The 576,716-nt window shown below is 41.6% G+C and overlaps 9 protein-coding genes, 3 long non-coding RNA genes and 1 pseudogene across 15 annotated transcripts; 6 read left to right on the top strand and 7 right to left on the bottom strand.

Annotated features, from left to right (window-relative positions):
- The first annotated feature begins 31,516 nt into the window (after positions 1-31,516).
- Positions 31,517-88,109, top strand: SLK (STE20 like kinase). 2 transcript variants are annotated; one of them, XM_030334120.2, is made up of 19 exons: positions 31,517-31,778; positions 51,075-51,239; positions 53,414-53,462; positions 53,813-53,962; positions 58,645-58,717; positions 58,882-59,076; positions 60,090-60,171; positions 61,432-61,560; positions 61,898-63,271; positions 65,240-65,370; positions 65,579-65,702; positions 67,608-67,787; positions 70,137-70,229; positions 76,756-76,885; positions 77,558-77,682; positions 78,448-78,636; positions 79,172-79,297; positions 80,210-80,323; positions 84,450-88,109. In XM_030334120.2, the coding sequence occupies exons 1-19, from the start codon at positions 31,629-31,631 to the stop codon at positions 84,594-84,596; spliced, it is 3,726 nt and encodes a 1,241-aa protein (XP_030189980.1). In that variant the 5' UTR covers positions 31,517-31,628; the 3' UTR covers positions 84,597-88,109. The 2 variants fall into 2 exon arrangements, with proteins under 2 accessions (XP_030189980.1, XP_030189981.1); XM_030334121.1 differs by lacking the exon at positions 70,137-70,229 and having other exon boundaries at positions 31,525-31,778.
- A 2,161-nt stretch (positions 88,110-90,270) lies between these two features.
- Positions 90,271-140,986, bottom strand: COL17A1 (collagen type XVII alpha 1 chain). The gene is made up of 57 exons (XM_030335229.2): positions 140,804-140,986; positions 135,933-135,995; positions 133,764-133,808; positions 132,268-132,372; positions 131,117-131,248; positions 128,638-128,685; positions 127,478-127,513; positions 126,311-126,358; positions 124,732-124,875; positions 122,468-122,626; positions 121,796-121,867; positions 120,589-120,660; positions 119,751-119,819; positions 118,327-118,488; positions 117,871-117,951; positions 116,501-116,545; positions 115,357-115,554; positions 114,497-114,718; positions 114,147-114,176; positions 113,769-113,795; positions 112,360-112,386; positions 112,196-112,258; positions 111,542-111,646; positions 110,715-110,777; positions 110,060-110,095; positions 109,177-109,230; positions 108,923-108,958; positions 108,402-108,437; positions 107,697-107,759; positions 106,537-106,572; positions 106,222-106,293; positions 105,388-105,414; positions 104,483-104,518; positions 102,457-102,492; positions 102,126-102,206; positions 100,782-100,817; positions 100,159-100,236; positions 99,215-99,268; positions 99,036-99,077; positions 98,825-98,878; positions 98,383-98,442; positions 98,022-98,048; positions 97,740-97,772; positions 97,589-97,654; positions 97,231-97,281; positions 96,620-96,745; positions 95,739-95,876; positions 95,186-95,251; positions 94,773-94,874; positions 94,214-94,303; positions 94,002-94,112; positions 93,413-93,559; positions 92,806-93,159; positions 92,089-92,226; positions 91,780-91,842; positions 91,544-91,624; positions 90,271-91,188 (listed from the first exon to the last, which is right to left on the bottom strand). The coding sequence occupies exons 2-57, from the start codon at positions 135,982-135,984 to the stop codon at positions 91,136-91,138; spliced, it is 4,488 nt and encodes a 1,495-aa protein (XP_030191089.1). The 5' UTR covers positions 135,985-135,995; positions 140,804-140,986; the 3' UTR covers positions 90,271-91,135.
- A 19,937-nt stretch (positions 140,987-160,923) lies between these two features.
- On the bottom strand, positions 160,924-177,767 carry LOC115527492. Its single transcript, XR_003972949.1, has 3 exons — positions 177,732-177,767; positions 166,892-166,960; positions 160,924-161,596 (listed from the first exon to the last, which is right to left on the bottom strand). It is a non-coding gene; the product is annotated as an uncharacterized LOC115527492 (long non-coding RNA).
- Positions 177,768-178,854: 1,087 nt separating this feature from the next.
- Positions 178,855-182,522, top strand: SFR1 (SWI5 dependent homologous recombination repair protein 1). Of its 2 annotated transcripts, none has more exons than XM_030335166.1 (4): positions 178,855-178,937; positions 179,688-179,809; positions 180,417-180,827; positions 181,879-182,522. In XM_030335166.1, exons 2-4 carry the CDS (start codon positions 179,714-179,716, stop codon positions 182,068-182,070), a joined length of 699 nt encoding a protein of 232 aa, XP_030191026.1. In that variant the 5' UTR covers positions 178,855-178,937; positions 179,688-179,713; the 3' UTR covers positions 182,071-182,522. The 2 variants fall into 2 exon arrangements, with proteins under 2 accessions (XP_030191026.1, XP_030191027.1); XM_030335167.1 differs by having other exon boundaries at positions 178,889-179,065.
- A 4,189-nt stretch (positions 182,523-186,711) lies between these two features.
- Positions 186,712-308,140, bottom strand: CFAP43 (cilia and flagella associated protein 43). 2 transcript variants are annotated; one of them, XM_030335032.1, is made up of 38 exons: positions 307,998-308,140; positions 306,740-306,993; positions 302,139-302,235; positions 296,590-296,757; positions 293,748-293,898; positions 287,354-287,513; positions 276,152-276,219; positions 274,045-274,176; positions 268,970-269,086; positions 265,755-265,835; positions 262,427-262,575; positions 259,904-260,007; positions 255,767-255,907; positions 254,646-254,818; positions 253,466-253,615; positions 251,078-251,208; positions 249,005-249,152; positions 246,521-246,622; positions 245,656-245,733; positions 228,014-228,139; positions 223,172-223,276; positions 221,839-221,955; positions 220,705-220,932; positions 218,394-218,600; positions 216,534-216,623; positions 216,157-216,237; positions 214,944-215,069; positions 207,977-208,096; positions 205,147-205,254; positions 203,546-203,632; positions 201,488-201,576; positions 199,442-199,655; positions 198,197-198,309; positions 197,049-197,208; positions 190,380-190,544; positions 188,304-188,384; positions 187,517-187,670; positions 186,712-187,327 (listed from the first exon to the last, which is right to left on the bottom strand). In XM_030335032.1, exons 1-38 carry the CDS (start codon positions 308,060-308,062, stop codon positions 187,161-187,163), a joined length of 5,007 nt encoding a protein of 1,668 aa, XP_030190892.1. In that variant the 5' UTR covers positions 308,063-308,140; the 3' UTR covers positions 186,712-187,160. The 2 variants fall into 2 exon arrangements, with proteins under 2 accessions (XP_030190892.1, XP_030190894.1); XM_030335034.1 differs by lacking the exon at positions 268,970-269,086.
- Positions 308,141-316,566: 8,426 nt separating this feature from the next.
- Positions 316,567-318,836, bottom strand: NDUFAF8 (NADH:ubiquinone oxidoreductase complex assembly factor 8). Its single transcript, XM_030334214.1, has 3 exons — positions 318,659-318,836; positions 318,251-318,488; positions 316,567-316,615 (listed from the first exon to the last, which is right to left on the bottom strand). Exons 1-3 carry the CDS (start codon positions 318,834-318,836, stop codon positions 316,567-316,569), a joined length of 465 nt encoding a protein of 154 aa, XP_030190074.1.
- A 3,471-nt stretch (positions 318,837-322,307) lies between these two features.
- GSTO1 (glutathione S-transferase omega 1) lies at positions 322,308-333,510 on the top strand. The gene is made up of 6 exons (XM_030335523.2): positions 322,308-322,486; positions 322,707-322,815; positions 326,353-326,575; positions 329,541-329,639; positions 332,407-332,513; positions 333,276-333,510. Exons 1-6 carry the CDS (start codon positions 322,453-322,455, stop codon positions 333,427-333,429), a joined length of 726 nt encoding a protein of 241 aa, XP_030191383.1. The 5' UTR covers positions 322,308-322,452; the 3' UTR covers positions 333,430-333,510.
- Positions 328,657-328,748, top strand: LOC115527846 (annotated as a pseudogene).
- A 978-nt stretch (positions 333,511-334,488) lies between the features above and the next one.
- LOC115527728 lies at positions 334,489-366,741 on the bottom strand. The gene is made up of 3 exons (XR_003972997.2): positions 365,261-366,741; positions 360,496-360,604; positions 334,489-335,387 (listed from the first exon to the last, which is right to left on the bottom strand). It is a non-coding gene; the product is annotated as an uncharacterized LOC115527728 (long non-coding RNA).
- GSTO2 (glutathione S-transferase omega 2) lies at positions 341,234-359,554 on the top strand. Its single transcript, XM_032595280.1, has 6 exons — positions 341,234-341,315; positions 341,585-341,693; positions 344,003-344,225; positions 345,172-345,273; positions 358,220-358,326; positions 359,333-359,554. The coding sequence occupies exons 1-6, from the start codon at positions 341,285-341,287 to the stop codon at positions 359,490-359,492; spliced, it is 732 nt and encodes a 243-aa protein (XP_032451171.1). The 5' UTR covers positions 341,234-341,284; the 3' UTR covers positions 359,493-359,554.
- A 1,694-nt stretch (positions 366,742-368,435) lies between the features above and the next one.
- On the bottom strand, positions 368,436-391,853 carry LOC115527725 (inositol 1,4,5-trisphosphate receptor interacting protein). Its single transcript, XM_030335519.2, has 2 exons — positions 391,644-391,853; positions 368,436-372,201 (listed from the first exon to the last, which is right to left on the bottom strand). Exon 2 carries the CDS (start codon positions 372,186-372,188, stop codon positions 370,530-370,532), a length of 1,659 nt encoding a protein of 552 aa, XP_030191379.1. The 5' UTR covers positions 372,189-372,201; positions 391,644-391,853; the 3' UTR covers positions 368,436-370,529.
- Positions 391,854-401,683: 9,830 nt separating this feature from the next.
- Positions 401,684-407,257, bottom strand: LOC115527731. The gene is made up of 3 exons (XR_004344247.1): positions 407,072-407,257; positions 404,164-405,583; positions 401,684-402,223 (listed from the first exon to the last, which is right to left on the bottom strand). It is a non-coding gene; the product is annotated as an uncharacterized LOC115527731 (long non-coding RNA).
- An 881-nt stretch (positions 407,258-408,138) lies between these two features.
- Positions 408,139-512,301, top strand: CFAP58 (cilia and flagella associated protein 58). The gene is made up of 18 exons (XM_030335515.1): positions 408,139-408,292; positions 413,892-414,173; positions 416,242-416,390; positions 419,077-419,233; positions 420,020-420,214; positions 422,311-422,448; positions 424,900-425,059; positions 429,208-429,290; positions 434,085-434,276; positions 444,382-444,543; positions 445,247-445,393; positions 455,074-455,214; positions 456,474-456,697; positions 459,402-459,513; positions 461,746-461,850; positions 505,036-505,155; positions 507,500-507,633; positions 511,821-512,301. The coding sequence occupies exons 1-18, from the start codon at positions 408,284-408,286 to the stop codon at positions 511,930-511,932; spliced, it is 2,622 nt and encodes an 873-aa protein (XP_030191375.1). The 5' UTR covers positions 408,139-408,283; the 3' UTR covers positions 511,933-512,301.
- Positions 512,302-576,716: the final 64,415 nt, after the last annotated feature.

The raw sequence follows: 576,716 nt of genomic DNA, 5'->3' as shown, positions 1-576,716 counted from the left end.
CTAATGCCACTGAACTGTATACTTAAAAATGATAACAATGGTAAATTTTATGTGATGTGTATTTTACCACAAAAAAAATTTTTTTAATGTTTATTTATTTTTGAGAGAGAATGAACAGGGAAGGGGGAGAGAGAGAGAGGAAGACACAGAATCCTAAGCAGGCTCCAGGCTCTGAGCGATCAGCATAGAGCATGATGCAGGGCTCGAACCCACAAACCGCAAGATCATGACCTGAGCTGAAGTTGGACGCTTAACTGACTGAGCCACCCAGGTGCCCCTAGCGTAATTTTAAAAACTGAAAGAAGGTCTGAATCTCAAGGCAATGTTGAGCATAGTGTGTGCTTAATGGTATGTAAACCTATGTGACAGTCACCTGTGCACTGTATTACACCTGATCTTTTAAGCCACAGATCCACATCATGTTTTGCCAAGTGGAGAGAGTCCCTTACTTACTGGATGGTTTATGAAATAGATGGACTGTATTCAATTGGACTCATGCTCATAATAAGGTGAATGGAAACAATCAAGCCTTGATTCTTCACCTCGAGACTTGGGTACACACCCACACTTCTGAGAAAGTCTCAGAGTATTGCTCTGACAGATGACAGATGTCCTTACATGGACAGCACTGGCGATACAACTACTTCCCTAATGGTCACCAGCTATCTGCCAGCACACCAGCTGGAAAATAAACTGTGTCTTATTCTTATATTTCTCCTCTTATTATAAAGATGCTGCAAAGACTGTAAGGCACTTGGAGCTATGGATTAAATTTTGGAGAAATGGGGTTAATAGTCATAATAACAGGCCAGGATAAGAGGATTAATAAAAATATCAAGAAGGAATTAGAGCTTTTCTTTTTACCCAGGACCTTTATAAAAGCTTGATCAAATAAATTGTGTACAGCTGTACCTACAATTTTAAGACTAATTAAAAGTGATGATGTGTTTTCTATTTTTTTAATGTTGGGCATATTTTGTCTATTTAATGACAAAAGTCATTTATTTTTTTAAGTTTATTTATTAAACTTAAATAGAGAGAGAGAGAGAGAGAGAGAGAGAGAGAGAGAGAGTGTATGTGCAAGAGGGGGAGGAGCAGAGAGAGAGAATCCCAAGCAGGCTCCACGCCATCAGCGTAGAGCCTGATGTGGGGCTCGAAATCATGAACCGTGAGATCATGACCTGAGCTGAAACCAAGAGTCAGATGTTTAACTGACTGAGCCACCCAGGCACCCCCATAACAAGAGTCATTTTAAAATTGCATCCCTTGAATTTCACAAATGTAACGTTGAAAGAAAAACCAGATACAAAAGGGAGTCTATACTGTATGATTGCCTTCATATAAAGTACAAAACCAGGCAAAACTATTCTGTGATGTTAGATGTATGGATAGTGGTTACCCTTTGAGTGGAGGTGGTGACTTTCCAGATGGGATCATGAAGGGGGCTTCTGGGGATACTGGTTATTTAATGTTTCTTGATGTGTATCTATATCATATTTCAATAAAATTTTTTTGAAGTTTTCATCCTTAGTATTTGAATTAGTTGCATTTAAAGCTGAGAGGAATTGGGGTGCCTGTGTGGCTCAGTCGGTTAAGCTTCTGACTTTGGCACAGTTCGTGAGTTTGAGCCCCGCATTGGGTTCTGTGCAGACAGTTCGGAGCCTGGAACCTGCTTCAGATCCTGCGTCTCCCTCTTCCTGTCCCTCCCCTTCTTGCACTCTGTGTCTCTCTTTCTCAAAAATCAATAAACATTAAAACAATTTTTTTTTAAGTCGAGAGGAATTAAAAAGTAAAAACTTATTAAATGTATAAGACCTCACATTTTGTGCTATTATCATGTGCAGAAGAAAACAGACCATTTTAAATGTTAATGTAATTCAAGAGATGAGCTATAGCATCATCTTGAATTTTTCCTAATTATTGGATATGTGCCTATAGGCTCTAGCAGCCATGACATTTCATAAGCATTAGCATAAAGCTGGCCATCTGAATAGAATTTTGTTTCTCTTATCATTTTATAATTCTCCCCAGGGCTACTTTCAATCAGGAAAAAATTGAACTCCCCAGTGATGTCAAAGACAGCATATTGCAGTGGTTAATTAACAAGTCACCCAGAGAAGATTGAATAGCCATTGTGCTGACACGTTCAAGGGCTAATCTGTTCTGATGATGTAATTTGCAATAGTGCTTGATGTATATTAGCCCGATGGGTGACAGCTGCTGTGAGCCCTGATGATTAAAGTGTGAAGCATTGGGGGCAGTGGGGGAAGGGGGCTTGCGGTGAGTACTTTCAAATGGAGAGAGACTTTTACAGAGCCAAGTGAATGCAATCTGGTCATGCTGGTTACCTTACCCAGAAAGCCTGCTCATCTCATCTTTATTTATACAGATTTTACCAGGCTTGACATAATCTCAGCTCTGGGCTCACTTCATCCAAGACCATTCCAGTCAAATTGACACTCCCTTCACTGGGCTCCGGAGTTCCTTACTGTCACCACTATACATTTTAGCACTTATTTCTTTACTAGTTATTTTGGGAATGTTTATTGTGTTCCCCGAATTTGACGATAAGCTACTTAAGGACATATTTTTTTTTCTGTATCTTTCACAGCACGGAACATAATGATAGGCACAAAAATTAAATAAAAAATAATGGGGGCAAAATGTTGGTAAGCGTCCGAGCAGAGTGATAGATATAGGTGGGTTTGTTCACTATTCATCTTACTTCTGTAGGTTTGAGAATTCCCTTGATAGCACTGTTGGCAGATTTAGCAAATAAAAATGCAGGATGCCCAGTTAAATTTGCATTTCAGATAAACACTGCATAATTTCCTATTATTCATAATTTCTATTTTATCATAATATCACCTGTAATATTCCATACCATTTAATTTAATCATATAACTTATAACAATATTATTCATATATACTATTTATTATAACATTATGTTTATGCTATATTTTTATATTATTTTATATGTCCCCATGGCACCTATTTATGCTAAAAAGTTATTGCTTATCTGAAATGCAAATTTAACCAGAAGTCCTGTATTTTACCTGACAACCTGACTTGCTAGAAACTTGAAAACGTAGTTGGTGATTAATCAATGGGCTGAAAGAAAGTGGATGGTAGAAATAGTATAGTGTCTCTTAAGTGTGATCTAGTGTCACTTGCATAGAAACCCCCTATGAAGCCCATTAAAAAGGCAGGTCCTTATGGCCAAATCAGCACTTCTGCTGGTAAGATTCTGCATTTGCAATATTAAGAACCCTGGGTGATTCTGATGCTATCGCAGCTGACATGATGACCAGATGTCTATGATGTTTGTAGTTTTTCTGATATGATCTTTTTAAAAACTTGTTTTTCAATGTTTATTTATTTTTTTGAGAGAGAGACAGAGACAGAGTGTGAGCAGAGCAAGGCCAGAGAGAGGGAGACAGAATCTGAAGCAGGCTCCAGGCTCTGAGCTGTCAGCACGAAGCCCGACGTGGGTCTCGAAACCGTGAACCATGAGATCATGCCCTGAGCCAAAGTCAGCTGCTTAACTGACTGAGCCACCCAGGCCCCCCCTGATATGATCTTTTATTTCCTTGTAGTGGCCTTATTTGAGCGACTTCTACTCTGTTTTTCTATCAGGGACCAAACATAAGAGACCTAGCTTTGACTGGGTCTTTGATGCAATATTCCTGTTCCATGATTGGCCCGCTGAAGATTATAAGTCAAACACTGTCACAAATATTCTAACAGTTTTGTTGAGTTAAGCCACCCTTGATTATTCATTCAATGGCCCAGCATCTTAACCACTGATGTCTATCCTACAAATATACATTTATTGTTATAGAGAAAATTGTAGCTGGCAAATTTGCAGCTTCTGTTAGTATTTTAAGGCCAGGGCTTCTAGGGCAGCCAAATGTCCTGGTTTGCTTAGGACTGGTCCAGTTTTAGCACTGATATTCCCATGTTCTGGGCTATCTCTTACTCCTGGTTGTCCCCAGTCATCCTAGCGGAAGCAGATGTCACAGTATACCACCCAGATTCCCACTTCAGAACCAAGACACTCATTCATCAGGTGCTGGTAGTGTTGGCTCAGTCTTGAGACCCTACTCAGGAAACTGCCTCACTCAAAATTATGCCCTGTCCTCAGGAGCAGTAACTCATCGATACAGCCCCAGTCCTCAATTTAGGACACCTCTGATTGGCCAGCCCAGCTCCAGAGCTGCCTGTGGGGTCAGCTGAGGCCTCTGCTCCAACTGCCCCACAACTCAACCTCTCTTTATACCCAGTCCTGCTTCCCTCTCTTCCTCAGAGAAGCAGCTTCTGAAAGCATCCCTAATACACCCCTACAGGCAAATCTCAGAGTCTGAGAGTGGGGAAGATACTGCCTTTCAATTGTTGGTACAGAGGTGGGGTGGTCTGCTTTAGAAGCAGATTCTAAAATAGGACTTTGGAGTTGGGTCACCTGCAGACTGGAGGGAGGTGTAATAACTTCTCATTGGTGGTAGGTGGAGTCCCTGATAAGGTAGCAGTGTCATTGTAAAACTTTTAGCAGTGGTGAACTGGACTGGAATGCCCGTGGAAGGGAACGGAGGGTGCAGCATCTGAGGCATCCAGAGGTTCAGGGAAAGTAGTGATCTAAGGACATGGAATACGATGGCTGTTACTGGCCACTATCAGTGCATCGAAGAGAGACAAGAAAGGCTGAGAGTGATTAATCATGAATTTAAGAGACCAGACCTTCTGAGACTATGATCCAGAACTTAATTTATAAGGCAGCCGAGCTCCAGAGAAAACCGAATTCTTAATCCTAGGAAGTCAGTTGTGCCAAAGTCATGACCTTAATTGAGAAGGAATGGGATCCTGAGATATGGGATGAGGACATATGGGTTGGTGTTCTTGTATCTTGACTCCCCAGATTTCCTCTGAATCCTCTGTGCTGCAGAAGGGGTCCACTCTCCAGGTTAAAAATTAGCACTCCTCACTTTTGAAGTTGGTACAGAGATTTTTGCTGTATGGGAAAACACCTTTCTCCCCCTCAAAGGATCTTAACCCACTCCACAAGCACTGTCCCACACCCCCAAACCAATAACAAGGGTTCAGTCACAACATTAATAATGGGCCTGCAAAAGGAGAAATGAGATGATGCCTCAAAGGATCAGCAGAAGTGGAAGAGTATGTATAGATCCTGAGTGTGCACAGTTAAGGAGGAGAGAACAGAAAGTCAAATAAGGAAGATTTCATTGGTAAGAGAGCATTCTCCTAAGATATAGGAGTTCACCCTGGCAAGGACCCCAGGAAATTGTGCCATCACATTGCTAGGATGACTCTTGGAAACTTGGAGAAAACATCACCTCAAATTGGTCTGCTATGTCACTGATACCATATTAATCACACTAGGTGATCCAGAGTGCCTAAATTGAAGGCCTTGGTAAGATACTTGTGCTGCAGTTGGTAAAGATCCAGGGCTCTGCCACATCAGTGAAATGTGTAGGGGTATAGAGGTTGGGCTATACTGAGATGTTCCTTCCAAGGTAAAGGACAGATTGTTGCATTTCATCCCTTCCATTACTAAGAAACAAGCATAGCTCCTGGTAGGCAGTTAGCGTTCTGTGCTCTGCGGGCACCATTTTCCACACTCATAAGTGCTGCTTCAGCCCTTTTGCTGGTGACTGAGAAGATTTCTAGCTTTGACTGGGTCTTTGATGCAAGTCCAGGATGTGGTGACAGCAGCCCTGCTACTTGGGTCTCGCTAACCAGCAACTCTGTACATCCGAAGTCATTTGCATTGCATGGAAACCACCCCCCCCAACACCCCACAATCACTCCTCTGGAGCCTTGAGTGAAGAGATGGCAAGGTTTCATGTCCAGGTTCCTGTGTGACAAAATACAGGTTCCAATAATGGAAGCATAAAGCCCCAGGCAATGGAGAATCTAAATACCCTGAAAATCTTAAAAAAAAAAAACAGGGAAATTGAGCCAGAGATGAAATGGGCAGGAAGGCCCCAGCAGACAAGGGGGTTGCACAACTAATTTATCATTCTACAAATTAGGAAGGTGGAGAGAGGTGGTTAAAATGAACCAAATAAAGGGTGCTTGGGTGGCTCAGTCAGTTAAACGTCTGACTCTTGGTTTCATCTCAGGTCATGATCTCACAGTTTCATGAGTTTGAGCCCCACATCTGGCTGTGCGTTGACAGCAGAGAGCCTGCTGGGTATTCTCTCTCTCTCCCTCTCTCTCTCTGCCTCTCCCCCACTGGCTCTGTCTCTCTCAAAATAAATAAATAAATATTTTTTTAAGGGGAGCCTGGGTGGCTCAGTTGGTTGAGCATTCGACCTTGGCTCAGGTCATGATCTCATGGCTAGTGAATTCGGGCCCTGTGTTGGGCTCTGTGCTGACAGCTCAGTGCCTGGAACCTGCTTCTGATTCTGTGTCTCCCTCTCTCTCTCTGTCCCTCCCCCACTCACACTCTGTCTCTCTCTCTCTCTCAAAAATAAATAAACATTAAACATTTTTTTAAAAAATGAGCCAAATGAGTTTTAAAAGGCACCAAAATATTAGTGCTTTTCACAGTTGTTCTTGAATAATTTGCCTAGAAAATATAAAGGTGCTTGCTAAAGTTTTAAGCCATGTTTCCTCGCTAGCCCAACAAGGGGATCAAACTGGGATCCCAATATGAAATCGTGTTTCTCTGGCTCTTCCCCCAGATACCAGGTGGCTTTACCATTCTCCTCCTCTGGCTCTGCTCCAGCTCCCCAGGATTCTGTCTGTGTCTGAGGCAGCAGACGATGCCTGGGCCAAAAGTTCCCGATGGGGCTCTCAGCACCCCACAGAGAGCCCAGCCAAACTGCCTTCATGGACTTGACCTCCCTCCATCACAGACTTTCCCCAGGGCAAGAGCTGGGCTGGGGGACACCCTGGGTACCCACACTCACTTGTACTCAGCAGTAGCATATCTAGTGACTTCATACCCAGAGGGGATCATTTTTAAGTATCCTTCTGTATGACAAAATTATTTTCAGTAATAATCATGAAACAGAATGAATAGTGACAATGGCCAGAAGTGAAAATTTCCTTCTTCTGAACTTTTATAATCATGCTGGTAAATAAATAAGAAAAGGGGAAAAGGACAGATTATAGTACAAAAAGAAAAAAATTAATAATATTTGTTTTTAATTATATGAACATTTCCCCCCAATATTTTATAGTGAGTTTTTTCAAACATATAGCAAAGTTAGTGAATACTTATAGCCCCAGCACCAAGATTTCATCAATACTGTTTTACTGTATTTGCTTTGTCACATAATTACTCATCTATCTGTTCCTCTATCCACCAACTAATCTCATTTTTTAATATTTAAACCCTTTATTTTATTTTATTTTATTTTATTTTATTTTATTTTATTTTATTAAAAGTTTGCTAATTTTGGTGTAGGGGGCTGGGGGGAGGAGACAGAGGGAGAGAGAGGAATTCCAAGCAGGCTCCACACTGCTAGCGTGGAACCCAAGTGGGGCTTGAACTCACTAACCGGGAGATCATGACCTGAGCTGAAATCAGGAGTCAGAAGTTTAATGGACTAAGCCACACAGATGCTCCTAAACTTTTTATTTTATTTTATTTTATTTTATTTTATTTTATTTTATTTTATTTTATTTTATTTTGTTTTATTTTATTTATTAAATGTTTTAACCTTTTTTTAAATGTTTATTTATTTTTGAGAGAGAGAGAGACAGAGTGTGAGTGGAGAGGGGAGAGAGAGAGGGAGACGCAGAATCCGAAGCAGGCTCCAGGCTCTGAGCTGTCAGCAGAGTCCGATGTGGGGCTGGAACTCACAAACTGTGACATCATGCCCTAAGCCAAAGTCAGATACTTAACCGACTGAGCCACCCAGGTGCCCCCTAAACTTTTTATTTTAAAATAGTGTTAGATTTATAGAACAGTTGCAAAGATAGTACATAATGTTGCCTCATACACTGCACTCAGTTTCCTCTATTACTCCCATCTTAGATTAGTAAATAAATAGAAATTTAAAATCCTTGAAGAATGTAAAATAACTGCAGAGACTAATTGGCAGGGTGAGATCCTTGTATCTCTCTTGATTTAGCATCATCCTAGCTGCTGGGGGTGGAGGGGGTGGGGGGGAGACAAGTGACAGCGCAGCAGCATGAAAGGTGGCCGATATCTTGGTGACTTCCCTGTCAGGGAAATATCTGCGACTGAGGATCAGACACCTATACAAGGAACACAACACATAGGTAAATATGGGTATTTTTGTAAAACTAGATGAGAAAGCATTCTAAGAGTTTGAGGGAAATATTTATATTGAGGATTGGGCCTGGGAGTCATCTTGGACCTCCGACTCCCTCCATCTACATATCTATGAATCACTAAAATCCTATCAATTTAGCCACCAGAAGATATCACAAATATCTAGACTTCCCTCTCCCAGGACCTTTTCCCAAGCCTCCACCAATCAATGTCCCAGACTGGCCTTCCCTAACCCATTCATGCTAAATTAGAATTCCTGGTTGTCTCTATTCTCTAGTCTCCTTCAGCAGTCCGTATTTTTCTTTTCATAATTCTTATCCATGTACGAGAATAGTTTCTGGTGTTTTTATTTTCCTAATTGTCATAGTTGACATACAGTGTTATATTAGTTTCACATGTACAGCATAATGATTCTACAATTCTATGTATTACCCTACGCTCACCACGGACAATATAGTTACCATCTGTGACCATATAGCATGACATTATTACAGTATTATTGATTCTATTTCCTATGCTGTACTGGTGTGCTTGTTTGATTAATGTCCACTTTCCTAGCTGGACTATATAAACTCCAGGAGGTCAAAGACCATGTCTATTTTGCCAATCCCCATATCTCCAGTTCAACTATTTCTGTCGAATGAGTGAATGAACTAGATTATGGAACCCATTGGACAAACATAGCTGTATATTTAATGGGAATATTTTTTTTTTAATTTTTTTACATTTATTTATTTCTGTCGAATGAGTGAATGAACTAGATTATGGAACCCATTGGACAAACATAGCTGTATATTTAATGGGAATATTTTTTTTTAATTTTTTTACATTTATTTATTTATTTTTGAGAGACAGAGAGAGACAGAGCACAAGCAGGGGAGGGGCAGAGAGAGGAGACACAGAATCCCAAACAGGCTCCCATGTGCTGAGCTGTCAGCACAGAACATGATGAGGGACTTGAACTCACAAACTGCGAGATCATGACCTGAGTTGAAGTCAGACGCTCAACCGACTGAACCACCCAGGCGCCGGTTTAATGGGAATATTATTAAACTACACTGAGGAGAATATAAGGAGATAAGTTTCCAGAAACAGCTGCATACTTGGTCATGGTGGGTGTTCTAGAAAACAGGCTAGGTCTTTTTGCTCTCTGACTTCCACAGGAGCCAGGCATTGAGAACTGTCAGTCCAGATGCTCCAAGGAGGCACAGGACTTCAACATTAGTAACTTGAACAATCCTCTTTTCCATTGGGAACTTGTCTCTGGTCTGCTTTTGTGTGGAAGACCAAAGAACTCACTTGAAGACACGAGGTCAAAGAAGACTGTATATATTATTCTAGCAGCTTTTCTCTAACAAGTCTCTGCAGGCTGAGTATGAATCGGGTGGAGTCCGTGGTGAAGTTTTACTTCAGGAATTTCCTGAAATAACTCTCCAGAAAAAATCGGCTCTCGTAACTAAAGATTACATTGACCTCAGGCACTGCTAGCACACAATTAAAAACTTTCTGGGAATCAAAACCATCATGAAGTGATTCAGTGATTGTGTTACCAGGTTATAATGGTCAGGAGCACTTTATACATGCATTTCTTCATGTTCCATTGTGATAATTGTAATGTATTCTAATAATTTGTTTATTATCTGCCTCTTTTAACTTTGGACTGTGCATTTTTCAAGGTCAAGAATATAATGGGAGCTCCATAAATATTTATTAAATAAATATGAATACAGTATCTGGATTTGATTCTTGAAAAAGTCTGTTAGAGTCAATTCTGACCAATTCACAACTTACTAGCTCTGTAACCCTAGACAGATTGTTTCATCTTTCTTCATGTTCTTCCTTTTAAAAAATTTAAAAAATGTAAACTTATAAATATGAATAATACAATTCACATCTATCTACCAGCAAATTTTATAAAATTTTAATACTTTTGTGAAATACAGTAGAGAGAATGCCATGTTTATCAAATTCTATTCCATTTTTTTCTTCTCAGGCACACAAAAGGATTTTGCATTTCCAGCCTCCTTTACAGTCAGATTGGTACCATGAGACTAGTTCTACCAATGGGCTCTAAGCAGACGTGGTGTGTGTTACTTCCAAGGTAAGCAGAGAAGAAGGATGACGATTCTTTGTTCTGTCTTCCCCTGCTGCAGGGGCCATGGAAGCCATGCTTTAAAATCAGTATCTGAAGACTGGAGGAGTCTCCATCAACCTATATCCCTCGGTTACTCTGTGGATCAATGTTTGAGAATCTCTCTTGCTCTATATCCTAGTCAACCCTGAGTGCTGTCTGCTTCCAAAGCTTTTTTGCCAGTTTGATGGTGTGGAATCATTGTTTTAATTTGCAATTTGCTGATTATGAATGATGTTGAGCATCTTTCCGAATGCTTGTTTGTCATTGAGTTCTTCTTTTGTGAGTGCCCGTTCTTACCCTCTGCCCACCATGGTCGTAGCGTTCACTATCCTGGTGTTTTGTAGGATTACTTTATACATTTTGGAAATGAATATTTTATCAGTTACATTTCCTGCAATACTTTCTCCAAACCTGTAGCTTATCTTTTTTTCTTTGTTTAAATTATCTTTGTTATATGGAAGTTTAAATTTGTCAGTTTTGTTTTTCTGCTTGGTGTAAAAGTTCTTTCCTATCTCAAGGTCATAATGATATTTTTCTATATTTCCTTTTGAAATATTTAAATTAAAAACATTTCAATGTTTAGTTATTTTCGAGAGAAGCAGAGACAGAGTGCAAGCGGGGGGGGGGGGGGGGGAGAGAGACGGAGACACAGAATCCGAAGCAGGCTCCAGGCTCTGAGCTGTCAGCACAGAGCCGGATATGGGGCTCAAACTCATGAACTGCAAGATCATGACCTGAACTGAAGTCAGATGCTTAACCATCTGAGCCACCCAGGCACCCCTCCTTTTGAAAGAATTTTTTTTAAAGACTTGCTTTTTACTTTTTAAGTTTTTAATCCACCCGTAATAATGTGTGTGTGTGTGTGTGTGTGTGATGTAAGAACATTTTTTTTTCCGTAAAAATAGCTGATTCCCCAAGACTGTTTATTGAGTGGTTCGTCTTTTCCATTCCATTGATGGTAATGCAATTTTGCCATGTAGCAAGTGTCCATTTATGCAGGGGTCTCTTTAATTGGTTTATTTGTCTGTCCCTGGGTCAAGGCCACACTGTCTTAACTACTATAATGTTATAAGTCTTGATATCTGATAGTGTGAGTATCCCTCCATCTTGATCTTCATTATTATCTTATCTATTGTTATCCCTTTGTATTTCAACATGAACTTTAGGTTGATCTTATCAAATTCTACAAATAACTAAACCGGGATTTTTGGTTGAAATTGCGTTTGCTTATCATTGTTTTTGTTATTGTGGTTGACAATGAGTTTTTTTACTACTACATATTCTGGTTAGTACCAATGATGCAGAGAAATACTATTGATTTTCGCATGCTGATTATGTACCCAGAAATACTCTTGTGCCCTCGTATTAATTGTGTCTGTAGAATCCTTGGAATTTGTAGACAATCTATATAATAAGCACGGCTTTGGTTCTTCCTTTCCAATTCTTATATTGCTCTTATATGGTACTGAATGGAAATAGCTAAGCTTATTCTTAATTTTAGTGAAAATGCCTTTAAAGACTCACCATTAGTATTTTGCTGTGTTTTTTTTCTATTTTTTAATGGATACATTTAAGCTAAAGAATTATATTCAATCTTTTTATGCTTTAGTCTCCTCTTTTGTAATATGTTGATATCACCATCTGTTTTACCTATTTTTCCAAGCTTTTGTGAAGACTAAATGAGATATCATCTTAAAAAAATCTGTGAAAATTGGGGTGCCTGGGTGGCTCAGTGGGTTGAATGTTCAACTTCGGCTCATGTCATGATCTCACAATTCGTGAATTCGAGCCCTGCATCAGGCTCTGTGCTGATAGCTCAGAGCCTGTAGCCTGCTTCAGAGTCTGCATCTCCCTCTCTCTCTGCTCCTCCCCCGCTCATGCTCCCTCTCTCTCAAAAATAAACATTTAAAAAAAATAAATTAAAAAATTTAAAAAATCTTTGAAAACAGTAAAATGATATATTCAAATGTGTGTGTGTGTGTGTGTGTGTGTGTGTGTGTTCACTGCTGTGTCCTCAGTACCTAGAATATTTCTGGAACAAAGTTGTTGCTCAATAAATACATGTTGATCTTGAAGAAAGAATATTAATATTAAACATGTTTCCATGTAAAGTAATATTTTCTTACATCTTAGCAGAGATAACAATGAGGCCTGGCCACTGCTGTTCCCTGGGGAGCCCGCCAGTGGCAGGAGTCACTAATGATCTCAGAACTCTCCTTTTGAACTCCGACACTCAACCTCAGAATCCATTTCAACTCAGTATTTTAGGCAGCCATTTCCAATCTGTTGTAATTGGCATCTGAGAAAGAACTTATTTAGCAATAGTGTCTTAAAATATAACCAAACCTCCAGCATTAAATCTTTACTTGATTGGGCATATCATAATGCTATGAAAGAGGAATTTAGGAATTGAAGGTCTCTTGTTTCCAAAGGTAAATACTCAATAGGAGGGCTGCATAACCAACAGAAAGGTCATTCTGTTTAATTGGTTTCTTCCACCAATGGTGAAAACGCTATGATATCTGCAAAGTAAAAAAGCTGCATTAGGCCTATACAAATTTCTCTTCTTTATTAGTAAATGCCTTGTTCATAAATTTATCTTTATTATTATATTGCTAGCTGGAAATGAGAACTGTGAGCACAATTTTAGTAATTGGATTAAAGGGCTTAATCTTAAAAAATCCGTCCAGCAAAGCATGCTGAATCTTTTATTTCTGATGGCTAGAAATTGAGGTGAATCATAACCAAGTCACCCTTCCACAAACAAGAACAAATAAGCACTAAACTTACAAAGTAATTGCAAAGTACTTCAGTGTATTTTGTATGCTTATATTGGTTCTTGTATTACATTTGCTATGTTCCCATCTTCTCATGTTATTAACCTACAATTTCATGTAAAAAGGGATCTTACTGTTTTTCTTCCCAAACCTTTCCACCTGCCACTTTCCTCCTACCTCCACAAATCCCTGCCAATTTTTGCCTGAAAATGTACAAACTTTGGATATTAAAGATGGAAATGTAAGGCACATGTCATTGGACATATTCATTTACTGAGCACTAGATGATCAATTTAGTATCTTGTATCAAAAAACAAACATCTTATCCCTGGAAAGATTTTTAGTTTCACTGTGGTCCTTGATGCCTGTCACTTCCCACTCTTCAACTCTTTGGAGGAATGGACATGCTCCAACTTTGCACTCCCGCTGTCGGGCTTTTAGGAAATGTGTCATAACATCAAAAAAAATTCAGATGCTATTTTCTCCACAAACCAACTTTGCCAAAATGGAGTCTTGAGGCTCTTATAAAAGATTAAAATTTCAAAGCTAGTGCCTTGCTGTGAAGGGCACACATCATTATTTTGTTCTAATCTGCAAGCACCTGACAGACTCAAGAAGCAATCATGGCCAGGAACCCAAATCTCAAATAATGTAAAGTCATTGTTGCTTTTCAATTTTGATTTAGTCCATTCAAAAGCTATCAAGTAAGGGTATTTGCATGTTGTAAAATTATATGAAAAAGGGAGTTTATAACACTATGGTTGATATATGTGTATATTCATGTATGTGTATACATGACATTAGGCAAGTTAGCTAACATCTCTAAGCCTCAATTTTCTCTTCTGTAAAATGGAAATAATGATAGTATCTATCTCATAGGATTATGGTGAATGTGAACTGAGATTACCTATGCAAACTACACAGCACAGTGCCTGGGAAGAAAGGGTACAATTGTAAATAGTTTAGGTAGCCTATATATTAATCCTAGTGTTTTGTAATAAGTCTGGATGGATATATACCTAAATCCTAACAGTGGTTATTTTGGTGGTGGTGGGATTATGGGTGATTGCTATTTCCTTTCCTTTGCTTTGACAAGATTTCTAAATTTTCTCCCATGAGTCTGTATTATTTTTTTAATTAAAAAAAAAACACGGAAGTTAGTCTCCCTTGACTAAAAATATTCAGGTGGTTCTCACTCCCTAGAATAATGGGGGGGTGTATAAATGGGATGAGCAACATTAATGAAGTGTATAGATCTGCCTGTTGGAGGTCATTGTAATGGCCCCTCGAGGAATCTCACCTCCTGACATCCATGCCCCTTTGCCATGTGACTTGGCTGCTCTTACCATCAATAAATGGAGTCTAATTTTCTACCACTTGAAACTGGGCTGGCTTTGTGACTTGCTTTGACTAACAGAATGTGACAGAAGCGATGCTGTGTGAATTTCACCACCTAGACCTTAAGAGACCTTGCAGCTTCTGCCTTTACCATCTTGAAATCCTGAGACGCTCTGCGCTGTGCAGAAGCCTGGTTTGGCCTACATGAAGGATGGCCATTGGGCCCCAACAGACAGCTAGCTCCAACTGCCAAACACGTGAGACCATCTTGCTCCAGACAAGGGGTCAGATGACTGCAGCCACATAAGTGACCCCAGCTGAGTCTGAAAAAGAGGACTCCCGATTGTCAACCCATAGGGTTGTGAGACATAATATAACATCGATATTTTAAGTTACCATTTTTGGGAATGGTTTGTTACTAGGAACAGATATCTGAAACGCTGTTCTTTATAGATGTTCTTCATAGAAGGCAGTTTCTTATGCTGCCCAGCTTTTACTTCGTAGAAGATGCAGAAAGAAGGGATTTGTCTCCAAACATGTTATCATCCTGTTAGTAGAGAGTAAAAAAATACTTTTATTTTTGCTTTGTGACCTACACTTAACCTCACACTATTGTAAAACTATACGATTGTCACTTGATAGGTATGGAATTGAGGATTTCCTCATCTGCCTACCCCAGGAGCACAAATGTTCATTGCTAGGAGTCCCGTATTTGAAACTTTTGAGAATCAACGTCTCACTCTCACTTCCTGTTGTATAACCCCCATTTTCTGGAGGTATGCTGGCTGGGATATCAAAGGATCAAATATTGATTTATTCATTTGTTTGTTAATCCATTCCTTAAATGTTTATTGAGCACATACTATGTATGAGGCTGGGCTAAGCAATGAAGGGGAAATAAAGACTTTAAGACAGTCACTGCTCTCCACAACAGGAAAATAAGATACGCAGATAATGTCAGTGGAAAGTAATCCATGCTCAAGTACTAAGTGAATTTACAGGCAACTCACAAACCATGGAGTTGAGAGGAAGGAGGTTTTCTAACTAGAAGGGCCATTATAGGAAACCTCGGGTTTTAGGAAACCTGCCATTTTATTTTAGTCTTAAAGACTGAATTAAGGGGGCACCTGGGTGGCTCAGTCGGTTGAGCGTCCCACTTTGGCTCAGATCATGATGTCACAGTTTGTGGGTTTGAGCCCCGCATCAGGTTCTGTGCTGACTGCTTGCTTGGAGCCTGCTTCAGATTCTGTGTCTCCTTCTCTCTCTGCCCATCCCCCGCTCACACTTTGTCTCACTGTTTCTCAAAAATAAATAAATGTTAAAAAAAATTTTTTTTGAAAAAGATTGAATTAAGAATTTAGTGGAGGTGAAATGGTGAGAGGCATTCTGGACAAGGGCATCTCCATGAGCAAAGGCCCCGAAAGAAACGAGACACACTTGAGAAGTGTCTAGGAGACAAATTTAACTGAAAAGGAGGGTTCATTTACTGATTTATTGATCTAACAAATACTGTCTGTTAGGTGTCGGGCACTCTGCTAGTCTCTGAAAATACCAAGATAAATCACAATTGGCCCATCTCTAAGGAATAATAGGGTGCAGGCAGCAAACAAACCATTGTATGAATAGGATGTTTGTAGCTATCAGGGAAGATAAATCTGGAAAAGTAGGTTAAAGCCAAACTATGGAAGACCTTGAAGGCCAGGATTTTCCCCCAACCCCATGGCTCAGGATAAGTTTCACTTAAAAAAAAAAAAAGGACACTTGTTTCATATTAAGTTTTATTTGGAATCACAGTATAAAAGACCTATTAAAGTGGAACTATTCTGGGGTGCCTGGGTGGCTCAGCTGGTTGAACATCTGACTCTTGATTTCAGCTCAGGTCATGATCTCACGGTCTGGGGGGATCGAGCCCTGCATTGGGTATGGCTCCTTGCTTATAGTGTGGAGCCTACTTAGGATTCTCTCTCTGTCCCTCCCCTGCTCTCTTGCTTGCTCTGTCTCTCTCTCAAGATAAATAAATAAACTTAAAAAAAACAAACAAGTGGAACTATTCTGATTGAAGGTTCTAGAAGCCTTCCTGGCCTTAGCTCTCTCACATTCCTTTTCCCTCTGGCAGCCCCTGGGTGCCTCTACACTTCTAAGGAACACTTCCAAAATAACATTATTGTGCTGGCCAAAGGGAATCACCGAAGTTCGTTAGGTTAAATCAGGAGAGTCATATAATGTACGTATGACACTCAGTCAACATAGCTCACAATTGTTGAACACTGATTAATCACCAGGTGCCATATTGAGTGCTTTTCATATACTGTATCATTTAATCTTTACCACAACCCCATCAGGGAGGTACTATTATTGTTACCCCCATTGTAGAGGTGAGGAGACTTAAGTTTCAGACAGGTGAAGCAAGTTGTCCAAGCTGCACCATTTGTAAGAGGCAGAGCAGAGGCCAGAATATAGTCAATGAGACCTCAGAATGTGTGCCACAGTTTAGGCACAGCTAGTGAGGGGGGGGGGGTCTCTAGGCTATACTGTCTTCTGAAATGTTCCCCATATAGTAGGCACTGGTATCTATTACCATTATCATTACTCCTAGTACTTTTAAAAGAGGACAAATATCTAGGAATTGCTTCGTACATTTGGGTATACAACTGTAGTTGGGGCAGATGAGCTAATGGCCTGGAATGACTAAATGTAAACACAGCTTGTTTCAATGCAGTATGTAAAATGCCAAATGATATTATCATGGACTATTCATCTGTGTTATTGGGGTATTACACAGATTCATGAGAATACCGCCTTACTGGATTTTCAGCTACTTGGAACAGCTCTTCATAAAGGAAAAATGAAAAACAAATGACCAATAAAAACACTGAGGGTTGTATGGGCTTGCCTCATAGTTAAAGAAATGCAATTTGAAACAATAAGTTTTCAGGGCTGCATGCACATTTGTTTGGTCTGAGCACTGTGCAAAGATGACTGGACAAGGAGGAGAGTGGGGTGAACATGAAATTCTGAATGCCAAATTCCAACTTTGGGCATGGCTTCTGTCTACCTAGAAGGTTGTGGGGAGGGGGGAAAGGTATTTTTAAAATTCATTCAACCGGTGGACACCTTTTTAAAGTTCACACAAAGGCATCTTATATGTTTATATTACTATGAAGTAATATTTCCTATCTATTGTTATTGGCAAAGATTAAAACATCTTGTTATGCCCACGGCTGATGAGGATGTGAGGAAAGAGGCATTCTTTTGCACTGATTTGAGGAATATTTGAAATTTAAATAGGGGTTGCTTTTTAGGGAAATGATTTGGCATATCTTAAAATTTTTTGTAATTCTCACAGCATTGGATCTAGGAATTAATTCTACTTCTACACATTTACACTATAGATATACCACATAAATGGGGAGAGATAACATTCAAGGATGTTCCTTGCAAATATTATCTGTGAAAGGGGAAAAACAAAAACTACCTACCTATTCATGCAGGAAAGTTTGTTTAAAAAATTATGGTTTATCTGTATAATATAATACAGAACCACTCTGAAGAAATGTATACTGATACGGTAAGATAAACAGAATATATTTAAATGAAACCAAGCCAGTAGCATAAACCTTACATATTATACTCTCATTCGTACAAAAAAGTGACATATATATGACATATATATGGTTGTAGACTTAGAGGACATTTCTGGAAGGACATACAAGCAATAGTTAACAGTGGTCCTTGTAGGAAACTAGGGGAGTAGGGGGGGTGTGGGATTTTAATCTTCCACTTTATATCCCGTTTTGTTGTTTATAATTTTAAAATAAGATGAAAATAAATAAAAGGGGCTTTGGCTCCCCTGTTCATTGCAGCATTATTCACAAGAGCCAAGATATGGAAACTACCTAAGTGTCTGTCAATGAATAAATGGATAAAGATGTGGCATTATATATATATACACACACACACAGACATATATATATATATACATACATATACATATAGTATATGTATACACATATAGTGTGTGTGGTATATATATGTGTGTGTATATATGCAATGGGATATTATTCAGCTGTGAGAAAGAAAAAGATTCTGTGTTTGCAAGAACATGGATGGAACTTGAAGGCTAAGTGAAATAAATCAGAGAGAGACAACTACTGTATGATATCACTTATATGTGGAGTCTAAAAGAGCTAAACCCATAGAAACAGACTAGAATGATGGCTACCAGGGGCTGCAGGCTAGGGGAAAAAGGGAGATGTTGGTCAAAGAATACAAGCTCTCGGGGGCACCTGGGTGGCTCAGTCAGTTGAGTGCCCAATTCTTGGTTTTGGCTCAGGTCGTGATCTCCCAGTTTCATGGGTTCGAGCCCTGTGTTGGGCTCTGTGCTGGTGGTGCTTTGGAGCCTGCTTGGGATTCTCTCTCTCTCCCTCTCTCATCCCCTCTCCCACTTGCACTGTCTCTGTCTCTCTCAAAATAAATAAATAAACTTAAAAACAAAACGAAACAATGATTTTTAAAAAAAGAATACAGGCTCCCAGATGAATAAGTCCTGGGGATCTAATGTGCAGCATTGTGATTATAGTTAATAGTACTGCATTATGCACTTGAAAGTTACTAAGAGAGTAGATCTAAAATGTTCTCGCCACAAAGAAGAAATGGTAATTATGTGATATGATGGAGGTGTTAGCTAAAGGCTATAATAGCAGTCATTTTGCAGTATATAAGTCAACACGTTGTACCCCTCAAAATCACACCATGTTATATGTCAGTTATGTCTCACTAAAAGCTGGGGGAGAAAGAGGGTTCTGGGGAAGCCAGCTCAGAGACAGAGATAAGTGTGCTATAAGTTTATTGCTTGGCAAACACTCTTGGGTTCAACACCTGTGGAAGGGAAGGAAGCAGGATCAGGTGGGAAGAAGGTAGACTGTAAAACAGTCTCAACAAAAGCCTCAGCTAAACCCATTGTGATCTCCAGGGTTGGGATGGCCCTTCAGAGCTGTCCTGCTGCGAGGTGGGAAGGCCAGGACTTGTGGCATCTGGCATTAAACAGTCAATGGCTGAGCTATCTCAGGAAGACCTTGTGGACTGGGGAAAGGAAACTTTTTGGAGGAGTCAATTCTGTAGAGAACTGACCCCCATTGCCTGAGGAAATAAACCCGTAGTCCTGAAAGAGGAAACTGGGTAACACATTCAGCACCACATCTGTAGCAAAGCCTGTTTTTTGCAGGTCCAATGACCCTTCAAATTTGTCAGTAAAACCCCATACTGTTAGCCCTTTCAAAGATAGCTGATACAGCTAAGGATAGCACCTGTCTTTGGCTTTTGGTCCTCAACTCTGGCTTCTCATATTAAAATATTGACCAGCATCATTTAACTGTGTGTCCTCTTGCACTCTTAACTCATGTTAAGCAAATTGTAAATGATGAAATGTCTTTTATATCAGAAACATTACTCTCTTTTCTTCTTCCCTTCCTTCCTTCTTTCCTTTCTTTCCTTCCTTCATTCCTTCCTTCCTTCCTACCTTCTTTCCTTTCTTCCAAACCCTAATTCCATCCTCTCATTGCTTGACACTGTTACTGAAACAGTGTTAAATCCTCTGGTTAACTTACTACCTGCTCTGGTTGAGAGAATAGTGAATTTTTACTTCTGTGTAGCACATAAAGAGTTATGCGTTGACTACGCAGAAGCGCTCATTATTTTATAAAAATGATGTTTCATTGAAGCTGAAGAAGCATATCACCTTACAGTGCTTTTATATTAATAATCCAGCTAGCTTGTTTTGCCAGCTCAATAAAGGGGTGAGTAATTTGAAAATAATTCAGTTGGCCTGGTTGACGGGAGTATACGACGTTGTAAATGAGTTTATCTGGAGAATCTGGATGCTATCAAAACATAATGGAACATAACCTCCCTTTGGGAAAGTAAATCATGAGACTTGAGAGGAAGACAAGGAAAGCACTCTGAAAGAGCTAGTGCTTCTCAGTTTGTGGGTTTAGCTAGATCGGTGGGGCTGGAGTTGGATGGCAGTAATACTTAGCTTCAAAGCAGTCTTTATCCTTTAATAATTCCCTAATCCTTGTTGTTATGTGAACCAGCAAACATTTGAAAGGCAAAGCTGTAGAACGGAATTAGGATGGTCTCCTGAGTGAGGCAGAAAGTTTCAATGGGAGCAAAGAACTTGCAGGTTTCCACTTGAAGCCTACATTTTGAGAAATTCAGTGAATACTGATTAGAAGCAAAATGTTCTACAAATCTCAGCATAATTATTGGTGCTAATCACAGGTATAAAACCCACCCAAGTGGCTTCTCTATTATAGGAAGGGTCACAAAAAGGGGGAAGTCTCTCCCAGTGGTGACCCAGAATTGTATGTGGTGATAGGGGGCTTATGGATAGTTTATTGATTTGGAACTGGAGGCTCGAGGACTTACTTCCAAGCTTTATTTACATAGCACTTTATATACCATTCAGAAAAACTGTGTCTATAAAATGTGTCCATTTCAAAGAATGGAAGGAATGGTTGTCAATGGGGATATTGGGGGTACCAAAGCCCACTCAGGTCATCCCTCCATTTGTCTTTCTATGAAAATGGATTTTCAATTTTCAATTAGAGTGAAGGGCCATTTCTTAATGTTTCACCTGGGGACTCTGAGTGTAAACTTTAGTTATGTGCATAGCCATAATGTAAACCTGGGTTTTTTATTATTATTAAGACAATATGAGTTGATTTTGAATAAGATACAAAGTCACACTAATTATTAATTGATTATAATTGTAATGATGCCTTGATTAGGTTATTATTTGATTAGATAGCATCATTAAAGTAAGTTTTTCAGTTTCATCAAGGTATAATTGGCACAATAAATTGTATGTTTAAACTGTACAATGTGGTAGGTTTTGACATATATATTCACCCGTGAATCTATCACCATAATCAAAATAAGGCACATATTTACTGCTCCCCTCCAAGTTTCCATATGACTGTGTAATTTCTCTCTCACCTGCCTCCAGACAACCATCGATATCTATCTTTCTATCACTATAGTTTAATTTGTATTTTAGTTTCCATTCACAGTACAAATGGAATGTACCCTTTTTTCACAGCTCCTTTCACTAGTACAATTTTTTCAGATTCATCCATTTCGTTGTATGCATCTAACAGTTCCAAGTAGTGTTATGTGGCATGGCGCCGTGTTAACTTTACGTATAAAGTCAACTGGGCTAAGTGACGCCGAGGTAGCTGGTAAAACCTTATTCCTGGGTGTGTCTGTGAGGGTGTTGTGGAAAGGCCAGCATCTAAATTGGCACAGTGAGCAAAGGAAGTCTGCCCTCGCCAAGGCAGGTGGACATCATTCACCTGCTGAGGGCCTGTATAGAGCAAAAAGGCGGAGGAAGAACGAATTAGCTCTCTGAGCTGGGACATCCATCTTCTCCTGTCCTCGGTGAGGTATTTACAACCTGTTACTATTATTTTAGATTTTTTCTCTGAAAAGAAAATGACCTGATTAAAAAGTGATCATAGTTTTCAACTATTTAAAAAAGTTGTAATAGATGTCAATGGATGTAATAGATGTCAATTTTAAAGGATTTGCCTTTAAATTTTTAATTGGGTGTTTGGGCATCTTTAAATAAGGTTGTTGTAAAAGGGGATGATGTCTGGGTGGGTCAGAAAGAGCTGAAAATTCTACTGTAGCAGGGCATTAGATTAGATGACAGCCTGCCGGCCAGAGGGACAGAGCACTGGGTCCATAAGAAGAGGCAAGATAGCAAGCACACAATACAGAATCATAGAACGTGAGGGCACAGAATTAGAAAGAACAGAATACAGAATCATAGAACGTGAGGGCACAGAATGTTTTACAAATCACTCAGTCAAATCTCTAATATTTAGTGGACATGTCTGATATAGTATAGAATGGGACAGAGCCTAAGGTAACAGAAAAGATAGGAAAAGAGAACATCCTGGCTGTTCAAATGACTACACGGAGACCTATGGTAGAAGCCAGCACAAACACTACTTTATAAATTAGCTTTGTTAAATCCAGAAAAAGATGTCCGTTTGGACTGACAGACTCACAGACACTCAGCCTAGTTAATAAAAGGTAGGCTGGATTTCAGCCTTCTCCTTCCCTTTTGGTAGTGTGCTTCTGTGTGGTGCACAAAAGCCAAACAAATGGTCTTTCTACAAGCCAAAGAGAAATCTAGAAACCAGAATTCCTAACTCAGTTGGTTTGGAAGTGAGGTGATTACTGTCAGCACAATTTGAACGTGAAGGTTCATACAGAAAATAACTTTTCCAGCAATCAGGCATAGATCAGGGTGGTTAAGACTTGGTAGTAAGGCTCTGGGATGGAAAGCAGGGCACTGTAGATCCAGGGTAAGCATGGAATAAAAGACTGAGTGGAGAACTCTACCTCCAGAGGTAAGGCTCCAGCAGAGCATTTGAAAGGTTAAAGGGGAATGATGGCAAGGGGCTCCTGAAAAACTGGTCAGCATCCTAGCCTTCACAATGCTATACTTTAACACTGTTTTTTTTTTTAAGTTATTTATTTATTTTGAGAGAGAGAGAGAGAAAGTATGAGCAAGGAAGGGCAAGAGAGAGAGGGGAGAGCGAGAATCCCAAGCAAGCTCCACACTGCCAGCACGGGTCTTGATCTAAGCTGAAGTTGGACAATTAACTGACTGAGCCACACAGGTGCCCCTAACATTGTGTTTTTATTCCAAAGTTCCCTCATGCTGAAATGAAATGCCCGAGCTGAGATATGGAGGAAATGGGGATTGGTCTTTGAGAAGAAAACAAAAAACACAACCTCCATTTAATTTTGGATGATGACAATGAAGAATAAACTTGAGCTCCACTAGCCATGAGCCGGATATATTTCCTCAATTTATCCATTTCCATCCAGTGTTGCTTTTTAAGGACTAGACAAACAGCCAAATTTCCAAAGGTATATTAGAAGTATGTTGTAGAGTTCAACTTAAGATCAAGTGAGAATTTAAAAAAACATGGAAAGCATTTTATAACATTCAGCATCAAGGTATACATTGCTACTATTATTTTCTAAGTAAAACATAATTCAGTGGCTTTTCTTTTTCAAATTTATGTAGCCATTGATTATGACCTCAGGGACTTTGAAATAACTGTTGGTATGTCATCTAATCTTTTAAACTACCATTACAACTTTTCAAATAATTAGATAATTTTTCATTAGGCAAATTTAAGATTATTTCACCTTATTATCAGAATTAACTGCATTACAGATGAATTTTCCAGTTAAACCTATGCTGATATTAACTCTGAATTACTGAAGGGTTAGCATAGTTTTCTTAAAGTCTGATCCATTGAGCCCCAGTCCTGCAAGATGATGCCTGAAAATATAGATTCTGGGGTTAAAAATGTTTGAGAAACACTGGCTACTCTTGTACAGAAACACAAAACACATTAGCCCATTAAAAGTTCTACAGTAAGACAGACTTTATTTGAGAGAGACAGTTTAGGCATACACACATGCAAGGGTGGGGCAGAGGGAGAGAGAATCCCAAGCATGGGGCTTGATCCCACGACTCTGGGATCATAACCTGAAGGAAATCAAGAGTCAGATGCTCAACCGACTGAGCCACCTGGGTGCCCCTACAGTAAGAAAGACTTTAAAACTGTATTTAACCAAGAATTTCCCAAAGCTATGTGGCTATAGTTCTCCTTTCTAAAGTAAAATTTTGATTTACTTAACATTGTTCTAGTTACAGACTGTTGCTTAACAAACTTCCCTAAAACTTAATGGCTTAAATTAACAGCCATTACTTATTTAGTTCATGAATCTGCAATTTGGGCAAGGCTCAGTGGGGGAGGCTTAGGTTTCTCCACTTGATGTCAGCTGAGGTAGTTTGAGTAGAGGCTGGAGGACCAAGTTCAGGATGGTTTACTCATATTGCTGGCAAGTTGATGCTGGCTGTCAGGTTGAAGGTCAATCAGTTTTGAGGGCCTGGGGGTATCTCCACAGGGGCCTCTCTATGGATTGTTTGGGCTTCTGAGGAGCATGGTGGTTGGTACCCAAGAGTAAGCATCCCAAGTGACAGGAAGTAGAAACTGTCAATTTCCTAAGGTCTGGATCTGGAAGCTGGCACAGACCCTGCTATATTACATTGGTTAAGCAGTCACAGATATAAGGTTACAGGGCAGGGGACATAGACCCCTCACTCTTGTTGGAAAGAGTTTCAAAGAATGTAGTGGCTATACACGTTAAATTATACCTATAGAAAACACACAAATCATAAGAACAGAGTTTAGTGGATTTTTGCATAATAAATCCACTCATGTAATCAGCATCCAGAAGCCTCCCCCACCTTAGGCCCTCTTCCAGCTACTACTCTCTTAAGGGTAACCAACATTCTGACTTCTAACATTAAAGATTAGTCCCAGGTTTCTCAATCTCAGCTGGATAGTTTTTTATTGGGGGTGGGGCTATTTTTATTGGGGGAGGGCTATCCCATACTGCTTATGTAGGATGTTTAGCAGCATTGCTGGCCTCTACTCACCAGATGTCAGTAGCACCCCTTCTCCCCAGTTGTGACAACCAAAACTGCCCTCAGAAATTGCCAAATTTCTGGGGGGACAGGTAAAAATCACCCCTAGTTGAGCACTGGACTAGAAGATAATATCTCTTATTATTACCCATCTACAATATAAATTCCAAGAGGTACAGATTTTTGTTAGTTTTTTTTTTTTTTTTTTTTTAATCTGTTTTGATTCTGATTCCCCAGTCGCTAGGATACGGCCTGGCATATAGCAGAAAATTGACACTGTTTGTTGAGGGAGGGAATGTATAAAAGGTGGCAATTCTAAATAGTTATTTGAAGAGTCAACTTTGGAATACATATTTTGTATTCAGCTGAACACTTAATCACAAATAATTGGTCTGTTTTTGTTAGAAATGGCTGTTTTATGAAGTTCACATGGATAAAAACTTGAGAATAAATATACTTCTAATAGGAGTCGATATTGGTTAATTTCCTCCTGTAGCAACATGCAAAACGAGCCACAGAAATAGAAAAGATTTGGTTTTCCAGACAAATGGCAGTGTCTCATGATTGTGTTAATAATATACTGCAATAAGCCACAAATTGCGGTTTGTAATTGCTGTGGCAGCTTTGTGAAACAGGAATGCGTAGTAACAAAGTTTTCATTAAAGACCTGGGTGAGGTGCCAGGTTCTGGAAGATTAGAAGAGGAAATGAGGAAGAGTAGGAGACAGTGGTAAGGAGTTGGGACGTTGTTTCTTAAGAGCAAAAACCTGAACATTTCTTCTGGAGGACAGGCGTTGACTTTACTCTGAAAATATCCCTCCCTCCCCTCACAATGCATATAGCTTTCCTTTCTCACTTGGTAAATTTCTTAAGGGTTATTTCAAGAATAATTTGCAGCGCAAACAGGATTCTCAGTGATTTTTTGATAGACATGCCCTTCTTTTTAAAATTCCAGCTGCATTTATTTACTCTTCAGTCACAATTATATCCTAAAAATGGACACAATTACTAATATATAACACAACTAAAGGTAGGGGCACAATGAAAACAGAATTTTATAGTTACAAGGGCTCTTAGAGATCATAAGATCATTTTAAAGAGGCAAATTACTACAATCTGAGCAGTTATCCTATTTTCTTGGTGATTCTGAATGGTTTCATTTCCCTGAAGCCACCTCTGTTAAAACTGAAACTCGTGCATAAGCCACAAAGTATTGAGTAGTGACTTGCCCACGGAGTCAGTTAATGACAGGACAAATAATTTTGAGCCAGTGCTCAGAAGTGTCACATCCAGCATATGTCTTATGAAACAAAGACAGAAGAAATATAATACATAACAGTATGAAGCAATAGAATAGCACAAAGGCTTTTATCAATCACAGAGGGTTCATTGCCTGGTGCTGTAGCTAGTTAATGTCTAAGTGAAATAAATTCAATATTGACCATCCAAGTCCTTAAAGTTCAAAAGATGTTAGTGTCTATCTGTACAGTTTTCATTTTTTATTTTCTCAAGATTTGAACATATTAAGACTTATCATTACACTGCCAAATGCTTATGATTCATTTCAGCAGAAGTAGCTAGGAATGAAGAGAGGGTGGGAGTGTGAGTGTAACGATTCTGTATGACGCAAAAAGGGAGATGAGGTAGAAAGGAGGATATTTTTAGAGTCCCCTTTTGAGACAAAAACAGCTTAAATCAGGTGATTTGTTTACTTTTAAAATAGGAAAAAAATAACCAAAAATCGGATTTGGAATTTCTGAATGACACACAATCCTATTTTAGGAGAATAATTGCTATAATTGCAGGTTACTTTCTTAAAAATACCTGAAAAAATGCTTCCTGAAAATAGAACTCCACAAGGAGAGAAAAATGTATTTACGCCACAGAGTACTTGTACACCAGAGGAATTTGCTATTTGCATGTAACCTACACAGTAGCATTTAAAGAATGTCCTAGTAAATTTGCTGCCTAAATTAGAAATAAGGAAGGGGAAAGAAATTGACATGTGATTTATTTTCAGTAGGTATAAAGTTTTTTCGGTTTCATTCATTATTCAACAAAAATTATGGAATTGGAAGGCATCAGGTTTGATCAGGGGATGTAAGGATGGGCAAGAACCAGTCCCTGTCCTCAAATTGCCCTAGCCTGGAGAAAGAAACATACACATATCCTCATATACATCCCACATATACACATTTTCACATACAAACATACCCACGCATACCCATATACACATATATTCACATACATATACACACACATTCGCACAATACATACACACATGATCATACACAAATATACATACACACATATATTCACATATAAACATTAGACATATACACATATACACACTCACATACATACACGTTTCGGAGCTAACAAAGTGGAGACAATGAGTGGAGTATGATTTCAAGTTAAGAAGGGCGGGAGAAAGAAATCTCAGTGGCAACAATCCTGTGAGATAGCTCAGTAAGGCTAAGGAGACAGGGGAGTTGCTAAATGCTAAGGAGTTTGGTTTACCAAGGTCTGGATTTAAGTTCAAATCTGCCATTTTTATCTCTGAGGCCATGACCATGCTATTTAACTGTCTCAGCTTTCCTTGCTTTTACATCAGGGTTACTACAACACCCACCTTGTAGGGTTGATGTGAGGTTTAAATGAGATGATGCATATAAACCACTGTGTTAATATGTCTGGCATGTAGGAAGCACTCAATACATATTCAATTTTTAATGATATCCTTATTGTTTTCAGTGAAGGTTAGTTATCTCATAAATTGTGAGACAATTATCCCCTCACCAACTTTAATTTTTTTTTTTTTTTTTTTTTTTTTTAGTACGAGAGAGAGATATCAAGCTGGGTAGCCAAAGAGGAAGAGGGAGAGAGAATCTTAAACAGGCTCCATGCTCAGTGCAGAGCCTGACTCGGGGCTTGATCTGAAGACCCTGAGATGATGACCCGAGCTGAAATCAAGAGTCAGTTGCTTAACCAACTGAACCACCCAGGTGCCCCTGTCTTAAATTATTTTTAAGGTGAGTGGAGTCCAAAATGAATGAATGAATGTACTAAGTGAATACATACATGGCCACTGGTTAAACTTCACTTTTAATGGTTGAAAAACTCAAGGAACCCATATTACAATTTGTAAATAACACAGACATCTAGATATCATGGTCATTACTGGGAAAATGTGAATCTGTCAAAATGACATCTCCTCTGGTATTATTAAATAATTTCTGTGGCTATAACCTCATGTAAAAAATGTATAAGCTATAATTAACCCCATGATCATCTCATCAAAATATGTGAGGCTTCATCACTTCATTGATACAATGCTAATAATATCATTTGATATTATTCATTGATATGATGAGTAAGAAATAAAAGTGGCTAATATACATATGGAAAGGTGTTACACCACTAGTAATCAGATAATTGTAAATTAGAGGTTATGTTGGGCTATCAAATTATTATATTTTTAATATGGGACAATACCTTGGTGCTATTGAAGGTGTGGTGAAATTGGCACTCTCATACATTGTTGGCAGGAGTACACATTGGCACAACCTTTCTAGAGGCCAATTTAGTAAACAAAAATTTTAATATTAATATAGTCTTTGACTCAGCAATTCTACTTGAATTTCATCATAAGGAAATGTAATCAGAAAAATACAAAGATGCTTGTATATGCATGGTCACTGTAGTGTTGTTTATGATGACAAAAAATCAGAAACTACCTAAATGCCTACCAATAAAGAAATGCTTAATAAACTATGGTAGAGCTGTACACTGGAACTCTATGCACCCACTAAAAAGGATTAGATAGATCTATTTGTGCTGTCATAGAAATATGTCCATGGTCCATATTGGATACCATTTTTATATTTAAAAAGCATATGCATAGAAAAAATATGGTTATATATCTTTATGGGTCTAACTTCTGAAAAGCAGCTTTACTGTGGTTTAATTTATATACCATAAAATTTCCCATTGTAAGTGTACAATCCAATGATTTTCAGTAAATGTATATTTTCAGTTGTGCAATCATCACCATAATCCAGCTTTAGAATTTTTTTTGTTATCTCCCCCAAATGTTTCCTCATGCTCATAGGCTTAACATTTCACAGTGTATAGGGTGGGGGTAAAGCTGGGAAGGGGGAAAGCAAGAGGAGAGAATGACAGCTTCCTTGTTTATTATTTTTGTATTATTTGAATTAATTTACAATAAGGACATACTGTCACTTAATTTGAGAAAACAGTAAGGTTTTTCTATTTTGAAAAGAGTCAAAAAAAAAAAAAAAAAGAAAAGAAAAGAAAAGGAAACAGATTTATATCCTTTGACCCAACTCTACTTCTGGTAATTTATTCCACGGAAATAATCAAACATGTGGAAAAGGATTTGTAAACAAAGGTATTTTTCAGTGTTTTATCTAAAACAGAGAAAAGTTGTAAGTAATCTAAATATCTCACGATGGAAGAAAATAATTACTAATCATACTGGAATATGAAAAGTACAGGATGTAAACCTTTATATGCAGTATAATTTTATCCCTGTAAAAAAAAGAAGTTAATGCACAGCCAAAAAAATCCTGTTTAGAAATACTGTATGTAAAATCTAACCAGTGGTTGTCTCTGGATGGTGGAAGTATAGTACTTTTTATTCTTTGTGCATTTCTTCATTTTCCATAATGAGTATGTTACCTTTACATCTAGTGCCACCTACATAAATGAATGGGTTATGGTATTTTCACAGGTGTATACATTTGTCAAAACACATAAAACTGTTGATTTAAAAATATGTACAACTTATTGTATACCAATTATACCTCCATACAACTATTAGAAAAACAAGGGGATCTTGAGAAAAAAAATCATCATAACCTTCTTACTGGAAGAGGGGTTTTGGTATGCCATTTTGGGGCTAGAGGCCCAAACGGTTAGGGAGGGGTATGTGATTATTTTATAGATAGTTAACACAACTTTCCTCCAGATAACCTTCCTTCCTTCCTTCCTTCAAGGGATCTGCCTTCTCATTATACGCCAGGAATGTTGCTAGGTTCTTGGATACCAAAACGAGCAACAAATCACTGTCCCGAAACAGCTCTCTTCTGCAGGAGGAGGGGAAGGTAGGTCATCAAGGGCGGATTCCAGCTAACGCCCACATCGCCACACTAGGCAGTCTGTCACTACTGTTGTCCAAGGGGGCCGGAACCAGGTCAGGAAGTGAAGTTCTTAGCTCAGATGGAGTCACGAAGGGTGGCACCAGGGTGGTTACGACTGTGGAAGTGGCCAGAAGGGAGTGTCCGTGGTCACAACTTGAGAAGCGGGTTTAAGCAATTTTTACGTATCTATGCCTCTCTTACCTGTACACTTGTACCAACAGCAAGAACTAAAAGTGAGCCCTTGCCTGTTCATGCAGAATGCTAAGGGCCTACATCTACCGCCTCATTTATTCCTCGCCACAAGTCCTCCAGGTAGAGACTATTAGGATCTCCATCTCACCATGAAGAAACTAAGGCTCGGAGAGGTTACCTCCCCAAGGTCACAGAGCTGGTAAGCTCTGGCTTCAGAGTTCCCAACCACAACACATAGTGCCCTCTCACAGTACTTTGGGACCCGTTAGAGAGAGAAAAGATCCACTTTCGGGCCCCAAGCGGCAGCTCGGCTTTCACTCTACAAATTTTCCAGCTCCAGAATGGGGGCAACATCCGCTAGCACAACCAAAAGGGTCGTGCCCACCGGGGAACTCCACCAGAGCGGTGGGCTGATAAGGACTTGGGGGCTTGCCGGGGCAAACCTAGAGCAACCGTCAAGGAGTGACGAGCACGGGCTCCCACATCACACCCCACTCCCGGCGCCAGCTAGCCCCTGCCGGCAGCCAGCTCACTGAGCTCAACGCGCGTGCGCGGGGCCAGAGGGGACGCCCCCGCGCGAGCGCGCAGTGAGCGGGGCGCGCGGCGGGAGCGCGGGCGCGCTGCGGCGTCGGCGTCTACGCGCGCTCCAGGCCGAGGCTGTGTGGGCTGGGGAGGGAGCCAGGCGGCGGCGGCGCCTCAGAACCGAAGGGACGCGCGGACCTCGCGCCGCAGGAGCAGACGGCTGTGGAGGAGACCTTGGGCTCGCGTCCGGAGGCGAGAGAGCTCGGCCTGTCGACTGCCCGCTTCAGGGGCCGCCGGCCGCGTCCCTCGCCCGGAGTGGCCGCCGCCCCAGGAGACTCGCCGTGACACGGGCCTAAGCCGCGGCGGCCGCGGACGTCCGGACCTCTCGGACCGGGTCGGGTCGCGGCGAGCGTCCGGGCAGGTGCCGCCCCCTGAGGGCCGGCCGGGCGCGCGGCGCCTACCCGCGCGGCCCGCGGGCAGGGCTCGGCAGAGGGGCCGCCCGCGCAGCACCCCCCACCCCCCCCTCCCGCCCGTGGGCCGGAGCCCGAGTAGCGCGCCCCGCCCTCCCCGGGCACGGCCCGGCCCGGCCGGAGCGGCGGGAGCCGGGAAAGCCCGCGCCCGCCGCCGCCCGCCGGGCTCGCGCGGCGAGGAGGGAGGAGAAACTTTGCTTTTTATTGTTGCTTTTCGTGCTTAAGTGCGAGGAACTCTGCCGGGAGGAAAAATGTCCTTCTTCAATTTCCGTAAGATCTTCAAGTTGGGGAGCGAGAAGAAGAAGAAGCAGTACGAACATGTGAAGAGGGACCTGAACCCCGAGGAGTTTTGGGAAATTATAGGAGAACTGGGCGACGGAGCCTTTGGGAAAGTGTACAAGGTAAGAAGGAGAAAACGGGAAGTTGCACTTACTTGTAAGACAAAACAGCCACCGGTGCGGAGTGGCACGAGGAGTTCTCGCTCCCCTTGTCCCTTCCCTGCCTCTTGCCCCTTCTTTTTCACTTCGTCAAGGTGCGTTAGAACTTTATTTGGGTTTATCATCCAAGGAGTAGCTAAGACAGTGGAGCGTAAGGTTGAACAAAATGGGGCCTGCATGTAGCTCAAAGAGAGATTGCTAAAGGGAGGCCGGGTTGCAGAGGCTCCTCTGTCAAACTTTAAAGGAAATGAGGTGTTCTTTAATTTAAAGGAGGGGTCTGCCGATAGCCCTCAAGTGTTTTAAAATCAGACACTCAGTGTGCTTTTCAGTGGATTTATGTTTGTTTACGAGCTGTTTGCGTTCGTTTAGGTATGCTTGTGCCGAAGCAGTTCCCTCTTTAGGATCCAGGGCTTGTATCTGGTTTTATCTGTCGCTAGTAAGTACATAACCCATCTTCTGAGATGAGAGCAAAGTGCTCCTTGCAGGCTCGTCTTCAGTGGGTTGCTTGACAACATGCTATAAAATGGAATGGAATTTCTGATAGAACAGAAATTTTCCAGAAAGAAACCTGCATCTGGTCCTGGTTTCTAAACATAATTACAGCAAGCGTGGAGTAGAAGTCACTACCAGCGCTTAAAAAATTTAAAAAATACGTACACACCCATCTTTATATATATATATATATATATTTCAATAGAAAGAGTTTTGATGTTGCAACGTGAAGGCATTAATGTTAACTGTTATTTCATAAGCAGTATATGAATGATGTCACTGGAATATTTTCATCCTGAAGGGTGAGGTTTTTATGAGACACAGTTCAGGAGGAAGGACCCACAGGGTTGCCTAGAAGTGAAGCCATAAATAACTGACGTTTACACAGGACTTTGTAGTTTTCAAGGCACTTTCTCATAATTCGGCCCCCGCCAAAGGCCTGTGAGGTAGGCAGGTCAGTGGTATCTACATTTCACAGATGCGGACACTGAAACTCAGAAATGTTTCTAAGTCACCCCAGTCAGTCTAGATTTGAACTCCCAAATTCTGGCCCTGTGTTTACTGCTGTTTCTCACTTTAATGTCCATTGGTAGAAATGATAGTATTTTTCTCCTTTGTAAGCACCATCATACTTTTGCCTTTGCCCTGCCTCACATGCATCTCACAGCTCCCAATCCTTCCCATTTTCCACTCAGGCTGAAATAGCCACTCCTCTCTCTGTGCTTTCAAAACACATTGTCACACGGCTGCTGTAGCATTTGTTACATATTATAGTTAATGATAAGAACAGGCCCAAGATTGTGATATACAGTTGGGTTCATCTGTTGCCGTAGCTCATAGTGCATCTCTCTGTATTAATTTGTTGAATTGAAAGAATGTATGTTACCTGCATGTGAGTTCTGTGGAAGCTTTCATACTCTGGGAAAATTGGCGAAATAAACGTGCGAGTTTGTGTGGAGGGTAGAATATGGGCTGCGGCAAGAGCTTACAGCACAGTGTAAGATACTTAGAGTACAATGTAAGAGCTTTTAGTGCTGTGGGAAGATCACTCTTGGGAGTCAGGAATTGGGTTGTAGTGCTGGCTGTCACAAACCAGCTTTGTGGTCTTGCACCTTCCTTTTCTTAGCTGGAGAATCATGGATATCCCTAAATGTTTGTTTAGCTTCCTTCACTTCGTTAACATTACTGTGAGTATGCAGTTACCTAAGGCAAAAATAAATCCTCAAGGCACCTGGAATGCAGTAGTTAGAACGTGGTAGGTGATTATGAACAGTTTTCGTGGTATAAATGTTTTATCAAATAGAAACAGTGTAGTATTGAGACCCTGGCTTTGGAGTTGGACTGTATCTGGGCTCTCTCAAGTAGCAGCCTGTGACCTTGGACAAGTTACTCAACTGTTCCATGTCTCACTTTTCTCATAAGACTTGCTCCTCAGTCTGTTGAGAATTAAAGGACTAAATGTAAGGCATATGGGAAGGGCTCAGCAAGTGGTAGGAATTACTATTATGTTTAGAACTCAGAAGCAAGATACTGTTTGGGACAGGAAAAGAGGCCTATGAAGATACTAAACCGTTTTCTTGTTTTCCCAGGGCACAGACAGATTGTGGGGACATACTCATAATGCTCAGTGATTTAATTCTTTAATGACACTTTCTGCAAAATGCAACACATCTTCCTATAATGAAACATCAATTGAAAATTTTCTGAAAAATAAGCAACTTACTCTATATAGTTGAACACTGTAAAATTGTGTCAAAGGTAATATTTGTGGGCTTGATGACTATTTTAGTGTGACATTTGAAGAACGTGAGTTCTTTGCATTTTACTTTTTCATTTCACAATTCTGTGCTTCTGAGGAATGAGCTCTGAGATTTTATTTTAAAAGAAGATTTAAAATTTAAACTTACCTGGCCTGTTGTGCAACTTTTTCCGAAAAACTTTTGTTTTCCAAGATCTCTAGAAATTCTGAATCTATATATTTCCTCTGTGTGGACGAATAAGCTATCAAAGCTTTATATCATACATACAGTAGTATGCGGTAGAAAACTTTCAAAAATTGATTCAAACTATCATTTGCTTGTAAAAATTAGTAACTGTCACCAAGATTAAATGGTAAATAGGTAATCATCTTGTGTATATAATTTAGTTTATTTGAAACATTTTTTTCTATCATATAGTTGTATTCCTTCCATTCAGTTCAGCACTATATAACTGTAATAGTTACTTTCTCGTCTGAAAAATCTTCACTATTTTAAACTTATTTTCGCTTTTTAATGTGGTATTGACATATAAACAAAGTTATGTAATATCACAATTTTTTATGTTTGGATTTTTGTTGCTTTTAACAGAAAAAAAAATGACATAAAGTTACGTATTAAATGGAAGCTGAATTACTGACCGTGTGCTGGATGAGTGATTCTTTTTATGGCTCTGATGGGCAAGTGCCTTTTTAAAAAAATAGTGAAATACATATGTGCTGTTCATTTTTATCGCTTAGACCTGTAGTTTATTTCCATTCTCAGAAATAGAAGTAGAATTGGGTTATAGAGTAGCATATCTTTAATTTCACTAGTGATACCAAACTATATCAATTTATGTTCCCACTAGGAACGTATAAGAAGTTTCTTTCTTTGTATTTTTGCCTACAGTTGGTGTTGTCAGAATTTTTAATTTTTGACAATCCAATGTTATGTTTTTCATTATTGTTTTAATTCATCTTTCACTATTAATAAGTAATTCTTTTCATAGGTTTATTGGTAATTTGGATTTCTTCTTTTGTGTTCAAGTTTTTTCATGTTCCTATCGGATATCCTTTTATTGTTTATTTGTAGTATATTCTGGATTTTAACCATTTGCTGGTTATAGTTATTGCAGATACATTCTTATTCTCTGGCTTGTCTTTTCAGTTTCTTTATGGTATCTTTTTATGAACAGGAAGTTCTTGATTTTAGTGTGGTGTAATTTGTCAATTTTTTTCTTTTCAGTTAATACTTTTTGTATTATGTTTAAGAAATTATTTCCTAACCTGAGATCATGAAGATAACCACTTGCATTATCTTCTAAAAGGTTTATAGTTTTGCCTTTGACAGTTAGGTATACAACCCACCTGGAGTAGGTTTTTGTAAATGGTTTGAGGTAGGGGTCCAATTTCATTTTTTTCCTCATCTGAATACCTAGTTATCCCACAACCCATTATTGGGGGCAAACTATCTTCTTACTGCTCTACAGGGTCCTGTCTATTATGTAATGTATCTGTCTCTATGATCTTGATTGTCTTCATTGATGTGTTTCTGTTCCCATACCAATATCTCACCATCTTAAGTAGGAAAGCATTAAAATAAATTTATGCTAGAGTACAGCTTCCTCATGTTCTTCATCAACAGTGTCTAGTATATTCTTGGCTCTTGGTGCTTGTATGGATATTGTAGAAATAGCTTAAGTTCCACAAAATTCTACTGTGGGTTTTTTTTTTTTTTTGAGGGATGATTTTGAAATCAATTTTGAAAAAATGAACATCTCTATGATATTGAGGCTTCCTATCTGTGCATATGTTTTCTCTCTAGGTCTTCTTCAGTATCTCTCAATAATAGGTTATAAATTTTCTCCCTAGAAGTCTTGGGAGCTCAAACTACTTCAAGAGTGTCTTAAATGTTTTGTTTTTCCTATTGGAGTTTCCTCCTTGATTTGGTTGTATACAATCATCAGTAAGTCTTCTGAGAAAGGATCCATGAAAGGTACATTTTTAACAATGTTGGCTGTTTGAATATATCTTTATTATAATGTCATACTTGATGTATAGTTTGGTTATAGAATTCTAGTTCAAAAATAAGGGTTTTTTAGAATTTTAAGGACTTTTTCCATTCATTCCCTCTTATCTTCAAGCGCTGATGTTAAAAGTCCCATACCATTTTGTTTAGTGATTCTTTGCGATCTTTTTCTTTTCATCGGTCTTAAGGTTCTCTTTTTATTCTGTTTATGGTGATGTACTTTGATATAGGTTCTTTTCCCCCTTTCATCTTGCTGGCCTCTTGGTTAGTTATTTCAATCCAAAAACCTGTATTCTTTGATCCTGTGACTTTTTTTTTAATGTTTATTTTTGAGAGAGAGAGAGACAGACAGACAGACAGAACACAAATGGAGGAGGGGCAGAGAGAGAGAGGGAGACACAGAATCCAAAGCAGGCTCCAGGCTCCAAGCTGTCAGCACAGAGCTGAACGCAGAGCTTGAACTCATGGACTGTGAGATCATGACCTGAGCTGAAGTCAGAGGCTTAACTGACTGAGCCACCCAAGCGCCCCAAGTCCTGTGACATTTTTATGTGTAATTTATTTGAACCACCCCTCTAGGTAGTGGTTCTTGCTATGGTCTCAGGATTTCCGTTGTTTCTAAATTCAGTAGGTACTTATATCATATTTGTATTCTCAGGGGCATTTGAGACAGTTGACCAATTCTTTATTTTTTATTTATTTATTTTTAATTATTCCTTTTTTTTTTTTTTAACGTTTATTTATTTTTGAGACAGAGACAGAGCATGAACGGGGGAGGGTCAGAGAGAGAGAGGGAGACACAGAATCTGAAACAGGCTCCAGGCTCCGAGCTGTCAGCACAGAGCCCGACGCGGGGCTCGAACTCACGAACCGTGAGATCATGACCTGAGCCGAAGTCGGCCGCTTAATCGACTGAGCCACCCAGGCGCCCCTTGACCAATTCTTTAAAAACCTCAACTTTTGGTTTTTAGATCACCACATTCTTGATATTTTTCCCACTTGTGTCTCTACTCCTCAGATGCTTTTGCTGGCTCTTCTTTCTCTTTCTGACTTTTAAGTGTTGGGATTTCACAGGACTTGGGTGTAGGTCCCCTTCTCTTTTTCTTTTCCTATGAGAATCCATCTTCTCCTATGGCTTCAGTTACCATCTAAATGCAATTTATGTCTCTACCCCAAGGCCTCCCTTTTGAACTCCTGACCCATGCAGCCAAGTATCTGTTAGAGATTTCCACTTAGATATCTCATAGTTTTCTTAAACAACAAGTCCAAAACATGAACTAATTGAACTCGTGATGTCAGCTCTGTATTTGCTTCTTTTATGTTTTCCATTCAGTAATTGGCATCTCTGTCTACCAGTTGCACAGACCAGAGACCTGAGGTCATTCTTAACACCTCCTTCTTCCTTACTACCAAACCCAATTAATCACCAAGGCTTGTTAATTCTATCTATTAAATATTTCTTGGGGCACCTGGGTGGCTCAGTCACTTCATGTGACTGACTCTTGTGTCTGACTCTTGATATTTGCTTAGGTCATGATTTCATGGTTATGAGATTGAGCCCCATGTCAGGCTAGTGCCTAGCATGGAACTGCTTGGAGTTCTCCCCCTCTCTCTCTACCCTAGCTGGCACGTGCTCTCTCTCTCAAAATAAATAAACTGAAAAAAAATTTTTTTAAATATTTCTTGAATCTGTCTCCTTTCTTCACTGTCATAATACTAGTCAAAACTGCCACTACCTAGACTTTTGCAAGTTATTGGTTTGTTTCAGGCTTCATATATATGTAATCATACATGTGTTCTCTTGTGTCTGGCTTCTTTTGCTCCACAGTTTCATTTTTTTTTTTTTTTTTGTATAGGTACCCATTTGTACCAGCACCATTTACTGAAAAGACCATCCTTTCCTTACTGCTTTGTGGTGCCTGCATCATATATCAAATGTTCATATATACATAGTATGTATTTCTATGATGTTTATTATTTCTTTAGGACAGATTCATAGAAGAATTGCTAGGGCAAAATAAATGATCATTTATCAATGGTTGCTGTGAAATTATCCTAGAAAGGTTGTGCAGATTTATTTTTCAATTAATTTTTAATCACACAAAGAATTTCTATTTATTGTAAAAATTAACTTATTAGAAATAAAGTTAGTTTTCTTTGACCATTACTCCAATTATTGTTCCTTCCATTATCTCCCTAGTTGTACCTATTATTATCTGTTTCATGTACATGTTTCCATATTTTTTTATGTACTTATGTAGATGTACATAGGTTCTACCTACTTAGACAACCCAACAGTTGGTCTTTTTCTGTGCCTTTGTTCCTTAACTTGAATTCAGTGTTAGCCCTTATCCTTTAAAAAAAAGTATTTACTTTTTCAGTAGGCAAAAGAGTATCAGTTTATTTCATTTTCCAATTTTTTTGATTTTACACATTTTAAAAATCTATCCATATTCTAATAGAGTTTGTTGATTTGTAAATATTTTTTATGTACTATGGAAATGAACACTTTATCATAGATGCTGCAGTGTATAGTTACCTTAGTTTATGGTACTTTTAAAAAATTTTTTTATATTTATTTATTTTTGAGAGTGCACGAGTGGGGAAAGCACACAGAAAGACAGACAGACTCAAGCAGGCTCCAAGCTCTGAGCTGTCAGAGCAGCACCCCATGCAGGGCTCAAACTCACGAACCATGAGATCATGACCTGAGCCAAAGTCGGATGCTAAACCAACTGAGCCACCCAGGCACCCCTTTTTGATATAAAGATGTATTCTTTTCCTTATTCTACAAAACCTGTGAATATGATACTTTTTTTTCTTTTTGCTTTCGTGCTTAGAAAAACCTTCCCTACCCAGAAATTAGATAAATGTTTATCTATATATTCTTCTAGACTTCTTGATAGTTCAGTTATAAGGAATTTTACTTTTTGTTTATCTGAAATTTAATTTTCTCTGTGGATTGATATGAGGCTCTCTTTCTACCCAAAAAAACTAATAATGTAATCATTTCCAGAAATTTAAATGCTATTATTTTGAAAATATAGCAAAGTATAAAAAATACATAAAAATAATTCTACCATCCAGATAACTTTTGTTAGCGATTTTTTAAAAACTCAAGAGGGCATTAATATGGTTAGATTTTTGAGCACTATAAAAAATGATAAAATTGAAAAATAAAAGACTTCCCACCAGTTCTTTTTCCCAAATGGGAAAGAATTGTCAAATGGGTTTGTTACTGGTAGTTATATTCATATTATAATTCTGGAACTACTTTTGTATATATCATAGGAATATTATAGGATAGAGCAAATGAGTTGTTATGTTGATTGTTTTGCAAATATTTATTTATTTTTGAAAGAGAGAGTGCAAGCAGGGGAGGAGCAGAGAGAAACAGAGGGGCAGAGAATCTGAGGCAGGCTTCAGGCCCTGAGCTCTGAAGCAGGCTCTGAGCTGTTAGTGCACGTGGGGCTTGAACTCATGAACCGTGAGATCATGACCTGAGCTGAAGTCAGATGCTTAACTGATCAAATCACCCAGGTGCCCCGGTATATTGATGTTTTAGAAATTAGGGTTGAAATTCTGGGAAAAAGGAGTTAGAAACTTGGAAAGGAGAAAAGATAAGAAAGAACCCTGTGATGTTGATTTTTGAATTGGAAGTTTCAGTTTGAACTTGAGATAGTACACACACACACACACACACACACACACACACACACGCACACATTCCTGTTTTCCCTGAAATGGCCTAGAAATAATTATATTATAACTAGCATTCCCAGCTCTTGGCTTCTAAATACCATTCCACAGTAAAAAGAACCAGGGCTCATTGAAATGGCTAATCCAGGTCTGGGGTAGGGAAGTACAGAAATAATTGAAAAGTGAAAGCTTTCCCACTAGTCCTTTTTTTCCCAAAGGAGCCTGGAATATCTTATACCAGAAAGCAAGGACATGCTCAAAAATTAACGGAGACATGCCAAATGTTCAGGGTAGTTTGAACAAATCTATCAATGATAAAATAACAACTTAATAGAATAATGGTAGTTAATATATAAAGATTGATAAGATTGGAAAAACCACTATTTTGCAACCACACTATAATAATTTAGGCAAAGATTATTGACAGATGCTAAGATCGTTGTGTGAAGAGTTTTGGGGGAGCAGGATTTATATACATGGTTTGAAATTATCACCCTTTAAAGGTACTTTTTACAGTAGAGAGATCTGATGGATACTGTCTTAAGTGATCAAATCTAAGGTTAATCACCAGTAATAGGACAAAGTGTCATTACGTGTCTTCTAATGTAATTTGATGAGAAATATATAATCACCTAATGCAGTATTCTTGTCAAAAATAGTTAACTTGAATCTAATATGAAGAATAATCAGACAAATCCAGATAGTGGGACATTCTACAAATAAATGGTTTGTGTTTTTTAAATGTAAGCAATGAAAGATTTTTCAAAGACATTTGAGGAAATTTAAATATGGAGTATATATTAGGTATATCAATATTAAATTCTTTTGGCATGATAATTGTAGTTATGTTGGAAAACATCTTTGTTCTTGGTGGACATATGCTGAAGTTTTGGGAAGTGGAATGTAGCTTACTTCCAGATGGTGTAAGTAAAAAAGGAATGCCTGTATGTGTGTGCTTGTGTGTACATATCTATATGTAAAATGTATGTGTATGTATGCTTTGTGTGAGAATGAGAGTACCAACTGTGACAAAATGTTAACAATTGGTGACTCTTGGTGAGGTGTATAGGTATATGAATGTTTACTGTTCAGTTCATTCATTTTCTCTGTAGGTTTGAATTTTTTAAAATAAAGTGAGGGGTCATATTTTATCGTTTAAAAATTTTTAATTGACATACAACATTATATTAGTTTCAGGTGTACAACACAATCACTCTATATGTGTAAATGTTGAAAGTAATCACAGTAAGTCTAGTTAAGATTTGTCACCTTACAGAGTTACAAAAAAAAATTTCTTGTGATGAGAACTTTAAAAATATTTTTGTCATGTTTATTTATTTTTTTAGAGAGAGAAAGGGAGGGAGGGAGGAAGGGGCAAAGAGAGAGAATCCCAACCAGGCTTGTGCTGTCAGTGAGGAGCCAATGCAGGGCTCAGATCCACAAACCATGAGATCATGACCCAAGCTGAAATCAAGAGTCAGACGTTCAACCAGCTGAGCCACCCAGGTGCCCCAATGGTGTATTACATGTTTAAAAGTTGTTCTGTGCTGACAGCTCAGAGCCTGAAACCTGCTTCACATTGTGTGTCTCCCTCTCTCTCTCTCTCTGCCCCTCCCCCTCCCTCCCTCCCTCCCTCCCTCTCTCTCTCTCTCTCTCTCTCTCTCTCCCTCTCCCCCTCTCTCTTCCCTTCAAAAAAAATTAATAAAAATGTTAAAAGTTGGTAAGAGACTAGATCTTAAAAGTTGTCATCACAGGGGTGCCTGGGTGGCTCAGTTGGTTGAGCATCCCGACTCTTGGTTTCAGCTCCTGTCACGATGTCATGGTTTATGAGTTTGAACCCCGTGTCTTCTCTTTGTTGACAGCACGAGCCTGCTTGGGATTTCCCTCCCTCCCCCCCTCCCTCCCTCCCTCTCTCTCTCTCTCTCTCTCTCTCTCTCTCTCCGCCCCTTTCCCACGGAATGTTCACTCTTTCTGTCTCTCTGAAAATAAATAAGTAAACTTACAATACAGCATTGTTAATTCTAGTCACCATGCTGTACATTATATCCATGTAACTTATTATTTTATAACTGGTAATTTGGTACTTTTGACCTCCTTCCCCCATTTCTCCTACCCTTACCCCCTGCCTCTGGCAACCACCTGTCTGTTGTCTGTATCTGTGAGCTTGGTTTTTTGTTTGTGTTTTTAGATTGCACATATCAGTGAGATCATATGGTATTTGTCTTTATCTATCTGACTTTTTTCACTTAGCATAATGCCTTCAAGTTCCAACCATGTTGTTACAAATGGACCCACATAACCTGGGTCATACTTTTAAATACTCTTCTGCACCATTACTTTATTACACTTAACAGTTTCCCTTTTCACATTTTCTTTCTCCCTCCATATATTCATTTTTTCTCTCTCTTTTTCTATGAAAGGAGAAAGTCTCCTTTCAGTCAAGTAATTATTTTTATATCATGCTGTTAAAGTTATTTGGCATTTATTAAATATTATGCTTTCTACTCAATACCACATGAAGTCTAAATTCCTAGCACATAGACATTTATGTTTTAAAGAGGTAACTGAGACTTAGGATTGTAAAAATAACTTTAACATGCTGGCTTTTCTTTTTTCTTTCCTTGTAAAATTCATGGTGAGTTCCTTACCTTAACACCATGCATTTTAGTCCTTTATAATTTTAGATTTCAGAATATTTGTGTGGAAATTATCATCCCTAATATATAAAAACCTTTATTTTTCTTGAAATAAGTGAGAAGACTGTGTGATCTGAGAAGTGGTGAAACATTTTGGAAAGTGCAGATTTAGCCAATGTTATCTTATTATTGACATCATTTTGTTGGTGGTTATCTTGACCGATCAAAGACTAAGTTTTGAATAAATAACCAGAACATGGGATGCTTGAGTGGCTCAGTCGGTTAAGCATCTGATTCTTGATTTCAGCTCAGGTCATGATCTCAAAGTTTGTGAGTTTGAGCCCCACATGGGGCTCTGTGCTGACACTGTGGAGTATCCTTGGTATCTCTCTCCCTTTCTCTCTGCCCCTCTCCTGCTTGCATGCATTTGCTTGCTCTCTCTCAAAATAAGTAAATTAACTTTAAACAAAAATAACCAGAACAATATAAGTAAAATGGTGTTTTGAAATATAAAGAGAATATAAGGTGTATTCCTTTCACTTTTGCAGAATTGAGAAAATGACATTAAAATGGTTTTTTGAGAAAGGATTTCTGTAATATTTTACAGAAATTATGGAAAGCGCATGTACAGTCAGTACTCATTATTTGCAGATTCTCTATTTGTGAATTTGTCTGTTGTTAAAATATATTTGTAGCCCCAAAGTCTGTACTCAGTGCTTTCAGTCATTTGCATGTATGTGCAGAGCTGCAGAGAGTGAGTGTGCACATTCCCAGCTGAGATGTAACAGAGTGACACTCTGCCTTCTTGTTTCAGCTCTCACACAGCTTTGACCGAAGATGAGAGACAGTAGAGGGCAGTGCAGTGTAGTGTAAGAAGTCTGGCTTTGGTCCCATTTGGATGGGATTTGAATTGTAACTGTACACCTATTTTGGGGCTGCCTCAAGCAAGGCACTTCTGAATCTTGTTTTCTCCTTTGTAAACTAAAGAGGATGGAATCTCCCAGGATGAATTATTTTTAGGATATAAGGTTATAATCTATATCAGGTATGTTTGTTTGTGTACATATTTCTCCTAGGAGCAATGGGTCAGTATTTGCTAACAGTGTTCATACCCATAACTACTTTATGTCTATAGCGACTTTAGAGAACATAACTACCACAAATAATGGAAATCAACTGGATGTCTTTACTAAGTGATGTTGAATAATTTTACTTATTTGACACTTGTTCCTATCAAAATCTTACCAGGACTCTGAAGAGATCACTAGAATTAGCCTATAATCGGAAACAGGTAGGAAACAGGTAGCAGTAGTATCAAAAGTCAAACCGTATGTTTTCTTCAGTGCTGTTTCCTCTCTTCTCACTTAACAGTTCTTTGGAACTCTAGATATTTATTACCTAGATACTTCATACTACTCTGTTCCTTCATTCTCTCGTCTGTCACCCTGATCAATTTTAGAAGGATTATGCCAACTATTAAATTATTGTTTTTCAGCTCCAAACACACCCTTCTCTGCCCTGCTTTGTAATACTATTGTGAGATTCTGCAGAACTCATTTCTACCTTGCCAGATGCTCACTTTTAAGTTTCACAAGTACAGGGTGCTAGAGGGAGGCTGCAAGGTGGAGGAGGAAGAAGGGACTCGCGCCTTTCTCTCTGTTTCTTGAGGGCTCCCTGTCTGCTTTTCTGTTAGTGTGACCACCATTCTGGTGGAGTTCTTCATCCTAGCAACAGCAGTTTCTCTAGATAGCAGCAGTTGAATCCAGTTAATAGTTTTTCCGGTACTCAAGAGCTGGCCTCATCATAACCCTTCATAACACCAGCTGCAGTTGGCTAGCCCCCCTTCCTCAAAAGGTACCCCAGTCCCATAGGACCCCTCTTCCAAAATCAGAGAGGTTGACACCAGCTGAGCAGCACTCTCCTCAGGGATCTGAGTTTCAGCTGTTTAGAACCTTCCCTGCAAGCCTCTGGGTTTTAATAATTCCAGTCTCTTACCTTGAATCTCTAGTCCTGTGGGTGGTAGCTTTTCCCTGTAGTTGTTACATCCCTCATTTTTCTCATTCTTTATCTTTTTAGTTGTCTACATATCAACATAGTTAATGATGACATTGTCTCTATTAAAATATATTGATTTCTTCCTGTGGTGGGGCCTTTTCTGATACAAAGATTAAATAAGTTAATAAGTGGAGAGTGCAGAGAGCAATGTTTGGTGCAAGGTAATTACTCAGGGAATAATATCATCTAAAGCTTAATGGATATTATTATATAGACTATCATACTTGGAAGAATTAGAGATTTTTATAACCTGTTTCTTTGCAAAACACTAAAATTTCCAGTTTAACTACATAGCTCAAAAAACATAATCATTGAATTTATTAATCTTGATATGCTTGTCATCTTCTCGTGAGGTCTAACTTAACTACCCTATTTAAGTTGTAACTTCTTCCCTGTGTACCTGCCCACTCAGCCATCTCCTCATCTTTCTTACTACCTTATTTTTTCCGTAGTATAATTACTAATATATTCTTTATTTCCCTATTGACTATCCTCTCCCCACAGTTATAAGTATCATGAGGGCAGAGAGATTTTTGTATATTCTTTATATTGTCCGTATCTGGAACAGTACCTGACACATAGAAGGCATTCAATAAGTATTTATTGAAAGAATGAATTGATTTTAGCAGATCAACTCTTGAGTACACTTTCAGTAGATCTTTATACTGTGTTTCTTTCCTACAACCATGTTTGTGGAATGTTGTGTTTGTGTTTCTACAGCTCTGGCTAGTGTCTTGTATGTAGTTGATGTTTATGAACTATGATTTTGATTGTTTGGTTTTTGTATTTTGTTGTGGTTGTGTATCTTTATACACTGGACAGTTAGGGTCTTACCTCTTGGTAGGAGGAGGAATAAATACCTTTGAACTCTCAGCCTTTAGACAAATCATCCAAATCAGTAAATCACTCTCAGTGATTACTGAAGTGATTGAATTAATTTCTCTCTCTTTTTATTTTTTGTCTTTTAGATTCTTTTTAATTAATTAACTTGTTCATTTTTATTTTTTGGTCTTCCCCTTTTGATTGACTAACACTTCTGTGTTACTAAAAAAGTCATCTATATTTTCTGTGCTGGTGTTTCAGTTGCCAGCTGAGAATTGTATTGAAATATATTTCTCATTATGTAAGTATGAAAGAGCTTTAGAAAATGTAGGAATATAGAAAGAAAATAAATGAAGGTTTAAAAATCACTTATATTCTTACCACCCAGGAAATAACCACTGTTAAAACCAGTGTAATATAAGAGGATATAGTTTTTACCCTGCTTCTTTTAGAACATGAAACCAGTTCAGGAAACTCATTGTTTTCCCTGCAGTCACTTACTTGTTTATATAATGTAGCCAGGCTTTATTCATGATCCATGAAAATAAAAACATACTGATTTTTAAGTGATCATGACTGATCTTTGAAAACTTTTTATCAGAAGTTATATCTTATTTATCTATTTATGAGAGAGGGGGGAGAGAGAGAGAGAGAGAGAGAGAGCGAGAGCGAGCCAGGGAGGGGCACAGAGAGAAGGAGAAAGAATCTCAAGGAGGATGTGGGGCTCAAACCCACGAACTGTGAGATCATGACCTGAGCTGAAATCAAGAGTTGGACACTTAACTGACCAAGCCACCCAGGCACCCCAGTTATATCTTCTTTAAATTAATATCTGGGTATTCATTATTCCACTATTAACATTTGTTTAGTTATTACATTAAATCTTTATATGAAGAATTTTTGTGCTTTTAGTTAGGTGAAGCTGTTTCTTTTTTTAACATTTTATTTGTTCAAAGTATAGTTTCACACATTTACCAGTATTTATTTCAATTTTGATTTTCTGAGTTCTCTAGAACCAGATCCTGATGAGTAATCAAGTTATTTCCAAGCAATAATGTAAGAGACACTATATTTTCTTAAGTTTATTTATTTTGAGGGTGGGGGAGGGACAGGGAGAGAGGGAGAGAGAACCCCAAGCAGGCTCAGCACTGACAGTGCCCCACTGTGGGGCTCAAACTCAGGAACCATGAGATCATGACCCAAGCTGAAGTCAAACTCTTAACTGAGTGAGCCACCGCAGGCACCCTGACACGCTTTATTTTCTAATGTTACTTTCATTTATTACTTATAGTAAACCAAGTGGTACCATTGTTGGCTTAATTTTATCCAGAGGAATGGAATAATGAAGTTTGTTACTATAAAGAAGTTTAGAGAGGCTCCTGGCTGGTTCAGTTGGAAGAACATGTGACCCTTGATCTTAGGATTGTGATTTCAAGCCCCATGTTAGGTATAGAGGTTACTTAAAACTTTAAAAAATTTTATTTCTTAAAAGAACTTTAAAGGTTATCTAGTGTTAATTATTTTTTCCATTCCATTTACAAGGCACATCTTTAAAATCTTAAAGGACATCAGTAGAAGTGTGCAGAAGCAGGATGACTTTTAACCCCACATGGTCTCCTAAGGGCTCATATATTATAGTGTTTCTGTTCAAGGACAGCTCCTCTGGTCTTTTTCCTCCCAAAGTATTACAGTAAAATAGTGAGAGAATGGCTTACCTCTCACTGGCTTGTTTCCTCTGGCTCAGAAGACGATGAATTCTAATTATCATTGGCTCCACTGTAGTCTCTTTCTTTGAGAGACAAACTTGATACCATGTTTCGCTAGTTGTGACAGACTTTTTTACTTTTTGACATCTTTGGAAGGGATATGTCTTTTATCCAAAGATGCCTTCGTATTTTTGTTGGCCAGGATGGAAGTCGTGCTCTCTTTGTCATTGCCTGTGCATTGTGAACTTAGTTGTATCCCTAGTGTCATGTAGTTGCAGCCCCTTGATGTTTCAATCAGTAAACTATTTAAGTGCCTTTGGAAGAAAGAATGTGAGGACTGATTGTTATCTAAAAATCTTGTAGCACCTGTGTTAAGATCAAGACAGTATCAGTATTATAATTGGAAAACAGGAGTCTATGGTTTCAAAGAAAATTTTGGTGACAGTAGTAGGGGAGCACTCTTAAGAAATGCTGCATCACCAAAGCTTTTAATGGCCAGAGAATGATGTCCTGTGGAAAAACACAGACATTAGATAACTGAGTGACAAAGTGTTTCAGAAGTGTTCAACTTAAATACCAAAAGGCGTTTAATTTCTTACGTATGCACAAGGAGAATGGATACATATTAACCATCTTTGTCTGAATGTGTCCAAAAGAGCTCTTTAAAAAGGTATAAGAATTCAAAATGATAAAATCTTGTCATAGTTTAATTGGCAGATTTTCTTCCTTAGTGGAACATAAGATAGTGGTGCATCTTAAAAGGCATCCTAGATTTGACAAAATGTGGTAGATCAGACTATTCTTGTAGAGCGGTAGTGATGACCAGTATAAAGTTCTCTTTTTATCCAAAACATATTTTCTGAACCCTGAGTCTTAGGGTTATTTAGTTATTTAAGTAGTAATTAGTATTACTTTTTACTTTTGTTTTTTCTTAAGTAAAACATAGCAACAATCTACTTAGGAAAATTACCATATACAGGCTGATACCTGCTTTATCTTTTCATCATCATTTCCAAGGTTAGATAATAGATCCCTAAGAAATCTCCCGTATACTGATACAATTTTTGGTACTTTATTGCATCTGTAAAAATAATCCATTCATTTAAAAAATTCAAACAGTATGAAAAATACAAAAAAAGTAAAAAATACTTGAAACTCCACCATTCTCACTGATGATGTCTCTCCAGATACTTCTTGTGCAGCTATTTGTATGTGAAAGTGGATGTATACTTTCTGTAAAATTGCTTACCTCTCATGTTTAGCAAGTTGCCTTTGTTCCATTCAGTGTTATATTATAGCTATTGTTACATCTGAAATATTAATTGATTAGTTATTGACTTTAATGGCTGCATAATTTTCCATTGTAGAACTGTGCTGAATTATTTAAGCAGGTTCCTGTTAATGGACATTTATGGTCATTCAGTTTTCTTTACTCTAAATAGTGTGTTGATGAATATTTTTGTGTATGCATATTTTTTATTTTATAAAATTATCTCCTTATGATAAATTCTTAAAAGTAGGATTTGGACATTATATATTGAAATTTTTATTAGTAGCTTTTAAAAGTTTGGTATTTTTTTATTTTTTTAAATTTTTTTTTTCAACGTTTTTAATTCATTTTTGGGACAGAGAGAGACAGACCATGAACGGGGGAGGGGCAGAGAGAGAGGGAGACACAGAATCGGAAACAGGCTCCAGGCTCCGAGCCATCAGCCCAGAGCCTGACGCGGGGCTCTAACTCACGGACCGCGAGATCGTGACCTGGCTGAAGTCGGACGCTTAACCGACTGCGCCACCCAGGCGCCCCAAAAGTTTGGTATTTTTTTAAAGGGTAATAATAGATGCAGTTTTGCTGAAGCAATGATAATATATAATATTGAAATGTCTTTTAAAAACCTACTTAGTATTTTAAGATCTGATTCCTAATTTTTAAACAAATGATCTTGGCTCCTGTAGCATACTTGGAAACCTTTCATTTATAATAAATGGAAGTGAAAAGTTATTCAACCAAAGAAAGAAAATGGAAGAGTTAAAGTACTAAGTACAAAGAAAAATATAGAAAATGGAAAGAAAAAGAAAGAAAGAAAGAAAGAAAGAAAGAAAGAGAAAAAATGGAAAAGTTAACGTACTAAGTATAAAGAAAAATAAACTGATGGAAAGATAGGAAAACTGGAAAGGGTAATAGAATGATTCAGATAAAGACAGGGCTTTGGAAACAGACCTAGATTTGAATCCTGATTTTGCCTCTTACTGCATGACCTTGGGGAAGCTTTTTGATTTCTCCAAGTTTGTATGTCCCCCTCTAAGGATAATAACATATCACATAGTTGGTGTGAGGATTAAATAATAGGAATAATTATAGCTAACATTATTGAATTCTTACTATCTGTGGCAGGCATTTTATTCAATGTTTATATGTATTTTTTCACTTGGCTAATACTTATCTTAATTTTCACAAACTTTACAAACTTGTGCGATGTTAATATGTTTTACTGATAAGGAAACTAAAACAGAGAGATTTTTTAAGTTGCCTCAGGCAACATAGTAAGTGGCAGAATCAGAATTTGAACTTTGACCAGTAGAGCCTGCAGTGTAAAACACTATTCTATGTGTATACAAAACACTTAGCACAGTGCATAGCATATGTGAGTTAATATACATGTTGAGGCTATCTTTTAAAAATAAGCATGTCAAGAGAATGAGAAGACAAGCCACTGACTGGGAGAAAATATTTGCAAAAACATATCTGATAAAGGATTGTTACTCAAAATATATAAATAACTCTTAAAACTGAGCAGTTAGAAAATCAACAGTTTCATTAAAAACTGAGCCAAATATGGGGTCCCTGGGTGGCTCAGTCGGTTAAGTGTCCGACTTTGGCTCAGGTCATGATCTCATAGTTCATGAGTTTGAGCCCGCATCATGCTACGTGCTGACAGCTAACACCTGGAGTCTGCTTCGGATTCTGTGTCTTCTTGTCTCTCTGTCCCTCCTTGCTCACTCTCTCTCTCTCTCTCTCTCGATCTCTCTCTCAAAAATAAATATTAAAAAAAATATTTTTTAAAAATGAGCCAAGTATCTGGACAGACACCTTACTAGAGAAGGTGGCCAGTAAGCATATGAAAGGATGCTTATATTATTATATATTAGGAAATTGCAAATTAAAAAAGGAGAAACCACTGCATACCTTTAGAATGACAAAAAATTCATACTGACAACACCAAGTGCAGGCGAGCATGTGTGGAGCAACAGGAACTCTTGTTCATTGCTGGTGGGAATGCAAAATGGTACAGTTTGGCAATTTCTTATAAAACTCAACAGTCTTACCATATGATCTAGAAATTGTGTTCCTTGGTGTTTACCCAAAGAAGTTGAAAACTTAGGTCCACACAAAAACCTGCACATGGATGTTTATAGCAGCTTTATTCATAATTGCTAACACTTGGAAATATCCAAGATGCTTTCAGTGGATGAATGGATAAACAAACTGGCACATCTATATGTAATGGACTATTTAGTCCTAAAAAGAAATGAACTATTAAACCATGATAAGACATGAAGGAAATTTAAATGCATGTTACTAAGTGAAGGAAGCCAATCTGAAAAGGCTACATACTGTATGATTCCAGTTATGTGATAATTCTAGAAAAGCTAAACTGTGGATGCAGTGAAATGATCACTGGTTGATAGTGGTTAGGAAAAAGGGAGGGATGAATAACCTGAGCATAGAGGTTATTTAGAGCAGTGAAACCATTCTGTATGATATAATGGTAGATACATATCATACATTTGTCAAAACGCATAGAGTACACACTAAGAGTGAATCCTAATGTAAACGTGGTCTTTGGGGATGATGTGTCAATGAAGGTTCATCAGTTGTAACAAATGTACTACTGTGGGGCAGGATGTTGATAATGGGAGAGGCTGTGCATTTGTAGGGGCTGGGACTACATGAGAACACTCCAGCTTTGCTGTGAACCCAAAACTACTCTAAAAAGATAAAGTTTATTTTAAAAAGAAAATAAAATTTAAAAAGTCAAGTATACATTATAAGTGTGACACTTGTGATGCTTTCATTTTTAGGCTCAGAATAAAGAGACCAATGTTTTAGCTGCTGCAAAGGTGATTGACACGAAATCTGAAGAAGAACTTGAAGATTACATGGTTGAGATTGATATATTAGCATCTTGTGATCATCCAAATATAGTCAAACTTCTAGATGCCTTCTATTATGAGAACAATCTTTGGGTAACTATTTTCTATTGATATTATTATAAGAGCCAAAATGAGTTAATTGTCTGAAAGAGATTTCTAAGTTGTGGTAGTCTATTTTATGTATTATCTCTTCTGTTTTATTACTTATGTTACTTGAATGGGAGTTGATCTGATGAGAGGGTCATTAACAACATAATTATCCTAGCTTCAGCAGATGTTCAGATGAATATTTCAAATGTTTATTTCTGAGAGAGACAGAGAGACAGAGCACGATCAGGGGAGGGGCAGGAGAAAGGGAGACACAGAATCCTAAGCAGGCTCCAGGCTCTGAGCTATCAGCACAGAGCCTGACGTGGGGCTGGAACCCATGAACTGTGAGGTCATGACCTGAGCCGAAGTTGGACGCTTAACCAGCTGAACCACCCAGGCGCCCCTCAAATGAATATTTCAAATTGTACAGTATTTCATGATTGTTTGACATTGGACCCAAACGGAGAAACTTGGTTAAGAATATTAAATTTTCTAAATTATGAAATTAAATGAGTTCTCTTGTTTGTAATTTAAATTTAGGCATTTAAATATTTTGGAAATTTGTTTTCTTAGAAATTGTTTTAAATTTCTTATCCTAAACTTTTTGTAAATCGTAATAAATTACAGAATACTTATTAGAAATATTAAATATTTATTTTCTATTCACCAGACTCATCTTTGAATAGTAGTAGCTAAGGCTGAATATATAAATTTTGTTCATTTTTAGAAAACATTAGGCACAAGTGCATATAGAAATAAAATATTTATTATAATAGCTGGTCAACCATTTGCTCCAAACTGACACTCATTTAATCAAGATGGCTTTCTGAAATGGAGTTTCTTTTCTCCTTGAAGGACAGTGTTATGAGAGAAATGCTAAGAGTATGTAGTAGAAGTAATATCTGATTGGAAATCAAAAGCCCTATATTTTTTGATCCTGGTGTTGCTATGTTGAATAAGTCAGTTAACCTTTGAGTGTATATACTCATCTATAAGATGAGTAATGACCTATTTTTCAAAATGATATAATGAATTTGAAAACCATCTGTAACTGGCAAACACCTGTAAAAAAAATATGAGTATTGTTATACAAAAGGGAAAAAGCAGGAAGCTACACAATTTGACAAGCTAAGTAATTAAAAAAACTATCTTAGGGGCGCCTGGGTGGCGCAGTCGGTTAAGCGTCCGACTTCAGCCAGGTCACGATCTCGCGGTCCGTGAGTTCGAGCCCCGCGTCGGGCTCTGGGCTGATGGCTCAGAGCCTGGAGCCTGTTTCCGATTCTGTGTCTCCCTCTCTCTCTGCCCCTCCCCCGTTCATGCTCTGTCTCTCTCTGTCCCAAAAATAAATAAACGTTGAAAAAAAAAAAAAAAAAAACTATCTTATAATTATCATCAGTGTGGTGTCCTCTAATATAGTTGTTCAGGGCTCTAGCAGAATGTTCCCGGAGATTCTAATGAAAATGAATTCCTAGATAATAACCAGATAAGATCTTTACCTGAGATTGTTGCAAAATAAAAAGTTGGACAACTGTGAGATATAGTCTAGTGGGAGAGATTAATATTAATTATCTATAATTAATAATTCAATGAATTATGATATATATAAAATTACAACTGTGATGGGATAAGAGAGAAATGTACATGGTGGTATATACCAGGGAGATCTGGGAAGGCCTCCCTCAGGATGTAATCATTGAACTATGATCTGAAGCTTTGTGTATGTCTGTGTGTGTGTGTGTATGTATGTGTGTCTGTGTGTATTTTAACTAAAAGAAGTCTCTTAAGTGTTTTTAGGATTTATTCCTATTAGTAAAGTTAAAAAATAGATTTGATCACTTAAAACACAGTAGTTACATTAAAAATGAGTATAATAAAATCTGTCGGTGGTAATGAGATGGATATATAATACTGTCCTGAATAAAAATTGTGTACCTAGTAATTTTAGAGAAGCAGGGACACTAAAAATGGTGATTTAAAAATGCACATATGTCTACAGTGTGTTCTGTTTGTGTTTTCTCAAAATGTATATCATTAAGACTCTTAACTCTTTAAACAAAAAAAACCCTTTATGGTCAGTGTAATATTGTTTCCATAACCTAGTTATTTATCTTTTTGCTAAATTGAAGAAAAAATACTCACTGTCATGTTAGACACATGCTTTTTTTGTTTGCCTGCAGATCCTCATTGAATTTTGTGCAGGTGGAGCAGTGGACGCTGTGATGCTTGGTAAGCATCTTTTTATTCTTTATTTTGTTTATTTTATATTTTAAGTTATTCTTAAAGGATTTAAAACATTTATACATATATATCTTATTGAGTGAAGTTCAATAAATTAAGAAATCAGCTTAATTACATTTTATACTTTTAAATAATCGTTACAAAATTTCTAAAATGAAATGTTAAATATATGAGGAAAAGTAATCTTTGCAGATATTTAGTTCTTCTAAAATGAATTCATTGTAAAAAAAATAAATTCACTGTGCAATCTTTGACAGTGATGGTAAAGACATATATATTATATTGCTGATGTGTTTTCACTAGATAACAATGCAGATTTGTTTACCCTTTCCTTACAGAACTTGAGAGACCATTAACTGAGTCCCAAATACAAGTAGTTTGTAAACAGACTCTAGAGGCTTTGAACTACTTACATGATAATAAAATCATCCACAGAGATCTGAAGGCTGGCAACATTCTTTTTACCTTAGATGGAGATATAAAGTTGGGTAAGTTTCTTCCCTTAAATAAAACATTTGAATTTGTGCTGAGACTTTGCTCTATATGTATGTGACTTAATACTGTTTAGTTATGGCTTAAATATGTAAAACATGGAGAATTACTCCATGTTAATTTTTTAAATACTTAAATATAAATAAATAGTGGATAAATAATTATTCATTAACTCCCATAGTATAGACAACTAATGTAAAGATGCTTCAAAAAGAAAGGATGGATTTCATTTTCAAAAAGACAAGCTTTAGGGGCGCCTGGGTGGCGCAGTCGGTTAAGCGTCCGACTTCAGCCAGGTCACGATCTCGCGGTCCGTGAGTTCGAGCCCCGCGTCGGGCTCTGGGCTGATGGCTCAGAGCCTGGAGCCTGTTTCCGATTCTGTGTCTCCCTCTCTCTCTGCCCCTCCCCCGTTCATGCTCTGTCTCTCTCTGTCCCAAAAATAAATAAACGTTGAAAAAAAAAAAAATTTTTAAAAAAATAAAAAAAAAAAGACAAGCTTTAAAAAGACTGGTTGGGGTGCCTGGGTGGCTCAGTTGGTTAAGCATCCAGCTCTTGATTTTGGCTCAGGTCTTGACCTTACCTTTCGTAGGATCTAGCCCTGCATCAGGCTCCAGGCTGACAATGTGGAGCCTGCTTGGGATTCTCTCTCTCTTTCTCTGCCTCTCCCCCACTCAATCTTGCTCTTTGTCTCTCTCTCAAAAAATAAATTAATTAAAAAAAAATAAAAAGACTGGTTAATTATTTTTTACCCTAAATTTTTGTATGTAGACTTAATACTTATAAATGTAATACATTTAGAATATGAGCAGATATGTCAGACTAATTTAGTTTTATCTTCATTTCCAAAACTCTAGTGGGTTTCTTTTCCCATGTTTAGTTTTATACTCTATTTTATAAATATGGAATCTTAGCTAAGCTAACAAAGTAGATCTGAAATGGATGCCTAAAATAAGTATTGAGGACTAGAATTTTTAATTTTGTTTTGTACACTGAGGAAATAAATAACTTCATAAGAAGAAATAGATGTAGATTTTAGATGGAAAACGGATTAATTTCGTATGTACACACATACAAATGGAAGATACAGCCCTCTTTAAGTGCCCCCAAGATATGACTTTTTAAAATATTGTTAATGTTTATTATTTTGAGAGGTAGAGAGACAGAGCACAGCAGGCGAGGGGCAGTGAGAGAGGGAGACACAGAGCACAAAGCAGTCTCCAGGCTCTGAGCTGTCAGTACAGAGCCCAACACAGGGCTCGAACTCACAAACCATGAGATCATGACCTGAGCCGAAGTCGGGTACTTAACCAACTGAGCCACCCAGGCACCTTGTAGATACAAATTAAAAAAAATATATATCTAGTGCTGAAGGGGCACCTGGGTGGCTCAGTTGGTTGAGCATCTGACTCTGGATCTCAGCTCAGGTTATGATTTCATAGTTTGTGAGTTCAAGCCCCATGTCTGGCTGTGTGCTGACAGTGCAGAGCCTGCTTGGAATTCTCTCACTCCCTTCTATCCTCCCTCTCTTTCTGCCCCTCCCTTGCTCATGCTCACTTGTTTGCTCTCTTTAAAAATAAATTAAAAAACTTAAAAAAGATAAGTAAAAATCTAGTGATGAAGTCTAAATTTGTGTAATTTGGAAGGACATGGAAAGGACAGAATATATTTAAAAGCCATCTTGATACCAGTGATCATAGTCATTTCACTTCACTTTTTTCATGACATCAAACAGGTATAATTTGATATACTAAATTTTAATCTTTTTATTATGAAATAAAGGTACAGAAAACCACAAGAAATTGTGTAGCTTAGTGATTCTGTAGCATTGTAGATGATAGCTTTGTAACCACAACCTAGGTCAAGAAATAAAACTTTATCAGGCACCCCAGCAGCTCTTCCATGTGTCCCATCTGAATCACTGTCCCTCTCTTCTCCACAGGTAACCTTTATCCTGACTTCTGTAGTAATTACTTCCTTGCCTTTCTCTATGGCTCTATCACCCAGTGCTCATCTCTCAAGTTTAGATGTGCTCATATTTGAAATCTGATTTTCTTTTTAAGTCTCTTAATTTATAGGTCTCCCCTACCGGCCATCTCTTTCTTTTCTGTACATTTTATTTATGGTGTGCATTCCCATGAGTGCCAAAATTGGTTCTTTGGGGGCAAAAAAGATCTTAGATATTACAGTGCTTAGTAACTCTGCAAAGGCCCACGCTACACAAACAGTATATCTGTGGCGTTAAAATTCCGTGGGGGGTAAGAGGATTAGGAAAAAAATGTCTAAAAAGGCTCCTTAGGAGCATGATGATGAAAAAAAGGTTGAGAAACACTGATCTATGAGACCTGAGTGTTGGACCTGTAGAGTTTCCCTCAACCTGCATTTTGCTAATTGCATATTCATGATCATTTGTAGTAAGTTCCTCTGTGTATTTCCTTCAGATTTGCAGATAAATAAGGCCTCATCAGTCTCAAGTTTGATTGTTTGGCAAGACTATATATAGGCGGTTTTGTATCCTTTCGTTGGGCGGCACATATGTTTTGCTTTTACTTTATTTTATTTTATTTTATTTTATTTTATTTTATTTTATTTATTAGCAGCTCTTGATGCATAATGCCTAGATCTGTTCTTTGAGTTGAAAAATGAATTGTCACTTTGTTTTCGTTTATTTTTTGATAATTTTGATAGAATTATTCACCAATTATTTCATTATTTTTATTTATCCTTATTATAAAATTAGGAATAATTATATGAAATGACACTTCCCTTCAACTGTTTGGTTATTCAGGAGTGTAGTTCATATGGAAAAGACAGGAAAAATGGTTGATTCCTTTTTATTTATGTAACTTGGAAGACCATGAATTAGTTCTCTCTCATCCTCAATTAGTGACCAGTATTTTTAAAAATATTAATTCATGAATTTAATTTTGTAGATTTCAAATCTATAATTTTTTTAATGTTTATTTATTAGAGAGAGAACATACATGTGTGCGTGTAAATTGGGCAGGGAGGGAGGGAGAGAGAAAATTCCAAGCAGGCTTCATGCTTAGCACATAGCCTGACTTGGGGCTCGATCTTGCCATCATGAGATCATTACCTGAGCCGATAACAAGAGTTGGGTGCCCCCAGATCTATAATTTTTATCCTTATTGAAGCTTAACATTGTACCATCTTTGGTCAATGGGAGCCTCTTCATGTTGGTATATTAATCTTTTTGATATGACTTTAGTAGCCTTTGATAGCTTCGTTATCAATATCGTGTAACAGTCTAACCTGTTAGGTTGAGATGTTTCAGGCTTGTCTTCTATATTTCTTGCCTCCAACCTGTAATTAGCCATTTCTTTAAGAAGTCCTGGTTTCTTTTAGTAGGATATGGTATTTCAAGATTATATCTGGGGTACTTGGGTGACTCAGTCAGTTAAGCATCCGACTTCGGCTCAGGTCATGATCTCACATCTCCTGAGTTCGAGCCCCACATCAGGCTCTTTGCTGATAGCTCGGAGCCTGGACCCTGCTTCCAGTTCTGTGTCTCCATCTCTCTCTCCCTCCCTCACTCCCTCCCTCTCTCTCTCTCTCTCCCTCCCTCCCTCCCCCCCTCCTCCCTCCCTCCCTCCTCTGCTCACACTCTCTGTTTCTCTCTCAAAAATAAACATTAAAAGAAAAAAAAGACTGCCTCTGAATGTTAGAGGTACTTAACAGTTTATGGATTGGTCATCATTCTGGGCCTTTCTAGAGGACAAAGCTAGGCTGTCATATGAGTTCCTACATATTTTCTGATCAAATTTAGGATAAGATGTGTTTTATTTTCTTTTTAACCTAACCACTTCTGTATTACATGTATATCTCCTTCTATCCTCAGAGTCCTGGTTCTTAAGGACATTGATGATAGATTTATAATATCCCATAATTACTCATTTTAGTCCTGTTTTCATACGTTTAATGCTCATCACTGGTCCTTAATGTTAGTATTCTCTGTGATCATGTTGGTTGTCTGAAGTTCATTCTCTGGTAGATAACTCTGGAAGGGCTCTCCAAGTTCTTATATAATAACAGTTCCACCCATATTTATACTTTGAAGGTCGGTTTTGCTGGATAGAAAATCCTTGGCTTACATTTTGTTCCTTGAATCTGAAATATCTTACTCTTATTTTTCTGTTCTAAGTGTTGTTGTTGGAAAGTCTGATGATAATCTGATTTTATGTCTTTTTCAAGTTGTATGCTCTTTTTGCCTAGATGCCAAAGAATTTTTTTCTTCAAGGACTAATAATTTGACTATACTTTTCTCTAAATATGCTCTTATAATATTTATGCTTTTCACACTGTAGGAAAAATGTTTATGTCAGTTAATTGTAGCATGTAGTACTAGTTGTTTTGAAGTGGGTAGACTGGTTTATTTTAAAGTTACTTTTTTTTTTTAATCAGTTGTGAAGTATTCATGATCTGAAGATGTATAAAGGAGGTAGTAGTTAGTATATTAATGATGGGATATTTTATTTGACAGTTATTTTGGAGGGGGTTTGTCAAAATTAGGATGGTAGAGAAGTTACTACTCTTTCTGTTTTGTTTACCCTTTAATAAGAGTGGCCTTGTTAAAGACTTGAAATGCTTTTCCCTGTGTTAAATACAGTGAGCTTTGCTAAAAAACTATCATTAATACTTTTGTATCATTGCTTATTTCAAGCGGATTTTGGAGTATCAGCTAAAAACACAAGGACAATTCAAAGAAGAGATTCCTTTATTGGCACACCGTATTGGTATGTATTCATCTTTATGGATGTACTACTGTATTAGTTATGTTAGAAGCTATTATCACTCATTAACTTATCTACATAATTGATTATACTGTCTATCTTTTATGTGGCTTGCAATCAATATTCTTAAGCTAAACATCTTAACTTTCAATTCTCTGTCTGTACAGGATGGCTCCTGAAGTAGTCATGTGTGAAACATCTAAGGACAGACCCTATGACTACAAAGCTGATGTTTGGTCCCTGGGTATCACTCTAATAGAAATGGCTGAGATAGAACCACCTCATCATGAATTAAATCCAATGCGAGTGCTACTAAAAATAGCAAAATCTGAGCCCCCTACATTAGCACAGCCATCAAAATGGTAAAATATTCTAAACAAAACCTTATACAAAGCAATACTTGATGTTTTATTCTTTGACCTTTTCAAGGGTAGATTTAGTTACATGGTACAAAGACTGTATGAGTAGAAAACTTGATTTTTGGTACTTTTTTTTAAGAGTTAAGGACCATAGTTGTGCCTGGGTGGCTCAGTTGGTTGAGCATCCAACTCTTGATTTCAGCTCAGGTCATGGTCTCACGATCATGGGATTGAGCCCTGCTAAGCATGGAGCCTGCTTGGAATTCTCTCTCCCTCTCCCTCTGCTCCTACCCCACTCATGTGCATGTACTCTCTCTCTCAAAATAAATAAATAATCATTTTTAAAAAAAAGAGTTGGGGCGCCTGGGTGGCGCAGTCGGTTAAGCGTCCGACTTCAGCCAGGTCACGATCTCGCGGTCCGGGAGTTCGAGCCCCGCATCAGGCTCTGGGCTGATGGCTCAGAGCCTGGAGCCTGCTTCCCATTCTGTGTCTCCCTCTCTCTCTGCCCCTCCCCCGTTCATGCTCTGTCTCTCTCTGTCCCAAAAATAAATAAACGTTGAAAAAAAAAAATTAAAAAAAAAAAATAAAAAAATAAAAAAAAGAGTTAACCATACAAACTCTTATAACTAACTCTTCTTATAAATTTGAAATCAGTGATTTGAGTTCTACACGAAACAACTGTATGTAGTACAGTATTTACTATGAGAAAGTGAGGCATATATGTGGTTGATTTATATTTGTGGAATTTAATAGAAGAGTTTTGTGATTTTTGGCATATATGACTATATCACAGTGGCTAAAACTATGACTCTACTTATATTTAATTTTGTATTTACAGATGATACTCTAGTATTTATCTTAATATTATTTTGAAATCTTGGTATTCTCATTAACTACTTATGTTGAATTAATACAATTACATACATCATAAAATACAAGCATAACTTATCAGAATTTTGTTTGATTTTAATAACAAAGTAAAATAGAATGTCATTGTCAAAAATTTCATTTTGAAGGTCTTCAAATTTTAAGGACTTTCTAAAGAAATGCTTGGAAAAGAATGTGGATTCCAGGTGGAATACATCTCAGCTACTGCAGGTAAGATCAGAGTAATATGACAACAGCAAACTGTGTAATTATTTTAATATCTCATTGAGAAGAGTACAATTTCAGATTCAGTGTATTCTCCTTTCACTGGAGTTTCCCTATGGAAACTCAGAATACATTGTAAAATATGTTGTACACATACAATGTGTACAACATACTTGAGTACAAGTAAACATTTCCTTTATAAACATATGCTGCCTTTACTAAAAGGCATTTAGCTTATAAGTCATTCCTTTTGTGTTTTTTTGATTTCAGTTTGTGTTTTTATTTTGTTAGTTATTCCACTTTGTTAGTTACTTGCAGTTTTTCTCTCCAGTTACTAGAAAGCAAGCCCCTTGGGCGCAGGGGTCATGAGCTAATTGGTTTTTTTAATATTTCTTACAGTGAGGATAATGTTCAGTAAATATTGCTGACTTTTTTAAAAAAAAGTGTTAAAGTGATTAGATAATTTTGTTTTATAGCAGGACCTATTTGTAATATTTGAAATAGGAATTTGTTACATAATATAGGTGGACAAACAAAATGACAAATCTTGAGGCACTTACTGTTAGGTTGAGTTACTGTATAATTCCTGCATTACAGTGTATTAAGTTGATCTGTTTATCTCAGGGGAAAAAAGCAGAAGAAATTGCCTTCTTCTATGCAACAGTACATCCCTAGAACACACTTTCTCTTATTATTTTTTTACCCTCACTTTAGAAGGTCTTAGTCTGTGACAGACACTGTTAAATGCTGCTGAGTATACAAAGGTGAATAAAATTTTTTCTTACTCTTAAGAGTGTTAGAACCATGTCAAGAAAGCAGTTATTTGCAAGACTCTAAACAAAACTCTAAGGCTTTTTGTAAACATTTTATTAAGGATTATACAGGATTTAAATATACTGTTGTTACTTTTAAAGAACTAAAAATGTACCAGTTTGAAACTTTTAAAATTTAATTTAAATTTAATTTAATTTAAAATTTCAAACATAAAGAAATGTACATGCACCTATTATCCAGATATGTGGTACCATTTTTGACCTATTTCCTTCAGATTCTTTAAAAAAGATGTATAGTTGTAGGCAGTCCCTATTATTCCTGCTCAATCCCCTTCTTCCTTGCCCAGATGTAACATCATCTGAAGTTTTTTATATTTTTCTTACTCATGTGTTCATATTTTTACCGCATAATAATGTGTATTTTTTGTGTTTGAAATTTTGTAAGCCAGCATTTCAGCTGTTAGTAAGTTTGTTCTTCTTAATGATCAAACAGCATCCTTTTGTTACGGTTGATTCCAACAAACCAATTCGAGAGCTGATTGCAGAGGCAAAGGCTGAAGTAACAGAAGAAGTTGAAGATGGCAAAGAGGAAGATGATGATGAGGAAACAGAAAATTCTTTGGTCAGTATTTAAAAAGGAAATGTCATTTAGGTAATATTGAGGGTTGGGTTTTGAGGTGTGATTGCACCTGTATGTAAGGATTAATTGTAATTGATAGCAGTACAAAAGTGTTAATTTTAGGGGCGAAGATTAACAAGTTTGCTCCTTGCTCACCATTTTTGTCCTATTTATTATGTGAAGATTTGTCAGTTCTTTATTTTTATAACTTCATCAAATTTTAATTGAGATACTAAATCATGTATGTATGTTTTAAATATTTATTTATATACAAAATATAGTTTTGGTCACTATCTTGAAGTTACGTTTTAACATTAAAAATGTACAAAATCTTTTTCAGCCAATACCTGCAAGTAAACGTGCCTCTTCTGACCTTAGTATTGCCAGCTCTGAAGAAGATAAACTTTCACAAAACGCTTGTATTTTGGAATCTGTCTCTGAAAAAACAGAACGTAATACTTCTGAAGATAAATTTAACAGCAAAGTTCTTAATGAAAAACTTACCACAGATGAACCTGAAAAAGCTGCAGAGGATATTAATGAACATATTAATGATGCTCACTTAGAAGCTATGGCTGAACTTGATAATAGGACAATAGTAATCAAGGAAAATGGCAGAGAGGAGAAGAGACCCAAGCTTGAAAGTCTGCCTGATACAGAAGACCAAGAAACAATGGACATTAATTCAGTCAATGAAGGAAAAGAGAATAATATAATAACTTTAGAAACAGATACTGAACAGAGTCTGAAACCTGAGGAAGAAAGGGATCAAGAAAAGCAACAGATATTTGAAAATAAGATTATAAGATCTGAAGAAATTAAAGATACTGCTATTCAAACAATGGACTTAGTTTCTCGAGAGACTGGAGAAAAAGAGGCAGACATTCAGGCAGTTGAAAATGAAGTTGCACTTACAAAGGAAGACACCCAAGAGAAATTGGGAAAGAATGACGAAACTCCAGAAGAAGTGATCAGCCATATAAGCGATGTCATAGGAACAAATGAGGCAGGAGACGTTGCCCAGAAGGCAGTTGAAAACAATGCTGAGGATGCTCAGAGTAATGATGGGAATGAAGTGGTTGAAGTAGACCAGAAATTAGTAAGTAAGCCCACAGAGGGTCCTGAGGCTGGTGGTTCTGAGGAAGTTCCTTTTAAAGACATAGTGGAAACTAAGGAGATAGATCAGAAGTCTTTGGAAGATAAAGATGAAGAACAGTCACTCAGCAGTTTAGAGAACATAGTGAAAACCAGTGAGGAATCTGGCACAAATGAAGGTGAGGAAATTACTGAGTCCAGTAGCACTGAAGAAATAGAGGTCAGACATGCAGTAATTTATACTGACCAAGAGGCTTTAGGAAATGAAATTCCAGATGCTCATGAAGCTACTGCTCAGATAGATACAGAGCAAAAAGCAATACCATGTGAAGTGCCAATTGAAAGAGAACCTCCCGTGACTTCCTCTTCACAGCCTAGTGAACCTCAGCCTGTTCCAATACCCAGTATTAATATCAACTCTGAAGATGCAGAAAATAAAGGGGAAATAGGTGCTTTATCAAAAACTGAAGCCATGTTGCTTCCAGAATCTGAGAATCAAAAGGAAAATGATACTGATTCAGGCACTGGTTCCACCGCTGATAATAGCAGCATTGACTTAAATTTATCCATCTCTAGCTTCCTAAGCAAAACTAAAGACAGCGGATCAATATCTTTACAAGTAAGTGTATGTGGGCCCTTCTTTGTCATTTTGGCAATTTGCAGTTTATGTGAAGTATGTTTTGAAAATAAAACAGCACTAAATCAGTGTAGTACTGACCCTATAAGATTCGTAAGGCCTATGAAGGCAATCAACTAAAAACCCAAGGAGAGAGATAGATACTGGATGTAATCATAAATTTTTTGGTAATATCTACCTGTTTTTGCCAACTTGATGTAAACGGTGTAAGTTACTTGGTGTGGTTGGATTTTTTTATTGAACATATTTAAATATATTTTAGCAAGAATCCATAATCTATGAAAAAATTGAGAAATTGAAAGAATGATCTCTTTAAGCACTTTTAGGATGTAAACAGCCCTCGATTTACCAGTGGTCCATGGGGTTTTGCCGTCTTGGTCATAGTCCTCACAGCTGCCATGAGAACCGATGTGGGAAAGCAAAAAAACAAAAAAAATCAAAAACTAAAATGCAAAAACACTTGGAGCTTTTAGAGCCATTCTCAAATCTTAATGTGTTTAAGAGTTACCAGGGGTATGTATGATTAGGGATGTTAACTAGACTTATGGTGATCATTTAGCAATATATGCAAATATTGAATCATTATGTTCTGTACTTGAAACTAACATACTATTATATATCAAGTATACCTCAACATGAATAAATTATTTAAAAACAGAGTTTTAGGGGGAGCTATGTAGAGGTCTAGGGTGGAACCCAAGAATCAGTATTTGTAACATAAGATTCCATGGATTTCTGATACAGGTGAGTCATGTATTACTTAGAGACTCTGGGTTGACAGCAGAAAAGAGTGGAACAACTTAGGAAACTGACCTTGGGAACAGGACTCCAGGGCATAATTGCAGCAAATTACTACACATATTGCATAGATTGTCTTCAGTTTTCAGTTTATTTTGTTTCACTGACTGGAATTCCATTAATCTGAAATTTATTCACTGACTTAATAGCCTTTTAAAAAAATCCGAATACTTTTTTGAGAATTAAGGTGATATTAATTGTGGATACTTTACTAAGAACTGAAGAAATAGAAAGTTTAGATTTTCAGTGTGGTAGATAATATTTTGGGAGCATGCCCACTTTAGATTTTAGGGGAAGCCTGGATAGGGTATCATAGTCCAGGGCTTAGGAAGAGAAGTGTGAGGATACTAGCAGCCTGGAGAGTAGAATAATAAGAGGTTGCAGAACCATGCTTGGAAAGTGCCAGAGACAAACTAAAATCTAATGCATTTTGAATTTAGTATTTTCACATTCCACTTTTGCTCCCTCTGCTTTTAAACCCCTTCCCCTATATCGAAACCAAGTAATTATCTGCTGTCAATACTTACATGTTTGCCAAACTGTGTTTTTTGGAGTGTCATACTTCTGTTATTTCTATTTGGATTTGAAAAGCATTTGGATGAGGAATGGAATTTGGTCTTGATAAAGAATTGTAGGCAATAGCTATCAGGCAGTAGACATTTTATCTTTCTAGTAACTCAAGAATCACACATTCATCTCTGTTCCTGAGATGGAGGAGGGCTGTTGATAATATTGTTGCTGATGAAATGGATTTTGATTCCCAGTCCAGGCAGTGTTTAAAAATTACCTGGGGAGCCTTTTCAAAATGCAAATTCTCAGCCACCCTCAGACTTATTGATTGAGATTCTTTTAGGGATGAGCCCCAGGCATTCCTTTAAGTGTTTTGTTAGTGGTTCTAAAACTGAAAAGCCAGAGGTATCTGAGAAGTTACAAGATCAAAAGAAGAAGAAAAATGATTAAAATGTAAAAGTTATACTAATTAGTCATTTATATGAATTGTTCTTTATGATTTGTGCCTAATTATGATGTGGTATGAAAATTATATGTGTACAGTTCTGTGTTTTGTTCTTTTTTTTTTTTTTTTAAGAAGAAAATGTTTTCTGTCTCCAGTATTTTCCATATAAAGCCTAACTAAAATAAAATCTCACTCAGGAAACAAGAAGACAAAAGAAAACATTGAAGAAGACCCGCAAATTTGTTGTTGATGGCGTAGAAGTGAGTGTAACCACGTCAAAGATAGTTACAGATAGTGATTCCAAAACTGAAGAGTTGAGGTTTCTTAGGTGAGTAGAGAACATAATTAAAATCGTTTTTGTGACGACTTTTCAGTTTTTGCAAAGTATAAGAATAGAAGCAAGAGTAAAGTCTTGGCTGATTATTCTTACTACTTTTCCATTTGAAAATAGTATTTTTTAAGTTTTTAAAAAAGTATTAGTTCAAAGGTGTAATTTTTTGCTGTCTTTCCCTGTTATTGATATTAAATTTTATCAGACGTCAGGAACTTCGGGAGTTAAGATTCCTTCAAAAAGAAGAGCAAAGAGCCCAACAGCAGCTCAATAGCAAACTGCAACAACAACGAGAACAAATTTTCCGGCGCTTTGAGCAAGAAATGATGGTAAAGTTTTAGATTTTGTATCCTTTTATTAACACTGAAATTTGATGCTTTAAAAAAATTCCACTAGCATGTTTTAGAACTTGTTCTTTGATTATTAGATTTTCTCTGGCTTTGTCAGTATTTCTGGCCTTTATTTCTTCAGTGTTCTAGATGCTGTTTTTTTCCTCCCTTTTGCCTGAAAGCATTTTCTATCTTAGGCTTCCTGTCACTGACTTATAGTGTGATAGGTGTCTTCCATTTTCCTTTGGTTAAAATTTGTTGTGAAAACCTGGAATCATGAAGCTGGTAGATGGTTTACAAAGTTCTTAGGTGGGCCTATTTCTGGATACTTTTTTAGTGTTATAATTTGACCTCTCAGATTTAGAATCCAAGAATTTTTTTCCAAATGTTTATTTTATTTTTGAGAGAGCGCACATGAGCAGGGGTGGGGCAGAGAGAGAGGGAGACAGAGGACCCGAAGCAGGCTCCACACTGACAGCAGAGAGCCTGATGTGGGGCTCGAACTCATGAACTGGGAGATCATGACTTAAGCCGAAGTCGGAAGCTTAATTGGCTGAGACACCCAAGCACCCCTAGAATCCAAGATTAATTTTTTTAAGTTTTGTTTTTGTTTTTTTTTTAACATTTATTTATTTTTGAGACAGAGAGAGCACAAGTAGGGGAGGGGCAGAGAGAGAGGGAGACACAGAATCTGAAGTAGGCTCCAGGTCCGAGCTGTTAGCACAGAGCCTGATGTAAGGGCTCGAACTCACATACTGCGAGATCTTGACCTGAGCTGAAGTCGGATGCTCACCTGACTGAGCTACCCAGGAACCCCTAGAATCCAAGATCTTAAGGCAGTCTAGAATAGTTGTCTTCAAACCTGGCTGAGTATTAGAAATACTTGGGGCTTTTTCAAAACACACTTCTCTGGCTCCTACAGGTAAGCTTCCACATCCCTATTCACAGCTGCTAGAGAAGTTGGTGCTGATTAGTCAAGGGTAATTGTCACTGAGTCTTTTAATTTTTACCTTGTGTCCAGAGTTGGAAAAGGAATCAGTAATGTGATAGAAAATTCCAGTAATTTATTTAAACATCTAGCTTACTGTAAGTTAGAAAACTGATTATTTCAAATGTTACTATATTCATGTTTTGAAAATAGTTCTTTTGCTGTTCTTGTAAGTGGTAAGAATTATTTTCTGTGAAGTGTGGTATTGTTGATTACATTTGTTGGATTGTAACAGAAAATTCTTAGGAAAATAATGAATTTTTGTTCTCACTGAGTATTTTTATAGTATTGAGCATTCTATTTTAAAGAACCTTATGAAAACTGCATCTCTTTCCCCAAAAAATATTTTCCAAAGTGTTTTGCTTTTTATTTTTTAAAATACCTTTTACATATATTTAACTCCACCTATATCCGAAATTATATTATACTCAAGTATTATGTAAGCAGGAATCTTTTGTTGAAAGATTTATAATTTCAAAAGGTTTGTTTCAATAAAAGGATGTTTAAGAATCTTAATGAGGAAAAGTAAATCTGAATATGACAAGCAATTGTACATTATTAAAATAGACTTTGGATAACACTTTTATCAAAAGTTTATTGGATAAATACTGAAGGTTTTCTTTAGTACTTTAGCACTTTTAGCACTTTTCTTTAGTACTTTAGTACTTTAGCAACTGGATATTCTTCTGGATGGTTTAAAAATTTTGAACATTCTATAATAGAAAAAAGTATTTTTTGTGTAGAAAAAAATGAAATGCTCATATTTTTGAAAAATTCCTTAATGTGTTTATAGCATTCCACTTGTGCAGTACTACAAAGGTTGTATGTCATATCACTACATTTAAATGCTGGTTATGTACTCTTCAATACGTGAGTGATAGACAAGTTAAATGATCCTGAGCCACATTATTTTACAGAGCAAAAAGCGTCAATATGATCAAGAGATTGAGAATCTAGAAAAACAGCAGAAACAGACTATTGAACGTCTAGAACAAGAACACACAAATCGCTTGCGAGATGAAGCCAAACGCATTAAAGGAGAACAAGAGAAAGAGTTGTCCAAATTTCAGAATATGTTAAAGAACCGAAAGAAGGAGGTAAGTGTAACTACTACTTTTAATTATTAAAGGTTGTTTTTTTTTAATGTACACTTAAGTCTAAAGAGTTAGGAATAATACTTGAGAGTTAAATAGCACCAATTTATTCTTTTTTTGTGGTCTTCCCAACAGTCATGTAGGGTAGTAGTAAGGTCAGGTGTTAATCTCATTTTACTACCAAGAAGACTGTAATAGAAGAGCTTTTTAATGGTCCCTTCAAGTTTACAGACTGTCATTAAATGTCCAGCTAAGCCTTGAACCAAGTTTTCAAACTAAGTCTAACCCATTTTCCTTCCAATCTATCATTTTCCTTTATTAACAACAGTTAAAGCCTCTGTAGAATTTTCTTCTTTCATGAAAGCTTACCATGTTGTGTTTGTAGGTGGCAACAATAATTCATCTATTTATTTGTAATATTTAATTCATGCTTAAAATTTTTTTTCTTGGTTAGCTTGATTTCCTTTCATGAATGTTGTATTAAAACAAAAGCTCAGTACCCTGAAATTGGAAATAATATCTGTAAGTTCAACAAGTTGAGAGCTACTTTGAAGAATCATGTGTGAAAAATACCTGTGTAAAGTCATTTGATTACAATGAATTTTTAAATTTTCCCTAAAACTGTTCCATATTGTTATAGGATCTGTGCTATTACTTACTATGAAAGATTGTCATTGATTCAGAAAGAGGATTTATATATTGTAATAGTGTCTTATTTGCCCCCAAATTAAGACAAAAGAGTCTTACATATTAGCAGAAGTGGTTTTATGATTTATTCTATACTTTTAGTGTAGGGGGAGAATTTACTTTTTCGTGATACGAAAGACCCCAGGGATAATCATTATGATTAGTTCTATTAGGATTAGAATAAAAATCTCAACCAAACTAGTAAATGCATTTTCACTTTAGTTATACATCTAAAGCACCCAAGTTAATTGACTTTAGCATTTAAATTGTGTATAAAACTGAACATCATATTGCTGAACTTGAGGATCTACTTTAAAAAGCATAGAATCGAACATTAATATAGTACATTCTATAATTTCTTTAAGTAAATAATGAAATGGTCTATAATTTTATTTGATGTGACTACCATTTCTAAAAATTAGTTTTGTTACTGTTTAATATTTCACATAGTGTTGCTCTGTTTACCATGATATATGATGTTACTGAGGCTCCATATCAGTTTTCTTGAAACTAGGGGAAGTTTTTATTGAGAGCTTATTTTTTAATATCAGGTTAAATTTTTAAAAATTTACAGATAAATATATGATTTAATCTTAAATATATAAAAGTTTGTAGTTATTTTTACGGTTTTTGAGCTTGGAGAGTTTTAGCTAGTAGACATATTTGAGATCGCAATATGCATATTTTAAATAACTATATTATGTATTTTTTTTTCCTTATTGCTAAATTTCTTGCATTTGGGGAGCCTCTTCCTTTTAATGGTGATTTGGTTTCATGAGGGATTACTGATGGGGAATTTTAAATACACTCTCTTCAATCAAAATCAGTCTCTTTCACAGACCATCAATAGCATGTGGTGATTTGGAATCTGATTGCTTTTGGTGCTTCTACTTGTGAACACATGATTGTTTTTCATAGTTGGATTACAGATCTATTGTTAGGTGGAATACATATCTAGGATTTTGAAATAATTAAAAGAAGGAGCTCCAAATTATACTTCATTTTATAATATACTTTATTTGGTATAATAAATCATAGCATACTACACTGTTACTTTATGAGTACTTTATAATATTGATTTTAAAGTTGACAAGTTTGGCTTACATTGTCAGCAAAGGAGAATGTTATTCTAATGCAACACAAAATCATCAGACATGTTTTTATCACACCGTATATAAAATGGTGTGTTTGATGAAAAAAGAAAACATAGTATCCATTTATTTCTCCTTTTGTTTTATTTTGGTCTCATTAAATGAACTTAATTTAGACTTATTTCTTTGGTTTTATCAAGCCAGTTACGAAATTTTGTACTTTTATAAATGGCATTGACTTTCCTTATTTTCAGCATTTCAAACAATGTCAGTAGATGTGTTCAGTGCTGCTAGTAATCCTTTACTGATTGTCTTTGGATCTTTAAGAGAGAATAATATATAGGGATAATTAGGCATCTGATTAACCTTTATATGGTGTGATGTCCCTTTCTGCACCGAGATTCAGCATGTTCTATCCTTTCATTCTTTTTCACCAAACTAACACCTATACTATTGCATGTTGAAAGGAACTTTGTATCAGCTTTAATCTTTGACTTGTAGCTTGTCTGCTACATAAATGCTTGCTGTGGAGAAAGTATTATTTCCCCACCTCCTGCATGCTTATACACTGTAGGTTATAAATGAAGTGGAGAAAGCACCCAAAGAGCTGAGAAAAGAGCTCATGAAACGCAGGAAAGAGGAGCTTGCACAAAGCCAGCATGCTCAGGTAACAGCAGCAGCTTAATGCTACTAAAAACAGAAAGCAGCATTATTCTCGCAGCTCAGTAAACCATGGTGGACAGGGTAAACTCCTACTGTAGTTATTATATGATGTTGAATTCTCCTAATACAAAGGTTCCCAGGGCATTCTTTATGTAGAACTAAATTCACATGAGATGGTGACATTTCAGTTGCAAATATGAAATTAAGTGGAATGTTTGGAAAGCTGACTCCGGATGCAATAAACAAGGATGTTGATGTATAATTCACTGTATTCTCATTATAATCATGAGGGAAACTTATATACTTATGTAGTAATGTCACTGTTTGATAGAAGACTTTTATGACAAAATATAGAGGTTGAGTGTGTAGGCTTTGTACACGTGAAAAGAATGACTATTTAAAAGACCATTGTTGGGGCACCTGGGTGGCTCAGTTGGTTAAGCACCCAACTCTTGATTTCAGCTCAGGTCATGATCTCTCGGTTTGTGGGTTTGAGGCCTGTGTCAGACTCAATGCTCTCAGCGTGGAGCCTGCTTGGTAGTCTCTCTCTCCCTCTTTGCCTCCCCCTCCTTGGCTCATGCTTGCTTGCTCTCTCTCTCAAAAAAACTTAAAAAAAAAATAAGGCCATTGTTTTTATAAAGTTGGGAGTTAAAAGAAAAACCATAAACGGTAATGTTAAATAGTAGATCAAACATTTATTTTACTATTAAACTCAATAACATAAGCAACTTAAAATCAGATTTTAAATACTAACTACATTGTTTTTCTTTTTGATTCAGAATCCAGCAGTTTAAAAAAATATTGCCTGTATAAACTTGATTCTAGGTTATGATAAGGATGAGCCAATTAAGATGGGTGAATTCTTTACAAAACTAGACAAGCTAGTACTTTAAACAGATTTTTTTTTAGAATTATCTGATGACTGTATGAGGTCTTTTTACTAGGAATCATTTTTCTTTTAATTAAGTTTGCATTCAATTTAGAAGCAGGTGAGCTCAGTTTGTAGTTATATATGTCAATTAAAGGAAGAAGAGACATGGATTATATGTTAACGGTTGCTTTAAATTACCAATTTAATGTGGTTTTATGTGATATAAAAAGTGGTTCCCAAACTTTTACAGACCCATGTGAAAACATGGAAGAAACAAAAACCACTGGGGACCGACAAATGGAATGACATTTAAATTTTTTTTATTTTTGTTCAGAAGGATATTGTAAACTGCTGTTTAAAAATTTAAAGGAAAGAATATCTTAACACCATGAAAAATAAGGGAAGTATTTTGGAATTTAAAATTTAACAAAACTAGCCTATCTGAATAAATTTCATGTTTTTGGGGGGGGGGGTTTGGTTTGAGGCAGTGAAAAATTTTGTCTTGGCCTAGTGTGGGGATTATTAAAGTGTTAAAGCAGACACAGCATTTACTGTGTGTCAAGTGCTGTTCTAAATGTTTCTCCTGCATGAACTCATTTAAACTCACAACATGTGAAGTACTCTTATTACCTCTATTCTACAGGGGAGGAAATGAAAGCACCTCTGAACTACCACACCGTACTGCCTCTCATGTTTAAACTGTTATTTCTGTGCTTAATCTGAACTCTTATCAGCTTAGTCCAGTGGTTATTGGTCATGTTGTTAATAGGTGAAGAGGAAGTCCTTGCTTCACACATCTAATTTTGGATAATTTGGATTTCAAACAAGATAAGACCAATATGGTTTTTCCTTGTACAGGAATGTAGGCTTTTTAGATTCTAAAAGGTAATACATATTTCAGATGCTAGAGCTGACATTGAGAATTTAGTGTTGAAGGAGTTAAGTGATCCCATGCTTTAATAAAATTTTGTTGGTGATTTTTCATAAAATTTTGGGGGCTAGCCTGTATTTTCAACTAAAGCTGAAAGCAACAGTAAATTTCTTTCTGTAAATTTAATGAAAATTTAGTAATCTAACAAATTTAAAAGTATTTCTCTTTAGCTACTGCTTTACATGAAGGTGCTAAAATGATAACTTGGTACTGCGTCTATTTTAAACATTTTGAGAATTTGTGAATAATAGTTATATAGTCATGGAGCCAGAAGTATTTGATTGTCTAGTCCAGTGGTTTTTAAACTGTACTCCCAGGAGCTGTGGAGTCTGGAAGAAGCACCTCAGGGATCCTTCAAAAAGAGAGGACTGGGGGTTCTGGGTCCCTGCTCAGACTTTAAAGCAGCACTACTTTTCATCTGTTTCATACATTTTGTGGTAAATTTTTTGAAAGAGGGTTTGACTGGTTTAAAAAACAACAGCATAAACTAGAGTTTGGAAACCACTGATCTCATTCAAAACCTTTTTACAGATGAGAAAGAGGCCTCTCTGTTAGGTAACTTGTTCGAGGCCTCCCGAAACTCAACATTTGTATAATTATTCTTTCCATTTACAAAAAGTCATCAGCTGTATTCTCACCTGGGAGGTGCACTGTACTCTGACCCGCAGGGTGTTGCTCAGGCCATGATCCAGTCTTTTCAGTTGTCCTCTTGCGCAGTCTCCAGTGCCCAGCTGCAGGATGTAAGTCCCACGCATCTGTGGGAGGATGCCTTCTCCCGTTTTATCTGCCTTTTCTTCAGCTCACATGTGCCTTTTCATTGTTTGCTTTATTTGTTAAAGCCTAGAAGATTGATAGATGATAATGTCAGTAATGACAGTAATAATCTGAAATGAACTTTATAGTATAGTATTCTTCAAAGCGTTTTCACATTTGATTCTTACTGCCTCCACCCTAATATAGGGATGGAGTGTATCCATTTTATAGATAAGGAAATCGCAGCACAGAAGACTAAGGCGGTCCACTTGAAGTCACAAACGATATTAATGGTAGAACTGGGATTAGAACACTCCGAACAGTGTTCTTTTTTTCTACCTCACCACAAATTTTGAGATTTTCATTTCCAAGAAGTAGCTTCCCAGGAGTATTTTATAAACTTTGCACATGTGAGAAATTGAATGCTGTGATTAGATTTTTATCTTTGTGTGAAGTGACATTTTGATTTTATATGTTATATATATGTTTTAATTATGGATATGGTCAGAAAAGGCATATTAAATGTGATCATAGTTCCATTTAACTTTAGTTTTCACTATTCAAATTGTATAAGGAATAGTGAGTTGTTCTTCCCCTTGCTGTAGTTTTAAATTAAGTCTGGAATTCCAGGCTGCATTCTTTCTCACAGTTTCTATGGGGAAGTGACTAGCTCACTTAATGCTATAATTTTTGTTTTTGATGTTTGATATACACAACTGGAGTAGATAGAATACAACTTGATTTCACCCATTCCTTTCCCCTCTCCTGAAATTAGACTTATTTTTTTTATTATTATTGGCAGCTGTTGGACTCTGTAGTTTTCTAAAGAGTAAGCAAAACAATTTTTTTTTAATGAGAGGGAGAAATTATGAATTAAGATCACTTTTCTGATCATTACCATGTTTATCCTTTGAATTAGAAATAAATTCTGTACAAATAGCCCAATATAACATAACCCTTTCTTATAGTTTTCTAGAATCCGAAGTTGTGTTTTTAATATTTATAGTTGTCTGATTAATATGACAAAATTCCTTATCAGCATTTAAACTTACACTTTTAAAGGGTGCATTTTATAGTTTCTGTGTTGATTTAAATTGTTACTTTTATTGATCAAATCCATCTTTTTTTTTTTGGGTAAATTTGTTCAGTCTTTTTGGAATGTAAGATCACTTTTCTTTCAGATCTTAAGAATAATTTCCAATTACAAATTCCAATGTGAATGTGTTATACTTGGCTTTTGTAGTTAGGAAATTTAAAGAAAGCTCACTAATATCAAAATTTTATTTCTTTTGAAGTAACAAAATATATGAATTAGTATGTGAGGGACCTGGACCTTTCAGGTAATTTTTACCTTTAATATGGAAGATTATTTGAGGTGCCTGGCTTGCTCAGTTGGGAGAGCATATGACTCTTGATGTTGCAGTTGTGAGTTCCAGCCCCAGTTTGGGGAAGGGATAAATAAATAAAAATAAATATAGAGATTAAAATAAATGAAGGAAGGAAGAAAAGAAGTAAAGAAAATTGTTTGCATAGTATTCTTGACTATGTAATTATCCAGACTTTGCTTAATTATTTAAGTCCTTGGCTCTGTAAGACAACTGGTGTCTTTGCTAATTCTCATTGTTGAAGGCACTTGCATACACAGCCTACCTTGACTCTTACCTGTCAACTCTTATTTTACTTTCTGGAGCAGCACAATGGTAGTTCTGCCTCCTTCTGTATAACAGTCTTAGCTCTTATTTTCCCCTGATGGATTAGCTGCTTCAGGACAGGCTTCTGTAATTCTTTCCATTATTCATTGTGTGGCATGGTTTCTAGACCCTGTATTCACAGCTTTCTGTTTTCTGTGGTTTACTTTTGAACTTCTGAAAATGTGATACTAAGGGAAGAGACCCACTATTCTTTATGTGGGCATACAGAAACCAGTTTGGGATCACTAGAATGGAAGGTCCTTAAAGGCAGTACTGTCTTTTCTTAATTTTAGTAGCCCCTTTAGTGGTACAGTGCCTAGCATTAGTAAATACTTAATAAAGATTTTCTTTGAACTGAACTGTCATCTTGCTTAATCTAGACAAATATAGTAATATGACCAAGAATTAAACTCACAAGAAATTCCATTTACTTTTTTAGTGGCACTGGCATGTATTTACTCTTCTTAATTTTCACATAAATATTTATTCACCCTCATCTTGTACTTTTGCATTTACTTGAGTCTAAATGTAGTATTTATATTTATGGTAGTTAATTTGGGCCCATTGTTTCTGTCTACAGAGATATTTTTTAAAAGTCCTTTATACAAGTTAATGGTACAGATGTGAAAACCTTTTGCTATATCTGCAGGTTATATTAAGTTATAGATTATATATTAAGTATTGTACAAGTTTGTACATAGAAATTTTACTATGAAATTAGAGAAACAATTTAGTTTTTATTATGTGATATTTACTGTAGGAAAATGACCAGCTTGAACAACTTTCTTTGTTATAATTGCCTAAAAAATAGGCATGGAGATTTCATATCTCTTTAAATAAAACTCAAAAGGCCTTATTCTAGATAGTTGAAATTAAATATTCATTGTGGCCTTTTTTCTGTGATAAAAACTTGGCTGTGGTGAAGCTCACAATTGTATTTTACAGAGGCAATTCATTAGTCTTTCTGCTAGTGTGTAATTGTATTTATGCTGAAGTACAAATTATGACACAGATGAGACAGCAGTATCTATAACTCCAGATTACTTTAACAGGGCGTCATGAATGGTAAGACCTAATTCTCACCTCCAGACACATAGTAAGGCATGCACCTTAAGGAACATGGCTACACTCACTCTCAGTGCATTGAAGACCAGGCTGGTAGTGATCCAGATCCTGTCAGACTCTGTCAAAGGCACAAAGAGTAGATCCAAAACGGACCTTGAGGTTTTATCTTCTCTTGGATGTGCAAGAGGAGGGATTATAGGTGGAGTGGCACTTCAATCTTAAATTTCTAAATCCACACTCAAATTGATCAGAATATCCCTTGAGCTAATCATATATAGACTGCTGTAACTGCCAAAAGAGGGATGGAGAGCCGAACATTTACTGGCAAAATTTACATTTCTTCAATTTGGATATTGTTCCTTTTCTTCTGTGAATGTGCAATCTAGCATAAAGACCATAAGTCACTTTAACATTTCCTTTTCTTACACAGTTATGGAAGGATTTTTTTTAAAGCATAAATTTTTGCATTTGGGCAAATAGTATGTACTCAGTAAATATTTGTTGAATGAATGAGTGAATCCCAAACATGTTGGCAGAAGTTTTTGACTATCAGGAATTTGTGTGTGTGTGTGTGTGTGTGTGTGTGTGTGTGTGTGTGTATGTATGTATTTATTTATTTATAAAATGTAACTCACTTTATGAGTCCTAGATCACATTTCTCTAGCAATGCACTATTTCTCATTAAGTCCATAAACTGTTGTTCTTTTTAGGCACATGCTAGAGATACAGAAACTATTTCTCTGTTAGTGTTGCCATGGTATTACTTCCTAAGTCTTTATTTCTTGGAAAAATAGAGATGTTAAATATTCTGATATGTGTTTTACTTATTTGCTCTTTATTCTCTTTTTCATAAAAGGCATTTTGTTTTTTCTTGTTTTATCCACACCATAGTGTAATGAATGATCAGTTTTAGAAGCTCTAAATTTATTATTTTCCTAAAGATGTTCATATCATAGGGCATTCTGAGTGGGTGACTTCTTTCATGTGTATTATTTTTAATACTGAGTTTAGAGTATTATGTATCCTAGTACTTTTTTCTGGGCTTGAATTGAGTGACTAATACATTTATATATTGCTATATAATTGGTGATTTTTAAATCCAGTTAACTTTAGAAACTTGGTTTAGAAATCTTGATAGCTACTAATGTATATAGTCATATAGATAAATGGATGTTTCACTCAGTAGATGCTTATTAACTCATGGTTAACTGTCTAATAGGAACAGGAATTTGTTCAGAAGCAACAACAAGAATTAGATGGCTCTCTGAAAAAGATCATCCAACAGCAGAAGGCAGAACTGGCCAATATTGAAAGAGAGTGCCTGAATAACAAACAGCAGCTCATGAGAGGTATGTGAAATTACACAGCATATGTGTATATATAAAATGGTATCTGAAGACCATTGCTAAGATATATGTGTATATCTAGTATCCATAATACCGAATAATTGGAAATTATGTGAATGCTTTCCTTTGCTAAAGTGGTAGAGAGATAAAGTTGAAGTTAATAAGAGGAAAAGCTTTATGTAAAATTTTAAGCATTTAAATTTTTAAAATTCTTTATAAAGTTAAATACTGTAAGACATAGAATGAATGCCTTCGTGACAGAAGTGAACATAAACATACAATCCTTAAAACATCTTATTGTGCAGATGATGCTAAAGCCTTACCTGAATAGTTTTGTATACTCATTATGCCTTACAATTGTTGGTATACTTAATGGCATCATGACAGAATGGGATTTTAACAAAAAGCTTAGATTTTTTTTTATTTTTCATTAAGATGATTAAAAGGAATTTTGGTATTGTGGGTGGGGCATTTTCTGTTTATAGAGCATCAGAACAGAATGGTAAATAGTGGTAGATATTATCTGTCCATTGGTAATATTTCATTTATAGTTCACAATGTCAGTGTGCGTATAAGTTACTGTATGTAGAACACATTTATGTAAATATTAAAATGAACTCCAAAGTACATTAGTAAAAAGAACAAAGTGACATTTTGAAAATTGCTTTCTTCTAGCTCGAGAAGCTGCAATTTGGGAGCTTGAAGAACGACACTTACAAGAAAAACACCAGCTGCTCAAACAGCAACTTAAAGATCAGTATTTCATGCAAAGACATCAGCTACTTAAGCGCCATGAGAAGGTTAATGAAAGGAAAATTGGTTTACTTTTTGTTCATTTGAAGTTTGCAGAGTTATTCATTTTTGAAACTTCTATTTCGTAGAGAATGAATTTTAGATTTCCTTTCTATTTTTTTAATCCTAAAATTTCTTTGGTGAAGTTTGGAGTAATTAATTGTATCTTGATCATGATTGCAAACTTCTTTTCTATGAGTTTCATGGAAGGTGACTGATTTCAATGCTTAAGTCCTCTTCTACATTATAATCTTCATGCTGTCTCAAAGGTAGCTATTGTGGCCCCATTTATGGTTCAGATACCTTAAAAAATGTGGACTTTCTGACTTAGTAATGAGAATTTCAATATAAGACTCTTATATAAAGCTTACTAATAGCTTTATTTTTGTTATAAATTATATTTTGACTAAAAGTTTGCTGGTTGATAATACAACAAGGGAGGGAGTGATTTTGGGAAACAACACAAGAACATGTTTGAGCATACATGTGGGTACTGAGTATTAAATTATATTTAGGGGCACCTGCATGGTTTAGTCAGCTGAACATCCAGCTATGGCTCAGGTCATAATTTCATGGTTTGTGGGTTCAAGCCTCACATTGGGCTCTGTGCTGATAGCTCAGAGCCTGGAGCCTGCTTTGGATTCTGTGTGTCCCTCTCTCTCTGCCTCTCCCTCGCATGCACTCTGTTTCTCTCTCTAAAATAAAAAAATAAATAAAAAATTAAAATTTTAAATTATATCTACATCACAAGATTGTGTTTGATACTTTCTTAGGAAACAGAACAAATGCAGCGTTATAATCAACGACTTATTGAGGAATTGAAAAACAGACAGACTCAAGAAAGAGCAAGACTGCCTAAGATTCAGCGCAGTGAAGCCAAGACTCGAATGGCCATGTTTAAGAAAAGCTTGAGAATTAACTCAACGGCCACACCAGATCAGGACCGTGACAAAATTAAGCAGGTAAATAAGCCAATTATTCTCTTCTTTTTTAAGTTTAAAAAACTGGAATGTCCTTTAGAAGTGTCAGATAATTATGTCGTAAACATTTCGAGCCCCTTTGGGCTTGTTGGTATTTTCTTTGGCTCTGTGGACTGGGCTGGTTATGTGGCATATACCACCTTAGTATTCCTAGGGTGGTGGCCACAGAGGGTCCCAGGCCCCACACCAGCTCTTGGGCCCTAAAACCAACCTTGGGAATTAGGTGACTTGCACAGCTTTTGAAGTTAAAATGTAGGGGCCTCACTGTGCTTCTGCAGTCTCAGGTACCCCACATAAATGAACTGTGGTCACTGATCAGGTAGGAGGAACAAGGTACCAGAAGTCCACCCCCCGTCCAAAGCCGTAATGTCGACTCCAGCTTGAGTCACAGTACGTTATTCGTGCTTGCAGCTTTAGTTTATTGTACTTTAAGATTTGTTAAGTTCCTTAATTATTCCTTTAGAAGATGCAGAAATTACATTGCTTGTTAACAGTATTTTCTTTTTCTTATTTATAGTTTGCTGCTCAAGAAGAAAAGAGGCAGAAAAATGAGAGAATGGCTCAGCATCAGAAACATGAAAATCAAATGCGGGATCTTCAGTTGCAGTGTGAAGCCAACGTCCGAGAGCTGCATCAGCTGCAGGTCAGATAGAGAAGCATGAGAACTGAGCTGGTGGGAGCAGGGCAGCACAAGTGGTGGTTTGGAGAAAACAGTAGCTAACTGGGATAAACTGTACTGTACTCATGGAAATGCTGGGATTGAGAGATTTGTTTTCTGTACAGACTCGAGTAAAGATCAGGTTAGTATCATAGGCACTTGTTGAGAGTTTATATAACCATGATTAATATAAACATGAAGCTAAATTGTAAACCTAAGAAGTTGAGTCTTTCAAAAGCAGTATTGAGTTATTTGTAGTCTCTTCTGCAAAGAAGATGACAAAGTTTTCAAAATGAGGTAGGTGGTTTTGTTGGCAGATTCTGCATTCAAAATTTCATTTAGGGAGAAATAGTTCATTTTCTTCTAGGTTTTTGAAAAAAGTGATGGACTAAATATATGAGAATTTTTCTCAAGACATTTAAAGGTTACCCTAGGGGGACTGTTTTGGGACCTTACCTGGAGTGTGCAGCCCACCCAGTATATAGTCTAAAATGTTTAAGATTTCAGAATAGTGTATACTTTATGGATACTCTTCATATTCTCTTAATTTACTAAAGTAGAATAGTCCTGATCCCACATTCTGGCACCAATGGTAAATGCATAAGAAGATGCCCTTTGAAGTGTCAGTTTTATGAGCAAACCTTCTTAGAAAGGAAAAGTAGGATCAAACTAATTCTATTTTAGTTCATTTCATATGGTAACAGTTCTAACTTCTAAACTTGCAAAAATGAAGCTATGACTCATTTCATAGTTCTTGGCCCTGGGTTTTTAGAGGAGAATCTGAACCTCAGTAATAGTTTGATGTTTGATGAGTACTTTATTATTTTGAAAGGTAATTATATTTGTGAAAATTTGCTTAGTTGATTGGAAATTTTTTAACCCAAACTTTATTTTCAGAATGAAAAATGCCACCTATTGGTAGAACATGAAACTCAGAAACTCAAGGAATTAGATGAGGAACACAGCCAAGAATTAAAGGAATGGAGAGAGAAATTGAGACCTAGGAAAAAGGTAATTTTAAAAGCTTTAGTTAAAATATGTTTATGTTCATCCATTCATCCACCCAGTTATTGGCTGTTTACATAATATATATCAGGTACAGTGTCAGGGACAGGAGATACAGAGATGAAGAGACAAAGCCCCTGTCCCTCAAATGTTCAGAATGTAGTGACACACGATTACAGATGAGTAGGATCATTGCTCTGAAGGAGGTAAGTATAGGAGATGGGACGGGAACATAGTGTTCAGGCCAAAGCAGAAGAGTGCTTCAGTCTGGGAAGTTGGGGAGGCTTTACAGAGAAGATGCATTGTAAGCCAAGTGAGACTCAGGATGGGTAAGATCTTGCTAGGCATACAAACAGATTGGGGTGTGATGGGCAGTCTAAGTACAGCGATGAGAATGGGTGAAAAGGGTGTGTACAGGAATCGTAAGTAGCTCCCTGTCATTGGGGCGCTGGGGGAGTGTGCCTTTGTGTCGGCATTAAGGAGGGAGAGAAAGAAGGAAGTGATGACAACTCAATCTGGACAAGTTGGCTGGAGCCAGATTACAAGGCCCTCATACGACAGTAAATTGACAATCTAGTAAAATATGGAAGGCTTCCCTCCTGCCATCTAGCTCTCAGCCATCTTCCTTTTTTGTACTTGCTTTTTGATTCCCTGCTGGCCTGGTCCAATTGGTCAACCATTTCAACTCATATTTTTTTCTGTCACTATGTGATCCTCTCCCTTTGCTAACTCTCAAACCTTTATTTTCTCTTGGGCTTCCTGCCTGCTACACCTTTTGACCATTCCTTTCTTCCATTTATCCAGTTAGTCAATTAAATATATGTAAGTAGCACCTACTATGTGCTAAATGTTTCTAGAAAAAGTGAAATGACCAAGTCAGTTAATAGTATGGCTTTTTTTTTTAATATTTAAATTTTTTTGTAGAGAGATCACAAGTAGAGGAGAGGGGCAGAGAAGGGGAGAGAAAGAGTGAGGGAGTGTCTCAAGCAGGCTCCACGCTGAGCTGACATGGGGCTCCATCCCATGACCTGAGCCAAAATCAACAGTTGGACACACAACCAACTGAGCCACCTAGGTGCCCCAGATAATCAGTATGGCTTTTTATTTATTTATTTATTTATTTATTTATTTTTTTTTTTTTTTTATGAAATTTATTGACAAATTGGTTTCCATACAACACCCAGTGCTCATCCCAAAAGGTGCCCTCCTCAATACCCATCATAGTATGGCTTTTTAATTTAAACTTTATTTATTGTTAAATTTTTGAATAGGTAATACATTCATGTGGATTGAAATTATAAAAGTAGGGAAGGACCTTTCTCCAGTTTCTTTAACTCTTTGCATCCTAGCTTTCACCTCAGACTCCCCAGTTGAACTCATTGACTGTGGTCATAAGTGAGTTGCTAACAGCCAAATCCTATGGTGTTATTGAACTGTTGTTAAAAATCTTCTTTCTTAAAATTCTCTTCTCATCTGACTTTTGTGACTCTCTTCTTTCTCTGTGCTCTTTATCACTTTTTCTCTGTCTTCTAGTTATCTGAAACATAGACATCTCCCATCTTTACACCCTTGATGATCCTGTGCCTAGTCATGGCTTCATCTATCGCATATTTAAGGACAATTCCTGGGGCACCTGGGTGGCTCAGTCAGTTAAGTGTCTGACTGGCTCAGGTCATGATCTTACTGGTCATGGGTTCAAGCCCTCGTCAGGCTGTATGCTGACAGCTCAGAGCCTGGAGCCTGCTTTGGATTCTCTTGTCTCCCTCTCTCTCTGCCCTCCCCTACTCACATTCTGTCTCTCTCTCTCAAAAATAAAATAAATGTTAAAAAAAAATAAGGATGATTCCAGAACTTGGAGGGGTTCTAAAGTCCTGCAGATCCGGGTTCAAGGCTTAGTGCTGTCATGATTAATTCTGTCACTTAACATTCCTAAGCCTAGTTTTACTCATTAGTAAAACAAAGATGACACTACATACCTAATTGGGGTTGTTAAGACAGTTGAAAGAAGTGATGTTCTTTCAAAGACAACACTTCCTAGTACCTGAGCTGTAGTTAGGGTTCAGTGAATGTCTGCTGTTGCTATTATTTAATTTATTTTTAGAGAGAGAGTGTGCACATATGTGTGTTAGGGGCAGAGAGAGAATCTGAAGCACGCTCTGTGCTATCAGCTTGGAGCCTGATGCAGGGCTCAATCTCATGAACTGTGAGGTCAAGACCTGAGACAAAATCAGGAGTCAGACACCTGACTGACTGAGCCACCCAAGTGTCCCTGCTATTGCTATTGTTTATTGTCTTATTATTGGTTCATGTCCTAAGCACCCATTTTCCACCTGGATGTCCATTCCTTCTTATATCATTCAGGCCTCTGTTCCAACATCTCGTCGAAGGTTTCTCTTTCTGATGACCATATATAAAATAGCCCCCATGCTCCCCTCAGACATTCCCTGTCCCCTCACCTTTGTTTTCCTTCATAACATTCTTCACCAGCAGACAGACACTTGTTTATTGTTTGTCTTCTCCCACAAGAATGTATGCTCCTTGAAAGCAGGGACATTATCTCTTTGTTCACTGATACATATCTGCTTCTAGCACAGTTCCTGGCAAATTGTAATGATCAATACATACCTGTTGAGTGTTTACTGAAGATTGTGAACTCGGAGAAGATCAAACTGAACTCAGCAGCCTTTCTCCTTCATCTCCACCTCACTTTTCCCACGTTCAGTCCCACCCACCAATAGTGTTCTTTCCGATACCCCGTCTTCTTAATTACATCTAGTCTAGCAATGCGAATTATCTTTCATTTCCATCACATCCCATTTCAATGAGATGACAAATAACTTTGACTCTCTCTTTATAATATTTCTCCTTCCCATTGCTATCATTCTGCTTGCTTAAAATTGGCCTTCTGATCTCGAGTTCCTTTTCGTTTCTTCCTACTTGCCCGCTATCACCAGAGTATACTCAAGAATGTCTCTGACACTGGCATTGTGGTATTGATAAATCTACAGTTCCATCAGAATAAAATAGAAATGCTTCATTTTAACTTGGAAGCTGTCATAGTGCCATACATTGGCCGCAGTCAATTTTTTTCTTCTTTTTTTAATGTTTATTTTTGAGAGAGAGAGAGACAGAGAGTGTGAGTGAGGGAGGGACAGAGAGAGAGGGTGACACAGAATTTGAAGCAGGCTCCAGGCTCTGAGCTGTCAGCACAGAGCCAGATCCGGGGCTCAAATCCATGAACTGTGAGCTCATGACCTGAGCCAAAGTCAGACGCTCTACCAACTGAGCCATCCAGGTGCTGCGGCCACAGTCAGACTTTCTAACTGCATCTTCCACAGGCCACTTTCTGCCTGTGCATATTCTGGTATTGAGTCTAATCACCATTACTCACACCAAGTCTGTGGTTTCCTGTCTGTGTGCATTGTTTCAGTCCCCTCTGTCTGGCATGCCTTCCACATCCTGTCTATCAAATTTTTATCTTTCCTTCAAGGCTGAGCTCCTGTTTCACCTCTGAAAAACCTTCCTGTTTCTTTCCATTTTCTCCTAAACTTTGTGCCTCTACAGCAGCACTTATCCCTGAGTCATTTGTCCACAAAGTCATCGATACCTAGAGTATTTGTCAAGTACTTACTACATTTGCTCTGTATTGTGTAAAGATGAATCTGCTTTAGGGCTTACCTTCAAACAGCTTATTATCTAGTGTGGAAGAAAAGACCTGCACACCAAAAATCAAAATAAAAAACAGAAAACGGAAAGTGCCATGTGGGAGAGACAGGTAATAGTTAATAATAGATGCCATCTTTTGAGTGCCTAGTATGTTTCACATTTAATCCTCACATAGCAACCCATTGAGGTAGGTGATATAGTGATATAGTCCCTATTTTACAACAGAAGAATAAAATGCATCTGTAATAGGGAGAAGGTAAGTAATTGACCCACGTTATATACATTCACATGGCTGAGCCAGAGGCTTGAGTCTAGGGCTGTTCACAGCCTATTCTAAATGTTGAGCACTCTGGTCTTCCTTAGGATAGCATACAGAGAGAGTGTTTTGAGCAAATAGTTTTATTCTTGGCTGTCAGAGTAAATTCTATTTGTAATACCATAATTTCTTTTTCCCTTCCTTTTTAAGACACTGGAAGAAGAGTTTGCCAGGAAACTGCAGGAACAGGAGGTGTTCTTTAAAATGACTGGGGAGTCTGAATGCCTTAACCCATCAGCACAGAGCCGGATTTCCAAGTTTTATCCTATCCCTAGCTTGCATTCCACAGGGTCGTAACAGTAGGAAGCAGTCTGTGGTTCGGTTTGGCTTTTTAAATATGTCATTCTGTTCTCTTCATCTTCTGCCACAATCTATATCAGAGAGCTTATGAAGACAATCACCTGCCTCACCTTCTAGGTGTTTTTTGTTTATTTGTTTGTTTGTTTGTTTAGCAAAGATGAAGGGAAAGGAACCGTGACAGATGCTAGGCCATGTTGGCGAAGTGGCATCTTGCAGTAATTCCCTAAGGTGATTTTGTATATTAATCTTAAAAATTGTGTTCTTTAGACACTGTTAGGTGAAATACTTTAGAAATAAAATGTTTGAGGTGTTTTTTTTTTAAAGCTGTTAGGTCACTGAGTATTAGTGAATATCTTTTTACCTGACCTAACTTCTCAGTGATGCCTAAATTCTGTAGTTGCAACTCTGCTGTAGAGAGTTGGAATAATTTTATTTTGGTGAATCTGCTCTCATGAAAAAGCTATGAGTTGCTCAAAATACCATATTGGTTGAGTAAATAAATCTATTTTATCTTTAAATAGCAACAAACTTTTTAAAAAGAAACATTATTTCAATAGCTTGTCTCAAATAATTACTTTCAGTCATGAGCTAAAAATTAAGGGTGCTAGTTTTATTAAAATAGTGCCTAAAACACTAAATTTCATTGGAGTCTAAAGTAGGATTTTCTCTTGATTCAACAGGGACAAACATCCTTAGCATTAAACATTATTGTATTTTAAGTCTTGCTCCTGTTACCATTTGATGAAATTTCCATCCTAAAATCTATGTTTTGCAAGGTTGGAAAGATGTAAAAAAAAAAAAAAAGTAGCTTTTATATACTGAAATTCGGCATGTAACACTCACCAAATTAAAAGTATAGACTTAGCATTCCAGCTCATTTCCTAAAATAGTCTGTGAGCTGGGCAAGGGACCTCTTCCATCCTAGCACACTTCGTCCATTGAAGGCTCTGCAGGCTCTGCGTTAAATGTACTTTTTGAAATTAATCTTAAAAGAGGCATTTGTTCAGAATACTTTTTCAGAAAGCATTTAAATAAAATACTTAGGCAACGTCAGAAATGACTGTGTTGTTGAGAGAAAGTCATTTGTATTTTGGTTTTATTTAGTTCCATGTTTAAATTATTTGATTTGAATGGGAAAAGCCTGACACCTTTACCATCTGGTTGCTGATATGTGTAATTATTAATGAAATGTTCACTCTTGGTCCCTCTTGCGGCTTAGAATTCCAAGCCCGCGTCAGGTCAAGCAATATTATGAAATGTACTTGGGTCGGTGAGACGGCACATTTGTAAATCATGCTTGCTGCTTGCCACTTCCAGCCTGTTCTCTTCGAAGAGTACCAGGTTCCAAGTTGTGGAAGTTTCATTTTTTAGTTACGTTACGTTTGAGGCTGGTGAAAAATTCAAGTGTAATTTTGTGGGAACACTGATTCATATTAAGAAAATGTAAATATGTGTAGTAGCACTTTCTTGCAGTTAATTTGAAAACTTTGCTGAACCTTATTTTGTCAGTGGTTTAGATGATTTAAAAATGCATGTGTGATTTTAATTTTGTAATTGTTTTGACAAGCATAATTTCTTGGACAACTTTGTAGGTAGCCTTAACTTCTGGCCAAGTTTGTTTTTTATAGAAGTATATATACATATATATATATATATACATATATATATATTATGTATGGTTGTAAATTCATACACTTATCACATTGAATGTGTTGCTGTATACAAAACTCTTTTAATGCTTTATTCTCAAATGCTGGGTTGAAAAATGTTTTGAAAGCCTTTTAAAGTATATATCTTTATAAAGTAATATTCAGGATGATGATGGAAATTGTTTATATTATTATGATAAAAATGACATTATAATGTTACCCAACGTATTTAATGATTTATTTGCAGAGGGAGAGAGGAGGAAGGTTCTTACTACTCTCTCCTTTGAAATTTTCAGTTTATTGGCTTTATAAAAAGAATTCAGGTAGTGGACATTTTTTCAGTATCTTTTAAAGGATATCCTGTGTGCTAAATAGCTTGTGGCACATAATCAATTTAGTCTGAATATTTGATTCTTTTTATTCTTTTCAACTTGTCGTGAGAGTATTGAATAAAGAAAAGAGGCTCAGAGTAGAATGGTTGATACTCTGGTAAATTTATTAGCAAATCTTGTAAAACCCTTAAAACTGCCCTTTGGATTCAGTGTCCTTGCTGGAGTTCTCTTTCATATGTAACCATACTCATGTGGGTGCAGGACTGCAAAATGATACATACGTAGAGATGAACAATTCATTTTAACGCTTAAGTTACATATATCTTTGCAAAAAGCATTTTGTTACAGAATATGCTGTTTTTACCCATCCCCGCTCACTTCTTGTTAAGCCCTATATTCAAATAGATAATAGTGGTCATTTGTTCTTGCATGAAGTGTAGGTGGAGAACTGGGGACGGGCACAGACTTCTTTGAAGTCAAAGGGTACAGTCAGACCCATTCCGTTTTTGGTGGTGGTGTTGCTCTGGCAGGATGTGCTATGAAACACATCAAAGAAAGTCTGTGTGTGCCCCGACGCCGGCCTCCCTCTTCTCCCTGCGTGCTCTGAACACACCGCACGCCACACTTCTGCAGGCCTGGCTCCAGAGCCAGTTGCACCGGGTTGCCTTTCCTAGTCCTGTCCGTCTGTAGTTGAGTGTGAACTGCTGAGTTAGCTGCTATTCTTTATGGAGTCACAATTAAGCTTTTCTTACCCTTTCCAGTGGGCAGTCTGTGGGGAGCGGGGGGTAAAGAGGAAATTGAGAGTGCTTATACTTTGTTGAAAATGTTAGAACTTTCCTGTGACAGGACATGGCAAATTGTAATTAAATATAAACCGAACCAGAGCTACCTCTAAGTAGTGTTTCCTCAAGCACAAAGCTCTCAGGCATATGAGACCCGCTGTAATGGAGGGTCTCTGATTTCTTGAGCATCAGCGAGTTCAGAAGTGACTGTCTTTTGTACTCTGTTAGTTCCCTGGTGACTACACACTTTCTCCCATTCCACACTGTGCTTAAATGACAAAGACTCTTCTGAGAAGCCAAATTCTGTCCGAGATTAGCTATAGATATTGATTACAGGAGAGCTTAGAACTGGCGTGGAAGAGGAGTTACTTTAGCTCCAGTTCTGAGAATCTTCTGATGAAATACATCACTTCTTTTCAAGGAGACGATCTTTTATAGGAAATGGGATATTTTAAATGCTTTTCTTGAAGGCTCAACAGTTAATGTCTCTATTGTTGCTAGTCTGTGGCTGACATGGTTTTGACATGGCTTTAAAATTTCTGCTAAGCTTGAGTAGAATGTTACACCAGTTTTAAATGTTGGCTGCAGCTTTTGGTGATCCTTTGCTGATTTTTTACAGTGTAATAACCTCATAAGCTGTTTTCAAAATGAGTTTTGTTTCTGATTATGCCTCTTGTCTATTTGGGAGCAACATGTCTTTTCAATCATGGGATTGACAACTGAAAAATAAAGTTATTTCTTAATCTACTCTGGCAAGTGGTCTTTTATTAAGAATCTTTGATACTGGGTTGTCCTGCATGAAAACGTTTGGCAGCATTTTTTGGTCCTAGTTACATCTTAAACCTTCACAGTCCTCCAAGCAGCTGAACCCTTCCAGACTTGCTAGTGTTCCCACCCGACTCATCACCACACACAAGAATGTAGTTTTTACTGCTAACTTGGAAAGGGGGTGTCTTTTAGGATATAACCCCCTCCTTTGGGTGGTGCCTAAAATAGTTCCATCGACATACATATATACATGTATGTATGTACACATATATATTCCCCCCCCCTCCCAGGATGGATCTTTTTTCTCACCAAATACTTCACTAACCGTATGACCTCATTTCTGCTAAAAATAACCTCTTTTCCATCATTGATAAGTTCGTGCAAGATTCAGTAGACACTAGGCAGCATCACTTGGCAGGTTTTTAGCTTGGCTGGAGGGAGGCATAGCATGTCATTTTCTAATCCAGGAGCATCACACATGTTTGAGCTCATTCTTTTTTTGTTTTTTTGTTTTTTTTTTAAGTGAAAACAGGCTCAGATCCATTGCCATCCAGCCGAAGATTTATCTCGTTATCTGTCCTTCCCTTTCTGGTTCAGAGAAAGTAGCAGGTTTGGACCTTTATCCTGTTTCGCTTGAGCATAGGACTCTATGAAGATTCTGGATAGCTTGGAAAGGTAAATCGAGTAAGGAAACACTCCAATCAAATCTGATTAATAAAGGTAAGAACGATCAAAGGGGGTGTAACACTTGAGCCTGTTAACTTGATTCAGCCTTTAAGCCTTAAGCTATTAAAAAGGTGTGATGTGGTAATTCATTAAACAGTTGTCATTACATAGCAAAAAGTTTGAAATTCCGAGGGCCTTATGAACTCATTTTTTGGAATTCCTATGATGATTCCTAGCAGGTAGCTGTCAGACTGTGATAAAGGAGGCTGGCAGACCACGTAGAATGTGGCCTGTGTGTTGCCGCTAGTTCAATACAGAACTAAAGGGTCCGTCTTCCCAGGACAGTATGTGAGGTACTCAGAAGAGACCACATAGAAAGTAAACTATCCAGACTTTTTTAGAAGGTGGAGGTAGAGAAGTAGATTTATTTTAATCCCATTTTTAATCTGGCAATTGAGAGTCATGGCTTGTAACATTTCACAAGTTGGCCAAGTGTAGCCTCTTCTGAAGTTGAGTGATTCTACTGTGCATTTCTGTGGGACATTTGATATTTGTGCAGTTTTCCTGTTAGTTTCGGTCTTCTGCATCTTGTGTGTGCCATACAATCCTAACTCCTTTGTGCTGGGATAAGTTATTGCATTAATTGCAGATAATCTTGTCATCTGTTGCATAGGTGTTCATTTCAAATAATTTATGTTCAGGGAAAACCTTTAGATGCTTTGTAACCTGTCCACATTAATAGTTGTAGATCGAGGTCTGCCTATAAAAATCTCCATGATTAAACAAAATGCCAGAGGCTGTGTTCCAAGTACACCTAGTTTTGTTTTCTTGTGTTTATAGTAGTGTTATTAGCATAGGGCTTTTTTTTTTTTTTACCTTTCTCTCCCCTTTTCTCTTTTCATCTCTCTCCCCTACTTTTTCATTCTATTTCCTTGCATCTCTTTCTCCCTCTCCCTCTCTTCCCATCTGTTTTTCTCTTCCTCTTTTTATCTCTCTTCCCTCTCTCTCTTGCTTTGTCTCTTTCCTCTTTCCCTTTTTCATGTTTTTTTTTTTTTTAACGTTTATTTTTGAGACCGAGAGAGACAGAGCATGAACAGGGGAGGGGCAGAGAGAGAGGGAGACACAGAATCTGAAACGGGCTCCAGGCTCTGAGCTGTCAGCACAGAGCCCGACGCGGGGCTCGAACTCACGGATCGTGAGATCGTGACCTGAGCTGAAGTCGGCCGCTTAACCGACTGAGCCACCCAGGCGCCCCTTTCCCTTTTTCATTTTTATTCCCTCTCTTTCCTGTTCTTTCTTGTCTCTATTTCCCTCTTTGTCTCCCCACCTGGCCCCCAGTTTTTCTCTCCCCATTTCTCTTCCCTGCTTTGTCTCCCTCTCTCCCCAACCGCGTATCACCACCTTCCCTCTTCCCTTCTCTTTTTCATTCTGTTGCTTTCTCTCACTTTGATTAGATGGATCACAGTAAACATAGTATTTAGAAAAACTCTTTAATTGGAAATTTTGTATCTGAAATGACTTTTCATCTAACAGACCACATACATATTTTAGGTACTGAAAAGTGCTTAAAAACCAACCATGCCCAGTGCCCCATGCCATTTCCCATGTGCAGAACAGAATGACATCTTTCCTAGCATCGAGTTTCCTATTTTCCCTCCTTCCCCGCTGCCCTTCTCCTCCCCCTTACTGTGATCAAGTTCAGTAGAACCCATCTCTAAAGGCCAGCATGGTGCCGCGGAAACCACAGCTACAATCAATCAGACCATCTAAGCAAGTGGGAACGAGGTCTGTGGCCAGAAAGGACTATTAGAAACCCTGTCACCATCTTCAGCAGAAGTGAGTTTCTTAATTTTTTCAGTTACAAGAGTTGCTTCTTAGCCAAGTCTTTTCTATGACTAGAGAATGCGAAATGAACGGAGGAAGGAGCAGACGGTGCAGCCTTGCAGTGACAGAACCAGAACACTCCCCATTCCCGTCTTCCCTTTTCTGGTCATTCTCAGGCAAAGCTCAAGGACTCCTGAGCCCGCAAGTATGCACCTGGCTTTCCTGGGTTGCAGCTACATCTAAGAGCTAAGGAAACCAAGGAGCTCAGGTTGAGCCAGTAGCCAGTCTCGCTCGCCAGCGGAGCGGGTTCAGGTTGGGGGCCTTTGGATACTATATCTATATAGAGAGATGTAGATCTATATAGAGACTGTTCCAGACTAAAACAGGGGTTCTATTTGGCTGTGCTGGCTCGGTAGGAAGTGAGCCTCCAGCTTCTGCCCTCTGGAGAGAGTTTGACAGGAGCGTCATAAGCCATTGCACGAACTGGTGCCAGGGGCTGTTCCGCCAAGGGGAGCTCACGGCTTGATGGCGATGCTTCTCTTTCTCCGCCTGCCATAGACTTGGTCACCTAGAAGTTAGAGGAGGAAGTTAAACCTCCTGTGGCCTGTGGGCCTTTAGGTCAGCCAATTATAGCGACTGTTACAACTGCAGAATGGGCTTGTGAGATAAAGTCGCTTGTAAGACTCAGTTTCTTGACATGGTTTACCCTATTTCATCAGAGCGGTCCTCTTGTTCTCCACACATGGGCAGTCTTTCTCCCTAGCGGCTCATTGCACTGCCATGCCAACGGTGGTTGGGGCAGCATCTGCCTTCAGTAATTGGCATTCGCCTTCAGTTTTCAGGGTTGCCCCGGAACAAATCCCCTACTTCTCTGAGCATCAGCCAGCCTCCCAGCCCTGCCTGAACTGGCAGCCACGGCTTACCTGTGTCTCCTTTCTCTCCCTTGTGCCCTTGAGGGCCGGGTGGCCCAGGCCGACCTGGTGGTCCTGCAGGGCCCCTCTCACCTGGGAGGACAGAGCGGGGTGTGCTCAGTCAAGTGGGAGCGCAGGACCCGGAGGAGCCACACGGGTCCCTGGATAGCACTGTCAAGGGGTGGCTTCCCAGCCAGAGTGGGTGGTCACAACGGGATCCCAGGAGCTGTCTCCCTGCCACCACTTACCTTTGGGTCCTGGGGTGCCCACCTCTCCTTTCTGCCCTGGGGGACCTGGAATGGTTCCATAAGCTGCGGGGAGACAAGAGTGGTCTCAGACAAGAGGTCACCCTGGAGTTTGGGAGGTAAAGGGCTTTGTTCAGAGAAGCACAGAAGGGAGAGGTACAGCTGGGACCCACAAGAAGAAAACGGACTTAAGAGTTTATCAGATTTGCAGCCTTTCAAGGGTTAATAACTGAAGTTTTTCAGGAGACTTTCTCCCACTTGAGACCAGGCCGCAAGGTAAGTGTTGGGAAAGCGATCACAGGCTGCCCTTACTTCGGAAAAAGTCCATGAGGTCCTCGGTCACATTGCTGTAGGCAGAGAAGACCTTGCTGATGCCGGGGGGACCCTGCGGCCCTGGCCGGCCTGGTGGGCCCTGGATGGTGTAGGCCATCCCCTGCAGCAGACCCTGACCTGTGAAGCAACAGATTGTGGGCACAGGAAGCAGGGTCTCTCAGCCCCTCTTTGCAGGACAAGAGCCCTCGGGTTGCTGAACTCCCGTGCCGTTAACCTAGATGAGGCAGCAGCAAGGGAGAAACCCTGCTGGCTTCCTGTGTCCCTCCCTGCGGACTGGCCCAGGCCTCTGCTCCCGTGGCCTTTCCTCAGAGGCTTTCTGGCGGCAGAGCTGTGCTAGTAGCTACCGGGAGAAAGGACTTCTTAACCAACCTCCCCTCCCCCCCCACCAGTAACCATCGTCATCATCAAAACTTCTGACAAGACCAGGTAGCAGGAGTAGCAAAAGTCCAAAGACCAACACGCCCTGCTCCCGGCCACACTGATCCCGTTCTGACTGGGGCTTCTGAACTAAGCTGGCTGAGAGAACTCGCCCTGGACCACCTGCCTTCTGTCCCCCCACCGCCATCTGATGCCCGAAGTGCCATCCCCGTAGCCTGGGTGCTCCGTAAATGAGAGGGGGAGTTTCTGGAGCTTGAAATTCAAGCTGCACAAGGGCTCCCACCCAACCTCCCGGCTGCGCTAAGGGTCATGACTTACGCTGCAAGCTCTCAGACACCCGAACAGCCAGCTCGTTGTAGTCCAGACTTCCGGCAAAGCCAGCCCCGAATGGTCCACCTTCGCCACCATACGTGCCACCTTCTGCCCCGTAGCCTCGGCCCAGGCCCATGTCCATACCGAAGGCCCCCCCTTCACCCAGGGAGCCTCCGCTGGCTCCTCCTACACCCATGGAAGAGCTGTAGGAGGTGCCCCGACTGACTGACGAGCTGTGAGAGGAGGAGCCGCTGCTCCGACTGTAGGAGCCGTCCATGGACACCAGGCGGCTGTCCCCCGGTGGCCCTTGTGGCCCTGGAGGGCCCGGTGGGCCCACAATGAAGCTGCGTACATCCGGGCCTGTGGGGAGGAGGCCACGTTAGGTGGGGCTCAGGTTTGGGGGTGAGAGAAAGGGAGTCTTGAGGCCTCTCCCAGGGTCTCACGGCCCCAAAGCAGAACGCAAATGCCAAGGCACTTGCACGGGAGCAGGCGTGCCGGCTGGGAAGAAGCTGGGCTCTCCTCGCTGGAGCTCACACATTTGGCCTCCCGGTGCCTTCCAAGCACCAGCTGCCCTCTCACAGGGAGGAGCAAGTTCTGGAAAAGGGGCACCTACTGGTGAGGTAGCTGATCAGTTCACTCCGGAAGCTGTCGCTGTTTTCGGCGGCATAAGTTGCCAGGGCTCCGGAGACACCTGGGGGCCCTCGAGGGCCTGGGGGACCAGGAGGGCCTGGAGGGCCAGGGATAGATGACAGGCCGGCAGCTGGAGGGGAAGCCAGAGAGAGGTCAGGGATTGCCCTGCTGGCGCACTGAATTCCCAGCCTGCGCTCAGGGGTGCGGTTCCTGGGAAGGAGGGGGGTAGGGGAGGAGGGGATACTGGGAGCCCAGCTCCTGCCATCACTCCAGAGCCACTGCTCTCCCTGCCCTCACTCGGCCCAAATCCTGTCCCTTCCCCTGCACCCTCCTGCCACATGATCATGCACTGCTTGTGAACTTCTCTAAGGGCTGCACTTGGGATCACCGTCTCTCCCACCAGTCCCCCCGTCACGGCTGAAAGCACCTCAAAAGCAAGCGTGTTCCTCTCCAGGCTCAGCCCGGTGTGTGCATCGGGAGGACTGCGTTTAACTCTCCATGGCTGCCCTTGCTAAACCATGGGGGCCCCGGAGGCCAGGCTCTGGTCCCCTGCTCTCCTCCCTGAGCCTTACTGTGCAGGTAAGAGGAGAGGTCCTCCACGCTGATGCTGGACCACGCATTGCCTGGGATCCCTGGGGGCCCAGGGGGACCTGGGGGCCCAACGATGCCTCTGTATTCAGACCCTGAGACAGCAAAGGAGCACGGAGTCAGTGGAGGGACCTGGGCCAAGGCCTCTGCCTTCCACCCCAGGCCACGTGGACCAGTGGCCCCTGTCCAGCCTTACCTTGGAGCAAGGAGAGGAGTTCCTCATAGGATGTTCCTGGCAAGCCGGGAGGCCCCGGGGGGCCAGGAAGCCCAATGCTGATTCCAGAGCCTGAGGAACAAAAGCCCAAGTTGTGATGGATTCTGATCAGACAGGGCAAAGCAGGGGGAAATGCCTTGTCAGAGAGGAAGCCAGACACAGGAGTGATTTGGACAGAAGTGGGATCCCAGCAGGGGAAGAGGGGCAGCAGGAAGAAACAGGCCGAAAGAGGAACTCAGACTACAGTTGCCATCGACACTGAGAAGCTAGGGCCGTAGGTCCTGGGACGAGTGCAGGTCAGCGTGCAGGGGTGTGTCGGAGGTTTGCATGGGCACAAGTGGGGTGTGTGCAAACTGCCTGTGGGACGGCATCCCAGATACTCCTGGCTTCCCGGGCCAGGCTCGGGGCCTGCTCTTTCCCACAGACCAGGCCCTCTGGACTTGGTCTCTGGACTCTGGACACAGCTCAGCGCCCACCTCCTCCCTGGACCACCCCACTGACCGCCTGCCACAGGGGACAAGCCGGAAGGGTGGGCACTCACTGGACATGTAGCTGAGGATACGAGTGCTCAGTTCGGTGTAGTCCAGAGACTGCAGGGACCAATCCGTCAGGTACTGCCGCAGGGACTGTCTCACATCCTCCCCTGGAAGGACAGGCTGCGCTGGCGTGGGCCCCACCCCGGGCTCCTGCACACCCACAGGCTGGCCCTGAGCTGTGGGTTCTCAGTCCCCCGGGAAGCGGCAAGCCTGCAGGTCCCCAACAAGGCACCCGCGCGGTTACCCGGCACTGGGGACCCTGAGACTTGCGGCCCCCTCCCCAGTCAGTGCTGACCCACGGAGGCTCAGAGGCTGGGAGCGAGGAGGATCAGCACCCCGCCCGCAGCTCTCTCGGCGCTCAGGTGGGAGCGAGCTGGGCCGCAGAGCTCCCGCCCTCCTGCCCGGGGCGGCCACTCACGCTGCAGGGCCGCCAGGATGTCCGCAGAGGAGACGGAGGCCGAGGAGCTGATGCCGGCCCCCGAGGCTGTCGGGAAGGAAACCTCAGGTTACCTGCTTCCTAGCAAAACCGAAGCAACACCCTCGTTGCTCCAGAACCCCGAAGACCCGGCCAGCTAGCTGTTCCGTTTGGGGAAAATGAACGAACGGCGGCATTAGGAGGCTGTTGTGAATGCACGCAAAAGTCAACAGGGGGGCTGTGTTTGTGTTCGTTCGGTAAGAAATGTGGTTTGTTTTCCAGAGTAGGCTTTAGCCTCACTCCTCCCAGATCCTGCCAGTCTCGATCCCTCTTCACATACTCAGGACACCTCTGTCAACCGCAAGAAGGCTTGCTACACGTGGCTGTGCACGTGGCCTCTGTTCTCAAAGCCGGATCCCAGTGGCAGAGAGCCCCGAGTTCCGAACTGAACTTCACATCCCGAAGGGCGAAGCAAACAGCAAAGTAAGCGAGGAGGCTCTGGAGCAAAGTGACCACGGGAGGAGGGGGGTCATTGTGGGGGTGGGGACAGGCTTACTCTGTAAGTAGCTCCCGACACGGCTTGCCAGCTCCGAGTAGTCGAAAGTCTCTCCGGCAATGGTGGTGACAGGCCCTGGGGGACCAGGTGGGCCTGGGGGACCCTGAACTCCAGACAGGTAAGACCTAATGCTGTCGCCTGCCGACAAAGAAAGCAAAGTCGTGCCTGTCCCCAAGAGGGCGTGACCTCCCCCCAGAGACGGCCGGAAGCACCTCATCCCATCCATGGCCCAAGGTGGGGCCAGCAGGGAGCCTAGACTCTTGGTTACAGAGAAAAGTTGAGGCCAAGGCCTGTGCTGGATTAGATGCTACTTGAAGACTGAGGACCGACGAGGCTCCAGTCGGCCGCCATTTGACAAAGTCTGTACGCACATTCTTAGAAATCACACCCAGACGTGCAGCGGGAGTATGGGATGGGGGGTGCACACTTGTGTGAAAGTGTGTGTGTGGCTGTGTTCCCACGGATGAGTGTGTGGGTGAGGACGCACCTGTGTGGGCTGCCATGAGAAGGTGGGTGTTGAGGGAGTCCATGGTCATGTGGTCCTGGCTCCCGGGGTGGGTTTCTGACCTAGGCCTGGCCCACAGGCTGCTGTATCCCGCCGTGCGTGCACACAGACGCGCACGCACACAGGCAAGCACACACGCGTGTGCACACACAAGCACATCTCTTTGGTAGCCTCCTGGCTCCCACCCACTCCCAGAGCCTCCCCCGCCTCGCCGCACTGGTACGGGCAATGGGATCTGTCAGGTCTATTCACCTGGGGGGGAGGAGACCGGAGGCTTCCCGAAATAGCCAGGCTTCACAGAGCACTGGAGACGCCCGGCCGAGCAGACACGTCGGCACACGCACCCACACAAACTCACTCAGATCCCGGGACTCACTCTGCATGTACTCAGCGATGTACTGCTGGACCTCCCGGCCCGAGCTGCTGATAGAGCCTGGAGGCCCCGGCGGGCCCGGCGGGCCTGGCGGACCCGGCACGAACATGGTGCCCGACGACGATCCCCCTGTAGGAGGGAAAGCCTTCCGAGTCTGCCAGGAAAAGCCCACCTTAGGATCAAAGAAGGGCCCAGACACAGCTTCCACAGCACGAGGAGGGAGAAATAGATGGTGGCAAAGAGAAGGAAAGGAGGAGGGGAGTGCCTATAAGCAGCCACTGTCTGGAAAGGGCACAGAGTTGGGATTTCGCTGGACCGGACCCTCCCTTCAGCACCCCACTTCAGCAACTCAGCCCCAGAGGCCCCCTCAACTCCAAACGCCCCTAGCTCCCAGGTCTGTCCTGTTCTCCATCATTCGGCATCACCAGCCACCTTCACTGTACTGTCCTTCCCTCCCATCTCCACCAACCTGTAACCTCCTTAAAGGCAGTGCAGAGGCCCTAGCACATGGAGACGCGACCTGATCAGCACCGAATCATGGGTGTGGGAGGCGGACAGGTGAATGAATCAGTGTCCTTGCTTGAGGAAGGGGAGAGAAGACCTTTGGTTCTTACCTTGAGAGAGACCACCAGGAATGCCAGGAGCCCCTGGGATCCCAGGATCGCCTAGAATCCAACACAAGAAGACCTGTTTGTATCACCTCCTCTAGGAAGCCTTCCCTGGTTGGGCCCAACCAAGTTGATCAGCATGTGACTCAACAACTGTCCCAGGTCTCTCAGTCTTATTTCTGCAATGCTACCACAAGCCCCCTTCAGGCAGAGACTGGACTCACGTCCTCATCCCTCTCTCCGTCCAGCTGCTCCTTCCTCCCAAGCCTTTAACACCAGTGAGTACTCACTGCCTTCTATTCATACTCTGCGGGCCATCCTTGCTCTCACGCACCCTGCCTTCTTGGCTGCTCCCCTCACTGACCTTTGTCACCCTTGGGTCCCCGAGGGCCAGGCGGTCCCTGCAGGTTGAGTCCAAGAGAGCTGGAGCCTGGGAACCAACAACACAGTACAGTCACCCAGAGCTGAGGGGCTCTGCACAGAGCCAGCAGCGGGGGTGGGGGCTCAGCACTTACCTGAGGCTGAGAACCCTGGGAGGCCTTGCTCGCCTGAGGGACACACCCGAGGGGGGACCGTCAGTGGCGCGCTCCTCCCTAGGCCCAGCCCAACGCCACCTCCCTCCCGAGCCTCCCCAGCCCTTACACACGCACACATTCCCAACCCTTCCCAGAGACACCCACTCAGATCTACCCTCACTCATTTGTATCAGACTCATTCATGGGAAGCTCAAGGCTTGGAAGGTCAGCCTTGGCCACCTCACCCCACCCCACATTTTGTTTGATGTCAGCTCTACTGACCTTGGTGTCCTCGAGGGCCTGGGGGGCCTGATGGAAGGAGGCAGACACAGTTGTGAGATGCATACCTACCAGGTGCTATGGCTGCAAGGGGCCCGGAGGGGAAGAGATGGGGCTCCTGCCGGAGTGTGGGGTCGAGCCACGGCCATGGCCACGGGTGCCAGCAGGCCAGCACAGTGGTGGGGAGTCTTTCTGGAGCTTCTAGCCACTGTGCCTCCCGCCATGCTCCAGACCGCCAGGTTCCTCCCGGGGTACGGCAGGAGGATGCACAGATGGCCCGGGTGACCCAGCCTCGTCCAGACTCTCCTGGCCACCCCGAGCAAGCAGGGGCACACGGGCTTCTGTGCCCCAAGACGCTACTCACCTTGGTCTCCCTTGGGGCCCGGGGGCCCAGGGGGGCCTGGGGGGCCAGAGAAGAAGGTCTCTGCAGAGGAAAGAAGGACTTCTGAGTGTGAGCACAGTGGTATTTGTAAGGGAGCAGCTGCTAGCATGGAGCCTGGCATCCTGCGGGTGCTCAATTGGTATGTGGCAGATGGGTGGGTCGATGGATGGGTGGATAGTGGGAAAGTTAGACCGAAGGATAAAGGAAATAACAAATGGTGGATGGATAAATAGATGGGTGGGTGGGTGGATCTTCCACAAGGGACAAGTTTTCCCGTTCTACGGAGTCTATGCAAACACACCCTGGCGACAGGGCTGAAGGAGGAACATGGTGAGTCTGTCAGGAAGACCGCAAGCCTGTGACCACAGCGTGTCCCGGAGCTAGGGCTGGGGTGGAGAGCGAGGGGACTGGACTCTAACATTACCTGAGTTGGTCAGGAAAGATCCTGGTGGGCCTGGTGGGCCTGGCAGGCCTTCCCCTAATAGGAGAACCACCAAGACTTAGTAAAGCCAAGCTATGGGCCATGAACCCTCTGCCCAGGAGAAGTGGCCAGGCAGCACTTTCCTGAGAGCCAGCCCAGAAGAGGCCGTGGGCGCCATGGTCTCGTATCTCTCACCAGGGAGCTCAGCTCTCACCTGCTGGGCCTCGGGGTCCTGGTGGGCCTGGAATGGAAGGTCCTGCAGAAAAGAGTGAGCAAGAGGCAATGCTGAACTCAGGGAGCTGATCCTGCCCCTGTGATCAGGACCCCGGCTTCCTCACTAAGTGCCCTGTCCCCCACGATTCCCCACCTTCCAGTGATCCCTGAGATGCTCACCTGGAGGCCCAGGTGGGCCAGGTGGGCCGGGGGGACCCCGTAAATCAAGACCTTCTGTGGAGAGAAAAAAACCAGAAATAAGCAAAAGCTCTCATGAAGCTGTTCCCCACCAGCCCTCATTAGGCTCATCAGCGCCAGGCGCCCGGGCTACACCCACAGGCCAGCTCTGCGTCACGGCAAAGGGCCCTCCGGGACCCCCTCTGCTAGGGGTGCTCCTCGCTCACAGGCTGGGCAGGGCAGAGCTGCCATCAAATGCCCTGATGGCCAAGTACGTGGCTTTGTGTCAGCCCGAGTTCACAATCCTGCTCTGCTACTTCTGGCTGGTGACCGGGCAAGCTCTTGACTTCTTTCGGCCTCAGCTCACTCTTCTCTAAACCGGAAGTCTAAGACCTATGTCCCAGGAGCACTGTGAAGTCCCAGGGAGGTCCCAGGACAGAATGTCTAGCACACGGCAGTTGCTGGGCCACGGCTGGCTGCTGCCTTTGCCATCAGGTGTCTAAGTGGGAGACCCAGCGGCATGTCTGCTTGGGCTCCTTAATGGACTCTGGAAACAGAAGAACCCAGAAGTCACCCTCCCAGGCCGGGGCTGTAGCTGAGAACCCGTGGACCCTCGTCATTGCTCCCCGTGGGGGAGGCAGTTCTCTTGCCAGTCATTCTCCCAGCGCCCAGCTCCCTTCAGAGGCCCCACTTGACCCCCGTCCTCCGAGAATCCCAAGAACCTCTCCGACAGCTGCCCCATCCCTATGACTCACCCCCCCAGGGCCGACAAAAGGCCTGCTGTTCCTTGGAGGCTGGCATGGCCTTTCAGAGGAACCAGTCACCCTTGCTCACATGAGGGCTCAGGATGACTCACTGGTCCAGCTGCTACAGGCCCCAAATGTGCTGCCATCTGTCCCGCTCCCGCCTCAGTGTCACCTCGCCCCAGAGAACATGGGGGCACTCACGGGCAGAGAGGACCTCAGAGATGGAGCTGCTGCTGCCCATGAACGATTCACCGGCAAGTCCTCGCTCCCCGCGGGGGCCTGTGTAAAAGACACGAGTTCAGGGGGGCTCCACCTGCAGCAACCCCTCTTCCTTCCCCATGCTTTCTTCTATAGGGCTTCGGAGGGTCCTGGTGGGTGGGGCGGGGTGGGGCGGAGCGCCAGGAGTGGGCGGGGTCTGGAGCATCAGGAGTGAACATTCCTGTTTGCAGGCCCAACAGCCCAGGGGAAACTGGACCATTTTTTCCTAAGGCTGTTTTCTGGTGTTTGGATAAATCACTGGAAAGTAGCACAATTATCAGGATCTGGGCACAAGAGCCTCGATGCCTATGAAATAGCCAAGCTTGACCCTGACCAGCTTGCCACAGAGCCCCAAACCCCTGTCCAGAGGACCCCTATCTTCTCAGAAACCCAAGAAGAAGGGCCCTGTAAGGCCCTTGATGAAGCACCGGATCACCCCGTGATCTCTCTTCCAAAATGCAGCTCTCCCGCTTTAAGGCGGGGTCCCAAGTCCAGCCGGGAAAGGAAGCCTTCCCCCCCCTCCCCCCCCCCCGAGCCCAGAGTCCTGTGCTTCAGGACTGACGTACCTTGCTGTCCAGGGAGACCAGCTGGGCCCACGGGACCTAGAGATGGAGTTGGGAAGAAAAGGCTTTACCACATCTCTAGGGTCACAGTTCTAGAAGGAACTGAGAAAAGGGCATGTCCAAACACACCTAGCTTGCTTACTTGAGAGCAATAAGCAATTTGAGACCAGACCTGTGGTCCATCCCATGAGAATCATGAGAATTCCTCTGCCAAAACCCGGGCTCTGGGACAGACAGAGCTGCCCTCTCTGTTCCCAGTGTTTAAGAAACTTCTCAGCGCCCCTGTATTCTCCCTCTTACTGGAGCTTAGCAGAAGGGAAGGCTGATCCGTACTTGTGTTGGTTGTGCTAAATCACCTACTGCGTTTACACATGTTTTAAATTAAAAAAAAAAAAAAACACAGATAAGGGCATGTGGCTGGCTCAGTCAGAGAAGAGCATGAGACTCTCGATGTCTCAGGGTCGTGAGTTCAAGCCTTACGTTGGGTGTCGAGATTAAATTAAAAAATTAAAAAAAATAGATATAACAAAATCACAGGTATTTTGGAAAAATATAAAAAAGTATCACCTATAATCCTTTAACCTGTAAACATTTCCTTACAGCATGTTTTCTTTCTTTTTTTTTTTTTTAATGTTTATTCTTAAGAGAGAGAGTGAGAGCAAGGGAGGGGCTGAGAAAGAGGAGACACAGAATCCAAAGCAGGCTCTAGGCTCTGAGCTGTCAGCACAGAGCCCAACGCGGGGCTTGAGCCCACAAACCGTGAGATCATGACCTGAACCGAAGTCAGACACTTAATGGACTGAGCCACCCAGGCGCCCCCCCAGCATGTTTTATTTTCATCTTGTAAAAGTACAGTTGAACCTCAGAGCCACACTACTGAGTATCCTGTACTTTTAAAAACCAGGATGATCTTCTAGGCTCTAAGTCTTTGTGATTTGTAGGGATGTCACCGTGGTTGGACAATGTGGAGATAGTTTCTCCAAACAGATTCCTAGTAATTTTGTTGCCCTTGATGCATTTTACTCAATTGTTTTCCAAAGGGAAATCAACTGAAGTCACACCCAGGCTCCAGAGGCAGAACCACCTGGGCCCAATCCTGATTCTGCTACTTCTTCGCCCAGTGGCCTTAGGCGAGTCATTTACCCGCTGAACCTCCAAGGGTGCTGTGGGGCTTGGTGAAGGGTGCCTGCAGGGTGCTTGGTTGCTCGCTGGGGTGGGATGAGGGCTTGCTAGGCTGGGTGGAGGGGGCTCCCTACTCTTCCTGGGGTTCCTCCCTGGGGTTCAGGATTTGAGCAAACACTGCTGTACTTAAATGCAACCAAACGGCAAAGCAAGAAAGCAACTGACCTGGGGCACCCGGAGGTCCTGGTGGTCCCATGGCTCCAGGAGGGCCCGGGGGCCCTGGGACAGTGATCGTCGATGACCCCCCTGGAAACAGAAGACACATGGAACAGGGACCCTCACTCTTCTTGCTTAGAGGTGCTGGGACCCAGGCCATACTGTGGGCGGGTCAGGCTAGCGCCTCCTGCTGTCATTACCTCTGACCAGAAAGCCCTTCCCTGCCTGCCCTCCAAAGCCCAGACGAGTGCTGCTTGGAGGGTGCTAAGGCAGAGCCAGGGACGATGTCCAGGACATGGGAGAAAGTCACAGGAAAAAGACCCCTCCTGGACCTGCCTACCTGAGGTCACAATTCTGCCTGGAGATCCAGGTTCACCTGGGAGGGAAGGAAAAGGAAAACAGTCATTCCCAGGTTCAGCTGGTGGCTCCATAAATCACTTCCAAGGCTACTGATGGAGTTTGAGAGCTGTGGCTCCAACCTGTGGGTTAAAGGCATTTTAATGAGCTGAAGGGGAGCACACAGGATGCATTAAGCACCAGTCTCTCTGCCAGAGACCCTGAGGCCACATCAGGCTTCCTGGTCCACATTAGCTTTAGGAAAAGCCAGCACTCTGCAGAGGAGTGTCCTTGGAGGATGTGGGAATCTGCCTCTCCGCAAGGCCAGAAGGAGGCTGACCTACAGTCAGCCACGCTCCCACACTGGGCCTCTCGGGCTCTTGCTGGGATTTGCCTTAGATGGAAAACCCCCAAGAGGTCAAAGGACAGAGGCAGTAAGTCTGAGGGGTAGAGCCTGGTCTCCAGAGTGCCCCTCAGGATGCCAGTTCCAGGTCTGTAATGGGGGTTGTGCAGAGTCGAGGGAGGGTGTGAGTTACACAAAGTTTGGCAGGTTTCTCTTCTGCCCGAGTCTGAGAGGGTCGAAAATGCAAATGTGGGTGGAGGACTTCCAACAAGGGGATTTCAGGCTCACACTTCCTCAAACTTTACAGACCACTGGATGCTGCCTCCATGAAGCATCTCTTGGGACTGTAAATGCACAGACTCTGGGGAACTGAGTGAGCAGAGTGGAGGACAGAAAAGCCCTCCCCCGGGGATTCCTCGGGGGCCTCTTCCATAATTTCCCATGGTCTGTGGGCAATTCCATCACTCACACATTGAGGGAGAGTACGAACCTCCTCGGAGGAAGTAGAGGGTGGTCTCTGCTTGCTACGGGCCAGTCCCTGGGGTCAAGGCCAAGAGGAGAAAGCACTGGTGTTTGGTCTGTGTTCCACCACAATCCAGTGTTGGGTGAAATGTCCACCTCTTGTGCACACTGCCCAGGGAGGGTCTACAATCCCTCTTGGACAAGAAGTCACAGGCCCTCGAGAAAGACAGGGTGTCTGGTTTCCCCAAACCTAGTGGTCTCTTACTAAAGGTGCAGTCAATCCATGAGCAGATCTATGGACCCAGAGGTATGTCTGCCAGGGAGGCAGGAACTCAGTTGTGATTATTTTGGAATTACATTTATTTATCCCAGAAGAACTCCCTGGCCCAGTTAGTCACTGGAAATAGTTTCTAGAAAGTAGTAATTTTATTCCTAGGGTCTCCCCAAGATGATAGTGACTGCTCAAGACAGCACAGCTCCGCAGGATGTCAGGACTTGGGAATGTGGAGTCACAGGGATGGGTGGAGAAAGACTGTTTATCCCTGGACTGGCTCAGGGTTGGTATCTAATGGTTACAGAACTGGACAGTGGCAGAAGAGAACAGGAGGAGAGCATCTCCCTGCATGTAGGGTTAGTGTGCTGGCCCTGGGCAGACCCCTCCCCTGAAGAAGACTTTCCCTCTTAGGACTCAGGCTTTGCCCTCTAAGGGCCATCTTGAGGTACTCCTCCCTGCCTGCATCAAAGCCTCCTGAGAAAAGGACGTGGGGCCCCAGCCACACTGAGGCCCCAGTGAATGGAAAGGATGAAGGTGGTCCCTATTCCAGGGAAGGGTCATGCTAGGTGTGGGGGTGGGGGACCAATCCTGAGCCAGGGAGACAGAGAACAGATGGGGACATTTTAGAGGAGATGGAAAGGCTTTGAGGGGCTGCATGCTTCCAGATCCTCCTCCAGCAATGGCCTGGAGACATCTGGTACCAGGGAGGGCTCAGGACTCTGGGGTCAGGAGGTGTGGGGGGAGCAGGCTGGAGGGAGGGTGTGAGGATTCAGGACTAGAGATCCAAACAAATCCCTGGTTCCCTAGCTTCCCGGCTTTCTGCTAAAGCCACTAGATGCCACTGTTGATCCAGGCTCTGGCCAGAGAGGGGCTCCCTCCTGCCAGCCTCTCCCCTCCTGCAAAAAAATGGCTAGTGAAAAGAAAGAATATCTGCTTTGGAAAATCACTTACCTTTAGCTCCTGGTCGGCCGGGGGTTCCAGGAAGTCCTGATGTGATTAAAAACAAGTCAGTCCAGGTGATTAAGGCCAGGAGATTCCAGACCCCTCTGGTAGTAACTGTGCTCTGTCACTGGGCACAGACTTAAGTGCTGCTGAAACATGGCTCTGCCTTCTGCTTTAGCCTGGGGGCCCCTCGGAGGAGCCCCTTGCTCTGAGCCCTTCCCCCTCTCTGCGAAATGGAGTGACCGCTGGGCTTGAGGACATGGGCTCAGCTTTGGGGGATCCCAGGGAGTCTGGATTATGAGCCTCTTATAGCCTGCCACTCAGCCATGGTCCCCTCCCTCTGGGCTGGTGGTGGGCCAAGCTCTACCAGGAGCGCGTGAAGGAGGTCCCTGTGCACTCAGCTTTTGTGGGGAGATCTGCTGCTTGGTGTCATTTTACATCTTTGCCTAATTTCTTTTAGGAGTTGGGGCACATCTGTTAACCCAAATGTCAATAACAGTGCAATCATAGGACAGACTCAGACACTGAAGCTGTCCCAGAGACACTGGGCCTCACATGAGGTGCGCTCCCCTCTCTTGCCCCACCATTGCAGAGACCAGGCCTCTGGGAGCCCAGCAGGGCTCCTGTGCCTGAAGCCTCCTCTCCCGGGGTCCTGCACCAGTGACTGGGCAGACAGAATCGGCACATGATTTGGCCTGGTTTCTCCAGAATGGCTTTCTAGATTGTTCTCTGTGTATTTTTCCTTCCTAATATGTTTCTTATGACTCACAGTGAAAGAACCTGAACTAGTTTTTTCCAGGGGAGTGCAGGGAGGAGAGGAAACTCTTGAGGTGACTGGAAAGGCATTTGCGGAAAGCTGGAAGCAGGAGGCTGGGCAGGTGGCATCTGGAGGTGGGAGGGGCCTGATGACTCACCCTGAGGTCCCTGAGGTCCTGTGAGACCTGCGGAAAAGAACACATGAGAGAGATTGAGAGAGAGAGAGACATGAAGGGCTGAGGAGCCACACCCTCGGCTGCGGGAGGACAAACTCAGGATGCTCCCCACACTGGACAAAGAGCTGTTCTTTGGGCTTTGCAAGGAAGTGACCACTGCTCCATCAGGCAATGGTTCTTAGCCTGCTTGGAGTCCTAGACTCTTTGGCATCTGAGAGCGATGAACCCAGAAAGCTCATACAGTCATGGATCCCCAATGCTGCCCCCCAAATCCCCTCCCTTGGTGCTCCCCACCTGTGCACCCACCAAAGGAGCCAGGAGGCACCCCTGTTCCAGCAGCCCCTTGTCGAATGCTGCCTTGCCTCACAGCTCTCTGGCTTGCTTTGGTCTGACCCTCCCGTAGCCCTGTGGCTCTGGCTCCTGCTGGGCCTTCAGGTGGAAACCCTAACAGTGGGCTCTCTACTCAGACTGGTGTTGATGAGTGTCCAGGTATGGCCAGAGAGGAGGTGGGTGGAGGGGACGGGCTCAGAGGAGCAAGGCATGGAAATGGCCTTAAACTGCATTTTTTAAGAGATTCCTTGCTCCTTTCTAGAACTCCCAGCTTTCTGTTAATCTCTGCTAATTAACCGTGAACCTCTCTCTTCCAAGTTGCCAGAGTTGGTGACCCAGTGGTGTCAGAACCCAGTCACTGAACACAGCACCAGCCAGCTGGTGTGGCCACTCCCTGCTGAAATGCTGGAGGAAAATGCGCTAAGGCACACACATTCACATGTACACACACACACAGGCCGTAGCTCCCCTTTGCCACTCTGTTACCTGGCTTTCCTGGGTCTCCAGAAGGCCCTGGTGGGCCACGGGTTCCAGGCATCCCTGTCAGACCCTGTTCACCTAGAGAGAGCAAGAGATAAAGAAGGGTTTTCCTTTTAGGAAAGCTGAGCCGGCCGGCACATCTGAGCCTATGGTTTCTGGGGTTTTACTAATTTGCTGGCAGGTGGAAAGGAGAAGGGAGTAAGACCTGGGCCTCATGGGGGTCCTGCTGCCTTATGATTAAGGGGACTGGGGACTGCATGCTGGGATGTGGGCAGGGCAGGGCCAGGCAGTGAGCACGAGGAGAGCAGATCTGCAACCCACCTCTTGGGCCTTGGTGTCCATCAGGGCCAGCGGGTCCTAGGAAAGCAGAACCACATAACACCAGTTACCCCAAGAGCTACTTTTGGGCCTCCCTCCCTCGATGGCCCCACGGGCTTCAGCCAGTTGTCTCCCAGGCGGGAGCCCGTGCAGCCCTTCCCACAGCTGCCGACCACGGATGCCACTTTCTCCCTGGCCTCTTCCCCTAAACCAGGGATTGTGTATTTTCCTGCAGAGAACTAACGGGTCAGCAACTCCCCATTACATCCCCCAGGGCCTACTGCAGATTCAGCATGCACCAGATGCTCAATAAATGCCTGCCTCGTTTACTCAAGGTCCTGGAAGTCAAGGTCCTCCAAGTCCTCTCCTCTGCTCTGGGTGTTACGCTAACCTTTGTCCAAAGTGGCGTCCTTCTGGGACCTTATCTTGCTTTCTCCCACCCCTTTGTCTCTCCTCACTTGTGTTGTCTCTGCAGAGACTTTTCCAAAATGACCATGATGAAATCTTCCTTGCTTTGTAAGGCCACGTGAAATGCCTCCTCCTTCATTTCTAGTAGGAAGGAATCTCTCTCTGCCATACCCTCATAGCGCTCTGTGCCTTTCAGGGCACCTGTCCCTTCTACAATCTTTATCTCCCCTTGCGAGAGGTAAAGCATTTTACTTGCCCCACATGGCATCCTGCCTACAGTCAGAGCCTCCTCGTTGTGTTACATGAACGGGAAACTGAACATACCACATCCCCACTGGTGGAGCTTAAACCCTTTTGGGACTTGGTGCTAAACGCTCCGCCCTCTGAGGGTTGTTGGTCAGCTTCCAAGTCCTGGCTGACAAGCACCTTGCTAAGGGTCAGCAAAATGGTTAAACCCTGGATCTGGCTGTGACACCAGCTCTGGAGTACCAGGGTTATGCTGGGAACAGCGTGGGTTCTAAGGGACCTCAATGCTTATCTGTCCTCCCCAGGGGCCCAAGTGGCCTCGAGGCAGGGACCAGGCTGGAAGGGCCACCAACCCCCAGCAGTGACAAACCCAGAGACAGAAACAGCCTGCACATGGGCCCTCAGACAGACTGGAGAACAGGACACGCAGCTCTAGAAGCAGGCTCTCGGCTCTCTGACCTCGACTGGAAGGGGCAAACCCACTGCATCCGTTCCTTTGGGACACTCACCCATTGCCCCTTTAGCTCCAGGCTCACCCACGGCGCCAGGCAAACCTCTCAAGCCGGGCTCGCCTGCAAAGGAAACAGGCTTGCTGACTGGGACTTCCACGATACGCGTGTTCCCCACCCCCAAGACTGCCACCTCCCCAACCAAAGGAGCTGGAGTAACAAACAGAGGCTGCGGACACAGCCCCTGCTTAGAGTCTAGGGTCAGGGTCCCCAGGCAGCAGACACAGGCAGGTCCGGAGCCACGTCCGGTCTGAAGGGATGTGCAGATGAATCATTTCCCTGGCAGCACAGAGCTGCCCCTGTAGCCAAAGCACCGTTTCTATGGATTTCTTTTTTAGTCATTCGAGCTGGCAGAAGGTTAAGCAGGTGAGAGGCTTGCAAGTAGTGTCAACTTTCTGCTGCTCTGGGAAGAGCCTAATTTCCCCAACTGGATCCCCCCGAAATAATCCAAGACGATCATAAACTCCCTTTCCTGTTCCAAACATTTATCGTCTGGACTATACGTACATTTTGATACTGGTTTCTACTCCATTCATTGTTTTTTATTTTATCCTGTCTTGTGCTTTTTCCCTAGATTACAAGTTTCCCGAAGGTTTTTAGACAGAGCTTCTGCCTCATATTTGTGTATTTCTTTCCACCTCCAGTGCCCGCTGGGTTTACAAGAAGTCTTTAGTGGATGAAATCAGATTCCTGTGCAAGACTGACCTGTGAGGCCTCGGGGTCCTTTCTCCCCCTGGTCACCTGAAACAGACATGGGGCAGGGTGGGGTGGCAGGAAGCAGCAGTGGGAGCAAGGAAAACACCCTCACTCAGTGAGAGGGACCCTGGCTACAAACAGTTCTCACTGTGCCCTTGAGTTGCTGCCAGCAGAATGTCAGTAAGACCCAGGCACTGCTGAGGCCAAGGAGCTCGCTCTCCCCCGGGGTCAGGACGCCCCCCACAAACTACCCCAGCCCCTGCTGTTGCACAGTGAGTGCCATGAGTGCAAGGAGAGCCAGACGAGAGAGGATGTGCCTCAACACTGCATCCTGACCAACCTGCGGGCCACCCGACCACAGTGCTTGTGACATAGGTGCTCGGTTTCCCCTCTTCCTGCCTTAGTTTCCCTATCTGAGAGGCTGGGCTAGAATGAGCTCTCAGGTCCAATCCTGGACCCTGAGACAGGTTCCCATCGGGGCTCCCAGGAGTCAGGCGGACTATGGGGATGTCTGAGCAGTGGCAACGTACCTTTGGGTCCCGGTGATCCCATGGAACCTTTGTCACCTGAAAAGGTAAGGGACAACTCTGTGTAAGGAGCCCCAGAGGGGATGACCAAAAAAGGGCGGTGTCTGTGTGCAGACAGGCTCTCTGCCATCCTGACCTGCCCTCTGCTTACGTACCTGCCAGCCCATACAGCTGCTGGTCCCTTCCTGTCCCACCGCCCAGACCTCCTTCTTGAGTGAGTGGCATCTACAGGGTGGCATCCCCTTCCCCAAGCTCACCTTTGACACCAGGGAGTCCAACTTCACCTCGGAGCCCTTGGGGACCCACAGAGCCTGCAAGCAAAGGCAACCATGCAGCTAGGTGAGTGGCCTGATGGACCGATGGACATGGACACAGGCAGAGACATGCACACGCACACACACACACACAGGTGCACACACAGCCTGGGGTAAAGTCAAGGGCTGCTCTCCACAGACTCCTCCCCACAACCCTGCTACATCATCCCGGCCCAGTTCCTTGCCCTAGTGTCACAGGCCCTGATGTAAGGACACCTCATGGGGCCGTGGCAGAAACACTGGTCCACATTACAGTGTGGGCTACAGCTCAAGATTCCCAAGACAGCAGAAGGGCTCTGGCCCACAGGGAGGAGGTGGCCACAGGGACTTTGCTCAGGTGCAAGCAGGACAGTAAGTGCCTGCTGCTGAGGCTGCCGGAGGGCCATGCGCCCTGAGCCAGGTCAGCACGGATCTCCCCGAAACCACTGGGAACCTGACCTCAGCTTCAGGGGACACGTGTATGGACGGGAGTTTTGGACCTCTGGAAGGCTCCATATAATTGCTTCTTTTGCTTTAAAAATGTGTTTCTTGGGGCGCCTGGGTGGCGCAGTCGGTTAAGCGTCCGACTTCAGCCAGGTCACGATCTCGCGGTCCGTGAGTTCGAGCCCCGCGTCGGGCTCTGGGCTGACAGCTCAGAGCCTGGAGCCTATTTCCGATTCTGTGTCTCCCTCTCTCTCTGACCCTCCCCCGTTCATGCTCTGTCTCTCTCTGTCCCAAAAATAAATAAACGTTGAAAAAAAATAAAATAAAATAAAAATGTGTTTCTTTTTAGCATCCCTTTCTTTTCCCCAGAAACAGCATCTATTTTTATAAGCAGCACACTGACCTGGAGGACCCCGTGGGCCAGGAGAACCACTGGAACCTGAGAAGAAAGACAAGACCACAATCATCAGGGGCGAGCCACAGGCCAGGGACACGTGACCCCACAGTGAGGGGCAGGTGGGGGCTCACTTCCAAGTGAAGGCTGTGTGTGAGCATTGCCCACACAGTGTGGGTTCGTGCCCAGACCCCAAGTCAGTGGGTCTGAGAGGGACCCCAGTGCAAAGTTCTCCTGAGGGAGGACACTACAGCTGGTGGGATCGAGAGACCCTTGCTCCTTCCCGGTCAGAGTAGAACATGTGGGCCCAGGGCAGCAGCAGGGAGGGGAGATGGGCATCAAACTGAGAAGGCCCCGTTCTTCCTGAGCTGTCCAGACAATGCTTTTGAAGGAGTGCAATTGGGCAGCTGTTGGGTGAGGAACTTAATCTGACTTGGGACTTCCTGACCCATCCACCCACTTAGGGGCCACATAACAAGGCCACTGAAGAGAGACAGAAACATGGTCCCAAAAATTCCAGCCCTGGGGTCAGTTCCAGCCCTGACCCCCCAGGCACTCCTTTGTCGGGGTGCTCTCTGGGCCCATTGTCCCTGCAGCAGGTTAGGGCTGTCAGGATCCACTGCCTGGACCTCTGTGATCCGCACCATCCTGGCACTTGACTTACCTTTGGGACCCACAGAACCTGGGACACCAGGTGGGCCCTGAACACCGGGTTCACCAGCAGCCCCTGGGGAGAAAGCAGAGGATGCTCAGTTTGCTCGCCCACCCAGCCTGGCAGTGTCATTTGTGGGCAATACTTCCCAACTGCTGGTGGTCTCTGATCCATCAGGTACCTCCTTGAGGCCACAAAGCTACAAAACACCTTCAGTTTCTACCCCCAGAGCCTTTATAGCCCATGAGGTCTGGCCCACAGGAGCCACTCAATAAATATTTGTTGCCTGGTTGAACAATATTTTTAAGACAAAGAGGAGCTAAAAATAAAGCTCTTGCTCGTGCTCTTTTGGCATTGTGAGAATTTCTAGAATCTGTGCCTGGTTTCATCTGATGAAAGCTGACTCCTGGTTAAGAATCTAGTTGTAAAATCTTCCCAGCCTCCTCCAGGGCTGGGCCTGTGTCTAAGTCTTTCTATCTCTCCTTCCCTGCCGATTTCCAGCCATGAAGGTTTGCGGGCCCACCACCCTTCTCCACCTTTGGTCAGGCTCTGCCCTGAGCCTCTTACCTCAGACCTGACTCTGCACTGCCTACGTGGGACGACCCTTTCTCCTTTTGACGACCTTCTTTGTGGATTCCGAACGCTGCAGGGTTGTTAGATTCAGACCCAAACCCACAGCCCAGCCCACACCCCCATTAGAGTGTGGTCTTCACAGGGCCTGGCACAGAGCCTGGCTCGAGGTAGCTGCTCAGTAAAGGCCATTGAAAGAAGGAGGGAGAAAGATGTGAGAAGGAAGCATGGATATAGCTAACCCTCCTGGTAAAGGAAGAGCCTCTTACCTCTGTCCCCTTTCTCTCCAAACCCAGGAGGCCCCGCTTCACCACGAGGTCCCATGGGGCCTTCTCGTCCTCTCTGGCCCATGGGACCCTCCATGCCAGGCTCTCCTGAAGAAAGGAACCTCAGAGTTAGGAGCCAGTGCCCATGGCTAAGGGCTCCATTGGCAGCATCTCACATGATCAAGAGGCCCTCTGCTCCTCCGTCTGGACACTCGGGCTTTGGTGGGCTCTAGCCCGGCCCCCATTGCCTCTTTCTCACTGCTCCTGGGCCACAGCACACCCTTGCCCCAGGGCCCACGGCTGCTCCCTCTGCCTAGAGCATTCCCCCCAGATCTCCCTATGCCTGGCTCCCTCACCATCTTCAAGTCTGTTCAAATGGCACCTTCTCAGTGAGGCCTTATTCAAATTTACCCCCTCAGTGCGCAGTGCCGTGTGTGGCTCTGTCTTTCCCATTTCATGATCTACCTCCTACCCCGCTCTGTACTTCACTAATTTATCATGTCTTTCTCCCCAACCCAAAGATAAGCAGCGATTTGTGTTTTGTTCACCAATGTCTCCCGGCTCCTAAAACAGGGTCTGGCACAGAGCAGGCACTTAATGAAATGTTTACTGAATGAATGAGTAAGGGAATAAGAGAATGGAAAAAGCGCCTCTTACCCACACTGCCTTTTTGTCCCTTTGGTCCTTCTGGACCTGGGTGGCCCAAGAGCCCAGGGATGCCTGTGGACACACAACGACACCTGAGCCCTGTTTTCCCCCAGAACCCGGGAGCCAGGGACAAGCAGCCCCACAATACCAGCATGCCATCAGAGGTTACATACCTGGAGTCCCCGGGAGCCCCCGATCTCCTGTGGGGACAGAGATAAAAGAAGTCAGAGGACTTGTGCCTGTTGCCTAAAGGAACCACCGGGAGAACATAGGATTGCCACATTTAGTAATTATATGGGATGCTTAGTTCAATTTGCATTGCAGATAAATACTGAGTAAATTTCTAAGGTAAGTATGTTTAATGTGATATTTAGGACACACTTACAGTGAAAAATTATTTATCTGCAATTCAAATTTAACGTCTTGTATTTTATGGCAAGCACAGAGTCAGGGACTCCAGGACCAACGGTCCTCCTCGCCATCGTGGTCAGGAGGGGTGTGTGGCCTGCAAGCTGGAGCCTTGGGGAAGGGGGCTGATGTAGTTACCCAGGCTGGGGTGGGGGGGGCAGGGAATCCCCAAGAGAAGTGGATGGCCATCAAGCAGACGAACCCCCAATTCCTGCACTGAGATCTCTCGGGAAGGGAGGTAAAGGTGGGGATAGAGGGACGACTCTGTCTCTTGAACCGTGGCTCTCAGCATGGACTCTGCACCACCAGCCTCAGAACCACCTGGGGCGATCAAGACCCTAGACTCCAGGCCCCACATCTGCCGAATCAGAGGCTCTGGGAGTGGGGACCAGAGTCTTCTGGCAACGCTCCTACCCACTGAAGTTTGAGAACCCCCCCTCAGCTAGAACAAGGGGTGCTGCTGTGGTCATTGGGATTGGAAACCTCTTCCACCCGTGGGCCTGTCCCACTGTCAAACCACTTTTCTAAGGAAAGAGATCAATTTCCTACAGCATATCAATGAGTGTCACACAAGTTAGCACATGATTGTCCCTCAACTAACACTGTGGGGCACCTTTTCCTGTGTATATGTCCTGTCTCCCTGCCAGACTGCCTACCCCCGCAGGTAGGTGGCACTACCCCAACTGGAGTTCCCGCCCCCCAGGGGCCCCCCTCCTAAGACCCCTGGGAGCAGGCTCCTCAGCTGCAATGGTGGTTCCTGACCTGGTTCATCAGAATTAACCTAGGGGGAGGAGGATCCAGTCCCAGAGGATCTGATTCCTGGCAGGACCCAGGAATCTGTATTTCTAGAAATCCCCCCAAGGATTGTGTATAGTAGCAGGTCCTCAGGCTGCCCTTTGTTGCTGAGGGAGATGCAGATCCTTGATGCAGATCCCTTGTCCTTGTCCGGGAAGTCCCTAGAACGCTGAGAAGAGACAAGGGACAGTGCTGCCCCAGAGACATAGAGCCCTGCTCTGTCACTAAGCCCTCTGACCTCAAAAGCCCAAGGGTCTGCAAGTCCTACATGGAGGGGAGCTGGCCCGGAAGATTGGGTGTGGGGGAATCAGATGCAGGCTGCTCATTTTAAACCAGCCCTTACTGATACTTTAGGTTAAAATCTCCACATTTGATTTACCTTTAGGTCCTTGACTTCCCATGTCACCTAAAATCAGAAACACACAAAAACTATGAGGTGGGGTGAGAACCCAAGAGCCACTCTCTCCTGGTGTTTTCGGACCCACAAACGTCACTGCGGTGTGGGCGGGCACGCAGCTTGGTGCCCTTCAGTCTCCGACCACGTCACTGGGGCACGTGGATGGGCCTCTCTTCAGTGATGCCCAAGGTCCCCTCTCGTTCTAAGATATCCTGACTGGAAAGCCAATTCTCAACCCTCCCGACAGACACCTTAAGATCTTTCTACTGCTCATCCTTCAATTTGGAAAATTTCCACCCAGAAAACCTGTTCCACAGGCAGGAAATGAGAGCAGCGTGAGGGCTCAGTCCACCCCAGTACCTTTAGGGCCGGGGCTTCCTCGGAGATTTCCTACGAGAGAAGGTAACATGGAGTTAGCTGCACAGCTTGTACGTATGTGTCACACACACACACACACACACACACGTGTGCATACACACAATGGGGTGGGGGGGGCACCGCGGCCTGGGGGAAGACACAGAACATGGGACTAGGAACCAGATTCCAAGGGGTGGTAGTTGTGTTATCTTGGGCAATTCTCCTTCACAGACCTCAGTTTTCCCAGCAGTCAGATGGGATCACAATGCTGGTCCCCCCTCCCAGGATCCCGCACAGGACGGAGGGAGCACAGGAGCCCGGAAGGCCTTCGCCCTGCCCTGCGCTGTACTCACCGTTCTCCTGTTCCGCCATCAGCTTGCCCTTCACGAACAGCCAGAGCGCCTCCTGCCCGTGGCCGTCAAGCCCCAGTTTCCCCAGGTCGGCCCCGACGCCGGGCGCGGCGCCCTGCAGCCGGTCCTTGTTGCTCCGCTCCACCTTCTCGTCGTAGAGCAGCACCCCGCTCCGGCTCTGCTCCAGCTCGGCCACCCGTGCCTTCAGTGCCCTCACCTCCTCCGCTGAGACAGGTGGACAGAGACCGGTCAGCCAGGCAGGGCCTCCCAGCCGGCGGCACCCTCCCAGCCTGCAGCACACCCTGAGGTGGGCCTGATGTGGGGCTCTGGGGACCTTTGGCCAGAATCTGTACAGAGACCACGTGTCGTGACCACCAGTGGGGGCAGCTGCTCAAAATGGTAACCACACCCTGAAGAAACCGGGCCTGGGACTCTTCTCACAGGAGGAGGCCACAGAGCAGTCCCCCATCCTCCCTGGGGGCTGCTGCGAGAGCCGAAAGAGACCCATAGGGGTGCTTGGAAAAGGTGAAAATCAAAAAGGCCCTGAGCACGCACGGCCTGATGATTACAGGCAGCCAAATGCGTAGCAGGCTGTGACAGGGACGGAGGGCCCTGGGCTGGGAGCCACACCAGAACCCCAGTTCTGCCACCAAGTGGCCGTGGGACCTGGACCGAGTGCCTCCAGTCCTGCCACTGAGTGGCTGTGGGACCCAGACCGAGTACCTCTGGAGCCTGGCTCCCCACCTGCAGTAATGAGGGGTCCTCCCCGATTGCCTCCGGCCCCTGGATCTCTGACACGCGGGACACTCGCTGCCCCTCCCGACGGGCAGTGAGGCCTGGTGTCCTGCCACTGTCCTACGTACCCAGAGCAATGAGGCCGAACAGCAGCCCCAGGAGCAACAGCCAGGTGAGCAGCAGGCCCAGCAGCCACTTCCACCAGCTGCAGCAGGAGCCACAGGGGCACCAGGCCGGCGCCGCCCCCCACGGACCCCCTCCGCCGCCACCTTTGCCGCCACCCCCGCCTCTACCGCTGCCCCCGCGGTGATTGTAGCTGTGAACATCTGTGGAAGACAAAGGAGGGGTAAGCGGAATGCAGTAGGCTCCCGCCCTCTTCCCTCCGAATTCTGGGGTTTTCGGTGACTTCCTGGGGGCCTGAGTGAACGCTAGTCGGGGCTGGCAGCTCCAAGGCGGGCAAGGCTGGCTCCTGGAACACACACAGGGCCACAGCTGGGGAAGAGCACACATGGGACAAGCCTGGGCTAGAGGTGTATGACACAGTGGAAGTCCCTTCACCTGTTTCCTTTCTCATAAAGTGGGGTTAAAAGATTCCCCACTTCATAGAATGCTTGCTGATGAAAGGAGGTAAGGCAGGTATGGGCATTAGCAGAGGAGGCCCCAAAGCACCCAGTTTAAAAATCTTGATGATGAGCATGGATTTTGCTACAACTTCCTGAATTTGGTTATGGCCAAACCCAGTGTTCCCGTCTCCCTCCACACCTACATTCCGTTGGGCCCCTCAGCTCCTGTGTAATCCCTGCAGTGCCCGAAATTACACTCAGCACTTAAGGGATGGCTGGGAAGCTGCTGCTGTTGCTGCTGCTTCTTTTTTTTAGTGAAAAGGATTTTTAGTGTCTAAAACAGACTGATAACCCTTGGTCTGTTTCCCTCACAAGACTGTGTAAGCAAGTGAGAAAAGTCTAAAGGGCTAGAGATGTGCGTGGTCTTAGAGGCACCCTGAAGCCCAGGCAGGGGGTTCTGGAAGACGCAGCAGTGGCTCCTCTCTATTGGGAGACCCTGGACCCTGGACCCTTCTGCAGCCTTGCCCCAGCCCCCTGCCAGCCCCCTCCACTGCCCTCCACCCTGCCTCCTCAGGCCTTCAGGGAAACGCTTTAGAGGTGCAGGGCTCATGTGTGCCCTGGTTCCAGGTGAGGGGGTGGTCATCTGTTCTGTTCATCACAACCAGCCCTCTCAGCTCCTGTCACTGCAGGATCTGCTGTGGCTACCTACCTGCGGAGGTGACCTTGCCCTTTGTGGACACAGTCTTCACGTCCCCTGGAAGGCAAACACCAAGAACACAGGTTTTGATCTGAGCTTTTAAATTTTTGTTAACATTTACTCATTTTTTGAGAGACAGAGAGAGAGAGCACGAGCAGGGGAGGGGTAGAGAGAGGAGGAGACACAGAATCTGAAGCAGGCTCCAGGCTCTGAGCTATCAGCACAGAGCCTGATGTGGGGCTTGAACTCACGAACCGTGAGATCATGACCTGAGCTGAAGTCGGACATTTAACCAACTGAGCCACCCAGGCACCCCTGACCTGAGCTTTTAAGCTGCGGAACCACAGGACAGCCTGTGAGTTGACTTTGGGCAAAACTTGAGGTACATGTGCCATCCAAGCACCTTGAGGAATAGCACCGTATGGGAACGCTCATGGACTCAGTCCTCGCTGATGTGATATTTGCGACCATTATATCAATGAAGACATGGCTGGGCCAGCAATTAATGGTGGGTGAAAAGCAGGATCTTAACTCTCTTGTGACCTAAACCTTTCAAGCCCAAGACATTTTTGGAGTTCCGTGTTAGGGGTGACATTTGCACTCAACGATAAATATGTTTATGAGAAATGACTCTCGATTTCTTGGTTAAAGGACTTTATTATGTTCCTCACCAGGGGTGGAGGGGCAGAGGGCTAGTTCACCAGTCCCTGATGCTATTCGACCACTGAGTGTTTGTGGGCACGGAAGGAATTCTCTGAGAAAACTGTTTACACCTTTCATCAGATTCTATAAAGGGTCTTTTGGTTCCATAGCCCCACCTCCACCCCTAAAATGTAAGTCTTCAAAGTAGGTACTTCCTCAGAGTCGGGCCTGGTGAAGATCATAAGGGATTTCATTTGCATTTTGAAAAGATGTTCTAAGACCCAACTTTTCAGGGAGGTCGGTAAAGGAAGAGAAATCAGTGATCTGGAAAGAGTACACAGGACCTTGAGCATGTGAAGAAATGCAGTTATCTGGGAGAGAATCCAAATATTTGGGAAGGAAAGAAATAAGTGTAGCAAGTGCTTTGTAAAGCGTTTTCTAGTAGCTCTGGAAATTATGGAACAGAGAGAAAAAAACCCACCGTAGACGGCAGACGCGCCATGGGAAGGCTTCTGCTGCACTAACATGCACAGGAGACAGCTGCAGAGCTGCTTAAAACACAGCCTCTGACTCAGCAGGTCTGGGCCAGGGCCTGGCAGCCTTCACTTCTAACACGCTCCCAGGTGGGGCCGAAACTGCAGGTCTAGAGACCCAACTTTGAGTAGCCAGGTCTCAGAAGATGAATAAATTACATGCAGATAGACTAAAGTCAAAGGAACAGTGACCAGATTTCCTCTTACCATTAGCGTCTGATATCAGACAGGTGTCAGCAGTGTAGGCAGCTTGCTTTTCTTTTTTCAGGGTGTCGTCTGAAAAAGAAGCTGTGCATACAACCTATGATCACCCAGGATACTCCATCCTCACTCCCCACTCTGCCCCAGGGCCTCTCCTGCTTGGATACCCCAGTAGGAAGAGAGCTCAGCTTCCCTGAGTCAATCTCCCGGATCTGTGCTTGTGGTTAGGAGACTTCCCATTGCCCAAAGACCTCTCTGGGTGTGTTTTACCAGAATGTTCCTGAATGTTTATCTACATTCAAGGCAGACCCTGGAGCACCCTATTCAGGCAGGTAAATTTCATTTGAATGGGGCAGCTCCGGTTTTCTTATTAAAATGTCTCAATCCACCTTGCTAGGACATTCTGTCTCCTATACCATCTGCCTCTCTCCTGAAACCTGCATGGCGTGGGCTCCCTCGTACTTGCGGCGATGGTGGCCGGGGAAGCGGTAAAGACCTTCCCACTGTCCTTGGTCATGATCAGCAGCTCCATCTCCTTCTTGGCTGGTGTGTTGTCCTTCTCCAGGATCAGGAATTTACAGTCCTTGTGCAAGAGTTCATCATTCTGGACGTTTGTGGTGGAGGCTGGGGAGGAAAGGAGCAGGCAAGGAGAAGGACAAGAGAGGGAAGAAATGACCAGAACAAGAAAAAGGAAGAAAGGCGGGGGGGAGGGAAAGAGAGAGATCAGCAGCTGCATCTGAGGGTCTCCTGCTCTCGCTGACAGTGTTTACTAAGAAGCATCCTGGAGAACAAAGCCACTCTCCCCTGCCTGGCTGAGCCTGGCCACCAGGAGTGGGTCAATGTGGGAATCACCAGGTGGCTGGCCTACGGTACTGTCCCCTCACCTGGACGCTACAGGATCTTTAGCCAAAGGGTCAAAGTCCCCTTGTCAGTCATGCCCTTTTTTAACTGATGTGGTGGGTTCATTTCTATCCCTCAGTCTCAAGTGTTACCATCCTGGAGGCACTTTTCCTGACCAGCCGGTCTAACATGAAGCCCCGCCCCATCTCTGCTACCTCATCTATTTCTTCTAAGTAGGTATGATTTTCTGTCATCGTTTCCTGTCATTTGTCTATTTGTCCATCTGCCTCCTCTCCGGCTGCAATGGTCAGCCTGGTGAAGGCAGGAGTCTAGTCTGTCCTGTTCACGTTCATACTCTGAGCACTTAGAACAGCATCTGTCTCATACAGAGCAGGTCCTCAGTAAATCTTTTCTGAATCAATGAATTGTTGAATGGAAGGGAACAACAGGATCACAGCAATGCAAGAAATAACCCACTGGGTGAGGAGAGCCCAAGTTGATAAAGATCCTATTGAAAGTATGTATGGTGTGGGGCACCTGGCTGGCTTAGTTAACAGAGCATGTGACTACTGACCTCAGGGTTATGAGTTCGAGCCCCACACTGGGCATGGAGCCAAGAAAGGAAAAGGAAAAGGAAAAGGAAAAGGAAAGAGAAAGAAAGACAGACAAAGGAAGGAAGGAAGGAAGGAAGGAAGGAAGGAAGAGTGTGTGGTTGGGGTGGTAGCTTCTGAGGGTCTCCCGGGTTCTTGCAATGGGTGACGCGTAACAGGAGCAGGCCAGGGGCTTCCAGACAACAGTGGGGACTGGGGTATGAATACCTGACCCTAAGCTCCCTGCCCCACCCCTTGGCCCTTGAAGGCCAAGGTAAGGCTGGGGCACACTTATCTCTGCTCTGTCATGGGAACCAGGAGGCCTTTGGGGTGAGTCGTATTTGCAGACCTCAGACCACCAATAGGTTATACCTCCCCCTCCCATATGCCACGTGTCACTGCAGAGTACTTGTCCCCCACACGTGGTTGCCATCGGCAGCTGGCAGTAGCACTCACCTGCAGAGGTGGACACGCCTGCGCTCACAGCGGCAGGGCCCTGGGGCAGGTTTTTCTTCACACCATATGCTACAAGAAAGGAACCACTGAGTCAGCAGGGCCAGTGTGGGAGAGTGGCTCCACAAAGCCTAGAATAGCCTGAGCAGTCCCAGCAGGGGGCAGGCTCCCCAGGTGACAGGAAGAGCTTAGTGGCGACTAAATAAAATGAATTGTAACAACAAAGGCAACTGTCTCCAGCCACAGGGGCGGCAATGAGTTTAGATGACACTTTCTTTGGTCTAATCCTCATTCTTTTAGGATTGTTCCAAAATTCCACCTCCTCCCTGAAGTTCTCCTAAGACTCCTTCCCTTCAGAACTCCTAACACCTGCTCTGCACAACAGGATTCATGTTGTCCTATAGGACACCTGGTTGTTTCACGTGCATTAGACTTTCTACTCCAAGTAAACCATAAACAAGCTGAGGGCAAAGGCTAAGGTTCACCCCTCTCCTGTTCCACCTCCCCAGGTTTGCACAGGGGTACACCATAAAATCAGCTAGATGATCGAGGTACAGTGACAGGGGACCAACAGGAACGGCAGTGAGACACAGGGGTATACAGATGACACTCCACAGCAAGGGCTCCCCTGTGGTTTCCCTCACATCCGAGCCAGCAAATGATCGAAGTTGACATCTTTAGGTTGGGAGGTGGGGGGGGCTGTTTCTTTGTTGGGAAAGGTTGATTGGTTTTTAGGGAAATCTGGTCCCTCTGATTCAGTTACTGGAAAGGGATATTGTGAGTTACAGCTGCAACAAGGCGTTACTTCCCAGACCCTAAGCTCCAAACCTTGGCTACTGACCTGTGGAGGTGGTGGCCGCGCCATGGGACAGGGTGGACGAGCTGGGGGCCAGGTTGTTCTGCATGCCAAACACTGGGAGAGGAATGGAGGGTGGGTGAGCGCAGGTGGAGAGGGGGCCCCTTAGCTTGAGGCAGCCCCTGGAGCACCCCAAAGCACTTCCATGATAAAGATCTTGGCACAGGCCAGAGATTCCCCAGATTTCTCAGTTCTCACATTCTCAGTGACACGGTGAGCTCTTCAGGCCCCACCCCTCACTACTGGCCAACAGCTACCAGCAGTTTCATATATTGGGTAGTTAGGGCCACATAGCTGAATAACAGTAATCTGCACAGGGTCTGACAGATGCCACTGTATTTAAAAATATCCCAGGGGTGGGGAGCCCGGGTGGCCTGGTTGGTTAAGCATCCAACTCCGGATTTTAGCTCAGCATTGGGCTCTGCACTGAGAGGGCAGAGCCTACTTGGGATTCTCTCTCTGCCTCTCTCTCTCTCTCTCTGCCCCTCCCCTGTTCGTGCTGTCAAAAATAAATAAAACATTAAGAAAATGGTCATATGTTTGCACTGGAAGCCAGGCAGTGACACTGAGCCCCCAGTGAACAACAGTGTTTATAAAAAGATCTAAAGTAAGATCCTTCAGGAGCACCTGGGTGGCTCAGTCTGTTGGGCATCCAACTCTTGATTTCAGCTCAGGTCATGATCTGAGGGTCGTGGGATGGAGCCCTGTGTTGGGCTCTGTGCTGACAGTGGGGAGCCTGCTAGGGATACTTTCTCTTTTCTCTCTCTGCCCCTCCCTCGCTCTCTCTCCCTCTCTCTCAAGATAAAATAAACATTAAAAAAATAAAGTAATATCCTTCTAACATAAGAGTACTTTGCACCTGAAAATGTCCACAGTGCTGACTCTGCCCCTTTACTTCCATTTCTCCACCGCTCACAGAAAAGAGACCAGAACAGAACAAGTAGGTTCTGGACACCCCAAGCACCCTCCCTCAGGCCTTGTCCTTGGGGGCTGATCTCCACCTAGGACTGAGGGCAGGCACCCCTTGGGCCCTGTTTCTGCATCCCGTGTGCAATGAGGAAAGTCTTCACGCTCATGGGCAGATAAGAACATCTTCTGTGGAAACCCCTCTGTTTTCCTCAGCAGTAGGGAGCATCACTAACTTGTAAAGCAAACGTGCTAAAAAGGGCGACGCAAGCTGGCAAGCACTGACCTGAGGAGCAGGTGCTGACCCCGGGGTGCAGTGTGGGAGAGCAGGATGCCATGTTGTTTGGGACTCCAAAGACTGCAGGGGAGGAGGAGGAGGAGGAGGAAGGCTGGTGAGAGGGACCTCCAGCCCAGAGCAGGGGAAACCACAGAGGTACCAGAAGAAGTGCCAGGATTAAATTTTTCTATTTTGTTATGTTTCTGGTTTTAGGGAAATCTTGGGCTCTTGCCTTGCAGCCAAGGACCAAATTGTCCATAGTGTGCCTTGAGTCATAGCCAAGGAATGGTCATAAGGTGGTCAGGCCTCGCGTGGACCCTGGGTCACCCTTTTGCAGAAAAGGCATTTGAAGCCCAGAGAAGTTAACCAACTTTCTCAAGGTCACAGTTAATCCATGTGGAACGAAACTAGGTTCCCTATACACATTTTCATGTTCTTTCCCATTATATTTTTTCCCTGATACACTGTGCTATATAGTCCTTTTTATAGGGGACCCATCAAAAGAAACACCTTAGAGACTGAATTGAGCTGGGGTTTCAATGGGAAAATCTTGGGATGCTAGGTCACAGAAGACCCCTAGAGAAAGCCTCCAGGGAAGGTAAACAGCAGAGGGGTCGTTCAGCTCCAGGTAAAATTGCAAAGGGTTCAGGGGTGGGAGGGGAAGTGCACTGTACCACGTACCCGATCCTGCAGAATAGGCATTGGTGTTGAGGAGGGATGAGCTCTGGGTGGTCACATTGTTGTGATAGGTCCCCATGGAGGACCCCGCCGGCAAGGTGGAAGACCACATATGGGAGGGAAGGTTGGCGTCCAAGATGGTTGTATCATAGGTGCCGGACACTGGAAACAGACAGGCACACCCACACCCCAGTGAGAGACAAAAGCAGCACCCAGTCAGATTGGTGTGCCGGCACATTCTCGGGTTTAGCCCTGAAGGTCCCATGTCCCGGGACCTCCCTCAGTCCAGGGAAGTTGGTCAGTCCACTTTCATCTGAAACTTCGGAGCTGGTGAAAACTTGATCTCTTGCATTAAAAATTCTTGTTGTGGCTAACAGACACATGAAAAGATGCCCAACATCACTCATCATCAGGGAAATACGAATCAAAACTATAACGAGATACCACCGCACACCTGTCAGAATGGCTAAAATGAACAACACAGGAAACAACAGGTGTCGGCAAGGATGTGGACAAAGGGAACCCTCTTGCACTGTTGGTGGGAAGGCCAACTGGTGCAGCCACCCTGGAAAACAGTTTGCAGATTCCTCACAAAGTTGAAAATAGAACTGCCCTCCAACCCAGCAATTGCACTACTAGGTATTTGCCCAAGGAATACAAAAATACTAATTCAAAGGGATACCTGCACCTCGATGTTTATAGCACCATTATCTACAACAGCCAAATTATGGAAGCAGCCCAAGTGTCCATCAATTGATGATTGGATAAAGAAGTGGTGTATATATACAACAGAATATTACTCAGCCATAAAAAAAAGAATGAAATCTTGCCATTTGCAACAACATTTTTGCTAAGTGAAATAAGTCAGAGGAAGACAAATACCGTATGATTTCACTCATATGTGGAATTTAAGGAACAAAATTGATGAACATATGGGGTTGGGGGGAAAGGGAAACAAACCATAAGAGATTCATAGCAATAGAGATCAAACCAAGAGTCGATGGAGGGAAGTGGGTGGCGGATGGGCTAGATAGGCATGGCAATTAAGGAGGGCACTTGTGATGAGCACTGGGTATTGTATGTAAGCTATGGATCACTGAAATCTACTCCTGAAACCAATAATGCACTGTATGTTAACTCAAATTTAAATAAAAATTTGAAGAGAAAAAAAAATTCTTGCTGACTCCTGGTGAAATCTGAAGTAGGTCAGTTTTGCTCTGGGGTCTGCCCATTTTTCCAAGATCCCCTCCCCACCTCCTGGTGTGCTGTCCCCTCCACTGGGACATCCATCGGTTGCTGATTCTGCCACTGGTGCCAGGGGGCCACAAATCCCACACAGAATTCCAGGCATGAGGCAGGTGCAGAGAGCAAAGCCCCGGTCCGAGACCATCCCGCACAGAGGGCAGTCTTCTCTGGTTAAACTCTCCTTAAACCTTCCTATGTGCCAACCAGACCCAAGGGGCACTCTGCCCCCAAGAGAGGGGACTTTGGTGCTTCTTCAAATCTGAAGCCAATTCTGCCTCTTCACTATACAAGGGGGAACTAGCCATGCAAGTCATAAAACCTGCCCTGAGGTTTGGTTTTATATTTAAAAATAAGAGAAATATCACAATCTCAAGGATTGTTGTTGTGTTTTGTTATTGTTTCTTTTTTTCAGGAGTAAGGGACAGAAAGCTTCACAACATAGCAGAACTGGCTTCTCTCCTCCTCTCCGTCCAAGGATCTGCTTATTCATCTTTCTGCCTCCCACAGAACCCACCTTGCACTTGGTAGGCATGTGATCCAGGAGTGCTCAACAATGTCCATCCTACTTGACTATGACCCCCTGGTTATCTGTTTGACTTCCCCCAGAGGCCCTCACCTCCACGAGTGGCCGTGTCTCTCCTGTTCCTTGCTTCTCCTCGGTGCCTGCTACTTGGCACGGAGGAAGCACATAATAAATATTCACTGAATAAATGAATGAAAATACAGTTGTCCCCACTATTCTTCACTCGGGGAACCTGGCCAACACATTCCCAAAAGATGTCAAGAATGTCCTGGGAGAGTCTCTAGGATTGAGAGCCCGACTACACGCTCGTGGGATGGTGGACCAGACAGGGCGCAGCCCACATGCTCACACAGCATCAAGAGCAGACTCTTAGTAAGTACTCTGTGAAGTCTCTGCCACAACCTTGGAGGCCAGTCGGGGCACGGCTGAATTCCGGGGCCAGGACAACTCTGCCACCTCGTTCCCTTCCCTCCATGGAAGCTGGAGCCCCGGGGCTTACCTGACTGGGAGCTTGCCGTCACCATTTTGGTCTCCACCGTGCCTTTCTTGGGGATGGGGAGTGTATTGGAGCAATTTCGGGTGGGGCTCACGCTTGCAGATCGACTCCCCTTGAGCAAACGCTTAACATCATCCAATTCCGTCCCTGTAAAATAAACCCCCAATTTTCCAATAGGCCCAGGATTCTTTCCTGAGTCCAGCTGCAGTGGAAAAACATATATGGCATTCTGAATGAGGCGGGGGTGGGGGGAATGACATTTGCTTCACACGCTGGGACATTTTTGGTCAGCCTTGTAATTTTTGTATTTTGTCAATTTATAGCATCTATCAACCTGGCACTTTGTAATATTAATGGCCTCATAAATACAGGGCCTCCACAGGGAGGTCCTCAGTATGTATTTCCTAATTAGACCTCATCAGACAGCACAGGGATAATTCTGTGGCTGGAAGACCTGGTCGTCCTAGATCAGGGGGCTGGGAGATTTACACACAGGGCAGTGAAAGAACCAGATCTCTTGAAACAAATGATTCAACAGGGGTCTCATCCCCCACCGGGACACGCTGAATGTCAAGTGCCTGACCTTGTATGCTCTGGAGTGTCAAAAGGAATTCGTGGCTCATAACTCCTAAACATTATGCTGCTTTCGTGTGGGTTTGGGGTCTATTTGGCCACTATTATTTGTAGTTAGGTCACCTAGAGGTGTTAGCTCCCTGTGCCTCCCAACATGGCAAGGAGGAGAGGAAGGAGACATCATAGGAGGGTAGCACATAAGAGGTCTGCAGACAATGTGTCCTAGAAGACTGCCCAGGTACCCCCTTCCCTGAAAGCTCCATCCTTTGGCTCAGCCCTGCCAAGCCTGGAAGGACTCTGGTGAGATAGCCTCAGACCCCATGGCGCAGGGCCCTGAGCTCTTTGCGCCAGCCCCAATCTCTGATTCCTGGGCCAAGTGGCCTCTTTCTCCTCCTGCTTTTTATACTTGGCTCTCACCCTATCGGTTGGGCTCTTTTCAAAATGTCAAATAACTTCTAACAAGAACAATAGGAGTGAAACAAAGTCAACAGACAGACTAGGGAATCCCTGACATTTGAAATAAAGTTCAAATTCTCACACTCGACTTGCTTCTGACTCTTCTCCAATCTTAAGTATTCTATCATGTCCCCTCTTTCTCCTTTTCCTTTGGCCACACTGAACATTCCTCCAACGTGTGGGCATATGTTCCTCAAATGTGTCATGCCAGCGTATCCCACAGAGCCTAAATGACCCATCCTTCGGTCCCCCTTCAAGGGACATGGACCCGAGAAGGCTTCTTTGACTCCCTGCTCCTTCAGCTCCCTGAGATGTCATGGTTGGTTGGTTTACGATCTCCCTGTTAGCAGCAAGGAACATGACTTACTCAGCTCCTCATCCCCAGCACCTCGCTAAGGGTCCCTCTCACAGAAGGCCCTTCAAGACGTTTTATGATTGAGTGACCACACACATAGACACACAGACACACACACACACACACACACACACACACACACACTGGTGACCCTGGATTCCTGGATCCTTTATTTTCAGACAGACAGTGACCACTTACATCGGGTAGATGGGGATGCACTCTGTAGTCGAACTCGGATTTCGCTCTCTGCCAGGGAAGAGATGGAGAAAGTGTGAATGAAGGAGCTTGGATCACAGTGCCTGACACTGAGCTCTGAGCAGCAGAAAAGATTCTGGGCTGTGTCCTAAGAACAGGAGGCCTAAGTGTGCCCAGAACAAGTGCTATTTAAAGGAGAGGTCCTCTCCCCACATCCCAACCTGCCCACTGTACACATCCCAGCGCCTGGGGATGCCCTGATGAAATCACAGGCTGAGCCAGGAGGCTCCATCACCATCAGCATTGACCGAACCCCTTCCCACTGCCTGTCTCCCAACTGCCCAAACCAAGCTGCTGTCTTGCCTCCTGGGTCTCTGGGTCATGAGAGAGAGAGACTTCTAAAACCCGTACCATTTACTTAGCCACTTGGGCCTCCTTTGGGCAGGAAATGGATGGTTTCGCGTTATTAGTTAGCTTCAGGTAGGCCATTGACATCTTTCAACTATTAGCCTAAAGTTGGTAGCTGGTATGTTCCTAACTTTCAAGTTACTGATGCAAAAAGGCACCTGGGAAGTCTAGACTGATCAGTGAGGGCTACAGCAGCCCAGCCCATGAGGAGCCCTGCCTTCAGCAAGGCCCTGACACGCCGCTCCTCCCCACCCTCACCAGATCCATTGGGGCCGCTTTCCCCAGGACCACATTTCCCTCCTAGAGCCTTCTCCACAGGCAGACGTGGACAGTGCAAAACTGTCACGCAGCCCTCTGTGCCCTGGAATAATTTGAAAAAGAAGGGCTTTTGCTCATTTCTCGATGCATCACGGTAATTACAGCGGCTCTAGTTAGTCAGCCAGGAGACTACAAGTGAAGTCAGATGTGGCGCCAGCATCATCAGCTAATCCGCAGCAGGACAAGCTGCTCCCCAGCTGGCTACCATGTGATTTTAGCCTTGCTTCCACTCGCATGCTACGTCACCGCCAGAATCTACCCTTCCCATCCTGATGGGGCCGGCAAAAGATTCCCAGGAAGCTGTAAGCTCCTCAGACGCAGAAACCATGCCTTATTTATTCTTCTCTGCTTCTCAGATTTTCTGGCTCAAGGCTGGGCACCCGTGTTAGATGCTCAGAAAAAACTTGGTGAATGAACTGAAATGAACCCAGCAACAGAGCTCACCTCGTGTTTGGCTCCTTCCTCTGGTTGAAGATGATGCTGAGAAACAAAGACAAGTAATCTTAGGCATATGTAAGAGGTGGCATGCTAAACAATTTTCACCTGGAAGTAGGTCTGTTTAAGTGGGGGGTGGGGAAGAGACGGTTTTCAGTGTGCATTTATATCCAGATGGGCACCTTTCTCTTTGTTTCTACTAATGTGTCTTTGTAAAGTCTTTGCAAACTGAGTGTCCTGCCCTTCTTCCCTGAGCTCAAGTCCTGTGCATCCCAGTTCCTACTTGGTGTCCCCACCCGGAAGCTGAGCCACCAGCTCTGCTTCAGGATGAAATGACTGAACACATCAGTCCATGTGGAGGCCTCCACCTGGCTCCCCTATTTCAATCACTGGCCCCACAGTGAACCCAACCACCTGGGGTTGGCAGTGGGTGCTTAATAAATGATGGCCACATAGCCAAAGGGCAGAGAAAGTTTTGCAAGGCTCCAATGCATTTAGGGTGTTAGCTAAATGAATGTTAGATTAGCTCACACTTAGAGTGTTAACTAAGGTAATCATTTGGAAGCAAGGTCATTAGGGCTGGCTGTCTACACAGATGAAATATATTAAAAAAAAAAAAAAAAACAGCCAGATCTCTTTAGCTTTTTGTTAGAGACTGCCTTGGACTTCCAGCCATAAGCAAATAAATAAAATTATAATCACTGTACAATCATCGTATCAATTCAGACGCACAGTGAGAATCCAAGAACATGGACCAAAAGGTTAAGGCCAAAGGAAGACAGATCCTTGGGTTTCACTTGGCATAAAGTGTGCCCCTTTGCAGCCAATCATGGTGGAGGTGATGGGATGTTTGGCATTTTGAGTTCAGCCCCCTGCTCCTCTTTGCTGGGAGGTCTCTGTGTGTCCTGTGGAAGGAAAAATCCTATAATTGTTGCTTGGCCTTAGGGGCTTCTCTGTCCAAGCCTGAGCCCTGTGTGAATAACTTGCCACTTCAGTAGTATCAGGAGCAATGGCGAATGCCAGCAAGTTAATGTGGAGGTCAGTCGCCTTAAGATGCTTCAGGGTAAGGAAGCAAGGGGTCAAACTCCTTTAGAAGAATCCAGTTGACTCCAGACATTTCCCCAGTGCCTCATTTGACCATTTCTTTAGAAAGTAAGGAAAGGACATACCAAATTCCTTCCGAGGGTACTCCGGAGAAGAGTTGCCGCTGGAGCTCCCTGCAGAGGGAGAAAACACTCAGCACACAGAGCCAGTCCTCCCAGAGAAAACACTCAGCACACACATGGCCGGCCCTCCCAGAGCTGCCCAGGGGAGAAGGTGCACTGGGCACCCCCTACTGAACCTCCCGGCCCAGCGCCCTGGATGGCAAGTGCTCTACAGCAGGCTTGCTGTGGAAATAGGACACACCTCCAGGACGCAGCTGGGGCATTTTGCTGTGACCACTGATCTATTTCACGTGGCGAAGGGTTAGAACAAAGGAAAGCAGGACGTTTCCATTTTTTTTGTTTTTACATCCTTGACTGAGTGTGCCCTATGCCAGTGTTGGTGCAGGTGACCTGTCCCTGGTCATACAAATAACCGGCAGTGTCATTGACCTTGTGAAGCCAGTCCCAAATGTGGACCCTGTTACAATGAAGGCGCCAGCCCCCAGGAAGTCCTAACATCAGAAAGCGCTGTGGTGACACCCTGCCTGGCCTGGATTTTGGCTCCCCACCCCCACCCCTGCCATATGCCAGCTCTGGGTCTTAACTCACTTACTGGGGAACTCAAACCCTCAATCCGTCTTCTCCACCACCACTACCCGTCTCCATTCAGTATCAGAGCCACTTGCTGCCTGGCTGGTCTGTTTCCCACCAAACCTGCTTCTGCAGATGACCAGGCACTGCAGTGACCTGAGGGGCAGGACCCAAATGTCTTCCTCCGGCCTCCTGCTTCTTGACCGTGAGCACCTCCCTGCCCCACTTCCATGTCTCTGCCTGGTCCTGCTCTCCCCAGCCGCGCACACTCTTCCTCCTCCTGTGTCTTCTGACTCTTCGTTCCCTTTCATCCCCAATGTTCTCTTTCTTTGCCCCTTTCTGATCTCATGCTCCCTTCCTTGGCCAGTTCCTGAGGTTTCCATCTTCTACTAACTAACATCTCTTCATAAATGCCGCCAAGCTGGGTATCCTGCCCGACTTCTCCCTGAGCTCAAGTCCTGCGCACCCCCCTCTCCCTGCTCTGTAGCCCCACCGGGAGCTGTGCGGCAGCTCCGCTTCAGGGCACATCCCCGAGCTCGTCAGCATGGGGGCCTCCACCTGGCTGCCCTCTTTCAATCACGGGCATCACCACGGTCCCAACCACCTGCGCTTCAATCTCAGACTCTTTCTCCCCCCTCTCCCTTAGTACTTAATCAATTGTCAAACATCAATTCTGTCTGCAATACATCTCATCCCTGCTCCTCTTTTCCACTCCAAATGCTGCCACCCTAGTCCCAGCCAAGTTTTCCCTTCCTTGACCATGGAGCACCTTCTAACTTGTCACCACGTTCTGCCTCTTTCCTCCCCATTCTTCCTGCACATGGCTTCCAGAGTTCTAGTCCTAGACCTCAAAGATGATTGACTTTTTATTCAAAAATCCCAGGGGCTTCTCACTGTGACAGAACAGCATCCAAACATCATAGGCCAGCTCTGAATCTGAGCCCCTCCAGCTCTCTTCACGTCAGCACCTGCTTGCTAGTGAGCCCTGACTGCTGCCTGTGTGTGGCCCCTGCAGGCTGGAGCGACCCACCTCTCCACTGGGCGTCACACATCACACATGAAGGCCCATCTCAAATGCTACCTCCACAAAGAGTCTTCCCTGAAGACTCAGCTGGAAACCATAATCCCCTTCTACTTTATATCATAGTTTTTAACTTATCATCTTAGCTTATCCAGTAGACTACAGGCAACTTGAAGCAAGATCCACATCTAATTCATTTCAGTATCATTAGGGAGGAAGAATTTCCTCTACCCTTCAAGATCCTTCTAGCTGGACCAAGAAGCAAATTGACATGAGACAGATTAACAGGAGAAAAATCAAATTTAGCTTCTGAATCCACACAGACATGGAAATTCCAGAGACTGGCAACATGATGCTCATATGAGCTGAGGAGAGGGGTAGGGGCTTGAGAATACAAAGGGGAGAAAGACCGTTAGCAGGAAGGTGAGAGGAGATGGTTGGAAAACAAAGATTGCCTTATTACGTAAGTAAGTTTCCTAAGTAGAAGGGTTTCTATTAATAGCTCTCTTCTTGGTACAAGCAAGCAACCGAGGGGGAGGTAAAGAGCTTTTCCTGAACCTGCTGGGTTTTGATTGCTTTTAACTCAAAATACTGTTCATGCCAAAGTGACCCATTTGGGGGCAGCCTGCCCTTGGCCCCTAGAGCATCCACTAAAACATTCCAAAGGGTGTTAAATACATGGTAGATGCGTGATAAAATGCTAAATGAATTAAGGGGGTGGGTAAATCAATGAAATCTCTAAGTAGCATGAGTCTGTGAAAGAAATGAAAGAAGAGTGAAGACACGGCAGAAACAGGTAAATAGGGGTGGCCAATAATTTCATCCTCAAAAGATGAGCGAAGTTATCTGGGGAAGAGAGCAGCGCTCTTGTAAAATCTGTGGGACCAATACCTTCGTATGTTCCGTGGCGGGTGATGTGAGTCTTCCTCTCAAACGTGGAGCCTGGTGAGTTGGGCAGAGTGGAGGCGGGGGAGTGAGCCCTCCTGTAACTGGAGGTGGAGGCATTGCCCCGTGTGCTTCCACCTGCAAGTGGGGAAAAGCGTAAAGTCTCCCAGGGCTCCAGTAGACCGGCATGTGGTCACACTAAATACACTCAGGCTGCTCAAAATAAAAAAGGGCCCCGTGGAAGGCCAAGAGGACTTCTGGAGAACATTGCTGGAAGGGTCCACCTTGGCATTCCAATGGCCACTCAGAAATGGGAGATGGAATCATGGCTGCTGCCCTTCCCCAGCTGACCGTGGCAGGAAGGCAGGGGGCCCCTCTGTGGATGTGGTTACACATGGCAGCTGAGAGGCTTTGGCAGGATTTTTCTTGAGACGTGGCACTTCATTGTAGCTCACTACTGGATGGACCAGAGTATAACTGGACATGGGAGTGTTCCTTGAAAGCAAACAGCGACCACTCCTCTTGGTCAACCCAGCAATTTGTGTGTTTTGGGTCTTCTTTTTCAGTGTCAGTCCAAGACTTTTTAAATGGCTTCAGGGGTTAATGTGTGCTTGTGTTTTATTTGGTTTGGTTTTGCCTTGCTTTGTTTTGTTTTGCCTTGCTTTGTTTTGTTTCAGTTTGAAAGCTACCCTGAAAGAGTCTTTCACTGGGAACAATAGGCCTGTGTTGGATGCTTGCCCAGTGGAAACTCCGTGTGAGATTGTATGTCACTAGATTCCCTAACAGAGTAATCCAGTCCTAAATTTCTTTTGTTGTTGTTGTTAATTGAAATTATAAACCCTCATGCGTGCACACCCTTCCTAAAAGAAATGGCTTAAAGAGAGTGATTCAGTGGGGAAAGAGCTACCTCCCTATGAAGCATTCTTGATTACTGTTATTTATACTGGGAACTTAATGAAAATGGATCCCACTGTAAGTAGGCTTCGAATGTGGCCGATTTGAAAGTGTCACAGTGGCTGGGACGTGTGTCAGTTACATAGTAATTTGGGGCATTTGGAATGGATGACAAGCAGTTGTGACCCTCCCTCTCCTTGTAGGACTCCCTCTCTCCCTGTCCATCTGTTCTCCCCCAACCCCATTCACCCCCAGGCACTTACTTGAGTTTATGTAGCCACTGCTGCCATGTGTCAGGCTGTGTTTCTCCAGACGGCTCCCTCCACTAAGAGAGCCTGTTTTAGCATAGCCGTTGCTGGTTCCCCCTTCTGCAGAAACAAGAAGCAGGTGAGAATTTATGGGTGGAGTCAGGCCAGGGGATCCCCTCCTCCTCTGCTTGCAGAGATCACCCCTGGCTTATCGCCCATGACCCTCTGGTCCCTTTGCAAGTGCAAGTTGCCATACTCTCATTTTTGATAGAAACATCGAGAACAAATATTCCACCCAATTTAAAAGCAAAGTCTTCTGGGCAGAGCATATCAAGTTGCTCATTAGGAAAATTTAAATATTAGAAAAGGCAGTTGAGTGAGGAAAAGTTCTGCGAGGCCAGGGCATGGGTTGGGCTGGCTTTTTTGAAATTGCCTGGTCAGTGCCACAGACATGCCAGCCACTAGACTCGCTGAAAGGGTGAGTGACAGCTCTGTGTTGCTGGTGTTCCATGTGGCAGCCCATGGTGCTCTGACCTCTTGTTCCCACCCCCTGTGAACAAGGCTCCCTGGGGAGCAGGGGTAGCTTTAGGGCTGCGTCTCCATTATAGAATCCACTAAACCTGAAGACCTCCTCAGGAAAAAGAGTGGATTCAGAGGCCTGACTGGTGGTTCCCTCCTCCCACCCTGTGCTCAGGCTGGATAAGGTTTCTGCCAGGAGTGTCCAGATCAGGTAAATCTATACAGAGAGCAGACTTGTAGTTCTCAGGGGAGAGGGGAGAGGGGCGGGAGAATGGGGAGTGACTGCTTATGGTCATGAAGTTTTCTTTTGGGGTGATGGAATCTTTTAAAATTAGATTGTTGCAATGCCTGCACAACTCTGTAAACATACTGAGAACATTAATAAAAGGAAAGGTCACTAAAGTGAATTGATGCTAAGGTGAGGCTGAAGAGGAAGCCTTGCCACTTAATGTCAATTTCAGGAAGCACCTGTCAATTGCAGACCCAGCTGAAGAATCCTCAGAGGGAAAGTATCCTCAATTACAGGCCCCAACAGGAAAAGATATAGGTTGCATGCCTGCAGGAAATCTACGCCTGCAACTCAGCCAATAAGAAGCCATCCATCACCCTGAACTCTTGCTTTTCTCCAATGGACTTTAAAACACCTCCCAGCTTCTTCCTTCTCCATAAAATAATCTTCCTTTCCTTTGTTTGTTGGACTTGCTTGTGGTTCTGCCTTAGTTTGTTCCAGTCTGCAGTTTTCCAAATAAACCTGCTTTGCTGGTAAAATAACTGGCAGTTTTATTTTTAACATTAACAGTACTAACAACCATTGAATTATATACTTCAAACTGGTGTGTTTGGTGATTCGTAAATTAATGTCAATATAGCTGTTAAAAAAGAGATTTCAGATCTTTTGGATTTGCTCAGCTGAAGAATACATAGAAAAAAGGTTACATGTGGAGTCCTTCATACATGCCTTACTGAGAAGGAAGCTCTTGGTAGTCACTTACTTGGTGGTAAGGATGTAAGTCTTGTAGTTACTGTTTCCGTAATAACTGGAAAAAGACAATAAAAAGATAAGATCTTAAATAACACACTGAATTCCATGTATGTTGGCAAGGTCTAACATCTCTCATAGGCTCAGCATCTTAAATTAGGTTCAACATAGATTTTTGTATACTTGTGCTTTAAGGTATGTGATCTGACCCACTGTCCGTGAAAATATGTGCAGTAACAATGGGGTTTAATTTACCTGGAAAATAAGTTTATATCCTTTTGGAACCAAAAGTAGTTACCTGCTGGTTTGAGGGATGACGTACTTACCTTGACGTCTATGGCTCTCATTTAACAATTAGATCCAGTCCAGGCCTGGATTCACCTTTGAAGGAGGACCAGGGCCTCAAATCACTCTGAAGTGTGCCAAGTCACACTCTGTCTGCACTAGCTTTTCCATATGGTCACCCCATCCGGCTGGGGCCAACACATTATCCTGGCTGATTTCACTGTGAAGTGGATAATTATTTTGTACTTCTTTATCAACTGGGGGTGTCTCAAGGACATAATTCATTCCCAAATCATCAGGGCCATCCCTGAGAGTAAGGAGGTGTATGTAGGAAGGCAGGGGTCAGTAAGTCACACTTGGTGCTGGGTGAAATCGGGGATAGATGAACATCAAAGTCAGACTTGAAGAACCAGTCCCTTTGCCTCCCCAAATTGAGTTTCTCTAGACTCCAAGTCATGGTGAGTCTATGGAGGTAACAAAAGCTTCCAGTATGCTTTTTGTTTGTTTTTTGTTTTTTGAGAGAAGAGATAGAGAGTGAGCAGGGAGAGAGGCAGACAGAAAATCCCAAGCAGGCTCCATGGTGTCAGCACAGAGCTAGCATCGAACTCAGGAGACCACGACCCCATCAGAAACCAGGAGTCAGATGCCCAAGCCACCCAGGCCCCCCACCTTCCAGTATGTCTTAAACACCAGTTAGAAGACCTGTTGCCTTTCTGAATCTCTCTCTCCCCTGCAGCAACATGGGGAGGTGGGTGGATTCCTAGAACCAAAGTGGGGCCAATGTTCTCTGACAGTGACCATCACTGCCTCCTCCCTCTGTGTGGGATATAAAGGAGTACCGATATAGCTGAGGTCACGGGTCTTTAACAGCACACTTCTGGGGTGCGTGCGTGCGTGCGTGCGTGCGTGTGTGTGTGTGTGCGCACATGCCCGGGTATATATGTGTGTGCATGGTGTGCATGTGTGTGTGCATGTTGGAAGAGGTGGTGAAAGGGGAAAAGGTGGAATTTCCTTTGTGCCACTTTAGGCTCTCCTGCTGACTACTGCTCCATCCCACACCAGTTTTGCTGCTCCAACCCCCTTCCTTCTTCACACTGTATTTTCCTAACTGATTTCTTGTCCTAGCAGGAACCACATTCCATGCATAACAGGAAATGGTTTTTTAGACTAAAATGGCAGCTTGATTTGAAATAATAGTCCTTGAGCTTTCACTAAACCTCTCATTGTGTGGACCTTTGGGATTATTGGACACATAAAAATAAATTATTTCTTAACCTAAAGTTCCAAGTCTGTGAAGCCAGAATATTTTCATTAGAGATATATGAAAGTCACAGGATAAATGAAAGAGAACTGTTTAGGGGACAGTTTAAATGTCTCTGAATTTATCATTTGGGCAGTTTCACAAAAGAAATGTGTCTGTTTTCAATTTCACTGTCGACTGCAACTGTGACACTGGTGTTACTGTAACTCTGTCCCTGCAGTAACTGGGATATTATTCTTTTGGATTCCTGCTGCCCTGTATTCTAAATAAAGAAATGGTTAAACAACTTATGACAAATTCATTCAACAGAATATTATACAGCTACGGAAAATGCTAATTATGAAAACTGTACATCAAAATGGTAATTTTCATTTTTGAAGAAAGAGCAGAACACGGTTTGATTATAAGTAGGTTAAAATAAAAATCAACAAAAGCCATCTTATGGGAAGGAATAAAGTCTACTTAGGAAACATTTTAAATGATACATTGAAAAAAAAAGCAAAAAAAAAAACCCAAAGAAAACTAAAAATAAATAATTTAGAAGTGATATAGAAGTTGTGATGGAATTAGCAAGGAATTATTTACTCTTTCCAATTTTTTTATTACTTTCATAAGGATAATATATTGTTCTCTTACTTCTTTCAGTGACTTCGGTGCCATCGCGCTTGTTTTTCTTGGTTACATCCATACCATAGCCACCTGCAGAAAAGCCAGAAACCAAGATCAGCCATGACTCTGACCATCACTCTTAGGAAGGATAGGTCCCTAGTATGCAAGCTGAGAACCAAAAACACTTGATCACTAGAATTCAAGGCATAATTCTTTCATGTACATATTGTTTACAAGTCATTTCCACTTCTTGATTCAGTTCTAAGAAGGAATAATTTAATAGTTCCACTTTGGATTCTATTCTTTTGTGTGGAAAGCTTATTTTTCAGGATCTCATTGACCAGCCTGCCCCCTGATGAGCATTAAAGGGATTACGTGGAAGATGTGGTGTCCTGACCTTTGACTATAAAACCTCCATTTTTTGCCAAAGTAACAAACAGCTGAAGGATATCTGTCAAGGCACTTGCTGCTTTTAACAAACTCATTTTGATGTATCCCATAATTTTCAGTGTTCTATTGGAATTCTATGACTATAAGACATTCATGCTTCATTATTTACAGTTTAGATGGGAGAATGATGTTGGAAGGATTTAAATTAGGGGGAAAATCATTGTGTCGTTGGTACTTGTATGGAACTTAGTACTTTTCACAGTATGAAATTTTCCCTTTGTAACAAGCTAGCCCATGATGCTTATTTGCAGACATGAGTAGGAAAAATATATGAAGAAAATGTGTAAAATCTACAGAAGTACATAGGAAAAGACATATCTGTGTGTTTTCTATGTTGCCCCTTCACTCACTGCTTCTGGAAGGGAAAATCATTGAGATCTTGTCCACTGTGTCCTGAAACATAGATGGGCTGAGGCCAGTTGACAGCAAGAAGCTGGGTGGGGGTTCAGGTTTAAACACACAGGAGACACAACAGGGTTCCCCACCCACCTGGGTTCTCGTTGCTGTGCTTCTCAGTCCCATGTTCTGGGAGGACGTGAAGTCTGGCTTTTCCTGTGGTTCTCTCTCCTCCCCCTAACCTTCCCTTCCTCTTTTGGATGCAGTTCAAATTGGATTCTAGAATTCTGGGCAAGCCACTCTGCCCAGGATTCCCCTTGCTTGAAGATTTCTCCTTTCAGTCTTTTTTACCTGCCCGGTGATTCTAGGGTCAACTTATCCATTAGGCATAGAAGGCACAGTGCCCAATCCTATCATACTTTTAGGCGCCTACAAAAGTGTTTCAATTTCTTTTTAAAAATCAGAAGAGAAATGAACACAATCCGACCTGGTTTATATTCTTTCAATGCAGTTATAAAATATAACTTTTAAGATGTTTTGTTTTGTTTTGTTTTTAATGGATGAAGGGGTCCACGAAAGAACAAGCATCTAGGGCCCATGAACATCAGAATGCAGGCCTGGGTGACTTCCCCACTGAAAACCAAGACCACAGGAAGGAGACAAGCTAGCTGCTCAGCTATCCTGTGGAATGAACCAAGATCAGCACAGGTAGCCTCAGGGCCTGGGTGTATGTGCCAACTTCTTGCTCATTGGAGTTTCTTAAACAGAGCTCTAGGCAAAGAATGAGGCATCATGGAAAAATTCCTGGCTGGATCTGAGAAGCCACAGAAAGTCTTTGCAGGTATGTTTCCTAGAGCCAAAAAGGAGGGGCTCCGTAAACAATTTCACAAGGGAGACCAGCGTCATTAGAAGGCCAAACCTGGCCTATGTCTGTGTCTGCATTCTGGCTATAACCTATATGACTATTGTCATGCAAACATACATGTAACCATACATTGTCTTTGAAATCTTTTGTTTAAGCAGTAATGGCCTTTGGTACCTCTGAAGCCCGCTCCACCTTTTTTTTCTTTTTTTGATTGGTCATTACCTGTGGACCAGGAGACATTTTGGAGATTAAACATTCAAATGGACCTGGCTGCCAGTAGAGAGCCACTGAGGGGACACCTGAATTGGTATGAAATGTTATCCCGAAAGGAAGTGTTTATAACAATCCAGGGAAGCTTTTACTTCCTGCAAGTTATTGCTTATTTTGATCTGTTAAAGAAAGCTGCTGTCAGCAGCTACACATATGGGTTTGGCTGGGTTTATTTTACTTGCAGCCATCAAGGCAGACTGATGATAGCTCCAAGTGATCGGGGTCTCAGTGTCCAGGCAGCAAACCCAGGGAGTGTTTTGTTGTTCTTTCTGTACCCAGGAAAATAACCCACTTTCCTAGGCACACTCATCTTGTTCTTAAGTTCCAAAGATGGAGCCTTGAGATGTGCTGCAAAATGTAAAGGGTTCCTCAGCTCCCGAAGGGCACAAGGACATCACCTGCTAAGAAATCAGATACCCTCCTCCAGGGCCTGGGGGATCCTTACTAGAAGGTACTCTGGGAAAGAACGTGCCCAAGGTGGGTGCAGGTGGATGGACCCCTGCTTCTCGGCCTGAAGCCCCTCAGATGGCTGTGTCCCATGGCCATACAGAATGATTTCTTAGGCCTGGAATACAGAGGATGAAGTTCTGATGACTGTCTCAAAATCTGAGACAGACTTTGAGCTGGCTCCCAGACTGATAGTCTGAAGTGGCAGGGATGTGCTAGGAGACAGAGTCCTTTAGACCAAAAACTTAAGATGAAAAAATTTTTAAGTGATTTATCAAATGGAAAGCAATGGGTCGAGGCACAAACCTTGACTGGGATGGTCCCATGGGATCTACAGCATTCCCAAAGGACTTCCTTTTCAAACATTTTCAGTGCAGATAGTTTTAAGAGGTGCAACATTGGGGAAAGGAGACTGGCAGGCCCGGGCATGTGCGGAGGCTGCCTCTTCTGGGCGTGCTCACCCACTGTGCTTTTCTCCAAAACACTACTTAATGGAAGCACTGTCAAGTCACATAATTTTTAACTCCTTAATTTTAACTTCTTTGATGTTTGGGCCATTTCACTAGAATCAAGGAAGGGTAGATCACTAGGTTCTCAATTCCAAAACTATGCTAATTTCCATCCATAGTTCTAAGGGGCTGCTTTGTGATTATTTCATAGTTAATGATCTTTTGAAGATGTTTCTTTTTTCTACTTTTTTGAATTTTTTTTTTCTTTCCACTTCATTTAAATGTCACATTCACCTAAAACTATTCCCAGGATGACGTGGGGAAAGACCCGCACACACAAGGACAAACTGCTATCAGGGGTAGTAAACTATCACACTGACCTTATTCTAATGACCCATGAGACCCTTGGTCTTTAGTAAGGAAGGGAATGGAGAAGCTAAGTGTTCTTATTTTAGGAATTAATCTTTCTATAGTCTGCTAAGGAATCGCAAGTAATTTTTACAGCTTCTATTACTCCATTCTCTGTACACTTCAAATTTTAAAACAAAGCAACAAAATGGTCCAAATGTGAGAAAACCATCCACTAGCTATGATCTGTTAGCACAGAAGGAGCGAGCAGCGTGACGGCCAGGAAAACCAATGTCCTAGGGTTGATGGTCTCGGAGGTTTTTATCTCTGCAACATCTCAGCAATGGGTGTGCCACCTTTGCTACATTTGGCATCCTTGATTTTTATCACTTGAGGTTGGGGGATTTGGGGCACCAGCTTTGTGATCATGCCTCTTGGTTACAGCCACATTTCGTTAAGTCCGGAGGCCATTAACAATAGCAGAAAAGCCCCAAACCACGTAGACATAGACTCCTTTTGGCCAGAGCTAATCTAAGAATGGGGTTAGTTCTTAGGTGGGATCAGTTTCATGAATGGAATCAGTTTCCATCCAAGATTGAAGCAAGACTCTTTAACTGCCCCCCATGTAAACTCTGATCGGATTTGTGTGGGTGTTTGAAGGGGCTCAGAGTGCAGCTGGACCCTCTGATTCTCTGAGGGGCATACATCAGGGGCCGGATGTCCTCTCTAGTCTAGTTCTGACTTAGATCTGTGACTTAACTCCAAGAGAGAGCATGTAGGGGTGAGAATAAACAATTTTGCTTTTCAAATGGCTAGCTTTTAAAAATCGCACTATATTTTATGGACATTAGCAAATTCAACTATTTGCTACTCAAACAAAGTGATGTGCCAGAGGCTTTGCCTATCCTTCAAAAAGCAAAGTGGCAATTTGTCATTGAGAAGTTAGTGCGGTCCAGTGAGATACTGAAGTTGGTAAATTCTCACACCAAAATGATTTAGGGTTGGGGACAAATTAACCAGTAAAAGTGTGTGCACAGACAAAATTGTCTCTCTCTCTTTTTTTTCTTGTTCTAAGTTTGACACCAGGAAATTCCTGGATTAATCATATCATTTCAGATATTACACTTTACTTTAGATTAGTGGCAGTAGTATTTTGAAAGTATGGTAAACAACAATGTCCATCCATACTTTCGAGTTTAATCGGAACCTGCCAGCACAGAGGTCCCCTGGCAGCCCCTCACCTCTCAGAGCTGAGGGGCTGCTTCCAGAAGCTCCCACTTACCGACTCTTTAACTTCCCCTCTGAGCTGTTGTCTGCTGTTGAGGGAAGAGAAGGAAACAGAGGTAGCAGGAGAGTGAGAGGCTGAGATTGAAGGAATTACCAACTTTGTCATAATCTAAATGAAACAACTCAACACAAGCCATTTGCAATACTGAAAATACCAAAAAAGGAAAAACAAACTGGCCACTAGAGTCCAAGTTATCTAAATTGGCCTTTCTCTCCTTCCCACTGATGAATCTTTCTTCTCGTTCCTTTGAAAGACCTGCCCGGAGCAGAGCAGAACACAGAAACCAAAGTAACCATTTGTGATCAATTAATCACTTCAAGCACAACACTTGAACCTTAACAACTCACTCTTATTTTCTCCCAACAAATACTTGAGTTCTAAATAGCCAATGTCAAACCAAAGTCCCAGAAGAAGGGAGAAAGGGCAGATACCTCCTGTTACTTACCTCCTTTGAGATTTGGAAGGAACTGGAAACAACTTTGAATCAACCCCTCTCTCTCTTTCTCCTCCTGGTGTTTTCTCCAAGATGTTTGCAGGCCCCACTTTTTTTATCCAGACCCAGCTCAGGTGTGTTAGAGCTGAGTGATCTTTCAAAAATGTTCACTTCTCCTGCTCTACCCCTTGTTCCTTTCAATTCTTTGCTCCCTAACAAGTCCTGACAAAGGTGTGTCGGGGTTTACAGTGACTCCACCCTTCCAATTATCTGACACTTGCTGCATTTAAAAAAGATCTGCCTCCAGGAACCAAACTTCACAGGAGGCAGAAAGTTTCTCCTACAGGGGTAGGCCCATTAACCATTTATGGGTCCACGGGGAAAAGGGAACAAAGGTAAAGGAAATGCCCTTTATTACTTCTCCTTATCTTCCATAGCCAGAGAACTGCCACAATTTGGTTTTCCCTTTCCTCTCTGCCACAGAATAGTAAAAATCCCAAAATGCATGACTCATGGTGTGGCCAAGCTTCTGGGGGGCCTGTGGTCAACGGGCCCCAGCCCGGAAAACCTATGAAGTTGGCATGGTTTATATTCAAGACCTGTTTCTCCTGTAGATGCCTCTGCCCTCTTCCCTGCATTCTGACCCAAGCAGGGTCAAGCCCACCTGGAGGAAATGGGCGAACTCATTCAGAATAAGATGTTAGTGAATGCAAATATGGCACAGTTGGTGGCATAGGGATTCATTTTTTTTTTAAAGGGGCAGCCAGGTAGAGTGGTGTTTACTCCAAAGAGTGACATATTAGTGACAGGACTTTAGGCATTTAGCTACTAAATAATGGATAGATACTGTTGAGGATGGTGAAGAACCTTCTTGCCATTCAAATCAGGCAAACAGTCTCCAGATACCCAAAGACAAGTGTGGATGCCTAGAAACTCTGTGGCCTCAGCTACGTTCCATGGACCCATTAGACTTCCCTAAAGGGTCAATTTATACCAATCTATATACTTCTCTTGAATACCTGCTGAGCATCTGGCTTTTCAGGACCCCTAAAGACTAACTTGAGATTCTTGGTATTGGTAATATGGGAGGTCTGAACCTGGGACTCGCTTAGGTGGTATTCCCAGTCCTCAGGAGAGCCGTAGGATTCCTGGAGTATAGCACTAATGCATGTCTGGGCCCTGCCACTGTGGGCACTCACACACTAGAAGGGTAGCAGGCCACCGAGTACCACCTGCAGCCATCTCATTCCTAAGCTCCCAATATTCTGTGCTGGAATAACCCATTTCAGAATCCTTTCAATGACCTAGAATGTGACACTACTGGGTTCTTGTATCTGGGATGTTCCTACTTACCCCAAATAAATACTTACTCAACATGTCTGCCCTGGATCTCATGGGAAAAGAGCACTGGAGAATCTGGAAGATGGAGAGCTTTCAGCATAAAATTGACATAAGCCTGCATCATTCATTCATTTATTCATTAATTCATGAATTAAACGAAAACATGTTGGCTCCTGCTTAGAGCCAGACATTATTTGTTGAGAGTTCAGTGGTGAAATGTAGACATATTCTCTGTCCTTATGGAGTTCACAGTCTGGTGGAACAAGATAGGTCTTAAACAACATATTACTCTACTAAGTCTGCCGGAACAAAATTCTGGTGGCTTACACAACAGAGATTCATTCTCTCACAGTTCTGGAGGCTGGAAGTCCAAGACCAGATGTGGGCAGCTTGGGTTTCTCCTGAGGCCTCTCCCTTGGCTTGCAGAGGGCTGTCTTCCTGCTGTGTTCTCACTTGGCCTTTCTGTGTGTGTGTGTGTGTGTGTGTGCGCACGCGCACGCTCAGCATCCCAGCTGTCTCTCTCTTGCTACATATCCTAATCTCCTCTTACAGGGACACCAGTCAGATTGGATTAAAGCCCATCCTAACAGCCTCATATTAACTACTTCATTAAAAGCCATATCTCCAGTGGTGCCTGGGTGGCTCATTCGATTAAGCTTCTGACTCTTGATTTCAGCTCAGGTCATGATCTGAAGGTTTGTGGGATCAAGCCCTGCATCAGGCTCTACATTGACAGCGCAAAGCCTGCTTGGGATTCTCTGTCTCTGTCTCTCTGCCCTTCCCCTACTCATGCTTACTTGCTCGCTATTTTTCTCCCTCTCTCAAAAATAAATAAACATTAAAAAAAAAAGCCATATCTACAGATTGTGGTCACATTATAAAGTAAGGGGGGTTAAATTTCACCATCTAAATTTGGGGGTGGGAGACACAATTTATAACAGATGGTGTGCATACCCCAAACAATTCAGCGCAAATAAAGAAAGAATTCTGGATACTACCAGAGAAGAGAAGAGGAGAGATCATTCAGAGGAGGGGTGGAAGGACAAGTCCTGCTCAGAAGGTAACATTCAGACTGACAGAGGAAGGTTAAACAGAGGTCATACAGGTGAAAGGAGGGATTGAGAATGTTCTAGAATCTAGACAGGGAAGAAAATATTTGAGAAGGCTATGAAGTAGAAGAAGCATGATGAATTTGAGGAAAAGTGATGCCAATCTATTTAACTGTACCAAATGAAGGTAGGGTGGCAGTGGGAGTGAAGCTACAGGGAGAACAGGGCCTCATTAGTCAGGGGAGGGAGGTGTTTTAAGGTACATGGAAAATGTTCTTAAATGGACATCAGGAAGCAACTCTACACTGGTACTGTATCAGTATTTGGATTATTAAGAAAGAAGAGAGACTGGAATTAGTGTTTTCTAAGGTCTATTGTGTGCCAGATATTTTACATATGGTATTTTATTTAATCCCTATAGAAACTCTAAGAGTTGCTCTCATTTTATAGCCGAGAAAAGTGAAACTCAGGGAGGTCGAATAATGAGGCCAAAGATTTTACACTTAATAAGTGGCCCTAAATGGAGTTGATGATTGATCATAACTACCTGATAAAGCCTCCATACAAAACCAACAGTATGGGGTTCACAGAGCTTCCAGGTTGGTGAACATATCCACGTACCAGGAGGGTGACACATCCCAGGTTCACAGGGACAGAAGCTCAGGTGCTCAGAAATGTCCGAGACCTCACCCAATGCATCTCTTAGTCTGGTTGTTCATCTATATCCTTTATCATGTCCTTTAATAAACTGATAAACATAAATGTTTCCTTAAGTTCTGTGAGCTGCTCTGGCAAATAATTGAATCCAAGGGGGAGGAGGTCACAGGAACCTCTGATTTGTAGCCAAGTTGGACAGAAGTTGTGGGTAACCTGGGGACCTATGACTTACAACTGGCATCTGAAGTGGGGGGCAGTCTTGTAGGACCAAGCCCTTACCCTGTGGGATCTGACTCTATTTCCAAGCAGACAGTGTCAGAATTGAGTTAAATTGTAGGACACACAACTGGTGTTGCAGAGTTGTCTGATGAGGGAACCCCCCACCCCACTGACTTTTGGTGACCTAAGCATCCAAAGTGTTGCAGGCTTGGTAGTGATGTGAGAGTAAAGGAAGACACAGGAGGAGGAGGTTTGTTTTTTGTTTTTTTTTTTTACACAGTGGCAGAGCCTATATTCCTCCAACCCTCATTACCCATTGCCTTGTGTATCATTAAAATTTAAATATGCCCATAGCTTTGGGATGAAAGAAAGTAAGCAATATCAAAGTAGATCAGGCCTGAGAGCAAATGACAACTTAAATCAGAACAAAACCCATCTGAATAGTGGGGATATTTGCAGTCAAGAGCATTATGGTGTTGGTATAGTTTATTGATGCTTTTAGATAAAAATCTGTCTATTAGGACTTGGTAATCATGGACCAAACAGTTATTTAACTATAACCAAATATATAAATATAAAACCAAACATGCTACCCAACCATTGGAATTGGCATGGCTTTTTTTTCCTCTCCCCTTGGGGTCCTATAATAACATTGGTACTCTCCAGGGACAATGGAAAAGTCAGACCCAAAATAGATAAACCCTAAAGTAGTTCATCCAAGATCCTCTAAGCTAACTCAATAGCTAATAAGCCTGTGTGTGTGTGTGTGTGTGTGTGTGTGTGTGTGTGTGCTATTTACACAGTCCTGTACTAGGCACTTTGGGAAAGAAGGAAATTAAAAGAATTCAAGTGTTTATATTCTACTCAACGTTCACCATTTATCGTGCTTGCAAAAATCATTTATTTATTAAAAAAATCTTTTTAATGTTTGATGGAGAGAGAACATGAGCAGGGGAGGGGCAAAGAGAGGGAGACAGAGTTGGAAGCAGACTCCACACTGTCAGCACAAAGCCCTGACGTGGGTCTCAAACCCACGAACCATAAGATCATGACCTGAGCCAAGGTCAGACGCTGAACCAACTGAGCCCCTTAGCAAAATCATTTATAAGAAGACATTACCTTGGTACATGGGGTGAAAGAAATCTTATATTCATTCAACATTCATGAATTAAGTTCCTACCATACTCCTGGTACTAAGGGAGTTGTCTTTTACAGGTTTTAAATTAACCAGAAAACAACAAAATCCTTGCTAAAATGAAGGAACAAAGAGTCAAGGTTAGGAAGTAGCAGTGACTAAGACACCGGAAAGGTGTTTCTTGTTCCCTCCTCCATTCAGAGCTTTGTTAATGAGTCACATTTCATCAATTTGTGATGGACTAGAAAGAAAATTTCCTTAAGAGGCAACCGGAAAAATATTCATCCACTCCAAATTATCTACTGACTTTTAAATAGGTTGGGGAGAAAGGGTGTCTGTTCATGTGTAGCCCAGATTGGCACCTGGTGCCCAGATTCTCATCACTTGCTGAGCAACGTGAGTGTGGGTGGACCCTGTTTTACATGGTTGCCAAGTTTCTGAAAAGTGATGTGTAAATCCACTTTTTAGTAACAGGGTGAGTGTTTTTTGTCAAATGACTGTTCACTGCTTCATTAATCTTTGTGAACACAGAGTTTTCTTTACTTACTTGGCTTAAAGGAATGTATCCTATCAGTGGATTTCTACCAATTTCGTGACCCTCTTATAAAACATCACATGGTAGTGATATGTTGTTATCATGAAACTTTCATACAGGAATCCTGAGGCTTTGGGATATGCTCGCCTTGCATTCCTAAGAGACAATAAGAAGTTCACTGAGAAGGAGGTGAGAGAAAATCATTTTATATTTAATGAGATAATTCCAGTATCTACAGTCATTGATTCAGCTCTTTTGTCGGATAGTAAACACACTAATTAAAAAAAAAAAAGAATTCCTACATATTAAAATAAAAACAATACAATAATTGCCTGTTGCAGTTTGCTACCATCGTTCTAAGACTAGAAGGACATATTTCTGCCTAACTTTCTCTTTGGTTGCATGTACTCCTGGATAAGAACTCCCTGTAAACAATGATGACAACAGCATATGTCAGAATTATGGAGCAAGTTGGCTTTTGGGAGGATGCAGCTGAGAAATAGTACCAACTCCTGCCCTTTGCATGTGGGCTTAAGGTCTCCATCTGCTTTTCCTCTCTTTAATAGTTCTTGAATTGTTCCCAAACTGTGTTCCTTGCTGCCTTTATTATAACAGAGCACTTGGTTTCTTTCCTTCCATTTCTAATTTCAGATCTATTTACTCATTTGCCCACTCAGAACCCATAAACATTTGTTGAACGAATAAACAAATACCTATTGTCTACTGTGAACATGGCATTGGGTGTATAGACACAATTGAGGATGAGATGTAAAACGTACCTTTAAGGAATTTACAATACAAAAAAAAAAAAAGATATATGGATATCCAGCTGTGGGCGTCAGCTAATGTTTCATGAAAGAGATGTCATTTGAGTTGGACTGAAAAGGATGGGTGGTATTAAGAAGCTGAAGGTGGAGCTGAAATTTCAAGCACAGGATCCAGCATGAGAGGCACAGACACAGGAAAGAGTAAGGCTTGGGTGGAGGATGGTAAAACATACCATGAAAAAAGAGGAGATAGGGAGAGGTTGGAGGTATAGGGTGTGCCAGCTGGATCATGGGGAATCTGAAATGCCAGCCTGAGGAATGTCTACATCGTTCCATGGGTGAGAGGGATTTATGGGAAGTCAAAAAATGGAATGATGAGAACTTGGTGGAACAAAAATTAGTATGGTGACAATGTAGAGTGGACCAGAAGAGATGAGATAGTGAGACCAGTAAGGACACTAGGGCAATAGTTTAGGTGAAAGATAAAGGCTGAAGTTTAGCAGGGCAAAGATGAAAAAGGAAAAGAACCAAAGGGGCCAATATCAGGGAGGTTGGGCAGACACATTGTGTTTAGTGAGTGCTGCTAGGATGACAAAGAGAGTAGGGCTTAGGATGACAGTGAGATTTTTCCAAGCCAACCACTGACCACAGCAACTTCCCTCCTTTTCTCTCATTCAAAAGGCCACCTTCTACCTTCCTCAAGATGCCATCTGTTAGAGCTTGCAGGAGGATATGGGAGGAAAAAAGATCATTCCCTTGGTTTGGACTTTTCCCTGCTTCCATTTTTTTGTCCTATGTTCGTTACCTAACACATGGGAGGTATAAAAAATGGCTTTATTTTCTGTCTTGAAGAATTTAGATATTAAGACAATGGGATAATATTAGAATATATTACCTGTAGATAATATACTTAATTAGTTTAAAACCATCATGTGTTATTGCTAACACATGCCCTACTAAATTATCTGTAATTCTTTTCATTTTTTTCACAATAATTATTTATTTAAGTAATCTCTATATCTAATGTGGGGCTTCAGCTTACAACCCTGAGATCAAGAATTGCACGCTCCTCTGACCTAGCTAGTCAGACGCCCCTGTAACTTGTTTCTAATAATAAATATTTATAGATTACTTTTTATCAAAAGACAGCAATGAGCCAAAGAAAAATATGTGAAGTGTTACTCTTAGCAGTTGCTTCCCTTTCATAATCAGAGAAAATATATACCTTAGATTCCAAAAGATTCCCCCATTTATGGAAGAAATGAAAATCCTCCTATCTGGGCTGGAAGTAATTCCTCTGTTTGGCACTGTTTACCTGCCCACACTGGCAGTGTTAAACCTCTCTAAGAGCTGGGGTAAGCCAAGTTATTCATATTTTATTTGCTCAGAAATTACATAGAAGGGATGTCAGAAGCATCAAGGAGATGATAAGTTCAATATTGCTTATAGAAAAAAAGATGAGCTCTCAAGAATGAATAACCGAATGTAAATAGACTAGTTGTTTAAATAGACTGATATGTTAGGCCTGATCTCTACTGGGGAGCAAGGAAAAACAATTCAACAAAATAGCAGGAAGCCACATGATAGATGGATTTACTACTGGATTTTAATGGCCTTTAGCCCAAAGATCTGAAATGTCTGCATCAGGTGATGAGCATTTTCTTGTACTATATTCCAAGATTCAGAAGATGGGCTTGGCTCTCATAAAACATGTCCACACAAGGACCATCTTCATTCAGATGAAGACCACACCCTGTTATCTAGTTTGTGGTTACCACTGTTTTCCTCATGGGTATATCTCTAATACATAGACTCACACTGAAATCAGGTCTTGTTCCCTGACATGCTCATTGACTCAACATTCCAGTGATTATAACACTCATCTAAAAATTTCCAAACTATTCTTACATCAGTGGTTCCCAGCTTGTGTTTTGGGGCCCTTGGTGTTTTAGCCATTTGCCAGAATCAGACGTAAATCAGATCATTTAAGTCCAGTAAAGTTTACCCTTTTTTGTGACCCATGAGTTTTGACAAATGCATATAGTTGTATAACCACCACATTCAAGATCTAGAACAGTTCCATCCCATCCCCAAGTTCCATTGTGTACCATTGTAATCCATCCCCATCTAGAGCCCCTGTCAACTACTAATCTGTTTCCTATTGCTATGGTTTCCTTTTTCCAGGTTGTCATGTAATGGAATCCTACAATACATAGCCTTTTGAGGCTGGCTTCTTGGACTAGAATTTGAGATTCATCCGTGTTGTGAACATTAGTTTGCCTCTTTTTATCACTAAGTATATTCAGTTTTTTTGATATACAATTTTTATACATCCATATGTTGATGGCCATTTGAATTGTGTTCAGTTTTTGTCAATTATGAATGAAGTTTGCTTTAAACATTATGTACAGATTTTGTGTGAACATAAGTTTTTTATTTCTCTTGGACAAATACCTAGGTGTGGAATGCTGACCTAGGTAAATATAGATTTAATTTGTTAAGAAACTAGCAATTGTTTTTTTAAAGTGTTTGTAACATTTTGCATCTTCACCAGCATGTATGAGAGCTCATATTGTTCTATGTCTTTGTCAGCTCTTGGTATTGTACATTTTTTTGATTTTCATCATTCTAGTAAGTGTGGAGTGGTATTATGTTATGGCTTTAATTTGCATTTCTCTGTTGACTAATGATGTTGATCATCATTTCATGTGCTTATTTCCCATTCATTTATTTTCTTTGGTGAATTATCTGTTCAGATCTTTGCCCATTTTCAAATTGCATTGTTTTCTTATTATCGAATTTTGATAATCCTATATATATTCTGGGTATAAATCCTCTTTGAGGTGTTTTTGCAAATATTTTATCCTAGCCTGTGGCTAGACTTGTCATTTTCTTAATAGAACACTTTGGAGAGGAAGTCCAATTTATCATTTTTTTCCTATTATGAATTGTATATTAAAGTAATGTTTAAGAAACATGCCCAACCCAAGTTCATGAGGATTTTCTCATATATTTTTTCTAGAAGTTTTATTATTTTCAGCTTTAAATTTGTAACTGTGAATCATTTTGAGTTAATTTTTATGTGAGAGGTATCTATTAAGGTTTATTTTTTTTTTTTTATATAGGGTGTCCAATTGTTCCAACACCATTTGTTGAAAAGATGATCCTTTCTCCATTGAATTACCTTTGCAAATTTGTCAAAAAATCAATTACTTATATAAGTATGGGTCTATTTCTGAGCTATTATGTGCCATTGACCTATGTGTCTGCATCTATTGACACAAATATGTGATTTTTCTCTTTTAGCCTATTGACGTGATGGATTGCAATAATTGATTTCAAATGTTGCACCAGTCTTGCATACCTGGGATAAATTCCACTTGGTCATTGTGTACAATTCTTTTTACACATTGATATGGTTGATTTGCTAAGTTTTTTAAAAAAAATTTTTAATGTTTACTTATATTTGAGAAAGATAGAAGACAGTTCATGAGTGGGGGAGGAGCAGAGAGAGACTGAGACAGAATCTGAAGTGGGCTTCAGGCTCTGAGCTATCAGCACAGAGCCTGATGTGGGGCTTGAGCTCACAAGGGGTGAGATCACGACCTGAGTGGAACTTGGATGCTTAGCCAACTGAGCCACCCAGATGCCCCTGATTTGCTAATTTTTTTGAGAATTTTTACGTCTATATTCATGAAAGATATTGGTCTCTAGTTTTCTTATAACATTTTTGTCTGGTTTTGGTATTAGGGTAATTCTGGTCTTATAGAATAAATTAGAAGTATTTCCTCTGCTTCTAATGTCTGAAAGAGATTGTACAGGGTTGGTATAATTTCTTCCTTAAATATTTGGTAAAAGTCACCAGTGAATATATCTGGGACTGATGTTTTTTTAAAATAGGTTATTATTGATTCCATTTCTTTAAGAGATATAAGCCTAATAGTCTATTTCTCTTTGTGAGTTTTGGCAAATCATATCTTTCAAGGAACTAGTCTATTTCATCTAAGTTATCAAATTTGTGGGTGTAGAGTTATAGTTATTCCTTAAAAATTTTTTTAAAGGGTTTTTTTAAAGTAAACTCTATACCCAATGTGGGGCTCAAACTTACAACCGTGAGATCAAGAGTCACATGCTCTACCAGATGAGCCAGCCATGTGCCCTATAGTTTTCTTTTATTATCCTTTCAATGTCAGTAGGATCTGTAGTAATGTCCTCTCTTTCATTTCTGACAGTAGTAAATTATGGATGGAGTCTCTTTCTTAGCCTACTACAGGCTAATCAATTTTATTGATCTTTTCAAAGAACCAACTTCTGGTTTTGTTGATTTTCTCCATTGATTTCTTGTTTTCAATTTCATAGATTTTTGCTATATTTCTTGTTATTTCTTTTCATCTGCCTCCTTTGGATTTAATTTGCTCTTTTTCTCATTTCCTAAAGTGGAAACTTAGATGATTGATTTTAAATCTTTCTTCTTTTTTAATATTAGCATATGATGCTATCAGTTTCCCTCTAAACACTGCTTTAACTGCATATCACAAATTTTGATAACACATATAGTGTTTTCATTTAGTTCAAAATACTTTAAAGTTTATCTTGGTATTTCCTCTGATTCCTGTGTTATTTAGAAGAATGGTGTTTAATCTCTAAGTATTTGGGATTTTTCCAGTTATCTGTTGTTTTCTAGTTTAATTCCATGTCATTGAAAGCAGACATGTCATTGAGACCATCCCCCCTCCCACAAACCCTCTAGTAACCCTCAGTTTGTTCTCCATATTTATGAGTCTCTTCTGTTTTGTCCCCCTCTCTGTTTTTGTATTATTTTTGTTTCCCTTCCCTTATGTTCATCTGTTTTGTTTCTTAAAGTCCTCATATGAGTGAAGTCATATGTTTTTTGTCTTTCTCTGGCTGACTAATTTCACTTAACATAATACACTCCAGTTCCATCTACATAGTTGCAAATGGCAAGATTCCATTCTTTTTGATTGCTGAGTAATACTCCATTGTATATATATACCACATCTTCTTTATCCATTTATCCATCAATGGACATTTGGTCTCTTTCCATACTTTGGCTATTGTTGATAGTGCTGCTATAAACATGGGGGTGCATGTGTCCCTTGGAAACAGCACACCTGTATCCCTTGGATAAATGCCTAGTAGTGCAATTGCTGGGTCGTAGGGTAGTTATATTTTTAGTTTTTTGAGGAACTTCCATACTGTTTTCCAGAATGGCTGCACCAGCTTGCATTCCCATCTTTTTTTTTTTTTTTTAACATTTATTTGTATTTGAAAGAAAAAGAGAGAGTAGGGGAGGGGTAGAGAGAGAAGAGACAGAGGATGCGAAGCAGGCTCTGTGCAGACAGCAGTGAGCCAGATGCAGGGCTTGAACTCACAAACTGTAAGATCATGACCCAAGCCTAAATTGGACACTTAACCAACTGAGCCACGTAGGTGCTCCTGAATCTGTCCATTTCTGATAGAGGCATGTTGAAGTCTCCAACTATGATAGTGGATTCGTCTATTTCTCTTTGCAATTCTATTACTGTTTGCTTCATAATAGTTAGATGCTCTGGTTTTAGGTGCATACACATTAAGGATTGTCCTGTCTTGTTCTACAATTGACCTATTATTCTTTATGCAATCCTCTTCTTTATCTGTGATAATTTTCCTTGCTTTGAAGTCTGATTTGTCTGAAATTAAAAAGCTATTCCTACTTTCTTTACATTAGTAATAGCATGGTATATTTTTCTCCATCTTTTTATTTTTCATCCATACTTTTGATCTATATGTGTTTTTATATTTAAAGTAGTTTTCTTGTAAACAACATATAATTGGGTCTTGTGTTTTGATCCACTCTGACAACTGTGTCTTTTAGATATTTAGACCATAGACATTCAAAGTGATGAATAATAGCTGGGTTAATACCTATCATGTCTGTTACTGTTTTCTTTGTTACCCTTTTTCTTTGTTTCTATTTTTGTCTTCTATTCTTTTTCTTGCCTTTGTGATATTATTTGAGTGTTTTATATGATTCCAGTTTCTCTCCTTTCTTGGTTATACCTCTTTTTAAAAGTTGCTTTTTTTTTTTTACTGGTTGCCCTAGAGTTTACATTTACAAGTAAAGTCCACTTACACATAATACTATACCACTTCATGTTAGTGTGAGTACCTTACAATAGCAAAATAATTCCAACTCCTCCTTCCTGTCCTTTGTATCATTGCTGTCTTTCATTTTACTTACATATAAGCATATATTATATACATAATATATGTACATAATACATATATGTATTATACATACACACATATGTTGTACACATACACACAAAATATATTTTGAACAAACTGTTGTCTGTTAGATCAATTAGTAATAAGAAAAATCAAAGTTTTTATTGTACCTTCATTTATTCCTTTTTCAGTTCTCTTCCTTACTTTATGTAGACCTGAGTTTCTGACCTATATAATTATCCTTTTTTCTAAAAAACTTCTTTTAACGTTTCTTAAAAGACCTGTCTATTGACAACTCACTCCCTCAATTTTTTTTGTCTGAGTAAGTCTTTATTTCTGACTGACCTCTTTTATTACTATTCTTGTAGCAGACATCGTTGGTAGTAATGGTATCCAATCATAATCTCTGTGATCTCATTTGAGACTGGTTCAGTGGGCAGATATCTGTTTTTTCAGTAGCAACATTAAATATTAAGAAAGCATGACATGTGCTATTTGTTGCAGTATTTGACATTTATCCTCAAGAAAAGCACACACAAGGTGATTTGCTTTATTTGATTTCTTTAATCCACAAAAGAATACAAATCATTAACAGTGTGGTGAGTGTTATGGACTTTGGTGTAATGGATAGGATTTGACCAAGCATTTCCAGAGTATTTGGAAGGAGAATTGGGCAGTACATGTCAACTTATTACCATGGCTCTGTGCAGAGTCTTCTGCATAGACTGGGAATGTATTATCTGTTATAGTGGTCATGGTGGCAGCTTCTCAATTTTACCCCCACACTTTTCCTTTTAACCTACTGCCCTTGTTAATGATGGATTTAGGAAAGAACTGTGACCCATTTTTTGCCAATTGTACCTGAAGAAAGCCTATCTAGGGACTTTTTGGGAAAGGCTTATTGCTTCTAAAGAGACAAAGAAGAGATAAGCCTTTTCTTTTTCAGGATATTGTTATGTCTGGATGTGATGTAGAATTGTTAAAACACTACAGCCACAAGAGCAAAATCACCACAGTGAGGAGATGAGAATTGAAAACATCCTTGTTCCTCAATGACAACACTGAGAGCCAGAATAAACAGTCATGGAGCCACCCTATCTCTGGATTCCTTGGATATGAGATTATAAATTTCCTTATCTTTTTAAAAAATATTTTACTTATTTTTGAGAGAGAGAGAGAGAGAGAGAGAGACAGAGTATGAGTGGGGGAGGGGCAGAGAGAGAGGGAGACGCAGAATCTGAGGCAGGCTCCAGATTATGAGCGGTCAGCACGGAGCCAGACGGGGGCTCCAACTCATAAACCACAAGATCATGACTTGAGCCGAAGTCAGACACCCAACTGACTGAGCCACCCAGATACCCCATAAACTTCCTTATCATTTAAGCCAATTTGAATTGGTATTTTCAGTTATTGGAGTTGAAGGCATCCTCACTGATACATAATAATATATAATAATATTGTCCAAACTTACATACATAATAAGTAATGGATTCTCTAAATCTACATAGATGCTGTTGTGAATAATAAAATAAAAAGTCATTTTAAATGTTAATGAAGTCAAAATATCCCTCTGGCATTGCCTAATTTTTTAATCACTTGATTCCAGAAGTACACATATTATCATGTGGAACTCTGTAAAATATTTTGACCTTAAGAAGAGATATTCACATTCAAACGTTGAGAATGATTCACTCCAATGTAGACTCAAATGTAGCTTCCTCATTGTCAAGACCACAAACACCCAAGACTTATAAGTACCAATTCTCAGAAGATGCAAGAACCTTTGAGACTAATTTTAGTAAAAATGGGCATCATTCTAATGTTTTAACTTTTTTTAATTTTTTTTAATTTTGAGTAAGAGAAAGACAGAGCAGGTGTGGGGGAAGGGAAGAGAGAGAGGAAGACACAGAATCTGAAGCAGGCTCCAGGCTCTGAGCTGTCAGCACTGAGCCTGCTGCAGGGCTCGAACCCATGAACTTCGAGATCATGACCTGAGCTGAAAGTCGGCTGCTTAATCAACTGAGCCACCCAGGCGTCCCTTTTTCTTGTTATTTAAAAAAATTTTTTTTTCTAATGTTAGTATCATAAAATCTTGGAGCTCAAAGAGGTCTTAGAGATCACCTAATGATAATGCAAATGAGAAAATTGAGATCCAAATAAACTAAATATGTTATTGAAGGTCATCTATGGTAGAGACAGGACTAAGATGTAGGTTTTTGTTTGCTTGTTTTGCTATGGCATTTGGGGAACCGTTCAAAATGCATTTTGAGGCTCTTAACTATCCTAAATACTGAGGAACTTGAAGGATTATCAAACATTGTGGACCAGGCATGTTCTTCTAAAATCCGGTGCAAGTTTTAGCAATTCTCAATGATGAACTTAAGTAGAATAACCCTGCTCCTGATGATTTTTACCATCCACTCATTTCTCTTGGGAATAAGAAGTAAGCTTAGCCATTGTACATACTAACAAGATACTTGAACAGTCAGGATAGTTAGTGTGGCATAAAATCAAATGTACTTTATAAGGTAATTTTTTTTGCCATGTACTCTGTGTTTATCAGATTATGCTTGTTTCATCTATATTGAATAAAGCGGCCACAGGAGGAATAGTACCTAAAATGGGGTACTAAAATTTTAAAGAAAATACTTTCATTTCTGATTATCTCAAATCCCCCAACTCTTTGGCCTGTTACTAGAGGACTTAATTAAAATTTTAGATAGCCACAAAAATGATAAAGATCCAATAATCTGATGCTAAAAACATTAATGAGCATCAGGGAAATACAAATCAAAACTACAATGAGCTATCACTTCACACTTGTCAGAGTGGCTAAAACCAACAACACAGGAAACAAAAGGTATTGGTGAAAATATGCATAAAGGGGAACCTTCTCACACTGTTGGTGGGAATGCAAAGTGGTGCAGCCACTCTGGAAAACAGTATGGAAGTTCCTCAAAAAGTTAAAATTAGAACTATCCTCCAACCCAGCAATTGCAACCCAGGTATTTATCCAAACCTAGGTATTTATCCAAAGAATATAAAAATACTAATTCAAAGGGATACATATACTCTGATGTATATAGCAGCAGCATCTATAATTGCCAAATTATGGAAAGAGCCCAAGTGTCCATTGACTGATGAATGGATAAAGAAGATGTGGTATATGGGGTACCTGGATGGCTCAGTTGGTTGAGTGGCTGACTCTTGATTTTGGCTCGGGTCCCAGGGTCATGATTTTGGCTCATGATCCCAGGGTCATGGGATCGAGCCCTACGTTGGACTCCACTGCTGACTGTGGAGCCTGCTTAAGCTTTGTCTCTCTCTCTCTCTCTTAAGTGAAAAAAAAAAAAAAGAAGAAGACTATATATATATATATATATATATATATATCTACACCCACACAATGGAATATTACTCAGCCATAAAAAAAGAATGAAATCTTGCCATTTGCAACAACATGGATGGAGCTAGACAGTATTATGCTAAGTGAAATAAGTCAGTCAGAGAAAGACAAATACTATATGATTTCACATCATAATTTAAGAATTTAAGAAACAAAACAAATGAGCAAAGGGAAGAGAGAGAAAGAGAGAGAGAGAGAGAGAGAGAGAGAGAGAGAGACCTTCTATAGAGACCTAACTATAGAGAACAAACTGATGGTCACCAGAGGGGAGGTGGGGGTTGGGTTAAATAAGTGAGGAGATTAAGGAGGGCATTTGTTGTGATGAGCACTGGGTGTTGTATGGAAGTATGGAATCTTATATTGCATGCCTGAAACGAATATTACACTGTATGTTAACTAACTGGAATTTAAATAAAAACTTAATAAAGAGAGAGAGAGAGAAAAAAAGATCCATTAACGCTTCTCTTTCCCCACAACTAACAAGAAGGAACTTTCACTTCACTATAATGATTTTATAATAATCCTGTGTAACTTGCGAGAGTATCATAAATAAGGTTCAGGTCATCAATAATAATATATTGCCATAATTGAAATAACATTTTAATAGGTAATTTTGGAAGGAAGTAGACCTTCTAAATCCAAAACCTGGAAAAACAAACCTAGACTGAGAAGAAATATCTGGGTTAATTGCAGTCAGACTGACTTAACTGTATATAGAACCTCCCACCAATGTTCAAGGCTGCCTGTTTTCTTAGCAATAACTTGTGGGTAGAGAACAGTGTTCTTGGCACAGGAAAAGCACAAAAGGGGACTTTTCCATTAAAGGGATAAAAATGCAGCAGGTATGTGACCTTTGGGTTTCCATTTTTGGTTTGTCTGAGTTAACTCAGACATCTGAGAAAGGACTGGGAGAGTTAAGTTGTTTATGTAAACCTTAACTCATTTAATCAGACTATGAGGATTTTTTTAGGTTAGGAGACAGACAAAAATGGGTGTTTGATGAAAGATGGGAGAATTTATTCTGATGCTCAGACAAATGGGGTTGGGAGTAGGGTAGAATGGGAGGGAATTTCCATTAGTTCAAGATCTGATAAGTTGATCGTCAAAGGGGATTTTATCACAAAAGCTGGGAAGGGATTTTGAAATAGAAAGTTGACTTGATCAGATCTCACATGACCAAAAAAACCCTTACAGCAATTATCTACTTGTACTCTCAGAAAGTTCTTGCAGTCCATCAGACTGCCAGCTTTACTAAAGTCTGTGCACTCAACCCAGAACACCATCAGGCTTGTTCTAGGGCCCAGGAAATGCATAGGAAGAAATGCAAGAGATCATTGGCTATTTTGAAAAATCAGCATAGTGTTCAGCCTGACAATAAAGCTAATGAGTTTAGGTTTCTTGTAACAATTTGGGAAGAAGGTCTTACATGTAGTCACATATTTCTTTTCCCCATATAGACATGGAGACTCTTCCGCTACCAGGAGATCAGTGCCCAGTTAGAGAAAGAAGAACACAAATCAGAAAAGCAAATCTAGGGTACCTGGATGACTTAGTCGGTTAAGCGTCTGACTCTTGATTTCAGCTCAGGTCATGATCTCACAGTTTGTGAGATGGAGCCCAGCTTGAGATTCTGTCTCTCCCTCTCTCTTTGCCCCTCCCCCTCTCATACACATACACACTCTCTCTCTCAAAATAAATAAACATTTAAGAAAGAAAGAAAAGCAAATCTTTTCCCATGGGCAAGACTGGCTAGAACAATTTGGTATCAATAGAACTTCAAAGGCCAGCGGCAAATTGAATGCCTATGGACACCATCCTGGCTGGCCTGCTTAATGAAACCGAGGGGCTGACTTTCCTCATTCCCCACATAGGACATCTGACCACTTGTCCTTTGTACCTCTTCTGCACCCGCCCACACTTTTTCTGCACCTCTAACACTTGAATGCAGCTGTTTGTTTTCTTAAAAGTCCTTGGAGAAATGGGCCGGGTTTTATCTTTTCACTGTATTCCCACTGGTGAACACAGTGTCTATAGTACAACAGGCATTCAATAAATCTTCTTCCTTTCTGAGCTCCTGACTAGTGTTCCCAACCAGTGCTGTCTACCTCCAGGGATATCCTGTTGGGGCTTCAACTTCCATATGTCACAAACCAGACCTGTCACGCTCCCCCTCTATCCTCCCCTCAGCCATGTCCCTGGTGCTGTATTCATCTTAGTGTCTACAGGGCCTGGTCTGTATCAGGCTCGCTGTAGTATTTAGAAAACGTTCATGGAATGAACGTGGAATGAGAAAATAAGGAAAAAGAGAACAGAAAAGAAGTATGAGGGGGAAAAAAAGTAAAATGAAGAAGGGAATCATGAAGGTAACAAAGCATAGGGAACTGAGAAGGATAATTGAGGTTGGTTTCCCCCAAATCAGGAGGGATAGGATGCATCTAGATCCCTCGACAGAAGAGCTAGAACATTCTTCCAATTTATTCTACTTCTCTTCCAGCATTTTCTTCCAATTTGGGTTAGACTCTCAATGTTTTGTGAATATGATGAGAGAAGGGACTTACGGGCACGTTTCCACCTTCTCCACCATTCCTGCATACACAGATCATATCAACATCTGGGCTCTTTCCCACTATGAAGCATGGCAACAGTTGGCGAAAATGAAAAGTGTGATTAGACTCCTTGTTCCTAACCTTGTAGTTCTTGAGATGAGGCTCTGAAATGAAGGTCTGGGGTTAGGTTTCATTTGCTTTTCCCATGGGGAATGACTCCCTATTTTGCCTTAGGTAGGTAAAGGGACAAGATCTTGCTTGCTCTTCTGGTCCTGGAGTTTTAACAGTCTTGTAACTTATTGTATGTTTTCTTTCTGAGTTCTGTTGCCAGCTTATTCCAAGTCTGATGCTCTAATCTCTTTGATGACATGTCATAACTCTTACCCCGAGACATTTTCAGGTAAAGGCAAGATGCAGGCACTCCTTGATTTTATTTGTGGGAGGTACATTCTAGCCCACAGGGAAATGTGTAAGAAATATTCTGTCATTGTAAGGGGCTTGGTAAAATCATGCTGACATGTGGCAGTTGTGAAGGGTGTTTAGATCGATGAAAAGAGCATTTTCCAGAGAAATTATCATTTTTTCAACACTTGTTCCAAAAGGAGGCTTAAAGGACTCCTGTGATTGATTTTTTTAAACTGTGAAAGCCCTTGCTATTCCTACAGCAGCTGTTCTTACATGCTGAGTATCAGCCAATATACCTCAGATTCCTGGCATCCCTGGGATAGGTTTTTCTACTGGAATAGAGAATTTTACTGAAATATAAATGGGCAAGAATTTGTGAACTCCCTCAGTTAGCACATGGGGCAGGCTGTGAAAACCAGTGATAGGAGGTCCCTTCCTCCTGAAAACCCTGGCCTAGAGACTTGAAAGATATTCTTTTTTGTAATATTTTAAACAAAATAGTACAAGTGCTCATAAAAATAAATTATTTACATGATATAGACTCTATTAAGAGATTTCTGTAGATCTCTAATATAAATGAATATTAAAAACACAATTCAGCTTGTTGCCTTCAGGCACGGTGTTCACAAGGAAATTAGGCAACAGTACAGATTCAGGCTCAGAACAACCCCAAACAACAATTGTCCCCCGCAAAAAATTGGAGTTCAGGGGCAAGAATCATTTTCATGTAAGAACAACAACACATTCATTCTTAATAAAACAAATGACATCCCCCATACAGCAAAAGAAATGAGCACACGGTTCATATTTAGGTGAGTTGGATATTCCACAAAACATTAACTCCATGGATGAACCCTGTATTCCACTAACAGTGTTTATATTTGTGCAGCTCCATTTACCTGAACACACTTCAGAACCTTGCATTTCAGAAGTCAGCTAACAGCATTCGTCAGAGGACAGACTAGACTTCAGAATGGGGAAGCCTGTTTGCATCTCAGAGACCTTCTCAGCCACACCTGAACTCAAAGATCATGATGTATCACCGGGTAGGAATGTTTTCATTAAAGGACAAGTCCATATATTTGCTATTTTAAAATAATATTTAGATCTGGTGGATGGTAATCTCTAAACAACAACAAAGATGGGGGATAGAGGAAGAAAAAATAATTTAGGATACTTTGAGAGCTCCTGTGACCTCCATGCACAAGAGTGTGATATAGGAGAAAATCTGAACTAATGAATGAAGAGTTCACTTCTTGCTTCACAGTAACTCAAACTCAGGTAACACTGCTTTGTTGTATATAGCTGTTAAAGGCACTTTTTATTGAATAAGCAATCATCATCATGTTTGTAGCATACAAATAGATGTTAAAATGTTTAACAATGGGTATTTGTGTATACACACACACACACACACACACACGCACACTGGAATATAACTTAGCCATGAAAAAGAATGAAATCTTGCCATTTGCAACAATGTGGATGAACCTAGAGGGTATTATGCTAAGTGAAGTCAGTAGGAGAAAGACAAAAACTATATGATTTCGCTCATATGTGGAATTTAAGAAACAAAACAGATGAACATGGTTGGTGGGGAGAAGCAAATCATAAAAGAGACTCTTAACTATAGCGAACAAACTGAGGGTTGCTGGAGGGAAGGTGGGGGGCAGTTGGGTCAAATGGGTGATGGGTATTAAGGAGGGCACTTGTGATGAGCACTGGATATTGTATGTAGTGATGAATCACTACATCCTACTCCTGAAACTAATATTATGCTGTATGTTAACCAACATATTATGTTGTATGCTGTAATTTAAATAAAAACTTGAAACAATAAAAAAGGGAGGAAAAAAAACAATGGTTTTATTTTTTATATAACCTGGTTTAAATGTTGGTAAGCTCATCTTGCCTCATGACAACTTTGAGCTGCCTCTGATGTTATTCTTGACTTTGGATTTCATTAGTTCTATTTATGAATTGTGTTAATATGACATGTTGGTCTTTTTGAACATATCCAAATATATCTGCTTTCTCTTATTCTAATATATAACCAATGCTCCCAGTATGTTGTTCTTTTCAACGACTAAAATGTGGGTTTATCTCTAATCCAGTGCTCATGATTACACATCCAACAAAGTTCACTCTATGACCAGAGTACAGTCATTAGATTTTCTCCGTTAGTCCTGAGTACTTATAAGAAACCACTACTACGTGCTTCTTTGTAAACTAAGGCAGGTGAGAACAGTTATCTACCTTTCCTGTCATGATGTTAGTCATTTCTGAGGTGCTTCCCTGAGGAATGGGGGGAGGAGTGGAGGAAAAATCTGCTGTCCAGACCGTCTTCAGGCTGAATATGGTCGATATTCACATATTGAGGTATACCAAGCCTTTTGAGATGACTGTGCCAGGAGTAAGAACTTGCACATCCTGTCTTGAGTCTTGTGATGATTCACAGCGTGACTCAGAGATCTTCAGTGTGGGGGCTGAAGGTGGTTGGCCCAAGGCAAGTCCTCCCTGAAACATTATAATAGAATATTTCACTGGAATATTGACATATCTTCTAACTGCCAAAGACAAATGCAAGGTAGGCTATCTCTGAAATTTCAGGCCTAGGAAGCAACTTCTTTTGCCCAGTACTTGGCCATAAATCCTTAACTTGATGTTACTTAACTTAAACCTGTGGCTAATGACATAAAAAGAAACTTACATCCTCCGTGGGAAATAGCTATAGTTATAAAGAAGACAAAAATCAATCAGCAATGGGAAAGAATAATCATTATAGAAACTGTATCAAGCTAATTAAACTAAATACCAATGTAAACTAAATTCTACTGTATTGGTGGATACATGTCTTTACATATTCATCCAAACCCATATAATGCACATCACAAAGAATGAGCCCTAATGTAAAGTATGGACTTTAGTTAATGTATCAATATTGGCTCACAATTATAACAAAGATATCACACTAATGATGTAAGATGCTAATAACAGAAAAACTGTGGTTGGTCAGGAGAGAAGGTGAGGACATGTATGGGAACCCCATACTTTCTGTAAACCGAAAAGTGTTCTAAAAAATAAAGTATTAGTAAATAATGTTTTAATTCAATAAGTATGTATAATGTAGCTTCTACGTAGAAATGCCTGTTGCTACCTTAAAACTTCTGAATTCAAGAAAGAAGTAAATCTTGGAACATGAAGGGAAAGCAATTGATTCATGGCCTGCTTGTCTTTTGTTTTCATGTCTTTAAAAAAATAACACGCATACAGAAAGGTACACAAATTATAAATATAGAAGCTTAATGAACAATCACAAAGTGAATATACACCATCTAGGGCAACAAACAGAACATTCATTGCCAGCCCTCAGCAAGTCCACTTTTCAGGAACTTGTAGTACCACAAACTAATTTTGTCTATTTTTGAAATTAAAATGGAATTATTTGATATGTATCTTTTGTGTAGAACTTCTTTTGCTCAACACTATGTTTATGAGATCCATCCACATTGTCATGTGTAATTCATTTTTATTGCTGTGCAGCTTTCTGTTGTATGAATATATTACATGTTATTTATACACTGACATTTAAAATGCTTCAGACTTTGACTATCCTGAAAAATGCTGCTACAGATATTCTTATACATGCTTTTGGTGAACATGTGCACAAAATTCCTGCTGGATCTATACCTAGGAACGTGTTTACTGGGTGATAGGGTATGTTCACTTTTAACTCTAGTACCTAATTCCAGATATTCCCCAGGAGTTTACACTCCCACTAGCAGTGTGTAAGAGCTTCAGTTGTTCTAGATCCACACAAACACTTGCTATTGTCAGGCTTTTTCAGTTTTGCTATTTTGGTGGGTCTACAGTATCTTATTGTGGCTTTATTTTTAATTTCCCTGATTACTAATGAGGTTTCCTACCTTTTTGTGTATTTATTGGCCATTTGGATATACCCTTTGGTGAAGAGCCTGTTCAAGTTTCATGGCCGTTTTTATTTAATTATTTTATTTATTTTTTGGGAGAGAGAGGGAGCGCACGTGTGCACAAGTTGGGGGAGAGACAGAGGAAGAAAGAGAGGGAGAGAAACCTAAGCAGGTTGCACACTCAGGACAGAGTCAGACATGGGGGTTTGATCCCACAGCTTTGAGCTGAAATCAAGTCAGATGCTTAACTGACTGAGCCACCCAGGTGGGTGTTTCTAAATGGGGATTGTTTGTCTTTTTCTTATTAATTTCCTTGATATTATCAGTTATATATTTTGGAAATAACTTCTCCCAATCTGTGGCATCTGTTTCAGTCTTAAATTTTTTTTTATAAACTGAACACTTAATTTTTTCCTTAATGATCAGTGTGTTTTCTCTCTTATCTAAGAAACCTTTCTATTTCCCAAGGTCATAAAGATATCCTCTCTTGTAAGTCTCCTAAATTGTTATTTTTGAACCTTTAACATTTGGAAATGATTTTTGTGAATGGTATGAGTTAGGAGTCAAATTTAGTTTTTTCCCACATGGCTATCCAGTTGACCTAGTACTCTTTACTTAAAAAGATCATTCTTTCTACCGTTTCTCTTTAGTGCTGTCTTTATCATAGATCAAGTCTCTTCTACATCCATATTTTTTTGGACTCTATTTCCCTGTTATTCATCTCTCCTTGCTCCAATTCAACACTGCCTATAAATCAAGATATCTAGGAGAACAAGTCATTCTTCTTTTTCTTTTTTCAATGCTTCTTGGCTGTTCTTGGGCCTTTACATTTTCATTTAAATTTCAGAATCAGCCTGCCAAACACACACATATATACAAACATTTTTAAATGTTCATACAAACTAGAATTTTTAAAAACTGAAATTGCACAAAATCCATATACCAATTTGAGGGAAATCAACATCTTTAAAATGTAGTCTTCCAATTCAGGAGCCTTGTCTATGCCTCCATTTATTTAGGTCTATGATTTCTTACAATAATGTGGTATAGTTGTATGTATTTTATAGGTTATGTGCTTTATAAACATACAGTTGATATGTTTTAACGTTTACAGTTTATATGCTTATATGTTTTATAAACAGAGTTTATATGTCCCTTAATTTTATACTCTATACATTTCATAGTTTTTTGTGTAGAGGTTTTTTTTTTTTAATGTTTATTTACTTTTGAGAGAGAGACAGAGCATGAGTGGGGGAGGAGCAGAGCGAGAGGGAGACACAGAATACAAAGCAGGGTCCAGGCTCTGAGCTGTCAGCACAGAGCCTGATGCGGGGCTTAACCCCATGAACTGTGCGATCATGACCTGAGCCGAAGTCAGATAGTTAACTGACTGAGCCACCCAGGCGCCCCTTTGTGTAGAGGTTTTATGTCTTTCATACGTATTAATGTTTTTGATGCTATTAGAAAAAGTTTTTTTTAAATTTCATTTTCTATTAAAAGTTTAATAGATTTTTTTACTACTTTGACTTTAAGTGTAGTATTTCATCTCACTATATTCTCATATTATTTAGAATAATTTATTTGTAGATTCTTTTGGGTTTTCTGTATAGTTAATCATATCATCTGCAAATAGTGAGTTTTGTTTTCTCCTTTCCAGTCCTATATTTTTTTTTGCCTTATACTTTGTAATAAGAATTACATTATCATTCAGTACGATGAACATAAGTGATAAGAGTGAGCATCCTTGCTATTCTCAATTTTAAAGGAAAAGTTTTCAACCTTTCACCATTATATTTATCATAGTTTTTAAATTAAATACTTTATTAAATAAGTTGTTAAACATTTGCTTTTATTTAGCCTGAATTAATGTTGAACTTTATCAAATGCTTTTTATTAACCATCTACTTTGTGTGTGTGTGTGTGTGTGTGTGTGTGTGTGTGTGTGTGAGAGAGAGAGAGAGAGAGAGAGAGAGAGAGAGAGAGAGACAGCATGCGTGAGCAGGGGAGGGGCAGAAAGAAAGGTAGAGACAGGGTCTTAAACAGGCTCCACACCCAGTGCACAGGGTTTGATCCCACAACTGTGACATCATGGCCTGAGCCAAAATCAAGAGTTGGAAGCTTAACCAACTGAGCCACCCAGGCACTCCAACCCTCTATTTAGATGGACATATAATTTTTTGGGAGGGCCAATATGGTGAACTGTGTTGATTATCAAGTGCTAAAACAGCACTGTACTCCTGTAGTAAACCCATTTTGGTTGTTCTTATACCCTTCCTCATTTGATTTCTTTGTATAGGAATAAAAAAATAGTAAGATTCTAATTCCTTAAACTCAAAGTTGATAGAGTATATTGTTATTTTGTGGACTGAAGGCTATGTTTGTGGCATATTTAGCAATATCACGGCTCAGATACCTACAATAAGAGTTTTCCAGGAAATTCTTCCAAGAGGGTTCTAAAATTACTGAGAAATTTAGTTGGCTAAAGGCCAACCATTAAACTTTTCCTATATATCCAACTGTGGTCTGGATACAGAAGCCTTAGGAAGAGAGATCACTATTCCCAATTTTTATTAGGGTTTTTAGATTCACTTCACAGCAATAAAGTCGGCACTTGAGATAAGCAATTAATAAAAATATAAATAATGGAAATTTTTATGGTGATGGTCCTTAAATGTGAAGCATTACTTGCAAAAGTGAAATTGACTCAAACATAAGTGTTCATCCAGGCCTTCAGCAGTTTGAAGTATCCGGAGAAGCATAGACTTGGGTCTCAGAGTTCTTGCCATGTTCTTTACACCATTCTACTTAGGTCTAGATAATGAAATTTCCAAACTCTTTTCTTCCATGCCTCTGAATTAACATGGAAGACTTAACAGAGTAAACATAAAGTAACACTGAGCCACACCATATGATGAGGACTGCCCAAAACTATATAGCAGATTGGGTTCCTCAAGTCCTCAGACTGGTCATGCCAGTCAACACGCAGAAATGTGCTAGACTTACCTACTTATCAAAAACAAACAATCGATAAGTTACTCTGAGCCTCAGGATTTCTGACAGGAAGATGAGTCAAGATGTAGTCATTCGTGTTTCCCAAAGTTTGAGCAGCTACCTTGTTCAATCATTAGCTCTGAACAGCATGGTTCTCTCTTCTTGGGGATGACTAGCATACAGCATGGGATAAAGCAGGACATGTTTCCTCTGTTTCCCATTTCTTCTTACTCACTCTTTAGGGCATCTTCGTATAGAGTGACTCTAGGAGATACAGAAGTACTGATCCATTCATAGCATGTGCCACAAGTAACAGAAATATGCAGCAACCAAGATTTCAGCTTTTTAAAAATTCTGTACTTGTAAGGCAGTGTTCCTCTAATATAAGACGGGGTTAGGAGATGAACAGTGAGGTTCTCCAAGGATATTTCAGTAAAGTCTTAAGGGTGCCTTAAAACCCAGGACACTAACGCTTCAGACAATGGGATGCTGGTAATAGCAGACCATGTGCTTCTGTAAGTGGTCAAGCATGTGGATGACATGGTGTTCTTTGTGGAACAGAATGAAATAAAGCCATATTTCACTTTGTCATACGAACTAAGAGCTATAATACTAACAAACGACCAAAGTCTTCCCCTCCCCCCGCAAAAAAACACAAAAAAACCTTTTATAAAACAAGTATTTGGTGAATGTTGAATAAACTTAAATCAGTTTACTGATGTTTCTTCTTAATATTCATTTACTACCTATTCATTTGTTATCTGTTATCCATTAGCAGACACAAAAGTTTTAAGAAGTGTATACAGAAAAAAATTATAATTGGAAACGTCCTATTTCTTATTTTATTTTTTTTCTGCAAATTTAGAAAAGATCACCCTAATTTTGATCTTACCTGTAAAACACCTTGAACCAGCTCATAGGACACCACTGTTTTACTGGAGAACAATCTGAGAAAACTTGTCTAAATGAGAGATGAGAAAAGTTTTATGATCAAGCAGCAATCTTGTACCTCCCTGCCACTTTTCTCCATCCTCAGCTTTAAGGTAATCACCACCAGCGCCACCACCTTCACCACCATTATGTAGAGAGTTACTATCTGGCAAGTTCCATGTTAAACTTTACCTGTATCATCATATTTAATAGAGTAGATATTATTACCCCATTCGATATATAAAGAAACACTTTTGGTGAGATTATCATTGCTATCAGTTTATAAGGTCAGAGTTGAGATTTAAATCCAGGTATATCTGACTCCAATGTCTCCTCTTCTCCTCCTCTTCCTCCTCCTCTTCCTACCTCCTCCTTCCTCTTCCTTCCTCTCCCTCTCCTTCCTCTTCTTCCTCTTCCTCTTCTTCTTCCTCCTTTTCCTCTTCTTCCTCTTTTTTTTTTTTTTGTTTGTGTGAGAAAGAGAGGGCACAAGTGAGTGAGGGGTAGAGAGAGAAAGAGAGAGAGAAGTGGGGCTTACCTCACAGGGGGCTCGCACTCACCGGAAATGGGGCTTGAGTGCACCCAAAGCAGGGCTGTAACTCACAAACTGGGAGATGTGACTTGAACCAAAATTGGATGCTTAACTGAATAAGCCACTCAGCGCCCCCACTGTCTATTCTTTTAACTGCTACACTGTGATTCGTTTTTTATAACCCAATATACAGCAACGAGTAGAAAATAATAACCCATTTTTGTAAGTCTGTCAATAAGGTGTTTAAAAACTACTCAGTTGGGGGCGTTAGGATGCCTTAGTTGGTTAAGCATCCAACTCTTGATTTTGGCTCCAGTCATGATCTTATGGTCCTGAGATAGAGCCCGGAATCAGGCTCTGTACGGGGCGTGGAGCCTGCTTAAGATTCTTTCTCACTCTCTCCCTCTCCTCCTCCCCCCCTGTCAAAAAACAACAAAACAGAAAAAAATTTCTCAATCATAAATCTATCACTCTATTACTCAAGGTGTTATCTGTACACTGTAATCAGGTTTATATACTTATAGAATGTATTTTACAGAATTAGTTGTAAAAAAAATGTTGACTGAAAAGCAAGAAGGAAGATTCTTTAAATATTTTTGTAAAGAAGATGAAATATAGCTTGAATACCATTTTTTCCCCTATGAAGTCTTCCTTGACTCAACCTTCTCAGAATTCCCTTAGCACTTTCCCTGTGCCCTTAGCACTTTATCTCCCAACTGAACCCCAAAAATCTGCTCAGTCTTATGCAGGTGCCAGGGATACAGAGATCAAAGATGCAGTTCCTGCCCTCAAATAACTCATGGTAAAAATATGTATTATTTCACAGCTACAGGGTGCTGTGAAAAAGGAAGGGCAATTAACCAGCTAGAAGGTGAGGATGGGGAGGGGAATAAAAGAACATGGGCCACTGGGAAGGAAGTGAGAGAGGGTGGGGATTTTGACCCTTGATCCTAGTCTTGAGATGGGAGGAGGAATTAGGCTGCTTAAAGTGTATTTGTACAGATGCACATGCACATGTTGTGCCTGTGTCTTCCAGGCAGAAAGACCAAGCAAGATGATGAGGAGTCTGGTCTGTTTTGGCAACTGCAAGTACATGATTAGAGAAGGCCTGTGTGCAGGGTGTGTGCTGCAAAGTGGTTGAGGATGAAGCTGGGAAGTTGTGACCGGTTTTGCCTGGCTTATTTCTTTAGCATTGTATTTTAAGGTTGGATAGTATTCCATTTGTATGCAGAAACCACATTTTGCTTATCCATTCATCTGCTGATAGACGTTTGGGTTGTTTCCACCTTTTGGTTGTACTGAGTAATGTTGGTATATAAATATGCTGGTATATAAATATCTGTTTGAGTCTCTGCTTTCAATTCTTTGGGGAGTATACCAAGAAGTGGAATTGCTAGATAATATGGATGTTAAAAAAATGCAATCTTGCCTCCTGTGCGTCTCCTTTACTGTGCTTGCAACACTTCTGACACCTCTGGTCACCAAATGCAAGGTTTTGTTTCCCACACTAAGCAATTCTCTGTGACACCAGCTGGGTCCTACAATTTAACTCAATTCTGACACTATCTGCCTGGAAATAGCATCAGATCTCACAAGTGAAAGGCTCAATTTCATGAGACTGTTTCCTACTACAGATGCCAGTCATAAGTTGTAGGTTCCCAGGTTACCCAAACCTCTGTCCAACTTGGCTACAAAGTAGAGGTTCCTGTGACCTCCTACCCCTTGGATTCAATTATTTGCTACAGCAGCTCTCAGAACTCAGGGAAACACTTACTTGTGTTTACCAGTTTATTAAAGGACATGATAAGGGATGCAGATGAACAGCCAGACTAAGAGATGCATTGGGTGAGGTCTGGGAGGGTCCTGAGCACAGGAGCTTCTGTCCCTGTAGAACTGGGATATGTCACCCTCCTGGTACGTGGATGTGTTCACCAACCTGGAAGCTCTTCGAACCCAATACTGTTGGGATTTTATGGAGGCTTCCTCACATAGACATGATCAATTATTAACTCAGCTTTTAGGTCCTCTCCCCTCAAGAGAAGTTGTTGGGGGAGAGGGAGGTGCCTGAGAATTCCAAGCTTCTAATCATGGCTTGGTCTTTCTGGTAACCAGCCTCCATCAGTAATTTAGAGGGCACAGTGACAATTCTGCCTGCTGTTAATATTCTCCAATCCCCATCCCTTACTCTATTAGATTGCCACACTACAACTCTTTTTTACTTTGTTTGGGATTTTCACCTTTTGAGCTACTGATTAATCATTTATCATTAAATTTATCCACTCAAAACATATTTATTGAGCACCTCTGGTAAGCATCAAACGTTAATAAAAGTAAGGGCATGAATGCCAAAAGATGACAGTAAAAGCAGAGTAACCAGGAGTGTGTCCTGTGGTGGCAAGTGGCAGGTAGTGGGAGCTAGCCTGAAGTGCAGGGCTTGGGAGACTGGGATTTTAATGATATGGGAAGGCTGCTGAGAGGAAGGAAAGGTCATTGAAGAAAAAAAATCCTCCATGTAACAAATTTTCCCAGGGCTCATACTGATCGAATCTATGTGATAAATACTGATATGTCCAATTTTCTTTGTTAACTCCTAAAAAAAGTGTGTTTACTTTTCTATCTTTAGCACCTAGAACATCGTCCATAGCGCCATATTAATGGTTGTTTCTACAGGGAATTTTATATGTAACTTTAACTGTCTATGAACTAAGTAATGGTGGAAACTGGTAATCTCAGGCGAACCAAAATGTGCCCAAACTGTAATTAGAAAAACTCAGAGCTAGAAAAGATCATTCTTCTCTCTAGAATTCATAGATGAGAAAACTGAAACCATAAGATTTCACTGAATCTGCCAAAGTCACATAGTACGTTGTTAGTAGCAGGGTCCGTAAAGAACTCTGCTGCTCTGATTCCATTTGTATGGAATCTCCTGCTGCATCATATTTCCAGCAGGATGAATGAATCTGAGAAAAGCTGTTGTAAATGTCAATGTGTATCATTGCACTTACCGAAACTTGTATTCACACAAAAATTCCAAATGACTTTCCCATTTTCTCCAATTTGAACTGACAACCCATGATTATGCCATGTTGAAGAAACCTCACCTTCCCAATTTGTGACCACAGCCCATTTCATCCCCAATTCACTGCACACAACAACAAAATTCAACAAAGAGAAGGTTTGGCATGCTAAAGACAAATGAAGTTAGGTCTGTGGCTTTACAGCCTTATTCAGTTAAAATTTTACCTTCTATAAAATGCAGCTTATCTAATTTATAAGATATACTCAGGTCTAACCTGTTATTATGATATTGCACCCATCGTAAGAAAGTGTAGGTATATCTATAACGCATGTTTACATCTTCATTAACCATGGATTCTTGAACTTCTATAATCCTTTTTATTCAATTGTATCAAAGGTCTTAAAGAACGTGAGGTACGCATTTCTCATTAAGGAAGAAATCATGATTTTCTCAGAATATAGCCTCACTAGTGTGCCCAGTTTTCGTGGTGTTTGAGCTATGTGGACCTCAAAACCCAGGCTAAATCTGCAAAATAACTTGTAGTATGGTATACACAAGCCTAGTAATCAGTAATGTTATAAAAAATAGTGTTTTAAAACACAGGTTTTGTTCTCCTTAAAAGCAAGAAACATATAGTGAAGATGTCTCCCTTCCTCCTTTCCCCTCTCATTCTTTCTTCTCCTACAGAATTCCTGGCACTGAATTTTGAACTCTTGAGCACGAGTTCAGTTATGAACATAGTGACTGGAGTAAGCTTCCTATAATCTTAGCTTGAGCAGTTATTGATGGGTTTATAAGGTTTGCCTTCAGAGCTGTAATTAGTATGCAAATGTTCAGTTTTAGCTTTGTAAGTACAGACTTAGGATGGTTCAACTTAAGATTTCTCAACTTTACGATGGTGCAAAAGTAATATGCATTCAATAGAAACTGTACTTTGAATTTTGAAGTGTGATCTCTACTCTCTCCTGATGCTAAGCAGCGGCAGGCAGCCACAGCTCCCAGTCAGCCATGTGATCACGAGGGGAAACAACCCACACACTTAAGACCATTCTATACCCATACAACCATTCTGTTTTTCCCTTTCATTCAGTACAGTATTCAATACATTAGACGAGATATCCAATACTTATGAAATAGATGATCTTGCCCAACTGTAAGCTAATGTAAGTGTTTTGGAACATTTAAGATAGGCTAGGCTGCTAGCATGTTCAGTAGGTTAGGTGTTTTAAATGCATTTTCAACTTAACGATATTTTCACTTTACGATGAGTTTATCAGAATATAACTCCATTATAAGTAGAGGAAGATTTGTACTCCCATTAGTTCCCATAATCTTAAGATGTAGTCTTTCAAATCTGTAATAATATGCTATTTTCACTCCCTAAAATCAAGTCACTTCAGGTACTGGCCTACCACATCTACTGTTTGATATCTGTGGATTTCTTTTTCTGAAATGAATGCTCTTCGTAGAGTTTCTTTTGGGAGCTTAATCACATTCTCAGCACAGAAGAATTCTCATTAGGTTAAGGGGATCAGCAAGTCTGATTCTTTCAAACTATAAAAATGAAAATATTCATAGCAGATTATATTGGTGGATAAAATTGGTTTGGTCAGGATTGATTCATTCTGAAAAATAGTGACTGAAAATAAACTGTTATCCCTATAGACACTTATTGGCATGAAACAAACTCAGCTTCACATACCTACAAAACTAAGGGAAACAGCTCTGAGTGAAGATAATATGTACTGGTAAAGCTGCTTTTTAAAAAAGAGGAACATCTTGCCAAAGATTCAAACTCATTCCTTTCGGGGCAGCTTAATTGCACAAGCTTTATGTTAATTATTGTTATATTAAAGATTTGGCAGTTTTACAAAAATCTTAAACTTGTACGTGCAGGTTTAAAATGCCCTATTTCAACGGCCCAGAGTTACGCTAGGAAAGCATTTCAGAAAATGGCAACCTATAGTAATGCTTTTTTGTTTTTTAAAAATCCTATGGGCAGCTTATAATTCATAGTCTCATAGGAATTTGCTTAACAAATGTGGATGTGATTAGTTGCCTACTTTCCAAAACCCAGCCTGTGTTCTTTGGTATCATGATATGCTATCTGCCAAATGACAGGCTTTCAAAAGTCTAAGAAGACCGTGTCTGCTGGTCAGTGTTATCTGTGTATTTGGTATGAATTCTACTCACAGTAGACCTTTGGTAACATAGAGGTTGAGTTTTCAATATCCAGCACTCACAGAAAGGCATAGATTCACGAGTTATAACACAGTGTAAGGAAGAGAGTAAACAGTGCAAACTAAGCCATAATTTCCATGTACTATGGACTACTGGAAAACAGTTGAGTAACATTCTCTTGATTAAAAAAAAAAAAAGGTAAAGGAAAAGTTTGTAAATGGCTCTAAGAAAAGGATAATTTGACTCAGAGCCAGTCACTTACATTGAAAAGGGAAAACTGAGATGATGTAGGTACTTGAAAGCTGTGATAGTAGGAACTAGAGTGGCACACAAGGGGAAAACTTGGGGAGGTGGGAGGTTTGGCAAGAGTTTGAGTTAAAGGTGCTCATTGTTGAAGGAAAACTATTGTCTTAATTTTGGGTTAATGAAGTTTAAATAGATGGGTGGAGTCTTGGAGGATCAGGGCAGGATTAATGTAGCTATATTTGTTGCTTCTTTTCCAAGATCCTATTCATGGGAAACACGTATTTTCACTATTAAAAAATGGTGGTACCATTTGCCAGGTGAGGGTCACCAGCATCATCATCAAGTTTCACGCATTATTTTTTGGTGGCCACAGAGGTGTGACAGAGTGGAGATCTAGGTAACGCTGATGTCACTGACAAGTTAGGTATGGCGTGGGGGACATGGGCATGAGGATGTCTTGGAGGTGGAAGAGAGAGAATCAAGGAAGAGTTGCCTTTGCTCAAGCCACCTCCCCCATCTTTGATAATGTCTTTCCAGTGGATCCTCCCTGGGGATTTAGACCTCTGTGTCAGGTGCTCTGCATTCAATGAGTTTGGTACTGCTCATCAGGCCCATGATGAAAATCTAAGGCATTTTATGTAGCCTTTGGGAAGGTGGGAAAGGGATGAAGTTTCAAACTAGCTTTCAGATCATGAATTGGACCAGAACATTCCTGGTTGTAGGCTGACTCACAGATTTTCTCTACTACTATATCTATCATCAAAGTTTGCCAAGGGGTTAGAAGAGCAGATGAAAAAAAAAAAATCAATAGCATCCTAGAACATGGTAGAATGATCTCTTAACTCCTTATTTTCCTGGTACAATTAGACAGTCTTGCTTCTCCATCTAAAAAATATCATCAAGAAGAAAGCTTTTAATATAAAAGCTTTTAATATAAAAAGACTGAAACAGTAATGAGAAGCAAGGATAGCAAAATGCATTGACTTCTTTGCCAGCACTTCAAACAGACTTCAATACTGTGAAATTATCTTGGGAGTTGTTATCTCTCAAACTTCAGGTAGTTAAGGATGATTATAAGACATGTTCTGTTGCTTAAGGATTTGCTGACATCTAATACCTTTTTTCCTTGAAATGAATGCAGCAGTAACATTTGAGTTAATAAAGGATCTGAGAAAAAATGTGGCTTTTAGCTATACTTTTATTACCACTACCTTTCCACAGTCTTAACTCCTCTGCCACGACCCTCCCACCCACACACTATCTACCCCCTTCCTCACCATTATTAATCTAACCTGAATCACTCTATTCTTCTCCAAGAGAACACACCCCAGTAACAACAGTGAATCACAGACACTCTTGCTTCTCTAGTCTCTAACGAACTTGACAAAATGCCAGATCTAATAAAATAAGACAGGAACTTCAGGTGAAAGGAGCTCTGTAAGGTTCTTGTTCAGTATCCTACCCTCAATATTAGTTACCAGATGAGTTTTCTAGTCTTGCAGTGGACAAGTTTTTATCACACAAATGGTATTGACCCTCCCCATATTTTCCTGCTCTAAGTAGCCATCCTACTCAGTAAGGCAACCTCTCGGGCATGCCTAATAGCTAGCTAAGTCAAGGGCTCTTTCATCTTGAGGGTGAAAAAAAAATCGGTTTGGGGCACCTGGGTGGCTCAGTTGGTTAAGCATGCAACTTCGGCTCAGGTCATGATCTCGTGGTTCGTGAGTTTGAGCCCCACGTTGGGCTGTGTGCTGACAGCTCAAAGCCTGGAACCTGCTTCAGATTCTGTCTCCCTCTCTCTCTGCCCCTCCCCTGATCACACTCTGTCTCTCTCTCAAAATAAATGAACGTTAATAAATTTTTTTAAAAAGTCCATCAATTACACATTATAGAATTCCATATGAGATCTTTCAGTAATAGAGAAAAGAAATAGAAATAGTTTGTCAGTTACGCAAAGGGAAATTTGTAAGATAACAGAGCACTAAAACACATCTTTACCATGGATAAATCTATGAGAATCAAATTCATGGCAAGAGAAACATACAGGAGAGTTTTTGAAGATTTTCTACTTATATACAAATGTCAGAAGAAATACTGAAAGCTAGTTAAGAGAATTTAGTAGACTTTATCTGAGTGTTACAAATGTATATTAAATTTTGTTTAACCTGCCCTAATGCACAATATAAATCAATTTAATAATGTGGATTTTACACAATACCTCACTCAAATGGATTTTAATCCTGGTTTTAAAAATGCATATTTTTCATTGTTAAAAAAATATCTATGGACACTAGCTATATCTGCATGATATAAAAAATTGTGTTAATACACAAAAGTCAGTGGAATGGAATTTAGCTCACCCTGTTAAGATTTTTAAAATAATGCTACAGCCAAGAATTTAAAAAATAAATCCAGAAAATGAAATTTTAAATTGTGGCTTAAACGTGTGTGTGTATGTGTGTGTACGTGTGTGTGCGTGTGTGTGTGTGTTTATGTGGAGAAAGGGAGACTATTTTCTTCTTGCTATTAAAAAATGAATAAAAAACCCTCATAAAGATTTTTAGGCCTATGTCATCATCCCACTGACAATAATCACAGACAAGAACTGGAAGGAGCATTTTACCACTCCCTGATGAATAACAAAGTAGCTAACAGTAGCCTTGGGTATTGGAGAAATTTAAAAACACACAGAGAAACATAGTGCCTTAGGTTAGTATTAATTACTATTATCATTGAATTCTATTGTTCAAATTATTCTCTATGGTAGAGTCAGGCAGGAGTCCTTGCCTTCTGGCTCTCTAGGGCTGTATTTTTCCCAGCCTGAAAAGTTTCAAGTAACATACAATGTCCTGTGTCACAAACAACAAACCCCTTAGGAGCCAATAGATTTCGGGCTCCTAAAGACACGGAAGTGTTTGCTAGGCCTTATGTAAAGGTATAATGAAAACTATGAGGGGCTATATTCTAGACCCTCTACACAAAGTTGAAAATGGAAGGTATGTTTCTATTTGGGGATGTCACGAGAGTAAGTAAAATACCAAACTTAACCCTGGGAAGATCGTTCAGTTCTAACAGTACATGGAAGTCAGAGATGTAGGTCAACAAATGCGCATTTCTGAAATACAGGTTTTCCTGAGCACTTATTCTGAAGTTCTTTGAAAATCTGGCCAAAACAATCCCATTTAATATACCAGTTCACATAATAAGCAAGTCAGAACACTTGCAAGGCAAGGTGTTGTTTTCCTTTACGCAGCCAGGAAAAACGCAGCTCTGAGCTTAGGCTGTCATGATAAAAGGATTTTGGAGCAGCTGATTTTAGAGAATCATAAAAACAACCCAACCTTATGCCCCAAGGTATAAAGAATATGCAGAGTCTGCATTGTGCTTCTAGTGTCAGGACAAATCATTCTGCTTTTTTCAGTGTAACTGATGCCAATGGATGAGTAAAGAGAGAAATAAATGTACAGACAGACCTGTGGCTTGGTGAGGTGAATAACACCTGTATCAGAAAATCATGAGTTCTCCCTTTCATTTTGTAACTTCCTTGAGGTTAATTTATATAGTTTTTGAAAAATTTAGAAGAGGCGGAATATGTATTATTAATTGTATACAGAGGCACCACATTTTCTGCTATTTTTGGCTTAAATTAGGTAGGATCTTATAGATGACAGCATCTTCAAAAAAAATCTGGCCTTGGGGCGCCTGGGTGGCTCAGTTGGTTAACCGTCTGACTTCGGCTCAGGTCTTGATCTCGCGGTCTGTGAGTTCGAGCCCCGCGTCGGGCTCTGTGCTGACAGCTCAGAGCCGGGAGCTTGTTTCAGATTCTGTGTTTCCCTCTCTCTCTGACCCTCCCCCGTTCATGCTCTGTCGCTCTCTGTCTCAAAAATAAATAAATGTTAAAAAAATAATAATAAAATAAAATAAAAAATCTGGCCTTTTGGGGGCAATAAGTGAAAGGGTGAAAGAATTATGCGATGCATACCTTTAAGTGTATTTATTTTGAAAGAGCGAGAGGGAGAGAGAATGAGTGGGGGAGGGGCAGAGAGCGAGGGAGGGGAGGGGGAGGGAGAGGGAGAGAGGGAGAGAGGGAGAGACGGAGAGAGGGAGAGAGGGAGAGAGAGACTCAAAAGCATGCCCTCTGCTGTCGGCCAGGAGCCTGATCTGGGGCCTGAACTCACGAACCGGGTGAGAAACCAAGAGTCTGACACTTCACCGAATGAGCCACCCAGGCGCCCCTATGACACATACCTTTATATGAGGGAATGGTGACTACAGTTGCATATATAAAATCACAACTATTGAGTGCTTCCCCTGTCATGAATTCTCATTTAATTCTCCAGTCCCTAGGAGGGCGGTGCTATTATGCCTATTTTACAGATAAGGAAGCCAAGGCACAGAGACACTACCTTACCAAGCATATAAAACAATCTCAGGATTTGAACCTAGGCAATTTGCCTCCAAGATTTATATCCTTAATCACTGCACTGGGTTGTCTTCAGGTTCTATATTTGACCGCTTAGGACTCAGTTAATTCCTTGGGGTCCTGGCTACTTGTAAGCCATTATTAGACATTTGTAAAGAGAGACAGTGTCAACATTTACAATGGCCGTTCATTAGGGTTGAAAACACTAGCTCCTTGAAAGTTCCCAACTTCCATGTGACTCAGAAATTACTAATGGTCTTTCCCCAAACCCAGTGCTCCACCCAATTTATTTAACTTTGCTGTTGCACAGCAACAGAACACCACCACCAGGAAGTGAGGGTTATTTTTTTAATGTTTTAATTTTTAATAGTAACCTTTGTGCCCAACGTGGGGCTCAAACTCACCAGCCCGAGATCAAGAGTCCCGAGAGTCCCGCGCTCTTCCCACTGAGCCAGGCAGGCACCTGCAGGAAGGTTATTTTAATTTTTTATTTATCTTGAGAGAGATTGGGAACGGTGACAGCCGGACACGCGGCTCCAACTCACGAAATGGGAAATCATGACCTGAGCCAAAGCCAGATGCTTAACCAACCCCAGCCACCCAGGCGCCCCTGAGGGTTATTTTAGAGGAATGCGCTGCCCAGTGTTCAGCAAGGGCCATCCCTGCCTCAAAACATCTGAATTCTGGACCAACACAAACTTACTTAGTGATTGGTCTGCTTCCCGCATAGCCCAAAGGGGCTACATTCTCACAGATTTGACTAGACTGGAAGCCAAGCTAAAGAATTTAAAATTTGAGGTTTTCAGTAGAAAACCTATGATAGAACCGCCGTTGGCGGCAGCAAAGGCTGGAAATTAGCTCAACTGCATCCGCCGGGCCTCTTGGAGAGATTTCTAACATGTTTGGTTCTCAACCGGCCGCGTAACCCAGCGCTGGTCTTTTGTGGTCTCTGCCTCAGGAGGGCTTACAGCCTTGAATTTAAACCACAGCCGGCTCTGCGGCTTTTCCTCCCGCCCCGTCTGAGGAAGGACCATTGCTGTGGTGAGCGAAGGCGGACACCATCGAGAAGCAGGAAAATGGGGGGGGGGCGGTGTTGGGGGGACGCTGAGACGTACTTCACACACCAAAAAACCAGGAAGCTGGAAAAGAAGGCGAGGCCAGGAAAGGGGAGGGACAGGACGCCCGGGAAAGAAGCACGCCCCTCCCCGCCCCCTCCCCCGCCCCCCCCCGCTCGGAAGCCGTCAGTCTTCCGAAGCTCAGCCGGGCCCGCCCCCGACGCCTGCGGAGGCTCGCGGCCACGCGCGCACAAGGCCACAGCTCTTTGGCGTTGGGCGGAGCAGAGCTGCGAGCGTCCTCCGACCGGGCCAATCACGCGTCTCTGTCGGCTCCGCGAGGCCCAGCTCAGCCTCCACCCCTTCACGGGCTCTCGGGGCCGCGCGCGCACGCACGCAGTCCCACTTCTTGGATGCTAGACCGCGCGGAACTGAACGCGTCGGTCTATCTGGCCAATCGCGCGTCTCTTCCGCCTCCCGTGAGGCCCCGCCCCTGGGACGGGACCGGCTGCGGCCGCGGCGGCGCGCATTTTCTCCTCTGGGGGAAGGCGAAGAGAGGTAACGTGCCGGCAGCCGCGAATGTCGCAGAGCGGGGCTGCTTCGGCGTCGGTTGTGGAGTCTAGTAGAACTCCCTTTCCGCGGTCAGGGGACCTCTCACCCATCCTCTGACCTGAGATCTTTCCAGGGTTAGTGTGGGTTTTCTGCTGTGGTGGGAGGAAGGAAGGAACTCCTCCCTGTCCCCAGCCCCCAGTAAAATTGATGCCTTTGTTTGAGGAAACAAACTTAGGCCAACTCCCTTTCAGGGTTTAATTGCTACTCGACACAGACGTGTATTTATCTGCGTTTGTGTTGCTGTTCCTCAGGCATGGTTTCTGGTCACAGAGTTTTTTAGGGTTTAAGGTAGTGTGACATGGTTGATTATGTTTTCCGAGTCAAGATTTCAGTTCTATTTCCTTTCATGGTAAAGGTGGTGTAAGAAATTAAAGAATTCCTGAAGAATTCCAAGGTGGTTGTTCTCCCCAGCCCCCACATGGCAGATTTGAAGATGGATAGTGTTTACACGAGATGCTTGTTAATTTGCCCCGAAAAAAACTAGTAGTCTTAGTTATTTAGGAAGGTAAATGGAAAACTGTAGAAAGCCTAAGAATGAATCACAACTAAGTGAAATAGTTGCTGGCCTACTTGCGGCTGTTATACATACAACAATAAGTTCTTTTACAAAAACTGAGTATATAAAGGTGTGGGTTAATTTTATTTACGTTCTGATTTTTTTTTTTTTTTTTTTTTTTTTTTTTTTTTTTTTTTTAGAGGTAAACCAAGATTTCATTTTCAAGATGGAAAGCCCATCCTACTCGGCTGTAATTTCACCTAGCACTCCACGGGACTGTGCCAATCCACCCTCTCCCTGTACAAGTAGTTCAAGAAAACAAGTACGAGTATCTTAGTTCTTTGAGTGGAGCTAGTCATTATGTCTAGGCATTGGGCCAGTAGTGGGTTTAATTCTACTGGAGGTTGTTAATTTACATAATGTGTAGATCAAGAAGTAGGTATTTTAGTAACTATTAAACAGTTTCAGGTTTTTATTCTTAGCTAATGGGTTTGACTCCCTGTCCCCCCCCCCCCCCCCCAGATTTTCATCTTGAATCAGTTATTTTCATTTAGTTTCAGATCAGGTTATTACAAAATTCCAAATTGAGGAAGTTTGAATCTGCAGTATTCTGAAGGTCTTTGGCGGCAGGATCTAGGTCTTTTCCTTAAGAAGCACTCATTAGTGTCAGGCACGTGGTAGTTGCTGAACAAATGTTTATGAAGAACGGGGTAAGTGTCTCAACACTATTTTAGAAGGGTGCTGACTTTGCTAAAATGAAAAGAATGAAATTAATGGGGCTTGCAGGAATTAAAGACATTTTGTGATGGTTACTTTAGATATATGGAGATATAAAGCCATCTAGTGGTGTCTCCTGTTGTAAGGTATTTATTTCTAGTTGATTTACTTATATGAGAATGTTTCTCTTAAGGTTTTGTGCTTTTTTCCAGCCTATGAGTGCAACACTTAGAGAACGATTAAGGAAAACAAGATCTTCATTTAATTCCTGTGATAGTGTGGTAAAACGTCTTAAAGTAGAGAATGAAGGGAATGATCAGACTTTTTCCAAGAAACCAGCATCTTCAACAGAAGAAAACTGTTTGGAATTTCAGGAAAATTTTAAACACACAGACAATGAATTTGAAGAAAGTACATATTTGAAAAATACCTTCAAAAATATCAGTGCAAGTGAATCTCAGTCACTTGACACTGAGTCACGAAGTGATCTCCAAAGTGACTTTGTGAATGAGGATCTTCCCAAACAAGGATTAAGTGAAGAAAGAGCAAAATTGGTGAAGCAGATTGAGGAGAAAGAAGACCTTCTTCGGAGGCTAAAACTAGTTAAAATGTATAGATCAAAGGTGAGAATAATTTCAGAACCATTTCTTTTTTTGTTTTAATTTTTAGATAAATGATAATTTCAAAGAGAAAATAAGTTTATTTTAGCATAATGAGCAGTAAGCCAAATATCCAGAAACCTGGCTTCCCACAACTGTAACCCAAATGTTAGTCATAGATTTAGAGGAGAGTAGGTCTCTCAACGCCAGATACAACTCTAAAAATTGCCAGCTCTCATTTAATACGTAGTAGAAGCTTTTCTCTCTAGTTTCCAGCCTGTAGGAAGTATTAGTACCAAAAGATAGATGCAAGTACAACGACAACAGAAGTGACAGCTGCCAGTGAATGATTATAAAAGCTAAAATTGGGCCATAGAGTACAATAAAAAATACTTTTAGTAATAATCTTGTGTTCTTCCAAATTGTTAAAATGCTCCAGGTATTTTGTTTGCTAAAAACAACAAATATAAATTAGATTTTAGACTTCAGCCCAGATAGGTTGAATTCCATAGAAGTTGGGCACTTGGAAGAAGATAACCTTTAATTACCTCGATCACTCACAGGTACGTACGTAGTTCCTCCTCCTTCCCCGGCAGTGTGGAGTAATTGGTAGGATAGTGTGTGTTATTTGCTGTCTTGAATTTTTAGGATTTTACTAAATATAACTACTTGGGTTTTAATTTATATTTATATTAAGTTGAATATTTTCATTTTTTTTAAAGTACAGCTGTAATAAAGGTTTTGTTTTGTTTTGTTAACCTATATTGTTGCTTCTCTACATAGTTTTGTCCTACTTCATGATTTGATTTGTCCCTGAGGGTAAGTAAGGATGGTCTAGAGCTTGGACCGAGCAAAATGCAACTCAACCTGAGTTGTCATTGTAACCATTCTACTTAAAACCATCCTACTTTTGCTTGAGTAGAAGTCCCAATCCTGACCAAGTATGTTACCCCTTAAACCTACTCAGTCGACTAATTTAACAACTTTCATTAAGTATGTTAAAAAAGTACGTTAAAATGTTAAAGTATCTAGCTATTGACATATCTTTATTTATTTTATTTTTTTCCTATTTCAGAACGACCTGTCTCAGTTGCAGTTGTTAATACGGAAATGGAGAAGCTGTAGCCAGCTATTGCTTTACGAGTTGCAGTCAGCTCTGTGCGAGGAGAACAAAAAACTCAGCCTGACTCAGTTGATAGACCACTGTGGGTTAGATGATAAATTGCTACACTATAACAGAAATGAAGAAGAATTTATGGGTGTTTAATTCATAATTTTTTCTCTAGAATATTTTTGAGAATTCCCACTTAAAAGATACTTCATACATTCGATTTAAAGGGAAGGTAGAAACATAAGGGCTTAGAGAAAGGTATCTTGATGAATATCCATTTAGAGCAATTTATTTTGGTTATTTTAATCAATTTATTTTGGATAAATTTTCCAAAGATAACTTGACATTTAAAGAAACGTAAAAAATTAAATCATGTTTAAAAAATAATCTGGGCATTTCTGGAAGTCAATTTTAATACATTGTTTTGTTGGATAAAAAAGTTTTATTTTAAATGTTAAAAAATAGCTCAGTCTGGTGAATGTCTAAACCTAACGTGGTCTAAAAATGCCTGTCTGTGTCCTAAGTTTATGAACCTTGTTTCCATCTATTTGCCACATATTTCTATCTGGATGGTATAGCAGGTAATTAAACTTGTTCATATATCCAAATATTATATTCGTCCTGTCTTCAAATTTGCTTTTTGTATTCTTCATGTCATTTAGTGAAATGGCTGTCTGTCTCTTGCAAAACAACATATCCTTAACCCCACTTCAACACCTACAAGGTCCTTCACATTCGTCTACTTTTCTAGCTTTTTCTCAGTTTGTAATGACTCCTCAGCCAGAAACCCACATTGATAGTGTCATGTTTCTGGCTGCTGTGTTACCTGTGATGGCTGTACACAGAATATGACTCAAGCTGACCGTGAGATCATGACCTGAGCTGAAGTCGGATTCTTTTTTTTTTTATTTTTTAAAAAATTTTTTTTTTTTTTCAACGTTTATTTATTTTTGGGACAGAGAGAGACAGAGCATGAACGGGGGAGGGGCAGAGAGAGAGGGAGACACAGAATCGGAAACAGGCTCCAGGCTCCGAGCCGTCAGCCCAGAGCCTGACGCGGGGCTCGAACTCCCGGACCGCGAGATCGTGACCTGGCTGAAGTCGGACGCTTAACCGACTGCGCCACCCAGGCGCCCCTGAAGTCGGATTCTTAATCGACTGAACCACCCAGGTGCCCCAAAGTGTACCCATTTTTGACCCAGTACTGCCCCATGATCTAACAGACTATTAATATTCGGCATAGCAGGAAACCTTCAGACCCTGGTCTTACATCCATTCTAATTGTTAGTGTCCACCCCCCTCGCCACATACCCTTCTCTCACCACACAAATTCCTGCCTTCTATACACTGCCATTGTCACTAGTTGCTGTGAACCCAAGAGGACTGGCCTAGGCCTCTCATGGGCCTCCTGTGACCCTGAGATTCCTGAATAGGCATCCCTGGGGACCTGTGCTGTTTTGAGCCTATAAGCCTCCCCTGCTGCTTGCTGCTCAGCCAGAGGGCCTAAATGTGGCATGAGAAGTGGTTTCCCTAGCAATGGTACTGGCATTTGGCTGCAGCTACTCACTGTTGATTAGCCCATCCCCTAAAGTCACCCTTACATGTCCACTTGGAGGAACTATAGCATCAGTGGGACTCTGGTTCTGGGAAAGTTGGGGACAGCAAATAGGCACCATAGTAATCTGCATTTCCAAGGCACTGGCTGGGTGCTAAGGGCTCCAGCAGCACAGTGGACATTCCTGCAACAGGCGGTGGGTCAAGGAACATGGTTCAGGCTTGTGGGACAGTTTGATACCCAAGATGCCCATGAGGCAGTACCCTTTTTACTCATTTGTCGAATTTCACTTCTATTTAATGGGATATATTTATTAAAAGATCACTGAAAAATGTACTTAAAAAAATTTTTTTATTGTTTGTTTTTATTTATTTATTTTGAAAGAGAGTGGGAGACGGAATCCCAAGCAGACTCCACACCATCAGCATGGAGCCTGATGCGGGGCTTGAAACCACAAACCATGAGATCATGACCTGAGCTGAAATCAAGAGTTGTGCACTTAACCGACTGAGCCACCCAGGGGCCCCTGAATACGGCTCAGGTCATGATCTCGTGGTTTTTGAGTTCCAGCCCCACATTGGGAAGCCTGCTTCGGTTTCTGTGTTTCCCTCTTTCTTTGCCCCTCCCCTGCTTGTGCTCCCTGTCTCAAAAATAAACATTAAAAAAAAATTTTTTTTTAATTATCAGAATCCCAATTTTAAAGATGAGGAAATTTAAGATAGTTATTTAAAAAGTAAATAGTTATTGGGGTACCTGGGTGGCTCAGGTGGTTAAGCATCCAACTTCGGCTCAGGTGATAATCTCACAGTTCATGAGTTCGAGCCCACATCAGGCTCTGTGCTGACAGTGCAGAGCCTGGAACCTGCTTTGAGTTCTGTGTGTCCCTCTCTCTCTGCCACTCTCCTGCTCTCTCTCCCTCTCTCTCTCTCAAAAATAAATAAACATTAGAAATTAAAAAATAGTTATTTAAAACTCTAGCAACAGAGCCCTACTAAGCAAGTCCTGTGCTTAAAACTGTGCTGTATTTGACCCAATTAATTATCTTACTACTTTATAATATAGATAATATTTAAAAAAAAATTTTTTTTAACGTTTATTCACTCTTAAGAAGAGAGAGACAGAGCGTGAGAAGGGGAGGAGAGAGAGAGAGGGAGACACAGAATCTGAAACAGGCTCCAGGCTCTGAGCTGTCAGCACAGAGCCTGATGCGGGGCTTGAACTCACAGACCGTGAGATCATGACCTGAGCTGAAGCCAGACGCCTAACCGACTAAGCCACCCAGGTGCCCCTGATAATATTTTAAAGGACTAGAAATATATAATTGCTATTAGTTCAGCAGAAGCTGAGAGGAATCAGTACCATGGACAGTATCAAGAGTGGGTTGGGGTGAATGACCCATGTGCTTTTCTGAAGCCAACCCCACAAACCAGAAGATGTCTCCAGTTGAAAAGTGCTGCTACTAGAATATAGCTTGAGACCAGAGATTTCTGCTAATCTCCATTCTAAGCCTCAAAGAATGAGGCTCTCAAGCAGAGATTGAATTAAGAGTCACCCAGGGAGGCCACTGAGAAATAGAAATTACATAGGCTGTTAAGATCTAGGAATTCACAGTGAAATTTGTGGCAGTGACTATTAGCAAATGGAGCCTTCAGGCAACTAATATGGGTGGCCTGGAATTTATATCACTAGAAAAAATGGAAAGAACAAAAAGCCTAATATAACCATGGTTACTCAATCCAACAGGACAGAGAACTTCTGACAATCTCATCATAAGTTACCAAGTATTTGTATTATTTTATTATTTTTTTAAGTTTATTTATTTTGAGAGAGAGAGAGAGAGCATGCACGCCAGTGGGGGAAGGGCAGAAGGAGAGAGAGAATCTCAAGCAGACTCTGCACTGTCAGCACAGAGCCTGATGTGTCCTCAAACCCACAAACCATTGAGATCATGACCTGAGCTGAAGTCAAGAATCAGATGCTTAACTGACTGAGCCCCCCAGGGGCCCCCCAAAGTTTTGTATTCTTAACACACTTCTCCAACATTGGGTCTACCCTCCCACCCTCACAATCACCCCACAATCTCAGAGATAATTCTGAAGGAACCCAAATGTAGAGAATGTTACCAATGGGCACTTTTCTACTGAATCAGTCAAATCAACTACTTGAGGAGTCATTCTGGTACTAAGGAGGCGAGTCCTCAAAAATGATGTTGGGCCTGTGGGGTGTCTGAGTGGCTCAGTCAGTTAAGCATCTGACTCTTGATTTTGGCTCATCACGATCTCACAATTTTGTAAATTCAGGCCCTGCATCGGGCTCTGCATCACACAGAGCCTGCTTGGAATTTTCCCTCTCTCTCTGCCCCTACCCCACTCATGCTCTGTCTCTCTCAAAATAAATAAATAAACTTGAACAAAAACAAAAACAAAAAAAACCCATTGGACCTATTATTTCTCTTACCATTCTTATACCATTGATCAGTATATAGGTGATCAATTATGGTACTATCCTGGAAGTTTCTAAATAGAAGATTTTAAATCTCTTAAAGATTTTTTTCTAAGTAGGAGGTTTTATAATAATAGCTCTCTTGCTTTCCCTACACCAATGATCCCAATGGTATCATCTTGGAATGCAACAGTCCAGGGCAAAGCAGCTTTCTGACCATTTAATCTTCTCTTTATTTCATTATCACCATCTATTACAATGAATATGCAATATAGAAGATTATGTTATGTTTATATAGAAGAAAATATGTAGCAGGATGCCTGGGTGGCTCAGTCGGTTGAACAACCAAGTCTTTGATTTCAGCTCAGGTCATGATCTCATGGTTTGTGAGATCAAGCCCCACATTGGGCTATGTTGACAGCGCAGAGCCTGCTTGAGATTCTCCCTTTCTCTCTGCCCTTCCCCCAACCCCTGTCTCTCTATCAAAATAAATAAACATTAAAAAAAATATGTTGTACTTTTCAAATGACTTAAGGCTTGGTAAAAGTAAACAGTTCACTTTGTTTTCAGGCTAGAATAGGGAATGATATTATATGTTCTGATAGTTGTTTTCTTTTTTCAAAAGTTTACTTATTTATTTTGAGAGAGACAGAGCAAGAGAGACAGAACAGGGGAGGAGCAGAGAGAGGGAAAGAGAGAATCCCAAACAGTCTCCATGCTGCGCATGGAGCCCGATGCAGGACTCTATCTCACAACCGTGAGATCATGACCTGAGCCAAAATCAAGAGTTGGCCACTAAACCGACTGAACCACCCAGGTGCCCCCTGGTAATTTTTTTTTCTGATTACATAAATCCTTGCTGAAGAAAACTTAATACAGAAAAGTATGAAAATCATCCATTAACTCATAAGTTTTCTGGTAATTTCATAAAGTTACAAATGCCAGTAGTGGCTAAAATTTTTTTGTCTTTATGACCAAAATTAAGCCTAAATGAGTTAAATAGTAAAATAGATCTTGAATATTTTCAGTTCATTCTTGAGCAAAAGCAATTCATGATATTTTACACATTCGTGGAAGACAAAAATTTTTATAATAATGAGGCTAAAATTAAATAATTTGCTATTAAAAAATGAAACTAAGAAGAAGCTCTACTTAAATGTCCTGATATGGGAGAAAAAGAAATCATTTTAATCAAATGAAACTATTTTTTTAAATGATTGACTGTCTGTCTTGTTTCCCACCAGCATTTTTACATTTGAACAAGAGCAGGAAATGTCTTCATCCTTAATCGTTCAACTTCAGCCTGCAGTATTGAAATCTGTTCAGCTTGTTGTTTTGAAATATTTGTTAACTTTTGTTGATGCATCATGTTTTCATACTGTTCTTTGGCAATCTTTTCACAAGTCAGTTGAGACCCTATCCCCCAAAAAATGAAGAATAGAATTAGTTGGATTGTCATTTAAACTTTCAAATACAGAAACAGCACTCAGAATCAGTTAACCCTGTGGAAGAAATGCTGGCAGCTTGATAACCAGTGACCAGAATTCAGGAATAGTGATTACTTTTAAAGAAACCTACAGTTGATTAAAGAGAAACAATTCTTACCTATTGCATTACAGATGTCCTTTCTCTCTGAGACAGCCACCAGCTCTTCTCGCAAATTGCAGCTCAGAGTATAATTTGCTATATCTTTTTGATTGCTGTACCTTCCCAGCTTTTTTAGTAGTTTTTTGCAGTTTTCCACATTCTTTTTGTGGGTCTGAAATTTTTGTCCCCATGACACCCCATGAAAATAATTTTGAAAAAGAGTATTTTATAAAGACATTTTTAAAATTTAAATTCATTATCATCAAGATATCGTCTTATCACCATATCCCTACTGCCTACATTATGCCTGCACATAGTAGTTAACTAAATTATTTGTTTAAAGATAGAAGGGTACTTTAATACCACATTCTAGAAAAAAATCTTGTATATTCTTGAAAATGAGAGATTAAAAAATCCCACATAGCCTTGAGATGACTTTGTTTCCATCTTATATATGCTATACAATCAAAACTGAGCATTTGTTAAGCAGTTATGAAAAAAGTTATGCCAAGGAGAGACTATTAACACTTCTGTGAAATTGGAAATTCATATACACTCAGATATCTCCCAAGGGGTTATTTCTAATATTAAAAGAAGTACTTCAGTCTACCATACTTGTTATGGTTATAAAGACACTATTCAGGGGCCTCTAATTATATCCTGAATGTCAGTAAAGGATCTGTTTTGATTTTATTATATTAGGTTTTTTTAGGTTATGTTTGAATTCATGATTTCGAACATTATTACTGTGTTCAAATGATTCACAACTATTGGGATTATAATGATCAATATCTTTCAGACCTACCTTATCTAAAACAGCAATGGTTTGCTCCATTACTCCTATCTGAATGGCAATCAGAGTCTCATAGTTTGGTTCATTTAGGTACTTGGAGAAGAAAAAAAAACCCACAATATATGTAAGTATATTTTTCTCTATTCTTTCAATAGATAAATTTATAAAAAGTTCTTATTTTTGAAAGTTACTATTGTCATAAAAATTATCCAAGATTTATTTGACTTTTGTGCTATAATATTTACTTGTATTTAGCTATTGATACATTTACCTGTATGCTAATAATTACAGATACCTAGAGTTTATTTTCTCATTCATTTATTCAACTCACCAAATATTTATTAAGTATCTCATTTGAGTCATATATTAATATTGTTTCAGTTAAAGATACTAAGGGAGATACAAAGATGGATAACATGACCTTAGCCCTCAAGAAAAAGAGAACATGTAGATATGAGTAGGTTGCCAGAAAATAGATAAAGTGACTTGCAAATTCAAAGGCGGTTTGAGAAAGGATGTGGTTTTTCCGGACTGGGGAAATCCAGAAGCTTTATGGGCAGGTGGCATTTAAACTAGACCTTGAAAAATAAATTTGGGATGTGAAAAACCTGAGGAAAGATATTCGAGGTTAAAAAATCAGTAATGAGCAAAGGCACAGAGGTAAAATCCTAGAAAATATTAACTAGTCTGGTTTAAGAACACTAATGTATAAAAGGAACAGTGGGAATGAATTTGAAAAGTAGGGTTGAAGGATGTGGAACATCGACCCAAAGATTTCATAATTCATTTGCCAGGTAAGAAGGTGCAGTTTAAAATGTTTGAGCAGAGGGGCACCTGGGTGGCTCAGTCGGTTAAGCCACTGACTTCTGCTCAGGTCATGATCTCATGGTTCGTGAGTTCTAGCCCCGCATTGGGCTCTGTGCTGACAGCTCAGACCCCGGAGACTGCTTTGGATTCTGTGTCTCCCTCTCTCTCTGCCCCTCCCCTGCTTGCACTCTGTCTCTCTCGCTCAGGAAATGAATAAACATTAAAAAAATTTTAAAAAAAAATTTTTTTTAAATGTTTATTTATTTTTGAGACAGAGAGAGACAGAGCATGAACGGGGGAGGGTCAGAGAGAGGGAGACACAGAATCTGAAACAGGCTCCAGGCTCTGAGCCGTCAGCACAGAGCCCGACGCGGGGCTCGAACTCATGGACTGCGAGATCATGACCTGAGCCGAAGTCGGCCACCCAACCGACTGAGCCACCCAGGCGCCCCCAAAATTTTTTTTAAATGTTTGAGGAGAGTAGTAATGTTATTGGAGGTAAATAGCAGTATTAATCTGACAACAGCATACAGTAGAGATTAAATAAGAGAAATCCCCAAGGTCAAGAGACCAGTTAGGAGGTTATTATACAATAGTGTAAATCATGAAAAAGAAAAACTGAGCAAGTGCAAAGGCAGTAGGGATAGAGAATGAAGGAATAAAGAGATAAACTAGGCCAGCCTTGGAACACAGGGGAGAGGGGAATCACACATGACTACAACTGCAAGCCTGAGTAAGTGGTTGAAAAGAACAGAAATAAGCACATTAATTAAAGAGTTGCTGTTGGGAGGTGGGAAGGCAGAAATAGAACTCAGGGAGTTCAGGAACAGAGAACTTGGATCAGACTTTTAGAAGGGATCACTGAAATTAGAAAAATTGAGACCATCAAAGGAGAGAGCATGGAAGGAAACCAAGCTAAAAGCATCATCTTAAATAGCTATATTTAAGAGAAGCAAAAGAGAAGTCAGCAAAAGAAGCAGAGCAGCCTGACATGTTGGAAGAAAAAAACAGCAGAAAATAGAGATGAAAAAAGCCAAAGGAATGGGCAATAAAGATTGTCAAATGCTACAGACAGCTGAGGGATGGTGATGACTGGGGAAAAGAACACTGGGTTTGATAATTAGGAAATACTTGGAAGAAAAAGAGTTCATACACATCATGAAAAACTAGTGGCTTAGAATATGTTTGATATTACAGAGACTTCCTATTGAATACTGTTTGAATGAATGAATACATTAATGAATGAACGTAAAATTACGTAGTGGGGCAAGGAGAGCTTACCTTTTGACGATCTCTGGAAAAAAATAGCATCTGAATATCCCAAGCCTTCTGATTTAGATCTTCCATTTCCATCTCCATTTTCTTATGTTCCCACTCAATCTGAAATATTCCTTTGTGGACATCTTTACTTTCCATCATGCTAGCAACTTTCTTTTGTCCTTGAGCCTTGGGGGGGAAAAAAAAAGTACATTCTGATATTCATAGGACTCCGCAGACAGAATACAGAATATCTGAAGCTGAATGCTATTCTTAGAAAACACTTGGACCACAGAGATAATTCTATCTTCTTTTAAAAATGTAGCAGATATTTAAAAATTACTTCTTGGGCAAAATCTGATCACTAAAAAGCTTTATAGGTACTACACAGAAAGGATTATAAAATATACTTGAATAGCATAGCCAGTTTACTTTATATGTTAAAATTAGGCGGGAGCTCTTTCTGTTATCACCAATCTACCAGTCTGTATGCACTGGCACCCCTATTCTCTGCCCTGCTTCTCGACACTATAGATAAAAGATTGCAGTTTAGGGGCACCTGGGTGGCTCAGTCGGTTAAGTGTCCGACTTTGGCTAGGTCATGATCTCTTGGTTTGTGAGTTTGAGCCCCGCGTCGGGCTCTGTGCTGACAGCTCAGAGCCTGGAACCTGCTTCGGACTCTGTGTCTCCCTCTCTCTCTGCCCCTCCCCTGCTCATGCTCTGTCTCTGTCTCAAAAATAAATAAAAAAACATTAAAAAAAATTTAAAAAAAGATGGTAGTTTAATGCAGCTAGGGACAACAATATCCAGTTGGCAGCTAGTGGAAAAGCAAATGAAATGAGATGAAATAAAATACAATTGGATAAGCTAAATATTTTTAAATACCTAGATATTTTGCCCTTCACTTCAAATTGCCTACATTGAAGTTCAGGAATATTTTCATGAAGTTGTTCTTCCAGATTGCTAATAGTGAAACTATTATGTCTCTTAAATTAATTTGTACAAGAGCTCCATCAGTTAACATTTTATATTTTTCCTCTCTTCTTCAAAAACTTAGCTTTATAAAGTTCATGGCACTATATTATATTATACTACCTGCTCCTCTTTTTAAAAATTATTTTCATCTTCTAATCACTACTTGGCCTCTCAATTCCTTGAATTTCTCACTATCAATGATTTTTTCTCCATCTCACTCAGCCACCCAACTCCCATGATCATACCCTTGATCTTGTCATTACAGCTCCAAAATATTAAGTTCAGGAATTTCTCCAGAGCAGTGTTTGTCAAATGTTGGAAATATTGCCCCACCAGGGGAAATTAAATTATGTTTGGAGAAATTTTGGTGGACACAACTGGAGGGAGGTGTTGCTACTGGAATCTAGAGGGTAGATGCCGGGATGCCACTAAACTTTGTGCAATACACAGGACATCTCTCCATAACAAATAATCATCCGGCCCAAAATATCAGTAGTGCCAAGGCTGAGAAACACTGCTGTGGAGCTACCACATCTCCTCTCTACTCTCCTTTGATCAATTTTTTTCTAAGATTTATTTATAGTCACTGTCTCTACAACCTCATTTCATATTATTTTTTCAACCATGGCCAGTTGAGCCCCTGCCCCAAACTTCCACTGAGACTGCTCTTGTCAAGTAATTGACATAGTGCACAAGTCCCTTGTCTTTGGAGACATTTTTTCATGGTTTTCAGGTTTCCTCTTTATTTAAAAAATTTTTTTTAATCTTTATTTTTGAGAGAGAGAGAGAGAGAGAGATACCGAGTGCAAGTGGGGGATAAGCAGACAGAGAGGGAGACACAGAATCCGAAGGAGGCTCCAGGCTCTGAGCTGTCAGCACAGAGCCCAACGCGGGGCTCAAACTCACGAACTGTGAGACTGTGACCTGAGCAGAAGCTGGACATTGAGCCACCCAGGTGCCCCTCAGGTTTCCTCTTTATTGGCAGCTCCTTCTCAGTTTCATTACATGATTCCTTCTCTGCTAGATCTATCAAAGTTAGACTTGGGGCACTGGCCCAAACTCTGTATTCTATCTACCCATTCCTAGGTGGTCTCAAGCACTCTCATGCCTTAAACTATCCATTTGTAAATGTCTATAGGTAATAATCCATATATAGTTACCTGTACGTGATCTATATATAGAACACTCCTAAATTTATATCTCAGCCCTTAATTCTGTCCAGTAATATTTCCACTGGAATGTTTTATGTGCATCTCAAATTTAGCAAAGGCCAAAACTCTTTGTTTTATGTCCCAGGCAAAACTATATGCTTCCTGTTTTTTCTCATGTCAGTTAATCACACCATCATCTACTCAGTTGCTCAAAAGCCAATGTTTTAGGATTTATTCTTGATTCTTCTCTTTACCATTTGCATTGAATCCATCAGCAATTTTGATAATGATTTTTGCGCCTACACTAACAACAAAATATGAAGGAGAATGCTCTGAGAAAACAAAGCTGAGGGAGTCTATCATTACTAGACCTGCTGTACCAGAAGTGCTGAAGGGAGTCCTTCAACCTGAAATGAGAAGGCACTACACAGTAACTCAAAGCCATAAGAATAAAAAACAAAAACCAAAAAAAACTAAATTAAAAATGTAACTACAAAGGTAGATATAAAAGTATTATTGTATTTTGGTTTGTGTATACTTTTTTTTTCTCTATGATTTAAAAGAAAAATGCACAAAGAAAAATGCACAAAACTATAAATCTATGATAACAGACACTTAATGCATAAAGATATAATTTATGACAATAAGAACATAAAAGAGGAGGGACAGACCTGTATAGGAGCAGAGTTTTGTAGTTCTGTATATTTATTGAAACTAAGTTGGTGTTAATTTGGTTTGTTATAAAATTAAGATGTTGATTATAATCCCTATGGTAACCACTAAGAGAAAAACTAAAATGTATACAGAAAAGTAAAAGACAAGAGGATCAAATGGTATTCTGCAAAAAGTCAACTGTATACAAAAGAAGGCAATAATGGAGGGATTGAGGAACCAGAAAATATGATAGAAAACAAATAACAAAATAGTAAAGTCCTTTTTATTTTACCAGAAATTATTTTTATTTTTTTAATGTTTATTTATTTTTGAGAGAAAGAGAGAGAGAGAGAACACGCCCACAAGCTGGGGAGAAAGAGAGGGAGACACAGAATCTGAAGCAGGCTCCAGGCTCTGAGCTGGAGCTCAACAGGGAGCTCAAACCCATGAACCATGAGATCATGACCTGAGACAAAGTCAGACAGTCAACTGATTGGGCCACCTAGGTGCCTCACTAGTAATTGTTTTTTAAATGTAAATGGATTAAACTCAATAATTAAAAGTCAGAGATAGGCACAATGAATTTAAAAAAATGATCCAATGATATTCTATCCAGAAGAGATTCACTTCAGATTCAGTGACACATATATCTTGAAAGTGAAATGATGTAAAGGTATCATCTGTGCAAACTGTAATCAAAAGATAGCTGGGGTGGCTATCCTAACATCAGACAAACACATTACTTGCTGATAACAGGCCAATCCTTCAAGAAGATACAGCAATTATAAACACATATGCTCGAAACACAGAGCCCCAAGATATATGAAACAAAAATCAATAGAATTGAAGGAGAAATAGTTCCATGATAGTAATAGGAGATTTCACCATCCTACTTTCAGTAATGGATAGAACAAGTATACAGATGATCAATAAGGAAAGAGAGGATTTGAACAACACTATAAACTAATTAGACCTAAGAGACAAATACAGAACACACTACTCAATAACAGCAGAATACACATTCTTTGCAAGTGCAAATGGAACACTCTCAAATGTAGACCATATGTTAGGCCATAAAATGAATCCTGACAAATTTTAAAAGATTGAAATCATACAAAACATCTGTTCTGACTACAAGGGAATTAAACTAGAAATCAATAACAGAAGGAAAACTGGAATATTCACAAATATGGATTCACAAATATGGAATAGTCACATATTTGTGAATATTAAATAACACATTATTAAATGATAGGTCCAAGAAGAAATTACAAGATATATTAGAAAATACTGTGAAATAGGGTGCCTGGGTGGCTCAGTTGGTTGAGTGCCTGACTCTTTATTTCAGCTCAGGTCATGATCCCAGGGTCATGGGACTGAGCCCCCCGTGTTGGGCTGCGTGCTGAGCACGGAGCCTGCTTAAGATTCTCTCTTGGGGCGCCTGGGTGGCTCAGTCGGTTGAGCATCTGACTTCGGCTCGGGTCACGATCTCGCGGTCTGTGAATTCGAGCCCCGCGTCAGGCTCTGGGCTGATGGCTCAGAGCCTGGAGCCTGCTTCTGATTCTGTGTCTCCCTCTCTCTCTGCCCCTCCCCCGTTCATGCTCTGTCTCTCTCTGTCTCAAAAATAAATAAATGTTAAAAAAAAAAAATTAAAAAAAAAAAAAAAGATTCTCTCTCTTCTCCTTCTGCCCCTCTCCCCGACTCACACTCACTTTCTCTCTCTCTTTCTAAAATAAACAAAAATAATTTTAAAAAATTAAAAAAAGAAAATATTGTGAAATAAACTAAAGTGAAAACACAACATACCAAAATGTATGAGATGCATCAAAAGCAGTGCTCAGAGGGAAATTTATAGCTGTAAGCACCTATGTTAAAAAAGGAGAATTATCAAAGAAAAAAAAAAGAATCATCTCAAATCAATAATCTAAGAAAAAGAACACCAAAATCAACTCAACCCCAGAAGAAAGAAGGAAATTGGAAGATTAGAACAGAAAGAAATGAAATATAAAATAGGAGAAAAGAAAGAATAAATGAAACCAAAATCTTTGAGATCAAAATTGACAAACCTTTAGTTAGAATAAGAAAAAAAGATAAAAGACTCTATTTGCTAAAATCAGAAATGAAATCAAAGACATCACTACTAACCTTATAGAATATAGTAAGAGAATACTATGAACAATTGAATGCCAACAAATTAGATAAACCTAGATGAAATAGAAAAAAATTCTAGAAACACACAAACTACAAAAACTGACTCAAGAAGTAACAGAAAATTTGAATAAACCTATAGTAAGTAAAGACTGAATCAGAATAAAAGACCTCCCAACGAAATAAAAAGCCCAGGACCAGAAAGCTTCACTGGTGAATTCTACCAAATATTCAAAGAAGAATTAATACCAATCCTTCTCAAACTCTTTAAAAAAATAGAAAAGGAGGGAACATTTCCAAACTCATTTTACAAGATCAGCATTACCCTGATATCAAAGCCAGACAAGGACACCACAAGAAAAGAAAATTACAGGCCCATAATCTTTTTATTTTTTTATGTTTATTTACTTATTTTGAGTGAGAAGGAGAACACAAGTAGGGGAGGGGAAGAGAGAGGGGGGAGAGAGAGAATCCCAAGCTGGCTCTGTACTGTCAGATGTGCAGATTGATCCCACAAACCATGAGATCATGACCTGAGCTGAAAGCAAGAGCTGGACACTTAACTGGCTGAGCCACCCAAGCACCCCACAGAGCCATAGCCTTGATGAAAAGAGATACAGAAGTCCTCAACAAAATATTAGCAAACTGTATTGTTCAACAGTGCGTTAAAAGGATCTTACACACATACACACACTCCTAGACATATGTTCAAACTACTGAAAATCAAGATGAAGAGAATATCTCAAAGGCAGACATATTACATTAAGAGGAGCAAAGATCTAAAAATATATAGTAGGCACCTTGTCAGAAACCGTGTAAGCCAGAAGAAAACGAACACCTTTAAAGAGAAAAGGAGAGGAAAAAGAGAGAAAAAACCTGCCAATCCAGTGAACCTAGCAAACTATCTTTCAACAATGAAGGTGAATCGAAGACAATTTCAGACAAAGAAAAACTTAGAGAATTCATTACAGGCAGATTTGCAATTCAATTCAGTTAAAAGTTCTTTAAGCAGAAGACATATGGTATAAGGCAGAAACTTTAATCCATACAAAGAAAGATCTCTTGAAATAGTGAAAATAAAAGGAAATATGAAATGCTTTTTTCTTGTTTTTCATCACTCTAAAAGAAAATTATCTAAAGCAAAAATAGTAACAGTGTATTGTCGGTTTAGGGTATTTGGAAAAGTAAAATGCATGGAAACATTAGCACACAATTCCCAAATAGCACAAATTCCCCAAATATTTGGAAATTAAATAGCATTTCTAAGTAGCCCATGAGTCAAACATGGAAGTTAATGGGAAATTAGAAAATATTTTAAATGGAAAGAAAATGAAAACACAAAATATCAGAATTTGCAGAATGCAGCTAAAACAGTGCTTAGGGAGAAATTTATGACATTAAATGTTTATATTAGAAAATAAGCAAGGTCTAAAACCAATGATCTAATCTTATCTAAAATTATCATTACATGAGTAAATTGAGCCTAACAAAATGATAGCATATTAGAATGAGCATTTAACCTTGTAGTTTTAAACTTCTTATACTTTAGAATCATCCGGGAAGCTTTTAAAAAATACCCATGCTTAGGGGGTGGGCCTGGACGCATTTGTAAAGTTCTTTAGATGATTCTAATGTATAGCCAGAGTTTGGAATCACTGATTTAACAGAATGAAAATGATTTATCATGGAAATGGGAGAATAATGAGAAAATTTTTGGTACAGCAGGCTAATATGTTGGCTTTCTTCTTAAAAAAATGATAATTACCCGAATCACACAATTCAAGTCTTCAATTATGCTCTTGTTGATGAGAATTGCATCAGGATACTCCAGCAATAACTGGAAATTTTCCAGCTCTACTTGTCCTTGTTTAAGGAGAATTTGGATTGTCAAATTCAACTGGAATCTCACCTTCTCTTCCTGTAATCTACATTGAAAAGACTTCAAAGTAAGCAGTTGAAATATACTTATATTTCAAATTTCATCTATTATCTGAGAATATAAAATTCAAACTTAGTTTTCAACCTAAATTTCAACCTTAAGCTAAAGAAAAACCTGCTGGAGATTAATGCAGAAAATCTTTTCCCAATGATGAGCTTTCTTGGAGGTCTCTATGATGCCTCTTATTGATATGGAATTACACTTGGGCTGCTCAAAGAATGGCATGGACAGAAATACATTCATAAAGTTATACTTTATGATTAAGAAAAGATTAATATTATTTTGGAAGAAAATTGAGATGCTCCCAAATAACAAATCTATTAAAGTTCTGACTTTGTGTATTGACTTCTGATATTTTATTAACGATATTTAATCTGTATGCTACTTATATCTATTTCTGGCTAATTCACATTTCTCCTAATAGCCTGGATCTGAAAATGATGTATAATGATGAATTTGGGAACATCAAAGAAGAATTTATCAAAATGTTTGTAAATTCGGATAAAGTGAAGTAAGGACTTAAAAGAGTATCCTAATCACTTAGCAAAATAGAACAAACTTTCCTAAAGAAAAATATATTAGCTGGTTAGTTGTTTACATGGAAATTTCTTGGATATCTGCCTAATTTTCAACATAGTTTGCTTGTGTGGCTTGAGCCCCAAGGTGCTTATTAGCAGAAACAAGTTCTTTGCATTTTTATGTGGAAGGAACAGATTAAAAAATAATAAGATTTTCCCCAAACTTGCCTACTTCTAATAAGAGCAATGGAACGTGTAGGTAAGTTCTATTCTGAAGTAAGGTCTTTTGTAACAAAATGCACTTTTTTAAGAAGAAGTTATAAAGCCCAGCAAGATAGACCAGTTTGTGCCAGTTGTAAACCAGTGAGTAGTCTTTCTTCCCCCATGATAACACAATCTAACTTAGCCTTAGCTTAGGTTTTGTGTAAATGAACATGAACGAAAGCTTCAAATTACACAATGCGTTCATGGAACACTTTTTCAATTTCCTGTTGCAACTTCTCATCCTCCTCAGTTCTCCTCCGGAGGAAAGCGACCATTTCCATTAAGCCAGCTGCTTTCTGCTTTACCTGAAGGAACCAAACCACAAACATCTCAGTACATATGCAGCTCTAGGAATAAAAGCAAACAAATTTTAAAGAACTTTGGAAAACATACATGTTTTAACTTAGCTACAAAACCTTAATAAGCCCATTTTTCTAGGAGATTAACAAAAATTTAAATTCCCACCATTATGTAAGATACCTAAAACTTAACATGGTACATCCATGAATAATTTGAAAAGTATCCAATTTTGCCTCTCACTGAAAATCAAATACTCAAGCAACCACAACTTTCCTTATATCTTATTTTCAAATTCATTCTCGTCATCTCAGACAAAAATATAAAATCATAGATTCTTTAGCAAAAATATGCCAGTCTGATGCTTGTGGCACGGAATTTAGGTATTTTGAGGTGGGGGGGCAGAGGGTGGTTAAGAAACAATAAGAGTAAGAATTCTTCTCTCAAACATACCCTCAAATTGTTACCTTTGCCACATTAAAAAAATATTCTAGTAAAACTAAAAAGTAGGTTCTAGTGAAATATAGTTCTAATCTTTGCAAAATGGGATGAGGACAACTCAAGACCAGGGATAGAGAGGAGAAGGGAAGTTGTGTCCACAATGGGGCTTTTCAAGGGAAACACAATGTGAGCCACACATGTGAGCCACGTACTTAATTTTCAATTTTGTAGTAGCCACATTATAAGAAGTGAAATGAAACTGGTGAAATTAATTTTGCTAATTTTTTTAATTTAAAACAATATATCCAAAACATTACCATTTCAACCTGTAATGAATATAAAACATATAGACATTTTCCATTCCTTTTTCATAAGTAAGACTGCTAAATCTCTGTATATTTTCTACTTACAGCATGTCTCAATTAGGACTGGCCACATTATTTCAAGTAAACAATAACCCCATGTGGCTAGTGACCACCACTTTGGACAGTGTGGGCCTACAATACGGGCCTATACTTAGCCCTTAATACCACTAAGGTTAATATTTTATCTCATTATTATTACTAACATTACTAACTACTATCCTAGCAGGAAAACCTAAATAATTAGCATTTCTGGAAGCAAAGGTCACTATAAACTACATTTATTAGCACACTGAAATGAAATGAAGTGAAAATGGAATAAAATGTTATTATATACTTTCTGTTCATTTTCCACTTTCGCTCGTCTGGTTTGGCAGAAATGATCCCAGACCAAGGGGTCCAAGCCTTCTGGCATGTTACTAATATTGTCCAAGTCATCCATGGCTTTCATTAATTGGGCAAAGGCATCCTTATTCAGTTTCCCAGATTCCGGTCGCTCTCCAAAAGGCACAATACCGGCAGTATCTGAGTGTATTTTCTGTTTCTGAATCCTGGTATTACCAATAAAAACCCATCAACCTTTCACATTCTCACACAAAAGAAATCAATGTTAAATTATATACAATGCTTAGCATCAATATGACATTGCAAGACACTTTATTTTGACATTTGGAGGCTGGTGGACTATTCCACCAAATAGAAGGAGGCTGGTGGACTATTCCAAAGAGAAAAGCACCTACTTTGGTCTTCTTGCATACTCCCTGGACACCTAGACATGACCTTGGCAGGACTACTGATGTTCCTAACTATCGTCAGCATTGGCAGCTTTACCTGCCCTGAAGAAGTCTAGCCCAAGAGGAGTGTGGATATTCCCTAGTTATGTCCCACATATTCTCTAGCCTGGAATTTTTCAGATATAAACTCAACTGAAGAAGCACCTTTTAAAATCTACCTGAATAGGGGCACCTGGGTGGCTCAGTCGGCTGAGCGGCCGACTTCGGCTCAGGTCATGATCTCGCGGTCCGTCAGTTCGAGCCCCGCGTCGGGCTCTGTGCTGACAGCTCAGAGCCTGGAGCCTGTTTCAGATTCTGTGTCTCCCTCTCTCTCTGACCCTCCCACGTTCATGCTCTGTCTCTCTCTGTCTCAAAAAAAATAAATAAACATTAAAAAAATTTTTTTAAAAAATCTACCTGAATAGATTAGTTTTGTTTCCCTGGGCTGTAGCTAGGAAGGAAAGAAGGATACAAAGATTTGTACCAGCCACTCACCATCAAGATGCTGTACAATATGCTGTGAAGTTACTATTGTTATCTTCTTTCTCTAGAATGAGTAAAGTCTGAGAGAAGCTGTTGGTCTAAGACCACAGGTCTGATAGATGGTAGAATTAGGATTTAAAACTAATTCTGTCTGACACTAAAGCTTATGCTTTTTCCACTGCTGCCTCCCAATATGTAGGAAGTCTTCCTTCTTTTTTCACAAGACTTACTATGACTGACTCCTTTAAAAATAAGGAAACCAAGATATGAGGCATGTGCTAGGTTGAATTCCCCGAGGTTGTATGTAACCTTTCAAGGGTGAGAGAATGAGTCTGTACCTCAGACACAATGAGCCTATACCTTTGTAACAAATTCCATGGTTTCTAGCTTACATTTGAAAATTATGGAAATCTGTGGATTTCTGTGGATTACTATGGAAATTGTAAGAATTTGGAAATCTGTGAAATGTAATTCTAATGCTCCTTTCGGTATAAAAAACAGATATTTTAGAACCCTTTATGATAATGGTTATTTTCAATCATATATACTGGCATTTTTCAAACTTTGTCTTAAACACGATTACATGAAATGCTCTGAGTGCCAAATAAGTTTGGACAACTCTGCTTATTCTATTTTTTATATTTGGAGATCCAAAGACCAAAAACAAGTTCTGAGAAGTTTTTCAGTAAACTGTTTAACTTTTTTTCTTTTAACCCAGTGTTTCCCCCTAACTTATTTTGTCCTGGAAGCCTTTTACATGAATTCCAATTCATACCACAAGGTCCTCATATTTGCTGGAACACATCTTGGGAAAAACTATAAATCTGTACGCCATCTATAACTTAAGAGGAACTTTAGTGCTACTTTCATAGAACTAAAATAGCACAATGCTCACCTAGACACTTTTTGAATAATGAAATCATTATTCTTCATTGCTTACCTTAAGATTTAAGAATAATCTTAAAAAACCCAGAGTTATGATAAAGACACGTGAACATTTTCACATAAAATATGTTATATTGAATATTTCCATCTAAGTGGGACTGAAAAAGCCAAAATATAATAATATTCCTCTTCACTTACAAACGTTTTTTTCTCAGAAACGTGATAGCAAAGGAGAAACAAACCTTGGTCGGCGTTTAAAAAGTTTGTAGAGTATATCCACCTGGTGACTGGGAATTTCAGAAAATTCTTTTTTAAAGCTGCGATCCAAAACCTAAGGACAGACATATCATTGCTGGGATTGCAACTCTCTTCAGAAGCCCTTTCTTTGTTGACAGCACTCTTCAAAATATAGGATTGTATCACTTTGATTTTAAAAATCTATGAAAATTTGGTTAAAAAGTAGATTTGTTGAAGGGTGACCTCTCACTATGCAAGGATTTATCAAAGATTTATTTTGAATACGGTACTTCAGTGAATTATAAGTACTACTTCATATAAGGTTCTAGAAATCATTCAGAACTACAATTTCACAAAATAACATTTACAAGTAAAACATGCAAGGTATTCTATTCTTCTATTCTATTCTATTCTATTCTATTCTATTCTATTCTATTCTATTCTATTCTATTCTATATGTTTTTCTAACCTGTTCTTTTCCATTACAAAACTAATGGTCAGGGGCACCTGGGTGGCTCAGTAGGTTAGGCATCTGACTTTTGATTTTGGCTCAGGTTATGAGCTCACAGTTCGTGGGTTCGAGCCCTGAGCTGGGTTCCACACTGGCAGTACAGAGCCTAGTTGGGATTCTCTCTCTCCCTCTCTCTCTCTCGGCCCTTCTCCCCCCTCTCAAAAATAAATGGCTAAACTTTAAACAAAACAAAACAAAACTACTGGTCATACATATGATCCAGTAATTCCACTACTGGGTATTTACCCAAAGAATACAAGAACACTGATTCAAAAAGATTATGCACTTCTGTGTTTACTGCAGCATTAGTTACGATAGCCAAATTTTGGAAGCAACACAAGTGCCCATTGATAGATGGATGGATAAAGATGATGTATCATATACATACAATGGAATATTATTCAGCCATAAAAATGAATGAAATCTTGCCATTTGCAATAACATGGATGGACCTAGAAGATATAATGCTAAGTCAGCCAGTCAGAGAAAGACAAATACAATATTATTTCACTCATATGTGGAGTTTAAGAAACAAAACAAAAGAACAAAGAAAAAAGAGATAAAAAACCATACACTTAAATATAGAAAGCAAACTGATGGTTACCACAGGGTAGGTGAGTGGGGGCATGGGTGAAATAGGTGAGGGGGATTAAACATTTATTTTGGGAGAGAGAGAGATTACAAGTGGGGGAGAGGCAGAGAGAGAGGGAGACAGAGAATCTCAAACAGGCTCCGCACTGTCAGTGCAGAGCCCAGTGTGGGGTTTGAACTCATGAACCATGAGATCACCACCTGAGGTGAGATCATCACCTGAGCTGAAATCAAGAGTCGGACACTTAACCAACTGAGCCACCCAGGCACGCCAGTGTTGGTGATTAAGAGTACACTTATCATGAGTAATGTATAGAACTGAGTAATGTATAAAACTGTTGAATCATTATATTGTACATCTGAAATGAATACTGTGCATTAATTATACTTGAATTAAAATAAATTTTTTTTTAATTTTTTTTTCAACGTTTATTTATTTTTGGGACAGAGAGAGACAGAGCATGAACGGGGGAGGGGCAGAGAGAGAGGGAGACACAGAATCGGAAACAGGCTCCAGGCTCTGAGCCATCAGCCCAGAGCCTGACGCGGGGCTCGAACTCCCGGACTGCGAGATGGTGACCTGGCTGAAGTCGGACGCTTAACCGACTGCGCCACCCAGGCGCCCCTAAAATAAATTTTTTAAAACTACTGGTTATAGTTTACTAAATTGATTTCATGACCAACTGATGGGGACTGCAACTTAAAGTTTGAGAAGCCCTTAAGTCTAGATGATCTCTCTTTTTTGTACAAGATAATGTTTAAACCAGAGATGTTTACAAAAATTTATTTTATATAGTTATTATCAGAAATATACAATGGCACAGAATGAAGTTCACTGATAACTGAAAATTATAATAGGAGAAAAATCTATGAGGAAGTTAAATTACATTCCTTTTAATCTTCCCCAAATCTAGGCAGCAACTCTATTGCATTGGTGAATGGGTAAGACAACGGCTCTCACTTTGTCTTCTGCCAATAAGTTGTCATAGTGTTCCCTGTACGTATCAAGGTCTTCTTTGGCTTTCTGGATGGCCTCTGAAGTCTGGTTCTGTAATAACACCAAGAATAGGCAATTGGAACTAAATTTTTCAGGATAAACAAAAATATTGGGGATATTAAAAATAACAACAAATTTCCTAGTATAAGATAAATGTATCAGTGGAATATCCATTACAGATAAGATTTGTAGAAGAAAGTAAATCAGTTGGAGATTTTGAAAGAACAAACATCTAATCACCTGTTTCTAAGTATAGCCAGGCCTGCATGTGAGTGTGTTAAGTGACTAAAGGAAGTATGAATGATGGAATTGCACAGTCTTGGGATTCACATGGAGCTGGCTTCTGAGAGACTGAATATATAAACAGACAATGGCCAGACTATATAGACAAATAGGACTCTGACCCACAACCCCTGTAGCAACTAGCCAGGAAGCTAAACCATATCCTCAGCAGCGAGCAACCCCAAACTGCCAGGACTTGGTCAGTAACTTTCAGCTTTCCTAATTTTTGCCGCCATTTCCAGTTTAGGACCAAACAGACAAAGCCAAATATGCTCCCCAAATTAATCACACAGGTTGCCTGCCTTCTAATTACCTTGCCCCTGGCTTCCCCATGCCAACAACTTCTAATCAGGGTGCATCTGAAGCCCTCTCTTCTTTATTATAAAGCTTTCCCACCCCCTGCCTGCCTGTGAGTGTCTGCCAAACACAAGTGATGGTGGCTGAACCCTTACTATACCAAGCTCTGACTAAATAGTCTGTTTATTGTCATCTAGATGGTCTTAATTTATTTCCACAGTTCCAATTCCTGCTGTTTTACATTCTAATGGGTGACTTAGGCATGTTACCAACTCTCCTCAACTAGGAAAGAAATCCAGGACCCTGCAGGGTTGTTATGAGGATGGTTGCATTTAGAAGGTGCTTTACATATGCTATTTAATAGACTGTTAGCAAAAACTAAGTTCATATGTCATATATGATACTCTAAATCATTCATACATAAATGTTCTTTATTAATACTACCAATAAAAGCTGACACCTTTTGAAAATTATTATGTGATAAGCATTTTGCATTCATTGTCTCTTTAATAAGACTTATCTATTCAACCCCTATTTATTAGGGTTTTTCAGAATATGACAGCTTTTCATTCTATAAGCTAACCTGTTACTCACATGCTTAGTAAAACGTAGGGTTCCAAATGATCCAGAGAAGACAATACTCCCAGAGAAGAGCTTACAAATAGCTTAAAATATTCTATGTCTTGTCCAAGGTCCCACAGCCAGTCAGTAGTTAGAAGCGAGTCCTTCCAACCATGAAGCTATATTGTCTCATTTTATACATCATATATCATATCAAAGTTACACAGTTCTTTTGACTAAATGGTTACAGACACGGAATCACATAACTTCATGAACAGACTACAGCAGGTGCTTTCATCTGACCCTGGAGCAAAGTCCCTGGCAGGGAGCCAAGGAACACACACAGCTAAGAGGGATGTGCAAGAAGGGAAGGGCCTAGGTGTGTCAGCTCTGGTTATACTCAAGATATCAGATACTGTCCTTACTTTCTCCGCCTGCTTCTTTATAAGGTAGTTGTTTAGGAATGCTTCTCTGGAGCTTATTTCTTCATCCAACAGCAAAGAAAAAACGAGGTTATTTATTTTCAGTTCCTCCTGTGGAAATATTTCAAAAGGTGGGGAAGATGATCACTACTTCTGTTTGAGAAATGATTTTCTACTGAGGGCCACAGACTTGGCACTCATCAAGCAGATTCATGACACACAAATAAGAGAAATTCTTTTCAAGGAAAAGGGAATATAGACAGTTGCACTAACTACTCAGTTATTTTACCTTTTCCATCTTTTCATTGTAAGGTGAAATATATATACAGAAAAAATACACACAACAGCGTATAGCTTGAGTTATAAAGGTAAAACACCCTTGCAATCACCACACAGTTCAAGAAATACAGCTTCCCCTTCCATGTGTCCCCTTCACAGTCTCAACCCCAGTAATAGCCACCTTCCTGACATTCATAATAATCACTCTCTTGTGTTTCTTTATGCTTTTATTACCCAAGTATATCTCTAGGCACTAGAGCATAACTTGCCCATTTAAAAAATTGCCACCTGAAAAAAAATCTCTTAAAATCCACAGATTCCCTTCCCTTCCTTTCCTTTCCTTTCCTTTCCTTTCCTCACATTTACTTGTAGTTTTACCTAATCTGGGTTTTGCTAACTGCACACTTCCGGTGAGTTCATCAGTATCCTTCATCTCATGTACTGCCTGAAAACTGGCAGCTGATCAGAGGCCTGATCGGACCCATGTGTGATCCTTTTGGCAATACCGTAGGTGATACTATGTCCTTTGATCAGGAGACACATACTATTGTCTGCTTTTTTGTGATGTTAGTAAGTGTAGACACTGCATGCCCAGGCCCATTAATCCATGGAGAGTTGTAGGATGGTGATATTCTATTTCTGTAGTTCCTTTTTTTTTTTCACTTTATTCATTAAAACTCCTTTGTAAATACACAGATGCTCCTCCTTATCTGCAGTGTAGTTACCTAGTGGTACAATTCATACAGGAAGGCAGAATCAATTCTTGACACTCTCTCTGTCAGTTTTCAAATAATGAATTGGTTGTTATCGTCTGAAGGTGAACGATAGGCATTTTTCTTTTTAAAATACCGCAAATTCATAAATTTAAACAACTTTGGTGGGTTTCAGGTAATTGCAATGATTATCATTGTTGAATCTTAAAGTATTCCCTTTACGGGAGCTTTTAAAATTGGCTCCTGAGTCCTTTGGATATTATCTGGTAGTCTTTGATAGTTTCCTCATTATTTTGTATGAAAAGATGTTCTAAGCACATCTTTTTAAAATAATAGCTTTATTAGTATATATTTCATACAATTCACTCATTTCATATAAGTCACTTTTCACCCATGTTGTAGCACATGTTAGTACTTGTCATTGCCAAATAATATTCCATTATATGGATAAACCATATTTTATTTATCTATATGTAGTCATTGGACATTAGGATTGTTTCTACTTTCTGGCCATATGACTAACGCTGTTCTTATGCCTAGTTCTGGGGCATTCATTACCAATCTCCCCCGACCCAACTACCATATACACACTCCCTCCCTGTGGGCCAGTGGTTATGTTCATCTGTCTGTGGCCATGACTCCCCAGGAGCAGCCCCTCTCTCAAGGCTACAGCTCTTGCTGGTAGTGGTAGTAGCTCCCTTCCCTTGCCTCGTTAGATTTAGAAATGTTATGGGCTTCCCGCTGTTTCTGGTCTCTTGGCCATTCCTTGCTGTTTCCCTTAACCCTGCCCATACCTCAGTAAAGAGTCCCTGCATTAAACCCTCTTCAATGTAACTCTTTCAGTGTACCATTCCTATTGGGACCCCGAGGATAGAGACATCCTCCTAGAGGTTCCCTTATCTTCTTTCATCTTTTTTGGTTGACCCCTCTTGCCTTTAGAGACACATATAAATTTTCAAGATCTTGTATTTCTCAAAATATCATTATTCTCCTCTTACACTCAAATGATAGTTTGGGCAGTGTAGAATCCAATGCTAGGAATAATTTTCCCTTAGAATTGAAAGGCTTCACCCCTTGGTCTTCTTGTTTCTAGTTACTGTACACTTCATTTATATTCTTACTGTTGAATCAAATTAAGCCAGATTTTTCATTGGCTCTTTGGGTCAGATGGATAATTCATTCATCTAACACATAGTATGAGCCCAGCCCTTTGCTGGTTGCCGGAGATACAGGGGTGAACCAGACAGAGTTCATGGAACTTATAGTTTTGGGAGCATTAAAAAGTAATCTCATATAAATTAAAATTCAGTTGCAATAAGTAATAGAAAGTAAAAGGTCAGAGCACATACTAGGAAGCTCTAACCTAGTCTGAGGAACTGGCTTGTAAATTGGGACCTGAAAGATGAGTAGATACAGGTCAGGAGGCAGAGCCAGGAGGAATGGGCACACTGCTGTGCTCAAGGCACCAAAGGGAGTGTGGCCAGTGAAGACGGGAGGGGCAGAGGTGAGGCTGGAGCAGGAGCCAGGCCCACATGAGCAGGAAGGTTGTTGGTCTTTTTCCTAAGAACAGAGAGAGGCCCTGGAGGCTCCTTAAAATAAAAGTCATGGGGCATCTGGGTGGCTCAGTTGGTTAAGTGTCTGACTTCGACTCAAGTCATGACCTCATGGTTAGTGAGTTCGAGCCCTGTGTCTAGCTCTGCACTGACAGTTCAGAGCCTGCCTTGGATTCTTTGTCTCCCCTTCTCTCTCTGCCCCTCCCCTGCTCACACTCTCTCTCATTCTCAAAAATAAATAAATAAACATTAAAAGAAAAAGTCATGTAAGTAAAAGCTTTTATTTACCTGGTTGACAACCATCTCTGCCTTTACTCTCCTTTCAAAGAGTCTTTTCAAATGTTCATCAAAATTCTGTGTGCTTTCTTGAATGGAATTTTGAAGTTTCTTCATTTCTGCTTCTAATGACTGAAAGGAAATCAATAGCAAAGTTAATGTTTAGGAACATTAAATTCTGCAAGGAAGTGGTGTTCACATTTTGCTGCAAGGGTAGGGGAAGGACGGGCCTTCTGAAGTGCTCTGGGCCTTCCACTCTCTTCAACCAGAGATGTTCCATTTGGATCTGTTTAATATACTGTGAGTCTGAGATTTTTGCTTTAAAAAGATTATGCTGGAAAAAAAAAAAGACATAACTGATCATGGCTAATGATGCAGGCAGAATAAGGCCTAGTAAAACAAATTACAGCAAATCTTTCTGGAAAATTCTTACTCTCTATATATAAAACAGAAATTTCCAGGCACACAATCTGACCCTAAAAAATCTTGATTTTTTTTTAAAGCCATGATATATCTTCACGGAATTTTTTAGATTTTAAGGAAATAAGGAGTGAGTGTATAGATAAAGAGGTAGAGGCAGAGATAGACTTAGAGCTAAGCAAGAGCAGGTGAGTAGGAAACTATACATTTATATATATTTTTTTTCATGGAAAATACCACATTGGTGAATTTGTTTACTTTTTAAAATATAATTCATTGTAAAGCTAGCTAACATACAGTGTACCCACTGTTTTGGGAGTAGTTCCTTGTGATTCATCGCTTATATACAACACCCAGTGCTCATCCCAGCAAGTGCCCTCCTCAATATTTTAAAAGTTTATTTATTTATTTTGAGAGAGAGAGAGAGAGAGAGAGAGTGCGAGCATGTGCAAGAGGGACCAAACAGAGGAGGGGCAGAGAGAGAGGGGGAGAGAGAAAATCCCAAGCAGACTCCATGCTGTCACCACAGAGCCTGACGCAGGGCTCAGTCTCAAGAACCGTGAGATCATGATATGAGCCAAAATCAAGAGTCGGACGCTTAACTGACTGAGCCACCCAGGCGCTCCTAAACTTATATTTTTAAAGAAAACAATACCTGTAGTTCAATCCTAGACATACCATTACAAATAATTTTTATCTTTAAAAGTTTTTGTAACTTAAAATTTTTGATATGACTTTAAATTTACAGAAAAGTTGTAAGAATAGTACAAAGAATCCCCACATAGTTTTTACCAAATTAATCAAATGCTAATATTCCAAGGCATTTGTTTTATCACTTGCTCAATCCCTTCTCCCTCTCTCTCCCTATCTCTATCTTTTTCTCAACCATTTGAGAATAAGCTACAGACGCTCAAATACAGCTGAGTCATTTTGTAGACTGTCACTCAGTTTAGGTCTGTCTGATGTTTTCTCATGCATAGACCAGGTTATACATTTCTAGCAGGAACACTACATAAATCATGTTGTATCCTTCTCAGGGCACCACATGAGGAGACATGATGTTGGTTTGTTTCATTACTGGTGATGTTAACTGGTCAAGAATTGTCTGCCAGTGTCTCTATCATACAGTTGCTATTTTTCCATTTGTAATCAATTTGTGGGAAGATACTTAGGAACCATGTAAAAATCTTGTTCCTCATCAAACTTTTATCCACCAGTTTTAGCATCCACTGATAATTCTTCCTTGAATAAATTATTACTATGGTGGTAATAATACATTATTTTAAGTTTACCTTAAAAAGCTAAGTTCTATCTATGCTGGTTTAATGAAGTGAGAGACAAATTCTGGGAAGGTGATGGAGAGAGTTTAGCTAGATGTATAGAGGCCCTTGACACAAGGAGAAACACCACCCAAATTAAGCTAATGAAGCAATGAGGAAATATTAAAATAAAACAAATACAGAAAAAGCACACTTCAGGGCCAGTTTGTTTATCATAATTTATGACACTATCTCATAGGAATGGAAACATCCTACCGGTTATGGGCCCAGTAGCTGTGTATCCAGGCCCTGTGTCCCTGGACAATGGTAGCACCATCACATGGCCAAGGATCCCAGCCTACCCCTCTCTCCGGACAGAAAGGAACTTTTTCTAATGTCAGAATGGCCTTTTGCTCTGTGTTTCAAACACCCCACATTCTTTTCACTGCAGGCTCTTCTCATGTGCTTTTCCATCTGTCTGATCTCCATTCCCTGCTCTTCAACCTGTCATTTTTTTCTTATTCTTCTAATGTGAGCACCAAAGTCACTTTCTCAAGTAAGCCTACCTTGGGTCCCGTCTTAGGCACTATCTTGAGCCTGAGAAGCAAAGCCTGGAACGGGATTCCAGTGTATGTGATTTTGGGAGGGAGTGCTTTTTCAGAGACATCTGTAAAGGGGGGGAAGAGAAGCAGCCAAGGAAGGGGCAGAGGCTGAGCAACGATGTGCCCTTAGGTAGCCCAGCCTTTGCCTGATTCCCAGGGGATAAGGGTAATAGAGAGGTTCCACTGAGCTGTCCCAGTTTGGGTCAAGGGGGCTGGACTTTTGCATCCCCATGTCATCAGTCAGTCACAGGCTGTTCTGGATAACCTTGTCTGGTACAACAAGGATGCCCCCTTGATGAGCCAAGGGCAAGGTGCCAGAGGTCTCAGGTCTGAGTCTTTATCTGTAGCATGCATAGCGGTAAGGGGATGGGCACGCCAGCCTGTAAAGGGGGTCTGGTGAACAGCAGTGGCCCCAATCTCAGTCAGTGCCTCTGTGTTTACTGTCACAGATGGCACCTGGCCATCTGATTTATTGCATTGTAGTTAAATGACTATTTTGTGAATGTCCAGTTAATATGTAACTCCCTCCCCCCCAAGACAGCACCGTGAGGGGCGAGGGCTGTGTCTGTCTAGTCAGCAAGCGTCCCCCAGGATCTGGCACAGCCCCCAGCCCACAGTGGGAATCAAAGGAGTATTTGTTAAAGAATTAGGTGTCACTTTTCCTCAAACATCCCTGGGAAAATCTAATTTTAACTAAAAATGTCTGCATCAGGTGCTGAGAAATGAGAAGCAGGGAGATGGGAGATGGGACACTAAAGAGGAGGGTATGGATGAACAGTGCAGAACCCATGAGAACAAGAATTTCTCCCAGCCCTGGACAAACACATGGCTTGCAATTTAAGAAAGTATTATTGTAGTTGGCCAGACTACAGGCTCTTGAGGATGAAGGTGGTAAATCCCCAGGCCCTTGGTCTGTGCCTGGTACATAATAAGTGTCAATAAATTTATCGACTCATTCAAGAAATATTTATTGAGTGCCCATGGATCAAGCATAGTTCTCAAAACTTGAAATATAGTAAAGAGCAAAACAAACCAGTTCTCTTCCCTCACATTACATTCTAGTGGAGGAGGCAGGTAATATATACATGAGTGCAGGGGAAGCAGGCCAGGTGGGGATGAGCACTCTGGAGAACACCAGAGCAGGGTGTGGGGGACAGAGTGGGACTAGTGAGGAGAGAGTTTGCCATGTTATTTAGGGAGATGAGCTGACGACCAAGTAGAGATCCAAAAGAGGTGAGACAGCGTGTGGTCAAATGGGGCGAGAGCACCCCAGGCAATGGCCACAGCATGTCAAGTGTCCATGGCAAGAATGAGCTGTGAGTGTGGGAGTCAAGAGTTCACTGGGGATCCATGGAGGTCCGCGAAGCCAGTGCAGTAGACACACTTAAGGATGGGGAGAGTGATGGGAGAGAATGGGAAGGGTACAGATCAGGGGAGGGGAAGAGCAGGGAAACGGATGCCATAAATCAGGTAAGAAATGACACTATTTGGATTAGGGTGGCAGCTGTCAAGGTGCCCAAAGAGGGGCCCCTGGCAAATCATAAAGAAGGGACTTGAGGTGCAATGTCAGGCAGTGCTGCTTCTGGGGAGAATGAGGCAGAGTGGAAGACGGAGGTGCCTCCAGGAGACTTGGGGTAAAGGGAAAGAAGGAAGGAAGAAGTGAACATTAAGGGTTCTGCAGAAACAAAGAAAATCATGAAATCAGAAGACACACTGGCCTCTTCCCCCTGAAATAAGAATAGTCCTACACGAAGAACTTTATATCAAATTGATAATGTCGTCCACACAGAAGGGAAAAAGAAGATTCATCCAAACAAATTCTGAATATAATGTGCAGGTGGCCCACCCTCAGTGGATATATCCTAAGAACAAAAAGAAGTGCAAGGAAATCTTAAAACCTACCAAGAAGTTTTGCTTTTTGTAGAGGCACTTTAGGCATATTGTAGGACAGAGCAAATGAATAAATACATTTATAGTTGGGCAACTAGGGTTTGCGCCGAGAAAGGAGATCTAAATACTATGTTGGAATTGGACGTAATAGTATGAAGTTTCATATCATTTTATGTATAGTATGATGTTTTGATACCATATATATATATAATTCAGGAGAAAAATATAAAACACAAATGTGGCAATATTAAAAACTGGAGGGTATAGGTATATGGTATATAGACAGTACTACTCATGTAACATTTCTGTACATTTGAATAATTCTAAAATAAAAATTGGCAAATTTAATCTGGTGTTAGGAAAATTTGTGGAGGTATAAAATGAAATAAGATTTGCCATGAATTGATAATTGTTGAAGCTGGATGGGGGGGGGTCATTCTACTATTCTCTCTACTCTTTCATATATCTGATATTTTCCAGAATACAAAGGCTTTTCGAAAAGATCGGGAGAAACTGGAGACAGTGAACACAGATTTTTCTAGGTTTTTTTTGAGGAGACGCTGGGCAGTGGATTGAAAGGAAAGTGAGGTCCAGAGAGTTATTTTTTCCTTTTAGCTTATTTTGAAGTACATTCAGACTAACTCAAAAGTCACAAGGATCATAGAATGAATTCCAGAATCCTCTTCAAAGGAGTTTTTTTTTTTTTTTCTCTTCTAAAAGATGAGAGACGTATCCAATGTATAATATTACAACATGTGTCTATGCTGAAGGGAAAAATTGATGCAGGAAAAAGGGGAAAACTGCAGGAGTAACAACGTTGAATCGTAAGGTGGTAGGGGATTGGGTGCACAAGTGAAGGACCAGCTCGGGCAGATGCAAGGCCATTTCATCCTTAAGAGACAGAAAGGCAGGAAGAGTCTATGGATTCTAGCGCAGGCAGAAGATAGATGTGGAGGTGGAAGAGTAAGGGAAATCTCTTCTAGTTGCTTCTCTCCTCCCAGTGAAATAGAAAATAGGGTAAGAGTGCGTTGAAGAGGTCAGGTGTTGGAAGTTTGAAGACAGGGGAGAACATGTGACACAGTCCTCTAGGATCTTGCTACTTAAAGCACAGTCCTCCGACCAGCAGCAGCTGCCACCAGGTTGCTTGTTAGAAATCTCAGGATCCTACAGGTGTGTGGTTTCGAAGGGGTACATGCACCCCAATGTTTATAGCAGCGCTATCGATAGTAGCCAAAGTATGGAAAGAGCCCAAATGTCCATCCGTGGATGAATGGATACAGAAGATGTGGTACATACATATACAATGGAGTACTACTCAGCAATCAAAAAGAATGAAATCTTGCCATTTGCAACTATGTGACTGGAACTAGAGGGTATTATGCTAAGAGAAATGAGTCCGAGAAAGACAAATATCATATGACTTAACTCATATGAGGACTTTAAGATACAAAACAGATGAACATAAGGGAAGGGAAGCAAAAATAATATAAAAACAGGGAGGGGGACAAAACATAAAAGACTCTTAAATATAGAGAACAAAAAGAGGGTTGCTGGAGGGGTTGGGGAGGGGGGATGGACTAAATGGGTAAGAAGCTCAAGGAATCTACTCCTGAAACCATTGTTTCTCCATGTGCTAACTTGGATATAAATTATAAAAAATAAATTATAGAAAGAAAAAAAAGAAATCTCAGGATCCTTCCATTTCCTCAGAATGACAGAACTGAATCTGCGTTTTTGACAACATCCCCCAGGTGATGTGGACTAAGCTAGGGGAAAAAGAGAACAGTGTTGCTGAACAGCTCTAAGGACCCAATAATGATTAAGGTCATTAGAGGGAAACCAGTCAGCAGGTGTAGGCACAGAGAAGGACAAGTACTGGCTTTAGTCAAGGCTGGCTTTTACCCACTGAGTGTGACCAAGGAACAGGGAAGTGGGGACACAGGCAGCAGACTAATTTCACAATACGAGACCATGCAATAAATGCCACCACCTTAGGCATCTAGAGTCCCCAATGCCTTCACATTTTTACTGCATTCAAGACTGCTCATTTTGGCTTTTTGGTAAGTCCTACCTTGGGATGAAATGTTAGGGCACTGTTAGAGGACTGCCGTGAATAAAAGCGGGAACAGGTTAACAATAGGTTTAAAGAAGTTGCTCATGAGATACAGCCACTATAAAGCTGACAAACTGTCCTGCCTGAAATGATGGTATGGTTTTACTTTCTTCACAGAGGAATAAATTTTTTTTATTTGGTTGTATACCATCAGCTTTTATATCCCTATTATAATTGTAAGCAATTTTAATGTTGGAATGTTTCTTGGTGATGCAAAGAGATAAAAATAGAACTGCATTGCAGGTATCTCAAATTACAACTGTAAACTACGTGCTGTGTTGATTATGTCATTCTTTTGTCAAGTCCTTTCCTTGAGATTGAGAGCAAATCAAGCAAGAGTATTACTAAACTGAAACAGATGTAGAAGATAGAGAGCAGTGCCTACAATATACTATAATACATGTTCACTAAACATCTTAAGAATTAATGGAGGACCAAATGAGTTGTATCTATGTGGGAAATATTGAAATCAATAAGAACTTAAAAAAAACACAATCATTGCAATATGTTCTTTCTGTTTGAAATTGTGTTAACTCTAAGTTTATCTCTACCCACTTCCCCTAAGTCTCTTGAGAATTTAAGCTGAAACACTATCCTGGAGCTACTCAAGATACTGAGGGAATAAAGAACACTCAATTTTAAAAGATACTGAAATGAAACTTGGGTGGGGTACATTAATTCCTTGCTCTTCTGACCTTTCTATATTTCTCTCTTTCTTCATTTAACTCTTTAACTTTCTTCTCATATTCTTTAAATTGTTTCCTCTCTTCTTCAGACCATACAGCATCAGGTTTTGCCATGAAAGCAGGTTGAGGAATCACCTGAAGATATAAAGGAAAGCATATACTGTGCCTCAAACATAAATATAGCAGTACAGTGAAGGTTCAGGGTTATCATTACAGTTTAATTTTTTTTAATGTTAATTCATTTTTGAAAGACAGAGACAGAGCACAAGCAGGGGTGGGGTGGAAGGAGAGGGGGACACAGAATCTGAAGCAGACTCCAGGCTCTGAGCTGTCAGCACAGAGCCCAACATGGGGCTCGAACTCACCAACTGCAAGATCATGACCTGAGCCGAAGTCAGATGCTCAACCGACTGAGCCACCCAGGTTCCCCATCATTACAGCTTAAATAAAGAGCCCTGGGATGCCTGGGTGGCTCTGTTGGTTGAACATCTGACACCTGATATTTAGCTCTGGTCATGATCCCAGGGTTGTGGGATTGAGCCCCACATTTGGATCTGTGTTGAACATGGAGCCTGCTTGGTATTCTCTCTCTCTCTCTCTCTCTCTCTCTCTCTCTCTCTGCCCCTCCCCTGCTTGAGTGCACGCATGCATGCATGCTCTCTCTCTCTAAAATTAAATTAAATTAAATTAAGTTAAGCCCCAAAGACTTTTAAAGAGATACAGTTCTTCACATTGGCAAGATGATGGCCTGACACTTTAATGAAAGGATATGAAAAAATGTTACAACTATTTTTCTGTGACATAAGCGAGAGTGGGCAATTTGGGATGTACACCGATTCTTAAGTGACAGGTTCAGAGGTACATGTTGATATCTTCATAGCTAGAACTGGATCTGAGCTCCAGGGACACCTATGGCAGGTACCAAATGGAATGTTTCTTGGTATATCCAGAGAATTATGGGTGCAGCGTTAATCCTGCTTTCTATAGAGATAAGAACCACTATGGTTGCCTGTTTTTGTTCTTTTGTTTGCTTTATGTCAGATGAGAAGGCAAGCCTGGGGTTTCAAATTTCTTATTTGCCTGATGTGGTTTGTTTATGAGGTACTGTATATTTGTAGCTGTAGAATTTCTAAGACTCAGGTTATTATAGACAAGAATGATCAGATTTAAGTAGCTCTCTCTACCCCATTCTACCTTCCATAAGAATGTCCAGAAATCTCACCATTCTCAAAATATCTTCCTTCTTGACTTCCAGAACTCCTCCCATCATGTCCATCAGGGCTCGGTGCCTTGTGTCAGGACCCTGGAAAAGAGCCAGGGTCAGGGAGGGCAGCTGAGACAAAGATCTGTCCCTCTGGTGGCACCAGAGGCGGCCTCCCACCCAGTGTTAGAATGACTGCATTTAGAACTGGGGAGGGTGGCAAGTGGCATGGAGGGAAGAGGAGAAGGAGGCCACGGAGATTCCAGTGACCTCTGATCATGTCAATTGCCTTGATATGTTTCTACAGTGGAGTACAAGTACGAGACTACTGAACCAAATTGGAACAAGAATCCCTAAAGGAAAGGGGGTCTTAGATATGTCTGAGCCAAACTGCCTACCCGTGTCAGAAGCCATTGCTCCATTTTACTGGTCACAGAAAATTGCGTTTTGTTTTTTTGCCATGGATTAACAAATCTGTGAGCTGTAATCTGAAAGAGAAAATGTAGTTTCCTGCTGTTATTCTTACAAAATTCAAAACAAACCTTCCTTCCACACATCAGGGAAGAGGTTAGAAGGTACCAAGAAGATAAAGGAACCATCCAGATTTCACAACCCATTTCCTATTTGGAACAAAGATGAGATCTAGAATGAGAGGCTTGGGAGAATTGATTGCTCCTTCTCTATTAGCTCTCAAAGCTGTTCTCTGCCACTAAAGAGATTATAACAGGGATCTGATTTAGAGGAGGGGGCAGGAGGAGGGTTCAGAGAAGTGTCCTCTAGGCCAAACCCTGTAGGATGGGGTTCCTGAGAGACCAACAGCTTGGAGTATTCAAGGAGTCGTGGGAATGCAAGTGTGGCTGACCCAAAGCAAGATGGTGAGAACAGCTGAAGAGGAAGGGGCTGGGGTGGGCAGACAGGAAGAGGCATGTTTCCTGAAGTGAAATGAGCAGCCACTGTGGGGTGTGAAGCAGGGGAAGGACATAAGTTTGGCTTGTAACAAGCTCACTCTCCTCACATAGAAGGGATTAAAGAAGAGGTTAATTAACCACATACAAAGACTGCCCACAGCAAGACCTTGGTGAGAGCGGCAGAGTAAAGTCCTTGCTATCACCATGCTCCAGGGTTTTTGATTACATGGTGAGGGTCTGGTTCTGGAAGAAATGATATCCTTAAACAAGTACAATGGACCTCAGAGGTAAGGATGTGTTCTGAAGGATAATAAATTGGGTTCAGACTGCAACTCTGTCATTTACTAGCTCTGTAACTGTGGTCAAACTACTTAAACTCTCTGTGCCTCACTTTCCTCACCTGTAAAAAGGAGGTAATATTAGTATCTACCATATAAGGTCTTATAATGAAAAATTAGTCTCAATCTATTTAGGGCACTTAGAATGGTATCTGGCTTTTAACAGGGGCTGTATAATGTTTGGTATTATTTCTAAGCAACACTATTACCTTTTTGTCCCAAAGTAATCAAGCTGTTTTCATATGGGCAAGGATTTTTTTTTTTTTGGTATTTTCTAGCATTTCTTACTTTTTAGAAATAAAATATGGTTATATTTTAATTGTTTTCTTTAAGCATTTACTTGTAACCACCTGGGGCCAAACACCTTTTAAGAAGGCTGCCCAACCTTTTGGGATGAGCACTGGGTGTTGTATGGAAACCAATTTGACAATAAATTTCATATATTGAAAAAAAAAAAAAAAAAAAAAAGAAGGCTGCCCAGTGAGCCCCGTTCCTCTGGTCAGTGCCTTAATGACCCAGATAATTCCTGGAGCTTCATCAGCCTTTCTCCCACAGCATGACCCAACCTTCTTTGGTACAGGTACCAGACCTATGCTGGGCTAGGGACCTCTTCCTAGGCAAATGTGGAATCAGGACTAAGAGATTCTAGTTGGGATCAGTTGTTTGCTTAAGTGGGGAGAAATAAAGTAGAAGCTGCTGGAGGAAGGTGAAAGCAGAGAGAAGTGAGCTAAGAGATAAAGAAAGGGTACTTCTTGACTCCCCTCAAAGTTCCAGCCTTTGGCCCCTGCTTCCTTCTAGGCTTGGTGTCCAAATCTTCCCTAGATTCCATAGGATTCACAAAAGAAATTCTCATTATTGCTGAGGCAATGTCAACTGTTTTTTTTTTTTTCTTGTGACCAAGACTGCTACCTAATATAGTCACTTCCAGTAGTGTGCACAAGAAAATGAGTAACTAAGAACATGGGGGAATGTTGTGAGAAAGAAGGGAAGGGATGACACAGGTAGTCAGTACCTCTTTGTTTTCCACAACAAGGGTTCTCTCTGGCTTCTCGCAATCATCAAATTCTGGTTGCCAGACCACTTCTTCTAAGTCCAGATCTAAAATAATTTCTTGAATTCTTACATTTCTTTCCTTCACACGTGCAATTTCAAACTCTTTTTGTTTATATGCAGCATCAAACTCATTGTTGAAAATAGTTTTCACCTTGTAAATGACATCCTGAAATAGCAATATGATACTGTGAACACATCACATTATATGGTAACATGATCTCATGTTTTTACCTTCCCACCAAATCAATTTACAAACTCTCAGCAAGTTAATCATTCTTTTAAATTTTTTTTATTTATTAAAATTTTTAATGTTTTATTTATTTTTAACTTTTTTTTAAACTATGAAATTTATTGTCAAATTGGTTTCCATACAACTCCCAGTGCTCATCCCAACACGTGCCCTCCTCAATGCCCATCACCTCCCTCCTACCCCCCATCAACCCTCAGTTTTTTCTCAGCTTTTAAGAGTCTCTTATGGTTTGGCTCCCTCCCTCTCTAGCTTTTTTCTTCCTTCCCCTCCCCCCATGGTCTTCTGTTAAGTTTCTCAGGATCCACATAAGAGTGAAAACATATGGTATCTGTCTTTCTCTGTTTTATTTATTTTTGAGAGAGACAAAGACAGAGACAGAATTCCAGCAGGGGAGGAGCAAAGAGAGAGGGAGACACAGAATCTGAAGCCGGCTCCAGGCTCTGAGCTGTCAGCACAGAGCCCAACTTGGGGCTCAAACCCATGAACCATGAGATCATGACCTGAGCCAAAATTGGATGCTCAACCAACTGAGCTACCCAGGTGCCCCAGTAAGTTAATCGTTTTAAAAGATGGTTTATATTAAGTCATTTCTTGGTTCAATAACCCACAGTGGCAGCGGTAGGATTAAGGCAGTGATATAACTGTTATACCACACTCTACTTCCTGAAATGTTAGCCCTAACTCAATGTGCAGGTATGCTGATAAATGCTCAAGTAGGCAATGGGTACTAGGAGACTCTGGGCTATTCTCTCAACTTTTGTGTATGTTCCAAAAAAAATCCATCCTAAAATGTTTAAAAAGCAATATGTGATATTTATATTGGGAAATGTCTCTTCTTTGAGACCTGGTTTGGGGGAGATGTGGTAAGGAAAGGATGGCCTATAGAGATTGTCTAAAGAATTTCCCAGAAAAGCACAACTGCACACAATATTCTTTCTCTGTATGGTCAGGTCATTCTAAGGCAGGAAGGGGAGCTAAGCTGGCTAGCTGGACCTTGGCAGTGGGTCCAACTGGATTACCCCCACCTCTGCTGGTGAGTAGAATGATGGTCAACTCAAAGTATCCTTTATTTTACCATCAGAGTTCAATCTGTATATCTGTCCTACTGAAGATGAAACCATCAAAGCAGGTAGAAAAATGATCTTAACAGTTAAAACCAGAATTTCTCTTCAGCTGAAATTAACCTTCTTGTAGGAAAATGCCTTAACAAAACAGCAGAAAGGTGAGACACTGAGGGCACAGGTCAGCAGAAGCTGAGCAACAAAAGACATAATGAAACAATTTTGGATATAAATGCACAGGAATTTCAGGGTTGGAGGAAGAGAAGAAAAAAAATAGGAAGAGAGAGCAGAGTATCATGGTAGGAGGCTGGAACTCAAATTGCAGATATGGCTGGAGGACTTTTAGGAATATGAATGGCCATTATTAAATTTCAAACTATCCACATTAGTGCAATCTCAGTCATCAAATTTTCAAAACCCTTTGGTTGGCATATACAGATGTGTTCTGAGACTGACTGGTTTGGTAGAAAGTAAGGAGTAGGAGCTTAGAGCTTGTGGGATGCTGTACTTTATCCCTGAGTTCCAGAAGAGAAGTTATGGAAATCTTAGGGAAGAAATTGTGTTTCCCCAGGTTAAGAGGATATATAGATAAGCAATCACATCTTGATCTTACAAGGAGGTTCCAAAGGACATCTGAGTTACCTAGAAGATGGCATTCAAGGACCTATTTTACCTTTGAGATTACTGAAGTTCTAAGTAGAACAATGATTTGCTTGTGGTATCAGCCAGTGTGGAGTGTTCCTCAGAAAACCTGTTATCAGAGATCCCAGTCCAAATAGATGAAAGCAACACTTGTATACAAGTTCTGTCTGAAGAACATGGACACACGAGCCATCTGGATATTTCTCTATGTACTTTAAAGACATCATCTGATTGGCATTAGATTTCAATTTGAGCCTTTGCAAGACACCTCATGGGGAATTTTAGAGATTTTGGAGGATAAGGAAAAATTCACCTACTTTTAGTAATATAATTTGGTTGATTTTCTCCTCTCTGGAATGAAGTTCCAATTGGCCTGACAACAGAGAGGCATGTACCCCAAAATCAGTACTCAGACTGCCAAGCAGATAATTGGGCAAGTTGCTAGTTTTTACTGCCACATCTTCTTCCTCTTCTTCATCCTCCTCTTCACGATGCTTTTTAACCAAGGTAATTGCAGACTGAACCTCTACAATTTCCTTCCGTAGCTAAATATAGAAAAAGATGACACAGAAGTTATGCAATAACAAGAATTCTCGAAAGGGCAATTTTGTGACAACTTAATTTTTTTCAGTCATCTTAGATGTCAAATTGTCTTGCCAACAACTGAATTCAAAGTGTTGGGTAGATCCTGAAACTGATGCAGAAGAGGGTTAAGCCTTGGAAACTGATAAACTGTGGATAAGTCGAAAGAGTGAACACTGTCCTTGACAGTATGTAATATTTACATTTCTGACAGGATTACAGCTGTTTGTAAATACCTTGAGTCTTTCCTGACACCTAAACATTAAAAAATATACCTTTTCTTCATGTTTACAAAGGAACTTATTCCCATAGGACTGGGGAGTGTAGGTTAAGAAGAATTAAGTATGCCTTAATTTTATATTTCAGAAAAAGAATGGATGCAAGGTTCTGGCCCCATTACACTGACAGGGATGTGTGTTTTTAGTGGTCTGATAGAGATTGCTGCTTGAAAACAAAGAAACAAAAAGCTGGGATTGCTCTAGGAAAACCGTAATTCCACCAAAGTAGATACTATGCATCTTTGGACAATTACTTAAAAATATAATCCCATATGATAAGAGATGATAAAAAGAGCGGGGTAGATGAAGACAAGTTCTAACCAGAACAAGAACAAAACCCTAAATCTCATTGTTTAAAAGTATATCCTCCTATTTGAGAGCTAGCCAGTATTATATAGGATTATAGACTTCTTGACTTATTGTGTGGATTTAGCTCCTATATTTATTAAAATATATTCTACAAATTAACAGGGAATGAAAATATAAACAAGATCTAAACTTATCTTAAATTGTATCTTAACTCAGATCCATATGGAGACCCTAAAATAAAACACATCACTTATATAAATACATATATATTTAAAATTGTACTTTAAGACACTCTGTTTCAATCTTCTTTTGCTGCAAAACTCTCTTTAATTCTTTCAACTCTTCATCCGTGCGTTCTTTCATTGGGAAGTTCTCAACCACGTAAGGCATGTGAAAGCACTTGAAAAAAAAAAGCAGGATAAATAAATTTATTTGTAGTATAATTGTATACACACAATTGGAGTGAGAGATGTTATCCCTGATTAAAATTAATTCATAGGTTATCATTCATGAGTGAAATTGACAGTGGAAACTTTCTTTAAAATAAGACAACACAGGGTGCCTGAGTGGCTTAGTCAGTTAAGTGGCCAACTCTTGATCTCAGGGTTCCTAAGATCCAGCTCCACATGGGGCTCTGTGCTGACAGCTCAGAGCCTGCTTCAGATTCTGTTTCTCCCTCTTGCGCTGTTCCTCCCCCGACTGCATTCTCTCTCTCTCTCAAAAAAAATAAATAAGTAAATATTTTTAAAAATTTATTTATATTACATTAGTATTGGTGTAAACCTTGAGTAGAAATACTGTGCTTCAATGAAGGATTTATTTCTAGAGCAGTGATTCTCAACCAGGAGTGATTTCACTTGCCCTGTCCCCCTCCTCCCCAGCCCCCCAGGGACATTTGGCAATGTCTGGAACTATATTTGATTTTCACTAGTGGGAGTTTTGGATGCTACTGGGGCCTAGTAGATAGAGGTCAAAACATCCTACAATCCATAGGACAGCCTCTACACCACAGAATTAACCAGCCCCAAATGTGCCACTCTTGGGAAACCCTGTTTAAGAGCAATACTCAACCACAAATATGTAGGGTGACCATATATTTCATTACCCAAATTGGGGGGGCATATTTGAAATGAGAAGGGTGCTCTTAATAGTTACTCTAGGACCACAGGGATAAATTGGGACTTTTGGTCACCTTACATGAAGAGGAACATTGTGTTGGGAGGAATCTCAGTGAAAAAGCATAAAAACCAGACATTTAGAGGGCACAGGTAGAACTGTGGACAGTACTGTGTCTAGTTTTCCATCTGTGTGGAACGTGAATGAAGCGGCTTTTTGGAACAGACAGATAATAAGACTGGATGCAGGTAGTTCATAGAGGAAAGAGAGAAAATCTTCAGAGCTGCTGGCTTGGAGGGGCACAGGGACCGAACAGAGAGGGAAGAATGAGACGAGAGAAAGTGGTACATCCAGGTGGAATCTGGAAGGGCAAGGCATGCTCTGAATGCTTTTGTATGCATGCATTTTCTTAAAATTATTTAAAAGTTTTTTCCGCCATGAGACTCTCAATGAAAATTCTCATTGGCTAAGGTATTGTACCTGGAGTTCTATCTGTTACCTTAAGAGCTCGACCTTTCACAGCCATCGCATTCCAGCATTCTTCTTTAATAAGTTCAGCCAAATAGGCCTTGGCTAGGTTATGCATCTCTGCATCCTTTCTTATCTTGAAGAACATAAGTGAAGGGGAAAAAATACACATGAAAACGTGGCCTCTTGAAAAAATAATCTGAATTGTAAATTCACTAATCAGCCGTGGCTGCACATTTAGTGGTAGTGTGGGATCTTCTTTCCCCAAAGTTCTGGGTTGCCCTGTGTTCAGATGTCCTTTGGGAGGAACACTTTCCTGTCTCAACAACATTTCCTAGAGTTTAGTCTGGAAGCTTGGGATTCCCTTCCTTGAGGACCAGGGTGTCAACACAAACACCTCTAAAGGCAGGTAGGTCCTAAACGTGAGCCAGGGAGGTGTGAGGACACATGCGTGGCCATGGTGGACTGCGGAACTAAAGTGCACACTGGCGGGTTGGTACAGAGCTGGAAAGCAAACCCACTGTGCCAAGTGTTCCTGTTTTATTAGAGAAGCTTGAAAATGTGTATTTAAAAAAAAATTTAAATGTTTATTTATTTTTAAGAGAGAGAGCGAGTGTGGGAGGGGCAGAGAGAGAGGGAGACATAGAATGTGAGGCAGGCTCCAGGCTCTGAGCTGTCCGCACAGAGCCCAACATGGGGCTTGAACCCACAAATAGAACCATGAGATCACGACCTGAGCCGAAGTCGGACGCCCAACCAACTGAGCCACCCAGGCACCCCGAAAATGTGTATTTGTAATGAAACTACCAGATATCTAAATGTTGCCTTACTTCTTTTCAATGCATATTTGAAGTGCCAGTTTGTGAGCTTTGTCTTGGGGTCACTTAATTCTTCTAATTTTTATATCCACAATAAATAAATGCTCCATGGGGCGCCTAGGTGGCTCAGTTGGTTGAGCGTCTGACTTAGGTTCAGGTCATGATCTCGCAGTCTGTGAATTCGAGCCCTGTGTCGGGCTCTGTGCTGACAGCTCAGAGCCTGGAACTTGCTTCGGATTCTGTGTCTCCCTCTCTCTCTGCCCCTCCCCCGCTCATGCTCTCTCTCTCTCTCTCTGTCAAAAATAAATAAACATTAAAAAAAATTTAAAAAAAATAAATGCTCCATTTCTCTTGGGGATCATATGCTTGACCTTTTCTCATTTAGAAACATACACTATCTCAATTAGTTTTATCTGCTTAAGTCAGCCAACTGCTTAACACATAAGTGGTTAAGTATTCTTGTTTTTTTTTTTTTTTTTTTGATATGACTCATTTGCCTTTTATTTTTTTTTGTTTTTTTTTTTTTTTTTTTTTTTTTTTATGAAATTTATTGACAAATTGGTTTCCATACAACACCCAGTGCTCATCCCAAAGGGTGCCCTCCTCAATACCCATCACCCACCCTCCCCTCCCTCCCACCCCCCATCAACCCTCAGTTTGTTCTCAGTTTTTAACAGTCTCTTATGCTTTGGCTCTCTCCCACTCTAACCTCTTTTTTTTTTTTTTTTTCCTTCCCCTCCCCCATGGGTTCCTGTTAAGTTTCTCAGGATCCACATAAGAGTGAAACCATATGGTATCTGTCTTTCTCTGTATGGCTTATTTCACTTAGCATTACACTCTCCAGTTCCATCCACGTTGCTACAAAGGGCCATATTTCATTTTTTCTCATTGCCACATAGTACTCCATTGTGTATATAAACCACAATTTCTTTATCCATTCATCAGTTGATGGACATTTAGGCTCTTTCCATAATTTGGCTATTGTTGAGAGTGCTGCTATGAACATTGGGGTACAAGTGCCCCTATGCATCAGTACTCCTGTATCCCTTGGATAAATTCCTAGCAGTGCTAAGGTATTCTTGTTTTAATGGAGCTTGCTAAAAGATCTAACATGAAAGTGAGGACCAACAATCTTTAGTCCTTAGGATCCTCTTCAGAACCTCTTTTGCATTTCGCTGTGTTGGCAGAATTATCAGCAAACTAGCTAAGAATATAGCTCCCAGATTAGAAGATGTCTTGTTTATTCATTTGTGTTTATTTTATTCATTGTGTGATCAAAGGCTTTGTTTAATTTGTATTTTACTTCTTTTTTTATCCACTGAGTTAATGGCTAATACAGTTTTAAATTATTTTTTCCTTAAATGAACAGCTGTTTTGGCCTATCAGTTGTCAGAACCTGCCTGATTCCCAGCCCACCCAGCCCTCTCCTCTCTACTGCTGAGGCTATTTGATCAACCCCTCCAGACTGTGTTCAGGTTGTCATTACTGGGCTTTGGTCTTTTCCCTATTGTTGAGATCCTAGCCAAGGCTAACTAATCGCCTGTTCCCTTTAGGACTGGGATCCCTGACAGGTAGGTAGCACTAACTCTTTCCAGGGACTAGTATTCTGTTCCCAAATGTGCTGAAGGCCACCTGGGTTTAGGGTGTCATCTGCTAACACTGTTCTGTGCTGGACCATCTGGTTCCACTATCACATCTAATGTGGGGCCAATCTTTCTTCCAAGCCCAGAGCTAAAAAAAAAAAAAAAAAAGTAATAATATTGGGGAAACGAGTGTGTGAAGAGCCATTCTCTGCACCAAAGACTGCCTCAAAGGAGCAAAGAGGCTTCTGGAGAAATATGTAGGAATTTGATAAGCAGCAAGGAGCATCTGGACAGAGGCATGGGGTGGGGGGTAATCAGGGTGGGCTCATCAGTGATCTGCAGGTCAGCAGGCCAGAGGGGCAGGTTTGTGGGGCTGAGTGGTCCCACATTAGCTTGGAGAGAGAACCAACAATGAAGACAGGGCTAGGCACCTGACCCAGATGCACTACGGAGAGGTCAAGTGATTCTAGGTCCAAATCCTTAGTTTCCTCAAGTCAGGAAAACCGAAAACCTACCTTTTTTTGGATGGTTGCAACAATCAAAATAAATAACATTCAAAAAGCCCCTAAACTGGTGTCTATTTGCTATAATAAGAAAATGGGATGATTTCTAACAGCTTTCTGTTGAGTGTAAGAAAAGCCAAATTCTTTACAATGATGTACAAGGTCTTCAGAGCCGGTCTCTGCCCCCACCTCATTTCAAGAAGCTCTCTCCTTCCCCTGTGCTACTGCCTTTCTGGCCATGGTGTTTCTGGAGTAATCCAAGCCATTTCTGCCTCAGGACCTCTGTTCATGCTGCCTCCTTCGCCTGATATTCTCTTCCCCCAGCTCCTTGCATAGCTAGCTCCTTCTCTCCTTTTCGTTCCCTTTAAAATGGTCTTCTTTGACTGCAGAAGTAGATGCCCCATATCTATCACAGAATTCAGTTTGTTTCCATCATACAATATAGAGAGATTTGTGTATGGTCTGTCTTCTCCACTAGATTAGTGCCATGTGGGCAGGACCTATATTTCATAGGCATTGTATTCCTGGCACTGACAATAGTGCCTGGCACATAACAGGTGTTCAATAAATGTTGCAGAATGAATGGATGGATGGATGGATGAATTTTACCTCCTTGAGTCAGTCTGTGAGGTCCTCTTGGTACTGATTCTGTTATTCAATATATTTCCTCTCATTCTCAGCCTTATATCATTCACTAATTTGACAAATATGCCTCATTTCTGTATCTTTACCCCAGTCATTAACTTATTTAACAGGAAAGGGTCCTAGAGCACATCACTGGAGACCTCCCTCCTACAGGCATCAAATTATCAGCCTCTTTTTGATATAGTTGTTTAACCAACTATAATCCACTCAAATGTCCTTATATCCAGCAATATTTCCTTCTCTTCTTTAGGAAAAAAATGTTTTTTATACTTGCACACTCAAAAAGTTAAATGTACTGTGCAGGTTGAGAAAGAGGTAGCTTAAGAACATTCTGTGTAGGGGCACCTGGGTGACTCAGTCAGTTGAGTGTCCAACTCTTGATTTCAGCTCAGGTCACGATCTCATAGTTTGTGGGATTAAGCCTCACGTTGGGCTCCATGCTGACAGGGCAGGATCTGCTTGGGATTCTCTCTCTCCCTCTTTCTTTCTCTGTCCCTCCCTCACTCATGTTAGCTTGCTTGTCTCTCTCTCTTTCAAAATAAATAAATAAAAACTTAAAAAAAAGAGAACATTCTGTGTAAAACACAATTAGGACTTTTACCTAAAATAAAACCCATATGAGTAAACAATGTAATGTGACACAAAGAGATGCAAAGGCTGTATTAATAGAAGTATAGTATCTAGAAAAATGGAGGTTTCATTTTATGCTTTTCTGTAAACTGGACAGATAATAACTGGAATTCTTTTGTGGATGCCATACTCAAATATAATGAAATCATAGGGGAAAACGTATGACATATGATGAAGCTATTGAAACTACATTATATGATGGTCATAGGAGCTGGGACAGCTAGCTTAGACAAGATACAGAGGGAACATGGTAAGTGCTAATCTTCTCTGTTTTCAGAGTGGCCATTGAATAGATGATGCTTAAAGGGTAGAAGAATCAGTGAATAAAGGGAGAAGGATTCCAACTCCTGTCAAGAAATGGCTTACTAATCCAGAAGGTCCAAAGTTGGCATAGGTGGCTGAGAGGATTTCAAAAAACGTTCAAACATATGGTGGGAGATGGTTGGAATGGATGTCAGGAAAAGAGGGACATACATCAGATGTGTGGCTGGCCCAATCACCCCTTTCCCCTAACTCCCAAATTTAATAATTCTCTGACTCGTCGCACTTATACCTACTAGGTTTGCTTTCTTTGCATTGTGCTGGGGAAGTTTTTGTTTTGGTCACATTATCCTAGAAAAGTTCTCCTTCACATTTTCTTTTTTACTTCTTTCATTATGTTTCTTTATGGTGCTTAATTCAGATTTTTCCATACCTTTGCCACTTCTTCCTCATTTTCATTGTGAAGCCTTTCCAGTTCTTCAAGATCCAGGCTAAATTCCTTTTGCTCTAATTTTGCGATATTGTCTATTGCTTCATTTTCTTCCATCATAGTCAGAACCTGAATTTTCAGATAAGAAAGAATGGTGACAAGAATTAAACTTTATAGCCATGCTTTTCAAAGTCTCTTCAGATAGCAGTCAGTAAAAAAAAGAGAGGTCTTGTTTATCTAAATGTAACTATTGAGTAAAGCATTAGGTTATGGGCTTATTGTAGCCATTTAAGTTTTCAGCTTTAACCCTCATTCATCTAAAAACGACAACAAAAATGTGTAAATTCATCACTTCATTGAAAGAAATTAAAGAATTATTGATATTTAGGTGTGCTGATGGTATTGTGATCATGTGTTTTAAGAGTTCTAATCTTTTAGAGGTACCTACTTAAATAATTAAATGATATAATATCTGGGATTTAGTTCAAAATGATCAGAAGAGGGCACCTGGGTGGGTCAGTTGGTTGAGCCTCCAAATTTGGCTCAGGTCATAATCTCATGATTCGTGAGTTCAAGCCCCGCATCAAGCTTGCTGTCAGTGCAGAGCCTGCTTTGAATCCTCTGTTCCCCTTTCTCTCTGCTGCTCCCCTGCTCACATTCTCAAAATGAATCTCAAAAATGAATCCTAAAAATTAATAAACATTTAAAAAATGATCAGGAGAGGGGATAGTGGCTGAGGATATAGATGAAACAATATTGGCCAATGGATTTATTATTTTATTATTCTCTCTCCTTTTATATTATATTTGAACATTTCCAAAATAAAAATTGTGTTTAGAAGTTTATAACTTCAGGGAAGGCTGGGTGGTTCAGTCAGTTAAGTGCGTGATCTTTATTTTGGCTCAGGTCATGATCTCAGGGATCATGGGTTTGAGCCCTGCGTCAGGCTCTGTGCTGACAGCATAGAGCCTGGTTGGGATTTTCTTCTTCTCTCTCTGCTTGTGCTCTTTTTCTCTCTTTCTCCAAATAAACATAAAAACAATTTTTTTCTAATTAAAAAAGTTTATAACTTCAGAAAATTCAGGGCCAAAGGACACATACTGCAACATGGATGATAAAGTATTAATATCTTCAATATATTAAAAGCTCTTACAAGTCAACAACAAAAAAAAATCAGAAAATATAATAGAAAAATTGAGGACCTCAGTTTCAAAATAGTTGACTGAGAATGGAGTTTACAATCATCCTTCCCCACCTCAATCCATAAAATAAAGAGAAAAGAAGTGTATGATAAATAGATAAATCCACTACTAAAATTAAGACAGAAAAAAAGAATCTTTCAGTGGCCCAGAAACTGTAACTTCTGAAAGATGAAAATCAGATGGATCTAAATGATACATGATAGCCCCAAGTGTCCACAAGACAATATTTAACAACATGTAGAAGGTACACCAGATATAGGAGCATGCAGTAACCTGGAAGTAACAGCTGAGTGACTGGCTGGGGGGACTACATCAGAAACAGGCAGTGGATAGAACCTGCATGTATATGTACTACCACTTGATAAAACTCCTGGGGGCCCAGCAGTAGTACCAGGGGTGTTTACCACCAGGCAGAGAAAAATGAAATGAATATTTGAATGGGAGAAATAGGGCAATGACAAGGAGTCTGTCAGTGGCTAGAAGGAATTAGAGAACATCTCCCTCTGCCACAAGACAGGTGGCCAAGACATCTACCAACACCACCCATCCCTTCTCATTCTACTGAAAACAGAGCAATATACTTACTTAAGTCAGATCTCCTACACATCTTCCCAAGCAGGTTCAACTCATAGAGTGAATTACAATGGGGCATGTCAACTTTAAAGATGAGCATGGAGTAATAAAAATAATAATACATCACCAATATTTGGAGAACAACAAGACCATTGAAGAGAGACAATAAATTCAATAAACAGAAGACTTGTTACGCAAAGAAAGGGAGTTAATTAAGCAAAAGCAGAATTTTACAGTAACTAGATACAAAATGTTGTATATCATAAAAAGTATCAAGAGATTATAAAACTTAAAAACGTTGGTCTTTTAAGTTTGATCTTTGAAACAAAAATAATTCAATAGATGGGCTGAATAGCAAGATGGACAGTTGAAGATAATCAGTGATCTGCAAGAATCAGTTAAGAATTCTCCTGGGGTGTAACCAAACAAAATAAAGAGACAGAAAATGTGAAAGAAAAGTGAAGACACTGTACGATATATCTAGAAGGAGCTACAACTAACATGACTTCAGAAGAGGGGAGAATAAAGAGAATGGGGGCCATAGCGTTTAAAGAAATAACAAGGGAGAATTTTCAAAAACACAGTACAGCATGAATACTCAACTCTGAAAGGGCCTAACAAGTGTTGACCAGAAATGTGAAACTTAAGAACCAAATCTGAAACATTTCCAAAGGGGAAAAGAATATCATGAAATAGAAGAATCAGTCTTAGATTAGCAACACTGGATGCAAGAATACAATGCATCAACAGCTTTGAATCAAATGTTTGAGGGGAAGAAAAACCTTGAACCTCTAATTCTGTACCATCAAATCATCATTCAAGTGAGAGGTTAAAATAGTCATTTATAGGGGCGCCTGGGTGGCGCAGTCGGTTAAGCGTCCGACTTCAGCCAGGTCACGATCTCGCGGTCCGTGAGTTCGAGCCCCGCGTCAGGCTCTGGGCTGATGGCTCAGAGCCTGGAGCCTGTTTCTGATTCTGTGTCTCCCTCTCTCTCTGCCCCTCCCCCGTTCATGCTCTGTCTCTCTCTGTCCCAAAAATAAATAAACGTTGAAAAAAAAAATTTAAAAAAAAAAAATAAAAAAAATAAAAAAAAAATAGTCATTTATAGACAGGGGCTCAGAAAGTTCACCAATACCCACACCGCTGAAAGGATTATTAAGGATGTACTAATGCAAGAGGAAGGTGGGTAGAAAGACTTAAGTCTAAAGAAGATTTACATGTTTTTAGGAGTTTTTAAAACTAGCAAATTAGAGCTATAATTGCAAATTATATCATTGAGAGAAGGTGAGGGAAACAGAGGGAGCTGGAAAAGTAAGACGCAACAACAACAAAAACACACTGAGGGTGTTGTCTTATCTGGGGGATGGATAAACCAGAGCTAAACCAGAGATAAACTGGATAAACCAGAGCTAAACTAAACCAGAGCCTCTCCAATTTTAATGTGCCTATGAATCACCTGTTAAAGAACAGATTCTGATTCAGCACATATGGGCTGAGGTTAAGATTCCAGGTGATGTCAGTCAGTGCTGGTGTGCTCTTTCACTGACTATGAAGACACCAGGAGAGGTGGAAAGACAGAAGACCAAGCATGTGGGTTATAATTTTTAAAACAGAAATAGAATTATGACTCCCAAAATAGTAAAGAAAAATAGAACAATAATAAAAAAAAAATGGATGAGCAACCCAAGAAGATAGGAAAGTGGGAAAAAGAAATAAGTTGAAAATATGTTAAATAGAAAGCAAAAAATAAAATGGCAGAAATAATTTTAAATATATCAATAATCATAATAAATGGGGCTAACCTCACCTATTAAAAAGTTTAGATGGGGGCGCCTGGGTGGCGCAGTCGGTTAAGCGTCCGACTTCAGCCAGGTCATGATCTCGCGGTCCGTGAGTTCGAGCCCCGCGTCAGGCTCTGGGCTGATGTCTCGGAGCCTGGAGCCTGTTTCCGATTCTGTGTCTCCCTCTCTCTCTGTCCCTCCCCCATTCATGCTCTGTCTCTCTCTGTCCCAAAAATAAATAAACCTTGAAAAAAAATTAAAAAAAAAAAGTTTAGATGGAATTTACAAAAAATAATCCAGCTGTATACTGATTGGCAGACAAAAGAAAGTTGGAAATAAAGGACTGGAAAAAGATATATATATATGTATATATATACATATATATGTATATATATATGTATATATATACATATATATGTATATATATATGTATATATATACATATATATACACACACACGTATATATACATGTATATATATATACACATATATATGTAAGTGCTAGAAAAAATACCAAGAAAATGGGAATATAAGAAACAAAATGTAGAGTAAGAACATTAAAAGAGAAAAAGATATTTCATATGGACAAAAGGAATAATTTATTGAGGAGATCTGTTGTGCACATTTTGACATCTAACATAAATATTTATAGAAACAGAGGGATAAATTGACAAATTGCTAATCATAACCTAGATAACAACATCTCAAATAGCAAAAATGTAAATACAGATATGAAGAACTTGACACAATTAGATTGATCTAATAGGAATTTAAAGAACACTATATACCTCCCCCTACTGTCTTCCCCCACCAAAAAGACCCAGAGAATAAAATATTCTTTACAAACACACATAGAAAGGTAAAAAAAAGTGACTGGATACAAGGCTACAAAGACAATCTCAACAAGATTTATTCACCGATCACAGTGAAATAAATTTCAATATTAGCAAAAAAAAAAAAAAAAACCATATACAAAACAATCTATAATATACAAGGCAATCTGAAAATTGAAAACAAGCAAATGCATACACTCCTTTAAGAAATCCTTTGGTTGATGTGTTCAAAATGGAATTATAAATGTTTACAACTAAGGAACAATGAGAAAATTACTTATCAATACCAATGTAATATAGTCCAAGTGGTACTGAGAGGTATATTTATAGCCTTTCAAGCACATTGGAAAACAATAGGAAATAAACCAAGTTTTCAACTCAAAAAAGTGACAAAATGAGGACAAATAACCCTGAAGGAAGTAGGGAAGAACAAATAAAATTCTAAATTGCTAAAACCCTAAACTGGTCAAATACATAGGTATAAAATTATATATATGGTTCTCTTATAATAATAGTCAAGTCAATAAAAACTGTACCATATTAATAAAATAGAAATACTTATAAAGTGTGATCAAGAAAAAAGATCAAAGGCATAAATATAAAATCAGGAATAAAGAGAGAGCTATAACTGAAAAATCAGAAAAGACTTGAAATTAGACTATTCTATAAATATATCTTATATATTTTAAAATCTAGATGGGATGAACAATTTTCTAAGAAACTATAATTTATCAAATCTATACTTGAAATAGAAAACCTGACAAGACTAATGACTGTAGAAAAACTTGAAACAAAGAAAAGAATCAACTCTCATAACAAATCAGGCCCAGATGGTTTTATATGTGTGTGAATTTTTTGTTTCTCTTCTAATCAAAACTTAAAGGAGAATCCCACTTTATACAAACTGTTCCAGAGCATGGAAAAAAAGTAGAAAACTACTCAAATCACTTTATAAGGCTAGTATAACCCTGATACAATAATTAGACAAAGAAAGTATAAGAAAACAATATTATTTATGGATAAAGATACAAAAATCCTAAATGAAATATTAGCAAATGGAATCTGGTGTACTACTTAAACTCTATCAGAGGAACTACCAATATCTATCAGAGGAACACAAGTGTTTGATAAACTTCACAATAAAATTCACAAAAACTCTTAGGTAACAAGGGATAGAAAGGAATTTCTTAACTTGTGAAAAAGGATATCTAACAGACGCTGAGACAAATATCATACTGAAAAGTTAGAACCTTTCCTGTTGAGGTCAGGAAGAAGACAAGCATGTCTACTCCTATGACCGCTATTATATTAGAAGCCCTTGACATAAGAGAAGAAAAAGAAATGAAATGGGGTGCCTGGGTGGCTCAGTCAGTTGAGCGTCTGACTTCGACCCAGATCATGATCTCACACTCATGGGTTCCAGCCCCGCATTGGGCTCTGTGCTAACAGCTCAGAGCCTGGAGCCTTGCTTCGGATTCTGTGTCTCCCTCTCTCTCTGCCCCTCCCCCACTCACTCGTGCACGTGCACTCTCTCTCTCTCAAAAATAAACATAATAATAATAAAAAAAAGTAATGAAGTATAAAAATTGATGAGACATGATTTTCAGAAGATATGATCATTTACCTAGACAGTCCAAGAGAATCAACTGACAAAAAGGATAACTAAAAAGAGAATTCAGCAACATGATCAGATATAAAAGATAAAATCAGTAACATTCATATATACTAGTAGTAACAAATTAGAAATTGTAATAGAAAAATATTCCATTCACAAAAGTTTTAAAAAACCTACAAAATATCTAAAATGAATGTAATGAGAAGATTATACAAAGTCATTTTTATACTATAACTTCACTGAACAAACTAGATTAAAAAATGTTTCTTTTAATGTTTATTTATTTTTGAGAGAGAAACAGCATGAACAGGTGAGAGGCAGAGAGAGAGAGAGGGAGACACAGAATCCGAAGCAGACTCCAGGCTCCCAGCTATTAGCACAGAGCCTGACGTGAGGCTTGAATCCACGAACTGCAAGATAATGACCTGAGCTGAAGTCGGACCCTCAACCGACTGAGCCACCCAGGCGCCCCATGAACAAACTGGATTTTAAAACAAAGACTGCAACAAGAGATGAAGAAGGCCAGAGGGTAGGGAGATATTTTTGCTTTTGGAGAGAGGACAGAGACAGGTGGGGAGAGTACAGGCAAAGCACTCCCCCAGAAAGCAGCTGGAGAGAAAGAGAGTGGAAACACCCACAAGAGACTGAACGAGAAAGGGAGAAAGGAGAAAGGGGAAAGAAAGGAGAGGGTTTAAATATCAACAAGACTCTACAAACAGGGGAGTGCAGAGTCTGAAACTCTACAGCTTGATACGTGGTGGAGCTCTGGTGGGAAGGGTGAATCCCCAGGAGCAGACGGTGAGGTCCGAGGGTCCTTGGGTCACATAGGGAGAGGCAGTTCCCTGCTGGGAGGACATTGGTAAAGGCTGTACGGCCTCCCCACAGGCAAAGGTCCCAGTGGACCCCAGAGAACAGCTACATTAGCTGGTGTTGGAACAAGGACGTTAAGGGTGAAGCCTAGCACTGGATGTGTGTTGTGATTTACCATAATCCCTGAAATGCTGCTGCTACATGATTGCATAAACTTTTTCTGTGGCGGGCTGGCACCCGGCTGCAGTCTCTGGGCATCTGCCGCAGCACAGTCACACAAACGTACCATTGCTGGGTGAGAACCTCCTCCAGAGGGTCTCAGTGGGTCAAAGCTGCAGGGCCCTCAGTAGTGAGGGGTTTGGAAACACAGCCCCACCTGAGATAAAACTCATGAGGGAGGTATCACCTGGCAGGCTGACAGCTTAGTTATGGACTTTGTAGAAGTCGGGAGGGGACAGAAGCTGGAGGCAAAGGTGGGGTGCTTGACTGCCCCTTGGTGAGAGCACAGAGTCCTAATACTAGAGACTGGGTAGCTGGGTGACACCATTTTCACCCCTCCCACACATGCACATACATGCGTACATACGCCACAACGATGCGCCCAAGTAAACTAAGCAGTGCCATCTAGTGGAGAACGGAGCCATTACACCAAGCCCCAGACGACTGGGCCAACTGTGCTCTTGAGGAACACTGCGTTTCTCCGCCTGCTTAGTTTACAGATTATAAAGTGCTTCACGGCTTGACTTCTAGGGGAAACTGGTTATCACTTCAATTGTATTTCATTCTGTTCCCTGGCCCATCTATTCAATTTTTTTCTTTTTCTTTTCATATTCTTGAATACAGAAGGAAAAAATTTATTTTTATTTTCCGTTCTTATAAAAAAGATTTTTCTTTAATTTTATTCTATAGTTTTTTACTTTTTTGTAAATTTTTTAAATTCTATTTTATTTTATCATTTCATGTTACTCTATTGTATTCACTTCTTTCATTTTCAAATGTTTTCCTTTTTTTTCTTTTCTTTTCTTTCCCTTTTTCCTCCATTCTATCAAGCTTCTTTCAACAACCAGACCAAAACACACCTAAATGTCCTTTGACATTTTAGTGTTGTTTTTAATTTTTAATTTTTAATTAATTTGTTTTTATTAATTATTCCTTCAAAATGATTAAACAAAGGAATTCACCACAAAAGAAAGAACAGGAAGAAATGACAACCAGGGACTTAACCAACACAGATACAAGCAAGATGTCTGAGCCAGAATTTAGAATCATGATAATAAGAATACTAGCTGGGGTTGAAAAAAGCGTAGAATCCCTTTCTGTGGAGATTAAAAAAAGGAAAATCTAGTCAGGACGAAATTAAAAATGCTATAACTGAGATGCAATCTTGAATGGATGCCCCAGCGGCAACGATGAATAAGCAGACCAATGAATCAGCGATATAGAGGCTAAACTTACGGAGAATGATGAAGCAGAAAAAAAGAGGGAAACTAAGGCAAAAGAGCATGATAAAAGAATTAGAGAACTCAGTGACTCATTAAAAAGGAATAACCTCTGAATCATAGGGGTCCCAGAAGATGAAGAGAGAGAAATTGGGGTAGAAAGGTTATGTGAGCAAATCATAGCAGAAAACTTTCCTAACCTGGGGAAAGACACAGAAATCAAAGTCCAGGAAGCACAGAGAACTCCCACTAAATTCAACAAAAACCAACCATCAACAAGGCATATCATAGTCAAATTCACAAAATACTTAGGTAAGGAAAGAATTATGAAAGCAGCAAGGGAAAAGAGGTCCTTAACCTACAAGGGAAGACAGATCAGGTTCACAGCAGACCTATCCACAGAAACTTGGCAGGCCAGAAAGGAGTGGCAGGATATATTCAATGTGCTGAATCAGAAAAATATGCAGCCAAGAATTCTCTATCCAGCAAGGCTGTCATTCAAAATAGAAAGACAAACAGTTTCCCAAACAAAAACTAAAGGAGTTTGTGACTAAGCCAGCCCTGCAAGAAATTTTAAGGAGGACTCTCTGAGGGGAGAAAAGATGAAACAAAACAAAACAGACCCAAAACAACAAAGACCAGAGAGCACCACCAGAAACTCCAACGCTACAGGCAAAACAATGGCAATAAATTCATATCTTCCAGTACTCACCCTAAATGTCAATGACCAAACACTCCAATCAAAAGACACAGGGTAATAGAATGGATAAGAAAATAAGATCCATCTATATGCTGTTTACAAGAGAACCATTTTAGACCTAAAGACACCTTTAGATTGAAAGTAAGGGGATGGAGAAACATCTATCATACTAATGTTCACCAAAAGAAAGCCAGAGTAGCCATAATTATATAAGACAATCTAGATTTTAAAATAAAGACTGTAACAAGAGATGAAGAAGGGCATTATATCATAATTAAGGGGTTTATCCATCAAGAAGATCTAACAATTGTAAACATTTATGCTCCAAATGTGAAAACACCCAAATATATAAATCCATTAATCACAAACATACAGAAATTCATTGATAATAATACCATAATAGTAGGGGACTTCAACACCCCACTCACAGCAATTGGACAGATATCTAAATAGAAACTCAAAAAGGAAACAATGGCTTTGAAGGACACACTGGACCGGATGCACTTAACATATATATGCAGAACACTTCATCTTAAAGCAGCAGAATACACATATCTTCTCGAGTGCAAATGGAACATTCTCCAAAATAGACCACTGGGACACAAATCAGCCCTCAACAGGTACAAAAATATTAAGATCATACCATGCATATTTTCAGACCACAATGCTATGAAACAAAATCAACCACAAGAAAAAAATTGGAAAGACAACAAAAACTTGGAGACTAAAGAACATACTAAGGAATCAATGGGCTAACCAAGAAGTTGAAGAGGAAATTAAAAAGTACATGGAAGCCAATCAAAATAATACCACCACAGTCCAAAACCTCCAGAATGCAGCAAAGGCAGTCATACGAGGGAAGTATATAGCAATCCAGGCCTTCCTAAAGAAGGAAGAAAGGTCTCAGATACACAACCTAACCTTACACCTTAAAGAACTGGAAAAAGAACAGCAAATAAAACCCCAAATCAGCAGAAGATGGGAAGTAATAAAGATTAGAGCAGAAATGAATGCTATCGAAATCAAAAAACCAGTAGAACATATCAATGAAACCAGGAGCTAGTTCTTTGAAATAATTAAAAAAATTGATAAACCCCTAGCCAGTTTGATCAAAAAGAAAAAGGAAAGGACCCAAATAAATAAAATCAAGAATGAAAGAGGAGAGATCACAACCAACACTGCAGAAATAAAAACAATAATAAGAGAATATTATGAGCAATTATATGCCAATAAATTGGACAATCTGGAAGAAATGGACAAATTCCTAGAAACATATAAACTACCAAAACTGAAACAGGAAGAAATAGAAAATTTGAACAGACCCATAACCAGTAAAGAAATCAAATTAGTAATCAAAAACCTCCCAAAACACAAGAGTACAGGGCTGGATGGCTTTCCAGAGGAATTCTACCAAACATTTAAGAAGACTATTAGTCTTCTATAGTCAATAGTATAAGTTAGTAAATAGTAAAAGAATACTATTTTTTGAAGCTGTTCCAAAAAAACAGAAATGGAAGGAAAACTCCCAAACTCATTCTATAAAGCTAACATTACCTTGACTCCAAAACCAGACAAAGACACTACTAAAAAGGAGAACTACAGACCAATTTCCCTGATTAACATGCATGCAAAAATCCTCAACAAGATATTAGCCAACCGGATCCAACAATACATTAAAAAAATTATTCACCATGACCAAGCGGGATTTATACCTGGTATTCAGGGCTGGTTCAATATCTGTAAAACAATCAATGTGATACATCACATCAATAAAAAAAGGACAAGAACCATACGATCCTCTCAATAGATGCAGAGAAAGCATTTGACAAAATACAGCATCCTTTCTTGACAAAAGCCCTCAAGAAAGTAGGGACAGAAGGAGCATACCTCAAGATCATAAAAGCCATATTATGAACGATCCAACGCTAATATCATCCTCAATGGGGAAAAACTGAGAGCTTTCCCCCTAAGGTCAGAAACACGACACGTATGTCCACTCTCACCACCGTTATTCAACATGCTATTGGAAATCCTAGCCTCAGCAATAAGACAACACAAAGAAATAAAAGGCATCCAAATCGGCAATGAGGAAGTCAAACTTTCACTCTTTGCAGACAACATGATACTCTATATAGGAAACAAAAGAGTCCACCAAAAAATGCTAGAACTGATCTATGATTTCAGCAAAGTCTCAGTATATAAAATCAATGCACAGAAATTGGATGCATTCCTATACACCAATAATGAAGCAACAGAAAGAGAAATCAAGGAATCGACACCATTTACAATTGCACCCAAACCCATAAATACCTAGGAATAAACCTAACCAAAAGAGGTGAAAAATCTATATACACTGAAAACTATAGAAAGCTTATGAAAGAAATTGAAGAAGACACAAAAAATGGAAAAATATTCCATGCTCCTGGATAGGAAGGACAAATATTGTTAAGAGGTCAATACTACCCAAAGCAATCTACATATTCAATGCAATCCCTATCAAAATAACACCAGCATTCTTCACAGAGCTAGAACAAGCAACCCTAAAATGTGTATGGAACCAGAAAAAGACCCGAAATAGTCAACGCAATCCTGAAAACCAAAGGTGGAGGCATCACAATCACGGACATTGAGCTGTATTACAAAGCTGTAATCATCAAGACAGTATGGTACTGGCACAAAGACAGGCCATAGATCAATGGAACAGAATAGAGAACCCAGAAATAGACCCACAAACATATGACCAACTAATCTTTGACAAAGAAGGAAAGAATATCCAATGGAATAAAGAGTCTCTTCAGCAAGTGGTGCTGGGGAAACGGGACAACGACATGCAGAAGAATGAGCCTGGACCACTTTCTTACACGATACACAAAAATAAACTCAAAATGGATGAAAGACCTCAATGTCAGACAGGAAGCTATCAAAATCCTCAAGGAGAAAGCAGGCAAAAACCTCTTTGATCTTGGCCGCAGCAACTTCTTACTCTACACGTCTCTGGAGGCAAGGGAAACAAAAGCAAAAATGAACTATTGGGACCTCATTAAAATAAAAAGCTTCTGTACAGCGAAGGAAACAATCAGCAAAACTAAAAAGCAACCAACAGAATGGGAGAAGATATTTGCAAATGACATATCAGATAAAGGGTTAGTATCCAAAATCTATAACAAACTTCTCAAACTCAACACCCAAAAAACAAATAATCCAGTGAAGAAATGGGCATATAACACGAATTGACACTTCTCCAAAGAAGACATCCAGATGGCCAACTGCACATGAAAAAATGCTCAACATCACCCATCATAAGGGAAATAAAAATTAAAGCTACAATGAGATACCACCTCATACCAGTCAGAATGGATAAAATTAACAACTCAGGCAACAACAGATGTTGGTGAGGATACAGAGAAAGAGGATCTCTTTTGCACTGCTGGTAGGAAAGCAAACTGGTGCAGCCACTCTGGAAAACAGTATGGAGGTTCCTCAAAAAATTAAAAATAGAACTACCCTATGACCCAGCAACTGACTATTAGGTATTTATCCAAAGGATACAGGTGTGTTTATAGCAATGTTTGTTTTATAAACCAATGTATATAGCAGCACTATTGATAATAGCCAAAGTATGGAAAGAACCCAAATGTCCATCAATGGATGAATGGACAAATAAGATGTGGTGTATATATATATATATATACATATACATACATACAATGGAGTATTACTCGGCAATCAAAACAATGAAATCTTGCCATTTGTAACTATGTGGATGGAACTAGAGTGTATTATGTTAAGTTAAATTAGTCAGAGAAAGAAAAATATCATATGATTTCATTCATATGAGGACTTTAAGATACAAAACAGATGAACATAAGGGAAGGGAAGTAAAAATAATATAAAAACAAGGAGGGGGAGCAAAACATAAGAGACTCTTAAATACAAAGAATAAACTGAGGGCTGCTGGAGGGGTTGTAGGTGGGGGGATAGGCTAAATGGGTAAGGGGCATTAAGGAAGACACTTGTTGGGATGAACACTGGGTGTGATACAGATAGGGGTGAGCACTGGGTGTGAGCACAAAGGGTATGAATCACTGGAATCTACTTTTTTTTTTTTTTCCACGTTTATTTATTTTTGGGACAGAGAGAGACAGAGCATGAACGGGGGAGGGGCAGAGAGAGAGGGAGACACAGAATCAGAAACAGGCTCCAGGCTCCGAGCCATCAGCCCAGAGCCCGACGCGGGGCACGAACCCACGGACCATGAGATCGTGACCTGGCTGAAGTCGGACGCCTAACCGACTGCGCCACCCAGGCGCCCCTGGAATCTACTTTTGAAATCATTATTGCACTATATGCTAACTTGGATGTAAACAAACAAACAAACAAACAAATAAAATTATTAAAAAAATAAATAAAGGTCACATTGCTGGGTGGGGGGGAAGAAAGAAACAAAACAGATGAACATATGGGAAGGGGAGAAAAAAGAGAAGAGAGGGAAACAACCACAAGACACTCTTAATGATAGAGAATAAACTATGGGTTGATGGAGGGAGGTCAGTGGGAGATGGGCTAGATGGATGATGGATACTAAGGAAGGTATTTGTGATGAGCACTAGGTGTTGTATGTAAGTGATGAATCACTGAATTCTACTCCTGAAACCAATATTGCACTGTATGTTAACTAAAATTAAAAACAAAACAAAACAAAACAAAAAACTTCACTGAAGAATTCTTAACTGAATACAGATATGTATTATTTACATATAAATAGTATACTTATATAGTACATATTACATATAAAATTTATATTATAAATTTTTGTAAATTGTGGGGCATCTAGGTGGCTCAGTTGGTTGAGCATCCGACTTAAGCTCAGGTCATGATCTTGCCGTTCTGGACTTAGAGCCCCGCATCGGGCTCTGTGCTGACAGCTCAGGACCTGAAGCCTGTTTCAGATTCTGTTTCTCCCTCTCTCTCTGCCCCTCCCCCACCTGCACTCTGTCTTTATCTCAAAAGTAAATATTAAAAAAACTTTTTAATAAAAATTTTTTATAAATTATGTATTTCTATAAACTTTCAGAGAGCAAATAAACCCTCACCCAAGTAAAACATAAGCAATATAGTCTCAAAGTCAGATCAGAGTTTTTCAAGCCAATGAAAAACTTGGAGTTTGACAAGCCAATTTTAAAATTCAAATAGAAAAATAAGTGCATAAAAAGGCCAACATTTTTCTTTTTTTAAAGTGTAAAAGGAGAGGGGTGCCTGGTTGACTCAGTCGGTTAAGCATCCGACTCTTGATTTGGGCTCAGATCATGATCTCTTGTCGCGGGATCAAGCCCCATGTTAGGCTCCACATTGACAGCATGGAGCCTGCTTAGGATTCTCTCTCCCTCTCTCTCTGCCACTCTCTCCCCACCTCAATAAAATAAAATAAACATTTTAAAAAATTAAAAAGTATTCTCTCTGCCCCTCCACCACTCACACGTGTGTGTGCTCTCTCTCAAACTAAATAAATAAACATTAAAAAAAAGAATAAAGGGAGAATTACTTTCAAAGTATAAAAATGTTTTTATTTTATAAAGCTAGCTATCAAAATAGTTTGGAATTGGCTTTGAAAATTATCAATACTCAATTTCAGAATAAAGTCCAGAAACAACACTGTATATGCGGGAACCCAGGGATTGATAGAGGAGGTTCCACAAATCAGTGGAGAAAAGGTGGTATATTCAATAAAAAACACTGGCAAAATGGGCTGTTTATTTGAAAAAATAAATTTAGATCCATACCTCATACTATTCATGAAGTAAATTACAGATTAAATAAAGGAGTATTATAAAAAAGTACGTGGGACTTTGGAAGACCTTTTAAGATCAGACACACTAAACAAAAGCTCTAAAAAAAATCAATAAATTTGGATCATAATTTTTAAATTCTGCATTTCAAAAGGCACATTATAAAAGCTAAGACACAAGAAAAAATATACATAGCATATTAGGTTGACCTGTGCAAAACTGTGATCTCATGTGGTTCAACCTGGTAATAAGAGCCACCTCTCGATTTTCCCCTTGCCCCTCTCCATGCTCTTTCCCCTCCCAGCTGACTGTGGTGAGATCCAGCAGGGCGACCTTGGATGCCTCGTATTGAAGACAGCTGAATCTCTGCTGCGTGCATCTCTGAACAACTGCATGGAACTGAGCCACTAATGACCTGGAATAAACTGCTAATCTCTGCACCACTATATTTTTGGAGTTTAGTTATTATCACAGCTTAACTAGCCCTAATTATCACAAATAAACGTAAATTAAAATAAAAATAAAGAACTCCTATGATCCAAAAGACAAAGACCAACAACCCAATAGAAAAATAAGCAAAGGATACAAACAGGGAATTCCTAGAAGAGGGAATACAAAGTCTTAAAGAGTTAGGAAAAGATGCTCAACCTAGTTAGTAACCAGGAAAATAAAACAAAGGGGAAGAAATTCCCGAAGAAAAATTTGAGGACATTTCCCAGAACTGAAAATCAAATTTTTTTTTTAAATTTTTTTTATTGAAAGTGCTCACCAATGCCTAACATACGGAAAAGACAGAGCAAACAAACTGGGTACAAAATAGATGACACAGTCACTTGGGATAACTGGGGAGAGGAACTTTTACAAAAGTATTGTCAGGGTAAAGGAGAGCAGCTAGGCATGATAAAGCATCTCCCACTGGCAACCACAGAAAGCTATCACCGTTCCTATGTCCTACCTACTTCCTATGTGAGAAGGGCAAGGGGGGTGGAGTAGTTACTGGAACTTGGAAAGATCGGAGGCTTTGGGAAAGGCCTAGCTGTCACTGCCAACTCATGATACCACAAAGAGGCCACTGGAGGAATAAAGGCTCTGCCCTCTGATCTCCTGCTGATGCCACTCACTGGTTACACCTAACCAGAAGCCAGGGGCAAGGTAGTACATTGATGCAGTCCACAAAGGCCAGCTTCTTGCGGCTGAGAACAGGATGGAAAAGGGCAGAGAGTATATGTGCATCCTCAAACCAAGAATATCCACCCAATTTATCAGGAAGCATAATTGTGAAATTTCCTAACAGCCGGGATAAAGAAAGGATCCTGTAAGTTTGCAGAGACAAAGAACTGGGAATCAGAAAGGTATTGGACTCTCTAAAGCAAACACTGAAAGCTAGAAGATGATGAGCAAGCCTTTAAAATTCTGAGAGGAAATCAATAAACCCCTACACAAGCTATCAAATGAGCACTGACAGTAGGATAAAGACATTTTAAGAAAAACCAAGTCTTAAAAGATGTCCCTCTCACATGCCCTTTCCCAAGAACGGAGATAAGGCTCTTACAACTCTAGGGGGCGGGCACCATTCATACAGTATAACATTTAAATGGCATGCCAGAAGCACAGCTATCTGATAAATGATGTCTTCAAGCATGGGACAACACAGTAGTCCTGCTTAGGAAGCTATTGGAAGATGTACATCAAGAAATGGGGCTCCAGGGGCGCCTGGGTGGCTCAGTCGGTTAAGCGCCCGACTTCAGCTCAGGTCACGATCTCGCGGTCCGCGAGTTCGAGCCCCACGTCGGGCTCTGGGCTGATGGCTCAGAGCCTGGAGCTTGCTTCTGATTCTGTGTCTCCCTTTCTCTCTGCCTCTCCCCCATTCATGCTGTGTCTCTCTCTGTCTCAAAAATAAATAAACGTTAAAAAAAATTTTTTTTAATAAAAAAAAAAAAAGAAATGGGGCTCTGGAAAGAGGGGCTCCAACTCAGGAGGCAGGTGAGAGGATTTCCCAGGAGAATGGACAAGATGAGTCCCTAGGACACATGTTCCCTAGACCATTTGCCTGCTGTAGGGAGCAAGGTGCTTATATTGGAGCTGGAAGATGGAAAGGCAGGTCATAAAAACAAACAAACAAACAAACAAATAAACCAAAGCATGACAGCTTGATTACCTCAGGTATTTGTATTGGGAAGAGTTTTTAGCATTTTAAGAGAGTCTGAATAGGTAATAGGTATATAGAAAGGCTTATATTAAAACAAAAGCAATTGTGAATTCCAGGAAAAATATAATTATAAAATGGAAATGTAATCATAACATACCATGTGGCTCAGCTCTGAAGAACTTTTACGTAGCTATAATAGTGTGTGTACGGAGTATGGATTTATGTGTATGTTGTACTGATAAGGGATGTAAAAGAACCTAAATACTCTTCTTCCATGCCAGGAAGCCCACCATTAATGTCAAAATAGAAATATCAAGAAATAGCAGTATTAAAAAGACTATTTAGAAAGAGAGAGGTAAATATCCAAACAAAAAAGCTGAAAGAATTGAAAACATGTACCTCGGGAATACAGGAATCCTAGTGAAGACAACTAGGGCAGGTGTTGCTTTAAAGACATTATTTTTAGTTACATAACTCATTATTTAATTTTTAAAAGTGTAAACAAATAAGTTTAATAAAAATAAGTATTAAAAAAACAAATAAGATCCAGTGTTTCAGGAAGACGGGGAAGAAAACCACTGTTTATATTTAGTGTTGTATGGTAAAAATCCCACCATGTTAAAAGCATCTCAGAAAACTGAGCTTACTGGCAGAGGAAAAAATGGGTAGAGCTCCTCATGTTGTGTTGGATGAAATAGTAGAAAGTAATTTTAGACAGAGGGCCGATGTATTAGTATATGAAATCACAACACTTACGGTTTTAGCAAGTGCTTTGATTCCTGTTTTTATCTCTTTCCTTTTCTTGGAAAACAGTTTAACCTCCTTTCTGATGGCCTGAAATGGAACAAGTATATCTCTTAGATAGGCAAGAGAAATGATAGTTATATGACAGATAGGTAGACGCATACATACATAGGTACATAGATACATAGATACATAGATAGCACTTCTCTAGAAATAAACAAAAAATAAAGACTAATGATACAACGTGCACATGAAATAACACCACTGCAACGTCTTGCTTAAGTCAACTGCTACTACGTAAGTGGCCAGCGAAGTAACTTGCAACTGATGTCATTTATAAGGCCATCGGAAAGAATAAGTAGTAAAAAAATTAAATAGAGAATAGTTGACAAAGGACACCAGTCTGCTATTTTATGGGGAACTTGAATGGGACTAATAAGCTAAATCCAGGCACAAGCTACTACCTTTGTGACCTTCCTGCACATCTGAAGCTACCAAGTCCTTTCTCCTGTTTCTGGACCACCCTTTTTCTTTAAATCAACTTTGCAGTGTCCCTCAACATTCACTCCAACATGAGGTATCTGATTATTCTTCAGTTTGGCTTCCCTAGACATTTTGATTCTGTTCCACATTGCTTTAAGAACACTTCTTAAAGCTCAAAATAACCTAATCTAAAAGATTGGGCTAGTTTAGGGTGTTTGCTTTCAGGAAAGTTACTCTTGTATGGTGCAATGCTCTGCCTGGTAGTACCTACTAAGCATCTACTACTATCTACTAGTATCTACTAATATCTACTTCCTAACTTTCCAGTGGGTTTTCATAGGAAGCTAGTCTATTTGGCACATTATTTCAAACCTCTTCCATGTTTTATAAATACCTCTTGGCTTTTTTGTTGTATCCAGGGAATTTCCTTTGAATTATCAACTTGGGTTAATTCCTCTTGTGATGAATCAATGCTTAACTTCGTATCTTCATTTACCTTAGAAGAAGACAGATATTTCTTAAAATTAAAATTCTTCTTCTCCCACCCTACTTCATATAATTGCTTTGGATCCCTCTGCACTTATTGCATTTTTTTTAAAGAATACCAAAAAATTTTCCTGCCCGAGATGTAATGTTTTATTAATTTAATTCCTACCAATCTGTCCTTACAATAGCCACACTTTTCACTGAGAAAACAGAAATGATCAGACAAGTCACACATTCACCACATCCCTCTTTGCCTCCTTCCTATAATTGTAGATCACATGCTCTGCCTATCACGCCCTGCCCAGCCATTTGTACTTAGGATCTCAATCTTTTCCTCCTTCTTTACACTTAAGAGGGCTTTACACTTGAAAAAAAAATCCCGCTGAGGGGCGCCTGGGTGGCTCAGTTGGTTAAGCGTCTGACTTCGACTCAGGTCATGATCTCATGGCCTGTGGGTTCAAGCTCTATACTGGACTCTGGGACAGCTCAGAGCCTGGAGACTGCTTCAGATTCTGTGTCTCTCTCTGCTCCTCCCCCACTTGCACTCTGTCTCTCTCTCTCTCTCTCTCTCTCTCAAAAATAAATAAACATTAAATTAAAAAAAAATTCCATTGCCCTTCTGCACGATCCATTTCTCCTTTTTACTAAATCTTCCCCAACAAATCTTTCCCAAACACACTTTAATATATCTTGTCCTAGGAAAGCTATTATCCATGGACTACTGCATTCCTCTTTAGGTACCACCCCCTTTCTCTGCTCCCTTTTGCAATAGAGTCTCTAGAAAGATTTTGCCATGTTACATTCTCCTGGCCCTACTAGATAGAACCTCACTGGCTGCCACTTCTTTGCATCCCTGAACTCTTCTCCTGGATCTGTAGAAGTTGCTCTATCCTGGTCTCCTGTTGCTCACCATCCCCCCTTCCACAGTAACCTTACCTATTTTTATGGCTTTAAACTCTTTGCATTTGCCCTTGACTCTCAAATCAACATCTTCAATCCTGGCCTCTCCCCAGAACTCAAAGTTCATCTATCCAACAGTCTACCTAATATCTCCTCTTGAATGCCCAGCAGGCTTGAATTCTCAAGCTCGGCATGGGTAACTGATTTTGGAATACCTTCTTTCTCCCCACAGCAGCTCTCCTCTCCAACTTCCTCATCACTGTGAATGGTACCATATTCTACAAAGTTGTTTAAGTAAAAAACCTAGGAGTCATCCTAGAGTCCTTTCTCTTCCTGCCTCTCTATGTCCAATCTCTCAGTGAGTTCTGTCAACTTTACCCCCAAAATGTAACTGGAATCTATCACTTCCTCTCCATAACATTCCTCCTCCTCCACTGTTACCTGGACCTTTACCATAGCCTAATAAATCTCCCTGTTTCCATTCTTGTCCTGTACAGGAACCATTCTCCACATAGTGGCAAGTAATCATTTTTTAAAAATGTAAATAAGATCTTGTAAATCCTCTGCTCACAACTCTTTAATAGGTTCTCATTACATGTAACATAAAATCCAAATTCCACCTGGCTTACAAAGCCTTACGTTATCTGGTCTTTTTTTACTTCTACAATCTCATCTCCTTCCACTCTCTCCCTTGTTCACTTCAATTGCACAAACCTTTTTTTAGGGCCTCAAACATGCTGAGGTCTTTCCCCTTCTGCCCTATTCTTGCCCTCCTGACCCCACCTTTGTACCCTCTTTTAATTCAGATCTCAGCTTACATGTCTGCTCCTTACAGAGGTTACTCCAGCCAAATACAAGCATTTTTATTCACTAAATAGGTCTTGTTACTATCTAATATTTTCTTATTTGAGTACTTATCTCTCCCTGCTCACACCCAACTCTTAATTAGAATTTAAACTCCATGAATACAGAAAATGTTACTGTCTTGTTCATACTTATATCCCCCACAGCCTGGCACTTTGTAGGCACTCCATAAATATTTAAGTGATTGAATGGAAGAATGTTGTTCTCTGGCTAGACACTTCCAGAATAAAGTATGTAACATAAAAGTAAAGAGAGACTGGTTTGATCAAGCACTAGAATTAGGGGTAAGATTTGTTTCACAGGAAAGCCCAGATCTCGTATTATGGTTTAAATAAAACCTGAGATGTAATATTTGCTTTGAGAATATTGCTTTGAGAAAGGCTGAATATTTTGTCTCAGATGTAGCTAATGGTCTTTCTGAAAATCATGGGGTACCTGGATAAAGGGAAATATTATTAAATATCTGCTGAAGGAAAACCACAAACTGAAAACTGATATCTGATTTAGAAAGGAAGAGACAGTGGGTGGGTAGAAGGCACAGAAGGAAGGGGAGAAAGAGGGAGAGAGAGAGGAAAGGAAGGAGGGAGGGAGGGAGGAAAGAGGGACAAACACTGTATTGGAACTCAACTGTGTGTTCAGATGTTGATCCCAAATTCAAGGACTCTCTTTTTAATATACTTAAATAATCATTCTCCTCATCCATGGTGTTGCTCAGGGAAATTAAAAGTTTCTGGCAATATTCAAGAATTTCACTGGCTAAGTTTCCTCCAAACCGCCTATAATAATAATAAAAAAAAAAAAGAAAAGAAACTGGCTACAAAAATCACAGTTTTAAAAAGTTACATTCAGCAGCATTATTTCCAGATACCTCATCATTTCTACACAAAGAAATATGGCGGCCAATTCTTCACAGTGCCCTGTAGTTATTAGGGCTCTACTTAGAGGAGAGCACCTTCATGTGCTCCAGGACATGACAAAGCTTCTTGACCTCTCTGAGGTGACCTCTCCTCACACTGTCCATGTACCCTTACCCTACATACCCTCTGCACCCACCCACCTTGGCCACTGCACAGAAGAGCCACTGCTCCGGTGGAGCCTTAGAATGTACTAGGCATTCCGCTGCCTCATGTACATAATTACATTGTCCTATTTAGTCCTCATAGCCCCCACCTGTCATTGAGGAAAGCATTACTTCCACTCAGTATATCAGGGCATCTCAAACTTTAGGCATATCAGCATCGCCTGGATGAGAGTTTGTTAAAAACAGATGATTCCATTTCAGAGGTATGACTCAGAAAGTCTGGGGGAGGACCAAATATAAGCATTTCTAACAAACTTACAGTTGCTGCAGACCCCACCTTGAGTAACAATGTTGCAGACAATTTAGAGAGGGTGTTATTATGTGTCTGAGGTCAAAGTTAGTAAGTCCTGGACCAAGGTTTCCAACTCAACTTTGAGTCAGAGGTCCACGTGATTACCCATGAATGGAAATGCCCTTACTTCTATCAAGAGGTCTCCAGCACTTGTTTGCTGTTGCCTGAAATGCTGTTTGTTCACTTAGTGTAAAGGGTATATTAGGACTTATATATGAGTTACAAGTTAGTATCTTATTCAGATGCCATGCATAGACTGGGCCTGATGATGCAGTGTTCAAACGAGTCTTTGAAATAAGTGACTACCAAAATTGTTATGATATAAAATCTCCATTTACCTGTATTTAACATTTACAAATATTTAACATTTTCACAATGTCATTGGGAAAAGGCCATGTTTTGCTACTGTTTTAATCACAGGGGGCACCGTAAGATATTATTTTTGTGGAAATAAATTGCACATTGACTAGTGATATCCATTGACAGATCAACCAAGGCAACATATAAAGTCTAGGCTGTCACTTCCAGGTTCTCTATCCCCTGGTCATCATCTATATGCTTGAGTAGTATTTTATTTGGAACTTTAATTTTAATCTAAGCAAAGTCCAAATTAATATTGTCTAAACTAAGTCTAACTAGAGAACTATATCTACATGTGTGTAAACACACATACATATCTATGTCAGGTTTTTAAGGGATGAATAGGAGTTTTTAAAATTATCTACTCTTGAGGATTATCCCCATTCCTTGTACTCCTCCAACGGGTGTTGTGAATGGGAGGACTGATCATCTCATATGTACTAACTATGTCTTGTTATTTTTTGTGTTTTGATGCTTTGACATGTGGGGCTTTGCCCCTTCAGTACTAGCCAGTTGCTACAGATAGGAAACCACTCACCCTGGAGCCACCTTTAAAATGCAAACAAACCAATCCAGAACCCACACCTCCAACTCAGGGCTACTATTTCCCTGCCCTAATCACCTCTGGGCCAAGTACCAGAAAACCAGGGCCAGCCACCATGCCCCAGAAGCTGCTGAAATTATCCACACTAGCCAAACTGGCCTGCTCCTCCCCATGGAAACCAAAATAGGTTTGGTTTGTTGCCCATGTTTCCTTTGTTCCCTCTGCCTCCTGACCCACCCAGGGGCTTCCCCATGTGGCCCCACCACAGAGTTGGCAAACCTCCTCCTCTTGGGATCTGTGGGTATAATAATCTTTCCAATGGCAGTTGTCTCCTGTTATGGTGGCCTTGCTACACATAAATAATAACAAAATATTTATTTTCAACACTATACCATATGAAGTTGCTTTTAGATACTGTACATACCTCCATCTGAGGTAAACAAGGGTACCATCATTTCTCCCATTCACTAGAATGTTTTTTCCATCCATTGAAATTCTCACTGATTGAATCCCATGCCCCTGGTGAGAATGACTCCGACTTCGAGCAAACGTTTCCTCAATAGTTTTAGGAACAAAGTGCAAAAATTACAAATGCAATTCCACCACATAGTTTTTCTAAGGGGGTCACATGCACTTTCGCTCATGAGTAAATCTGTTTCTATTTGTTAACAGCGTTTTATTTGGCATGGAAGTAGCCTGTTAGTAATACATAGTACTGAAAATCCCTGGTTCAAAACCCGTTCACCAATCCTGATTTATTTTTCTCATTTGTGTGGAATGGAAGGAGAGGGATTGTTATCACCAATTTCCAATAGGAAAACCAGACACACAGAAGCAAATTGCTGAAAGCTACAAAGTTAGGGGAGGGGACTTGAGCAAGCAGAAATGGCATTCAGGTGCCTTCAAGAGTCAGGTAGGTTTCATTTACATGTGCTGAGTGGTTGAGGGAGGGTAAGAGGCACTGTGAAGAGTGGAGGGTGACCTGCCCCACATGGAGGAGGCTAAACCAGTCAAGTAAACCCAAACAAAACACAGCACTGATTTGGTGCAGAGGGCAACAGTTTAAGCTCCTTGACTGAAAACTGGGATTTATGTGTCATGCTGGTTCTCAACCATGATTTTTTTAAAGAAAATTTTAACTGTTTAATAGGCAATATATTCAAAGGTTTCAAAATTGAAAAACAATGCTGTGAAATCTCCTTTCTGTCTCCATTCCCCAACCACCACTTCCCAAAGCCAATCAGTGTAATTAATACCTTTAATATCCTTTCAGATGTCTTTTAGAACATATGAGCAAATTTTTATGCAATCGTAATTTTTAACATAAACTGGAGCATAATACATTATATCATGCACCTTGCTTTTCCTTCGTGACCATAGATCTTGAGGTTCCTTCCACATTGTGGCGTAAAGATTTTCTCACTCTGCATAATATTTCACGTTTTCCTTATGTATCATTTATAGACCATGATTTATCCAGTCCTCTGTTGATTGTTATTAGGTTGCTTTTACACACAGTGCTGCTGTGAATAACTTCATGTGTGAGGTGCTTTGCACAGAATCACCCAGAAGAACTTTGATGTCTTGCCATGTCATGCCACCATCAACTATAGCATGTTAAAAATCTCCTGAGGGACATGTGGGTGGCTCCGCTGGTTAAGCATGTGACTCTTGATTTCAGCTCAGGTCATGATCTCACGGTTTGTGATTGGAGTCCTGCGTCAGGCTCTGTGCTCTGACAGTGTGGAGGCTGCTTGGGATTCTCTCTCTACCCCTCCCCTGCACGTGTACTCTCTCTCTCTCTCTCAAAATTAATAAATAAATTTTAAATCACTTGAATAAGGGACAATATAGCAAAGTTTGCAAATTGGCCACTTCAACATAATCTCTAAAGGATTCAAAACTTTCCCTGTACAATAATAGTATCAGTTTTGTCCAGTTGCATTCCAAATATGCTTTCTTACACAGATGAACGAGAAGAGCAGGATGTGCACACCAGGGCCCGGTTTAGCTGTGGACCCGCAGGACTGTGACATGTAGGTGGCTGCAAGGCTTCAGGTGTGTGGGGTGGAACCCTGGGTAAGAATCACTGACCTCATCGAAGTAGACTGACAACCAGGACAACGTGGTCTCAAAACCTAGAAGAGGACCCTGCACGTTTTTGGAAGAAGAAACTATTTGCACTTTCCCAATGGAAATCAGAAAATGGCAGCAGTATTGGTAATGTTGAGATTGGTCTGCAAGGGATGAGGGAGAACTCTCCCTTCTGCTCTCTCGGGATCACTTGAAGAGTTGGGTGGGGGGCAGCAGCAACCAGCCCAGAGTCACTCCAGGCCAGGGAGATAGGGGTAATAATCTCTAGGTTTCCATGGCAATTCACTATTTCCAAAGCATTTTTGCATATACCCTCTCACCGGCTCTCATCAGAATCACAGAGGATGAGGGCATGGAAGGGTTCCCTAATTTTACAGATGAGCATCTGAAGCTCAGTCAAGGTCAGTGAGTCTCCTGGACACACAACTAAGTGGTGACAGAGCTGGGCAGCAGCTCATCTACAGTGTCCGGGTCCCATGCTCATTTTGTGCAGGTCTCAGTCTACTGGTTGGTGTTTCCTCCCTGGAGACTCAAACCCTCAGCATATAAAAACACCAGTAAAATGTTAAAGTCAGTACTACAACCAGTGGTGAATAAGTTATAAGTTAATTGACCTAAGAAAGAAGTTCAATTCCTTTCCTGAGGGCTTTTGTTCCTTATATGAGATCAAGATAAACATCCCCAAGATTTAAAAAAAAGAAAAAAAAAGATTGTTTACCAAAGTGTGAACATCTCGGATACACAGAATTCCACCTTTAGCTATTGTTGTGAGCCACAATCCATGCGGAGACAGAAAGAGCATGCCAGGTCCGTAGTGCTTGCTTTGCACCTTTTGGTATGGCTTAAGGATGCAAATACCGCTATGTTCCTGCCAATCAAAGAACATGATTCCGTTATAGAAAAGAGCAGGAGAGTGGTACCTAAGGGTTTGCAGTTGTGCATATACGATCAGATTCAAATCTGCAAATGCTGTCCACGGAAGTGAACTGATACACCACTTTTCTTGCACCACATTTTCATCTGTTTGTAAATTAACATTTGTTCTAACCAACTAAGAAAAGTCATGAGGCGTTAGCTGCAATTAAAGATCCCAGCCTACACTGACAATATTTCTTTTTTACTGATCCTTTTCACACACACCCATGCTCAAGACAATTAAATGAATCAGTATTCTCTCATGTACTCCCAGCTCCAAGCCCCTACACATGCTGTGACTTTTGTCTGGAATGCCCTTGTCCACCCCATTCCCACCAGTCCTGTCCCCTCCCTACCTCAACAACCTCCACCTCCTGCCAAAATTGTACACAATATTTCTCCGTGTCTAAATATGACCTATTCTTCAAAGGCCACTTCAGATATTACTTCTGTGATGTCTCATACTTTGCTGACAGTGGCTTCCCTGGGAGAGGAGGGTTTAGAGAGTAAGCGTGCTAGATAATCTGGGCCAGTGAGTGTACCAGGAGTGATACGATAGAGAGAGGTTTGAAAAGAGTGTGATACAAGGATGGCAAAAACAGTTTATCTATTTTGTGTAATTTTGCTTCTGGCTTAGGTGCAAAGTTCCATGGAAAACCATAGACCCTGGAGCCCCCCAACACCTGTGGAGTACATGCTCTAATGCTACACCGTTTTTAAACACACAAAGTCAATAGAGTTACCTGCATGTTTATGTGATGAGTAAGGATGTGTGCAGCACAAGTATGAAGGTTGCTCAAATGTATTTATGATGGATTAACAAATAATGCTCATAATGTATCTGATTCGAGAAAATTATGTTAGTGTAATAAAGCCATTTGTTAACTGAACTATAATGTTAAAGCATGCATCGTGTGTAATTAACACAACGTGTCAATCATGATCGCTAAGACAAATAATAGCACGCTTAAGTTTTGGCATACTTTTTCAGGAAGACGGTAGCTGCAGATGTATGGCACTTGGTTACAGAAGCCATATACTTGGTGACTCTGATAGTCCAACACGGCAGAGGACAGGGTATGTTCTATCTCATACAGGAACTTAGCAATGAGTTCATCTCTCAGCCTCCCTCTTTCATCAGCAAAGCTTGTAGAAACTGTAAGATGTGAGGAAGAAAGGAGATCATTTGCACCATACAGTGATTTTATTTTTTAATCATTATGAATAACTATGAAAAGCAAAATAAAAAATTCAAATGCTCAATTAATGTTGCAGAGGCTATTAGGAGACAAAAAATGATTTAAAACAACACAGATCCACTAGAACTACTCGAGTATTAAGTGACTGATAGTAAAATATCTTTTATAAGACCTTGGTTAATTTAATCAATTAGGTAGAGACATATTAAAAGATACTCATGATGGTCTAGAGAGTCTTAATTAAGACACAAGAGTACTTTGAGGTTTTCAGCTCTCTCAGACTCTGTAATTATGTATTTACAAAATAGCTACCCAGATATATTTGTTATCTAAAACAAAGAGTGTCTATTTCATCAGGCTTCTTTATCCAAAAAGCTTTCTTTATAATTTCATCAGTGAAAGCTACTACACAGTAAGCTATCTGAATTTAACTATGTATATTTAAAGCTACAGAACAACAGGTATCACAAAATGACATATCGATCTGACAAAAGCACCAGTTGATCCTGATCTTCTCCGGGAAGAAGATACATTCGTATGAATGACAAGGACTTGAGGAAAGTCCACACTTCACATCATTTAGCAGGCACATCAGTTTCACTTTGTAAGATGTATAAAAGATGGCCATTTTACGTCTTTACATGTTAAGAGGGAAAAAATGCAATCATTAGAGAAAAGAAAGGAAGAAAGAGTGGGGAGGGAGAAAGGGAGGGAGGAAGAAAAGGAAGGAAGGAAGGGAGGAAGGGAGGGAGGGAGGGAGGAAGGAAGGGAGGGAGGGAGGAGGGAAGGGAGGAAGGGAGGAAGGAAGGAAGGAAGGAAGGAAGGAAGGAAGGAAGGAAAGAAGGAAAGAAGGCAAGCAAACAAGCTAAGTGACTACTCATCTGGGTTGCTTGATTTTTCTTTACCTTGTGGCAGTGTTGTAGGCAGAGTAAATATTTCCAATCTGCTTCTTCCTGTTTCCGGAAGTGGCGAAAGCACCATCACTTCTACTATGTCTGTTTCCAAAAGAGACACTGTGGATATTTGTAAAATGTCTTTGCCCACCTCTGAAAGCAAACAGAAATCATCATAAGTCATCATTCATAAGTTTAAAGAATCTTTTATCATCTCAAGTAAGGTATCACATTATAGGACTGCCTTCAGTAAGCCTTTAGATTTCAATTTATTTATTGCATTTTTAAAGTGGCCTTTATTTTTCTTTAAGTTAATTTATTTTGAAAGAGAGGGGGAGAAAGAGAGTGTGCACAAGCCGGGGAGGAGGGCAGAGAGAGAGGCAGAGAGAGAGAATCCACAGCAAGCTTCGAGTGTATACCTAAAGTGATCTTTAAACGTAAGTGATGGGGGGTGGTGCTTGGGTGGCGCTCAGTCAGTAAGGGTCCCACTCTTGATTTTGGCTCAGGTCATGATCTCAGAGTTTGTGGGATCAAGCCCCATGTTGGGTTCTGTGCTCAGAGCCTGTTGTAGATTTTCTCTCTCTCCCTCTCTCTCTCTGCCCCTCCTCTGCTCATGCTCTCTCTCTCTCTCTCTCTCTCTCAAAATAAATAAATAAACTTAAAAACTATACAGAAGTGATGGGGACATTTTTGATGAACTATGAGGGATTCTCATGACTGGATATCTGGGTTGATAGATTCAAGCCAGCTCAGTTGGGCTGAGCTTCCTTCCCTGTCAGGGAAGCCTCTGGAGTTTGCCATGTACACCCCACTCAGCAGCACCTGCTTGCTCTGGCCCCTTCATTGTCCACTGTGGCCTGTTTGCCCACTCTTGGTATTGCATAAAGTCTAGCATCAGTGTTCTCTGAATCTGTAGTCAAGATATTGTGGGTATGGTGGAAACACCCATGACTTTATGAGTTTGCTTCTCTGGAAATCGGGCCTCTGAAAGGTGGCATGCCTGGGACACATCTTCAGTTCTTTCCAGAGTCACTACTCCCTCTTTCCACAGAACAGGGGCTGTTCTGTATGTGTCCACTTTCTCAGGCCCCCAGGATCAGCCCCTCCCCTCAGGTGGTCAGTTGGTGGTCTTTCGTCTGACAACAAAGAAGACCAAAGACATCTGATACAAAGAGGACCTTAATATTCTTTAAAAAAAAAAAAGTTATGCATTTATTTTGAGAGAGAGACAGCATGAGAGCACGAGTAGGGGAGCGGCAGAGAGAAAGGGAGAGAGAGGATCCCAAGTAGGCTCTGCGCTGTCAACCCAGAGCCCAATGTGGGGCCGGATCCACACACTGTGAGATCATGACCTGAGTCAAAATCAAGAGTCGGATGCTTAACGGACCGAACCATCCAGGTGCCCTGACCTTAATGTTCTTATTCAGGAGATATTTTTGTATCAATAAAATGCAATCCTTTACATCTCTGATTTTGAGCCCAGGCCACCAATCTCCTACTAGACCATGTGCTTTCAGGTCCTCATTTTATTTTCTTGTGTCTTTTATTGGTTTCTTCTATTCAGCTCTCAAGACTACCCAATCTTCAGATTGCGACCTTGCTGCAGCCCTGCTTCCCCACCATAGCTGTCCAATTTTATTTTTCTGTTGCAAACTTCTTAAAACAGAAGTTGCTACTTATGGACTTCATTTTCTGACCACCACGCCCTCCCTAACCTCTTTGTCCCTCTATTCCAAAGCAGTAGCTCTCCCAGGAGTTACCCGCTGATGGGCCCATGCACAAGGGCTTCATCCCAGCCCTCACTGTGCTCAAGTTTCTGCCAGGCCACACCCTCATCAGCCTTCCTCTTTCAAGCTCTTTCTGGAGTGAGGACTCCCAGTGCTCTCATTACACTGGCCTGTCCTCAGTTGTCTTTATTGCCTCATCTTCCTCTGTCCATAACTGCAATGGAAGTTGCTTTTCCCATCACACTTTAACCAGATATGTTAAAAAATGGAACATTTAAGCAGGATGTGCATCCACTGCGAGATGAGCCATAGGTCCTACCACAGTCCATGTCTTCGAATTTACATATTTAGCTTATCCATTTGGTCTCATTAAGTAATTGGTATTTACCTCTACTCTGTCTTTTCTTTTTTAATTTTTTTAATGTTTATTTATTTTTGAGACAGAGAGAGACAGAGCATGAATGGGGGATGGTCAGAGAGAGGGAGACACAAAATCTGAAGCAGGCTCCAGGCTCTAAGCTGTCAGTACAGAGCCTGACATGCGGCTTGAACTCTATGAACCATGATATCATGACCTGAGCCGAAGTCGGATGCTCAACCTCTGAGCCACCCAGGCACCCCTACTCTATCTTCTTAAGCCTTCCCATCAGCTTCTGCAATTTCAAGATCAGGAAGCTATCATTAAGACTTGAACTACAAATCTCCATTTCCAAACATTAGCTAAATATCCCCAAATAAAGAGCTTATTAGCTTCAAATCTACACAAATCTCATCAGCTCACGCTATCCCTCAACCTCTCTAATTTCCTTTTTTCCTTGAGTTTTTGCTTCATTTGATGACATCATAAACTTCCACCATCCAGGCTAGAAATTTTGGAGTCATGTTGAACCTCCCCTTTCACATTTGATGGAACACCAAAGTCCTGCCAATTTCCTCACTCAGAGCTGTCCCCTCCTTTCTCTTTCTATGACTGCTGCATGGTGTGTGCACTCTGGATAAGAGCATGAGCCTCAAGACAGACTTCCTGGATTTGGGTCCCGGCTCCACCACTATTCAATCGCATGACTCTGAATGAGTACTTCGCCTCACTGTGCCTCAATTGCCTCATCTATAAATAGGGATAGTAATAGTCTCTACCCCATAAAAGTTGTCTGTAATGATTAAATGAATTAACACATGCCAAGTTCTTAGAACGCGATCATATGGCAAAGAATACCTCGATAAATGTCGGCTATTGTTATGATTACTGTCACCTCTTGCCTGGGCTACTAGACTTGTTCCCTAACTCCTCTTTTTTATTCCATTCTCTTGCCTTTCAGCTCCATCCTTCACACTTGTGGCAGAGTCATCCTCCAAAGTCAAATCATACCAGGCCCATTTTGAAAACCTCAGAGGATGTCCCAGACTCCTTGCAATGATATTCAAGACCCTCATCTTCTTCAGGACTTCATTGCCATGATCATCATCGAGTAAACTCTTCTGTTTACCTATTATACCAGACTGCTGGCCATTCCAAGTGCCTTTACTCAGACTTTCCTCCTGAGCTGGAATACTAATATACACCATCCCCCACTACTTAAATCCTCAGGGAACTCTCCCCCAACCCTCTGCACCTCCTTATCTGGTCTCCACTCCTTTCCTCACACTTGGCAGAGTTAATTGCTTCTTCCTCTGAGACTACACAGCGCTCTGCTTATTCCTCCACCACGAAATTGTCTCCTTGACCTTTTCATGCTCCCATTGACCTAGGTTCAGCATTTTAGACCTAGTAGGCACTCACTAATCTTAAAAAGTTAATGAATAAATTAAAAATGTGTTTGGGTAAAAATATACCAGAAAGGAAAGTATTAGTTCTTATTACTTATCACATAACTGCTACCTCACCTTCCAGGTCTGTGGTTTACCTGGGCATGTGGATGACATTACTGAAAAACCTAGATATCATTTTGTTTAAAGAGGAAATATTAAAGATGCATGTACTAAAACTTTCTTTAGCTATCTCTATTAAATAGAGATCAAGTATTTTAAAATATATTTCAAGGATAAACCAATGAAACTACTTTTTGTGATAACATTAGAAATATCTAGCATTATATATAATGTATATAATAATATACATACATATTATATATGTGTACAATATATGTATAATATATATAATATCTAACATGAGAAATATCTAAATTAATTCATTAATTTAGTTAAGAAAGTTTATTTAGCTCAACTATGTGCCAAGCAGAGGTACCAAAAACCCTTTAAACGTGATGTGGGAATTCTCTTACATAACTTACAGCAGTTATTTAAATGTTTCCTTTATAGAAAATACACTAGGGCCTCATTTTCACAACCTTAAATTCTTTGGAATAAAGTGACCAGTATTTTCATTAATTAATTGCCAATTAATTAACATTCCATGTTGTACCTACGAATCCAAGGATCTGAAACAAGCTTGATGGATTGGCATTGATGATAAAGATGCATCCTTCTGATGTTCCAACTAATAGATATATCCCTCGCTGGTCATAACTAGGAAAGAAGAAATCTGAGGCTCAGATTTTGCTTGTTTCACCAGTAAGATGGTAAACAAACTTATTGACTGACAGTGTGGAAATACATTCAAAACCAGTCATTCTTATGGTTTGTGATTTTTAATATTATCCCATCTTGTAAAGAGCCAAGTGATTGCAGGTAAATACAATCATTACATTCTAGGTTAATGTTATTTCCAAACTGCAGCTTAAAAGCGCACAGTCGAGAAGATGCAGTGGTGTTTCATCATAAGTAAGTGAAATATGACACCAGAGCTTTCTTGGTATGGAAATAAAGTGGAAATAAACAATTCTCAAACTAGTGATCACCGTGACATCTAGTGCCTGGCAGGAGGAGGAAGAATGTAGTGAAATGTTTCTGTAACTTCTTCAAATTAGAAAAATGGGAAAATAGAAATTATAATAAGAGAAAAGGATCTGAGAAAGAGGAGGCGGCAAAGGTATAAATGGAGTGAGGTTACAGCTCCTTTCCCCCTGAGCTGGAGGGAGCCGTGAGCACAACAATGCAGCAGGTGGAAACCTGCCTCCTCCAGGCACTAGCTAGGCAATCCTTTAAAGCTTCTCTTAACTTCTCTGAGCCTAAATCCTCTCATTTGTGGAACAGGAACAAACATAATACCTTTCTGACTGCTGTAGTGAGGTTCACATTCACATACAGTGTATGACAGCACCTCAAACTGTAAAGCAGGGCACCAATGTCACTTCTTATTAATACTTACTATTCTGATAAATTAACAAAAGAAAGAACAATAACACACAAGTCTAAATCCAATGTCTCTATGCTGTCTTCTAAAAAGTATTACTTCAAAAGATTTGAAATCATCTAAATGCCCATCGATACACACTTTTGGAGCACCTGGGTGGCTCCCTTGGTTAAGTGACTCTTGATTTAGGCTCAGGTCATGATGTTACTGTTGTAAGATCAAGCCCCACATCAGGCTCTGCACTGGGCATGGAACCTGCTTAAGATTCTCTCTCTCCCTCTCCCTCTGCCCCTCCCCTGCTTGCATGCTCTCTCTCTCTCTCTCAAAACAAAACAAAACCCCAAAGAACTCAGTCTTTAAAAATGATAGTATATTGGGTATTTACCCAAAAAATACAAAAACACTAATTCAAAGGGATACACGCACCCCTAAATTTATTACAGCATTATCTATAATAGCCAAATTATGGAAGCAACCCAAGTGTCTATCAACTGATGAATGGATAAAGAAGATGTGGTGTGTATGTATGTATGTATGTATGTATATATATATAATGGAATATTACTCAGCCATAAAAAAGAATGAAATCTTGCCATTTGCAATGACATGGATGGAGCTAGAGAGTATAATGCTAAGTGAAATAAGTCAGTCAGAGACAAATACCAAATGATTTCACTTATATGTGGAATTTAAGAAACAAAACAAATGAGTAAAGGAAAAAAGAGAGAGAGAGAGAGAAAGAGAGACAAACCAAGAAATAGACGCTTTAACTATGCAGAACTGATGGTTACCAGAGGGGAGGTGGGGAGGGGGGGAAATCAGTGAAACAGGTGAAGGGGATTAAGAGGACACTTATCATGATGAGCACTGAGTAATGTGTAGAACTGTTGAATCACTATATTGCACAACTGAAACGAATCTAACACTGTATGTTAACAATACTGGAATTAAAATTAAAAAGTTTTAAATGATGGTATATTTATATCATGGAATACTACGTACCATAAAACAGAATAAGGAAGGTCTTCATGTGTGGATAGAAAACATTGTCCAAAATATACCATTAAGTGGAAAAAAAATGAGGTATAGAACATTGTATACAGTTTGCTACCCATTAAAAGCAAAGGCATTTAAATCAAAACTTGAAAAGAAATAAAAGCAAAGGCAGTGACTCTGGACCCCCACTACCTGGGTTCAAATCCTGACATTTGCTATTTACTACCTGTGCAATATTAAGCAAATTATTTAACACATCGTGCCTAATGTTCCTCCCCCGTAATGGAGACAATAAGAGTATCCATCTCATACAACAAAGCACGTACCACATTCTAAGTGCTCGATAATTATTTGTGTAATTAACAGGAAGAACTTACTTGTGGGGGTTTTTTTTGTTTTTTTGTTTGGTTTGTTTGTTTGTTTGTTTTGCTTATTTATGGATAGAATATCTCTGGAAAGAAGACATGAGAAACTGGTAACAGGCTGCCTCCAGGGAGGACAACTGAGTGTTTGGGAACAAGAGTGGGAGCCTTTTCACGATGCACCCCTCTGTACTTTTTGAATAGTGACCTGAGTCAGTGTATTAATTTTTGAAACAAAACATGTAAAACTTAAAATTAAAAGAAATTATGGCTTCACTGTAATTCTCGACAGACAGTCCTAACAATGCTGCTGCCAGAAGCAGGAAGTACTTACAGGAGGTGCTGCACAGACCATTCGGAGGGAAAGACCTTGTAAACTGCCCGAGGGGTCTCAGGATCTCTGACATCCAGGAAATGGATGGAGCCCTCCTGGGTGCCCACAGCGGCAGAGAAGGAGGAGGGAGAGGAAGCCAGAACCGTCGCCTGTTTAAAATAACCCCAGAGGCTTAACTTCCCTGTGCCAGAACACAAAGCCTGCTCTACTACACATAAGAATCTACAGTTTATTTGAAAAGCCCTCAAAATGAGGACCTTGGCAAGTGTTGTATGATATTACAAATTACACATGCAGCATTCCTGAGCTAATAGATAGCATAAGTCACAGGAATCTGTACGTCTTATTCTTTAATCCTAAAGTTAGCATCATAAAAATATAAAAAGATTTCTTGAGCTTTAAACCACGGCTTCATTTATATCCCTAAAGGATTATGAAATGATTATACCAATAATAATAAAAAAAATAAAATAAATTTAAAATACATTCCTAGCACTTTTGGACATCTTTCTGGAATGTTAGAGATTTTTTTTTTTTTTTAATCAGCATTCATCTGTTGGCTGATGGTAGATCCTGGGATGCTGGTATGATGGAGGAAGACTTAAGAAAATAACCATATCACTGCACCATATATTCAGTAACCAAAGACATGCATCGCAGATTCCTGCTTACCTCACAGTCATCTACAGAATATGAGGTCTAGGGGAGTAAATCTGCTTTCACGACGCTGAAGCAATCAGATTCATTCCTCTATAATTATATTTTGTAGGCTGTTTTGAATACGATCATAGAACGTTAGAAATAGAAAAGACTTTAGGAGATAATCATTTGGTAGAACAGAAAATGGAGGCCAAGAAAAATGTAGCAATTTGCTTCAGGATCCCATAGCTGGTGACAAAGATGAGAACTCATTAGAGTGTACAGTTGTCCAACCAAGCATGTCTTTATTTTATTTTTAAAGGTGAATTTTCCAAGGTTGAGTCTTTATAGTGATATCTCAGTGTGAAACTGGAAACGAAATAGTGAGGGTTTTTCTTTTTTCCTCTTTTTCAACTAAAAGTCTTTATGGGATCTGTGTGTGTGTGTGTGTGTGTGTGTGTGTGTGTGTGTGTGTGTGTTCTCAAAATAATCAGTTGAAATTATCGTCCATTCCCGGGCAATAGTCGGCCGGGTTAAAAATATACAGCAATATCTGGAGGGGTCTTCTGTTCCTTAGCAAGTGCCATCAAGGGAAGCTGCTAGTGTCCAGACATCCTCCCATCCCAGTGCTGGGCCGGGGTCTCTGCCTAAAATGTTCATGGGGAACACAGTCCCGGGCACAGGCAGGAGACCTGGCCTCAGTATTGCTGGGTCAGTGCACTTACCAATTCCCCACAAGGCAGCAGTATTGTTCAGGAAGGGGCAACCACCAGTTGTCCCCAGTGCAGGCTGAACCATATGAGTGTGCCATGCCTGGTTTGGAGTTCAGTGAACATTTGTCAAATTAACCGTGAAAGCTGTTTGAATGTCTCCCTTCTGGTTGGGCGAAGGAGAGATCTGGTACAGAAAGTGAGCCTTCTCACGGTGCCTCTATCTCTCTTTAGCCAAGAAGAACAAGGTAAGCCCTGATTAGAGAGACTCTCAGGTAGGTGGTTAACCATTTGTATGTCTCTCATTTGTAAAAGGAGATGTGATGAACTTGAAGATCTCTTCAAGCTCTAGTAATTCTAACAGAAATGAATACATATGAGCTCTTGTCACTAGAACATGCTGTCTACTCACATTTCAGTCTTTTAGGTAAGAATTTTTAGGTTTATTTGTTGGGGTGAGTTTTATATATCCCATTGAATTATGTGCCTTTGCATCTTATAATCCCTCTTATGTGAGGTGTGATGTTTCCTCTTGTCTTATAATTGAGATTTTAATTTTATAAAGGGGAAGGACTGTAACCTCCCTACCTACTACCAAGATCCATATCTTATCTAGAACTGTAGAATACATCAAATGATGATTTCAGGGAGAAATAGCATTGCCATTGTTTCTTGGTCCTTTTATGTTTTAGAAATGTTATTTTATGAAAAATGTACTATGAACATAGCAGAAATACTGGGATCACCTTGTGGTGAGTGTTGTGAGAAATTGTGGTTTGCCACTCAGCATCCATACACCTTCCTTCTGGAAAATTTCTGGAATATCTATTGAGAAACCATCTCTCCTATTTTGGAGGTTCAGTGAAACAGATCTGACTCCCATTTTCAAGGCTAAGCTTAAGTCAATTAGCATTTCTCATTCCTCTGTCCACAGTGACTAGTTCAGGGATGTTATTAAGACATTAGAAAATGGGGTGCGTGAGTGCCTCAGTGAGTTGAGCAGCTGACTCTTGATTTCAGCTCAAGTCATGATCTCGCAGTTCATGAGATCAAGTCTCGTGTCAGGCTCTGTGCTGACAGTGTGGAGCCTGCTTGGGATTCTCTCTCCCTTTCTCTTTGGCCCTCCCCTCTTACTTTCTCTCTATAACACAATAAATAAATAAATTAAAAAAAAAAGACATTAGAAGACATTTAGCCTTGGGGAAAGGAGAAGCTTCTTTTCTCTTCCTCCTCCCACTGGAGGAGGCTTTCTTCCTTGATGGTCTGATACCCATGAGGCTGACACCTGTGGCATTTGGGTACCACTAAAAGACGCCTAGGGTGAAACTAAAGATATAGAGAAAAAACCAAGATCCTTGATAATATCATTTGAGTTGCTGGATGGAACCACATCTGAGGCCGGACAAGTTGTATACTTTATAGTCAATTAAGCCAACACCTCCCACTTCCTTAATTTTGGCTCAAGCTGGTTAGAGTAGCAATTTTCTTTCATTTCTAACTGACCTCCTTGAGGTTAGATGGGGCGATTTAACTAGTTATGGCCGAGGGGGGTGATTCATCTCTGAGTAAAAACACCTAAGTGCTACTTCAAGACCCTCAAACACTCCCTTCCCATACCCATGGCATTGAGGAGCTATGAGTCAGCCTCCCTCAGCCTGGCTCCCTGAGAGAGAGACTGTGTGGAGCAGAGACCCTGCCAAACCACAGGGAACTTACAGCGTGAGTGAGATATAAACCACTAGGACCTCAGAAACAATTGCCACCACAGACAATGTTGGTATACACCAATACCGTACTTTATATTCTACCTTCCGGGGTGCGGAATATACTTTATACACAGGAATTACTCTACATACAGAGGGTAAAAATGCCCTACTGGCATGTGTAACAAGTATTTCCATAGACTACTGACATGTAAATATGAAAACATAGATTAGATTAGAATTCAATATTTCAATCCATTTCTAAGCCACACTTACTGGGGTATTCAGACAAATCCTGCTGGCACAAGTACCATCTTCTAAACACCAAACACAAACTTCCCCTGAATGTGTGAGTGTCTGTAAAAGAAAGAAAAATAAAACCCTAAACAGAAAACAAGACTTTGTTATAGAATCATATTCTAAATCCCTTTTTAGTAGGTCAATAACTTGGATGACTTACTATAATACTTCATTTTACTTGTATGGATTATGATGACAATCACAACACCAGTACTTCTGATTTAAACAAAAATTAAATTATCTTTAATACAATTTAAGTAACACATAATAACTATTTAGGATCAGAAAAGTGAAATCAAAAATTTTTTTCCATGTAACATAATCACTTAGAAATTCAACAGGATTATCGCTTAATGAGTAAAGCTAGAAACAAGAAATTATACATTTTTTAAACTAATAGAGTTTGCTTTTTTTTTTTTTTTTCAACGTTTATTTATTTTTGGGACAGAGAGAGACAGAGCATGAACGGGGGAGGGGCAGAGAGAGAGGGAGACACAGAATCGGAAACAGGCTCCAGGCTCTGAGCCATCAGCCCAGAGCCCGACGCGGGGCTCGAACTCACGGACCGCGAGATTGTGACCTGGCTGAAGTCGGACGCTTAACCGACTGCGCCACCCAGGCGCCCCTAGATTTTGATTTTAAGACCAGTTTCAGTACTATAGAAATTTTGAGCAGAAAGTACAAAGTTGCCCTTACCCTCCCCCCACCAGATACATAAAATTTCCTCTATTATTATCTTGCCTTCAGTGTAGTACATTTGTTACAATTGAGGAGCCAACATTGATACATTATTGACTAAAGCCCATAGTCCGTATTAAGGTTCTCTCTGTGTCATACATCCTACAGGCTTTAACAAATGTATGATATGTATCCGCCATCACAGTGTCATACAGAATAGTTTCACTGCCCTAAAAATTCGCTGTGTTCCACCTCCATCTTTCCCTCCCTCCTTCCCACTGAGTCCCTGGCAGCCCCTGATCTTTTTACTGTCTCCATAGTTTTTCTTTTTCCCGAACATCACATAGAATGAATCATATAGCTTTTTCCCAAATTGGCTTCTTTCACTTAACATTATGCATTTAAGGCTCTTCTATATCCTTTCACAATTTAATAGCTCATTTATTCTTAGTGCTGGATAATATTCCATTGTATGGATATATCACAGTTTGTTTATTCATTCACCTACCGGGGGACATCTTGGTTACTTCCACGTTTTGGCAATTATGAATAAACTTGCTATAAACATTCATGTATAGGTTTTTGTGTGGGCACACGTTTTCAACTACCAAGAGGCCCAGTTTTCAAATTGGTTTTCAAATACCAAGAGGCCCAATTGCTGAATCATAAGGTAAGAGAGTGTTTAGCTTTGTGAGAAAGGGCCAAACTTGCAAAGTTGCTATATCATTTTGATTCCTATAGGCAATGAGTAATTGCTTCTGTTGCTGCAATATCCTCGCTAGCACTTGGTCTTGTCCACGTTTTAGATTTTAGACATTCTAATAGGTGTGTGGTGTGATCTCATTGCTTTAATTTGCAATTCTCTAAATGATGAATAATATTGAACATCTTTTCATATACTTATTTGCTATCTGTATAGTTTCTGTGGTAAAGTATTCCAATATGTTGCTCATTTTTTTACTGGAGTTGATTATTTTCTTAGTGTTGAGCTATAAGAATGCTTTGCACATTTTGGAAACCAGTCCATTATCAGATACATGTTTTACAAAGATTTTTCTCCCTGTCTGTGGCTTGTCTTTACTTTCTTTAATATTGTCTTTCCTAGTGTATCAGCCTTTGATTTTAATGAAGTCCAATGTATCAGTTTTTCCTTTCATGGATTACGTTTCGTATTGTGTTGAAAAAGTCATTGCCAAACTCCTATGCTATTTTATGGGAATTTATAGTTTTTCATTTTACATTTAGGTCCAGTGTGAGTTAATTTTTTTGGAAGGTGTAAAGTCTGTAACTCAATGGTGATGATAATGATGATGATTTTGTATGTGGATGTCCAGTTGTTCCTGCACCATTTGGTAAAAGACTGTCCCTTCTCAATTGAATTGTTTTTGCTCCTTTGTCAAAGGTCAGTCAACTATATTTGTATGGATCTATTTCTAGGTCCTCTCTTCTGTTCCATTCATCTATTTGTGCAGTTGTTCACCGATACCATACTGTCTTGATTACTGTAGCTTTAAAATAAATCTTGAAAATTGGGTGGTGTTGGTCATACATTTTTTTCTTCAATATTGTATTTGCAATTCTGAATCTTTGCTTCTCCATATAAACTTCAGAATCAGTTTATTGATATCCATAAAATAACTTGCTGGGATTTTGATTGGGATTGCATTGAATCTTACCACATACTAGACTGTGGTGGGCGCTGACAAGTTAAGTTTGGAAGGTTTGGAAAGAACTGATACCTTAACGATTTTGAGTCTTCTTATCCATGTGCATGGAATATTTGTCCATTTATTTAGATCTTGTTTGATTTCATTCAAAGGAGTTTTGTAACTTTTCTCATATAGATCTTGTACATATTTTTGCTAGAACTCCCAAAATTTTAATGGATTTGTTGATAAACCATATGAAAAATGAAATGTTTCTTGAGATCAATAAAAACTAAACAGTTAAACACCAGGAAGAAAACAGTTTCTTTCCAAAATGTAGCAGTTGGGCTTTTTTTCCTAAGTAGGTCAAATTCATATTTTGTGTATGGCAAGTATTTCATTTCCATCCTCAGAGGGTCTATACTACTCTGACAAAGGGTAAATACTACTAGTTTAATGAGTGTTAATAACTCATGAGCGATGAATCTGTTTAAAGCTCTGGCTTGGAAAACTTGGGTGATGACTATAAACAGGATGGCTCCTCAGATTTTACATTTATTTATTTCTGAGAGACAGAAGAGAGAGATAGAGCATGAGTGGGGCCGAAGTCATAGGCTTAACTGACTGAGCCACCCAAGCGCGCCGACTCCTCAGATTTTAATTGCTCTGGATGTTTTCAGAGACTTAATGTTATGAAGTCAAAATATAATGATGTCATTCTAACTGGGGAGGACATTCAGTGATGGAAGTGGTTGGCATTTCTACCACATCCTTAATACCCTCTGGCTCCTATTTGTATAAGGTTGCACATAAACTTCCAAAATCTTATCTTTAAATCCTACCATGAAATGCTAAAATATTCCTTACCATGCAGTATTCATTTCCAGGTGAGATAAAGTCAATTGCCTGAAATTTCCCATCACAAGCCTCTAGGACTCTATTAAAGGTTGGCTCCTCACCAAAAGTGTAAATATAAATGGATCCCTGTTAAATATACCAAAAAAAAAAAAAACAAAGAAAGAAAGAAAGAAAGAAAAGAAAAAGAAATATGATGTAATTGTTGTGTGTGCAGTTCAGCAACTATTTATTAAATGCCTACTATGAGCAAGGCACTGTGTGGGAATAGGTGAAGGGAAATTAGAGATCAACTCCAGTAAGGCCTTGACCTTGAAGAGCTTAAAATCTAGATGCTTAATTTGTTTATTGATTGATTCATTCACTCACACATCATTTAAAATAATCAACAAATAGGACTTTCTTCTTTTCTCCAATTCCAAGCATTCGTTTTTTAAGGTATAAAACATAACACTTCTTCCTGACTTCAAAAATATTTATACAAAAAATTTGTGAAATGTGGAAAACCAGAAAAATTGTTATGGTGAACGAGTAAGTCTTAATCACATACTAGACGGTGGTGGGCACTGATAAAAACTTTTAAATAAGCCTTTGTGGAAATTGTGGAGGTGGGGCTGAAGCTGTTACTTTATGACTTATTTATCGTTCTCAGCTGCCAAATTCACCTCTCAAAAAAAAATCTATCCTGTAAGTTATGACTCTCTGCCAAGTAACTGTAATATGGTAGAGCCACTTAACTAGCAATAAGAAATCGGCTTTCAACTGAAGACGAGTTCTTCACATTTCCTTGAGTTAAACATGAATACTCCTGTTCTTGTTGGTCTAAAAAATACAATTCTGTAGAGTCTAAATTTGATAGATACTTACTGGTTTTAATTTTCATTCATTCCTTCAGCAAATATTGAATGGATACACTGGCCTGGCATGGCTCTGCATGCTGGGACGATAGCAGAGGACAAAACAGGCAAAATTCCCTGCCCTCATGGAGCTTACATTCTGCTGGGGCATTCAGACAATAGACAAGGTATCTAAATAGGATATATTGTAAGTTAAACAGCAGTACTTGTAAGACTCAAAAATATAAAGCAGGGAAAGAAGGTAAGACATGATAAGAGAGTGGGATTTTCAACTGAGTAGCCAAGGAAGGCTTTATTGAGGTAACTTTAGAGAAAAGACTTGAAGGAAATGAGGAAAAAAAGGATTCATGTGCATTCTGTGGGAAGAGCATTCCAAACAGAGAGAACAGCCAGTGCAAAGACCGTGAAGGGGGAACATGCCTTGGGAGTTAAAGAAAACAGCATGATTGCCAGCATGACTGGAACAGGATGAACAAGAAGCAGAGCAGGGGGAGACAAGGCCCAGTGAGAACAGAACCCGTATCATGAAGAGCCTTGTAAAGCACAGTGAGGATTTTGGCTCTTAGTCAGAAGAACATGGGAAATCACTGGAGGGTTCTGAAGAGTAAACACAACAGTTGTTCTCACTTTGGCTGCTATGTTGGGGATACAGTTTACTCTATCCTGTACTGAGAAAAGTGTATTAAGGTGTCCCATTGAGATTATGACTTTGCTTCTCCTTGTCATTTTGCCACATTTTGCTTTATATATTTTGGGACTATTTTATTTAGTACATATGTTTTTTTTTTAATGTTTATATATTCCTGGTGAATTTAACCTTTTACTATTCTTGAAATAAGTCCATTTGTCTTCAGTAATGATTTTTGCCTAATAAATATATCACCACTGGCTTTTTTGTTGTTGTTAATGTTTGCATGTTAGATCTTTTTCTGTCTTAATTTTACTTACTTTTAATTTTTAAATTTACTTTCAATGTTACTGTATTTTTAAAAACTTTTATTTACTTTCTAAATTTTGTTAATGTTTTTATTTATTTTTGAGACAGAGAAAGACAGAGCATGAGCAGGGGAAGGTTAGAGAGAGAGGGAGATACAGAATCTGAAGCAGGCTCCAGGCTCTGAACTGTCAGCACAGAGCCCAACGTGGGGCTCGACCTTACAGACTGTGAGATCACCACCTGAGCTGAAGTCAGACGCTTAACCGACTGAGCCACCCAGGTGCCCCTAAAAAACTTTTATTTACTTTCAATCTCACTGTATGCTTATGCTTTAGCTGTGTCACTTGTAAACAGTGCATAATTGGGTTTTGTATTTTTTTTTAATTCGGTATTGTAACCTTTGCCTTTTAAGTAAATCAATTATTGTTTTACTTTTATTGTAATTACTAATATTGTTTTACTTTTATTGTAATTACTAATATATATGAGTTTAAATATTACATTTTAATTTATGCTTTCTACTTTCTTACTTGTTTCTTTTTCTCTTCTTACCTTGTTTTGGGTTGCTCTTTTAAAAAAAGTATTTCACTTTCTCCATCTATAGTGTAGAAATTTCATCTACTGTTTCAGATCTTTTGGTGGTTACCTTAGAAGCTACAACATGTATGGGTGCCTGGGTGGCTCAGTTGGTTAAACGTCTGACTTTGGCTCAGGTCATGATCTCACGGTTCGTGAGTTCGAGCCCCGCATCAGGCTCTGTGTTGACAGCTCGCAGCCTGAAGCCTGCTTCAGATTCTGTGTCTCCTTCTCTCTCTGTCTCCCCCCACCCCGACTTGTGCTTTGTCTCTATCAAAAATAAATAAATGTAAAAAAAAAAAAAGAAGTTACAACATGTAAACCTAATTTATAAACACCACAAGGTTACTTAAAACCTTACTTTCTGCCTGGGAAAGTAAACAATGAAATTGAAACACTTTATTCCATTTACTCCTTGCCCTCCAGTTTACATTATTGTTGTCTAGGATTTTAATTCAATGTTATTTCTAAACCTAACTTCACATTATTTTTGCTGTTAGGCAGTGTTCATTTACATTTCTCTACACATTTACTGCTATTCATTCTTATAACACAATACTTCCATCTGGGATCATTTTCCTCCCGCTTGAAGTACATTCTTTAGAATTTTCTCTAGTGATGGTCTGCTGCTTACAGTCAGTTTTGGAGTGTCTAAAAATGCTTTTTTTCAACCCTATACTGAAAAGTACTTTCACTGGGTGTAGAATTCCGGGTGGTAGTTACCTCATTTCACTACATCAGGGGTCAGCATACTTTTTCTATAAAGGGACACAAAGTAAATATCTTAGGCTTTGCAGGCCATGTGATCTCTCACAATGACTTCATTCTACCATTGCAGTGTGAAAGCAGCCATAGACAATACATAAATGAATGGGTGTCACTGTGTTCCAATAAAACTTGATTTATAAAAACAAGCAGCAGGCTGGTTTGGGCTTACAGGGCAATAGTTTGCTGACCCTTGCTATATATGGAAGATAGCATTTCACTATTCCTTACTTACATTATTGCCACAGAGAAGTCAGCTGTTAGTCTAATTGAAATTTCTTGAAATAATCTGTTTCTCTCTCTGATTGCTTTTAAGATTTTCTCTGCCTTTGGTTTTCATGAATTTCACTTTGTTAAGTCTAAGTGTGGATATCTTTTATGTATTCTGCTTGAGATTCACTGGTCCTCTTGAATCTGTAAATTCATGTCTTTAATCAGTCTAGAAAATCTCTTTTTTAAAAATATCTCTTTAAATATTGTCTCTGCCTCACTCTCTCTCCTCTCTGGGATTCCAATTAAGCATATGTTAGAATTTTTCACTGTATCATTCATGTCTCTTACTCTCCCTTCTGTATATCCTATCCTTTTGCATCTCTAAGCTACCTTCTGGATAACTTCTGCTCTGTCTTCCAGTTCATGAATTCTCTGTTTGGCTATGTCCAATCTTTTGTCAGACATAGTCATTTAATTTTTACTTTGTTAGTGTATTTTTCTCTTTTAGAATTTTTATTTCAGTCTTTCTCTCTTCTGTTATGTTATGTCTTTTTAAAAATTTTTTTTTTTTACATTTTATTTATTTTTGAGAGAGAGAGACAGACAGACAGACAGACAGAGCACAAGTGGGGGAGAGGCAGAGAGACAGGGAGACACAGAATCCGAAGCAGGCTCCAGGCTCTGAGCTGTCAGCACAGAGCGCAACATGGGGCTCGAACTCACAAACCGTGAGATCATGACCTGAGCTGAAGTCAGACGCTTAACTGACTGAGCCACCAAGGCGCCCCTGTTATGTTATGTCTTTTATTGTTTCCTGTTCTCCATAGATATTTTAGGTTTGTCATTTATTTGTTAAAACTGTATTTATGAAAACATAGTTAGCATAATTGTTTTAACTTCAGATATTTACCAGAAAGTGAAATCTTTCCATATTTAAATTTAAGTTTCTTTTAGGTAGAAAATCATTGGTCTTTTTTTGTAATCCATCTAAGGCCATTGCCTAAAAATATAAACTGCTGCTAATCCTGACTGTTGAGGGTCATTCCACTAATTCGGAGCTGTTCTAACAGTATAATTGAGGTAGACATTTGGTTTTATCCTGCATTTACTCCTCTTCTCTCCTTCCCTTACAGAACCATCCATGACCCCAATCTCAATCCATGTTTGGTTGGGTTGACTCTACCCAGGGTTCAAGGGTAGGCATGTGACAGGCCTGATCAATGACAGCTTAGAATTCTCCTGGACATAGTAATTGCCACAGGGGTAGAGATGTGACCCAAGTAAGTACAATGAGTCTAAATTCCAGGACATTTTTTCCCAGCTGATGTCTTTCCACTAGGGTCACCATGAAGGTAGAAACATAAACTGGAGTTGCAGGAGGCCCCCTTGACATCTCAGGAAAGAGTCTGCATGGAAAAGGTGACAGCAGAGAGGAAACAGAGCCAAGATATGGCCACAAAACAAGGCCAGCAGCATCATGGGAGCCTCTGAATTCATGGGCTTGCCCTTTTAGTTACATGTACAAAAACAAACAAATGAACAGTAACAACAACAACAACAACAAAAAAACCTTTTGGTATTTAGGCCTTTTAAGTTGGGTATTTTTTCATTTGTAACCTAAGGGGTCACGACTAGTAGAGTATCACTATGCAGCACTATGCTTGTCATTCTTGGAGTGCAATGATAATAATAATAACAATATTTGAAAATTATACATCAAGAAATGCCATCTAGCATACCTTCTCTGTTTGAATCAGCAACATTTGGTAACTTGGAGAAAACATCATATGTTCCACAGGCTCTTCAACCTGAAGAAAATCCTCTATTTTGTAATGTAAATCTTTAATAATAAAAGAATACACAAAGCCATCCTAGAGACCAAAAAACAATGAGATAAACACAGAAAATCAGCCTCAGTCAATGCATGTATACTTTTCATGTCAAATGAGCTAAAACATATTGGCTACCGTCCACAGTTTATTTTGGAATCATCATCAACGTTTACATTATCTAGAATGCCCTCTTTATTTAGGCAACTTTTAACCATCTTTCCTGGCCTAGTGTCAATTTTATTTCTTTTGTGACACAAAATTTTGTGACCTAAAATTTTACTGATCTCCCCTTTCTTTGAACTCCTCTAGCATCTATCTTTTTTACCAAATTCTTCATTATATAGGAGGTGGGGCAAATGAAGCAGTTTATCATATGGCTTATGTATAGCAGTCTCCTTACTTCAAGGAACACTAGCCTTAATGTAATTATTTAATCACTATTATGCGTATTTCTTTTCTCCCTAAATGATTCAAAGGTAGGGCATGTGGTGTTTATTTCCTTTATATCTTCCCTTCGAGTTCCTCTCACAGTGCTAGTACCCAGTAAAAATGGGTTGGTTGGTTGTAAACAGACTTAGGTTAATTTAACTATTCTCAAGATGAATTTGAGTTATTTTTACAGTAGTGAAGAGACTTTGGACAAATTCATTCATCATTTCTAGATTAGATCCCACTATAACTAAAATAAATGGATTGGTGAGATGGCTGGATTCAGATACTTAAGACCTGGGGGATAAAACACGCAAGGTGTTTTCTCCAAACTCATCATCATTCTCCATAATTCATGGAGCAGATGCTCCCACCACTCTTTTAAACTAGTGTTTTTTTTTTTTTAATTTTATTTTAAAAATAATCTCTCTACCCAATGTGGGGCTTGAACTCACAACCCTGACATCAAGAGTCACAGGCTCTACTAACTGAGCCAGCCAGTTAGTAGTTAAAAACCCCTAAACTAGGTTTTTAAAAATGCCAAGGATGGGCTTGAGAAGGACAGAGCCAGAAAAGGCTATAAATGCAAACTAAATGTAGGAGGTGAGGGAGTGGGAATAGTCTGTTGCAAGGTTGGTGGGGTGATTATCAACTGAGTGTAGGTGTATGAGCTCCAAACTGCTTCTCATTGGTGGAGCTACATCTTTCACCCTGACATCCTTGCCTAACTACCCTCAGGGTCCTGGAAATGTGATCTCTGGCAATGGAAGAGACAAAGCTAACAGCAGTCTTGGGACATCAACCAGTAGAGCTGAGACTTTAGTGTAGGTTGGCTCCAAACCTTAGCACTAATTACAATACCACAGAAAAGCAATGTGGTCTGAGCCCTTTTCATACTTAACTGAGACTGTGTGCTCTAATAAATGATAGCAAAAACTCTGGAGTTTGACACACCTGGGTTCAAGCCTCAACTACCACATTTACTGGCTGGTGAACTCTGTAAGGCTTGGCTCCTTCCTCTGTATAAGGAGGATGTCAATAGTTCCTACTTGATAGGGTTATTACAAAAACCAGTAAGATAATACAAGGAAAGCACTTAGCATGACGCCTGGCACCAAATAAGCACCAAGTAAATGTAGGTCATTAATGCTAACTCTAATATGAACAATAACAATCTGATACATGTAAGCTAACTGGGTATGCACAAGAAGGTAAGCTGAAGCTTAGACAAAAGGTTCCATGTGTATCTGACAACCTAAGATGTTAAGTGCACAAACAGGCATGAAGTTGGGTGACAGATATTAATTAGGTGTTCTGGGGGACTTGGAGTTTTTAACTCTATTTTTGATTATTTGCAATAGTCTAGATACACGGCAGTTCATTATACTGTTCTACTTTTATATATATTTAAAACATTCTTCATATAAAAAGTTTTATAATAGCAAGCATCCAAAAAGGGAATAATTTTAATTAATAATCAGACAGAACCTGTTGTCCCAAATTATGGCTCATAATAGTAAGTGGCAACAAATGGAAGCTATATATACTCTTGAAAGCAATTAATTTTGAAGAAAAAATACATTACAATTCCAGAAATCAGCACGCCTCCCTTCTGATATGCCATGGTGACTGGATTAATCAGATGACATCCCTCTTTTGGCAAAGAAAAACAAGGTAAAACAGGTGACACATATTTAAAAGTGCAGTACAAAGCAATTAATTTCATTTTCTTTCCTAGTACTAGTCCTTTCTTTGTAATCCTTACCAAAAGTCAGCTTTCTATCAGAATATGTGCTATAATGCCTCCCAAGCAATGAATCATAAAAGATGCTCAGCATTGATTACTAATGTAAATCACAGGAATTTTTTTAAAGTTCTGTATCATCAGGTCTGTGTAACTAACACTGTAGAATTATATAGCAAATGCACTTTCTTATTCTAGGGAAGCGTTGTCAGAGATTTTAAGATGCCAGGAAAAAACAAATAAAATGAAACCTAAGTTATTATCAAGCTGCATACTTAAGGTTTGTACATTTTATGGTATGTAAATTCATATCTCAGTAAATAAACAAAAAAGGATAAAAAGAAAGTAAAAAGAAAAATGTTCTATAGGAACAAATGTTATTAATAACATATTGCCCTTGGGGGGGGGGGAATAACAAAAGTGTATTGCCTTTTATGTAGATAAACCATGACAACTATAAGATCAAAAGCCCATACAGCATCCATCAAATTACTTTTTTACTGTTACATGCTTGGCATTTTGCCAGATGCTAAGAAGCATACTGCCCTTTCCTTCAAAGACTATTCACCTCCCCATAGTTCCTTCTTTTCCAATCCGGGTGCCCCTGGATCCGAGATTCTTATGACTCCTGGCCTGGCCTAGGTACCTGATGCTTAGAGCCACCTTCTAGGATTATCCTTTTCTGAATTATGGCTAAACTAATCTTCCCATGCACAATTCCAGTTAGGGTACATCACCAGTCAGGAGTTTTTGATGTCTGCCCACTGTCAGCTCAATTAAGTAGAAACACCTTAGCTGGACATTCAAGGTCAGACATGGTATACATGTCCGTTTGTTCCCCACTAGCTCTGTGTAACACTCAATGCTTTCAGACAAACTGGACCACTTCTTGTATCACAACCTTCCCCAGTTTTCCTTGTCTATGCAGATACCATTGCCAGAAACTCCACCTACCCTCATCTCTGCTTGTGACAACCCAAACTTCAACGGCCATTTCAAATGTCACCTTCAAAATGACTTAACATGGCCTGTTTCCCTCATTTGAATTCACATAGCAATTGGTGAAATTTCTCTTTAATGAAATTATCTTAGTCTACCTGGATGTAATTGTCTACTTGTTTAATTCTCTTCAATAAAATAGAAATCTCTTAAGGGTAGATATTACAAAATCATATATTTGCCACTTATGTCACCTCTGAGGCACTTTGTGTGGTATCTTACACATTGTAGAGGCTAGGCAAATATTTATATGAAAGCATTTATAATATACCATGAAAATTATTAGGAATAGTATGCAAGAAGGAAATAGTGAACAATACAAGACTACGCATGATTAAGTCCTAAATTTTGTATAACATATTACAAATGTGACAACAGTTTGGAAATGAAGAACATTGCTTTAGAGTTCATTTTAAAAGGGAGGAGCCAAGATTGTGGAACAGCATGGAAGTTTTTTGTGTGTCTTGCATCCATGAAATACAGCCAGACCGACACTAAGCCATCCTGCACACCTAGGAAACTGATTTGAGGATTAACACAACAATCTGCACAACCTGAACCACACAATTCAGTAGGAATTCACCCCAAAAGAAAAAGCACAAAGAAATGACAGCCAGGGATTTAACCAACACAGATACAAGCAAGATGTCTAAACCAGAATTTAGAATCATGATAATAAGAATACTAGTTGGAATCGAAAGTAGATGAGAATCCTTTTCTGAGGAGATAAAAGAAGTAAAAACTAGTCAGGGTGAAATAAAAAATGCTATAACTGAGCTGCAATCATGGATGGATGCCATGGAAGGAAGGATGGATGATGCAGAACAGAGAATCAGTGATATAGAGGACAAACTTATGGAGAATAACGAAGCAGAAAAAAAAAAAAAAGAGACATTAAAGCAAAAGATGATGATTTAAGAATTAGAGAAATCAGTGACTCATTAAAAAGGAACAACATCAGAATCATAGGGGTCCCAGAAGAGGAAGAGAGAGAAATAGGGGTAGAAGGGTTATGTGAGCAAATCATAGCAGAAAATTTTCCTAACCTGGGGAAAGACAGAGACATCAAAATCCAGGAAGCACAGAGGACCCCCATTAGATTCAACAAAAACCGACCATCAATAAGGCATATCATAGTCAAATTCACAAAATACTCAGGCAAGGAGAGAATCATGAAAGCAGCAAGGGAAAAAAAGTCCCTAACATACAAGGGAAGACAGAGCAGGTTTGCAGTAGACCTACCCACAGAAACTTGGCAAGCCAGAAAGGAGTGGCAGGATATATTCATTTTGCTGAACAGAAAAATATGCAACCAAGAATTCTTTATCCAGCAAGGCTGTCATTCAAAATAGAAGGAGAGATAAAAAGTTTCCCAGACAAACAAAAATTAAAGGAGTTTGTGACGACCAAACCAACCCTGCAAGAAATTTTAAGGGAAACTCTCTGAGGGGAGAAAAGATGAAAATATAAATACATATATACATACATACATACATACATACATACATACATACATACCATAAGCAACAAAGATTAGAAAGGACCAGAATACACCACCAGAAACTCCAACTCCACAAGCATCATAATGGCAATAAATTCATGTCTTTCAGTACTCACTCTAAATGTCAATGGACTCAATGCTCCAATCAAAAGACAAAGGGTAAGAGAATGGATAAGAAAACAAGATCCATCTACATGCTGTTTACAAGAGACCCACTTTAGACCTAAAGACACCTTCAGATTGAAAATAAGGGGATGGAGAAACCATCTATCATACTAATGGTCACCAAAAGAAAGCCAGAGTAGCCATACTTATATCAGACAATCTAGACTTTAAAATAAAGACTGTATCAAGAGATGCAGAAGGGCATTATATCATAATCAAGGGGTCTATCCACCAAGAAGACCTAACACTTGTAAACATTTATGCGCCAAATGTAGCAGCCCCCAAATATATAAATCAATTAATCACAAACATAAAGAAACTCATTGATAGTAATACCATAAGAGTAGGAGACTTCGGGGCACCTGGGTGGCTCAGTCAGTTAAGTGGCCGACTTCGGCTCAGGTCATGATCTTGCAGTCTGTGAGTTCGAGCCCCACGTCGGGCTCTGTGCTGACAGCTCAGAGCCTGGAGCCTGTTTCAGATTCTGTGTCTCCCTCTCTCTGACCCTCCCCCATTCATGCTCTGTCTCTGTCTCAAAAATAAATAAACGTTAAAAAAAAATTAAAAAAAAAAAAAGAGTAGGAGACTTCAACACCCACTCACAGCAATGGACAGATTATCTAATCAAAAAATCAACAAGGAAACAACGGCTTTGAAGGACACACTGGACCAGATGGATTTAATAGATATATTCAGAACATTTCATCCTAAAACAGCAGAATACACATTCTTCTCCAGTGCACATGGAACGTTCTCCAGAATAGACCATATACTGGGACACAAATCAGCCCTCAGCAAGTACAAAAAGATCAAGATCATACTGTGCATATTTTCAGACCACAATGCTATGAAATTCAAAATCAACCACAAGAAAAAATTGGAAAGATAACACATACTTGGAGACTGAAGAACATCGTACTAAAGAATGAACGGGCTAACCAAGAAGTTAAAGAGGAAATTAAAAAGTATATAGAAGCCAATTAAAATGATAACATCACAACCCAAAACCTCCAGGACACAGCAAGGGCGGTCATAAGAGGAAAGTATATAGCAATCCAGGCCTTCCTAAAGAAGGAAGAAATATCTCAGATACACAACCTAATCTTATACCTTAAGAAGCTGGAAAAAGAACAGCAAATAAAACCCAAAGCCAGCAGAAGTCAGGAAATAATAAAGATTAGAGCAGAAATTGATGCTATCGAAACCAAAAAAACAGTAGAACAGATCAATGAAACCAGAAGCTGGTTCTTTGAAAGAATTAACAAAATTGATAAACCACTAGTCAGTTTGATCAAAAAGAAAAAGGAAAGGACCCAAATAAATAAAATGAAGAATGAAAGAGGAGAGATCACAACCAACACAGCAGAAATAAAAACAATAATAAGAGAATAGTATGAGCAATTATACGCCAATAAAATGGGCAACCTGGAAGAAATGGACAAATTCCTAGAAACACATAAACTACCACAACTGAAACAGAAAGAAGGAGAAAATTTGAACAGACCCATAACCAGTAAGGAAGTCAAATTAGTAATAAAAAAACTGGGGTGCCTGGGTGGCTCAGTTGGTTAAGTGGCCAACTTCGGCTCAGGTCATGATCTTGCGGTCCGTGAGTTCAAGCCCCACGTCAAGCTCTGTGCTGACAGCTCAGAGCCTGGAGCCTGTTTCAGATTCTGTGTCTCCCTCTCTCTGACCCTCCCCCATTCATGCTCTGTCTCTGTCTCAAAAATAAATAAACATTAAAAAAAAATTTTAAAAAAAATCTCTCAAAAAACAAGAGTTCAGGGCCAGATGGCTTTCCAGGGGAATTCTACCAAACATCTAAGGAAGAGTTAACATCTATTCCTTTGAAGCTGTTCCAAATAATAGAAACGGAAGGAAAACTTCCAAACTCTTTCTATGAAGCCAACATTACCTTGATTCCAAAACTAGACACAGATCCCACTAAAAAGGAGAACTATAGACCTATTTCCCTGATGAACATGCATGCAAAAATCCTCAACAAGATATTAGCCAACCGTATCCAACAATACATTAAAAGAATTATTCACCATGACCAAGTGGGATTTATATCTGGGATGCAGGGCTGGTTCAATATCCACAAAACAATTAACATGATTCATCACATCAATAAAAGAAAGGACAAGAACCATATGATCCTCTCAATAGATGCAGAAAAAGCATTTGACAAAATACAGCATCCTTTCTTGATAAAAACCCTCAAGAAAGTAGGGATAGAAGGAGCATACCTCAAGATCATAAAAGCCATATATGAATGACCCAATGCCAATATCACCCTCAATGGAGAAAAACTGAGAGCTTTCCCCCTAAGGTCAGGAACAAGACAGGGATGTCCACTCTCACCACTGTTATTCAACATAGTATTGGTATTCTTAGCCTCTGCAATCAGACAACACAAAGAAATAAGAGGCATCCAAGAGGAGGATGCCAGGAGGAAGTCAAACTTTCACTCTTCACAGATGACATGATACTCTATATGGAAAACCCAAAATATTCCACCCAAAAACTGCTAGAATTGATTCATGAATTCAGCAAAGTTGCAGGATATAAAATCAATGCACAGAAATCAGTTGCATTCCTATACACCAACAATGAAGCGACAGAAAGAGAAATCAAGGAATTGATCCCATTTACAGTGGCACAAAAAACCATAAAATACTTGGGAATAAATCTAACCAAAGAGGTGAAGAATGTATACACTGAAAACTATAGAAAGCTTATGAAAGAAATTGAAGAAGACACAAAAAAAATGGAAAAAGATTCCATGCTCCTGGATAGGAAGAACAAATATTGTTAAAATGTCAATACTACCTAAAGCAATCTATATATTCAATGTAATCCCTATCAAAATAACACCAGCATTCTTCACAGAGCTAGAACAAATAATCCCAAAATTTGCATGGAACCAGAAAATACCCCGAATAGCCAAAGCAATCTTGAAAAAGAAAACCAAAGCAGGAGGCATCACAATCCCGGACTTCAAGTTATACTACAAAGCTGTAATCATCAAGATAGTATGGTATGGGCACAAGAACAGACACTCAGATCAATGGAACAGAATAGAGAACCCAGAAATAGACCCACAAATGTATGGCCAACTAATCTTTGACAAAGCAGAAAAGAATATCCAGTGGAATAAAGACAGTTTCTTCAGCAAGTGGTGCTGGGAAAACTGGACAGCGACATGCAGAAGAATGAACCTGGACCACTTTCTTATATCATACACAAAAATAAACTCAAAAAGACCTAAATGTCAGACAGGAAGCCATCAAAATCCTCGAGGAGAAAACAGGCAAAAACCTCTTTGATCTTAGCCGCAGCAACTTCTTACTCAACACGTCTCCAGAGGCAAGGTAAACAAAAGCAAAAATGAACTACTGGGACCTCATCAAAATAAAAAGCTTCTGCACAGTGAAGGAAACAATCAGCAAAACTAAAAGGCAACCAACAGAATGGGAGAAAGTATTTGCAAACGACATATCAGATAAAGAGTTAGTATCCAAAATCTATAAAGAACTTATCAGACTCAACACCCTAAAAACAAATAATCCAGTGAAGAAATGGGCAAAAGACATGAATAGACACTTCTCCAAAGAAGACATCCAGATGGCCAACTGACACATGAAAAAATGCTCAACATCACTCATCATCAGGGAAATACAAATCAAAACCCCAATGAGATACCACCTTAGACCTGTCAGAATGGCTAACATTAACAACTCAGGCAACAACAGATGTTGGCAAGAATATGGAGAAAGAGGATCACTTTTGCATTGTTGGTGGTAATGCAAGCTGATGTAGCCACTCTGGAAAACAGTATGGAGGTTCCTCAAAAAACTAAAAATAGAACTACCCTATGACTCAGCAATTGCACTACTAGGCATTTATCCAAGGGATACAAGTGTACTGTTTCAAAGGGACACATGCACCCCCATGTTTATAGCAGCACTATCAATAATAGTCAAAGTATGGAAAGAGCCCAAATGTCCATCGATGGATGAATGGATAAAGAAGATGTGGTATATATATACAATGGAGTACTACTCGTCAATCAAAAAGAGTGAAATCTTGCCATTTGCAACTACGTGGATGGAACTGGAGGGTATTATGCTAAGTGAAATTAGTCAGAGAAAGACAAATATCATACGACTTCACTCATATGAGGACTTTAAGAGACAAAACAGATGAGCATAAGGGAAGGGAAACAAAAATAATATAAAAACAGGGAGGGGGGCAAAACATAAAAGACTCATAAATATGGAGAACAAACTGAGGGTTACTGGAGAGGTTGTGGGAGGGGGTATGGGCTAAATGGGTAAGAGGCACTAAGGAATCTACTGAAATCATTGTTGCACTATATGCTAACTAATTTGGATATAAATTTAAAAAATAAAAAATTAAATTAAAAAAAGAATTTGTTTTAAAAAAACATATAGGTGCTAATCTGTAGCAATCTCTGGGATTTAACTCTGGAGCCAAAGGATGAGTAAAACACAGTTCTTGACTTCAAAGAATTGATGTTTAGTGGGAAACACAGACATGCACATGGGACACTGTGAAAGCACAGGATGAGGCTCTACCAAGGGAGCAAGTCTCAATGAATCCCATACAGGGTCACTGAATTTCACCCTAAGGTTGGGGTGAAGACAGGGAAGGATCCACCGAGGATGACCTCATCAGGTAGACCAGGAAGAGAAGGGCATCTTAGACAAAGATAACTACAAATGCCAGCAGGCAGAATTTGGAGGCAGCACAGGAATAATGAGAACTTCTCTAAGACTTATGTGGGAGAAGCTGGAACTGGGAAGGCAGGCCACAAAAGGGGTTCACTTTGTAGAGAGCTATGAGACGGCATTGTGGAGGCAAGGTTAAAGAGAACTTAGCCTGGAGGGTACAGGTGACAGTGAAAGGAAGCCAGGGTTGGGGCAGGAAAGTCAAACCTAATGGCTTCAATGAAGTCTAAGCCAGGGAATGGGAGTAAGAGTAGATGAGGGGCACTGTCCTAGGGGAAACTTGCTGTAGGTGGTGGTATTGAGCTGGGAACTCAAGATTTCAGAGAGTAAATTGGCAAGAGGGTGAGCTAGGAGGCATGTCTGTGAAAAGACAGGAAGAAATTACTGGCTAGATCAGAAAACTCAACCTGGGGAGTAGAAGGAAACAATACAAATAGAGCAGGTAGGATCAGATTAGAGAGAGTGTAGAATCAAGGCAAAACAGTCACTGAATTGCATGTTGAAATGGTCTTCAAGGGGGCGCCTGGGTGGCTCAGTCGGTTAAGCGTCCGACTTCGGCTCAGGTCATGATCTCACGGTCCGTGAGTTCAAGCCCCGTGTTGGGCTCTGTGCTGACAGCTCAGAGCCTGGAGCCTGTTTCAGATTCTGTGTCTCCCTCTCTCTCTGCCCCTCCCCTGTTCATGCTCTGTCTCTGTCTTAAAAATAAATAAACGTTAAAAAAAATTGAAATGGTCTTCAAGAAGGACAGTTTGGCAAGGATGAGATGCCTGCTTTGGGTTAGTGTAGATTAAGGCCAATGAAGTCAGTCCTAAGGTTGCTGCAGAAATCAAGAAGTGAAATAATAAGAGGAATGGAGAGTGGAATAAGTGGAATGGAGAGTGCATTGCACAAAGTGGGGAGCTCGCAATGACCAGTCTTCCTTCTCAAAAGGTCTATACCTAGCTCCTAGACCCAAAAGGTCTATACCTAGCTAATGAGTGGACATTAGCTTCTGTGACTAAGGGCAACCCTGGCCACAGCTGATGGGACCAGGAATGGACATCAGATCTAAGGAAAATAAATCCAATTCTCTTAGAAATTCTAATCAAGGAACACAAGATAATTTTCAAGATGGCAGTTGAACTTAAAAGAGGTCATTGTGGAAAAAGGCCTTGAAAGGGGTGGAGGGCAGGAAAGGGCATAATTTGTTGATTAAACAAAATAGGCATATGTATGGGAAAGGATATAGCATAGTAGCTAATAACTTGAACTCTGGCATTCCCTATCAAAATAATGTCAGCATTCTTCACAGGGCTGGAACAAACAATCCTAAATTTGTATGGAACCAGAAAAAAATCCCAAATAGCCAAAGCAATCCTGAAAAACAAAACCAAACCTGGAGGTATCACAATTCCAGACTTCAAGCTGTATTACAAAGCTATAATCATCAAGATAGTGTGGTACTGGCACAAAAACAGACACATAGATCAATGGAACAGAATAGAGAACTCAGAAATGGACCCACAAATGTATGGCCAATTTATCTTTGACAAAGCAGGAAAGAATATCCAGTGGAAAAAAAGACAGTCTCTTCAGCAAATGGTGCTGGGAAAACTGGACAGCAGCACACAGAAAAATGAACATGAACCACTTTCTTATACCATATACAAAAAAAAAAACCCTTGAAACAGATAAAAGACCTAAATGTAATACAGGAAGCCATCAAAATCCTCGAGGAGAAAACAGGCAAAAACCTCTTTGATCCTGGCCGCAGCAACTTCTTACTTGACATATCTCCAGAGGCTAGGTAAACAAAAGCAAAAATGGACTATTGGGACCTCATCAAGATAAAAAGTGAAGGAAAAAATCAGCAAAACTAAAAGGCAACTGACAGAATGGGAAAAGATATTTGCAAATGACATATCAGATAAAGAGTTAGTATACAAAATCTATAAAGAACTTATCAAACTCAACACCCCAAAAACCAAATAATCCAGGGAAGAAATGGCCAAAAGACACGAATAGACATTTCTCCAAAGACGACACCCAGATAGCTAACAGACACATGAAAAGATGCTCAATATCACTCATCAACAGGGAAACAGAAATCAAACCCACAACGAGATACCACCTCACACCTCTCAGAATGGCTAAAATTAACAGATGTTGGTGAGGATGTGGAGAAAGAATGCTTTTGTACTCCTGGTGGGAATGCACTCCAGTGCAGCCACTCTGGAAAACAGTATGGAGGTTCTTCAAAAAATTAAAAATAGAACTACCCTATGGCTCAGCAATTGCACTACTAGGTATCTATCCAAGGGATACAGTTGTGCTGATTCAAAGGGACACATGCACCCCAATGTTTATAGAAGCACTATCGAGAATAGCCAAAATATGGAAAAAGCCCAAATGTCCATTGAAGGATGAATGGATTAAGAAGATGTGGTATATATATATACAATGGAATATTGCTTGGCAATAAAAAAGAATGAAATCTTACAATTTGTAACAACAAGGATGGAACTAGAGTGTATTATACTAAGTGGCATAAGTCAGTCAGAGAAAGACAAATATCATATGACTTCACTCGTGTGGAATTTAAGATACAAAACAGATGAACATAAGGGAAGGGAAGCAAAAATAATATAAAAACAGAGAGGGATACAAACCATAAGAGACTCTTAAATACAGAGAACAAACTGAGGGTTGCTGGTGGGGTGTTGGGTGGGGATATGGGTTAAATGGGCAAGGGGCATTAAGGAGGGCACTTGTTGGGATGCGCACTGGGTGTTATATGTAAGTGATGAATCACTAAAGTCTATTCCTGAAGTCATTATTACACTAAATGATAACTAACTTGGATTTAAATTTAAAAAATAATAAAATAAAATAACTTGGACTCTGAAGTTCTTTTAAGTAGGCTTCATGTCCAGTGCAGAGCCCAATGTGGGGCTTGATTTCATGACCCTGAGATGAAGACCTGAGCTGAGATCAAGTGTTGGACACTTGGGGTGCCTAGGTGTCTCAGTCGGTTAAGTGTCTGAATGTTGGTTTTGGCTCAGGTCATGATCTCATGGTTCCTGAATTTGAGCCCCATGTTGGGCTCTGTGCTAACAGTGTGGAGCCTACTTGGGATTCTCTCTCTCTCCCTCTCCCTCTGCCCCTACCCTGCTCATGCACTCTCTCTTTCTCTCAAAATAAATAAGCTTAAAGAAAAAAAAAAGAGTTAGACACTTAACCAGCTGAGCCACACAGGTGCCCCAATGGACTCCGAAGTCTTATTGCTTGTGTTCAGGTATTAGTTCCACAGTTTACCAGTTATGTGAATTTGGGAATTTTCCTTAATCTCTCAATGCTTACGTTTTTTTCATCTTTCTCATGGAGATGAAAATGTATCTCTTTATAACGTTGTTTTGAGGATTACATGAAATATACACATAGAGTGCAGCAGAATGCCCAGAGCATAGAACACTAGCTAGAAGGAACATGCACAAGACTTGGTAATTAACTATGGGATAAAGGAAAAGAAAGAATCAAAGAGGTCTCCAAGCAAGAGAAAAATAAGGAACAAACATCCATTTTCAAGTGTAAAACCATCACCAGTGGCTACATTTCTGGGAATAACGAAACAAAGTAGTTTCTCACCCCTTGATGTCGTATCTTCTATCTTATTAAGTATAGTCACCTTCAAGGTTTCTGCATTAACCATTAAAAGATGACCCTCTTCACAGCCAATGTATAGGTCATTTGTTGGAGTCCAGCAATGCATAGTTGGGTGAAGCAAAGGATACAGATCGTCTTTAGGCTTTAGGAAAAGATTAGAAACCTTGTGTTAACAACATATATGGCTGTGGTACCAGGTGGCTCATTCAGTTAAGCGGCGGACTTGAGCTGAGGTCATGATCTAGCAGTCTGTGAGTCGGAGACCCTCATCTGGCTCTGTGCTGACAGCTCAGAGCCTGGAGTGTGCTATGGATTCTGTGTCTCCCTCTCTCTCTGCCCCTCCCCCACTTGCACTCTGTCTCTCTTTCTCTCTCTCAAAAATAAATAAACATTAAAAAAAAGAAAGAGAGAGAGAGACAACATTCATGGCTTAAGAGCCAGAGAAATACCCAACAGAATAACTTCCAGAAAGAAACAAATGAATATGGACTTATATCCTTTCAATTCATTGGTCCTGTTTGCCAAGAGCTAAGTGAACTTACTATTCCTTGCTCCACTTATCATTCTATATTTTAATTCACTAAGAATATATAAGATGGTCTTGCCAGCATATTTGGAGCTCTGGTGTCACAGGGTTTCATGAAAATTTTAAGTAATAACTCCTACACTGCTTCTTGGGAGACTTTTTTGCTATCTCGAATCTAAGAAAGACATTGTCTGGCTAAAATCACCCTGAGGAAAACTTTTGCCATCATTTCACCCTCCTGATTCTTCAGGGGGCACAGATATGATTTTCCTTGAGTGGTCATGGAGAAGTTGACCCAGATCCTCTGGCATAGTTTTAGGGGAAATGAAAAGAGGACACGTGCTTGATTTTGGTGGCCTAATTTGGTTCATGAAACATCCTATGTGATTTTGATACCATGAAAAACTCAAAGAGAAAGACACAACATCTATGGAATGTGCCTAAAAGAAAAGCTGGCTTTGGGAAGTAAGAACAATATGGACCAAGGATCTAAGGCAAACTTTTCCTGTAAAGGACCAGGTAGTGAATATTTTAGGCTTTGTGGACCACATACGTCTCTGTCACATATCCCTTTTATTTTTTTTTAAACACCCCAATAAAAAATGCAAAAACTATTCTTAGCTTGGGGCCATATAAAAACTGGCCACAGTTTGTTGATCTCTGCCTTAGACGGTAATACCTCAGTAATATGGCCCCTGCAGCTTTAAATACTCATGTTCCACAGGGGACACGCTCTTCTGTCAGCACAGAGCAGGTCTCCTCATAAGTTAAGGCCTCCCTGCTTTCCTTCCTGGAGGTCAAGGCAGCTGTGGCAGCTATTTTGGGCATATGCCCCACAGCACTGATTAAAACTATGAATTCAGAATACATAACACAGGACTGCTTCCTTTCTAGTTAAACAAATCAAATATACTAGTTTACTTACTTAGTTATTACTGTCTGAGCTTTTGGTTATACTATAGCACTGTTTAGAATTGCATTAGCTAGAAAGTAACGTTTTTGTTATCTTTAGGATCCTTACACCCATTGGAACAGAAAAAAATTTTAATAAGCTACTGGCCAAATTAACAGAATTTTTGAATACCTTGAGACCTCCATGTTTATTTCATTCTTTCATTGACTTTTTAATTCATCTAAAAAATATTTATTAAACACTTACTACATTCCAGGTACTGTTCTAGGCACAGGGATGTAGCAGTGAACAAAACAGACACACACACACACACAAATCTCTGCCCTCATGGGGCTTATGTCCTGGTGAAGGGAAACAGAATAAAAATAAGCTAAGAAGTTAACCATATAGAATATTATATGTTGACAAACGCTGTGGATAAACATAAAGCAGAAGTTGGAATAGGTTCTACAGTTGGGGAATACTGCAAACCTATTAAACAGTAATTTTTCCATTAGAAACTCCTCAATATATACAAGCTACCTTTCTAATAAATACTCAATTACTTGAACAATGTAGTATATACTGTTCTTTTAATTTAGGAATGATTTGTAGATCCAAGGTAAAGCAGGTATACTGCTGTCAAAGTATTTCTACTAGATTCCTAACAGACATAAATTTGTTACATAACTTGTATTTAAACATTTATTGGATGTTGCTGATACACCAGGCATTGTGCCAAGTCCTAAGGGATCCCTCTTCTCAACAGGATGATCACTTAGGTGAGGAAGAAGTATTAACAAATATCAGAATCAGAAAACATGATAGGTTATAGCAGAGGAATGTTTAAATATCACAGGAGTGTTGATGAGAAAGCAATTGGTTCTTTTTGGTGGAGTGAACAAAGTATGGAGAAAGAGTTATCATTTGGAATGGACCTTGATGACTAAGGCAAAAATCCAACATAGCAGCAGTCACCATGATAATTTTTTAAAAGGATATATATATTTTAATATAATTTATTGTCAAATTGGTTTCCATACCACACCCAGTGCTCATCCCAACAAGTGCCCTCCTCAATGCCCATCACCCATTTTCCCCTCTCCCCCACCCCCCATCAAACCTGTTTGTTCTCAGTATCCAAGAGTCTCTTATGGCTTGCCTCCCTCCCTCTCTGTAACTTTTTTTTCTCCTTGCCCTCCCCCATGGTCTTCTGTTAAGTTTCTCAAGATCCACATATGAGTGAAAACATATGGTATCTTTCTCTGATTGACTTATTTCACTTAGCATAATACCCTCCAGTTCCATCCACGTTGCTGCAAATGGTGGGCATGAAATAGATCAATCATGACCAAAGTCAATATATCAGAGTATAAGCATATATAAATCAATCATTGACCAAAATCAATATATCAGGGTATAAGGATATATTGACTTTGGTCAATGATTGATCTATTTCATGCCCTCATAGCCTTGGATTGTTAAAAAATAAATACTGGATTAATAATCTGGCCACCCTATGGGCCAAAAGGGGGGGCAAAACCACTCAAAAGGATTAAACTGCTGCTGATTAGTGACACATTTGTGGTGTCTAATTGAGATTTGACTCCTAGGGAAGAGTTACTCACTGAATGCCATTATTTAATCACGATTATTTAAAAGTTTCTTGGGTTGTCTTGATGACATCTAACCTTAGGCTATATATTACAAAGGGACAGACTCTTACCTGGTATGGCAATGGGCTGAAAAACCTTTTAAAAACCCACACATATCTAGTTCTCACATCAGTGAATCTATGGGTATGCAACGGAAAGTGAGGATTACAACTTGGAGTTTTCTGGCCTTAATATGTTAAACTAGTATTGTGTGTGGCTTTTCTTACTTTAAGATAAACCTGAGCTTGTCTTTCTATTACTCTCTTCATCAATAAATATGTTCTGTGCCATTGAAAAATGAATGTGATATTATATGGATTATGTGAGCAGAAGCAATAATTTTAAATTCTAAAAATTCTGAAATTTTAAAAGAAAATAGTGTTTAAAAATATTTGTTGTAATGCCACCCCATTTTTCAGCTCTCTGGAATCACAAATCAAAAATTTTGGTCACTTGAAGACTGAACATGAAAATTTTGAGTCTAACTCAATATTGCTTTAGAAAATGTAAGCATCTGGGGTGTCTGGGTGGCTCAGTCGGTTAAGCCTCTGACTTCGGCACAGGTCATGATCTCACGTTTCGTGGGTTCGAGCCCTGTGTCGGGCACTGTGCTGACAGCTAAGGGCCTGAAGCCTGCTTCAGATTCTGTGTTTCCCTCTCTCTCTGCCCCTCCCCTGCTTGTGTGCTCTCTGTCTCTCTCAAAAATTAACATTAAAAAAAATTAAAAAAGAAAAAAGAAAATGTAAGCATCCAAATATGTTTCAGAATACTTGAGTTTATAAAAGGAATTCCTATTTACTTACTTCTATTGTTTTTAAGGTAGATGGAAAAAGAAAACTGGACACTTGAGATTAAATTCATTATCTTGGATCCAGTTTCTGCCCAGATAACATCTGCCTTTGATTTTCCCCTACGGTACTGCTAGATACTGTTTCTCATGCCTTAAATAGGTTGTGTAATGTGAGGCAGGCCTATAATGTTGGCTACAAGAGACATAATGGTAGTATTTAATGTTTGTAATTTTGCAAAAGTTCATAGCTTATCAATTTTTAAGACTCCTCTTATACAGATCAATTCATTACTGATTTCTTTGCCATTGGTTGATAGCCAAGTCACAAGAAATGTCATTCAAACAAAGGAAAAGAATCAAGACATTTGAGATCTATTTTTGGTTATGCTTCCACTCATTGTATAGACATTAATCAATGTTTTAGCCATTTTTCTCACCTTACTTATCTATAAGATGAAAAAGTAAATATTGGAAAGCTTAATTTCCAATATAAATGTAAAGTACATGCTTTATTAATATTCCCTGTGTGATTTTAAAATGTGGAACTTTAGGAGCACCTGGGTGGCTCAGTTTGTTAAATGTCCAACTCTTGATTTCAGCTCAGGTTATGATCTCATGGTTCGTGGGTTCAAGTACCATATTGGGCTCTGTGCTGAGAGCGCACAGCCTGCTTAAGATTCTCTCTCTCCCTCTCTCACTGCCCTTCCCCTGTGCACATATGCACTCTCTCTCTCTCTCTCTCAAAAATAAATAAATAAAATAAAATAAATAAAAATGTCAAACTTTAGCATTAAAATTCTGTTTTCAGAAAAAAAAGGTTAAAATTCACTGAGTATAAAAGTCCGAGGAAACAAAGATGTCTGTTTATTATGAGCATTAAAAAAATGGTGACTCCACATTTCAGTACTTAATGAAGGCATTTTATAGCATTTTTCAAATGATAAAGACAGATGCCTGAATTTTACATATTTTATGTAGGGTTCATCCTGCTGGTGCAAATGTGAAAGATGAGGGCTCCTACAGAATTTTACTGCAGAAGAAAAGATTCAAGATAGTTGAAAATGTGGGTTTCTAGGCATCAAATACTAAACGTAGAAACATTTTTTTCAAGTTGTAAACCCTGATGGTTCATCTATTTGTATTTACTTTGCTGCCCCACTGTGGCTGAGCGTGGTTGTATTTCTAAGGCTAGGATTTGTCCTCTTAAAAGGAATTGGTGGTTTTCAGTATTGAAAAAGTGAATAATTGTCATCCTTTAGAGGAAACACTAAGAGCATACACAACCTTTTCTCTTGGTGGCGAGAAATTTTTAACAAACTAATTACCATGTTGAATTATTTTTAACATCTATATCTCAGTTCTCTTTGGTGGACAAAAACATTTGGGAGCTTCACTTCCTTCATCCTTGGCTTGGAGTTTTAACACAATCATTAGGCTTAGCCTAACGGAGCTCCTTACCTTCATGCCAAAGGCCTTGAGTGAGCTCCCCGCCTACCTCTTGACCTACAACTGCAGATCCCCCTCATTTACTGTGCTGTAGCCACCACAAGTTATCTTCGCTCTTCAAACACACTGATTTATTTTCTTCCCCCAGGGCCTTTGTACCTACAGTATCCTCTGACTGAACACTCTTGACCCTGTTTGTAGCACTGAGTCTCCTTGTCCTTCAGGTCTCAGTGTAAATGTCATCTCCCCAGGGGCCTTCCTTGACCAACACATGTTAATCTCTTCCTCACTTCCATCTCTTCCCCCATTTTTCCCATTATAATAATTATTACATTTTGCAATGATTTAATGTATCTCTTTATTTGTTGTTGTTGTTTTGTCTCCCTGATAGAATATAAGCTCCAAAGGGTCGGGATTATGCCTGGTTGGTCATCATGTGATCCCATTGCCTAAAACAGTGCCTGCTACATAGAAGAAGCTTGATATATATGTTGACTTGAATGAGTGTGTAGCTGTTAACAAACTCCCTTCAGAAACTTTCTTCCATGGCCTTGTTCTCTCTTGGCTCTGTTCTTACTTCTGTGATTGTTCTTTCTCAGACTCTTCTACTAAGTCTCAACTCTTAACAAATCGGTTTCCTCTCTGGCTGTCTTGCCTGGCACCCTTTCTCTCCTTTCTATCATCCCTCCCCTGCTCCAGTCCTCCACTATTCCCTCTGTGGTAATGACTCTGGCTTCTGTGTTTCCAGCCCTGCCTTCTACACCCCAGCAACAGGTCTGATGGCCCAATTTCCACCTGGCACCTATATCTGGATGCCTTCCCAGCATCCCAAATTCAATATGTCCAAAAATGAAATCAGGACCCAGCTCTCTGTTCCTATTATCAGTGTCATCATCCTCCCAGTCAACCAACCTCCCAGTCATCATCCTCCCAGAGACTTCATTTCTCATGGTCTCCAGGGCTAATCTGTATTAAAAACCCAGGATGATCTTCTCTCTATCTTGCATGTCTCATGAGATGGTTATGAGAATCAAATAGGCAAACAGGAAGAGGTGCCAGGTAATTACCCTGAAAGTTTCTGCCTCTTCTCCTACTAGCCCAGCAATGGCTGACAGTGGGAGCACCGGTCCATAGATAAGATCCTTGGGCAACGAGGTGGGGAAAATTACATCTGTTTCGTTATAAAATGACCCGTCTTCCATAGGTAGTTTTACTGACCTTTAGGAAAAAGAGAAATCAGAATAATCATTAACAAAAACTAGTCACTGATGGAGCAACTACATATTGGTGATAAACAAGGTGGGGAGGTAATGTAACTTGTAAAAAACAAACACGCAACCAAACCAGATAAACACCAAATAGTAGATTTAAAAATACATATCGCAGGGCGCCTAGGTGGCTTGGTCGGTTAAGCATCTGACTTCAGCTCAGGTCATGATCTCACGGTCTGTGAGTTCGAACCCCACGTCGGGATCTGTGCTGACAGCTCAGAGCCTGGAGCCTGTTTCAGATTCTGTGTCTCCCTCTCTCTCTGCCCCTCCCCTGTTCATGCTCTGTCTCTGTCTCAAAAATAAATAAATGTTAAAAAAAAAAAAACATATCGCAAAAGGACAAGTAATGCAGTTATAAATTAAGCACACAGGGATTTTTGAAAATTTTCAAAGTTAATATCTAAAGCTGGGATTGTACAGGCAGGGGTCAGGCAGGCGATGCGTAGCCAGGTGGGAGACTGTGGCAAATGGGAAAGTGTGTTCCCTCCAAAAGGTGGTAGGTGCCACTCAGTTCTAGCCAAGAGGGTTTGTTGAGAATTGTGGTTCCAGAATTTTGAAAGACTATCATAATCTGGATATTTATGAGAAATCTCTCAAGTATTAAATGTTGGCAATCAATTCAAATAAAAATCAATGTGGGCCAAAATAAACGTACATATCTTCCTTGATTTATGATGGGGTTATGTCCCAATAAAGCCATCATAAGTTGAAAATATCCTAAGTCAAAATGAATTTCATACATCTAATCTACTGAACATCATAGTTTAGTCTACCCTCCCATAAATGTACTCAGAACACCTATATTAGTTAGGGAAACTACATTAGTTGCCAACCTACAGTTGGGCAAAATCATCTAACACAAAGCCATTTATTTATTCATTCATTCATTTATTTATGTTTATTTATTTATTTTGAGAGAGAGAGAGAGAGAGAGAGAGAGAGAGGAGGGGCAGAGAGAAGGAGAGACAGAATCCCAAGCAGACATCAGCACACAGCCCCATGCAGGGCTTGAACTCACGAACCCGTGAGATCACAACCTCAGCTGAGATCAAGAGTTGGATGTTTCACCAACTGTGCCACCCAGGCACCCCCACAAAGTCTATTTTATAATGAAGTGCTGAATATCTCAAGTAACTTCTTGAATATTATAATGAAGGTAAAAAACAGAATGGTTGTAAAGGTGCGGGATGGTGGTCAGCGCACAGGTTATCTACCCTGTGATCACATGGCTGACTATAAGCCGCAGCTGCCACTGCCTAGCATCGTGAGAGTATTGTACCATGTATCTCCAGCCTGGGAAAAGGGCAAAATTCAAAATGTAAAGTATGGTTTCTATTGAATGTATATCACTTTGACAACATCCCAAAGTCAAAAAATCTTAAGTAGAACCATCCTAAGTCAAGGACCATCTGTACATGTAGGTTGTATTTAGCTACCTTTACAACCTCCAATATCAAGAATTCATTTTCAAATATACCATACATCTACTTTTAACCCATAATACAGCTATAAAAGGGCGTTTGAAGAATTCATGGCTTTATGCCTTAAATTTAAAACTTCCTTGGTTATGTTTTATGAATGATAAATAATTTTAAAAACGGATCATGTAAAAACAGTACCTACTATTCAAATATAAGGCTTCAATGTTTTCTAATCCTGCTGGCTTTCTGAACCACGACAATCCACTCACTTTGCCTCTCACTTTAGCTGCTTATAGAAAAGTCACAACTCAACATTCAGAACTAGAAGAGAATATTCAAGGCAAGCAAAAGGAGAGAATACTGGGACCAATTACTTGCCCACCTTGGCAAGGATTTGATAGAGACATTACCCATTTTATGAATGTCTCTGCCTTGAGACAGATTTGATTATTTGTTGGGTTCTCATAAAAGTGAAATTGAGATATAAAGGGTACAGCACAGAAAGACGTGTCTTTTTTAGGATTCTCCATTTAGAAAACTTTACATTTTTCTTAAGAAGGCAATTTTTCAAAAATTGCAATTTCAAGGATGTATATACCCAGCATCAACTTAGTCTTTGACTTTGTGGAATACATTGAGAATAGTCAGTTCAGAGGCACCTTGAGTCTTTAAACTCCTTTAACAAAGGCACCATCATCATCAGCTATTACCAGGACATTGGTCACAAATTTCTTTTTGACCCAGTTCTATTTAAGCAGGTAATTCCCATGACTCCACTATATGCAACTACCCTTTTGTTTGGAGGTTATGTGAATGAAGGTATAATCCATATGTTTTCCATATCTAAAAGTTTCTTATTTTTGAGATTCCAGTTGTACACCAAAGTAATAGGAGCAAAAACTCATAACCATCCTTTTTTCATATAAATAGTCATGTTTTGAAATTGTAAAGGAAATCAAATTTTGGTAAATTAAATCATGTAGGAAAAGGCTCGAGGATGACTTGGTATTTAGAAGAAATTCATTGAGAAACCAGGTCATAGAGAATCCTTTCAAAATGCAAGTAATCACTCCAAGGGAATTACACATGTAGAAAGATGCTACAACTGAAGATGTTTAATAGTACATATAAAGCCAGTTAATTCATCAAACTGATGCAATCACATTACATGAATGCAAACTAAGACCACCACCTTGTTGTGTAACTAAGTCTCTTACTTTGCTTTTAAATAATGCTCCTGGTTACTTTTTTCAACGGTCCACACGGTCAATGCACTTGGACTTGATAAGCACAGCTGGCGCCAGTTCATAGGGTTAAAAGTCATGCAGCTTACATCCACACCAGGTTGTGACTTCTTGCATAAAATGACACTTGATTCCCATTTCCTTAGAGAGAAATTGTGTTTGGCAAAAAAAATAATTCATTTAACTTGACATCTTGAGACCATTTATCTAATTACATATATTGAGTCTCAATATATGATATAATTTATTTAATGATATAATCTATTTAATCCATGATATTAATATCAAATTTATTAATAATTATGCTATACCCTTCTAAGAAAGCAAAATAACTGTGTGTTTTAACAATATTACCCTGTCATGTGCTATCAAGGCTATTTTATCTTCCTTATTAAATTTGAATTTAAATCATCCAAATCTAGAAAATGGAATATATCATCACACTTGCTGAAAAACAAGTATCTAAATCTCAACATACTATATATGAATACTCCAGATTGACCTATGTTCACTATACACATTGATACCAATTGATTATTTACTGACTTTTAAAAATCAGTACTTTAAAATATTTCATTCATTTACCCATTTGAGAGACTATCCTGAATCCCTACCATGGGCAAGGTCTTTTATTAGATGAAATGGGAGGAAAAATAAATGTGAGCTATCTCCTCCTCCAAGGAGCTAGCACTCCATTCAGGCTTCTGACTGGGAAATGGAATTAATATTTACTGAGCTCACCTTGCCTTTTGGCACCCTCCTGCTCTCACTTCCTTCCACCTCCATCACAAGTGTTCTGTCCCTCATGTCAGCCATTCTCTTACTGGTATCACTGGTTCCCTGAATCTTTTGACTTTCTGCCTCAGATCCCTGGACCAACCATCAACCCTGGATGGATAGAACTGAAAGCCCAGGATGCTGGAGACATTGGAACAAAGATCAGAAGACTATGTGTGTCTGTGACATTATAAATTCATGGTTAATGACCCCACCCTTGGACCCTCAATAACCCTTGCATCCTGCTGTGTTTCTCTGGTCCATTCTCTCTCCCATTCTCTCAATAAGGGGAGAATATTTTTAATACTCTCCACTCTCCTGAAGTCTCCAACCTCTCTACCTCCTTCTTCCTTTCAGTGAAGAGATCCCATTAAGAAGATAGAGGCTATCGCCTGGGAATTCTCCCCAAATTTCTGCTATCAGGATATGCATCATTCTTTCCTCCTCCTGTTACAGTGGAAGGCATGTACTTCCTCTGACCTAAGGCTATTTTCACCACCTGTGTGTGGGGTCTTTGCCTCCTTAGGAACATTAGTTTTTCCATTATTCATTCTCTTCTGCATCTTCAGACTCTCCCTCTCTTCTCTTTCCTGACAACACTTAAATGTTCATCTGCACCATCTTTTAAAAAGCCTTCCCTCAATCTCACCCTTACATGTCTTTCTGCCCTCCCCTGTGAGCCAAACTCCTGGAGTTGTTCTAAACTCTCTGCCTCTTCTTTCTCACTCCAGCTCTCTCTCATGCCTGGAAATCTGCTCCTTGTCACCACCAGTCCACTGACACAGCTCTCTCCAAGACCCACCAATATCCACCTTCATCCTAAATCCAACAGTTCTCAGTCCTTGTCTAACTTGACCTCTGCAGGATTTGACACTGCTCACAATGATCTTCTGAAATGACTCTTGGGATCTCTGTCACACACCTCTTAGGGGACATCTCATGCCTCTTTCTGGGGCCTTCATCACCTGTTCTGCCTAGCTGACTCAGTGGCTGTCTGACGGTGTAGGCTTTGACGAACTTCATGTAGGCACACCCCACCTGTGCCCCACCTCATGCCTGCTCCACATACCCAGAGGCTCCCATGTGCCCCTGGAAATGACATGCAGGAGGTCTAAATAAATCAGAAAGTGTGGCTGTTAACACTCTGTGCAGGGATATCCCACTCAGTGGGATAACAAGAGTCAGTGGATAAACTCTCATCTCTTCCTCCCCGCTTCCTAGTCTACTACTGTCTGTCACTGACCAAGGACTTCCCATGTTCACAGTTCATTCTGCCTCTCAGAAGACCATCTGTGAGACCAAGCAATCGACTGCACTTGGCACCAAGTGCAGAGTAATGCACTTGGCCGGCAAAGTAATGTGCCCTCATGCTGGCTCTCTTCCTTCCCTGCCTCCCTGCGCTTTCCTACTTCCACCTGCCTCCTTCCTGGGATTCCACTCCCCACTAAAGAAGTGGCTCAGGGGCTGTTACCTCAGACTCCGCTTTCTAAGGAACACTGGTTGAGGCATATTCTGGAAAGCCCCCATGCTCAGTGTCCCTCCTCCCTTCATAACTACTCCTTCTGAGCTTCCTAGGTTTCTCTTCCTCTTTCAGACCCTTTTATTGGTGCTCTCTAGGTTTGGCCCGAGGTTCTTCTTTGAGTGTTCTTATCCACTTCCAGCATTTTGAATACCACTTTGACAACTCCCGAACTTCAGCTCTCTCTTGAGCTCCAGTCCTGTACATCTGTGGCAGAGGCACTGTGTCCCTGAACATCTCTTCTCCATTTCTTTCTGTGAGTAACAGAACTCCTAGTTTTTAGCCAGCCACGTGGTTACCCACACTGAGGACCAAATTTCCCAGTGTCCCTTGTAGCTCCACAAGGCTTGTGACTAAGCTGGTAAGTGGGATATAAGTGGCAGTGATGTGTGCAACATCTAAGCTATGCATTCCAAGAAAGGTTTGTGCCTTCCTCTTTATCTTTTTCCCTTCCCACTGGCTCCCCAAAATACATGGGCAGTGCCCCCACTTTACATTAGAGACGAGGGCAACACTCCAAGAGAGGGAGAGCAACAAGTTAGAGGCAGACTGGCCCGAGACTAGGGAGCCACCATTCCAACCATGGGCTACTCATACACAGACTAGTGAACTTGAAGGAAACTTCTGTCTTGTTTAAACCACTTTAGGATGATTTGGGTTTCTGTGACAGAAATTGAACTTAAATCCTAACTGATCTATCAGTTGCCCCAACTAGATATATCCATTTATTTATCTCAGGCACCCTCACCTCAGTTTGTCTCAGCTGGTCTTCCCCCATTGCCGCTTCCAACTTCCCTCTACCTGTGTTCTTGACATCTTTCTGACATGAACCATAATGACCATAAGTTGTCAAAGTCACAACTCTGGGTAAAACCCTCAGTTGTGCCTCTCCCTCAGCACCACACCCAACATTCAGTCACCAAGTGCCATGGTACTGCCTCCTAAACACCTTCCAAATCTCTCAACTTCCCTCTGTCCCTACTCCCACCACCCTAGTCCATGCCACAGTCACCACTCACCTGGGCCACCAAAGCCTACTAATTCATGTTCATGCCTATTTCCCTCCAATATACTTTCCATGACATGGCTAGAAGGAGGCTTCTTACACACAGATCTGCTCATGTCACATCCATGCTTATAACCCTTTAACAGCCTCCCATCACCTTTAGGATAAAGGATGTGCCTATTAGCATGGCTTAGGCATAGGGTGAGTATTCTCCTGGTTTAATTATTGACAACATCCCCTCTCACTCTCAAGTGTCCTGACTTGCATGATAAATTACATGGTCACTTATTTATAAGGCTGCTCATGAGCCAGCCTCAGCCTCAGACTGACCGCCTAGGCTTATCTCTCATGACCCATTTCTGGTTGCCATCATTATGATCTCTTAATTAAATCTTCAAACTTGCCATATTTTCTCTGACCTCATGGCCTTTGCACATGCCTTTCCTCTGTTTAGAATTCTCTTATCTTCTTCACAAGGTTGATTCCTACTTATCCTTTAAGTATTGCTATAGGTTGAACTGTGTCCCCCCCAAATTCATTTGTTGATGTCCTATCAGTACCTCAGAATGTGACTGTATCTGGAAACAGGGTCTTTACTAAGTTAAATGAAGTCATTTAGTGTGGCCTTATTCCAAAATGACTAGTATCCCTGTAAAAAGGAAAGGGGAAATTTGGAGACTGATCTACATACAATGAGAACACCATGTGAACATGAAGACAGTTATTAACAAGCCAAGGAGAAAAGCCTAGAGCAGATTCTCCCTCATAGCTCTCAGAACAGACCAACCCTGTTTACACCTTGATGTTAGACCTCTAGCCTCCAGAACTGTGAGACACTAAATTTCTGTTGTTTCAACCACTTACTAGTACTTTGTTAATAGCAGCCCCAGCAAACTAATATATCCATTAGTAGGTGAGTGGATAAATAAACTGTGGTATATTCATTCCATGGAATAGAAAGGAATGAAATATTGACACACACAGGAGCATAAGAGAATTTCAAAATAATTATGCTACATGAAAGCCAGGCTCCCCCCGACCCCAAGAGTCTATAATGGATGACTCCCTGTACAAAAAATTCTAGAAAATGCAAACAAATCCAGAGTGATAGAAAACACATCAGTGACTACCTGGGGAAAGGGGCCAAGGGTTGGGACAGGGATGGTGTAAGTGTGGAAGGGCCCATAAGGAAACATATGAAGGAACACAAGGAAACTTTTGGGGGTGATAGATATATTTATTATCTTGATTATGGTGATGGTTTCATGGGTGTGTACACAAGTAAAAACTAATCAAATTATATTCTTATATGTGAATTTTTTAATATGCCAATCATACCTCAATAAAGCTGTTAAAAAAAAAAGAAACTGAATAAACTAAATGTAGTTCTCTGAACCTAGATTATTATATTTTTGTATAAGAAATGCTGGTGTGTAAGGAGTATCTTCAATCATTCTCTGAACAGTTTGTACTTCCCCTTAAAAGAAAAACTCCCCCTGATGGGTGCCTGGCTGCCTCAGTTGGTAGAGCATGTGACTCTTGATCACAGGGGTGTGGGCTCGAGCCTCATATTGGGTGTATAGATTCCTTAAAAATAAAATATGTTTAAAAACGGAAAACTGTCCATTGCAGGAGTTTATATAATGGATGGAAGAGTGAGTACAACTTTGAAACTGGCCACATGAAATGACCCAGCAAAGACCACAGATGTGTCTTACAGGTATTTCCTATACAGCTGGCAAATGTGCTGTGCTGTTCCACTCTCTGAACATGTAACTCTTCTAATGTCTCTAAAAACATTACTTTACTAATTAAAATTAAAATTAAAATACTAATTATAATTACTTCAAATTGAACTCTAATATAGAGAACATCTTAAATTCATCATTAGTGGAAAATACACACACAACTCAAAAAAAGAGTTGCTACCATTTATTTGAAGGAAAGATGAAACTGTATGCAATTGTCATTCTTTACCCAACAAAGGAACTATTATAACACATTAACAAAAAAGGAAAGATGATAATTTCACTCCCATATAGCTTTTGCCCTGCCAAATTTTATGCCTAAAAGTAGCAACTCTATTAAACCTTATAATCAAAACTTTTATTCTTTCCATTTTTCCTTGTTGCACATTTTGCATGTATATGTCCTTTAATAAAATCCAGACAAGATTAAAATGTAATCCAATGAAAGGAATGCTGTAGCACACTGACTTACCAAAGGGCCAGTTCAAATTCTGGGAGAGAGGAGTAGCTAGCCAAGTAGGTGCCACAATAACTGAATGAAAGTAAAGTGTAGTCCAGAAGAACACTGCCTAAAATATAAAATCAGTTACAAGGGTTTAATCATTGTGTTCAGATTAACTACAGTCTTATAGTTTATCTCCCTTATCTAATGATTTTCACATAATTCAAAAGCATTCAGCTCCTGGAATAACAAATCTCCTAGGTAATTTCTAAGATTATGAACAGAAAGCTAAAAGCAACGTTAAAATTCCTTTTTTTTTTTTTTTTTTTTTTTTAGATATTAGAATTGGGGTACCTGGCTGGTTCAGTTGGGAAATCATGCAACTCTCGATATTGAGTTTGAGCCCCACAGTGGGTGTAGAGATTACTTTTTTAAAAAAAGAAAAAAATTAGGGGGGCACCTGGGTGGCTAAGTCAGTTAAGCATTCGACTTTGGTTCAGGTCATGATCTCAGAGCTCTTGAGTTCAAGCCTCTCATCAGGCTCTATGCTGACAGCTCAGAGCCTGGAGCCTGCTTTGAATTCTGTCCCCCTCTCTCTCTGCCCCTCCCCTGCTCATGTTCTGTCTCTTTTTCAAAAATAAACATTAAAATTTTTTTTTAAAATAAAAAACTAAAGATATGAGAGTAAATTAAGACCATTAGGTCACTGTCCCTAGACTTCAATCAGAACTGAGTGTATTGAACCATGGATGTCGTAAGTATAATTTGAAATGACCCAAGAACTAGAACATGCTCCATAAATATATGAAACACTGTAATTAGAAAAGTTATTCAAACAACGTTAAATACTTTGGGGAGTTGTAATCATTCCAGCTTACTTCCACGTCTCTATGTCTTGGGCCACACCAGGCCCTTTGCTTAATATCTTCTGGTTCTAGGAACAATTATAAAAAGTTCTATCTCATCCATCCCTGTAGTTGAAGACATGAAACATGACTCTAAAAACCTTAGTAACTATGTGTTTACAATGTGTGTCACGAGGACGCTAAGACAAGGAAGTATCTGCTTCTGCCCTCCTGTGTATAAAGATCCCGTTTCCCCCACTCTACCTGCTGTTTTTCAATGTGGTTCCATAGGTACAAGTTCTGCCTTCTCCCATGTCTTTTTCACATGCAGGTCTCTATTGCTAGTTCTCTGTACTTTTCGTGGTTGTTTCCTGTTTTTGCCCTTCTCACTTTAACTGACTAGAATATAACGCTAAACTTTGTTGTTTGTTGAATTTATTTAGCCCAGTTTGATTAACAAAGAAAACTTGTATTAACTGAGCAAAAATAAAAGGTTTTCTGTGGAATAGAGGCCTCAATAGAATAATTTCTATCCTTACTATAGACATTTCCTCTCATGAATGAAGATTATTCATTTTATATTTTATTTATTTTAAATTTCTAAAAAATGCATGATGTTTGAATATGAAAAAAAAAAGCTTTAATGTTTATTTAGTTTTGAAAGAGAGAGAGAGTTCACATGCACAACTGGGGGAGGGGCAGAGAGAGAGGAAGGGGTAGAATCCCCAGCGGGCTCCACAGTCAGCAAGGAGCCCAATGGGGTACTTTATCCCACAACCCTGGGATCATGACCTGAGCTGAAGTCAAGAGACTGACAACTGAGTCACCCAGGTGCCTCTCCCCCCCAATAAAAAGCTTTACAAGAAAATATATCCTCTGTAATCTCACTACCAAATTTGGTAAATTTCTGGTATTTTCTTCTATGCTTACTTGTCAATAAATATTTTTTTTTACTTAAATATAACTTTGAAAAAATACATAACATTGCTTTTTATAGCTATAACAATCATGGTTTAAATATTATGTATAATAATTCATTTCAAAAACTTGGATCATACAGTGTTACTCCTATTGTTTACATTATATAGAGCATTTTGTCATTAATAATTCTTCAAAATCAATTTTTAATGCTTATATAATACACTTTATGGGATATTTTCACATATTTAACCATATTCCTATTACTGGGGATGTAGGTGGTTTCCAATCTTTTTCTATTATGATAGTGCCTTTATCTCCTGTGCATACACATCTTTGACTATTTCTGATTTCCTTAAAATTGAATTCTAGTTCTTCAACTGAGTTTAACTGGGTCAAATACGGTAATGTTTACTTCCCAGAAAGATTGTATCAATCTTACTCCCACCTTATTCCCACCTTCAGCAAGAAAGTGTGCTACCAATTTCACTGTGCTCCACCTAGCAGTTATCAGCTTAAAAAAATTGTGACCTTGATAAGGAGAAAAACCTCATCTCAGTTCAAATATCAATTTTTAAAATGAATATTGGATGGAATATTTTTTGATATTTTGGTCATCTGTAGTTTTGTGGTTTGGGAAATTTCTTCTTCCACTGTTCTAATGGGATGTTTGGGTCTTTTTCTTATTGTTTCATAAACTCTCTAAAAATACTTAATCATATTACTTCCAAGTATCTTCCTCAGTTTATTATTTGCCTTTAATTTTTCATGGTGTTTTGAATGTTCTTAAATTTTAAATTTGTATGCAATAATAGGTCAATTTTTCTATTTTTAGCTATTTCCTTTGTGTGAAAATTTCTTCCCCATCCAAATCATTTCAATATTCTACCATATTTTCTCCTACTTTTCAAATGGTTTGCTGTTTATATTGAACTCTTATTTTTATCTGATGTATGTTTTGACGTTCAGTATAACATGAGTATCAAACTTGATATGTTTGCTCAAATAGTTTTCTGTTTAAAATTTTTAAAGATTTATTTATTGATTTATTTAAGTAATCTCTACACCCCACATGGGGCATGAACTCAAGACCCTGAGATTAAGAGTTGGATGCTCCACCGACTGAGCCAGCCAGGTACCCCTCAAATAGTTTTCTTAGCACCATTGCTGAACAATCTATATTATCTATTTTGGGGGAAGGAATGCAGAGTATCATTCATCATATACTTAGCTTTTATATATTCTAAGCTTGTACCCTCTCTTCAACTCTTCCACTGATGTGGTGATCCCTACACCAATATCAGACTCTTAATCGCTATAGCATCATGTTAAAAGGACCCTCTATCATGCCATCATTCTCTTTCGAATTATTCCCATCTCTACTTTTTGTTGTTCTGGAAGAACTTCAGAATCATTTCATTTAAGTACTCCTTGCTGTCTAAAACATGATAAACTTAGGAATTATTTTCTATGAACTATATAATAACAAGACTTTCCACTCAGGAATATGTCTCTATATACTTAAATAATTTAAATCAATGATATTTTTGTAGTTTTCATTGAGGTCGCTCACATTTCTTCTTGAATCAGTTCTAAGTACTTAAATCACCTTAGCTATGTGAATATTTTGAAACCAGCATCTTACTGAGCATTCTTTTATTAGTCCTAGTAGACCATTGCATTACCCATAATCTCTTCTTCTATAGCTATAATTTTTGTTTCATATTTTGTTGCGTTAGCTTGAAATTCCAGGCTGATATTAAATAACTGTGGTAACAACAGCTATCCTTGATGACTTAGTCATAATTTTATTGTGAATGCCTTTAGAGTTTCATTTTTTAATATAAATGTTGGCTGCTGGTTTGAATTAACTTTTAATTGCTTCAACAGGGCTATAGTCAAAATAACAAAGCTGGGGAAATTTTAAAGATGAAGAGTAGTTACAGTCCATATAGACAGTTACCAATGTATGAATGAGTGATGTTTTATAAGTTGTTTTAATCTGTTGAGAACACAAATTTCCCCACAAATAAAATGCTATCAATTATAGTGAAATTCCCTGGCTTAACCCAAAGACTTATTTGACCAATAAGTCCAAAGAACTAAGACCAGTCCCAAGCTCTCCTGGGCTTTCTATCCATGATGTGTTAAATAAGGGAATCATTAGATGGAAACTCCAGTAAATGTGCAGCAGCCCACTGCGGGTCACATGTATCTGTGAATAAATTAATTATAGTAAATGTTGGGTAACAGTGACTGACATACATGTGTGTGTGTGATATTCATATATGTCATGTGGATATATACATAATATACATATAATTACATTTATTATCATTACAGCCTTAACAGTAGATACTACCATTATCCCCACAACTAAGGAAATTGAGGCTCAGAGACTTTAGAACTTGTATGACCTCAATTTACCTGGATTTTCAATAAATCATCATAAAAGAAAAAAAAAGTATTCTGGAAAAAGGTTTCAAACTGTATTTAGTGCTGTAATAGTCTACTAGCCCAGTGCTTATCAAGTTTAATGTACATATCAATCACCTGGAGAATCTTATTAAAATGCAGATTCTGATTCAGTAAGTCTGGGATGGGAGCAGTTTCCGTATTTATAACAGGTATCCTAGGTGATGCCAATGTTGAAGATAAACAGACCACAGACTTTTGAGTAGCAAGGCTGCAGTACACTGATTAAATTCTTTGTGATCAGCTCGATCCTACTTTTAAAATGTGTGATATAAAAACAAAAAACAAAAAAAACAAACTGACAAACCAAAAACACCCTTCATTTGTAAGAAGTAGGTTTGGTCACATAAAGAAATCCTTCAGTTACAGCAGATTACGAGTCTTGCAGGTTACCTTTTAATTTGGTCCTTCTGGTCAATCCAGGAAAGTTGTATATGTAGATGAGAGGTTTTAACCTCCGGTCGGAAAAAGCCACAACTTCATAAGGAACATTAGTTGCCACAACACCCACAACTCCATTCATACACTGAAGTACAGTCTTTTTCTTGGTTTCAATATTAATAAATATTACAAAATTCCCACAAGGGTAGCAAATGGTGCTGTCGTTGACAAAATGAACATTCTGCTTAGGGAATCCTTGGACCCATCTTTGGGAAAAAAAATATATCACCATCAATATAATCCATTTCAAATACTTTTTTTAAACAAAGCAAACAAAAGGGCATCAAAATATTTGAAACACATCTATTCTATTTTTACCTCCTTTCTGCCCAAAACAATCTCTAAGATAAAAGAAGACATATGCTGGCTGTGAGACCAGTGTGGAGCCTGCTTGGGATTCTTTCCCTCCATCTCCCTCTCTCTGCCTCCCCCCATTCGCGCGCTCGCTCGCTCGCGCAGACGCTCTCTCAAAATAAGAAACATTTTTTTTTAAACAAGCTTAAAAAAAAAAAAAACAACTTTGAATAGGGCAGCCTACTTTGTGGTTGTGAGTCAAGTAGAAAACTGTTTCTTTACCAAGATGAAATGTGTATAGCTGTATTTTAGATGGGAAAAAAACGGATAGAATGCAGAAAATAAATGGAATTAAGTCAACATGACTGGAGAGTACAGGATACAGAATCAAACAGTAACAGAGTGCAGGTAACACTCAAGAATGTAGAAGAAAAGAAATACCACCTTCTATCGGTGCAGCTGTTTGTGCTTTCCAAAGACCGCTAAAAAATGCAAATAGCTCCAAAGTTAGTGGATAGAAGGAAGGGACTGACGGTCCTAATTTAGGGTAAATCCCCAAGGATGACGAGGAAAGGATGGGAATGTGTGTAGGGTGGTGTTTGAAAAATCAGGAGAAAACGGAATACTGAGCCAGAAAGAGGAGGCAGAAATGAAGAGTGGAAGAGAGCAATCGTGGGTAAGCGAGAAAGGGGAGGGTCGCAGAAAAACGAAGGGGTGCAAACAGCTGGAGATGTGGTCACTAAGAAGTCACACAGAGAGGGAGTCTGCAGGAGGGCGTTGGGGGGTAAAGGACAAGAGCTCAAAGTTTCCAGGAGAGCAGGTCCAAAGAATGGGAGAAAGAAGAGGGTAGGGAGGGGACTGGGTCAGAAGGAAGTTTCCGAGAGACCCGGCAGTCGCTGGGCGGAGGACGCCGCACCTCACGGACAGTGAAGGGCCGACGGAGGCGTAGGCGTTCTCCTCGCGCTCCTGGCCGTGAGCCATGGGCCAGGTTTCTCTCAGCCCGGCCCCGGGGAGAAAATGCCCGAGCCCACTCGGGTCTGCAGCCGTTCGTTACTCTGAGGTCCTCTGCGGCGCAGACTGCAAAGCGTCCGCTGTTACCACCGTATCCAGGAGACTGTAACCCCTGCTCCCATTGGCTATTCCCTGTCTGCATGCTCCCTCTCGGACCTAGTGGATTGGTGGAAGTGCTGCCGCGTCTCAGCATTTGGGAGAGCGGCGAGCTAAGCGTGGGGCGGGCCCTTAAGAGTGAGTGCTGAGTGGCCCTTGCCTGGGGCAAATAATTACAATATTAATAAATATCAATAGCAGAATTAATATTGTGTGCTGACCACGCCAGACGTCGTTCCTAGCGCCATGCAGGCATTATTTCATTTACTCTTCAAATCGCCCATCAGCCCCATTTTATAGATAAGCAAAGTGTAAGTGATGCGAGAAAGAACTTGCCTAAGACTGCAAACTAGGACTTAAAACCAGGTATCGGTATCGTCTAAATTTAGAGTTCCTAGCCTTTAATTACTATATTACACTCTCACACGGACCCTCCGCTACCTCAAGGAGGCAGACATCTCCAGGAAGTAACTTGATCGGAAGGCCACATCTTGTTCTTGTTTCTTCCCTTTCCTCTCGTACCCTTTTTCCCTTTCTTCCTTTCTATTCGTATCCTCCTCACTGGCCTCCCCTTCTCTTCCTTAGTTCTTTCTTCCTTGTCTTGCCACCTTCTGGCCTTCATTTCGTACACAAATATTTACTGAGTATCTCCCGTGCATGGTGCTAGTCACTTGAAAAAAAATGAGCAAAAGAGATAAAATTTCTTCCTTCTTGGAACTTAGAGATTGGTGGAGTCCAGGAAGATGAGGATAGACATCCACATCATTACACAGATACAGAATTATAGGTTGAATTAAGAAGAAAAGGAGCATGATACTGTGATCGCCTGTGTTGAGGTCTTCACCTAGTTGAATGGGCAGAGATGATTTCAGTGCGCATGCGCCATTTTCACTTCGAGCTGAAGGATGAGGAGCCATTGCTGGGGGCTGGGTGCTAGGGGCTGGGGTGGAGGTTGGGGGGCAGGAGTAGGATGGGCAGAGGAGAGTTTTGTAAACTGTTAGGACAGGACAGCAGATTGGATGAACAGGGAAGAGTAATGTGCCTGGAGCAGAGGGAGATGAGAAGAAAATACTGAAGATGAAGCTGGAGAAGGAACCAAGGGCCAGGTAAAAGCCAAGTTGAGAATTCTGCTCTTTCTCCTAAAAGCCAATGCAAACACATTAAATAACTTTAAGCAGGAGAATGACATGATCAGATTTATGTTTATAAAAGATTCTGACTGCAGGAAGATTATCACTTGACTAGGAGAATAGGGGAAATAGAAATAGAAGACATGTTAGGAGCCTAAGGGTCCCAGCAAGGGATGCAAAACAGGATTTTCGTGCTCACCACTATTGGCATTGGAGGGTTGGTGGGGAGTTGCATGCAGGATGTTTAGCAGCACCTCTGCCAGTAGCACCTCCATAGTTGGGACAATCAAAAATGTCTAAGGGCACCTGGGTGGCTCAGTTGATTAGCATCTGACTGTTGATTTCAACTCAGGTCATGATCTCACAGTTTGTGAGTTCGGGCCCCACATTGGGCTGTGTGCTGACAGTGCGGAGCCTGCTTGGGATTCTCTCTCTCTCTCTCTCTCTCTTTGCCCCCCCCCCTCTTGTGCACATTCTTGCTCGCTCTCTCTCTAAATAAATAAACTTAAAAAGATGTTTATGGACATTGTCAAATGTCTATAGTGGGGGGGGGGAGTAAAATCACCCCTAGTTAAAGACCACTGATCAGTCTAAAAATTAGAAGGTAAAAATCTATAGGATTTGGTGTTGGATTGATAAAGAGGGGTAAAAGAAAAGGAAGAATCAAGGATGATCTTGGATTTCTGATTATCATAGTCAAAGAGAGTGGTACCCTTCACTGATGGGGTGAAGAAGAATCAGAGACGTGTGTTTCTGCTGTAAAGATTGTTTTGTTTTTTTTTTTTTTGCTGAAATGGAAGGCAACACACATGCAGTGCTTAGTGTTAAAGAACCTCACAGAACTGGGTGACAAAATCCCACATTTCTCAGTCACAGGGGGAAGTGGCATAAAGAAAAGTCAAGCTTTCCCCTCTGGTAATTCCTAAACCCTGGACAGTTTCTGCTGCCACTTCCTCACTAGTTGGCTTGTATTTGTATTTTGACTAAGCCCTCCAACCGAACATACCTTTAGCCACAACCTGAGCATTTTATTTATTTTTTTAAGTTTATTTATTTTGAGAGACAGAGAAAGTGATCGGGGGAGGGGCAGAGAGAGAGGAAGAGAGAGGGAGAGAGAGAATCCCAAGCAGGCTCCGCACACTGTCAGTGAGGAGTCGGATGCAGGGCTTAAACTCACTAACTGTGAGATCATGACCTGAGCCAAAATCCAGAGTCAGATTCTTAACCGACTGAGCCACCCAGGCGCCCCTAACCACAACCTGAGCATTTTAAAGCCAACACCAGAGAAGAATGTGATGAGGCAAATCCTGCCACTGGGTAAATAAATGGTAGGTAGAAGATATAAGGGAGGCAGGAAGTATGTACTCTGGAAAAGAGATACTGACCAGGCTGGCATCAGCCATGACCCTGGAAACCCTGAACTTGCCCAGTGCTAGAGCAAAAGAGAAACGAAATGGAATCAAATTGGAAAACCCCATTTTATAGCTATCTTACTGCATGAAACCCTGACTGCAGTTTAGATTAAAAAAATGTCTCCAGCTAGGTTTCTGTGATATCTGTTGTTGATATTCGTGAAGAGATGCCCTAACCTTTACATCATATCAGTTACAGGAAGATTAGTGGCCTTTCTTAGTCTGCAGCGGGAAATATAGATCATCCCCAGGAAATGGACTGGTAGGGGTGAATCAGGAAAATCTGTTCCAGTGCTCACTCTGAAAGATTTACAAACAGTAGAAACAAAATCTTTCTCTAGAAACAAGTTCTTTCTCTAATCAGTGACCCCAAGGAGCAGCCCTGAGCGTCCTAAGGTGACAACTAGTATGTTCCACCATTTGGGGGAAGCATCCAACCCACCTAAGCACAACCCACACCTCTCAACACCTTTTCTCCTTGCAAATCTCCTCTCTATCACCCTTAGACTAGTCCTGGACAGAATAAGCCTAATCCTCAGCATTAAGCTTTATACCTTTGTAGAACTCAGCTCAATGCCCCCAAAAAGCCGTGGTCAATTCAAGTTCATTAAACCATAAAACCAAAACTTGTCCACAACCAGCCACAGAACGACAACAACAAATACTTGTTTCCCACTAAGAGATTGTTTCATTCCTGGCTTCTCTTGGGTCCCAGTCAAACTCCATGATATCTGAAAGATGAATTTTCACTAAAGTTTCCACCCACTAACTCGGTTTTCTAGGATCATTTAAACATGGGAAAAGATTATACAGCATACTGGAACGCATTTCATTAAGTAGATGAATAAATGTGCTTTTTGTGAAAGGTAGCAATGTTTACATGAAAAGTCAAAAAAGCAAGAAACTAACATTGTTTCTCTGGGTAAAAAGAAATGTAAGTAATGAATGTTTTTAAGGTAAAGGGATAACAATTTGCAAGAGAAAGTAGCTTCTTATTCTCTGGTAATTGGCCCATTTTATAATAGTGATGATAACAAACCACAATTTCTTGAGCTCCTGTTTTTTGTAGAGAACTTCATAAAATCTGGATCCTCCCAACAACCATGGTACAGGGCAAACTGGGGCTCAGAGAGTTGAAGCATGTAACTCAAGTTTGGACGCATGGCTCTGCGCAGATTTCCTCTCCACTCGGCAATGAGAACAGCTAACTCTTTTTATGCCACTGCTCTGCGTCTGCTACACATTTATGAAACATGTATTATTTTATCCCTATTGCAGAGACATGGAAATTGAGTCTCAGGAAAGTCAAGAATTTTGTACAGAGTATCACAATCTTAAATGGATTTGAACCCAGGTGGAATTAATTATGTGAAAGAACCCTTCTTTCCAGACATGTGAAGACTTGAAATTTTAAATCAAATTGGGCATTTAACTTGAATTGAGCATTTTCCCGGAAGAAGAAGAAAAATAGGGAATCCTTCATAATTCTCGGAAGTTTTAGAATAAAGAATATGGGACCAGGTTACATTTTTATGGTAATTCTGAGCCAATTAGTAAAAATGGATGAATGTTATTATTTTGTGCACTTAACCTAACATATTCAGGTTTATTTTCACATTTCAAATATTTTTGTAGTGTGTGTAAAACATAGCTGTATGATTACATTTCATGTCCCAAGTTGCTTACCTTGATCTTGATGCTGAAATAACTACATTTGGTTGAAACATGAAAAGGATTTGTAATCAACATCCAAGTAAATAATACACTGTTATTAAATAGTGTAAATAATACACTGTTATTAAGTAGTAAATAATACAGTGTTAGACAATGCTCTAAAGAAGGTGACTAAGAAAGTTAGTTTAAGGGGGAGAGGGGAGATTGTTACATCAGGCCCACCCTGAATTCCAAGGCAAGAATATAGGCAAGACACCTGTAAGCCATTTATCCAAGTATTTTTAGATAATTTATTAAAATTTAAAAGTTGGAATGCCCAGGTGGCTCAGTTGGTTAAGCGTCCAACTCTTGATTTTGGCTCAGGTCATGATCTTGTAGTTTGTGAGTTCAAGCCCTTCATTGGTGCAAAGCCTGCTTGGGATTCTCTTTTCCCACCTCCTCTGCCCCTCCCCCAGTGCTCGCTCTCTCTCTCTCTCTCTCTCAAAATAAATAAACTTTAAAAAATGAAGTAAAATTTAAAAGTCAAAATACAGGGGCGCCTGGGTGGCTCAGTCGGTTGAGCGTCCAACTTCAGCTCAGGTCACGATCTCGTGGTCCATGAGTTCGAGCCCCACGTCGGGCTCTGGGTTGATGGCTCAGAGCCTGGAGCTTGCTTCCGATTCTGTGTCTCCCTCTCTCTCTGCCCCTCCCCCGTTCATGCTCTGTCTCTCTCTGTCTCAAAAATAAATAAACGTTAAAAAAAATTCTAAAATAAATAAATAAATAAATAATCAAAATACAAATTACAGGAATGAAAATTAAAAATTCAAATCAGGGGGCACTGGGTGGCTTAGTCAGTCGAGCATCTGACTTCAGCTCAGGTTCATGAGTTGAACCCTACATGGGGCTAACAGCACAGAGCCCGCTTAAGCTCCTCTGTCTCCCTCTCTCTCTGCCCCTCCCCAACTCACACACGTGTGCTCTTTCTCGCGTGCTCTCTCTCAAGAATAAATAAACATTAAAAAAAATTCAAATCAGAATTTTAAAATGAAGGCAAAATTGTTATTTCATTTTTTATCATAATTAAATCTTAAAATATTTTATATCAAACACTGTAATTCTAGTGTTCAGTATCCATCTAGTCAAAGTGAAGAATTGGTGTCAGGCTGCAACATGTTTCATCTAGTCCCACGTACATAAATAAACGTAGGCATAATAAGGTTTATATTATATTGTAACGCATTCCACAGTCTCATGTGTTACTAATGCCAATACCACACTAATTCATGAGAACCCCTGGATGCACAAATTGGAACCCAAAGAGAATTAAGAAAGTAGTCACTTGATTCTACTGAGAAAGGGTCCTTAATTATGAGAGCAGCCTAATGCATTCATACTCTCAGCAGCAGAGGACTAGACACATTTATTATCTGTCTTTTCTCATATCCAAGCATTTCTGCCACTCAGATCTTCCCTACACTCCCTAAATAGTTTATCCCTCTGATGTCAGTCAGTAGTGATACATTCCACAAACCTCACAGTGGTCAAAAACAGTAAGTAGTCTGCTTTTGAGGACCTGGGGCAACAATGGAGAAACCCGGGGCGAGAAGAGGGCTAGTCACTATGGTAGATCTTTAGGGTTGCCATGGTTCTGCGAGAATGTGGAGTGCTGTATCCTGCACGTTGGTGGCATGGGCTCTCTAAAGCGTGGGGTCCCTGGCAGGGGCACTCCTTGCTGCGTCTGTGGATGGTACAATGTCACAGATGTTTAACAAACTACAGAGTGAAAGATAAAATAGCGTAGGAGGAAAGCTTTGTGGGAGATGGTGAAAGGGGGAAGCAGTGGAATTTATTAGATGACAAAAACAGTACAGTTTAACAAAAAGTCGGGAAGTTAGTTACTCCTGCAGAAGGTATCTGGTTGTGGAGGGCATTGAGATGGGCTTAGGCGAGACTTCTGGGCTCACCTGGGGCCTTGGATCCCTGGCAATTTTGCAGAACACTGAAATGAATGTTAATTAAAAATGAAATTTTATATTATATTACTCTCTTGTGAAAGTATAAACAAGAAAATATATCTATGACTCTATATATCCATATATCTATGGACTCTAACATGGACTTCATTTAAATAGAAATCCAGGGGCCATTAGTAGATAAAAATGAATGAATTTGCCGTGTGCCATAAATATCACTTAAAATAGCATTTTCAAGGAATATTAAGTACAAAGTTTTTGAAGAGCAAAGGTTTACCATCATTACATATTCAAAATTTGAGTTTGGATGTCCTCCTAAAAAGCTTCAAGGTTCATCCCCATTAAATTCTCCATTGTACCTTCTCATAAAAGTAAAAGCTTAAAAGCAGTAAAATCCATCAGTACGTTCCATTTTATATCCTTTCATCTTATTTCCCTTCCATTTCCTTTGCCCATAGGGTCTTTCATACTCATAATCCCTTGAAGTAGAAGCAAAGAAACAGTGCTTTCAAAAAAAATACATGTTCTGTGGCCATATGTTTTTACTGGTAGAAATCTGGCATGACAAGTTTAGACTTGGACGCTTCATTGTATTCTATGACAAAAACTTGAGTCCAGAATGAGAAAGTGAAGATGAAGTGGTGAAAATACATATTTGAACTCAGAGTATACTCTCAGAGGCTATGTGATTTAGAGAAAAGAGCCCCCAGCCTAAAAGTTTATGTTCTTATTCTATCTGGCTTCTTACTAGGTATGTGATACTGGAAAAGCCAAAACATTCTGAAATTTAACTGCATCATCTGTAAAGTGAATCTGATATTTTTCCCTGCCTACCTCCAAAGGATTACTTATGAGGATCAAATGAAATGATACACATAAAAATGACTTTAAATGAAAGGTACAATATAGGCAGATGGTCCTGTTACATAGTTACATAGTTGCAAGTCAGTTGCAAGTCCCTCAGTTACTGAGCCTGGGAAGGAAGGTGATTTATAAGCACACTGAAAGCAGGCAGTGCATAGATTTCTACAGTGGGTTAAGGCTAAGAAAGAAGATTATCAAATTCCCTTGAATTGTTCATTAGCATTGGTAACACGTTTGTGTTCTAGAGCAGTTATGGGTTGTAACACCTTAGTGATTTGTATGATTTGTTTACTAAGTTGTGACCAACAGCTTTTTGTTACTGAAAGAACATAAACAAAATCTCACAAAGCATCCCACAGGGTAGGGTAAATAAAGTATCAGGGGTGTGTGTGTGTGTGTGTGTGTGTGTGTGTGTGTGTGTTTGATCACTTTAAAAATGTGATTTAAAAATGACTTTAAAAAAGTCAGTAAGTACATTAGAGGTAACTGTGAGCAAGACATACTGAATTTCATCAAATTTCAGATAAAATTATTAAGGGGTAAAATCTACCAAAAAATTACAAAAGAATCCTTTCTCATCACTCAGAATTTTTATTTTATATTTATTGAACGTGCTCTTTAAAATTTAGATTTTTATCATAAAAGAACTAAAACTTACCTAGAAATAGATTTTTATCCTGGAGCACCTGGGTGGCTCAGTGAGTTAATCATCCAGCTCTTCGGCTCAGGTCATGATCTCGAGGTTCCTGAGATCAAGCCCTGAGTTGGGCTTTGCACTGACAGCACAGAGTCTGCTTGGGATTCTCTCTCTCTCTGTCCCTCTTCCCTGCTCTCTCTCAAAATAAATAAACATAGACAAAAGAAATAGGTTTTTATCCTATATTACTCTCTTGTGTAAGTATAAACAAGAAAATATAGGGGCACCTGGGTGGCTCAGTTGGTTAAGCATCTCACTTCAGCTCAGGTCACGATCTCACAGTGAGTGAGTTAGAGGCCTGAGTTGGGCTCTGTGCTGACAGCTCTGAGCCTGGAGCCTGCTTCAGATTCTGTGTCTCCCTCTCTCTCTGCCCCTCCCCCACTCATTTTCTCTCTCTGTCTCTCTGTCTCTCTCTCTCTCAAAAATAAATAAACATTAAAAAAAAGAAGAGAAAATATAAATGATGTGAGTTAAGGTTTTCCTACAACTTGTTCACTTTTACAACCCAGCTATTTTGAACAATTTCTCAAGTCAGAGTCATAGGTATTCATTTACCACTACCTCATCTGCCACTCCCCACCCCCTGCATTGTCCTCTGTGCCAATAAGAGCATTTCATTTAATAATGGAAAAAGGGTGCCCTCTTATTATCTCTGGGATTTTCTTTCAAGCCATTGGCATCCACCCTGCAAAGTTCAAGCACAAGCAATAACATCCATGTCAGGATTGCACCAAGCCTATAGTGATTTTAAGATATAGCCCAATTTTCAGAAGTGTTCAAAAGTGGAGAAATGTACAGCTTAGAATTAATGAAATATGGCAGTAGTTAAGAGATCAGACTGTGATGTCAGTTCAGAATTTAAAGACCCATTCCACCATTCAGAAGTATGTTGCTGTTGGAAAGCCACTTAATTTCTGTCCCTGAGTTTCCTCATCCATGAGATGGTAATATTAACAGTATTATTTAATTTTTATTTAATTATTTATTTATTTTATTTTATTAATTTTTATTTAATTTAAATTTTAATTAAATTTAATTAATTTATTTAATTCTTATTTAATTTAATTTTTATTAATTTAATTTTATTTATTTAACTTTTATTTAAAGTTTAATTAAAACTTTTTCATGTGGAACATTTAGCAGACACCTAGCAGGCAGTATGCATTCACCAGAGGTAATTATATCCTATATGATATTTTACATTTCCATTTAACAGTATACCTTGAACGTATTTCTGCATCAGTATATATACAACTACTTCATGCTTTTGGGGAGGAAAAATTTTTCTCCATCCTTCTAGATTCTTTTGGCTGGTCTAAGAATTAGATTGACATGGGAAAGATTAATAGGAGAAAATCAAATTTAATTATGTATGTTTGGGGAATCCACACAAACATGAAAGGTTCCAAAAATAGGCAAAATGAGGTATATACCTCATCTTGAACTGAGAAGGGGGTAGGGATCTGGGGCTTTAAGGGGAGGAGACAATTTCCAGAAAACAAGATGAAAACAAGCAAATGCTTCCTAAACAAATGTTTGTGGGGCCATACAAAAAGAATGAGACACAGAGAGGAATTTTAAAAACAAACTTTGCTATGTTTCTTCCTGTCTACCACACCTAGTTCATCTTAGGCTGTTACTTATGATAATAGCTCCCTTCTTGGAACAGGTCTTTCATGCAAATTCTTTCAGGTATTCAGGGAGAAGGTCAAAGGTTCTTCCTGAGCCTTCTGTTTCTTACAAATAATCAGCCTAAAATAATCCATATGCCAAAGAAACACATTTTGGGGTGGCAGAATTTTCTCCCCTACAGTCCCTTTTAAGAGTAGTTAGGTTGGGGGGCACCTGGGTGGCTCAGTGGGTTAAGCAGCCAACTTCCGGCCAGGTCATGATCTTGCAATTGGTGAGTTCCAGCCACAAGTAGGGCTCTCTGCTCTCAACACAGGGCCCACTTCTGAGACTGTCTCCCTCTCTCTCTGCCCTTTCCCTGTTCACGCCCTTTGTCTCTCAAGAAAAAACATTAAAAAAAAAAAAAAAAAAAAAGTCGTTAGGTTGGTGTTTTGCTCTTATTTTTTACCTGTCCTTTTAAAAATCAGTTTCTTTTTCGTTTTTTGATCAGCCATGGTCAGTACTCTCTTCACTGCCTCTTTAATCAGAAACCTTACACACACGATGCAGGAAAACCAAATCCCCTTCTGCCCACGACCTGCCCGGAAAAGTCTGCAGTCCTTTTAGCTCTAAAAGCTTTAGATGTTTTAGACCTTTGCCCTTGTGGCAGTCCACAGCAAACAGAAGTGCAGGGCTGGCTCTTCCACCCCGAAAGCCTTCCCTTCTGGGCCGGGGCAGCGAAGCTTTTCCGCAGGGCCTTGAACTCCTGCGCGCAGAGGTCCTTAGTCAGGCGGCCTCCCGGGGCTGTGGACGCCTGCACGCACCTGCCATAGGCCGCGGCCTCGGCCCCACAGGCCGGTGGGTGTCCCCGGAAAGCTTGGAGTTGGCCTCGCAAGCGCCCCCACACCGCTCTGTTCCATGACAAGAGTAGCTCCTCCTGGCGCCCGTGGGCGCCGCCATCTTAGGTCCATCCTCTTCCCTAAAATCAGTTTCTTAAAAAAATTCTTTATGATATATAGCATAGAGTAATAACTCAGATTACATAGAAAGGTTTTCAAATGAAGACAGTCTTCATCTCATTTCTTCTCAACTCATTGTTTCCTACCTCAGTTCCATTGTCCAGAAGCCACCTTCCAGCGTAAGAAATATAACCAGGCCCTGCAAGCACCGCACCATGTCACGTGCCTTCTCTTTTTCTTTCTCTTCCTCGATCCAGCGGTATTCACTCACCTGAATTCTGTTTATTATTGTTGCTTGCTTCTCAATTTTACCACATATGCATGTGCCATAACTGACATGCTGTGTCATTTTGCATGTTTTTAAAGTTAATATATTAGTCATGCCACGTATATTATTTTGTGACTTGCTTTTGTGACTCAGTCTTATGTTTTCGAGATGCATTCATGTTAATAGTTGTAGCTGTAGTTTATTAGTTTTCATTGTTGGATAGTTGGTCATTATATGAACATATGAATACACCACAAATTATTTATCCATTGTACTCAGGGTACACTTTTACTATCCCTCTATCCCTGTTCCCCCCCCCCCCCCGCCCCCCGTTTTTCGTTTTTGTTTTTGTTTTTTTGTTTTTTTTGCTATTCAAGCTCCTTTCTTTATGGACCATTTATTCCTGTATGGTATGGCTTCTTACTGTAAGGATTATAATGATTTTTTTGTTTTTTCACTTGACCTCATTCTGGGCCTTACTAATTCTTTCATTCTCATTCCACTGGTATTTTTTCATGGAATCTCTTTGTTGAAGGCTGCCATAGACTGTCACAGAATGTTAATTCTGTAAGAAGATAAGGGCCCCTAATTTTTCAAGAGATTTTAAATATAATTAATTAAAATAATAACGAGTGAAACACTTCATGTGACTTCAATATTCCTAACTTACTCTATAAAAATACCTTATTAATTTTAATTGATCATGTTCTAAAAAGTATAATATTATTCAAATTACATTCCTGACAAGTCACAAAAGAATGTTGTATCAAGTGAGTGTATATGGTCAGTAAGTCACTTGTATCAAGTGAGTGTATATGGTGGTACTTAGAAGGCAAAACACTGTTTCTTATCACTGTGACCTCCAACTCTTGACCTTTAACCAGCAGAATCAGTTCGAGTTAGCCCCCTCAGGTTAATTACTGACAATCACAACTGCAAAAATGTGAAATACTGTGCCCTTCACCTGTGGCTAACAGCAGTGGGTATCCAGATGGTCACATTATGAACACAATCACAGAGGGCCTGGAGAGGAACCACTATAATGCACAGCAGTACAGTAGTTTCCTGGGACAATATATGTTTTTTTCAATTTCTTCTTTTGAGCAATTAACCTTTTACTTTATTGTTGAATTGGATCTTTCAAAGCATTACAACAAAATGTTACACTAGTCATGAAGTTTTTAGGTTGGCCAATCAGAGACTTAAATGTACAAGGTTAATTTGCATTATATCATAAATGTGCTAAAAGTCCTTCTAAAAAGTTAGTTTTCTAAAAAAAGAGCTAAGCAAGACCCCTGTGTTAGTAAAAAATGTGCCTTAATTTTTTTCATTTAGTATCTGTATTAATAAGCATTTATTTAACGTTTATTCTGTGCCAAGAACTCGTTTAAGTGTTTTCTATATATTTACTAATGTAATACTTCTTCAAACTCTATAAGGGAGGCAAGAAGTTTTCACCACTGCATTTTACGGATGAGGGAACTAAAACACAAAGGGATCTTGCCTACATTCACACAGTTTAATAAGGGGTTATTATAATTTATAGAGTTTTATAAGAAATTCATATATTGAATTATTAATTCATAAATCGATATGTTGAAACCTCACCCCCCAGTACCTCAGAATATGACTTTATTTGGAAATAGGTCCATTACAGCTGTAATTAGTTCAATTAAGATGAGGCCATATTAGAGTAGGGTGGGTCCCTAATCCAGTATGACTAGTGTCCTTATAAAGAGGGGAAATTTGGACACAGATATGCAGACAAGGAGGAGGCCATGGGAAGGTGAAGGCAGAGATGGAACAGATGCTTCTACAAGCCAAGGATACCAAAAATTGCCAGCAAAACCATCCGGAAGCTAGAGGAGAGGCATGAAATAGATTCTCCCTTATAGTCTTCAGAAGGAACCAAGTCAGCTGACATTTTGATCTCAGACTTCTGGCCTCCAGAACTGTGAAAATAAACTTCCTTAAAAAAATTTTTTTTTAATGTTTATTTATTTTTGAGAGAGAAAGAGAGAGCAGGGGAGGGACAGAGAGAGAGAGGGAGACACAGAACGGGAAGCGGGCTCCAGGCTCTGCACTGTCAGCACAGAATTCACGAACTGTGAGATCATGACCTGAGCTGAAGTCGGCGGCTTAGCTGACTGAGCCACCCAGGCGGCCCTAAACTTCTGTGGTTTAAGCCACCTAGTCTGCAGTACTTTGGTAACCTAACCCTTGAAAACTAATAAAGGGGTGGAGTGGACATCAAACCCAGGCAGGAAAGGCTGCAAGATTGGTGTGCTTATCACCTCACTCTCTGCCTCTCCCATAACAGAGCTAATCAAAATAAAAGCAGACACCAAGGCCTGGAGCAAATAAATGGCACAGGAATTACCAGCTTGCAAATCTAGGCAGACAAACAAAACACTGACCCCTTTCTAGAGTCGTACCATGTGCCCTGGAGCCTCTGCTTTTCTGCCTCTTTAAGGGACTTTCAGCAGTGGCTCTAGACAGACATTTGTCATAGATCTACAAGTCTAAATTTACTCAGCTCACTTGCGGGACTCTGAGCCTGTGCCCCTACTCAGCTTCAAAATCCAAACCTTTGCGGCGCCTGGGTGGCTCAGTCTTTAAGCATCTGACTCTTGATTTCAGCTCAGGTCATGTTCTCACCTTTCTGATGGCCCCTTTGGAGGGATGGAGCCTACAAAAGGCTCTGTGCTGAGCCTGCTTGGGATTCTCTCTCTCCCTTCCTCTCTCTGCCCCTCCCCAACTTATCCCTCTCACTCTCAAAATAAATAAACTAAGAAATCCAAACCTTTAATAGGTTTTTTAAAGCAGCACCAGCATTCTGAGGTTAGTATTATCCACATTTGTGCTGTTCCCTTTGCGTTAAAATTAAAAGGATGTGTCCTACAGGTGACAGTAAGAACAATGGCCCTCCCAGTAGCCATATTAAGCTATGCAATAGTAGTTGTATTAAGTACCGACAAGGAAAGGAAAAGGCTGCACAGATGGCTGGGCGACCTGACACCGGCAGTGGACAGGTATCTTTGCAGAATACATCCCAGAACTGTGAGCAAGCTCCAGTCTGGGGCCCACAAGCCCTCAAGTCAGGGGAGTTTGGGGACGGAAGGGGATCTGCACCCAGACCCATGTCACCTGAGAGCAGCGGGTGTGCCTCCTCGCCCAGGTGCGGGGTGTGGGAGGTCAGGTCAGGGTTAGGCGTGGACATACGTGGAGGCCGGCCTGGAGACCACCATCCTTCTGGATGGGGGGATGTCTCTGAGGGTGTCGAGCTTCTTCTGTGGCTCTGGACGTGAGTACCTCTCTTGGCCAGCGAGTACACTCGGGCACGACCAGCAGCTGCGGTGTTTTAGCGCTAGCTCTGCAAAACCGGGAAGGCCAGGCCTAGGTGGGCGCGTTGGGTGGGTCTCCGGCTGCGATTTCCCTGCAGGCTCTTGGCCGCAGGGGCGGCGCGTTCCCGCTTGCAGAGGGTGGGAAGGGGATTCTGGACGCCGCGCGCCAGCTTTCATTAAGCGCCCGGGGCCACGCGGGGCCCGGCGAGCACAGCTCCCGCCCAGCTGGCGGCCGCCCCAGGCAGGCACTTCTGAGAGGAGAAGAGAAGGGAGCAAGGACCGAGGGAGGGGCGACGTACTTCCTGAACCGCCTGCACACCCTGGGTCGCGAGCTCGGCCTGCCCTGCGCCGCGATGTCCGGAGGGTCAGCCAGGAGCCTAGCGAAGGGTGAGGCCGGCCGGCCGCGGGAGGAGGGGGGAATCTCGGCCACCCCCTGCCGCGTGTCCGGTGTGGCTGTTCCGGAGCCACCCGGGGGGTCCCCCACACGCGGGGATCGGGCCGGGGCCGCAGCGCGCGGGACCTCTCCGCGGCCTGGCCCGGGGGTGGTGGGAGGATGGGAGTCCCGGCCGCTCTCGGGGCCATGACCACTGCTGCGTCTCCCCCGCAGGAAGCGCCCCCCCGGGGCCGGTCCCCCAGGGCCTGATCCGCGTCTACAGCATGAGGTTCTGCCCGTTCGCCCAGAGGACGCTCCTGGTCCTGAAGGCCAAGGGAATTGGGTGAGGACCCAGGCAGGGGCCTTTCCCCCAGCCGCCCGGGAACCAGCTGCTGCGGGGCGGCCGGGTGGGAACCTCGGATTGGGCCCCAGGGCTTCCTTTCCTGCAAAATAAACTATTCTCAGACTTTTGGGGGGACAGAGCAAATTATGAACCCACTTCCCAGGGTGAGAGGTAGGGGGAATGGCACAGATTACACCAGTCTAGGACTCCCCGTTTAGATCAACCTAACCACTTTATGGATTAGAAAAGCTGAGGCTCTGGTAAAGCTGGTGATTCGGGAGATCACTTGACAGGTAATGACCTGCAGCAGCGCTTTTAGGTCTGGTAGATCCCCGATTCTTGGTCCACTGCCCTTTTGCTTTCACCCCACTTCTACATTCATGTCTGATACCTAATACTGTTTGCTGTTATTCTGAGTATATAGTCCCTTCCCTAATAGTTGGTAATTTACCCCAGGACAGAGTCCAGGCCTTGACCGTCCTGGCAGAGTGCAGAGTTAACTGTACTGGACATATTCTTATAGGTTGGGTTGTTGGTTGAGTCAAAGTGTCTATGCCTAAAAATTTAGTCTTTTGCGAAGCCTTTTTGAAATTAGAATGGTTTTTTTGACCAATGGGTTATGCATAGGGAGTATGCGACAGTCAGTTGGCTCCTGATAATATCCATTGGAATCCCCTCCCTTCCAATGATCTTTGGAATTTGTTGAGCAGACATTAGATACCTGTGGTGTGGAAGTTTAAAACATAGCCCCCATTGTTAAGAAATTTTCCATCCATGTGCTTAAGGTTTATAAACTAATTTTAGTTTTCTAGGGGGAGAATTAGGCAGACAATAATTTTACCTAAAAGAATGTAAGATGCATTCTTTTTCTGAAGGAAAAAAAATAGTTTCTTCTTTTAATTTTTTCTTTAATGTTTATTTTTGAGAGAGACAGACAGTGTATGAGCAGGGGAGGGGCAGAGAGAGAAGGAGACACAGAATCTGAAGCAGGCTCCAGGCTCTGAGCTGTCAGCCCAGAGCCCGATGTGGGGCTTGAACTCACAAATGGTGAGATCATGACCTGAGCTGAAGTGGGATGCCTAACCAACTGAGCCACCCAGGCGCCCCCAAAATATTTTTGAATTAGCCATCACTTCACTAAAATTTGCATCTTATTTGGATGAAATTGATTCTGAACACATAGCAAAATGCTCAACATTCCAAACTTTGTATTTTATCCTAATCTTATTCAAATTGGATTGAAAAAAGATGTATCTTATGCTTATGTAATTGGAAAGTATCAGGGCTCCTGGGTGGCTCAGTCGGTCAAGTGTCCGACTTCAGCTCTGGTCATGATTCGCAGTCAGTGAGTCAAGCCCCACATCAGGCTCTGTACCTGGATCCTGTTTTGGATCCTGTGTCTCCCTCTCTCTCTCTGCCCCTCCCCACTCACACTCTGTCTCTGTCAAAAATGAATAAACATTAAAAATAAAAATAAAAATAAAAGGATAGGAGCAAGCACAGCTGGATTGGGAGGCATAAAATCCTGGTTTATGTGCCCCGCTGGAACACTAGGTTGAAAACAACCTACCTTATTTACTGGGACAGTTTTCCAAAGGAAAACTGGACTGGTTTTACCAAAATAGTGTGTGTATGGGGGTGAAGAATGGTAACAGGAAACAACAGAGGTCTTCTACATTCTGAATTAGTTTTCAGTTTCACACCCAGAAGACTTTTATTGGACAGGTGCTACATTTTCACATGGTATAACCTGACAAAGCATGGTTTTCTCTAAAAAGTGCATCTTCCAACTCGTGGCAGGTGTGTTGACTTGTTAGCTCATAATGTCAGGTTGACAAATACAAGTGTGTTCTAAGTGTGTTCTTTATCACAAAAAAAACCCCATTTTGTTGTTGTTGTTGTTGGTATAAAACAACTTTTGTTTCATGGTATAAAAATTTCAGAAGTGTTGATAATTCCTTGGCAGGGAGCTGGCCTTGTATTTCTTTCCATGGCTTGTATCTGAGTTCCAGTAATCTGTCCCCACACAAACCTCTTGATACACAAATGCTAGGGTTCATTGTAGCCATTTCTGTTTCCATGGGGGATTACATATTTAAATCCTCAAACTAAATACTATTCTAACTTCTGAGGTGGATGGGGAAGTAGGAAACAAAAGGTGTTGGTGTGTTATTATTTTTGAGTAACTAACCTGTTCTGTTGAATGATTACTCAGATTTAACAATTATATGAAGCTTTCCTTTCTTTTATTTCCTCTACAATCTCTCAGGCAAGAAACAAGTTAGATCTAATTATAGTCTGAATATAGCTTGGATTTCATTTTCCTCCTTTTGGGTTTGCTTAGCATACGTAGCTTACTCACGTAACATTAAAAAAAACAAAAACAATGCATGGACATTTAATCTGAAACTTGGTTTTGTGGGTGGATTTTTTGCATTCCTTAATATTTTTTTTAAAAAATGAGGACCTTTCTACTCAATTTAGCAAGAGGAATTGAATTTTATCATGTTGATTCTCATATAGTAGGTAATGGATACAATTCAATTATGTACCTCCTATAATTTGCAATGATACCTTATACCCCAAAGTGGATTATCTTATTGACAATCTTGAAGCATTTTCCACTTATTAATTCATTCAATAAATATTTACTGAGTACCCTATCTGAAACCACTTTTATTTTCACAGCATTTAAATCTGTTTAAAATTTTGCTCACTTACATGTTTGTTTATTAATATAAACTAGATACACAAAATCCCTGCTTTCAAGGAGCTTACATTCTAGGGAGGTGACATAATAAACAGGTAAATAAGTGAGCAAAGTAATTTCAGATACATATCATCAGGAAAACAAGATGATCATGTTAATAGAGGCTCTCAGCAGCTTCAGAGAGGGTGGTCAGGGAGGGCCTCTTGGAATGGTGTTTGACCTGAGAAGACGGGCAGAGAAGGCAGAGGAACAATAAATGTTGATGTTCTAAGGTGAGAACATGTTAGGCAAATTCAAGGAATATAAAAAAGGCCAGTGTGCCCAGACTGTAATGACCAGAGGGAAAGTTATAGGAAACAGGTGTGACAAGTAAGAACAGGCCAGATCACATGCCACAGAGAGGCTTAGAGTTTATGCTCATTGCAATGAGGAGCAATCAAGGGGTTGCAAGCAGGAGGGTGGCCTGATTCAATTTACTTGTGTGTGGAAAATGGACTGTAGGGAGGGCACAGTGGAAGCAGCGGCCAGTGGGAGACTACTATAGTGGTCCAGCTGGCAGATGTTTTGGACCAGATGGTAGCAGTATAGCTGAAAAGTGGATATGATTTTGAGGTCTAGCCGACAGGTCTTGATGATCCATCCATTTATTTGACTTGAGGCAGAGGGAACAAGGGAGAAGGAATCAAGACTGATTTGACTCCTAAATTTGGGGTCCAATCAGCTAAGTGGATGGAGGGCTGGTAAGGATCTACTCAGAAGTACCAAAAAAAAAAAAAAGGAAAAAGAAAAAGTTCCACTCTATTCATTGTCTTCTGTGTGTCTTTCAGGCATGAAATCGTCAACATCAACCTGAAAAATAAGCCTGAGTGGTTCTTTACGAAGAATCCCTTTGGTTTGGTGCCAGTTCTGGAAAACAGTCAGGGTCAACTGATCTATGAATCTGCCATTACTTGTGAGTACCTGGATGAAGCATATCCAGGGAAGAAGCTGTTGCCAGATGACCCCTATGAGAAAGCTTGCCAAAAGATGGTCTTTGAGTTATTTTCTAAGGTGTGTATATAAGAAATCTCAGCTCTTATTTGAACAAACTTTGTTGTTTACGCTAAATCGGTGTTGTCATTTATGACTCAGGAATGTGGGAAAGGAAAAGAAAGCAGTGCTCTTATCTGCTCTGACATGTCCTGCAAGTTCTTTCACCATCCAGTTCCTGTTTGCCTCTCCAATGTTAGCCCTCCTTACTCTTTGGACACTGTATTCCAGCCGCTGAATGTTTAGCTTTCCCAGACTTGCCACCTCCTCCTTAAATCTTCCCCCTTCTCACTTTGCCTGGTTATCTCCAAGTTCTCATTCGTGTATCTGCTCAGGTTCTGCTGCCTTCCAGAAGCTTGTCTGCGCTGGCTTAGTGCCCAGCTGTGTTCCCACATGTGCTAACTTCTCTGGGCCAGTGACTGCCTGCCTTCTTGCCTGTGTGTTGCACCAGGGCTGTGAGCTCCTTGAAGGTGAAGCCGTGTTCCCATCACTGTTGGCTCACTGCCTAGGTCTGTGACCAACTCTGCCTCTTTCTAGTTGTGTGACTCTGAGAAAGTTACTCATTTACTTCTGTGCCTCAGCTCATCACTTATAAAAGGAGTATAATAACTAGTATAATAACTGCTCCCTTCTTGCAGATAAAAATCAGTTTATATAAAACACCTAGAGCAGAGTCTGACACATGGTAAATACTGTGTTAGCTCTTGTGGTTCTAGCCACAGTGTCTAGCAGCGGGCATCTACTGTGTGTTGGCAGTAGCTCTTAGCTGAGTAAATGACATTCTTGTAGAAGAACTATTTTAATCAGCATCAAGGTTGTAGATAGTTCAAACAATTGATATTAACAAAGAAATGCCCAATAGTAGACAACAGGTATAGCTATGTCAAGTTATCTCTATACCCCTGTTATTTATCAGAATATATGTCGGCATATCTTGTCTTCTTTAAATGGTTAAAGAAATACCTAGAAGGTGGAACTTACAGAGAGAATGTATTATGTAAGGAGACATTGCAAAGGGAAGCCAATGGGGAAGGAAGAGGGAGTTGTCTGGCTTAGCAGAAGGAGAGGGAAATAGCAGATACCTGCTGTCAAGTGATAGACAGGGAACATGGCAATTAGAAGAAAGGTGTTGGAGAATTCAAAAAAAAAAAAAAGTAACAAGAGATTCATTGCAGAGTCATCTGACTGGCTCAGTTGGTAGAGCATGAGACTCGACCTCAGGGTTGTGAGTTCAAGTGCCATGTTGGGTGTAGAGATTACTTTAAAAAAAAAAAAGATTCATTGTATTGTCTCGAAAGAAAATAAGCTAAAAGCTGGAGATGTTCACCATTACTTCCCAGCTCACATTCAGGGAAAAGGTGGCCTTAGGTACCATATGCCCCCTCCCTCCTGGCCACAGCTCTCAGCAAACCAGAAATGCCCCCACCTGTACCTGCAGCCAATCATCTTCTTTCCTGAGAACTTGAAACTGAGACACAGAGATTAACAGTAAAGGTGTTGAAGCTTTAGAGATGTGTGTGTGTGTATAAATGTGTGTGTGTGTATGTGTGTGTGTGTGTTTATATAATTGAAGGCTTAACAAACCAAAGGCATGTAAAAAATACATTTTTTAAGGAAGCAGAAATTAAGAGCATTGCAAAGGGACTTGATATCTTGATATATAGGAAACCATATGGAGCAGACATTTAAGGCAAGGCAGGGATAGATAAAGCAGGCATGCCCAGATGGAACTGCGTACAGAAGTGCTGCCAGCAAACTTTCAGTTCCAAAGAGGGCAAGCTGTATGATACGGACAGGGTATCAGGACATTCTCCTGGATTTTTACAAGCACCTGTTGATAAACTGAGACGAGTGGACTTCAAGCTCTTGCAGTGAGAAAACACACAAATGCCTCCAGCAGGAGCCCTACAGCATCTGGCACTACGCCTGTGAGTCTTCAGGTAGTCAGCCCCTTCGAACACCCTTCTCATGTCCTCCTCGAGGTGGAAAGCAGAAAAATTCTCTTCCCCAGCTCCCTTTGCAGCTGGGGCCAATGCCTGGGACCTAGGCTCTTCCTGTCAGAAACACACATGGTGGAGCTGGGCTCAGAAATGAGCCATGTGGCGCTTGCTTCAGCAGCACGTGTATGAAAATTGGAACCATCCATCCCCTGCACCAGGATGACATGCAAATTTGCGAAGCGTTCCATATTTTTAAAAAAGGCATGGTGGGGGGGCGCAGTCAGGTAAGCCTCCAACTTGGGCTCAGGTCATGATCTCACAGTTCAGGAGTTCGAGCCCCCCAACAGGCTCTGTGCTGAGAGCTCAGGGCCTGGAGCCTGCTTTGGATTCTGTGTCTCCGTCTCTGCCTCTATCTCTGGCTCTCTCTCAAAAATAAACATTAAAAAAAAAATTTTTTTTTAAAGGTAAAAAAATGAGAAACGAGCAATGTGGGGAGACAGACTTGGGGCGGGGCACTGATTCTGCTGGTGGGAGTGGCAGGGGAGGGGGTGGGAGGGTGGCGCAGAGCCCCAGGCTTTTGGGAGCAGTAGCCGTTGCAAGATTAAATTCCGGGCTTTAGTTACCTCCGAGTCCCACTTCTGGCAAAGGTACAAACCGCAGCACCTAGTGCTCAGCTCACTGGCAGCAGTGGGTGCTTCCCATGAGGTCAGCTCGGAGCATGATTTTGGAATGTTCCAGCTTAGTTCTCAGCCTTTTTTTTTTTTTTCAGCCTCTCAATAATTCAATGGGCTACTCAATACTTTTTAAAAGGTATTTTTGGCTCAAACTCGCCAAAGTGGGTTCTACTATTTGCAACTTATAAAATCCTGACCAAACAGCACCTTTCACTGCAAAATTGTTTCTAAGATTGATACCTGACCTCTGTGAACACAGGAATGGGTGCACCTTTCAAGTTTCTCAAACACCCTGAACTGGGACTCTGAGGGTTCAGTGAGGGGGCCGGTACAGTTAGCCTCACACTGACAGTAAGAAATTACTCTGTCTAGGTTCCCCCTTTGGTAACAAGCTTCATTAGAAGACAAAATAACGAAGACGGCTCTGGCCTAAAAGAAGAATTGCGTAAAGAATTCAGCAAGTTAGAGGAGGTAATCTCTTCTCCTAGCTTTTATCAGAGTAAATGATACACTGTTCCTGCCCTCTTCTTTCTTTCTATGCCTGTTTCCCAAATCACTTTGTGACAGTTAGTAATAACATCAATTAAGGAATTTTAGGTTACAACAGATTGCTATAAGCAGGTGCATTTAAGATAGAAATCAACACACCTAAAAATATTTTGTCATGGCTTGCTTTTAAAACAATTTGTTGCACTGATGTTAACAAGGGAGAAATGCACTGATATTTCCACAATTTGTCACCTGTTTTCATTTTTCCATGCCTGTTTCTAGTCCTCATCCATATATTAAAACAAAAAAACAACAAAAAGAAAGGAAGAAAGAAAGAAAGGTTAACATAACTGTAATCAGGGCATAGATATTATTGTGTTTTTTCCACTTAATAATACATAATAAACATTTCCCACCACAGAGTTTGCCATGAATTGTAAAGACACTTGGAGAAGCCCGGCTGAGTTTTTACCTCCCTTGGGGCAAAGCTGCCATTTGGGCCTTTAGATCAAGTCTTTCTCTTGGCCTTGAAACATTCCATTTCCTTGCTCAGCCTTGGGTTTTTACTAGACATAGTTCCTGTCTTGTATGGGAATGTATCCTATATTTTGTCAGTTTGAAGTTTGCTGTAGACTTTCTTCACAACTTTTTTTAAGAAAAATGCTTCTAGTCTGTAAAAAACAAAAAGTCATGCATGAGTGTTAGATTTTACTGAATGTTTTGTCTATATCTATTACATCTATTGATATGTTCATAGAATTTTTTACGTTAATCTGATAAATATGGTGTTATTGACAGATTTTTCTGGTGTTAACCATCCTAGCATTACTTGTTTTCAATGGATTTTTCTATATACTATAGAACTAGTGAATACTTAAAGGTGTTGTATGTTAATGAGATTGGGCTATTATTTTGTTTTCATAGTGTCCTTATTTTTTATATCAAGGATATTCTAACCTGATAAAATGAGTTGGGTTACTTTCCCTGTATTTCTAATCTCAGAAACCATTTGATAGAGTTTGGCTGTTTCTACTTTTATTAACTAGCCCAGGAGTTCCGTAGCTCAATGCATTTATTTTCAGTCTTTCTTGATTGTTTAATGCATTAATGACTAACATACTACTTCTAAACATCATAGCTGCATCCAGTATATTTTGCTGTGAAGGACTTTCATTGTTCAGTTCTAAATTTTTTTTTTTTTTTGCTGTTTCCATGATTTTCTCATTGCCTACCAATTATTGATCATGTACTTGTAAGTTTCCTAAACTACATCTTTTGCTGTTTTCTAATTTAATTACATTTTGGTCAGAGAATGCATGTGAGATGTTGTTTCTTTGAAGATTAAGACTTTTGTGTTTGGCAACCTGGTAAAGCCCGTTTTTAAATGCTTAAATTAAAATATGTAAGATTAACTCTACTGTGGTTTATTTCATAATGGAAATACCTGCTAACTGTGGGGTTAGTGGAGTTGGGAGAAGGTAGGTACTTTTTTCTCATCTAAGTTCACACTCCAGATTAAGAACTCATGCTTCAAAGTGAGTAGTATCATTTCCATGCTTTAGGTTGCTGAGAGGGTTATTTCCTTCTGACTTAAACTGTCATACTAAATTTTATTTATGCAGAATATAATAACCAGACACTATAGTTTAAGGACAGACCCAGTTAATATCGATTCATTGTACAATTCTGAGTGCCTAGTAAGTACAAGGTACTATGCTAGAAAGTATGGGAGGTAGAAAGTAAGACGTTGTCTATACTCTTCAGATATTTAGTTTGGTAGTAGATGGTTGATATATGCCATCAATCTATAATGCAGACTGTTATATGGGCCCTGAGGAAAATTGCAGAAGTTTTATAAACAGTAAGTTGGTTTGTTTATTAGGCAGATAATATTCTCAGTTTCTTTACTTTGGCAAAACCATTAATACCAAGGCATGTTCTTGAATTTCAGGAACATACAACTTGTTTTGGCTTTCAAATAATTTTGACATCAGTTTAATAGTTAATCCAGGGGCACCTGGGTGGCTCAGTCGGTTGAGCATCCGACTTCAGCTCAGGTCATGATCTCACAGTTTGTGGCTTCGAACCCCTCATCAGGCTCTGTGCTGACCGCTTGCTCAGAGCCTGGAGCCTGCTTCTGATTCTGTGTCTCCTTCTCTCTCTGCCCCTCCCCTGCTCATGCTTTGTCTCACTGTTTCTCAAAAATAAATAAATGTAAAAAAAAACACCTTTAAAAAAATAGTTAATCCAGTTATTTCCAGCATATTTTAGGTAAAATTTTAATTGAAGTATTACATGCAGAGAAGTACCCAAAGCAGGAGTACAGCTTGATGAATTTTTACAAAGTAAACATAGTCATGGAATTAGCACCCATAACAAGAAACAGTATTAGTTTTGGCTGTTTTTGCTCTTTATACATAATGGAATCCTAGGATATGTACTCTTCGGGGTCTGGCTTCTTTCATACATTAGGTTTGTGAGATTCATCTATGTTGTGTATAGTTCATTCCTGTTCTTTGTATAGTGTTTCAACCTATGACTATAGCAGTTTGTTTATCCGTTTTACTACTGATGGACAGTGAACAGTTCTATCTTGGGGCTATTACAAATAGTGCTGCAATTAACATTCTCATATCTATCTTTTGGTGAACTTCTCTCACTTGCTCTACTTACCTGGTCTTCTAATATCTGATGATGAATCTTACGAAATGCACACTTACGCAGTACTCTCATGCTGTTTAACATTCAGGTTCTGACCAATAAGAAGACAACCTTCTTTGGTGGCAATTCTCTTTCTATGATTGATTACCTCATCTGGCCCTGGTTTGAACGGCTCGAAGTTCTGGAGTTAAATGAGTAAGACATTTGAGTATTTTGTACATAATTTAGGATAATGATGACTGGCATATTATATGTTGACCTTTTTTCCTGAACAAAAATGAAACTGTTTTATACAACTGGTATGAATGGGCACAAGCAGACAGGAGGAGAGTCTTGGACTATCCAGGGCATATACTCACCCCCCTTCTCCATTCCTGGAAGTGTGCAGTGCAGGGGTGGGCAGAGAGTACTGCAACATGTAACAGAATGTTTTAAAAATAATTTACTCCTTCCCTTCTGGCTAAAAATCCGTAAGTAAGTGCATTTTTATAAGCTTTATCATGTGGGATTGTATGACCAATGCTCCCTCCCATTTTCCAGCAGGATCCCCACACTAGTTTCCAAACTCCGTGTTTTGAAGTTAGACAGCCACCTTGGCTTACTCCCAATTCTTAGAGCTATTCAGGGTTACTTTTAGTCAGTCTTGCTATAGAATAATAACTATATAACATCCATGGCTGTCTTTCATGTTCTCATTTTAACAAAGTTATCAGTCTGCCTGGATGCATTCTTGTGCTAACTGAGCAAGTCACTTGACTCTAGGATTCCTCTTCCACAAAACAAAGACCTCTAAAATATCTTCCAAATCTAATATTCTGATTATGTGCATTGTAAAGAAATATTTTAAAAGATTAGAGGAAAACAAAAGGAAACTGTAGAGTGATAATGGTATAGGAGACTTTGCAATGCCTTCCTAGTTCACCTAGCTCACACGTTCATTCTTTTCCCTTCCCACAGGTGTGTAGATCACACTCCAAAACTTAAGCTCTGGATGGCAGCCATGAGGGAAGATCCTGCAGTGTCGTCCCTCCTCATTGAGGCGAAGGCCTTTCGAGGTTTCTTAGATCTCTACCTGCAGAACAGCCCTGAGGCCTGTGATTATGGGCTCTGATGGGGGCAGGAGTCAGCCATGAAGAGATGTCTGATATTTTCCTTCACAAATATGAGGAAAACATGCTTTCATTTTACCAAATGCTCTCATGTCTCATTGGATCACCTTCTCTGATTTGACATCGTGGCTTAAGGCCCTTAAGGCCTTCCTACAGAAATGTGAGCTCACATGCTTCTAAGGGTTTTATCATAGTTTCTGCTGAAAATCTCTAAATCATCATCTCTGGTGAGAACTGGACTTCAATCTAGATTTCTTCCTGCCCATAGGACATTTCCACTTGGATACTCTGTTGTTTCTACAGCTGCCTTCTCAAGTTTTCAATTCCTCATTCTTTTCTTTCCATCAACTTAATTTCACTACGTTTTTTATTCCCATTGTCACCACTTAAGACCAGACTAATAACACCTCAAAGTTAGGTGACTAAGTGTCCTCCTATTTGGTTTCCCCGTCTTCAATCTCAATGCCCTTCAAATTCTTCGTACCAACTCCCATGCTGGGCACATGGCAGGTATCCCATAAATGTAACTAAATACTGTGAAGGGGCGCCTGGGTGGCTCAGTCAGTTAAGCTTCTGACTTCAGCTCAAGTCACTATCTCAGGAGTTCAAGCCCTGCGTTGGGCTCTGTGCTGACAGCTCAGAGCCTGGAGCCTGCTTTGGACTCTGTGTCTCCTTCTCTCTCTGCCCTACCCCCTTCCAAAGATAAACATTAAAAAAAAAATTTTTTTTTTTAAATAATGTGGAGTCCACATCTATCAATTCCGGTGTAAGTCTGGATGAGTAATTCGGAAATATTAATGCTATCTTCCATAGCCCACCGAGCTTCTATTTAATTTTTATCATCACATTACTTCCATTAGAAGAACGTAGGTCAGGGGCACCTGGGTGCCTCTGTTGGTTAAGGGTCCAACTTGGGCTCAGGTCATGATCTCTCTGCTCTTGAGTGCAAGCCCCGCTTCGGGCTCTGTGCTGACAGCTCAGAGCATGGAGCCTGCTTCAGATTCTGTGTCTCCCTCTCTCTCCGCCCCTCCCCTGCTCATGCTCTGTGTCTCTCTGCCTCTCAAAAATGAACAAATGTTAAAAAAATAAAAATTTAAAGAAATAAAAAAAAAAAAGAACTTAGGTCAAAGAGCATCATTTCATTCTACAGATGGTTTTACTAAGATCCCGAGGCTAAATGAGTCCTTAAGATGCTGGCAGAAAGATCGAGAACACAGCCAACACACTGAATATCAGTGAGCTGTCGACCCACCCCATTACAGTCTGGTTTCCGGTACATATTCTTAAACGTAAGAGCGCATAACAATCACCTAAGGCTCACCGCTGGATTTCCGATTCGGTGGGTCCAGGGTGGGCTGCAAAGTCCACATTTGAAATGAGCTCTCCCCCACCCCCACCCCATGGTGATGCAGGCGATCCAAGGACCGCACCCTGAGAGGCCGTGAGAACCGATTGACTTCACAAAAGGCCTCTTGCCGCAAACCCTCGGCCGCCACCCACGCCCAAGCTCCGGGTGGACTCATCTCTGCCGCCGTCCGCCTGCCCCACCCTCCAGGCCCCGGTCGGCTGCGGGCACACTTCAGTCGGATGTAGACCGGGGCGCTGAGCTGCCATTGCCAGCCACGACCTGGCTTCTACTTTTGCCAGCTACTACACCGCAAGCACTCGCGACTTCGGTATCCAGGAGCCTGTAACGCGGCCGCCCATTGGCTCAGCTCCGCACTGCTTGGCCGTAGGGCTTTCAAAGGCTTTAAAGATTGGCTGGAGTTCCAGGCGTCGCGGCCAGTCGGCGGGTAGGATCGCGTTCTAAGGGGCGGGTTCCGCCTGGGCCCCGCCTCCCTCCGCTGCCACTGCCAGCTGCTGCTGGCTCCGCTCTACTTCCGATTCTGTCCGCCGGGCGCGCGTGGGTGACTCCGGTGTGTCTTTCTCTTGTTACCTCCCCCGGGTGGGTCTGTCCGGTCTGTGGTGCATTGGAAGGGAGAGGGGTTTGAGGTCAATAATGGATTTTGGATTTTTCACGAATTTCGGGTTTGCCTAACACTTTTAAAAGGAAAACCCAACGACTTATCTTCATCAAAGTTTCATCAAGAAAAGCACAAGCTCGATAATTTAAAGAACAGGTCTTTAAAGCGAATCCCTTTAACTTAAAGAAAAAAAACCTCATTAAATTATTCTAATTTTTCTGATTTGGCTGGAGTAGGTAAAGACGACCGAAGATCAGGAATTCTCAGGCTTGCATCCTGCACCACTAGGTTAGCTACATTACAGGGCATTGGCTGCAGGCAAATTTGGTCCCCGCGAAAGTCTTCACGTTGTGAGGATTTATGGGACTCCCCTGCTACGTTCAAATACTAATAAAAATAATAGCTAATGTTGAGTGCTTGCTAGGTATTAAATGTCTCTTAACCAGTATCTGAATTAATCCTCCCCAAGCTACAGAATGTGTTGGTACTATTGGCTCTAAATTATGGGAGGGGGAACATTGGGGCATAGAAAGTTGTGTGTTTCCCAAGGTCACCAAGCTAGTAAATGCTAAAGAGGTGATTTAAATCCAGCCTGAACTCCTACAGTCGTTCAGAGCATTCTTGAGATAAGATCATACATTTGCTTCTGCCCCAGTCTCTATTCACTAGCATTTAGAGGCTGAGCCAGGAGAGGATAGTATCCACCTTTTGGACACACCACTATTATGTCTGGGATTTAACAGGAAGTGTTGATGTTCCTTTTTCAAATTTAGTGTGTTCTGTTAAATTTTACAAATATTTGACTTTGGCTAATTTCAGGATCTTGAAAATCTGCCTTTGCTCTTTCAAATGATAACATATTAAAATGTTTAATTTTTTTTTCTTTGATCCCCCAAGCTGTAAGGAGAAATAGGAATAGGAAAGTGGAATCCAGTACTTAGGAAGAAATTCTCCTTTGACTCAGGATTCCATAGTGGGATGATGAAGTTCTTCCTCTGGTAACTTTAGTAATCTTATTTGATGTGTCCCAGATTGGGGTGTGTGTGTGTGTGTGTGTGTGTGTGTGTGTGTGTGTGTGTGTAGTTCAGGAGGGCATTGGGATTAAAATAAAGTGGTGGAAAGTTACATACTTTCAGTTATAGGTAAGTCCTGGGGATGTAATGTACAAGATGACTATATGTAACACCGCTGTATGGTATATTTGAAAGTTGCTAAGAAAGTAGATCCTAAAAGATCTCGTGGGGAGATTTTTTTTTTTTAAACTGTATGAGGAGATGGATGGTAACTAAACTCATTGAGGTAATCATTATACAATTTATATAAGTCATTATACTTTGTATCTTAGACTCATACAGAGCTGTATGTCAATTATGTCTCAATAAAACTGAAACAAAAAAGTCCCAAAGGCATTAGAACACAGGATTCCCTATGAGCCCAACTTGCTGGAAACAGTCCTGGGAAAATAGAGATTTTCCCCTTACTTATCTCATTCTTTGAACTTGGCGAACAAGTTTTGAACACCCGGTAACATAATTTTTCATGTAAATTAGGCTTCTGAAATGTCCTCCAGTTTCTGCCACTGTCAGAGATTGGTGTAACAAAAAAAAAAAAAGTTTTTTAACTGCAAAATGCAAACTCTGCTTTCTCTCCGTTTCTCAAAACAGAGACATGTGTAGTTAAAGAAATTATTTCTCTGGTGGCATTCTTTTCCTAGAAGGCTTGAATAATTATCACTCATGACTGAAGTTCCCCACAGTTTCAAAACTGATCCGGTTCTGTTTCAGGTAGCTAAAAATGATTTAGAGTAGGTTTCATATAGCCCTATTACTATTTGTTTCTTGCTTGAGTGAATCAGTATAATAGTGGTATAAACATGATATAATATCATAAGAAGAATGTTTGCAAAGAGGATTTCAAAGAGGTACATATTGGTTCTTAGAAAGGAAGTAGGGATAATCTTAAAGGTCATAATTAAAATCTTTCTAGGGAAACCATAGCATTCAGTGGTAAGATTAAGAACCACACTACTGAAATGTAGCCTGTAGCCTGCAACCCATTCAACTGGCATTAAATTGGTAGCTGGTGAAATAAGTATTTTGAGTTGAATTTTAATTCTCATGTGTCTGGCAAAGCAGAATTGCGGTACATTTCATCTTTATAGATACAAAATTGGAGTGCACTGTGCTATTAGACATGTGTTCTTATTCACTAATATTAGTCATTAATTTCCAAACACACTGAGCTCTTACTATACTGAGGATGTGCACGATTTCATTCAATATTCAAAACCTATCAAGTAGCTACGATTAGTGTTCTTTTTTTACAGATGATGAAGATGAAGGTCCAAGAGGTTAGATACCTTGCCCAAGAGCCAAAGCCAGGGTTTAAATATAGTGCCAAGTAAGAATCTTGACAATATATTACTTCTTTTCGGAGAAAATGTTTCCATCATTCTATCTTTTCTAACTTCACCAACTACACTCCCATTTTAGAATGTGGCTTCCAACACACAGGTATACTTTTAATAAATAATATCTTCCAACTCTTAGAGTTGATTTTCCTGATGAGTGGGGATGAGGAGGAAAAAGTTGGAAATACATTCTCTTCTGGCATAGTAATAAGATGGTTCAGGAACCTTTTACTTTGCTAATGTAATTCCCAATTTGTCTATTGTTAATTCAGTCATTGTCAGTATAGAGCAGGGATGGGCAAACTAAGGCCAACAGGTCAAATCCAGTCCAGTGCTGGTTTTTAATGTTTATTTGTTCTTGAGAGAGAGAGAGGGAGAGAGAGAGGGAGACCCAGACTCAGAAGCAGGCTCCAGGCTTCTGTCAGCACAGAGCCGGAGGCAGGGCTCGAACCCACAAACCATGAGATCATGACCTGAGCCAAAGTCGAAGACTTAACTGACTAAAACAGCCAGGTGCCCCTCCACTGCTGGATTTTTTACAGTCCAAGACCTAAGAATGGTTTTTACATTTTTACTTCTTTTTTTTTTTTTCAAGTTTATTCATTTATTTTGAGGGAGAGAGAGAGCACAAGCAGGGGAGGGTCAGAGAGAGAGAGGCAGAGGGAGAGAGAATCCCAAGCAGGCTCCGTGCTGTCTGCCCGGAGCCCAATGCAGGGTTCCATCTCATGAACTGTGAGATCATGACCTGAGCCCAAACCAAGAGTGAATGCTTAACCAACTGAGTGACCCAGGCACCCTGGTTTTTACATTTGTAAATGGTTGAAAAAAAAATCAAGAGAATAATCATAATTTGTGCCACATGAAAACTATATGAAATTCACCAAAAGTGAGCCCTAATGAAAACTGTGGGCATTGGACAATGATGTGTCAATGCAGGGTCATCGATTATAAAACTGTACCTCTGATGGGGGATGTTGATGGTGGAGGAGTCTGTGTATGTGTAGGGGTAGTGAGTATATGGGAAATCGTATCTTCTCAATTTTGTTGTGAATCGAAAACTACTCTAAAAATAAAATCGTTAAAATATATATAAAATTTAAATTCAGCATTCACAATGTTTTATTGAAACACAGCCACACCCATTCATTTGTATATTATTTCTGGCTGTTTTCACCCTAAAATGTAGAGAGTAGTTGAGACAAGCTGGCTGGAAGAGCCTAAAGTATTTATTATCTCAACTTTTATAGAAAAGTTTGCCCAACTCTGGGATAGAATAAGATTCTGGTTGGATTGCTGCCCCAGGAGTTGAACTTCCAGGCTTCAGAATCCTCCCTCCACTTCTTATTAGTTGTGAGGCTTTTGACAAGTGACTTCACCTTGCTAGCATCAGCTTGGTTGTCTTTTAAACTAAAATTATAGAATTCTTATAGGACTATTTTAAGGATTAAATGATTGAATACACATAAAGCACCAAATATGTGTTAGTAATAATTTCACATTCCTCTTATAGCCCCCCCCCTTTAAAATCTGGATATATTTTCTTCCAACTCTTTGAATCTGCTTTTCTTATGTGAGGATACATTGGTCTGCCGAGGAGTCACTTCCTTGTCTACCAAGAAGCTCTCACGTGATATGGCTATATTCATTGCTTTCATCTTACCATCCAATTTGTTCTTTCCCCAACCCCCCTTTAAAAAAATATTTTAGTAATCTCGACACCCAGGGTCGGGCTCAAACTCACAACCCCCAGATCAAGAGTCGCACACTCTACCAACTGAACCAGCCAGGCGCTCCACTAATTTGTTGTTCTTGGTCAAAATTAGCTCCAGAATAGTAGTTATCCTATTACTTTATCCGTCTTCCAAAATGCAAAATTGTTAGCATGGCAAGTCAGTTTACCTTTTGCAATACCAGATGTCCTACTGACATATAATATTTTCTTTTCAGAGAACACTTATTCAAACATTTTTGCCACTCTCCAATTCTTATAAAGTGACAACTACTCAAAACCACATGAATTCACTCTGAATGACTTAGCAAAAAATGTAACCGAGTCACTATCCTGAAGATTTTTAAAGATTCTTATTCAGTAGAAAAAAAAAGCCTATTAACCAATGATTTCTGGATAGATTGGAATTCCAAAGGCCAAAAGATACCCATTTATAAGTTACATAATTAGGTTCTGTCATTTTAATAAAGATATTTAAATTTAGTGGACATCTGAGCAGCTGTTATATGTTATATCTCACACATAATTAATACTTATAAGAATGGACTTAACATTCCTACCCTCTTAACCAACTTTAGAGGCCAAGACAATAAAGTCAGGCTTTGAACTTTTAAAGTTCTTCAACCCCACTCACTGGTCACGTTGGGCAAGTAATTTCATTTTTCCGAGTCTCTTTTCTGTTTTGCAAGATAGGAATAATACTAGCTGCCTAACTGAGTAGTCATGGGAATCAAACAAGGTAGACAATGGAAATCAGTTGGTGTGAGTGAGACAGATCATACTTTTCTTTCCTTCTTTACCTGTCAATCTTATACAATCCATTGACAAGCAATTCCCATTTCAACCAAGTCCTGTAAAATTAAAGGAATTATTTTACCACCTGCTAAATTTCATGATCTCAGCCTATCAGGGTCAGAACAAAGACCAGCTACCTCCATTATGTAAGGTAGATGGAAGAGCTACCCAAGTGGTCCCTGTATTGCTGGGTTGTTGGCCATGTTTTCCGTGGCAATTCGAGTTTTCTCTGAAATGAGTGCTGGGAGTGGTAAGAATTTACAAATTTGTCTTTGCCTCTAGGTAAAGAATGTTCCTACTCATCACTAGTTTTCTGTAGCTGGGATAAAATGTCACAAATAGGGCGAGAATAAAGGTGAAGCAAGTGAGGGGCCTCGATCCGCAAAAAATTTAAGGAGGCACTCACTCTCCGGGTCACGCAAGATTTCAACACTAACAAGTTTTCATCCTTATCTGCTATATCTGGAGGAAGTCTGGCTTCACTTAAAACAAACAAATCTTATTCATTATAGGGAGGTTGTGTCCAATTGTCTTAGAGATGCAGGAGGGAGGGTTTAGGATGGGAAACAAAACGTATCATTACCCTGGTCAAGTTTTACTAAACTCCCTTGAAATACAAGCTGGAGTTTAAATGCCCAATCTTCAGGGACTTTGGATCTGGAGGAGAGACCCACCCTGAATGCTCTCCCACGTGTTCAAGGCAAGGGGTTCTTTTCAGGGTTCTCTTGCTCACTCTGACTTTTGGGCTTCCAGATCCGGGCAGATGTCTCTCTTGGTTTAGTTGTCCTAGCTCCCGTCCCAGATCACTTCCCTTCTGTCCCCTCACCACCTCCCCTCCAACCCCGACCTCAGTCACTCAAAAATTGAATTTGGGGCTAGGAGGGGCAGGCTGGAGCGAAGCTGTCCATAGAGCCTGCGGCCGCGGCGAGGATAACACGCCGCGCAGACGCCGGGAGACCATGGAGGATGCGACCAGGACCTTTGGGAAAGGTGAGCCCCCTCGACAGCTGTCCCCGGACTGGGGGCTCCGCGTGCCTGGGGATGTTGGCTCTGGGAGATGGGGCTGTCGGGCCATGGCCCCCAGACCAGCGCGGCGGAGAGGGACTTGACGGGTTTCTCTGCACAAAAGCCGAATGAAATGTGTCCTCTCTGGGACTCGGGAGGCGGGGTGCGAGCAGTTCTCTTGGGATCCCCGGGAGGTGAGTGAGCCCACCTCCCCGTGGGTTCACCGGTCCCTCGATCCCTCCCACCCCCCGCAGGAAGCTGCCCCCCGGGGCCCGTCCCAGAGGGCCTGATCCGCGTCTACAGTATGAGGTTCTGCCCCTTTGCGCACAGGACGCGCCTTGTCCTCCGGGCCAAAGGCATCAGGTGAGAAGCTGAAAGCCAGAGCCCCAGAGGCGAGCGGGGTGCTCAAAATCTGGGGCGCCCTGCCCCGATTTCAGAGGCGCTCCTTGTGTCCCTTTCTTCTGAGGCAGAGTCGGTAAGTGGTTAGCAGAGGGCGGGTTCTTTAGCAGGCGGTCCTGAACTGCAGGGCTTGTTCGTAGCGGTGTCTGTGTCGGAAACTTTCAGGACACCTCGCGGTAAACTGAACCTTGCCTCTGGCGAGCCTGTTCCCTCCCGTAATGCTTGTGAAGGAAGGGCACTGCTGCTGCTACGAGGCCTTCTCTGACTGCTCCAGCGAACACCCAGGCAACCAGGCAACTTCAGTTCACTTTCTTCATTGCGCTTACCGCATCCAGCATTTTATCCGTTCATTCCTCTCCCCTCCACGTTCCTCGGCCCCACTACCACCACCGCCACCCCCCACCCCGCCCCCGGTAGCCAAATGTAATTTCTGAGGGTAGGGCTTTTGTCTGTTTTACTCCTGAGCTAGAAGAGAGCCTGGTGCATGGTAGGTGTTGAAAAATATTTTTTGAATGAATGAACAAATAGTTCCAAACAATGAAGTAGGTAGAAAGAACTGCAGTCAAGAGGTGTCTTGAAGGTTCTAACATACCTGAGAAATAGGTACATTTTCTTCCAGAAGGAATTTTGCAAAACTAGCACCTGCAGAGGAGGTCTGGGTATGGAAGGTAGAGCAACTTTGCTGGAATACGGACTGAGGAGTGCAACTGGCCAGAGCCAAAGTGTTGAGGTTGTGTTATTCCAGGCTTTTGACTCTCTTGGAGAGTCATTAAGGGATTAAGGGAGTCATTAAGGGATGACTTCAGAGTTTCAGACTGATGTCAGAGAAATACCAAGAAATAATAATGGAGAGACATTTTATTATGCAATTCTGTTGAGTGTATATGGCACACACTTCCAGATTCTTCCTTACGGCTTGAGTCTAGTTGGCCCTAAGGTTACCTATTTAAAATAACAACAGCTCCAGGTTTTACCCTTAAGTGACAAATTGATAGTTTAGGAAGCAATGTAAGTATTTCTTTAGGGCAGGGTTTTTCAACTTTGGCACTATTGACATTCTGGGCCAGGTAGATCTTTGGGGTGTGTGTGTGTGTGTGTGTGTGTGTGTGTGTGTGTGTGTGTGTGTTTGGGGTGGGGTGGGGTGGGGTGCTGTCCTCTTCATTGTTGGGCATTTAGCAGCATCCCTGGTCTCTACCCATTCGATATGACAATCAAAAAGTGGCTCCACATAGTGACATATGTCCCTGCAGAATGGAGCAGGATTACTCCTGGTTGAAAACCACTGCTTTAGGATTTAAGATACTCTCCTTGACTGAGCAAAGAATATACTCATTTGTTTCCTTTACTCTTTTAAACATATGTGAGCACTTCTGGTAACTTTATAGGCTTGAGCCTCTAATAATAATAATGGGAAGAATAAAAAAGTTATTACATGCTTATGTACCTAGGCACTGTCCCAAGCACTTTAGACACACTTATTTGATCCTCACCACAATGCCAAGATGGCCACAATGATTCCTCCCATTTTACAACTAAGGGCATTGAACACAGAGAGGTTAAGGAATTTGTCCAGCATCACAAGCTAGACAGTCCAAACCACAGGCAGTCTGATGCCAGAGTTTGAGCTCATAACTACTAATATTTACCATATCCTTTTGTGACTTGTTAATATCATATTTGTATTTGCAAGCTTTAAAACGTAGGAAACTCTGTAATGCTGTGCTTAAGAGTGTGAGCTCTGAGTCAGACTTCCTGACTCTCAGCTTGGCTGTACTATTTCCTAGCAGTGATAATGGGCAGGAGATTGAACCTCTTGGAGGCAGGAATCACAAAGAGCAAGCAAGACAAGGCAGAAAAAATGTTTAGCTCGTCTTTTTTTTTTTTAAGTTTATTCATCTTTGAGAGAGAGAGAGACAGAGCATAAGCGGGGAAGGGGAAGAGAGAGGGAAACACAGAATCCGAAGCAGGCTCCAGGCTCTGAGCTGTCAGCACAGAGCCTGATGTGGGGCTCGAACCCACAAATTGCAAGATCATGACCTGAGCCGAAGTCAGACACTCAACCGACTGAGCCACCCAGGCGCCCCTAGCTCGTCTTAACTATAGCAATGGAGACAATGATGTTGCTATGTATTTTTCTTTGTAGAAACCTAACCTTTGAAAAACTTATTGCAAATTGAAATTTTATAAATTGATTGCTTCTGCTTTCCAGATGAATGTCTGTCTGCGTAAGCCTCTCATTTTTGTTCTGTCTTATTTTCCCTCTGCTTTTGAAGACATGAAGTAATCAACATTAACCTGAGAAACAAGCCTGAATGGTACTATACAAAGCACCCTTCTGGCCAAATTCCTGTCCTGGAGAACAGCAAATGTCAGTTGATCTATGAATCTGTCATCGCCTGTGAGTACCTGGATGATGCTTATCCTGGAAGGAAGCTGTATCCATATGACCCTTATGAGCGGGCTCGCCAGAAGATGTTATTGGAGCTATTCTATAAGGTATATCCAAAATTTTAAAAAGCCACTTACAGTCTATTTTACTTTGTATGTCTTTCCCAAACCTCAGTTCATTTTTAAAGCTAAATCATTGATGAGGTTGTTTTGTGTTAATACTATGTGCATCTTAGAAGGAAAACTAGTATGGAGTAATAGTAGGGCTCTCACCTCTAAAATTAAAGATGAAAGGCTTAACTGATAGGTTCTTTTCCAATTCAACTAGGAGACTCAAGAGGTATGGTTACGGTGTGGTCATGACCATGTGCCTCCAGGTGGGAAGGTTGAAAGAGCTGAAAACTGGTAGCGCTTTAAGGGGAATATTTCTAAGGTTTCAGGTAAAAAAAAATTGGGGTGTTAAGAAGGTAATGCATGAAGGGGGACTGGACTTTATGCAGAGCAACAGTGCCAACTACCCAGGAAACATGAAGAAGAGAGAACAGGGGATACCTGTTGATAATATAAGAAAAAATGGAGTTTTATGATAGTTCTCTTTGAAAAGAAATAAAAGGAACTCAAGAACATTAATGGCTGACCTATCTTGAGCATTTATGCTGTGCCAAGCACGGCCCTACCTGCGTTATAAAGGTCAACTCGCTTAACGCTCCCAACAGCCCTGCAAGGCGGGCACTGTTATTGTATCCATTCTTCAGATGACAACACTGAGGCTTAGAGAGGTTAAGTGCCCCACCGCAGATTGAACAACGAAGAAGTAGCTGAGCGAGTAAGGAGCACTAGAGACCCCCTTTAAAGTGCCTTGTTTTGCCAGGGTGCTGTGACAGTGGATTCCTGGAACCCAGAGATGGCATGACCCTCCCAGGAGGTGGGGAACCTGGATGTGCGTGTTGTCCTGTTCAGTTGGAGTGATAAAGCTTTGGCTGTGTTTTCAGGCAGAACAGGAGCACAGAGTTTCCTTAGACTTCTCCACTAAGAACCTGTGTTCTCTGATTAGGTCCCACATTTGACCAAGGAGTGTCTGGTGGCCATAAGATGTGGGAGAGAATGTGCTGATCTGAAGCTAGCCCTGCGTCAGGAATTCTGCAACCTTGAAGAGGTACAAAAGGGGGCCCCTCTCCTGGTCAGATTCAGTGGAAGAGGTGATACAGGGTCCTGAGCCTGACCCCTTGCTTTCACAGACTTATTCTTTCTGCCAGAAGTTGATAAGTTCAGGTGCCGGTCATCTGGTTTTAACTTGTGGGTGCTTGCTCCCCACTAACCTGTTATGGAACTATTCTTGAAAATCTGGCAAGGAAGGGGGAAGGACACGTGATGAGTTTCTTCCTTTCCCCAACTCACCACATTCTTTACTGCTGCATGGCTTCTGTACTTTCTGCCAATGAGGCTAAGATTTGTATTTGTTAGGGATTTTGTTTGGCTGCTAGCAAAAGGGACCTTACTACTGTAAACTTATTTTATAACAGTTTGCTCTCTCACATAAAAAGTCAGAGTAGTGCAGTTCAGGGCTATTTTGATGGCTTCTTTATAAAGTTATTAGGGACTGAGGCTCTCTTTCCATCTGCTTTGTCATCTTTAGTGCAGGTCTTTCATCCTCAAAATGACAAGATAGCTGCTGGAACTGCAGCCATCATTTCTAAGTTCCAAGTTGAGGAAAGGAGAACAAGGGGGAAAAAATGGCGAAAGGCCATGCCCCTTTAAAAGACTTTCCCAGAATCCCTACTCAATGATTCCTTAAATCTCATTGGCCGCAACTTAGTTGTTGTGTGAGAACTATGTACAGAGCCAGCTGGGAAATGTAGTCTTTTAGCTGGGGACACCTTGAATAAATCAGGGTTCTGTAATCAAGAAAGAGGGGAGAGTGGCTATGGGTAGGCAAGGAGCAATCTCTGCCAGCAGATCCTTCCCTAACCTGGCAGTAATACAGCTACTTACCCCTTACCTCTAGAATGATCTGAAAGGTGGTTCTAATGACTTCCTTTAAATTTGTTCTAGAATCTGATATGTTCCCTTTATGGGGCTGGGAGTTGTAACTGTTGGCAGCTAGAGAATGCTATTTTTATCCCCTTCAGGGAAGGCTGATTATTAATTCTCTTTCATTTGACCTTTGTCAAGTGGAAGCAGATTACATTTATTTACATTTCCAGCTACCTATCTTAGATTTGTACAATTGCAGTATTTATGGATGATGAATAATTATCTATAAGAAAGGATTTCTGAAAGAAGAAGAAGCTCTGATTTATAGCATTTTCTATTATTTTTTTAAATGTTTATTTATTTTTGAGACAATGCGAGAGACAGAGTGCAAGCAGCGGAGGGGCAGACAGAGGGAGACACAGAATCTGAAGCGGGCTCCAGGCTCTGAGCTGTCAGCCCAGAGCCCGACACGGGGCTGGAACTCACGAACTGTGAGATCATGACCTGAGCCGAAGTGGGATGCTTAACCGACTGAGCCACTCAGGCCCCCCTGATTTATAGCATTTTCTGATTTCGGTGCTGTAAATACTCCCACCAAATGCTGATTTGACCTACCAATGTTGTGTCTAAGCCCAGGGTTGAAAAGAGATGTGATTGGTGATTGGTCAGCTCCGGCACAACACTGAATAACACATTTCCTCTTTATCTTCAGTAGCTGAGTCCTAGAAATAATTTGTTAAACTAGCTGAGGTAGGTATATACCAAAATACTGATGGTATTTAAGGACCACTGAATATTCAGGATTGTTGTAGCAGATTTGAATATGGTTTTTGTCCCATTATTAGCAAGACTTATAAATACAATGTAGGCAATATCAGAATCTGAAACATGCCCAGTTAGCTTGATCCACTCTTAATACCAGTATATTGACTCTAGGAGATTCTACTGAGATAGAAACTTGTGAGAATAATTTTGATAGCGAATGTTCCCTGACTTGTGCAACTCTTTTGCATGGTTTTATATAATCAGGATTTTGTGTGAGCTGAAAGTACATTAAATATACATGGTCTTTCTGAGTGATAAGTAAGGCAAGATACCAATACATAATCTTCTGCTCAGTTTACTGCTTGCAGCCTTAAACTGTGACAGTTTCTCTTTTTCAAGTAATGCTCTGACTTTTAAATTTGTTCTTAAAAAAGTTGCATCAAAATTAAAGATTCATTGTGCTTGTTATTTAGCCGCATTTTTCTGCAATATGTTTACAATTCTTTGAGATACATTACTGCTGCATTCATTATCAAACTGGCAGAGTCCCCACTTGCTTTCCTGTTCCAAACATTTGCATGAGCTTTAAAATGACAGGGATGCCCTTCCCTAACCACACTTTCTGTTGTCAAACCGATTTTCCAGCCTCTACTGAATCAATCTCAGTGGCACACGTCTTTTTAGCTTTATTCTTTTTTTAACGTTTGTGCTTGACTTCGCCGTATCAGAATAGCACTTGAGCCCACTTTCGTTTTATCTTTGTGGATTTGAATGTGGCAGAACTTTCAGAGGTTCCTTTTTGGGGGGGGCGGGGCTAGTGCCTTCATTCTAAATATTTTCATTGTGGAAGCAGTCAGCCCAAAGGCAGTGAAAGACAGGATTCGGCCAGATTTCTCTGATGCTGCGGAATTTTGCTCTGATTCAGCGTTTCTGTGTTATGAATTCTGTATTCTGGCTGTTGCTTGGTTTCTTGCCAATCATCAGTGGAACTCAATAAAAGGGAATGAGAAGGGTAGTAACAGATAACTCTGGAAAACACAATCTGCCTAGGAGGGAATGACAACCTGCCTAGTAACTTGAGGCCTTCAGCTTCCGGGGGCCACAGGAGACCTTATGTTGTTTTTAATTCTTTTTTTTTTATTTTATTAATAAATGTTTATTTATTTTTGAGAGGGAGAGGGAGAGAGAAAGAGCAGGGAAGGGGCAGAGAGAGAGGGGGACAGAGAGGGTCTGAAGCGGGCTCTGCACTGACAGCAGCTAGCCTGGAGATCAAGACCAGAGCCAAAGTCAGACACTCAGCTGACTGAGCCACCCAGGCGCCCATGTTTTTAATTCTTGGTATTCCCCAACCTGCCTTGTGATGTCTCCACGCAAAGCTTCCCATGTCGCCAAATTTGGTTACATGTCTTGTGTTTTTAGTGAGGTCAGATTTGTATAAGCTGTATTGACATCACCCAGGAACAGCTCTAGTTAAGTATTTTTGTGATTCCAAATTTCTCCCCTAATGTTAATTTTTTTTTATTTTTTTTTAACGTTTATTTATTTTTGAGACAGAGAGAGACAGAGCATGAACAGGGGAGGGGCAGAGAGAGAGAGGGAGACACAGAATCTGAAACGGGCTCCAGGTTCCGAGCTGTCAGCACAGAGCCCGACACGGGGCTCGAACTCACGGACCCTGAGATCGTGACCTGAGCCAAAGTCGGACGCTTAACCGACTGAGCCACCCAGGCGCCCCTACCCTAATGTTAATTTTTAATCTGTCCTTTCTCCTCTCCAGAAAGAATACATTTGCGCCCAATTAGATTATATTTTCTTGGTTAAGTTTTGCTTTTTTTCCTTAATTTTTATTAATTTCAATAATGAAATTATATGTTGCTTAATTATTTATCCTTTGATGTCAGCAGGACATGAAGGAAAGAAAGTTTGTATCTGGCTAATTGTTCACTGAAAATAATTTTCTATAGCCTTTTGTGTATGGCAAACTATAACCTAAATTTATTTTGTTATCAACAATTTAACATGTCTACAAACTAAATTAGTTGTTACTAGCTATGTTTTTATAACAGCTTTATTGAGATATAATTCACATACTATAAATTCACCCTTTTCAAGTGTACAGTTCCGTGGCTTTTAGAATATTTACAGAGTTGTGCAACCATCACCGCTAGTTATTCTACAACATTTCATCATCTCAAAAAGGAACTCCTTAGTCATTAGTATTAGCTTCCCATTTCTTCAAAACCTTCCCCGCTATCAGCACCCACTAATTCACTTGTCTTTATGGATTTACCTGTTCTGGACATTTCACAGAAGTGGAAACATAGAATGTTAGCCTTTCATGAGCTTCTTTTACTTAACATAATGTTTTCAAGGTTCATCTTTTTTTTTTTTTTATGGCTGAAAAATATTGCATTATTTGGAGATACCATATTTTGCATATCCATCAGTTAATGGACAGGTGGGTTGTTTCCCCTTTCTGGCTATGACAAATAATGCTGCTGTGAGCATTTATGCATGCGTTTTTGTGTTGGATGTATGTTATCAGTTCTCTTGGGTTTGCTAACTGATTTAGCATGTCTACTAATGTGCCATTAATTTCAGTTGTAATCACCATCCTTCCACACTAGGAAACCGATTATCCTCTATTCACAAGGGCTAATTGAGTGTTTTTTGTGCTGTTGCTACTTTGGTAACTTTATTCACTGTCCAGTTCTGACAGCTGCTTTCCATGTAAATGAATATTTGCTATATTTCTGTTAATAGCCTTCTGCTATACCATCTACCACCATGTAAATAATAGAATAATAATTATTCTCATCATGTAGAAATTAATTTTACTTTTCTCCAATTATAAATTAGTATTTGTTCATTAGAGAATTTGGAAAATATAGAAACTAAGAAAAAAAAATCCATAAGCCCATTACCCAGAAACAACTATTGGTATTATTTTGGACTTTTTTTGTTTTCCTTTTCTGCTATGTAGTTGAAATTGTACTGTTATATAGAACTAGGTTATCGTTATGATGTAAAGATTTTCCCATATTTTTATAAACTCTAGAATGCTTGTTTATATGTATAAGAGCATTTTTAAAAGAAGCATTATTTATGAGGGTGAAAAATTATAAACCTTAATGTACATTAGACAGGAAATGGTTAGATAAATTATGTTCATCTTGGGGCGCCTGGGTGGCTCACTCAGTTGAGCAGCTGACTCTTGATTTTGGTTCAGGTCATGATCTCACAGTCTGTGAGTTCAAGCCCCACAGTGGGCTTTGTGCTGACAGCACGGAGCCTGCTTCGGATTCTATGTCTCCCTCTTTCTGCCCCTCCCCGACTTGTGCTTTCTCCCTCAAAAATAAGTAAATGTTAAAAAAATTTTTTTAAATAAAAAAATTATGTTCATCTTGTGGAATTCTGTATGGCAGTTTATTTTTTAATGTTTTTTAAATTTATTTTTCAGAGAGAGAGAGAGAGAGAGAGCGCGCGCACTAGTGGGGGAGGGGCAGGAGAGAGGGAGACACAGAATCTGAAGGAGGCTCCAGGCTCTGAGCTGTCGGCACAGAGCCTGGTTGGGGGCTTGAACTTGTGAACCGCAAGATCATGACCTGAGCTGAAGTCAGACGCTCAACCAGTTGAGCCTCCCAGGTACCCCTGTATAGCAGTTTAAAATGAATGAAGTAGATCCATGAGTACTGCCATGAAAAAATTGCCTAGAAATATTTAAGTGAATTACACAGTTATACAGATGGCATGATGCCATTTTTGTAGAAGAAAAAAAAATGTACATATGTGTACATATGCATGTAAATAAATGTCCAGAAAAATGCCTTTATAGATAGATATCACACTCCCAATAGAGGTTGCTACTGGGAAAGGGATTAGAACTGGGATGAGAAAGAAAACTTGGTAAGAGCAGGGATGGGGAGGGCAGGTCTTTGCCATTTATACTGCTTTCTTTGTGGGGGGCGCCTGGGTGGTTCAGTCGGTTGAGTGTCCAAATTTGGCTCAGGTCATGATCTCACAGTTCGTGAGTTCAGGCCCCGTGTCAGGCTCTGTGCTGACAGCTTAGAGTCTGGAGCCTGCTTCAGATTCTGTGTCTCCCTCTCTCTCTGCCCCTTCCCCACTCATGCTCTCTTTCTCTCAAAAATAAGTAAACATTAAAAAAATTAGGCTGCTGTCTTGTTTTTAAATAATGAGAAAGTATTTCTGTATTACATGTACAATCTTTAAAAACAGAAAAAAAAATCACTTTCTTTCTACATAATTTGCCATGTGTATAAACCATACTTATTTATCCAGCACACCCATTAGGAGTTTTTAGATTGTTTCTGGTTGTTTACCATTGAACGGTGCTGTAAGAAATGGCAGCTGTTCTTTTTTGCATATAAAAAAAAAATTCTGTATTTTAGAATATGTCCTTAGGCCAGACTTCCAGGAATGGAATTACCAGATCAAAGGGTATGAACATTTAGAGGCTGGAGCAGTGTGTTGCTAAATTGCTTCCCCAAAGACTTGGGCTGTTTGCCCCCCACCAGCAGTGTATAAAAATTCTCTTTGCACTTCCCCCTTTCCACTGTTGGGAGATTTCATTAAAGATGATATTTGCCTGCTTTGGAGAGAAGCAGTAGTTTTTCATGGTTGCCTTAATTTGTATTTCTTTGATTACTAGTGAAGTGGAAGATTTTCCCCCAAAGTGTGCCATCTCTTTGGGTTTTGTGAAAATGGTCTGTTACCCGTCTATCAAGATCTTCCTGATTTTCCTTGTTGAGTGTAAAAGTTCCTTATATGTTAAAGAGTTCCTTATGTATTAAGGATATTTGCCTGTTTTTAAAAATGCTTTTTTTTTGTTTTCTTTTTTTTTTAACTTTTAGTTTGGCTTATTTTTTTTTTTTGTACATGTAGAAATATAACATTTAGGGGCACCTGGGTGGCTCAGTTGGTTAAGTGTCTGACTCTTGTCACGGTTCCTGAGATCGAGCCCCTTGTCAGGCTCTGTGCTGACAGCACTAAGACTGCTTGGAATTCTCTCTCTCTCTCTTTCTCTCAAAAATAAAATAAACTAAAACAAAAAAAAAGAAATATAGGGGTACTTGGGTGGCTCAGTCGGTTAAGCGTCGACTTAGGCTCAGGTCATGATCTCACGGTTTGTGAGTTTAAGCCTTGCATCGGGCTCTGTGCTGTCAGTGCAGAGCCTGCTTCGGATCCTCTGTGTCCCTCTTTCTCTGCTCCTCCCCTGCTCATGCTCGCTCTCTCTCAAAAATAAATAAAAATATGAAAAAGTGTATTTAAAATGGAAATCTAACATTTAACCGTATTGTGCTATAGGTCTTTCCCGTTGTGATTTCTTCCACAGCTTTTACAAATAGGAAGTCGTCTACCCCTTCAGGAGAAATGGAAAATATTCATTTTTTTTCACCCACGATCCATCACTTTAAAGGTATTGGACTTGTCAAGCCTTGGCCTACTAGCTTCCCCTCTTACTATCGTGCTCATACACATTGGCAAAAGAAGTGAGCCCATTAAAAGGATCCCAGCATAGAATTCTCAGGATGGTCCTTTAATCCCTGAATGTTGACAAATTGCGTTCTGAATCTTCATAGGGGACTCCAGGTCATAATTGTTGAGCAGCAGGAGGGGGTGTGTTCTGCCCCAGAACCTACTTCTGAGGCTTCTTTCCAGAGGAGAAATGGGTTTATATGTACTCTAGTTTGTCCTCATAGTTTGTTTCTATACCCTTGGTTCATTTTACAGGGAATCAGTTCTTTCTCGCTGGCTCAGCCTCAGCAGTGCTTCAGTGTAACAGGGACCAGAAATGTCAGAAATATGAAATTTTGAGAATCTTCTCTCTCTCTCTTTTTTTAATGTTTATTTATTTTAGAGAGATTGAGAGAGAGAGAGAGAGCAGGGTGGGGCAGAGAGAGAGGGAGACACAATCTGAAGCAGGCTCCAGGCTTGGAACTCTCTGCACAGAGCCCGATGCAGGGCTTGAACTCAAGGGCTGTGAGATCATGACCTGAGCTGAAGCTGGGGCTTACCCGACTGAGCCCCCCCAGGGGGCCTTTGAGAACCTTCTCTTATTTTTTATGGACTCAGATTTCTTCCCCCTAGTCGAGTACTTTTCTGCTACTTCTGGAGAAGGGCCTGCCTTGCTGATGTATTGGCAAGTGGTTTTGTGTCTTTTTGGGGCGGGAGGGGAGCGAAGTTCTGCTTCTCAGGAACTGTTTCCTTCAAGAAAAAAACGCTCTCTTTGTTCTCCAGCGAGGACAGCAACGCTCCCTCAAGCCACTGCTCTGTCTGCCCTCTTTGGAGGCAATGACAGTGGTGCAGGGCAGCGACCTCCTCAAGTTAAGCACAGTGAAGCATTAGTGAAGCTGATCCCCAGCTTTACTAACCAAGACTATAGATGGAAGCTTTTTAGTGTCTAGTCTGAGGAAGTCTGGGATTTGCTTCTCTTTAAGATCTTGCTTCTCTCACAAAAACCGTACAGATTTCTTTTACCTCCTCGGTAAACTTCCAGGGCAAGCAAAGGCCAGGGCGCCTTACCACGTATGGCCACAAGGGGGTGCTCCGCGCTTCTTCCTTCCACCCGCGCTCTAGGGCGAACCTCTTTTGGGTCCTCCTGGGGGAGCCCGAGAGGCCCTCGCAGAGGACAAGGAGCCCTTTCATCCGGGCTTTTTCACTTTGAGGGGCTGGAAACACTGTACCCAACGGTCCCTCCCTCTTCATTTGCGTGTTCACTCCTTACCTCTTTTGACATCCACAAGCAAGGGAAGTCTAGTAGTCAATTTTCAGTGAAAAAAGTAGATTTTTAAAATACATATATATATTTCAGGACATCAAATGTCTTTTCCCCAATATCCTAGTTCTTAAGCTTGGATTGGAGATGTGTTGATACTTTTAGGAAAGTGGAGAGCTAGAAGCTGGAGCCTCGCTTCCCTCAGCTGCCCGTGTGTGGCCTGGGGGGAGATGTCTGGGGCCTTGGAATAAAAACACCTCTGTAAGCAGGCTATTTTGCCTTGCTTGGCATACCAGAGACAATAGTTCTGAAAGTGAGGGATTCTATATGTGAGAGGTGGGTGACAAAAAGAACTCAAAATAGAGTTTTATAAAATGGATATTAGCATAACCACTGCTAAGTGGGGTTGAGGGAGCACAGCTTCCTATTCCATTTGTGACAATAAAACACTTAGGGAGGATAAGCCACTGGAGATTAAGATTATCTGTGTACTCACTATCCTACTATCCTGTTTTACTTCTGACTATCCTAAAATCTTTCAGAGGAGCTAATTGGCTATAGGCAAGGGACTAAGTTTAAACTGAGAACACAGGAGAACTATCTTAGTAATATTGACCAAAGACCCTCTTATCAATGGAATAGAACAAGAAGGAGAGAATTTTGTAAAGATTTTATTTTTAAGTAATCTACACCCAATGTGGAGCTCAAACTCACAAACTCACATGCTGTGCCCACTGAGCCAGCCAGGTGCCCCAGAAGAGAATTTTGATAAAGTTTTTTTTGTTTTGTTTTGTTTTGTTTTGTTTTGTTTTGTTTTTTTACTGTGATTGTGTCTCATCTCCCAATGGGCTGGTGCTCTGGCAGAGCCCATGTCTGAGAGAGAGAAAACAGGACTGGGGAGGGAGTTCTCACAGGGAAGCTCACAGTTGGACCAGCCTTGGCCAGAGAGGGGTGGAGGCTTTCAGAGTTTGCTGATTCTAGGGTTTTTGCTGATACTTAAATTTAAAGAACAAAGAATTCACAAGAGACTGTGACTGCAGTCGTCATACTTAGATATCTGAAGTTCAACAACACAAGGGCTGACTCTAGTATGGGAATAAGGAAAATGCTGTTTTCGTCTGAGCTCCTGCACTACCCAGAGAGCTCCTTCACCTCCCTAGGAGTGAGTTTCCTCCCCCTGAAAAGTGAGAGTCTCTTTGTGCTTCCACGTGAGAGGCAAGAATTGGCTCACCCGGCGTGTTTTCCTCTCCTCCTCGGCTGCCAGGAAACTCAAGTCAGATTCAAAGATTTAAGGAACTCTTCAGGCCCCTGGGCTTGATATTTCCTTCCTTGTTTTGACCTTCTGTTCTAACTTTTGTTTTTTTCTGATCTTAGTGGTTTTTAAAAAAATTTTTAATGTTTATTTTTGAGAGACAGAGCATGAGTGGGGGAGGGTCAGAGAGAGAGGGAGACACAGAACCCGAAGCAGGCTCCAGGCTCTGAGCTATCAGCACAGAGCCTGATGCAGGGCTTGAACCCACAAACCGTGAGATCATGACCTGAGCTGAAGTAGGATGCTTAACCGACTGAGCCACCCAGGCGCCCCTTTCATGTTTTTTTATTGCACAGATTTTTTACACTGCATCTCTAATCCTGTGTGTAATGAGCATGGTGTAAAAAAATGGTAAAGTGGGAGGGGGGGGTCCCAGTAGAGGAGTTCCAGTGACCCTTACAACACTGATGTTCTGTGATTCTTAAGGGAAAAGCCACTGCACATATCTGAAGGTATCAGGTTTGCATGGAAGGGAGCTCGCTTACTGAGGGTCTTAAAGGTTTCAATAAACCTGTAAGGAGGGCTGGCCAGGATGTTCTACATCACTGGCACATGTCTGCAAAGGAGCCAGCACTTTGTGCTACTTTATAGGAAGATAGCTATTCTTTTGGAACTTTTATTATTTAAAAAATTGTTTGTTTAATGTTTATTTATTTTTGGAAGAGACAGAGAGACAGTGCAAATGGGGGAGGGGCAGAGATAGAGGGAGACACAGAATCTGAAGCAGGCTCCAGGCTCTGAGCTCTGAGCTGTCAAGCACAGCTCAAAGCCTGATGCAGGGCTTGAACTCAAGAACTGCAAGATCATGACCTGAGCCAAAGTCGGATGCTCAACTGACTGAGCCACCCAGACACCCCTCTCTTGGGACTTTTAGACTTGCCCTGTGAGAAATCTGGGGGAGAAATGCCTGTCTGAGGCAGGAGTCAAGAATCAGAAGCTGTATCAAAAACTCCAAGGAGTTTTGATGTTACACTTGAATTTAAGAAAGCCCAAGGGAGGGGTGCCTTGGTGGCTCAGTTGGTTAAGTGTCTGACTCTTGATCTCAGCTCAGGTCATGATCTTAGGGTCCTGAGCCCAGGCCCCACGTTGGGCTCTGGGCTGGGTGTGAAGCCAACTTAAGGAAAAATAAAAGAGAGAGAGAAGAAGGAAGGAAGGAAGGAAGGAAGAAAGGAAGGAAGGAAGGAACAAGGAAGGAGGGAAGGAAGGGAGCCCGAGGGAATGTGTAAATGTATTTTGGGGGTGGGAGAGATTGGCTGAGAATAATACTTCATCTATTTCATCCATATGCTCATTTTGACTTTTTACTGTATCAAGTACTTTGATAGGGCTTGAATTACTTTGAGTGTTTATATAAGAATTAATTATATCTGTAACATCATGTATATCAAAGACATACTCCTACTTCGAGTAAATAAAAAGCTTTAAAATATATACTAAATAAATATCAATTACTAAGCAGTTATTCATTTTTGAAATATCACTTTACCAAAGGACCCATCATGGGTTCTAATAAATGTCCATATATGATTTGTTTTGACAAGGACTTTCCCAAGAGCACCGCTGCTCTGTAAACAGAAGAATTATACAGATGTTCTGGGGTTGATCGATTTAGATTTGGTTCTGATTTGTCCCATGAAGGCCAACAGTAAATTGGAGAAATATGTTTCAAAGCCAGAGATAAAAGTCTGGGTAATTACGATCTATTCCTGAACACAAAGATTTGGTGCTATCTAGAACCCATGAAAACTGAACAATTTGTTCTTTTCTGCTGTAAGTCAGATCTGTTTTCCTTATGCCTTAAAATAGCCTCTGTCTTGAGTTTTCATTGGCCAGATTCTACTGGTTTAGTTCCATCCTGTTAGTTTTCTTGAGCAAAGTCATGCTACCTAACATTTTTTTAGACTTCCAGGACACCAGTCATGTAAACTGCTCTTTACCATATTGGGGGATAATGAAAACTTAGATTTGCTTTTTCCTCTGAGAATGGTGGCAGGTGGGGGGATCCCATTCATCTTTTCTGTCAGGGATGGATCTGCTTTCTGTAGAGGTAGACTCTGGACATCTCTATGCTTTCTCATCATAAGAGCTTATGTTTATTTATGCATGATTACGTAACTCCTCACCATAACCTCTGAGGTGGGCGCTAACTTACCACCATGTACAGATGAGCAAATTGAGGCAAGTTGCCCTGGGTTCCATGTTGAATAGGAGGTAGAGCCCAGGATAGGATCAGGTCTGACTGCTCCTGAGCTCACCTTCTTAATGACAACGCTAGACTACATCACAGAATCCATAAGCTGGTCTGGAGTATGAAAAATCAAGCCTGAGTGGTAGAGATAGGAAGATAGAAATGTATCTAAAGGATGTAGGAATCTGGATCTATAGCTGTAGGGGAGTAAGCAGTTGATTATGAGTTATATGGGTCAAAGAGAGTTGTTTGCTTGATTTACCTAGGTAACTGGCCCCATACTTTTCTCTTTGGAAAGACCTGGTCCAAAAGTAACCTGTGTTAGACATTTTTGCTTTTAAAATTTTCAGGTACTTTTTTTTTTAACTGGCTTTTGGTTATCTGTCTGTTAAGAGTTTATCTGTTTGGTTTACAGTCTACCTATCTGGATAAATTTGTCCCATTGGGAAATGAGACATTCTATTTTAATGTAAAAAGTTGACAGTGACGAGTGGCCAGAAGTGTATAGTTCAAAGAGCTCAAATAAAAAAAAGAAAAGATGATATAAAGACAGTGTTGGGATTTGAGGGAGTCCACGAAGACCATTTGCTCTTTCCTGCTTTAGTTATACATTGATTGAGAAATAAGTCTAAAGAGGAAGACATATGGAGACTACAGTATTCCCTTAATTACAGATAAAGTGGGTCCTGGAAAATGAGGGAGCAGGGTTCCTAATGTGGTCCCCTGCCTCTCAGTAATGGGCAGCGCTGGCTTGGGGCAGGGCCCCTGTCTCCAGGAACTGAGCTCATCCAATGAAAGTTTAGCACACGGAGGAACGTGTTCTAGGCTAAGAGGGCAGAGCTGGGCTCCCTCTGCTTGGGGTTTCCTCCAAGTTCCCAAGTCACATGAGCCACCCCAGTGCTCCAGTGTTGAAAGGGGGGAAGGGCTGAATCTGGCTGGGAGTTTGACCCTAAAGGAAGTGGACGAAACCTCAGGAAAAGGGAAGACTCACTGCCTAACAAATTGCAAGGAGAATCAGAGCCTTGGTTCTCTCTCTTTGGGAGTAAATTTGATATTTGTAGTTAGCATCTATAAACATGGCAGCAGGTAGGTAAATTAACTTGCTTTTGTTCTATTTAAACTTTTAGATTCTTGGCTATCAGAACACCGTCTTCTTTGGTGGAGACTGTATATCCATGATCGATTACCTCTTTTGGCCCTGGTTTGAGCGGCTGGATGTGTATGGAATAGCTGAGTAAGACATTTGACTGTGGGGTTGTACTGGGTAACAAGCAGAATGACCAGCCACACAGCATGGAAAGTTAGGGATATTTAAAATAGATGAAGTTGCCCGGTGGACCTGGGGAGACCGTGTAGGGGTCCGCAGCCAGAACATGTGCTTTGTTCCGATGCTCAGAGACGTTGAACTTGTACTGGCACCTGCTGTACTCCCGGTCCAGTGCATAATTGGGCGCTGGACAATTATGGCGTTGGGGAACCGGGTCCTGCCCCAGCAGAAGTGCGTCTGTACCCTCACGATGCGCGGGCTCACACCTACCCAGCCATGCTCTCCCGCACCTCCCACTTTGGCTGTCTCCAAAGGAAGATCACATAAAACATAGTTAGATATTTTAAACTATGTCTCAAAATACACATTACCACAACCTCTCTCCTCTGGAGACGGAGTACTGAACCACGGATCGGGAACCCTCACCTCTTCCTGGATTTCCCACTCACCAGTGGTACTATTTTGAGCAAATCACTTCCATATCCTAGACCTAAATTTCCTGATCCATCTTTGAAAGGGCTGGGTCAGCTCCATTATTTCAAGGTTTGATGATGGTTTTACTGATTTTTAAAAAGTGTTTTTGGAAACGACTTGTCTTGTTTCAAACTCCCTAAAGTAAAATCTAACAATGACAGAAGAATGTTTCTTTTTGTGGCGGGTGGGTGGGGGGGTGTCCTTTTGTTGGTAAACAGTGAAGCCCAGACACCTTACTTCCCAGAACAATCAGTCCACAAGCATTTTAACTTGTGAAAAGCAACAACAACTTCTGTAAATTCCAAACATGCACAACTGTTCCCCAAATGAGCTTTTCCTCCAGTCAATGATCATGACCAGTTGATAATAAGGTAGCTAAGATAACTTCATTGCCCAAACAAACCAGTCTTTTGTATCTTGTCAATCTAAGAAGCACGCCTGCCACCTTTACCCATGGCTTCCCTTTCAGACAAGCTAACCGTTCTTTCCTGTCCTGCAGCTGTTTGAACCACACGCCAGCTCTCCGGCTCTGGACAGCAGCCATGAAGCAGGACCCCACAGTGTGCGCCCTTCTCATAGATAGGAGCATTTTCCTGGGCTTCTTGAATCTTTATTTTCAGAACAACCCTGATGCTTTTGATTATGGGCTAACTTGCTGAGTCTCAGTCTCCCCCTTCACATCCAGAATTCCCAAGCACGTCGTGACTCTACATCAGGGATTGTTTTGGTGGGTCAGTCAATCTCTGTTCATTTTCTTTGAGGTTCTCAATAAACGTGGAGACAGAAAATGTATTCTTTCTCACAATCTGTTTGTATGACTCCTCAGGCCTCTACCTTCTGATGATTCTCAAGAAATCTCAAGTGCCCAGTGCCAATGTCCAAGCACATTTTTGTGAGCCTGTGTGCCTCCTGGCTCCTTGGCCTTTGGCCCAGTTTGACCTCCAGATCACTGGTGCTCAGGCTGATGTGGAGGTTCAAGGCCTGCCCATCAATGATGTTCATCACTACGGATTGGGCCCCTCCACAACCTCCCTGGAGAGAGGAAAGCTGGAGAAGAGGAAGAGGGAAACACTCCAGGCCCAAATACTCTCCATTTGGCAACTGAAAGCTGCTGTCCACATGGGCATGCATGCGTATCATTCTTGTTCACACTTTGGCGCTGGCCTGGGAGACACCGAGGGTCTTGTGACTAAAAAAATCCTGAAGCAGGAAATGAAACACCCGTTGTTCCCCTAGACCGACTACGTCAGAATTTCACCGGTGCTGTCAGGGCTCAGGATGGCTCACAGAATGTTCTATAGCCAACATCCTGCCTTGAAAAAATAAACAACACCCTAAACCCAGTCACAGGCAAAGGTCACTTGGTTGCATTTACGTCACACACACTTTCACTTGGTCTCAACAGATGCCTCTAGTTGCCTGCTGTGTACCAAGCCCTGGGCCATGTGGGGCGAAAGATGACAAAAACACAGGAGCCCCTGGTCATTCCATTCATCTTGGTGGAGGCTGTAGACTTCGTGCTTTGGAGCTGGTTCTCTGGCAGTGGGAACGCTTGTCTTAGCCCCATATGGCACCTCGACTGGCTCTGCCCAGCACTGCTCACAACCGAGGGTGACCGGGGGTGCCGGCAGGAACTGGACGCTGGCAGCTTCTATCACTTACCCCATAGGAGTGGGACAGGGCTGTCCGATGCCGTCTTATCTCCAGGTCTGGGGATCAGCCTGTCATCATTTCAGCTCTATTCATGCTGAACCTCTTCTTAGCTTCCCAGCTGTGGCGAAAGACCAGGCAGTAGTGGGAGTGATGTTGTGACTTGTCGGTGCCCACTGAGCTGTCTGCAGCCCCTGCCTCTGACTCAGCCCAGCCAGCCCTGTTTCTCCCCACGTCTCAGCCCAGCCCGGCCATCTGCTGCCTCTGGGTGGATTTTGACTCATGTCAATAGCTACCGGTGTGGCTCTGAGCCAGCTGGACAGACGCAAGCCTGCTTTGGTGAGGTGGCCCGATCTGCCAGAATGGGCGCCACGTGACGGGGCAGTCTGCTCAGGATGGGGCGCCCTGTTGCCATGGCACCTGAGCCAGAGCAGAGCAAAGTCTGCGAGTCACATTTTCCTGGATCTTTGCTTGGCCCCTGTGGCCTCTCCTAGGACTCGGGGACTGATCGGACTTTGCAGGTGTAAAATCCTGTGTGTTGGCAAGTATTTGGCGTGAGACCAAAATTGCTGTTGACACAACAGATAATGGCATGTCTTTGGATGACCAAAACCAAAGATGTTCTCTTTGGGGCTCTACATACTAATTTAGGAAGCTTGCAAAACCAAGAAACACAGGATGAGAAAAGTGCTCGTGGGGAGAGGTTGCAGGCTGGTGGCCCACAGCCCAGTTTGGGAGGTGAATGCTTTTCGGCCAGGCATGCTCTCTGCAGTTTGTTGGGGTCACCTGCACTGCCTTCCACGTCTTCCTTCTCCTTTATGCCACCCGTCTGCCCCACAGAGGAATCAGTTGTTAACCTCTGGATAAAAGTGTAAGGATTTAGCCTAGAGAAGAGAGGCAGTTAAATAATGCTCCACAAGGAGCTTTTAAAATACCATGTCTTTCATTGCAGGAGAGGGCAGAAATAATATATTAGGGCTTTTTAAAAAATGCAGCAATGAAAATAGGAATTCTTCCACCATCTCGTGTTGCAGAGATAACCGCTTTTAACAATTGGTGTATATCTTATAAAAAGCATGTCGAACTTACAGATTTAAGCTGAAAGCTGTTCTCTATATCCTGTGGTGTGGAAAAAGAGAAAAATAGTTTGAAAGAGCCTCATTGTCATACATGAGGTTAACATCCGAATCCTTGACCAGAGGTGGTCCTGTGAAGCTCCCGTCCCTAGTGGTTCTGAACTGGAGCCCATCTGGACCGAGTCCAGTGACATCCTGGCTTGGTTGGGGGTAGGCTGGGTGGCTGGGACAGCTGGAAGTGATGGTGGGGGTAGGGGGAGATGGTGACTGTTACTTGAAGTTCCTTCTAGCTCAAAATCTCTGATCTCAGACAAAGAAGCGGTTGAGCGTGCGAGTGACTTAAATCTGAATTATAAGGCCCGAGCTGGAGTGTTTCTTCTGTGTGTGCCCTCCACATTGCCCTTTGGAGCTCTGGGTGCAGGTGTGTGTGTGTGTGTGTCTCTCTCTCCTTTGATTCCTCAGTTTCATGTGTTGCCTGGTCCACTTTTCCTTTGTCAAAGTCGAAGGCCTTCTTGACGCAGGGGGAATGCGCTGCTTTGCCTTCAGAACCAAGCTTGACTCTTGGGTGGTTTATGTTGGCCTGTTTCCATTTGTTACCTAAAGTCTTCACAAATAACCAAATATCCAGCCCAAGGGGGCTCTTGTTGATTAGCCTCCAGCCTCTCTCTCCCTTTCCCTCCCACACAGAACACTGTACCCGCCCAGGAGACTCATTTCCCATTCATCTTCCCCTGTGAGTCCCTGGAAGCCTGGCCATTGGCTTTTTCAAACATTTTGCTCCCATCTGGCTTGTCAGAGCTCTTGAGCCTTTGCGAATACTGTTTCCTCCACTCTCCTAGTCTTCCTCAGAGCAGCCTGTTGTTTTGTTTTGTGTTTTGTTTTTTTCAACCAGCCTTTTCTCTGGCAAAGTTCAGATAAAAATTCTTCTTTGTGTAAAGAGATAGCATACCAGTGTGGATAAGAATAGGGCTGTTCGGTCAGATATTCTGAGCTCATGTCCTAGCTCTGCCACTCATTAAATTCTGTTGCTTAACCTTTCTGAGCATCAGTTTCTTATCTGTAAAATGAGACCATTGTGTTTATTTCGTAGGGTTGTTGAAGAATACTGGGATCATCCACGTAAGGCCTCAACACTTGCCAGGTAAATGCTCAGTGAATGGTAGGAAGCCCTATCATCATGGTGAGACTTCTGTGAAAGATCAGACTTGACCGCTGTGTTCATTCTCCCGTGACTTTGTGGGACATGGTGTCCTACATTGTACATGGCTTGGTTCATGGTTTGGAGTGTTTCCTGGTTCCGTGTGTGGGTTTGATCTCAAATGACCTGTGAGCCCTTGGAAGCTGGGACTTTTCTCTCTCCTCCTCCTCTTCCTAGCACCCCAAGCCTAGTTTAATACTGAGTCCCCAGATCTTGCCACATTGTTGATGATAGTAAAATAAATACCCTTTCCCATGTTGCGAAGAAGTACTCAGATTCTCACTTCTTGGCCTGCTTGGAGCACACTTAAGGGAATGGATTTGAAATGACTAAGGGCCTGTGCAGCTGTTAGGCAGCTTGGGTGCCACATGGAACACCCATGCTCCAGCACCCCAGGAGCATGCTGCTCATGGAAAGGATGATCGCACAAGTGCTCCAGGCAGGAGCTGTGGAATACTGTCTTGTTACTTTCTCCCAAGGATCCACTGCACCAAGACTCCCCTTGTAGACAGCAGGGGTCCAGGCGGCCTGCTTTATCAGTAGCAAATGGCCTGCAGGGCGTGGCTGAAAAGCAAAAATCAGCTCCCTGGCATACGGGGCAGGCTAGAAAGAGCATTTGCAAGCCCAAAGCAACTGAGGCAGGCTCTGACTGTGCAGCCCACCCAAGGGAGCCTGAGCGGACCCTCTCCTGGGAGCACAAGACAGGTTTCTGAACCTAGGATGGCTATCTGTTAGCAGGAGCAGCCTTTGATAAAAACAGATAAATCTGTTTCCAAAGCCATGCAATATTTGGGTTATTATGCTTAGGGATTTAGAAAGTCTCTCAAAGGATGTGTGTGTGTGTGTGTGTGTGTGTGTGTGTGTGTGTATTTGCATGTTTCTGTGCATTTCTGCCATAGGAGGAAGGTACCAGGATAAATGATTAGAAACTGTACAGATGGGAAGGTCAGGAATTGTTTTTTAAAAGTCCATCCTAAAATAAATGGTAATTGGCCATTCATTTGCTAAAGAGCAAGGCCCCCTTTGGAGACTTTATCTGGGACCATCTGATGGTAGCAGCGGTGTGGTGCGGAACACACATTCCACCTGCAGAGGCTGCCAGAGGAAGAGCTAGCTGGGGCTCTGCTAACCTAAAACCTAGGCCTCAGGTTTATGGAGGAAGGAACCTAAGGTAGTCAGAACAGACAACCTTCCGTTTATGGAGAGCTCACTGTTTTTGTTTTTGTTGTCCTTGACTTTATCACTCAAGTCCTAAAGCTAAATCCTACCTTTTTACCCAATCTTCTCAATGGCTGTATGAGGTGGACAGCGTGATCCCATTTTATAGAAGAAACAGGCAAAACCAAGGCTCGTAGAAACTAAGAGACTTGCTGAGACTTGCTGGCATAGCTGGGATTTGAACACAGAACCCAAGCTCTTAGTCCCTGTGCCACTTACATGGTCTGGAATCTGACTCATTGGTCTTTGCACGGCTTTGTCATGAGAGAAGCTGGGTATCTAGTGGGCAGCACCTTACATGTGGGCCTCCATTTTGAGTGGGCACATGGAGACAGGGCAGGGGTCTGCTCTTCCTTGTCTCTCTCTGGATCGCTAAACATTCAGGCTGAGTGATCTTGCTGCTCCAAGTCTGGTTCTGGATGGGTGGAGCTTTGGTAGCTTCCCTGCCTGGCCAGGTTATAAAATGTTGCAGGACACAAATGTGTGGAGAGGGCTTCTTGGGAATTGGTCCCAGCAAAGCTATGGGTCTCAAGAGGGCGGAATGCCACCAACCTCCGCCCTGCATCAGGCTCTACTTAAGGCCTCTGCTGTCGTCTTGGTTGGCCCGGATTCCTGGGGTAGGGGGTCGGTATGGGCTGACTTATGGTCCTTGGCTGGGAGATCCTGGGGCTGATTCAGCACTAGTCATGCTGTTTGAAGGAGCCTCAAGACAATAGTCAGCCACTGGAGGTCCAACTACTGTCCCAAGAGATATCTGACCCAACATAGTTCAGTCTACTCTCCAGAAATAAGTGAACAGAGAGGGCTTGGGGGCTGCGTAAGTCATCTCTGGCCAGGTAGGAAGACAGGCCCAAGGGCGGCTTGTAGAAAGGGGTGGGAAGTGGGCCTTTGCTTTGTTTCTATCTTAAATAAAGTTACCTTAAGAGAAATCTAAAAGATCACTGATCAGTGGGTTTTAAAGAAACAGATGGGACCAAATTCTTCCCAATCCCCTACCCCACCCCTGTCCTGCAAATCTCACCTGGCACTTTTTTTTTTTTTTTTTTTTAATTTTTTTTCAACGTTTATTTATTTTTGGGACAGAGAGAGACAGAGCATGAACGGGGGAGGGGCAGAGAGAGAGGGAGACACAGAATCGGAAACAGGCTCCTGGCTCCGAGCCATCAGCCCAGAGCCTGACGCGGGGCTCGAACTCACGGACCGCGAGATCGTGACCTGGCTGAAGTCGGACGCTTAACCGACTGCGCCACCCAGGCGCCCCTCACCTGGCACTTTTAAGACCTACCTTTTCCCAGGAAGAAAAGAAGCAATGTCTTTGAACATCATGGAGATTTATGTGGTTCCATCTTGCTGGAAGAGAATTTGTTGTTGACAGTTTTATTTTCTGGTTTCTTTGTGGGGCTGTAGAGGAACATCAAAGGAATAGAAAATGCCACTTATGTAGTGAAAGCAGGGTCCTACATTGTGCAGAAGGAAATAAACCAGCCCTGGGCCCAGATGAGCAGAACACAAGCATTTGGGAACAGAACGACAATCATTTTGATTTGATTTGATTTTCTTTGGGGAGGCCCTTCCCATTTTCCTGGGTATAAGGGAGCTTAAAGCTGTTACAGCCCAAGCCCAAAGCTGATCTGGGAGTTCTCAAATTCCCTCTGGCCATGCAGGCCTCAGAGCCACATCAGTTCACTTACAATTCCTTAATGCTCTTTGCTATTCTCTGGCTTATATTTTGGCCATCAGTTTTGTCTTCTTAATAGACCCACATCCCTGGGGACAGAGCCCTTGTCTTAGACTTCTATTTCCCACATAGTGCCTGACTCAGGATAGAACACAAGTTATGTTGCTCAGTACTTGGTTAAAAATGCCTTTTCCTCACTCTGGAGTTAAGATGATGGAATAAATCTCAAGCAATAGTTGATTTTTATGGTAAGATACCTGGTGGTGAACCCATATATACCAAATTGATGAGTACATATTATAGCAATTACCAGAAGGGCAGATCACTTCAAAGCAGGCTTTATGCCTGGAGATGTCCACTGCAGTGCTGTTTATAATAGCAAAAAAAGTGGAGCCACCGTAACTGTTCCTCAGGAGGAGAGGCTGGGTAAATTAGGGTACATGCATACATACAGGGAGGTAGTAAGCCAGCAGCTATTCTGAAGAAGAGAGTAGAACCAAATGTTCAAAATGGTATCCAAGGAAAGTTAGATGGTATGATGCAATTTATGTAAAAAGAAATGGGGTGCATGCACACATGTGATACATAGAAAAATTTTGGAAGACTACACAAGAAATTTCATATTGGTTATGGCAGGGGAATGGATGGAGACGGGGTGGGTACTTTTATCTTATTACTTAATTTTTCTGGCAATGAATTTTTTTTATCATGACTGTATTGTTTTTATTAAAAAAAAACCCAACTAGTTAGAAAAATAAGCGATCTTTGGGTGCCATCTAAAGGATGCTCTTTCCAGTGTGGGGGTTGAGGGCAAGGCAGAGGAGGGTGAGCGGGGTGGGCACCAGGCAAGTGGAGGGCGCGTGTTTCCCACACTGAGTGGTTATTGGTGCTATCCGCTCCTGATCTGCTGGCCAAACCAAACAACCTTCCAGCTCTATCCCAGGAGGTGGAGAAAGATGGAGCATGAGAATGTTCTGAATCACAGCCTATGGAGTGACTTCAGTTAAAACTTCCAGGACAGGGGTACCTGGCTCAGTTGGTTAAGCCTCGGACTTCAGCTCAGGTCATGATCTCATGATTTGTGGGTTCAAGCCCCACGTTGGGCTCTGTGCTGACAACTGGGAGCCTGGAACCTGCTTCGGATTCTGTGTCTCCCTCTCTGCCCCTCCCCCACTCACGCTTTTTCTCAAAAATAAAACATTAAAAGAAAGAACTTCCAGGACATTCACTGACCCTGCCAGTTGCCACCTATCCCACCCTGGAAGTTGGCCGTAACCCCCTGCAGCACCTAGCACAGCGCTGACCACATAGGGGCTTCGTGGTTTGGGGCAGATGAAGTTACTGTCTCACTCAAAAATCAACAATGGCTTACCACTGCTCATTGTATGAAGTTCAAACTTACCTTGGTTTACTTTGCCTTCAAGGCTTTTCTGTGATCAGCCCCAACATTATCAGACTCATTTGCTATGATTTCTCTGTATCTATCAGCATATATACCAGCCCTGCCTGGGTTCAAATCCTGGCTTTGCTGCTCACCCTTCTGTGCCTTGGCTTCCTCATCTGGAAAACGGGAGAAAAATAACAGCACCCACATCACGGGGTTGACATGGGAATTAAATGCATTAATACACAGAAATGCACGTAGGAGGGTGACTGGCACAAGGCAGATGGTACTTAAATGTTGCCTATATCTATTATGCTTTCCTAGCCTCATTCCATGGTTCTGGCTGGAACACTCTTCCTGGTCAGTCCTACCCATCTTTCAGAAGCCATTTTAGGCAGTGCCTATCCCCTTATCCCCCCAGGGTAATCAGTGGTTCTTGGACTTTCAGAATCACTTGGGGAACTTGGCAAAATGCAAATTCCTGGGCCAGACTCCTAGAGACTCCACTGCCGTCTGCAGCGTGGCCCAGAAACCCGCACCCAGGGGACACCCGTAATGTGTCTTTTGGGGCCACACCTGGTAAAACAGCCAGAACTGGATTTCTCCTGTGGATTCACCAGTATTTCCATCATTCGTTTTTTTTTTAAATTAAAAAAAAAAAAGTTTATTTATATTTAAGGGTGGCGGGGGGGCAGAGAGAGAGGGAGATACAGAATCTGAAGCAGGCTCTAGGCTCCGAGCTGTCAGCACAGAGCCTGACACCGGGCTCGAACTCATGAGCCGTGAGATCACGACCTGAGCCGAAGTCGACACTTAACCGACTGAACCCCCCGAGTGCCCCGTTTCCATCATTCTTGTGGCCCTTCCCAACCTAACCAGCGTCTTGGCCTCAGGCCGCCTTACTCCTTTCCGTGTTGTCAAGAGGTGCAGCAAAATGTGGTTCTGGATTATGTTACACAACCAGTGAGCGGACGCCCAGTGAAGTCAAATAGGCTTGGCCAAGGGAAGAGCTTCCTCAGAGAAAGAGGCCTGGGGGTCCTCAGTGGAAATGCCTCAGAAGTGCCCTGAGGGACTAAAGCTTCCACTTAAAAGATCATGTCTTTCCTCAAAAACCAAAAGCTTTGTGTTCCTTCTCTCTCCCACATTTGTTTGCACATCATGCTCTGTGACATAAGGTCTTGTGCTGGTATCCACCATGTTCCCCTTCTGGAACTCTGTAGGCTGCTTTGAAGATGGGCTAGAAATGTTCTACTGCATTATTTGTAAAAGTTTCCCGCAAGTGTAAGAATCAAAAGGGAGTGAAAGCTTCCAATGGTCAACAGGAAACCCTCCCCACTCCCCAACTCTGCTCTGGGAACCTCACAGACTTCCTGAAGTAAAAACAAACACCGTGACCAGTTTCTACTTCTTGTAAGAATTTAATTCTTCCTTTAATATAAATAAGGCAGCATGAAACACCGAGAGCCCTGCTGCTCTCTGCTTCAGAAGCAGCTTTGCTGCATAAAGACCCCCATTTCCCCGCTGAGTTGGCATCTCTGAATAAACAAGAGGCCAGAAGGTTATTTTTCAGTGAACTTTCTTCTGGGAGTCAAGGGAGGTTCAGGCTTGGTCCTGGCTTCTGGAGGCTGGTTCCTGGCTGTGGGGTCTCCAAGCACAATAAGATACGGATGAAGGAGGGGGGAATGCAAGGCACGGGCAATAATAAATATGGAAATTCAACCCAACTCTGTAAACAAGTCCCAGCTGAATGGGGGGCCTGGGGCTACTGTTGGGGGCCACGTGGGCATGCCCCTTCCCTGCAGCCCCAGCCGCCAGTCTGTGCAGTCTGACTCCGGCTCACACGGAAGTGTTCCTACAGGTTTCAGTGTTCCATCACAGCCCAGCCTGCTGCGAGTAAACCCTGGCAGGCAAACCGGTTGTCCATCTTCCAGAGCCCCTGGGGCCAGGTGAGAGGACCTCTGGGGTCAGGACGGGATCCTCTGCAGCTCATGGTGAGCCTGACAGCCTGGTGGACCGGGTAGGCTGTTCAGTAGGCGTGGCTGGCTTAAACCCTGGAGGGGAACCCAGGTGCTGGTGCAGGCGCCCTCATTCTTGCCTCCCCCTCGGCTTGCTGTAAGGGTTACTGAGGCAATGCCATGAGAGGAACTCCCAAAGGGCCAGTGAAGCCACAAGTGGAGGAGGAGTGGCTTCCCAACCCCCCTAAACAGGCCTGGAGACAGGCCAGCGCCCACCACAGGCCCTGGCACCTGCCCAGTGACCGGGGCCCCCGGCCGCACTGAGGTGACCTCTCTGGGGTTTGGGGGCTGGGTCTGCACTACCATCCCTGTGTGCTCCCAGTCAGCTGAGCCTCTCCGGGTCTTGGTCATCTGTGTGGCTGGCAAGGCCCCTTCCAGAAAAGAGGGTTCTGTGCAGTGAGGGAGCCCCACTAGAGAGAGCAAGTCTTGGGGCCAACAGATGGAGCTGGGTCTCCCCTGGCCTCCAGGCGCTCCTGCTTTGGGACCGACACCCTGCTGAAGAAAACTCAGGGCTACAGCATCTGTCACTTCTCAGCTCTGCAACTTTCTCTAAACCGGGCATCAGAGGCCAGGCTGCGAACCAGACCAGAGTACCCTGGGTGTAGGTGCTATCCTTTATCCCACTCACCCTGTGTCTCTTGGAGCTTCCACCTTCGGTATCTGCCCTCCCCCACCATGTAGATACCGGCTGTGGAGAGAATACAGAGGGGTGAGGGGCCGTGGAGCTTGTACCCTGCACGGTGTGTGGCACCCACAGAGTTCGGCACACTGGGGGAAGGGGTAGGGTGAGGGGGTGCACCCTGAGACGTGTAGCTGAAAAAGCGGCCACATGAAACTTCTCTCTGCCACCAAGTACCCACTTCTGTGCAACAGAGACACTGGCCTCTTGGGGCCTCGAATCTCTACCTGGTCTTTTTTCCAAATAGCTTAAAAAATGGCAGCTGCAGTTAGATTCCTGTTTTGCAGGCTGTGGACAGAAGGTTGCAAATTCCCACGGCTGTCCCTATTAGTGCCTTGGGTGCAGATGGCCGGGGCCAAGAGTGACTGGAAACAGGGTGCAGGGTCTTAACATGCTACCCTGTCAGCCCTCCTAGAGATCGTCTATTGATATCCAAGTAAAGACTGGACCTAGGAGGTAAAAACTGCACTCAAATCGATGTTTGTGTTGTCTTTAACTTAGTGTCCTTGGAGTACTTCATCATCCTCTTGGCCATTTGTGGTGATCCAAAAGTAAGCTGCAGGGCGTCCACCAAACCCAGACTGTAACCTCACCAGTAGGCCCCAGTTGGCATGAAAGCAAACCAGCTTCCAGTGTGGGATTCTTTCCTCCGGGCTGTAGGGCCTGGATTCCCTGGCGGGCTGAGGCTCCCAACAAAGCCCACTGTTTTCCCAGGACAGGCCCTGTAGACACCCCCAGAGGTGTGGACATGTGGGGTGTCCTGCACCCCACACCCCGGCCCTCTGGGTCCTGGATACTTTACAAGACAACAGCTTTTGGGGGCAGGCTGGCATGGTCTGAGGGGATATGTAGGGAATACTCGCTAATGAGCACTGGGGCGTTCTTCAGCATCTCATAGAAGGAGTCCACCGTCTTCCGGTAGAGACTTCGCTGCAGGACGAAGGGCCGGAAGAGGTTGAGAGGCTCGGCCCTGCGAACGGCCTCAGGGAGTCCCATGGTATTGGGCACCTTGCGGTTGCCAATGAAGAAGTGATGGAGCTTCTTCTCCAGCAGGCTCTTCTCCAGGAATCGGAGCAGCTCGTGCAGGCGAGCATCGAGCTGCCCGGCCTCCCAGTCGGCGGGCCGCCGGGAGACCAGCAGGTGCAGGAGGGCTGTCTTGAGGTGGTAGTTGCTGAGCCCACTGGGGCCAGTCAGGCGGCTCTGCTTGGACAGCAGGAAGGAGGCGATCTGCAAGCAGCTGAGGTGACAGGCACCCTCAGGCAGCGCCTTCGACGTCATCCTGAGGAACTGTCGCTCGTAGACGGCAAAGGACAGGAGCCAGTCAGTGCTGGATGCCGGGGCGTCCCCAGAGGGCTCCCTGGGAAGGTGTGAGACAAAGTACAGGTCCGAGTCGTCACACTGGATCACAGGAATCAGGTTGAAGGGCATGAACTTCCCTGAGCGGAACCTGATCTTGAGGGACCCAGGGGAGTCCAGCTGACCAAATGCCAGGTCAAACTCGTATTTGTGGGCAATGCGGTGCCAGGCTCTGGTGAGGGCCGTCTGGAACCATTTCATGACCTGCATCGCGTCCAGGTATGGGGCGCCTCTGGCACACAGCAGGGTTTCCACCTCGCTGCCTGGCCGCGCCAGGCTCTTCTTGCCATGGAGGAGACACAGCATGTCTTCCCCGAGCTTGGTCTTGTCGCAGATGCAGCCCAGGGGATCCTCGTCGGCCCGGACCACCTTGATCTGGCCGTAGCCCTGGCGATCCAAGGGCACGGGGTGGCGGGAGCAGCAGAGCTCTGCGTGGAAGTGGTAGGGCTCGGGGGGCATGAAGGGCACGAAGAGGTCGCACAGCAGCGGCCTGTCCACCTGCCAGTTCTCATACATGCTGTCCACGCCAATGAAGTCCTCCACCTCCATGTCCGTGTCGCGGTTGCAGAGGCTCCTCAGGGCCTCCAGCAGGTCATCCACAAAGCCTTCCACAAACTCCCGGGTGCGGGCCGCGTCGGCCGTGGCCCCCCGGATGCAGCGCTCATAGAAGTGGTCGAGCGTGCCCTTGTTGGGCAGGGTGAGGCCCCGGAGCGGGGCACCCTCCAGGCCGGGCAGCTCGTCCTCGTCCCCGCCCGGGCACTCGGGTGAAGGCGCGTCCTGGTGGTCCTGCCGCCACACCTCGATCACCAGGAAGAGGATCATGCACAGGGTGCTCCACAGGTCCCAGGCTGTGCGGCTCTCGTTCTGCTGCTGGCCTTCCTCCGCCACCCGCTCCAGCGCCTCCTTCTCGGCCGCCAGCCGGGCCACCTCCTCCTCCAGCCGCAGCTGCTCGAGCTGCAGCTTCTCCTGGTGCGCCTGCATCTTGCGGATGATCTCCTCCTCATTCTCGGGGACCGTGGCATTCTCCCGCGGGAACAGCAGCGGGTGGTTGATGATGGCTGTCACCACCACCAGACACACCCGGAAGAGCCCCAGAGCCATGGCTGCAACTTTCCTGTCACACAGAGACACAGATCAACGGTCACACCCAGCGTCTCTCCGTGAGGCTTCTTCCCCGGACCCTCACACCAACCCCTGCCCCGTGGAGCTGGTGAATGTTTTATGGCTCTTCTCCCACCCAACCCGCGGTCTCCTTGTGTGCTTCCGTGTAGCCTTGGAAGAAAGAACTGCAAAGAGTCCCACACCAGCAATCCTGGCTGAGCAACCCACAGAGACGGCCCTGTTTCTGTCTGCCCAGGTTTTCCTCTCTCTGGCAGGAGCAACCCACTTTCCCCAGCAGTCAACCATTTTCTGCTCCCTGTCCTATGGCTTGGGTGGATAATTCCACCCCGGCTCCAGGGAGGAACATACAACTCAGGCCCAAGCTACTCCCTGCCCCGACAGTGTGGATTCAGTGAGGAGAAGAGGACCTCACTGGGGCCAATGGGAGGGAGGCCCAGGTAGGATTTGTTGGGGCCGATGGGAAGAAAGACTTGCCCTGTGGCCTTCGTTTGCCAGGGAACAAGATTATAGCTGCCGATGGCTCTCCAGCTGCCTCAAAGAGGGGACTGCTTGAGAAAGATGCCAACATAGACAAAAGCAGACTCTCTGGATCCATTGCCTCTGGACTTTTAAAATCATATAAATTAATGATTGCTTTGTTTCAATCAGTTTGAGTCACTTTTCTATCACTTCAACCCATCTCCCCCCACTGAATTCCTTGTGGCAAAGGTGTCTTTCCTCAATGCAGTAAAGCCTAGTGGTTGAGAACAAGAAGGCTGAGTCCCAAGCAATTAGCTGTGTGACCTTGGGCATGTCAACACATCTCTCTGAGACCCAGTGTCCTTACTGTACAAGAGGAAAGCCACGGTAGCCACAGGGTCACAGTACTGATGGATGCCGTGACCCGTGAAAAGTGGGTACACAGCAGTGGATGGTGAACAGCATATATTCATCCAATAGCAAGTGCTTTTGAAGCAGTTTTGGGCCCTTGTCTTTCCCCGCCATAAACCTCTCCTGATATGTGAGGCCTCACTCCAAATACAGACACTGACCTCCTGGCCTTCTCCTTGGTAGAGCTCTCCCCAGGGCCATCTTGGAGACAACCAGAGTGACTGAGCCATTGGATTTGCTCTCATGAATCTTCTAAACTTTAAATCTGCCTTCTTAGTGTGAAGGGCAATACTCCATTCCTCCAGGACAAATGGAGTTTTAGATCTCAAGTGACTTTTAGGGAAGAGCTAACCCCATTCAATCCTGGGAGTTTGTTAGACACGCAAAACCTTGGCCCCATCCCAGACCTACTGAACCAGAATCTGCATTTTAATACCATCCACATTAAAGTCTGAGCCTTCTATTACACCCTCTCCTCTCCTAGGCAGGAAGCTTGAGAAGTAACAATAGGCCTTTTCCATACTTGCCCTGCTCCCCCTGCCTGGGACCTCAGCTAGGAGGGCAAATGGCCAAATGAGGACGTTGTCAGACAACAAAAAACACAGAGGGCTCCCCTGGCCCCCTGTATGCCAACACATGCTGATAGGAGCTTTTCCACTTTGCTTGAGCCCCATTTCTTAACCTTCAACTTGCACCCTTAAAACCACTTGTTCGGGTTCTTACCCTAATGGTGCCAAGGAACAGGTATGTGTCATCAGGTAAAGAAACCTCTGCAGATTCTGGCCAGCAGTGCCAGGATGTACACGACCTGAGTTGCCACACTTGGGTAAAGCCCGCTGCTCAGATGTGACTCCATCCTAGACGCAGCTGGACACGCAAGCAGGAACCAAAAGAGGGGTCCGCCTGCAGCCGAATTCAGTGTGCACACACACTCAGGCCTCAGGGGTGCACTTGAGGAGACGGAGGACAGGAGAAAGTGGAGGAAGTCAGACCGGAAGGTGGGCGGGCTGAGGAAAAAGTACAGGGGGCAGCTAGCCAGCTTTTCTTCCCCAAGACCAGGAGCAGTGTGCTAGAGAACTGCAGGAACAGGTCAGCCCTGGTTTCCACATTAGAGACACGTCAATGGAAAGTTTTGCCAGGGTGGTCCAAGCCTGGCTTATTAACACGGGTCAGGGTTTTAAGATAAAGGTATGCTAACAGGCAGAGCACCAGGCAACAGCCATTAGCAGGTAATATGGGGGTGTTGAGGACCTTGAGGGCCCCTGTACTACAGGCCACCTTGGGCACGGCAGGCCCTGACAAGTCACAGTAATAATCCTGGGCAACCCCTGACCCGGGAGGTTAGTCTTCATGTGAACTCAGGATAGGCTGCTACCGAGTGGGCAATGGCACCATTGTCAAACCTTAAGACTGGGAAGTCGTCCTCCTCCCTCCCCAACAGCTTCCACAGGGCTACCTGTGTGCATCCTTGGGCCCTGTTCAAGGGCTGTAATGGCCTCCTTGCACTGCGACAGGCAAGGTTTAAAGCTCCAAACGAACTGGAGCCATCGACTCTGTGTGCAAGGGGTTAAGAGGACGGATTCTAGAGTAGACAAGACAGAGCCCAGCACATGCTATGTGACCTTGGACAAACAAGTCAACTTCTTAGACCCTCAGTCTCTTCATCCATAAAATAGCAATAATATCTGCCGTTGCAAAGCTTGAACGAGGTAATGCATATAAAGCACTTAACCAAAAAAAAAAAAAAAAAAAAAAAAAAAAGCTCTTAGCTTTCCTCAGAGCAAGTTTTCTTATAAAAGTGTAGCTGTGAAGTGATGGGATGGGCAAACACAGTGAACCTGCCTGCAGGGGTTCCTGATGGGCCACACAGATGCCTCTACAAGGTACTCAGGAGGATGCAAGCGGCCCACAGTACCACGGACAGTTGGACAGCTATAGGGTTACAAGACTTGCTGGGAGCCTGAGGGAGAGGGTGACAAAGTGGAAAGAGCCTGGGCTATAGAAGCAGACAGGCTTGGGTTTGAAACTTTACTCCTTGCTGAGTGGTCTTGCTTCTCCAGGACTCCACTGCTTTACCCGTGAGATGGGGCTAACAGCAGACCCTCCTTCACAGGGAGGTTGAGTTAAGGGAGATAATTCATCTCAGGTGCTTGGCACAGAGTAGATGCCCTACAACATCAGGGCCTTCCCCTTAGGCCTCTGCAGGCCTCTGTTTTCTCACCTGCTAAGCACACCCTGCCAAGTCCTAGGAGTGCGGAGCAAAGCACGCTCAAAAGTGCTGTGAAAGCACAAAATGCTCCCCCAGTATTGCTGTCCCTTGGCATGCCACTCTGCCCACCCTGCCCTCCAGCAAAGGGGAGAAGCCTCTGGAGGCCTGGATCCTCCTGGAGGTGGAGTTCTGACTCAGTCCTTACTTAAACTGCAACTCCCTCCCAGGGATCAGATGAGGTATAATTTTGCTTTTAATGTGTGGATAGGCCGGCTCTGCCTATGGCACCCTAAGGGATGGCGAACAGGCCGTGGCCACTCAGTGCTCACTAGATGGGACCGGGGTGGATCCTCTACTTTTCCTCCCCAAAACAAACCAAAGGGAACACTGCCCTGGGGCCACCGGGCCAGAAGAATGAGAAGGAACCAGAGTGGTGTGAGTCTTGTTGGAAACCAGAGGGACAGACAGGTATCTGGGAGCCTCTCCCAGAGCCATGGATATATATGTGTGCCTCCCCCACCCTCCCCAAAGGGCCCCTTTCCCCCAATTTGAAAACTGTCCACCTCTGCATTGGCCCAAGGCTCTCAGCTCTACAAGGCTGCCCCAGGCATGTGGTCCAAGACATCGACTGGGTTTGGCTTGAAAATTAACTTGGGTTCCTCTGAGGGCTTTTGTCTGTCTGCTTGCCAGGAAGCCAGCAGGAAACCTGCTGAGTTCCTCTCCACCGCTGCCCTTGCCTACAGAGTGCAGTGGCCCATGCAGGTCACAGCTAAACTTAGCCTGGCAAAGGGCCAGGGTCATGAGGCAGCAGGGGCTGGGCAGAAGGCTGCAGGTGGTCAGCCCAGACTAATGGTTTTCTCAGACCTTTATTCTGAGACCGGCCGGAAGCCTCAGACTCTGGGGGAGAAACCCCAGATGCCCTCTCTATTCCCTGGGGTCTGTCACTCCTGCATCCCCCCGCCCCCACAATCACAGCTTAATCCAATGAATGCCACTAAGAGTTGTCTAATAGATATATGCTTCTGTTTATCAAGCCCTCACTAGGATGTGCTGGGTGCACAGTGCCCCCGCCCCCCATAACCTTCTACATGGTGGGTATTATCCTGGTTTCACAGATGGATTAACCAAGCCCAAGAGACAAAGAAATTTTCTAGCCACACTACGAGAAAAGGCGCAGCCAGGTTGAGATGCAGTCTGTTCTGTGTGCTTCCACTTGCACAGCCCAAGTTCTTTCCACCCTGCTATGTTTACAAAGCACCTATTACGTGCAAGGACCATGCTGGATGCTGCAGGGCCCACATAGATGAGGGCAGCATGATCCCAAGCGGAAAGAACACCACAGTTCATGAGCGGAGGCAGACAGCCACCCGGGACTGTCACAGAACAGAATGAGCTGTGGGCATAAATGGTACATGAGCAGTAGACCACTAAAACGCAGAGGGAGAGAGTTTCGTTTCTGTTCTTTGGGGGCTCCTCCTTGTCTGTGGACCTTCCCTGTGCTCACTGGCTGGGGAGATGTGGGTGTGCAAGCCCTCGGCTCCATATCCACCCAGTACCCTCCTTCCAGACAAATTCCTACAACAAACCTGAAGCAGTGAGAGCCTGTGTCCGGCCCCACGCATTCATCAACACCCCTTCTGCCCCACCAGCCGCCTACCCCCACCCAGAGCTAGCTGGCTGTGGCCTCAGCAGCAGGGGTGCCCAGGACCCATTTCTCAGCAGCCAGCAGTCCCCCGGGATGGTGGTTCTCAAAATATGGTCCCCACTAAGCAGCACTGCAATCACCTGGGGACTTGTTAGAGATGCAAATGTTCAGGTGTAATCTCAGACCTGCTGATCAGAAATTCCAAGGCTGGGGCCCAGCACCTGGTGTCTTAACAAGCCCTTCGCGGGGGGCGGGTTCCAGTGCCCACTCAAGTCTGAGAACCAGCCCTGCCCAAGCCAGGCAGGTCTCCAGGGAAGAGGAAGGTGTGGCTCCTGCAGTGTCACGGCAGCCCCGACCTGCAGCTCGCCAAGACCTTGCCCCACGCCCAGCCTGTCAGGTGCAATTAGCTGTGCTAATTACAACAGCAAAAGTGGCCCAGTCCCTGGCGTCATCTTCAGAGCTGAAAGGAACAGCTGAGGTCGTTTCTTTATGAAACAAAATGAAGGAGGTGGGTTGGTGGCAGGAGAAGCCACCTGCAGTCCAGGCCCCGTGGGGTTACTGGGCCCTATCCCACTGCTTAGGCTCTGCACCCTCTGAGGAGGCAGGGGCCAAGGGAGACCAAGCTGTTGGTAAGTTTGGGCTGAACCCCTACTGTGTGCCTGGTCTTGTGCAGGTACAAGGTACACAGTTGTTTGGGAGAAATAAAGCCACAAATTTAATAAAGTCAGAATTCAATGTTGTACTCATCTAAGCCCCATTTTATAGATGAGGAAACTGAGACCTAGAGAGGAGGCATGCCCGACGAGGAGGGCAGGGTGGAGGTGGTCCCGGTAGGCATCACCCTGTGGACCCTCACAGGGGTTCCTGCACAGACCGGAGAGAAGTGGTGCTTCTACTTCTGCCAAAATTTACAAGGCTGAGCACTCTGCATGCATTTTGTCATTTGATTTTCAGAACATTAGTCAGGTAGCTGCAACATCCTATTTTGTGAAGAGACTGACGACAGAAAGGTCCACTGTGTGACTTCTAAGATTCCCTGTCTGCAGTGAGCCTGTCCCCCTCCTTCTGCTCTCCCTCCAACCTCCCAGGGCATGAGCCCTACCACCTGCCAGGCATCACTGCCAAGGACGACTGCCCAAATCATCCAGGTTGGCTATGCCCCGAGTTTCCCAGACCTTGAGGAAACAGGACTGTAAGGCTGAATGCAGAGCATGAATTTGACCCTGAGTCTTTGTGGTGGTTTGGGCCCCATGAGCACGCAGTCTGTCTGAAGCCCTGGGGGGTTCTCCTCCCGTGGTCTGGCCTGTCTCACCTGTGACTGCTCGCCTCCCTCTAGCAGAGCCCACACCGCACACTGGTGTCAGACAAGCTTCCCTGCCCAGCCCAGGGGCATCTTCATTCAGGGCCAGCTCAGGGGCCCCTCCTTCGGGAGCCTGCCCCTTGGTGCAGGCCACCTTCCTGCTCTTCCCTTGTGTCACTTCACCTACCAGGCCCTGCCTTCCTGGCTAGTTTCAGGAAGTTCTGAAACTGAATGTCCTCCTGCCTCCTTCAGCACCCATTGCAGGTGCCCGATATGTTGGAGCGGACTTGATCACGTATTAGGGAGGAGACGGCTGCTGCGGGAGCGACGTATCTCCACAACCTCTTTCCTCGTCACCTAACTCAGGGCCGGGGAGAGGGGCACAGACTCAGCAGAGATGGCCCCCACCGTTCCAGGAGAAGAGTCCTCTGCAGGAGAGGAGAATGGCCTCACCAAGAGCATCTCTTGCTTCAGTCCCTCTTTGCCTGCACCTCCATGGGGGTGGGGACAGGGGAAGGGCTGAGCAAGGGGCTGGGCCAAGGTGGCCTCAGGCCTGGGTAAGACGGGAGCAGCAGGCAAAGAAAGGAAGTGAGGAAAGAGGAAGGAAGCAGCCCAACAAAGCATCATTGAGAAAGTGGGTGGGGGGGGGTGAGGTTCTAGGCCCCAGTGCCTCCTCTTCTCAGTGTCCTCCCAGCCACACCCATCACCTTCCACCCACCCCTCCCGCACAGCAGGACCTTTGCCTTGGCCTCTAACCAGGCTCACCTTCTTCCCGCCTGCCACCCTCATGGCCCCTGGGTCCCCTCCCTTATCATCTTTTAGTCACCCTTCCTGAAGGCAGGGGTTGTAAGACCACATGTGGGGGACGGGGGTGGAGAAAGACCCCCACAGAAAATGGGCAAGGCTGCAGAGGCTGCACATCTAAGGGATGGGCATGGAGTGGATGGAGTCGCACAAGCTTTATCTAAAGGCCAGAGCCGTTACATCCCATGTTCTGTGTGCCAAGAATGGCGTGATCTCGTTTTTTTGTTTTTTTCCCCAAGAGATTTTGGGATTTTATCCCAAGATAAATCTGAGATCTGGATTTTATCAATATCCCTCAATTTTACACTTGTCGGGGGTTTTTCAAAAATTCTTTGAAAACCATGGAAGCCAAATAAAATGTCAGCAGGCCACCTAAAGCCTGTGGGCCCTGGTCCACAGGCCCCTTTCTCTTGTCCAGTTCCCCCTCCCCCCCATTAAGCATCCCTCAAGGCTGCCCTTGACCCTGGGACTCCTTACTCTTCCCTCTCAGCAGTACCAGAACCTACTATTTCCTCTGTGAACAGGACTCCCTGAAATAGCCCCCTCGGCTCAATCTTTGTCCCCAGTGTCTCCCAGTCGTCCCAGCAGCCACCCTCTGAATAATCATACCCGGCATTTATGCGGGTTGGCTGTGTGCCAAGCCTGTGCCAGGGATTTACATAAAGGGCTTCCCCACAGCCTCTCCAGGAACTAGAAGAAAATAGAGACTCTGTACCTTAATGGGTATGCACTAAGTAGCACCTGGTATTACTGTCTGAGGTCTGTGGTCTCCTGGACTGGAGAACCGGATCCCCACTGTCCCCCCAAACCCCCTGCCAATCCAGGGGAGACCCATACTGACTGAGCAGAGATCTGGGCTAGGAAGAAGCAGGGGTCAACACTGGGTCCTGGTAGGGGAGAGGGCAGAGAGCAGAGGTACTCCCTACCCCTCCACGCCCAGTGGAGAGCCCATGGCAAAGTTTACACTGTGAGGGGAGAGGTCTTCTCCCCAAGGTAAGGTCTGCTGTCTTTGCCCCATGGCCACATTGGCCAGACTCACAGTGGGTGCCCAATCACACCGGCCAAAGCGCTAAGTTTCCTCAAGGCCTACTTCTGGAAGAGGAAGGGGTTTCCAAAAAGTCACCAGGATGCCAACCCCATTCCCTGGTCCTGGGACATGCAGCTGGCCAGCCCGAGTGCAGGAGGGACAGGGGCCTGGACTCCGCGGATGTGGGTGGGAGAGCCCACATCCTTCCTGTTCCCGCTCCTCCATCGGCAGCTCATGTGCATCCCTTGGCACGCAACGGACGGGGACGGCGGGGAAGCCATCAATCTCCCAGGAAGGACACAGTGTCCTTCCGCCCAGCCATGCTGCCTGATGCCGATGTCCCCACAGCACGTCATGGGAAATCACAGCGTCCTGGGACAGACAGGCCGAGGCTCAGCATCTCACAGGCTAAGGCATGGCAGTGAGGCTTGCAGGCCACAGAGACAGGAAGGGGCTCCCCCAGCAGCCGTGAGTCTGGGCCCACATCCAGCTTTCTCTCGTCTGTGCTCCCCAGGGCATCTCAAATCCAACATTTGCTGCAGTGTCTTGAATGGTGGCCCTCAAACACATAAATCCATGTGCTAACACCGAGACCCTGTGAATGTGACTTTAGTTGGAAGGAAGGGTCTTTACAGATGTAATTAAATTAAGGATCACGGAGACGAGCTGGCCCGGGATTACCCAGGTGGGCCTACAATCCAGTGACAAGTGTCTCTTAAAACAGAAAAAGAGCAAAAAGACACAGGAGAAGGTAACAGAAGGCAGAGGCAGAGGCAGAAGGGAAGCTGCCAGGCCCGGATGGCCTGGAACCACTGGACGCTGGGCGGGGCAAGGAGGTATCCCCTCTTGCGGCATCCGGAGGCAGGGTGGCCCTGCGGCGACCTTGATTTCAGACTTTGGGCCTCCAAAGCTGTGAGAGGATCATTTCTGTTGTTTCACCACCCAGTTTGTGGTGTTCTGTCAAAGCAGTCTTGGGAGACGAACAGAGTCTCAACGCACAGTGCAGCCTCCTTGCCCCACCCAGCTCTGACGCAGCCTTTGCTCCTCGCCTAAACTCGGGCCTCCCCACCCCAGCTGGCACGGACCTTTGCAAACATCTCCTCTGAGCTCTCTCTAATTTCCAGCCACCCTCGGTGGCCTCTGCCCTGGAGGTCTCCCTTCCCCCATTTCAGTGGGTTCCAGTTTCCATGTGACACAGGTCAGAGCTTTGAGACGACATTCAGGGCCTGGCCCCACCCAGCCTTGGGGGACGCCTCAGTTCCCTTCCTACTGGCTCTGGCTGATTCAGATTACTGACTGTCCCCCAAACACCTCCTGCGCTGCCCCAAATTCCCTACACCGCTTCCACACCATGCAACCAAAACCCTGCCGGACAGTCCTCACACGAGTCCATCTCAGAAACTGCTTCCAAGAGCCTTCCTGAATCCTCTCCACCCTCAACTCCTGAGAGAAATCTTCTTTCTTGAAAGGGACACAGAACAAAGTTGGGGGAGGTGGGAGATGGCATATTTATTAAGTCCCTCTGAGCACAAGCAAGTCTGGTGCCTTGTGTCTGGTGCAAGGCATCTCCAGAGACGTCCCATGGCGGGTACCCCACAACGCCTGCTCCCCTGCCTCTTAGTTTGGCTCATCGGTGCAGCGGCCCCACTGCACAGGCAGGAGCCCAAGGTGCTGAGAGGTAGGGCAGTCGCTCAAAGTCTCACAGGCTAAGAGCAGAGGGGCCAGGCACTGCCGTCTCCCCAGTTTACCCCACCCGCATCTCTGTCGTAGTGAGCTCCCTGAGCTCTGGTCTTATCCCACTGCTTCCAGCCCTGCCTGCTCATGCGCCAAGGACACGTGCGATCCTGGGGACCCACCGGCATGCTCACATCCTGCACTCTAGAGACCCCCGCTTTCAAAAGAAGGCACCACACGCACCCTCCATTCTTAGGAAGGATGCATTTCCTACAGCAAGCAGGTGTGCACCAAAGCATGTCCCTTGATCCCGGATTCCCATCTCAGACTTCTGGCCCTGAAATCATAGGGGCACATGAACAATGGGAACACAGAGCAAACCATCTCTCACAGTGAAGCAGCCCTCATACACCGTCAGATGCTGACTTGGCTTGAGCTAGTATTTCTCAGAATTTCCCTCTGCCTCGGGGCCCCATCTCGCCCACAAGAGCACCAGCTGGGAGGGAGCATGAACACCCACCTCGGGCAGCGATGCCATGATGCCACAGCTCCCCAGACTTGTCCCCCTCCTCTCCCTCTACCTGTATCCTTTACACCCCCTGCCCCCAGGCAGTGAATGCTCAGACACTTTGGCTGTGGGGCAGGGATGGGGGGAAGGCAGGCTGCAGGGACAGAAAGCAGGCTCCGGACAACAGCAAACATGCTGGCTCAATGCGGAGGGTATTCAAGGGGGCTGAGCAGGAACCAGAGAGAAAATACAAAGGAAAACAAAGTGGAGACAAAGCCCTCCCTTGGCCACCCTGCCTCCCCTCTCACAGATGAGCTGGGGATGGGTGGAATGAAACAGACTGCTGGGCGCCACCTCCCTTGTGATCCCTGGATGAGAACAAAGAGAGACCTGCTCACAAAGACAACCTGGCCTTGCAGGCAAGGGCAATGGCCCCCAGGACTTTTCCATGGCCACAGAAAGGCCAGTTCCCCGTCCCACCCTCCCCATCCTGCCGCCTCTTACTCACGTCCTGGCTTGAGGGATTCTGGCCCCCACACAGTGAACAGGCCGTTCTCCCACCCGGGTCCTCTGTGGCTTGGGCGGTACCTGACACAATGCCTGGGCCCCAGCTGGGCTGGAGAGAGGGGGAGAGGGGTGGGGAGGAAGGGAAGAGCGCTGGGCCTCCTGTACGTATGTGTGTTCACACACACACACACACACACACACACACACACACACAGACACACACACACTCTGTGCCTGCAAAGATCTAAAACCCCTTTCATCTTAATAAAGGGGAACAGCAAGAGACACAAAGAGAAGACGGAGGCCAACCCAGTCGTAAAAAACTTAAGAGTCTGTGGCAGGCCTCTGTGCTGCTGCAGGAACCCGGGCTGAACACCAGAGCCAGAGTTAGCCTGCCTTCCCCCACCAGGGCTGCCACAGTCAGGGCCAACCAGTTCTCCCCGTCCCGGAAAGCAGAGGGCCGAGACCATAAGGCCAGGAACAGTTGGCAAAATCACCCCCAGAATCATCTAGGACTGCACAGGGTCCCCTTTCCTGTGAATTACACAAAACGGCATCCAGCCACAGGGATGGACTGAAGCCTGAGCCCTGCCCTGGTTTCTGCCCGGGGCTGTGCCTGGCACGTAGTAGGTGCCCCCAAACAGGTACAGCAGGTACGTGCGGGTCAGGCTGGGGCGGGCAGCAAGCAGACACTGACAATGCCAAGTTCACAGGACACACTCCACCCCGAGGCCACCCAGAGAGAAACAGCCCAAGGCTCTTCAGTTCAGAAGAGCTTAACGCTTTGTAGAGGCTTAGTGTACAGGGGCAATGGAGCCAAGGTCTAGAATCAAAAGGCCTGGGTTTGAGTCTCAAGTCTCTCACTTGTGGTGACAATAGTACTTCCTCGGCATGGTAGTCACATACATGGTCGTGCTCCATAAAGGACGTTGTTATCTTGGTGTTGGTATGGGTCTGTCTCTTTTGATTTGTTAAGTCCTGCATCTTAGGGAGTGCTCTAGGGACGGTGGGGGTGGGGTGTTGGTCAACATCCCTGCAACACTCCAGAAGCCTGGGGACTTAGTCTGGTTGTCTCCTAACCTCTCTGTTTCTTTGAAAGACCCCAGAGGCTGCCACAGAGGGACACCAGGAAGCTTGGCCCCTGGGGAGACTGCAGCTCACCCCCCACTGCCACCCCAATCTGGCAGCATCAATAGAGACAGCGCCTCCACCCCTTCTGAGCACCTAGAAGGAGAAACCAATGCTCGTCCCTGATGCCTGGGCATTAAAGAGAGGTGCAGGCCATCCACAAACACCTGCTGAATGGATGAAGTCAGGACCGGGTAAAACCCTCACTGCGTTTACTCCCAGAAGCAGGAATCTGAAATGGGAGTGGAGTGGGAGATCCCTGATGAAGTAACTTGTAAGTTTTTGTTTTTGTTTTTTTCCTTGGGAGGCACTCTGCAGTCAGAAAGTTAGCAAAGTGCTAACAGTTGTTAACAGCCTTGGGAAATGTGAGCAAAACCCCTTGCAGATGCAGCCCTGGAGACAGACCTCAGCGGCCTCAGGTCTGGACGGCCTGCATCTAACTGCAGGCTGACTCACCACCGATGTTTACCGAGAAGATGACCCAACCCAGGAGTGAACCGTTTATCTGACCCTCAGCTGCCTCTGCCCTTGACACCCACTTCCTTGCTTCAGACTCTTATAGAAATGTAAGATAAATGGAGGATTATAGGGTTCAAAGCAAATTAAGTAAGAGAAGTAGCAGAGGAGCAACCCTTGAAGAGTGGCAAGCCCTTCTCCCTTTCTGGAAAAAAAGACAAGCAAGCCCCATGGCCCTGACACCCCATGGGGGGATTTAGAAAATAGTGACCAATGTGTAACATTTATTGGCATTTTAGCATTGTGCAAGAGGCTTTACGTGATCTTCATAATAAACTTCCAAAAGAGGCACTATCCTCATTTTACAGATAAGGAAACTGAGGCACAGAGTGGTGAGGCCACTCGCTCAGGATTGGGGCTGGGATTTGAACTCAGGACTGACTTAAGCCTCTGGTCTTCCCATGATGCTGTGCTGCTCAGTGACCTGGTATCTGTGAAATATTACAGTGCACCTACGGGCTTTCCTGTTCTGTTTTGGGAAAGAAGGTGACAGTTTAGGTGAAATCTGGGCATGAAGCAGGGAATCAGACTTAATGAGCTTTCAAAGCTCCTCCCACCCAGAGATTCTGGGAGTGTGACTTGGGATGTCTGAGACCACTATTCACCCGAAAGGACAGTGCATTGGGAAAACGGGTGATGGCCCTCCTGGCACTGGGTAGTGTGTTTTGGTGGGAGGCGTCAGGGAGAAAGTGGCATTTTGGGGGCAGCACGCAGTGGGGGAGCTGAGGGATCCCTCATTCTCTTCCTCTCCAGTCCAGGCTCGCCTGGCTGTGGTCCTGCCCCTCTGGAACAAAGTCACAGTGAACAAAGGACCTTTTCATGAACTTCAGGCGGGTCCCCTGACTACTTCTAAGGTTATTGAAACAGGCTCCCAGGAGAATAGTCTGTTAACAGCACATGGTTTTGTGCCAACAAGCAGGACTCAAATTATGACAACACCCTCCCTATGGTTTGGTGCAGGTTGGAAGGAGACTTTCCTGTATCCACCGCAGGGGAATGACATGGAGGAGAAAGCAGGAGCAGCCCAGGATAGCTCCAAAGCGTAGCCCCCTCCCAGGCAGTGAGCGTCCCACCAGGTCATTCACCTGGAAGTGAGTCATTTGAAAATTGTGGCCTTGGTACTTTTTCCAGGACTTCCATCTGAGGATCTTAAAGTGCTCTGTATGTTCTCTGGTCCTGGCTGCTACTGTTTCCATTAAACAGGCAGAGAAACTGAGTGAGTCACACAGCAGGAGGGAACCAGGAGTGGGCGGTCAGCCTACTGTCTTCTAGCCTTGGACACTCTGACTTTGAGGGATTCAGCCCTCTGGCAGGACATAGTTGATACCCATGCCTGTCACTCCCCAGATCTCGGGTATACTTCAACTGCCTGCGTGAACTACTGGGGAGGAAGGGACTTTCCATGGCTTTAGTTTAAGCCACTTGAAAGTCGCTGCATTTTTTTTTTTTTAAAGCTTATTTATTTTGAGAGAAGGAGAGAAACAGAGAGAGAGGGAGGGGCAGAGAGAGAGGGCGGGGCAGAGAGAGAGGGAGAGAGAGAATCCCAAGCAGGCTCTGCACCATCAGCGGGTGCTCGAACTCAGGAACCATGAGATCATGACCTGAGCTGAAATCAAGAGTCGAACGCTTAACCAAATGAGCCACCCAGGCGCCCCCTAAGTCATCTGAAATCCTATGGGGCATACTAGAGCTGGTAAGAGGTGAGCTGGGAGACCTTGCTTCTGTTCCCAGCTGGTACCAGTTCCTGGCGCAGCGGATCCCAGACATTCCTCCTCTCTGTGTGTGCATTTCATGATAAAGCCCCATGAGGCCAATGAATCCCTAGCACACTGCCTTGCACATCGTAGGTGCACAGTAAATTCTCGCTCAAGCAATGGATGAAGGCTCTCTCTTAAATCAGTCCCTGTAGTGAGGACGTGGGCATCCTTGTTCCCTACTTTCCTTTGGGGGTGAGGGTGAAGAAGGGAAAGCCACTTTCCTGATCTCTCCATCACTGCACCCCTAGCCCCCAAGCTCCCCTTCCAAATTCAGGTTGTAGAAGGGAAACCCAGAACCATGGAAGCTGCCAGAAACCCCTGTAAGGAGTCATGCTCTTTGGCCCAAGTCGCAGCTCAGAGATCTATTCACTCAGGCCAAACCAAGACCCAGAGACCTACCACCAGCTAGCTCAGACCTCTGAACTGCAGCCCCTCCCGCATCCCCTCGCCCAGCCCCTGAGAAACACACCTGTGGAGGTCACACCTTCTATGGTCTCTCCTTTCAACATGTGTCTTACAGTTAGGATGGCTCTTATTCCTCTCTCTACCTTAAGGTGGAGGTGTTGCCATGGGCAACAGTGATGTCACCTACCAGTTACTTCCATTCTGCTGATGTCAAGGGGTGGGCCACCTGGATGGATGGAGGGGGAATACACTTTCTTTGGGAAAATATCACAGGTCCCAAACTGCTGAGGAGGACCCTACAGACCTCTGGGGCACTCCCAAATGACCCTTGTCCTCTCCCAGAAAACCTAACCCTTCTCTCCCATCTGGATGCCTATTCAGGCCAAGACTCAAACCTGATTCTCCCTCTCCCAGAGCTGGATAAAAGGTCAGGACTAGAAGCTTTGTCCTCAGCTCTGAACAAACCACAGCTAGGGCACCGATGAGCTCCTTCCTTCTATGCATCTGGGACAGTCTGGGTCCCCACAGCCTTGTCCTTCAGCCAGACATCAGTGGCACTAATGGGGAAGCTGAGGGCCCAATTCGGCAGAGAATGTGGATCCTCGAACGACCTCTACTGTCTTTAAGATCTCATACTAGCCAAACTAAAAGTCTGTGCCAGGCACAGTGCTGAGTGCTTTCTATGCGTGTCCTAGGAGTGGTTGTCCCCATCTTACCAATGATGAAACTGAGGCTTGAAATAGTCAAAACACTTGCCCCAATACAGAGAACGTCCATACACTGAGCAGGGGAGCCAGGACTCAACCCTAGTCCACCCTATGAAGGCTCAGGAGGGTCACACCTCCTTGGTGCTGGGGCACCCTGGAGACTGTGGCTTACTAAAGATGAGCCATGAGGGGACCTGGACAGAGATCACAGAGAGCCCTCTAAATCCAAAGAGGCCATTTGGGCAGGCCAAGCTGACCCGAGCCAGCCAAGGCAAGGTGCCTTAGTACTGCTTCACGCCCGTGCGCATGCAGGGGATGCTCTAAGTGGCCAGCCTGGGGCCTTTCACTTCCCCGAGCATCTGTGCTGATCAGGACCACGTTTCTTTGCTCTGTGCTTGGCTTCCTGTTAACCCAACCAGGCCGCCGGACCAAATCGTCTTAATTTGCATCTAGCATTCACATCCATGGCCTGGCCTTCCAACCCTGAAATGTACAGTGGTTAGCTTATGCAAATGAAACTATGTAGCTGGGAGCTAATGCTTATAAAGCACTAAACAAATTAAGTAAGTAAAATAAAAGTAGCTAAATTATGCAAGAGGGAATGGAGAAATGCTATCAGGTAAACACTGTCCCCGAGGCACTGGCCAAGGAGACCTACACAGCCAAGCTGACTGGAGTACTGCTCTACCAGGCAGGTATCTCTCCACTGCTGAGAGGGCCACAGGAGTGAAGAGGGGCCCATGCTATTGGACACCCCTCTCCCTGCCCTGCTTTGCCAAGCACGAGCTGCCCGGATCTTTGGTTTCCCATGTGGCTCGCCCGGGATGCAGGGACCAGAGACCATCTAGTCTGCATGATGGTCACACGTCTTCCAAATTAATAAACTAGCATTCTAATTTGTACACCCACTCCTGGGAGCCTCTGGAGGTGACACAGTAGTCCAGGTCCAAACCACTCTGAAAACTGTGGAAATGGGGTTTCTGCACGGGCACAGCTAAGAGCTAGACCTTGGGCCAAGTGACAAGATCCAGGTAAACACCACCCTTTATGGCAAATCTGTGAAGGCACCGGCTGGTCCTTCCCAACAGAGTTGGAGGCATCCTCATGGGCCAAGAAGCTCATTTGTTTAAAATACTGTCTAGAGACAGTATGTAGTAAAATGCTCCATTCCAGCTAAGTAAGTGCTAACATGTATCCTGTGGAAAATAAAGGATCACATATATGGAGCTGTGAAATGGAGTTCTGGGAAAGATTTCCTGAACAAGTTTGGGAAGGGCATTTGCAGGCGAGGAGGACCCGGACAAGAAGGAAAGAGGGAAGAGATGGGGATTGGGGGTGGGGTGGGGAGGGTTGGATCAGCATGTTTGGACACTCGCCACCTCTGGCCACTCCTGGGGGCAGTCTCTGCCTAGGTCAGGGGCCCCGGGTAGCTGTGGCCTTCTCCCTCTGCACCACACCCAGGTGGCACTTACTCATCACCCTCCCATCGGGTCCCAAACTGGATTTGCCACCTCACAATGCCCAGTGATTAAGAAGGAAAGTCATTTGATGCTGGGGCCAGGCCTCCTGTCAGCCATCAAGACTGAGCTTGCTCTTTTTTTCCTCGCCTTTCTGCCACCAGATGAGTTTTCCATTTTTCCTCCATGTGAGCTGAGTGGGTATTTCTTCCTTTGACAAAGAAAAAAGCAACTGCTCTTTCCTCCTTCCCACAAGGACCCCCAACCAAACCAGCTTTTTAAGTTTAACCTGCTTCTTGCTCTGTGAATGTTCAATGACTGGGGCTCAGCTTCCAGTCTCCTGAACACTTTACTTCTCTGTGCCTTTGTTTCCTCATCTATATAAGGATAACAATACCTCCCTCATAGGACTACTATGAAGATTAAATGAATTAATGCAAAGAAAATGGTTTTGGAAAAAAAAAAAGCTTGACAAATAAATGCTAAGCCCTCAATAATTGTTGGTTATCAGGACTGCTGGGTATGGTTGCACAGGTGGTGTACTGCTCAAGAACCTGGCCAGGGTGTGGTGAGGATGAATCCACTTCACATGCCAATTGCCCAACTATGAGCCTTGGCCATGACCATCAAGACGAGGCCCCAAGGTAGCATCCTAAATGTCACCGAGGTGCCACCCCCTTGCTGAGAGGTGTATCTTACTCTAATTCACACAAGGGATGGAATAGGCTAGCAACAGCCCTGGCAGTTATTGTCAATCGCTGGCATTCCCAGATAGATCTCCCTCCAGAACAAGACCGGATTAGAGGGGGGTCGGGGATAGACTGGTCTCAGCCATTAAGGTCCCACTCCTCAGCTGCCCAGCACTCTTGGAGCACTCGCCCCTCCCTTGGGACGCTTCTCGGTTGAAGTCCCACAGCGTGCCCTACTACTTCATCCCTACTGATCCTCCCACAGTTTTGGATTCTGAAGCAACTCTCTCCTTCATAACTGCTGACGGCCACTTGTCTCTGCTGACACTGAGAACTTCCAGTTGCTGGCAGGTTACTCCTTATTTCTTATAAGGTCCATCTCCCCGCCTCTCCTAGTCAGTGAGTCTTTGAGGTCAGACAGAGGAAGTCTTCCCCTTTCCTCAAGTGACAGTGCTAGAGAGTCCTGAAGGCCACAGCCTCACCCCCCTCCTCAGCTTCTCCTCCTGGAGGTAAAATCACCAGTTCTCTCCCTTCTCCCTCACAAGATGCGCTCTGCAGACGCCCCTCACCATGCCTTCCCCTCTCCTCTGGACCAGTTCCCTTTGGCAGTGCTGCTGTCCCTGGCAAGAGGCAGCATGGAGAACTGAGCTCAGGGGCTCCAGCAGCCCGACCCCCACCCTTCCATGGGCTCCGCTGGTCACTGCCTCCCACTGAGGCGTGTACCCCCTCCATCGGATGGAATTTCCCACTTTCTTTCTCTTCTTCATCCCAGGGGTTCCGGAAGTTAAAAATACAAAACCAGCTTTCTCCCAGGCAGTACTTTCTTTGGTGGGCAATTTTGCCAGAAGCCTCTACCTGGACGTTCTTCCCCAGGTCTTGCTCTCAGGTAAAAAGTTCACCCCCACACCCTCTTCTTTGTTTCCCTTTGAGCACTGCAGGAGCTGGGAGCCATTCCCAGTAAGGTGACAACTTCTAGGATGATGGCATCAGGTTAAGAGGTCAGATCCTCGCCCACTGAAAGCCAGAGCCTGAAATGGATGCGTCTTTGAAAATTACGGAGTAAGAGGATGGCATCTGAACAAAAGCCTTTCCATCCACTGCGAGACAGCAGAGAAGAGACTCCGAGTAACCACTTTATGGTTACCCACAAGTGGAAAATATGAGGGCAGAATGGCCTGGAGCAGCAGCCGGCACAGGGAATTAGCAAACAATGAAAGCCACTTAGGCACGTAGGCTGGAAGGAGGACTCAAAAGCACAGCCTATTATGTTATTAATAAAGAGATGAATGGCGGCAATTCCATCTGTGGCTGCCGAGGCGTTTTTCACAGCCAACCTGGATCTGTAACTACACCAGGCTCAGACCGGCTTCACTCAGCGGCCTCTTCGAGGTAGAACTGGTTTGTAAAAGGGAAGGGCCCTGGGTCATATCCAAAAGAGTAAGAAAATGGGATTCCCAAACGGATTTAGATCCCAAAGACCAGGGTCCAGGATCTGCCAGTATCTGGGGCCCTTCCAGTTTTGAAAGGGGGGCGAGGGGCTTTTCACACCAGGCAGAGGATGCAAAAGGCAATGTGCCGTCCCTGAGTGGTTCACTGAAATATTTTCCCTTCCTGGCTGGCAGCCTTTTGGTTTTTAAAGAGCATTTCGGAAGGGATGCCTGGCCCTGGGGCTTCGGAGTCCCTTCACCTGGCAGCCAGAAAGCTGGAGACACTGGGAGGGGGATGGGGATGGGAGTAAGGGTCAGGCGGCAGAAAACTATCTGCAGCCACAAGAGAAAGTTCGGCGCTGTGTGAGGTCCCCTCCACTAATAGTCCCGAAGGAGGAAGCCGGCGAAGGCTTCGCCCGACCCCAGCAACCTCACAACTACAAACCTTACACCGAGAAAAAACAAGCTGCACGCCTACTGCCCCCTTCTAGGAGTGGCCGGGCCTGTCTTTCTGCCAGAGCACTCTGCTCAGACGGTGATAAGTAATAGGGCCACGGGGTCCGCCGCGGGGGCTGGAGCGGGGCCTGGGGCGCGCGGGACGTGCGGCGCCGGAGACCACGCGTCCGCCTCTGCACGGGCGCCGCAGCCGGGTCTCCCCCAGGCACCCAGCCTGGGGCCGCGCGCCGCCCGCACTCCCGCCGCCCGCACTCCCGCCGCCCGCACTCCACGCCGCCACCTCGGGTGCAGCGCCGTCGGCCCGCGGCCCCCCACCCCCACCCCGCGAGGTGGACGCGTCGGACTTACGCTGCCCTTAGTCCCACGCCCCGTCGCTGCAGGGACCGCGCCAGCCCCGCGGCGCGCGCGCGGGTCCAGGGCCCGGAGGCCGCTGTTCTCGGGCGGCTTCCGTCGAGCGTCCCGCTCGGCACTTAGAAGGACTGGGGGCGCGACACCCCAGCCGGCTCCCGTCCGCTGGCCTCCATCAGCGCGGCCCTAAAGGCGGCGGAGTTACTCATTTCCTGGACGTCCTAGAAACTTTTTCCTCCTTATAAGAACAAAACACCCGCCTCTACTCGCGGCAGCGGAAACTTCTTAAGGAGGACCGCGCGGGTTGCGGCGGCCGACCCCGGGGTCTCCGTAGAGGTCGGCCCGTGGACCCCCAGAAATTTCAGAGAGGCCAGCAGGACTGGAAGGTGACCGGCCGAGCCGGGCTTTGGCCACCGGAGTAAACTGGGGCGGGTGGACAGGGAGTCGGGCAGGACGCCCTTAAAAGTCGGTCTGGGCCGGCGGAGTGGAAGGGGTTAAATCACTGGTAGTGGGCCGAGCGTTTTCCCGCGGCGCGTTTCACGGGCGGCGGAACTCCGGGGGCCACCTCTTTTGTCCCCTGGAGGGAAATATAAATTGAGCCGCCACGCCGGCCCTTTTCTTTCTTTTTTCTTTTTTTTTCTTTTTGCGGCTTGAATGTATTAGAAGAACTCACCAAACTGAACGAGAAGCGAAAGCATCGTAGTCTTTCTCCCTGAGTAACCCTGCACAAAGGAGAATGATGACCACACGGGTCTATCCGTAGAGGGCGCTTTAATGTCCAGAGCCTGTTTACCCTTGTGGAGTTAGCCCTGAAGGAACTGAGGCCGGGAGGGATAGCAGCAGCAGCACTCTGGTGGCGCTTAATGGGTTATGAAATCCATAACCTCTTATTTTCCCTTTGTGACCTGCTCCAGTGCCACAGCCAGTGGAAGTGGCCGGCAACGGCTTGAATAAATCCTGCATTAAGTGGCTTTGGGGGAGTCAAACGCCACCGAGGGCACCTTGGGGGAAATTATGAGAACACACTGTCCAAATGATTATCACCACTGCTACTGCTGTCGAGTCTTAGATCACCTACTTCCTTCCCTCTTCGCGCCAGCCAAATAACTTTAACACTCGCCTGGAAGACATTAGGGAGAGTCGGAAAAAGAAACAGGCAGTGAGACAAAGTCCTAAAAATAGACCCCCTGGCCCTTGGCCCAGGTTACTCTTGTTTTCAAGCTTTTGCTGTTGCTCATAGCTCTTTCCTTACGTCAGGGACAATTATGAAAGAGTTTTGGGGGCTGGTGGGGAGGCATGGGGAATGGGCTTGTAGGGGCCAAGGGCAGGCTGCACCAAGAAGGGCCAGTTTGGTCTGAACATTATTTTGAATTAAAAGCAACGAAACCGCAGCAGATTTGGGAAAAGCTCTTTACCTCCCCCTCCAATTGCCTGCCCCACCAGGAAGAGATCTATTACCAGAGATTTCTCTTTACCTAAGAAGTTTTTCTGCATAATAAGGCAAGCTTTATTTTCCAAACTTCTCCTTTTACCTCCCTGCTAAGAGTCTTTCTCCCCTTTGTCTCCTTAGGCCCCTACCCCTCTCCTCTGCTCCCATAAGCTCCTGTTGCCTCACTGCCTTTGGAATTTGCGTGTCTGCATGGATCCCCCTTACATAGGAACCTAAATCTGATTTTCTCCTGTAAAAAAAATCTGTCAGCTGTCGGTTTGACTCTTAGTAGAATCAAATGACTAGTAGAAGGACCTTAAAGGGCAGAGAAAATCCTCCTTGACAGAGTGATCTGGGGAAACTTTTGTGAAAGAGCTGTGTATTTCCAAAATGTTTGTGAGGCGGATGGATAGGGCACTCATTCTCTCCGAGGCAGGCAGAAGAAATTCTTGGGGGGGGGGGGTAGGAACACTGGCCTGAGCACCCCTACATTGCCTTATAATCCTTGGAGTAAGAGTTCAGGGTTATGTATGCCGGAATGTGAAGGTTAGTACTGAAACACCCTCTGGGATTGCCATCCAGCCTGCAAAGTTCTCTGTGTATATTTCTTTATAGAAGGAAGATTTATTAGATTTGTCTTTCTTTTAAACCGGACTGTTTCACTCTCTGAGACCTAATGGTCACCTGCACTGGTTTCCCTCTGCTCTCAAAACAGAGTCCACTATTCTAAGCTGGCACACAGGCGGTTCATGAATTGGCCTCTGCTTATCTCACTAACCTCACGTCTCACTCCATATGCCACCCCAAACTCCTTGCAGTTCCTGGAACTTGTGCTTCTCAGAATGTGATATAGGGTTTGTCCCCACCCCCACACTTAGATAGTCACATGTGCTCTGTCTTCTGCACGCAACCTTCTCCCACCTTGTTCTCCAACCTGTCACCCCCAGTGCACACACACTTTTTTGGGGAGGTGGGGGGCCTGGCTAAGGTGTGCTCAGTCTTTAGAATAAGCGATTTCTCTTTCAGGAAGTTTTCCTTGAACCGCCATGCCTTCATTGGAACCCCCATCTATGCCATGTGGTTTCCATAGCACCTTGTGGTTACTCTACAAAGTTTTTAAAAGACAGGAAAGTACAAAGATTCAACATCTGGGACCACGAGGTACTAAGAAGTATGGGACCATCTGCTTCTAACAGAACTGCTGAAAAAAAGATAGCAATGCATGAAAGGAAGAAAGGAGGAGCTCGGGGGGTGAGATGAGAAGAGAGAACCCAGAAGCACCCATCTATGTTTGAGGTGAAAATAAGCCCAAATGGCTGACTGGAGGTGAGTACTCACTCAGGCCTTGGGTTCTAGAAAGGCAGAGATATGGACTAGAGACCCCTGCTCACAGCTGGGACTGTGCAGAAGATCTTAGTGACTAGAGAATGGAGAAAAAATTTTCCCACTTGTTCACGGTCACAGCAAGGAAGTTTGTGGTTTGGCGCTCTGGATGAACTGATGTTGTCTGCCATAGAAATCGAAACCACTAGCCCAGCTATGGCAGCATAGGTGTGAGGCCCCACTTTACACAACCCATGTGGTGAGGGAATCTTGAAGTCAATACAAAACATAAAAGTTGGTTCCAAAGTGATGAATCTCCTTAGTCCCTGTCAGAAGAGAATGCAAAACCCGGTTGTTTCTTCTGATCCCTCAGGGAATAAACAATCCCCCATGGAAAATGAGCTTATAATAAGAAATTACAAACTAGTAAGTGAACCAATGAGGGATGAGATTGGTAGGTATAATAAACAAGAGAATTAGCCCCTTAAGGACTTGAGACAGGGGCACCTGGGTGAATCAGTCAGTTGAGCGTCTGACTATTGGTTTCAGCTCAACCCTTGATCTCACGGTTTGTGGGTTCAAATCCCACATGGGGCTCTGCACTGGCAGCACAGCACGGAGCCTGCTTGGTATTCTCTTTCTCTCTCCCTCTCTCTCTCTGCCCCTCTCCCACTTGCACTGTGTTTGTTTCTCTCAAAAATATATAAGCTTTTAAAAAAGGTACAAATACAATATATAGAAATAAAAGCTTTGTTGTTTACATTTTTTAAAAAATATTTATTTTTGAGAGAGAGAGAGAGAGAGAGCACGGAGGAGGGGCAGAGAGAAAGGAAGACACAGAATCCGAAGCAGGCTCCAGGCTCTGAGCTGTCAGCACAGAGCACAACACGGGCTCAAACTCACAAACTGCAAAGTCGGCCGTGGCAGCTGAGCCACCCAGGCGCCCCTGGTTTCAGCTCAACCCATGATCTCATGGTTTGTAGGTTTGAATCCCACATGGGGCTCTGCACTGACAGCACAGCATGGAGCCTGCTTGGTATTCTCTTTCTCTCTCCCTCTCTCTCTCTGCCCCTCTCCCACTTGCACTGTGTTTATTTCTTTCAAAAATAAATAAACTTTTAAAAAAGATACAAATACAATATATAGAAATAAAAGCATAGTTGTTTACATTTTTAAAAACTCAGTGATTGGTATTCTTTTCTTATTAGGCAGTAATAATATATCAGTCAAAACTCCAATAATAATACCTCACTAAAAAGGGGAAAATAAAGAAAAGGGACATAATAATTGACATAGAAATGTTGGGGTTCAGAGCGAACAGTCAAGAAAGAGTTCTTGAGGGGTGCCTGCATGGCTCAGTCAGTTAAGCGTCCAATTCTTGATTTTGGTTCAGGTAGTGATCCCAAGGTCGTGGGATAAAGCCCTGAGTTGGGTTGCACTCTGAGCCGGGAGCCTGCTTGGAATTCTGTCTCCCTCTGCCCCTTTCCCCTGCTCATGCTCTTGCTCTGTCTAAAAAAAAAAAAAAAAAAAAATTAAAAATTAAAAAGAATTCTTGAGATGTCTTTGGTGCAAATAGGTGGTTTTATTTTATTTTATTTATTTTTTAAAGTTTATTTATTTATTTATTTTGTGACACAGAGAGAAAGAGAGAGAGTGCATGAGCAGGGGAAAGGCAGAAAGAGAGGGAGAGAGAGAATCCTAAGCAGGCTCCGCACTGTCAGCACAGAACCAAAATGTGGCTTGAACTCGTGAACCCATGAGATCATGACCTAAGCTGAAATCAAGAGTGGGCACTTAACTGTCTGAGCCACCCAGGCACCCTGCAAATAGGTGGTTTTATTAAAGCACGAGGACAGGACCTGTGGACAGAAAAAGCTGTACTGGGATTGTGAGGAGAAATTGAGCATATACCTTCAGGTAGGGAGGGGGTTAGGTATAACATAAGTCTCTAAGGAATCTTGGAAGCAAGGTTTCCAGAACCTGGAGGGGGGCTAGCTATTATTAGGAAAAGGTTATTTATTTATTTGTTTATTTATTTATTAAAAAACTTTTTTTAACGATTTATTTATTTTTGAGAGAGAGCGAGAGAGAGAGGCAGAGCATGAACAGGGAGGGACAGAGAGAAAGAATCTGAAGCAGCTCCAGGCTCTGAGCTGTCGGGGCTCGAACTCATGAACTGTGAGTTCATGACCTGAGCTGAAGTCAGATGCTTAACTGACTGAGCCACCCAGGTGCCCCAGGAAAAGGTCATTTATCACTGCCTAATAAAACCTTAGTCATGAGATGCTTCAGATGTAGATCAGTGGGCCCTATGCTTGGAGGATAATTGCTAACATGTATTTGGGGGGGGTAGAGATTAAGGAAGTTTCCAAAGGAATTTTTAGAAGTTAAAGGAGACTTATAGGATCCTGGAGGTCTGGATAGTGTTAAACTAAGATTGCCTTTTGCCCTTAGTGAAGTATCTACATTGGGGCAGTTGAGATCTAAGGGCAAGGTCTCTCCATTTATCTCAAGGACTTGTCAATGGGCTGTAAGTAGTAAGGAAATTTAATTTGATTTTTTTCTTTTGCTTTTATTCCCCACATCATCTTGTTTATGAATACTTTTTCAGGAATCCTAATGAAAAAGTTAATACAGAATTCCAGCAGTGCATCAGAATACAATTAAACACTTCTGTAGCATGATAAAAACAAAGGGTGAAGTTTGGCCCCAAAACCAATATCATGCTTCAAGGGGAAACACTAGAAACCTTCGTGTTTAAGTCAGTGCAAGATAAGGATGTCTTCTTTCATCTCTCTCTCTCTTTTTTTAACTTGTCAATTTGGAGTGTGATTGGTTTCAGGTATTAGAATCCTGACTATGATTTTGTATGTGTTTGAGATTACTAGAGGTTTAAACAAATAGGGGGGGTTATTTTTTTCAAACAAGAAGTCTGTATGTGGGTGGCTGCTTTGGTTGAACGCTTTGATAGTTTAGGGTCGGGTCAAAAGTAAGGTACATATTGGAAAACCATCCTCCAAGGCCTCTTTCCCCAATTTAGACTCTCAATGACAAAGTGTGAGAATGATGGTTGCCCCACATCCTTTCCAGCACTGGCACTTTCCTAACTTACATTAGTGTGCTTCTTTTATGGGTGAAAAAGATATCTGAATGTGTTGATGTGCATTTCTTTAATTAGGAGTGAGGCTGAACAGAACAGGGTTATTGGCCGTTTTTATTTCTTCATTTGTAAATAGTCAGTTATAACTTTACTCATTTTTCTGCTGGTCTGTTTTTCGTGTGTGTGTGTGTGTGTGTGTGTGTGTGTGTGTGTGTGTGAAGGTAAATGGAACTGTTTTCATAATCTCAGGTCGTACATGTGGCTTCAAATTCCGCATTTATAGGTGACTTGTGACCAACACCAGGCCAACTGCTGGGCACATACTGTACTTCACAGTCAAGAACATTGAAAAAAAAATCCAGACAAATATGGGGACAGATTTCCTGTTCACCCCCAGCTGTGATTATCCCAGTATGTGGAATAACATACACAACAATGGGAGAGACAGGAAGCCAACGCTAGTCACAGACAGAGTGATGGATGGTAAAAAAAACCCAGCATTTTCCTTGATTTGGTCGATCTCTTGCCATCATAAATTCACCTTTGCGTGCAGTTTCAAGAGATAATAACAAGTTGGTTTACAGAGCATTTCACTGGAATAGGCTGCTTTGCTGAGATGAGACCTCAGGAGTGTCCGTTGAACAGGAAGGATGATTTACATCTGGCTATTTCTTTCCCAGAGAAAAGAGGAAATTTCCTTGTGCTGGGAATCCCCCCGCTCTTCTAGGAGTGTTGGAAACAGCAGGTTAAAGATTATCTGTCAAAAAAAGTGAAGCCCAGAGAAACTGGGTCATATACTCAAGGTCACATTATTGTTTAGTGACAGTATAATAATAGGTAAAACTCATACTATGTGGTTATACTATTGCTTTAAGCACTTTACATATAACACCTCATTTAATTCTCATAATAACCACACACAGAAGGTATCATTAGCATTCCCATTTAACAGATGAAGAAATTGAAGCCCAAAGAGGCTAAGCAACTTGCTTGAGGTCACACAGCTAGTAAGTGGCAGAGCCGGGATTTAAATCAGGCACTATGGCTCCAGAATCTTGACCTAAACTACTACCTTGTATCTTTCTGTACGAAGCAAATCCCCTTCAAATGTACAACTGATGGGGTTTTGGGGTGATGGTGGGGTTTGGAGCCAATGGCCAAGAAAGAATTCTTGAAGATGTGTTTGGTGCAAAAAAAGGTGATTTTATTAAAGCATGGGGACAGGACCTGTGGGCAGAAAGAGCTGCACTGGGGTTGTGGAGGGTGAATGATTATATACCTTCAGGTTGGGAGGGGATTAGGGACAGCGTAAGTCTAAGGAATTTTGGAAGCAAGGTTTACAGGACCTTGAGGGGCTAGCTGTTGTTAGGAAAATGTCATTTATTATTGCTTAGTAAAATCTCAGTCCTGAGATCCTTCAGATGTGTATCAGGGGGCCATAAGCTTGGAGTATGATTGCCAGCATATATCTTGGGGAAGTTGAGATATAGGAAGTATCCAAAGGAATTCTTATATGTTAAAGTAGATGTACAGGATCCTGGGGAGTCAGGATAATGTTAAGCCAAGATTCCCTTTTGCCCCTAGCAACGGGTCATCTTTGAGGCAGCTGCGCCCCTAGAGGGAGGTCACTCTGCCTGTTTCAAGGACTAGTCAATGGGCTGTAGGCAGTAAGGGAATTTAATTTTTCATTTGCCTTTGTTTCTCACGTCACCATGGCAAGCACTTAAACCCCCTTACATCTTGATGAAGGTGATATTAGGGCTCCAGAAAACGGAGTCTATATGCTTCTGGAGATTAGGCTATGGATAAGATTGCCTTTTTCTTGCAGTTTACTAAGTTATCTTGCACTTTTCTAAGTTTACTAACTAAACTGAAGGAGACTCCTGTCCTGCATGACTGTGATCTCTGCCAGTCAACCATTTGCTTTCTTTTCTTTTCCTTGTTCTTGGGCAGCCAGGAGTGCGGGAGGAATATCACACATATCCCACCTGTGGGGGTTGGGGTGGGGGTAGGGAGGTGCTGTTAGTTTGTACTTTGCCCTCAGCTTGCCTTATGCTCCCTCATCACTACACTGAATTTCCCCAAGAATGAGATTACAATAGTATTTAAACATTTTTCAAGCTTTTTTGAAAACACATTTTCCCTTAGAACCCAATATATTCACACATAAAAGTGTGTTATAATTGAAAGGCAAATTCCTTAAAAACAATATGCTTACTACATGTGACAAACTCTGGTATATTCCCTCTTCATTCTCTACCCATCTCTTACCCTTATTTGAAAATGAAAAGGGAGGCCACAAATTACTAATGAGTCATGATCCACAGTAAGAAAAGAAATGCTTCTTTCTTTCTTTTTTAAAAAAGATTTTTATTCTTAAGTAATCTCTACACTCAGTGTGGGGCTTGAACTCACAACCCTGACATCAAGAGTTGTACGCCCCACCGACTGAGCCAGCCAGGTGCCCCATGTCATGAAAGCTGGTGGTGGTTTATACATGTTAAATTTCCAACCACACATAGCACTTGGAGTAAGAAAAACTGTCAGATAATTTCTATCAGACTTATTTCTGGTCAGTAGGTATTCATTGAGCTTCCTGTAGTTAATGTCTAAAGATGGTACACTGGGACTTTAAAACAAATCACCAGGCTATATAACCTTAGGAAAACCTGTCTTCATTCATTCATTTATCCATTCATTCATTCAATAAATATTTGAGCATGTACTATATGCCAGGCGTTGTGCTAAATCAGGACTTGGCAATACTGGCTGGCAGGCCAACTCCAGAGTGCCACCTGTTTCTGTAAATAAAGTTTTACTGGTTCAAAACCATGCCCATTCATTTTTGTATTGTCTGTGGCTGCTTTTGCACTACAAAAGCACAGTTGGATATGGAGATCATGTGGCCTATGAAGTCCACAATATTTCTTAATCTGGTCCTTTACAGAAAAAGTACACAGACTCTGGTGCTAGATTCTAAAATACAGTGTTATTTTAGACTGGTCTCTGCTGTCCTGGAGGTTTGAATTGTCCTGCTTGACTTCAGCTGGGTTTCAGTCACCTTGGGGGGAGGGGTTTGAGGCTTTCTGCCTCCCTCCCATTGCTGCCTCTGAGAACACCTGTTCACAGTAGATGCTCCATAGTCATTTTCTACTGCTGAAATTATTCAGTAGATTTGGCAGCAAATATTGGAAAGAAAGAAACATACCCCCAGGGTAGAAAGGAGAGTTTATTCCTTTAACATAACAAATAGTTTCATTTTATAGATGCCTATCTGCAGCTATGAGAAGCTAGTCGTCAACTTTTATTGAGTAGCTACTGTGCATTTGGCCCTCTGGAGAAGAAAAAAGATTTGGTTCAAACTTTGGCCCTTGTGTTAAGGATAGGGAGATAAAGGAGATAAATGTATTTTATTGTAATCCTTAATACTTCTGTTTGGGGACCTGGTGCATACCTGAAGATGATTTTGGTTTGCTACCTTAGAATCACAAATGTTTGTATTCCAATACCTTTTAACTTCACTAGTTACTAGTCACTTAGTCACTAGTTACTCCCAAGAGTAATTGCTCTATGCCTGAGTGGATAAGCTAATCCTATTTTTAATTCCTTCCTTCATCAAACTTTCTATTTTGACTGTCTCTTATGGGTCAGCACCATAGATATACTTAAAGACTGGTCCTTCTAGTCTGGTGGGAAAGACCGAAATAAACACATGGTTACACTTTTGTGTATTGACAGAATGACACACAGCTTTTCTAGCAACACAGAGGAGGAGTACCTAACTAGGGAAGACTTCCTGGAGGAGGTGACACTGAGCTGAGTTTTAAAAAGGCTAACTGGGGGCAGCTGGGTAGCTCAGTCGGTTGAGTGTCCAACTTTGACTGAGGTCATGATCTCATGGTTGGTGGGTTCAAGCCCCACGTAGGGCTTTGCGCTGTCAGAGCAGAGCCTGCTTCAGATTCTTCATCTCCCTCTCTCTCTGCCCCTCCGTGGCTTGTGCTCTCTCTCTCTCTTTTTCTCAAAAATAAATATTGACAAAAAAAGTTAAAAAAAAAAAAAAAAAGAACAGACTAACTGGACAAAGAAGGAGACATAGGATATTCCTGACATGGGAATGGAGACTTTACCCATGACAATGGGTAAAGTCTAGAGATGTTTGAAAATATGGTGTTTTCAGGAAAGAGCAGAAATAAGACAAGGGATTTGTGCTTTGATGTTTTAAAGGAATTATTTATTTACTTATTCACTCATTAATTTATTTCATTTATTTATTCATTTGTAGTGGGAACAGGTTGTGTGGAGCTACTCAGTCTTTTTGAATAATCCGGTTAGCTGGTGACTTTGTGTAAGTCCTCCCTGGTTCTAGGAGGAACACCAAACTGCAGTCTTGGCCTGGCCTCTCCAGCAAGAGCACCAACTGAATGAACCACTCATACCCAAAAGTAATCCGACTGGGAAAAGCGCAGTTGCTGTTAAGCCAATGAAATGCAAGGCAGGTTGGATAACTGCGTGGTTGTGACACTGTCATCCCCTTCTGGTAAAAATCATCGCCTGCAATGGCAGATGGCCCACTGCTTCCGCTTCATGGCCAATCTTTCAATTTTCCTGATAAATGTGCCCCAGCTTTGTAGCCTCCTCCAGTATCAAGAGTGGAGTTTGTATGGAGATCCTTCGGGAACCGATGTCAAACGCTCAACAAATGTTCTGTTAAGTTTGGTCTGCAGCAGGCTGGAAAAGGAGCAGATAGATTAAAGGAATAAAATATGGCCCGCACAGTCTTGGAGAGCACCAGCCAGCTGGGACTCTGTTCTGTCATCTAAGGTGAGCAGGGGGTCGGCTGATAAATGTCAACAATTTTCTGTAACACGTGGGCTTGTAATCTTCCCAACAGCCCGGGGGAGAAATGTTAGATATGATGACAGGGGCAGTTTTTGCCATGTTGTTTGGGGCCCCAAATGCAGTTTTGATACTAAATTCAAGCGACATCGCAAGAATGCCTGCATAAACAGGATTTGTGTTGATCGGGACTTTTGGGGTCTTGGGGGTATAAGCAATGGAAACTAACTCTGTCTAGTTTAAACAAATGAAGTCAGTTTGTTAGGAGGTTGTATCTAGCAGGACTCAAGAGTGTGGGTGTTCCCAGGCCTCCCCAGGGAGTTACCAGGCTCTGAAGAGGCATCAACAACCAGGGAGGCTCCTTCCCCCAATGCTTCCTTCTCTTGGGCCTGTGGATTCTTCCCCACGTTCATTTGCTTTATTCTTCCCTCTGTTCAGCCTACCTTTCTCTGCCTCTCCTGGGATTCACATACTCAGTTCCAGGCCCCAGCAATGAGTGGCTTGCAACTCTTGACCCCATTTATAAATCCCCAGGAAAAATAATGGGATTGACCTCAGGTGGATCAGGTCTCTACCCGACCCTTCAGCTATGGCCCCAGGGAGCCAGATAGGGCCATCTATAACATATTGGCATCAGGAAGGAACATACTTCCTGGGGGGAGTTACTAGTCTCAGAGAAAGGAATTGTGGGCTGTGTGGACTCCCTCCAAATTGGCTCCAGGACCTCTCTGATCCCTTGCAGGAGCAGGTTTCCTTTAGGGCACAGTCGCTTTGCATCGTAGGCTGGGACTTTCCATGCAGAGCCACATCTCAGTGTTTCTTTCTGCTTTTCTGGAGTTCTGTGATGTATCTTCACTGGGTGCTACTAAAGAAGTGAGTGTTATGTACAGAAAGCTGTTCTTATTATGAGTCACAACACACAGCTTAGAAATCCTAGCAGGGTGCCATAGGAAGCACTTATATCCAGGTTTAAACAAAGAGCTTTGCAGAGGTATTACAGTTCATGATCATATATTCAAGTTATCTGGCAGAGTGAATGGATGTGTTCTTGGCTGTCCCTGGTCTTTGAGTTTGCAGCCATGCCTCTGTTATTCTTCCAAACCTCCACCATTCACCTACCCTCTTCTCAACATTAGTGTCCACTGGCCCCTGAGAGGGACCGCACCATCCCTATAGCAGGACTTTTACATTCTTGCCTTGGTATGTGCCCAATGCTACTTCCCATACTTGGGATTCCTTCTATTTTTTTCCATGACTCTCTGAGCCATCTGTATCATTTAAGGTCAAGGTCAAGGGCCATGTCTACCATGTAGCTTTTCCTAATATGCTATCCTTCACTGTTCTTCCTTATTTTAGAGCTCATTCAATAGACACTTACTTAATAGTTGTAAACTGAGAGGAGTGATGGCCATTTATATTGGTTTTTTCATCTGCCATAATAAAGTACCACTGACTAGGGTGGCTTAAAGAGAAATTTATTTGCTCACTGTTCTGGAGGCTAGGAGACCAAGATCAAGGTGTCAGTGGGTTTGGTTTCTCCTGTGGCCTCTCTGCTTGGCTTGCAGATGCCCTTCTTTTCACTATGTCTTTCCTCTGTGTACATGCGTCCCTGGTGTCTCTTTGTGTGTCCAAATTTCTTGTTCTTGTAAGGACACAATTCAGACTGTATTAGGCCCACCCTAATGGCCTTATTTTAACTCACAAAGCCCTCATCTCCAGATACAGTGACATTCTGAGGTAGTGAGGTTATAGCTTCAACATATGAGTTTTAGGGGGACACAGTTCAGCCTACAATACCAATGGAGACAGGGCTGAACAAGATATACATGTACCTTGCCTTCTTGTTTGATAGCTTGTAGAGAAGACAGATCTTAAGCAACCATTTCCATGAACACATGATTAACTACCATTGTGAGAGGGTCCAAGAAGTCGAATACATGGTACTTGCAAAGGTAATCTGGTGTTGAAGGATGGTCAGGAAATCTCTCCCCAAGGAAGTGAAATCTGCAGGAGGGGTGGACGGGAGTTAGCCAGGTGAAGAGGGATGGTTGAGTATTCCAGACAGAAAGATCAACCTCTGTGAACTCCAAGCGGTGGGAAAGAACATGACATACAGGGAACTGAAAGAAGCCATTGGGGCAAGAAGTGAGCGGTGGGAGAAGGCACCAGAAGGTCAAAGGGGTCAGATGACACTGGATATTATATTCCGACATCCTCATTTCAGTGCTTACCACATCCTGCCTTGGAGTGTTTTACAATTTTTTTGTGTGGGGGAGGGGGTGCCATGCGTGTTTTGCTTCTCCTTATGCTCCCTTGGGAGGAGATCCTCGATTCAACTCCTTTTATATTCTCCACAGTAGGCAGCACAAGGCTGGGCACATAGTAGAGGCTCAGTAAATAAATGAAGTGGATGTAATGAGAAATGAAATTGATAGAAGCACTCTTACTTGTCTAAATTAGGGGCTGACCCAATCTTGGTGGATGAGCGTCTCCTGGAGGCTTTAAAAGGTGAGAACTTTTGGTAGTGTGATGCCACCTAGTGTTCCTTTTTATTACAACAACAAAGGGGAACAGGGTCTTCAGGAATCTGGAAAATTGGAAATGAAGCACTTTCTTTCATCAGCATACATTAATTTGTCAAACCACCCATCCTCTCATCCATTAATCCATCCAAGTTGATGTCACCTGCATCTCTTTCCTGTGAGTTGAATGTGTCATGTTCCTTTCCACCTCCTGTGGTTCCCTGATTTCCTTTGTTAAGGTCTTTTTGTCCTCATATTTTAAATAATGCTCTCAGGTATCAGTGTCTAGACTGACCCAGCACCCATAGTGCTCGCTGTTGGCATGGCATGTTCTAAATTATGCCATCATATTGTGTTGGGATTACTTGTAGACGGTCTTTTCTCTCTTTCCCCCAAAGCCAGATTGTGAATGCAAAGGGCAGTGACTCTGTCTTAGTTGGCTCTGTGGTTCCTCTGGCCAGCCTTGTACTTACAATGCAGCAGGTGCTTTAAAGAAGTGCTTTCTGGATTTAATTTCTGTCACCTTGGCAGGCCATCTGCTTGTAAAATAATCCTTCAGAAGATTCTTGGGAAATGAGAAGACATAGCACTACAACTGATACCAATACAAGATATGGGTGGCCAGGGCCCTCTAGGTCTTTCTCTGTTATGTACCTTCAGGAATGTTATGGAGTCTCTCTGGATCACGATGGTATCACCACCTGTTAGTCCCAGCGTGTGATTGGATCTCCTGTAAACACACAAAGTAGCCTGAGCCCTGTGTTCTCATTTCCATTAGGTTGGCTTGCAGTTTGGTTCAGCCTGATCCTCCAGCTTCAGCTGCCACTTCTCCCATTGCCTCCATAGTGCATTATGCCTCTGCCATATTATGTCCTTTTTTGTCTACCAGATATATAGTCTCTGTTCATGAATGAGATACAATTATACAAATGTGAATTTTCCCCAAGTTAAATCATAAATTCATTAATGTTCCAGTTAAGATTTCTCATGAGGAACTTGAAAACATCCTGAAAATTATATGGGTTGATGGAGGTTCATGATTAGCCAGTGACGTTTTGACAGAAGAAGTAGGAGTGGGGGACTTGCCCTCAGTCATGATGTCTGGCTATAAAACCATCATGATAAAACCTTGTGGTACTAGCACAGGAGCAAACCACAGAGCTCAGTGCAGAACTGTCTATATTTGGGAACCAAGATGTTGAAAATGGGCTCACTCCTCTGAGAAAAAAAAATCGGATCCTTACCTCACACCATACACAAAAGTAAGATGGGCTCAAGAACTGAATGCTAACAAGTAACACTATGACACTAATGTAAGAAAATGATAGACAATACCTTTATGACCTTGGGGTTGAGAAGGACTTCTTAAATCATACTGGAAAAGCATGTAAAAAGTAAAACACACACACACACATACAATGAAGGGCTACAAAATGAAGGACTATTGTTTTACAAAGGACATGGCAAGCAAAGTTTTCAGTCTTTGAAAGCAGATTAATGTCCAGATTAATGTACAAAAACCTCTTGCAAATCAAATGAAAAAGAAAAAGAGCAACTGAAATATAGGTAAAGGCTATAAATAGACAATTCACAGAAGGGAATCCCAAGTGGCTTATAGATGTATGAAGAAATGTTCAATTTCACTAGGAGTCAGAGAAACGCAGAGTAAAGCAAAAATATGTTGACACTACTTCCATGATAATTGACAGAATTTAGAAAATTGGCTAATTAGATGAGTCAGTATTTGTAAGGCACTTAGTATTTGACACTTGGTAAACACTATGTGAGTGTTGATGAATAAACAACCTACAATGTGCTGGTAAGGATGAGAGTAGGGCCGGAAACCCTCACACTGTGCACTGGAGGATAGTGTAGAGCAATAATTCTGGTGTGCCATCTAGCAGTACTTGAAGTTAAGTACCCAGGGCTCCTAGCAGGCTACTGGGCACCTTTGTGCCATTGGAAAACAGTGTCTACCACTGGGCAAATGAATTTGAAAGAGGAATACCCTCTCAATAGTAATAGCCTATCAGGTTCGTGACTTGACTAGGGAACAGAGCTTTTGGGGGAAGAAAAGGGCATATCTTCCTTCAGCAGGGCACATGACATAGGAAAGCTGTTTTCCAGCTCCCATTGGTGCATGGCTGGATGTCTTTGTGCAGGACAAGTTGCATAACCAAATGTGAATTGCCCTGTACATCCCCTATAACTTACCAACCTCATTTTTAGGCATATGTTGCCGAGGAATTACACATAGGTCCACAAGAGACCATGGACGAGGATGATTATCGCTGAGAGGTAGGGGTAGCCTTGGTATCCATTTGGGGAATGGAAGTCACATGTATTGCTGTCCAATATGGAATACTGTGCAGCAATCAGAAGCGATAAACTAGGATTACAATACCAACTGCAAAAGAATAGATTCATAAAAAGAATATTGAGTGAAAAAAAGTAGAAAATAAGATCATCCTAAAGTCCCATATCATTAAAAAATACACTAATAAAAATGCATACACTTTTCAAAAATGCATATTCAAGCACAGTAGCATGAATGTTTATGGGGCTGAGGAGGGATGGGAGTAAGGATGGGGTTAAAGGGAAAAAAAAACAAGAGGGGTTTTGCATATTTCATGAGCCAAGTTGTTTACCCTCTGTACCTGAAGGTTAAAGAATGTGGAGGAGGAGGGGGAGAGGGAAACGAAATGATCTTGAGAGGAGCCCTAGATGAAAGGCAACTTTCCATGATGTGGCTCCACATACGTTTTCCCAGGGTGCTTCGAGCGCTGCGCCCTATTATTCTTACCACTGGTGACTAAACCCTTTGAAAGTAGGGTCTGTGTTTTCTCCACCTTACTTTCCCCTCTGTATCTTGCACACAGTAGCTGCTTCATTAGGGTTGAGTTGACTCGAACGGAGATTATTTCTTGTTCCCGCGACGGAGTCTCTTTGTCACGGAGAGCAGAGGGTGGCTTCCGGCCCTTCCAAGAAGCCTTTGATCCACCTTTCCATCTAGGCGTTAGTTCTCCTCTGGCCTTAGCGGCCTCCCAGCGCTGCGCCTTCTCGTTCCTCGGAGTTTCCAACTTCCGAGGGCACCTTGGGACTCCGCCCAGCCTCTCATGGGCCCCGCCCCTCACACCCTTGGTCCCGCCCCACACAGGGCAGTTTGCCTATGCCTCTTAGGACGCCTCCCGGGTGCCCTCCCCAGAGGCTCCTCCCCTTTCGGAAGTCCTCCAGTTTCCTCAGAGGGCGTGGCGGTTGCCTGGCGACGGGAGGACGCGCCGAGGGCCGAGTTTCGGCCCCCTGCGGGGGATACCAATAACGTGGCGCTGTTTTAGACGCCGGGGGTAGTGCACAGCCCCATCCGCAGCTCCGGCCCGGTTTCCGCGATCACCACAGAAGCCTCTGAGGCCACCCCCCAGAGAGCGTCAGGATGGCCGAGGTCAGGAGTCAGTGCCCCTCTCTCTGTCGTCTCTCGCTCGTCCCCTCCCCATCAACCCTCTTCTGTCGACTTGACTTCTCCGCTGTCACATCCGCTGATTCCTACATTCCTCCCATCAACATCCTATTCCCCGCACCCGCAGCCTCACCCCACCCCTCAGTGTTTACCTCCTGTCCCTCCTTCAACTGGGTGGACACACCCCAACCCCACTCTTAAAACGGGCTGTGTTCAACATAGTATGAAATTCATGATTTCCCAGATTCACACATGACAGGCACCCACCCCTAGATTTTGAGCCATAAGGTTTTGAGCCCAGGAGAGGTACGTAGAAATATTGATGTCTCACTGATTGGTGGGACTTGGAGGAAGGCTTCATAGATACCCACCGTCACCACTATTCACTGACCCTTGTCCACCTGTCACTCCACGATTCCCTATCATCACCTGCTGTGACACATCTTCATTAAGCTCTTCACCTATCACCAATGCCCCATGTTGTCATTGACCACTGTGTAAAATCTTCTAGCTCACTTTGTAGCACACTCCATCTTCAGGCTCACCAATAAGGGACCATTTCTGTAGCTCTTTATTGATCCTTTGTCCATTAGCACCTTCATTTGTAATTTGGACAAACTCATGTCCCTGTCATCACTTGTCAGTCACAGTCCCCATTCACCGTGGCCATACCCTATTCCTCCATCACCCCTTCAGATCCCTCCCTCATCTCACACGTCACAGGATCAGTCCCAGCCAGGGTCAGCCATATAGTTTGTGAGGCTCAATGAAGATGCAGAGCCCCTTGTCAACAAATTATTAAGATTCCAAAGTGAGACAGCAGAGCATTAAACCAAAGGTGGGGGCTTATCTGAACAAGGAGCCCTGGGCACTCTCAAGGTTTTATGTCTAGGGAACCAGACCGGTCCCCGCTTCTCTCATCACCATCATGCCCCCACTCTTATTCCAGTTCCTTCTCATATCTTCTCACATCCCTCACCATTCCATCTCCTCCATATTTGGTCCCTCCTTCCTGTGGGCAAAGATCCCTCCTTCTCTTATCATACAATCCCTCTCCCACCCTCATCTTCCTCACTCTCAGGTAGGTGCCTCACACATCCATACTGTGGTGGCCACAATACTCACCCCATTACCTACACTCACTCGTGTCTCTTTTCTTCCCATCTCTTCCTCCCATTCCTTCTAGCTCTCCTTTAGTTTCTCCTTTATTCGATTTTTAGCATACCTTCCTTTTCTCCCTCACCAGTCATCTTGGTTCATTTCATTCTTCATTTTCCACACATAAGCCCAGATACCAATACCATTAACAATTTATTTCCCAGTCTCCCTTCCCCTGCATTATCGCCCCTCATTTCTTGCCTTCTTTTGTTTTTCTTCTCACTTGATCTCAGCCAGGTTTTCCTCACCTCTACTTCCACAAGTCTCTATTTCCACTCTGGCCTCATTTGTCACTGCAACTCTCTTGTCCTTTTTCCTTGTTGTTCTCCCCAATGAATGATATTCCCAACACCTACAACAGTGCCCGGCAGATAGTAAGCACTTAATAGACAGGTGTTGAATGAAGGAACATCATAGTTCCTTTCTGACCAGTTCATGTTGAAATCATGCTTCTAAAGTAGGTATCATTGTATGCTCTAACAATGTAGACACCAACTGGTTATGGGTCACAGCTCAGAGATGATTTTTGCTGTGCTTTTATATATACACGACACACATATATGGATATTTATTTATTTTGAGAGAAGGAGAGAGTAAGCAAGCAGGAGAGGGGGAGAGAAAGAGGGAGAGAGAGAATGCCAAGCAGACTCTACAAAGCCCATCATGGGACTGCATCCCATGAACCATGAGATCATGACCTGAGTGGAAATCTGGAGTCTGACACTTAACCGACTGAGCCACCCAGGTGCCCCAATAGTAGTATATTTTTAAAATGACAATATGAACAAATCTGTTCGTGAATGTTTTTAAAAACCTTTTCTTTCTTTGACATTTTTCCATTCCTATGCTAAGTGCCAGGTGTACAGGGAAAACCTGGTCTACAAACAAATCATCAGGCTAGTGATCAAGTGTTGGCATTAATACCATTTACACGGATGGAACTGAGAACATTGCTATGATAAATTTTTGTGTGTGCTCATGTTTAGCATCAACAAGGGGAAAACACAGGGCGGCAGCACCACCATATTTCCTTAATACGATTTTTTTCTTCTTTGTGGAATTGCTGTGTTGTGATGTTTACAGTAAGCTGCTTCTCATTGGGAAGAAAATCTCTGTTGAGTTTAACATTAGTGCTAATGTTATACAAAATGTTATAGGTAGGCTTGGTACTCCACATCTACTTTAAGATGTGGATTCTTTTTGCTTGCATGTAATCTTTAGAAATCAATAGTACAAGTGTTTTTGAAAACCAAAAATACATAGACTTTCTCCGTATTGGGCAAGTGAGGCTTGTTAAGGCAGAAGGTAAACTAGACTGCTTACCCAGATTCTGCAGGGTGAATTTAAATTTTACTTTATTTTTGGGATTGGAGATCCTCTCAGTTGATTTCTTTGATTAGCAATACAGTGTCGATCTTGGAGCTCTTTTTCATGTAGAATATCAAAGTGTAATGTTGCATACATAAATAAGTCCTCTCAAACTTTATCAGATCAGAAGTTTTGAGTGGGTCTGTGTGGCCTACAGATTAATTCACTCCATGTTCCTTAGAATGCCATTCACGGCCTCCAGTCTGTCTTTAACTTCCTGTCTAGTCTTCTTTTTCCTTCTCCCTGTCATACTTCTTACTCTTTAGCCAACTTGAGTTTTTTTTTTAATTTTTTAAATATTTTTTTTTAAATTTATTTTTGAGAAAGAGAGAGAGAGAGACAGAATGCGAGTGGGTTGGGGCAGAGAGAGAGGGAGGCGCAGAATCTGAAGCAGGCTCCAGGCTCCAAGCTGTCAGCACAGAGTCTGACGCGGGGCTCGAACTCATGAGCTGTGAGATCATGACCTGAGCCGAAGTCAGACGCTCAACCAACTGAGCCACACAGGCGCCCCGAGCTTTTTATTTATTTATTTTTTTAAATAGAATTTATTGTCAAGTTAGCTAACATACAGTGTATACAACGTGCTCTTAGCTTCAGAAGTAGATTCTCATGATTCATCACTTACATACAACACCCCCAACTTGAGCTTCTTAACCAATCTCAAATCCTGGATACTTTCTGGGCCTGAGCCTTTGTTCAAGCTTTGCCATGGGCCAGGCATACCTTTTCCCTCCATATTCACCTGTGAATATTTCACTCTCCCATCTGGGCATACTCAAATACCACCTCCTTTAGGAAATTTGCTTTCATTCTTGCTGCTGGGAGTAGTTCCATCTTCCTATAGGCCCTTGTAGAATTTTGAATCCATTTTATGGCATGTATCAAATTCTGTACTTCCACTATCTGAAAACATACTCCATCAACTATTAATGTATAAATTCCCTGTGGGAGGGCTGTTTATTTCTTACCTTGGTACCTCCTACGAAGGCTCCCTCATTCCAACTTACAAATAGCAGATGTTCAATAAATATTTGCTGAATAAATGAAGAAATTTATTAACCACCCCCATTCTTTTTCATTATTGTGCTGTGTCTAACAAGGAGAAGGTGTATTAGTTTACTAGGCTGTTACTCAGCCATAACAGAGTACTGCAAACATGGTGGTTTAAACAGTAGACACTTCTTGTCTCACACTTTCGGAGGTTGAAATCTGCAATCAGGATGTTGGCAGGACCATGCTTCCTCTGAGACTCTAAGTGAAATTCTTCCTTACCTCTTCCTAGCTTCTGATGGCAGCCAGTGATCCTTAGCTTTCTTTGGCTTACACCCTGTTTCTGTCTTCATGTGGTATTTCTTTCTTTCTTTATTTTTATTTTAATGTTTATTTATTTTTGAGAGAGAGCAAGAGAGAGAACAAGTGGAGGAGGGGCAGTGAAAGGGAAACAGAGGATCCAAAGTGGGCTCCAGGCTGACAGCAGAGAGCCTAATGCAGTGCTCGAACCCATGAACTGTGAGATCATGACCTAAGCCGAAGTCAGATGCTTAGCCAACTGAGCCACCCAGGCGCCCCTCGTGGTGTTTCTTCCTTCCTGTGTTTGTGTCGCTGTCCAAATCCCATCCTCTACTTTTTTGCATTGAGATAGAATTGACATGTGACATTGTATTAGTTTTAGTTGTACAACATAATGATTATATATATATATATATATATATATATATTGCAAAATGATTACTACAATAAGTTTAACATCCATCACTACACATAGTTACAGTCTTCCCTCTTTTTATAAGGACACCAGTCTTATTGGATGAGGGCCCACTCTACTCCAGTGTGACCTCAAGTTAACTGATTATATATGCAATGACTCTACTTCCAAACAAGTCACATTTATAGGTACTGGCTGTTAGAAGTTCAACATACCTTTCTGGGAGACAAATTCAACCCTTAACACTAGGGAAATAAGAGTTCTTGGGGTGCCTGGGTGGCTCAGTCAGTTGAACGTCTGACTCTTGATTTCAGCTCAGGTCATGATCTCGCGGTTGGTGAGATTGTGCTATTGGTGCAGATTCTGCTTGGGATTCTGTCTCTCCCTCTTCTGTGTCTCTCCCCTGCACCCTCTCCCCCCACCCCCAAAATAAATAAAATACACTGAAAAAAAATCTTATTTAACTAACTCCGAGTTCTCATCTAAGTCATAGCCAGATGTGTTTGATTTGTATCTGTATGTCCAGGCTTTTTTAAAAAAAAAAATAATTTGTTGTCCAGCTGATCATGGAAAGCAAATCTAGAGAAGACCTGTGAGCATTGCACAAAGGGCATCTCAATACACCTGTGAAGATGACCTTGTCTTATCATTTTAAGAGATAAAAATGATGGAATAGCTTTTAGGAGAAGATTCCACTATTTCGGATGGGGTTCATTGTGAGTACGTGTGATTTCATGGTATCCACACCAAGATTCCATATATCTGACCATAATATCCCTTGGCTTTCTTCTGCAGGACAAAGTGAAAACAAATCAGGGCTTGGAATAATCATAACAGATATCAAAATTTATTGAGTGCCTCCTCTTTGCCAGGCACTTGACCAAGTGTTTAACATGAATGATCCTGTTTGTTTATTTTTTTGAAGTTTATTTATTTATTTTGGAGGGGGGAGAGGCAGAGAGAGAGCGAGAGAGAGAATCCTAAGCAGGCTCCATGCTGTCATCATGGTGCCCAATTCAGGGCTCAGTCTCACACCATGAGATCATGACCTAAGCTGAAATCAAGTCATGCACTTAACCGACCAAACACACCTAATGAATGATCCTATTTAATCTGATCTTTGACACCATGTGGTAGGAAATATTATTATCCTAATGCATATGTGTACATATATACATGCATCAGGGGATGAACAAGATGTCTTTCCAACATATAGTCTTAATGTTTCTATTTTTTCAGTGATTTTTGTTTTGCTTCTATGAAGGTCTTGTATTCATAGATAATAATATCAACCCCTGAATAGTAACATAGACATATTGTAATACTCATTCCCCTTCCTGCTGTTTTGTACAGGAAAAGAGTGAGAAACTAGTGCTGGAAGAAACTGCATTTGAAGAAATCGAAAGGGATTTTCAGGAGGTTCTCAATGAACTTTCAGGAGATAAAAGTCTGGAGAAATTTAGAATTGAATATGAGAAGCTTCATGCTGTCATGAAAAAGTCTTATGACAATGAAAAGCGTCTGATGGCCAAATGCAGAGAGCTAAACGCAGAGATTGTGGTTAATTCTGCAAAGGTTGCCACTGCCCTGAAGCTCTCCCAGGATGATCAGACCACCATTGCATCCCTGAAGAAGGTCAGTGATCTCATAGAAACAGAGCCTACGGAGAGCTGCCATAAATGCATCCTATATTTAAAACGTCATTCTTTCCTTATATTGGCAGCTCTAGGCTGGTAGTAAGTGAGTTATTAAGTAAAAATCTACATGATTTATATATTCATTAAGCCTAGGGAATAATGTTATTTTCAAAGGAAATAATTAGCCTGGTGAATTTCACTGGGCAGAGAATAATATAGAACCTTGCTGGCTTGCTTTCTAAGAAGTACTGGGTTAGCAGAAAGAATGAGAAGTAAGGAAATGTAATATTAGAGACCTGACCTTGGTATGTCTTGTTTGATAGAAGATGAGTAATTAAATATCTCATGATGATAGCTTGTGAAGGATATTTTTTGAAGGATATTTTCATGTTTCTGCTTTTCCTACTGTTTTAGAAGAAATTGCCTTGAGAATTCCTAGATAGTAATTTTCATGATCTTGTTTCCTCCTTGATCTTCCCAATTCCTCATAATGGGAGATCAGGGATTCAGTCTGGGGGCTACTGAGGAAGCATGGTTCTACTTTACCATGGAGTTTTTCATCCTCAAGTGTGTTGCATTATTTTGAGGGTAAAATGTAAATGTTCCTTGTTGCTCTCAGGGTGATAAGAAGTTGAGAGATTTTAATTTATAATTAAAACCCGAGTGGTAAAAAATAACTCATAAACTTTTTAGATAATTCCCTTGATATCATACAATGAAACATCAGGCAATTTAAATGAATTTCCAAGACCAGTGCAAATTATGACATCTGTTATCTTAGAATTTACTTTTTTTAAAGTGCTATTTTCTATTGTCATTTTCTTCTCTTTGCTGGAAAACCAATAAAAGAAGGCTTTAAATCATTGTATGATGAGGAAAAAAAACCATTTTTTATTGCAAATTAAAAAACTGTAAATGGAAGTCATGAGCTGGTTAAAATATAATTGGTGAAGTTGATTTGGACAAAACTTCGTATAATTGTATTTTCATTTAAATATCCTTCATTTGTTTTGCTGAAAATAGTACATATTGTTGTTACAGAAAAATATACCCTGTAATTATTTTGAATCACTAAATTATGTGAAGTTACCCAAGACTCATCCATCTCTCTCTCTTTCATGTAATGGTGAGCACGAATTTGTGTAAATACTCTCTTCCACTCATTTTATTCCTTGTCAACATAAAAGCGGAATGTTTTCACCTTAAGCTTATAGGTTCTTACCTTTACGAAGGACTCACATTGCACTTGACAGAACTTAGCAAGAAAATGGAGTGGTGGGGTAAAACTGAAGGCTGTTACAACATTTACTATGCTTTGTTCACTTATTTGAATGGCTGTAATTCACTTTTAAGTATTTATGTTAATATTCCACATTGGATTTAATAATAGTAAGGAAGCCAAAACTGCATGAGTCCTTGTTCCCATTCCCAGCTAGGGCTTTGCTTTTCCCCTGTGAGCATCTGATGAGAAGATCTGGGAGTGGATTTCTGGAATGGGAATTACCAAGGCTGTTATGTACAATTAGGTGACAGCAAAGACTACCTTGCTATGAATTGTTCTAAAGCTGACATAGCCATCCAGGACCCCTTACTTGAGACCTGACTACAAAATAGATTTTTTAAAAATTTGTAATCAATCAAGAGCTTCAAATTCAGGGCTTGGATCCAAGGCCACTCCTTATTTTTTTTTCTCCATAATACTTGGGCTTGGAAAACACATAGGCTTTCGTTTTTTAATTTTGTAAACCTATCTTAACATTTTTATTAGAAATATCCTCCTAGTTATAGTGGCCCTTGCAAGATGTGAGCCTTGTAACCCCACTCTCCTACACAAGGAAAAATACCATTTGCCAGGACCCCTTCTAACACTGCTGTTTAGTATCGACTAGCTCATGTTGAACAATTTAGTAAGTCAGTATAAATGGAATGCATAATGTATAATATATAATCTTCTTCCCCATAAATGACAACTATATTGGAGTTGTTTTATTATTCTATTTACTCAGTTTATCTTGCATCTGGATCCTAGTTTGGTTTTTCTCACTGATGTGCCGTGGCCCATATAGGAAATCGAAAAGGCCTGGAAGATGGTGGACTCGGCCTATGACAAAGAGCAGAAGGCAAAGGAGACGATCCTTGCCCTGAAAGAGGAAATAGTGAACTTAACCAAACTAGTCGAGCAGGGGTCTGGACTGTCACTGGACCAGGATAGCAAGTAGGTCATAGACTTGTTAATGTATGTTGAACTTGCTTTTGTGGAGGCCCCCTTATTCAGCAGATGGCCTGGGGTTTGCCGTGTCACCTTGAACATTCTTTATGATACAACAGTCTTCTTCTTTGGTAGTTTCCCAGAGATTGTTTTCCATCTATTGCTATTTTTTATTTTTAATGCTCCCTTTCTCCATACCCAAGAACTCATAATTTGTGATTATATTAAACTTTTGGCTCTGCAGGAATATGTACTATAATTTCAAAATGAGTAAATATTTTAGATTTCTTTCTCTCAAACTTGTGTGAAATGGAACTCGCTGCCTTTCTGCTCTGATTTCCAGCCCCTTCCCATGCTCTGAACCCCCATTAGTCCCATCACCATTCTTCTAACTTCTCTGGTTCTAGGCCAGAAAACAGATTCTAGACCGCTCTTTTAACCCTGAAAGCTTTGTCTTGTTGATTCTGTCTTCTAATCATCACTTGTGTCTTTCCCTGCTCCTTATCATCAGTGCTAATGCCTTGCTTTGGGCTCCCCATTCTTGGCTGGATTTGGCGATGGACTGCTAACTGTTCTACCTGCCTTCAAGGAGACATATCCCCTCTTCACCATCTTCCACACACCAGATTTAGGCTTCTGAAATGTGTATCTGAGTGCTCCCATCTCCAGCACATGTTCCAAACACCTTCAATAGCTCCCCACTCCCAAAGAATGCAGCCCAGTCATGAACATGTCTTTTAGGGCCCTACATAGATCTGTCTGCCAGCCTTGCTAGACTCATGTCCCGGAACACCATGCTTGCTGATGCCTCAATACCTTTGATCATGCTGTTTTTATTCCAGGAATGCTTTTTCTTTATTTCTCCACACAGTAAACAACTATGCACCCTTCATGACCCATCTCAAACACCTCTTAATTTCATCACTGTTGGCACCTCTATTTCAACCTCCTCCCTACCCCTAGCCTCAGTGAGAGTCACTGTGTTCTCTGTTTCTGTAGAACCCAACATGTATCTGAAGTATGGCATTGATCACATTGTATTGAAATTATTTGTTGAAATACTTCACTATCCGTTAGGCTACAAACTCTTGAAGGAAGACACTTTTACCTTCCCTCTAGGTGTCTAGCACTGTGCAAGGCATGCAAAACCTTGCATTAGTTTATGAGTCAGGAATGATCACACACTTCCTTAGGCATTTTTTTTTAAGTTGGCTCCATACCCAGTGTGGAGCCCAATGCAGGGCTTGAACTCATGACCTTGAGATCAAGACCTGAGCTGAAATCAAGAGTCGGACACTCAACTGACCAAGCCACCGGGGTGCCCCTTCCTTAGGCATTTTTCACCAACTCTAACTGCTGCCTAGGTTTCTTATGTTTTCTAGATGCATTTATCCAATGTTGAGAGATAGTTCTAGGTGCCAGGGTTGGAGGAAGGAACAGGAAAAACAAAAAGAAGACGTGATATCTGTCATAATGGACTCTATTTTCTCATTAAAGGAGTCAAGCATCATCAGAGCAACTACTGAAGAGCAATGTGAGGGAACTGATCAGTTAGGAGTTTTAATGAGAGTTGGAGCACAGTGAGGAGGAGAACTGAAGAAACTATCTAGCCCTAACAATGTGCTTAGGTGTAGCTGTCTTCAGAGTAACCTCAGAATTTGAAGTTTTGTTTCTGGAGAAGAAGTTGAATGCAGTTCTGAAAGTTCCTTATTAAATACTTATGTTCTACCAAAGTTGTTGGTAAATAAACATTGTCAGAGGTGCTTCCAATGGTCATTTGATGACTTAGTAGTGAGTACCTCAAGTTCTCTATTTTCTCAACTCTCATGTGGCTGCCTTGTTCTAGACCTTCATTCTGCTGCACAGGTCAGATCAGACACAGTCTTTCTATTTCAAGAACACTAATTCTGCAGAAAGTCATGCCAAATCATAAATAATGTTTTTTTTTTAATGTGGAAGTAACTGGTTAACAATTCAAATCAACAAATATCATCACATACTCTCCAAAAGCTGGCAACATGAATGATTTCCAAATTTTGTTCTTGGGAACATTTTATCAGAGTTGCATCCCTTTGGTGGAAACTAATCTCTATGGGTGAATGATTAGAAAACTGGTGATGTGTATTATTTCCTTATTTTTATGCTTTATTTTAGACTTTATAGTTGTGATCATAGCCCTCCCCTGGGTATATTAAACAAATAATTTCTTAAATTAACATTTTCTTTAGGATTAATTACAAGAGTTGACAGTAGCTGTATAGTCTTATTGTAACAAATTCAAATAATACAGAGGTGTGGCAACTAAGGAGTAAGAATTACCCCTCTAACTCTTCCAACCCTATATTCTACTTTTCAGAGATAACCAGTTACCAATTACCAGTTTGGATCTATTTTCTTGGACTTCTATAAAAATGTCTATAAAACACATACACCTATATGCAGACACTGTAATTATTTAAACATCAGAAAAGGGATCATGTTATATATATTATTATTGGAATGTCTTTTTCAGTTAACAACTCACAAGCAGCTACCATGCCCATGTCAGGGCATAAAGGTCCTTCTCTTTCACACTTGAATGGTGTTGGTCCTTGACCTAAAGTCTTTCCCATGAAAATGTGCTCAGAGGGTGATAGGAAGGGCTCCTGAGAAGATGGCCTTTTAGTCTGACTCCTGTGTTCTTCTTTTTTAGTATCCGAGATTTACTGAAGTTCAAAGAAGAAGTGATAAAGGAGCGAGACCAGCTCTTGTCAGAAGTGGTGAAATTACGAGAGTCCTTAGCTCAGACTACTGAACAGCAGCAGGAAACGGAGCGATGCAGAGAAGAGGCAGAGCAAACCATCAGTCAGGTCTGCTTTGTCGTGGAGGGCAAGATGAAAGAACATTACCTTCTAGAAGTCCTTCCCATATTGTTCCTCTCTCAGATTTACCCCCTGGTGCCCAAATGAAGCATCCACAGGTCTGCTTATTTGTCTGGTTTGTTCTTACAAGAACAGTTTTACTTGTTCATTTCTTCTCAACATTCTGTGTCTGAGAAGTCACTAAGACATGTGATGGTGCAAGTAGTTCCCTTGGCCCTTCTCCTTTGTAAGGACCTCTTTTGAACACTTTTGATAATAACCCAGGAGTCAAATAGATGATACACACATGCAACCCCTAGGAGATTACTTTGAGCATGAGATAACAGATTTTTCATAGATTTTTGACCATCATGATAAAGCTATAATGCTTTATGTAATAACATCCAGGACTCATGTGAAACATAATTTAATGTTTAGGGTAACTGGCGACATTTTATTTAGATCCTATTGATAGAGAATTGGGTGAATTCTTTCAATGTTTAACTCTCTAGAATTCTGGGTTTCTTTATTTAATTGGATCTTATACCATTCTTTGTGGATTTGTTCCCACCGTTAGGGTGGATGTCTGGTGTTAAGGCTCTGGAAAACAACACAGAACATTCTCGAAAAGTTTGAACGTTGGGGTTCAAAGATGACTGTCCTGCAGGGGAAAGGCTACCACGAGGTGACTGTCCCGAAACTAGAAGAGTTGAGATGAGGAGCAGCTCAGCTGGTTGAGATCTGTCCTGGGGAGGGCTTCATCCCTTTCCTCCCCTATCCTTTCTGTGCCCCTAGTTCCGGCAAGAGATACAGCAACGTCAGAATGAAGCATCACGGGAGTCTCGGAAGAAGGAAAAACTGGAGAAAGAGCTCAGGCAGATTCAGACAGACATGGACACCAGGCAGACAGAAATTAGGGCCCTGCAGCAGTATGTGCAGAAGAGCAAGGAGGAGCTTCAGAAGCTGGAGCAGCAGCTGAAGGAACAGAAGGTGCGCTGGGTGTGGGCTGCGCCTCGGTCCTCGCAAAAACAAGAAGGGGACCTTTGGAACACTTTGAGTTTTCTCTGGAAAGGAGCAGACTCTCTGCACTAGAGATGTTGGTAACACAGCACTGGGCACTGCATTGCTCTTTGAAGAGCTCGTATGGGTATCTATGACCTTTTTTCCCCCAGCTCCAACAGGTTAATTTCTTTTTAACATTCTGTTGATGTGTAATATACACATAGAAAAGTGTGTAAGTCAACAGTGTACAGCTTGATGAATTTTCTCCACATGAACATATCTTGGTCACCTGCACCAGGCCCAAGGAACAGTATGCCAGATGTCCCTTTGTGCCCCCTCCCAGTCACTCTCTCCCTTAAAGGTCACTTCTATTCTGAAACCTAAGCAGAGTTTAGTTTTGTCTGTTTTTGCACTTTACAGAAATGCACTCATACAGTCATACAATGCTCTTTTGTACTAACTTGCTCAATATTTTGTCTGTTTGTGAGATTCATTTGTGTTGCCACATGGTTATAGAATGGCACTATCCAGTATGGTAGCCACTGGCCATGCACTGCTATTTAAATTTAAGTTATTTTAAATAAAATGAAACAAAATAAAATAAAACCTCAAGTGCTCAGTTGAACTAGTACCATTTCAAGTGCTTAATAGCCACAGGGCTAGTAGATAACCTATTGGACAGAACAGATAGACAACATTCACATCATTGCAGAAAGTTCTGTTGGACAGAGCTCAATAGAACATTCACCGTCATAGTGTTCCTTGTGTGACCATAACATGGTTTATTTTTAAGCGGCTTATTTTTAAGTTTCAAGTTTAGGAACCCATATTCAGTCTATCTGCATTTTAAATATGGTGCTATTTTTAATATTTTCCCTATAACAGCAGTTGAAGGTAACTCAAATAGTAATAATTGTGTTCTGTCTTTTCTCATTTCTTAAAGAGGCAATTCATATAATTGAGAAAAGTTGTTTCTTGAAAATAGTTTCTCTTAGGAAGTTTTCAAAGAATTGCCAAGACACACAGCATTTTTCCACTTAAAAAATAGATATTAGAACACATTTCTTTGTCAATTGCCTTATTAATATTGTATAAAGGCAGAAATCAGATGGGTAATACACATTGTGCAAGTATCCACAAGAAAAACGAGACTTCTTTGAGCATGAAATTTGAGAGGTTTTTGAACATCACAATTGAATTACAGTGCTTTGTTTAGCAATATCCAGGACTCACGTAAAACACAATTTCATTTTTAGCATAGCTGGCTGTATTTTGTTTGGTCCCTATTGATGGGAAATTGGATGAAGTCTTTCCATGTTTAACTTTTTCTTGCATCAAGTTATATTTTGGGATAACTGTCTAAACTATCTTCTCTCTCTTTTCCCTTCAGCGCATTTTCTCCCCCTCCATCCTCTCACTAGTCTGCCAATAGAAATGATGACTCCCCGCCCTGCCAAAAAATATAATCCTGTTTTTATAAAACTGTATCTGCTGAGGATAGGCAAGGTAGGGAAGAGGAAACCCCATTGACACTGAAGTCAGGCAGATAGAAATCATTCCTCTGCCGTTCCACGGTTTTGACTTGAGTTGGATTTAAGGGGAACTGTCTCTGTGCTGGTGTTAGTGAATGGTTCTGTCCAAGAAAATGTTGTAGGCATGTTAATGCAGGATTTGCTTCTGAAGATGTGGCTTCCCAGCCCCACAACTGATAAAACCCGTTTGAATCTCTAGCTCATTTGCAATGATTATAGCAATTGTTGCATATGTGAAGCTTGCCAAACGGCAAACAGGCATTAAAATATTTATCCACCACCTGTGAACAAGACTTCCCAAGGCTCTCAGAAAAAAAAAAAATATGCGCTCTGTGTTATTCATTAGAAGGCGTCATTTTCCTCAGCCATTTAACATTCATCATATTTGAGTGCATTAATGCTTTCACCGGGGATAAAGAACAATTTCTACAAAGACAAAAAAAAAGTGTGGTTGCTGTGATCATCCCAGGAGGTTTGCAGGGCCTCCTGTGTGGATATGCAGATATTGTAATCAGATTAAAAGCATTAACCAGCTCATTATGCATCTTTCAGATATTGAACGAAAGAGCTGCAAAGGAACTGGAGCAGTTTCAGATGCGAAATTCTAAACTTCAGCAAGAGAATGAACAACACAGTTTGGTTTGTGAGCAGCTATCCCAGGAAAACCAGCAGAAGGCATTGGAGCTCAAAGTAAACACCAAGTGACTGATTTGTTGCCTAGCATTCCCTCCCTTATTCCCTATTTTATTAAAAATTTTTAATGTTTTTTGAATTTTTGAGAGAGAGAGAGAGAGAGAAAGAGAGAGAGAAAGAAACAGATTGCAAGCGGGGGAGGAACAGAGAGAGGGAGACACAGAATCTGAAGCAGGCTCCAGGCTCGGAGCTGTCAGCACAGAGCCTGATGCAGGGCTTGAACTCAAGGATCTTGAGATCATGACCTGAACTGAAGTCAGACACTTAACCAACTGAGCCACCCAGGCCCCCTCACTCATTCCCTATTAATACAGATTTGCTGTAGTGGTTGGAGCTGTTGGTTGGATAACCTGTATTAGCCTTGATATGTCAGAGGCAGGCTCAAGCCTACAGTGATTGCTTTCTGCTTGGAAGTAGATAGTTTGATGACTTCCATTCTCATAAAACCACAAACCTGAATATTGATCATATGATTATGCAAGTATTTTTGAGAGCAAGCTCAGATACTCATCTCTGTAACTTAGCCTTGCAAGTAACTAGTTGCCCTGAGCTAGAAACCATTTACATGAGTGAGTAGCAAAGAAGATTATATTTTACTACTTTTATATGGAGAAGGTAGAATGGGAGGGTTGGGGGATGGACTGGTACTATTGAGTATCTACTTCCAGGATTGTAGAACCATGATTTTTTCTTCTATACACTGTAAATTTCAAGACAGGCTTCCCATTCTTCTCCCTGTCCTCAATGAAGAGTGTTTGCAAATTATGTTTGGGTAACAGTTTTATACTTGGGTACATATTGTATACCTACGTGTTTAACAGAGCGACTTTATGTTTATCACTGATTCTGAAAAAAATCCATAAACCCTTCTCTGGTTATGTTAGGATACTAAGCATAAAATGAGTGACCTATCAAGAATGATACATAGATTTGATCAGTGAGTCATAACAGTTTTTGCTTCTTATGCCCTTTTGAAAATCTGATGAGAACATGGGTGTACGTGTGCCCACACACACACACGCACACACACACACACACACACACACACACACTTATTTGCACATCTTCTATCTTGTTTTGAATGCAGTCTCAGGTTTCCAAGATTTTTCTGAAGTCTAACCACGGGGTCTGGATTAATAACTACTGAATTACAACATTCTATTGTTCTAATTGGAAAGGGCCCTAGTTCAGCTAATTTTGACCATGTAAATCTGAGGCCGAGGAGTATTTAAAACAGTCCAGAGTGGTTTGACTTGAAACCATTCTTTATGAGAAAGCTGTAAATTGAAGCAGAAATGAAATGGCTTCTTAAAGCAAAATAATATATTAGCCCCTAAGGTAAAATTAAAGTAAAAATACTTATGCCATTAATTCTCTTCTTTGGTAACATGAATGGGGCACCTTGAAAGATGGAAAATTTTTGTTATCAGATCCTGAACCTATGGGATTCTGCTTCTAGCAGTAATCTGAGAATGACATGCCCAGCTGAGTGCAGTTTCTTCCTTGTCAAGAGCTGGGGATAACTGCTAATGTTTATTTGCTCTCGTTGCTTTTCCAGTAATTTCTAAGAACGGCAGATTTAAAAAATGAATTTGAATTTTAAAAAATTAATAAAACTTGAGGTCCATTGGCAAAAATCTGGTGCTTTCTTGTGCTAGAATTATTATTTTTGTGCCTTTTGCCAATATGTAGACTTGAATATTGATGATGCCCTGTCCATGTATCTGTATGTACACCCACTGACTAACATCCTCTGAGGAAGTAGGGCCCTTTCTCTAGTGTGTAGTTGTACTCCAGTGGCCATGTGGGTTCAAAAGAGTATCTGAATATGTTAATAGCATGTCAGCAACCTCCTGAGAGAGGGGTGCCTGGGTGGCTCAGTCGGTTAAGCGTCCGACTTTGGCTCAGGTCATGATCTCACAGTTGGTGGGTTCAAGCCCTGCTTTGGGCTCTGTGCTGACAGCTCAGAGCCTGGAGCCTGCTTCGGATTCTGTGTCTCCCCCTCTCTCTGCCCCTCCCCTGCTCACACTCTTTCTCTCTCTCAAAAATAAACATTAAAAAATTTTCAATAACCTTCTGAGAGAGATCACTCTGTGAGTCCATAAAAATTGCTAATCAAATACAGCATTCGTATACAAAATTCACACATTTGTGATATGTACAACTCAGCATTCTTACCCTGTTTGATTCAACAATTCAGTGGTACCTTGAGACATCAGGTCTAATCAGTCTTTCCATTATTTTTTAGCTTATATAGCAACATTTTATTCAGAGAATAGTTTTTCAATTTCTCTCAAAACCAAACAATGTGTGTTTTTGTTTAACCCATACAACAACTTTACACTAACATGGGAATAATTTCCTTTTATGGGTTCTGAGTTCACTGTCACCTAGTCACTGGCACTTTATTTACTGAATATCCCTGGTTAATTCTCTCACTAATTACAGGCCAAAGAGGAAGAAGTCCATCAGATGCGGCTTGACATTGGGAAGCTCAATAAAATCAGAGAACAAATCCATAAGAAATTGCATCAGATCGAAGATCAAAAGTCAGAGGTGGAACAGCACAAGGAAACTCTAAAAAATCAGATCTTGGGATTAGAGAGAGGTAATCCAAGAAATATTTCGTGCTTTGTCATATTCCTTTGTAAATATTTTATTGGTGACTGTGATTTGGCAACCCAGGGCTCTATGCGTCCAAACACAAACCATGCCAGATGTAATCAGTAAAACAACTTTCAAACTGGTAAGCAGCCAATATGCAGGGGACATCATTTTGAATACCTTGAACTATCCTACCTTAAAAAATTCTTCAACAGACTATATTGGCGCAATGTAAATCCAGCCAAAAGTATTGCTCAGTATTTGTCGCTGGAATAAATAGCATCTATACTCTTAAGTCGGGGTTCTACATGACTTTATGCTTTAGTTCCTTTTCTCAGAGAAGATAGGGGATAAATTAAAGCAAATGTCCCCCCACTAGCAATATTTGGGACAATGTTGTACCAAGAATCAGTGAGACAAAAATTAGTGGTTCCTAACTTCCTTTAAAAAAATGTTTATTTATTTATTTTGAGAGAGAGGGATAGAGAGTGAGCAGGGGAGAGGCAGAGAAAGAGGGAAACAGAGAATCCCAAGTAGGCTCTGCAGCTGTAAGTGCAGAGCCCTACATGGGGCTTGAACTCATGAACTGTGAGATCATGATCTGAGCTGAAACCAAGAGTCAGACATTTAACTGACTGAGCCACCAGGCATCACAATGGCTCCTAACTTCTTTTCTCTGTTATTACTTTACCATGTGATGAACCTTGTTTTTACCAGCTATCACATTGCCCTGTGGAGGAAAAATTTAAGTGCTATGGAAGGTTACATAGCACAGAAAAATCATTAAGGATACAAACTATGGAGTCATGTCTACCTGGGTAAAGATCTCACCTTCATTGTATTTATTGTTAGGGGATGAAATGAGCTGATACATATAAAGCACTTGTGGACAGTACCTAACACAGTAAATGCTTACTAAATGGCATCTATTATCATCTGGGTGTATTACTATTTATATAAGCAGTAAGAGAGAATGCCATCTCATTCTGAAAAAGAATATAATTGAAAATAGGATATGCTAGTCAAATTTGGTGTGGCAGAAACAGCCCTGAACTTGGACACAGAGGATCTGGGTTTGACTTTAACTATACCAGAGTATGTGAGGCAGGAACACCTCGTTGAACTCATATGGGTTGTAGGTCACTGAATGAGATAACATGCGTACCAGCATAAAAGCAGACATTGCCCCCCTAAAAGGTAAAATCTAAATCTCTAGGCAAGGTTATTAGAAATACATCTGACCCTTGAACAACATGAGTTTGAACTGCATGGGTTCACTTACCTGTGGATTTTTTTTTTCGGTAAATACAGTACATCACTATGAATGTATTTTCTCTTCCTTATGATATTTTTAGTAACATTTTCTTTTCCGCAGCTTACTGTAGTGTAAAAATGCAGTATATAATACATATAACATGCTAAATATGTGTTAATCGACTGTTTATATTATCAGTAAGGCTTCTGGTCAACAGTAGGCTGTTAGTAGTTAAGTTTTTGGGGAGTCAAAAGTTATACATGGATTTTCATCTTCACAGGGGATCGGCATTCCTAAGTCTGGTGTTGTTCAACAGTGAGCTGTATTTGTTATGTAAGCCTTTGAAAAGTACAGGTATTTTTCCTTCTAAGACATCAGGAAATAATCTTTTATTGAGGTACAGCTAGAGCTTACCTTGAAAATTTCTCCATTCTTTCATTCAATAAACTGAGTGCCTACTATGTGTAGTCACCAAGGTAGGCATTGGCTGCATGGAGGTCCCTGCCCTCGGGATGCTTACAGTCTTGCATGAGTTTACAATCTAATGTTTTCAGTGATAGTTAGGAAGAAAAATAAAACTACTAGATCATATTTTGTATTGGTTTAGTGACTTTCAAAACACTCCCATATTTAAATTGGTGTATTTTTTACTTGCAGTAGTTCTAAGTTTTGAAAAAAAAAATTATTCATTCTGTGTTGAACCCAATTCTTCATCCTTAAGTCATATTTATAGAAGTCATCATGCTCTCTTTTGGTTATTTTATAGGTATCGTTAACATTATTTTTTCTTGGGGACTTCTTCCTTTTGAATGTCTGATCAAACAGTGGCACTGGACATAAGAGTTAGAAGCATGAGTCCTCCATGGGTTGTGATTTTTCTATCACAAAACCCAAAAAACTGATAAACTGCCAGAACTAATGAGAGTTCACTGGGGTGGCAGGTTATAAAATAAATATATAGGTATCAATAGCTTCCTTTCATACACAGAATCAGTTAGAATATATGATGGAAAAACCCCTTTTCACAATAGCAACTCAAGTAATAAAATATCTATAAATAAAGTTACCCGGATATCTGCAAGACGTGTATATAAAACACACTCCAGAATTCTATTGAGGGGTATAAACGAAGACTTGAAAAATGGAGAGATATACAAAGTTCCTGAATGAGAAAGCTCAATATGATAAAGATATAAATCTGCCTAAATTAATCTGTATATTTGATATTTCCAATAAAAATTTCAGTAAGTTATATTGTTGGGACTTGAAAACTGATTCTAGAGTTCTTCCTGAAGAATAAACAGGTGACAATAGCCATAAAATTCTGGAAAAAGGGGTGATGAGGCAGTATTTGCCTTACTGGGATAGGTTTTTAATATTATAAAGCTTCAATAGTCATCAAGTAGTGTAGTGAAAATGCCTGATAAACAGATCAATGGAAGAGGTTGGAAAAAACAAAAAATACCCAAGATTATCATTAAGATAAAGGTGTTTCATACCAGTGTTCTGTAGGGACTATTAAGAAAATGGTAGCAGAACAGTAAGTTACTTTTTGGGGAAAAAAAGTTAACACTAAATGTGGAAACCATAAAGCAAAGATTGAGAGATTTAATGAAAGAGTTCTTACAAATCCATAAAAGGGGTAAACAATTCATGAGAAAAATGGGCATAGGGCAAGTGTGGGCAAATTTAAAAACAAATACAGGGGGCACCTGGGTGCCTCAGCGGGCTCAGGTCTTGATCTCATGGTTTGTGAGTTGGAGTCCCTCATTAGGCTCTGCGCTGATGGTGTGGAGCCTACTTGGGTTTCTCTCTCTCTCTCTCTCTCTCTCTCTCTCTCTCTCTCTTCTCTCTCTCCCCCATTTCCCCCCTCAAAATAAATAAATAAACTTAAAAAACTCACTGTTAAAAAAAACCCAGAAATACAAGTAAGTGGTCATTAAACATGAAAAAGTAGTTGATTTCACTACTAATCAAGGAAATGTAAATGAAATACAGACATACTGGCTTTGATACTCTATTGGCTTGTTAAAGATCAAAGAGTGATAATATCCAGTGATGGTCTGGGTGTGGATTTAAGCTGCTATTAGTTTTCTGGAGAGAAATTTGGCAGTAGGAGAGAAATGTCTTTTTTTTTTTATCACCTTCAATCCAGGACTTCCTCTTCTAGAGTAACAAATGAATGAGAACTTTCACAGAATTATGGCTTATAATTGCAAATAAATAAGTAAAATGGAAGCAATTTAAATGTTAAGGTAGGGGATTGGCTAAATAAATTACGCATTTTCATATAGTGAAATATCACAGAGTCATTAAAATTCTGTTGTAGTTGCACATTTATAATATAGAGAGGCATTTATTTTATGTTAGTTAATTACGAAAGCAAGCTACAAAACAGTATGTGTAGTATAATTCATTTTGGTGTATGTATATGAATGTGTATATATTTATATTTTTATGCACACACATATTTGCATAGGAAAAAGTCTGGAAAGAGACATATGAAAATCCTAAGTAGATTCTGGTTGACTTGAAATTTTTTCCCTTTTGTTATTTGGATGTCTCATTTCTGTCTGTATTCCTAATTATTTGTATAATTAGAAAGATTTAAAAAGAGCAAGGACTCTTGGAGTCAGAGAAACCACGCTCCCAGCCTCAGCCCCTCACCTCTTGGCTGCAGACTGTTGACATGTGGCTTAATTCCTCTAAGCCTCAGTTTCCATCTGAGGACAGGGGACCTCCTTCATGGCGTTATGGTGAAGATCATGGAACCCTCAATAAATAGTAGTTTTATAGCTGCAGATAAATCTATAAAGCAGTTTCTGTGTTACATTGGCTTTGGCAGATTCTTTCTTAGGTTGGCTTCATATTTCTTCTTCTTCTCCTTGGTCATTTAGAGGTGGAGGCTTCAAAGAAACAAGCAGAACTTGATAAGAAAGCAATGGATGAGCTTATGAGAGAAAGGGACATATTAAATAAGGTGAGTTTGTTTTCTGTAGCACTGGTAAACAAATGTCTTTCCTTAGTGCTATGATATCTGCCTATTAGGGGATAGAAAACTCTGAGGCGAACAAAAGTAGATTAGAAATAAATAATCGTGCTCAGTTTTCTTCCAAGCTGCTGTGCACAGTCCACCATTCACTGGCTGAGAATTGAAACTGCATTATCACCAGGGAACACAAAGGGACTTGGGAATTATCATATAAACGAGGAGCGGATTTCAGAGCGCTGTGTGGATTCTGATTTTATTGCTGGTGTGTTATTTGGCATCCTAAGCAGTTGATCAAAATTTCTGAATTTAATATCTGTAATCTGCAACTTTTGCTAATCCAGAAGATACAAGTGAGCGCGAATAAAATTCTAACTTTGAGGTGTTTGCTGAAAGAACAGCTGGTTGATGACAAAAACCTTCCCTGTACCTTTTCGGGATGTAGGTTTTCGGTTTTGCTTTTAGCCCTTACATCTCCTAGTCTTTGGAGCTCAGTTTGGTCCAAAGCTGAGGAAGTGGTTGGGGGAGGCTTGAGGCCTGGAAAGCCTCCATTCAAGGGGGGGACCCTTACTCCCATCCCTTTCCTCTCCAAACCCTTCCAGAGGATTCCTTCCAGTGATAGTCACTCTTAGGAGATCAACTACTTTCAAGGATTTAGGGTAAATTTCTTGCTCAAGGATTTCCTCCGGGGAGGAAAAATCAAAGGGCCAGTTATAGAGGGGGGAGGCTGCTTGCAGAACAGTCTAGTCTGATGGCTTTTGTCCAAGAGAGCTTCGTCTCATCAAGTAGAAACAGCCTATATTTTTTCATTCCAACTTTTATGATTTCTTTCGGTTTTCCAGAGTTGAACAAATATTGACAAAATAGATCACTCTGTAAGCTTAACTGAGACTAGGGATCTCAGGAAGTAGTAGGAAATTACATATCTTTACATGATGAGCTCTCCTTAGAAAATCATTGTGGTTTTTTTTTTTGCATAATGCTGGAAACTGTTCCTTTATTCTATAAATTTGCACATGCAAATAATGTTGTTGGATTTAGATTTGTAATTAAATTTTTTTTTAGTTTAGAGAGAGACCACGCACGAATTGGGGAGAGGGGAAAAGGGTGCGGGGAGAGAATCCTAAGCAGGCTCCATGCCTAGCGCAGAGCCTGATGCAAGGCTCCATCTCACTACCCTGAAATCATGATCTGAACCGAAATCAAGAGTTGGGTGCTCAACTGACTGAGCCACCCAGGTGCCCCCTTTTAATTTATTTTAAACATATACATTTAATTCATTTATATTTTATGTATTCTGGTAAACAACCAGTAGATTTTTCTGCCACAATAGGACATATAGAGCATCATTACTTTTACATTTATTTGTTTAATTTGACTGATGTCGGTCCCTCCTCTAGGGCAGGGTATACTTTCTTTTTTCTTTTCTGGTCAGCACATCCTTAGTGCCTAGCACAGCATCCAGCTCTCCGCAGGTATGCAATCAACCTTTACTGGTAATACATTCTTTCCCCAACGACTTGAAATGCCACCTTCACTGAATGAATGAGTGACATGGTTTTGACAGGCAGCAATGTTAATATATTTTGGCTCTTTCAGTGTCATGTTAAAGTGGCTTTGTCTTTTCTGGAGTGAAAGTTTAATTCAATACTTGAAAATAAAGTTGACCTTTTCTATTTTCTGCATCATCACCCAACCAAGGTTTACTGTCTTTATATTCCATGGTTTTCAGACCCCTGGCTGCAAGTCTGTATTGGTAGGAGATTTGGGAAGGGGCCACCAGGTGCCTTGTGGAACCCAAGGATCCAGGTGGAACTGATGGGAACCTGACCTGACATCTTGGGATACACGAAAGCCCTGTCTCACCACCACTGGATTTCCTGCTGAGTTTTTGCTTTCGTTTCTCTCTTTCACAGAAGATTGCCTCCCTGTTTCCCAGTCTGTTTGGGGAAAAAAAAAGGCTATCATCAACAGCTCCCAGTTTACATCCTCTATTGACCTTCAAAAAGCTAAAGGCCCTATTTCAAAAATCCCTGGTCCCTTCAGCTATGGCCAGAGAAGTGAACCCTCTTGCATGAGTGTGGCTGTCAGGGTGACACTGTTGTTGCCTTCATGTTTTCAGGGAACAATCTGGCTTCTCAGGCAGCCAATCCAAGGACTTTCTGCTTTAGCATCAGAAATCACTAGTGCAGCTTAAAAAAAAAAATACCGGCAGCTGCGTCTCATCCCAGAATCAGAATCTCTGGATCTGAGACACAGGCATCTGCATTTCCTTAAGAAACTGGGTTAGTTATTTTATTGTAGTAAAATACACATAAGACAGTATTTACCATTAGTGACATTTAGTACATTCACAGTTTGTGCAACCATCACCACTATCTAGTTCCAGAACATTCTCATCACTCCCAAAGGAACCCCTACACCTGTAAAACAGTTGTTTCCACCACCCCTGGCAACTACTAGTCTACTTTTTTCTTCTATGGATTTGACTATTCTGGATATTTATGTAGCTGGACTCATATTATACATGACTATTTATGTCTGGCGTCTTTCACTCAGAATGATGTTTTCAGGCTGAAACTGTGCTGTAGCATTTAAAAAATTTTTTTTAAACGTTTATTTATTATTGAGAGACAGAGAGAGACAGACCATGAGCATGGGAGGGGCAGAAAGAGGAGGAGTCACAGAATCCAAAGCAGGCTCCAGGCTCTGAGCTGTCAGCACAGAGCCCGAAGCGGGACTGGAAATCACAAACCGTGAGATCATGACCTGAGCGGAAGTCGGACGCTTAACTGACTGAGCCACCCAGGCACTGCAGGACTTCATTCCTTTTTATGGATGAATAATATTCCACTGTGTGGATATACCATATTTTGATGACCTGTTTATTAGATGATGGACATTTGGGTTGTTTCCACCTTTTGGTTTTTGTGACTAGTGCTGCTGTGAACATTCATGTACAAATTCTTGGTTGGACACCTGTTTTCAGTTCTTTTGGGTGCATACCCAGGAGTGAAATTGTTGGCTCATATGTTAATTCTAGATATTTGCATTTGGAATGAGCTGGTTTTATTTTACTGTGTAGTCAAAGCCCTGTTACGTGATTAGGTTTAAATGTTCTAAGCTCACAAGAACAAGAGTAGAGCTGGGATTGAGGTTATCTTTGGGGTCAGCCAGCCCTGGACTCAAATCCTGGCTCTGCCCCAATCCTGTTGTATGAACCTATAGGCAAGCAGCTTAACTTCTGAGTCTTAGTTTCCTACCCTTAAAATGGGAGCAAGAAAGTACTCATTTCCAACCCTAGAGGAGAAAGCAGGAAAATACCTTTCTGACCTCAGCCGTAGCAATTTCTTACTTGACACATCCCCAAAGGCAAGGGAATTAAAAGCAAAAATGAACTACTGGGACCTTATGAAGATAAAAAGCTTCTGCACAGCAAAGGAAACAACCAACAAAACTAAAAGGCAACCAACGGAATGGGAAAAGATATTTGCAAATGACATATCGGACAAAGGGCTAGTATCCAAAATCTATAAAGAGCTCACCAAACTCCACACCCGAAAAACAAATAACCCAGTGAAGAAATGGGCAGAAAACATGAATAGACACTTCTCTAAAGAGACATCTGGATGGCCAACAGGCACATGAAAAGATGCTCAACGTCGCTCCTCATCAGGGAAATACAAATCAAAACCACACTCAGATATCACCTCACGCCAGTCAGAGTGGCCAAAATGAACAAATCAGGAGACTATAGATGCTGGAGAGGATGTGGAGAAACGGGAACCCTCTTGCACTGTTGGTGGGAATGCAAATTGGTGCAGCCACTCTGGAAAGCAGTGTGGAGGTTCCTCAGAAAATTAAAAGTAGACCTACCCTATGACCCAGCAATAGCACTGCTAGGAATTTACCCAAGGGATACAGGAGTACTGATGCATAGGGGCACTTGTCCCCCAATGTTTATAGCAGCACTCTCAACAATAGCCAAATTATGGAAAGAGCCTAAATGTCCATCAACAGATGAATGGATAAAGAAATTGTGGTTTATATACACAATGGAGTACTACGTGGCAATGAGAAAGAATGAAATATGGCCCTTTGCAGCAACGTGGATGGAACTGGAGAGTGTTATGCTAAGTGAAATAAGCCATACAGAGAAAGACAGATACCATATGGTTTCACTCTTATGTGGATCCTGAGAAACTTAACAGAAACCCATGGGGGAGGGGAAAAAAAAAAGAGGTTAGAGTGGGAGAGAGCCAAAGCATAAGAGACTGTTAAAAACTGAGAACAAACTGAGGGTTGATGGGGGGTGGGAGGGAGGGGAGGGTGGGTGATGGGTATTGAGGAGGGCACCTTTTGGGACGAGCACTGGGTGTTGTATGGAAACCAATTTGACAATAAATTTCATATATTGGAAAAAAAAAAGAAAAAGAAAATCTCCCTTAAAAAATTATTTTTGCATATGCTGTCATATACATATACATTTTATGATGATACCACATTATATTTGTTGTATTTTAAAATACAGACTATTTTTTTTTTTAAAAAGTAAGTACTCATTTCCCTTGGATGTTGTGGTCACTTAGTGCACCTACATATGTGTGTGTCTTGTGCAAAATTAACATAATCTCTAAATAAGATGTAGAGAGTATAATTATTTTTATTCACCCAAAAAACAATATATCTAATTATTTTAGGGGTGAAACAGGGTAAATTTACCCCCCCACCCCCGCCACACACACATTTTGAGTAACGTGACTGCTCTCTTGTCTTTATTTTTAGAACATGCTTAAGGCAGTCCATGCGACCCAGAAACAGATAGACCTGGTAAAGCTCCATGAACAGTCCAAGAGGAACCTGGAAGAAGAAATCCAGAACTACAAGGATGAGGCTCAGAAGCAGAGAAAGATCATCTTTCAGCTGGAAAAGGAGCGAGATCGGTACATCAATGAAGCCAGTGACCTTACCCAAAAGGTAAGTCACTCCTTGACGATGTGGATGGAGCACAAGCACGTTCTTTCTGATTGTCACACACTGTAGCAAAGAGGATTTATTCAGATGTGCGCTTGTGGTTTGCGTGAGAATTTAAGAGAAATGACATCAGCAGAGTAAAAGCTGTCCCAGAGCTGATCTGGGCCAAACTGCGAAATGGACAAGGCCAGTGCTTAGGGGTCCCCTTCACCTGTTGTCGTGCTGTGCAGCTTCCCAGAGCTGGATGCGTGGGGGTGGGATGGGATGGGGGGGAGCTCTTGGCATCGTTATCTCTGCACCCTTTGTTCACACCCCCCACGTCTGGCCCTGAAACCCTTGTCCCTTCAGACCGAGGATTGCAGCTAGTAGTTAGGAGCAAGGCATCGAATTAAATAACCTCAGATTAAGACGTGAGTAACTACTGGCATCAGGCGAACGTTCACACGACTATGGGGAACCTGAAACCTCACCTGTGGCAGAAATTCACACGTTGTGTAGCTAAGTCCCACATCTCTACCTCTTGTAAGCTGCTGAGGAGAGAGAATGCTCAAGGCAGTGTCTTGAAGAATGACTTCGGGGATTTGGATTCTACTTTAACCAGTTGTCTTAGCACATTGCCAGCATTAAGCATGACTGGTCAGACTATCCACCTTCAGTGCATTCACAGCTGCTTAGAGCAGGGGGCTTCATGAGGGGGTTTCATGGTGTCAGGAGCTGGGGTTGGGGAATGGGGGAAAGTTTTAAGTATGAGGCTGAGAGAAGAGAGTTTGGGAGAAAAGACTCATTTAATGAGGTTCCCAACCACCCCCGGCTGCCTCGAAAAGTGTTCTCTACTCTGCAGCATAAGCCCTCTTTATCATCTCCTCAATGAAATCTTCAGTGCATTCTACAGTGTTTACCAGTGCGCTTGAATGTTTACATTTGTTTTGTTGTTTTTTGGAGTGGGATCTCAGAGAAGATGACAAGGAGGACAGCCAACATTTGAATTATAAACATTAAGAAAGTGGGAAACAAGCATTACTGTTAGGAAATCAGCTTCTTCCCGCTTAGACTAAATAAATGCCGAGCAGATGTTTGTAGAATGTAAGTTTGGAGGAACACAAATGCATATGCTCTGTCAAGCCCTGGCTGGACGTGTCTTCCTTGTAAAAGATCTCCCCGGTGATTCTCATACCCCTGACTGGGAGCCGTTGGTATACAGCATTTCTCTTCTGACTTAATCATCTTACAAGCGCCATTGATTGATTTCCTGACTCGGAGACAACCAGCTGTCAGTTCAGGAACTCGTATTCTCCAGCCTGGGCTGGCCCATTAGGCCCTGCATCCGTGAGCTTAAGCTGTAACAAATAACCCTCAAATTTCAGTGGTTTATAGCAACAAAGATTTATCTTTTGCTCAAATCAATGGCCTTTGAGGGTCAGCTGCAGCCCTGTTTCATGCCATCTTCACTTCAGGCTGGCCTCGTACAGAGGGAAAACAGAGTAATAGTGAACCTTGTGATGCTCTCAGAGCTTCTGCTGGTAAGGGAAGGGCGCAGGGCTTGTCCATTCATATTCCCTTGGCCAAAGCTAGTCACGTGGCCAAGCCCAACATCCCTGGATAGGAGTATAAATCCTTCTAAGAGAGAGGCACTGTCTGGTGAGACAGTAAATATATCTGAACATATAATCTGTCGCAGCTTCCTACTTCACCTTCTTGATGATCAATCTCTCTCCACTCCTGGCTGCCATCACACTATCAAAACTAGCTGTTAAAAATTCCGATGTGATCTTAGTATCACCCCCAGCCTTACAAACCTCTGTCACTTCTCAGCAACTGGGGCAGTGCATCTTTAGCACATGTAGAAAATAATATGTCTATAGCTAGTGGGAATTAGGGGGAAACTGCTCAGGGCTGCAGTGGACTAACCCAGGGATGCCTTGGTCCCCCCTGGTAGAGTGAGTCAGTATTTGGACACATATCTATAACGCATGCAAGACAAAGTAATTGGTGTGCTGTGATTTATGAGACAGAGTCCAAGCTCTTTGTTCTTCCTGGAAAATCCTTCCTTCCCTTCTCTGTATGGAAAACTCCTCTTCATCCTTCAATACCCAGCTCAAGTGCTCATCTCTGGGGTCATGCCTGCCCTGACCTCTACTTTATGGATTTGTTGATATCTCTGGAATGGCACTTATCATCTTCTCGAGTATTTTCTTTGCACATTTGTTTTTCTTACTTTACAGAGAGCTCTTGAGAATAGGGTCTTTATCTCATTCATTTCTTCACCTGCAGTGTGCTGGTAAATACTAGGCACCAATAAAGTGTGTGTTAAACAGATGGATAGATGACAAGTGATAAAAAGAATGCTGCCACTGATTTTAATACAGGATTATATATTTTTCTGTTTCCTTGTAAAAGGTAAGGGTACCAAGTTTTTTGTTGTTGTTTATTTTTTCTCTTTTCTTCTCTTTCTTTTCTTTAACTTAAATCCAAGTTAGTTAATGTATAGTATAGTATTGGTTTCAGGAGCAGAATTTAGTGATTCATCACTTACATACAACACCCAATGCTCATCCCAAGTGTCCTCCTTAATGCCCATCACCCATTTAGCCCATCCCCCCACCCAACTCCCCTCCAGCAACCCTCAGCTTGTTCTCTGTATTTAGAAATCTCTTATGGTTTGCCTCTAAAAGTGCCAAGTTTTGCTGGTAACTGTTTTTCACAATTTCTGATGTTTAATTGCATAAGCTTATATAATGTATCACTAAATCATCTGAGCACAGTTCTTAAAATATTATTTATTAACTGCAATTTTTCTGTCTCTTATTTAACCCCTGATAGCCTTATATATGTTGCTATGGCAACTCCAGTCATCTCTAGACTTCTTCTTAAGGTCCCGTGTGTCCTTAATACATGTAAGAAATATGCTCCTCCCCATATTTCTTTCTTTGTTTACTGTTACACACACACACACACACACACACACACACACACACACTCGCACACACATACCTCACTCATTCAGACAAGCAGAAAACTCCCTTTCATGCATTCTATTGATAGGGAGTTGAGGACTGATATCAGGGGCTGGGGATAATGTCACAAAACTGATGTTTTTATCTATTTCTGGAGTGAGTGTATGTTGTTCCAAGTTTTGACCGAGCAATTTCTTTTGTAAGAACTCAATCTATGGAAAAATAAAAATGCAAAGAGTTTTACAAAAGAACATTCTTTGAAATAAATTCTGCTACATTTATATGAGACAATATTATGTACCATGAAAACCACGTGTTTGAAAAGTAGTTTTAAAAATAGGGAACATGTTCACAATATGAATCTGACAAAAACAGAATGCAAAATTACTTATATGGTTTGACCTAGTTTTATCCGTGTGCATAGGAGAAGGGTTGATATTTGATTTTGAACTCTTCGTATTACTTATTTTCTAAATAGGTACCAAATATTTTTTGAAAGATGGATGGAAAGTATAATTAGATATCTGAATTAACTACTCAAAGACTTACTTATAGGTACCTACATTAAATTCTTCTTCAATAACATATTTATCATTATGGGCCTTCCCTCACTTCAAATTCATTTGAAACATGTTGCCATAATGGACAATCTTACCTGAACTATCCTTGGCAGTTTTAGCTGTGAGTGACTTATGGCACGGTCTCTTCTGCCTTCTGGGCTGCAAAAACAGTGTCGATATTTGCCTTCTGCTTCTTTCCATTTAGAGAAAAAAAGGTGAAATCTTAGATACTAAAAGGCCTACATTACATTTTATTAATTTTACTTGGCATTTGCAAACAAGGCAGAAGATCCTTTTCTGTGCCAGAATCGGATGGCTCAGAATCCCAAACCTTTTCTTACGTGCCTGTCTCAGTCAACACTTGCCATAATAATGCTGCATAATACAGAACCACCAAATCTCCCTGGAGTGCAAAAACAAGCACTTATTTCGCACACATCTGCATTTGAGTGGGAGTCAGGTGATCGAGGCTAGGCTTGCCTGTACTTGGCTTGAGGCTGTGAATTGGGTCTGGTTTTGCTCTACATGTTTCTGATTCTCAGGATGCATGGTGTTCTCATGGAGAAAGAAAGGAAAGCAAAGGACAAACCCACCCACACAAGCACAATTCACAGCTCTCTACTTGCCTAATGTCCTTTGACATCCCATTGGCTGTGGCAAGTCACATGTCTGATCTCAACAGCAAGGGGAGATAGACTCTTCCCACTGAGGTGGTGGGGACAGGGAGAGGGAGTGAATATTTGCAGAACCATAAGATAACCTAGTCCAACGTTTCAGCACTTTTTATCCTCATGGTTTCTCCTCTGCTGCACTCCCGAATTTTACTATTCAGATAAGTCGAGAGGCACTAGGAATGGCATTGTGAGTTGTGGTCCACCATATTTACTGAACTTTTGTAAATTCTGGGTAAAACCTTTCCTGGTTAATAGTTAAATCTGTGACCCATCTTGCACATTATGCACTTAACTCATTTTAGAACCCCTCCCTTTTCATTTTAAATATTAAACTTCTGGCCATTCCTCTCCCAGACATTTTATATGCCAGAAAGCATTCTTTCACAATGGATGCTTACCTACATGTCCCTTAATGCTCTGCTTATTTGCCTGTAACAGTGTCACTCACGCAAAACCCTCCTGCACAAAGTTCCAAGGCATGAATAATAATGTGCTTTCAAGGGCTTAGCAGTAAATGAGGAAAGCAAAGGTTGATCAAAGAAATATTGTTGACTGAATAGGTACTTCATGATGAAATGAAGCTCCTGTTTCTTTGATATTAATTTGAAGTTTTATACAGAGCATCTTCCATAGGATAGAACCCCGGACATACACAAATTATAAGCTTTTTCTGTTGTAATAAAATTAGTGTACAAGGGATTACTGCTTTCCTGCAGAACAGAATTTGATCCATAGAAACATCAAATTTGTTAAGTACTAATATTATAGAATAGGACATAATGTTAACCTGTCACAAAAATCTATTATTTATTAAATGATGAAATTATGATATGCTAGGTACTTAGATGATGGTGCAAATATATGTATCTTCTCACTTAAATCCTCATAATAGCCATCTGAGGTAGATACTATTATATCCCTCATTTTATGACATAATGTAATATGTTATTAAAAACAGACACATAGATATGCCTCTCTAAATTTAAGGTAGAGGATAAAATAAGAAAGCAAGAAAAATAGAGGAGACTTAAAATCTCACGTGCCTGGCCACATAGGGTTTTTGTTTGTTTGGTTTTTTTGGTTTGTTTGCTTTTTTTTAGAGAGTGAGTTTTTTAGTTTCATTATGAAGGTAAAGGCATTGTCAGCATTCAAACCATTGACATTGAGTCAGAAAAACTTATTGGAGGAGTTTATTATACTGATATTTCATCAAATGTAAGTTAAAGGGTTCCAAATTCAATGACCTACTTTCTTATCCTGCCTTAGTCTATATGATGTTTTGACTATGCTGCAGATTTCCAGCATGCATTATTGATTTTTATCTCACTCTTATTTCTATTGGCAGGTTGTTTTAACAGAAAAAGAAAAGGTAGTAGGTTATAAACTGGAATTGTACCCTCATAGTGCACTGTAAGCATTTTCTGGGCTAGTCTGAAGTAGGCTTATGAGGGCCAGGATCTCCAAGTCTCTGGCTGTAACAAAGCTTTCTATATCTGTGTGGGATTTATCTCATGAGTTGGTTTGAGGTATCTAAAAGTGTAATCAATTAATTAAACTCCAGTCCCACAGCTGGCATCCCATATTCTCTGATATGCCATTTTCAACAGGGGACAATCTGCTGACTAAAGGTTTTGCTCCTACTTAACACCCCACGCATTTTATGAATTTTCAGGATTTGACATCAGTTTGAATGATTTCCATAGAAAAAAATCGAGTTCCAACCCTCAGAACTAAATTGCTTTGTAAATTGTCTTTTCCTTTTTCCTTTTTTTTTCCATTGTCACTTAACTAAAATATCTTTGATCTTGGTATCACGATGGGTTCTTATTACTCCCAGCTTTAACAATCCAGAAGCATGTGCACTGTGATTTTGTGCACTGTTTTGTGCAGAAAGATGGACCCTGCCAGCCGGATGCCTCCAAAAGAAATGCCCTTGGCTGCATCCTTTTTCTGGAGTGTTCTTCTGTCTGTGCAAAGGATTATTCTTGTTATATCTCAAAGTGATTGAACAAGCAATTTTTTTCTTTTCTCTGATGTGCAGCTTGATATTCTGAATGCTGATGATGCTGTTCAAAGTATTTTCAATCCATTCGTTTCACTGACCCCAAAGAGGGTAATCATGTCCATAGAAAGGCTAAATTTTAGTCTAAAGTAGTGCTTTTTCTTTTTTTAAAATCAAACAAATAACTGATCTACGAATGGATATCTTATTTAGGTTTTTACATTTATTTTTAACTTACACATTTTCGTTACTGTGGTGGTACCTTAAAACACTGCCTGCTATAGATTCTACAGATATGGATCAAAGAAATGAGGGGAGAAGGAATGGGGTTTCCATTCATTTCAGATGTATCCACATGCCTTTTCCCCAGACCTCCTTGTCGCAGATTTTCTAATTTATTTCCTTCTAGATCCTCAACCAACCATCGAAACCATTCACCACTGTCTGTATACATTCTTACTTTGGGATACTTTCTTTCCACACAGAGTGGATGATAGCAATTAATAATAATAAAACTATAAAAGCATATGAAAATACTTCGTACAAATCTAGTGGCATAAATTTTAAAAAATGGCCGAAATGGTCAATTCTCTCAAAAATACATACCTACATCAAGGTTTGACTTGAGGAGAAGTAGGAAACATAGAAAAATCAATAGCTATGGCCACCAAAAAAAAAAAAAAATGAGGGAGAATAAGCTCCAACACTCACAGAGGGCCTAATAACTTTATAATTGAGTTTCTTCAAACTTTTAAGAATCAAATAGTTCTCAGGCTCTATAACTTTCGAAAAAGTGCTGCTCATGCACTTTGTATCTTTTGGGGTAATACTGATTGGCACTGCTCTACTGATGTGTAACCCATGCCTTCTGCAGTGATAATGAGTAAAGACTCCAGGCCAAGGAGAGAGCTTGGGGTCTGAGGTGAGTCCTTGGTTGGGATGGTTGAGGAATAAAAAGGAAGAGGTAGTTCCCACAAATTGTGTAAATCCCAAATATTAACTGCTTAGAAAATATATGTAGGACCATTCTTAGAAACTATCCATTAACCTTCCAGTGTTTGAACCTGTCATAACACCCTATACATGTCCTGGTTATATTTGTACCTTGGTTATCCATTTTGTGGTGGAGTCACTCAGCAGAGGTGAACTTGAGGGTAGGGAATGTGTCTTCTGGTTCTTTACATCACTAGTGCTTTTACAGTGCCTGCCATAGATAAGTCCTCAATACATGTTTATTGAGTGAATGAATAAATGGGTGAGTGGATGAAAGAGTGAACAGAAAGGTACTCTGTTCACTTTATGAAACTAGCAGAAACCTTGATACTGAAATAGAATGAAAAAGGAAGTTAGAGACTTAGATCACTTGTGAATACTTATGCAGAATCCTAAATGAAATTCTGGCGAACCAAATTCAACACTACATTAAAAGCATCATCCAGTATGACCAAAGAGGGTCTGTCCTGAAACTGCAAGGATAGTTTTCTGTTAAGAAAACTGTTGCTGGCACTATGGAAATGGAAAGTGTTACAGCCATTTTGGAAAGCAATCTATCAATATCTATTAAAGTTAAAAACATATATGTCTTTTGAACCAGATATTTCACTCCTGGGAATCCTTCCCAACAGAAGTAAAAACACAGGAGCATAAGGACACATGTACAGAAATGATTATTTCAGCAGGGTGCAGAGCAGCAAAAAAGTGGAAACCAAACTAAGGCCCCTCAGAGGGGAAGAGCTGAGTGTATAGTGTCTCACTCACACTGGAGGGCATTAAACCACCTTTAAAGAGAATGAATTAGAGCTACTCCACATGATTCCCCAAAATATTATTGAGAGACTAAAAAGCAAGGTGCATAAAATGTGTATAAGGAGATCACATTTTGCTAAAAAATAAAAACAAAACCCAAAAAAGCAAGACAAAGGAAGACAAACAAATCCCTGTGTCTGTATATTTACTAGTTGAAGAGCTGTGGGTGATATTACTTTTTTTTTTTTTTTTTTTACTTAAATTTGTTTCCTTGTAAAATGAGGGTGATTAATAATGCATATCTCATAGGATTTTTTGTAAAGATTAAATGATAGAATGTACCTGAGAAATATTGGCTGTTATTATGCTAGAAGACTTGAATATATGTAGAATTCAAAGAAAAATGTGGAAGAACACATACTAAATTGTTAACCTGGTTACTTTATGTGTCAATGAGGGGTTGATATGGGTAGAAGAGAGAAGGAAGATCCAAGTAAATAAGTAAAAGAAAAAAAAAATTCACGTTGATGCATTTATTTAAAATTATGGAACATGGGACTACTTAAAAACACATAAAATTAAAATACTTGTAAAAGGAAACATTTATTAGTAAGTATATCAAATAAATAGAACCAATAAGAAAAAAATAGTATAAAATAATATACGCTGAAAAGGCTTTTACTAAAATTTAACTCCATCCTTCCTTAAATATTTTTTAAATGTTTATTTATTTGTTTTGAGAGAGAGACAGAGAGACAGAGAGACAGAGAGTTGGGGAGAGGCAGAGAGAGAGAGGAAAAGAGAGAATCCCAAGCAGGTCCCGTGCTGTCAGTGCAGAGCCCAATGCCGAACTCGAACTCACAAACTGGGAGATCCTGACCTGAGCTGAAATCAAGAGTTGGAGGCTTAACTGATGGAGCCAACCAGGTGCCCCTTTCCTTAAATATTTCTAAGAAAACTTAGAAGGTGTTTATTTAAAGATATAAAGGATAAATATATTAAACACTAGGCATCATTAACTCTGATGGGAAAACATTAGAACTGTTTCTTGGAGTGTGTTTTCTGGAATACTAACTCCACATGGGGGAATAAAAGGCTTCTGTAGTGCAATGACTTGGGAACATGTTGCTCACAAGTAACCCACACCTGAGTCGTAATGAATATGAGTATGTCAAAGGTGTAAGTACTTTTTGACCTTTAGGTTCTAGATAAAATACCTCCTTTTCAGAGAAACCTTCTCTGGCCATGTTACTGCATGGACATGCCCTTCTTTCTATTCTCTGTCACATTGCTGTTTCTTTCCTTTAGTTATAACCATTAATTAAAATAACGCCACTGAAATGCAGTAAAAATCTTCTGAAGAATTTTCCCCTTATATATTCTAGCTTTTGTCTAGACCATCATTCCATTGATTCAGTCTTCCTTGCTAAAGTTTTTCTTCTGAAGGAATTTTTGAAGAAGTTTGTCCTTAAAAAATCAATTTCTGTGGACATTGCAGCTAAGAGTCATGATTATATAATTTCAATTGTATGGATTGCTTGTTGAGAAGCATTGGCTCACGGTGGAATTTTGTGCCTCGGTTTTTCATAGTTGCAAAAAAGAGGCAGTTATCTTGTATCTCATCTTTCCTAGAAGTGTTTTGTGCACAATAGAATGCATTTTTATGAAATCCTTTGAGTTTCCCTGATGGAGCGAGTTTGACATTGGCAAGACAGTGCTTTGATTGCTATCGATGTCCAAAGGCCACTTTTCTTTTTCGTGGTTAAATTTACAAAGCTGTGAGTGTGGCCAAACAGCTAAGTTATCTCTTATCTTTCTTAGTGCTCCATGTGAAGATCTGTTTAAACCTGCACCTTTTCTTTTTCTTTTTTTGGTGGGTGGGTGTTCAGGAGAGGTTTTCAGAATTGAAAGATTTTTTTTCCTCTTGTGATCACAAAATAACTGCTAAAGCCTTCATGCTTGAGCAGAACTCTGGTGTAGATAAAATGTATGTTTGCCCCTAATCAGCTGGGCTGAATTTCTGTGTTGCACTGCAGTGATCAGAGCTGCAGTCAGATTTCTTGATTGCTAACATTTCTACCAGCTACTCTTAGATCAAAATCTCTGTTTGTCCTGAACTGATAATTACAGATGGGCTATGTAACCATTTTTCTATACTTCTTTTTCCCCCAGGTTCTCATGAACATGGAAGACATAAAAATCCGTGAAATGCAGATTTTTGACTACAGGAAAAAAATCGCTGAATCAGAAACTAAATTAAAACAGCAACAGAACCTGTATGAAGCGGTGAGGTCAGACAGGAATCTGTATAGCAAAAATCTAGTTGAGGCTCAGGTAAAGAATATGTTTTTGTCTTTATGTTTTGACTCCTCCCCTTCCTGGGTTCAAAGCAGTTTCTGTTATCCTAATGGCAGGATTTAGAACAAGGCAAGCAAGAAATCTCATGGAATTCACCTGAGAGAGAAGGATCAGTTTGTGCAGAACTATCAGATTATTTGAAATAGAAATGACACAACTTGATACAAAGTGAAGATCATGGTCCTGCTTTTAATTATTATGTAGAATTGCCATTCTCTTGTTTCTAATTTTTCAAACTGCTAATAGCTACCAGGGCTGAGAGGGGAGCAGCATTCTGTTGTCATTTAATTGCACATCTTTGCTTTGTAACCTCTTAGTTATAATGTTTGTTGTTGGGCCAATTCTTCCCTTGTAAAATGAAGAATAAAATGTGTGTGTTGTGTATATGTTTGTTGTATGTGTGTTGTATGTATGTGTTGTGTGTGTATGTGTGTGTGAACTGCTCATTATGCATACTTTGTATATATCTCATGAGAATATTTTGAGAGTTAATGCTACAAAGTACTTTCAGGTTGATGGGCACAAGGTACAAAGGAACAACAACCTGGTGGTGATTGTCCAGGAGACCATTGTTTTGAGAGAACCTCCCTTAAAAGCTCTTGACTATGTATTGAACTTCTATACAGAGGGTGATGTCTATTTAATTCACTTTCAAACATTTCTCCTTTCATTTTGTTAGGATGAAATAACAGAAATGAAGAGAAAATTAAAGATTATGACCCATCAGGTAGATCAGCTGAAAGAAGAAATCTCAGCCAAAGAGTCAGCACTTGTGAAGTTACATCTGGAACAGCAGCGGATAGAAAAGGAGAAGGAAACTTTGAAGGTACAGATCTTATAATAAAAGTGATGGACCAATAGACTACCTCTTTGGCCCACTTGAGGCAGGCTCCATGCTCATTGAAGGCAACAAGGTGCAGGGAGAACAACCGAGGAACCAGGAGGATGAACTCTAACACCTTCAGGTCAGGCTTCTGTATGGGTAGTGCTCCCAGGTAGAGCAGAGGAGGAAGCCAGTGGAGATGCATAGGCACCCCTTTCACCTATACTGCTATTATCACAGTGGAAGAGAAACTAGCAGGTCAGCAGTGCCTAGGAAGTCCTGGAGCTTGCAGGCTTGCTACAATCCCTTTGCATTTATAACCTCAGTCCAACACCCATACCCAACCCTCCCAAACTCTTCCCCGGACCTTCCATAAGGTGGTGCTGGCAAGACTTTGTCCCTCTGCTCCTAATAGTTGTTTGCTTTATGTGCACCTGACTTTTCTACCTGCATTAGCATTAGCCACTCCTCCAGAGCATCACCTCTGTCTTTATATATACTACTAAGACATATCCTTTTAAATCTACTACCTTCGAACATTATATGTCTACCAATATAACATAAAGACTTTCCCCAAGAATACAGACCAAATAATTATGCCCTTTCAAATCCATGAACCAAATATGTTTTAGTATACACATTCACTAAACCTAATATATTTTCCTTTTCCTATCCAATCCAGTAGATTTCCCTTCTAATCCATTTGACCGAAGAATTAAAAAGGAACTGCTAAGAGTATGAAAGTATCACTTTCATTTGAAAATGTATACGCAGAATACTCATGGATATCTATAAGCCACTTGCAGGAACTATCTATAGCAAATGAGAGACTGGGTGTCTTGGTTTCTGCACATATTTGTTTTCAAGGATAGTTTCTATATTGAAAATGTGTAGCTTTAATGCCAAATTTCCTTGACTCCAAGATGCCATAGATTGAACATACACTCTGAATTTCATAATGGGTTTTGTCAACTTAATAATGGGTCTTCATGTAAATAAGACTACTATATTAAATCAAGGCACGTTTGGTTTGAGAAAGATTAAAATAAACAAAACTGCCTTTACAAAAAGATATGATAATTGATATTTACCTAAGACTTGATCTTCCCACTCTAGATTATGATACAAAAGGAATAGGAGGAGGGACTTAAGATGGTGGAATAGTAAGGGGACTCTGAGCTTGCCTTGTCCCTCGAATACAGCTAGATCAACATGAAATCATTTTAAACAACTAGGATATCAGTCTGAGGATTATGAAAACAATCTGCACAATTGGAGGGAGAGAATGTGACAGAAGCAAGGATTGGAGCTGTGAACTGGGGGAGAGGAAAGCAGTGGTGCTGCGTAGGGAAGGGAACCCTTTGGCAGGGAGTGGTCAGGAAGAGAGAGAAAGAGTGGTGGGGATTGAATTAGTGTAGGATTTGTGGGGGATTCTGTGATGCAGGGATCCCCTCGGTTGCACTGGGAGAGATTGCCCCCCACTTCCTACTGTACATTTTGAAGAGGGTTTTTTTTTTTTTTTTTTTTTTTTTTTTTGCCTTTCCAAGGACAAAAGGCTCACCAGGAGCTGTTGAGTGGCCAATTCAACTTCAGGGAACAGAGGTGCCCTCAGATGGATGATATCCTGGTCCCAGCTTTTTGCTGTGTGCCACAATAGACTCCAGCCACTGGGTGTGCACTGTGTGACTACTTTTCTGGGACAGGACAGTGAAGGGCTTGCTGTGAGTCTCTCCTCCAGAGGAGGGGAGTGGTCTGAGTTTTGCTGGGCCTTTTAAGATTTGGTGTTTCGAAACCCAGCCATTGGCCAGAAATAAAACACAGAACTGTGGCACTGGGAAGACAGGTTAAGGCTAGGGATCTGATGAAAGCCTGGGACGTTTTTCTGTGAGTTCCTCCTGAACAGCAGAGGCTGTGGGTTCCCATCTCAGGGGAGGAGAGGACGGGATGATGCCATCTTCCACCCACCCCCCTGCATACCAGCAGTATCAGACTTCAGAGAGAAACACAGCACCATCTAGTAGAGGCCGAAATTGCTTCCACCAAGTCCCACCCACCTACACCTTCCAGGCATATCTCCACTAGGGCAAGTTGGCCTGAACCAGAGTAGCAGGACCCTTGTCCAGACGACCAGCACAAATCCCTTCCACCTGCTTTGTCTACATTTTATAGTGTGCTACAATGTTTCAGCTCTAAGGGGAAACTGGATCTAGCTTCATTTGGGTTTCTTTTTGTTCGTTTGTTCATTTTCTTTGCTTCTCTTTTTGTTTGTGTTGTTTTCTTTTTCTTTCTTGGGTACAGAAAGAGAAAATTTGTTGTTCTATTTTATTTTTTTTTATTGTTAAACCTTTTTTGAATTTTTAATTTCTTTTTAAAAATATTTTTTTTGGGGCGCCTGGGTGGCTCAGTCGGTTGAGTGTCTGCTTCTCTGATGAACATGGATGCAAAAAGTTTCAACAAAATACTAGCAAATCAAATCCAACAATACATTAAAAGAATTATCCACTATGACCAAGTGGGATTTATTCCTGGATTGCAGGAGTGGTTCAATATCTGCAAATCAATAAATGTGATATACCACATTAATAAAAGAAAGGGTAAAAACCATATGATCATTTCTGTAGATGAAGAAAAAGCATTTGATAAAGTACAGCATCCTTTCTTGACAAAAACCTTCAAGAAAGTAGGGATAGAATGAACATACCTCAACGTCATAAAGGCCATATACTAAAAACGCACAGCTAATGTCATCCTCAGTGGGAAAAAAACTGAGAGTTTTCCCGTTAAGGTCAAGTAACATGACAGGCATGTCCACTCTCACCACTATTGTTCAACATAGTACTGGAAGTCCTAGCCTCAGCAATCAGGCAACAAAAAGAAATAAAAGGCATCCAAATTGGCAAGGAAGACGTCAAACTTTCACTCTTTGCAGATGACATGATTCTCTATGTAGAAAACCCAAAAGATTCCACCAAAAAAATCGCTTGAACATGAATTCAGCAAAGTTGCAGGATATAAAATTAATGTACAGAAATCTGTTGCATTTCTATATACCAATAATGAAGCAACATAAAGAGAAATCAAGGAATTGATCCCATTTACAATTGCACTAAAAACCATAAGATACCTAGGAATAAACCTAACTAAAGAGGTAAAATATCTGTACGCTGAAAACTATAGAATGCTAATGAAAGAAATTGAAGAAGACACAAAGAAATGGAAGAAGATTCCATGCTTTGGAAGACCAAACATTGTTAAAATGTCTATGCTACCCAAAGCAATCTACACATTCAAGGCAATCCCTATCAAAATGACACCAGCATTCTTCACAGAGGTAGAACAAACAATTCTAAAATGTTTATGGAACCAGAAAAGACCCTGAATACCCAAAATAATGTTGAAAAGAAAACCAAAGCTGGAGGCATCACAATTCCGGACTTCAAGCTGTTATTACAAAGCTGTAGTCATCAAGATGGTATGGTACTGGCACAAAAAGACACATAGATCAGTGGAACAGGATAGAGAACCCAGGAATGGACCCACAGATGTATGGCCAACTAATCTTCAACAAAGCATGAAAGAATATCCAATGGAAAAAAGTCTCTCAGCAAACAGTGTTGGGAAAACTGGACAGCGACTTGCAGAAGAATGAACCTGGACCACTTCTTTATACCATACATAAAAATAAATTCAAAATGGATGGAAGATGGAAGATGTAAGACAGGAAACCATTAAAATCCTAGAGGAGAAAATGGCAACCTCTTTGACCTCGACTGCAGCAACTTCTTACTAGACATGTCTCTGGAGACAAGAAAAGCACATATGAACTACTGGAACCTAGTCAAGATAAAAATCTTCTGCACAGCAAAGGAAACAATCAACAAAACTAAAAGGCAACCGATGGAATGGGAGAAGATATTTGCAAATGACATATCAGATAAAGGGTTAGTATCCAAAATCTATAAGGAACTTATCAAACCCAACACCCAAAAAACCAGAATAATCCGGTGAAGAAATGGGCAGAGGACATGAATAGACACTTTTCCAAAGAAGACATCCAGATGGCTAAGAGACACATGAAAAGATGCTCAACATGACTCATCATCAGGGAAATACAAACCAAAACCACAATGAAATACCACCTCACATCTGACAGAACGGCTAACATTAACAACTCAGGAAGCAACAGATGTTGATGAGGATGTGAAGAAAGGGGAACCCTTTTGCACTGTTGGTGGGAATGCAAACTGGTGCAGCCGCTCTGGAAAACAGTATGGAGGTTCCTCAAAGAGTTAAAAATAGAACTACTCATGACCCAGCAATTGCACTACTAGGTATTTATCCAAAAGATACAAAAATGCTGATTCCAAGGGGCACATGCACCCCAATGTTTATTGCACTATCAGCAATAGCCAAATTATGGAAAGAGCCCAGATGTCCATCAACTAATGAATGGGTAAGAAGATGTGAGATACATATACAATGGAAATTACTCGGCGGTCAAATAGAATGAAATCCTACCACTTGCAACAACATGGATGAAAGTAGAGTGTATTATGCTAAGTGAAATAAGTCAGTCAGAGAAAGACAAATATCATATGATTTCACTCATATGTGGAATTTAAGGAACAAAACATAGGGGCAGGGGAGGAAAAATAAAATAAGATAAAAATAAGGAGGCAAACCATGAGGGACTCTTAACTATAGAGTAAACACTGACGGTTGATGGAGGGGTGAGTTGAATCAGGGTGATGGGCGTTAAAAAGGGCACTTGCTGGGCTGAGAACTGGATGTTATAGATAAATGATCAATCACTAAATTCTACTCCTGAAACCAATACTATACTATAAGTTAACTAACTTGAATCCAAATAAAAAATAAATTAATTTAAAAAATTATAACAAATCTGCATTTAAATGCATTTCCATATAAAGAAATATAAATATATATTTTTAAATTGGGAAATATCCTTCATCTTTGCTCCTGTTCTCCTTGTTCGAAGGAATAGTTTTGTAGATGGTAGCTGGTTTCACCCTGGAGCCTGTAGTGGGACGGGTTTATTAATCATTGAATGAATCGGAAGAATCTTTTTATAAACAGTGCTTCACCCATCGGCCTCATGGACCCATGTTAGCAAGGCTTCAGTGTAGCTCTATTTGGTACATCATGACATTGATCCTCATCTCTTACTAGTTAGTATTCCCAACTAGTGCTCTTTTCAAAAGATTATGACCCTATGAGTGGGGTCCAAGGTGGAGCTAAACTGCCTTCTATAAAATTCTGCTTTAGATAAAGCAATGTCCTATGCAAAAGATCAATTGTTCCTAATTCCCTAGAGTTTGACTTGGTTATTATTTGTTTCAATTATGCCCTCCATCATCATACATGTACAGCTCCAAAGAAGCATCATAATAAAGTGAAGGGCAATAGAGCTGGTATTTGGTCCTGTACCAGCACAGCTGGCAGCTGGCGAACATGAAAGATGATTAAAGGGCTTCTACCCTAGAGAGTCTGCTCTAAACGGGGAATCCCAAGTCTGGATAGCTTTGGACCATTGATTATAGAAAGGTGATTGGTTGCTTTGGACTTCCTATGAAACCAGGGTGACTTTTTTTCCCTGGCATTTGCCATTGAGGCAAGAATGAGGAACAGAAAAAGGATGTCTGCTTAATCTATTTGAGGTTATCCAATGGTGCCTCGGCTGGATAATTTTGGCCTATCATTAGGCCTGCTTGACATTCTTTAGAAAAATACGACAGCTCAAATGTGGAGTTTCAACCTCTTGCCTTTTTAGCCTCATATTTGAATCACGTTTCACACAGGTCTCTGGATTTCATGCATCTGAAGTTCGCAAACCAAAACCGTGGAGGGAAGGGCAGATTTTCTAGTACCTTTGCTCCAAGAGACATTTAGCCTCTTATTGTTGGGCTCTACAAAGCTTCGTGGGCCCTAATTTCTCCTGGAAGGGCAAGCCCCAGCCTGTGTTTTAGACCGTGATACGCCTTTTGACAGGACAACCCAATTTACTACTTCTCCAAGATGACAAAGAGTTGTCCATAATGGATCACCCTTGTCCCCGTTCATCCCCCCTCAAAAGAAACATCTTGCTCCTTCCGTATTTCTTTTCCTTTTTCAGTTGCTCCCAGGCCTTACTGACTTTTCAGGATTCTAGACATTGTCGGCACATTATGGTTATGACAGAATGTCAATAGTCCTCTGAGACGTTGCTGCATGTGCGTTCATCTGCCCATTCTGTCCCAGTCTTGTTTCATCAGTGCTGACGGAGCCCTCTCATTTGGAATGTCCTAACAAGCCCCTGATTCTGCCTCGTCACCTTCAAATCATCCCACATCAGTCTGACAGCACTTTGATTCCTGGTGAATAATTCAGCAGCAGATTCTCTATGTCCAGAGCCCAGCATCACATTAGCAACTGGCTTCAGGGCACCTTATCCTTTTACTTAGTGGACTTTCTAGGGTGACCTGGATGGGAGCTGCCACATAGACAGAGAGGGGGAGGGAAAGAAAGCCTAATTATTCTCACGACTAGAAAACTTTAGGTGGTCCTATTAGTCTTAGATGTAAACAGATGATTTCTGTGAAACCCAGTGAATGTTGGGATCATGTACGAATGGGTGAAACACCTGTGAGTATGGTTCTTGAGATATGATTTATGCCTGCAGCCAAATTGGATGATATCTATTCCATAAACACCTATCACAAAACCGTATGATTGTGGAGGCAGTGACTAAAGGGTGTGTCCCGTCATTGCATTACAATTACAACTTCATACCACTGGTAACACTTTCAGAGACGTGGATACCTCAGGTCCCACCTAGAACATTGCTTGATGAGCTTTTGGGAGCCCAGCAATTGTTACCATCTTTCCTGGGTGAGACAGCTCAGATTTATAGCTGCTAAATGCATTAGGCTCAAGGTGTTTTGTTGATGTTAACATTTGCTGCCATAGTCTAATGCCACATCTTGTTTACAGCCCATAAATTTATGACATAAGGAGACCACTCAGAATTTTGATATATTATGGGAAAAAAAACACACAGCAATGCCAAACGCGTGAACGGTTTTACATTTCAGACAGATACTTTTACACACCGTTGATTGCATTTTAATATAACAGGGGTTTCATTTTGTTCTGCTGATGGATTCTGATCAGCTCTTGGCACTTAGGAACAGGGAAGTGAATGTTGCACATCTGGGAAAATAAAAGTTTTATTAAAGAAAACATGAGCCAAACAGGTATTTATGGCTGCCTTCACTGTCACCTTAACTGATTAAAGAAAGAGAGAGGCTGGTTCTTTGCTTTCTTTCCCAACAGGATTGCCAAAGTGGTAAGTATTAGACCAGATCCTTTCTCAATAAGTATTTGCTTTTGCTTATCCCTGTACCAAAAACATGTTCGTGAATGAACAAACAAAATGTCATAAAAGAAACCTTTGGTTTCACAGTAGCCGGATGCCTTTAGTTTGTGACATTACACGTCTATTACTAGGTGTACAGTATCTTCTACCGTTTGGATAAGCTTGAGGTATGGAGTTAATGACTCTTAGCCTCCGTGAGTCCAACCTAACTAGAGTTGGGTTGGGTCACAGGCATTTGCAAATATGGGGCTTTCTGTCATCCCAGTGAACTTTCTGGATGGGTGGAGGTGGTGGTGGTGGTGGTGGTGGTGGTGGGGCTCCCAATACTCCCTTGAAGGAAAAATTTATTACTTTCTCACTGTCATTTGCCAGCCAGCAAACCATTGAAAAGTTGGAGCCTTACTATCATCTTGTCATCCCCCTTGTGTTTCTAGGCATGGGTAATAACAGAGCTCTATTCTTATTTGTTACTTTTTGTGCTGAGCCCGTCTGTGATAAAAACCTGTCCTTCCCATGTGGACGTGGAACCTCTCAAAGACACACTTTTGTTTCCTTTAATATGAATCCCTCTATGGCTCCCCATTGTAGACTCTGTCCAGTGTGTGGCACACAAAACCTTTCCCAGTCTGGTTCAGCTTTACCTCCTGCTGTTCCCTACCTAACACTAATCCAGCCACACTGGATGTTGGCTGTGTGGTGAACACACCAGGTACTTTACAATTTGCATGCTTGGCTGTTTAATGCCTTCCCCCAACACAAGTCTCTGCATTTAGGAACTTACCTGTCAGTTGCCAAGGCTCCAACTGGTTCTTCCCTCTAACCCCTAGGCAGGCAGGAATTAGGAACTCCCATGTCCTTTTTCTCTCAGTAGATAGCATTTGCACATCGTGGTGTGGTTTTATTTGTCATTTCTAACAGATGATGAATCTTTCAAGTTTTATTCTTGTATTTCACTTACAACAATTGGGTGGTGATAGCAGTGGGGGTACAGGGTTTGGAATCAGAAGATCTGGGTTGGAATCCAAACTCTGCTACCCACTAGCTGTGTGACCGCGTGCAAGTTAATTTGCTTTTCTTTGTCTCTTACAGATCACATTTGTTTTTTTTTAATGTTTATTTATTTTTGAGACAGAGAGAGACAGAGCATGAACGGGGGGAGGGGCAGAGAGAGAGGGAGACACAGAATTGGAAGCAGGCTCCAGGCTCTGAGCCATCAGCCCAGAGCCTGACATGGGGCTTGAACTCACGGACCGCGAGATCATGACCTGAGCTGAAGTCTGACGCTTAACCAACTGAGCCACTCAGATGCCCTTTTTTATTTTTATTTTTTAACGTTTATTTATTTTTAAGACAGAGAGTCTTACGGATCACATTTGTAAACTGGGGATAAGAATAGCTATGCAAGATGCCTGGCATCAAAATGCCTGAGATATTGTAGGTCACAAACATACTTGTGGAAGTGGAGTGAATGTGTCCTTTGATGAGAGGTATTTTCTTTCTGAAACTGACTAGTCCACGGCACCCTGTCTCCATCACTCTTACGATTTTCCATGTGACCTCAAGAGCCTCAAGATCTGAGCTCTCCCCGGAAGTCTCCCTGACAACCATAGTCCTCTAACCTCCTATAACATCCATTCACTGTCTGTGTGCTAATAAAGATACTGAAAAATCTCTGCCTGGACTTGTTAATGTTCATATAATACTTGTATATCTTATCTTCTCATCTAGATTGGAAGCATCTTAGGGATAGGATCTATGTATCTTTTTGCACCATGACATCTCTTCTGTTCCATGAAGACATTTTATAAGACAGACACTTGGTTGTTATCTTTGTTAATTTAATTTTTGCTTGCAGTAGGCTTTATCTTTACAGTTGATATGCCCGTGGTGTTCGGACCATTACAGGAGCTGATGCATGCAAAGACCCTCCCTCACCCCTCCGTACCCCTACATCCTCCTCTGCACCATTCTTTGTGAATTCTCACCTTGTTTAGCTGGTGAGAGAAGTGCTGCTGAATACCAATGAAGCCTCTGCTACACATATATAGAAAAATGATGGAAATCCCTCAAGGGCACAACTCATAGAATAAACATGACCACTGTAATGTTCACTGCTGTTTCTTTACAGGCCTGTGTGTGTGTGTGTGTGTGTGTAGCTTGTTTTGCTTGTGAGAGTGATCAGGCCATATTAAGCGAAACATCAGAGGAAAGTACAAGAAGAACAACTCTACCTCTGATCCTGGGCCCTGCAGTCCAGGCTGGTATTGCCACAGAGTGAACTTTGTCTGTACCTTTCGCTCTTTGTCAGGCCGAGCTGCAGAAGCTCAGACAACAAGCTCTGGAGACCAAGCACTTCATTGAAAAGCAGGAAGTGGAGGAGAGAAAGCTCCTGCGGATCATCGCTGAGGCCGATGGGGAGAGGCTGAGACAGAAGAAGGAATTAGACCAGGTAGGAACATCTCCTCACCAGACCTCATCAGCAAGCACAACTGTGTGATTCAGCTTTTCATGAATCCTCATTCTTTATGCTCTTACATTCTATTTATTGGAAGAACAGCAGCAGCAGAAGATCCGTCTTCTGTTGATTAATTATGAAATATTTGTTCATTATTCAAGTCATTTTTATGAGCATTTACTGTCCTCCAGGCACTGGGGATACACTGACCAACAAGAAAATAAGGTCCTTATTCTCAGGGAGTTTACATTCTAGTATAATATAAATGCTCACATATAATTGTAATTAAAAATGGCATAATTCCAGGGCTAGAAACTCAAATGCATAATTAGGGGGTTAGAAACTTACATACTGTCAGGGGCACCTGGGTGGCTTAGTCAGTTAACCATCTGACTCTTGATTTTGACTTGGTCATGATCTCACAGTTTGTGAGATAGGGCCCTGGGTTGGGCTTTGCACTGACAACTCAGAAGTCTGCTTGGGATTCTCTCTCTGCCTCTCTGTCTCTGCCCCTCCCCAACTCGTTCTTTCTCTCTCTCAAAATAAATAGTAAAAAAAAAAAAAAAAAAAAAAGAAAGAAACTTAAATAAGCTTTCAGAGATTTGGGAGAGTGAAAAAAAGAGAAGTTGACCGGTGTAAGACAGTAAGGAGTGGTGGAAACTGGTAAGAGCTAGCCCATCATTAAGTCATTCAAATTTTAACATTTATAGGGGCGCCTGGGTGGCTCAGTCAGTTAAGCATCTGACTCTTGATTTTGGCTCAGGTATTGATCTCATGGTTTGTGAGTTTGAGCCCTGAGTTGGGCTCTTCACTGACAATGCAGAGCCTGTTTGGGATTCTCTTTATCCCTCTCTTTCTGCCCCTCCCCCATTCATATGTGCACATGCGCGTTCTCTCTCTCTCTCTCTCTCTCTCTCTGTCAAAATAAACAAATACATTTAAAAATTTAATATTTACAAAATAATGGGTTGGGAAAAAACCAAACTGATGGACCAAGAATTATTGGATGATGATGATGATGATGATGATGATGATGATTGATGATTTGTTGTACCCTTTCTCTTTCCAAAGGGACTGCAAATGCATGGAAGGAGCCCAGTGTTGACTGTCTAGCAGGGTCTTTCCAGTGCCCTGCCCACTGGGTACCTAGCATACAGGGGCATTTGAGACATTTGACAGAATGAAAGAGGCTGCCATAATGTAAAGTGAGACTTTTTGTTCCCTGACAGCCACGCCTCTCCTGATTTTTCTAGGTCATCAGCGAGAGAGATATTCTCGGGTCTCAGCTTGTCCGGCGCAATGACGAGTTGGCTTTGCTCTATGAGAAGATCAAGATCCAACAGTCCGTGCTGAATAAAGGCGAGAGCCAGTACAACCAGAAGGTGGAGGACATGAGAATTCTCAAACTTGAGATTAAGAAACTTCGCCGGGAAAAGGGGATTCTTGCCAGGAGTGTGGCAAATGTTGATGAACTCAGGTAATAGAAGACCTTTCAGAGCTGAGGTCACAGTAGCCTGAGGGGAGCTCCTGAAATGACCTTGTGTTCATGCTTGTGTGTCATGGAAAGTCTTTCTCAAGTTGTACAAAATAATTTTTTATATGATGAAATTATTAACGAATAATGAGAACAACTTTTCCGTAATTCAGAATCTATGTTGTGCCCATTCTATGTCACAAAAGAATGGACTCATTTCCTCTCAGGGAAATATAAGTGAGGGCAAAAAGATTTTTTTAGAAATGTATTCTGGATTTAAAAAAAAGAAATTTGAAAACAGACCACAGACAAACTAGTTACAATGCAGAAAATAATTTCCCCCAATGAGCTGTTTAGACTTCATTTAAGAAGGCAGTGTGCAAGCAATGGATCAGCAACATTTACATTCGGTCCTGGGAACATTTGCACATCTTTTTTCTTGGAATTATATACAGAATGAAAAGAAGAGAAAAGTTTAATTTTATCACGATTTGAAAAACTCTGTTTCCTTAGAAGGCAGCCAAATTTGATGTCTCACTCTTGATTTATCTTCCGCAGCTTTTACTTTAGCTTAGTGTGCCTTCTTCTTGCCTTAAATCTTACATTATACAAGATCTACTTCCCCTTTGGGAAAACATCACCATGTTTTATATAGGCAATTGCAGGAAACCAAATAAGAGGACTGGTGTTGTTTCAGTAGCTATCCTTATTCCCCCCAGACTTGTAGATGAACAGTATCCTTGACCACCTTGGGACAAGGACACGGTTTGCATCTGCTTCTTAAATGAATTAAGTTAGAAGATAGTTTTGATATTTAGATGCAGTGAATATATTCAGGAATAGCAAGAGAAGTTGCCACTATCCAGGATGGATCAATACTTTTTATTTTTTTTTTTAGAGTTGCTCGTATTTCAGGTGATGAAAGTAGTACAAATTCATTGTAGAAAATGTGGGAAATGAAGAAAAAATATAAAGAAGGGATTAGAAAATCACTCATAAGTTTACTAACCAGAGATACCAACCATTGACATTTCGAAGACAAATGGATTCATTCTAAGTAGCTATTGAATGATCTCAAAGATCATCACTAAACTTGCCAGCCATGAGTTATTTTTGTTATATACACAAAGGACCAAATTCTACCCATTCCTTGTCAGTATGACTGTTTTGTTGGTAATAGATTTTATTTTTCTCTTCAATGGGAGGGCAACTTAGGAAAGATATTGGAGGCAAGCAGGCATGAATTCCAATCTCAGACTTGCCACCCACAAGCTGTGTGACCTTGGGCAAATCATTACACTTCTCTGAGCGTTAGGCTTGTAGTTAAAATTAAACACGGAAACAAACACAATGTGCCTAGCACAGGGTCTAGTACAAAATAAGCTGTCAGTGACAGTAGCTAATACTCCTGCCCTCCTGTCTGACGGCGCTCTAGATAATCGAAGTGTTAAAAATATGCTTTTAATTCTAAGCAGCTTGTTCTGAGCTCCCTGTTGAGTGAACATCGTGCAGTTAATTCTAATGGTTTGTCTTGCTAATGAGGGGAAGTTGTATTATTGGTTTAAATGAAGCAATTAAGTAAAAGAGATGGCTTGGTATTAGTAATCTGCACACCCACAGCAGACGAGGACAGATAATAATATCCTTGTTGCCCGTATCAGTGTGAGTGTTTGCTTCTTCTCCGCCCCCCCAGCAAAGCGTCTTGTTCAATAGGGTGGCAGCCAGCTCACAGGGTACTGCGAATGGCTATCGCACAGTACCTATTAGCTGGAGATTTCCGCAGTTTGGAGAAGTAGGTTTGAGCCAGAGCTAGCTCTTCAGGACCGTTGCAGCCATCTGTGTAGTTGTGGAACATGAAATAAAATATCACTCCCAACTCGGTGTTTCTCAATCCTGGCTGTACCTTAGAATTACCAGGAGGACTTTAAAGCCTATGAAACCTGGGGCGCCTGGGTGGCTCAGTCGGTTAAGTGTCTGACTGGCTCAGGCCATGACCTCATGGTTCGTAGGTTCGAGCCCCGCGTTGGACTCTGTGTTGCCAGCTTGGAGCCTGCTTTGGATTCTGTGTCTCCCTCTCTATGCCCCTCCCCTGCTTGCACTCTGTCTCTGTCTCTCAAAAATAAATAAACACTTAAAAAAATTAAAAAAAACACAACAACAACTATGAAACCCAAGTAACATGCTAGATGAATTAAGGCAGAATTCCTGTGGGATTTGGTCTAGGCAAAGGTAGGTTGTAAGGCTCCCCCAGGTGATTCCAGGGTGCAGGCGGGTACAGTGCACCGCCCTGATTGGTGTCAGGTTAACACCGGAGCCTCAGTGTCTTGCAGTCAGGTGCTGTATTTTGAAGCAGAACATAAAAGATATATTGTTCTTTATATGGAGATATTTAGAAGCATTGAAAGGTATATTAAAATTCTCATAATTTACTTCCTCCGTGTTCTTTCCATACACTTCCAAATTCCTTGGGTATTCAGAATCATGATTCTGAAGCTCTGGTCCTTTCATTAAAGAGAAAGCTGGAGTCTGCTCTCTGTAGGGATTGGTAACATCTGTGTCTGGCTCAGATTGGGGGCTGGTCTTGGTTCACAGAAGTCTCCCTCATTCCAACTTTTTATGTAAGATGTAGTGTGTAGATAGCCACATAAAGACATGATTTTCAAATGGGAGGAGAATTTCTCTGCAAAAGAAAGTTCATCTTTTTTAGGCAGGAGTTTTTTCACATGCAAAGAGAATTCTTGAAGGAGAGGACGCGATGCCGAGCCCTGGAGGAGGAACTGGAGAGCCCCATGAACGTGCACAGATGGAGGAAGCTTCAGGTAACACCTGGCAAAGCTTTCCTCTCTTCCCCGAATCTCTTCTTCTGCCCTGCACGGTGTCCTAGCTAAAGCACAGTAAGAAGCTTGGTTTTATTTAATCCTATGCAAATTGTTACCTAACATGTAAGGCTGGATCGAATGTCAGTTGGGTTGTTCCAAACCCAGATAGTTTACTTGGGTTTTGTTTAAAAAGTCTTGGACAAGGGGGTCTGTGTGGCTCAGTCAGTTGAACACTCAGCTCTTGATCCTGGGGGTCGTGGAATCTAGTGTTGTGTTAGCCTCCGCACTGAACATGGAGTCTGCTTAAGATTCTCTCTCTCCCCTTCTCCCTCTTTCCCCGACCCTATCTCAAAAAAAAAAAAAAAAAAAAAGTCTTGGACAAAATCCCTTCTGTTTAAAGAAAATGCAGGGAAAGATGTGAACTTGCCTCACCAATTGACATTTTTCTTGTTAAAGTAGTTTTGGTCAACCAGTTATCCTGAGGCTGCCTGTCTTGGATTGGTAATTGCCTTTAGCTATATTGGCCACAAGCGTCTATGCTGTCTTTCAGTTGGTCTTTGCATTCTTTGATTTCCTGCAGGAAATAAGGCCCTTTTTTTTTTTTTTTTTTTTGAAGGACTAGCATTGTGTTAGCCAAACCCTTTCTCTTAGGATCTGGGGACATAGCTGAAGTCTCACTGTCAGGTGACGGATAACAAACCTCATATTTTATTTTATGATTTCCTGATAGATGTTCCCACCAGCCCTGCAGATAACAGTTAAAGACAAACTCTGCTTTATTCAAGGAAAAGACGGCCATCTCTGATGGTTGTACCCAGACACGTGGGTGCCAGGAGGGGCTTGGGCTACACGAACAATTAGGGTTTGGGAAGGATACAAGTACACGATGTGAGAAAGAGCAATCAGCCAAGTCAGTTTTTGGTTTTCATTTCTATTTTTTTTTCCTTTTAATGAAGAAACCATTAAAGATAATGCATTATAAATTGTTAGGTAAACATGAGGCCTGAATTTTAACAACATCTAGTCTTGCCAGATGAATGTGTGCCAAATCTAGTCCCAGTTTGTGGATATCAGTTGGCACTACTTAGTATTTCTTAAGCAAAGTCAAAGTCAGTGAAATGTTTTCTCCCCACCTCTTCTCGACCCTCATTTATTCCTCTTTAAATGCCAAGAGTGGTGTCATTTACTAAACTAACAATAATATGGATGTGTCTGGGGAAGTAGAGCTAAAGACTTAAAATTCATTTACTGTCACATTAGTTTATTCCATGTGTTTTCAAGCAGATCTTTAAAGTTTCCAATTCCATGTCAATTTCTATTTAAAAATTAGAAAATATTGGGGAGGCAGATGAAAATATTTAGCTGCTAGATTAATTCAAAATGTCAGTACAGTTGAAAGCAGAGCTTTGGCTCAAAGTCGAGAGGACAGATTATCAATTTATAATTGTAGAGTTTGTTCGAATTTGTACAATTCAAAGGTGCATCAAACCTTTACGGATTGATAACCCCATTTGAGAGCTAAATGCCCTGGTCATGTTTTGCTGCCAATGATTAGCAGAAGTCTACGTCCTAGAAACCTTCCCCATCTTAGGCTATAATGAATCTTCTTGTTGGCAATTACCAAAGGAGAATCCTGAGTTTGAATACATTAGGGAACCCTGTCTTATTCATTTGGAAACAGAGGGCATAGGAAGAAAAGCCTCAGAACATAGTAATGAAGAACCACAGGCTTTAGAGCCAGGCATGTCTGGGCTTGAATCCAGCTCTGACCTTCACCGGTATGGGTAAATGACTTAATCCTCTGAGCCTCAGTTCCCTTATCTGTAAAAGGGGAAGACTAATATTGTCTCTTAGGACTGTCATGTGCCTAAAATTTGATACTGTACAAAAAGCACTTAGCATGGTGTCTGGATGGTGGCAAAGAATCAGGTAAAATGCACGGTAGCTATCATTATTGTTATTATTAGTATTATCCCACTGGTGGAATAAACATATTTGCTGTCCACTTATTGGCTAGCTAGAGCCAGTAGATAAGACATTAGCCAAGCTTCAATCTTTTTTGATGGCCGTTGCCATCTGTTATGCTTTCTTAGTTTTTTGGTTCTAATTCTCTCTGAGTTGGGTCTGCAGGTTTGCAATAAATTTTAACAAAACAATAATTACTTTACACAGGGACCTCAGTGCTTTGAACTAATGATAGCTCAGCTGCTTTATTTTGTTCCCTTTGAACAGGCCAGTGACCCCAGTACCTATGAGCTGATACAGAAAATTCATACCCTGCAGAAGCGTCTCATCAGCAAGACAGAGGAGGTGGTTGAAAAAGAGCTGCTCCTGCAGGTAGTACTTTCGTTTTCTGTACTCACTGAGCAAGCATGTTTTCTGGGCATCACCATGTCCAGGACTGTTTTTCGAATTAGCTAGCTGGCAGCATTGCATGCCCCATTTTTAACTGTAGATGGCAACAGTGACTCACACACAGAGAACAAACAACATGATTAATTGCTCTTTTATGCTGCCATCACTGATATTTCAAGAATTCTGGAAAATTAAGTTGGGTAATGTGAGCTTTTATCCCTCACTTCTCTACAGTTTTATTTGTCAGATTCTTTTAAATACTTTTCTTTATATCTTCATATAATGGAAAATGCTATGATTTTGATTTTGAAAATAAGCTTTCACATAGAGTGCAGATGATCTGTCCTCTTGAAGATTTGTGAGATGCACTGGAAGGAAAGACTTCTTTTTGTGAATTGTATGCAATCAGTTATTCTGGAGCAATCAGGAATGGTAGCATCCTTTCAGGCCTGTGTCTTTGCGAGAATAAGCCGTCACCACCATTATCACCACCATGCCAAATACCGTGCGGGTGGCTTTCCCTACTGGGAAAGGTCTCGGTTCCTTTTCACAGTTTGGGGGCGTGGGAGTGGGTCTTATCACCCCCAATCAGCAGATGAGGAAGCCGGGCTCCCAGAATTCAGTGAGGACAAGAATGTTAGCTCCGGTGTTTGGTGGACTGAGTTGAATCCTGTCTTTGCCAATTTGCAGCTGCATGAGGGTAACCTCTCTGCACCTGGGATTCTTAACCTGTATTATGGGACAATAACAGAACCTGTGGAAAGGGACATTGTGAAGACGGAAAGAGCTTAGTATTCTGCTTGGCACATAATGTCTAATGGACATTGGCAATTATTCTTATTATTTCTAATTCCAAAGCCTGTAATCTTAATTGCTGGGTTACCATTAGTAAGAGCAGGAACTTCTGTACGTGAGCAAGGGGTGTGTGCCCCTTCTCTTTTACACTTTACCTTAAAAAAGACATTTTCCCTGAAGTTGGGTATATGGTAAGTAGCTTTCCAGAACATAGCTATGCTGAGTGGCCCATGGGAGACAGTCCTCTTTCTTATAGATGAGACTTTGGAGTCAGAAAGATCTGGTCTTGAATCAGCTCCAGTGCTTTGTATCACATGACTCAGGAGACTTACATAAATTCTCCAAACCTCAGTTTCTCCATCTGTTAAATGGGGACAATAATACTGAATTTCATTATGGGAGGAAGATACTCTCATTAGAGTATACAACTTAGAAATCCTGTTGTGAGGGTAACCACTTAGTGCATGGCACTGGGGTCTGGCAGGCAGTCCGGGCTCTAAGCTGTGACTCCACAAATGAAGCCACAGTCCCGTCCCAAGGCCACACAACTGGGAAGTGGCAAAGTAGGAACTCAAACTAGACAGTCACCTCCAGAGCCCACACTTTCTACCATTGCATTACTTTGCCTCTCTTATTACTGCCTTGTTGGCTTTAAAAAGAAGATTTTGTGTTTGCCAAACCTCTGTGTTGTAAGCTTGTTTCGTATTTCATTGACTGCTCTGATTTTATTATTTCTTTCCTTCTATGGGCTTTGGATTTATTCTGTTCTTTTTCTACCTTCTGAAGACTGATGCTCAGCTCACTAATGTTAAATCTACTTTTCTATTAGAAGCATTTACAGCTATAATATGTCTTCTAAATGATTTCTTGAGTTCCTCCCCACAGGTTTTGAGATACGGAATTTTCATTTTCATTTAGTTCTAAATATTTTCTGTTTTCAGAATTATTTCAGAATTATTTCTCCTTTGAGAGTAGTCTTAAAAAGTAGACACTATTCCTCCTGTGGTAATGAAAAGTACAACTTTAAATTTCCAGATATACATACAGTTAAGCTATCTTTTAGTTACTGATTTCTCACTTTTTTTGCATTGTGGTCTGTATTCTACTGATTCTTTGGAATTTGTTGAAACTTGCTTTTGTGACCAGCTAAGGTGGTCAGTTTTTGTAACTGAAGCCTGTGTGCTTGAAAGGGTGATGTACTCTCTAAAGGTTCAAGATTCAGGAGTCTCTATGATGTTTATCAGATCAGCCTTCTTTTTATTTTTTTTATTTTTTAAATGTTTATTTATTTATTTTTGAGAGAGAGAGACAGAGCACGAGCGGGGGAAGAGCAGAGAGAGAGGGAGACACAGAACCCGAAGCAGGCTCCAGGCTCCGAGCTGTCAGCAGAGAGCCTGACGCGGGGCTCGAACTCACAAACCGTGAGATCATGACCTGAGCTGAAGCTGGATGCTCAACCAACTGAGCCACCCAGGCTCCCCAGATCAGCCTTCTTAATTGCATTGTCCAGATCTGTATCTTTCCTAATTTTTTTTGTCTGCATAATCAATGAAAGAAAGTTTAGAGATTTGTCTATTTCTCACTTTTTTTCTTTGCTTTAAGTATATTTTACATTATGTTCATAAGTTGAGTAAAAGGTTGCAATTGTTATTGCTCCCTGGTGAATTGTTCCTTTAATATTGTGCAAGAACCTTCCTCAATCCTTAATACTTTTACTTAAAGAATTGTCTGATATTAATTTAGCTCTACCTGGGGTGTTTGTGCATACGGTCTCTATACTTTTAAACTTTTGGTGTCTTTATATTTTAGGTGAGTCTCTTGTAATTAAAAAACATTTTTTAAAATGTTTATGTGTTTTTGAGAGAGAGAGCGCAAGAGAGCGAGTGGGAGCGGAGGAGGGGCAGAGAGAGAGGGAGACAAAGAATCTGAAGCAGGCTCCAGGCTCTGAACTGTCAGCACAGAGCCCGATGTGAGGCTTGAACCCATGAACTGTGAAATCATGACCTAAGCTGAAGTCCCGCGCTTAATTGACTGAGCTACCCAGGGGCCCCTCTTGTAATGAAAAAAATTCAATCTGATCTACAGTAAAACCTTGGAGCATAATTAGTTCTGGAAACATGCTTATAACCCAAAGCACTCGTATATCAAAGCAAATTTCCCCATAAGAAATAATGGAAACACAGATGATTCATTCTACAACCCAAAAATATTCATATAAAAATGATTACAATACTGTAATATAATATAAAATAATAATGAAAATACATAATATAAAGAAAAATAAACAAATTAACCCGCACTTAACCTTGAAAGCCTTTGTGGCTGGTGTGAGGGAAACAAGAGAGAGGAGGGTTATTGTGTAGGACAACTTTCACTATCACTAACGGAATGACTGTTGGCTCAATGGAATCTTTTTCTGCATGGGGGCCATCGTATACACACTTACACGAATGTCAACAATAGTACAGTATTAATAAACCCTTGTCATATACTGTATTTAACGTAACTGGCAATAAGGCAGCAGAGGAAAGGGGCACTATGTGCTGGAAGCCTGACCTAGAATGAAGAAAGCATTCCTAAGCTTACTCTTGAATGGACAAGCAAAGGACTGTCCATAGGTGCTTTGAAGTGGCAAAAAATACACTAGTGCCAGTTGTGGGCACCTTCCAATATTTTGAAAAATCACTGATTTTGGAAAAACACCATAGCCTAAGACTGAGCATCTGAGTATGGGAGATGATCACCCACAATCCTGCAGAGAGAGAGAGAGAGAGAGAGAGAGAGAGAGAGAGAGAAGAGCCATTGGCTCAGAAGAACCATTGTGATCATGTGACATTCGGTGTCACATACTGCTCACATTGCAAGACATCGCTTGTTTATCAAGTTAAAATTAAAAAGTTTTAAATTTGCGGAATACTAGAACAAGTTACAATCCAAAGTTTTACTATATTTGTCTTTTGATTGGTTCATTTAATCCAGATAATTATTGATAATTTTAGGTTTATTTCTACCTACTTATTTTCTATTATTTACCCTGATTATTATTATTATTTTTTTGGTTTGAAAAAGGTCTGTTCCTGCTTTCTATTGGATTGAGTTTTCTTTATCCCCTCTTTTTTCCCTCTGCTGGTTACTTCTCTCTCCTCATTACTCCCTACTCTCCTTTTCCTGGTTTATCTATTTATTTTTTCTGAATTGCTGCCACCACTCAATGTAATTCTCATTTTCTGTTTCATGAATTTCCTCAAAAATTGAGCATGCGTGGTGGACGTCAAGTCTAAACTAATCTACGGTTGATCCATATGCTTATTCCTAACAATACAAGGACCTGGAGTGCTTTAATGCTAAATACTCACTCCAGTTCTGCCAGCATTAGCCAGCATCATGATTTTATAGAGTCAATGAATACTTATTCATATTTACCAAGGTGTTTACCAGTTTGGTTTTTTTAATTTTTAAAAAGTATTTATTTATTTTGAGAGAGGGGCGGGTGAGGAGGGGCAGAGCGAGAGGAAGCAAGAGAGAATCCCAAGCAGTGCAGAGCCCAATGTGGGGCTCGATCTCATGAACTGTGAAATCATGACCTGAACCAAAATCAAAAATCGGATGCTTAACTGAATGAGTCACCCACCCTTTAAAAAAAAATAATTAAGTAAGCTCTTTGCCCAATATGGGGCTTAGACTCAGGACCCCAAGATTAAGAGCCACATGCCCTACTCACTGAGCCAGTCAGGCACCCCCTGTTCTATTTCTTCATATCCTCAGTTCCTTTCTTCAAGGTTCCATCTCCTTTTGGAGCCTTTCATAGTTATTTCAGTGATAAATTTTTCAGAGTTGAACACTCTCCTTTGCTCATCTAAAAATGTTTTTATTTTGGCCATACTTATAACTGATGGAGTCAAAATTCTGTTTTCTGTGTGTACTTTGAAGCTGGACAGCCTTTGTGTTGGTTTCTAGCAATGGCATTGAGAAGTCTGCTATTAGTCTCATTATTCTCAATCCTCTTCAGGCATTTTGTCTTTGCTTCTGTTTGGTTGCTAGTGCTTCCCATTGTCTTTGGTGTCCTGGAGTTTTGCACAATGCATTTGGTATGAATTTGGTTTTGATGACAGTGCTTAGGACTTGCTCTACTTCCTGAATCTGAATCTGTCTTTGAATAGTGTCTCCTTTATCTTCTTTATTCACTCCTTCTGGAACTCTTACCACATATATGTTGGGTTTTCTCATTCTTTCTTCCTTATCTACTGGCCTCTTTGATATTTTTCTTCTCTTTATCTCTTATGTTACTTTTTCTCAGCTTTATCTTATTATGCACTAAGGTGTGCTTCTCTGCTAATAGCCAATTGAACAAGACTTGTTTTCACTAAATTTATTTTTATTTTCTAGAGGTTTTTTTTCCCATATGACTGGTCTTTGTTGATAGTGTCTTGATTTTTCTTATGTTTTTGTTCCTTCCTTTGTGTCTTCAAATAATTTAAACATTTATTTTATAGTCTTTATCTGATTGTTCTATAATTTTAAGGCCTTGGAGATCTTTGCTATTGTGTATTATAACTGCTGACTTTCATTCATGATGGATCTTTTTCTCTTTGTGTTGTAATTTTGGATTGTGGACTCATTTTCAGAAAAGTTTTATAGGATTCAGGAATGGTTCAGGTTAAGGGTATGCCCTTTCATTTGTTTCTGCCAGGTACCCTAGGAGTGATGAGTTGCTTAAGATATATTTTTATGTTAAAATCTCACCTTGGAACTTCCTGGACTATTTGGTTCATGTATATTAGAACCCCAAACTCTTGTGATGGAAGAGCCATGGATATAAGTTCTCGAGACAGCCAACATTTTTTTCCCCGCTCAAAGCCCAGGAGAGATTGTTGGGTTCTTTGTGGTCTTACTGTGCCAGTGGGTGGATTTCTGTCTATTGTCTCTTTTCACTGAGGGTGTAATGCTCTTAAGTCCCTAACTTTATGTGGAGATGTCTCAGTACCAGTTACCCACTTCACACAGGCCTAGCACCACATCTTTTATACTTTTATGGCCATTAAAACCCAAGCCCGTTGTTCAGTGAGTCCAGCCACTTGTCCCACTCAACCCCCAAGAGGTAGCTGCCCTTATATGCAGTTCACCCTCTGAATTTGACACCCGAGGATCAGACTACTTGTAAACTCCATTTGGTGATCAAAAAGAATGTGTTGTTTTACTCAGCAGGTCTAATGCTTTGTGGACTTTAGCTTTCAGTCTGCCATATTGTCATAAATAGAAGTTTCTTGTTTTCTCTAATCCCTAGTTTTTTAGCCATAAAATGGGGACTTTTACCCCATTTTATCCCAGTACTTACCCACAGAATTGAATGTGTTAAGTGCATAAAAAGATTTGCCAGTATGCTTGGTTATCCTGAACAATGTTCTCATTAACATTATTATTGGTACTAGTATTAGTACTATTAATATTATTAATCACAAAATAGTTTTTTACAGTTCTCCAAAGTTTAACATCCAGCCTCACTGCTTTTTATTCAGTTCCTCATTTAATCTTTCTTTTGGATGGTTGGGTTGCCCTGTGCCTGCTGCAAGTTTCCTTCTGGGGCTTGCACATCTCCAGACAACATGCTTTATTATCTTGGGGAAGCCCCAGGTGCTCCACCGGATTTGACAGTTGCTCAGTTTCATCTGTTTTATTAAATTATTTGAGAAATTCTCTGCACTTAGAACATTTTACAATTAGAAAGATTTTTGGTTGAATTCTTCTGAGTCTCAGAACATTTGTTAAATGACTATTTAATATGTTGCATGGTGATGAAGAGACCCCATCATTTACCAGCAGCAGATAAGATAGAAGCCTACTTACCCCCAATAGACTGTGAGTTCTTTGAGGAAAGTCACTTGGTAATTTATCTCTTTAACCCCAATGCCTGATATGGTAGCAGGGCACACAGGAAGTGCTCAGTAATGACGGACATGCCTGCTGCCTGGGCAAGTCCTACTCAGCCTTTAGGCCTCAATTTAAATGGTGTTTCTTCAGGGGGGGCCCTCTTCCTAGATTATGTCTCCTGGTACAGGTTACCGTATTTTGACTTCTCTTTCATGCCCTCGTTACATTTGTAATTAACAAAATAATTGTAATTTTGTGTTTAATCACTCCTGCTGGACCGTAAGATTCACAAAGGCAGTGCCTGTGTCTGTCTTGACGATCATTTCATTCCTAGTTCCTTGCCCACAGATAAATATTTGTTTAGTGACTGATTAAATGTTGGAAGAATGGTGGTCCTTCAGTAAGTGGTATGTCTTGTAGCCATTTAAGTTCTGTCTTTGAGCTCTGACAGATTATAGGAATTATTCTTCTTATTTGCCTTTGCATTTTTGTTACTAACTTCTAACTTTGGAGGAGCCTAGTATTTACTCTGGGTTTATGGATCTATACACTTGATGCAAACTGTCAATGTCCTTTCTGTGTGCCAAGGCATGCTGATTCATGGGGTGTGCTCGAAATTCTCCCCTTGCTCAGGGTTAAGGTGAAAATGGTTCTTGAGCTTGACTTTACAGCTTCAGTGATAAGATGAAGAAGTCTGTATTCTTTCCAGAATTGGAGTCTAAGATGTGAATGTGAGGAATTTCTTTTCTTTTGCCCACCAGTCTACTCTCCCCTTCAACGAAGCAAGGGCAATGCAAGCATACCTGAGATGTGCCGCCTCCTGGTGGCCTCTTCTTTCTGTTTTTAATGCATTTATTCCTCATTTATTCTGAATCCCTTGTGTTAATGACTTCTTTAAAAAACAAGAAAAGCATCTGGAGGCTTAGGCAGGCATCCATGTCATGAGTAACTGCTATCCATTACCCAAGTATTAGTGCATAATCATCACCACCATCATCATCATCAAGATGGGATTCCAATTAACGGCATACAGCATGACAGCATTACAGTAGGAAGCTCTAACCTCTTGCCAGAGGCACTTAAACACACAAGAAACATACACAGCATTTGGGACTTGTTTTTTCCAAGCGTTTAAAGATCAAGTAGCAAGCTCAAATATACCCACCCTTAGGGCCAGTAACAAGAAAGAGCAAAGTAAAACTGTGTGTCGTGATCAGAAATGGCAACATGAAATGGACAAGGGCCTCAGAATCAGAGGCAAAAGGGAGTGGTGGGGACTGCAGTGCATGAGGGGCTGCGGGTGCCATCTCTAGGAAGCAGCCTCACCCCACCCTAGTTAGTTGCGCTCTCATGTCATCAGATCTTTAATTTTTCAAGAATAACTTGAAATGTAGATTTTTATGCTCCCTATACTGAGTTTCAAATATTGGAAACTTTAGAACATTGTATGGTCTTCCCAGAAATGCATCTGCCAACCACCCTTGACCCATAGGAGGCTGGTTTGCAACCTCTAGCTTCAAGGCCCAGGGGAGATAGAGATTTAAAGGAACAGCAGCAGCACAATCAACTTGACTTGCTTCAGTATCTTTGATTTAGTCCTTTGTCATGATTCCCTGATGGAAGTACAGAGCATAAGAATCAAAAGGTAAAGCAGAGATGAGGGGGGAGGAAGAGAGTCTCCAGGTAGTTTGCAGTGATGGACAGTCAGAGGTGAATGAGGCTGGGTTTCTTCCAAGGAGGCAAGCAAAAAGGTGGAGAAACCTGGGGTGTGTTTGTGGGGCAGTCATGGGTGGGATTAATGAAGATGGACCTCCTTAAGATGTCTTTTCCCCTGCTGCTAATGTCTCTCAATTTTTTTTTTTTTACAAGCTTTTCTAAAACAGAAAAGGTATTCTGTGAATTGTTAAAAAGACAAAGGGTTGCCTCCTGACCTCCCGATGCACAGGCGGCAGATGTATTTCTGGCATCCATTCAACTAACAGTTACTGAGAGCCGTCTACGTGCCAGGGCACCTGGGGTTCCAGGATTCCTCTTTATCTTGGTCTTGGAAGACCCTGTGGCTCTGCAACCACAGTGCAGTGTGAAAAGGGCTGTGATTCTGTACAGGATGCTATGGGACTCTGGGAAAAAACCTTTGGTGTGGTCAGGGGTCTCAGTGTGGATTCCCCAAATCAGAGACTGAGACAGGGCTTGGGTTTCCGTAGTTTGGGAGGTTGTCTCAGGAAGTTGGAGTGAGGGAGCAGAACAGTGAGACTGGGAAGGAGGAAAAGCCAGTAAAGGGAGGGAGACAGCTGGATGCCCGGTGGAGATCTCAGTTCCAGTGCCACTGGAATTTCTTTGAGGATCCACTGAAACCACTGCAGAATTGTCCTGCCAAAGGAGGGGAGGCTGGGACATTGTTCATTGACTCCCATTCCCCACTGGTTGAAAGTTGTCCCCAGGGTCATTGGGTTGCTTCTAAAGAAGATTGAGATACTTTAGTTGTATCCATGCCCACATCTGAGGAAGCCCTGGCCTGAGGCAGAAAAGCTGACTCCATGTGTACCTGAGGCTGAAGCTGCCAGACTATTCCAGGAAATTATGGCCATATCAAGTGCGCCAGGAATGTCAGCCACAGCTGAAATTTCTAGATGGACTGACTGAGAGGATGAGACTCAGCACTGTTGAAGGAGATGAGGTTTCCCAACAGGTCATGAAGACCAGCAACCAGGAGACCCTCTTCCTCTCAGGCCCTTGCTCAATTAGTTTCTCACTTGAGTGATAAATTGCCAGTCCAACTTTAGAAAAGGCAGTGGGCATTTTCCTACCAAGTTTCCACTTGGCCTTCCCCCATTCCAGCTCCTGGTATCTAGTTGATATCCAGTAACCAGATGCCATGGTCAGACTGTGGTTTGTTTAAAAGATGGCACCCCGAATTTGCTCTAATCACAATCATCTTTTACTGCATGAAGCCTGTGCACTGGGCCCTGTGCTTTACCCACACAAAGACCTCAGGGGTTATGGTGAGCACACAATGAATGATAGCTGGCTGGATGGGAGGGTGAAATGATGCACGATTCCCCTGAGGAGATGGTATAATTTGGGGGAAAGGAAACAAGCTTGACCCCACAACATTAACACTGAACTGTCATACCCATGGGAGCATACCACCTACCAGAGTGACAGACTAAATGACTCCAGTGAGAAAAGGACTCTGGTGAAGTTCAGGTTTATGCTGCTCAGGAAATCGCTATATGCATTCTTGATCGTTTCTTGTGCCTAGATGTCTAGGGAATGGGCATGTCCCTTAGATGAATAAATAATGAACCGAACTGGAAATCACTGCTTCTTTGTTGGCATCTGGGTCCTGCCCTTTCAGGGTAAATTTTCTCCCTAATTTAATTTTATAACTGACTAGTTGCAGGTCTGGTTTACTTAACTATAAAATGGCTTGAGTGAGAGGAGGGTTTGAATGGATCAGCACAAGTCATTAGTTGTGCAGGGGAACAAACCTCTTATGGCACACTTTTAGATAAATCTTCATTTTTCCCAATCTTTTGATTATCTTACATTTATCGGATATTTACCATGCATTAGACATTCCTCTAAATGTTTTATATGTGGATTATTTAATTCATCTTCACAACCCTATGAGATGAGAGCCACCACTGTTCCCCTTTATAGGCAGGGAACATGAGGCACAGAAAGGCTGAGAGACTTTCCCCCAAGGCCACACATCTGGCACCTGGTGGAGTTATGAATCTAACTTTGGCAGTCTGGCTCCAAAGGCTCTTGACTGTGGAAAACCATGGCCATTGATTCATCTCATGTAGGCCACTTTGGTCGTCAACAGGCAGAACTCACGCTTCTCATTGTGTCTTGAGGCTGTCCACACTAAGCCTGGTTCCAGAACCTATGCCATTGGCATCACCTGAAAACTTTTTAGAAATGCAGAATCTCAGGACCTTCCCAGGCCTAATGAATCAGAATCTGCATTTAAACAAGTTACCCAGGGGTGCAGTATATGGGTTCAGTTGGAAGAGTCCCGGGGCTCTAAAAGATGGTCATCCTTTCTTTACTCCAAAGCAAGAGCTATGGTTCAAGAAGGAACATCACACCTCCTGGTTACTAGGCCTGCCGTCTTGCTAGTTGTCTGACCTTCCAACACTTCAGATCTTCTCTGAAGCCTGAAACACTTGTCTGACACTTGGAGCTCACCATCTTATCAGCATCCTTCAGTTATTGTGAAGATGAAGGGAAAGAATTGCATAAAGCCCTTACAGGAATGCCAGTGGCCATGAGAATTGGCCACTGCTCAAAAAAATATCATTATTTCTGGCTTAGAGCATGAGAAACTACCTCATACTCTTGTCCTCAGCTCCTGAACTCCAGAGACTGAGATCTAGCAGGAAATGGACAGATGAGCGCATCCAGGGTTTGAGGCATGTTTTAGGGCCCCATAAACTCTCAAAGGCTAGTGCTGTTGTTATGAAAAGTCTAGAATGTTTCTTTGTTGTTAGAGACATGAGAAACCTCTGTCCTGTTTGATGGTAGCCTGGATGGATTTGGCAGAAGCTGCCAAGAGTTTTGAAGAGTGGAGGGAAATGGCAGTCACAGCTCACATTTATAGCATACTGAGTACGTGCCCAGACGCCCTGTGCTAAAGCATTTTGCTTTCACTGTATCCACGGGAAACCCAGATGAGGCCAGTGCTGTTGTTTCTGTTTTACAGAGAAGAGAACTGAGGCTTCAAAACAAAACTTGCCCAAGAGTTTACAGCTAAGATATACCAGAGCTACAGTTATAAAGCAGGGTTTGGTAAGTGATGACCCAACATGGCCCACACCAAGAATGTATTTAAGTGGTTAGAAAAAAATGTAAAAGAATGATCATATCTCATGACATAAAAAGAAGATGAAACATACCTCAAATTTCTGTGTTCACGAATCAAGTTTTATTGGCACACTGTCATACTCTCCCATTTATGTATTGCCTATGCTCCTTTCATGAGACAGCAGTAGAGCCGAGTAGTTGTGACAGAGACCGTATGGCCCACAAAGTCTGCAAAGGTAACTATCTGGCCTTTTACAGAAAACACTCACCGACCCCACTCGTAGACCTTAGTCACTGGAAGCCAGACTGGAACCATTCACCACTGTTTTGTGGTGCCTCCCAGTAAAGCCACTGAACATTTCATTTCTATGACTACTTCCAACTTCCCTAATTCCAAAGGAATTGTTCAATTATTAAAGAACTGTTTTAAGATGTGGAAGGCAGAATTCCAATATTGCATCTCAGTTGCTGGGAGTGTAGCCTGTGCCAAACATCATTCTTGCCTGCTCCACTCACAGATAACTAAGTGGTCATCCTCCCCAAAGCTGGGCTGGAATTGTTGGAGATGCTCCCTCACCACAGAGATCGAGGGACAGAAAGTTACGGTGAAAGCTGATGGCTAGAAACCCATCTGCAGGTTTTTGTTCTGTTCCAAAATCAAGGGGAAGAAGAACGAGTTGAGAGGGGGAAATACCTTCAGCCTTCTTGCTGTCCTCAGCAAAGAGTATTGAAAGCATTGGGAATGGTTGAGGTTTCTTCCCCAGCATGCTCCTTGTGGGCAGCTTCTCCACTGCCGCCTCGTTCTGTGACTTCCTGGGGGATGTCTGCTTTCCTGCACCTGCTCCTTGAGTGTCAGGGAGGATGAAGCAGCAACTGGAGAGGGGTCGTTCAGAAAACAGAGTGCTAATGCTGGCCACAAACAAGACTTGTGTACATCCATGTGGCCTGCCTGTGGGGGGCTACATGCCTGTCTGCATCTGATTTGCGTAGTGTGAACACTGTAAGAGGGTGGGTTCCAGGACAGCTGGTTCATGATCTTACAGCACCCCAGCAACCACTAATGTCTGATGGGAATGTTGTCAAAGTGCTTTCCGTGCATCGTCATATCTCACTGGTTCCCAAATGCTGATCTGGGGACTGCGGGGGATGTATATGTTCCCAAAGAAGTATTTCCTTGGTTTGTAACGTAATGAGCACAATGGCTGTGTAGCATAAGGTTCATTTTATTTTTTTTTTTATTTTGGGGGACTGCAGTTTCCCCCCACTGTGTTCTTCTTCCTTACTTTTGGAGATGTAAAATATTATTTATTTTTTGAAATGGCATTCTCTTTTATTTTTTGTGCATTCCTTTCCTTTATGAAGTGCTTGCTGAGAGCTCCTGACAATGTGCTGTCTGTTGAGAGCGTGGATCCTATTGCTAGATTACTACCATTTGAATCTTGTCTCTGCCATGAGATCTTAGCCCCTGGGTGGCTTACTTAACCTGTCTGTGGTAACTCAGTTTCCTCATTTGTTAAGTAGGGATAATCATAGCTATCTCATAGGGTTGTTGGAGAGATTATATTAATATATGTAAAACATTTAGAAATAGACCCCTCGACCAGAGCAAGCACTACATTATTATTATCTATTAGTCTTTTTCTATTTCATGTTAAAACTTAGCAAAAGAAGAAATTACTAAGACTATGCTGGTGCTTTCAAGATCTCGGGGAGGAGTTATTCAAATCTGAGGAATCTAGAATGTAGGAGCCACTACTTTACTTTTCATCCTCACAACGGCCCCATTTAACAGATGAAGGAGCTAACGTTCAGGGTGGTTTGTGTGCCTTTAGAAAATGTCTGCCGGCCTTGAGAAAGAGGGTGACTGTGGAGGGTGGTGCAGGACCCACTGGTCTCCTTTGCAGGAGCAGGCTTTTAATATGCAGATGTTGGGGCTTTTCTTAAAATTGTGTTCAGCTTCATTTAAAATGAATAAGTTTCTCAACCTGTGTCCCTTCACACTTGCCTACATGTACTTAATGTGCTCAATTATCACATACCTTCTCCTATTCCCTCTCACTAGTTCTCTATAAATGTGCCGGGAATAACTTCCTGAGGCGTTAGAGTCCTGCACACATTAGGAGTTCCTTAAAGAGAACTGGTAGGCTCCATTAGGCAGGCAGAGGTTAAAAACAAGTTTATACCTTCAGCCGTGAGTACCCTAAACACTTGTAACTTCAGCTAACCCAGGGAGATACTCAGCTGACTGGTGTACTAGATCTTTGATTTGCTTAGCAAGGGTTTTGTTCATTTTACTTATTTGGAAACAAGTGTCTTTCAAAAGGGGTTATCTTGATGGACTCCCTTCTCCTCACTCTTGTTTTCCTCTCAATATTAAGAGTTAGGGTTGGGGCAGTTAAAATTGTCAGGAATCCCAAGAAACAGCAGGCCTGATTCCAGAGGTTTTGTTAACAAAGGACAGACAGGCGTTAAATGTGCAGCAGACAGTGAACCTCTTCACTCTCCTCATGGGAACACTTTCCCTGCCCCCAAGAAGAAAAGGATTTCTGCCCAGCTTTTCACCTATTTTCCAGCCCTTCCATGACTCCTTTTCCCTCCCCACCTGCATGCCCCCTGGAAAGGCAATCATTGGGAATCAAATGGGAAAGGCAATCAAAGGGAATCATTGCTAACCTGATTAGCACATAATCACAAGAGGCTTGGGCCCCATATTGTGGGTGGGCCAGGCCCTTACATGTTACATAGCCGCTGCCAGTGTCCTGAAGCTCCCTTGCTCTCCTAGTCACTGGGTCAGAGGTCAGGGGGTGAGGGAAAGACCCACCACGTCCACTGTCCATTCAAACTCCTCTCTATCTTTGGCTAGGTCTGTTCTGCCTGGCCATCTGGGCTTTAAGAAAGGGAGAGTAAGTCTCTTGGTGCAGATAATTTCCCAGTCCAATGGACTAAAGAAGCCTTTCAATGGGGGATAGTTTGGGGGGTATCACGTAGAAAAGCCTAGTGATTAAGAGCCATGACTGTTGAGCAAATCACATTCGAGTTCAAGCTCACTCCTAACACTGTGTGATCCCAAGCAAGTTACTTAACTTCCCTGAGCTTCAGTTCTTGACTTGTAAAATACGGAAAATAGTAATACCTTTCATATGTGGTTTTGTGTAGATTAAATGAGATTGTCTTTACCAAGCTCACAGCTCAACACACGCACTTAATAAATGTTAGCTGTTATTGCCTTGACATCGCACTTTGGATGTAGACTTTAGAAGCATCTCCAAAACAAAGCTTATTTGTAAGTGGCTTAGTGTAGCAACTCAGCATTACATATCTAAAAGACTTTGTGGAATAGTTACTAGACTCATCCATCCTTAGGGAAGCCTTTCCCTTTCACGTTATGTGTGGCTGGCCCATAAACTGGTGTGCTCATGGAATAGGTTCTGTGATGACCTTGGTATCAGCTAGCTTTTGCTGTATAACAAACCAATCTAAAACTTAATAGCTTGAAACAATAATCATTTATTAGGCCACAGTCCTATCAGTTGGCAATTTGGGCTGGGCTCAGCTAGCCAGTTCTTCTGTTGGGCTTGCCTGGCCTCACTCATGTTTCTGCAGGCAGCTGGCAGGTTGCTAGCAGCTGGTTGATCTAAGTGGCATCATTCACTTGTACAGTGTGGTTGGTTCTGGCAATTGGCTGGGGTGATGGCAGCAAATGAACTACATCTCCACTAGGCTGGCCCAGGTTGATTCTCATGCTGACAGTCTCAGCTTTTTAAGAACAGCAAGAAAGGATAAGCCCCCGTGTGGGGTTGGAGCCTCCATTTGTGTCATACTTACTAATGTCCCATCGACCAAAGCAAGTCACATGGCCAAGGTAAATGTGGGAGAGGACCGTGTAGGCTCATGGATACATGCAGCCATTATTGCAAAAACATACCCCAATTTCTTACCTTTCATGAGTTCGAATGGAAATACTTTGCAGTTAGGCATTCAAGTGGTACAAGATTTCTTTTTTTAATCCTTTGTCAGATATGGTATTTTAATGTGTCTGGCATCTGGTTGCACTCCTTGGATTTTATTGCTGACATGTTTTTCTTTTCTTTAATCTTTTATTCCCTTTATTTGGGAAATTATAGTTTGCTGCAGGACATAGTTCTTTTTATAGGAGAAACAGCTGTGATGTCATAACCGAGCACATTTCCTTAGGGTTATGCATTTATCCCCATGCATTTGGAGAAATGATCCACAATCCATTTGTTCATTTCTATTTTGGTGTCTGACTTCACATTGAATCAGAGCAAATACAAGAGCCAAAAATATATTAGGTGATAAATTAATCTTTAAAGAATGTTATTTACTATTTTCTTTTGATTTCTAGTTATTGAGCTCTAATAGCTGAAGGAATATTAAAAAATAATTAATTTTCTTTCTTTTATAAAGGTCTGTTGGAAGTTTCACAAAACCAATTGAGAAGGAGAATAATATGAGTTTTTGATGTCAGAAACTATTCAATTTTTTTCATTAGAGGAGTGTTTAAGCAGGAAATTTTTTTTTAAGAAAACCAAATACAATAATATGACTAGTAACTGAAAATGGAAATAAATAGATTACTTAGAGTCCAAACAAAACATTTTCAATGAAGAATTTCTCAGTGGAACATTTAGATTCTTATTGAATCTGTACACAATTATATCTTACTCCCTAAACAAAACAGATTTTCAGTGATAAATGTTTTTGGACAGCAGCAAGATTCAATTCAGTTCATTGCAAGTTGCAGATTTATTTGTGAAATTAGAAGAAAATAGGTGTCAACTGGGGGGAGACCTATCTATCTTTAGCTGCTCTGTTGGTGTTTCACCCAGAAATACCTCAGATAGAGGTGCCTCTTGCAAGGATGAGAAAAATTGCAGCTGGAGCAGAAATTAATTTGTATTTATAGTCCAAACACCTACATGAATCCTTAATCTGCTTTTTTATGATTTTAGGGGAATTTATAGAATCGTTTAGATTGGAAGAAATCTCCAGTGGGTCATCAAGTTTCCTCTCCTTATAATGGCAGCACTGATTTTATTATCCTTAAAGCAGCCCTGATAGATGGGTGTCAAGTCTGGCTCATGTTTCATGCATTTAAAAATGTATATTCCCTAGCCTGAGCGTATTTAATGTGTAGGAGACAGACTGAGAGCTGCCTATATGCCCAGGAGACCTTTTCTGAGTTCCTGACACACAGCCTCCTCTGGAACAGATGCCAAATATGTAGCATATTAAGCATCATATTGATGCCATCAAACTAAGTTTGCTTTTGGCTTCTGACAATTGGAAATATTTTTCCCAGTGTGTATAGGGACCGAGTGTGCTATCTGTTCTGAGATGATAATAGAAGATCATTATCTGTTAAATCCTTTTGTCCTGAATATGTCCAAGGATCTACCATCCCCACCTGGTAGAGAGCCTGGTTGGAAGACCAATTATGAACCAAAAGTTATTTTGGGGTATCTCTAGTGTGTGCAGAAGTTTCTGAGACATAAAGGAATATAAGACATGGTCCTTACCTTCAATAAATTTATTTTCTGTTTCAGAAGGTTTCTGAGGTATATCTGGGAAAAAATGAGACTGGTCTCTATGAGCAGTGTATAAAAAAATCCAGACTATCACTTTGCGGTTCCACTTAGTGAACAATACCCAATTATGCATCATTACATTATACTGGCCACTGACAATAGTGAGTGTCCAATTATGCAGAAGAGACACTGTCTAGGAGAGAATATAATATGGTGTTTGTTGTTTAAAACAGCTGTAAGTGCCAAAGGGGTAAGAGTAGGGGAGATGAATAAGAACTGGCTTCCTCGCTGACAAAGAAGATGTGATTGGGCTGGACTTTGATGTGTTAAAATTACTTATCCAGCCATTTCCTAAAAACATGTGTTGAAGAATGGTGTGGCAGTTGAGAGCTGAGAGCTAGTTTTGAGTCCTGGTTTTCCCAATGTCCAACTTTGTGACTTTGAGCAAGCATCTCACCCTCTCAGAGCCCAACTGTAGAACTGTAGAATAGAGTAATAGTACCTGGCTCATAGGGCTGTTGTGAGGACTCCGTGAGATATGTCATTTAAACTGTCTAGGATAGAGCTAGTCACGCAGGGTCGTAAGAGCTAACTGCATGTGACGTTTATGGTATTGATATAGAAAAGGCTCGTGGAAGCACATGGATGGGGTAATGGAAAGTTTTCTTGAAGGGGGCATATTTGGAAACAAGTGAAAAGGGCATTTTAGGCTGAGAGAAAATGAAGAGTCAAAAGTTCTGAGATGGGGTGAGTATGTTTGGGTGTGGAGACGGAGCTGGCCAGCAGGGACACACAGCTGGCTATTTGGTATTGGAGAATACCTTTGAATATGTTAAGTGGGGACCAATTACCTGGTCTTAGAGACCAAACATAGGCATTCAACTTGCTCCAGTAGACAGTATAGACTAATTGTGATAATGACCACAACTCCCATGGTAGAGGTCACAAGTTTTGAATGCCTATTGTGTCATTATGTGTCCAGTCCTGTGATAGGTCTTTTATGTTATGTATTATTTTTAATTCTCATAGTAATTTTTTCCTGTTTATATATTAGGCCTGTTTTACAAATGAGGAAACTGAGGCTCAGAATGATTAAGTAATATGGTCAAAGTCACAGAGATAATCAGTGGCAGAACTGGGTCTCAGACCCATGCAGTCTATGGTTAGAGGTGAATCTGTATTCTAACCTGGCTTGGTTAGCCTTCCAAGCCTATGTTCTGCAGGATATTAACTATCAGAGGAGTGGCACAGTAAATGTGACCAGGAGGAAAAAATGAAACAGACAAGCGGTCAGGGTCTGGGCTAAAGGAGCAGCCAAGAGACAGTTGCTATTTGGGCCCAAGTTCCTGAGGATATTGGTAAGAGACAGGCACTGGGGATGAGGAGAAAGGAGTAAATCCATGAGATCTTTAAAGAGACCAACTTAAAGGATTTGAGAATTGAATGTCTGTGAAGGTCAAGGGAGAAGAGTCAGAAGTGTTTTGCAGTTTTCATCCTGGTCAGTGATAACTCCCAGGGTGCTGCAGCTGACCCACTGCCTTGGGGCCCAGTAACTACACCATACCTTTCCTCTCGCTCCTGTTCCCCACCCCTGCAAGGTTGCCCAGGCTGAAACTTGGAACAGGAAGCTCTTTAAACCTGGAACAACATAAGATGAAAATAAAACAAAAATAGGGAAGAAAACCCATGTCACATAAAGGCTACAAATAGTTACTATCATAGAAAAACTAAAGACTTCAGTAATCTTTTAACACCATTTCACTCATCAAGGTGAGTGTACCTCTGGTAGGGATTAGACGTTAAGGCGAAAGAACTCTTTCCCCCATTATGTATTCCACTTGGTTACTGCTGCCATATTGGAAAACTGTTGATCTTTGCATGCTTATTTGTAACCAACCCATCCTACTACATAGCTTCTTAGTTAATTTTCTAGGGTTTCTCATTATATAATCATGCCTTCTCTAGTAAATGATGGTTTTCCTCTTCCTTTCCAATAAGTATTCTATTTGTTTTTATTTTCTGACTCATCACTTTGTTTATAATATTAGTTATTTTAAGAAATTAGTTGCAATAGCAAAAATGATGTTGGGTTGTTGGGCACCTGAAGGAAGGGTGGATTGGAAATCAGAGAGGCTCAGATATAGTGAAAGTCCTGGAAGCTACTTCAGTAGAACCATAATTTGAAGATGCCCAAGGAGATGGAAATGAAAAAAAAGCTGAAATAGTCACAAGAGAAAAAAGACTTGCCATGTTATGGTGGGCGGAGCACAAGAGATGACTTTCAGACCTCAACTCCAAAGTCTGTGTTCTAGTTAGTAGTCACCAGGAACTTTGACTCTGTTGTTAATAGAGTTTGAAGTTTATTGTGATCAATTCGTCTGAAAAGAGGTGAGAAAATGGAAATTAATTAGAATTTTCAGTTTATAAACAGCTCCAGGAATGTAGATTTAAAAGAAATTAGCAGGTATTTTAATTTTGTTCAACATTGCCATGATCTGACTCTTAATCTAGCCCAAGGCAAAACATCACATAATAAATACAATTCAAAAATGTTTTTTCCAGTTGACAAAGTAATTTTACATATATCGTCTCATTTGGTATTCAATGTCTCTGAGATGGATGATGATGGAAGTATCCAACATTTGTCTTGCAAGTTACGTTTTGCAAAGTGCTTCCGCCTACATCGCTTCATTTAATGCTTACACTCTTTGGTTTTTAACATACGCTAAAAAAGTTTGTCTAATTGTAGTTCTCCATGCACAGATTTTCTTTTATTTTCTTTAAAAATGTTTATTTATTTGTTTTGAGGGGGGCAGGGGCAGAGAGAGAGGGAGAGAGAATCCCAAGCAAGCTCCTCACCGTTAGCGCAGAGCCCAACGTGGAGCTTGAACTCACGAACTGTAAGATCATGACTTGAGCGAAAATTAAGAGTTGGACGCTCAACCTGCTGAACCACCCAGGCACCCTTTCTTTTCTGTTTTGGAAAACAAAATTCCCCAGAGAATATCCATCCTTGCTTTGTCCATGCACTGAAACCCTCTTCATTTTTTAAAATCCTGTTCAGATAGGACATTATTTTTTTCCCTCTCCTCACAAGAGACAGTTAAGAGACAGAGATGGAGTGGAGAGAAGCTGAGTGAAGCAGCTCAGGAAGGGAGCACCCAGCCCTGTGGCCCGTGTGGTGGGGGTGTATGTAGAGATGGCTGATGGGAAGTCCCCTTGGCAGCTCTGAGGGTTATGAGAACTTTGAAGTGATCTTATCGTATTTGGCTTTTCCTCAAAGTGAAGAGAGTGGCGAATGTGGCTGTGTGAGGGTGTGTAGTGTGCTGTTTAGAGGGTGACATTTCATAAGCAAATACTCCCACACACATTTAGAGGCTCCCCATTCTGTGGGGCCTGTCCATTCCCCTGATTTTATAAGGAAGTAAAAAGAAGCTCATTTGGCTGTTTGCAGGATCTTTTAGTGAAATGTGTCCAATTTTGCAGTGGAACTCAGAGGGCAGTCTCACAGAGGCCAAGGAAAGAGAATTTCATGGAGGGAGTAGGTTATCACTGTTAGCATCTGCCAGGAGAAGTGGAACTCAGGGAGGGATGTGGCCACAAGGAAGTCACTCACAAGTGCCCTTTGAGAGTCCAGTTCTGGGAGGTTATTGGGCATAGAAACCTGACTGCCACGGGCTCAGAAGGGAAGAGATGGTGACAGAATGGAGGCAGTAGACTTAGGTCATATGTATAAGACTTATGGCTCTGAAAGACTGGAAGAAAACGATTAAACATACACATAATATAAATATGTTTTTGTTATAAAAAATTCAAAGTATTTAGAAACATGGAATAAACTAGGCAAGACCTCTGTTCCTTTTAGTTGCAGCCCCACTCCCCGAGTGTAATGGGGTGAGAGGTGCTCTTCCAATCCTTAGTAAACATTTTAGAGATAGGGTGAAATTCATGTTGGTGTCAGGCATAAGCACAAAGAGGATGCACAGAAGGGAGAGGATGAGATTCAAGGTAGGCATGTGTGTTTGCGTGTGTGCAGAGTTATAGAGTGTGTGGATTTATATGCATGGGTATATGTCTACATATGTTTATTCACATGCACATACCAGGAGAGAAGATGAAGGCCACCAGCTCTTCATTTGATATGGACAGGAAGGAAAAAGATTTATGTAGCACTGGTGTCTTGTGATGAAGACTGGGGTCTCTTGAGATGCCTTCTGTCTGTTCAGATCAGGTCATCTGCTGAGTGTGAGTGTGACCATGGTGAAACTGTGGTCCAGAGAAGAGAGGTCTGAAAAAGCTGAGCCAGTGATATCTGGGTCTCCACAAGAAATTAAAATGAGAATTTCTTTAAAAAAATTTTTTTTCAAATGTTTATTTACTTTTTGAGAGACAGAGAGAGAGAGAGAGGAGTGTGCAAGCTGGGGAGGGGCAGAGAGAGAGGGAGACACAGAATCCGAAGTAGGATCCAGGATCTGACCTGTCAGCACAGAGTCCAATGTGGGACTTGAACTCACAAACCGTGAGATCTTGACCTGAGCTGAAGTCAGAGGCTTAACTGACTGAGCCACCCAGGCACCCCCTAAAATGAGAATTTCTGAGAGGAGGGAAGGAATGAGTCAATGTGTCTAACTTGAACTTGTAATGTCCCTGCTCCATACTTCTGCATTGCCCTCCAGCAGCATTGGGTGTCCTGGAAGCTGAGAAATGGACAGCAGGAGAGAGGTAGTACTGGGATCGTGAGTCACAGGTGAATAGGAGGTCGGGGAAGAGGGTTGAAAGTGTTGTGGAGGGCACTCAGGAGTACTTGACTCTGGGGTAATGTGGAGGAAGCAGAACCATAAAGCCAGGAGGAGGCTAATGGGCTGAGCAGAGTGGAAGGGTTGAGTGATTGCAGGTCCCTGCAAGGGCAGAGTGAAGGAGGGGGAGAAATGGCAGGTTAGGAGCCAGCACTCAGAGAGGGGGGACATAGACTTAGAGTATTTTATTTTATTTTATTTTAGTGTTTATTTTTGAGAATGAGAGAGAGAGACAGAGTGCAAGCAGGGGAGGGACAAGAGAGAGAGGGAAAGACAGAACCTGAAACAGGCACCAAGCTCTGAGCTGTCAGCACAGAGCCCCACGTGGGGCTTGAATTCCTGGAATGCGAGATCATGTCCTGAGCCAAAGTCAGAGGCTTGACTGACTGAGCCACCCAGGTGCCCCAAACTTAGAGCATTTTAAAGCTAGCTCTTGAATTAGTGACATTCATATTAAACTGGTCATGGAATTTCAGGTAGACTATTTCAACCAGATAAAAGCCAAAAAAAAAAAAAAAAAAAAAAAAGAGTCAGTGCCTATTGTAATATATCTGTCTCTATTTCTAAGACTTATAAAAAATTTCCTTGTTATTTATGGTCCCTTTGTAGGTGTCACTTCTGAAAATCAATATGTCTCCAAATGGCACCTATTTAGAGAAGACTTAATTCCTCTTTAATATAGACTATTACTGATGCTCTCTGACTTGTGAAGTCCTTCCATTCAGTAATTTACTAAATTACTCTCCAGTAAAACACGACTCAAGGTACATTTTTGTACCTCCCCTCACTTTTGCTCTGTAAAATCTGATCTTTTAATCAGTTGAGTTCCCCATGTTGAACTCCAATGCTATGCGTAGACTTATAACTCCTGGCTTTGGCTGGTTTGGACAGGACACCAAATGCAAACGTCATTTTTTTTCCCCACCACATTTTCCTCTTCTGTCTACTAGAGAGGGTTCTGGCTTTGTACTTTCTTACTGGCAACCCCTCCTCCCCACTCAGGGGAAGGGGTCTTCCCTTCTCAGAACAGTTCTCCTCGCTTTTGAGATACACGGTCATGGTAACAATGAAGGAAGGAATAGATGGGCAGCACATGAAAGAAGTTTTTCTAGGAATTTTGGAGTTGAGGATGTAAGAGTAGCTGTGGGGGTTTTAGTATTGATGTGGATAATACGCCTCCTTCCCAGTCACTGATACCAACGAAGTACTGAAGTTAGTCTGAAATTACTTTTTGGTAGCTTTGTTTGACCATGATACTCCTCTGTGCCTGGGCCACATCTGGACCCTCCTGTCAATAGGTCTACACTAGAATCATCACTGTCCAGTCCAGAGTAGACTGCATTAAAAAGAAAGCAAGCCCAGGACTATGAATAACATGAGCTAATTCAGTGGTGTTCTGCGGGGGAACAGAAACTTCAGGAGACTGACAACAAAATGTCATTCCTTTCTGGTTGTTGTATTTCATGTTGCCTTCTCACCTTATGGTCTACTTCTGGAAGTGAATCTATTTTGTATTACAGAACTTAATACAAAATTTTCCACTTCCCTAAAGTTTTATTAAGTGCCTTATGGAACAATTTGTGTAAGGTCTAATTTTCCAAGTTGTCGGCTGTGCAACGTAATGACCTCATACTTTCTCATCTAGTTTCATACCGTTATTTATTTAAAGAGGTGGTTGGTTTGCATTCAGATTAGGCAAATGTGAAAACTGGACATGTGTTTTTTCTTCGACAATTTTAGATCTAAAGCAACACTGTTGTTCTATTTTAGTGCCATCCAATAAAAAAATAAATAAAAAGCTGTATCTGTAATTGTAAATTTTCTAGCTGTCACAATAACAAGGTAAAAAGAATTGAGTGAAATTAACTTTATTTATTTTTTTAATTTTTCTTTAACGTTTATTTATTTTTGAGACAGAGAGAGACAGAGCATGAACCGGGGAGGGTCAGAGAGAGAGGGAGACACAGAATCTGAAACAGGCTCCAGGCTCTGAGCAGTCAGTGCAGAGCCCGACGCGGGGCTTGAACTCACGGACCGCGAGATCATGACCTGAGCCGAAGTCGGACGCTTAACCGACTGAGCCACCCAGGCGCCCCAAGTGAAATTAACTTTAATAATATACATTGTTTAACCCGATTTATCCAAAATAATTGTCATTTTCACATAAGATGAACTTTAAGTCAGTAAGATGATATTTCAGATTCTGTTTTTGTACTAAGTCTGTAATATCGGTATATATTTTACACTTGGAACACATATCAGTTCAGACTATCTGCATTTCAAGTCTTACTAGGCACATGTGGCAATGGCTACAATACTGACTGGCACAGATCTACTCTTTGGCCATGATTACTTGAATATCAGCTTGGCTACTAAATTCTCTCTGATTTGCTGAGTATGTTTATGTAATCTGAATGATGGCACTCATGGAAGTGACAGAATTATTTAGTTATTAAGAATCATTCATTCGTTCCTTTTTTCATTCATTTACTCATGCACTCATTCCTTTTCATTCACTTATTCATTCATTAGCTTAGAGTTCTACTTCATACCATCTGCTAAATTTTAAGACATATTGCAAATGTTATAGAAATAAAAGTGAATTTCTGTATATTCTTGAAGGGTGGAGGAAGCCCTCCCTTTTTCATTTGGGGAAAGATGATAATGCAGAAAAGTAAAGTCTAATAGGACAAATACACCTGATATTCATCCAGAATGGTGAATACTAATGTGTTGTCACATTTGTTTTAGAAGAAAAAAATTACTAGAGTACCTCTTTCGGTTTGGGTGGCCACGTTCAAAGTCCTCTTTCTTTCCTGCCTTTCCTAGGGGTAACAATAACTATCATGAATTTGGTGTGTATTCCTTCCTATCCTTTTACTGCAAATTGTTGCATGTACAGACAACATAGAGACTACTTGGTGTACTTTACATTTACACACATGGTATTATAGTACATGTATTATTATTTATTTTGTTCTTTTCTCCCCACACTCAATATATATACATATATATATGCATATATATATGTATATATATAATATTTATCTATTTATTTTGAGAGAGAGAGAGAGAACGTGCATGAGTGGGGGGAGGGATAGAGAGAAAGAATACCAAGCAGGCTCTCTGCTGTCAGTGCAGAGCCTGATTTAGGGCTCAATCCCATGAACCGCAAGATTATGACCTGAGCTGAAATCAAGAGCCGGATGCTTAACTAACTGAGCCACCCAGGTGCCCATCAACATTATATTTTTGAGACTATCCATGATGATACACATAGATGCTGTGGATAATTCTATTGTATATTTCTACTGTATTTATCTATAATTTAAGTGATAGACATTTAGGTATTTCCCCCCCAAACTTTCACTATTGTAGAAGTATTTCAGTGGGCATTCCTGTACAAGTTTCCTTGTATACATATGTGAGCATGTTTCTAGGTTAGGTACCTAGAGGAAGGGTGAAGATTTTCTAGGTATAATATCAAAGGCAGAAATCACAAAGGAAGAGAGTGATAGCTTTGTCTGCATAAAATGTTGAGAGCATCAGGGCGCCTGGTTAGCTCAGTCAGTTAAGTGTCTGACTCTTGATCTGGGCTCAGGTCATGTTCTCATGGTTTGTGAATTTGAACCCCAGGTCATGCTCTGCACTGACAACATGGGGTCTGCTTGAAATTCCCTCTCCCTCTCTTTCTGCCCCTACCCCACCCTCTCTCTTTCTCTTCCTCTCTCTCTCTCTCTCTCTCTCTCTCTCTCTCTCTCAGAAAAAGTTGAAAGTATCATCAGTATAGTAGGAAGTACTTTAAAAATGGAAAGGCAAAAAAAAATACTTGCAACAAATATGACAGAGAAAGGGTTAATTTCCTTAATATACAAAAAATTTTGTAAACCAACTTAAAAAAGATGATCACCCCTGTGAATAAACTGGTAGAGGTCATAAGTAAACAACTCACAAAGGAAAAATATGAACGGCTTATAAACATATACAAATGTGATTCACGTTATTAGTAACCAAAGGAATGAAAACTAAAAGAATAATTATCCCTTTTTTTGGCCTATTGAATTGGCAAAGATGAAAACCAATGATGATACCCATCTGGTGAGAACATGGGGGCAGTAGGCACTTTTATATACTGTGGGTAGAGTTTGCATTGATGTCAACTTTCTAGAAGAGAGTTTGGTAGCAAATATTAAAGGCCTCCTAATGTGCACACTTTGACTTGAAAATTCTACATTAGAAATTAATCCAGAAAAAACCCAGTTGTGCATAACTCTGCCATATTGAAGGTGCTTATTGTAGTGTTATTTATGCTATATATAAAGGTTTTTTTAAAAAATAATTTATTGTCAAGGTAGTTAACATACAGTGTACACAGTGTGCTTGTGGTTTTGGGGGTAGATTCCCATGATTCATTGCTTACATACAACACCCAATGCTCATCCCAACAAGTGCCTCCTCAATGCCCATCACCCATTTTCCCCTCTCCCCTATCTCTCCCCCCCCCACCAACCTTCAGCTTGTTCTCTGTATTTAAGAGTCTCTTATGGTTTGCCTCCCTCTCTGTTTGAAACTATTTTTTCCCCTTCCCTTCCCCCATGGTCTTCTGTTAAGTTTCTCAAGTTCTACATATGAATGAGAATGTATGATATTTGTCTTTCTCTGACTGACTTATTTCACTTAGCATAATACTCTCCAGTTTCATCCATGTTGTTGCAAATGGCAGGATTTCATCCTTTCTCATTGCCAAGTAGTATTCCATTTTATATACAAACCACATATTCTTTATCCATTCATCAGTCCATGGACATTTGGGCTCTGTCCATAATTTGGCAATTGTTCAAAGTGCTGCTGTAAACATAGGGGAACATGTGCCCCTATGAATCAGCACTCCTGTGGCCTTTGCATAAATTCCTAGTAGTGCTATTGCTGGGTTGTAGGGTAATTCTATTTTTAATTTTTTGAGGAACCTCCACTCTGTTTTCTAGAGTGGCTGCACTAGTTTGCATTCCCACCAACAGTGCAAGAGGATTCCTGTTTCTCCACATCCTCACCAACATCTGTTGTTTCCTGAGTTGTTCATTTTAGCCACTCTGACTGGTGTGAGGTGGTATCTCAATGTGGTTTTGACTTGTATTTCCTTAATGATGAGTGATGTTGAGCATATTTTCATGTGCCTGTTGGTCATTTGGATGTCTTCTTTAGAAAAGTATCTTTTCATATCTTCTGCCCATTTCTTCACTGGATTATTAGTTTTTTGGGTGTTGAGTTTGGTGAGTTCTTTATAGATTTTGGATACTAACCCTTTATCTGATATGTCATTTGCAAATATCTTCTCCCATTCCATAACTTGCCTTTTAGTTTTGTTGATTGTTTCTTTTGTAGTGCAGAAGCTTTTTATCTTGATGAGGTCCCAATGGTTCATTTTTGCTGTTATTTCCCTTGCCTTTGGAGATGTGTCGAGTAAGAAGTTGCTGCAGCTGAGGTCAAAGAGGTTGTTGTCTGTTTTCTCCTCTAGGGTTTTGATTGTTTCCTGTCTCACATTTAGGTCTTTCATCCAATTTGAGTTTATTTTTGTGTATGGTGTAAGAAAGTGGTCCAGTTTCATTCTTCTGCACATTGCTGTCTGGTTCTTCCAGTACCATTTGTTAAAGAGACTGTCTTTTTTCCATTGGATACTCTTTCCTGCTTTGTCAAAGATTAGTTGGCCATACATTTGTGGGTCCAATTCTGGGTTCTCTATTCTATTCCATTCGTCTATGTGTCTGTTTTTGTGCCAGTACCATACTATCTTGATGATTACAGCTTTGCAGTAAAAGCTAAAGTCTGGGATTATGATGACTCCCACTTTGGTTTTCTTTTTCAACATTACTTTGGCTATTTGGGGTCTTTTGTGGCTCCATACAAATTTTAGGGTTGTTTGTTCTAGCTTTGAGAAGAATGCGGTGCAATTTTGATTTGAATTGCATTTAATGTATAGACTTATTTGGGTAGTATTGACATTTTAACATTATTTATTCTTTCCATCCATGAGCATGGAATGGTTTTCCATTTCTTTATGTCTTCTTAAATTTCTTTCATAAGTTTTCTATAGTTTTCAGCACACAGATCTTTTACATCTTTGGTTAGGTTTATTCCTAGGTATTTTATGGTTCTTGGTACAATTGTAAATGGGATCAATTTCTTGACTTCTCTTTCTGTTGCTTTATTATTGGTGTATAGAAATGCAACCGATGTCTCTACATTGATTTTGTATCCTGCGACTTTGCTGAATTCATGTATCAGTTCTAGCAGGTTTTTGGTGGAGTCTTATGGGTTTTCTACATCATACATGTAAAGTATCATGTCATCTGTGAATAATGAAAGTTTGACTTCTTTGCCAATTTGTATGGCTTTTATTTCATTTTGTTTTCTGATTGCTGATGCTAGGACTTCCAACACTATGTTAAACAACAGTGGTGAGAGTGGACATCCCTGTAGTGTTTCTGATCTCAGGGGAAAAGCTCTCAGTTTTCCCCCATTGAGGATGATATTAGCTGTGGGCTTTTCATATATGGCTTTTATGATGTTAAGGTATGTTCCTTCTATCCTGACTTTCTTGAGGGTTTTTATTAAGAAAGGATGCTTTACTTTGTCAAATGCTTTTTCTACATCTATTGACAGGATCATATGGTTCTTATCCTTTCTTCTATTAATGTGATGTATCACACTGATTGATTTGTGAATATTGAACCAGCCTTACAGCCTAGGAATGAATCCCAGTTGATCATGGTGAATAATTCTTTTAATATATTGTTGAATTAGATTTGCTAGTATCTTGTTGAGAATTTTTGCATCCATATTCATCAGGGATATTGGCTTGTAATTCTCCTTTTTAGTGGGATCTCTGTTTTGGGAATCAAGGTAATGCTGGCTTCATAGTATGAGTCTGGAAGCTTTCCTTCCATTTCTATTTTTTGGATCAGCTTGAAGGATAGGTATTAACTCTACTTTAAATGTCTGGTAGAATTCCCCTGGGAAGCCATCTGGCCCAGGACTCTTTTTTATTGGGAGGTTTTTTGATAACTGATTCAATTTCTTCACTGATTATGGGTCTTTTCAAATATTCTATTTCTTCCCGTTTGAGTTTTGGTAGTGTGTGGGTGTCTAGGAATTTGTCCATTTCTTCCAGGTTGTCCAGTTTGTTGGAATATAATTTTTCATAGCATTCTCTAATAATTGTATTTCGGTGGTGTTGGTTTTGATATGTCCTCTTTCATTCATGATTTTTTGTATTTGGGCCCTCTTTCTTCTTTTTGAGAAGTCTGGCTAGGGGTTTATCAATTTTGTTTATTTTTTCAAAAAACCAGCTCTTAGATTAATTGATCTGTTGTACTGTTTTTTTTTTTTTTGATTCTGTATTGTTTATTTCTGTGATAATCCTTATTATTTCTTTTCTTCTGCTGGCTTTGGGGTTTCTTTGCTGTTCTGTGTCTAGTTCCTTTGGGTGTGTGGTTAGGTTTTGTATTTGGGATTTTTCTTGTTTCTTGAGATAGGCCTGGATTGCAATGTATATTCCTTTTAGGACTGCCTTTGCTGCATCCCAAAGAGTTTGGACTGTCATGTTTTCATTTTCATTTGCTTCCATATCTTTTAAAATTTCTTCTTTAATTGCTCGATTGACCCATTCATTCTTTAGTAGGATGTTCTTTAACCTGCATGCATTTGGAGGCTTTCCAAATTTTTTCTTGTGATTGATTTCAATATACTGTACTGTATATTAATGTACTGTAATATAAAAATATGTATGGTATAATATCAATTCTTTTATATTTATTGAGGGATGTTTTGCGACCCAGTATGTGATCTATATTGGAGAATGTTCCATGTACACTCAAGAAGAATGTGCATTTTGCTGCTTTTGGATTAAAAGTCCTGAATATACCTGTCAAGTCCATCTGGTCCAGTGTATCATTCAAGGTCATTGATTCTTTATTGGTTTTCTGCCTATATGATCTGTTCATTGTTGTAAGTGGAGTTTTAAAGTCCCCTGCAATTACCCTATTCTTATCAATAAGATTGCTTATGTTTGTGATTAATTTATTTATATATTTGGGTACTTTCAAGTTGGGGGCATAAACATTTACAATTTTTAGCTCTTCTTGATGGATAGACCCTGTAATTATGATATAATGCCCATCTTCATCTCTTGTTATGGCCTTTAGTAAAATCTAGTTTGTCTGATATAAGTATGGCTACTCTAGCTTTCTTTTGGCTTCCAGTAGCATGATGGATGGTTCTCCATCCCCTCACTTTCAATCTGAAGATGTCCTCAGGTCTAAAATGGGTCTCTTGTAGACAGCATATAGATGGTTGTTTTTCTTTTAATCCATTCTGATACCCTATGTCTTTTTATTGGAGCATTTAGTCCATTTACATTCAGAGTTATTATTGAAAGATATAGTGGCATTGTGTTATCTATAGGTTTCATGCTTGTGGTAATGTCTCTGGTCCTTCCACTCACAGAGTTCCCCTTAGGATCTCTTGCAGGGCTGGTTTAGTGGTCATGAACTCCTTCAGTTTTTGTTTGTTTTGGAAAGCCTTTACCTCTCCTTCTATTCTGAATGACAGCCTTGCTGGATAAAGGATTCTTGGCTGCATATTTTTCCTATTCAGCACATTCAATATTTCCTGCCACTCCCTCTGGCCTGCCAAGTTTCAATGGACAGGTCTGCTACTACCCTTATGTGTCTACCCTTGTAGGTTAAAGCCTGTTTGTCGCTAGCCATTTTCAGAATTCTCTCTTTATCTTTGTATTTTGCCAGTTTCAACTATGATATGCTGTGGAGAGGACCTATTCCTACTAAATCTTAAGGGAGTTCTCTGTGCTTCCTAGATTTGGATGTCTGCTTCCTTCCCCAGATTAGGGAAGTTCCCAGCTATAATTTGTTCAAGTAAACCCTTTGCCCCTTTCTCTCTGTCTTCTTCTTCTGGAATGCCTATGATTTAGTTCTTTAATTCTCCCCTCATGGTCTAGTATTTTCTTATCTCTCTTTTTCTCAGCTTTGTTATTTTTCATAATTTTATCTTCTGTTTCACTTATTTTCCCTTCCGCTTCCTCCACCCTTGCTGTCAGTGCATCTAGTTTATTTTGCATCTCATTACAACATTTCTTAATTTGTTGTGACTATTTTTTAGTTCCTTGATCTCTGAAGCAATAGATTCTCTGCTGTCTCCTATGCTTTTTTCAAGTGCAGCTATTAATCTTAGACTATTATTCTAAATTCTTGCTCAGATATATTGTTTATATCTGTTTTTAGCAATTCTCTAGCTGTCATTTCTTCCTGGAATTTCTTTTGAGGGGAATTCTTCTGTTTCATCATTTTGGCTAGTTTTCTGTCCCTTATATGTTTTAATAGCTTGTTACGTGTCCTACACCTGCAAGCATTTCTTCTATATTAATAAGGGGTCATACGCTGTCCAGGGCCTGGCCTTTCAGGAGGTGTTTTTTGGAGGGTGTTACTTGCTCTCTGTTGTTGTGACTTTGGTTACTTTATCTCCCTACTGGTAGTGATGTTTTGGGCCTTCCACCAACATACCTGATGTTTAAAACCATCATTATCAGACTCCAGTCTGGGACTTCATCTCTTTCTCCATGCACCTGACTCTAGCCTAAGCAGACCATTTCTGGTCCTGAAACGCAACTGACAAGTCTAGCCTCCTTGTATTTTCTTGTGATGCCTCTGTAGCCAAAAATTTCATTTGCTTTGAGTATGTAATTCCATCAGAGTATTTCTTGTTATAAAACTTAATCTGGCTTATTTAAAACTATGTACTACTCCAAAGAATTTTCCAATTTAGCAAGATTTCCCTGAACTACCTTTCATTGGCCCCTCTGCATGTGTTAATAACCTGATTGTGTAAGGTCCTTTCTTTATGCAACTGTCATTGTTGATGTATAGTTACACCACTGCTATATTATTTCCTGATCCATCACTACTTTGGCCATCCCTGTGGTTTGGCTGGTAACTGAGAATGGTGGAGGCAGGGTGCTTTATAAGGGGCTGGAAGAAACCAAAAGTGTGCTGGTCCAGGCTTGGAGTTATACTGGCCTGGGTTACAATCCTGGCTCTGCAGTTTGTAGGTGTGTGAGCACGGACCAATTATTTAGCTTTGCTGAGCCTCAGTTTCCTTAATACATGTTTACCAAAGGATGTCTTGTTGACTCCTTAAAATGGAACTCACCATTTTCTTCCTGAACAGCCAGCTGCTTCCCTGGCTTGGGTATACACATTCATGGTGTGGCAGTATCTCCAGGCACCCAGAAGCTTGAAATGCCAGAGTTACTTCTGATTCCTCCACCTCTTGCCAGGTCAGTTGCTGAGTCAAATAAATTCCATCTCCCATGCTCTTGCATCTATTTCTAACCTTGTAAGTTTTCCCCAAGCCACTCTTCTATTGTAGTCCTCATTCTATTTTCTTAGACCAGCGTTCTCCAATGTAGAGTACTTAAGGCTATCTACTGAGCATTGGAAGAAAATATTAGAATATACACACACACACACATTTTAATATAATATAATATAATATAATATAATATAATATAATATATAATATAATAATATAATATAACATAATATAATATAATATATTAAAATATATTAAAATATATTAAAATATATTATATTATATTATATTATTATATATCATATTATACATATTAATTATATTATAATATTATTATATTATATATTTGAATATAATATTATATATATTCTATTTTATACATGTCTTATAAATTACTGTTATTAATATATTATCTACCACCAACACCTCCTTTGTTTCCTGCTGCCTATCATGTTGAGAACAAACTCAACTGTCTATCGTTCAAAACACATATAGTCTTCTTTTCTACTCTAGTCAGATAGTCACTTACAACTTTTCTTGTATATACTGCAGACTTACTGGATGTTTTTATGCTCTCATCTCCTTACCTTTATACTTTTGTTTGTATTTTTCCCTTCTTTTACTTTCCACCTGCTCTAGGAAGCAGTGTGAATAAGCTTAAGAGCAAGAATGAAGATATATACACACATGCATACATATATACATACACACATATTTACACATATCTATCTATATCTATTTATGTATCTATATATGCACACATGGTGGTATAGATATATGCTTATCTCAATCTTTGAAATGTTCTATTTCATATAGGTTCAAATCTTGGTTCTGCCATTTTCTTGTTTTATTTAGGTAAGTCACTGACACTTCTGAGCCTCAACTTTCTCATCTGGAAAATAGGAATAATAGCAATCAGTTCTCATGTTTGTTGTGGTGAGTTATTGAAATACCACATTGAGCTGAGCACCTGGCCTGGTACATCCAATGTACCTGTTCAGTAGATAAGAGCTGCTGTGACTGCTTCTATTACTCTTTTCAGGTATTTTTTGGTCCAATTCTCCCAAATTGTGAGATTGTTCATGAAAGTGAATATTTTCATAATATAAATATAGTCATTAATGAGCTTGCCATTTATATGACTATCACCTACTCAGATATCCCTACCAGCATCATGTGACTAACTTGCTCATCTTGATATCATTGGTCTCTTTTTCAATAGGATTGTCCAATGTTATTTTTAAAAAATGTTTACTTATTTACATATTTTTGACAGAGAGAGAGAGAGAGAGAAAGAGGGAGAGAATCTGAAGCAGGGTCCTCACTGTCAACACAGAGCCTGATGTGGGGCTCGGACTCATGAACCATGAGATCATGACCTGAGTCGAAATCAAGAGTCAGACACTTAAACTGAGCCACCCAGGTGCCCCAAGATTGTCCAATGTTATTAACAGTCAACAAGAAATGCAAATACTATGCAGAGCAGTTGTAAGCTTTACAAAAGATGCCAGATCACTTGAAGTCAATGCAAGTGACTTAGAAAAATGCTGGAATCATATCAAAGGCAATGTTAAATCAGCATCTGGTAGGAAAAAAGAAAATTGAACAATTATAAGTGTAGGTACCTCAAAACAGAATGTTTTAAATATCAAAGGATTAAGAGGGGATTTGGGAGAAATTAATGAGGGCTTTGAATATTTCTGCTAAAGGAAGTCTTTTAAAAATAATTGGTCCTGAGTACTTAACTAAGATACAAAAAGCATTAACCATAAAAGAAATTATGGATAAATCTTACTACATTAAAATTAAGAGCTCCTCAAAAGAAGTCATAAAGAAAGCAAGGCACAAACTTTATGTATCTTTACCCAGAATATATAAAGAATTACAAATCAATAAGAAAAAGGCAACAGTAGAAAAATAGGAAAATAGTGTATGCGAACAGGCCTTTCTCAGAAGGGGAAACACAAATGATGACTAAACTTGAAAAAAATGCTCAATCTTATTTTATAAGCAGGGAAATTAAATGTATTGCCACCTTGAGACATTGTTTTTCTATTTCTAGAGGGACAAATGTTAAGATGTTTGTATTACTTATCTATTGCTTCCTTATAAATTACCACCAATCTGGGAGCTTAATACACATTATTTCATGATTTCAGTGGATAGGAATCTAGGAATAGCTTGTTTGGGGCCTCTGATCAGGGATGCCTGGTGACACGAAGCAATGGTGAGGATGTAGAGCAGTGGAAACTGATCTTTGGAAGATCATTTTACATTCTCTTACAAAGCTGAACATGTATATATCTTCAAGGTGCAGCAATCCCACCTATAGTTCTGGATTCCAGGAAGACTTGTATTTGGGGACTTGGGAACACGTGTGAGAATGTTCATGGCAACACTGTTGATAAAAACAAAATCCTGGACACAACCCAAATGCCCACTGAAGGAGAATTGTGGAATTCTCACCCAACAGAATATCAGATGAAATACATGTACAGAAACGCACAATGACATCAGTAATCTTAGACCCATCATGTTGAATAAAACAAGTACGTCAAAGAAAACTAGGTGTGCTGGGACGTATTTTTATAAAGCTCAAAGCAAAGCAAAATTAAGCGATAGATGTATAATAAAACTATGTGAAAAAAGTCTAGGGAATGACAAAAACAGAATTCAGAAGGTGCTTATGTTGGCTGATGGTGGCAGTTGTGTAGGTACAGGGATGGGATGGAGAAGGGAGTACATTGATGATGTTCTATTTCATAAATTGGGTGATGGGTTCATCATGAGCATTCATTTTTTTAATATGCTTTATAGTTATATATGCTATATGTTCTTTTGTTACATAATAAAAAAATTTTTAAATGTTGTACTGCAGAAGTCGGATATATGAGGGAAGTCAAATTGTACTATAATGTTGTTAGCTATGTGAAAGAAATCTAATAATTTTTTAAAAGTTTATGTGAGTAATCTCTATAACCAACATGGGGCTCGAACTTGTGAACTCAAGAATTGCATGCTCTTCTGACTGACCAGCCAGGTGCCCCCCAAAACCCAATAATTTTAATTGATCCAGTAAGTGTACACTGTTATAATTAAAATGCAAATTTTAGGGGTGCCTGGGTGGCTCAGTCAGTTGGGCATCCAACTTTTGCTCAGGTCATGATCTTGCAGTTGGTGGGTTCAAGCCCTGCATTGGGCTCTGTGATGACAGCTCAGAGCCTGGAGCCTGTTTCAAATTATGTATCCCCCACTCATGTTCTGTCTCTCTCTCTGTCAAAAATGGATAAACATTAAAATACAAATTTTTAAATTATAAGACAAAATACTAAATAAAAAATTAAAGTTTATTTATTTTGAGAGAGAGAGATGGGGGGAGGGACAAAGATAGATAGATAGATAGATAGATAGATAGATAGAGAATCCCAAGCAGGCTCTGTACCATCAGTGCAGATCCTTATGTGGGACTTGAACCCACCAACTGCGAGATCATGACTTGAGCTGAAATCAAGAGTCAGGAATTTAACCAACTGAGCCACTCAGGCACCCCTAAAGAAATTCTTAAAACGAATTTTAGATCATTTTTTTCAAGGAAAAAAATCTCAAACTTTTCCCCTTAGTATTTATTATGAAAATTGGTCACATTTTCAATGGATGGGCTTTATGTGGCTTTATCTATTAAATTTGTTCTTTGGTAGTGAGGCCCTTCTCTAATTCATGAATGTAAATATTATTTCTACAACTATTATTCCCACTAAGATCCATCTGAAATATTTCCCTCTCTACAGTCCACCAAATAAATATTGTCTCTAGTTTTGAACTACCCACACACCACACTCTATTCCTAGCACCTCTTTGGGGACCTGGCAAAACTCTGTCTTATTTTGTGACTTAGTTATTCGTTTTTCCTGTGCTGAAAAGTGAGCTCCTTGAAGTTTAGACCTTATTTATCTTTGTATGAAACTAGCAATCATATGCATAGTACTGGCACTAAATAAAAATTTAGTGAACTTGAATTTTTCTAGACGTGTTACACTATAGGGGTTAAGAGAAGTCAATACCATCATTTCTTAATAAGTGCAAAATTTTCACATACATTACATTGTGAGGTAAGGTGAAGGGTAAAACAAGCCAGCATTCCTGCTGATGAAGTTCAGGCTGGTCTAGGCAATTATATACTCTGTCCAGGACTTCACAAACATATATTTGCATTTGAGAACAAAACCTGTTGCAAAGAAATCTTTCAAGAAAGTTTGTGTTGCTTATATCAGAAAGCCCCAGAAGCATTTTTCCTATTATTACCAAAATGGTGAAGGTTAGTGCATGCAGATTTCTCATATGCCTCATAAAACACTTAATCATCTAAATCCGGAGCCAAGAACCACTGTGTAACCAAGTAGTTTCCTGCTTATAAGGAACTCAGCTGTGTAATTCTGTTTCATCCCCAGATCCAGCATCTCCCATCCTGTCTAGGGGGCTTTACCACTTCATGACATCATAAACAAGATAGGTCCAGAGTTCAGTTTAGCTGACACTTTCGTTATAAAGCTAATAAACAAGAAAGCCCCAAGGTATCAGCCATTGTTTTTTCCTTTCCTAAAGCTAGATAGAAATGTAATATGTATACAGAGTTTCTAATTTATTTTCCTACTAACAAAAAGAGGCATTTCTAGATAAATTAGGCAGTGTTCTGGAGTTGCCTTTATACAAAGAGGGAAACAGGTTTGCTTAAGATTTGAAATTTGGCTTTAGTCTTTTGTTAAACATTATGGATGTGGGTGGGAAGATGGAAAAAGAACTAAAGGCAAACAAACAGGCAAAAATAATGCATTATTTTAATTGTAGAAAAGAGTTATGTGTGCAATTAGAATTCTTGTGTTTAAGGAGGCTGTTTAAAAAGTCCACACATAGTTTAAGAGTTATGCTTGCATTTTCATGTGTCTGTGTGCACATGCACATACAAACAGAGCTTCAGAGTCAATTAATATGAATACATTTGCGAGCCTTATGAATTCAAAAAAGTATTTGAAACCACTTGCACTATCAGAAAGCCACTATAAACATTTTACTAAGAGATTGAGGTTGTATATCAAGTATTTTCCTGAGTTAATACACAATATACATGATGAAAACATTTCACTCAAAGGTATGTGGTTTATAGGACCAGCTAGCTCATTAAGGTGAATTATACAAGCTTAGCTACCTGGGAGTTGTTACCCACTGATCTAATTCAAGTAAAAGTTCTCAACATAAATATATCTCACCTCTGTTGATGTGTATTACTAAAATATGATGGATATAGTTTGCTGACAATATACTTTGCTGACAAGCAACAAAATTATTGAGCATCTAGAATGAGTAGAACACAATAGCAGGTATGAGGGACATATAGAAAGATCCATCATAGTTCTGACCTTAAAGGCTCATAATGCAACTGGAGAGAAAGCATGGATTCATATGAATTAAATACTGAAGTAATAGAACTGATATCTTGACATTTTGGAAAGGAGATTTTCTGTATATTCTCTGAGGTTGGTTCTCTAGAAGTAGTGAGTGGGGCATTTAAAGAAAAAAGAATCAACTTCATCTTGAACCCATTGGGTGAGCTAGAGTGAAGACAAGGTGGTAGTGTCTCTTTCTTTGGAGTACATGGTATTCAAGCATCTCAGTGAGTGGCTTTCACCCTGGTGGGTATAGATAAGCATGTGACTTTGGATCAGGAGCAAAGCTGCCTGATTCACATGAATTAGCCAGTTCATGGGGTGAAGCGATTATTTGCAATGCTCGCCCAAACAAATTGATGAATCCAGGGTGAACAGAATCAATGCACTGGCATTTGCCAAGCACAGATTCAGATCAAAACAGAATAAATTAGTTCCTCTTAGTCAGTTATTGCCTCAAGTAGGCGAGCTGAGGAAAAAGAGGTGTTAAGGTGCACATTGAATGTGAACTACCTTCTGTTTTCAGCTGAAGATGCAGAGCCAAAGACAGGGAATGTAAACAGACAGTGAATATGAAATTGTAGCTCGGTAGGGAAAGGAGTTCTGTGAGCAACTCAATTTCTTCCTCTGAATTGTACCCAGAATAGCGCTGACTCCTATTTGCATAGACTGTTCAGAATGCAGACTTTTAATTCATTGTCAGATAAAATACAAAGACCTGAAGTCTGAGTGACTTCGTGTCTGGAGTTTCCAATCTGGGGTTACAGACTGTCACCATGTAATGACAGCATTATTTGAAGCTAATACTGTAATTAATTTCTTACCACTCTACTCAGCCAATATTAACAATGAACCATACTGTTATCCGGCACACCTTAGCGGAGAGTTCTTGTAGCAAAAGAATCCATAACCGTGTCTGACAGTCTGTCCAACTGGGAGAATTGGATGTCTAGCAAGGGAATATTTCAGGGATGGACATAATATGGTTTATGCTTGCAAGTTGTGCTCAGCCAGAGAGAAAGCTAGTCTCCTGATGTTAATAGTCTGGCTTTTTCCAGTATAGCTGTTCACAAAATAATTTAGAGAGTGAGGCATGCTACAAAGTAATATTGATGTACATTATGAACAAACTCTGTATAAAGAAATGCCAACCTGAAGATGCAATCTTTTGTTGGTGGGGAAATAATAAACTATTTATGATTTTCTTATGACGTTTCACTGACATATGGTGCTTCTAACCCAGTGACAAATTAATTGACTTGGTTTAAAAAGAAATGGATGCAGCTTAACGAAGAAGGACAGGATATGTATCACAAGGCAGCTGGTTCTGCCACTGCTGGCTTATGGAGACAATATACATGGGACAGCTAATGAGTCTCTCTGTTGCATAAGATAGATTCTCTTTATAATAGAATTGCACGCTTTGTCTCTAAATGGGGTTATTATACACACCATTGCACAATGTTTGAAGAGCTTGGTTGGCCCTTGTAGAGGGTTAGGAGAGAAATAAATTGGAAAACAATCGTACTTAAGACCTTCAATCCATCAAACACTCCATATTTATCTAAATTACCAGCATGCTCTCCCAAAATACAAATCTGTATGATACACACAGCTAGAATGTTAATGCTGACCAGCCTTCACTCTGCTTTCATCAGTTAGGTTTTCCATTGTAAACACAGACCAAAATTCATGCATGTTGAAGCCTGGTAATGCATTTTAGCCAGTACCCCCCACTCCTTTTCCCTCTGCTCTTCCTAGTTCCACTCTCTTGGTCCCTGAAGTTTCATTTGGGATTCTCTCCACCCACCATGAACACACATCATCACTTGGCCTGGGTTATTTAACTCTTAGAACTTTTCGACTTTGAATACGCCAACAGTTATAATGGTAATTCACTCTGCTTCTTCAGTTTTCTCCACACTTATGGGTTCTCACTGTTCAGTCACTGAGTTATTTCTTTAGAATAAATCCATTTCAATTCCTTTTGCAGCCTTGAAAAAACCCCAGGAAGTGGTGGTAGGAGAAGGCAGGATAAATGGCAGCATCATTCACTCTGTATGTGAAGATTACACACCTATTAGAGGGTGTGGGCAGAGCCCATTCAGCTGGTGTAGGTCCAGAGAGCAGGGAGCTGAGTCAGGCTCTTACCTCTATGTGCTCTAACTTGGCTCTGAACCTGATTTCACCTTCTGGCTCCATTCGTCTACTGATAGTATCATGTAGCCCTTAGGAATTATGCAGCATGATTTCATCCAAATTCTTTCAGCGTTATAACATATCTTGAAGCCCCACAGGAGGCGTCACATGGAAAAAGTGATTCATGACTATATCATGAGTAGATTTTTGATTTATCACACTTTGGTCTTAAGGATACACCGTTCATTCCTGTTGACCTTGGGATGCTCACTTAGGAGACTAGATAACAATATTTGCTTCTTCCAGCCTTTCTCCTCTGTGTCTCTGTCCTCCCTGCCAAGAGCAGTTGAAAAGTGTTACACCTGGGAAACATTCTAAGGTTCTTGGAGTAAGACTATCTTTTCAGTTTAAGATGCTATTATATCCCAAACCAGATTGCTTCCTCCTTGTCATTGTGGGGTTCTTTTCAAGTCTACCTGTAATTTGGTATAGAGGAAGGGGAGCTGAAACAAATGGATGAAACAGTTTCATGGGCTTCTCCACATATTTATTACCCTCTCCAAATTGAATCTTGAAGACTTGTCAGAAGTGTTATTTTTCCAACAGAACACACATTAAGTGGCTATAACAAATAAACTCACCTCCTGACATCTTTCCCATTGCTTGCTACATCCATTTACTGGGAAGATTATATTGTAAGGTGTGATGGGAGGTGTTGTTCAACAAAGGAAAATCACCACTTTGTAATTCTATTTGTTCAAGTTTTTTTCTTTTGCGTGGGATTTTGGATTTACTTGTCATTTCTGGAATTATTTTTTAAATGGTGAGTATTATATTTCGATACATGTTTCTCCAGAATTGATTCCATCCAACTAATTCTTTTTTTTTTAATGTTTATTTATTTGTTTATTTTTGAAAGAGAGAGAGAGACAGGGCATGAGTGGGGGAGGGGCAGAGAGAGAGGGAGACACAGAATCCAAAGCAGGCTCCAGGCTCTGAGCTGTTAGCACAGAGCCCAATGTGGGGCTCAAACTCACAAACTGTGAGATAATGACCTGAGCCAAAGTGGGATGCTTCACTGACTGAGCCACCCAGGTGCCCCACCATCCAACTAATTCTTTTTTTTTTTTTTTAATTTTTTTTTTTCAACGTTTATTTATTTGGGACAGAGAGAGACAGAGCATGAACGGAGGAGGGGCAGAGAGAGAGGGAGACACAGAATCGGAAACAGGCTCCAGGCTCTGAGCCATCAGCCCAGAGCCTGAGGCGGGGCTCGAACTCACGGACCGCGAGATTGTGACCTGGCTGAAGTCGGACGCTTAACCGACTGCGCCACCCAGGCGCCCCACCAACTAATTCTTAAGTTACATACGTTCTTTTGAAAGTAGAGTCATGTTTTTTTGTGAGAAAATTTCTATAATTTGGCCAGGGGGAAAGGAAAATCCAAAGCAAATGGTAACAATGAGTAGTTAATGAATTTTCTTTTACCAATTTTTTTTTAATGACTCTCATGTTCTCTGTCAAAAACAGATTATTTGATGGCAATGCTAAGAAGACTTAGCTCCAGGTAGAAATTAGTTTCCATTTGCCTGGATGTGTCATTTATTGAGAGGGCTTTTACTTATATTTTTTTCCTTTAACACAATTACCTTAGGGAAATAAATATGTACAGAGACAAATGAGTAGACACACTAGTCTTTATCAATGTTTGTTCAAATTATTGCAGTTTAGAGAAATGGGAATCTGGAACTGAGATGCCTAGGAAATAAATCTTTCTTGTATGTAGTATCTTTAGTTCAAGAATCTGAAAACACATTACAAGCAATTAAACTTTAGAGTACAAATGGGAATTCTATATTGTTTGTTGGTTAAATTTAATTACAAAATTATGATTTGCTTTGGGTTCCTAGGAAGCCCATTCTTTCTACAAATGTGCACATCCTAGTTTTCATGGCTTTTTACCTATTCTCTCAAACCACTTCCAGGGTTCTGTTCTTCCGATGTTATATTGCTTAAAAGACTCAGTTTCCTTACTTCCTCCTTCTGATTTTTTTTCCAGCCTCTGTGACTTTTGTTCCCCAAATGTTCTTGCAACCTCTCTAAGGTCAGTGGTATCATCCTAACAGCCCTCCCCCAAGGCCCTTTTCAGTCCCTCTCAGGTTTCTTCTTTTAGCCCATCTGATATCATTGACCCATCAAATCATGCCTCCCTTTTTAAACGCTGCCATTTCTTGCTTGGGGGACATTTGGTTACTCTCCTTTGTTCCTTTTCTCTGTGTCTTTCTTCCTTACCTCCCCTGATATGCTGGATTTCCCAAAGACCTCAAGTTCCTGGCCACCCCAGAAGCCATCCTTGGTTGGTGGAGCTGCTCTCATGGCTGTAGCCATAACCCACCACCAGTTCCAATTTGCTCTTTAGTTCAAACTCTGGGACCTCATTTTCAACTCCTCTTGTTGATATCCCACTGTATCTCAAGCTCAATATATCCGGACCCCACTGATAATCAGGAGACAATGTGGGGACAATTCCCTCCCTCCTTCCCCACTCCTTCTTTCCTAGCCTCCCTGCCTCCACCACCATCACCCTCCAGCCCCCAAAGTATCCATGTTAGAAGCCTTGGAGTCTTCTTGGCCCTGCTCCTTCCTTCCTCACTTGTCTGATTTTTCACCAAATCCCACTGATTCTACTTCGGGAATGTCTTCATATCTACTTCCTTTCCAACCTAGTTGCCTTAGGTCCATCTGTTTTCATCTTCTGCTTATCCTGGTACACTGAGCAGTCTCTTCACTTTGTTCTCTGCCTTCCTGCTGGAGCTCTTCCTCTGAAGACAAACCCAGGCATGGCTTATCCTTTCCCAGACCATACAGCCTGGAACGTACCTGAGCCCAGCCTATTCTCTCCACTACTTCCTCCTGTGCACCTACTGAACTAGACTCACTTCTCCCCTGTCCTAACTCTGGACTTTGGCCTAAAAAGCTTTTCTTTTCTCCCTTTGCTTGGAGAAAACTACTATTCATTCTTCAAGCAACAAGTCAAATGACATTTTTGTGAAACCTTCCCCACTCCCTACTTTTACTGGCCACAGCACATGCCCCAATCTTGCATCATTGCCCTTGTCTCTTGGTCATGGGATCATAAGCTTAGGTAGCAGAGACTTTCCCTTCCTCATTTGCCTTATTATTTGTATCCAAATGCTGGGCACATCCTAAGCCCTTGACCAGGGCTGGCTTGATGCTCTCTTGATAGAATGTATGGTGGATGTACTCGGTGGGGCACTCTGAAGTCACCTAGGTGGCCCCACGTTCTCCTGACCGTGCTGGCAAAGGCTCTTTCCCTGTCTTGACGGGGCTGATTTTCTCCCTTATGGGTGTGCTCTCCACCAGGAAAAAGAGAAACTGTATGTGGAACTCAAGCACATCCTGGCATGGCAGCCCGGCCCCGAGGCTGCGGAACAGCTACAGATCTACCGTCACACGCTGCGGGAGAAGACCAAGCAGCTGAAAGTAAGTGGGAGCCTCAGTGCTTTCCTGGCCAGAGGACGGTCACCTGCTGGGGACCCCACAAGCCCTCAGTACAAGGAGCCCAGCTCCCAAATGCCACACTCCACGGAGGTTGGCCTGTTTTTTTTTTTTTTTTCCTTTTAGAATTCCAGTCCCAGGAGGAGCAGGGCACATCTCAGAGCTATCCCCCCACCCAGCATGTAGACTAATAGACCTCACAATTCTCTGTTTCCTGAAAGGGGGTGGTGAGTGAGTAAGGAAAGAGCTGGAGAGAGGGTGATGGTGACAGAATGGAAATTCGGGGGATGGGGTGTGTAGGGACCACCACAAGATGAGGTAGAGGATGTGGTTGGTGGGGAAGAGCAGAGGAAATATTTTAACACCATCATCCACCGAAGCAGACCACTGTGCCAAAGCAGGTTTTTGCAATTCCATTCCACCTGAAATAAATGTACAGAAAGCACGGGCTACTGCCCAGCCCCCAGGGCCCTCCTTCATGACCATCTCTCAAATAAGTTGCTATGAAAGGAAAGTAAAATCATTTTAGAATTCTGTTAGCATAATTTCCCTTCTCGGCGACTTAAGAACGTCAGCTGGGGAGATGGAATGTTTTATTATTACACGTGCTTTTTAAAAAGTTTTCTCAGAAACTGTGTGTTCCCATTATATTTGGAGCTTTACCTCCCAGACAAGTACTTAGATATTCTTGGCACGTCAGGGAAGTCTTATACACACGCATGCACAGAATGTAGCACACACCAGCTGAATTCTGGAACTTACCTGCGTGACAAGGGTGATGATCGTTGCCTTTCTGCCTGGGGTAAAATCGACTACTATAGTGCTAATCCCTTCACAAGTAGCACGTTTTACAAGCACATCCTTCTTCTTTAAAAAGGCAGATGAAACAGAAGTGTAATTAGAACATTAATTTTCAACTTCTCACTCACAGTGTTTGTTTCACACGAGTATCCCGAGACGTAGTTTGAGTTTTGCATGAGGCATAATCTTTTGATCATTTTCACCCTTCTCAACAATTGAGTATTCCAAATAAAATAAAAGCTCATTTTCTCACAGGTCTGTCTTTATGCCACTGTCAGATAGCCACACTTAGCGCTGGGTAGCATTATATGACTCACAGGAGCTTTTTGGTATTTTTAACCATTTAACTCAGGAAATCTAGATTTTTTTTTGCTCTGAGGAAATATGACCCCTGGTGGAAGAGGTTCAGAGGTGGTGGTACTGAGCCTGTCTGCTAGTTTGTCCTTATTATCTGGACTCTTTTAGGAAATGCTATTATTCATTGTTTGGAAACAGAACCTTGGTTCCTAATTGCTTAACTATTAGGCAGATTTTCTCCCAACATGAAAGTCTTACTCTTTAGCTCATGATAACATAGTCAGAATCATTTTCATAGAGATTAAAGGAAAGAGTTCAGAAGCAGGTAAACACTCAAAGGACAAAGATCCTCCTTTTGTGCAAATTTTTAAAATAGTGAGCAAGAGGAAAAAATAGGTCTAAGTCTGTTGCACGCCCCTTAGAATGGTAACCTTCCTTTCTTGCGTTTGATTTCTGTGAGGTGTGCCCCTAGCTCGGGAATGCTTTACATATTCTGGTCAGGTGAGTAAATGCCCACCCTTCTTGCCCAGCCAAGACCAGCAGCATCTATTGAACACCACAGTGGAAGAGGCAGGTAATCAGGGTTCCTATTACACATTCCCTGGACTCTCTTGCGTTCATATCATAGCTCCCTGCTTATCAGGGGAAAGCGTTACTGTGTCTGGAGAAAGAAAGAACCTGTGAAGAGTCCCAAAGAGCACAGTAAAGAGGTGATAGACATTTAGCAGAACAGCAACCTAGGAAAACACAGAAATTGAATGCCTACTTAGTGGTGGTGGTGGCAGGATGATTCCAGAATAATTTTTTTACCATAATCCTCAAATGAATCACTGTCCCTAGTGATGACTTCTCTGAATGCTTTTTAAAAAGGCTTTAAAAGCAATTTTATCCTGTATGCCTGGGAGTTTTTCTGTCTCTACTCACCATATTCTTGAAACACATTACACCATTCATGTGTGAGCCTCGTTGAATGTGGCCTGATACTTCTTTTAAGCAGAGGTTTTGTTAAGTTTGTCACTGGATTATGAGACTTCAGACCTCAGTCGGATTTTTACCTCGGTGCAGATCTTGAGAGCTGGTGGAAGTGCGAGGATTAGCTGTTAGACTTGGGCATGGTTTTGTAACACTAGCCTCAGTGAGGTAAATGGCAGCAGATTAGGAAAAATGTTCAGGAAAGGATATTGTCTCACTGCATATCTTCTGTTAATGCTGCTGTCATTTGTCACATTAGGTTTTGTCTTCGGAGCTGAATATGTACGAATCACAGAGCCAAGAATATAAATATGAAATCGAGAAACTTACCAATGAGCTGATGAACTTAAAGAAGAAATACCTAGCTCAGAAACGTAAAGAATACACTCAGAAGTAAGAATTAGTCAAATGTTATTCTAATTTTGTTATGTCTATTACCTGCTAAGAAAATAATTGGCAGACGGTCATGGAGTCACAGAATCCACTGGTCTAAAGTCGGTCACAGGGTGAACAAATGACATTTTACAGGTCCCCCCCCTGGTTTGTGTCAGGGCAAGATGCATGTCTCATTTGATACTGAGGCCTCTCCTTAGGACCCTAACAGGGATCCATTAATATCTGCTCACCGATGGACCTAATACGGAGCAGAGGAAATGTATGTAGTCTTCCCTGCCCCCCCCCCCCCACCGCCCCACTGTTCTTATGGTTTGGAGATAATTATGCCATGACAATGTTTGCAAATGAGGTTCACGGCCAGGCTTGTACAAACTAAAAGCATGTCCACACTTAAAACCACAGGTGATTTTGCTAAGGGGTTTAGGCTTGGTAAAGCTGTACTTTTCAATAATGCATTTTGTGCCATGGTAATGATGAGCCCACGAATAACTTTTACCTATGTTTTAGATAATCTAGCTCTGAACCATCTTTATGTCTAATAACTGACTTCAGTATCTGCTGGGGGTATTGACGTGAGCTCTTATTTTTCTAGGAGATGATCATGCTATCTCAGGTTAACATTTTGGGTTTCAGGATGCCTGCATGTGGAAGAGTAAATGTTCTTTTCACTTTGTTTTCATCATTTGCCTAATGCTAGGGTGAGAGAGTGGACTTGGATGAATCAATAGATTTGAACCTTGGTTTGGCTGCGTGGCATTACCCATCTAGTTAATTCTGTGGCATTACTCATCTAGTTAATTCTGTAGTACTCACATTGCGGGTTTAAGCCAAGTTTGGTGTTTCATTCACGTGGGCATTGCAGGGACATGGGGAAAGAGGTACATCCGCCTATGATTCATTAGTGGCAGCTATTTAAAGTAACTGGATGCAAATTGATTTGCCAGTAAAAATTTGCCCTTCTGGTAAATCAGAATATTCCCCTGTTTCACATTCAGATGCCAACTCCTTGGTAGAATAAAATCCTGCTAAAAATTTGAGCTAATTCCTATGGGTCTGTCTTAATGTAGGGTCTAGCAACTACCCGATACAGAATCACTGGTGGGATTTATTAAACATTCAGGTTCCCAGGCCCCATTTCCTGATGTTTGGATTCAGCAGGCTCTGGATGAGCCTTAGAAATGTGCAGTAACATCAGTCCTCAGGTGATGTCCATGCACATCTAAGCTGGAGAAGCACTGATATTAATGATGTGACTCAATGTTGGAGTGAGACACTGGTTTTATTTTAGGACAGCAAGGTTGAGCTGGTAAGATGTCAACATGGCTAGTTCCTGTGTGAGGCATGCATCCAGCTCAGTGGTCTTCAAGCATTTTTAGTGCACACTCTTATCAGTAAAACACTTTTGAACTCGTAGCACCTCCCCCAATATATGCATATATATTAAATATATATTTACGTTAAGTTTTAAAACAAAATTTTATTTTAGAATAGTTCTATATCTCCAATATATTTTAATTTTTAATGTTTATTTATTTAATTTTGAGAGAGAGGCAGAGAGAGGGGAGACGGAGAATCCCAAGCAGGGCTTGGGACCCATGAACTGAGAGAGTATGACCTGAGCTGAAATCCAAGAATTGGACGCTTAGCCAACTGAGCCACGCAGGCACCCCTATTATTTTAATTTTTAAGAAGTGTTTATTTATTTACTTTAGAGAGAGAGAGGAGAGAGAGAGGGAGGGAGAAAGTGTGAGTGAGGGAGGGGCAGAGATAGAGGGAGAGAGAGAATCCCAAGCAGACTCCGCTCTGTCAACACAGAGCCTGACGTGGGGGACTCCGTCTCATGAACTGTGAGATCATGACCTGAGCTGAAGTCAAGAGTCAGACGCTTAACTGACTGAGCCACCCAGGAGTCCTTCATTTGTATATCACATGCAAAATACTATTATGACATTGTGAGTAAATATTAGTATACTGAGATTTTGTTTTTAATTTTTAAAGACAAAATATGGGCAGAATCTGAAATACCTTCTTGGCACTTCCCAGTGGGTCATCTTACTCATTTTTGAGAGTACATGCATCTATTTTGGAGACCAGCAGTCTAGTATACACAGTTACAAATAGCTCACTTAGCTAAACAGTTAGTTATCTTTCTAGAGCTGACCAACTTCCCTACCTTGGTCCTGCAGTTTGGCCTAGTCACCTTTGACCTTATTGATCCCCTTCCACCCATAGTTTTCTGGACACTGACAGTGTGTTGAGCCCATGGAAATGCCATTCTGTTGGCTCAGTCCCTCCCATTGGCACATCTACTAAAATTGCATGGCCCCCAGCCATAGGTCTTTTGTAGGTATTTAATTAAAAGTGAACTACAGTTAAATCAAATTAAAAATTCATTTCCTTAGTTGCACTAGTCACATTTCAACTGCTAAATAGCCACATGGAGGTAGTGGATGCCACATCAGGCTCTAGATAGAGAGTTTTTCCATCATGGTGGAAACTTCTATTGGGTAGCATGGCTGTAGAATCTTTGTCTTTACCTGTCCTCTCCTTTCCCTAAATTGCTCACTTGTAGCCATTCTACCCTGGTTAGGGTGCCATTGGCAATAACATTTAGTTGGGGATCCATAAACTGGAAGTAGACAGAGAGAGGGGTTCATAAGAGAAGAGCAAAAGGATTCAAGGGCTGAATGAAAGTTTACTGAGGCAAGAACAAGAGTGCTGAGGTGGTGTGGACTGGAAGGGAGAAGGCTGAGGGAGCCATTGTGCTGGTCTGTAAATGCATTACAAAGGCAATATAAAGGAGACATCATTCCCATCAGTCAGCTTAGAGCAAGCCAGAAGCATTATGCTTAAGTTACTTCAGAGAGGAAAACTTAGGTTATTTAAGGCAAGAGAGGGCTGGAGGAGGTGGTGCTTGCTGCATCTACCGGCAGTCAGGGGGTAGACAAGTTGCCAAGCACTTGAAGGAATCCTCTTAACTGGATCCATTCAAGGCTAAAGCTTTTGTCCTATTTATGGAGGATGGTTTTTTTTTTTTTTTATAATAATGAAATCAATTCTGCTAAGAAACTGCTGGATTGATTAACCAATCTTCTTCAGGTTCTTTCCAAATGGAATAATTTAGAATAATCTCTGTGGACATTCTCCCCACACTTGCTCTTTATAAAATAGCAACTCATGCTACTTTTGCATTTATGCCTTCTTTCATTTTTCTCAAACACCCTTTTCATCATGTTTCCATCCTGACCTGCACCCCCACCCACCTGCCTCTGACTCTCCTGTCCTGGAACCCCAGGCTGGTCTAGAGTTTGTAGAACTAGTCAGATTCTCTCCCAAAAGGTGGAATTCTCTCCTCTGAGGTAAATCACTTCCAGTTGTCAAATCTAATTGGTTTTGGTCTTAGTTATTAGCTTAACTTTTATTTTTAAAAAGGGGTTCCAAAGATGTTTTCTGTAAGACCCCTGAATTCACAATAGGGAATTTGTATAAATTTAAGGTACCTCTGCAGGAAACTTGAGTGTGTGTGTGTGTGTGTGTGTGTGTGTGTGTGTGTGTGTATTTAAAGGATATCTATGTAGAAGATACATTATAGATTTTAGGGCAGGACTCCCTTTATCTGTTGCCCAATGTACTATCTTATTTATCTTTCTCAGATTTTCTTGTATCTTAAACTATTTCTAATAATAACTTCTACTTGTCTAAAGTTATAGTAAAATTTGTATTTTATAAATGTCCAAGTTTGATGAAGATACCTTACGCGTGTGGTAAATATTTATGTTTCCACTGAAAATTTGAAATAGAAAAGTTGATAAATGATGAATTCGTCATTATAACTGAGCCAAGAGAAAGATTCTTCTGATGAATCTTTGGAACTAAACAGATGTTTTATAAAACAGGAAGATGATTACAAGTCGGAAGTCTCAAGTCCATAATTGAGTTATAATGAGGTCTTATGTCCACATTTAGATCAACATTAGGAGGGCACGTTTAATTGTGTCTTTCCCTAATTTTATGTGTTATCAGCGAACACCTAATTAGATTTAAACAACCACTTTGTCTAAAACTGGAAGCTTTAATCAAAGCAGATTTCAATGGCTAACTCACCCAGGGAACTTAGAGAACACCAAACTTAGAAAGAGGAAAAAAGATGGTAAGGGAGTTAACTTTCACCTCCTCTCTTACAGAAATAAGGACAGAATATCCATGGATAACACCCTCTCAATGGCCAACCCAACTGGCCCTCGTTTTACTGGGGGTGGATTTCCCCTCTACAGGCCATCCAAAGTGAAGTCCTAACCTGAAGCTCCTGCCTGGGTCCAGTAGAGCAGCTCATGAAATTCTCTTTGAAATGTTTTGGAGGAATCTTTTTCAAATCCCTTGGATCACAAATATTTAGAGAAATCAGTGTTCAAATTCCAGGATGGAAAGAAATGCAAAACCATCATCGCCATGTACATAAAAGAGTGGTGACATTCTGCTTGGTCCACATGGATATTAACAGATTGTAATTATATCATTCAATTAGGCTGACACATTGCATAAAGCAGATCTTTTGTTGATTGATTTGAAATGCACCCTATGTCTAGACACTCTGTATAGATGAAACTTTGGATCTGAATTTCTCTATTATAAACATTGCTGTATAGGTTTTACATTTAAAAAATATTTTTGAAATGCAGTGCATTTCTTTTTAATAAGAATCTATTTTAATTATTCCTCATTAACAAGTCATTGCATGAGGTGAGAAAAAAGGACAAACTCTCAAGTATTTAAAAAGTGTTTTGAGAATGATTTCTATGTGGAATTTCTTTTCAGGCCTGGGGTATGAAAATCTATTCCAAAGAGACATACTAATAAATACTTCATCATAAAAAATAAAAAAGAACCTTTGTAGAGATTTTGATCTTTGCTTTGGTAGAGTATGTAATTAAAGTTTAAAACTACTGTGAGAAATGTTTAACATAGGATTTGATTCAGAGGAACCAAGACTTTAAAATGAGGGGTTTGGGCTGGTATCCTCTGAAGACCTTGCGTTTCTTAGACCTCCTACTTGGAGAACAGAATTATATAGGACCGGGATCTGTTTGGCTTTCAGGCTGCATGCCAACATTTGGAGTCATTGAATCCATTGTGTTTTCTTTCTGTTGAAGCCTCAATTACTTGGACGTCAGTTCAAAGTCTCCTCATTAAGGGTGCTGATTCAGTAATATTATGTGAGGACATTGTGGTCATCCCCCTCACAAGAACTTGACCTCCATGATCTTTGAAATTATAGAGGAGTAAGCAGATCAGGGTTAAGCACGGACATTACAAGTGGATCATTCCATTTGTGCTATGGGACCAAGGTCCCCACTGCAGGGAGCAGGAAACTTAATGACTCCAGGATGCTTGTTCAGATTATACAGAGAGGTGGGATTTTAGAGGGATTGTCTACATGTCCTCAGTTCACCACCAGAAGCAGACCCAAGGCAGTTATGGCCATGAAGTGATTTATCACGAAGTGATCCCAGGAAACCCACTAATAGTGGGGAAGTGGGTCTGAGAAGGGAAGGGAATCAAGCTAGGTGCAATTTGAAGTCAGGTTCCATGGTGGGAGACTGGCTACATTTCGCAGGGGGCTCTGGAGACAATGTAAAGACATCTCAGAGTTGTCCCCTTCAGGGGAAGGCAGCTGAGTATTTATAACCCTTATGCTGGCAGTCTTTGGTCAAGGACTGCTTTGGAAGGGTTCTTCTGCCTGCAGCACAGCAGGGTCCAGCAGCCTGGGGGCAGCCCTGAGACAGAAAGGGCAGTTGCTGACTATCAGCAGTGAAAATGCTAAGGGCTGGGGGTGGGAAGTGGGAGTGGGTGAGGCAGTGCCATCCTCTCTTGCTTTTCCCACAGGGTCCCAGGAGAAAAATGACAGATGGAAATCACCCTCCACTGTAGACGGTGACTCTATGATGAGGTGTGGTCATCAACTCTTTGTGTACCCAATAGGAGTGTGGAGGATGAGAATGTACCCCAGAGAATTTGCCAAGAGCACCTTAGACCTAAAGAATCATGGTGGAACCATTTCCATTTTGAAAATCACTGATGTTATCTTACCTCAGGGTCATATTTTGTTTAGACAAAAGACTTTTGCAGGTAAGGTAAAGCAAGGCAGTTATTACACATGTACAACACTGGAGATTTTCCAGTCCATTCAGGGACTTTTGAAATATATCTATTGTCAACCTCCTACTGAGTCCTTGGGTGGCTATGAGAGGTTCACTTTTTTTTTAATAAAATTTTTAAAATATTTATTTATTTTTGAGAGAGAAAGAACACGAGTCGAGGAGTGGCAGAAAGAGAGGGAGACACAGAATCCAAAGCAGACTCCAAGCTCTGAGCTGTCAGTACAGAGCCTGATGCAGGGCTCGAACTCACAAACCATGAGATCATGACCTGAGCTGAAGTTGGACGCTTAACCAACTGAGCCACCCTGGTGACCCTATGAGAAATTCACTTCCCTAGGGAAAAGGGATCTGTGATTCTTGATGTATCCTATTATGGTATAGATGGGTTCAAGTTCTGGCTCATCATAACAATAATTTGTTTTAAGGATTAAATGAATTAATGCATGGATAAGATTAGAACAATGTCAGGCACATAGTAACTGTTCAGTAAATATCTGCCATTATTATTATTACATGGTGATAACTTATGTTTTGAAATTAATAAGAATTGTCACATGATACTAATAATAACAGATAACACTATAATATTGGGATAAAGTTAGATTTGGTAATGTGATTTATAGTTGAATATCTTGTGGAAATGCCACATTGAGTACCTCATGAAAAGTTCTATATATATATATTTTTGTAACTGTGATTTGGGGACAGATCTTTCACCTTCAGAAGTCAGAGCTTCCAGAAGGAAAGACCCTGGTGGCCTCTAGCTGCCATCTTCTTGTTTTTCTCCATGGGGAGGAGAAGGGTGGTCAGCCTCTATGGATGACCGAGGTCCCATGAGCCAAGATGGCGTGTGCTCCAAGAGATGACACAGCAACTCTATAGGCTCCATAGGCTTATGTTCAAATGGAGGAGGAGTAAATTAAGACTTGAAAAGGTGGAAGATACTGCTGCTGCTTCTCATTTACTGCACACCCTGACAGCCCAGGGTATTATAAGCAATAACTACTTAGGTGCAGGTATTACTAGCATAGCCACAGTACAAAAATGAGTCATTAAAAACACTGAGATTTGCAAATCATTAAAGATAACTGTGAACTCACAGTGGGCTGAGGTGCTTTTAAAATCACAAATTTGAACTGCATTGTAAAACAACATTAGGAGATTGTACAGTAGCATCATTTTATCCTGGGGTTTTCAGAGTTTCAGAAAGGAGTCATGTTGCTAAACCAGCTATTGACTCTCTACTGGGCTGATGGGGGAACTGGTAGGGTTTCTCTGTGGATAGAGAGAGACATGATAAAATGGACTCCCTGGTCATTATTTGCTGATCATAGCATCTCAACGACTGCTCTTATAGACAGGTTTTTATTGTGCTTACCTCTAAAGAAATTGCCCAGAGCAAAGGTTTGTTGCTGTGATAAGCCATAGAGATGGAGGTAGTTATGCTAAGAGAAGGCAGCAGCAACTCTCCAATCATGGGCTGTAATTTTGCTGTAAAAATTTATCCAGGGTTGATAATTATCGTTTGATCTCTTGGCTTGCTCAGCCAGATTCTGAAGGTTGACCTAGGCCAAGATACCCATAGGAAAACACTATATAATGAATTCTGAGCAATGTGGCATTTCAGAGCCTGGGCTATTTGAGGAAAGATACTAGGTCTCTTAGTAAACATAATCAATTATACGGAGATCTGGCTGGAATAGGATCAAAGGGAGGGCATTTTAAAATATTAAAATGGTAAAATAGTTTAAAAATATATGTCACTATTTTCTTTGTGGTGGATAAGAAGTATTTTTATGGCATTATCCATTTTTAACTCCTAATTCAATGCTGTTTTAGTATACCATTTCTCGTATCTATTATTTAAAAGTTCCATTAGGATTTTGAGACCCATTAGAATTTTATAACAGTGTTAAATGTGGTATCAACAGGGTACCATTTTTCTTTTTTATAAGGAAAGATAGATTTTTCCCCTTTATTTCAAAGTACCTGATTGAAAATATGGGTAGAAAATTAGAAGATACTAATGAGCAAAAAGAAGAAAAGAGCATCAATAATCCCACCATCTATTGATATCTGTTGTTTCCTGGGGCCAATGCTCCGCTCAGGTAGCATCATTTACGTGGGTTGGCTGTTGCATTTGTTCATGCCCACCATTTGTTCTGATTGGTTGGTACTTATCATTCCCAACCATTAAATGTTTTGAATACTACCTCTGAAATACTACTATTTTAGGATCTTGAGTGTACCTTTCTGGACTTTTAAAATAAGTTACATAAATATATATTTTGTTTTTAAAAACTGAAGATGTAATTGAGATATATAATTTACATATAATAAAAGCATTTGGTTCAAGTGTGAAGTTTAGTGGTTTTGACAAGTGCATATACCCAAACAACTGCTGCCACAATCATCACCTTCCAAGAATGCCCTTGTGTCCCTTTGCAGTCAATATTCACAGCTGCCACCCCGCCTAAGCAACAATGGATCTGTTTTTCATCATTATATATTTGTTATATCTTTCTTAGACTTTCATATAAATGGAATCATACACTATACACTCTTTTGTACCTGGCTTTTTTTCGTGTGGTGTCTTTTTTGAGATTCAGCCATGTTGTTGTGTATATCAATAATTCATTCATTTTTATCGTTGAGTAATATTCTCTTATATTGATATAATACAATTTGTCCATTGATTTACCTGTTGATGGGAATTCAGATTGTTTCTAGTGTTTAGTTATTATGAACCAAGTTGCTATGAACATTTATGTACAAGTCTTTACATGAAAAAATATTTTCATTTGCCTTGGGTAAATGTTGAGGAATGAAATTGCTGGATCAAAAGGTAAGTGTACATTTAACATGATAAGAAACTGCTGAACTGTTTTCCTAACTTGATTGGATCATTTTACATCCCTACTAATATTGTGTATCAACTGTAATTACTCTAATCCTTGTCAATATTCAGTATTGTCAGTAGTTTTGAGCCATTCTTTTGGATATGTAGTGATACCTTATTGCGGTTTAAATTTGTATTTCCTGATAATAATATTAAGCATTTTTCATGTGCTTTTGGTCATTTGTATGTGATGTATCTTCAATCATTTATTCACTTTTTATCATATTAGATTGTAGAAGTTTTTTGTATATTCTGGATACAAAACCTTATTCAGATATATGAATTATTAATATTTTCACTCAGCTTGTGACTTATCTTTCCACCTTCTTAATGGTGTATCTTGAGGAGCAGACATTTAAAATTTAATAAGATCCAACTTATTTTTATTTTCTTATGTGGTTTGTACTTTTCTTGTCCTAAGTAATTTGTGCCTATTCCAAGATAGTAATGATTTTTTAATCTGTTTTCCTCTAGAAGTTTTAGCTTTTATGTTTATATTTATAATCCATTTATAGTTAATTTTATGTATGGTGTGAGGTTAGAGTAGAAGTTCATCTTTCTTCCATGTGGATATCCAGTTGGTCAGTACCATTTACTGAAAAGACTGTCATTTTCCCATTGAATTGCCTTGGCATACTTGTAGAAAACCAATTGACTATTCAACTAGTTCTATTTATGAACTCTCTGTTCTGTTCTGTAGTTCCATATCTATTTCTCTTGGTAACAATAGCTTTATAGTAAGTCTTAAAATTAGATGGTATAAAATCTTCAACTTTTTTCTTCTGTAGGATTATTTTTATTATTCTAGATCTTTTGCATATCTATATACAGCTTAGAATCAGCTTGTCAATTTCTACAACAAAGCCTGCTGGGAATTTGGTTGGAATTGCCCTGAATCTATAGATTGATTTGGGGAGAATTGTCATTTTAACAATATTCAGGCTTAATCCATGAATATAGTATATGTTCTCATTTATTTAGTTTTAATTTTCTTAATTTTTTCTTAAATTTTCTTTAATTTTATTTATTTATTTATTTTTATTTTTATTTTTTTTTTATTATTTTTTTTTAATTTATTTTTGGGACAGAGAGAGACAGAGCATGAACGGGGGAGGGGCAGAGAGAGAGGGAGACACAGAATCGGAAGCAGGCTCCAGGCTCTGAGCCATCAGCCCAGAGCCTGATGCGGGGCTCGAACTCACGGACCGTGAGATCGTGACCTGGCTGAAGTCGGACGCTTAACCGACTGCGCCACCCAGGCGCCCCTCTTTAATTTTTTGAAAGAGACAGAACTTAAGTGGGGGAGGGGCAGAGAGAGAGGGAGACAGAAATTTGAAGCAGACTCCCGGCTCCGAGCTGTCAGCACAGAGAACACACGATCATGACCTGAGCCAAAGTCGGATGCCCAACCGACTGAGCCACCCAGGTGCCCCTATGTAGATAGTTTTAAGTTTCTTTAAAAATAGATATTGCACATATTTTGTTAAATTTATGTCTAAGTGTTCTGATTTTCTGATGCTACTATAAATGGTATTTTAGTTTTTACTTTCCATTTGTCATTGATATGTAGAAATGCAACTGATTTTTCTGTAATTGTTTACATTCTAAGATGTTACTAAATTAATTTTTTTATAGCTTTTTGGGATTATGTAAGTTATTCTATGAACATAAACATATTTTCTACAAATAAGGACCGTTTCTCTTTGTTTCCAGTCAGTATTCTTTTTATTATTTGTTTCTTTGCTCATAATTGCCATACTTGTATTAGCCAGGACTTTTAGTACAATGTTAAGTTGAAATGGTGAGAGCAGTATCTTGTCTTGTTATTGATGTTAGCTGTAATATACTTCAACATGAAGTATACTGTTAGCTGTAGGATTTTCACAGATGCCTTTTATTGGGTTTATTTCTTGTTTGCTAAGAGGTTTTAATCAGGCATGTATATTGAATTTCATCAACCCTTTTTTTGCATGTTGAGATGATCATGTTTTTTCCTCTGTTGTTAACATGGTAAATCACTTTGATTTTCTTTCTTTTTAATTTTTAAATTTTATTTAAATCCACATTAGTTAACATGTAGTATAGTAATGGTTTCAGGAGTAGAATTTAGTGATTCATCACTTACATATAACACCCAGTGCTCATCCTAACAAGTATCCTCCTTAATGCCCATCACCCATTTAGCCCATCCCCCTGCCCAACACCCCTCCAGAAGCCCTCAGTTCTCTGTATTTGAGTCTTTTATGGTTTGCCTCCCTCTCTCTTTTTATCTTGTTTTTCCTTCCCTTCCCCTGTGTTCATCTGTTTTTTTTCTTAAATTCCCCATATGAGTGAAATCATATGATATTTATCTTTCCATGACTGACTGACTTTGCTTAGTATAACACACTCTAGTTCCATCCATGTTGATGCAAATGGCAAGATTTAATTCTTTTTGATCACTGAGTAATATTCCATTGTGTGTATATACATCTTCGTTATCCATTCATCAGTCGATGGACATTTGGGCTCTTTCCATAACTTGGCTTTTGTTGATAAATCACTTTGATTTTCAAATGTTAAACCAATTTTGCTTTTTTTGGGGGTAAACTGTACTTTGTCATATTATCATTTTTATGTATTTATATATTATTGAATTAGACTTACTAATATTTTGTTAAGGACTTTTTACAAATATGTTTATGAGTTTTATTGGGCTATAGTTTTCTTGTAATATCTTTCTCTGATTTTGGTATTAAGAGTTTGCTGGCCTCAAAAGCTGAATTGGGAAAGCTCCTTCTCCTCTACTTCCTGAAATACTATGTGTGGAATTGGTATTATTTCTTCCTTATATGTTTTACATAATATTCCAGTAAAGCCATCTGAAATTACAATTTTTCTTGTGTGGCAGTTTGAAATAGATATAAGGTTATTCAGTTTTTCTGTTTTATCTTGCATCACTTTTTATACTTTGTGTCTTTCAAGGAATTTGTGTATTTCATATAAGTTTTTGAATTTATTGACATACAATTTTTCAGAATATTCTTTTACTACTCTTAACATGGCTAAGATCTGAACAAATGTTTCATTCTGGATTTTGGTAATTTGCATTTTCTCTCCTTTTTTCTTTATGAGAGTCTAGAGTTTATCAACAAAATTTTATTGATATTTCCATAAAACCAGCTCTTTATTTCTTTAATTAGTCTCTATTGTCAGTTTTTTATTTCAATGACTTCTGCTCTATACTTAGTATTTTCTTCTAGTTACTTTGGGTTTAATTTTCTCTTGTTCTTATAGCTTCTTAAGGTAATTGATTTTAGCCCTTTCCTTCTTTTTTTTAAATAGCCTTTAAAGCTACACATTTTACTCTAAACTCTGTTTTAAATGCATCCCACCCATTTTAATATGCTGTGTTTTCATTATTATTCAGTTTAATTAGTTTCTACCTTCTTTTATGACTATTTCTTTTACTCATGGGCTGTTTAGAATCATGTTTTTAAATTTACAAACATTTTAGTGCTTTTCCAGATAGCTTTTTGTTATTGATTTTTAATTTAATTCTGTTGTCATCAGAGAACACAACCTGTATATTTTATTTAATTTTAATTTAATTTTATTTTTATTTCATTTCACTTCATTTCATTTCATTTCATTTCATTTCAGTATATTTAACATACAGTGTTACATTAGTTTCAGGTGTATAATATAGTGATTCAAAATTCCATACATCACCCAATGCTCCTCACAACAAGTGCACTCCTTAAACCCCATGATCTGTTTCACCCATCCCCCCCACCTTCCTGTGGGCCAGAATATGGACTTAGTTCTTGTTCTTTGTGCACTTGAAAAGAATACGTATTTTCCTTCTCTTTGGTGGAGTATTGTATAAATGTCAATTAGGTCAAGTTAGGCAGTAGTGTAAATTGTTGCTGATTTTCTTGTTTTATTGATTACTGTGAGTGGAGTGTCAAATCTCCAAATGTGATTGCGGCTTTGTCTGTCCTCTGTTAGTTTTTGCTGTGTGGATTTTGAAGATTTAAAATTAGTGTATAAATACTTAGGATTGTGTCTTCTTGAAATATTGACCTTTTTATTATGAAATATCTCTCTTTATTGCTGGGAATACTGCTTGTCTAGAAGTCTGCCTTGTCTAACATTAATATAGTCACTCCAGCCTTATTATTTGTAGAGTTTTCATATCTTTTTATATCCTTTTACCTTTAATGTGTATGTTTTTTTTTTAAGTTTTCATTTATTTACTTTGAGAGAGGGGTTGGGGATAGGCAGAGAGAGAGGGAGAGGGAGAGAATCCCAAGCAGGCTTTTCATTGTCAGTATGGAGCCTGATGTGGGGCTGAACTCACGAACTGTGAGATCATGACCTGAGCTGAAATCAAGAGTCAGACACTTAACAGCATGAGCCACCTAGGCACCCCTACTTTTAAGGTATTTGTATCCTTATATTAAAATATACTCACTGTGGATAGAATATAGTGGGGTATTGCTTTTTTTTCAAGTTCAATGTGGCAGTATTGCTCTTTTTAAAATTTTTTTTAATGTTTATTTATTTTTGAGAGAGAGAGAGAGACAGACAGACAGACAGAGCATGAGTGGGGGAGGGGCAGAGAGAGAGGGAGACACAGAATCCAAAGCAGGCTCCCGGCTTCGAACTGCCAGCACAGATCCCAATGCGGGGCTCAAACCACCAACCGTGAGATCATGACCTGAGCCAAAGTCAGACACTTACCCGACTGAGCCACCCAGGAGCCCCAGTCTTGCCCTTTTAATTGGAGGAATTAGACCCATTACATTTAACATAATTATCAATATTTTTAGGTCTACCATTTTACTGTTTGTATTGTATTTGTTCCATCTTTTCACTGTTTCTCTTTTCCTATTTGCTTTTGTACTGAATTTTCTTTTCAGCTTTATTGAGGTATAATTGACAAATAAAATTGTAAGATATTTAAAGTAAAATATACAGCATGATTATTTGATGTATGTATACATTATGAAAGGATTCCCCCATTGAGTCAATTGACACATATCCATCATTTCATACATTTACCTTTTTGTAATTTTATTTAAGTTCTACTCTAAACAAATTTCAGTTATACAATGCAGTGTTATCAGTTACACTCACCATGTTATACATTAGACCTTATTCACCTTATAACTGCAAGTTTGTTCCCTTTTGCCAACTTATTCCTATGCTTGTTGTTATATTGTTTTCTGGTTTGTGCTATTATTATTATTATTAATTATTATTATTTTAAATTAGGCTTTACACACAGTGCAGACAGAGCACACAACCTGAACTCACAACCCTGAGATCAAGACCTGAGCTGAGATCAAGAGTCAGACATTTAACCAACTGAGCCACTTAGGCACCCCTGGTTTGTATTATTTTTTATTAGAAGACTGCAAATATTCTTATCTTTGTTCCCCTGAATGTAGTATGTCTTTTGCTTTATAAAATTTATCTTTATAATTGATTTGATTATAATGTGCTTTTTTGTGGTTTTCTTTATGTTTATCCTGCTCGTGGGGTATTGAGATCGTTGGATCTTGGTTATAGTTTTCATAAAATTAGGAAAAAATTTAGCCATTATTTCTTAGACTTTTTTGTGCACACTCTTTTTCTGGGATTGCTATTTTTAAAAAATATTTATTTTTGAGAGAGAGAGAGAGAGAGAGCATGCATGAAAATGGGGGTAGGGGCAGAGAGAGAGGGAGACAGAGGATCCAAAGTGGGCTCTGTGCTGACAGCAGAGAGCCCAATGTGGGGTTTGAACTCACAAACCATGAGATCATGACCTGAGCTCAAGCTGGACACTTAACCGAGTGAGCCACCCAGGCATCCAGATTACTATTATTTTTATGTTGGACAGTTTGATAGTGTTGAGTAGGCATTACATTTTCTATTTTTCCTCCTTTTTTGGTTATTCACTTTGGGTACTTTCTTTTGCAATGTCTTAAGGTTTTACTAATATTACTTATTATTTAAATTAAATATTACTTAATATTTCCTTGTGCAGTGCTAACTATGTTTAAACCACATTTACTAAATTTCTTATCTTAAATATTGTATATTTCAGCTTTAGCAGTTTCATTTGGTTATTTTTATATCTTCCCTCTCCTTTATTTTCATGCTTCCTTTACAAATATGAACATATTTACCATGGATATTTTTAAATTCCTATCTACTGTAATTTGTGGCTATTTATTTTTTTAACTTTATCTATTATTTTGAGAGAGAGAGGGAGAGAGCATGAGCAGGGAAGGGCAGAGAGAGAGGGAGAGAGAGAGAATCCCAAGGAGGCTCCATGTTTAGTGTGCAGCCTGACATGGGGCTTGATCCCACACCGCAAGATCATGACCAGAGTTGAAATCAAGAGTCAGACGCTCAACCAGCTGAGCCACCCACGCTCCCCTGTAGCTATTTCTATTGACTAAATTTCCTTCTGGTTTGGGTCACATTTACCTGCATCTTTGCATATATGGTATATATTTTTTAATTAGATGCTAAATATTGTGCATATTTCAACATTGAGTGTCTAGAGTTTGTTGTCCTCCTTTTGCTAGATAAATTGCTTGTGGATTACCTTAGATAGTTTTTCAAACAATTTTTTATTCTGACTTATTTTTAGACTTACAGAAAAGTCGGAGAATAGTGCAAAGAATTCATTGATATCATTCACCTAGATTATCCAATTTTTACCATTTTATTTGCTTTATTCATTTATCTATTAATTTTTTTCTGAACCAATGTCTCTTTATTCCTAAATATGTCAGAGTGTATTTCCTAAAGGTGAAGAACTCTGTTAAATAACTCTAATAAAAATGAACCTCAAAAAATTAACACTGATATAACACTACTTTCTAATCTCTAGACTTTATGAAGATTTTACAAGTTGTCCCATTTATGTTCTTTATAGCAAATGAAAATTCAATACCACATCTCTTTAAATTACTTTTATATAGAAGAGATCTTTAGTCTTTCTTTGTATTTCATGGCACTGAAGGTTATTTTCAAACTCAAATTTCACTTTTTTTAGTGTTTTCTTATGGCTATTTATGTTATACACTTTTGACCAGAATATCACAGAAGTGATGTTGAGTTCTTCTCAATGCATCATATCAGGAGGCAGATGGTTGGTCTCATTACTGATCATGTTAAGTTTGACAGTTTGCTTAAGATGCCATCACCATATTTCTCCACTGTAAATTTAATTTGCAGCTCTGTGACTAATATCTAGCAGGTAAATTTGAGACTGTGTTAATATTCTATTCCTCCTTATTGGTACCCACTAGTTTTAGCACCAGTGATGATTCTTTCCTTAATCAACAGCAATTATAACATTTTGCCAAATGGTGATATTTTCTCATTCCTTCTCCACTTATTAGCTTGCTTTTTACTGGTAGGAAGAATGTTTCCTTCCTTTCTTCTTCCCTTCTCTTCCCTTCCCTTCTCTTCCCTTTTCTTCCTTCCTTCTTTCCTTCCTTCCTTCCTTCCTTCCTTCCTTCCTTCCTTCCTTCCTTCCTTCCTTCCTGTATTTAGATTTTCTAAACTATTTATACAAACAATATGATTGTAATAAACACGAGAATTTTTAAAAGGAACAAAAGCTTTCATAATATGAGTCCTTTGGAAAATCAACTATTTCCATTAAGATTTCTCATTTAATGAAACAATGACAAATGAAAGAATATTCAGTCAACAGTATGTTTTGAGTTTCTACTGTATATAACTTATTGTACTAAGTGCTTTAGGAAATGTAAAACTGTCCTTGTAAATTTTAGAACTTTTGAGTTTTCTCCTCTTCAGTTCCAAATTCCTTTACATCCTGCTCCCCAGACCACTTATTCTTTTATTCTATCAAGCAAGAGAGTATGCCTCTACTTTTTCTTTAAGGCTGATTCCTCCATTTTTTCCCACAACCTTGTACGCTTTTATGTCTTGTGGAATCTTGTAAGTAGACGAGATGGCATAGTGGTTAAAACCACACAGGTTTTGGAACCAGACAGACTTTTTAATTTGAATCCATATTCTTCCAAGTATAGCTTTTTGATCACAGGCAGGTTATGTAGCCTCCCCAGGCTTCAGACTCTCATTTGCAAAATGGGGATAATAACCCATCTCAGAATTGTTATGAGGATTACAGAAGACCACATGTGATATTTTCATAGTGCCTGGCACATAGTAAGTGCTCAATAAATGTCAGCTTTAATTATTATTATCTAAAAATCATCTCCTTGCTATTAATAATGGCCTAGAAAGTTTTAAAATATTGTTCTATGTGGTCAGGTGAATGGATAATAAACATCGTGAAAACTGCTTAACTGCTGTCTGAATGGGTATGGTCAAGAATCCTCCCTGGATTTTGAAGTCTTCTATTATGTTCTTTAAATAGGCATTAGAAGACTGAATGGCTATAAAAGTATATTGTGCCAATTCTGTCTCTTTCATTTAAGTGATTAGTCTTTCTCACACTTAATCTGAGACAGAATGCCAGGAAGTCTTTCCTCTAGTTCCATAATAACACTGTTCTTTTCTGGTTAAACAAAGACAATTTCTTTTTCTCCTTCCCATTGTGATGATGCATGGGAACTTATTACAATACAATAATTGTAATAGCTGCCATCACAAAGGCTTTTAATAACTCAGGCCACACCCCAGAGTGTGTCCTTAATAATGCTCAGGCCACACCCCAGAGTCTTTGGGAGAGGAACCCACATTCTCAAACCTGGTTGCACATGGGAATCACTTGGGGAACTTACAGAAATACTTCTATCTGGTTGCTTCTCCAGAGACTCTGATTTCACTGGCTCAGGTGTAATGTGGACATAGAATTTTTTAAAGCTCCAAGGTGGTTCTGATGCACAGCCAGACTTGAGAACAGCTGATTTACACATAGTATCTCCTCCCTGAGGGAAGCCTGTCTTCAGATTCATGCAGCCTCTCTCATGAAAGAAGAAGCAGCCTGCTGGAATGTGGCACTTGATTTCAGAGGCAAGGCTTGAACTGGCAAGTTTGACTAATCCTATCATGCCCCACATTATGACATTGAGGTTTTCCTCCATCTCTGATGAAAGCACAAGCTCCTGGCCATCCCATTCTCATACTGCTCAAGTGACCCAATCCCCTATCCCTTCTCTCCTTTATTGTGCCCTCTAAACTCTGACCTATGATCTGCAAGCTTCCTACATCCTTAATCTTTTATTCTGAATGGAAATTCCCTTCTTCTTTCCCTTGTCCTGGCTCACCCTTGCCTCCTTTGCAGCCCTCTTAAGTAGAGACAATTTTCTTAAATCTCACGGAAGTCTGTGCTCTTCAGACTAAGGATACGGAGTAGGTGTCATATTTGCTCTGCATTTCTACTTTAATTCCGATTTTTTTCTCCTTAAAAATATCAGACTGTTTGAAGTTGGGCCATCATACTATATTACCCACCAACCTTTCAAATTCCATTCTCTACCTGTCCACCTTCTAGGCACTCTCCTTGTGCCCCAAAGGCCTTGACTCAAGTCTCATTGTGTGGTATTTTAGTGCCTACTCCTCTCATTGGTTCTGGTGACTTCCATAACCATGTGCATGATCCACACAGTGCCCTGGGCTCTCAGTTCCTTGAGTTCCTCACTTCCAGCAACTTTCCCTCCCTTCCACCTTGGGTCACTGTCCAATTATTTTATTTTATTTTAATTATTTTTAAAAAAAGATTTTATTTATTTTTTTATTTTATTTTCTGGGCAGAGAGTGAGAGCACATGCAAGAGGGGGAGGGGTGGAGAGGGAAAGAGAGAATTTTAAGCAGGCTCCACGCCTAGGGTGACTTGATCTCACGACTGTGAGATTGTAACCTGAGCCGAAATCAAGAGTTGGACGCTTAACCAACTGAACCACCCTAGCACCCCTTGAAATCTTGATTTTAAATATTCTGTTCCCTGACAGCAGCTTCTTATTCTTCTTGATGATATGCTTTAGAATAGCCAATACAACAGTTTTCCAACATCACTGAACCCTTTCAAACTTAGACTCTACTGCTTTGTCACTATTCATCTCTTTTCTTCCTTTCCCTCCATATGTGTCTTAGATGTTATGGCCCACAGTTACCATTGTTTCCTTGCAAACACTTTCAGATCCCTTGACCCTCTCTCTCTGCTGCAATGGATTAGCAAGTATCCTAATGCAAGTGTCCACCCCCTGCCTCTTTTACCATCCATCCTCACTCCTTACCTTCTTACTTTAAACTCACGGATTGCTTCATACTTAAGTGAGACCATAGAATCTATGATCTTTCCACCAACAAACTTAGACATCTGCTTGGGGTTTTGTCTGTCTTCAAATCTCTCCTATTAAGAGGTGAGAAGTGTTTCCACTTTACCCAAGGCCAATCTCTCTTCTTGTGCTCTGGATCACATCTCCTTACTACCTCAAGGACTTGCTGTTTCAGGAAGTTTTATTACCTCTCTCCTGCATCATAGGTCTGTCCTACTCTGTAGGGTCATTCTTAATAACTTATATTTACCAGCATGGCTCACCACAGAGGTGAAGTGCCTTCTAATTCCTTCATACCGGCTGGTACATGATAGCCACAGGGCATCACAGGTAATGTTCATCTTTATCATTTGGTTACGGTAGTGTTTGCCAGGGTTTTCCGCTGTAAAATTACTGTTTTTCCCTTTCCACACTCTGTACTTTGGAAAAGAGTCACTAATTGTAATGCAACCTCAACCTGTGAAGGGATTGGTAATAATTAAGTTCCACCAAGAAAGATACATTTATCCTAGGAAATTGAGGCACAGGGAGGTTAAATGAATGTCCTAAGGTCACACATGGATGGATGATGAATAATGTTGGCTAATTATTTAAATAACTTGCAGCCATCCAACCTGTACTTATGCAGACAGACTTGCATGAGGGATTAGTTCGGTTGAAAGGGTTTAAAAAAACCCAAAAACCTCCATGTAATTGCAAATGAATGCACTCAGCGAGACACTTAATCATTTTTGTAGGCCAATGTGTACAACAAAAATAAAAAGAGATACCAAACATTTGCTATTATCATCTGTGCCTGCATACCTCTAATTCAGAGAGGAGAACGTTTTAGAGAAGTGATCGCAACTTGTGTTCTGTGGTTTGGATCCAGCTTGCATATGTGTTTTATTTGACCTGCATGGTATTTAAAATTACTTTCTCTGAGGGCACCTGGGTGGCTCAGTTGGTTAAGCGTCTAACTCTTGATTTCGGCTCAGGTCACCATCTCGTGGTTTGGGAGTTTGAGCCCTGCATTGGACTCTACATTGAGAGTGTAGAGCCTGCTTCAGATTCATTCTCTTTCTCTCTCTCTCTCCCTCCCTGCCTCTGTCAAAAAAATGATTTTGTTTCTTGGTTGTCAATTTACAAACATTGGGAAACCGGGAAGTTTCCCACACAAATAAAGATCTCAAACTTCTCTTGGAAATTTGAAAGATATGGCAGCAATGTATCTTCATTTACTTATGACAGGGGTCCCTGTGGTGCCAAGCCACTGCCGGTCCTCTTGAATGATTCTCTCCAAGGGTCCCATGTAGCTATCTGGAGTGACTGGCTTTTGCAGCTGTCTGAGCCCAACACTCATGCTAAGAGAGACCAACTCATAGTCTCCAGTTGAGTGAAGGGTTACCAAGATAGAAGAGGACTTGACATATTCTGCAGAGCTCCTGAGAGGGGAACCAGAATCAACCACCCAAGCTGTAGGAGACAGCCTCCAGTTGCCTGCTTATGGCAGGATGGTCTGCAGATGTTTGCAGTCTGGCAAAGCAGCAGGTTTCCCCAAACATGCTGACTTTCTTTTCACCAGAAGTGTTTAAGCAAAGGGGAGAGGATCATGACTCAGGACTATGGAAGACAGGATTTGTGCACTGGAGAACGTTTGGGACAGGCACACTGGAAGAAGCACTCACAACAGAAATATTATGCAGCCCTGTTTTCCTGAAGAATTAATAAACTTGATGGAATGGCAGTTCTACTCATGAAGAAGTATTGTACCTTGTAACTGACTATACAGGGCAGACTGCATTAATGCTCCCAATTATAAGACAAATGGGGTCACCTGCCTGGCTCAGTCAGTAGAGCACGTGACTCTTGATCTCAGGTCATGAATTCAAGCCCCACATTGAGCATAGAGCTTACTTTAAAAAAATATGGGAAGCAAAGGCTACAGTGAGCTGACTCAAGTGTCTGAGCTACAGGGGATGGTGAGCAGGACAGAGATGTAGGGAGAAAATTGGGCAGTGGTCCAAGGTGAAGGGACTGGTGGAAGTTTGTGTTTTGTTGTACATGGAGAAAGAGGGTTGAGGATGTGATGGAATGATCTAGTTAAAGAAGCAGCATGCTTATCGCTAGGCAAACTGCATGCTGGATTTTATTTTCTGATTGAACAGCTTTGGCTTTCTTGAAATAAAGGGAAAGCCAGATGTAGTATAAATAATTTGTACAACCTCTTCTAAACACAGCCTGCCAAAGATAGTGTTTCAGTCTTTTTTTGTTGTAAGGTCTTATGCAGACTGATGGCAGAGTGGGTTTTGGTTTAGGTGGCTAAATACTGGGGTGCTCACTATCCAGTTTTTTACCATTAGAGATCATTCCAGCTTTGCCTTGAGTTCTAGTCGCTTATATCTACGTTGTTCCAGAAAGTTATGTGGTTTGTTATAAGGCTGTGTATGTTTACAGATGTGAAGATTTGCCTGAGGAAGAATTTTGCCTCTGCGACTCTTTTCATCTATAAAGAAATCACTCAGAAATTAATTTCGGGCATGGTGTTACCAAATCAAGACAAGCGGAGCATACCTATCTATCAGGTGGGCTTGTTACCCTAACAGTGATATAGACATTCATCTCCTTGGCATCAGTGGTGTTTGAGATGGGAAAGAAATGCTTGTGGCAGCTAATTATACCTCCCTGTATTAATTACCATGTTAAGTGACAGTTTTGTTCACACATTGTTGTTTTGCTAAGGAAAAAGGAAAAGAACAATTCTGTGCCATTCTCCGAAGATTTAGAACAGGAATCTTGGCCCTCGTTCTTAACAGAATTCAGGTCGAAATAAGGAAAGAGAGAACTATTCCACTTGTGCTTGGTGGCTTAATAGGAAAAAAAATTAATGACTTTCATCTTATTTTGGCTCAGACGCCTACCTGAGATATGATTTGAAATGAGTTTCCTATTCCTGACTCCCCTTGTTGAAGACCTGGGGATTTATCAATACCTCACAACAACAAAGAACATTGCTCAGTACAATTTGACACAGATGCTGCTTCCTGCTCCACGGAGCCACCACACATCTTCTTAACTTCTATAGATTTAAGCAGGATTTATACTTCATGAACCCAAGTGTGTATCCAAATCCTCTTGTTATTATAAAGAACAACAACAAAACAGCCATACTCTGAATAGCCAGTCTTGTTTTCTATAAACCTCTAAAGAAAGATTTGTACTCTCCCCAGTCTTAGCTTTAGAAGAAATAAACCCAGTCTGGACGGCACCCCTCCCAGAAAGCAGTATCTGAGAACAGACCCTCGGGCCCTGTAACTTTGCAGGCACTAATAGCAAGGACTCAGCAAAGTAGCTAAAGTGAATTTGTCACTAGTTCTTCTCCTTCTTTTTTTTTAAAGTAGGCAGCAACTTATGTTTATGTTTGTCTTTCTGGAACATTGGCATGTCATGCTGTTATCTAGTCAGAGACCTTTTTATTATTTCCTTATGGGATTTATAACCAGTAGGTTTATTTCCCTCCTGACGTTTAGCATTACATTTTAGAATTATGCCCACCTGACACTTCAGGAAATTTCCTCTGAAGAGGTTGTATTTAAGCCAGAAATGGCCAAGCTCATCCAGAACCCACTGCTCAGCTGCTACTTTCTATGAGTAGAAGAGGGACTCTAAGTTGAATTGATTTTATTTGTTCAGAGTTAACTCTCCCTTCTGTTTTCCTTTTTCATTTGAGTTATTCTGACTTGGCATCCTTTTCCATTGCCTGCATATTAATATGTAGTCAATGCAGAAAATGTGGCACTTGAGCATTGCACGAGTTCTACATGTGATGCCCATGGATGTGCAATGCTATGTGCAGATATAGTTGGGGGTTGCTGGGAAGGTCACACAGGTGTCATAGAAAGAAGTAGGGGACAGAGTCAAGACAGACTTGGATAGGGGCTCCTGGGTGGCACAGTCGGTTAAGCGTCCGACTTCAGCCAGGTCACGATCTTGCGGTCCGTGAGTTCGAGCCCCGCGTCAGGCTCCGGGCTGATGGCTCGGAGCCTGGAGCCTGTTTCCGATTCTGTGTCTCCCTCTCACTCTGCCCCTCCCCCGTTCATGCTCTGTCTCTCTCTGTCCCAAAAATAAATAAACATTGAAAAAAGACAGACTTGGATGAAACTCTGGTTGTTCCTGTTACTAGATTTAGTCACTGGTTTCCCACCTTCAAAACCTTGTAGGTTTATTGTAAGGCACTTCTTGAAAAGAATGTATAAATCACAGGCGATGAATAGTAAATGTTAGTTGATTTCTGATTGATAGTTGCTTTCCTTGGAAATTTATCAGATTCAGAGTCCATGTGAATATTACATACGTAGCTTCGTGTTCAGTCATTCAATGGTTTCACCTCGGAGAAGCACAAACATCCTTTAAAAACTGTATTTCCTATTTGATCAGCAATCCTACTTCTACCAAGATGGATCCGGGTATAAGAGTTTAAAATACTTTTGATTGGCATATATGTGTATTTCCATACCTGTGTGACAAAGCACTCCATGAAAAGTACTGTACTATACGAAGGCACTTTGATCCTATTCAAAATAGTAAGATCTAAGCTGAAGCTATTTCAAAGGTCTGATAATTTCCACTTTTATTCTCAATGCTGGAATGACTCTTTATGGAGCCCCAGACTCCAGCTGGAACATTCCTGCTGCTGTTCGCAGGAAGGGCACATTCCTTTCATGCTCAGAGTGGACAATCGCTGATTGCTTCAAAAGACTACCCCTCATGTAGATGATAGAAAATGTACAGTCCTTTACTTAGCTGCTAATGAGTCATGGCTTTGTGGCCGGCAGCAAATGTGGCTGGCCACTGGAGGGCTATTGTGAGGAGGCAAACACTTTTATCCTCCAGGGTCTTGGGTGCTGCCTTCAAGTTTTGTCAAGAAGAAGCTGGGTGTTGGGTTAGCATCTTGTGAGCAGTCCGAGACTCAGGAAACACTTGAATTAGCATGACTGAGTACTATCATTATGGAAAGATGTACTGAGTACTCTGGATGGTCTGTTCTCTCTTTTGTAGCAAAGTTGACTTGGGAAACTAGTCTAAGTTCGAAATGGTTGCTTGGTGCATATAGAATCAGAAGAATGAGATTAAGAGGTTTTTAGCATTACTTTTTCCTTTTTATTTTTATTTACTTAAAATTTTTTTTTTTTAATTTTTAACGTTTATTTTTGAGAGAGACAGAGACAGAGCACGAGTGGGGGAGGGGCAGAGGGAGAAAGACACAGAATCCGAAGCCAGCTCCAGGCTCTGAGCTGTCAGCACAGAACACGATGAGGGACTCGAACTCACAAACCGCGAGATCATGACCTGAGCTGAAGTCAGACGCTCAACCAACTGAGCCACCTAGGTGCCCCTATTAAAAAAAAAAAAAATTAATGTTTATTTAGTTTTGAGAGGGAAAGAGTGAGAGAGAGAGAGAGAGAGAGAGAGAGAGAGAGAGGCAGAACGCAAGTGGAGGAGGACTAGAGAGAGAGGGAGACACAAAATCTGAAGCAGGCTCTAGGCTCTGAGCTGTTAGCACAGAGCCTGATGTGGGGCTTGAACTCACAGACCGTGAGATCATGACCTGAGCTGAAGTCGGATGGTTAACTGACTGAGCCACTCAGTTGTCCCTACTTTTCCCTTTTTAAAATGATATGAGCAATACATTTTCATTATAGTAAGATTGGAAAACACAATACACAATAAAGAATACAAAACACTATATATATATATATTTTTTTATATAATATAAAGAATACAAAACACTATATATATATATATATATAAAGAACACAAGAATAAAATACACAATAAAGAATACAAAACACAATATATATATATATATATATATATATATATATATATATATAAACACAAAACACAATAAAGAAAAAGAAGGAGCCACCCACACTACTTAGGGATAACCAATGTTAGCATTCTGTTGTACAGTCTTCCATTCTTTCTTGTGCATCCTTATTGAGTTTTGTACAATATAGGACTTGAGGGTAATTCATCATTTTGGAGAGACTTAGACCCCTGAAATAGCAATTATTTATTTTTATTTTTTTTAATTTTATTTTGAGCAGGGACAAGAAGTAAAAGATCTTATTCCTGTAAAACCAACTCTTTTGCCAGATAAATGGATGGATGGGTGAGAGAAACGAGGGATGAATAATCAGTGGAATATTTGGAATGAAGGACACCTTTCACTAACTGGTAGAGTGCTTTTTTTTATTTAAAAAAGTATTTATTTATTTATTTATAAAGTTTATTTCTTTTTTAAATTTTTTATTTAATTTATTTTTTAAATTTACATCCTAATTAGTTAGCATATAGTGCAACAATGATTTCAGGAGTAGATTCCTTGATGCTCCTTACCCATTTAACCCGTTCCCCCCTTCCACAACCCCTCCAGCAACCCTCTGTTTGTTCTCCATATTTAAGAGTCTCTTATGTTTTGTCCCCCTCCTTGTTTTTATATTATTTTTGCTTCCCTTCCCTTCTGTTCAACTGTTTTGTCTCTTACAGTCCTCATATGAGTGAAGTCATACGATATTTGTCTTTCTCTGACTGACTAATTTCGCTTAGCATAATACCCTCTAGTTGCATCCTCGTAGTTGCAAATAGCAAGATTTCATTCTTTTTGATTGCTGAGTAATACCCCATTGTGTGTGTGTGTGTGTGTGTGTGTGTGTGTGTGTGTGTGTGTATATATATGTATATATATATATATATATATATATATATATATATATATATACCACATCTTCTTTATCCATTCATCCATTGGTGGACATTTGGACTCTTTCCATACTTTGATTATGTTGATAGTGCTGCTGTAAACTTGGGGTGCATGTGCCTATTCAAAACAGCATACTTATATCCCTTAGATAGATACCTAGTAGTGCAGTTGCTGGGTCATAGGGTAGTTCTATTTTTAATTTTTTTGAGGAAACTCCATACCGTTTTCCAGAGTAGCTGCACCAGTTTGCATTCCTACCAGTAGTGCAAAAGAGATCCTCTTTCTCTGCATCCTCACCAACATCTGTCATTGCCTGAGTTGTTAATGTTAGCCATTCTGACAGGTGTGAGGTGGTATCTCATTGTGGTTTTGGTTTGTATTTCCCAGATGATGAGTGATGTTGAGCATTTTTTCATGTGTCAGTTGGCCATCTCTATGTCTTCTTTGGAAAAGTGTCTATTCATGCCTTTGGCCCATTTCTTCACTGGATTATTTGTTTTTTGGGTGTTGAGTTTGATAAGTTCTTTATAGATTTTGGATACTAACCCTTTATCTGATATGTCATTTGCAAATATCTTCTCCCATTCTGTTGGTTGCCTTTAGGTTTTGCTGATTGCTTCCTTTGCTGTGTGGAAGCTTTTTATTTTGATGAGGTCCCATTAGTTCATTTTTGCTTTTGTTTCCCTTGCCTCTGGAGATGTGTTGAGTAAGAAGTTGCTGCGGCCAAGGTCAAAGAGGTTGTTGCCTGCTTTCTCCTTGAGGATTTTGATGGCTTCCTGTCTGACATTTAGGTCTTTCATCCATTTTGAGTTTGTTTCGGTGTAAGAAAGTGGTCCAGGTTCATTTTTCTACATGTCACTGTCCAGTTTTCCCAGCACCACTTGTTAAAGAGACTGTCTTTATTCCATTGGTTATTCTTTACTGCTTTGTCAAAGATTAGTTGGCCATACATTTGTGAGTCCATTTCTGGGTTCTCTATTCTGTTCCATTGATCTGAGTGTCTGTTCTTGTGCCAGTACCATACTGTTTTGATGATTACAGCTTTGTAATACAGATTGAAGTCTGGGATTGTGATGTCTCCTGCTTTGGTTTTCTTTTTCAAGATTGCTTTGGCTATCCAGGGTCTTTTCTGGTTCCATACAAATTTTAGGGTTGTTTGTTTGTTTGTTCTAGCTCTGTGAAGAATGCTGGTGTTACTTTGATAGAAATTCCATTGAATATGTAGATTGCTTTAGGTAGTATTGACATTTTAACAATATTTGTTCTTCCTATCCAGGAGCATGGAATCTTTTTCCATTTTTTGGTGTCTTCTTCAATTTCTTTCATAAGCTTTCTGTAGTTTTCAGTGTATAGATTTTTCACCTCTTTGGTTAGATTTATTCCTAGGTATTTTATGGTTTTTGGTGCAATTGTAAATGGTGTTGATTCCTTGATTTCTCTTTCTATTGCTTCATTATTGGTGAATAGGAATGCAACCGATTTCTGTGCATTGATTTTATATACTGCCACTTTGCTGAATTCATCGATCAGTTCTAGCAGTTTTTTGGTGGAATCTTCTGGGTTTTCCATATAGAGTATCATGTCATCTGTAAAGAGTGAAAGTTTGACCTCCTCCTGGCCGATTTGGATGCCTTTTATTGCTTTGTGTTGTCTGATTGTTGAGGCTAAGACTTCCAATAGCATGTTGAATAACAGTGGTGAGAGTGGACATCCCTGTCTTGTTCATGACCTTGGGGGAAAGCTCTCAGTTTTTCCCCATTGAGGATAATATTAGTGGTGGGTCGTTCACATATGGTTTTTATGATCTTGACGTATGATCCTTCTATTCCTACTTTCTTAAGGGTTTTTATTAAGAAAGATGCTGTATTTGGTCAAAGGCTTTCTCAGCATCTATTGAGATGGTCACGTGGTTCTTGTCCCTTCTTTTATTGATGTGATGAATCACATTGATTGTTTTGTGGATATTGAACCAGCCCTGCATCCCAGGTATAAATCCCACTTGGCCGTGGTGAATAATTTTTTTTAATGTATTGTTGGATCCAGTTGGCTAATATCTTGTTGAGGATTTTTGCATCCATGTTCATCAGGGAAATTGGTCTATAGTTCTCCTTTTTAGTAGGGTCTTTGTCTGGTTTTAGAATCAAGGTAATATTAGCTTCATAGAAAGAATTTGGAAGTTTTCATTCCATTTCTATTTTTTGGAACAGCTTCAAGAGAATAGGTGTTAACTTTTACTTAAATGTTTGGTAGAATTCCCTTGGAAAGCCATCTGGCCCTGGACTCTTGTTTTTTGGGAGATTTTTTATTACTAATTTGATTTCTTTACTAGTTATGTGTCTGTTCAAATTTTCTCTTTCTTCCTGTTTCAGTAGTGGTAGTTTATCTGTTTCTAGGAATTTATCCATTTCTTCCAGATTGCCCATTTATTGGTGTATAATTGCTCATACTATTCTCTTATTATTGTTTTTATTTCTGCTGTGTTGGTTGTGATCTCTCCTCTTTCATTCTTCATTTTATTTATTTGGGTCCTTTCCTTTTTCTTTTTGATCAAACTGGCTGGTGGTTTATCAATTTTGTTAATTCTTTCAAAGAACCAGCTTCTGGTTTCATTGATCTCTTCTGCTGGGTTTTGTTTTGTTTTTGTTTTTGTTTTTGTTTTTGTTTTTTTTGGTTTCGATAGCATTGATTTCTGCTCTAATCTTTATTATTTCCTGTCTTCTGCTGGCTTTGGGTTTACTTGCTGTTCTTTTTCCAGCTCTTTAAGGTGTAAGGTTAGGTTATGTATTTGAGACCTTTCTTCCTTCTTTAGGAAGGCCTGGATTGCTATATACCTCCCTCTTATAACTGCCTTTGCTGCATCCCAGAGGTTTTCATGTTATCATTTTCATTGGCTTCCATATACGTTTTAAGTTCTTCTTTAACTTCTTGAGAAGCCAATTCATTCTTTAGTAAGATGTTCTTTAGTCTCCAAATATTTGTTATGTTTCTAATTTTTTTCTTGTGGTTGATTTCGAGTTTCATAGCATTGTGGTCTGAAAATATGCATGGTATGATCTCAGTCTTTTTGTACTTATTGAGGGCTGATTTGTGTCCCAGCACGTGATCTATTCTGGAGACCATTCCATGTGCACTGGAGAAGAATGTATATTCCACCGCTATAGGATGAAATGTTCTGAATATACCTATTAAGTCCATCTGGCTCAGTGTGTCATTCAAAGCCACTGTTTCCTTGTTGATTTTCTGTTTAGATGATGTGTCCATTGTTGTAAGTGTGGTGTTGAAGTCCCCTGCTATTAATTATGGTATTATTATCAATGAGTTTATGTTTGTGATTAATTGATTTATATATTTGGATGCTCCACATTTGGAGCATAAATGTGTACAATTGTTAGGTCTTCTTGGTGGATAGACCCTTAATTATGATGTAATGCCCTTCTTCATCTCTTGTTACAGTCTTTATTTTATAGTCTAGATTGTCTGATATAAATATGGCTACTCCGGCTTTCTTTTGTCAACCATTAGCATGATGGATGGTTCTTCATCCCCTTACTTTCAATCTGAAGTTGTCTTTAGGTCTAAAGTGGGTCTCTTGTAAACAGCATATAGATGGATATTGTTTTCTTATCCATTCTGTTACCCTATGTCTTTTGATTAGAACATTTAGTCCATTGACGTTTAGAGTGAGTGCTGACAGATATGAGTTTATTACCTTTATGTTTCTTGTAGAGTTGGAGTTTCTGGTGGTGTTCTCTGGTCCTTTCTAGTCTTTGTTGCTTTTGGTCTTTTTTTTTTCTTCATCTTTTCTCCCCTCAGAGATTCCCCCTTAAAATTTCTTGCAAGGCTGGTTTAGCGGTCACAAACTCCTGTGGTTATTGTTTGTCTGGGAAACTTTTAATCTTTCCTTCTATTTTGAATGACAGCCTTGCTGGATAAAGAATTCTTGGGTGCATGTTTTTCCAATTCAGCACATTGACTATGTCCTGACCCTCCTTCCTGGCCTGCCAAGTTTCTGTGGATAGGTCTGCTGCAAACCTGATCTGTCCTCTCTTGTAGGTCAAGGACTTTTTTCCCTTGTTGCTTTCATGATTCTTTCCTTACCTGAGTATTTTGTGAATTTGACTATGATATACCTGTTGATGGTCAGTTTTTGTTGAATCTTATGGGAGTCCTCTGTGCTTCTTGGATTTTGATGTCTGTGTCTTTCCCCAGGTTGGGAAAGTTTTCTGCTATGATTTGCTCACATAACCCTTCTACCCCTTTTTCTCTCTCTCCATCTTCTGGGACCCCTATGATTTTGATGTTGTTCCTTTTTAATGAGTCACTGATTTCTCTAATTCTTTTTTTTTTTAATTTTTTAAATGTTTATTTATTACTGAGAGAGAGAGAGAGAGAGAGAGAGAGAGAGAGAGAGAGGATGAGCATGGGAGGGGGCAAGAGAGGAAGAGACACAGAATCTGAAGCAGGCTTCAGGGTCTGAGCTCTCGGCACAGAGCCTGATGTGGGGCTCAGACTCAAAAACTGCGAGATTGTGACCTGAGCCAAAGTTGGACGCTAAGCCACCCAGGTGCCCGGATTTCTCTAATTCTTAAATTGTGCTCTTTTGCCTTAGTCTCCCTCTTTTTTTCTGCTTCATTATTCTCCATAAATTTGTTCTCTATATCACTGATTCACAGCTCATTCATCCTTGCCACCGTGGCATCCATTCGAGATTGCAGCTCAGTTATAGCATTTTTTATTTCATCCTGACTAGCTTTTCTTCTTTTATCTCCATAGAGAGGGATTCTAATCTATTTTCGACCCCAGATAGTATTCTTATTTGGTAGAGTGCATTTTTAAGTTGGGTAATTGTCTTTGGGTGGGTCCGATTTTGTCTGCCAGTATCCTGCCCTTGGGGGAGCCTCTTTTCTCCCTACTTGGTATGATCTGGTTGATTGTCAAACATGTTGTTATGCCCTCTCTCTAGACCTCCTAGCCACAGGGCTGAGCATGTGACCCAATCTGAGAAATCATATTCTTGCAACCCTGTGGATATAGTGATTGGTCCAGGGGTGGGCATGTGATCCAAACAGGGCTAATGAGAGGTTTTGTGTTTGTTTTGTTTTATTTTGGTTTTCCTGGAATTGATATGTGAACATTAGGAGAAAAAGTCTCTTTATGGTGAAGTAACTCACTGGGGAAAATGGGCGATAAGGCTGCCTCATGTCTTCTTGCCTGCCATGTGGCAGACAGCCTGTCTGAGAGCAGGGACCAGCAGTGCAGATATAGACAAAGAAAGGTGATAGATAGATAGATAGATAGATAGATAGATAGATAGATAGATGTATGTAGATAGATGATAGATAAATGAGAGAGAGAATAATGAGAACTTTCTGTCATCAGTGAGTTGAATTTCTTTGAGCCCTTGGATCCAGCCAACCTTAAAATTCCATTATTTAAGCTAAATAATTTTTACTTTTACTTAAGCTAGTTTTTAGTTAGTTTTGGTTAAATATAACCAAGAGCCAAGACTAACATACTTCTTCAGCTCCTTGGGGATGGTGGCCTTATCTCTGAGCACACTGCCTGTCATACACCTGCCCAGATCACTGAGTTATCTTTTCTTTCTTGTGTTCAGGGTATAGTTTTGCTGCCTTGAAAACTTCAGCTTCCAACTCTGCATCCACGGTGATGATGGGCCAATCTCTTCTGGGGAAAAGAGGAGCCCAAAGCATCCTTTTGGTAATCCACATGAGGTGGAGCCTGTGATTTCTCTGACAGCTGATGGGGTCAGATGGGCAGGGCAGGCCCGGTTTTGATTAATACACCTATAAAATGGGATTCTGGGACTGACCTCCACTCAACTCAAGCAACACAAAGATAATTGACCTTTGGAAACTGCCTTTGTCAGTCTTTTTATTATTTTTATTGGAAAGTCCTGCAAACCAATTACATCTCACAATGGGCCTTTTATGGTGCTATTAGTTTAATGCAGCTTTCAGAGAAATTAGTCCTCAGGGAGCCTGAAATTCTAGGGGAAAAAAAAGCCCTCCATGAACTTATTTGACTTTTGGATTAGCAGGAAAGATGGATTGGTGGCATGATATCCCCTACAGTAACTTTTGACATTTTGAGCCAACTGACCAAGGTACCAAATTCCCATTTGGGGCCCCTGGCAACTGCCCCAAGCAGAAGGAAAAAATAAATTTAAAAGAGACAAGCTAGCTCTTTAAAGACTTCAGTCTACAAATCAAAGAAGGTTTATTCCCCCTCAGTCTGAGGTTAAGGAAGAATAAAGTGAGAAAGTTGAAATAGAGTTTCTGCTCAGAGGTCTGGGTTTTTCCAAATGTGCACTTACAGATGCCTGTCTCAGATCCTCACGTTGGCTTCTGCCCCTCTTTGCCCTGGCCACAGTTATTTGCAGAATGACAGTTCTGGGGCCACTGTCACAGGGTCAGGCTGTAGATCTGGGCTGAAGGAAAGGAGAAGCCATCTCAGTAGGATCACCTCGCCCTGGCCTGGGGATCAAGTGCTTGGGGGAAGCAGACCCTGAAGAGCAGAGTGGGAGAAGAGAGAGAGACCTAGAAGGTGACAGAGGACCAGGGACTGGCAGGGTGTCCTTCCATTGCTCAGAGTCTGATCTGCAGGTTGGGTGGCCAGCTCATCCCTAGGACAGGGAAGGGGCATGGGAGCAGGTCCTTGAGGGCCAGAGGACCTCCCCATCAATCCAGCCCTCCCCGCGGAGACTCTGCCCCTGCCTGTCTCTGTGTCAGATGGTCCTTACCCAGGCTGCACGCAGGAGCGCACAACCCTTCTGTCCCCTATAGCTGAAGGACTTGCCCTGTGTTCTTGTTCTCTTTCCCTCCCAGTTACTACTTATTCTGGCTCTGACCTTGTCACGTGCTGAGGCCCACCCAACCAGGCCTCTTTTCTGCAAGCCCCTGCGATCCTCTGCCTGCAGGCTCCCTCTGGCTGTAGAAGCCCGCTTAGCCTGAGCAGGTGGGGCAGTGCACATGCTGGGCGCTACCTCACTTGGGAGCAGCCCCCAACTATTCATGTGAAGGTGTTGCTGGACAAATAACCTAGTTTCCTAACCCCTGAGGTGGGACCGCTCTGAGATGTGCCCCACATCTTCTCCTGGGATTCCTGGTACAACAAGCCCCAACTGCCCCAAATGGTAAACTTCTTTTTTTAATGTTTATTTCTGAGAGACAGAGAGAGAGAGAGAGAGAGAGAGTGAATGGGGGAGGATCTGAGAGAGGGAGACACAGAATCTGAAACAGGCTCCAGGCTCTAAGCTGTCAATACAGAGCCCGATGTGGGGCTCGAACTTATGAACCATGAGATCATGACCTGAGCTGAAGTCAGACGCTTAATCGATGGAGCCACCCAGGCATCCCCCAAATGGTAAACTTCTTATTAACACCTTCTTATTTGCTTCCTTCCTCTCCTTATCTCAGCCCCCACCCCACTACTGCTGATTCTCAGAGCCACTCCCCCCAAAAATTCTCACACCCAGCCTTGTCTCAGAGCCTACCGCTGGGGCTTGCACCCTAAGCCAGACCTCCTGCCTCATTTCCTGTCTGCTCTGACTCTTACCTTGGGTCCAAGATCTGGCGTGGCTTGTCCCATGGTGTCATGGGCTTTTCTTGCTCCCTTACTTACCTGGAATTCATTTGACTTCTCAGGTCGTATCTGTCCTAGGCACCTCTGCTCCATGACCTGGCTCGACTACCAGGATGCTCCCCTGTTCCATGTGGCTGGTATTTCTCCTGGTTTTGACCCAGTCCTTGAGTGGAAAGAATGGAATCTCGTTTTTAGGGGAGAAAAGAATAGAAAGAAAGAAATCCCGAAAGGGCCACACCTCGGGTATGAAATGTGGAGAATGCGTCTCTGGGAGAAGAACCGGGTGGATGGGGAGCTGTGTTCACCACCCACTGGGCGTGTCAGTCTCTGGTCCCAACACTTGAAATGGCAGGTGGATCGGCTTTAGTAGAAGTGGGACTGTGCCCTCCCTTTCCTTTCCCGTAACTGCTTCCTTTGGAAGCAGCAGCATCTTGCTTGCAAAGCGGCAAGTCCTGGCTGCAACCACTGCTTGTGTGTGACGTTGGGCGAGTCATTTAAGCTCACCATAGCTCCGTGTCTTCCTGAAAAATGAGGTTCCTCAGGCACACCTCATAGGGTAGTTGCAAGGAGTAAATAAGAAAATGTGATGAAGTGCTTAGCAGGTTGCCTGGCACGTAGTGAGAGCTCCGTAAGTGCTAGCTGTTCGTATTAACCTGGCCTGTACTGCCTGGTTTCGTTCATTATCTTTTGATGTTTTATCTCCCGGCAGGAGGGAGGCATGTGGTAGCCTCTTTCTTCCTCTTGGTGGCTAACATATGTGCATATAGTAAATATGTAAAAAGATGCATGGGTGGGGACCAGGTAGGGTAACATCCGAACCCTCTGATCCTTGCCTTTTTCTCCTAACCTCTCATGCTTCATCCACTGCAGAAACTTCCAGTTACATAGAAGACACGCTCGTCTTGGAGGCTTGTTAGAGTACCCGCCTCTGCCATGGGGCCACCTGGGGGTTAGGGAGTGTGGAGAAGCAGTTCTAGCTGGGACTAGGGGTTCGGTTCCGTTCCTGGGCTCCTAAGGATGCAGCCGGGCTGTGGCGACACTGTTCCGTCAGCAGCCCCTCTTTACCATGCCTGAAACCTAAAGGCAGCGCAGGGGCTGGTCCCCCGGGGGAGAGGCCAGTGCAGCGGGCGGTATTTCGCAGTCTGAGGTGCAAAAGTATTTAGGCTGAACGAGTCACTTAAATAATGGCGTTATCTGCTGCTTCCCCTTCAGTGTTTCGGACAGATAAAGATAAAATAGCCGAGGTAATTGTGGAGATGGAGTGTCGCTGGCAAATGATCTAAGCACAAAGACCATTTCCAGAGACAGATGGAGTGGAGGCTCCGGTAATTTTTCTTGAATCATGTTTAAAGTGGCACAGTCTGAAAACCAATTCAGCAGGAGGGCTGCTCAGGGGGCCCCCGGGGCCCCTGAACTTTGAAAATATTAAAGTCCAGGGAAATTGACCAGTCACACACACACACACACACACACACACACACACACACACATACACACACACACAAAACACACTTTCCCCAAGTAGCTTGGTGTAGAGGCGGCGGGTGAGGGCAGCTGGATGGTCACCCTGGAGAGTGCCACCCACACAGCACCGGGTGCCAGGTGCCGAAGTGTTAATTACCGCTGAATCTGCAACTCTTGCTGCTCTCTGGGCTTGGCTGGCTTCCAGGGAGAGGAGAAACCACTGGGAAGAGATGGGTGGGGTGAGCCGAGCGCCTTGGGAGACTTCCTCCTTCATGATTCGGTTTGCTCGGAGGCATCGGGGCAATGGATTCTAGGAACCGGGCACTGAATTTGAACGTGTGGGCAGCATCCTTGGGCCCAATGCCAGCCTCGAGATGGGGAGGGAGCAGAGTCCCTCGACTCGCTCTCACCCTGCTAATGAAGGAAGTAATGGGCTCTGAAGGTAAAATCACAACTTCTTACGGAGCACTCTGCAGCCATTCAAAACCATGTTGTAGAAAACTAACGACTCGGAGGAAGGTTCGTGATATATTGCTAAGGGAAAAAAGTAGACCACAAAACAGCACGCAGGTGTGCTCTAGGTATTTGTTTTAAAAATTACAGATGGGCACACATATGCAAAGAAAGATGACTGAAGAGACAGCTGAGGTATTATGTTATTTAAATTTGTTTGTTTGTTTGCCTTTTGAGTCTTTCTACATTTTCCGATTTTTCTACAATGGGCATGTGTTTCTCCTGTAATCAGCAAAAGAGATACTAAAATCATGTATTACACTCGTGTAGTATTTATAGTTTTCAAAGTTTTTTTTTTTTTGTGTACGCACTTTCATTGGATCCTCATAACAGTTCTGTGAATTTGGTGGAACAGTTTATTTCTGTTTTGCGGATGAGGAAACTGAGGCTCAGAGCAAATCGAGGGCTTGAATAATGCATTGTCCAGCACGTAAGTCACTGAACCGGGGTTTGAACCCCGATCTCTTGTATTCTGGCTGTCGAGTTCTTTCCGCTACATATTAGGAATTTGGACACAGGACCATCAGCAGTATCTGCCACCTCATAATTGAGATGCTAGGTCATGTCACATCCCCAAGAATGTCCTGCTCCCCTAGATAAGACCAGCTTCCTTTGTTATGTGTTCTCAGATCTGGCTTCATTTTTTTCTATACCGTCCAATAAGGTAGCTACTAGCCACCTACGGTTATTTCAATTTGAATTTAAGATAATAAAAATTGAATAAAATGAAACACTTGGTTTTTCAGTCACGTTAGTGACGTCCTAAGTGCACACTAGCCTATGTGGCTATGCTGTATTTACATATGTCCATCAACACAGGAAGGTCTGGCAGGGCTCTTCTGGACTGTTTATCTCCCTTCATGGTTACACATTGGTTTGTTCAGTTATTTTTTGATTCGTGTCTGGTCCCCGCACTACACTGAAGTCCATGAGGGCAAGGGTCACCACTGATTTGCTTTCCTCTGAATTCACAATGCCCAGGCCAGTCTTGACATAAAGAAGTTGCTTGATAAACGTCTGTTGAATGCCCCCCACTGCTTTAGGATGAAGTACAGACATGCCTTACCCTGGCTTCTCAGGCCCTGTGTAAAGCGGTGTGTTCTCCCTCACCAAACTCTCTCCAAACCTTCACCTTCTTGTCTCCAACCATCCGGTTGCCCCAGATCTCTCTCTGTTCCTTGGATGTCCCATTCCGTCTGGTCACTGAGTCGTCACAACGCTGTTTCCTCTGCCTGCAGTCTCCCCACACCACCCCCCTCCACTTCTCCTGGATGACTCTTTGTCATCCTTCGTGTCTAAGGGTTAAAGATTGAATGTCTCTTCCTCCAGGAAGCTTTCCAGATGCTCCGCCTGTGTATATTCATAGCACCCTGACCCCCCCCCCCCAACCCCCACTTAGCATGCTGTAGTGTAATAGTCTCTTAAGGTCTTTATCTCTCCAGCTAGATTGTTAGCTCTATGGGACAGAGGCTGTGTCTTTTTTACTCTGCATCATATCCTCTTGTGCCTAGATCAGTGCCTGGCACAAAGTAATCGTTTGATCAACAAATGCTTATTAGCAACCCATTGTGCCAGGAGCATGTCGGACACTGGACTTACGTTAGTGGACAAAAGGGACATAGTTCTGACCTTGAAGGTTTCCCCAGTCTTTAGAACCCTGCAAATGTGTATTGAATGAGTAAAAGACCGAGGCTGTGTTTGATGAGACTGGCCTAAGGCTCCAGCTGCAGGGACAGTGTGCCAGGCCAGGGCTCTTTGATGGGGAGGTTCTGGCTGCGGGCATTTTCCCAGGGCCTGTCTTGGGTTTCAGGTGAGGTGTGGGGGTTTGAGAAGGATGCCCTCAAACTCGCTCCTCTGTGTTGCTCTCTTGTCTCTCCATCTCTCTCTCATTCTCTTTCTCTCTCTCTGCATTTCTGGAGCTTCTACTTTGTTTTAAACCTGTGTTAAAGTACTCTTAGCACCCCACCCCCTAGGCTATTAAAACTGCCTGGGCTTGGTTGCTTTTTCAAATCATCCCAGGTCTTTTCTCTTGCTTGGTGAAACAAAAACAAAATTATTCTAGTGGAACATTTTATGTTAGATGCAATCTAAGAAAACAGCTTACAGAATTGAGGGCTCATTTGGAAGCGACCAGGGCTTGGAGGGGCAGGTGGGGAGGGGGAAGCAGACAGCATATTCTCCGCAGGGCGGTGGGGGGGTGGGATCTAAGGGTAGAAATGTCTCCAGAGCTGGGGTGGCACCGGCATAAGTCACAACACAAATTGATGACCCTTTTTAGTGGTTTTAGCCCCCTGGGATAGAATTTTTATTTTAGTCCAGAATTATGCAGCTCTTTAGCCAGAAGCCTCTCTCCCTATCTCCTTTTATCTTCCCATCCCTCCTGCTTTTAGTGTTTCTCCCTCTACTTCAAGTTTTTACTGCATGCCTGGCCCCAGCCAGGGCCTCCACTTCCTCTGACACCCACCCACCATGCAACTTTGGGTGGTAAATGAACAGCCCCAGCAGGAGACAGAGACTTCTAGCTCTTCTCCTTCTTCCTGCTGAGGCCCGGGGGCTGGGAGTTTTCAGCTCAGCCTGTTTTTTTGTTTTTTTTTTTTTTTTTAAGTTTTTATATAAATTCCAGTTAGTTAACATACAGTGTAGTATTGGTTTCAGGTGTGCAATATAGTGATTCCACACTTCCATAACAACACCGGGTGCCCATCACAAGTGCCCTCGTTAAACCCTTCACCTATTTCACCCCTCCCCCTGCCTCCCCTCTGGTCACCATCGCTTTGTTCTCTATAGTTAACAGTCTTGGTTTGTCTCTCTTTTGTTTCCTTTTGCTCATTTGTTTTGTTACTTAAATTCCCCATAGGAGGGAAATCATATGATATTTATCTTTCTCTGACTGACTTATTTAGCTTAGCAAAAAATGTCACTGCAAATGGCAAGATTTCGTTCTTTTTTTTTTTGGCTGAGTAATATTCCATTGTATATATATATGCCACATCTTCTTTACTGTTCATCAGTTGAGAGATACCTGGGCTGCTTCCATAGTTTGGCTGTTGTAGATAATGGTGCTGTAAACATCGAGGTGCACGTATCCCTTTGAATTCGTGTTTTTGTATTCTTTGGGTAAATACCTAGTAGTGCAATTGCTGGGTCGTAGGGTAGTTCTATTTTTAACTTTCTGAGGCCCCTCCATACTGTTTCCCAGAGTGGCTGCACCAGTTGGCATTCCCACAAGGAGCTCAGCCTGTTTCTGGTGGACTAGCTCTGAACTATGGCCCAGGCGCCTGGGGTCATCAGGCAGCTCTACTCCCAGCTGAGCCAGACGGTCGTGACTCTGCATTATGACAAAGTCATGCCAAAGCGAATCTCTGAGTCCCGCTTCTCCAACTGTCCCGAGTCACAAGAGGAGAAGCTGAAGTCCAGAGAGGTGAGAGGGGAGGATGAATTCACACACCCCAGGTGCCAGACTCCTGACCCAAGGCTCTTTTCCTACTGGAAAAGCCTGCAGGGCAAAGCACCCGTCCTTTTTCTTGTGGCCCCATGCTGGGGACTTCGTGGGATCCCTTGCTATTTGTCTTCTCACAGAATATAAGGCTGATGCAGGGGTAAGTGAATGGCCCTGGCCTAGATGTTGCAGACACCGCGGGGCCAGGCCCGTAGTGCAAAGCAATAAGGAATGGTCAGGACTTTGGTTGACAGGAGACTGCTCACCTCAACTGAAAGAGGCAGTGGCTACAGAGTGCCAGCGTCTTGTTGATCCAGAGGAAGGAGAGCCCAGTGTGGCCTGATGTCTGACTTTTCAAGAGGCACTAGAATTCTAGACTTCTTAAAATCTGATTGGCTATATTAAAATATGAAACCCTGAGTGGGTCAGACAAAGATTCTTGTGTGACCTGAGTTCAGGCTATTCTTTTTTTTTTTTTTTTTTTGCTTATTTATTTATTTATTGAGAGAGACTGCACAAGCAAGTGGGGGAGGGGCAGAGAGAGAAGGAGAGAGAAAGACTCCCAAGCATGCTCCAAGCTGTCAGCACAGAGCCCGATGTGGGGCTTGAACTCACAAATGGTGAGATCATGACCTGAGCTGAACCCAAGAGTCAGACAGTCAACCGACTGAGTCCCCCCTGGGCGCCCCGAGATGAGGCTATCCTTATATGAACCGAGTGCAGCCTCTCCTCTAGGCACATCGACCGATCTGGGGGGTTGGTTGTGGACAGAGTGGTAGAGATAAAACATGCAAAGTGCTGAGATGGTCACTGATGAACATCAGCCCGCTCCCCAGCACTTGCTAGCACTTATTTATTTATTTTGAGAGAGACAGAGACAGCAAGAGTTGGGGAGGGGAGAAGAGAGAGAGAGAGAGAGAAGTCCCAAGCAGGCTCCGTGCTGTCAGCGTACAGCTGGATGCGGGGCTTCAACTCACGAACGGTGAGATCATGACCTGAGCTAGGGAGCGGGCTGTTGTTCATCAGTGACCATCTCAGCACTTTGCACCCTTTATCTCTACCACTCTGTCCGCTGCCAACCACCACCCCACCACCCCCACCCAGATTGGTAGACGTGCCTAGAGGAGAGGCTGCACTTGGTCCACCTAAGGATAGCCTGATCTCGGGGCTCCCGGGGGGCTCAGTCGGTTTCCTGCTGCTTTCCTCGAACAGCTTCCTTATAAAGGGAAAGAAATTGTACCAGGAGAATGCTGCGGAATTTCTGTTTTAAGAGTGGAGGGCTAAGATTCATACTGGTGGAACTTTCTCTCCTATGCAGACAGCAAGGGCTGAGGAAGGATCTTGCTGTAGGAACTGACAGAATCCCAAGTCCAGTTGAATAATAATAATAAAAAAAAAACCCTGCCACTGAATGCTTACCGTGTGCCAGGCATTACATGTCAGGCCATCTGATCCTCAAAATGACCATATGGGGTGATTTATCTTTTTTTTTTTTTAATGGATGAAGAAATTGAAGCTCAGAGACGTTAAGTAACTTGCCCAAGGATGCTCAGTAAGTGGATTTCTTTAACACTGTGCTTTCCTTTCCAAAGAGTTACCCCCTAAGGCACATGCATACTTGCACATAAGCACCCCGACTCTATAGAAAGATACATAAGATTTAGAAATTTATCCCCAGGCTCCTATTAAAAAAGTGACTTTCATATCTTGCACAGTTTTTCATTAGTGAAAACTGCCTTTGGATGAGCTCACCTTTCCCATGAACTTCAGTTTATTGGCTTGGCAAAGGTGTCAGTGAGGGTTTGGTTGTGGTTTATTTCCCAGCTCTTGGAAAAGTGCTCGGCCCAGGAAACAACCCAGCCTGTCTCTGTGGCAGCCAGCAAGCTGGCAGCAGGAGAGAAGCAAGCACTGAACAAAAGTCGGCTCCTTTTCCTTTCTTCCTGTTCCCTTTGGCCCTAAGCCAGGCTTTCTGCTCTCACTCCTGTCCCTTCCCTCCAGGATGGAATAGGACTGGCCCACTGCACCTGCCCTTCCCCTCCACCCCACCCCGCTCTCTGTCCCTTCTTCAACTTTGGCCACAGGGTCAGGTGCATGCTGGGAACTTCACACCCACTTGCCTGGGAGTTTGGTTAGAGTCAGTGTATGATCTGAAACTCAGAAGAGAATATCTTTTATATTTCTGTGAGTGAGGTACATTTTTTTTAAAGCAAAATCAATTTATCTTACAGATCATATATTTGCTAGGAACATAAGTCCCTGCAGTTGGCTTAAGAAAGGGTAAGAATAAGTCTACGGACCTGCTGGAATCCAAGTAAAATCTGGACAATGAGGCCACAGGAGAGGTGGGACCAGGCTGCTCCCAGGCCAACGGTAGCAGCAGCGTGCCCTGACCTTGCATTAGTGCTTCGCCATTAGTGTGATTCAGCTAAGCTCCACTCTGACCTACTCTCATCGGTGGCTCCATCTCAAAGTTTCCATTTCAAATTCCCAGAAGTGGCAAAACAAAGGGCATCACATGGGCAATTTGGCCATTACTGATTGAATCAGCCATGGACAGGGTGCTCCCAAAATGTTTTGTGCCCCCTATCATTTTACTGCAATATTATTATTACAGCTAAGATTAGATCAGAATGCCCAGAAGGGGTGAAGTCATCCCTTTTAATACTCATCTTCAAATGCCTGTGCTGTAAAATTTTAAAATTAAAAAACATTTAATTAAAAAAAATCACAATATGTACTTGCTGGTACTAAAGCCAAGTGATCCTTCCTCCATGGGGTAAAAAAATGAACACGGGAGGAAATCAGAGGGCAGGAAGTCAGATTTCTAACCTGTCAAGAACAGATGATATCAGGGGTTAGATGTCCACTCAGATCCTGGACTGTCCTAATTTTTTTGGGGGGGGGGGTAGAAAATGATAACAATGTACAGTGAGGGACATTTCTGCAGCCAGTCACTGAAACTGGAATAGTAATATCCCCATTCTGAAGGAGCAAGAACATCCAGGAAAGCGACTGGCACATAATAGATGTTCAGTAAATGGGAACTGTGACCATCAACTCCTGGAGGCAGAGCCCAGCATTTACATAGGACTGAATGCAAAATAAAGTTGTTAACGGAATAACTGATAACTCACCGTGGCCCACTGAGAGCAGAAAGTGGCTTGCACGGAATGGACTTGGTGAATAACAGAGAGACAGTCTGGATTGGCAGAAAGTTGGAAAGGAATGACCATGGTAGCTTTTCAAAAACACTAGTGAGAGATGTATAATGGATATGCTAAGGAAGGAGAGAAAATGGAATCGTATGAAATGCTCAATTCAAACCACAAGAGACAGAAAAAGAGTGGAAGATAAAAACAGGAACAAAGAACAAGGGGAACAAATAGGAGACAGTAACAGATGCGATAAATATTAATCCACCTATGTCAATAATCACTTGGGACATCAGTGGGCTCAAAGAACCAATGAAAAGACAGAGATTGTTGCAGTAATGCAAAATCAAGACCCAACTATATGTTGTCTACAAGAAACTTACTTTAGATATAAAGATGCATATTGATTAAAAATGGATAGAGGAGGGGCACCTGGGCAGCTCAGCCTGTTAAGTGTCAGACCCTTGATTGCGGCTCAGGTCATGATCTCATGCTTTGAGAGATTGAGCCCCGTGTCTGGCTCTGCACTGGTAGCATGGAGCCTGCTTGGGTTCTCTCTCTCCCTCTCTCTCTGCTCCTCCCCTGCTCACATGCACACGCACACACCCTCTCTCTCTCAAGATAAATAAATTTTAAAAAATGGATAGAGGAAAATACACCATGCTAACAATAATCAAAAGAAAGCAAGAACAGCTACATTAATCTCAGAGCAGATTTCAAACCAAGGTTACCAAGGATAATGATGGGTAATGATGATGGTGAGTTCGAAAACCGTCAATGTGTCTCCAAATGCAGAACTTCAGAAAAGCCTTCTCAAAAAATCCAAAATGGCCATTTTACAAAAATCTGAAATCACAGAGAACATCCCCAGGAGGCCATCAGGCCAAGTTTTCCGTCTCTTGGGGCGATAGGGCAGGTGGGTGTGGGGACTGAGCAGGCTGGACAAGTCTCCATGGAAGGCTCAGGGGTATTCCAGACCAGGAGGATCATATCCTTCCGGGCATCTGCCCACTCTCCTGGGAGCTTGGAGAAGACAGACTCCTTCAGGAAGACATGCTTCTGGGAACCTCCTTTCCCTGGTCGAGAAGGGCTGTAGGGGCAGGGTTAGGGGCTGAGCCCAAGGTTCTGCTTTGTTCGCAGGGAGTCACAGGTGGGCCTGAAGGGGACAGGGGCCAAGTCTAGCTCTTCTGACCCAGGGGTTTCTGTAGCACAGGGCAGGGGTCGGGGGAGAGGGCATCCCATTCCTGATCGCTCCTGTACCTGAATGGCCTTTTCAACCGGCGCAAGGAAGGATAAGCATAGCTCCTTTGGGGACAGAGCTACCCTCAAACCTCAGCTCTACCTCTGAATTATCTACATGACCTTGTGCATGTTCTCCTCCGAGTCTGTTTTCCTCATGTGTAAAATGGAAATAGTAACATAAGGTTGGGGTACTTGGTAAGTGCACGGCAAACACCTGCCATTGTTATTAACCACTAAACCTCACCAGAGCAGAAACCACGTCTCTTTCCTCAGCTGATCTCTCTAGGGCAGCTTGGCTCTGCATGGGCTCTCTGGCTTGATGGGCTGAAGGACGTCCACATGTTGGTCTCCAGACCTCAAATATATTCACTCAGCTCTGCTCGCCGGTGAGCTCACCCATCAAGCTTCTAGTGTCATGATGAGGAACCCAGATTCTAGAGTTGGAATGTCTGGGTCTTAATCCCAGTTCTGCTACTCAATAGTTGTATGACCTGAGGCATATTATTTAATCTCTTTGTGCTTCTGTTCCTTCATCAGTTAAAAAAAAAAACAATAGCAACATTCTCACTTTTTAGCATTCTTGCCAGGAGTGAATGAATTCATATGTGTAAGATACTGAGAAAGGTATCTGGTGCTTTGAGATCTGCTCGTCTTCTCCCAAGGACCGAGGTAGGTTGGGTGCTGAGGGGGCAGCTGGGGAGTAAGGGACTTTCTCTGGAGCCTGCTTCCCTTCAGACCTGCCCCTGCAGTTGATTGAGGGTCCCAGCTATAGGCCAGAGTCCTAGAAGAGGCAGCTGGCTCTTGGGGCTCAGGTGGAGCACGGAGAGGGTGGAGAGGGTGTGGACTGCCCTTCACCGGCCCAGTGGGTGTTTGCTCAGCCTTCCAATTTCCCATCCAGATTCCCTTCCAGAATCCCGTCCAGATTCCCATCCAGGTGCGAGGGGAGCACAGTTGGCTAATTAAGCTGAAAGGAGCATGAAGGTGCCAGGGAAGAAGTGAAGACATCTGTTCCCCTCTGATCATCAACTGGTTCCTTCTTTATAAGAATGGGCCCCTCCTCCCAGCTGAAGACCAGTGGGAGGGACATAGGGAGGGCAGTCAGGGAAACAATGATGAGAGATTTTCTCCTGTGAGTGCTTTCCAGGGCCGGGCTTTTACCTAACGTTGACCTTTGGTGGAGTTGCTCCCATTTCCAATTGAAGATAGCATACAGACCTGATTTCCTTTGACCTCAGTTGACACGATTTGCTCTATCCCTCTTCCTCCCCTGCCTTCATTTATTTTTATCATGTAAGGAGAGCTGCTTCTACTGCCCCATCCAATGGGGAACTCAAGGCCATGGTCTGAATTATTAAGGGTGATAAGCGATATAAAATTTGGACAAAACCCCTCCTGTACTTGGGTAACTGAAGCCAGCATAGTTCATTCTGATGAAAGCGTCACTCGGCTCCTCTCAGGGACAACTGATGTAAAAACCCAAGGAAGTTCGAAGTCATTTGTTTCTTTGGTCTGTAGTGAAGTCAGAGATGGGACACAGGTTTATCGACCTTCAGGGAGTCCCCAGCCCCCTTCCGGCACCCCCCTGAGTACAGAAAGAGGAGGCGAGAGGAAAAGTAACTGAGGCGCCTATATTGAATGCTTATTCGGTACCATTCAGGGAGCAGTGAGTTCTCTATCTTCCTGTTTGTATTATTGTTCATAATAGAAGTTAATATTGACAGGGTGTTGTTCTAAGTTCCTTTTCTTTCGCTTATGTTTATATCCTCTGCAGTGCACAGGATAATGGACTCAGAGTCGTGTCCTGAACTCAGGTCTCTGATCCAAGCCCATGTCATTATCACCTGCTATACTGTGTTTGCTGTTTTATGTATTTTAAACAGGTTAGTTGTCCTAGACCTCATACTGAAGGCTGTCACCCCCGTCTTCATTTACAGGCTAGGAAACTCGGTAAGGTCCAGGAAGGTGAACTCTATCAGTAGCAGGTAGAGAATAGTTACTGCAGGCTCCTGCTGCTGTTACTAAGGTAATATCCATACTCACTGACGACTGGGAATTTGCTTTAGTTTCAGCTACTCAGTGAAAGCACCATTGTGACTGTTTGGTTCACTGTTGTGTCCTCAGTGCCAAAAGCAGTTGCTTGGCTGAACAACTACCTGTGGAATGGGTGAATTCCACAACCGCCTCCTTTCTGCTTCTCCTTGCACGGATTGTAATCTGTGGGCAGAGCTGTTCAGGCAGGAAGGCTCTGTGTCCTCCAAGATTCTCCTCATGGGGCAGCTTCCAGACCTGCCTTTCACTGCCTATGAATTTTAGCTTTTGGAAATACATGGAAACCACTATAATTTTTTTTTAATTTGGTTTTGAGAGAGAGAGAGAGAGTGTGTGCGCTTGCGTGAGCATGAGCGGGGGAGGGGCAGAGAGAGAGGGAGACAGAGTCTGAAGCAGGCTCCAGGCTCTGAGCTGTCAGCACAGAGCCCAGTGTCGAGTTCGAACTCACGAACCTTGAGATCATGACCTGAGCTGAAGTCGGACACTTAACTGATTGAGCCACCCAGGCGCCCCAGAAACCACTATAATTTAACGTTTCCACCAGGGTCCAGAAACTGTGCGAATATATCAAATTGAAATCAGTTTTCCACCACTGGTAGGCTTCTGTGATGTCCTCAGTCACAACACATCAAAAGAAAGGTGTGTTATATGAAATGAAAAAGAAACATTTTGTTCTCTGAATCACTGGTGTCCACCACACCCTACCTGTAGGAAAAGGGACATTGTTGTTTGTTTCAGGGGTCCCTGATGCTCTGTTAGTGGCTGTTTGGACATTGGGGGACCTGCTCCAGTTCTTCGTTTCCAACAGCCATCTCTCTCTGCCTGCCAGCGTATTCTCTGTGCTCTTGGCAAATCTGGGAAATAACTGAGGAGCTTAAATGCTCTCCTTGTGGCCTGAGCAGGGTATTAGGTTCTTTCAGCTGTCTTCTCGAATGGGGTGGTGGAATCAGACACTCTTGGTTTATACTTCTAGCTCAGTCACAGCTAGGTGAGCTTGGGCAAGTCATTAAGCCATTATTATTTAAAACTGAGAAGAAGATCCTGAAATCTAACCCTTAGAATTGCTAGATAAAGACAAAGAGAAAATCGGGGCCTCTGGGTGGCTCAGTCAGACAAGCAGATGAGCGTTTGACGTTGCCTCAGGTCATGATCTCACCGGTCATGGGTTTGAGCCCCATGTCAGGCTCTGTGCTGACAGCTCAGAGCCTGGAGCCTGCTTCGGATTCTGTGTCTCCCTCTCTTGCTGCCCCTCCCCTGCTGTCTCTCTCTCTCTCTCTCTCTCTCTCTCTCTGAAAAATAAATAAACATTAAAAAAAAAAAGACAGAGTAAAAATATATTCTGCTTTTCCACGGCTGAACTCCAACTGTAGCAGATACTGAGCATGTACCTGGAGCTGGGGGATGGTGTTTGCGAGCGTAGTTCTAATCCTAAAGTCTTGTGCTCTATTTTAAACATTCCTGCAGAGTTTGCATTGTATACCTTAATATGCCCATGCTCGGTTTGATATAAAACAGTGCTCTCTGCTCCCACATCTCTGGATAGAGAATCACCATTTCAGGATGATAGCGTATCCTGTGCCTCCTGCAACACTCAAGGACCTTTGGTATCATCCGCCTGTCCCCACTCTGCTTCCATTTCAAGGGCATGACCACAGGGCCTGGTGCCTTAGCAAGACCTCTTTATTTTTCAGTTCTTTTTTAAATCACATAGTTCAAGTTTTTAAATATTTACTTTTGAGAGAGAGAGAGAGAGAAAGAGAGAGAGAGCAAGTGGCGGATGGGCAGAGAGAGAGGATCCGAGGGAGGTTCTGCACTGTGCGTGCAGAGGCCACAACGTCGGGCTCGAACTCACAAACTGTGAGATCATGAGCTGAGCCAAAATCAAGAGCCAGAGGTTTAGCCCCGATTGAGCCACCCAGGCGCCCCTAATTCAAGTTTTTTAATTGTGCTTCTTTTTTTTAAATTGAAGTACAGTCGACCCACAATGTTGCATTAGTTGCAGGTGTACAACATAATGATTAGACAGTTCCATATGTTATGCCATGTAGCTGACTACCATGTGGCTGCCATCCGTCACCATATGGCGCTATCGCAAGACATTTGACCGTGTTCCCTGGCGTATTCATTCCATAGCCGAGAGCCTGCGCCTCCCACTTGCCTTCACTCCCTTTTGCCCATCCCTCCACCCCCTCCCCACTGGCAACCACCAGTGTGCTCTCTGTACGTATGGGTCTGTTTCTGGGTAAGGCCTCTTTAATGTGGCTTGAAAATAGTCTCTGGAATAAAGGCTGAAGAGGTCAGTAGATCAAGGGCTCTTTGGAGAACACCTGTTTGCCCCCAGACCTGCTGCCCCTCTGTTTTGCTCTGGTTCTACCCCCACCCCTCGGGGCCAGGCACTGGCTGCTTATTGAGTTTGTCAGCATTTCCCCCATGGTTCTCAGACTGACTAATTAGCCTACCCTGCCTGATTGCTGAAGCCACAGGGCACTGCCAGGGCAGCACTTTTCCACATGGCATCTGCTAAGAGAATGCAGGGCTGAGCCTTTAACCCTATCCCGTCTACGTTGTGCGGGTACTTATGAGCTCGCATGGAGATGGATATGGGGGTCTACCCCCATGAACTTGAGGGCTAGGGGTTGTGAGTTCTGCTCTAAGAGCCGGTAGATATTTCTCTGGATGGTCAGAGATTGTCAGAACACGGGACAGACCGAAGGTAGAAATTCTCACCATTATTGAGGATAATTTAGGGGAAGAGTAGCATCAGGTAACTGAAACTATTATCCTCATTTTGATGCAAATTTTACAATCTTTTTTATTTTTATTTTTTTTTAATTTTTAATTTTTTAATTTTTTATTTTATTTTATTTTATTTTTTGCCATCTGGCTTGGCCTTTTGGTTTGAAAGAGATCTGGATCAGTTAAAAAAAATAAAAGGTCAGGCTGAGGATCACATAGTTCTTTCTTCCTCTCTCTTAGATTTACTATATGTTTCCTCAGGCTGTTGCAGCCTGAGATTAAAGGTGGGTCATGTCACCAGTAATCTCCCATGCTTTCTTAGCTCATGCTCCCTCTTGGGAATGCAGGACCCTGATCCTTGCCACAGCCCCTCAAGCATTCGTGCATGTACCCAGGGAGTTTCCCGTGAAACTCATGGGCAAATCTGGTCAGCTGCTACAGGTTTCTGCTGGGCACTGCTGTCCATGGGCCAGCTGTGCGTTTCTACCTGTGCTGGACATTGCCACGGCCACAGGGTACTGTGCCTTCTCTCCACCTCCACCACCTTCCGCCACAGAGCACCACAGTCTCTCTCCGTGAACACCTGCCTTCCCACTGAGGCACCACTGATACCCTGGAACTTTTGAGGTGCTAACACATGGCAGTTAGCGGCACAGCTAGAGGGAATAGCTGTCTTTGTGCTTCCTCAAGCCTCCCCGCCTTCAGTTGCAGGCAGAAGGTTCTTTCATTTTTTATTTAAGGTCCTCTTTCCCTGGGGGAACAGGATAGTGTGAGGTTAGAATCTGGGTAATGGGTTCAAACTGATTAGGGTTTGAAGCCTGGTTCTCCTGCTCAGTAGTTGTCTGTGCTAGAGAAAGTTCTTTGCTTCTTTGAACTTCAACATGTTTATTTGTGAAATAGAACTAAAACAGTAGTACCCAATTCAGGTTTAGAGGCTAAATGAGCTAATGCATGCAAAAACTACACTTACGTTGTAATGCTCTATGTTAGCTGATATTAATTAGCTAATAGGGCCCAAGTGATACCGCACAGGACAGGGCCAAGTGACAGATTCTGCACTATCCACAGAACCATGCCTCCTCTCTCACCTTGAGGACGTGACATTGGGTCCAACTTTTCCTCATCTCCTTCTTTCCTTAGGAATTTCACTTCTGGAAGCTCCTCAGTCCTTATAACAATTTCCTAGAGGGGATCACCAATTCATCAGACATTCTAAAACATGTTTGAATCCCACAGATGATACAGCCTAGGCTCAACATAGGTCCACACTCCCTTATCGTCTGATTGTATCTATCTACGCATTTAAGCAAATGGGTATTTATATGTTGCCATTGGCTGTATTTATGTGTGTGTGTACAGCAAATTGCTACACACACACACACACACACACACTTAATTACAGCTACTCAGTTCTTTGATGTTATGGCTTGAAAATCTCCCCTGTGAGCAGAATTGTTTACTAGGCTCTGCTCTATGAGAAGAGGGCAGTGATGAATTTGGTTCCCCTATGCTCAAGAAGACTTATCTGAATGGGATATCAGAAGACATGGACTTGCCTCATGGAAGGCCTCATCTGATAACAAAGGCATGATATTGCATCTTGGAAGACAGAAGTTTTCCAGAGCAACCTGCAAGAGCCACTGTGAATACACTGATGTTCTCTGAAAGCAGGAGTCTCCAGCAGACCCACTTGGCTCCAACTTTCCTGGCAATGAGTACAGGCTCTTTCCTTCCATCCCTCACCTCCTCTGTCATATGACAGAACGTTCTACCATCTAAATGTCCTGTGTTGCTATTGCAGGAAATCTTCTCAGGTTAATAATAAACCCAGATGGGTTTGGGGTATGGGATTTGGGTATCTCTTGGGGTTACTTGTGTTTTGAAATCTTCAGCAGTGCTTGGGTATGGGAAGTAAACTCTCCCTTGAATCTCTCCTTATACCTTCTGCTCATCCTTGCCTGAATTTCAGGTGCTATTCTACCTGCAGAGGCTGACAGTTCTAAGTGAAGTCTGATCTGAGTGAGGACTGGTCCAGAGAAGTGACCATGTCTTCTATAACACATTTCCCAGCCCCTTTTCCACACCTGATTGGTGATGTATGGCTGCTTGATACTCCCCTATAGACATTCTAGATCTGATAGGCTATGGCATGTACCCAATTCTCTTGATATTACATGTCCTTCTACGCCTTCTCTGCTACTCAGAGAAGCACATGGGTAGATGTTATGAAGGATCCTTGGGAAAATCCTATAAAGGATTTGAAATCCTTGGGAACGGCCATGTGATGGATTTTCCCCTTTCTAAAGGGTACAGAATATGCTAATAAATTATTGCCATTGTTCTTAAACAAGGTAGGCCAAGGCCACTGCATCCTATAAGTTATGTGCCTATCTTCTTTGAGGGAGAATATAGAACTTCTACAAATCCTATGCATGGGGCTTGATATTTAGGCAAATTTTTACACAAATACACACATGAGCATGCACACCCATCTTCAAATAGATAAGAAAAAGTGGTTCCTTTGTGCTTTTTAAATAAAGCATAATGTTGTCATGTAACTTTGCTATGGGCTTGAATTTCATCTGGGGGCCCATAATCTTTTCCCAGGGTCCCCAAATCAACAGGAGTTGGGCATTTGACTATTGTATGAATCAGACTGTGATAAGACATTAGGGATGGTACGCATTCCACATCTAAAGTTAGAATCAAACCTTAAAAACTGCTTGCCAAAATGTGTACAGGTTCTTCTGAGCGCGAAATGCTACACTCGTGGACCCTCACCTCGCCCCACTGCAGGGCACTCCTGGCCTCTGCCCGTGAGCTCTTCCTTCTTTGCTCCCTTTGTGCTGGTGTCCCCAGGGTTCTGGTTCTTTCACCCTATTATCTGACACCCTCATCTCATTGTTCAATCAGGTTCGAGCTCTTCAAATGCTGGAGCAGGTAGTCGTGGCCTTAAATTTCTGCTCCACCAATTCCTGGCTCTATGACCTGGCTGTTTAAATTCTCTGAACTTCAGTTTCCTGATCTGTAAAACTGGAATAGTAATGCCTTCTTTATGGGCTAAGGATAAAATGGTAATATAGGGCACTTAACACAGAGTCTAGTATATGACATGGGTTTAGTAAATGCTAGTTATTTTTAGTGTTGTTTTAAATATTTAACATCCATTCATTCATCTGTCATTATCCTCTGTGGCTGTACATCCCTCTTTGCTGACACGGAGTAGGAGCACAGCATGTGTGAGCAGAATGACTCAAGTCAAAGTGAATGAATTCCTCCTTAGGCCATGGGACATCGTAGGAGTCAGCGCTCTCCCTGCTTAGGGTGAAGGCAGGACCCAGGAGAACTTGGAGAGTTGAAGAAGGAGCTGGGATTTGGGGAGCAGGCATCAGGTGGGACTTGCTATCCGGAGTCTGTGCTCATCGGGATCCTTGGCTCCATTCTGAGTCTCGCCTTGACTACTGTTCAGATCATGGATGACCTCTCATGTCCATGCATGGCATGGAGAGGGTCTGGGTCACCTCTGCAGGCCTCTCTGCCTGTGGGGGCTGCTGCCACACAACCTGGAGCATAGGTGTTGGAAGACAGAGACCATGGCCCTGAACATTTCACCTTCTTATTCTTGTGGAAAACCACCGATGGATGTGGGACACGCCCAGCTCTCTGCTCCTTCCTTGTGACCTGACCCACAGCACCTGTTCCAGATACAATCCTGCTCTCCTCCAGAACAGTCTTCCCTTGGCAGCTCAACACCTCTAATGTCAGCCCGCCCCTTTCTTTCTTTCTTTGCTAATGATTTTTGTAGTTAATGAGGTCCCTCTTCCCCCCCGTTCTCTACTTACATGACTCTGCCATCAACTTTAGTAACCATCCAGCTATCTATTTATACACCACTGGGCTTCTCAGCTCTTCCTCCCCCAATTCTTCCATGACCCCTGTATTTTTTCACAACTGCAGCAAACAAGGTATGTCTCAGAGAAGATGGTTATTTCTCTAACAAGGAGTCTCAGTACGTGAAGAGACACTGCTGTCGAATGTGAATAATTAACAAAAACTTTGTTGAAATCCTTGGCCTTAAGACGGAGTGTTTGGCAGCTCAGTTAATGCCCATCTGGAGGCATCTAATATTCTATGGAGTTTTCTCACTATTAAGATGGAACCTAATAATAATGATGCCTGCAAGGAATAGTCCCTCCCTGTCAATCATATCGATCACAGAACTCTGCATCTCCATCGATTGATTAAGTCCGTCTTGAACATTTGTTGAACTCAGTGTTGTGCTGTTTGCTCCTGGGAAGTGGCTGGGGGAGCTTTAGAAGAATAGATTCTTGAGCCTCGCTCCAGGACCTCTGGGCATCCGAAGCTCTCCACCAGACTCTCCAGTGCAGTCAAGCTTGAGAACGGGGGAGAGTAGGTGCTCGTCACCCCCCGGAAGCTCAGCAGTGTGTTCAGCTGCCGTGTGCCTGTGCAGGGTCTGGCATTCTTGCAGCCATGTTAGCTCACCTCCTCGGTTCTTTGCTTTAATTTCTTGTTTCTTAAATTCTAAGCATAGATGCTGATTCCAAGACTCAGAATCAAAGTTAGACAGCCTGCAGGTGCAGGGTTAATCTCCGATAGGAAGCTCTCTGGTTACAAAACCCACACCTTTTGCACCCACCTTATCAGGTGATTTATGCTAGGAAAAGACACAAGGCCATGCATAATTTAGTGCTGACTCCTTGACTCAGTAGGTCCAGTAGGCATGTAGAAGGGAGAGGGCGAGATGTGCGGCATTTGGAAAACTCAGCCATTATTCTGTTGAGGAGGTTAAAGTGGGACCTTGACAGATCCCCTCGGTGAGCTTGGAAAGCGAAAGCAGACAATGCTTCCTCCATTACGGGGCAAAATGAGAGCATTTCCTATGTTTGACTTGCATTTTCATTATAAGCAGGTGTGTGTTGGGGGAAGGAGGTCAATGGAGTTGACAGTTCACTTCCCAGGCTGGGCCTCTGGAATTTGTGACCCTCTAGAGGGTCCTTTGCATCTCCTACTTTGCAGGCTTAGAACTTCAGCTTTTTCAATTGGCTTGGCACTGACTGAGGTTCTGGGGAATGGATTTGTGGTGGCCAAACAGGACTCTGCTCCCAGAAGAATGCACCTGTAGTGGAGTGTGGAATGTCTGTGTGGAAATTTACAACAGAACCCTCCCCAGCCACATGTATCTGCTGGGGAGATTGCCTCTTGGGGGTTGGGGGGTGGAGGTGAAGGGTGGTGCTTGAGAAAGCCCCCGTTGTAGCTCAGAATATTGCCTCAGAGCCCAGAAGAGAAGCAAAGGAGTTTGGATATTCACCAGGAATATTGTTTCCTGTTTATCCCGAAGATCTTTTTGCCTTATTCAGAAATGTTTGTTATTAGAATCAGACCACCCGATTCAGTCAGGCAGGGATACCTCAAAACATTCTCTCTTTTGTCTTTCTGCATTCTATCCAATACATTATGGCAACTGTATCAAGGTAGTTTGTAATTAATCAGATACAACTTATTGGTCATGTTTATGTCCTTTTTTAAATGTTTATGTTTGAGAGAGAGAGAGAGAGAGAGAGAGAGAGAGAGAGAGTGGGGGAGGGGCAGAGAGAGAGGGAGACACAGAATTCGAAGCCGGCTCCAGTCTCTGAGCTGTTAGCACAGAACCCAACGTGGGACTCGAGCCCACGAACGGGGAGATCATGACCTGAGCCGAAGTGGGACATTTAACCAACTGAGCCACCCAGGGGCCCCTGATCATATTTATCTCCTTGATGGGTCCTTACTTTTTATTGTGGTAAAATACACATAACAGAAAACTTCCATTTCAACCACACTCAAGGGTACCACCCTGAGTACATTTACATTGCTCTGCATTTATCTCCCGAACGTTCCCATCTTCCCAGACTGAAACTGCACGAAACTCTGACTGCCCATTTGCCCTTTCCTGCCCCTTGTGTCCTTCAGGACACTCGAGTCACCCTGGGAAAGAACTCCTCAGGGGCATAGAAGTCTGACCTAGGATCGTGTTGAAACAGAGGCGTGGAGCTCCCCTTCGTAGACCCTGAGTGCGCAGGAGTGGAGGGAGGCCTGGGAGTCCGAGCTGCTGTGATGATGGGCCAGGGGGGCCGCGGATCTTAGAGCCCACCTCCACTGAGACTCCTTGACTGATCAGTAGTGAAGCGATGCTCCCGGGCTAATAGATTCAGAAGATGTGTAATTTCTCCTTTTCTCCAGACACTCCCCGGCTTCTTTCTGGACATGTAAGGAACACCACTTTCTGGGCCTTTGAAATATTTATCCTCTCCTCTCTGCTTCCTTTACAATCTCTCTGCTGCAAGGCTGCTTTTTTGCCAGCCCCTTGAGGGCTGTCGTAGGGACAGTTTAAAATGATTTATGTATTTCCATTGACTAAAAATTGGGACAGTTCCAGAAAAACCTGAGCTTCTTATGTGCATGTGTGTGTATATAGATGTTCACATTTATATTTCTACTGTGTGAAGTGAGTGGTTCTCAAAGTGTGGTGCCTGGGTCAGCAGCACAGTATCGTCTGGGTACTTGTTAGCTGCTAGAAGCAGAATTTGGGGGACCTCATTCCTGACCTACTGAAAATCTGGGATGAGCCCCAGAAATCTGTGATGTAGCAAGTCCTCCAAATGCTTCTGTTGTGTAGCAAGGTGTGAGAACCGCTACTTTAAATACGTTGCCAGATTTAACTTTCACAAAGTGCTGAGAGAATCCCTAAAAAGAGAAGACAAGGGAACTTAGAAAAGTTAAAGCTAAGGGGATGGACCAGGTTCCCCCCCACCCATACCATTGTCAAGCTGATCTAGTGGCTCCCAAGGTCCTGGTGGACGGCCCTCTTGTGCACTTCTTTGCTTTTTTGCAGCCAGTTGCTGCCTGTAGAGAAAGGTTCCTCAGGCCTTTGCAAACACAGACAGGGAGGGACGAACCAAGAGACCAGATCATGCAAACGGGAGTCAGGGGCTTGGTGTCAGGGGGCCATTTGTGTAACAGGCAGCAAGGAAGCATCTTTATGCTCTGTCTCCCTTTGTCCCGTATGTAGCCAGCTTGCCCACCCTGGAGGGGACCCTTGACTTCCTCTGGCATCAGCAGCTGGCTGCGCTCTGCGGGAGGTGGCAGACGAAGGTCTGTTTGGGAAGTGTCATTACTGTGAGCGGGCAAGCTCCGAGCATGGCATGGCGGAGGGGAGCGCAGAAGGCCAGCTGTTGGCTCTGGGACTTTGCGGAGACTGGTGCCGGTGCCATTTGGTCTCGGCTGCTGCGTGCTGTGACCCCAGGGAAACTCCACGGCTGCTGCTTGCAAGCCAGCTGTTTATGGCGCCTCCGAACAGGCATAAAATTCCTCACTAACTGTTTTCCTTTATTCTTTAAAGTTTGCTCTGATTAGCATGAAGTTTGTTAATGGAAAATCAACATGTCTTTTTGACTCTGGCTCTGGCAGAGTCAGAGGCTTCTGGGCACTGGATTACCATCTTACATTTTCTCCTGGTCCAGCCTGGGGTGCAGGTGTGGGCGGTGGTGAATTCATGCAGCCAGTATTGGGAGCTCTTGCTCTGTAGGTGGTGGGGGTACAGCAACGAGCAGACAGCCCCTTCCCTCACCAGCTTACCTTTTAGAGGCAGCAGACAGAGACTTTTTGTTTCTTTGTGTTAATGGTATGAAGAAGTGAAACTGAGCGATGTGGTATCAGGTTCCAGCCGCTGCATAAGACACCATTCTAAAACTCAGTGGTTTAGAACACCACCGATTCAGGGGCGCCTGGGCGGCTCAGTCAGTTAAGTGGCCAACTTGGGCTCGGGTCATGATCTCATGGTTCGTGGGTTCGAGCCCCGCGTCAGGCTCTGTGCTGACAGCTCGGAGCCTGGAGCCTGCTTCGGATTCTGTGTCTCCCTCTGTCTCTGCCCTTCTCCTACTCTCTCTCTTTCTTAAAAAAGGAATGAAATGAAAACATTAAAAAATTAAAAAAATAGAAAACCACCTATTCAATTTGTTTGCAATTCTACAATTGTAGAGTACCCTGGACTCAACAGGGTGAACTCTTTTGCAGATCTTGCTGAGGGTCCCCTGTGTGGCTGCATTTGGTTGGTGGCTGGCAGGGTCTGGGATCAGCCAGGTCCGCCGGGCCCCTCTTTCTGTCTCCGTCTCCCTCTCCCTCTCCATGTAGTCTTGGGGCCTCTCACTCTTTATATGGCCCTGCACTTACTCTCTCCAGGAAGGGAGGTGGACACCTTAAATCGGGCCCTGGGCTTCCACAAACACAGAAGTGGAAGCTTCCAGTGCTTCCTAAGGCATGGCCTTACCCCTGCCATATTCTAAGGTTAAAACAGGTCCCAGGAGCAGCCTAGAACCAAGGAGATAAGACTGTGTGAGGCAGAAAGATGCAGAGGCATGACGGATTGGGGGTCACCATTTAAAGGGCCATCCCAGGTACACTAGACTAGGTGGTGGCTAGGCTAATGAGGCAGGGTGTGTGTGTTAGGTGGGCTGGTTGGGGAAGGTGTCTCTGAAGAAATGACATCTGAGCCGAGGCCTGGCTGACTATGGAGCCAGCTAGGGGAAGATCTGGGGGACGAGCCTTCTATTCAGGACAGTATGGCTTTCTCTACCATAATGTCCTCCTTACTTCCTGCTTCCCAGGCTGGAGCTGGATGTAGACCCCCTATTTGATAGGGACAGGGGAAACAGGAAACTGGATGGAGGGAAACCACGTGCCTCTGGCTCAGGAGCCGGTCAGCAGTCAGCAGGGAGGGACCAGGAGAAGAGCTTGGGGACATTTTCCCAGACTGCTTCATGGGCACCTCTGAAGGACAGATGCCGAGCCACTGGCCCTTTACAGAGAATGAATGGAATATGGGGCTTCACCTCTACAGAGGTTCCCTGTATCCTCGTGGTGGCACCACTGCTTGGTTTACTTCTCGGGAAGGGACACCTATGTGGAAGTTTCAGGAGTTGTCAATGTCAAGCGTCTTAAGTATCTGAAAATAAACCTTAGGATTTTTTTTTTTTTTTGTAACAATACAAATAGAATCAACAAGGATTGAACCAGTCATTTCTCAGAATGTGGTCGGCAGACCAACTGCTCCAGCATCACTGGTGAGCTTGCTAAAATGCAGATTCTCAGTTCCAGGCCCAGATGGGCTGACAGGAATCTGTGAGAGAAGGCCCCAGGAATGGACATTTTATAGGTGCTCCCCAAAGATTCATGTGTTCATAAAAGCTCAAGAAGCACTACCTTAAAACTTCTGTGGCCCCAGAATGAGGTTACAAGTGAATTGCTTGGAAATGAAGTATAGAATCATTCTTTGAGGTCCAGCTCAAATGTCCCCTCCTCCAAGAAGCCTACTGGATTCCCTTGGGATGAACCTGGTCCCGTATGTTTGGGGGCACTTAGTATACATCGTTAAGATGATCTGGATACAAATCCTTTGCTTTTGGCAAACTGCGCACTCCTGATGGCGGGAACAAATTTTATTTGGGTTTCTGTCCTTAGTGCTTGGCACAGTGTGTGGCACACAGTAGGTAGAGTAAGTGCTTGAATGAGTAAATGAATGAGTAATGAGTAAATGAATGGAGGGAGCCCTAAGGAAAACCTGGTTCAATCCTCTCCTCTTTCAAGTACCTAAGAAGTGAGGCAACTGGCTCCAAGCCACAAGGCTAGTAGTGCAGGGTGAGGACTAGTGCTCAGGCTTCCAGACTTCTCATCAGGTGCCCAGTTCTCCCACCCAGGCCGGCTTCTTCCTTCAGGTGACAGACATATCGGTTCCACTTAGAAATTAAATCCTGGGGGCACCTGGGTGGCTCAGTTGGTTGAGCGTCCAGTTCGTGAGTTTGAGCCCTGCGTCAGGCTCACTGCCGGCAGTGCAGAGCCTGCTTTGGATCCTCTGTCCCCCTTTCTCTCTGCCCCTCCCCCACTGGCACACACATGCTCTCTCAAAAATAAATAAAAACATTAAAAAAAAAAGAAATTAAATCCTGACAGTTGCCCCACCCTTCTCACAATCTCGCTGTACATTGTGGAAGGGAAGTCACATGTGATCCAGATTCCTCGGTGCTGTCCCCACTCAAGCCCAACCTGGGGACAGGGGCAGGACTTTTGCTACAAGGGCTCTGAGGAGCACCCCCAGACCTGGCCCCCAACATCAAGAGGACACAGGTTTCCTTTGCTCACCTCCACTTTCCTTCAGTTCACAGTCCGCAAACCCCATTTGGTGTGAGCCCATCTGGGCCTCTTCCAGATGAATGTAAATGACTGCTTAGGGTGCCTCCCCCTTCATTGTGGACAGCAAAGGGCTCAGGGTGGGATTTGCATATTGCTAATTACAGTTGATTCCAACTCCAGAGAAAATCATTGATCCATTTATAACTTACAGTAATTTGGAAAGCAATTACCTTCTGGCATCTCCTTTCTTGCTAAAAATGTGTCATTATTTTTTTTTTTCCTATGCTTTTTTGAAAGACAAATGATCTGGGCATTATCCACAAAGGACCAGGCTCTCTGTGTGCCTGAAAGAGGCAAATATGTAAAATCCTGAAGGGTTAGAACTGCAAACAAAGAATCTAAATCTTGTCCAGTGGCCATGCACAGTAGGTGTGCAATCAGGAGTTGGCTGAATTGGAAATGTCTTTGTGTGGCATATGTAATTAATAGAGGTGTTGTGGGCATCTGCTAAATCTAGGACATTTCTCCTCTCCTGTGTGGTGTAGTGATGGTGAGTTCAGCCTCTGGAAGCAGGCTGTCCAAGTCAGAATCTGGGATCTCCCCTTTACTAGCTTTGTGACTTTAGACAGATAGGCCTTTTTGTACCCAGTGTTTCTCATCTGTGAAATGAAAAGGCCAGCAGTGCCTCCTTCCCTAGATTTGATGCAAAGATTAAATGAGATGATGTGGGCAGAGTATGCCTAGCAAATGGTGAATGTTAATTAATGTTAGCCGTTCCTTTTCCTTGGTTCTAGGAGTTTTTTGTTGAGATTCATCAACTTCTTCCAAACTCCTATTAATGTTGACATTTTGACCTCTTCCTATAAATCACGAGTATTCTCAACAGCATCTAGAATGGTAAATCCTTTCCAGAAGGTTTTCAATTGACTTTGCCCAGAGCCATCAGGGGAGTCATTATATATGGCAGCTATGCCTTACAAAATATATTTCCTAAATAATAAAACTTGAAAGTACAAATGACTCCTTGATCCATGGGCTACAGAATGGATGTTGTATTAGTGGGCATGAAAAACAACATTAATTTTGTTGTGTATCTCAATCAGAGTTCTTGGGTGACCAGGTGCATTGTCAATGAACAGTAATACTTTGGAACAAATCTTCTTTTCTGAGCAGTAGTTCGCAACAGTAGACTTAAAGTATTCTGCAAACCATATTGTAAACAGATGTGCTGTCCTCCAAGCTTTGTTTTTCCACTTATAATGCATGGGCAAAGTAGATGTTGCATAATTCTTTTGGGCCCTAGGATTTTTGGAATGGTTGATGAATATTGGCCTCAACTTAAAGTCAGCAGCTGCATTAGCCCTTAATAGAGTCCGTCTGTCCTTTGGAGCTTTGAAGCCAGGCATTGATTGCTCTCCAGTTATGAAAATCCTAGATGACATCTTCTCTAATACAAGACAGTTTCATCTACACTGAAAATCTGTTTAGTGTATCCGCCTTCATGAAGTATCTCAGCTAGATCTTGAGAACTTGCTGCAGATTCTACATTAGCACTCGCTGCTTCACGTTACACTTTTTTGTTGTGGAGACGGCTTCTTTCCTCAAACCTCATGAACCAACCTCTGCTACTTTCACACATTTCTTCTGAAGCTTCCTCACCTCTCTCAGCATTCATAGAACTGAAGAGAGTTAGGACCTTTCTCTGGATGAGGCTTTGGTTTAAGGGAATGTTGCGGTCAGTTTGATTTTTTATCCAGACCACTCAAACTTTGTCTATATCGGTAATAAGGCTGTTTCACTTTCTTACCATTTGCGTGTTCATGGGGATAGCACTTGTAATTTCCTTCAAGAACTTTTCCTTTGCATTCATGACTTTGCTAACTGTTTGGCACAAGAGGCCTGGCTTCCAGTCGATCTCAGCTTTCGACATGCCATCCTCACTGAGCCTAATTATTTCTAGCTTTTGATTTAAAGCGAGAGACTGGCGACGCTTCCTTTCACCTGAACACTTAGAGGGCCTTGAAGGGCTATTAAGTGTCCTAATTTCAATATTGTTGTGTCTCAGGGAAGAGGGAGGCCTCAGGAGAGGGAGAGACAGGGGAATGGCTGGAGCCAGACCACACACTTTTATCAATCAAGATCTCCATCTTGCGTGGGTGCGGCTCATGGTGCCCCAGGAAGAATTACAACAGTAACAGCAGAACTCGCTGATCTCATATCACCATGACCAATATAACAATGAGGAAATGTTTGAAATATTTCAGGACACAGAGACACAAAGTGAGCGGACGCTTTTGGGAAAGTGGCGCCGATGGAGGACACATCCTCCATGCAGGATTGCCGCACACCTTCATTTTGCAAAAAGTGCAGCATCTCTGAAGTGCAGTAAAGGAAAGTGCAATACAAGGCACACTTGTGGCACAGACAGCGTTCTGTACGGTCTGCGGTCTCAGACGCCCACGGGGCGTCTTGGGAGGTATCCTCTGTGGATAAGGGAGGGGGGCTGCTCTAGATTCTGAATGAACTGGAAATAGAGCTTTCTATTAGAGCTCTTTCTAGCTAGGAGCTGCGGCAAGAGAAGGTATAATGCAAAGAAACCGTCTCGGTTTCTCCAGGCTTGGTGCTGTGCTCAATTGTCTTTAATTTTCTTGTCAGAGCAGACAGTTTAAATATCCTATCTCATTCTCCCACCGCCAATTCTCCCACCGCCAGCATCGCCTTCAGAGCCCTGGCCTGTTACACTTGTGTGGTAGTTAAATACGTTTTAGCTGGTGCTCTTTTGTTTCTTTTCATAAAAGAACCAAGCAAAGAGTAAACAAGTTGTTTCTTCTTTTTTTTTTTTTCCATTTAAGTAAATATCTCTCTTTCATTTCTGAAAAGCTCCTCGCTCTGGTGGGTTTGCATCCTTACATTAATCCTATCAGCTCTTGATTCATGGATCTTTGGAAGAGGCATTAGAAAATAATCTCTGCCTCTTCCACTCTGCCCGAACCCTCGGCTGGTACAACTAGAAGCCATTTCTGCATAAAAATGCAATCATCCTTTGGTCACACATGTAGCTGGGAGAATGTTTGCTTGTTAAAATGTAATTGGTTAATTTGTATTATGCAGTTTCCGTTTCTTTCTCTGTTGACAAACGGCAGTTTGGTTTATAACGGCGCTGCCCCAAACATGGAAATGTTCTGTGTCTGCACTAATACGGCAGCTGCTGGCCACAGGTGAGCACTTGAAATCGGGCTTGTGCGACTGAAGAGCTGAATTTTAAACTTTATTTAATTTTAATTAAATTAAAATTAGAAAAAGCCACCTGTGGATACAGGTCACCACTGTGGACGGTGACGGTGTATGAGCAAGATCACTCCTGATTAGAAGGGAATGAGCCCCAGACGCTGCCCTGCAGAACCCCTGAACATCTTATAAGGGTTTACATGTGTCCACTGGGGGTGAGGGGGGGAGAATGGAGGTCATTGGCGTCTCTCAAGGCCTCCCTGAACTGCTTCAGACCCCTTCTTCCACCAAAGGTATGCACTGCTCTCTGTGGTCTCTGAGCACATCTGGCCGGGGGGGGGGGGCAAAAACATCTGGAGGTGAGTGGTAGGTCCCCTGAGCCACAGGTGGGGGGCGTTAGAGCTGGCAGTTCAAATCCCTGGGATCGCAGGATATTTGAGCACCTTCCTTAGCCGCTCAGGGTTCTTCCTCTGGGGCACAGTCCCGTTGATGAGTTGCGTGGAAAGTAATAGACTAAGGGGGCTTTGCCCTCCAGCTTAACGTTCTTACATAACCAAAGAGCTGGTTACAGAGGCAGGGTACAACCAGGAAAACAGACGTCTCTGTGAATTTTCACAATGCCGGACATTTAACACAATGTGATGGAGAAGCTTAAAGCCCAAAGGGATAGTGAGGCAACTCAGAGCTTAGCAACAGAAGGAAGTAGTTGTCCCCTTCTAGGCTGGAGAGTCAGAGGGAAGGAGTGGTGTTAGCAGAGCCCAGGAGTGTTATCCAGTGGAAACTGGAGCCATGGAGCAGGTGTTTCTGATGGGAGCAGGAGTCAGTTAGGCATCTGTTGCCATAGACACTTCCGGGGAGAGAGAAGGAGGGGGAAAGATACTCTGATTTCTCCCTTTTTCCCACCCTCCAGTCTCCTACTGATGCTTCTGGTTGAGCCAACCCAGCCAGAAGCCAGCTGATGAGGAGCCTGGGAGCAGCTCCTCCAAGGTCTCCTGTTATAGAGAACAGAGCAGGGGAGGGGCGAGGACTGGCCTGGAGTGTGTGTGTGTGTGTGTGTGTGTGTGTGTGTGTGTGTGTGTTTAAAATATAAGCCTCTACCGTTTCCCCAGTACACAGTTACAGGGAGGCGAGAATAATCCAGGTCTGTTTCCCTTGCTCCATGCCCAGTCTTCCCCCTTCCCCAGTGCCACCTGCCTCCACCCCAGTGCCCAGGTCAGAGCACACATGAAGCGAGAGTCCGTGGTGTTGATGGGGTAGACCTCTTAGAAAGGATGCTGTGGAGTGGGGTGAACTACTTGTGGTGGTGATGGTTTGAACCGAAATATTTTATTCTTGTGCATCATTATTTATTTGATTTAAATTTTTTTTGTTTATTTTTGAGAGAGAGAGAGAGAGAGAGACAAAGTGCAAATGGGAGAGGGATAAAGAGAGAGGGAGGAGACACAGAATCCAAAGCAGGCTCCAGACTCTGAGCTGTCAGCACAGAGCCTGACACGGGGCTCCAACTCACGAACTGTGAGATCATGACCTGAGCCAAAGTGGGACGCCCAACCGACTAAGCCACCCAGGCACCACTGAACTGATTTATTTTTTAAGTGACTGCCAACCTGGAGATTCTGTGATTCAGTTTTAAAAATCTGTGTAGTAGAATGTCCTCGTAATTTAAAACAAAACAAAGAAGAGCGTCTGAGTAGGATTGCTGTGGCTGGCCTTTTCCCTTACCATGTGGAAGGGCAGAAGTTCAGGAAGACCTGTGCTAAGGGCTGGGTTGTTTCTGAGATCCCGGTCCTGGAGAAGAGATGACAGGACTGGGCTTTGAGGAATTAAGCTAGGAGGACCTGGAGGGAAAAGACAAAGGCAGGGCTGTCCCCCTCAGACCCTGGTCCCACTGTGCCCATACCACAGGGTTCTGATGCAGGCAGTCCTACCCCTGGGGGACCCCATCATGTCTGAAGAGCCCTGGACTGTTCGAGTTGGAAAGGCCCTCAGCGGTCTGCTGGTCCGGCCCTATCATTGCACAAGCAGGAAACTGAGGCTGACTGAGCTGACCCAGCCACCTGATGGCCAAGCCAAGACCAGAGCCGAGCACGTAGTAGCAGGAGGAGGACAGGGAATGTGCTGTGGAGGAGAAGCTGCCATTCTGGAAGGTCTGGACCACCCCTCTCTGTTAGTCTGGACAGACACTTTTAAGGGATTTTTTAAAACGCAGTTTAAGTTTCTTTTTATATATTTTGAGAGAGAGATAGAGAGCAAGCGGGGGGGGGGGGGGGGGGGTGAGAGGGAGGGAGACAGAATCCCAAGCAGGCTCTGCACAATCAGCACAGAGTCCAATGTGGGCCTCGAACTCACGAACATGAGATCATGACCTAAGTTGAAGTCAAGAGTCAGATGCTTAACTGACTGAGCCACCTAGGCGCCCTTGGACAGACACCTTTAGATGCCCTTGCTTATTTTGACCTTATTTGTTGGTGATTTGCCATCATTTGGACACAGAGCGCATAGGCCTTGTTGAGAAACAGATTGAAATAAGTAACACAGGTTGGTAGGTCATTGACACAAGAAGAATGTACTGGCTTAAAGTGGATTCAGAGCCAGACTGCTCTGCCTCAGGTAAAATCTAACTCCACTGATGACTAGCCCTATGACCTTGAGTCAGTCCCATTATCTCCCTGTGCTCCACTTTGCTCATCTATACAATGGGGATTATAGCGACTCTAACTATCTGCTACTTAGGGTTGTTTTGAGGATTATATGAGATCGTGCACACCACCTGGCCTATTATGAGTATTTCATGCTTTCAGTAGGAACTAGTAGGATTACACATTAAGTATTATGAGTGACTTATTATTTGTACCAGTCAGCTAATTGTGAACTTGCGATAATTTGCTGCATTTAATGGATCAGCCTTAGCTGGTTTCCTTGTGGAAAATATATATTATGTAAGGTGCAAAATTGGGCCACTTACTATCTCCTCCCATCTCCATAGCTTCCTGAAGTCCTGAGGTGTTTTAAACAATTATCAGGCATTTATTAAGCACCTACTACTTGCTTGGCTCTGTGTGAAGAATCTATCCATGAAGTAAGAGAAAGAAAAGACTTGATTCTTGTCTTTAAGGAACCTGCGCTTACTGGGGCCCCAAATGTCTCACTGCCAGGTGAACAGTTATTACCCTGGGGGATATATGTGTCAGTGCTTCAGGATGGGTGGGGTTGGGGACTCAAATTCTTCCATTAACTTTTAAAAAATAATCTGATTTTAGAACAGTTTTAGATTAAAAAAAAAAATACAACAATCGCAAAGATACTAAGAACGAAACCCCACACAGTTTTCCTGTTGTTACATCTTAACATTAGTATGGTGCGTTTGTCCTAAGCAATGAACCAGCATTTGTACATTATTAATAACTAAAGCCCATACTTGGTTCAGATTTCCTTATTTTTTACCGCATGTCCTTTTGATGAGCCAGGATCCCATTCAGGACACCTCATCCCATTTAGTCATCTTGACTCCTTAGCTTCTCTTGGTTGTGACAGTTTTTCAGACTTTCGTTGTTTTTGATGACTTTGACAGTTTTGAGGGGTACCATCTAGGTGCTTTGTAGAATGTGCTTTGGGGGGAAACTCATGAAAGGTGCTCTTCTCTGGTGGGCTGAGGTTGAAATATGGCTGGGAGGGGGGTGCCTGGGTGACTCAGTTGGTTAAGCGTCTGACTCTTGATCTCAGCTCAGGTCATGATCTCATGGTTCATGGGATCGAGCCCCACATTGAGTTCTGCGCTGATAGCATGGAGCCTGCTTGGGATTCTCTCTCTCTCCCTCTCTCTCTGCCCCTCTCCCACGTGCTCTTTTCCTCTCTTTCACAATAAATATTAAAAAAAAGAAATATGAGTGGAGGGAAGAGACAGTTTCACCTTCCCCACAGAGTAAATAGAAGGTTTCAAAGGCCAGAGAAGGGAACTGATGGAGGAGGGCTGAGGAATCAGCCCTGGAGGGTGAGTTGTGGGTTGAGCACAGCTAAGGCTGTGGAAGGAAACTCTAAAGGGATTTCTTCAAAGACAAAGCCTGTTTCCTACATGATCCTGGTAACCACATTCCTGGGCATGTGGTGGCATGCCACCGAACTTGGCAGAAGTGTTTGTGTCTCCAGGGTGGGCAGGAGAGGAGGTCACCGGCTGGGGCTCAATGCAGGCTGCACCAGGGCTGGTATGACCTGTTGGGGGCTCCGGCAGAGCTCAGGGGAACAGGCTACTGAGTGCCTGCCAGTCAACGGCATTAATTAGGAGGCTGACAGAACTGGCAGAAATGCTTGGGACATGGCACTAATGTTTTAAAAAATGTTTATTTTTGAGAGAGAGAGAGAAAGCACAGGGGAGGAACAGAAAGAGAAGGAGATAGAGAATCAAAAGTAGGCTCTGCACTGACAGCAGAGAGCCGGATGTGGGGCTTGAACTCACGAGCTGTGAGATCATGACCTGAGCTGAAGTCCAATGCTTAACTGACTGAGCCACCCAGGTGCCCTCACACTGATTTACTTTTATATTATTTAGTTACACAACACAAGCAAGTGAGAAAACTATCCAACCTTCCCTTTGAGAATTTGGGTGTGGCCTGGCTAAAATAACAGCCTGTGGAGGAGGAAAGGAGGTAAATATTCAGGGTAAACTTGAAGGGACTGGGCGGCCAGAGAAATCTCCCCAGAATAAGGTCATTCTGTCCATGCATCCATGTGTCTAAGCATGCATCCAGTCATCATTCCAGCCATCCATTCATTCTCCATCCATTCATCTTCCAGTATCCATTCACCCATCCATTCACCCATCCATCCACCCATCATCCATCCATCATCCCGTGTATGTGTAGGCAATGGCAGACTACATCCTCAGTATACATTGAGCAAGTCCTTACCTGGCCAGTCCAGTGGACTGACTTTTCTGATCCACAAGCCCCTTCTGTCTCCACAGTCACCTGGCTAACACCTCTTGCTAGAGTTCCCACCCTGTGCCAGTCCTGTAGCAGATCCCAGAGGGCATCAACAGTAAGTATTAAGGCGGCTGTACCTCAACACACTATGCCTATAATTGGGGAGACAGCACCTCCACTCTGAAAACAATATGCAAACACAGCACATAAAAATATTTGATGGCATAGTAGAGGTTTGCACACAGTAAACAGTACTAGCAGGCTGTAGGAGGTAGAGGGGTAGACAGCTCAGATTTCAATGGAGAAGTGAGCTTTGAAAGATTCAGAGTGGAATAAGTGAGATATAAGAAGGAAGAGAAATAATGTTACTTAAATATCTGCTGCGGTTGTTAATATCCCCATTTTACAAATAAGGACGTGGAGGCACACAGAGCTTAAACACCATGCCTAATGCCACAGGGGGCTGGTTTTAAACCCAGATACCCAGACCACAGAGCTCCTTTTTCCCCCCATTATTCTGCCTCTCTGTCAAGGGTGCCTGGTAGGGTCTTGCCATTACCCCTGGCAATTCCCACCCTTTTTGTGAACATTGAAAGGCCCTACAGCCATGCATCAGGTGATGAATAAATGTTGTCCCCCTGTGAACTAAGTTGCAATTTCTGAGTTGTTTTTGGTCTGACCAATCTCTAGCATCCATTTCCCAAAACCTCCCCCCTTTTGTAGCAAAGAAAAAATGAGGTGGGGTGGAAATGTTTGGGGTATTATTATTTCTCTTGCTATCTGAGAAAAAGCAGGGTCATTTAAGTACAAGATTGTCATCCTGAGTCCACTGTGGGATCCGTGAAAGCTCTTCTAAGATGTCTGCCATGACACAGTTGCCCTGGTTTCATAGGTAGGTAAACTAATTCTTCTAAAAGTTATTTTGCTGGCTGTTGGCCTGAGCCCAGATTTTCTCTCTGTCTGGTCCCTCCTGGCCAAGTCCCTGCCAACAGGGGTCTCTGAGGAGTTCCATGTGGCCCCAGAGTGGTATAAGTGGCCCTGCCAGGTGATGCCACCCTGGGGCCAGGAACCCCTTGAGATGCCTCTGGACTTTCTCTGGCCTCCAGGGCAAGCCCAATCTGACCCCAGAGAAGGGCGAGTGTCTCCACTACATATGTGACTTAAAATAATGGCAGTCGTCTTAGAAGAGACAAATCACTAGGAAGGGTTTTCCACAGGTCAGCAGGTTTGGGACTCAGATACATTAATATGGAAAATTGCTTTTCCTTCCGAGTGGGGGACAGGGGGTGGGTGGGGTACAAGGGCTCAGGCTTCCTGGATTGAGCGGTGGAACAGGTGGGGAGGCCTGGGCTCAGCGCCCGAGGCCAACTTGGAGCCGTGAAGCCCGTCATAACTCAACATGGAGACCCCACTATTCCTCATTAGCTCACTGGAGGGGGCCTCCTCTTACTTGGCTCTCAGGATGCCTTCTCTGCTGAACTTACCCTCCTCTCTCTGCCTTTGCTTGGGTTGGTCCCTTCTGCTATGGCCGTTCTGTCCTGCCAGCTCACCCTGTCCCAGGTGTCCATCTGGGAACCCACATCTTCTTCGGTGAATGTCTATACCTCCTGCTACATTCCTCAGTGATGGACATTCGCAGCATGCTACTTAGTGGGTTTGGTGGCTGCCCTGTCTTTTAACTAGTTTGTCCTTCCCTGAGGAGAAGGAACGTGTCTTATGGGCTAAGGGCCTGGGCTGTGGGGTTAGACAGACCTGCCTTGGGCTTCTAGGACAGTTCTTTCTGCCTTGAGGAGGGATTCAGTGAGCACAAAGCAAGGGCTTTGGATTCTGATTTTGGACAGCTCTGAGTTTAAATCTCAGTTCTGTCACTTTCCACTTTAGGAACGTGGAGGGGGCAGTTAGCCTCTCTAAGGCTCCTTTTCCTTCCACATAATGGGACTAACTATAGTGATTATCTAATCAGGTAGCTATGAGGAGCTGAATTAAGTAATACAGCACCTGGCACAGAGTATGAGGCTTAGGAGGAAAGGGAGATGGTCTCTGATCACCAGGGTCCTTCCTGCCTGCCCTGGGGGCTGGCACGGTGCTGCTCGAACCGATCAGTACCACTGACTAATGCACCCACACACCTGGGTAAAGGACTCTCCCCTCTTGAGAGAACAGAGTCTGGTTCTTCCAGGGCCATCTCTGGGTGGAGTCTTTGTGTGGGATGGGGCTGCTGGGCCTCCCACTCCCACAGCTGCCTTTTGTCTTCCAAATTCTCCTTCCTGGTTTCTGCACAGTAGAGGCACTCGGATTTTCACATTATACCTTACTAAGTTCTCAGGCATGTCAACAAGACCTCAGGGAACAGAGTAGTGATAAGAAAGAGCAAAAGGTTTGAGGTCGGGGGCCTTCAGCACTTTGTATGCTGGCTAGAGTCCTTTTCCTAGTGGGTCTCATGTTTGGAAACTGTGTGGAGAGGCTGAGGGTCCGGCCCCAACTATCCCAGTG

This window comes from Lynx canadensis, chromosome D2, assembly GCF_007474595.2.
Source record: "Lynx canadensis isolate LIC74 chromosome D2, mLynCan4.pri.v2, whole genome shotgun sequence".
NCBI classification, from domain to species: domain Eukaryota; kingdom Metazoa; phylum Chordata; class Mammalia; order Carnivora; family Felidae; genus Lynx; species Lynx canadensis.
Note: the sequence above shows the minus strand (reverse complement) of the source record. Positions and strands in the feature narration are given on the sequence as shown.

Excerpts from the sequence above, each read along its gene's own strand:
- NDUFAF8 (XM_030334214.1), bottom strand. The coding sequence starts at position 318,836 with ATGACACAGCATGTCAGTTATGGCACATGCATATGTGGTAAAATTGAG. Across the intron at positions 318,489-318,658 it reads TATATTTCTTACGCTGGAAG|ATGGCGGCGCCCACGGGCGC; the intron begins GTGGCTTCTGGA and ends GATGGACCTAAG. Across the intron at positions 316,616-318,250 it reads TTCGCTGCCCCGGCCCAGAA|AACTTTGCAGGGTGGATGCC; the intron begins GGGAAGGCTTTC and ends TGCTTGTGCTTG.
- SFR1 (XM_030335166.1), top strand. The coding sequence starts at position 179,714 with ATGGAAAGCCCATCCTACTCGGCTGTAATTTCACCTAGCACTCCACGG. Across the intron at positions 179,810-180,416 it reads CAAGTAGTTCAAGAAAACAA|CCTATGAGTGCAACACTTAG; the intron begins GTACGAGTATCT and ends GCTTTTTTCCAG. Across the intron at positions 180,828-181,878 it reads TTAAAATGTATAGATCAAAG|AACGACCTGTCTCAGTTGCA; the intron begins GTGAGAATAATT and ends TTCCTATTTCAG.
- GSTO2 (XM_032595280.1), top strand. The coding sequence starts at position 341,285 with ATGGAGGATGCGACCAGGACCTTTGGGAAAG. Across the intron at positions 341,694-344,002 it reads CTCCGGGCCAAAGGCATCAG|ACATGAAGTAATCAACATTA; the intron begins GTGAGAAGCTGA and ends CTGCTTTTGAAG. Across the intron at positions 344,226-345,171 it reads TATTGGAGCTATTCTATAAG|GTCCCACATTTGACCAAGGA; the intron begins GTATATCCAAAA and ends TTCTCTGATTAG.
- CFAP43 (XM_030335032.1), bottom strand. The coding sequence starts at position 308,062 with ATGGCTCACGGCCAGGAGCGCGAGGAGAACGCCTACGCCTCCGTCGGC. Across the intron at positions 199,656-201,487 it reads CTTTTTAAACGCCGACCAAG|GATTCAGAAACAGAAAATAC; the intron begins GTTTGTTTCTCC and ends TGGTAATACCAG. Across the intron at positions 190,545-197,048 it reads ACTTGAATTGTGTGATTCGG|GCTCAAGGACAAAAGAAAGT; the intron begins GTAATTATCATT and ends TTCCCCCCCAAG.
- GSTO1 (XM_030335523.2), top strand. The coding sequence starts at position 322,453 with ATGTCCGGAGGGTCAGCCAGGAGCCTAGCGAAGG. Across the intron at positions 329,640-332,406 it reads AATTCAGCAAGTTAGAGGAG|GTTCTGACCAATAAGAAGAC; the intron begins GTAATCTCTTCT and ends TTTAACATTCAG. Across the intron at positions 332,514-333,275 it reads GAAGTTCTGGAGTTAAATGA|GTGTGTAGATCACACTCCAA; the intron begins GTAAGACATTTG and ends CCCTTCCCACAG.
- LOC115527725 (XM_030335519.2), bottom strand. The coding sequence starts at position 372,188 with ATGGCTCTGGGGCTCTTCCGGGTGTGTCTGGTGGTGGTGACAGCCATC.
- COL17A1 (XM_030335229.2), bottom strand. The coding sequence starts at position 135,984 with ATGGATGTAACCAAGAAAAACAAGCGCGATGGCACCGAAGTCACTGAA. Across the intron at positions 112,387-113,768 it reads GGGAAGTCAAGGACCTAAAG|GAGATCGGGGGCTCCCGGGG; the intron begins GTAAATCAAATG and ends CTGTCCCCACAG. Across the intron at positions 100,237-100,781 it reads TGGTCTCCCTGGACAGCAAG|GCCCCCGCGGGGAGCGAGGA; the intron begins GTACGTCAGTCC and ends TCTTTTACACAG.
- CFAP58 (XM_030335515.1), top strand. Across the intron at positions 444,544-445,246 it reads AAAATCTAGTTGAGGCTCAG|GATGAAATAACAGAAATGAA; the intron begins GTAAAGAATATG and ends TCATTTTGTTAG. Across the intron at positions 455,215-456,473 it reads AGAAGAAGGAATTAGACCAG|GTCATCAGCGAGAGAGATAT; the intron begins GTAGGAACATCT and ends TGATTTTTCTAG.
- SLK (XM_030334120.2), top strand. The coding sequence starts at position 31,629 with ATGTCCTTCTTCAATTTCCGTAAGATCTTCAAGTTGGGGAGCGAGAAG. Across the intron at positions 61,561-61,897 it reads AGGAAACAGAAAATTCTTTG|CCAATACCTGCAAGTAAACG; the intron begins GTCAGTATTTAA and ends AATCTTTTTCAG. Across the intron at positions 80,324-84,449 it reads AATTGAGACCTAGGAAAAAG|ACACTGGAAGAAGAGTTTGC; the intron begins GTAATTTTAAAA and ends TTCCTTTTTAAG.